General features: G+C 30.1%; 2 protein-coding genes and 5 long non-coding RNA genes across 15 annotated transcripts; 5 read left to right on the plus strand and 2 right to left on the minus strand.

Annotated features, from left to right (window-relative positions):
- Positions 1-19,523: 19,523 nt before the first annotated feature.
- LOC129914655 (uncharacterized) lies at positions 19,524-19,863 on the minus strand. Its single transcript, XR_008772222.1, has 2 exons — positions 19,702-19,863; positions 19,524-19,643 (listed from the first exon to the last, which is right to left on the minus strand). It is a non-coding gene; the product is annotated as an uncharacterized LOC129914655 (long non-coding RNA).
- Positions 19,864-59,458: 39,595 nt separating this feature from the next.
- Positions 59,459-118,129, plus strand: LOC129914649 (uncharacterized). 8 transcript variants are annotated; one of them, XR_008772214.1, is made up of 5 exons: positions 59,459-59,580; positions 59,645-59,889; positions 70,965-71,073; positions 71,134-71,239; positions 71,379-71,458. It is a non-coding gene; the product is annotated as an uncharacterized LOC129914649 (long non-coding RNA). The 8 variants fall into 8 exon arrangements; XR_008772211.1 differs by lacking the exons at positions 70,965-71,073; positions 71,134-71,239; positions 71,379-71,458 and adding exons at positions 93,546-93,653; positions 93,713-93,928 and having other exon boundaries at positions 59,645-59,895; XR_008772210.1 differs by lacking the exons at positions 70,965-71,073; positions 71,134-71,239; positions 71,379-71,458 and adding exons at positions 93,546-93,653; positions 93,713-93,928.
- Positions 118,130-142,258: 24,129 nt separating this feature from the next.
- On the plus strand, positions 142,259-143,389 carry LOC129914652 (uncharacterized). The gene is made up of 4 exons (XR_008772219.1): positions 142,259-142,410; positions 142,521-142,741; positions 142,805-142,891; positions 142,970-143,389. It is a non-coding gene; the product is annotated as an uncharacterized LOC129914652 (long non-coding RNA).
- A 21,566-nt stretch (positions 143,390-164,955) lies between these two features.
- Positions 164,956-212,560, plus strand: LOC129914653 (uncharacterized). The gene is made up of 3 exons (XR_008772220.1): positions 164,956-165,016; positions 211,732-211,973; positions 212,055-212,560. It is a non-coding gene; the product is annotated as an uncharacterized LOC129914653 (long non-coding RNA).
- Positions 212,561-233,299: 20,739 nt separating this feature from the next.
- On the minus strand, positions 233,300-428,761 carry LOC129914647 (hemicentin-1). 2 transcript variants are annotated; one of them, XM_055993988.1, is made up of 16 exons: positions 428,627-428,761; positions 369,354-369,477; positions 369,130-369,253; positions 366,227-366,311; positions 362,024-362,134; positions 334,610-334,810; positions 323,302-323,453; positions 323,057-323,201; positions 300,496-300,626; positions 294,259-294,418; positions 286,237-286,439; positions 271,612-271,774; positions 242,611-242,832; positions 238,571-238,855; positions 234,753-234,874; positions 233,300-234,649 (listed from the first exon to the last, which is right to left on the minus strand). In XM_055993988.1, the coding sequence occupies exons 1-16, from the start codon at positions 428,715-428,717 to the stop codon at positions 233,960-233,962; spliced, it is 3,009 nt and encodes a 1,002-aa protein (XP_055849963.1). In that variant the 5' UTR covers positions 428,718-428,761; the 3' UTR covers positions 233,300-233,959. The 2 variants fall into 2 exon arrangements, with proteins under 2 accessions (XP_055849963.1, XP_055849962.1); XM_055993987.1 differs by having other exon boundaries at positions 286,231-286,439; positions 428,627-428,760.
- Positions 327,523-329,640, plus strand: LOC129914648 (facilitated trehalose transporter Tret1-like). Its single transcript, XM_055993989.1, has 5 exons — positions 327,523-327,651; positions 327,705-327,863; positions 328,010-328,152; positions 328,209-328,317; positions 328,669-329,640. The coding sequence occupies exons 1-5, from the start codon at positions 327,594-327,596 to the stop codon at positions 329,583-329,585; spliced, it is 1,386 nt and encodes a 461-aa protein (XP_055849964.1). The 5' UTR covers positions 327,523-327,593; the 3' UTR covers positions 329,586-329,640.
- Positions 405,892-473,833, plus strand: LOC129914651 (uncharacterized). Its single transcript, XR_008772218.1, has 3 exons — positions 405,892-406,107; positions 439,889-439,975; positions 473,733-473,833. It is a non-coding gene; the product is annotated as an uncharacterized LOC129914651 (long non-coding RNA).
- Positions 473,834-575,891: the final 102,058 nt, after the last annotated feature.

Raw genomic sequence — 575,891 nt, forward strand, 5'->3', positions numbered from 1 at the left:
AAACTATGAGTCCTAGAGGCCCTAAACTTGCAAAATTCAAAAGCCTCTAAAATTAAAACCACTTGTCCAAAACTTATAAAAAATACATATTTGTGCTCTGTGAGTCGATATCCATCGAATAGGACCCAAATCTAGTTAAGAAATTCACGTTTTCAAAAAATCACCTTTTGGAAATTTCAAATGCGTTTTGCGGCTAAACTATGAGTCCTAGAGGCCCTAAACTTGCAAAATTCAAAAGCCTCTAAAATTAAAACCACTTGTCCAAAACTTATAAAAAATACATATTTGTGCTCTGTGAGTTGATATCCATCAAATAGGACCCAAATCTAGTTAAGAAATTCACGTTTTCAAAAAATCACCTTTTTTAAATTTCAAATGCGTTTTGCGGCTAAACTATGAGTCCTAGAGGCCCTAAACTTGCAAAATTCAAAAGCCTCTAAAATTAAAACCACTTGTCCAAAACTTATAAAAAATACATATTTGTGCTCTGTGAGTCGATATCCATCGAATAGGACCCAAATCTAGTTAAGAAATTCACGTTTTCAAAAAATCACCTTTTGGAAATTTCAAATGCGTTTTGCGGCTAAACTATGAGTCCTAGAGGCCCTAAACTTGCAAAATTCAAAAGCCTCTAAAATTAAAACCACTTGTCCAAAACTTATAAAAAATACATATTTGTGCTCTGTGAGTCGATATCCATCGAATAGGACCCAAATCTAGTTAAGAAATTCACGTTTTCAAAAAATCACCTTTTGGAAATTTCAAATGCGTTTTGCGGCTAAACTATGAGTCCTAGAGGCCCTAAACTTGCAAAATTCAAAAGCCTCTAAAATTAAAACCACTTGTCCAAAACTTATAAAAAATACATATTTGTGCTCTGTGAGTTGATATCCATCAAATAGGACCCAAATCTAGTTAAGAAATTCACGTTTTCAAAAAATCACCTTTTTTAAATTTCAAATGCGTTTTGCGGCTAAACTATGAGTCCTAGAGGCCCTAAACTTGCAAAATTCAAAAGCCTCTAAAATTAAAACCACTTGTCCAAAACTTATAAAAAATACATATTTGTGCTCTGTGAGTCGATATCCATCGAATAGGACCCAAATCTAGTTAAGAAATTCACGTTTTCAAAAATCACCTTTTGGAAATTTCAAATGCGTTTTGCGGCTAAACTATGAGTCCTAGAGGCCCTAAACTTGCAAAATTCAAAAGCCTCTAAAATTAAAACCACTTGTAAAAAACTTATAAAAAATACATATTTGTGCTCTGTGAGTCGATATCCATCGAATAGGACCCAAATCTAGTTAAGAAATTCACGTTTTCAAAAAATCACCTTTTGGAAATTTCAAATGCGTTTTGCGGCTAAACTATGAGTTCTAGAGGCCCTAAACTTGCAAAATTCAAAAGCCTCTAAAATTAAAACCACTTGTCCAAAACTTATAAAAAATACATATTTGTGCTCTGTGAGTCGATATCCATCGAATAGGACCCAAATCTAGTTAAGAAATTCACGTTTTCAAAAAAATCACCTTTTGGAAATTTCAAATGCGTTTTGCGGCTAAACTATGAGTCCTAGAGGCCCTAAACTTGCAAAATTCAAAAGCCTCTAAAATTAAAACCACTTGTCCAAAACTTATAAAAAATACATATTTGTGCTCTGTGAGTCGATATCCATCGAATAGGACCCAAATCTAGTTAAGAAATTCACGTTTTCAAAAAATCACCTTTTGGAAATTTCAAATGCGTTTTGCGGCTAAACTATGAGTTCTAGAGGCCCTAAACTTGCAAAATTCAAAAGCCTCTAAAATTAAAACCACTTGTCCAAAACTTATAAAAAATACATATTTGTGCTCTGTGAGTCGATATCCATCGAATAGGACCCAAATCTAGTTAAGAAATTCACGTTTTCAAAAAATCACCTTTTGGAAATTTCAAATGCGTTTTGCGGCTAAACTATGAGTCCTAGAGGCCCTAAACTTGCAAAATTCAAAAGCCTCTAAAATTAAAACCACTTGTCCAAAACTTATAAAAAATACATATTTGTGCTCTGTGAGTCGATATCCATCAAATAGAACCCAAATCTAGTTAAGTAATTCACGTTTTCAAAAAATCACCTTTTGGAAATTTCAAATGCGTTTTGCGGCTAAACTATGAGTCCTAGAGGCCCTAAACTTGCAAAATTCAAAAGCCTCTTAAATTAAAACCACTTGTCCAAAACTTATAAAAAATACATATTTGTGCTCTGTGAGTCGATATCCATCGAATAGGACCCAAATCTAGTTAAGAAATTCACGTTTTCAAAAAATCACCTTTTGGAAATTTCAAATGCGTTTTGCGGCTAAACTATGAGTCCTAGAGGCCCTAAACTTGCAAAATTCAAAAGCCTCTAAAATTAAAACCACTTGTCCAAAACTTATTAAAAATACATATTTGTGCTCTGTGAGTCGATATCCATCGAATAGGACCCAAATCTAGTTAAGAAATTCACGTTTTCAAAAAATCACCTTTTGGAAATTTCAAATGCGTTTTGCGGCTAAACTATGAGTCCTAGAGGCCCTAAAGTTGCAAAATTCAAAAGCCTCTAAAATTAAAACCACTTGTCCAAAACTTATAAAAAATACATATTTGTGCTCTGTGAGTCGATATCCATCAAATAGGACCCAAATCTAGTTAAGAAATTCACGTTTTCAAAAAATCACCTTTTGGAAATTTGAAATGCGTTTTGCGGCTAAACTATGAGTCCTAGAGGCCCTAAACTTGCAAAATTCAAAAGCCTCTAAAATTAAAACCACTTGTCCAAAACTTATAAAAAATACATATTTGTGCTCTGTGAGTCGATATCCATCGAATAGGACCCAAATCTAGTTAAGAAATTCACGTTTTCAAAAAATCACCTTTTGGAAATTTCAAATGTGTTTTGCGGCTAAACTATGAGTCCTAGAGGCCCTAAACTTGCAAAATTCAAAAGCCTCTAAAATTAAAACCACTTGTCCAAAACTTATAAAAAATACATATTTGTGCTCTGTGAGTCGATATCCATCGAATAGGACCCAAATCTAGTTAAGAAATTCACGTTTTCAAAAAATCACCTTTTGGAAATTTCAAATGCGTTTTGCGGCTAAACTATGAGTCCTAGAGGCCCTAAACTTGCAAAATTCAAAAGCCTCTAAAATTAAAACCACTTGTCCAAAACTTATAAAAAATACATATTTGTGCTCTGTGAGTCGATATCCATCGAATAGGACCCAAATCTAGTTAAGAAATTCACGTTTTCAAAAAATCACCTTTTGGAAATTTCAAATGCGTTTTGCGGCTAAACTATGAGTCCTAGAGGCCCTAAACTTGCAAAATTCAAAAGCCTCTAAAATTAAAACCACTTGTCCAAAACTTATAAAAAATACATATTTGTGCTCTGTGAGTCGATATCCATCGAATAGGACCCAAATCTAGTTAAGAAATTCACGTTTTCAAAAAATCACCTTTTGGAAATTTCAAATGCGTTTTGCGGCTAAACTATGAGTCCTAGAGGCCCTAAACTTGCAAAATTCAAAAGCCTCTAAAATTAAAACCACTTGTCCAAAACTTATAAAAAATACATATTTGTGCTCTGTGAGTCGATATCCATCGAATAGGACCCAAATCTAGTTAAGAAATTCACGTTTTCAAAAAATCACCTTTTGGAAATTTCAAATGCGTTTTGCGGCTAAACTATGAGTCCTAGAGGCCCTAAACTTGCAAAATTCAAAAGCCTCTAAAATTAAAACCACTTGTCCAAAACTTATAAAAAATACATATTTGTGTTCTGTGAGTTGATATATATCAAATAGGACCCAAATCTAGTTAAGAAATTCACGTTTTCAAAAAATCACCTTTTGGAAATTTCAAATTCGTTTTGCGGCTAAACTATGAGTCCTAGAGGCCCTAAACTTGCAAAATTCAAAAGCCTCTAAAATTAAAACCACTTGTCCAAAACTTATAAAAAATACATATTTGTGCTCTGTGAGTCGATATCCATCGAATAGGACCCAAATCTAGTTAAGAAATTCACGTTTTCAAAAAATCACCTTTTGGAAATTTCAAATGCGTTTTGCGGCTAAACTATGAGTCCTAGAGGCCCTAAACTTGCAAAATTCAAAAGCCTCTAAAATTAAAACCACTTGTCCAAAACTTATAAAAAATACATATTTGTGCTCTGTGAGTCGATATCCATCGAATAGGACCCAAATCTAGTTAAGAAATTCACGTTTTCAAAAAATCACCTTTTGGAAATTTCAAATGCGTTTTGCGGCTAAACTATGAGTCCTAGAGGCCCTAAACTTGCAAAATTCAAAAGCCTCTAAAATTAAAACCACTTGTCCAAAACTTATAAAAAATACATATTTGTGTTCTGTGAGTTGATATATATCAAATAGGACCCAAATCTAGTTAAGAAATTCACGTTTTCAAAAAATCACCTTTTGGAAATTTCAAATGCGTTTTGCGGCTAAACTATGAGTCCTAGAGGCCCTAAACTTGCAAAATTCAAAAGCCTCTAAAATTAAAACCACTTGTCCAAAACTTATAAAAAATACATATTTGTGTTCTGTGAGTTGATATATATCAAATAGGACCCAAATCTAGTTAAGAAATTCACGTTTTCAAAAAATCACCTTTTGGAAATTTCAAATGCGTTTTGCGGCTAAACTATGAGTCCTAGAGGCCCTAAACTTGCAAAATTCAAAAGCCTCTAAAATTAAAACCACTTGTCCAAAACTTATAAAAAATACATATTTGTGCTCTGTGAGTCGATATCCATCGAATAGGACCCAAATCTAGTTAAGAAATTCACGTTTTCAAAAAATCACCTTTTGGAAATTTCAAATGCGTTTTGCGGCTAAACTATGAGTCCTAGAGGCCCTAAACTTGCAAAATTCAAAAGCCTCTAAAATTAAAACCACTTGTCCAAAACTTATAAAAAATACATATTTGTGCTCTGTGAGTCGATATCCATCGAATAGGACCCAAATCTAGTTAAGAAATTCACGTTTTCAAAAAATCACCTTTTGGAAATTTCAAATGCGTTTTGCGGCTAAACTATGAGTCCTAGAGGCCCTAAACTTGCAAAATTCAAAAGCCTCTAAAATTAAAACCACTTGTCCAAAACTTATAAAAAATACATATTATTTGTGTTCTGTGAGTTGATATATATCAAACAGGACCCAAATCTAGTTTAGAAATTCACGTTTTCAAAAAATCACCTTTTGGAAATTTCAAATGCGTTTTGCGGCTAAACTATGAGTCCTAGAGGCCCTAAACTTGCAAAATTCAAAAGCCTCTAAAATTAAAACCACTTGTCCAAAACTTATAAAAAATACATATTTGTGCTCTGTGAGTCGATATCCATCGAATAGGACCCAAATCTAGTTAAGAAATTCACGTTTTCAAAAAATCACCTTTTGGAAATTTCAAATGCGTTTTGCGGCTAAACTATGAGTCCTAGAGGCCCTAAACTTGCAAAATTCAAAAGCCTCTAAAATTAAAACCACTTGTCCAAAACTTATAAAAAATACATATTTGTGCTCTGTGAGTCGATATCCATCGAATAGGACCCAAATCTAGTTAAGAAATTCACGTTTTCAAAAAATCACCTTTTGGAAATTTCAAATGCGTTTTGCGGCTAAACTATGAGTCCTAGAGGCCCTAAACTTGCAAAATTCAAAAGCCTCTAAAATTAAAACCACTTGTCCAAAACTTATAAAAAATACATATTTGTGCTCTGTGAGTCGATATCCATCAAATAGGACCCAAATCTAGTTAAGAAATTCACGTTTTCAAAAAATCACCTTTTGGAAATTTGAAATGCGTTTTGCGGCTAAACTATGAGTCCTAGAGGCCCTAAACTTGCAAAACTCAAAAGCCTCTAAAATTAAAACCACTTGTCCAAAACTTATAAAAAATACATATTTGTGCTCTGTGAGTCGATATCCATCGAATAGGACCCAAATCTAGTTAAGAAATTCACGTTTTCAAAAAATCACCTTTTGGAAATTTCAAATGCGTTTTGCGGCTAAACTATGAGTCCTAGAGGCCCTAAAGTTGCAAAATTCAAAAGCCTCTAAAATTAAAACCACTTGTCCAAAACTTATAAAAAATACATATTTGTGCTCTGTGAGTCGATATCCATCGAATAGGACCCAAATCTAGTTAATAAATTCACGTTTTCAAAAAATCACCTTTTGGAAATTTCAAATGCGTTTTGCGGCTAAACTATGAGTCCTAGAGGCCCTAAACTTGCAAAATTCAAAAGCCTCTAAAATTAAAACCACTTGTCCAAAACTTATAAAAAATACATATTTGTGCTCTGTGAGTCGATATCCATCGAATAGGACCCAAATCTAGTTAAGAAATTCACGTTTTCAAAAAATCACCTTTTGGAAATTTCAAATGCGTTTTGCGGCTAAACTATGAGTCCTAGAGGCCCTAAACTTGCAAAATTCAAAAGCCTCTAAAATTAAAACCACTTGTCCAAAACTTATAAAAAATACATATTTGTGCTCTGTGAGTCGATATCCATCGAATAGGACCCAAATCTAGTTAAGAAATTCACGTTTTCAAAAAATCACCTTTTGGAAATTTCAAATGCGTTTTGCGGCTAAACTATGAGTCCTAGAGGCCCTAAACTTGCAAAATTCAAAAGCCTCTAAAATTAAAACCACTTGTCCAAAACTTATAAAAAATACATATTTGTGCTCTGTGAGTCGATATCCATCGAATAGGACCCAAATATAGTTAAGAAATTCACGTTTTCAAAAAATCATCTTTTGGAAATTTCAAATGCGTTTTGCGGCTAAACTTTGAGTCCTAGAGGCCCTAAACTTGCAAAATTCAAAAGCCTCTAAAATTAAAACCACTTGTCCAAAACTTATAAAAAATACATATTTGTGCTCTGTGAGTCGATATCCATCGAATAGGACCCAAATCTAGTTAAGAAATTCACGTTTTCAAAAAATCACCTTTTGGAAATTTCAAATTCGTTTTGCGGCTAAACTATGAGTCCTAGAGGCCCTAAACTTGCAAAATTCAAAAGCCTCTAAAATTAAAACCACTTGTCCAAAACTTATAAAAAATACATATTTGTGCTCTGTGAGTCGATATCCATCGAATAGGACCCAAATCTAGTTAAGAAATTCACGTTTTCAAAAAATCACCTTTTGGAAATTTCAAATGCGTTTTGCGGCTAAACTATGAGTCCTAGAGGCCCTAAACTTGCAAAATTCAAAAGCCTCTAAAATTAAAACCACTTGTCCAAAACTTATAAAAAATACATATTTGTGCTCTGTGAGTCGATATCCATCGAATAGGACCCAAATCTAGTTAAGAAATTCACGTTTTCAAAAAATCACCTTTTGGAAATTTCAAATGCGTTTTGCGGCTAAACTATGAGTCCTAGAGGCCCTAAACTTGCAAAATTCAAAAGCCTCTAAAATTAAAACTACTTGTCCAAAACTTATAAAAAATACATATTTGTGTTCTGTGAGTCGATATCCATCGAATAGGACCCAAACCTAGTTAAGAAATTCACGTTTTCAAAAAATCACCTTTTGGAAATTTGAAATGCGTTTTGCGGCTAAACTATGAGTCCTAGAGGCCCTAAACTTGCAAAATTCAAAAGCCTCTAAAATTAAAACCACTTGTCCAAAACTTATAAAAAATACATATTTGTGCTCTGTGAGTCGATATCCATCGAATAGGACCCAAATCTAGTTAAGAAATTCACGTTTTCAAAAAATCACCTTTTGGAAATTTCAAATGCGTTTTGCGGCTAAACTATGAGTCCTAGAGGCCCTAAACTTGCAAAATTCAAAAGCCTCTAAAATTAAAACCACTTGTCCAAAACTTATAAAAAATACATATTTGTGCTCTGTGAGTCGATATCCATCGAATAGGACCCAAATCTAGTTAAGAAATTCACGTTTTCAAAAAATCACCTTTTGGAAATTTCAAATGCGTTTTGCGGCTAAACTATGAGTCCTAGAGGCCCTAAACTTGCAAAATTCAAAAGCCTCTAAAATTAAAACCACTTGTCCAAAACTTATAAAAAATACATATTTGTGCTCTGTGAGTCGATATCCATCGAATAGGACCCAAATATAGTTAAGAAATTCACGTTTTCAAAAAATCATCTTTTGGAAATTTCAAATGCGTTTTGCGGCTAAACTTTGAGTCCTAGAGGCCCTAAACTTGCAAAATTCAAAAGCCTCTAAAATTAAAACCACTTGTCCAAAACTTATAAAAAATACATATTTGTGCTCTGTGAGTCGATATCCATCGAATAGGACCCAAATCTAGTTAAGAAATTCACGTTTTCAAAAAATCACCTTTTGGAAATTTCAAATGCGTTTTGCGGCTAAACTATGAGTCCTAGAGGCCCTAAACTTGCAAAATTCAAAAGCCTCTAAAATTAAAACTACTTGTCCAAAACTTATAAAAAATACATATTTGTGTTCTGTGAGTCGATATCCATCGAATAGGACCCAAACCTAGTTAAGAAATTCACGTTTTCAAAAAATCACCTTTTGGAAATTTGAAATGCGTTTTGCGGCTAAACTATGAGTCCTAGAGGCCCTAAACTTGCAAAATTCAAAAGCCTCTAAAATTAAAACCACTTGTCCAAAACTTATAAAAAATACATATTTGTGCTCTGTGAGTCGATATCCATCGAATAGGACCCAAATCTAGTTAAGAAATTCACGTTTTCAAAAAATCACCTTTTGGAAATTTCAAATGCGTTTTGCGGCTAAACTATGAGTCCTAGAGGCCCTAAACTTGCAAAATTCAAAAGCCTCTAAAATTAAAACCACTTGTCCAAAACTTATAAAAAATACATATTTGTGCTCTGTGAGTCGATATCCATCGAATAGGACCCAAATCTAGTTAAGAAATTCACGTTTTCAAAAAATCACCTTTTGGAAATTTCAAATGCGTTTTGCGGCTAAACTATGAGTCCTAGAGGCCCTAAACTTGCAAAATTCAAAAGCCTCTAAAATTAAAACCACTTGTCCAAAACTTATAAAAAATACATATTTGTGCTCTGTGAGTCGATATCCATCGAATAGGACCCAAATCTAGTTAAGAAATTCACGTTTTCAAAAAATCACCTTTTGGAAATTTCAAATGCGTTTTGCGGCTAAACTATGAGTCCTAGAGGCCCTAAACTTGCAAAATTCAAAAGCCTCTAAAATTAAAACCACTTGTCCAAAACTTATAAAAAATACATATTTGTGCTCTGTGAGTCGATATCCATCGAATAGGACCCAAATCTAGTTAAGAAATTCACGTTTTCAAAAAATCACCTTTTGGAAATTTCAAATGCGTTTTGCGGCTAAACTATGAGGCCTAGAATCGGAAGTATTAAAATGTAATATTTTTTGTATTGAAAATTGCTAAACCTGCAAAATTGCTAAACCTGCAAAATTCAAAAACCTCTAAAATTAAAACCACTTGTCCAAAACTTATAAAAAATACATATTTGTGCTCTGTGAGTCGATATCCATCGAATAGGACCCAAATCTAGTTAAGAAATTCACGTTTTCAAAAAATCACCTTTTGGAAATTTCAAATGCGTTTTGCGGCTAAACTATGAGGCCTAGAATCGGAAGTATTAAAATGTAATATTTTTTGTATTGAAAATTGCTTTAATACAAGTGAAATTATGCAGCCCTTTGTAGACCCAACAGTGAACATTTTTAAATTTTCAGTCGTTTAATTTTCACAGTAAGTGAATGGTCAAAAACTTCACATGGTTTTATTATTCAGTTCGTGATTGAATTAGAGGACATTAAGAAAATCACTGTGGTGTATACGTAACTTTTTTGTATGTAATAATAAACTTTAAAAAAATTTAAATTTTTGCTTAAAGATTATTTTATTACAAACAAGCAAAACATCAAAACGAAAATTTTAAAGTTTTGGGTAGGCAAACTAGACTAGTTTTGTTAAAAAAATTTCAGTTTGCAGTGCACGGACCTAATAGCAAAAAGCTACTTTACTTTCAACATGTTCCGGACTGCGGAAAGAGTTGTACGATCACAAAGGTAAGCCTAATCTTCATCGTAGAATTCGTCATAAGCTCTTTATAAATAAAATTCAAATTAAATTAACAACAAAATAACTTATTCTTAGAAAGAAAGTACATGTGGCCGATGATGCATTTTATTGATTTATTTATATAAATTTTATTTAAAAAGCATAAAAACAACTGCACAAACTTAAATATTCAACTTTATCCCTTTAAATCACTGTTATACGTATCTACTTACTGTGTCGACAGCGTTTGTGGTATTTTTTGGGTGAGCCGTGAATTTTCACTTTCGGGTAAAATCTTTTTTTTTTTTTTTTTTTTCAATTACCTACCTACTCCTGTGTCCGTGTGTGTGCAAGAGTGCTGCATTGTGTTTTCCTGTCTTTTTCCTTTTATTATTTACACTGACGGTGAATTATTACGTGCGGATTTAAATCCGTATTTAAATTCATGGGAGGAAATAATTAATGGGCTGTGTACTGTCCTGGTGTACTGTTGGGTAGCACATTTTACGACTGTGTTTATATAGGTATATATATATGTTTGCGCTTCTCATACACGTTTGCATATATCACTTACTCTTTTTCCTTTGTCATCCTTTTTACGTGTTTTTTTTTTTTTTTTTCTTTGACGTGTGCTTCAATATTCCCTGTCCAACTATGCTATACATTCATGCATTCGAGGTTCATTGTTTAATTAAAGATACCACAGCGTTCTGTAACATCACCACAGAGCATACAAAAAAAATATATCTATATAATAATGAAACAGGACAGGTAGAAATTCCTGCAGGACATGATTTGTTCTCATAAACGTTCATATATTGTGATTGAACCGTCTGGAATTCAGTAACCGGAAAATTAGCAACATATTCACTTGGCTTCTTGGATTTATGAAGAAAATGAAATTTATTTGCAAGATAAAGAAATTTTTCTTTTAGCGACAAGAGCGAAAAATGTGACAAGAACGACAAAAGCTAAAACAGCGACAAAAAATACAGGAACGACAAAAACGACAATAGCGACATGAGCGATAATGCCGATTTCACGAGTCGAGTCGGGAACCGCACGATATGTTGGTCGACCAGGATTTATCTATGGGGATTGTCACTTTAGTCGCCTACGACTTACGTTCACACGAGTCAAAAAGGTACGGCATAAATCGACTCGTAAAAATTCCCCATAATAGCTACAAAGGCAATTAGACCGATAAAAGCGACTGAAACGACGCACGACAAGATCGAAAAATTGACAAGAATAAAAAAAAACGACAAGAGTGATAAGAGCGATGGAAGTGGCTAGAGCGAAAAAAGCTATATGACCGACAAAAGCAACAAGAGCGACAAATTTTACAAAAATGACAAAAGTGACATGTGTAATATAAAAATAACGAGCACGACAAAGCGACAAGAACAACAGCAGCGACATAAGCGATAACAACTACAAAATCGATATGAACGATAAATGTGACAAGTACGGCAAAAAAGATAGGAGCGTCAAGAAAAAGCGAAATGTGCGATAGTAGCTACGAAAGCGATAAGGATGACATAAGCGACAAAACGGCAAAATGACAATAAAGACGAATACGCTTTTTTCTCTTTTGTTACTTTTGTCGCCCTTGTCCAGTTGTGGGCTATTACAATGTGACGCTTCACCCTTTTCAAAATTCAATGATTGCAAAGTATAAAATACATAATTTGTTCATTTTTACTCATTGAATTTCGAAAAATACGAAGTCTTAACAGTTACGAGTTCAGTTGTGTCACTCTTGTCGCTCTTGTGTCTTGTCGTTTTTGTCGTTTTGTCGCTCCTGTAACTCTTGTTACTAGTGATGGGAACTATCGAATAAAAACTATCGATAGTTGTAAAATATTCATTCATTCGATAGTTTGAAATCATTCATTCATTTATTTAGTTATTATTTTCATTCGAATAATTTTTTCATTCGATAGTTTTTTCATTTCAATAGTTTTTTTATTCGATATAGTTTTCTTAAACGATAGTTTTTTCATTCAAATAGTTTTTTTACATACGATAGTTTTTTCATTCGAATAGTTTTTTTTTATTCGATAGTTTTTTAATTTGAATAATGTTTTTAAACTATAGCTTTATATTCGAATACTTTTTTTTTGATTCGATAGCTTATTCGATAGTTTTTATCCGATAGTTTATTCGATAGTTTTTTTCGATTGTTTTATTCGATAGTTTTTATTGGAATGAATACATGAATGAACTATTCGATTGTTCAAATCATTCGATAGTTCCCATCACTACTTGTCACTCTCTTCGATTTTGATGCTCTTTATTCTTTACTTAATAGAATTTTATTTTACTGCAAAATAACAGTGGCACCTGTCAGGTTTTGTTGGTAATAGATGGATAATAGATTCGAGGAAGGATTTTTTGGAATTAAGATGATGATTAATTTCACTTTATTTTCTTCCGCCACATTAATTTAAAATAGGTAAAGTTTAACACTTTCATTCAACGAAGACATTTATTTTATTTTACGAGTAATTGTTAAGTCCATTTCGATTGTTGTTTTTTTTTTACGAAAAATGCTACACTTGACCTAATAACCTTTTATTTACCTGGATTTGTGAATTCCTAGAAAAAAAAAATATTTAATTCTCTGATCCAGACTCAGCATCCTTTATCAGTTAAAATTCATTTTATTCCTTGTAATCCTCTGCAATAAAGGACCATTAAGAATGTATTTTTTATCTTTTTTTCGAAAGTGCAATGCTTTTAAATTGCCTTCATATTACGAGTAGGTATATGCCATGAATTCGCATATATTCGAAAACAAATAATATATACATTTACAAATTGAAACAACGCCACGCCAGCCGCACCGTGATGGTGCGTGGTAGTTATTTTGCCCTCTGCCTAGCGAAAAAGAAAAATGGAAGCCCGAACTCCTACATTGGCAATTAATATAAATTAAATAAAATACTTCGATTGATTAATGGCTGTGTGATGTTTTCTTTGCCAATACGAACGAGTGAGTATTGGTTAATTTTATATACGCTACGACGCACGACGCACGGACGGCAGTGCGGCCTCTGATGTCCTAGTTTCTCAACCATTTCATTAGGATATCGCATACATATACAGCTGAGCTGGGAAACTGAAGCTGACGGACAAAGTAGAACACATCAAATGAAATGCAAATTAATAATCCGAGTTAATCGTAGGCAATCATTTGTGCTGCTTTCTATGCTCTATGAAGCATAACTTTGTGCTTTGTTATTAATTTTATAATAGCTAATTGGGTTTTGTGTGTAGAAGAAGGTTTTAACTTGATTTTAAACTAAAGAATCAGGCAAAATTCAAATACCTTACAATTGAATTTGTTTGTTTGTTTAAACTAAGAGTCTGTTTATTTTTTAGGTTTTGTTATTTTTATCATCACTTTTTTAAAATACATTTTTTTTCAATTCATTTTTAATTTAATTGAGAAACTGCGTTTCTTGAATGGTTCTTCTACTTTGCTGTCACTCGGAAACTCTGGTATGAAGTCGAACAAATTTCTGGACCGGAGTAATTTTATAGAAGAAACACGAGAGCGGTTGTATAAAACCATTTTTGTGACATCAATTCAAACACATCGATGAAGTCCTTCAGACTCTGAGAGATCTGCGTGCATTTATCATTGAAGTTCTTCACATATGAGCGAGCTTGAAAATTATGCTTGACCTTCTCCTCCTCTACAGCTCGTCTCTGTTAATAATGTTATGCGCAGCGTTCAAATCGATGAATAAGTTGATGGCGGTGGGTATTAATTAAATGTTTCTGATTTTTTCCCGATCTGTGAAAATGTGAAATGATAAGTTTTATCACGTTTTCATAATAAATTCGATTCTTTATTTCTGAAATAAATAAAACAAATGTCTAAATCTTTTCACATGATAAATTTATTTATCACAACCCAATATTCTTGTGAAAAATAAAAAAAAACACAATTAAAAAAAAAAATAAACAATCTCAACTACACCCGGATTTGAACCTAGGCGGCCGGTAGAGTAAAAGGCAACCACCTTACTCACTAGGCTAATTCGAGTTTGTTTATTATGAAAACTTTTGTTCATATAAGCTATTTTTCTCAAAAATGAAAGTTTTTTCCATTTAGTACCTTTTAGTACACATCTTATCACATTGAGTTTGAGAATCGCATAAGGGTTGCCTGTGATGTGAGTAAAAGGCAACCGCCTTACTCACTAGGCTAATTCGAATTTGTTTATTATGAAAACTTTTCTTCATATAAGCTATTTTTCTCAAAAATGAAAGTTTTTTTCATTTAGTACTTTTTAGTACACATCTTATCACATTGAGTTTGAGAATCGCATAAGGGTTGCCTGTGATGTGATGAAATGAAAAAACGCTGTGAAAATTGAAATGATATTATTTTTATCACTTCACAGTTTCACAGATCGGGAATTTACCCCCAGATCTGCCGTAATTTGAGTACTTTGACGATGGTGATATAAGATCAAATTGTTGACGAATTGATTTAGGCAATAAAACTGTGAATTTATTCTTTCGGTAAACCAAAATATACTTTTCTTATACATTTTAATTTTCGAATTTCAAATCTGAAGTCGAAAAAAATCTATAATGTCACGTTTTTGAGATAAAAGATGTTCAGAATAAATTTTTACATACGAAACATGAAGTCATAGATTTTTTTCAACTTCAGATTTGAAATTAGAAAAACAAATTCTAGCAGTTTTATTGAACATTGAAATTTTTCATTATATCATGTTTTTTAATATTTAGGTACTTAAAAACATAGTTGGCAACCATTTAACCCCAAAATATTCAATTTTTTTTATGAAAGATAAATAGAAGAGATGTTAAAATGGTGCTAATTTACAAAAATATCAATGAAATAGCGTAATACGAGGTCTAAAATTGAGTTTTACAATTTTTTTTTGCACTTTTTGGACTTTGTTTTAAATTTTTTTGATTTTTTTTAGGGATATTAATCCATGAATTCTATATTTAAGATCTAAAACTTCTTGACCTGAACTAAGCCAAAATTCTAGCTTATAATACCATTTTGTAGAAATTCTTTTCCAAGTCTTATTCTGACCGCCATTTTGGAGCCGTCATATTGAATAAAAAAAGGTTTTTCGTATTCTCTTTCTTTCGTTTGATTTTTGACGCCTAAAAGCACCAAATGCACCACTGTGCACCGCATCAAAATACAAAATTACTTGTTCGACAAACCATCTTCGAACCACCACCAAACGCCCTTATGATCGAGTAACCACTGCTAAACCGTTCACCGAATCACAGTCAAACCACCGTTAAACCACAGCCGTACTCCGTCAAACGCTGTGCTCGGCAGTGGTTTGGAGCTAAAAAAAAAATGTATCCTTTAAAGCTTAATTTCCATTTTTAATCGAGGTTCTTTTTCGCTTGTAGAGTTCTTTAGCAACCCCTTGTAGATGGAGCTTTCAATTAAAGCTTTTTGTTAAGATCCATGTGCTTGCCTGAGAATTATAATCAAACAAGATATTTTTTTGTTGTAGCACTCAGCACGTCAGAGGGAGCATCTCTTGTTACTACACTTAGGAGCAAAAAAACGGAATCAAATAAATTATATTATATTAAAAACAAAAATTGCCATGGATAAAATATTTTTATTCAAAGACTCATGGTCTCATTTTAAAGCTTGTATTTTTTACTTTGAATTGTTGGTAAAAACATAAAAATGCATACGATAGTGTTACCGCTATCTGTCAATAAATTGCACTTCATTTTTGTTTTAATGTTAAACTTTCCAGATACTCTATGTTTCAATTTCAGTCTTTTTTTTTCCAAGGATAGTATTAGCGTTTTCTGTTAATGAATTGCACTTAATTTTTTTTTAATGTTAAATTTTCCAGATAATTTGTGTTTTAATTTCAGTTTTTTTTTTCCTTACATTCTTCAATTTTGTTGGATGGATGGAACCAACGAACGGATTTTTGAGTTTTTAGCATTGACTTAAAGCTTTTATTTCAAGCTTTTACAATGGTACCAGAGTAATTCCATGTGAAAAGAATATACGAAAAATACCTATGTCATAAAATCTATTTGTGTCATTTTTTACCGGTACCTTAGCTCAAAATATTAACTTCTGTATATAAATAATCCCCTAAAAAAATTAGCAAGTGACTAGAATGAATTAATTCCCTAAGTCATTAAAATTTTGAGAGTAAAAAAAAACATGATCTTAAATTACTTTTTTGCATATTTCTTGCGACTTTATACATTATTGAATGAATGTTTGTTTGCATTTGTAGGGTGATATTTAGACCTTTCCAAAACGGTTATTAAAAATGAAATTAGTCCATTTTAAGCTGATCTATTACAAAAAAGGTGAAAAACACATTTTATTTTTTTTCTACAAAACCCATTTTTTAATTTTTTTTTTCAAAACTGTTTTTGAAGTAAAAAATTATCTTTTCAATAAAAATAGTTTCGTGATGATTTTTTGACTTTTAAGCTGTTTTTTTGCAATTTTTTATTTTGATGATTCAAATTACATAAAACGATAATGAGGCTCGGCACGAGTACGATAACTTAGGTGACAAGAATTGATAACGGTATTTTGTAGAGGAGTTCAATACAATTATTTTTTACTATGGGAAGGGGGGGTCTATATCCCCTCGTTTAGGCGGGAGGGGCAATTTTCTAAAATATGAAGTAAAATACTAAAAAAAAATATTAAAAATCAACGGCAATACTTACAGCTATAATTGATATCTTTCTGAAAAGCCACTTGTACACTTAATTTTAGTTTTTAAATCAAACTATTTCAATTAATTTTTCTCGAAATAATCAACTTCAAAGTCAAAATTTGGGGAAAAAAGTTTTAAAAAAACACATTAAATACTATTTTTGCCAAGACTGTCATTTTAAATATGAAATTAATCAATGAAATAAACTGCCTCAATCAATTTCTTATCAAATACTGAAAACAGATGCCTCTATGCCTTCTAGTTTTTGAGAAAATTGAAAATAAGAAAGTTATCTTTTTATCAGATTTTCATTTTTTTTACTATTTTCGCCAATATTAACAGCTTTTTAAATTAAAAGTATCATGCCTGTCCCCCTTCGAGAGTTCTCAGGATTTTAACTTCCTTTTTGGGTCCTCTGTCCCGCTTCTCTTAGGCCATTTGAAATTGGTCCTTAGAATCTCGCGATTTTTTTTTATAAAAATGGTAAAGGTATGAAGTTCAAGGCGTATCAAAGTGAGATGGGTATGGGTATGCAACCCCCCTGGGGTCAAGGTTGGGTATGTACAAAGTTTCTTTTGGATTCGAAGAAACTTTTAAATTTTGAAAGAAAACCAATTCTTAAAAATTAATAAAGACACGGTATAAGTAGGTATGAAGTTCAAGGCTTTTCAAAGTGAGATGGGTAAGAGGGGGCATGCTGCCCCCCTGCAACCCCCCTGCTTGGGCACACTATAGGATTTGGGGTGGGGCCAAGGTTGGGTTTTGGGTAAGTACAAAGTTTCTTTTGGATTCGAAAAAACTTTTAAATTCTGAAGAAAATTTGCCTACATCGAAACTTGCACCCACCCCAAATCCTATAATAGTGAGCCCAAGCTGGGGGTTGCAAGAGGGCATACTGCTTCCATGCATTTTGTTTGTGTATACACGAAAACAGCTAAAAAATACAAACCTGATGAAGGCATAGAGGCATCTGGTTTTCAGTATTTGATAAGAAATTGATTGAGGCAGTTTATTTCATTGATTAATTTCATATTATTTAAAATGACAGTCTTGGCAAAACTAGTATTCAATGTGTTTTTTTAAAACTTTTTTCATCAAATTTTGACTTTGAAGTTGATTATTTCGAGAAAAATTAATTGAAATAGTTTGATTTAAAAACTAAAATTAAGTGTACAAGTGGCTTTTCAGAAAGATATCAATTATAGCTGTAAGTATTGCCGTTGATTTTTAATATTTTTTTTTAGTATTTTACTTCATATTTTAGAAAATTGCCCCTCCCGCCTAAACGAGGGGATATAGACCCCCCCTCCCATAGTAAAAAAATAATTGTATTGAACTCCTCTACAAAATACCGTTATCAATTCTTGTCACCTAAGTTATCGTACTCGTGCCGAGCCTCATTATCGTTTTATGTAATTTGAATCATCAAAATAAAAAATTGCAAAAAAACAGCTTAAAAGTCAAAAAATCATCACGAAACTATTTTTATTGAAAAGATAATTTTTTACTTCAAAAACAGTTTTGAAAAAAAAAATTAAAAAATGGGTTTTGTAGAAAAAAAATAAAATGTGTTTTTCACCTTTTTTGTAATAGATCAGCTTAAAATGGACTAATTTCATTTTTAATAACCGTTTTGGAAAGGTCTAAATATCACCCTACAAATGCAAACAAACATTCATTCAATAATGTATAAAGTCGCAAGAAATATGCAAAAAAGTAATTTAAGATCATGTTTTTTTTTACTCTCAAAATTTGAGTGACTTAGGGAATTAATTCATTCTAGTCACTTGCTAATTTTTTTGGGGGATTATTTATATACAGAAGTTAATATTTTGAGCTAAGGTACCGGTAAAAAATGACACAAATAGATATTTTTCGTATATTCTTTTCACATGGAATTACTCACCATTAACATTCATGTATGTCGATTACTTCACGACCAATTATCGTTTTTACAGAACGCAAAATTTGATTCCATTTTTTTGCTCCTAAGTGTAGTAGGAAATGTTGATACAATATTTTCTTTACTTGCTAATGATAGCGTAGAATTTGTTGACAAGTTATTTGAGCTACGATCAGAAAAGGGCCTGATATCCGCATCCGTATATTGGCATAAATGATGCCAGGTATTTTTCAAATAAACTAGATTAACAAATGTTCCCCCTTATTTTATCAAATTTCTTAATTCTGATAAAATGAGTATATATGAATAATGAATTAGAAATAGAATCGCACGAACATTATGAACTTTAAAGTCACTTATAATAGGGGTTTAATATGGATGAGCTTTCACGAATTTGTAAGGCATCCTATCCTAGCCAAAAAGTAGGGTTCTATTATTAATATTATTATCTCATAATGACTTTCAATAAATAGAATTTTGAATTATTTGCAAAAAAAAAAAATTATATATAAAAACAACAATAATAAAAAGTATTAAAATATTCTGATTTATGAAACCATTACGACCCCCTACATTCTCAAAATTGCCCACCTACAACTGGCGGCAGCTATATTTATTACATTACCACACAACATGTTCCACCACATGCGTTCCCTCGAGTAATTTTCGTATTTGCGAATAACAACAACATTTTCCATGTAGATTAAGCTGAAGATAAATTGCCAAAAAACCTCTTTGTAATAAGCAATTCTATAGATAATTCAATAAATAATAAATAAAAGTATTCTGCTATTTCTAACACGTTCAAATTTTATTACCCCCGACATGTCTTTTTGGGGGGAACGGAAGTTCAACATTTATTATAGGAAACCTCTGTTTTTCAAAATGTTCTTTGCTTCACATGTTCGTTGTTACACATGAAACATCATGGGTTGGTAGGTTCTTGAAGACTAAGAACGAAAGTAGATTTATATTTTCTTGGTTATTTTCTTGATACAAAAATTGAACCTTTATTTCGTTGCGTTATGTTGCGCTTATTTCAAAGGTGTTCGTGGTCGAAGAAAACTGAATTACTTGCAAATTGATGCTTACAATTTCGTCTAACTGGTATTTGTGGCACTTGTCAAGGCTTTCGATTAGGGCTAGACGAAGAGCCAAAATCCTGGAATTGGAGTTAAAAAAATTAATTTAATTTTTTACTTGCTAAATTTCAGTAGCTGGTTTTCGATTATGATACCGATTTTGTTGCAAGAGTAACCCGCTACTGAGTAGCTTCCTAGTATTGGAAAAAACAGAACCAAGCTTTTGCAAAATTAGCAAGGTCTAGAGTAAAAATGAAATTCCGCCGCACCACCGCCGCACCTCGTCCGCACTATGATGAACAATTTTTTCTAAATCGCAGCACCAAAAATTCGCTGCACCAACGCCGCAGCACCATGATCAATAGTTCTATTCTCGTACTTTTACAAATATTTAAGCCGTCTCTGAACAACAAAATCCAGTTCGCACAAACATGGTCGAGTGGTTAAGGCGTTCGCGTTGGGTTGCTAACTGAAAGTGATCTGCACACGCCGCCGCGGCGCGCCACTTCGAAACTTCTTCCCATCGGCAGTTTTTTTTTTTTTATTTTTCAATTCAAAATTATTTACCAAGGTTCAGCGAATTTTTCATACAAAATGAAATGTTGCGGACGTGGTGCGGCGGTGGTGCGGCCAAATTTTCCGCCAAACGGCGTGTGGTGCGGCTGTAGTGCGGGGGTGATGATTTTTTTTTCTTTAAAAATTCAATTTCTATTTTTACTCATGTACCTTTTTTAATATTTTCGAATCAATTGATGTAAAGTGTAAAAACGATAGCCGTTAAGTTCCACGACCAGGCTAATTCCTAATCACTTTCAGAATCAGTATTCACATTCATTTCACGCATGAATATACTACATACAGTACATTATAGTACCTACAAAGTTTCGATGAATTGAACTTCAACCAAACGGGAAAACATTTTGCATTCATAATTAAAATTTTATATCCAAATGGGTTCCATTTTCCATATTATGTATGTATTTTCGTACCTTTATTTGCTTTGAACTTAATTAGGAATATTTTCAGTCAGCAAACCGACCCCACTTCTTTCTCTTAATGCGTTGCCGAACTGAGCGGCCTATATACTAGCCTACATATAGATAGAAAAGGAATTAGGTTATGCGGCCTAAATGTTCCTTGTGGTTTGTGGATTCAATTTTGTGCTTCTAATGAGCTTGGTGTGATGAAGGTAAAATGAATATATGCGTGACTAGAATAATAAGCATCCGTAACAAAAAAAAAAAAAACAAAATTGAAGCTTAAACATTTCCGGATAGATGGGTCTGATATCTGATAAAACGTGATCTGTGATTTGTGATAGGCGTGGTGTCAGGCAGGAGTGCGTATTTCAGTTGGATTAGGGTTGAATTTGACGATGACATATTCAAAAGACGACAAACATAATTTGAACCTTTTCATTACGATTGGATAATTGAAAATTAGATTTGATAGAATAATAAAAAAGAATAAGTCAAGAGGTAAATACCTACCTATTTTGGGGACCGAACAATCAGACACTTTTTGAATAGACTGCAGGGATAACCAACCCTATTCTTTTATCTCATGATAAAATATAGATTCTATTTTTACCAACACTTATTATTTTTTTAATAAAAAGTATTTTAATCTACATATCAAAAATAAAAAAAAAAAATAAGGAAAAATATTCGGAAAAGAAAAAGAAAGATTCCTTGGCTACCGTTTAAACTAAAAATTATATTGTGCTTTAAACAAATCAAAATATAACTTTTTTTGGTAAGTCTAAAAATAAAACACAAAAATCTTCAACAATTTTGAGGTTAGATATGTAAAAAAAGTTATACCTAGGTAGTTTTTTTTTTTAACTATCTACAACAAGAACAAATAATTCTATAAGAAGGGTACTTTTGCCAGAAATTGTTAGGTATAAAAACCCTTTTTTTTCTCTTCACCTCCCCACTTCTGACCATCTGTTGTGATCCAATATATTTTCCCCTTTTCAATGCCATTGGGCATCTTAACAAACTTGCTTTTCGACTCGTGTGAACGTAAGCCACAGGTGACTAAAGTGACAATCCTCATAGAAAAATCCTAGCCGACTTATGTCTTGCAACATATCGTGCGGCTAAAATCGACTCGTGATAAGTCGGCATTAGAGTTCAAATTTCTTATACATATTTTTGAAACTTTTTAGGTATATATGTAGATTGGTACGTACATATAAGAAAAGATGTTAAATACGTCCTTCAAAAGCAAAAAATCTAACATCTAAAGTGAGTTTAAGCCTCAAGACAAGAATGCAATCTGGTTTTGCCCTAACTTGCTCTTAGAGTTAAATTTGCTTAAATTTTTAAGACTTTTTATATAGAAATTTGGAAAAAAAAATTAAATTCTTTTAAAAAACAAAAATAAAATAAAATCTGAAATTAAATTTCCCTCCAAAACAAGTATGCAGTTTTAGTTGATATATTAATTAACATGCATTTTCAGAAAAAAAAAATATCAAAATCGTTAGAGCCGTTTTTTAAAAAACTAATTTTTTATAAATAATTTTTTTGGAAAAAAAGTTTTAAAATAAAATTGTTATGCCATTTTGTAGAAATCACTAATCAACATCTAAAAACAAAATTTCAAAAAAATTCAATGTCCCATTTTCGAAAATTGGATTTTTCAAAAATCCAAAAATTATTTTTTTGGAAATTTTATTTTTGGTTTGTATTTAAATTATATAAATGCTTCTTCACAAAAAGTTTCGTTGGAATCGAATAAGCAATTTCGGAGATAAACGAATTTAAAAAAAAAACGGTTCTATGGCAGGTACTGTTAATAATGATTTTCCAAAAAAAAAATTTATTAAAAGATAGACCTTAGCTTGAAACTAGCATTTGAATTTTATAAACAAAATCGTAAGAGCCGTTTTCGAGATATTTCAATTTTACTAAAATCGGTATATGACAAGTACCGTTGTTTTTGGTCCAAAAAAAATTAATTCCAAAAACCCTTCTGGAGAGTCGCCAAAAAACGCTACATGCCAAATTTGACATTAATTGGTCCATCCGTTTAGGCTGTAGCTCCTTATACAGACAGACAGACAGACTTCCGGGACCCACTTTTTTGGCATTGTCTACCATAGTAAAAATGTTATCTCAACTTTTTTTTTGTACGAATGCATAACTTGATATATAGTACCTATATCGCAAGTAAAAAATTTAAAATCGTTAGCGCATTTTTTGAAAATAAAAATATGTACCTAATAATTTTTCAGGTAGGTATAAATTTTTGAAAAAATAAATTATTTATTTTTTTTTAAAATATCAATGTTCCGTTGTCCAAAATTTGCTATTTCAAAAAAAAAAAAAAAAAAAATCATTTTTTTTAAATTTTTCTTTTGATTTTTTTCTTTAAAAGATTGACCTTCTCTAATATGTTTTAGAGAAAATTTAACTTTTCAAAAACTGGGATGTGAGAGGTACCGCTATTTTTGATCCAAACAAATAAATTTCAAAAACAGGTCGCGAAAATTACGCCAGATTATTTCTTGGAATAAAAGTAGGAATTTAGTTTGTACTTTAAATTGAAAAAAACACCAAAAAATAATTTGGAAAATAAAGCAGAAATGATGGACACCTAAGGAAAAAGAATAGGAAAAAAAATGAAAATTTTTGGAAAAAGAGCTCAAAAACAGTTTTTAGATTTTGAGTATTAATGTAACATTTTTATACATTTTGTTGATTTTTTTCATGGTTGGATACAAAGAAAAAGACCAATTCAAACAAAGCATTTTTGTAAATTTAAATTTGAACATACGGAATTCGGAGTGACAAAAACAACTGCATTTAAGAAAAAACAAGAGAGCGGCAATTTTTTTGAGTTTGCATTTTACATATAAAATAAAAGCGGCAATAACACCGGCACACAAAATAAAAAAAGTGTCATGTACCAGGAACCAGACCTATCTTTCTATATGTTTTTGGGCACGCTGAATCCGAATTTCAAGTCCGTTTGGCCCGGTCACCCTCCAGTTTTGAGCTGTGACTGCATTTTGTTTGGATTTTTATGACTTTTTTGGTGTTTTTTGCATTTTTCTCAAAACTGAAGGGTGTTCGGGCAAAACGGACTTCAAATTCGGATTCAGCGGGTCCAAAAACATATAGAAAGATGGGTCTTGTTCCTGGTACATACAACTTTTTTTTTGGTGTGCCGGGGATGAAAGCGACATTTCGCGACAGTGTCAGCACACCAAAAAAAAATTTGTATGTACCAGGAACAAGACCCATCTTTCTATATGTTTTTGGACCCGCTGAATCCGAATTTCAAGTCCGTTTTGCCCGGTCACCCTCCAGTTTTGAGAAAAATATAAAAAAGACCCCAAAAAAGGCAAAAAACTTCATTTTTTTGAGTTTTTTTTGTATTTAACTCAAAACTGGAGGGTGACAGGATCAAACGGACTTGAAATTCGGATTCAGCGTGCCCGAAAATATATAGAAAGATAGGTCTGGTTCCTGGTACATGACCCTATTTTTATTTTGTGTGCCGGTGTAATCGCTGGTCTGCAAGGAAATCCTCCATTGAATAAAACTATTTCTTATATAGATATTCCCGTTAGAAAATCTCAAAAACCCATTTTTTGCTGTTTTCGAAGAAATATTTTGGCATAGTGCAATCTTTTTCAATTAAAATTATTACGGTTTATGAAAAAACTTATTTTTCTTTCAAATTCAGTTTCAATCTTCTCAATATCTGTTTTCTTCTCAGAGATATCTTAATTTAAGTAAGTTTAGTAGGTTTGGCATATCTTACCACAAAGAAACTGATCTCTAAAAATTAATATATCTTTCTCCCTACAGCAAAAGTATACTTTTCTAATGGACTTTAGTGTGGTGATTTTGAATCCGAACTCAAAAAATTTCGGTCAGCTCTGGTTTTGAGATATAGTAGGTAGTTTTTTAGAGATTTTCTAAAAAAAAAACTTGATTTTGTTATACTTTAATGCGAATATCTTAAAATCCTGACGTGATAGAATTTTTTTGACTTCGGATTCTAACTCAGCACATCAAAAACTATAAGAAAAGTATACTTTTGTTTCTAGGAGAAACAAATCTGAAGCTTTACAAGGCAGTTTATCGAATGGTTTATTACAAATAAGGTATTCCTAAATAGAAAAATAGTAGGTATATAAAATTACAAAACACGTACAAATTTTGTTTAATGTATTTTATTATGGTTTTCTTTACATATTTGACTTTTTAAATATAATGGGCATTGATATTTTACATTTTCCTTAACTAGGGTGCTTTTGTAAATCATAAAAGTAGGATTTACTAAAAAGTAAAGGATTTCGAAATGTCTGCTTTTTTTGTGAATCAGTATTTTAAAAAATGAGTAAAAACTAATGTAAAATAACATATTTGGTGTCAATCGATAGGTCATATTATAAAGAATAAGTCCTATAAATTTGAGATCAATGCGACAAATATTTTTAATTTTATACAAGTTCAAATGAACCTAAAAGGTTGATTTTTTAGAAACTACCCACATTTTTCAAAAATCATTTTTACAAAAATTTTAAGACTTCAAGGCATAAACACGGTTATTATGTGGAAATTACTATATGTGTATGTATTGACGGGGATAACTATCCTTCTTGTATATTTCACTTTATTTATGGTATACTTAACTTTATTTCTGGTGTATTTTTAACTTTAATCTGATTAAATCAACTAGATGTAAAGGTATCCCTGGCGTTAAATTTTATCCGTGTACTTGCATCGAGGAAACTGACCAACAATAATGCATATGCATTATTATTCACTTATAGCCCAGTAATTTTAGGCATTTTTTACCCCAATCTGCGGAAAAATTCCTACTGGGCTCGATTTTGGTATAGACCTTCGTTACGGCGTTGTTATGAAGATGTGAAAAATCGCCATTGATATCGCGTCCGCGTTAGAAGTTATAGAGGTCAAAAGGTCACGAAAATCAGTTTTTCGCATATATCTCGTGACCTGTTGCTCGGAGGTCAATAGGGGTCTATAGAAAATCTGTTCGTCATAAAATTATCTACAAATATTGCCTTATGCATTTTTCTGTAAATCCAACCGTTTTTGGAATAGAGCTGATTCAAGCGTAGGCATAATACATGATACGTAATAATAGGTTTGTTTTATTTAAGAGTGAATAATTCAGTATTTGAATACTGAAAAATACATGTGTAATCTCTTTTGCATTTTATTAATACGCGCGAAAAACTGATTTTCGTGACCTTTTGACCTCTATAACTTCTAACGCGGACGCGATATCAATGTCGATTTTTCACATCTTCATAACAACGCCGTAAGGAAGATCTATACCAAAATCGAGCCCAGTAGGAATTTTTCCGCAGATAAAACCTAAAATTACTGGACTATTATTGTGGTACGATCACATACTATAGATGTGGCGACCATGCCGGAAAGTGTTTGGAGTTTTTAAAATGATGCAAGAAGAAGAAATTCTTTTCTACATTTGGTCTGGCCACTTTTAATTCTTCCCATCGAAATGGTAACGGAGTTACGAATAACAGAGTTACGCGCGACAGAGTTACGGCTGTCAAAGTTACGCGAAACCGAAGTTACGAAAAACTAGAGTTACGAATTCTAAAATTATGTTAAGCTATGTATGACATGTGATTTTTGGGTTGGCAACAATTGCAACAACAGTTCACCACACCAAAATAACGTCTGTAAAAAAAGGGGTGGTTTGGTTATTATTTTAATATAAATAATAACAAAGTGGGTATTACAAAATACGCTATGAATAATTATATTAATTAATAGAAAAAAAAAATACGTATTTGCAATATTAGTTGGACAAATAAGAAGTTTTTTTTTTTTTTTTTTTTTTTTTTTTTTTTAGTTTTAGTTCTGACCAATGAGAAAAATGTTAATCCCTTGTTTGTATTTCCATAATTCCATGTCGTTCCTCGCAATTGTTGCCAACCCAAAAATCACATGTCATAGCTTAACATAACTTTAGAATTCGTAACTCTAGTTTTTCGTAACTTCGGTTTCGCGTAACTTTGACGCTCGTAACTCTGTCGCCCGTAATTCTGGTATTCGTAACTTCGTCGGTTTCCCCTTCCCATCCCATAAAAGCCTTTAAAGCCCATTTAACACTTATTCCAATGTTATCTACTAATTTTTCAACTGCATGTTATCTTTTCAAGTTCCGAAAATTCAACTTAAATATCTCAAGAAAGTTGTGCTTTGTTTATCGATATTTGGATCATCGAACTTTTTTAGTTCCTAAAATATGAATGTTTTGGTAAAAAAGTTCTATTCACCAAAAAAAAATTCTGTAATTTCAAACTTTTATATAACGCCAGAAATAGTTATAGATGTATCCTATCTTAAACTTATCAACAATCAATGTGCTGAAGTCATTCGAATTACACAATATTATTTACGGTCCTTGACTGAGACCTTTTTCATAAATTTATTTCAATATATACGAGGTAGGTAGACAATTTCTTAGTCAACCGAAAAGCAAACAAATTAAACCAATTATTTAAATTCTCTCCTGGCCACCTAAAGCCCTACTAAGACACCGAGCTTAAGTTATACGCACACGTGCTTAATTGCCTTCCAATATTAACCGTTTACTTACCATCAGCAGAATCACAACATAATATATACCAAAAAACCACCACCACCACCATCACTACTTCATTCAATTTCTTTGTTCGCTTTTCGAAATAAAAGGGGGTCAAACCGGGCAACTTTAATTTTCTCTCCATTCAGCGTCAGCACTTTCATTACACCTATATATTTGACTCACCCTTGGCCTATCTCTGTTAATGGCTATTCCGCTCCATTTCAAGGAGCAGCCTTCAGGATTTGCAAGGAAATATTTACTGATTCTCACGAACATAAGTATATTTTTGTTTATTATTCTGATAATAGGATTCAGCAGGGAATAAGCAGGCGTCCCTTCCTCCATCATCGAACCGAGCGACGAGTGTATGTATTGTATGCTCAAGGAGTAAACAGTCACAACCCAAACGATTTCGTCTCGACTTTGTAAAAGGAATATGAATGTCTTTTCCGGAAAACAACCATAACCTTGAAGCCGTATATAATAGTGTGTGTACATCGTACCCACTCGTAGGTATACATAACACGTACTGCCAGGGCCATTTCCTGTTGCCAATTTCGGATTCAGGCAACCGAAGATCCCCTTTGAGGCACCATCGGGCATGTCAATGTGGACTGAGTTAAACATTATCCTCACTCAGAAGCAAAAAAAAACAAAAAAAAAATAGGATGCTTGTGTGAACAAGCAAGCAAAAAAAAAATCATAATTTTATGAAGCGCACGAGAATCGAATTCATTATAAGGTCAAAGGATGATCGGTATGTTGGTTATATAGGATTGATTCTATTGCAAATAAACGATTCGGCAAAGGACAGTTAATTTTTCTTCCAAGTTCTTACATTCTACCAGGCTGTTGCAGAAAATCTCAAATTCAAGTTGAAAGATTTTGACAAGCAAATTGCTTTTTTTTTTTAGTTTTTAAAATGAAGTTCGATTAGACTGGAAAACTCAGCCAGTTGAATAATATGCAATAAACAAGGATGAACCCTTTGAGTCTAAATAATCTGAATAAAACGTACTTGATGGCAACAAAATCCCTATGTTGCAGTGGGTGTCATGACTTTCTTGGTTTGATCTCAACTTATCACGCTACAGCTTATCATAGGACAAGTAATAATGGACATGGTTAGCTCATCAAAGGACAATTCATACAATGCAAACCTATCAATTCCTCTGCTACAAGCACACGAAATGCACTGGTAAAAGTTGTTTGCTTATTCAAGTAAACGCATTCGCTGTTATTCAAAACTCCTTAAAATCTCAAATTTTTATTCAAGGAAACTTTTTCGAGTGAACTCTTTGATTTTCAACTCGAAGACTTATGACTTTTTTTAGGTTTTAAAAATGATAGTAATGTCAGCCAGTAGCTATGTCTATGTAAAGAGCTACACTCTAAACCGATGGACCGAATAACATCAAACTTTATTATGTTAAGCGTTTTCTGGCAAGCTCTCCAGAGGTTTTTTGGAATAAATATTTTTTTTACAAAAAAAAAATGCCAACTTTTGCAAAGGTTATTTTTCACAAAATGAAAAGTAAAGTTTTGAAAAAAAAAATAATTTTGAGATTTTTAACTATAAGATTTGAATACCTACAATGTAGGCCCTACATACACTCCTGCTCAAAATTAACGCACATCCTATTTATTTTAAAGTAAAGTCCAGCTATTACTTTATGCCACAGCATCATGGTTATTTTCTCAAATGAGACAATAGTGATCTTAAATTAAAGGTATGGAATAATATGTTTGTCGGGAAGATTTGGGGAGAGATTTGCTGAAGTCTGTCTGTTAACCCGCGAGCCTTTTAAAGAAGAGTCATAAAATTTCATGGAGTTAAATCTGCTTTACAACACCTACGGAGTTAGCGAGCCTTTCTAGACCTAAGTTAAGTACCCAAAAATACTTGACTGATGCCCTCGAACAGCATCTGGTTCCAATCACCCCTAGATTTGGTCCACAGTTTAGTCTGATGCACGATAATGCATGCTAGAGTAGTTTGAGAATATCTTCAAGATTTTAATATTCCACCTTCGGATTAACCACACAGAAATCTGGATTTGAATTCAATAGAACATGTGCAGGAAATATTGAAAAGATGCATTCGCGACCGAAATCCACCTCCAAGCAGTCTTGATCAACTGAAAACTTCAGTGAAAGAAGTGTTAAAACAAAACCTTCAAAAGTTAATTAGTGGAATGGACAAACGACTCCAGGTTGTCATATGCGCTAGAGGAGACTATACCAAGTATTGCATACAATTATGGGAAAGAACCGTCACCCGCTTCCATTTTTTTAAAATTTTTCTTCTTAAAAATAAAAATTATTTTATAATCAGTTTTCAGACCTTGAATTGTTAAATTTGGTTTATCTTTTTTTTTGGTTGATAATACTGTTGCAGTTTAGCATTTTTTCGACTTGCTAAACAATAACAAAACACAAAAAAATGCACCAAAGAATTTTAAAGCCTTTTAAAATAAGATGCAGGGGTATAACTTCAGACGAAAAATGTGTGCGTTAATTTTGAGCAGGAGTTTATATAAAATTTTCGAAAAAGGGCAGTGATTTTTTTAAAATTTTGTTTATAGGGTGTTGATTAATAATTGCTAAAAAAAATGATTGCTACAATTTATTTGTATAAAATAAGTTTAAACAAAAACGGCTGTAAGGATTATGAACTTTTTTTCTAAAAATGCATTTTAAAAAAGGAAATTAAATTACATACTTATTTTGGAGCTCAATTTCATTGAAGATGTTCTCTTTTGCCTTTTGAGAACAAATTTTATGTTTTTGAAGTTATATTTCCTTTGCGGCCGGCGTTAGAGTAAAAATTTGCTTTTTCACAAGAACTGTCAAAGGGATTCACCAGTAGCGCCATTTTAACCCAGTACCGGAAAGTAAGTATAACTTTAAAAAGATTCTCTGTGATCAGTATAAAATTCGTTTTGTGGAATATGAATTATCAAATAATAACAACTAGTAAATAATAAATGTGATCGATAAGTGTTGTGTGAGTAAAAAAAAATATTCTAAGTGTTAAAAGGTTTTTTTTTTGTGTGAACATTGTTGAATGTTGTCTTCCATTGGCTATTTTATGTTGTTTTTCATTATTTGTTTTCAGAAAAATTCAGATTTGCGATGGGTGCTGATTTAATTGTTTTTGTCTGAATATTAAAAAAAGAAATTACAAAGTCAGTCTTGAAATGGAACGTGCTTTGACTATGTCAATGTCAAATGAGAATTGACAACTCGTAGTTCAGATACGAAAAATTTTATTTCTCCCTTTCTTTTTCATTCTCAAATAATGAGGTGGTATTTTTTCTGAAGTTTTTTGTTTGATGCGGCTGCAATTTTTAAAAAGTTAAAATGCGCTACAGAAGTCAAAATTTGAACTACACATCAAGTTCTGTCACAACCAGATTTTTTCTACTAACCATTTTGTTATTTCATATTTTTGTTTCTTAAGAAATTAATAAGGCATCATTTTTACATTATCCTTATTTTATTTCCTACCATTAAGCATATTTGTAAGTGCAGGGATATGATTTTGTGGAATTTGCCTTTTTGAAGTTATATTTCTTTTGCGACGGTATGCAAAAATTTACTTTTTAACAAGAAATATCAAAGGGATTAACTGATACCGTCTCTATTGGCCATAATTATAAATCAGTTGTGGTGTGAACCTACTAAGTGAATTTCTGTGAGACAGAAGTATAACTTCAATTGCGTGTACATGTGTACACAAACACAGAGACACTTTACAATGTTTTTTGAGCAAAAAGTTAATTTCTGGATTTTTGATGAATTTAATTTGAAAAAATAGAATATTTTCCAATCAAAAAAGTTACCGAACAAATTTTTGATTTTTGAAAAGTTTGGAATGCATTTATTTAAATTAAAACCTATTTTTTAAGATTATGTGGAAAAACTATACTTTTGTTTTAGAAAATTTTACGAAAAGTTGAAAAAAATAAAAAAAAAAACGATTTTTAAGACCGATTTTTATTACTGTCATTTAATATTGGCGAGAAATAATTTTCCATAGAAACCAAATTATATTTTTCTAATGGCCTTTGACTTTTTTAATTTGAATCTAGCATTAAAATAGCTCTAACGTGCAAAGTTTTTGAGATATTGAATTTTGAACGTCCAAAACACTATTTTTGTGATGTTTTGGCATGGTAATATCTCAAAAACGTGATGCGATAGAATTTTTCTGACTTCGGATTCAAGCTCAGCGCACAAAAAACCATTAGAAAAATATACTTTGATTTCTATAAAAAACAACTTTTTGACTAGTGAAATCGAACAAGGCATTCGATTTTGTCTGCCCTGGTTGATTTCACTACTCAAAAAGATTTTTTTTTATAGAAATCAAAGTATTTTTCTAATGGTTTTTTGTGCGATGAGCTCGAATCCGAAGTCATAAAAATTCTATCACATCACGTTTTTGAGATATAAACATGTCAAAACATCACACAAATAGTTTTTTGGTTTGGACGTTCAAAATTCAATATCTCAATTTCAATTCAATTTCTCGCCAATAATACTGTCATTTAGGGAAACATCGATCTTCAAAATGGTTTTTTTGTTTTTTTTTTTTTCTTTAATAAAAGGTTTTAATCCAAATAATTGAATTCCAAACTTTTCAAAAATCAAAAATTTTTTCGGTAACTTTTTTGATTGGAAAATAGGCTATTTTTTCAAATTAAATTCGTCAAAAATTCAAAAATTAACTTTTTGCTCAAAAAACATTTTAAATAGATAGAAAACAAAACAAAGTAATTTTTAACCAGGTTTTGTTAAAATCCAACCATTTTTTTAAAAAATAAAAAAATCGTATTTTTGCATTTTTTTTCAATATTTTTGAGGTTATATAAAAAAATGGTCTAAGTAAAAGTTGTAGACATTTATACTATCTACAACTTTTGCATTTATAGGAAGTCTACTTTTGACAGAAATTGTAAAAATCCACGATTTTTGACACCCACCCCACTTTTTCGCCCACCCACCCCCTTTCCATCAATTTGTTTGTGGGCAATTTATTTTTCCCCTTTCATATACCATCCTAAATTTTCCCACCACCCTTTTGCTGCTAATAGTAATTTTTTCATTTTTTGCCCTCTGAAAACCGGATTGGCACTGGTGTATAATGACCAATAGGAACTTATTATTGATGATACTTTTCTCTGCTCTACCTATGATGGTTGAAAAATCAACTCTTTGTGATAAACATATGCAAAGCTTTATAAATACAACCCAGTTTAACGACCGGCATATAATCACATAGAGCTTAGTGTTTTTTTTGGACCAACTTAGTCATGGTAAAACAATAACACTTTACATTATTATAAGATCCCATATTTAATTTAACCTAATTTTCTTTAATATTGAATACACATTCTAGTGAACATTTGGGTTATTTTTTTTTTTTTGTTTTTTTTTGAAAAAAAAGCCATGCAATCAGTCAAGAATTTTTCTTCTTTGTTTAAAGGTTTCAAAGGAATCCAGAGTGAAAGGACATCGCTCATAAATGGTTGAAGAAACCCAAATAAATTCACTTACCGGAATAATTGATAATTTCCTTTTTTCAAAAACCCGTTTTTATTTTTCCTCCTTTAGCCGCAGACGGTTAAGTTCATGAAATAATTTTCGTTTTTTTTTTATTCTCAAACGTGACTAGGTTGCCAAAGCAAAATGTTTATCTATTTTTTTTGTATAGAAATAAAACTTACGGTTGAAAATATTGTACTGACCGAATAAATAAAATTAATATAATGAATGTTTTATGATTAAAGGAAAATTACTATCGCAAAGACGTGTTTTTGATAATGAAATTTTCTTTTTGAACAAAAAAAAAATTGTGTTGGGTTTAACATTAAATTAAATAAAGCAAATAATGAGGGTAACCTAACAAGTTGCGGATGTTAAATTAGATTTTAGTCGTTTGTTGAAATTGTAAAAAAAAATTGTTTGACTGATTTTGTTGACCTTTATGGAGGGATTCATAATTTCATTTCCCGTAAAATGAAAACAATACTTCATCAAATCTAATATACCTAAAGACTATAAGAATTTAAAGGGTTTGAATAAATAGTAATTTACATTTTTCTAGTCTAGGGATTTAAATTGGTGATACTTTCATTAAACATATCAAGGATATTATATTTTTAAAGTTCTCTTTTACTTTCACGTTCAATTCATTTAATTCAAAGGTACTTAAATACCAAAAAGAGCCAAAGGCCTAATTTATTATTGTTTATCGAATTTCGAAAATCGTATAACTCGAGGGAATTAGAAACATGAGCCTAAAAATAAGTACTTAATAAAATCAAAGTAGAGAATACCTTTAATGTAACTAATTGGAAGCGATATTGTTTTTATTACTTTCAATGCCCCAAAGAAATTACTGATTGGAGTTGAATTAGAATGAGTTTAGTGTGTAGATTGTTTATATAGCATAAACAACATGCTTTGAAAAATGGTAATGGATTATATTGCCTTCGGGCCAATATGGGAGGCAAATTAACGTGTTTGAATTTTAAGCCCATTTAAACAAATGAGTACAGAACGATTATCTTATATAAGAAAAAGGCCTTCCGATTCAAGAATCTCTCAAGCCGAGCAGCACTTTGAAAGTATACTTTTTTACTGAAGGTTTGTTCGTTTTTCAAGTGTTACTTTTTTAGGAACAAATTTTGCATAATAGCTTTTAATAAAATTTCTAAGAAAAGTCAAACTTAAAACATATCAAACAGTTTGAAAAGGTTTGTTTCTTCTAGATTATTTTTTTTTTCACCTTTGAACATTAACATAACATTAACATAACATTAACATAACATTAACATAACATTAACATAACATTAACATAACATTAACATAACATTAACATAACATTAACATAACATTAACATAACATTAACATAACATTAACATAACATTAACATAACATTAACATAACATTAACATAACATTAACATAACATTAACATAACATTAACATAACATTAACATAACATTAACATAACATTAACATAACATTAACATAACATTAACATAACATTAACATAACATTAACATAACATTAACATAACATTAACATAACATTAACATAACATTAACATAACATTAACATAACATTAACATAACATTAACATAACATTAACATAACATTAACATAACATTAACATAACATTAACATAACATTAACATAACATTAACATAACATTACGGACTGTACCATCTCTTGATTTTATCCCCTTGTCAACTTTTCCACAGCCTTTGACTCCCAGCATCTTGTTATCTGCCAACTTGATGCTATGAACTGGTGAATGTCCCATACATATTATAAAGCAAGTTTTGGTCATATGCATCGATGCTCCCGAATTGACATAGCAGGTATTGTCATCGAAACATGTTACTGCCGAGAAGGCTTATTATCTCAATCTTATGAAATTAAAATCAAGACTACCCTAACTTTGCAATTTAGAATCATCATAGCAAGATTCGAAGATGATTGTTCGGGTTCTTTTCCAATAGGTATATTTTTAGACACTTTAAACCAATTTGAGATAAGCAATTACGTGCGACTCGGTGAAGATTATATTGTCTGACATTTTTTTTCCGTATGCTTTTGGAAAAAAAGTTAAAAGTCCTGTACTGTATTATCCTGTCAGAAGTTTCATAAATACATTTGTTTACGTGGGTTCATAGCACAATTGAACCTTTCTACGCCTACGTTCATACGTAAAACAAGCATATTAATATCTTTTTTTAAAAAGATCAACAAAAAAATGTCTGAAAAAAATGAACACAGAAATCGCATTAGACGTTATGTCTTCATCCCCTTTCCCAAAGTTCTTTTTGAAATAAATTCATATTTAACAGCAAAATTATTAAATAAAGTTTATTGCCTTTTTGCTCTCAGTTTGTTTTACTGTACATTTTCTTTATTTTTAAATAAAAACTTCTTAAAAGATACGTTCATCGGTTTATCCTTCATTTTCTTTTTTAAATATAAACTGCATTAACTTTGAGTCCATTCAAGAACCTCTTAAAAAAGATAAACAAAAGCTTGGTGTTTTTTTTTTGAAGTTATACTTCTTATGGGAGGGTGAGTATGAAAATTTACTTTTTGACAAGAATGTCAAAGGGATTATGACGCGATCACCCTGGGTAGCAGGGCTGTCGTTTCACCTTTAGAGTAGGCAGTACTTTAGTATTTAAAAATGCAGTACGCCGCAGTACGGCAAACATAAAACACACAACACGTTGCAAGTTACATGTTTCATGTGGCAAGTTGCATGTGGCAAGTTGTATGTGGCAAGTTGCATGTGGCAAGTTGCATGTGGCAAGTTGTATGTGGCAAGCTGCATGTGGCAAGTTGCGTGAGGTAAGTTGCATGTGGCAAGTTGCGTGTGGCAAGTTGCATGTGGGAAGTTGCATGTGACAAGTTGCACGTGGTAATTTCCATGTGGCAAGTTGCCAGGGTTGCAAAAAGCTCACATTTCAGCTCAGCTCACAGCTCAGCTCAAATTTGAGCTAGCTCACTTTTGAGCTAGGTACCATAGCTCAGCTCATTTGAGCTGAGCTGAAAGTGAGCGCCCCCAACTTCCAACGCCTATATCTCGGAATTTTTAAGAAAATGAAAAAAAATTTTTGATGCCAAAAATAGTAGCGGGGACTCTAACCTACATTTGGGTACAACTCTCATCCCTGTAGGTCCACGCGTTCTCAAACCGGGAGAACTTAAAAGTAAAAAAAAAATAGGCACGATTCTGAAAAAATAGGCATGATGTGGCGGTTTAACATGGAAGGCGATTTTTTAAAAATCTGATAATGTGCAAAGCGTAGGCCCATGACACAAGCTATCATTTGGCACCATTTTCAAAAATTGCTCTCAAGCGGTTTAGCCTCTAGGAGCGTTCAAAGATTCGGGGATTTTTCGAAAAAAAATTTAACCCCAACTTTCAAACGCGATTTTCTCGGAATTTTGAAAAAAATCGAAAAACCGGATTATACCACTATCGGGTAGCTGAGAATATAAGCATTCATATGGCACCACTCGCCTGTCTCTAGATCAAAGCGTTCGAAACGCCTATATCGCGGAATTTTGAAGAAAATGAAAACAATTTTTTTGATGCCAAAAGGTAGCGGGGACTGTAACCTACATTTTGGTACAACTCCCATCCTTGTAGGTCCACGCGTTCTCAAACCGGGAGAACTTAAAAGTAAAAAAAAATTAGGCACGATTCTGATAAAATAGGCATGATGTGGCGGTTTAACATGGAAGGCGATTTTTTTAAAATCTGATAATGTGTAAAGCGTAGGCCCATGACACAAGCTATCATTTGGCATCACTCCCGAAAATTGCTCTCAAGCGGTTTAGCTTCTAGGAGCGTTCAAAGATTCGGGGATTTTTCGAAAAAAAATTGTACCCCAACTTTCAAAGGCGATTTTCTCGGAATTTTGAAAAATATCGAAAAACCGGATTATACCACTATCGGGTAGCTGAGAATATAAGCTTTCATATGGTACCACTCCCCTGTCGCTAGATGAAAGCTTTCAGCTTCCAGAAGTTTTTTCGCGCCCCCAACTTCCAACGCTTATGTTGCGGAATTTTGAAGAAAATTAAAATAAAATTTTTGATGACAAAAGGTAGCGGGGACTCTAACCTACATTTGGGTACAACTCCCATCTTTGTAGGTCCACGCGTTCTCAAACCGGGAGAACTTAAAAGTAAAAAAAAATTAGGCACGATTCTGATAAAATAGGCATGATGTGGCGGTTTAACATGGAAGGCGATTTTTTTAAAATCTGATAATGTGTAAAGCGTAGGCCCATGACACAAGCTATCATTTGGCATCACTCCCGAAAATTGCTCTCAAGCGGTTTAGCTTCTAGGAGCGTTCAAAGATTCGGGGATTTTTCGAAAAAAAATTGTACCCCAACTTTCAAAGGCGATTTTCTCGGAATTTTGAAAAATATCGAAAAACCGGATTATACCACTATCGGGTAGCTGAGAATATAAGCTTTCATATGGTACCACTCCCCTGTCGCTAGATGAAAGCTTTCAGCTTCCAGAAGTTTTTTCGCGCCCCCAACTTCCAACGCTTATGTTGCGGAATTTTGAAGAAAATTAAAATAAAATTTTTGATGACAAAAGGTAGCGGGGACTCTAACCTACATTTGGGTACAACTCCCATCTTTGTAGGTCCACGCGTTCTCAAACCGGGAGAACTTAAAAGTAAAAAAAAATAGGCACGATTCTGAAAAAAAAGGCATGATGTGGCGGTTTAACATGGAAGGCGATTTTTTAAAAATCTGATAATGTGCAAAGCGTAGGCCCATGACACAAGCGATCATTTGGCATCACTCCCAAAAATTGCTCTCAAGCGGTTTAGCTTCCAGGAGCGTTCAAAGATTCGGGGATTTTTCGAAAAAAAAAATTTACCCCAACTTTCAAACGCGATTTTCTCGAAATTTTGAAAAAAGTCGAAAAACCGGATTGTAAAGGAATTTTTGTTTATGATAAAAAAAGAAATATTTTACTAAAAAAATAGAAATATATTTAATATTAAAAAAACCAAGAAAAAAGATCACGAAAAATTATCTGTCTTATTTATAAAAATATCCATGTGTTAAAATAATTCCATTAATAACTAGAACCAAACATCTTAAGCTATAGTGTTTTATAAAAGTTTAAAATATCTTCATATTTCATTATACTTTCCAAATAAAAATCAATGTATCCCCTCACCCATCACAGCTCAGCTCAGATCACTTTACTTTAGCTCACCCAACAGCTCAGCTCAACCATCAGCTCAGCTCACTTTCAGCTAGCTCAAAATTTGAGCTGAGCTGTGAGCTGAGCTCAGCTAACTTTTGAGCTTTGTAGCAACCCTGCAAGTTCCATATTGCTACTACTAGTGCTGAAGCACACACAATTCTCATAAAATTACCATATCGCACATTTTATGCGCAATTCATTTACTTTCGTTAACCATATACCGTACGTTCTGAACCGCACAACATGAGTAAATTTCACAGAATAAATTGAAAACTACATGGACGCAAGGAGGATGAAAGAATTAATTTATTGTTCACTTGATAAAAATGTAAAAAAACTAAGTGTGGATTAATTACTTCATAATAGAAATTAAAAATATCAAATGAAATTCATTTACATATACTGAATGAGAAGTATAACTTCAGTCGCGTGTACATGTGTACACACACTCTTTTTTTTTTTATATTTGAGGCACACTAAAAAATTGTAATTAATTATCCCAAAAAAAAATTACTTTATTGGGCATTGAATTATTACTTTAGCATAAGCTTGCCTTTTATGATAAATATCAGTAGGTACATCAGAAGGTGTCTGAGATAATTATTACGAAGATAAGATTTAATTAGAATAGCTATTCTTGTGCTGCTGTCGCTGACAGAGCCGATGAAGTTATTTCAACTGAACTCTTAATTGCATTTTATTAGGTTTTTAAAATGTTAAGACTTTTGTTGAAGCATTTTAGTATAAGAACTCATAAACTCTTAGTAAACCTACATTCATTTACGGAATCAGGAAAACAGGTCTTGATGAGTGTAGAATTTTTTTTTTGAAGGTAGGCAAAGGTGGTCCATGCTTGTATGGGACAAATAAAATTTTCAAAAAGTCGTTGGGCCACCATCCTATTGATATCAGCCTCCTATCTTGTTTATAGAAGAGGGTGCTGATTGATATAGAAAAATTGTATGTTTTTGGATCAAAGTACCTAAACAAAATTAATTTTTTTTTTAAGGTTAAAGGAGAATGGCCATTTTGGACGTTAAGCGGCCATTAATAAAATTGGTATCAAATTAAAGGACTATAACTTAGAAAAAACTTTTACTATGGACGTTTCGCAGTATTGCGTTAAGAATGCAAGAAAATGCAGTATTAGTATCGTTAATGCATTATTCAATGTATGAACGACAAATTGGTTTATATTTTTATTTGGAACATAAAATATGATGCTCTGTCATTTTCCCTGAGTCTGAAGTCATTACTCTTGAAAATCCGACCAATAGAACTCATAATATAAGATTTTTAAGACAACCACTTCAAGATTTTGTTCGAAAGTTTTCAAACAATTCAAACTAACAAAAAATTGAATAACGAAACTCTCAAAATAATCTTGAAACTGTTGTTTTAAAATGCTTATAGTTTGGGTTCTAGTGGTTGGATATTCAAGATAAAGGTCTTCAGATTTAGGGTAAATGAGAGAGTATCGTATTTTGCACTTAAAATACACACATAAGATACAACTTTGAGGCAATCTGCATAAAGTGTTATATGCAAAAATGCATTTTATCTGTTTTTGGAGTACGTCACAAGGCACGGTGGGCAGGAAGCATCGACAGGTATGAGAAAAATGTCGACAAAAACTGCAAGTTGGGTTGTATTTGCTGATGATTATACGTGCAAAATCCGTTGGAATTGAAATCCTAGCTGCTCCTTTTCAAAAGTTATTCATATTTTTGTATTTCTAATCGGGACAATTGGGAATAAAAAACTTAGGGAGAGTACGATAACTTAGGCGACAAGAATTGATAACGGTATTTTGTAGAGGAGTTTAATACAATAATTTTTTACTACAGGAGGGGGGGTCCATCTCCCCCCGTTTAGGCGGGAGGGGCAATTTTCTAAAATATCATGTTAAATACAAAAAAAAATTATTAAAAAACAATGGCAACACTTACAGTTATGAATGATACCTTTTTCAAGATACAGAATTGTACACTTGATTCTAATTTTTAAATCAAATTATTGCAATTAATTGTTCTCGAAATAATCAACTTCAAAGTCAAAATTTGGGAAAAAAGTTGAAAAAAAAACACATTAAATACTATTTTTACCAAGAATGCGAATTTAAATACGAAATAAATCAATGAAATAAACTGCCTCAATTAATTTATAATCAAATTCTGAAAATTATATGCTTCTATGCCTTCTAGTTTTTGAGAAAATTGAAAATTAAAAAACTACCTTTTTATCAGATTTGTATTTTTTAGCTGTTAACGTGTTTACATAAACATAATGCTTGCAGTATGCCCCCTTGCAACCCCCCTGCTTGAGCTCACTTTCTGAAAACCCGCGAAGCAAGCCAGGCATGATACTTTTAAGTTAAAAAGCTGTTCATATTGGTGAAAATAGTTAAGAAAATGAAAATCTGATAAAAAGATAATTTTCTTATTTTCAATTTTCTCGGAAATTATAAGGCACAGAAATATATGGTTTTCAGTATTTGATAAGAAATTAATTGAGGCAGTTTATTTTGTTGATTTATTTCATATTTAAATTTACAGTCTTGGTAAAAATAGTATTTAATGTGTTTTTTTTTTCAACTTTTTTCCCAAATTTTGACTTTGAAGTTGATTATTTCGAGAACAATTAATTGCAATAATTTGATTTAAAAATTAGAATCAAGTGTACAATTCTGTATCTTGAAAAAGGTATCATTCATAACTGTAAGTGTTGCCATTGTTTTTTAATAATTTTTTTTCGTATTTAACATGATATTTTAGAAAATTGCCCCTCCCGCCTTAACGGGGGGAGATGGACCCCCCCTCCTATAGTAAAAAATTATTGTATTAAACTCCTCTACAAAATACCGTTATCAATTCTTGTCGCCTAAGTTATCGTACTCTCCCTAAGATTTTTATTCCCAATTGTCCCGATTAGAAATACAAAAATATGAATAACTTTTGAAAAGGAGCAGCTAGGATTTCAATTCCAACGGATTTTGCACGTATAATCATCAACAAATACAACCCAACTTGCAGTTTTTGTCGACATTTTTCTCATACCTGTCGATGCTTCCTGCCCACCGTGAAGGATAAAACTTCTCCACAATATATGTAAACCTTTATTACATCAAAAAATAACAAATTCATTCCTGGCCGCGCAACGTCCACATTCCATACAAACTTGCCCATTCTCCTTTGCTTGGAAGTTGTTGATTACTTATTCTAAAAAAATATCGAATTAATAATTTCTGGGGCCACTTCAAGTAAATTTCGTCAACAGGTAGTACCTACACAGACCACTTTTTGCTTAATAAAATTATTATTATTATAATTCTCGCATTTTTTTTTTGAAAAAAAAAAAAAAAAAAAATATATATATTATGTATTTTATGTAAGACAAGTAAATCTAATATATAAAAATCTCATGTCGCAGTGTTTGTTATCAAACTCCTTCGAAACGGCTAGACTGATTTTATGAAATTTTGTACACATATCGGGTAGGTCTGAGAATCGGCCATCATCTATTTTTCATACCTCTAAATTGTTAGGGTGGTCCAGCTAAGTTTTTTTTTATATCTTCTTGGAACGATTTTTTCGAAATTTTTTGTGAAGTCTGAGAATCGGCCATTCGACCAACATGAATTTTCATATCATTAAATCGTTAGGGTGGTCCAATCAAAAAAATTTATATATTTTATTGAAATGATTTTTATGAAATTTTGTAGGTATATCGGGTAGGTCTAAAATCGGCCAAAATCTATTTTCATACTACTAAATATTAAGGGTGGTCCAACCAAAAATTTTTTTTTTATATATTTTTTGGAACGATTTTTATGAATTTTTGTGGGTACATCGGGTAAGTCTAAGAATCGGTCAAAATCTATTTCCATACCATAAATGGTTAGCGGGTCCACTCCAAATTTTTTTTGAACGGTTATTTCAAGTTCTGGCTTTATGTTGTTTTTAAGGGGTTCAAAAAAATATGTTGTTTTGTTTTGCTATTGCATTTTATGAAAATTGAAAAAAAAAACAATACCTAGAGAATTTTTTAGATTTTTTCCGAAAAAAAAAAAAAATAATAATTTGCATTTCACCACAGCTGTAAACCACAGTAAAATACTTACAATTATTGTCATCTGTTTAACACAGGCATTTTTTTTCACCACTTTTTTTTTTTTAATTAAAGATACAAACATTTGCATTTTATAGAAAACAGTTCTACAATGTTTTACCCTTAAAAATTTTTTCTCAAACAAGAAGCAATCTTATTTAAAATCTTAAGATTTGAATTGGATCCCTATCTGTACAGTGTACTTTGTACCTTCTCCGTCCCTATCAAACAAAATAATTTATTTATCTGTTAAAAAGTTGTGCAAATATTTGTTCTAGTTTTTAACATTTTTCACCAAATTTATTTTTTAATTTTTAATTTTTTAATTTCGTCAAAATAATGTATATCCCCGATGAAAAAAAATCTTCGTATAGTGCCCATCCAAAAGAAATGAACATTTTTTAACATATTGAAGCCTTGAACCTCTTTTGCTAATGAAATGATCGGGTCTTCTTTGTTTGATTTTTTCGAGAAAATTTCATAATCCACCAAAATGTCAAATTCTATTCCACAAGTCTGAAGACTATTATCAGGAAAGACTCTTGACTTTCGAACCAAGTTTATGGAAAATATCGGAAGAAGGTACGATGTAAAAATTGTGGTTGCAGCTGCGCATGCGCATTTAGTGATGAAGGAACAAGACTTTTATCATCTCCTAGCGAAAATGGATGAGAGAAATATTTACGTTATTAAGTGGGGACATTTTTTTTTTGGTGATTTTTGGTAAAATTGTCTACATTGATAGCGAATATCGTAGGAAATCCAATAGGGATAAGATAATTATGCACTGTACGGGTATTAAAAGAACACTTAACCAAGCCAATCGGGTTAGAGTAAAGCGACTGTGAAGGCGAATTAAGAACTATATTATTGTGCCAATCCCGATTCGGAAAGTTTTCAAATCTACAGTAGGGGAAGACTTCAATTCAGCTGGTGTGCGCAGGCGAAATGGGATCTTAATAAACTTGGAGTAACTGGAGGCAGCTGAGTGAACAAATAGTAGTCACCTTCATCAACTGTTGGTTACCAAACCTGTAACCAATGACTGCGTCGTCAACTCCATATACCCGACCTTAAAAGTCCGATCAAATTTTATACCAATTGAGTAGACTCTAATCGGCACATTGCAGGCTGGGAACTATTCTGGATAACGACAGACCTTATGTGTCAGAAGGAATACATGACAGAAACCACAATTTGTCTTGAAAAATATGGGTTTAAAACGTCTAGATGACACAATGACCTCGTCTAGCCTGACATTTATATAAAAATGGAATTATTTTTAACAAAAAATAATTCCCACTTTTCCACGTGGAAAATAGGTACTTTGACATTTTTGATAGATTTTGCTTGTGTGCCCTAAGTTACAAAAACTGTCTTTTTATGTATTTCAAAGTGTTGTGAAGTTTTAAAAACCAAGTATAGACTGTAGAGGTAAACTTAAAAACTATTCATAAACTTTTTTACATGTGTGTACCCAAATCACCAAGAGCAAAAAAAAAAAAATCTCAAACAGAACACAGGAAAAAGTTTCTTAACACGTACCTTACCTGCCATATAGGAGCAAAGGAAAATATATTTTAATTAAAACTATGACACATTGCCACCATTAATAAAAGTCATTTTGTTCTAAAAATGAAAAAACATACTTCATTTTCTGTCAACCCAACATCTACTTTGATTCATTATACTTTTGAAAACACTCGATACCTACGTGTGTATAGATATATAGAAAAGTCTGCTAGCTCTATATGTATTCGGTTTTTCCTACAAGGACACAACTTGTCCTTTTACAACTCTTATTCTTTCTCTCTTTCTGTCTTTCTGAACATATACGAACCAACCAACAACTGACAGTGTATGATTTTATGTCCTCATCGGTGAAGATACAAATTCACCGAAGCGAAATAGTGGTCTCACGAAAGTAATCTGCAACGCAATTTCGTTACGAATAGTTTCGAAAGATACTATACCCAAACTAAAAGTACAAGTACAAGTCCTTTTCCTCAGCAAGCAGCAGTCAGCTCAGCTAGCACTAGCACACCACACAGATGTTCTCGAGAGCTTTGCGTTTTTATGTTCTCTCGTCTCGTCCTCGTCCTCGGAGGACTATACTGCTTCTGTAATAAATTTATACAAAACATACATATAGGTAGCAATTGCAGTACCATTGTACAATATTATATGTTGTACAGTCGATCTCGCAATGAATAGGGAATGTCGGTCGGTGATGCGGTACATAGTGCACTTCCGTTTTCCCTCTGGAGAACTGTGGTTACTTCTGTCCATTAAAACTCAAATTGTTGTAAGAGTATGGAATACCAAGGACAAAGTGTTGACAATAATTATCCGTACACCCACCATTGAAACGAAATGTCGTGTAATACATGCAGTCATGTCATCGGTTAAATAGTTAATGCACTTGCAAATTACCCCGAAGAGGATGTATTTTCGTACTTTATTTGAGTTTTGTATACGAGATGGAGTTCAGAAGAGAGGTGGAAGTATAGAGTATGAATACTGTCAACATAATACAAACAAAAAAAAAAAAGTGACGGATTTGAGAAGGGAATTGGGTTTTCTAGAGGTGCGCATTGGTACGTTAATGAGTTTTACTTGTAAGACATGTGTCCTGGGGATAGGGTATATTTATTATGATATTTCTTTAGCTACCATAGCTACTGTAACTCGACCTTAACATTTTTCAAATAACCGTTGTTTTGTTTTGTTGAGTTTTCAAAAGGCGAGCATGGGTTTCGAATCCCTATGGAGAAGCTGTCAAAAATGTTTGTTAAAATTGTGTGGAAAATTTGTGTTCCAACTTATTATCAACATTACTTACATTGAAAAAAGTGTTTCATTTTCCCTTGGCGGTAGTTTAGATTGCTGACTATAGGAGTTTATAATCTATGATATAAATTAAAATGGATTGTGTTGTTGGAAAGGACTATGACGAGTTTCTATCTTTATTGAGTTCACCCAAGAAAAACAGATTAAAGCCCAAAATAAATTTTAAAAAATTCTGTTGTCTTTGTTTTAATTAAATCACGATCATGGGCGTAGCTAGAGATTTTATCTAGGGTGGGCCAGATGTTATCATCGACCTGAAGCCATAACCATGAGTGTGCAATTTTTTTGAAAGTTGTTTTTTTTTTGTTCTTTTTCTACCTTAATTAGAAAGTTTACCCCCATACAAATTCTTCAAGTTATACCAAATAACTGGAAAACGGCTCTAACGATTTTGATTAAACTTTGCAGGCGTAAAACTGCATTTTTAGTTTTTCTCAAAAAAGTCTAATAACAAAAAAAATTATTTAACAAAATTTTGCCCTGAATGTCGGCTCTTCCCCAACATCGACAAAATTTCTTTAAAATTTATATAAAGGAAGCCCTTACAATCTGTAAACTAACATAAGTATTAGTTTACAGCAACTACGTGACACAGTCGTGCATTTTATTTACTTTGCTCTTTTAATTGGCAAATAATTCGCCACTCTCTGTTGTTTTAATAACTTAAAATTAGCAAAAAGTTTATTTTTAATAATATACTCGATCGGTGATGTAATCAGTAACTCATTTTTTTTTTTTGAAAAATGTGTGTTTTTTGTTCAATGGTATCGTATTTTGTTAATATCTTTCAATATTAAAAGGAATCAACTCCAAACACGCAATATATTTTTGATAGTTACTGGTTTTTCTTTTTATATTGTTTAGTGTAATATGGTACTCCGTTTTTTAAAAGTTTGTTATATCGAAATGCAATTGGATGAAGTTACATCACTTTTATTTTGAGCGACACAAAAGTTGAATTCAGTCGCAAATTATGACAGCGATTGGCTTTAAAAATTGACCTTACCAAGTTTTCAATTTTATTTGCATTATTTTTTTGTTTAAGGTGCTCTTGAAAATTAAGCCAGAAGTGTAGGTACATTTAAAAATAAAAATTTGTAATTAAAAGTTGTTGTATGCGGGTGACTACACTGAACCAAATCCTTACGTAAATACAACGAAAAAGTTCGTTGAGCCAACGAAAATTTAATTAATTTTCAGCCGATGAAAAATTTAATTGGCTCAACGAAATGGCTTTCATACGTTAATGAAAAACTTCATCAATTAACGAAAATTTTCGTATTTTAATGAAATTTTTCATACAAATTTTTGATCAAGAATTAATGAATTTTTACATCACTTTACGAAATTTTTTCATCGATTAATGTAAAATTTAATTAACCACGGTGATATTTTTCGTTAGTCAATGTATTTTTTGATTAATTTATGAAAGAACTTTCGTTAGCTAACGAATTTTTTCGTAAATTTTATGAATAGTTTAATTAAATTACGAAAAAATATTCGTTAGGTAACGAAACTTTTCGTTGTATTAATTTTTTTTAATAGATTATAATATATATATTTATTGGACTTGTTAAATTATTATTAATTTAATACAGTCCAAAACAAAAAAATTGGCGTTTCGACCCGGTGGAGCTCAGTTGGACTCATCATCTGACTTATCCGTGAGACACCTTGTCAATACGCAAATATTATTTATATTCAGCTCAACTTACATTGATTTTTAAACAAAAACCTAATGTGAACTATATCCAGCAAGATTCAATTTTTAATCCATAAAACAGAAATGCACCCAAGTCTAGGTTTTTTTTTTTTTTTTTTGTAAGGCAACGATTTTTTTTCGTTAACTGATGTATTTTTTCATAAGCCAATGTAATATTTCATTAGTATATCAAGAATTTTCATAAGCTTATGAAGATTTTCGTTGGTTAATGTTGAATTTCATAAGTTAATGAATTTTTTCGTTACTTAATTAAAACTTTGATAAAGTAAGGAAAAAATTCTTATTTTTGTTCTTTAAAATGGGTAAGAAATTTTTCGTTAATTGATGAATCTTTTCATTGAATTGGATTTTTTGGCACTAAAAAGGGAGAAAAAGTGTATGAAACGTTTTCATTAATTGATGAAGGTTTTCATATTACGAAAAATTACATATTTTCGTTGAGCCAACGAAAGTTTCGTTGGGCCAACGAAAATGTAGTGTATGAAACGATTTTCGTAATTTTACGAAATTTATTATTTTCAGTGTATATGACTCTAAAGCCATATTTTAAATATGTAGCAGAGGATACATTTTTGACATTTGAATGTCTGGTGAATAAAACATTATCTTTAGCTCAATTTTGCTGTGTGAATTTGGATACATTTTTAACGTAGATAAATATTTTTTTTCTGCAAATCGAAAGAAATAATGATTTAAAAAAAAGTATAAATATTAACAATTTACAAACTTCCAACACGCGTTGTCATGTGCATTTTATTTTTGTGTTGCCATTAATGGGTAACTAACAATTTTTTTCATCATCAATAAAATGAAATATATTGAAAAATATTAATTTTTCCTTATATACACTTATAATTTTGTACTACTTTTTCAATTTTCTTTCTTTATTTTCAGTTTTTGATTAGTTATTGAAAAAAATACTCAAAAAATTCTGCAAAAAATTTTTTCTCTGAAAATAAAAATTAAACCGGCTCTTAGAACAGGATAAATTTTTGACAACTGAAATTATCCTTTCACCTCAAAAGTGTCAAAAATATATTCTTGGCTTAGTATTTAACCCGATTCACACACGGTCTAAGGCCGTGTGTGAATTGCGTTAAATAGTTAACAACGTGTAAAATTTTTGACACTATTGAGTTTAATAAAAAAAAATTTCAGCTGAATGGATTATTATTGTTTAGAATTTTGTCTGCCTTTTTCTGCCATGATACTCCTTTTTAATAAGAAAAAAAAAAACAAAATAAAAGCATCTGCAAAAAAAAATTAACTCAAATTTAACCAGGTGCGGTGCGAGAGCCCAATAAATTTTTAACAGCTGAAAATTTTTTATTAACCTCAATAGTGTCAAAAATTTTACATGCTGTTAACTATTTAACACAATTCACACATTGGAAAAGCTAATTATTGAATCCGACCTTTTAGACTGCTCATATAAACGGGGTATTTATACATATCGCTGACTAAGAAAAATATACATAAACACAAGGCTGGTTCAAAAAAATCGATTTTTTTGTCTGTTAGTTTTTAGCGGGTCATATTTTTCTCTGTGTATAATTCTCAGCAAGCGATATTAAAAAAAAATGTTAGTGGGAGCTAAAACCAGACTAAAAGTTCCGTAGAACTGTCGGGTTTTCTAGGGTGGGCCATTGATTTTCTAGGGTGGGCCTGGCCCACCCAGGACCCCCCCTTCCTACGCGCATGATCACGATGCGTGCTTTAGTGCGTCAATTGAAGAAACCCATGTCTCGTCAATAGTTCATTAGAACTGGTATAATGTTATTAAAAAAACCTGTGACAAAAGAGCATTTTCTGTATTTGTATTTGTATATTAATTTGTGAGAGTAAAAAAAAATCATGTGTGCACTTCACACGTGGTTGAAGTGAAACCTTAAAAATCATATAAAAACAAATCGAAATAATATAACTTTTTTTTAGTCCATTTTTTTTGTATATGATAACCTACAATAAATTGTATACCATCTGAAAGCTTATTGTTTCAGCTCAAAATATTTATATCGACCATGTCTATACAACATCTACAAAAAAAGCTAGAATTTTTTAACCCAATTAGTTTTCATAAAAAAAGCAAAACAATCAATCTCTTTTCTCTTCCAACGCCATTAAATCCATTTTTTAAAAGACAACCTATATAGTAATATATCATTATTATTTCAACTTTTATATGACGCTTCAACCATATTTCTACCATGTCTACAAAAAAAGTAAGAATTTTTTAAAGCCGAAATTTCAAACTGAAATTACGAAACTTCCTCTACTGCTGGCTGGGTCATCGGCAACAAATCTTCACAAGTGTTTTGAGGTATTTTCAAGTTTTTCAATTAAAGATTATATAACTTGTAGAGCACGTACCGTTATGTGTGATATATTAAATGAAATGAAATGATATAACCTGTTTAGAAAAAGAACATCTTTTCACCGTTATCTCAGAATTTTGAATATGAAATTAATTGAAATTTTGCACAATCATAATTTATTTAATTACCTATCTACTGTATAAATTCCATTCATCTATCTATTAAAACAAAAAAGTTATGATCAAATGAAGTTTTCACTTAAAAAAATTAAATGAAAAAAAATTAAGATAAAACAGTAAAATTAATTCATTAAATAATAACTTTCTCAATACTTTAGATAAGATACAAACCTTAACCATTCTGAAATTCTCATTAAACTCGCATATTTTTAAAAAAGTTGGCCACCCACATTCCAATAGGTTTTTTTTTATACCACAAGTCTTTAATTTTTCATAAAATATTTTTTCTTACATTTTTGCATCGAAAAACTTATTTCAAAATTTTGTTGAAGAAAAGGTGCAACAGTTATGAAAACTTTTAACTTCTTATTTAGTGAGTAAATTATTGTAGAAAATTATAAAAAAAAAAGAAATTTATAAAATTCATTCATTCGTGGTTGTGGTGAACGAAAACGTAAGATAATGAAATTTAAAATACACTGAACGAAAAAAGCTAATATTTTCTAAACTGGTTGCGAAAGAAACTTTTTTATTTTGTTTTAGAACAGGCATAAGTGTAGGTATTAGCCATTTCAAGCTTATCTATTCTTTACCGGACACCTTGTACTCGTAAAATTCACCTTTTGGCCGCCATCTTGGATTTTAGTTTTTATTAAATATGTCGACTTCCATTCACCCAAGGTAAAATTAAGTAATCAAAAAAAAAACATAGACAATTGAATTTCACGTTTTTTATGTCAAGAACACTTTTTCGATATTCTGAATATTAAATAATCATTTTTAATAAAAAAAAAAAAACAAAACCGACTTCCATGTATCAAAACAGGGTTTTATGGTTTTTTGAAATAGTTTCTATGGCCAGAACTGAACGAAATTGAAATGGGACCACACTGCAGTCACCAACTTTCCAATACAAAAAGAATTATCACAACTGGTTCACTCAGTCCAAAGGTATGAGGTAAAAAAAAAAACATACTGACGAATTGAATAACTCCTCCTTTTTGGAAGTCGGTCAAAATAATACAAGCAAAAAAATTAAAAAAAACAAAACAATTTTTAAGTTTTGAGCACTTTTTATCAAAATTTTGATAAAAAACTCTGACAAAAAGATTGTTTACCTTAAAATTTTCTACATTTCTGCTTACAACTTTTTTCTGTATCGCTATAATAAAAACAAAAGTCATTAATACATACTTTTTTGTTAAAAATAACCCTTTTGTAGGTAGGTACTAAGACCTAATTTATTCACTGCCCATTAAATTTAAAGCCGTCATTAAAAAGGGGAAATTTTAAAATTTGTATGCTATTTGACAGTTTTTTAATTTTTAATGGGGACTTTAAATTTAATGGAGTGTGAATAAATTGGGTCTGAGTGTAAAAAATAATTAAATGCACGTTTTGAATTATCTCTTGTTACACAAGGCTGTAAGATACTCACTTCTTTTTCTTTTCTATTATCACGACATTTATGATCTCGGATGGGATCACAACTCTCTCACTTTACTGCTTCCACTATGGATCCATAAGTAGATTTTGCTAAGCATTTTAAAATCAAGATTTGGTTTAAAAAAATTTAAGAAAAAAGTAATAGAAAGATAAAAAAACACTGAAAGGGTATTTTTGACAAAAAAGTATTAATAAATTTTGTATTTATAGCGATAAGTACAGAAATAAAGTTGTATAGCAGAGTTGTGGAGATTTTTAAGATAAACAATATTTTATCGGAGATTTTTTTTAAATTTTTTTTCAGCTTGTAACTTCTTCATCTATATTTGAACATCATAAATGCATTGTACTAGATGCCCAAAAACTGAATTTTCTTTTTTTTGAGGTTTTTATTTTTTTTTTTGTGTACATATTGTCCGATGTCCTTTATTTTTACCAAATTTACCTGCTATTTTATACAAAAAAAGATAACTTTAATAGAGCACTTGAGCGTTCATATTTGGACTCGGCGGTAAATTCTAGGTCTCTTCCATTCTTGCAAGCACACAAGAATGGTTTGGAGTTGTTGTTAGTCACAATCCTATTTATTCACACTCCAATAAACTTAAAGTCGCCATTTATGTAAATCGGGAATTTCCAAAAATTGTGATTTCTCATTTTTGAATGGAATATTTGAATTTTAGATATAATGGACAGTGATTTATTGCTAAATAAACTTGATTTAAAAGTTCGAAAATATACTTTTATAATTGAAGGCAATTTATGGCCTATTTTTAAATTAAAAAAAAAAAATTTTTCACAAAAGTCTTGATTTAAATAAAAACAATACGACAACAGTGACAGTTTTTAAATTATAGAAGTTCAAGTATTTTTAATTACCTACATTAAAAAAAAAAACTCTGGAACTGCTCGGGCTGGTTCCGAAATACCTACTGCCATTTATGTTAGCTTTAGTTACTCCACTATCAGCTATTATAATAAGTTTCTGATCAATTAAAATTTCTGAAATTTTATATTTTTTAACATTCACTATGTAAACTAACCGTTGGCGGTTAAATTAAAATGGTTAAATAATAAAAAATAAAAAAAAAAAAACAAACATGAAATGCATTTTTGTTGAAAATAATTTTATCCAAAAATTTCATTTCAAGCGACATGTTTGCTTTTCCAAAACGAAAATATTGTAGGTAAACTACTATAGGTATAGTCATGAATGCAAATACATATTGTTGGTCAACAGTAAAATAAAAAACAACTGTAGGCACTTTCTCTTGGTAACTTAGAGTACCTACAGCTACACCACCATGATGGTGAGGTAGTGTATATATTTTTGTAAATCCCGATCCAAACCATTCCCAATTCGTAAATCCATTTTGGACTTTTTTCACAGTCTCACCTGTTTTTGTTCTTCCTTTGTTTAAAAACTCTCGCTGCCTTAGTTCAGTTTCGCTATATTTACATTTTTTGTTTTTTTATGTCATAGCCAACACAACTAGGTTCAGGATAATTGAATTTTTAATCCCGTTTATAGTCAAGTGATCTGCCTTCTGGTTATTTGGTTCAACTGCAGTAGATAGTTATTTTTCTCGAATCCTGAAATCATAACACAGGGAATTTTTTGTTGTTGCTTTAGGTATTTCAGTTATGTTTTTTTTTATTTGCACTGCTGTGTACGTGTGTGTGTGTGCCAGATAAAGTTAATCTTTCTTTTGTTGTTTATTATGATTGTTCATTTAAAAAGGAATTTTATAAATTGGACATTGAAAAATAGTAATGTCGGTTTTTATTTAAAAATTGCTACACGTGTAATTCATGGTAGGTACGATTTTTTTTTTATTGGTTTAACACAAAGAGAATTTAAGCTGCCAGTGTAGATGGTGGCGTCGAGCTGGAAAGAGCTGTTAAGATTTGTCCTGGTTTTCGTTAGGTATACTTACCTATTTGCTTTTTTTCTAAAATTAATAAACGTGTTGACGAAATTTGCAAAAAATTTGTTTCGATTTTTTTTTTGGAATAATAAAAAAAATCAGACTCAAAGTCGAAGTACAAGAATTTCACTTTGATACAGGACTAGTAAGAGTAAGTCCTCGGTATACTGACTAATAATCTTTAATAAAAGTGTTTGTTTTTTGCGATTTTCAATGCCTTGTTCGATTTCACTAGTCAAAAAGTTGTTTTTTTATAGAAATCATAGTATATTTTTCTAATGGTTTTTTGTGCGCTGAGCTCGAATCTGAAGTCAGAAAATTCAATCACATCACGTTTTTGACATATTACCATGCCAAAAATCAGAAAAATAGTATTTGCGACGTTCAAAATTCAATATCTCAAAAACTTTGCACGTTAGAGCTATTCTAGTGCTTGATTCAAATTAAAAAGGTCAATGACCATTAGAAAAGTATAATTTGGTTTCTATGGAAAATTATTTCTCGACAATATTACGGAAAAATCACCCTTACACTGAAAATAATAAATTTCGTAAAATTACGAAAATCGTTTCATACACTACATTTTCGTTGGCCCAACGAAACTTTCGTTGGCTCAACGAAAATATGTAATTTTTCGTAATATGAAAACCTTCATCAATTAATGAAAACGTTTCATACACTTTTTCTCCCTTTTTAGTGCCAAAAAATCCAATTCAATGAAAAGATTCATCAATTAACGAAAAATTTCATACTCATTCTAAAGAATAAAAATAAGAATTTTTTCTTTACCTTATTAAAGTTTTAATTAAGTAACGAAAAAATTCATTAACTTATGAAATTCAACATTAACTAACGAAAATCTTCATAAGCTTATGAAAATTCTTCATATACTAATGAAATATTACATTGGCTTATGAAAAAATACATCAGTTAACGAAAAAAATCGTTGCCTTACAAAAAAAAAACGTAGACTTGGGTGCATTTCTGTTTTAATGATTAAAAATTGAATCTTGCTTTATATAGTTCACATTAGGTTTTTGTTTAAAAATCTATGTAAGCTGAGCTGAATATAAAAAATATTTGCGTATTGACAAGGTGTCTCACGATAAGTCGGACTCATCAGTTGACTTAAGTGAGCTCCACCGGGTCGAAACGCCAATTTTTGGTTTGGACTATATTAAATTAATAATTTAACAAGTCCAATAAAAAAAATACAATTAATACAACGAAAAGTTTCGTTAGCTAACAAATATTTTTTCGTAATTTAATAAAAATGTTCATTAAATTTACGAAAAAATTCGTTAGCTAACGAAAGTTCTTTCATAAATTAATCAAAAAATACATTGACTAACGAAAAATATCACCGCGGTTAATTAAATTTTACGTTAATCGATGAAAAATTTCGTAAAGTGATGTAAAAATTCATTAACTCTCGGTCAAAAATTTTTATGAAAAATTTCATTAAAATACTACAGTTTTCGTTGATTGATGAAGTTCTTCATTAACGTATGAAAGCCATTTCGTTGAGCCAATTAAATTTTTCATCGGCTGAAAATTAATTAAATTTTCGTTGGCTCAACGAATTTTTTCGTTGTATTTACGTAAGGATTTGGTTCAGTGTAAAAATCGTTTTTTTTGTTTTTTTTTTCAATTGTTCTCAATATTTTCTAAAACAAAAGTATAGTTTTTCCACACAATCTTTAAAAAACGGTTTTAAGCTAAATAATTGCATTCCAAACTTTTCAAAAATCAAAAATGTTTTCGGTAACTTTTTTGATTAAAAAATAGGCTATTTTTTCAAATTAAATTCGTCAAAAATCCAAAAATTAACTTGCTCAAAAAACATTTTTTAATAGATAGAAAACATAACAAAGTAATTTTTATCCAAGTTTTGTTAAAATCCAACTATTTTTGTAAAAGATAAAAATAAAAAATTAAAAAATCGTATTTTTGCATTTTGTTCAATATTTTTGAGGTTATAGAAAAAAATTGTTTGAGTAAAAGTTGTAGACATTTATACTACCTACAACTTTTGCATTTGATTTTTTTCGATAGGACGTCTAATTTTGACAGAAATCGTAAAAAACCATGATTTTTGAGAACCACCCCACTTTTTCGCCCACCCACCCCCTTTCCCCCAATTTATTTTGTGGGCAATTGATTTTTCCCCTTTCATAAACCATTTATCATAAATTTTCCCACCACCTATATGCTGCTAATAATTTTTTTATTTTCAAAAATTATTGGCACTGGTCTAACTGTCCATCACTCTTATACCTTTTTTTTTCTTGTGATATTAAGGGGTGATTTTTGGTTATATTCTACAGCAATGATCTATCTGCAAAGATGAACAGGGCTATAAATTAATATCTGAGCAACCGAAAAAGATATTAAAAATTTTTAAAAACATTTACAAAGAATACAATTTCTTCTAAAAATATAAAAATATAACACATAATAATATGGCTGGATCTTAGACTTATAGTCCAGTGCATTTATAATTTAACGTAGCAGTTTTTACCACCCCCATTTTTATAGAGAATTAGGAGAATATCATAACCCTGATTTTTCGCACTCGTGACATTCACCTTTTGGCCGCCATCTGTGATTTTAGTTTTTATTAAATATCTCGACTTTTGTTCATTCTAGGTTAAAGTTTGTAGGACAAAAAACGTAGACAATTAAATTTCTCGTCTTTTATGTTCAGAACACTTTTTCGATATTCTGAATATTAAAAAAGTTACAAGCCGAAAAAGTAAAAAAACGAACAAAATTAATATTTTTAAGTTTAAAAATACCTAAATATTTTTAAGTTTAAAAATAAAGCAAAAAAATAAAGTCACAGAATTCTATAACTTCAAACACATTCAAATAATTTACAATAAGATATCGATCGACAAAAACTTTTTGGTTTTCAATTATTTAAGAATATTGCGGCATCTAATTTGATACAGTGACTTACAGCACCTCTGTTGAACCGAAACAAAAGTTCGTTTTTTATTAACAAATTATAATTTGCTGTAATTATCAAAATTGAAATGATGAAAACTTTGACACCTTTTTCCTCAATTATTTTTAAATCATTCTAATTTACTTTTGACCTATTTAAATATTCTGAATATATTCGACACTATTAAAAACAATTATTAAAAATAGCCTTCTATTTTATTTATTCATTTTTTAATAGATAGGTATCGATATCTGAACATTTTACACATTTTAATTCTCATTGTTATTCAAAACGTGTATATTGCGTTTATTATTAACCTTCAACAGCTGAATTGGTTTTATTGTTGTTTTGCTTTGAAATAAGTTCTGGAATATCAAATAAATACCTGTCTAGACTGTCGAATGCAAATTTCACGCTCCAAAGGACTCCCTGGTGGGGTATACAAAATGAAAATAGCTCTCCAATATTGCTGAAAGAATTACAAAATGACAATGACAAAGACAAAGACAATAGAAATTGCTTTCTTGATTTTCAATTAAAATCAAACTTTTTAAACAAAAATATCATAACTCAGACCTCTGCCCACATTAACAACTCTGCTCTAAGGCATTAGTAAATGGAACAAAGATAATAAGACAAAATATCCGATCCGACCGAGAAGAGGAGGAAACAAAGACCTCTTTTTCCATCACTGACATGGCATGCGAACGAGAATGTTGATTGATCTCATAATCTAAATGTAAGCACTTCCGGTTGTGCATCCTCATCAGCAGGCATCATTGTGTTATGGCGACGACCATGGCTATAAAGTCTTCACTTCACAAGCTGGTGAATCATTGTGCTCGTATAGTCTCACTCAAAAGGATATTTGGACTTCCTCAAATGGGTCAATAAAATAACGATACCAGTCGGTGATGTGAACGTGCACGTTGCTGGCAATATACATGGCACATAAATCACAACATTAAGTAAATTGATGTTGCGTTTCCCTAGAGTGTGACAGAGAGAAAATATTTCAATATAAGATTCTCGAAATGCATAACTTATTCAGTAATATAATACAATACATAGAGAGATACATCAGATGCCTACAAATGTTACAGTTGAATTTTATTTCGTGAAAGAAGCTTTGTGTTAGATTATTCTTATCTCTTATACACTCCTTATTACAATCATATTATTTAGAAACCTTTTATTGATTGAAGGTCACTTTTATATAGGTCTTAAATTTTTAAAAACTTATATAAATACATAAATTGTTCTTTTTTCATACTGCTGACACTTCTTTTTGGAATGTAGAAATAAACCTGTGCACAGTGGGTCACCTCCCATACAAAGTGCGGTCAAAAATATAATGACCATTTTTTTTAAATGAAACACCTGTATTATCATTTTATATGATTTATTATTGCAAAAAAAATGCATCAAGTCAGTTTTTTAAAATTTTGGTTATTTTCAAGAAAAATAACCTTACCCTCTAAGTTCATTCTTTTATAAAAATAATAGTGCCAAAAAGGAATTTTTTTAGTTTTACGTTGTACCTAATTTTTTTTATTCCGTGTATCGTCATTTAAACTCGTATTACTCGAAAAGGGGAAAAAAGGGGAAAAAACGGCGCTATTATTTCGAAAGGTAGGACGGTATTCTTCATTTGAGAACTTAAATTGTAGAGAGCACTCGAAGGCAAACCAACTAAATCTCTAATTTAATGAAAATTGAGCTAAATAAAAATGGTTAAAATTGCTTGGCTAACGAGCGCCATTACAATTAGCCTTAATGTTATTTAACAATATAATTTATGTTTTTAGAAAGTATTAACCTTCTCGTTTAATATCCATAACAATTTAATACTGTTAACAATTTTTAACACCCGCTATCACTGTCGCAAGTTCACACCTTATAACTGCAGCGATTAAAAAACTGTACCTTTTTTTATATACCGACTTTGAATGGCTATTAAGAAATGAAAAAAAAGGTTAACCGTCAAATTTTTTTTGGTTTTGGTTCGATGGGAGATTGTAGAACGTTGTTTAATCATTGGATTTTAAAAAATTGACATTTACTTTTTTTATTTTTGACCTATGGCGGGACCCACTGTGCTGTGGTTCTACAGTAACTCTCTATCTGCAAAGTTAATACCCTTTAGGCTAGGCGCACACATGCGATTTTGGTCGCGCGATTATTCAGTCGCAAAAATGGATCACAAGGATTTCAATGGCTGTGAACACACATGCTTTCCGCGATTAAAAATTTGAAAATTGTGTTTACAGTCATTGAAATTGTTGTCATCTAATTTGCGACTGAATAATCGCGCGATCAAAATCGCATGTGTGCGCCTAGCCTTAGCGATGATTTAAGAAAACGCTTACTTTGGTATGCCTTTACTCATGTCAATGTTAATAACTCCGTTAGTACTTATGATTAAACCTTCATTAATATCTTGATTTTTAGAAAAAATGCTATTCTTTGTAATTGCATTTAAAAAATGTTAATATCTTAATATCTTCTTTTATTGCTCAGATGTTAATTTTTAAAGAGAATTATTATTTTCTTACCCATGATAATTTTTGACTCTGGGCCAATTTTCTTTGATAAATGTATGATAAACATAGTGTTTTATAAATTTATTCTACTGAAGAAAACAATAATGAACAAAAAAGATGTTAACAAGTTTGCCAGACAACTCATAGTTTTTATGATATTTTTTTTTTTTTTTTTTGTTTTAGTTAATTTCTGCTTAAGACCTAGTTACAACAATTATTTAAAAAGTGCTCCTTGATTTTGAGTGCTTGATAAAGCCCATTTTTTTTTTTTTTTTATTTTAATTTATTCTATCTATTGTCCCTTTTTTAATGATGGTTCAGAAACAGTCTTCTTGTTCTACAAAAAAAAAAAATGCAAAAAAAATTTGTACGTTTTGAGAATGATTTATTATTTTAAAAAGCTGCCTCTATTTTTGTTTGTAGTTTTGTTCTGAAAACCCCTGTTTTGTTGAATTCAAATTGTAATATTTCGCGATATAACTGCAACTTTGGAAACTTTTATACTTGTTTTTAAAACTGCAATAAAAGGGCAACTTTTTAAAATAATCTAACATTCTCACACCGTACAAATTTTGTTTGCATTTTTTTTTGTAGAACAAGAAGATTGTATCTGAATATCATGGTTAAAAGGGTGTTTTTTTTTAGTGAAAACAAAAATGATGGGTCACTCTAATGAAATTTGGTGATAACGTTGAATTTGACATAGAAAGCAACAATAAAGAGTTTTTATAAAAAAAAATTTAGGTGAAAGGTGTTTTTTTTCGAAGATACAATAAAATCTGTAATTGGTCCCTAAAAGCCAATGATTCAATTTGTTTTTGGTTTTGATGACAAATTGAACGTTTATACTTAAGTTCTTAGACGATTTACACGAATTATTGCTTATTAAGGCTCCATTTTTTCGAACGCCCATCACTGTCCTTTAAGCAAATTAATAACTATTGAAGTTGTATGTACCTACTCAAAAAATACTTTGCTTTTCTTTCTTTTGCTTTCTAGAATACACAACAAACAAAAACTCAACTGACAGATTCCTTGTTTTCAGATTCAAATAAAAAATTTAAAAAAAAGCAGTTTTAAAAAATTTAAATCTTCAATAAAATTTAATCTTTTCGTTTTCGTTTTTTCGTTTCGTATCCGGACTTCAAAAGAAAAAGTGTAACACCATTATTTCCAAAATCTTTACCACGCAAAATAAAGCATTGGTACTAACAAAGTTTGCATCAGGTCAATTATTCCGTTTCATCCAGTATCGAGTATGCGTCGAAAAGCTTAGTGTTCCAACGTAACCACATTAAGCCAAACAAAAATAAAATCCATGCCATAGCTATTTTCCATCTTGAACAAATTTGTGTTCCAGGACTTAAGGTTTATACAACAACGCACGGCCTTTTCTCTTATGTATGTTTTTGTTTCTCAAAATTTATTTTAGACATTATAGGTAGAAGTTGCTGGTGCTGAAGCTGAAGCTGAAGCTGGTTCTCCTTTCAAAATACGAAAGCTATACAAACATATATCCGAATTTATACCCATGCACTAAAGATCAATTGAAATCCTTATTTATTGGGTTGAAACTATCAAAGTTGTTGCTGCGACTATACTGATGGTGGTCCTACTTTCTGCTGCTGATGCTGCTTCTACTGATGCCGATACTGATGCTAAGATGCAACTGCACAGGTAAAGGTAGGGTATACGGTATACCCTACAATAATTACATTGTTTTCAGTCAGCAGCGTCCCCCTTTTAAATGTATGGTTCGATGAGCTCACATGTTCCTTGTTATGTACCTATGGAAAATCCTCAAGGATTTAAAAGTATTACTAGATACATTGAACGTAAAGTAGTATTAGGCCAATATCTATACCGGAAAAGGAATTGAAATCCAGAAAACATAACACCGGATGCTATATGGTCGTCGGTCGTTGTGTTTTACTATATAGGTACACTATATTGTGTTGTGTGTGTCCTTTCATCGTTCGAAGGATTTCAATAGCAAAGTTTACAATTTATATTGCAAACAATTTCACAGGACGTTGCCAAAGCAACAACAACAAACGCAGTATAAAGAGTTTTCTAACGGATATGAAGGAGGTTTCGCAATTTGTTTCAGCCAGGGAACAAATAATAATAATCGGGTTGAAATACTTTCAGCTCATTGGACACACAATAAACTTGATGCAAAAGGGGTAGAATGTATCAGTTTTCTATATCGTTTTCTTTTTTTTTATAGAGATTGTCTTTATTTATAAGTTCATTCTATAGAGATGTTTTGCTGCAGTCGAATAAGTAAAAGTTTATTAGACCGAAACATATTTTGAAATTATTTACGATATTTCAGAACTTTGAATTTCGAACTGAGTTCATTTAAAACAATGTGTTTTTGGTATAAATTTTGAAGTTAAATTAAACAGGTTAAGTAAATGCCTTTAAAAATCTAGTTTCTAGACTGGACTTAAGAGACTCTGATTTTTTTTTATTTGTTTTGCGATTTCAGGGTATCATTGTGGGAAAGGTCTTCAGAAGTCGTTAAAGAACGGTGGCATATGCTTGCATAAGCTTGGCTAAGCTCGACTGGTTGGTGTGGTTCTTGTTCTTCACGAAGCTTGTAAAACTCTTTCTTGCCCTCTTTGCCTAAGAAAGAGACGAGCATGTATTCTTTGAATTTGATTGTGTTCTCCATGGTTTTCAACACTTTATAAAATTTTCGTGAATTTTACCTCTCTTGTAACCTAGCGAAATTATTTCTATATGAAATATTTCTCTGACATGACGCATGAATATCTAGAATCCACTCCGAACTATAAGGTGCTAGAAATGCCAGGCTTATTGGTCAGAAAAACGTTGCAGTACAATAATTGTGCTGCCGACTTCAGACTTATACAGAATAATCAGCCCTATCGAGGTATCCGTTCGGAGAAATTTTTTTTCCGATTTGTTCGAAATCGGAGAATTTTCTATGGAGGTATTTGTTCCGATTGAAATATCGGAGAATCTTCCGATGAAACATGACGCCCATCAATGCATTGCGATGAAGTGTGTTCAGCAAAGACTTTTTGACATTTGTGCTTTGAATTTCATCGAAAATTCTCCGACACAAAATAGTTGCTTAATATTTTCAGAAAAGTTGAATTTCACAGACAAAAAAATATAAAAAATAAACGTGTGTTGCCAAAAGTATTTTCAGAGATTGAGCCCACGATATGTCTGGTGTATTCGAAAAAAAAAAAAGTTTTTAACGTTGCTTTGATAGATTTTTGAGCGTTGTTTTTTAGTTGAAGCAGCGGTGATCTTTTGAAATATTGATTATCGACAGAACTTAGTTCTTCAGGGCTTGACTTCATAAAAATATTAGTCTAATTTTAGGGAATTTACTAATATATTTTCAAAATTCTACTAAAAAAATTTGAAAATACTAGTAAATTCGCCAATAACACTTTTTTATGTTTTATGAAATTTCTTAACTGATTTTTACTAATTTGGTATCGCTGATTTCAAATCTGCCCTCAGTTTTTTTCTAGCAGCTCTAGTTTGGGTGATACAGAGATACTTAAAATGTAGAAAAAATCGATTATTGAGATTTTTAAAATGTAATTATCTGGAAAACGTGAGCTGATAGAAAAATTTGATTAATTAATATTCGAGTTTATCCAACCCAAAAATTTTGATTAAGAAAAATATTATTTCGTTCCTGAAACAAAACCACCGTAAGCTATGGAAATGTTTAAAAAGTACACAGCAAAAAAATCGATTATCGAGATTTTATAACAAGAATATCTCAAAAACACAAGCTGATAGAAAAATTTTTATTTCGGATTCGAGTTCAGCAAACCCAAAACTCTTACATAGGTAGTAAACTATTGTTTTTATCCTGAAACAAAACAACTGTCAGCTACGAAAATGCATAAAAAAAGGGAGGAAGAAATCGGTTACTGAGATTTTAAAACGGGAATATCTCGAAAACGCGAGCTGAAAGAAAATTTTTAACTTTTAATTCGAGTTCAGCACCCTAAAAACCTTCAGAAAAGTTAATTAAATTTAGTAAAGCAAAACCCTTGTTGCCTAGTGTAATTATACAACTGGTTGGTTGGTGGAAGAACTAACTAAGATAATATTTTTTGTTTCCTTTTAAAATCTTTTTTTTTTTTTATTCGGAAAGTTCTTAACCTTCCGATGACAACAGGATGCTATACCACTTCATACTTGAAATGGTCGGAAAAACACAAAAAGTTTGGATATACCTTGTAGTTTCAAACATGTAATTCAAGTGCGTGAATTCCTTTCTTTAAAATTGACCTTGGAACTTTTGTGAGTCTGTCTCAGTACTTAGTATCGATTTTGGTTTGATTTTATAAAACACCTTTAATATTGGTAAAACAAATATGTTTTTGTAAATTAAACGCTAATCGAATAAGTTATACATATAGACATTGTTTGGATGTTCAATTTTAACCACAATGTTTTTACCACAAACCACAAATACTCAAACCCATATTCACTAATTGGTAATGAAACGATAACGATTTCCATTTGCAAACCAAACGATTTTATTAACATGAATACTGTGGTAAATGGTTTATATTATTTTTTTTATAAATACAGAAATAAAAGATGTCCTCATTAAAGACAAACAATAAGGATATTATATTATGTTCTTCTGCGTAATAAATTAATATTATTCTTTGATAATGTATCTCCCATTGCAACTTGATATCCACACTTTAAGTAATAATATTTAAACAACATAATGAATTAAAAAAATATGAAAATAAATCTAATAAAAGAATAAAAATAGCAAAGATAATAACTATGAAAAAGGATCACATTCCACGTGATGATGATGAGGAAGAGAATCCTTACTACGTGTTTTGAATGCATTATTATTACTCACCAACACTGACGCCAAACTCTGCCTGCAACAATTTTTTTTTTTTTTTTTTTTTATGTCCAAGGATTTTCCTTTTTGCCACAATAACAATACGTCCTACAGTTCATCCTTCTATGTCGTTGTCATCCAGAGGCATCTTACTCTTCTTTTTAATATTATGAAATTCAAGGATAATTATTTTTTTTTTCTCTTTCAATTTTTAATTAATGTCCTTTGCTTGGACAATAGCCAACATTTTAATTAGATTAGAAATCCTTTTGCAAAGCTCAATTTCATTGGTGTTTTTCTTTCGAGTGGTTAGGTAGTTGGTGCGAAATGCGAAACGCACAACAACAATTTATTTATAGCATTCTGGTTATAAATTTTTATACACGTATTTTATGTATAGACTTTTAACACAAAACAAAATTGTTTTCTTTATTGAAGTGGAAAAATGTATTAACAAAAAAAAAAAATCACTTTAAAAGGATGTTTCCAAGCAGGTCTGATATCACTTCAGGATCATTTAAAACGTCTGACTTTGATGACATTTCGTTTTATGTCAATGGCTAGGATAGGAAGAGAACATCAACCCCACATAATTTTACGACGACAAGATCGGTCTCACCAATACAACAAAGCAAATTATCATCTCAAAATCGAATGTGTTTTTCAAGTTCTTATCAAGTTCTTATCAAGTAGATTCACCTCACAGGATTGTGTAGTCGATAGGCAAAAAATCCCTAAAAAGGACTTTTTGGTTAAAAAGTAACCAAAACTCTTATGAAATATTTATTATATTTATATACATATTTTGAATTTGTTTTGTTTCGTATTAAATTTGCATTTGTTTAATTTTTATTTTTCTAATCTTGTAAAATAAACAAATTAATACAGGTAAAATAGTAGTACAAAAAATTAATTATTACCCTCATAAAACTTAACAAAACAAAATATTGAGTGAATGGGTGTTTTTTTTTTTTAAGAAATTATGAAATTCAGAATAAGTTCTACAAATACTAGGACAAAAATAATACCCCAATAAAAATTGGTAGAAATATTTCATTTATAACAGAAACCAGTTATCTAAGCATTCTTTAAAAAAATTTAAATTGAAAGGTGTTTTTTGGGAAATAAGGAAAATGCGCAATAATCCTGATATAGGCTACGAAATTTATTAAAGATTTAGAAAAGACAATATTTCCATTTGAAATTACGAAATAAATGAGTCTGTACATTTTTTTCACATGAAAGGGTGTTTTTTTAGGTGTAGAGAAAATTGGGTATATTGGAAAAAATAAGTAATAATAGTAGTACCCCATTGAAATTCAACAATTATGCTACTTTTGAGATTAGAAACAAGAAACTTAAGTGTCTATAAGAAAATCATGGCTAAAAGGGTGTTTTTTGAGTGAAACAAATTGATGGGTCACCCTAATGATATTTAGTAAAAACGTTGAATTTGGGAAAGGAACTAAAAATAAAGAGTTTTCATTAAAAAAATTTAGGTGAAAGGGTGTTTTTTTTAGAGGAGACAGTAAAATCTGCAGTTGGCCTCAAAAAGATAATGATTCATTTTATTTTTTTTTTTATGACAAATTGAATGATTATACTTAATACACGAATAATTGGATTTTTGGGACCAATGACAGATTTTAATGTCTCTCGAAAAAACACCCCTTCAGCCAAATTCTTTTTATGAAAATACTTTGATCTTGCTTGCTATCCCAAATGCAACCAAAACTGTAATAAAACATTCATTTTATTTATAGTGGAGTAACTAAAGCTCAAAAATTAGCAATATTAGGGAACCCGGCCGAACAGCTTAAATTTTGATGATCTTTTTTTTCAAACGTCGGTAATTAAAAATACTTTAAAGTCTATAGATTAAAAATTGCCGGTGATGCCGTTTTGATTTTTTAAATTTAATTGAAGATTTTTGTGAACAAAAAAAATTTTTTTCAAAAATTTTTCTTAAATTTCATAAATTAATTGATGCCAAAAGATTGTCTAGGAAATTCAAGGAAAAAAAATATATGGGAGTGAGGGACAATCTTCCATAGTTCAAGCGATGGATGCAATTTTCTTATTAATTGACTTCAAACACAAAAAAAAAATATTTGAACACAACGGCAACACCTACAATATTCAAATATACATTTTTTAAAAGCTAGAAGCTTAGTCTTATATGTAAAATTAAAGTTAAGTCAATTGAATGAACGGCTTTTGAAAGAATGGTAATTGAACTCAGATTTTTGAAAAAAAAAATTATTGAAAAAATTTTAACATGTCGTTTTTTAAACTTGGTCGTAATATAAAATGCATTTATTTTCAAATTTTTTTGGCCGCATTTATTATGATTTCAAATTATAAAAGGAAATGTCAATATGTATTACGGTTTATGAAAAAAATTAAAAAGTATTTCATTTTCGAAGAACTTTTTTTAATAAAAGTTTTGAAAAAAAATGTAACTTATTTTTTTTTTAAAGTTCAACATCTAAACATAAAATTATTTTTTATTCATTTAATAACCCTTACTGTTGAAAGTTAAATAGCAAAAATTTAAAGTTCTTATTTACCACAGTCTTTGAGAAAATTAATTAATTCAATGCAAACATTCAGTTTTAATAAAAAAAAAACCATTGAAATTGAAGCAATTTTTCATTTTTTTTTCAAAAGTGTGATATATTTTACCTTTTTTGCTTCGAAATTCAACTGATAATATTTATGGCCTAAAGTTTTTTTTAAATAAATTCATATTTTATTAGAAAAAGTTTGGAAAAAAGTCATTTTAAATTTTTCTAATAACATTTTTTTTTTAATTCTGAGTTTGAGGACCATTTTTTCAAAAAGTCTTGATTAAATTTAATGGATTTAAATTTAAGAGATAAGAATGAGCTTCTGGCTTTTTAAAAATGTATTTTAAAATATTGTAGGTGTTGCCGTTGTTTTCAAAATATTTTTTTTGTGTTTGAGGTCAGAATGTTAGAAAATTGCATTTATCGCTTAAACGATGGAAGATTGTCCCTTACTGCCTTTTATATATTTTCCTTAAATTACCTAGAGAATCTTTTGCTATCATTTGTTTATGAAATTTAAGCAAAAAAAATGGTTTTGTTAAAAAAAAAATTAATTTTAATTTAAAAAAACAATACGGCAACACCGGCAATTTTTAATCTATAGACTTTAAAGTATTTTTAATTACCTACGTTTGAAAAAAAAAATCGTCAAAATCAGAGCTGTTCGGCCGGGTTCCCTAATAATTTGCTTTAGTTACTCTACTATAAAGAGTCCTTCCTTTTGATGTCCCATTTGATGAAATTGCAAACTTTTTGAAGTTTTTTTCCTGCAGATCGAAAACGGTCTGTCAAATCGAAAAACCGTTAATGTAATAAATGAAGGTAATAAAAAGATCTACAACTTTTACTTCAAATTAATTTTTAAAAAAGCTCAAATAAAAGAGATATGACGAAAATAAGAAAATCACCCTTTGACTTGCTTCAAAAAAACCACGCTAACTCTTAAACCGAAGTTTTAATCGAAAAAACTTATTTAACATATTCTGTAGGAAATTCAATTATCTTTAAGATTGCTATACAATTTTTTCTGCTAGGTCCAATAATACGCGAGTTATGTGAAAAAGTAAAATAAATCAATTTTCAGAAAAACTGCATTTTCAAAACCGTCTGCCGAGGGTTTGGCCACACTCAAAATGTCTGCCATGGGTATTTTTGTTATCAGGGAGTCCACCGCTACAGGATGCGACTAATTTCAAGTGGTTACCCTAAATACATCAATTTTCAGAAAAACTGCATTTTCAAAACCGTCTGCCGGGGGTTTGGCCGCATTCAAAATGTCTGCCATGGGTGTTTTTGTTATCAGGGAGTCCACCGCTACAGGATGCGACTAATTTCAAGTGGTTACCCTAAATAAATCAATTTTCAGAAAAACTGCATTTTCAAAACCGTCTGCCGAGGGTTTGGCCACACTCAAAATGTCTGCCATGGGTATTTTTGTTATCAGGGAGTCCACCGCTACAGGATGCGATTAATTTTAGGTGGTTACCCCAAAGTCTAAAAACGCCAAAAAAAACGCATTTTCGGGACAGTCTGCCGGGGCTTTGGCCGCACTTAAAATGTCTGCCATTGGTATATTTGTTATCAGTGAGTATGTGGCGTTGGTTATCAATAAATTTTAAGTGGTTACCCTCACTAAATCGATTTTCAGAAAAATGGTACTTTTGATGCGCTTTTTCTCGACAACGGCCCAAATAAATGCAGGCAGACTAAGGTATTCGTCATCACCATGACCCACGCTACCTCTGACATTCATATGAATCGGTTACCTCTCACGCAAGAAATCTGCTCCTGGCTCTTAGACTATATTAGTTATATTTATTTTGTTTGATTTGTTTTGTATTTAATTCGTATTTGTTTAGTTTATTTTTCTACTCTTTTAAAACAAACAAAATTTAAGAAGCTGAAGAAATTTTAATTTTTGATTCTTATATGAAAGGATTTTGTTTTTATGCTTATTTAATAACACTGACGACAAAGAAGTTGAATCGTTGTACAATTATTGGGTGGGAAGTGTTATAATTAAATCGATTTGTGTTTTTTTGCACCTAGACCAAATTTGTAATTCACATTATTTGCATGTTGCCCACGTCCACTGTGGCGTATACGTGCTTTTTTTGTATTCATACATAATTTAAAAAAAAAAAAAATAAAAATTAAACTAAAACAAAAAAAAAACTTCGGGAATCTAGAACAGGTAAGAACTTCGCTAAACCAGCTGCTAACTGTGAAACGAAAAGTATAAATAATTTTTGTTGTTAACGATTTCACTTACTTACGCTATTGTAGCGCAATATGGATCAGAGTACCTAAGGCAGATTTTTTTGAATTTCTTGAAGGTTTTCAGCCCTTTTCTGAGTTTCATGTGGGAATTTTTCCACCCCAAATATTTTTGTTCCCTCGGAATTTAAATTTTTGTAAACTGTTTTTTTATTTTCTGTTTCACCAAAATTAAACTGAGAAATGAGCTGTTGAGTATCTCGCATAATACCTAACCTGAAAAAAAAAAATACAAGGAGTTTTCGGGATGTTTAAGAATTCTGTTGTTATTAGGTTCTCCTATATTTCGTTTTCCTACCAGCAATGTACCAACAATCATTTCCCGAAGTATTTACCTTACCTTTAAAACTTCGCGGAAAACCCAGCACTAAAATTGGCCAACAACAAAATTGTAACCTGATTGTGTAGGTACTTAAAACCAAGTAGGCCTAAAGCTCAATTTAGCGAACATTTATTGAATATTGTAGTTAGTTATGGATACCTACGTGTAAGGATACATTTTGGTGATAGAAGATTACATTATTTCTCCAGAAGTCATTACTTTTATTTGTATTTAAATTTTCAATGGGCTCAACGTGTGCACTGAAGAGTTAACAGCGCACTTTTTCTCCGAATACAGAAATAAATCTCACAAATGTTTGTATTTGTCCGGCTTCGTACCTATAACCTCCTCGTTTTCATGCTATCAGTAATAGTTCTTCCTTTATTATATGTGAAACTGGTACTAAATCGAACAATTAGAAACAATTAGAATGCAAAGTTTTGAAAACAATTTTTCCTCAGAACCCATCATTTTTGCGTTACACCTACGTATTTTGTAATGCTTTCGGACAAAATCTAGGGTTTGGGTAAATATTAAGCGGATCTATTCCTTTGAAACTCACTATGCCCAGAGCCACTTGAATGTAAAACTTAATTCAAATTGAAGGGTAGAAAAACTTGTAGTACAAAACTGTTTTTGGTTTAATTCCTAGACACACCCGCACTTTATTTCTAAAAAAAATCCAACCACAAAGCATTTTGCTTGATTTCGGTACAGTTTAGTTTCGGTTTAATACATATCGCACTTAGCAATCTTTTCTGAGAATGTATCGAAACTATAACACTCTCTTCATTAAAAATACCAAAAATAATTGCACAGATTTGGTAACCTAAGCGAAAGAGAGTTGATTTCTAAAATTAATTTTCTATCAAAGTTTAAATTGAGTTAAAAATAAAAAAAAAATTATACATCTGGTAGAGGAAAGCTTCACATTAATGATGATCCTGTGAATTTCCGGTTTCTCACTCTGTTTCAAAAAAAAAAAAAAAAAATAACATTAAACTATGCACATACTTTTGCGGTGTTAGCCAAAGTTATTTTGGATTTATAAAGTTTTCCTCATTCGTTCCGATGTTCTCTTTCACTTTTTTTTTATTTATTTTTTTTTTTGCAAAAAAAACTCAGTTGGCATTCTGAGAATTCCTAGTTCTATGAAATGTGCTTTTATGGACGAGTTGGTGTCCTTGGAATGAAGGTTAATCCAAACAAGAAAAATGGTTAGAAATATGCAAAAAAAAAAAAAAAGATTCTGCAAAGGTATAGGTATACCAAAACAAACGAACTCTGTGCTTTACCTCGGTATAGCCACTTGAAACTTATGGGTTCTCTTTATAGGTAGAGTTTTAAATCGGATTAAGAGTTGGTATGATGTTTTGCCAAACTTTTTTTTTCTCTGATTTTCATTTTGGGAATGAATAAAAAGAAAAACTTTCCAAACTTCTGTTTTCTGTATGCTAAAAAAAAATACTGGAAATGTTTTGGGGGTGTTGTTATGCTTTGATGGACATACATGTACGTATGATGATCAACTTACTGGTGAAGAGCTGAAACAGATAGAAAAGTCACTTTATGTTACCTATCTCAATTATAATATGAAAAATATTTATTCTTGTTATCGAAATGAAAAGTTTTTGGACAATTCAAATGTGTGACCTTCATATTTAGATCAAATTTCGTTGAAAACATTGACGAGTATGACATGTAGGGGAAGGGTGCAAACAGTGAGACGGTGCAAACAGTGAGACAATCCATTTTTCTCTTTTCTGAAAATAAGCACAGTAACGCTAGTTTGGGTCAAAACGTTTATTTCCCCGTCTGCGTCTTTTAATTTTGTCCCGACTAAATTAAAGCTGTCCATTTTCCCACGCCGTAAAATATCACACAAAATCAGGTGAAAGTAGTTTTTGGAGTGTTATAAAAAGAGTGTAGGTATAACACAAAAAAATCTGGTTAGTGGACAGAACTTTTTTTACATATGTATTATATTTATTTATATGTTCTTTCATAAAAAAATATCATTGAATTAGAATTCCTTCTCGTTTTTTTGTTATTTTATATTTTTCCGAAAAATTACAAAAAGTAAACAGTGAGACATTATTAAAAAGCAAACAGTGAGACATAGGTTTTTTAAAAAGCAAACAGTGAGACACATAGATTTTTAAAAAATCTATTATTTTAGCATGACTTCAAAATGATTTCGTATTGTTTTTTTCTTTCGTTTTTTTTGGCTTTTTATTATTTTTTTTTTGAATAAATGGGTTAAAGTAACATAAATTAATTAAGTATATACTTGTCAATTACCTAATTATTTGACGTTTTCGTTAATTTTTTTTTCACCTAAGAATGTCTCACTGATCGCACCCCTTTCAAACAGTGAGACGTTTTGACTTTTTCTACATTGTAGTCCAATGTGATGCCCTCATTCATTCTTTAACTATAAGTTTTTTTGCAACATTAAGATAAAATATGTCTTAAACTCACTTCAAAGTTTCGTTAAGCTATCTTGAAAACATTCTAAGATATACCAATTTAAAAAAAAAAGGGTGTCTCACTGTCCGCACCTCTCCCCTACTTGCATGGATGAGATTTTTTTGTTAATTCTTTAAAATTATTTATCTTTTCAAATAACTAACTTTATTCGTTTGGTGCCATAAGGTCTAATTTTAACTTTTTTGTATTATGATGAGCTGAAAACAGACAATTTTACTAGGATTATGCGGCTGAGCGACGCACAATGGGCCCAAAGGACCATTTGCGTCTCAAAAATGGTTTTTATGAAATTTTAATTTTTGGTAATTTCTTTACGGAAATGAATCAAGGTAAAGTCAATCTATATGTTTTCATTGAAAATTGATTTTTAAAATGAGTTTCTCTTTTAGAAAATTGTATCTGAAGTCTCCACTTGAAAATACTTTGTTTGAGTAACAAAATAAAGCAAATTTTCACGATACGTTTTCAAAACTACATTTGAATAAATTATATAAGGTCCAATTTATTCACGTTCCATTAAATTAAAAGTCTCCATTAAAAAAGGGAAATTTTAAAATTTGTATGCGATTTGACAGTTTTCAATTTTTTAATGGAGATTTTAAATATAATGGAGAGTGAATAAATTGGGCCTAAGTGTTGTATGTCGTTGGAAAGCTTATTTTAACTGCTATTTATATTGCTAAAAATATAAATTTTTAAAAATATATTTTTAATTAATATTATTTTTTTCACACAATAAGCTTTTATTTGCAGTTTTTTAATTTCGAATTGAGTTTTAAATGTTTCCGCTGGGTTCCGCTGTCTACTTTTTTTTCACAATTTTGATCTTTGGTTTATGTACTAAAAGATACAAAAAGAATTGGCTGCTTTTATCTGCTTTTCTTTGATAGAGAACGATATATCTGTCGAAACACATAGTAAAAAAAAAAACGTATTTTGGTGCATCTTGAGCTGTTTCAATACATATCTTGAGTTCTATTGATCTCACTGTCAACATTGATGTCTTCAGGCTTTGAGGAAATGACATAGCATCAGTCCTCATATTAAGAATGTGATTTTGTGTTAATTTAGCCTACTCATATTAATTGGATATTTGTACTATTACAAAAAGTCTAAGGTAGCAGAAAAATGTTAGAATTTAATATTGTAATTGTTGAAAAAAATTTCATCTATGGAAAAAGTTACATAGAGATTTTATTTACTGATTTTGATTTTACTCGAAGATTTTTAAAAGAGCCGAGCCGTTTAAAGTATTTAATTAAGAAGGATTTTCGTGAAAATTGACAACCAGTTTTTTTTTTTGTGATTTCTTTTTTTGCTCTTTTCTCAAAAGCGTAGTTTTTCGACTATTTCACTTTGCCTTACAAACGACTTTGTTTAAAATGAGTATAATCAATATTTTTCTTATAATTTTCCAATAAAAAAGCTTTAATTTCAAATAACGTAACACAAACAAACTACATTGAAATGTATTATTTCTTTATTTTATACTCATAAAAATAATTAAGTAATTTTAAGACACGAAAGGAAGGCCTTTATAAAATTAAGAAACCAGTTTTATCTTATTTTGCAAAATTTGAGAAAATAATCTTTTAAGATACAAAAGTTACAGATTTTTTAGACATTCTAGCCTAGTCAAAATCTTATTTTTTTTAGCTTTGAATAAACGTTTAATAAACAGTGTGTCAAATCTTTTTTATTAAACATTTCAGGTAATATATTCCTAATTTGAGTTAATTATTTTCAGACTCGAAGAAATGACAGATTTTTGGAACGCCATAGTCGAGCCAAAATTGTACTTTTTAAACTTTGCCAAGCTTTTCAAAGCTCAAAAATAATTTGCATTTAAAAAAAAACTACGCTCAATGATTTCTGATACATTAAAAATTAGATGTTCCAAATTTGGTTTAATTATTTCAGGAGACAAAAAAGTTACAGATATTTTTAAATACCCAAATCAAGCGAAAATCGTACTTTTTGAACTTTGACTAATTTTTAAAAGCTTAAAAACAATTTTAATGTAAAAAAAAAGTAAGTTGAATGATTCGTTATATAATTATATAATTATACAGTGCGGCGAGGCGGGATCAACGGACGAAACTCAGTGATAAGTATACTTTTTTTTAAAATGCTTAGTTTTAAAGAGTAACACGCGTACGTACACTTTTGAAATCTGACGTGCGTCAGTTTTAAAAAGTGACGCCTGCCAGTTTTCCAAAAGTGACGCACGTCAGTTTTCGACAAAAAGAAGCGGGTCAGTTTTCAACAGTGACGCGCGTCAGTTTTCAACAGTGATCCACGTCAGTTTTCAACAGCGACGCGCTTCAGTTTTTGAAAAGTGACGCGCGTCAGTTTGTAAAAAGTGACGCACGTCCGTTTGTAAAAAGTGACGCACGTCAGTTTTCAAAAAGTGACGCTCGCCAACGTGCTATCGCTACCTAAAACGTTTTTATACCACCTACCCATATTACAGAAATCATTGCTGATATAATTCTTCTTGGCACAGTGAAAATATAAATGTAGGTGAAGTTTCTGAAAAGACCCCCCACTACCCCACTAGAAGAATCTCGCTTTTATAAGGTTTTACTAATGCTTACAACTCGTCGCCGTAAAGCAGAATTGTTCTAAGTCACAAAAAGTAAATTTTACAGGGCACGATTTTTAAGTTTCAAATTGGTTTAAACTTTAAAGCGACAATTTTCTGCTCGTTTGTCATTCAAGTTATGTGTTTTATTATGTTTGTTCTTTTCTCATAAATAAAATATACAAGTTTACCTCATTAGTAGTTGCATTCTATTTTTAAATATTTTTTAAAACTAAAAACCCAAAAATTGGAGATAGAACAATTATTCCTATACAAGTACGTTTTTTCCTTAAATAAAAAGTGGACTTATAACAATCAAGAATACTCGGGCTCATTTTCAAAAGGCTACTTCCCTGTATTTATTGTTCTATGTCCTATTTAATTATATTATCTGTGGAATGAAATTTTTTTGACAAAAACGGTTTTCAAATTAGGAACGAGCACCCTCAAATTAGTAAAACTGCATCATAACCTCATTTTCGGTAAAAATTGGATTTAGAACAATTTTGTAGCTTTCTTAAGTCTTTATAAGATCAAAATTTTGTTCATATAGAACTTTGACTCTGCTAATGGTCGTTTTATTGAACTTTATTTCTTTCACGATCAAGTGATTTAACTTAAAATAACTTAAAATAAAATATCAAAAAAAAAAAATGTGTATGTCAGTGTAAAAGGTCTCTTTAACTCTGCGGTAAGCATTCTGTTCCTTAAACTTTAGAACTTTTTAAATTAATAAAATAAAAACACTTATATTTTCTTATTGAAATTAATTATAAATTTATTTGAAGATGTGTAGTTAAAGGTGGTTGGAAAGCGAGTGCCCATTATGCCGATCATTCAAAGGTAGCTTGCCAAAAATGACAAGTCAGCAAAATGAACACTCAGCGCGTGAGACTAAACATTGAACCTTTATTACAGTACAGGATCTTATTTCGTCTGGTCTCACGCAGATGTGGGAGTTGGGTGGAAATATGAGTGATATGGTAGGAAGGTAAAAATGGGTGATAGAATACAAAAAGGTAAGTATACATAAATTATTGTTGCTATTAAAAATAACACTCAGTGGGAACTGGTAAGAAATCATTTCCCATCGTGTCAGCAATAATGTAATTTGATAATACTATTGGTCAGGTTTTTGTTTACTTAAACTGTTTACTTAACACATTCATTTTATTAGGTATTATTCACTAATACAGTTATATAAACGTACTACAGGCATTAGGGAATCATCTGAGAATTTTTGGAAAGGATTTGAATTTGATATTTCATATAAAGAGGCGCATTAAGACGAACATAAAAATATATTTTGTTTGTCTCAAAAACGTGTGGTTTGGCCGCTATTCTGAAAAATGCGTTTTTGCGATTTTCTCGGCTTCTGTTTATCGTAGAATGGATTTTTTTGTCTTGTTTTGTAGAAGAACGTATTCTTAAATTTTTTTATTAAATAATTTTTTTTTGTAAAGTTTCTCTATAAAAAGTTATTGACGAAAACATGTAAAATTTTCGGTAATGATCGTGATTTTTACACTTTTCTTCAGTTTAGGTTCATCTAAGGGAAATAGTTCTCATAATAACATTGAAACAACTCTAAATTTCCTACATTTTGGTACATTAAGTTTTCTTGTATGTTCAAAACTATTTCAGTTATAACCTGACGAAATCAATATTTTGGTTGGCTACAATGAAATTCTGTTGAAAAAAATTAAACTTTTTTTTTGCAGAAGAACCAAAATATACTTTTCTGAATGTTTTTGGGGGTGCTGATTTTGAATCCGAAGTCAGAAAAAATTTATTGGCCTTAGTTTCTGAACTTAGTTTTTGAACTTATATTGAATATAATTCAATATAAGTTCAAGTGACCTCAACTCCAAAAAATTTTATAAAGCGTTTCGCCCAGGTACGACAGTGGGCTCATCAGTTAGATCTGTCGTACCTTTACTAAGACGCCTTATTTTGGTCGATGTTTACCGACACTATATAAAACTCACAGCATGAATATAAATTATAATATTCTAAGGGAATTTGTTTAAATTCAGACACTTAGAAAATGTATGCCCGTGGTCAGGCTTATATAATAACGAAGAAAAAAATAACAAAAATAATAAAAATTATTTTTATTTTAAGTGGAGTGATTGAATATAATTCAATATATGTAAGTTCAATATATTCAATCACTCCACTTAAAATAAAAATAATTTTAATAATTTTTATTATTTTTGTTATTTTTTTCTTCGTTATCCAAAAAAATATATTTTTATGTTCGTCTTAATGCGCCTCTTTATATGAAATATCAAATTCAAATCCTTTCCAAAAATTCTCAGATGACCTATTTTAAGCTCCCTATTTCCTGTAGTAACGAACAACATTATGTTATGATAAGAACATTTTTCAAAAAACTAAAGTGTACTTCTTTTAGGTACACTAGAAGTTTGACTCTTGGAGTTTGAAAAAAAAGTTCATCACTAACAGGAGACTCTTGAAATAGTATTAGCTTACTATCACAATCTTACCCATCTTCTTTAAGCAATAATTGAGCACAATCCTAATCAATCAATGTGAAAACATTTTTAAATCCTCTATTTTTATTACTCATTTAGACATAATAAAAAAATTTGCACTGCTCAATTCTATCCTGGTTTGTGCTAAAGCTATTGCAATTCCAGTTTGACAATATTGTTGACTGTTAAAAAATTGCGAAAAATTTAATACATGTACCATGTACCAAAACCTCATTTTAAATTGCCCTATAATAAACTGATGAACTAACTTCATCCATATTAAAATATTATTTCTTCAACCATTTATCTCAAAAACAATATCAAAATACTAAATATCCTTCCACAAAACAGCTTAACGAATATAATAATACAAAACAGTCTGATTACAATAGGTACCTACTCGTAATTATAATTTTATTATGAAAAATTTGTTCCTAAGTAGATTTCATCATTTAGCGAGAGTGAATGGGCGGTTTCAGAGTCCAATTGTGTATATCCCCATAGTCAACAAAAAAAGATAAAACGTTTTAAACGTTCGAATTAAAATGAAATAAAGCCCTGGTCCTGGTGTGTTTGTGCGGTCCTTGGTGCAGCACAAATCTGATGGGTGTTAGCTAATGGTATAGTGGGTAGTTTGTTGTTGTTGTTTTTTTTTGTTTTTTTTTTTTTTTCTTATACGAAGAGATGCTGTGCTGCCACAATAATTGGAAAAGTTTTCATCTCTGTGGAGATCCATAGACAGGCGTTTTTCAATAATTCAAGTGTTTGCAGATAAATGCGAAAAGTTTTGTTTGAACATAGATTATCCGCAGAGCGATGCCACGGGGCTCTCGCTGGTTACTTGAAATCGTATTGTTTTGCACGGTCGGTCGCTCTTTTGGTATAGATGAAATTACTATCTTTCTCTTATATTGGAAACCACGAGACATATGGAAGATTTCTTATCCTGAAGGAGGAGGGAAAAATATCTCCTGGTGGAATTATTTTGTTATACCGAATGTATTAAGTTAAGCTTAGAAGATGATGATGGTAGAATGTTTAATATGGATTCGAAGGTAATTTCAAAAGAAAGTTTTCAAAATAATCATGTTGAAGTTTGAAAGATGGTTTAGAATTACGTTCCTCAGTTTTAAAAAAAATTATTATACATTTTAAAAACATCTATTTTATTAGAGCCATCACATACTACTTTTACTACGTCTTCCCGGCCGATAGTTTAGTAAGATTCTTAATAATAAATTAGTCAGCATTGAAAAGGTTGTCCTCTTCGTCTTATTTTAATTTCTGATAGTTATCGAGGGTCAGGGGTCTTTGGGTAAACTTTATATTGTTAACAGTAAAACTTGCTGTCGCTGTGCCAAAAATAATTTTCTGATATGACTGCACTTATAATTAGATGAACCTACTTCTCCATTAAATTGTGAGTCCGCTAAGGCTTTAAACATTTATTGCATCGCTAAACATAACTTACCGGTATTGAATGTAATTATTTTTGACAATGAACAGTTTTTGATGATGCATCTTTTAATGTTTCTGATATTTCCTTTTCTGTCCTTTTTTTTTAAATTCTTTATCGTTACTTCCTTAGCATGTTTATGGTGAAAATCAGGGTTGAAAATAGATAGATGCTGACATTTGTTCCATGTACTATTCTGATGTTATTGGTCCTGGAAATGCACAATTTATTCTGAATCTCCAAAAACTGTGTCGATGTTGTTTCTCTTAGCTGACGCTCAGGGGAGTACTACATACCTTTGGGGTAGCTTAGGCAGTGCCTTCGGGCCCCCAACGGACGTCAGGGCCCCACGATAAATTGTGCCGTAAAGAAACCTGTTTATATAAATAAAATATAACTCAGCAACCAAATCTCAAAGAAACTCCTTTTTATTAATGAATAGACTTTTCTTTTTATATCTCACTCGGCGCATTTGGAATTAAAAAAAAATGCTTTATTTTCCAACAGGGATTTTTTTTTTTCGGAAATCCAAAAAAATAGAATTGTTATTATTATTTTTTTACCCGAATGCATAGGCCTGTCGATTATGAACCCATATCTTTAATTCAAAACCTATTTTTAAACTTTGGCCAAAAGATATATCAGCTACGGAATGTAATTCAGAAAAAAACAGTTTTTTTTTTAAATATCTCAGGAACTAGGCCTCTAGGAAACTTTTGTTTTTCAGTTATGAATATAGCTTAAATAGACCTTTCTTTTGAAGTCTCACTCAATGAATTTGGAGGACATTTTTTTTTGGCAAGGGGTAGGAACTTACAAAACCTAAATATTGAACTATTTATCAGCACCCTCTTGCACTTAAGATAGCGACTTTAAATTTCACAACGTGTTTTTTATATTTCTATTAACTTTTATATCCGCTGTGGATCGTTGGGTTTGAGTTCAATAAATCATAATTTTGGTAAATACAATCGAAAAATCTATTTAAGTCCTTGGAAAATATTTTTTTCAATTTCAACACAAAACGTTCTAGAAAACAAAAAAAAAATAGTTTATTTAAACTCATTAACTGATACACAAACAGCACTACCTTAACAAAACTGACACTATATTGACGACGACGCAACGGGAGCACATAACACTCCACTTAATGCATAATTTCAAATTCCATTTCGTCGATTGGTATAAGCTCTTTCTGTACCTCTTTCTTTCTTCCTTTTTGTCCCTCTTCTTTCTGTATTGCTGTTTCGTTCTGTGAATATGCAAGATGGAACACCACCTCCCCCACCCCCCCTTTTAAAGAGGATATGCTGCGGAGTTGTCGACGCGACGTAAACATTAAACGCGTGTCATCATCACACATGCAAATGGTTTCATGGAATTCATTTTGCATACAAGAGGGTTTATATGCGACCACCCTTGTTCAGTTATCTCCAACGGTTTCCTTATGCTGAAGTTATGTGTTGGTAAATATGTAGCAATTCTTTTGTAGGTGATTCCTATCTCTGTTTTTGCTATAAATGATCGTCCTTGTAGCAAAATATATGGGATGGTTAACATGGCTGGGTTTGTTTATTGGAAACAAAGGCTCTAAACCTTTCTCTATGCCAAAATCACTGATTCTTATGATTGAAGATTAAAAAAAAAGTTCAACTTCAATTATTATAATTGATACACCTTACTGCAGAGCACCAACTAGCTTTTTTGTCGTGCTGGCCACGAAAAATTGAAATTTCTTATTTCCGACGCAATATTTGACAATTTTTAAGGTTTTGGTGGTGTCTTCATCAATTATATTAGACAACACGTAATGCTTTTTTGCCTTGATAAATTATATTGTTCTATTAAGTTTTTTAAGCAAATAAATATGTCAAACGTCACTTTCCATTATATATAAAATCGCCTTTAAAATAATGATAAAACTGTAGAAAAACTTCCAACTTTAAATTTTTGAAATGTGAATAAATAAATTGGGCTTTAGACCTTTTTTCTCAATTGTTTTCATTTTCATTATCTATATGGGAACTCTCAGGAGAAATGTGATAAAAACAAAAAGTGTTCCCAATACTGAGAGGAAAGGAGATGGCACATTTTTGGGCCCAGTGTGTTCACTTACGAAATGGGTATCAAATGAAAGGTGACGGTAAGCACATTACGTGGGTAAAATATTTTCAAATTCGTTAGTGGGGTTTTGGAGATATTTGAGTTTGAAGTTTCGGATTTCAAAATCAAGATTTCAGCTATTTTTGCGATCAATTAATCGTAGAATGCGTAGAAAGGACTTTTTAGATTGGAAATTAGTTAATCTTTCTTTTTCTAGTACATCATTTTTCTCTAGGAGTTATACTTTCAGAGTAACAGAACCGCAAAGTATCTCATTCTCAGTAATTCCGCACTTAACTCTAAGGGTTGTTTAAAATATTTAAAATATCAAAAAACACACAATTTTCGGTAGTGTAACTCTGAAATTATAACTCCTAGAGAAAAATGATGTACTAGAAAAAGAAAGATTAACTAATTTCCAATCTAAAAAGTCCTCTCTAGTTTTCTGTCCGACCAGTCGTTCTCGAGATATTGAGACAAATGCGTTTTTCAAAATGGCGGTCGCCCCACAAGACCAAACAATACGCAATCTGAGATTTGTACTTGGGATAAACCCCTCTTCAATACTGCATTCAAACTTAGCTCACGTCATAGCTTTTTCCAGATTTTTCCCCATTGACTGAACTATAGTTTCTATTCTTATTATTTAATAGGCATATTTCAGCGCGGTTTTGTGTATTTTGCTTATTATAAGGTTTTTGTATGTTTTATAGAACTATTTTACATATATAGAATTAAAGGTAACACATTAAGCTATCGAAAAATTACAAAAAAAAGTGCATGTCACCACTGAATATTTTGGTATTTCGATGCGCCAAATTCCTCGCTTAAAAAAATCACCTTTTGAGAAGTAAATACCTAATATGTATTATTTTTTTTAACAAAGAAAAAAACTTTTGATACAGATTTATAGACAAGAGAAATACCTTTTATTTGATACCAATATTATTTCTGTACACCCATTATTACGCATTCTACGATTAATTGTTCGAAAAATTAGATGAAATCTTGATTGTGAAATCCGAAACTTCAAACTCAAATATCTCCAAAACCCCACTAACGAATTTGAAAATATTTTACCCACGTAATGTGCTTACCGTCACCTTTCATTTGATACCAATTTCGTTAGTGAACACACTGGGCCCAAGCTCCATTGAAAAATGTGCCATCTCCTTTGTATGGTTGTCTGTAAAGCCGGTTTACGGACGATGATTTTACGTGATAACGTCGTCTGAAAACAAGTTGTGTGCTTTTGTTTAAAATGAGTCAATTGAAGCGTTTACTTATTTCAAACAATCATAATTTACAAAAAAAAAAAAATAGCTTTTTTATTTTTTCATTTACTAATTTCTTTATGTTAAAAACTTACAAAAAAAAATTATGCAATTTAAAAGCCAAGTATTTCTTCTTAAGAATAAAACCATTTTGTAACAACACATTATTGTTGTTAGCATGCAGTACCGCCTTTGCCTATTATTTTTATATTTTATTTTATATAAGTTTGAAATCAATGTCGCCTTTGACTATATTATTATTATTTATATTTTCTCTAAATTTAAAAGCCTCCTATTTTTTAAATAATTTAACAATGTTTTCTTGCTATTAAAGGAGAGCCAAAATTAGAATTAAATCACTTTCGACTTGACCAGGAAAGAGTCAAGATATTACGGAGGTAACACTTACCGCTTCTTATCCTTGGCTTCTTTTCTGAAAGTATTATTACAGTGTTTCCTTACGCCTTCTGTAATAACTGCTACACCAACCGCATAATAGCAAAGGGTAGGAACACCATAATAATACTCTTTCAATAGAAGTAGTACGAAACTTTGTAAATCATTTAATCTTCGTTTGTTCCATAAAACTACTATTTTAAAATATCCTTTTGTGTCTGAGTTTTGCTTGGAAGATAGATACCACAACACGACAACCGACTGAACAAGCTGTTACAATTTTAAAATTTTTACATGCGCAAAAAGTATAAAAATAATTGAAAAACAATCATTTTCATCAAAAAAAGCAAAAAAAAAAACATAAATTTTTATCTTCTCAAGTCATTAATTCCATTTTTTTTCCCTAACAACCTATACAAAATTTTATACTATCTGAAAGCTTATTGTCTTAACTCAAAATATATATATTGATCAGGTCTATGAGACATCTACAAAAAGAGCTAGAATTTTTTTTAACTCGATCAAATTTCATTAAAAAAGCAAAAAAAAACATTTATTTTTATGTTCTCACGCTATGGAATCAATTTTTTTTTTTGACAACCTATACAAAATTTTATACCATCTGAAAGCTTATTATTTCACCTTTTATATGGCGTATCAATCTCATTTCAAAGATGAAAACAAGAGCAGTTAGAATTTTTTAAAGTCAACCATGTCGAATTTCCAGACTGAGATTACGGTACTTCCCACACTGGTGGTTGTTCGGGGGCAACAGATCTCCACTGATGTTTTGAGGTTTTTCGCAAGTTTTTTGATTTAACATTGTGTAGCTTGTAGTTAGTTTACCGTTATATACCAAATGAAAGGTAATTGTATCAGGATGCTCATAAAAGTTTAATAAAATTTCTATCTGCTCTTGGTCAAAAGTTATAACCTGTTGAATTCTAAAATTTTATTCTAACGTTATCTCAAAATAGTGTTTACGAAAATGATTGAAACTTCGAACACATTTAGTCGTGGTCATGGTCTATCATTACTCCATATCCTTATTCCTCTATCTATTAAAGAAAAAAGATAAAAATAAAAAACGATGAAAATCGGTTAAAAAGGTAAAAAACGTGTTTTTTAAAAACTTGTTTCTTCCGTTATTGTATTAAAACTCAATTTCAATTTGCACATGTATGCATAAGGCCAAAACCTACATCTGCTTTGAGTTTGAGATTTTTTGAACGCTCAAAAAAAAAGCTAAAAATCAAAAACAACCCAAAAATACCCCTAAAAAACAAGGTGTTTTTCAAAAATTCATATTTTGAAACGCAGAATGTTGGAAAAAAATCTGTATGAGACGTTTAATTTTTTTTCTCTCATCTTTTACCTGGCACCTTTAGAATTGTCAAAAAAAAAATGTTTGCTACCCAAAATCATCATTTTGTCATAGCCCCAACAAGTGTACAACATTCAAACAAAACGTTATAGCTTAGTTTCATAGTTTTTTAGAATTTTTTCTTAAATGCAATTATTCTAAAATTAGTCTCATCTATCTATAGCAAAGAAATCAACTCTCTGCAACTTCGCGTTTAGATTTAAGCCCAAATTTCATCTTTCCGTTTTACCCCTGTTTACCCTATTAAATGACGGAATTTTTAAAAATCCTTCATTTGGATTAGGCTTTAGGTTATTATCTTTCAAATAAGCTATAGAAGATTTTTGTATCTCTAATAGTTTATTTTTAATTTTTAATTGAAATTTTTGCCACGAAATTTTTGCCGCGAGAGTGTAACGTTAGAAAATGGTGTCACTTTTTTGTGGTGGCTGCCATGGTTCATCGATTTATAAGACGTTATCACGTCAAAAAAATCGTACTAGACACCTATTTTTGTTTTTTTCACTACCGTCCTATTGCACACAGGTAAAATTTCCCAAAAACATGGCCAAAATTATTTTTTGTGTTTTTTTTTTAAATTTATTATTGCATGAAAACATTAGAAACAGTTAGTTTTTAAGGAAATAATAAAATTAATGCAAAAATTATAAAAATGATTTGAAATTTGGTGTTTTCATGCAATGCACATTTTTTAATACAATTTTTAGTATTGTACATTGTTTTAAAATAACAATATTTTAAATGGAACGTTATTTAAAAATTTGAAAGCGATAAGTGAAGGACTTTTCGAGTATTGCTGTTAAACGCAAATTAGCATGAGATATAACAAATACGCCGACTTCAACTTAATATTTCCTTCCTTTCAGAACCAATATTAAAAAAAGTCGCAAAAATTGGCAAAAGATTTTTTACAGTTTCTGATTTTAGAAAAATTAACCTAAATTTTAAGAATATTTTCATTACTTTGTAACAGAACCATAACTTTTACATTAGGTACTTAGATTTGGCGTCCCCCCATGACTTGATGCTTAAAATTAAATTGCAATCTATACTACACTCCCTACGAGAAATGGAACGTAAAGTTGAGTCATGCTTTATCGTATACAGGGTGATTCAGGAGTAATGTACCAAAAAGCTGGAACGTGTAGGTTGGGTCGAGACAAGAAAAAAATTGTATAGGAAGGGGGGTCTATTCCGCCCCCCCCCCCCGTTTAGCATCCAAAAATGCCTTGTCGTTTTCGAGAAATTAATAAAAAACCAAAATTACAAAACACCTCAAAACCAGTGTTGCCAGAGAATTTTAGAGGCAAGGAGCCGAATTTTAGAAGTCTTGGAGCCAAAAATCGCCAATTTCAAAAATTTTTCATCAAAACTCAAAATAATGCATTTTGTACCATTTTTTTTTTTGTTTTTTTCATCATTTTTTTCCAACTTAAAATTAACTTAGATATATGATAATATAAACAAAAATTAAAAAAGAAATAATACTCTGTATTAAATTTATCAGACTTCAAGTTAGATTCTTTAATTTTTATTTAGTAATAAATAAGAAAATAAATAGATTGTGGAAAAGTGGAAACAAAATATGAGGCGTTCAGAATAATAATGGGTCAAGTCCATTATCGTGCATTATTCTGAACTTTGAGAAGCTTTTTCTCAGAAACTAAAGGAACTTTTGAAATAAATGTTTCACAGATCGATAACTCCATATAGTATGTATCTCCAAAATGTCTTTCTTTTATTTTATTTGACATAAAACGATACCCTTAATTTTTAAGACCTTAAAACATCCAACCTAAAGAGAAGTGGACTTGCTCCATTATAATTCTGAACGCCTCATATATGAATAAAAATGGAAGTAGGTACATTCACAATTGTGCTTTTCAGCAAGACGTCAGATTCTACATACTTCGAAGAAGTTTAGTTCTACTTCGAAGACTTTTAATTCGTGATCATAATAATCAAGTTCTTTTATTATAAAAGTTTTAAATATCGAAGGAGCCAAAAATCGCCAAATTGAAAACTTAAGGAGCCAAATTTTGATAAATCGGAAATCAGAATTTGAAGGAGCCGGAGAAAACTTGAAGGAGCCGGTTTGGCTATAAATAGCCGGTCCTGGCAACACTGCTCAAAACTGCCCTGTGAATTTTTCTTATTGTTTCTGGGGCGCCCTCCGTCCATGGTTTCTGTAAGGGCCTTAATGCAATAAAATCGCAATATTTTAGTCAATAAAAAAACAACAAACAGAAATGTGTATGTATCTCAAAAAGGTAAATCAATAACAAGAAAAAACAAAAAATAAGGAAGAGAATTGAAATAGTATCTACGAGTTGTACAAAATATTTCTCTTGAAACCTTAAAAAATCAGAAAATATGATTTAAAATATATAAAAGTATGCAGACGGGGGCTCATAGATTTATATAACGATATCACGAAACAGATTTAATTGTTCTTATCTGTCCGCAATATGAACTTAAGGTAAAAATTTTTTAGTGCATCATGTAGGCAAAACTTAAGCCTTATTAGTAATTACACTGATTCTTTTGTTTATAACAAAATTATTTATAAATCAAGAAATAAAACAGTACCTACTGAAAACCAAATTTCTACCAACAGCTACACGCCATAACTTAATTTTATTTTTCTAAATTAATTTTCCATTTAAATATAAAAATTTCTCCAACAAAACAAATTGCATCAACCAAAAAGGCGAATCCCAAACTCATCCAAATCCATTTCAAGTCTTCAACTTTCAATGGTTGTAACTGAAATTGTCCTTCAAAACCATAATTAAACTTTTTAATTCTTCCAACTTCAACTAACTCATAAAAAGCTCTTTTAATCCAATAATCCAACAATCCTGCCGATTGAGTTTCCAAAATAACAATATTCAGTATTTTCTTATAAATTGAATTTTCATTTAAAGCAATTGCCGATTGAAGACTACTCAACAAACACAATTCATCAGACCAACGAAACAATTGCTGACCAAAGAAATTCTGCTGATTTTTATAAATTTGCCATTTATCTTCACTAAGTGTGTAGGCATATTTGGTATTTAGGTTAGGTTAGGTTAGGTAGAAATGGCTGTCAGGAAAACAACTGACACACTTAGACCATTTATTGGTCCGTTGTGATACCATGATTTTGTGAGGAAATTCCTCACTAATTAAACCAGTTGGAGCTTTTAATAAAGCGGTGAAGGTTGAAGATGTCAGTATTGATTAGTTCACTGGTATCTTCTAAGAAATATTTTTCCAGGTATTTTTTACGTCTACTGGAAAGGGCAGGACATGAGCAGAGAAGATGTTGGATTGTTTCTTCTTCTTCCTCATCAAGGCAACTTCTACAGAAGTCGTTAGAGATTACGCCAAGTCTTATGGCGTGTCTTCCTATGAGACAGTGTCCTGTTAAGACACCTATTACAGAGCTGATATGCAATCTGCTTAGAGACAACAAATTTTTTGAACGTTTAGGATCTAGCCTAGGCCAGATCTGCTTGGTCGTTTGGCAAGTTATAATGTTTGACCATCGTATGTTTGTTGCCTCTATAGCTTCTTGCTTCAGCATGAGTTTGCACGTTGCGATTGGTATACCAATATTTGCCTTATTGGGTAAAATTGGTATTAGAGTTCCATTTCTGGCGAGTTCGTCTGCTTCACAGTTTCCCAGAATATCTCTGTGACCCGGCACCCAGAAAAGGTGAATGTTAAACTGTTCTGACATCTCCATGAGAGATGATCGACAGTCGCGGGCAGTAACGGAGTTTGTGGAAACCGAAGCTAACGATTTAAGGGCGGCCTGGCTATCAGAGAAGATGCGGATATCCGATGTAGATATCACGTTTTCTTTGAGCCAAGTCAGTACTTCTTTAATCGCCATTATTTCCGCTTGGAACACGCTGCAGTGATTAGGGAGACGGAAGGAGAGACTAACATTAAGTCTATCGGAGTAAACCCCGCCACCCACTCCGTCATTGGTTTTAGAACCATCTGTGTAGAAATGAATTGAATCATCTCTTAGAAACTCGGCATTGTCCCATTCTGATCTATATATTTGGTATTTGGTATTTAGACTATCTCGAAACTCTACAAAAGTCTTATGATTACTTTCCATTTGAAATATTTTCGAATATTTGTATGCAAAAATAGGCTTTTGTTTCATTAAAAATCCTTTAATCTCAATTTTTTGGCTGTAAATTTTTATTCCGGACGATTCAAGCATATCAAAGGATTTTATAATTTTTTCCCTCGGTGGTTGTGTCATGAAGGACTGAAGAAATGCATCGTATGAAGTTACAATTATTATTCCAAGGAAGAAGATTAACGAATAAATGATTTTTGTACCTTTTGATGAGCTTGGTATTACCGAAAGTGAATGTCCCAGAACTCCCCGAAAACCATCTAAATTAATGAAGAATAGATCGCGCTTGGAAAAATGTCGTTGTGATGTCGTTAACTCAGCAGATCGTAGGACCAAAGATAAAAGTATAAATGCCACTATTGTCATAAGAAGAGAATCCCAATAAAACACAAAAACAAAAACTTTATAAATGGGTATGTTTGATTCTACGGGCATCATTACTCCCCAGTCATATATACGATATGGATACGAAAACCATTCATTTGGATTTTCTAAAGCTGCTAGTCCAGCAGCGGATATATCAAGTGAACCATTTAGCACTAACTGGTATAAACTAAAAACTGATAGCGATAAATTAATATTTGAAGTATTCAATTTGGCATTGTGCTTCTTCGCAAGAGCATGGAAAATATGACCGATAAAACCACCAATAACTATTTCACCGGAATTTTTTGTCGATATGATTACTGCTGGATCAGGACCTCCGAAAACAACTGGTAACGTAACTCCACGAAGATTCCGCATTCGATTTGGAAAAATTCTTGAATTCTTTTCCCAGTTATGCTCTTCAATTCTAAAATCACCAAAATTGCTATAACTGTAGTATGTGGTTGAGAAATCTTGAAAAACAGCTATAACATTGACCATTCTATTTAGCCAACAGAAATTGAAAAGTTTCTGCAGTTCTGAGTTATTTTTGGAACAATTTGGCAGCAAAAATATTATTTTACAAAATCGAAAATGTTGAAGATAATCCAGCAATCTTTGAAGAAATAAGTCACTCGAATTAAGTTGAACGATGGTTAGAAGGTTTTCTTTGAAGTGTTTCTTCAAATAAAATGATGTAGCCTCAGTTGAAATTATAACTGGAATGTTTAATATCGTAGAAATATTTCGTATGAATATGTCATTAATATCATTGGAGAGCAGTTTTATCGATGTTTTCAAAATAAACACACTTTCAGATTGTTCGAATTTTTGTAGTTTTGTGATTAAACTTAGTAAATTTGAGTTTAATTCAGATTTTGCTGTTAGAAGTCCAGCGGTGGAGATAGCAACAAATACAAGAATATTTGAAGAATTCATCGCCGATAGAGTAAAAGTATTAATTTTACTAAATTATTACTTTTTGTTCTTTAAAGAATTGACCGTCAAAAAAGAAACAAGTCTATCGGAAGTTCAAAATATAACTGAAGGAAATGTTCCTTTTTACGAATGATAACCATGTAATTACTTGTTTGAATAAAAGAGTGTTTGTTATTCAAGAGGATACTATGTTTGCCTTCTTGTATTCTTATTATCAAAAGTCTGTAATTATAGTAGCTTTCATCAGACTTATTAAAAGAAAATCAGATTCGAAGGGTTAAAGGCATAGGTGTCTTGTTAATTTATGTGTTGCGTTGCTTTATGTTATCTCTTAATAAGTACGGATTCGAATTCAATTTTAACCGATAAAGAAAAAATATACAGAAAATTTGACTGTTTTTGTGCTATTTGTTAATTGTTTACCAAACGAATTTTGAGTCCAAAACAATTAGTAAGCACAATGCATTGTAAATACTTCCTTTTTTTTGTCTACTTCAGGATACTTGAGAAACTCTGCCTGGAGTCCATCAGTTCCGGCTGATTTTGTTTGGCTTGAGTTGTGATAGATGGTGTAGAGATTAACTTATAAACAAAGCGTCACACTTTCCTTTTTACCGCCCACCAACTTTACTAAAACTATTTGGCAACCGCCCATCACAGACTATAAACTGTCAATAACCGAACGTCCCAGACTATGCCATCATTTTGATATACCGCCGCTTACATTAAAAAAAAAAAATTCACATTAAATAACCGACAACTTTAATTCCCAGACTATATTGAAATTTGCAACATGGAAAGATAGACTATAAATGGCAACAACAGCAACACCACAATAAACAATCTTTATTTGTACGCAAAAATATTATTTCAATTAATTTTAATTCCATTTTACTAGAATTATGCACTTAATTTTAATTTTATTTCAAGTAACTGTTTTTGAAAAAAGTGATTTCGAAGGTCTAAATTTTGGAAACAAAAGTTTAAAAAACACATTGAATACTATTTTAGTAAAGATACTTTTCTGAAGGTTTTCGGTGTGCTGAACTCGAATTCAAAGTCAGAAACAACTAATCAGCTCCCGTTTTTGAGATATTACCGTTAGAAAATGCAAAAAAACGTTTTTTTTTAGTTCTTCGGACTTTATCTATTCTTTTATATAAGGAAAATTGTTTCAGCATATTTACCTGTTTAAATCTTTTCAATATCTTTTGTATTGCCCGAGATATCTTAAAATGAAGTAAGTGGGTTTGGCTTCATAGGTATATCATATAAAGGAGATAATGACCCTATAAAATTTATAATAATAAAAAAAACAACTGAGGATATCTCGGGCAGTAAAAAAGATATCGGAAAGATTTAAACTGATTTAAAAAGGTTGAAAATAGTTCTTATAACTAAATATTCTCAAACTATTTTCCTCATATAAAAGAATAAGGACCGAAGTCAGGGTTCGGACTTTACTTCGATCGAAGTAGATTTACTTCGATTTTGGGAAAAAAATAAAATCTACTTCCCTACTTCTCTTTTTCAGGATCTACTTCTATTTCTTGATTGAAAAAATATTTTTCAAATAATAAATTTAGAGAAAGGGATTTAACTTCAATTTTAAATCTGGTCGAGGCATTGAGAAATAAAGCTCAACTGAAATCTCAAAAGATTAATGGAGGTCAATTATTATTCTTCGAATTCAAGATATAAATAAAGTTTATCAAAGTAATTTTGACTGAATTTGAAGAATTCCTGATCAAAAATTTGTTAAGATTATGCTGAAAAGATCATAATAAAAAAAGTAAAGAAAAATAATTTTGTTGAAAAATAATTTTTTTTAGAATAAATTTTTGTAAATAAATGTTATGAAAGTTTAATTTTGAAATCTACTTCCGAAATTTTGGATCTTCTTCACTTATTTTTCCAATTTGCTTCGAAATTTTGAAACTGTAGTCCGAACCCTGACCGAAGTACTGCATTTTCTAACGGTAATATTTCAAAAACGGGAGCTGATTAATTTTTTTTTTACTTTGGATTCTAGTTCAGCGCACCGAAAAACCTTCAGAAAAAATATAATTTTGTTTCTGCAAAAAAAAAAAAAAAAAAAAACAGTTTAATTTTGTTAACCAGTGTAATTTAACGATTTTTTTGATAATTTGATTAGTTTATTTTATTAAGGTTTTTGCTTGAAAATTGTTGGCATCACAAAATGAAAAAAATAATTTTTCGTCAAACCATAAAAAAAAAAACAGTGTGTGTACAAATGTACACGCGTTTGAAGTTATTCTTCTCACTCAAAGAAATTCACTTTTATCAAAACTTTTTTCGAGATCGTGTGAACATGCCTTTTATAAATTAGTGAATCAAACCATAGTTATGTAATAGGATTAAATCTAAAAGGAATTTAAAAGTAAGTAAACTTGATTGTAAATCTCAGAAGATGATGTTTAAAATGGTGACAGAGTCAGTTTTCTTCAAAGCAAAACATTTTCTAGTGACCGCTTATGTGCTGGCGTCACGCGAATCGTTGAACGAAAAATATAATTCCGCCATCAGACCAAATGACAATCGGTCTGTCCGGTAAGTTGGTCAATCTGAACACCCCTTATAACAACCCTGTTATCCCCCTTAACGATCTTCGCGCCACCTGATGATAGTTTCTCTATGACATTTCATTTGACAGAAAACAATTTTATTCCTTCATATTTTTGTTACACCACCGATCGCCCTAATTTCTTTAATTTTAGTGTTTTTCCTTCTCCAAATATGATTTAATTTCTATCAATATTAATATTTTTCTATCATATTAATACAAATTACGATGAAGAAGCGAGCGTAGCAAACCTGGAGAAGATGAAACAAGCAGCTAACCTATACTAAAAAAAACACCTTCCACAGCGTTTATTATTCTCATTTTGAAACATTTTGTTTTATAAGGAAATGCTTGATAAAATTCGCCAAAAACAATTCCAAAATGTATGAGGAAACTCTTCATTCCATTACATAAAAAATCAAGAAATATTCACTTTATCCGATTGAAGAGATAATTTTGGGATCGGGTCAAAATTCTGGCTTCAAAATTCTGCTTTTCAAAATTCTGCTTTTTTAACGAAAATTCTGTTTTTCAAAATTCTGCTTTTTTTCTATTCTGCTTTTCAAAATTCTGCTTTTTAAAATTCTGCTTTTCAAAATTCTGCCAGCATTATACTTGAACAAAAAAAATTCTGCCAATTCTGCTTTTTTTTTATGGCATATGCGCTGACTAAAGAAAAATACACCTCATTAATGTAATTCAACATTGGTACTTTCCTAAATTTTTTTTTAGTAAGTGTCGCAAATATTTTTTAAAATGCAAAGACTGACTTTCTTGCAAATAAAATCTATAACTTATTGGAACAGATGTTGTTTGATACAAGATATTCCTTTTCTTATTCAAATTTTTGAATATTCATCTTAATTTGACAAATAAAAAATTTGAATTATTTTCGGAAATGTTTAGTATTAAAAACCTTATCTTAATATTTTCAAATTTATTCATTTATAAAACAAAAATTAATATGCACTCAAAGAATGCAAATTATGTAGGTAAGTTATCAAATAAATATCAAAATAAGCAGATCATTTTTCAAGAAGATGATTTTACAGAATTTAGCAAATAATTAAAAAAGGGTTTGGAAAATGTTAAAAAGCGCGCGCTTTTTAACATTTTCCAAACCCTTTTTTAATTTTTTGCAGAATTTTGAAAAACAGAATTATGAAAAGCAGAATTTTGAAAAACAGAATTTTAAAAAACAGAATTTTGAAAATCAGAATTTTGAAAGCAGAATTTTGTAAAGCAGAATTTTGAAAGCAGAATTTTGACAAAAGAATTTTGACCCCGGCAGAATTTTGACCCCAACCCGATAATTTTAATCGGCTTAGCGGCGTTGGCGGTGGCGCGGCAGTATCACACAAATGAACTTACACTTCACTGAATAAAGCACAAATAACAATTTCAAACATCTTTCTTTTATATTTAAAGTCTTAAACTTTATTTTTTTAACTTTAACTTAACTTTAAAAGTATAAAATCGATTTGTAATTTTATGTAAACAAATGCTATTGTCATTTGTCAATCACTTTTTCAAATGGTGGTAAAATAAATGTCATTTTTACATCAGGCGCGTCCCACAAAGAAAAAATCCCTGAAGGCTCAATGTCATTTTGAAAGAGCAAAATTATTTTGTGGGACAAATTTTTCACATGAATCCAATTTTGTTCAAACCCAACACTTCAACTGTAACTTCACACAACTGCAACTTTTCTTCAAATATTCAATTGTGAAAATAATAATTTCTAAATATTTTTTATTTCGTGAAACAAGCTCAAAATAACAACATATTCTTCAAACTTTCGTTAAGTTTTTCATGTTTATAGCACTTTTATATCTGCACACCACCAAAAAACAAATGTCAAAACAATTAGAAAAAAATTAAAGACAGAGAAAGAAAACTGAGAAATAAAAAAAAAATTCGCCTTTGTTTACATGCAGTCATTTGCGATCAGACTAATGTCAGAGAAACTATTTGCGCATGTATTTTACTTTGGATACATGAACACTTTTTCTGTTTTGCGTCATCTGTCAAAATTTTGAAGTGTGGATTTCGATTTTTCTTCTAAAATATAGCACGTTGAGAAAGATGGTGTCACAACTCAAAAAGTTCCGTTTTTTAATTAAGTAGAGAGTAGAATTATTTTATATATGTACGTACCTATGTACATATTTTCTTATTTTAATTCTCCTGAAAAATCGTGTTTTTTTAGTTGAGACACTATCTTTCTCAGCATGCGATATGGATTCCACAAGGTTTTTCGGAGACTTTTAGCAATTAGAAACCAACAAAACTTTAATTATCATAAGGTACGGTACACGCATGAATTTGTCGCTTTTTTAAGTATTGCGCAGCCATGCGTTTATGAAAGCACCCAAAGTCACAGTACACATAAAAAGGTAATATATTCCGAACTGACATTGGTCGCCAGATTGTCAAAACATGACACTTTGGCGACCAATGTCAGCTACCGAATTCTTAATTGTTTAAAATACCGACGAAAAACGCACAAAAACCGATAAACCACGCACACCACTAATTTTTAAACAATTTTTTACCAATTTCCGCTATGAAACACGAAGAAAATTTGTTATTTTTCAATTTATAATATTTTTAAATGACATTTTATAAATTAAAACAAAAACAAATTTCCTATTTACTGCGATTGAAATATAAAAATTAAAGGCCGACCTGACAGATTGGTGCCCATTTTTGACAAACAAATTTTAACAACGTTCGGAATATATTACCTTTTTATGTGTACTGTGCCCAAAGTGAGTCCTTAGCTGAGATTTTTTATCTCGCTTAAAAAATCTGTGAGCCCTCGGAATCTCTCTTTATATGGGACGCACCTAATATTTTTTGACATTAACAACCATAGTTGAAAATAGAACACACCTAAGCTGTTTTATAATTCTGAACACCAGGTGGTGCTACTTGCTAATCCTTTTGACACTTCTTGTCAAAAAGGAAATTTTCACTCCCAGTGCCGCAAAAGAATAACTTCAAAAAACGACTTCGCTGCATTGTAGTCACATTACTTAAGAATAACGTAATTTATTTTTGCTTTGTTCAGATGTTCAGTACCAAGTGGGACAAGAACCGAGCGTATAGTGTGGAGACAGTCCGCGGCTACCAACATCACGGCGCCATTTTTAAATATTTTCAAATAAAATTTGACAAGGTATATTATTCTTGAAACACTTTTTGATATTTAGCAAAAAAATATTCTCGCTCATATAGTTTCAGATTTATTAATTAAAAACAAAAAAGTGAATTTTTCGGTGAACAAGGGTAGCCAGACCCCTAAACTGAAGTCCCATACTTTGGCGGACACTTTGTGGCGGAATCAAAAAAAATTAATCTCATTTATTGTAGCTAATTAAATGCTAATTTGTTGCGCAAAAATTGTCCAAAAAAATGCGAAATTCAAAAAAAAAAATTTTGCAGAAATTTGAAGTAACCTAGTCTATAAGTTTTTTTGTTATTCAATATTGCGCTAAAATAAGACTCAATTTCATATGTAACGGTCAAAATTTTCAAAAAAGTTGAATTTTTAATTTTTAATTTTTTTCTTTTCTAGAAATTGTAGCTTTGCAAAACAAAATTTGTTGCACAAAAATTAATTTTGTTGTTCCTCTCAGTCATTTTCAATTTCAATTTGAAGTTTAAAAAGTGCACTTCCGGTTCGCTGTTCCATTGCACGAAACTTTAAAAAATTCTTTTTCAAGGAGCTACAAAATTAATTTTTGCGCATGTTTTGCAAAACTACTATTCCTAGAAAAGAAAAAAAAAAAAAGAAAAATTCAACTTTTTTGAAAATTTTGACGGTTACATATGAAATTGAGTCATATTTTAACGCAATATTGAATTACAAAAAAACTAATCGAGCTTCAAAATCGAGGTTTTTGGATTTCGTGGACAATTCAATAATTCAAAAACTATGAGAGCTACAAATTTTTGGTTTGCGCAACAAATTGGCATTAAATTAGCTACAATTAATGAGTTTAATTTTTTTTTTTTGATTCCGCCACAAAGTGTCCGCCAAAGTAAGGGACGTCCTAAACTGGCATATTCAACAACAAAACAAAAGAACATGACAAATCAACAGATGAGTCCGGTAACTTAACCTGCAAATCTGCTAAATCAACGGGCGGACACGGCAAATCAACGAATAAATCTAGCAATTTAACAAGCGAACCTGCAAATGAACAAGAAAATCCATTAAATCAACGGGAAAATTAGTCAAATCAACAAGTGAAGCTGGTAAATCAACATAATCTCTTACCAATGTTTATTAGAAGTCTTAATATAATTATTAAATTTAGGACTTTATATTTTGTTAATTAAATTTAAGGCTCTTATTTTAGAAAATACGCTTCTGAGTATTCAGGGTAGAATGTTGATGTTTTGCAAAAGTTATATAGCCTAATGTAGTAAAGGCTAAAGAACCCCCAGTTGGTACTTCGTTATATGCACTTGAGGCTATTTAAGTGCAGTGTGGAATGTTTCACATTTCCCACACTGCACTAAATAATATTATTGTAAATAAATGTTGCTGCGGAGCAGTTTACTAATTGCAATCAATTATTATGTTTGCAATACTCTCCTACCCTCAAGATACACGCATATATATGTATATTCAAAAGGAGCCCTTAGGGTTGCATATAGCCTTTGAAATTTTGATATATGTACGAATACCATAGCAGACATCATGATGTTGCGTTTGTTGGAGGATTTGCCAAAGTGGTTGTTGCTTTCAAGGTAACTTAATAAATTATAATTTTCAATGAAAGGTTGCGTGTAATTGCTCGCAGCGCGAATTTCCAATGCTTGATGTATATGTGTGATGTGTTAAGAAATTTCATAAATCATCACGAGTTCTGAGATTTTTTTAATTTTAATTAAATATTTTAAGAGTCTCAAGGGAGAATAATATAATAATAAATTGTTGGAGATTCATTATTTTCGTTTTTTTTTTTTTGTAATTTAATTTAACCTTCGCCAAGTTATCTTAAATGAAGGACTCTATTATTGGTTTAAGGATCAATATTAATGTTAATGAGCAAAGGTAAGTGAAATGCACTTAATGCCAAAACATTTTTGTGTAGCTATATAATAATTCAAGGATATTTCCATATGCAATTGTGAATTTCTCAGAAATTCATTTAGTAATTTTGTACCAAGAGTGTTATTTTCATGCAAATTAATATTGTTGCCATCACGACCTTTCTTATACTTGAGTTTAAAAGCCATTGTGGGTAGGTATAATGATACTTTAGCATGTCAAGAATTTACGTAGGACATGTTGAAGTTGGCGGCAGTTTTCTTTGAAGATATTTTAAATGAGCCTTCATAATAAAAAATATAAGACTTAGGTACGTGTGTGGTAAAGTAATTTTTCTTTTGTTTTGATAGACTTTTTTGGATTAAATTTATGAAGAAGGTGATTTCATAGAGTACTTACTTAATTGAAATAATATTTAGATTTTCTCGAGAAGAACAAATTTAAAGCATTTATCAGAGAAATTTATTTTCTTTATAAATCTCTTTACCAGTCACACTGAACCAACAAGGTACATAAAATTAATGAATTTGTACATTAAATTAATGTAAGAATTCATGGCAAATGAGCCAATGTAAAAATTCATTAAATTTAAGAATCTTTTTAAGAACAAATTCATAAGGGAATGAATCTTTCTTAAAAATTAAGAATAAGTTCTTAAATTTTAAGAATTCTGTTCATAAACGTATTCGAAAAGTTTTGAACATGTTTAAGAAAAGTTTCTTAGATTTTAAGAAAAATTCATACAATTTAAGAATTATTTCTTAAATCTTTTTTTTTTCTTCTTTAACTTAAAAACAAAGTTTAAGAAAAGTTTCTTACATTTTATGATTATTTCTTAAATTTTATGATTTTTTTCATAAATTTCGTAAAAAATTGAATGAAATGTTGGTTAAATTTTATGAACAAAATCATAAAAACTATGAATTTTTCTTAAAGTTTTATGATTTTTTTTCATAAAATGTAATACACTTTTCATTTATTATATGCATTTATTTATATAGATGCATATAATATACATTACCATTCCAAGCATTTAATTTGTTCCTGAAAAAAATTGTACTCCAATCAAACAAACAGCCAAAGAAAACAACCCAAAATCTAAAACAAACAAATGAAATAATTTTTAAAAATAAAAGAAATGATTGAGTTTAAACGTAATAAAAATGTTTTATTGGTCACTGTCACTATACATTTATTTTTTAATTTAATTTTTCTTTTTTTTGATGCACCATCTGGAAAGATAAAAAAAGTTTGTATTAGTAAAATGACTATGTACTATTTGGTTCAAAAGCTCGAAATAGGAGGTAGAATTATATTTTACCTTATTGTAATCGGCAGCATTAGGCTCTGCAGCTGAAAGAAAAAACAATACAAAATTAAATAAGTTGGGGAAAGATCACAATATAAAAAATTTAGGTAGATACATCATTATATAGAATAAAGTAAAATAAAAACAAAATTTAAATATTTAAAGGAATTAAATAACATGCAACTAAATTCTATGTTTTCCAAACATGATGTGTTTGCTTTATTCTGATATGACAACTTCGGGTGTACTGGATCTGTTGCAAACAGCCTTTAAGATGGTTTTTACGGAGCAGTATTTAGTGCCCTTTTGCCGGTTCTATTTTATTTCGCTTTTTGGCGAAAATAACATGGTCTCAAATTGAACATTACTCACGTGCCTACTCATTTCACAAAAGTATCTAAATTATGTACCTATAACAAAAAAATTTAAAATATATTTAATATAATAAAAGAAAGAAATGTTTAACATTATGTTTTTATAATTATCTGAGTATATGAGAAAGAAGCAACGTGAACCAACAATAATTTCCACTGTTGAAATGTCTTATACTCTTCAAAATTGTTTACGTGATTTAAAATACATAACACATAATAAATATTGTTTTTTATTCACAAATTTGTTTCGGTAACGACCGTCCACTTTGAATATCAGATGTTAAACTAAATCCGCAGAAAAATCCTTCTAAGGCATAGATTCAAAACAGCTATTATTTTCTAGATTGATGAAAAAATACATAGACTTCAAGAAAATATACTTAAAAACTCAAAAGGTATAAGAATTTTTTCATAAATTATGTGTATATTTTCATAAAATTTAATGAATTAATTCTTAAATTTTGGAAAAATATGAATTTCGAACTTAAAAAGTATGAACAGATTCTTAGATTTTAAGAATAAGTTCTTAATACCGATAACGGTAAAATTTTCGTTATTTTTCAATTAATGAAAAAATACATTAATTTTAAGAAAAAATACATTCATTTTAAGAAAAAATACTTAAAAACACAAAATTTATGAACTCCTTACAAATGTAATTTTAAAAATAGATTTTTCTCAATTTTAGAAGGGAAAAAAGTCAATTTTAAAAAATTGTTTTAACTCAAAATACAACTGAATGGAAATAATAGTGAATTTCATTCATAAAAGTATGTCCAGATTCTAAGATTCAGCAAAATATTCTTTCAAATTGGAGCTAGAAGTTTATGAATTTATTCATAAACCTTCGTATTTGTTCTTAAAAAAAATTCATAAAAATTTTTTCCATAGGAAAATGAAAACTGATTCTTAAATTTTATGAATTTTTCTTAAATCTAAACTTTTTTTTTAAGAATTTGTGCTTAAATTTAATGAATTTTTCTTAAAAATGTATGAATTTTGGTTTATGAACAAGATTCATAGTTTTTAAGAATAATAATTTTTTCAGTGCAAAATAGACGTCTTCCCGTTAATCCGACACCTTCATAAATATATCGTAGTATATTATGTGGTTTTTGGCCCAAACTTAAGTTTTGGTTTTCATGATATGAACTCAAAGCGAATTAACCTTTGCATTAAGGTAGGTAAGGAAATTAAAAATCATTTTTTCCATTTTTGAAAAAAAGGACAAGGTTAATTGCAATCAAAATAATGATATTTTGGAGAACTGTGATTCAGAATATGAATTAATTCGTTCTATCGTTAATACCAAGAAAATATTGCCTACCAACGAACACCACTTAATCAAATTTTGTTGTCTCCTAACAGAATGAATTTCCCGCAAATGAATTCCCAGAAATGAAAAAATTCAACGAAAATAAAAACCACCCCCAATAAAATTATTTTTAAATGCCAATGTATTTCGGTAAAAATATAACCCTTAAGTAGAACTCAGGTATAACTTTCTCAAATTAACAATGCCATACAAATTGCCAAGGATTAAGATTCTGATAAGGAAAATGGAAGAATAGTCCCTATAGGCAATACCCAGAAAATATATAATTTCTACGAAATGTTTTCTCCAAATTTTAATGCATTTCCCGCAACTGGAAAATATTACTGGGAATACAAACTTAATTGAGATAACAGCCAATTCCTTTCAGATACTTATTAATTTCGTGGAAAATCCTTGAGAAGCACTCATGTGTAACGTTCCCAAATTAAAAATGAGGAAAATAGGTATTTCCTAGAAAAATTTTACTTGTGATAAACCACAAGTAAGATTCAGTGTGGGACTGGGACACTTACACCACTTCGTTCGTAGACCTATTCAATTTAAATGAACATTAGAGATTAGAGAAATAATTGGAATTAATTAGCCCACGAGTGATTTTTCTAAAAAAAAGAAGTAGCAAATCCTTGATAAAATAGTGTTTAACAAAGCCATGGGATGCTTAACTAATAGAATCAATATACAAAAATTGTTCATTTACCTATTCAAAACGTTAAAAGGTTAAAAGGGTGTTTTTTTGACTGAAAACAAAAGTGATAGATCACCCTAATGAAATTTGCTAAAAACATTGAATTTGCGATAGAAATCAGGAATAAAAAGTTTTCATAAAAAAAAATTAAGTTGTAACGAAGCGTTACAAATGCTCCTCCTTCCACCTTTTCCATCAACCCAAACGTAAATTTAAAATCATCCAACCAACCGTTGACAAAATCAAATTTAAATATCAACTGACCGTTGAAATATTCAAATTTGAATCCGAATAACCGACTTCTACTAACCAACCGTTGAGAAATTCAAATTTGAATATTTAATAAATTAAATTTTATTTCTTTTGATTTTACTCGATTCACATCCAGTCATTACTAAATATATCATATAGGAAAGTAAAATTTCTATGAAAAATCAGTTCTTTGCTTCTCCGTTGCCGAAGCACCAATCTAGTGTACAGAAGTAAAAAACGCAATTGAGAAAGAAAATATTAAGAAGTATATTGTATATATATATTCTTGCGGGAAGTGAAGGCCTGAAAGGCTAGTAATTTCAGAACCGATTTTTTTTTGGCTAAACCCTTGTATTGCTCGTTTCTTTCCTTGATAGACTTCTTCTGAGTGTATCAAGGACATTATCCGCTCTCTCCTGAGACCCGCTGCCGTTAATTCTCTAGTCTTTGCTTTGCTAGGGACAATACCGATTTTATACCGCTTATTTCGTGGCTGCCTTTCAAAGAGTACCACGAAAAGGAGCCTGTCACCCGGAGACCGCTCGCCGATCATTCTCTAGACTGTTCTAGGGACAGAAATTAGACCATCTACTTGTTTCTTTCTTCGGTCCGCTTCTAAGTGTACCGTAGACATAGGCCGCTCTCTGCCGAGACCCGCCGCCGATCATTCTCAAGCATGTCGCTTGGGACATTATTAACTTGTAATAGTTGTAAGAGATTGTAATTGAAATATCGTATTATTATAAATAAAAAAAATCAGTTTAAAACCAATTAATAAAAAAAAGGTGTTAAGAAAAATTAATATTTTGCAGATTGGTTGTTTTTATTTTGGAGCTTTGGACTTTTAACCCAAGTTTTCTGTGCTTTCTTTGGGATCGATCCTGGACATCCACGAGTCTACCTCAGCCTAGACAAAAAAGCATCACAACTAACAAAATGAATTGAAGAACCTTTGAGATTTTTTAACTTTGGTAGACAAAAAATTAAGCTTCACGGACTAAGACTTGCCTATCAGAAACATTAAAAAATCTTATGTTTAATTCTTAAACGGAGAAACTACATTCCACCACCAAAAGTTCAGATTTTATTTATAGAATGTAAACTTTAATACAACTACTACTATCTAGTACCCACCTAGCCATATTTCTGTGGGTTTTTTTTAATCAAAAACAAGAATATTTAAAAGATCAAATCTACTGAAATCAGAAGAAAATACTCCTGAATAAAGAAAACTTTTTTAAACCGAAAAAGAAACTAAACTTTCAAATTGAGGTAGCAGTTTGTAAAGTAATCAACAACATTTCTAAACAATTTTTGAAAGACAAACTCTTGGATTCAGCTAGAGGTATGTAGCTAATACAGTTATAGGTTACTACCTCCAACTCCAATTCTATATCATACCTTGTCTACAATCTTCCAACTTTATGGGTTTCTTCCGAATCAAGGAGAAACAGTTTACAGGAATTCATGTCATTATATGATTTAACTAGTCCTACCCACTGAAATTCTTTTGACAGGATATACTTGGCAAAAAATTAAAAACTTTTAAATTGAAATTCCCTGTTTCTAAAACCCCTGAAATGTGAGAGGTGCTCTTTCTATGTTATGTTCAAAAACAGTCATAGAACTATATAAGAACGACGGAAAAGTTGATCCTTTCAATTTCTCTGTGGCTTTTTTTTTCGTTTTTGTTTTGTTTGAAATCTAAAGGTATTTCCGAAAGCCAATAGTTTATAGATTCTATAGAAGAAATTCTAGATTGAGAAAATTGAATGTGGGATTGGGATTGAGAACAAGACCGACCGACCCGACCGAGCGACGACCATCAGAAAGTATAGTAGTTGTACACCATTTAATATTGCAAAGGAACCGCATAGTCCCCGTTGTGGTGTGCATTGTATTTAGCCAAAAAACCAACTTTTTCTTTGGTCTGTTTTTGGGAGAGAGCGGTTTTTGTTGAATTGTTGTGAAGCGAATACAAAACTTAAAAGAAAAGCTTGTGGTTTGGGGTATTTAGATATAGAATGAGTTTTTCACTTAAGAAAATTAAGTTTTTTTATTATTTTGTTTATTTATTTACATTGAAGAAATTTTTGGAATTTAGTTAGGTTGATGATTGTTTTGAAACGTTGACAACTTTTGATTTCTGATGAAGAAATTAAAATAAATAATTAACTATGCTCGTAAACAGTGACATTTTTGTTAAGGGTAAGAGAAACTTTTAAAACACTCCCAGATTAGCTATTTATTTATATTACGATTGCTATAAGAATGGATACAAACCGACAGGAAATTCCTGAAAGAAGAGGTGTCCATAAAAATAAACAACAAAAATGTGTATGTTAAAAACCGTGGAAATCTCGGCTGGCCTCAAAGTTCATCTCGATTCCAATTCGAAATAATTAAATTTTCCTACTATTTTCAAAAAAACTCGAATTGTACAATATTCCTGAAATTGGTTGATTTTCTTCGATATGGATTTTATTTTCCAAGTGCCACTTAAAAATGTCCCATTATATCGATTCCCAAATAACAAAATTAGTTTCCAGATATTCAGTGAGCATTTCTTTTAAATTGAATATAGCTAACTTTAATTAGGCTGAAATAAAGTTGAGGTCTTAATTTGTATAGTTTTTCTTCAAAACAATAAAAAGACTTTTATAGAAGTAAAAGTTACGCATACGCTACAGTGACCATTAAATCCGAAATTCCACTTTACCAGTTAATCCAATAATAATTCGAAAATTATAATATAATGCACGACTGGGTCGCACGAACTTGCTCTTGGAATTTAAAATGCTAAAATTTTTAAGACTGATTTATACAAATTTGGTAAATTTATATGAAAATAAAAAATTAAATAAAACATTAAGTTCGTTCTTTACCTAATTGAAAAAAAAACAACTCATTAAATGAAATCAAGTTCAAAAACAGAATGCAGTTCAATTTTTTTATAAAGATGCAATTTTAGAAAAAAAAAATTTCAAACAAAATTTTTAAAAAAATAATTTTGTATAAATAATTTTTTATAAATAATTTTTTGAAAAAATAATTTTTTATAAATAATTCTTTGAAAAAATGTTTTAAAATAAAGTTGGTATGCCATTTGGAAGAAACTATTGATCAACACCTAAAACCCAAATTAAAAAAAATTAAATGTCTCATTTTCGAAAATTCGATTTAAAAAAAAAAAAAATTTTCAAAATTTGTTCAAAAATCCAAAAATTCGTTTTTTTCAAAATTTTTGATTTATATAAAAATTAAAAAAGTATTTTTGTTTAAAAAAATTCGTTGAAATTAATCAAATCATTTGGGAGAAAATCAGGTTTATGGGAGGTACCGTTTATAACGATTTTTAAAAAAAAGGTTTTTTCATGATACTTGAATTTTTTTTTTTTATCAAAATCGTAGGAGCCGTTTTTGAGAAAATTAAAATTTCCAAGATTTGTTATATGACAGGTACCGTTATTTTTATTAAAAACGAGGTTGTCTGTAAAGCCGGTTTACGAACGATGATTTTACGTGATAACGTCGTCAGAAAACAGGTTGTGTGCTTTTGTTTAAAATGAGTCAATTGAAGCGTTTACTTATTTCAAACAATCATAATTTACAAGAAAAAGCTACAAAAAATACCTTTTTTTATTTTCTCATCATATTAATTTTTTATTCTAAAAGCTTGTAGTTAGTCTACGTCTACCTTTATGTGCGATATACCAAATGAAAGTTAATTGTATCAGGATGCTCAATAAAGTTTAATTATATTTCTATCTGCTCTTGGTCAAAAGTTATAACCTGTTGAATTCTAAAATTTTATTTTACCGTTATCTCAAAATTGTGTTTACGAAAATGATTGAAACTTCACACACATTTAGTCGTGGTCATGGTCTATACTTTATTCCTGTATCTATTAAAGAAAAAAAGATAAAAATAAAATACTGTTACTCTGAAAGTATAACTCCTACAGAGAGAAATGATGTACCTACTATTATAACTATATTTTCAATCTATAGTTCTTGCAAATTTTCTGGCCGACCAGTCGTTCTCGAGATATTGAGACTAATTTGTTTTTCAAAATTACGGAAATCCTACAAGACTTAGGGTGGACCCTTCTTCAATGCTGCATCCAAACTTATCTGAATTCACAAATTTTTTCGGATCCCCTGCATTTGACTCCTCATTGACTGAACTAACATTAAAAACACTGTTTTAAAAAAGTGTAAATTATAAGAAGCATTTTTAAAGTTTTAAATCATTTGAATACATAATTAAACACTTCATTTAAATGTATACCTATCCATCTTTTATTTTTAATTAACTTCAGTAAATATTCAAACAGAATTTGTTTCTCCAAAGAAAGTGTTTCTTCATTTAAATTAAAAATAAAATAAAACAAAAATTAAAGTTTAATCTGCATGACCACATACGAACTCAATTAAAATATGTTTCTCTTAAATAAAGCGTTACTTTTCATTTACAACTATATACGAAAACTCCCTAACATGGAGACAGGACAACTCGCATAAAACAAGAATATATTTCCCAGAAAACCAAACACTTGTACCTAATACAAATCTAAAATAATTAAGAAACCATAAATATTTTCATGAAATTTGTTCCTTGTTCCAATGGTCTACCCTAAATATATATCTATATGAACATAACAAGAACAACCCTAAGAAAGCCAGCAGCCAGCGTCTTCATCATTATATTCTCTGTAAAATGTTCGTCCTTGGAGAAAATCTCATCAATTTACTGCATTCTAATCTCGATGTACCTAGAGTTGTAAGAATTTCAAGAAGTTTCTAATTTTCGCCACCCAACTCTTAGAGTTTTCTTTTGCAAAACCTAAACCAAGCCAAATCAAACCAAACCACTTCTGCCATACCATGACACACCAACACCATTATATATATATTTGGCATTGTAGAAACATCACAAACTATTCCAAATGTACACACATGAATAATGGAAATATTCACATTCGAATCAACATCACACAGGGAGGAAAGGAATGCAGAGGATGGAGACAAGGACAATAATTTCAACGACGGAGACGAAGAGACTAGAACTAGTATAAGGACGACAACGGAATAGATATAGTGACACAAGCAAGAAGGAACTGCGGGAACGAATTCAACGAAATAGAGAAAGAATTCTAGATATCTTTTGTGTCCCTCCATTAGGTTTCGAATACATTTCTGCTATAAGTTTCTTGGGAAAATATTCTCTCGTTGGGATCGCTTTGAGTAAGTGGCTTCACATATGAACGTATTGATATACACTACACACACATATGCAAAAAAAAAAAAACCAACATTTTAAAATGCTCCCATTCTTTTATGCTGATTTCATATCTCCCATGCACTTTACATCCGTCCGGGATTCTAGATCCTTGCTTCTAGAATTCTGGCTGGGTCTTGTTTGGGCCTTGTGCATGCATAAAATACTCGGATATGTCTAAATGCGTTGCATTTAGAAATGTGGGAGGAGAAGGCTCTTCCCTTCATATATTCGGATGATTACAAATCTACGTTCCTCCTGATGCTCTGGAGCATCATTCTTCCATGTTCCTCAAGATGCTATGTGTTATTCTTCTTGACAAAGGCCAATAACTGCATTATGATAGAAACATGCAACAAATAAAAATATGCTTATGCTTACTCATAGTCCATGTCTTTCTGTCTCTCTCTGTCAATCTTTTCTTATTTTCGGTTGATTCTTTAGTTAGATGTACCTTTTGCATATATTTCTTGGATTTTAACTTTTAAACATATTTTATTTATGAAATCATCCTATTTTTTTGCAACAATGATTTCAATTTTAAAATAATTTACGTCAATTAGAATTAAAACTATAGTAGTGGAGTAACTAAAGCTCAAAAATTGGCAATATTAGGGAACCCGGCCGAACAGCTTAGATTTTGATGATCTTTTTTTTCAAACGTCGGTAATTAAAAATACTTTATAGTCTATAGATTAAAAATTGCCGGTGTTGCCGTTTTGATTTTATAAATTTAATTGAAGATTTTTGTGAACAAAAAAAATTTTTTTTCAAAATTTTTGTTAAATTTCATAAATTAATTGATGCCAAAAGATTGTCTAGGAAATTCAAGGAAAAAAATATATGGGAGTGAGATACCATCTTCCATCGTTCAAGCGATAGATGCAATTTTCTTATTAATTGACTTCAAACACAAAAAAAAAAATAGTTGAACACAACGGCAACACATACAATATTTAAATATACATTTTTAAAAAGCTAGAAGCCTAGTCAATTTTTTTTAAATTAAAATTAAGGGGTAATAACACCTTGTAAACCATGAAATCGAGCGTCATATTCATCAGCGTATAAAACAAAGAAGAAATATTATTTTCTTTTGGTGTTTGTTTAGTTTAATTATAAGTATATTAATAGGTAACAGAATAGGCTAATGTTAATTTTTTTAATGATGTGAAATTTTTTAAATGGCGGTGTAGTTCAGAATGATAGTAAAATCCTGTGCTCCCATCGGGCGACCAACTAACTCCTACAGTTTTTAACCGATTGGGCTGAAATTTTGTGTGGAGCTTAAAAATACTATTCTCTAGAAGTACGTAAGATTTTTTTGAAATATTAAAATTTAACGATTTTATGGTCTTTTTTTCAACGAATTTTGTTTTTGGAATGAAATAATTTTTTTACACTAATGCCATTTCTTTAAAAAACTAATATTTCAAAAAAATGCGTACTTCACTAGAGAATAGTATTTTTAAGCTCCACACAAAATTTCAGCCCAATCGGTTAAAAACTGTAGGAGTTAGTTGGTCGCCCGATGGGAGCACAGGATTTTACTATCATCCTGAATTACACCGCCATTTAAAAAATTTCACATCATTAAAAAAATTAACATTAGCCTATTCTGTTACCTATTAATATACTTATAATTAAACTAAACAAACACCAAAAGAAAATAATATTTCTTCTTTGTTTTATACGGTGATGAAAATGACGCTCGATTAAGTGGTTTACAAGGTGTTATTACCCCTTAAGTTAATTGAATTAAGGGCTTTTGAAAGAATGGTAACTGAACTCAGATTTTTGAAAAAAAAAAATTATTGACAATATTTTAACATGTCGTTTTTTAAACTTTTTTCGTAATATAAAATGCATTTATTTTCAAATATTTTTGGCCATATTTATTATGATTTTAAATTATAAAAGGAAATGTCAATATGTATTACGGTTTATGAAAAAAATTAAAAAGTATTTCATTTTCGAAGAACTTTTTTTAATAAAAGTTTTGAAAAAAAATGTAACTTATTTTTTTTTTTAAAGTTCAACATCTAAACATAAAATTATTTTTTATTCATTTAATAATCCTTACTGTTGAAAGTTAAATAGCAAAAATTTAAAGTTCCTATTTACCACAGTCTTTGAGAAAATTAATTATTTCAATGCAAAAATTCAGTTTTAATAAAAAAAAAACCATTGAAATTGAAGTAATTTTTTCATTTTTTTTTTTTTCAAAAGTGTGATATATTTTACTTTTTTTGCTTCGAAATTCAACTGATAATATTAATGGGCAAAAATTTTTTGTAAATAAATTCATATTTTATTAGAAAAAGTTTGGAAAAAAGTCATTTTAAATTTTTCTAATAACATTTTTTTTTTTTTAATTCTGAGTTTGAGGACCATTTTTTCAAAAAGTCTTGATTAAATTAAGTGGATTTAAATTTAAGAGATAAGAAGGAGCTTCTGGCTTTTTAAAAATGTATTTTAAAATATTGTAGGTGTTGCCGTTGTTTTCAAAATATTTTTTTTTGTGTTTGAGGTCAGAATGTTAGAAAATTGCATTTATCGCTTAAACGATGGAAGATTGTCCCTTACTGCCTTTGATATATTTTCCTTAAATTACCTAGAGAATCTTTTGCTATCATTTGTTTTATGAAATTTAAGCAAAAAAAATGGTTTTGTTAAAAAAAAAATTAATTTTAATTTTTAAAAACAATACGGCAACACCGGCAATTTTTAATCTATAGACTTTAAAGTATTTTTAATTACCTACGTTTGAAAAAAAAAAATCGTCAAAATCAGAGCTGTTCGGCCGGGTTCCCTAATAATTTGCTTTAGTTACTCTACTATAATTCTTTTTCTAAACAAAAGAGATATACAAAGGCAATCGTTGGTAGCAGGTACTAATCAGGTGCATAGTGGCAAACGCAAACGCTCCCAAAACTCTTCCAAAACGCAACAAAAACGCTTCGAAAACGCGTATAAAACGCGTGCGAAACGCGTCGATATTTGATATTAAAAAAAACGATAATTTTTCTTAAAAAATCTTCGATTTTGATGACCAATTATCATAACTATCGCGTTAGCTGATATAAATCGCGATGAATATGTTAGCCGATTTTGCCGCAGGTTTCCTTTCTACACAATTTCTCGTCGCGGGTTCCCAGGGGCACTGCCTTGGCTGACCCATTGGTATGTACATGTACATCCCTGGTTTCCTCCAGCTTAAGCAAATCAGTGAGATTCCTTCATGATCAAATATATCAAGCAAGATTTCTACAAAATTTATCATAAGTGGTTTTCAAGGTCGTATAGTTTAAGGTTGGAATCCTTTAGCTCCTTTAGATGACTCAAGTAATGCCATTTGGAAGCGGTACGTCTAGACCAATTCATAGCGACCCATTCATAAACTTCTCCACCTAACAGCCAATGTCATTTTCAACAAGTCCAAACGAAGTCATCACAGGTTAGTCGGTGTGCACGTTGCAGGCTAGAAATATCGGCTTTTTCAAAAACTTACAGCAAATTATTAGCTTTATCTTCAGTATCTAGAGTATTCCTGTTTCGTTTCGTCCTCCATAAAATATTTTTCTTACCCTTGCCAAAGAAAATTTCAATTAACTTGACCGCTTTTTCCTTCTAGTTGCCTCGTGACTCGTGAGTCATCTAAGTATAAATTAATTTAAGAATAAAACTGTTTATAAGCATTGAATAAATTTTCTTACTAATGTATCCATTTGTCGAAAAAAAATTATGTATTTGATATTTTTATTTTCATTGTCATCATAAATTCATATAAAATTGAGTCAAAATTCAGAAATTGCTTTAAAATTTCATTCAAATACACTGGTTATTCCGCAGACGACCAATCTCGAGCTCAATATCATCCTCATGCCTCCTTCATTTCTTATTGTATAGAGCTTTTGCTACTAAGTGGTGTATTCTTCTTCTTTAGTGGATCTTCAAAAAAATAAAGATTGAAATTTCGATTGGAAACGATGGCAACAGAGCAGAGTCAAGTGCACACAAGGGGTTGTGTTTTTTTTTTTTTGTGTTTGTTTGTATATTCTCTTTCTTTTCAAATCTAACAAAAAAAAGTAGAAAATAAAATAAAATAAAATACAAAAAAAAAACTAATAATAAAAAAAAGAAAGAAAACTGAAATAAAATCCGATAAAATCATTCTCATTCTGGAACTGGAATACCTACTCCTTTTTTAAAGTACCTTTATGTAACTCATCCCTGCAGCGCTTTACTTCAGGATATCAGGATATGGATACAAAACAACGACTAATGCATCACTTATTTTATCCCTGTTGGGATTTTCTACTTCCTTATAGTCTAGGAAATAGGGTTACAATTACATATAGTGCAACAGCAGGTTCTTGAAATATACAGCAGTTCTAAAGTTGGAATACTTTTTTCCCTTGAAGTAGATGAGTCAATACAATAAAGGATCTGGGCCAATGAGACTAAATATTTTTAATTACGTGCCCGGTCGTGAATTTGTTTTTGTTTTTTTTTTTTTTTTAAACGTAGTAAAATAATAATACCAAGAAATATTCTGAAAATTAAATCACAACAAAAACATTGCTGTTAAAAAAAGAGCCAAATTCTCCTGTGTTGAAATTATGCTGGCACAAAAAGTACTGAGATGTAAAAATGTACCAAGTTTTAAAGTTTGGGTTTGGGTTAAAAGAAAAATTGTCAAGAGAACAATCAAAATTTTATTGATACGAATTTGAACCCAAGCTTTAGAACTTGGTACACTTTTACATCTCAGTATCTTTTGTGCCAGCATAATTTCAACACAGGAGAACTTTGCTCTTTTTTAACGGTAATATTTATGTTGTGATGTCACTACTTTTTGTAAGGTAGCTATGGCTGTAGAAAATCTCTATATTTGATGAAAATTCAGCATAAATGGGCGGTTGCCACGCCCCCTGGCTAAAATTCTCAAATTTAAAATTTTTTCCTTTGTATAAACTACCATCTCTACCATTCTACCAAATTTCAAGATTCTACGATAACACTGGACAACAAGGTTTTTGCCACAAGAACCAAAATATACTTTTCTAGTAGTTTTTAGGGTGCTGAATCCGAATCTGAAGTCAGAAAAATTTGATTGGTCTTCGTTTTTGAAATATAACCGTTAGAAAATGTCAAAAAACGTAATTTTGGCTGTTTTCGAGGTTATGTTTTTATGTGGAGTAATTAATTGTGAATAAATTTGTAAAGGTGCCTATAAGAGCTAGTTTTATTCTTTCAAAAAATGTTTAAATCTTTCCGATATCTGTTTTATTGCCCGAGATATTTAAAATTTAAGTAGCGGTCTTTGAATCAGAAACAACACTGGCCAACCAAATTACACTTTTTTTGCCACAAGAATCAAAATATACTTTTCTGAAGGTTTTTGGGTTGCTGAACTCGAATGCACAGTCAGACAAATTCTATTAGCCTTCGTTCTTAAAATATTACCGTTATAAAATGCAAAAAAGGGTTTTTTTTATAACGGTTGTATTTCAAGAACGGAGACTAATAGAATTTTTCCGATTACGGATTTGAGTTCAGCAACTCGAAAACCTTCAGAAAAGTATATTTTGGTTCTTGTGGCAAAAATTCTGTGACCAGTGACTTAAACTTTAGATGAAGTTTGGTTTCTCTTTGACTTATTAAATGAAACCTAAGATATCTCGAGCAATAAGAGAGATTTCGGGAAAATTTAAAAAGTTTTTGAATGAAGAATATCTTCTGTTCTTATAATAACCGTTACAAATTTGTTTATAATGAATTACCCCCCATAAAAATAGAACCTCGAAAACAGCCAAAATTACGTTTTTTGACTTTTTCTAATGGTAGTATTTCAAAAACGAAGGCCAATCAAATTTTTCTGACTTCAGATTCGGATTCAGCACCCCAAAAACTACTAGAAAAGTATATTTTGGTTCTTGTGGCAAAAAAAAAGTTAAATTTTGTTGACCAGTGTAATCAGAAGTGCTCTATAATATTTGATGAAAATTCAGCGGAAATGGTCGGTTGCCACGCCCCCTGAATTGAAAATCTCAAATTTATCCCTTTGTATACACCACAAGTCCTATCACCGTGTAAAATTTCAAGATTCTATGGTAGCGGGAATTTCTCCATAATTTTGATGATCTGTCAGTGAGTCAGTAACGGTTTTTGCGATTTTTGAAGCCCCATATCAGAAACTACTCATCGTAAGAAGCTGAAATTTTGGGAGGAGTTTGGTTTTGACCAGCTCAACAAATGTAGTGAGAAATTTCTAGCATCTTTAGTGTGGAAGTTAGAGGTGGATCGAAAATGAATTGAAATTCTTTTTTTTTGATTTGGTACTCCGAAAAATCGATTGCTAGACACCTCTAGAATATACACACCAAATATGAGCTCTTAATATTAATGGGAAGGTCCTCCGCTTCGCAATTTTCCATTTTTACATCAAGCTTCTACTAAAAAAAAGTCATTTTTTTTTAAATCGATTTTTTATCAAATTTCTTTACATATACTTGTAGGAAATTGAACGCTCTACAAAAAAGTTCCTGTACACTTTTTTTGTTAATCTAACCGTTTAATAGATATTTGAGGTCCAAAAATCGAGAAAATCTTTAAAAATTGGTTTTTTGTTCTTAATTTTGTAACAAATTGAAAAATTATAACAATCAAACGCGCAAGACATATTCCTGTAGGAAATAGATTGTTCCACAAAAAAATGTCTTGTTAACTTTTTTCATTAATCTAACCATTCTAAAGATATTCGAGCTCAAAGTTAAAGTATAAGAACTATGAAAAAAACCATATAACCCAGTTCTGATCCATGGAAGTCGGTTTTGTTTTTTTGATAAAAATGATTATCGATATTTCTTATAAGTGGAGTAACTAAAGCAAATTATTAGGGAACCCGGTCGAACAGCTCTGATTTTGACGATTTTTTTTTTCAAACGTAGGTAATTTAAAATACTTTAAAGTCTATAGATTAAAAAGTGCCGATGTTGCCGTATCTATTGTTTTTTAAGATTAAAATTAATTTTTTTTTGAAAAAAAACATTTTTTTTTTTCTTAAATTTCATAAAACAAATGATAGTAAAAGATTCCTTAGGTAATTAAAGGAAAAAAAAATATAAGGGAGTAAGGGACAATCTTCCATCATTTAAGCGATAAATGCAATTTTCTAACATTCTGACCTCGAACACAAAAAAAATTATTTTGAAAACAACGGCAACACCTACAATATTTTAAAATACATTTTTAAAAAGCCAGAAGCTCATTCTTATCTCTAAAATTTAAATCCACTAAATTTATTGAAATAATTAATTTTCTCAAAGACTTTGGTAAATAACAACTTTAAATTTTTGCTATTTAACTTTCAACAGTAAGGGTTATTAAATGAATAAAAAATAATTTTATATATTGTTTATATATTGTACTTAAAAAAAAAATAAGTAAAATTTTTGTTCAAAACTTTTATTAAAAAAAGTTCTTCGAAAATGAAATACTTTTTAATTTTTTTCATAAACCGTAATACATATTGACATTTCCTTTTATAATTTAAAAACATAATAAATACGGCCAAAAATATTTGAAAATAAATGCATTTTATATTACGAAAAAGTTTAAAAAACGACATGTTAAAATATTTTCAATAATTTTTTTTTTTCAAAAATCTGAGTTCAGTTACCATTCTTTCAAAAGCCCTTAATTCAATTAACTTAATTTTAATTTTAAAAATATGACTAAGCTTCTAGCTTTTTAAAAATGTATATTTAAATATTGTATGTGTTGCCGTTGTGTTTAAATATTTTTTTTTGTGTTTGAAGTCAATTAATAAGAAAATTGCATCTATCGCTTGAACGATGGAAGATTGTCCCTCACTCCCATATATTTGTTTCCTTGAATTTTCTAGACAATCTTTTGGCATCAATTAATTTATGAAATTTAAAAAAAAATTTTGAAAAAAAATTAAATTAAAAAAAAATTAAAAATTAAATTTAAAAAATCAAAACGGCAACACCGGCAGTTTTTAATCTATAGACTTTAAAGTATTTTTAATTACCGACGTTTGAAAAAAAAATCATCAAAATCTAAGCTGTTCGGCCGGGTTCCCTAATATTGCCAATTTTTGAGCTTTAGTTACTCTACTATATGCTACCAGCCCTAATATTCAACCAAACTTCAAGAATGTACAATATTCTGAAGTATTTTGTAATATTTGATAACAATAATTGAGCAAAGTGGGTGTAACCACGAAACCTTGGTAGTGAAATCTGAAGTTTGAACATTTTTCTCCTGTCCTAACTACCAATTCTACGAAGTTTACAGTTCACATGCATTTTTAAGGATACAATAATTAAAAATGAATAAAAATAATCTATAAATGTATAAATAAAAATCTCTTTTAAACTAAAATAGGTTAAAAGTGGCAGCTGATTTTTTTTAGTTAATGTTTTAAAAATAGTCACAGATAAAATTTCAGTTGACTCCTAGATCGACAATTCTTTTTGTGTAAAATGTTCCTTAGTCGGGTAATGATTCAGTTCAATAAAATTAGTCCTACCCTGTAAATAGGTATACTGAGTGAGTGTAAGCTATTGCATGCAGATACCTACCATTATTTAGTTACAGCCAAAATTCAAAATAACTACCATCCAACAGACGTCGTTTTAGTCCCAGATCTTAACCCAAAGTTAACACACCACTCACGTAGTTAGACCCTATCCGAAATTTAAAATTCTCTCAAAAAAGAACTTTTGTGCTTTAGTTCTCTTAATAAAGGACATTTTAATTTCAAATGTAATACTCCACAAGATTTCTAACCTTACACTATAATTTTGAAATATTTTCATAATATTCATTGCATGATTTACAGAAAATACTGAAATACTGAAAATAATAGTAATAACAACGACTTTTAACTTTTCCTTTAAGATTTAACTTTTGCTTTAAGATTTCAAACAATCGACTGCAAAACCTAGCGTTTTTATAAACGTTAGAAAATATTTTCAAACGAAAATCTGGTAAATCTAACTATATTATGATTAGATATACCAGAAATCAAGGTATTCCTAGCAGTATTTTTGCTTCGTGTATGGAAATCATAGGACAGAACAAATATTGCATAAATGGTTCTTATGATGAAAAAAGTAAGGTTTTTTTATATTTTATTTATTTTCTGTATTTCTCATTTACAGCGTCTCTCAAAATTTCATGAGTTAACACTGGATTAATGAAACAACTTTGTTTTATGTTTAATAATAAAAGTTTGCTACGGTTTTATGTCTTTACTCTGCATTGTCAGAGTTACTCTGAAAAACTAGAATTTAAACCATATTTACTTTGCTATAATCCTTGTCAATGTCACGTCTAGTCTAAATCTCAAGTAGAAATTTGTGTCCTTCAAAAATAAAACAAATCAGGATTACCCTCCAGACTATTGCCAAACTCTACTATTACAGTTTTCCTTTTTCAAAAATTGCTGCTATGTGCACCTAAAACTTTGTTATGTTTTATCCCTATGGTATACAGAAAGTTGTGTACATTGGGCCGAATGCCGAAAGAGTGAGAGTAGATTTTTCCTAACAAAAAAATAACAAAAAAATAACAAAAACGAAGCAAAAATAAAAGTAAGCCCCACGAGGTTTGCTTAGCAGTGGGTGCTGGGTGCATCAGCAGCAATTTTTATCGAACAAGAGGAAAATTCCATTTCATTTTACGTTGCTGATGGTTATATTCGTTTTACTTGAATTTTTTTTTTTTTTTTTTTTTTGATTTAATTTTTTTTTTGTATATAGTTATATTTGTGTATCTCCTGTGAGAGAGAGATGCTTCCTAGCACTCTACAGAATTGTTTCAATTTTTAAGAAAATATCCTTATAAAGTGGAATCGTTCGCGATTTTACCCTTTTCTGCCCGTCTTGTCTGCAATTGGTCTGCATTTCTTGCTAGCAAATTCACTAAAAAATTGCGCAAAGATATTAGTGGGAGTGGGGGAATATAAATGGCATGGTGATATGGGGCACTATGTAGAAATGAAAACTTACTCTAAAGACCTTGTATCTCAAAAAAAGACTTTGGAAGGTGTTTTAAAGGTTATGCATATGGCATATTGATGCTTGTACGACAACGACGTATAATATACGTAAGGTAAATTGATAGTTGAGGATACGGTAGTGAGAGAAATGTATTTAACATTTCCGCAGAATATTCTTTGCTTTTAATGGCAATTGAAGATTCAATGAAAATTCAATACATTTATGCACCGATATTGCTGTAAGAAAAGGAGGTTACCTTGACTTTGCGCGTTACTAATTTATAAATCATTCTTATGTTATGAGAGGATTTTTTAAGCATTATTAAGATAACTTTTGCAGTATCTAAAGCATATGGATTAAAAATTTGACTTGTAAAAAATGTTGGAATGAGACATTTAGTTATAAAAAAATACGAAAAGTTCTTAGAAGTCTACTCAAAAATCTATCCATTTTATCAAAAAGTTCGAACAAAATAGTCAAAAATGCCTAGAGTGCTCGCAAGTTATACAAACTAGAATTTTCAAGAGCACTTTCGTTTGCTTTTAAACAAAATTCTTGAAAATCGAAAAATTTTTCCCAATGACATAAATATTGAAGGAAATGTGATGGGTTACTGTGGCGAATGTGTAACTTTTTTTTGCAATTTTGTTGTTTTCACTTGTGATATTCTTCGTAACATTCTGCGAGCATGCTTATTCCATGCATCGATTTAATTCTTCTTCTTTCTCTACAGCGGTTATATAATGTGTTGGGTCACTGTGGTGTATGTGTAACATTTTTTTTTTTAATTTTGTCGTTTTCACTTGTTATATTCATCATGAAATTCTTAGAACATACTTATTCCATGGATCGATTTACTTCTTCTTTCTTATCTGCACCGGTTTAAGAATTCAATGGGTCACTATGGCGAATGTGTAATATTTTTTTCCAATTTTGTATTTTTATATGTATTTCACACTTCGGAATATCTTTCAAACCCTTAATCTTTCACAGAAACTTTAAAAAAACTCAAACCCATGTTTTTTAAATTATAGAATGTTTCTAACAGTACCATACCTCAATCGATTAAAATAATAAGCTATCTTAAATTTCTAATCCTTCAAATATAATTTACTCCTTTTAAAAATATTTTAAAAAACATTTTGACATCAAGAACTCTCTTCATCACTTCATTCAATCATCAGTAGATTGTTTTCGAGTTCCTTGCACCTCAAAATAACTAAGTATACCTTTACCAACCCACACCTAGAAAACATCGTAAGATTTTTTTTAAAGCTTCAGTCATTTCAAAATGAAGTAAAATGGAGCAACAGACAGACAAGTCTTACCTATATACAACAAGACTGACTGATGTGAGTCAGGTTAAGGGTAGGTTATACTTAAATCAGCCAAAACATCATCATCATCATGATGAAGCCAACGTCGACAACTTATATACACACAAAAAGTCGTCCTTTTTCATTTTCAATGTATTTTTCTTGTTGAATAAAAATAAGAAGGAAGAAAAAAAAAAAGAAAAAACCTGAATAAAAATTGTTTACTAGAGCATTAAATTGAATGAAAATTTATGGTCTTTCATATTTTAGAACGGTGAACAAGCCGGGCGTTACTATCCTTATATTTTTCGAAGCGACCCACAAGAGCCAACACAAAATTCCCATTTCTCGCATCCATATACAGCGACCGCCCGGCCCAAAACCATGCCCATGCACATTCACCCATGAAAGATTTTCTTCTTCCCGAAGAAAATAGGGAGAGAGACTGCTTGCTGCCTTTCCAGGGAATCACATTTGCTAAGGGAAAGAAATATTAAATGTTTGGAGATAATTTATAAAGATACGCGAAAATTCTTACTCAAATATATGTATGGGCGTAGAAAATGTACAGAAAAGAAGGAACAAAAAAAAAAAAAACACACCCAGCGTGATAGTAAAAGGAGATGCGCTTCACTTTAATAGCAGATTTATTTTTCCTTCCCGTTGTTGTTGCACCTACGACGACGACGACGTCCTTACTATATAGACTGATACTAAAAAGAAGGACTAAGGACTTTCATGTGCTCCGTATTGTTTCTGCTAACACAAGTTGGCAGCAATATGACCAATTTGAGTTTTTTTTTTTTTCTTCTACATCGTCCTTACATCTTTGAACATAATAATAACTCTACTTAGTAATAAGATAGCCATGTCTTAGGTTTACTTTCTGTAAAAAAAATCCTTCAGCCAAAACATACAAAAATATAATATATACGTATTTAACTAGAGGGGAAAAGAAAACTCGAAGATGGATTGTTGGAAATTATGCAGACATAAAAAAAATTCCAAATCAACCACGAAACAAAAGTCTAGTGATTTCAGGATCTTACACGATGACGATGTATACCCATGACACACGATGGGAATGGGGGGGAGTCCTGGTATCCGTAAAAAATTACTCTATTTTCGGGACGGATGTATAATTTCGGAAGGAAGTTCAAAAAAATATCACGGACACTAAGTCAACTTAACAAAATGATGATGTTTTCTTAGATGGGGAACAAAGAAAAAGAAAAAAATACAAACAAAATACAGACACAATGAAATTTCTGGGCGGGAGGAGCTATTAATAAAAATGTCTTTCGGAAATTACTATTAAATTAGCATCGTGATTGTAAAATTATTGTGGAAATGAATGTACGTTATATCCTGTTGAGACTTATAGAGATCATTTGTAATGATTAAATTTCTCTTTGTACATGGTCCTGGTGTTGTATATGTTTTGTTTATAAGCCGTAGCCGTATGAATTTTTTTTGTGAAAGATACATTATCTACTATTGCTAACTATGTATGGAAATTATGCTTTTTTGAAAATACAAGAATTTTATAAATTATGATATATGCAGAATATGTAAAATACCATAGGTGCAATTTTTAGATCCAAATGTCGATTATGTATTTACTTGATTCTTTTTTGGTTTTAGTTTAAGATTTAAAACTTTGATAGAGTAATCTTTCTTTTATAGAAATTTTGTTTTCGATTTTTCAAATACTGTTTTTGCATTTTTTTTTTTTCAGAAACAGTGACGATATGCCAGCAGATTTACCGCCTTGAAACATAATATTAATATGAGACGGTTATCTCTCGTACAAGGAATCTACTGTCGGCCCTTAGTCTATTACATAATCTCAAAAACATTGAAAAAAAAAAATGCCAAAAACATAAGTTTTGGGATTTAATTATTAAAAAAATGGACAATGATGACAAATTTTTACAAAACAAATATATTTTGTGCTTTAATGTTTTAATATTGAATTTTTTTGAATAAAATTATTTTGATTTTTATGATTTTTTCTTGGAAAATGGAATTATTTTCAATCAAAAACTGTTGGTGGACATTTAATATTTGACATCTTTGTTAGTTTAGAAAAATAATAACAAAGAGAATCAACAAAAAAACAGAAATGTATTTAATATTTCCGCAGGAAATGAAAATGAAATGAATGAAAATGAAATGAATGAAAATTCAATGCATTTCTTTCGATATTGCTGTAAGAAAAGGAGGTTACCCCTTGACTTTGCATGTTACTTGTTTATGAATCATTTTAATATTATTGAGAGTTTTTTTTTCTAAGCATTCTTGAGATCAACTTTGCAGCACCTATTGGACATGGATTTAAAGTTTGGAAATCTAGTCAAAAATTTATCCATTTTATCAAAAAGTGTGCACTAGGCTTGGTTATCCTATGAAAAGTCAAAAATGCTTTGAGTTCACACAAGTCATATAAACTAAACAAGTGGTTAGCATTTTTAAGGGCACTTTTGTTTGTTTTTTTATACAAAATTCTTGAAAATCAAAAAATGTTTTCCAATGACAAAAATATTTAAAGAAATGTGATGGGTCACTGTGGCGAATGTGTAATTTTTTTTATAAGAGAATTGGCCATTTTTGGCCCATCGTGTACAGAGACGAGTTTGATATGAAATGAAAGGTGGAATTGAGCTTGTCATGTATGTGAAATATTTTAAAAATCATTCATGGAAAAGTCGAGATATTTGACTTTGAAGTTTCTGACATCAAAACCAAGATTTTTCAAACAATTCAACTTAAAATGTGTAATAAAAAACATACAAAAATCATTCAAATGAAAGGTATTTTTATTGTCTATAAATCTATATCAGAAATATTTATAAACTAAGAGATATTGAGTGATTATTTCTTAAAAGGTGATCTTTTTAGAGAATTCTGTTGCACGTCGAAATATCGAAGAATTCAGTGAAGGTAGCTATATACTTTTTTTTTATAATTATTAGATAGCTTAGTATCTAACCATATATTGAATCCTAAGCGGGCTTGAATACTTAAAAACACTGTCAACGTTTCAAACGTGGTTACGTTTGAAATTTGGAAGATTTAAAACGTCTTTTTCAAGGCTTTAAATTTAGAATTTTGAAATATTTGAAATTTAAAAAAGAAACCAAGAAGAAAACTCTTAAAATTAAATAGATAGCATACTACTCCTGACGAAGAACGTAACCACGTTTGAAACGTTGACAGTGTTTTTAAGTATTCAATAACGACCTAAAGCCCGCTTAGGATTCAATATATTGATTAAAAGGTCACGAAGATAGAAATAATTAGTATCTAACCTTTAATTCCATAGGTATATGTATAAAAGTGTTATACAGATTAATTAATCAACTACATCCTATAATAACAAAAATTCATAAAAAAGGCGCTACAAAATGCTTTTAAACTAATAAAAATAGATTCTAGAGTAAACAAGTAATTCATATCCTGTAATAAGGTAAGGGGTGATTCTTGGGTATTTTATAAGAAAAAAAAAAATATTCTACAGAAACGCTCTATCTACAAAGTTAATACCACTTAGCGATGGTTTGAGAAAACCCTTTCTTTCGTATGCTCCATGAAAATGATAATAGCTCTGTTAAAACTAATGGTAGAAACTTGGGTTTTTATTTAAAGAAGAAATGATATTCCTTATAACTATTGTTAAAAATGTTGATATCTTTTTTGGTAACTCAGATATTATTTTTTAAAGGCTGTTAATTTTTTCTTGCCCATGATACTTTTTTAAAAACAAGGAAAAGATGATCAGGGGCCCAATCAAGGCATACGATTACTATCATTTATGTTCTTTAACGAATTGACACTTTTCTAGTCTCTTTGTTTTTCTACTGATTAAATAGAGAGAACAATTAGTCAAAATGTTAACTTATAGTAAAACTATGTCGCTATTTGACCCCAGGTTTTGTCAGAAGGACCTCCTTAAAGAACGACCTAGCTCTAAATATGTTGTTAGATTTGTCAAGTGATGAGAGTCCGAAATTACAAAAAACTGATAGCAACGAACTTATTTACGGATAAAAAACTCATCTTAAATTGTGGAGTGTTCAAAGATCATTATTTTAACGCTTAAGAGGTGTACATTTGAACATCGTAATCTTACCAAAAAAATTTTTTGCTGCCCTGCTTTGTGTTTCTTGTTAAAAATTGAAGAACTTGTCTTAAAAGTCAGAAACTGCAAAACTTCTATACCTAAAATTATAATCAAAGACTTTTACTAACTTGTCTGTCATTAAGATTCAAAACACATAAATCTAAAATTCCCTTTAATTGGCCAACTAACATGGATGCCAATGAAAAATTTCCATCTCACTAAGTAATTTTTTATTTTGAAGATGACACACCATCGAGTGTCAGAGTGTTGACTTATTCATAAAGAAATGTGCAGTTCAACTTGTTTAAGTTTGAGTATGTTAACTAGACTCTATTTAGGAAAAAAACTTCTTGAAAAGTTTGTTTTGCACCAGGCCATATCGCTTCCTTGCAAGGCGACATCAAGCATCTTCTACCGTAACCTTCGATATCTCTCCAAACAGAAATGTTGCCAAGGTAATTAACTAGAATTCTAATGAACACAAATTGAAAATAAAAAAAAAAAAAAAGAAAATCAAAAACTTTCAGGTAGTTTCTGGGGTATAGGTATGTGTGTTCTCCTTCAACATGGTCGTCTGTTTAGGTCCTTAACACTGAGAATATACAACTTCTAGGCTCTATACAGTTTAAACGAATTATTAGAGCAGTAAATTGCACCAACATTAAATAAACTTTTGCTATAGGTTTTTTTTTTTTTTATTTGTGTTGTTTTGTGTAAACTCAGTTTACCTACATTTTGGTTTTGTTGCGCGGAAATTATAGCATAAAGGAGTTTTCACAAAGAACTTAGGGATGTGTGTGAGGTGACCATAACCGATTATGGGCTAAAATTGTAAGGAACAGTTTTGTTTCGCACTCATAGCGAGTGTACATATACCTATACAATGGAGAGCAAATTGTTAATTACCTTCAACTTTTTTTTGAATAGTTCTTGCATGGCTGGTGTATAGTGCAAGTTCATAAATGCTTTGCATTGAGAAAGTTTTGCGCTTTTAAGTGGATTCTACACTTCGTTGGAGCAAAATTGAAAACATGTTTCTTTCAACTTTTATATTATGAAGCTCAGTGGCCCGCGCACTTCAAGTGTGTAAGTTGATTTTTGAAAGTAACTTTGTCTGTTCATACAATTATGGTAAAAAATAAAAACAAAAAGCATTTGAAACTTTTTTACAAATTAAAGAAAAATGTTTGATATCTTTTATTAACACAAATGAACAAATTCTGAGAAAAGGAGTGAGAGAATATGGATGAAATTAATAATACATTACTAAATATACGTTCTATAATCAAAGGTTCTATATGTTAAAAGTTGTAATTTATGTTTTGTCAGATAGCATAGTTTAACATCTGTGAAAAAATAAAATAAGAACTTACCCAAAATCGATAGGTGAAAGTTAATCTTCGTACACTGAAAATACACTGTTGCAAAAATTACGGTTATAACATCGTAATCGTGAATGTAAAAGATTTTTTATTGTGGCTTCTGTACGGTCCAAGGAAGTTGTAATGTTTAAATAATTCAGTTCATTAGTTGGGCTAGGTACTTCTGATGATCCATTAAAAGTATTTCTTTTAGTTATCTTCACTTGTCACTACCGGGAAACTCTACAAAAAAAACTGTTTTGTACAAAAAAGTACATAACATATCTAATCTTGGTGGTAGTTTCATAGCAAAGGCTTATGTTATTTCCATGGTTAAAAGTATGTTTTTTTTATAGAGAACAAAATTAATGGGCCATCCTAGTGAAATTTGGTAAAAGCATTGCATTTTGAATTGAAAGGAAGAATCGAAGAATAAAGAGTTTTCATTCAAAAAATGTGGTTGAAAGGGTGTTTTTTTTCGAAGAGACAGTAAAATCTGTGATTGATCCCAAAAAGCCAATGATTCGTGTATAAAGTCTAACAACTTAACCATAAAAGTTCAATTTTTCATTGAAACTAAAAATAAAATGAATCATTGGCTTTTGGATCTTAATGTTTCTTCGAAAAAACACCCTTTAAACCAATTTTGTTTTTATGAAAACTCCTAATTCTTGCTTTCTATCTTAAAAGCAACGTTTCTACTAAATTTCATTAGGGTGGCCCATCAATTTTGATGTTATAATAAAAAACACGATTTTAACCATGATAATTTTATAGACACTTAAGATTCTTGTTCCCAACAGCCAAAGTAATATAATTTCTGAATTTCAATAGGGTACCACTGTTATTTATTAGTATTTCCAATAAACCCACATTTTTTCTACACTTAAAAAAACACCCTTGAAAAAAAATTTTAAACTTATTTTAATCGTGATCAATAGCAAAATTGAATTCCGCCTCACCACGTCCGCAGCACTTTTTGATCGCCGCACATACGCTGCACCACATCCGCCCTATGATCAAAAATTTCTAAAACACCGCACCACGACTGCACCATGTCCGCACAGTTTCATTTTGAAAAAATGAAAAAAATTCGCTGTACCACCGCCGCACCACGACTGCACCACGTCCGCCCCATTTCATTTTTTATGAAAAAAAAAATCGGTGAACAACCGCCGCCGCACCACTACTGCACCACGGCCGCAATATTTTATTTTGAATGCGGGCGTGGTGCAGCGGTCAAAAAGTGCTACGGACGCGACGTGGTGCAGCGGTGGTGCGGCGAAATTCCATTTTTACTCGGGCTGTTATGATACCTTTCTCACAAATAACTCAACCCATAAAAAAAAGTCCTTTCACCATAAATATTTTTAGAACTTTATGGATTCCTTGTCATCATCAGTGTATCTTGTTTTTCATATGGGTTTCGGTTATATTTTACCTATTGACGTAAAAAAAACATGCACCCTTGCGTTTAATCGACAATAACTTATTTGGAGCAATCGTATTGGCTTTATTTTCATTTCATTAGATTCAGCATCAAAAAGTAACCCAAAAAACATGTGTCACATGATTATATTCCGCAACAATTTTTTTCACTGTTTTGTTGAGCTTTCACAAAACTTTTTTTAAAGACTCTTTTGATCTTTGGTTTTTATGCCAAAAGCAAACTTTTTGCCAAGTTTCATAAGAGTAGGTAACAACTTTTTTTCTATTTATTGTTTTGGTTCACAGATAATGTATGAGTTCACAGTGATAAATATATTTTTTTTTCAGATTTTGAAAAAAACCAACATTTAACGAGTCAGATATAAAAAAAAAGGTCCCTTTAAGTTTTATTCATAACTGAAAACCAAAAATTTCCCGGAGGTCAGGTTACTGAATTATTTTGCTTTTTCTTGTCCCATTTTTATTTTGTTCCACGAATCATATACATTTATTCAAACCTTATATATAACTCCAACCTTGATGGCCATAGAAGTTTTTAATTGAGAAAAATCACTTAAAAAATGCTTGTTATATTTTTTAAAACGTTAGTGATAAATCCTTTTCGCCAGTCAATTCATAGTTTCCAACTTATTTCATACTTTGTTCTTATCCAGCTTGTTCTTTTTTCGACAAACTATTGAATTTCAAGCACCTTCATAAAAAAAAAATTAAAAAGAACAAAAACATCTTTAACTGATTTTCTTTTTTCACCAAATTTCAGCTTTACTCCTTTTCCTTATAAATTTGAATGTAGGTATTGTTTAAATAAAATTTACTCATCCAAAGTCCCTGCATGCTGAATGCCAAACCAGATTTGGATAATGTGCCAGTCTGTGATTGCGACCTGTCAACATGAAACATCTCATGTTCCGATGGTCAATCGATGCTTCGGCTTCCTTTGTCATTTTGAAGTTTTACATCTCGACTTAAATCTGCAGTTGATTTAACGTGGTACAGTAATCAAGTTGAGTTAAATCAGAAAAAAAAGAAAAAACAGAAAAAAAACACCTCGATCATCTGAAAACCCGAGAAATAAAGCCTGAACAAAAAAAAAATCGAAAAAAAAATTGGATTGCCACATGTAGATATACCTATAAAATACGAACACTGTCAGTGACTATCCAAAGGGCAAACGAGGATTCGCTTGACAAGTAATTTCCAAATGGATTTTTCTTTTAACGAGAGAAAAAAAAGGGATACAACGAAAGTCCTTATATTTTCCACCGTTACTCCAACTTGGCTGCGTTGGCAAATGATGTTATCTGTTACAATAATTGTATTACCCTTCCATGTTGTGCATGTGAATATGTTGTTCGCTCTTCACTCTTCATTCATATAGAAAGCGACTTACATATTCTTGGATTATGAAGAGCATACAGAAGCATTGGGTTGGCAACATAAGGAACGCAAAAAAATGATGCTATACAGATATACAGATCCAGCTGAGATAACCTTTCCTTCATAAAAAAAAATGGTATAACATAAGAGCTTGGTATAGTAATATTCAGGAGATATACAACATCTCATTCCTTCGCCACCGCTCACCATTCCCCTTCATATCCTTTGGCTCCATCGCACTGAAAAAAGGACATTCATATGAAAATTCGATAAATTGCGATGTTCCATAGAGTGGAAAACTAGATTTTCAGAAAAATTTTCGAAAGCCAAACTGAATGTTACTGATGCGAAGAATTCAGATGAAGAGATGATTTTTGAGGTCGTCCTAGAAATGTTGTAACTCTCTTATAACAGCACTGTGCGAAAAAATAAATTGGTCAAACTATACCAGGGTTTAAAAAATATTGTACGTTTTATTTTTCAAATCCCAATCAAAACAGAAAACCAAAAGCAAAAATTTTTGGTCGTTGTCGAGATTAAAAAAAAAAATTACGAAAAATCTTTTTTTTTAAGAAAAACCCATAATTATTTGCACAGTTATGTGCAAAAGAGGGTTTTCTTAAAATAAGATTTTTCTTAAAAATTTGCTTTCGGTTTTCTGTTTCTGACTAAAAACTTATAAGAGGATTGAATATTGAAAACAGAATTACCTAATACTTAAATATACATTAATTTTTGAAAAAAATTTTGACATTTTTCTTACGTATTTATTTTTTTTTTTAAATTTTGAATTTGAAAATTAAATTTCCAAAAAGTATTCTTTGATCCAACTAAATACAAAATGAAAGAAGAAGTTTTTTTTCTGGCTAAAAACAAATGGAATACCTATGTATCAAATTAAGAAAATTTTTACATGTTTAATTAGCAAAAATACATTCGTCTTAAATTTGAACTGACAATCTTCTTAATTTCTTAAATATTTTAATTTAAAAGAATCTCATCTTCTTAATTTCTTAAATAATTTAATTTCAAATAATCCATTTAATTTAGTTAGAAATTAGAATATCCTTTTATTTTTATACATTAACTGGTTAATTGATGTGAAGACATTTTTTTAGTCGCACGAACTTGCTCTTAGAGTTCAAGTTGCTAAAATTTTGAAAAAGTTGTCAAAATTTGATTGCATATGAAAAAAAAAATGAAAACATTAATTTTTTTTAAGGGAAAAAACACACAAAATTTGGTTTTTCAAAAAAAAAAAAAAATCATTTTTAAAAAATCCAAAAACAATTTTTTTTTCTTAAAACTTTAATTCTAATTCAGATTAAAAATATACAAATGCTTTTACACAAAAAAAAAATCCAGAGAGAAAGTTAGTAGTTTCAGAGAAAAACACATAAAAAAAAAGTGTGTGTACAAATATACACGCGACTGAAGTTATACTTCTTACACACAGAAATTCACTTAGTAGGTTCATACTTCATACCAGAACAAACATACAAAACTGTTTTACAATCATGAAAATTAAATGGTGCTTAGCATTAAGGCCAAACTATAATAGGAATATGGGCGCATGGGCTTATGTCAAAATCGAACGAACTGCTTCGTCCTGTTTCTGAAAACATGAGGAGTAGCCATAATGAACATACGCCCGCATAGCCTTCTATCACAATTTACATTTTTGTTTTCCATAAAAAAACGCGTTGAATTTACACAAAAATATTTTTAAAACTGTTTTTATGCAATTCACAATTCGTTTACAACATTTTTATTAAGTGAAAATTAATTTAATTTTTCCATCCCCCCTGCATCCATGTTGTTTACATTTTATTCTGAGAAATTTACTCATGTCGTGCGGTTCAGAGCGCACGGCATATGCTTAACGAAAGTTAACGAAGCGCGCATATGCGCATTATAGGTATCCCATAAGAATTGTGTATGTTAGACAACTCACTCATGCCATTTTGACATAAGCCCATGCGCGCATATGCCTATTATAGTTGGGCCTTTAGATCACTAGAAAGTCCTCTTGATGTCATACATACACTGATCATACTTTAGACTTAAAGTGTTCTGAGCACTCAGATTTGCCTGCGAAACACATTTGAGAACCAATTTTCACAACTGTAAAAGTAATTTGTTACTTTTTATTTATTAAATTGAATGCTCTGAGCAGCGACTATTTTCATCCACTGCTTTTCATATTTTGTAAGATGTTGCATTCGCACATTACTTTATTCAAAATGCTCGATCATTTTATTCACAAAATGTTCAGAGTGAAAAAGTAAAACGAATTTTAGAACTGTCACCAAAAAATGAAGAATTTATGAATAAAAAAGACTATAATAGGTCTGTTTGGGTACTGCCTAAAACAGAAATATTATTAATTTTTTTTAACTTTTCTAACCCAATTCCTTTTTGGGTACTCTGAAATTGTGCATTTTTTCACAAAAAAGATGGCCGCGAGAGAGAAAATAATTTCCCCTTCTTGCGATTTTCTGCCCAAAAAATTTCTTCGGACAAAAATCTGAAATCTGTCAAAAGGTAGTGCTTTCTCTGTTTTACATAATTGGTCTTGTCGCACAACATAAACAAAACAAACTATAAACATATTTTAATTATTATTTATTGCGTTTTAGTGCTCAGAATATATTACATATAATATTCGAAGTAAAAATTATAAAAAAAAGTGTTTGACGTGTTTTGATATTTTTCGTTTTTTTTTTTTCAATTGGTGTTGTTTACATTTTTTGATGAAAAAAAGCAACTATGTACAGACATGGCGGTGTGGATTCTTTTTTTGTGTTTTTATATTAATTTATTAAGTTTTAGTGTTTAAATGCTTAAAATAGGTATAAAGCAAAAATAATAAAAAATGGTTTGAAAAAAAAATGTTTTGATATTTTTCGTTTGTTTATTTTTTTTTCTTCGTTTACTTTTTTGGAAGCAGAAAAGTTTGAACAAAAAGCGTTTGGGTACTTTTGAACAATTTTTCTTTCTCTGAGAGGATTTCATCCCGACTCCTTTAAATTTGACAGTTTTCATATTTTTGTCCAAAAAGAACCCAAACAGACCTATTTTTTCTGTGACAGCTCAGACTCTGCTCTGAACAAAACAGAAAAACCCCTTATAGATCATTAGCCCTGTTCCATTGGAGGTGGTAGTTTACTCATGAGTAGATCTAGTACTACAAATAGCACACGATCTTCTACTCGAGGAGATACGAAAGTGTAGTTGTTGTAGTAGATTGATACTCACGAGTAAACTACCACCTCCAATGGAACAGGGCTATTAAAATCCCCTCTTCATAACAGGCTGCCTCCACAGGAGATATTTTTCTCTAATTCAATGTCTAACATCTACAACATAACAATTTTCATTTTCTTGGCTGGGCAAATTATGTTCGGACATTTCATTTCTTATGCCCCGTTTGCCAGAGGATGATGTATGATCTATGATTTTTTGCGGACAAAATTGATTTAATATGCCGTCAATTTTGTATGAATACTTCTTTTTGCACCGATATGGCTTGGTTTGTTTTTTTTTTTCTTCTAAGAAATAAACAAGCTTTTTTTTACAAAATCAATTATAATAACTGTTAAATAAATTAACAATAGAATAAATTAATAAATTAAATTAAATCTAATTGAATTCAACATAAAACATGCAAAAATTCGCAAAACAAACTACTACGGAGACAATCTTGCTCATGAGAGGATAAAAAATAATGAAAAAACTACACTTCCAAATGAAAAAAAAAAAACACATCTGTCAAATTCGTTGTTAGACATCCGTGTTCAGACAAAATCGAAGACACGATTGTCTAACATTGAATCATAACAAGAAATGGCGAGTCTCCACAAGACATTTCTTGTTAAGACACGTCAACATGCAAAAAATTATCTCCTGTGGAGGGAGTAAAAGCCGCTGTTACCGAATGGGTAAGCAAACAGAACAGAAACTGAGTGATAAAAAAAACGAACAGATCTAACTTCATGTCACAGCAAAGTATGTAAACAAAAAAATGTCGCCATTTAAAACAAAAGTGATCTCCGTGTTTAAATAGATTGTATTCGGTTGAAAATTTATATCAAATTTTATATTTTTTGAGTTTTTTGTTGATTGAATAAAGTTTAAAATTTGAAATATTAAAAAAATGTTAAATTCTGTGTGGAGATGTTGTGTAGCTCCAAAAAACAAACATACGATGTATAAAAAAAAAATGATTTCACTATTTCCCAAAGTGTTAAATTACTATTTTCTATACATAAATATTATTAAAAAGAAATGATTCCTAAAGTGATATAAAATGATATAAAAATATCAATAAAATCTAATTTGTGAGCGACATGATTGTTAAAGTGAGTATACTTACATTGATTTGATTTGTGTTATTTTTTTTCATGGCAGTTCCAGTTCTGTTACACTTTTTTACCGGCGTTGGGTTGAAATGGCGCCACCAGTTAATCCCTTTGATATTCTTGTCAAAAAGGAATTTTTCGTACCCAACGCCGCAAAAGAAGTATAACTTCAAAAATGGTTCAGTGACAGTAACCTTAAAATCAATAAATCACCTTAAAAATGATTTTCGAAAAAAATTTTTTTTTCTTTAACCCTAGTTTACGCCACGCAAAATAATGCAATAACCAAACTTGGGGTTCGCGCGAACCCCAAAGCTTTAATGCACCTCTAATTGTTCATTACCAACAATTTGATGCATTGTCTCTTTCTGTTATTGATTAAGGTGGCAGTTGCGGTGTCTTTTTATGATAACACGTGTTTAGTTTTGCCAAAATATACCTAATAAAAATTGTTGAAAATAGTCCATTTAAAGTCTTGGGGTTCGCATGGTTATAATATAACCATTTAAACATGCGTTGGGGTTCGCACGAACCCCAAGTTTGGTTTGTGACTTTTTTTCAGAAAAAAATTCCAGAAAATTATATAAAACCGCTTTTATGGAAAAAAGACAAAAAACGTAAACAAAAATGAATTTCGTTCACTGAGTTTTCATCCCAGGTCGAAAAAACGATTTAAAAAAAAAGTTATAACCATTTAAAAATGCGTTGGGGTTCGCACGAACTCCAATTTGTAAACTAGGGTTAATAAGATAACTCATGTTTTTTGATCCTTGAATATGAAGTTATATGACAATTTTGCAGAAAATTAAATTTCCTACAAAATCTGCTAGGTTCTTTTTTTCGGTAATTCCTACTGTAAAAAAATTTAAAGGTAGGTTTTAATTTTGCCAGTTAAATTGAAAAATTTCTTTTAAAGAGTGGTAGGAATTTAAAGTACTTTAATTCCTTGCTTAAAAACATTTTCGTACATTCTCGTTGCCCTGTCTGTAGATTTCATTATTTGGTGCTTTGGTAATTTGACAAAATTTACAGTACACAAACCAAAAATCACATTTTGCGGAAGTGTACCTATTTTTATAGAGCCGCTATTTTGTTTTTAAACGTTATTTTTATTTTTGCACATCGCTCGTGTATTTTTGAATCTGAAAAATAAAGATACATGACAACCTGGTACCAAATTTAATTCCCACTAAAATAAGTTGAATACTTTTTTCACCAATTGCATTGTTATTAGAATTTATAGTCCATTTCGTAAGAAATAAGTAGGTGTAGATATAAAAAAAAATATAGGTATTTATTGATTATACCTTTCATTGATTAGTTGTCGGCTAAAACAAAGCATAACTTATTACACAACTAATTATAATTTTTTTTATAATGTGAGGCTAACAACGTTTTTGTGAAATTAATGGTTTCCAAAATATTTCTTTTTAAATAACATGAATTTTGTCGAAATTTTATTTTAAATACAAGTTAATAGCCCGGATTGAACAATATTCATATTCAAGATTTTTTTTATATTAAACAAATACTAATTTGTATTGATTTCATTATTCAATTTATCAATTCATTACTGATTTTAGAGCAATTGAGTTGATCCTTCTCTAAACCTACACCAACATTTATATTGCATTAGAGAGTACATGTTCCATGTCTATCAAAAATATAGGAATTAAATTGATGGCTGCAATAATAATTATACATAATATTTGCAATTAATTCCTTCGACAAAAAAAACTTATGTTAGATTAAAAAAAAAAATATTTAAAATTATGTATAAGTGACACACTGCTGGATTTTAAAACGTAATGATTTAAAGGTAAACGAAAACACACGTTTGTATGCGTGTTTGTGTGATTACAGTAAATATTATATTCAATAAATCAATATTTATATTAAATGAAAACATACACGAACTGCATGAATGCATTTTAATTGATATGAAGGAAAATTATTTGTCCAAAACTATATTATTGTGTATATACTTGTATATCTTCTTGTATACAGAATATTTATTTGACTCATGTATAATTTTTTTTTTTTTTTTTGTTGGTTGTTGTTGTTTTTGTATTACCAAACAAACCACAAATTCAATCAGGAAAAGCAAATAGATTTTAAATTATTCCGGGGTATTCTCTAATCCAAACAATTAAAATCCCATTTAACATGATATCCTGGGGCATCAGAGAATTTCATAATAATTATTATTGTTTAACTCGTGTGTGAGTTGATAGGAATAGGTTTAGTTTTTCTTTTTTTTTTTTAATTTTAGTTTTAATTTTAGACATTATTATGTACCTACAAAATTAATTTGATGTGTTAAAGTGATGTTTCACATTTGGGAATGGCAATTATAAATAGAATTTTTGTAAATTTATCTTTATTAAAAAAATTGATGATGACAAATAGAACTCAAAACACATAGTACGTCAGACGATAATTACATGGTTGCATGTGATAAAAACATGAATTACCTAAACATAAAAAGGTATATGTTTAACATATAAGAATATACATACATATTACATATGCTCATCTGTTTCATAGCTTCTGAACTACTTTTTATAATCTGATAAAAATTTATCGAACGTAACATCCAAATATTCACCTTAATTTATGCTCTAAAAAGTATGAAACAAGAAAACAATCTCATCTGGAATTGTTACCTACTCTTTCAAACTATTTAAGATTTATCGTCTATTTAATGAACAACTTAAAAGTAATGTATTTTAGGCCCATTTGCTCATACTAGTCATAAATTCTAATCTTAGCTAGGTCGAACATAGTTCTTTAGTTCTACTTAGTTTATTCTACGTTTCTAAAAAATATTTATGTTGATCCTAGCAATGATATACTTTCATGATATAAATAGCTGAGAACTTCAAATTTAATTGTCACATCGAAATAAATGTCAATTAATTAAATCAGTTTTTGAGCAATTTAGCAGTTAGAATACATTTTTTTTATATTTTAACATTTGTGGAATTTTATTGCATGAAAAAAGCCTAAAATAGAGAAAGTGACCAAAAATATGTGATAAATCTGATTCTAAAAAATGTGTTCATGTGAATGTATTTGATCTGTAAATGTGTTTGTGTGTCAAAATATGTTTTGAAAATATGAAAAAAAAAAAAAATGATGAATAGTGCTTAAAAATTTTGTGCGGGAAATTAAACCATTTTCTGATGATAAGGGGGTATGAAAATAAGTTAATTATTATAAGACTAATAAATTGCTCTTTATTTTGCAACCAAGATAATTTTTTAAGGAATATTACTTCTTTTTTTCTAAATTAATGATGCTTAAAAGTAAAATAAAATCCTTAAGTTCTACTATTTCTTCCCCCTAAGTTATGTTAAACTTAGAGGAATTTATGACACAATTTGAAGTTCTTGCAAACCGCTATGAAGAACTTAAGGGTTTATGTTTCACATAAATATTTAAGACTCGTTTCAGCAAATGGGCCTTAATGTGTTTAAAATAATTTAGGAGTGAAGCTAAAGAGTGATGACGAAATGTTACTCATACGCCCCAGTGAACCCTAATTCGTTTGTCTACTCATTTTCAAAATGCAATGTGGATTCGAAGACTTCGATATAAAGTGCATTTTACTTGACGTAGAAAAAAAACTCTTTTGTAGCCTTGGTCTTAAAAAAAAAACCATTTTGCTTCTCAATTTTATAAGTCAAGGATTTGTTTTAATCATTTGTACTAAATTTCAAGTATAAATATTCCAAACTTTTTGAGTTATGCTGCGTAATATTTTTTTGTAAAAATTATTGTAATTTTTTAAATACCTGTCTAATAGCATACTTAAGAAGTTTTGAAAAAAGTATTGAAAAAATTCCATGAAAAAACTTCTTTTTTTTTTCTACGACGAAAATAGTTCAGTTTCGATTTATGTGTTTTAAGATTTAGCTAAGAAAGTGTGATCTAATATTTGTTAGAAGCAAAATACTTAGTTTTGGATTTTTCAAGATTTGTTTTAAATGGCAAGTAATTTCAATAGAAAAAGTTTTGAAAAAAATAGGGAAAAAATGTTTTGAAAATTTCAATTCTGTTGATATCTTTTATTTTCACATCACAACAAAACTTTTTTTACCGGGTGTTGATAATTAAATCTTCAAAAAAAGTCTGTGAGGACCAGAAAATGCGTGATTATAGACATTTGTTACTCTAAACGCACTAAAACTACTCTTTTGGATTGCTATTAGGCTCTTTCTCGAAGCTAAGCAAATTCAAATATATAATAAAACTGTAAGAAATTCGATGCATGATTTTTTACTTGCGATATAGGTACTATATATCAAGTTATGCATTCGTACAAAAAAAAAAGTTGAGATAACATTTTTCCATGACATTACGATGATAGACAATGCCAAAAAAGTGGGTCCCGGAAGTCCGTCTGTCTGTCTGTCAGTCTGTCAGTCTGTCAGTCTGTCAGTCTGTCAGTCTGTCAGTCTGTCAGTCTGTCAGTCTGTCAGTCTGTCAGTCTGTCAGTCTGTCAGTCTGTCAGTCTGTCAGTCTGTCAGTCTGTCAGTCTGTCAGTCTGTCAGTCTGTCAGTCTGTCAGTCTGTCAGTCTGTCAGTCTGTCAGTCTGTCAGTCTGTCAGTCTGTCAGTCTGTCAGTCTGTCAGTCTGTCAGTCTGTCAGTCTGTCAGTCTGTCAGTCTGTCAGTCTGTCAGTCTGTCAGTCTGTCAGTCTGTCAGTCTGTCAGTCTGTCAGTCTGTCTGTCTGTCTGTATAAGGAGCTACAGCCTAAACGGATGGACCGATTAATGTCAAACTTGGTATGTAGCGTTATTTGGCGACTCTCCAGAGGGATTTTTGGAATTAATTTTTTTGGACCAAAAATAACGGTACTTGTCATATACCGATTTTAGTAAAATTGAAATATCTCGAAAACGACTAAAACAATTTTGTTTAAAAAATTCAAGTGATAGTTTTAAGCTAAGGTCTATCTTTAAATGAAAAATTTTTTTTTTGAGAATCATTATTAACGGTACCTGCCATAGAACCGTTTTTTTCAAATCCGATTATCTCCGAAACTGCTCATGCGATTTCAACGAAACTTTTTGTGAAGAAGCATTTATACAATTTAAATATAAACCAAAAAAAAAATCCCAAAAAAATAATTTTTGGGTTTTTAAAAAAATTTTGAAATTTTTTTTTTGAAAAATCGAATTTTCGAAAACGGGACATTGAATTTTTTTGAAATTTCGTTTTTAGATGTTGATTAGTGATTTCTAAAAAATGGCATACCAATTTTATTTTAAAACTTTTTTTCTAAAAAATTATTTATAAAAAATTAGCTTTTTAAAAAACGGCTCTAACGATTTTGAAATTTGTTTTTCTAAAAATGCATGTTAATATTTCAATCAAAACTGCTTACTTGTTTTGGAGGGCAATTTAATTTCATATTTTATTTTATTTTATTTTATTTTTTTTTTTTAAACGAATTTAATTTTTTTTTTGCCAAATTTCTATACAAAAAGTCTTAAAAATTTAAGCAACATTAACTCTAAGAGCAAGTTCGTGCGACCCAGTCGTGCATTTTATTTTTATTTGCAATAATGCATTTATGACCAAAACTAAAGCATTGTAACTTTGTTTGATGAAATAAACACTAAACTAAACTAAAACTAACGGTACCTGCCATACAATGGAAATGGAAAAGTTAATTTTTTTTACAAACGATTTTACTTAAAATTTTTGTGTGTAGCATTACACATAATAGCCAACTTTTGAAATAAAAAAAATATTTTTTGTACCGTTATTAACGGTACCTGTCATAGAACGGTTTTTTGGTTTCTGAATATTTCGTACAACATTTACCTGATTTCAACGAAAATTTTTATACAAAAGCGTTTAAGTAAAGCTAATATTATAATTTTGTAAAAATTAAAAAAAAACCATTTTTCGATTTAAAAAAAAATTCAAAATGGCATATACCAACTTTTTTTTTTTTTAATGTTAGACATTTTTTATAGATACAAAAATTATTTTTCTAAAAAACGGCTCTAACGATTTTCGAAAAATTTTTTTCTAAAAATACCTTTTTATACAAGTAATATAATGGCATACTTGATTTTTTGCAAAACATCATTTAAAACGGTGTTAAATAATTTATAAAAACAGATTTTATTTTTTACAAGTTATAAAATTCTTTGAAAATATCAAATTTTAAATTTTTCCCAATTTTCTTGAATAAAAAGCTTTAACATTGGAGTTACTTTTAGCATAAGAGCAAGTACGTGCGACCCCAGTCGTACATTTTATAAAAACAAACATAAAAACAGTTAGAAAATAAAGCAAAAAGCGGTTTACGGACGATAATTTTACGTGATAACGTCCTTTATATTATTAGCGTTTTAATATATGTAAAAAATTTTGTTCAATTTTGATATTTGGTAAATCCTTGTGGAGATAGTTTTGAAAAAATAAAAAAATAAATAAATACACTTTATGTAATTGCATTGATGTTAAAATATAACATTATTTTGTTATTTAAATAAGCACAACATAAATACTTTAAGCTTGAGCAAAAAAAAAAAAAAATCTTTTCATATTCACCGATTTAAGCCAGAACAACCAAACTAAATCAATCCTATCCTCAAAACCGGTAAACCAATTAATCAACCTTTCCTCTAACGCCCCAATAAATCGGCATTGAAGCCTCAATTCACAAATATACACATGTATGCATGCTCTGAATGCCATATCAATCATACTCGTACATATTTCAAATTTTTCTTTTTTTTTCATTTTTTATTTTTAAGAATTCTCTTTTATGCAACTCGGTTATATTGGTCTGGCGTGAACATATTCCAGAAATGAGATCAGCATTAATAGTTGTATTAGTTCCTTGCAGGGCTATATGCAATTTTAGTCAAGTGTATACACACTATACACAGTACACATCGCATCCATCACGTCATCAAGTACCCTCAAGGACTATCAACGGTGCAGCTGCACATACAGGAGTAGAGAAGAGTACTAAACGTGTAAATCGAGTTAGAAAAATGTAACTCAACTTCTCAGGCATGGATGGAGCCCTCAAGTGGAGCTGAAATCAACATCCACGAGTCCTTTTTACCCATCATTTTATAAGTCCTGCTCTAGGTCCGTCTTTCGGGCGAATGATTAAAAATGCAATTACAACCATGTTAGTATACTTTTTTTGTATGTTTGTATTTTTAGTATGCTAGCTCTTCAGTCGTTACGATCCCGATGTTTCTTGCTTTTACTTGGACAGCATCGCCCAAGCCGGCAAAAAGTTGCTACTGTCATTTCATTTGTTTGTACACATGGTGGAACAGGATTTTCTTTTTTTCTTGTATTTTTTATTTTTTTTTTGTTGTTGCCTGATGCCGTTCTCTTTTAACAAAGTGAGAGAAAAGAAAATATGGAACACAGTTACGATGCGATATGAACAAATGCAGAAAAAAAAAGATAGAGGTAAAGCTCGGAAAAACAATTTTTCTGTCTGTTGCAAGAAACATCCGCAGACCGGAGGAGATACCCACCACACTCAGGTTGGCATTCAATTACGAACTTCACAGGTAACATGACTTAAGGCCATGTGAAACAGAAAACCGTGTGCTAATGTAATGTTCATGGCCGCATTTGAAAACCGCAAATTAATATCAAAAGTCTATATGCAAAACGTTTGTGGATAAAGCGAAATGGATTATGTATCTTGTTGTTAGAGAGTGTAGCAGGTTAATTTTACATCGAAAGAATGTTTTTGCCAAAGAACTGTCAAAAGCTGTGACACTTATTACTTCCTTAGGTCAAGAAAGAGTGTTAAGCATCACCAGTAAAAACATCATCACAGAACTCGTTCCCATTGAAGACACAACTTCAAAGCTTTATTCCAGCAAAATCGTTAATTGGGAAGGTTAATTCAAATATCCACAGATCCAGTCTTTCATTCAAATAACCTTGTTTCCTAACATAGAGAAAAATTAAGCTTGCAACTGGCCAGTCGAGAGCTCGAGCCTCAACATCCCGACTTCAAGCCGAAGAAATTAACTGAATTAGATTGGAAAAAACATTTCATATCCATCCATATCTATTCCATCAGCTTTTGAAGTTTTTTAAAGATATCATTTCGGCTTTGAACAACAGCCAAGTTACCATCGCATGCTTTCTGAATGTCCTTGTTAAAAATCACTCTATAATTTTTACTTGCGATATAGGTACTATATCAAGTTAAGTTATGCATTCGTACAAAAAAAAAAAAAAGTTGAGATAACATTTTTCCATGACATTACGATGGAAGAGAATGCCAAAAAAGTGGGTCCCGAAAGTCCGTCTGTCTGTCTGTATAAGGACCTACAGCCTAAACGGATGGAACGATTAATGTCAAACTTTGTATGAAGCGTTATTTGGCGACTCTCCAGACGGTTTTTTGGAATTAATTTTTTTTTTTACTTAAAATAACGGTACTTGTCATATACCGATTTTAGTAAAATTGAAATATCTCGAAAACGGCTCCAACGATTTTGTTTACAAAATTCAAATGATAGTTTTAAGCTAAGGTCTATCTTCTAATGAAAATTTTTTTGTTTTGGAAAATCATTATTAACGGTACCTGTCATAGGACCGTTTTTTTTTCAAATCCGATTATCTCCGAAATTGCTTAGTCGATTTCAACGAAGCTTTTTGTGAGGAAGCATTTATACAATTTAAATATAAACCAAAAAACAAATTTCCAAAAAAATATTCGAAATTTTTTTTTTGAAAAATCAAATTTTCGAAAACGGGACATTGAATTTTTTTGAAATTTTGTTTTTAGATATTGATTAGTTATTTCTACAAAATGGCATACCAATTTTATTTTAAAACTTTTTTTCCAAAAAAATTATTTATAAAAAATTAGTTTTTAAAAAAACGGCTCTAACGATTTTGAAAATTTTTTTTCTAAAAATGCATCTTAACATATCAATCAAAACTGCATACTTGTTTTGGAAAGCAATTTGATTTCAGATTTTATTTTATTTTTTTTTTTTTTAAACGAATTTTAGGTATTTGTTTTTTCCTAATTTCTACATAAAAAGTCTAAAAAACTTAAGCAACCTGAACTCTAAGATCAAGTTCGTGCGACCCAGTCGTGCATTGTATTTTTTAATTGTGTCTATTTTTGAACTAACAATTTAAAGATAGGGTATACCAAAACAACTACCTAATGATTATAATGAAGAAAAAATTTAAAAGTGAACAAAAAATATGATTATTAATGGGCAGGTTCAGAAACGTTTGGGACTATATATATTTAGGTATAATTTCTCGGTCTCTGATTGGTCAACTGTCAAAAAAAATCCTTCCAATATCTTATAATCTTTAGGTAGTTGTTTTGGTATTCCCTATCTTTAAATTGTAAGTTCAAAAATAGATACAATTAAATTTATTAATTTTATTTTAAAGCTAACTGGAAAATTAGGCAAGAAAATTTTCCCTAAAAATTTAGGAAAGTTTTTTTTGTCAACTGACAGCTGATTGTTTTTAATTACAGAAATACATACGTTAAAAGAATTAAATCTATTTATGTGAAAAACGAGTAAAAAGTGAAGTTTCAAAATTGATGGGCAATAGTGAAACATATATGTAAAACATGAAGTTGTACTTTTCTGATCTTTTTGTTCTGACAGTTTTCACGTATTTATCCTGTTCTGTTCTAGATTTTTTTCTTCGATTTCGGATTTTGAACAATAATGTATTAGAGTGGACTGTAATATATCTGTAAAATAATTCAATAATAAATGAAAAACGAATGTATATATTTTTAATGGGACTGAACGTCCTCTTTATTGTGCGATCTTGATGTGACTGACAGTTTTGACTGAGGAGAATGAGAGGGAGGGAATAATAAGGAAATAAACACGATCGTTGGTTGGTGTTGTAGTGTTGTTGGTTGTTGAGGAAGAAGAAAAAATGGAAAAGGAGATACACACAGATTCTTCGCTGATCGCCTGTTCCTTTGAGATGTTGTGTGTGTTGAGAGGCTTCTCCTGCGAGTAGGCACGGATTATTTAACATCCTGCCCACTTTAAACCTTCGGTTTAATATTTGATGATTGTTGATCTTCTATGGATTGGGGGCTTCTTCCGAATAGCATTTGCTCAAGGACATTGGGAAAACCATTGGCGCCCCTGAGTGTTTATATATACCAATGGAAAAAACCAAGTCGATTCGGGTAATATGTACTGAGGGGATCTTTGCTCGTATAGACCTTGTGACTGTTTTGCTGGCTGAAGATCTGTTGAATCATTTGGAGATTTTGATGTGGTTCACCAATTGTGTTAGATAATGTAAAAGCTGTTTATGCAGTGGCATCGTATTGCGATTGTTGTTGAAATGGATAGCTGGAGAGATCTTGGAGTGTTCTCAAAGTGTGCTTAACTTTTTGATTTTTCTACTTTGTGTGGAAAATTTTGCAAATTTTTTGTTGATGATTGCTTTGAGACTTGAAGTTACTGCTGCATTCTTGTGGTTAAAATTGATTAGCTATTGGAACTTGTTGGTGTATTCTCTTGATGGTTTGATGAATCACAAGCCCATGTTGGTGCTGTGCTGTCATTCTTGTAGTTTTTGCTGCTGCTTTGGTTGTTGTCCTTGTTAAAATACTGATGTTTGACGAATAAATGCTGGTGTTCTTGCTGATTTGCTTGTTGCTTTTGTAGCTATGCTGATACCGTTACTGCTACCGTAGATTTATTGCTGCTTGCAACGGACCAGATGCCTGTTTTTCCTGATAAGCATTTTGACGGAATGATTTGCTGCCATTGGTAAGCTGCATCGTGTGCTTTTGTTTTGGGTTTGATCTGCCTATGGACAGATGTCCCTGCCCACTTTGATTCTACAGAATCAAGAGAATTGATAAAGCTGTGTCGTATCTCATATGGCATTCTTAGCCATTTCTCTGTGTTGGAAATGCTCGGAAAGAAAATAAAAGAAAGAGAAAATATTTAGCTATGCTTCCTTCCTCAAGGAATATTATAAATGCATGTATATGTTTTTGAAATGCTTGTGTTTTGAAATTTTATATGTATATGTAAGTTTTTTGTTGGTTAAAAAAAAAAATAGATATTAAATGATGTTTTTGGAATGAATTTTGTCTCTTGAACAAATGATTCATTCTGTCTTTATGAAAGAATGTACGCTGAGATGAATTTTGTCTCAAGAACAAACGATTCACCCTGCGAACGCACACTCAAAATCGAATTGTGAAAAGGATGCCCTTCGTAGGCAATCTGTTTTCCTGAAAGAATGTGCGTTTTGTAAGAACGCACACTCAAAATAAAAGGTTTAAAGGTTAGAAGGTTTATAAGCAATTGCTGGTTGTTCAATTTTTGCATACACTAATTTTGGAAAAAGGTATTTTTTTTTTTAATATAAAAAGCATAAGATATAATACCTTGCTATGCTTTAACGGATAGGTAGATGCCTGTTTCTTACTCCTTTTTTTTGTATTATGTGCTCAGGTACATAGGTTTATTGTATGTATAGTAGAATAAGAGTGACAATGATTGACATAATCTCTCCGACGAATACAATTTACATTGCTTTTCCATATTTACTTGTTTTTAATATGAGTGAAGTGGTGAGAAAGTTTTGTATCGTATTGATGTGCTGTGCATCATTGTTAGGTACTATTAGGTATTTTATTTCACAAAAATCAAATGCTTATATACACATACACATACCTACGCTTCATGGTAAACATTTTTCTATTTTGATAATATTTTGACAAATCATTATTGAAAATGAATCTACGGTTGTGTGCAATTAAGTTTATACATTAAGTAGGTACCTTTGTACCTACATACACATTGAGTAACAGGTAGGTAATTAAATGATTTTTGAAATCAACGGCATGGTAAGCAAAATAATTACATACATTTTAATTACTTACATACATTCTTCATGGAAATGCACTTGAAGAAGAATTTCAACTTCTAGAATTTTCCACAGCTGTCTAAATATGAAGTACCGTAGCTTCTATCTGCTACACACAGGACACAATCTTCTTGTGTTCGTAATTTTTGGTGGGCAATTTTGTCTGTTCTGCCATTGCTTTACATGTGTACATAGCAGAAATAACTCACTATTTATTTTATTGTTTTCTCGTCTATTTCATATTCGCACAAACATTCATTAAAAACAAAAATCTGTCGATGATTTTGTTTTGTGTATTTGCTTTTTTTTTGTAAGTACCCGAGAGGGATTTTTTTTGTATCTTTGAACTCTTTTGTGGTTTCGCACTCACTACCGCTTAAGTGATTAAATTAAATATCTATTTATTTTAGGCGCGAAGCACAGTATTAGGCGTCGAAGGACCGTGAACAATAATGTATTAGAGTGGACTGTAATATATCTGTAAAATAATTCAATAATAAATGAAAAACGAATGTATATATTTTTAATGGGACTGAACGTCCTCTTTATTGTGCGATCTTGATGTGACTGACAGTTTTGACTGAGGAGAATGAGAGGGAGGGAATAATAAGGAAATAAACACGATCGTTGGTTGGTGTTGTAGTGTTGTTGGTTGTTGAGGAAGAAGAAAAAATGGAAAAGGAGATACACACAGATTCTTCGCTGATCGCCTGTTCCTTTGAGATGTTGTGTGTGTTGAGAGGCTTCTCCTGCGAGTAGGCACGGATTATTTAACAGATTTCAATTTAGAATATTAAAATCTATTAGAAAAGTATACATATTTTGGTTTACCGCAAAAATCAATTCTCAGTTTATTGAAATTTTTCATTATAACATGTTTTCTTTTGTATATTTACTTTAATTCTAAGTTGGCAAGCATATTTATGTATAAGCGAATAACATTAAATTTTTTTTTTATAAAACATAAATAGAAGAGATGTCAAAATTGTGGTTAAAATTAAGAAAAATCCATGAAATCGCGTAAAAAGAGGCCTAAAAGGGTTTTTGATTAATTTGGCACTTTTTTGATTTTTTTTTTTCAAAATTTTTGATTTTTTTATGAAATATGAATCAATGAATTTAAATTTTAGATCAAACACTTTTTTGACATGAATTAAGACGAATTTCTAGCTTATAAACTCTTTTCAAAAACAATGATATTTAAATGTTTATTCTAACGGACATTTTGGAGCCGCCATTTATAATTTTAAACAAAGTTTGCAGTTGGCAAATTTCACGATATTTCGTCAATAAGAAATGGCTGTGCAAATTAATTTTGACGCCAAAAAGCATCAAAAGAACCACTGTCCGACGGCGAAAAAATTAAAAGAGCAACGAGGGAATTTACGAAGATGCTAATATCATGACTTTCAACAACAAGCAACTGCAATCATCAAAGAAACTTGTCAGAATTTTCGGTAACCACCTCAATCAGCTCGAAATGAAGAAGCTAAGTACCTTTGCGGCTTAGAATTCCGCAACCTGAATATTAGCTTAGACTGCTCTTTCAATCAATTGAACAATAACTACAATTCATTGCTATCAATAACATCTGTAGAAGTACTGCCATCGCCATTCAGTATCTGTCAGAAGTCAGAGAATTGACGAATAGCCCTGAAATGGTAAAGGATGAAATTCTTGTCACTCAACAATTTTACGAATCGAACTAAAATAAAATGTACGATTGGGTCTCACGAACTTGCTCATAGGGTTTAAGTTGCTAAAATTTTTAATATGCATACCTAGAAATTAAGAAAATTTTTTTGAAAAAAAATCGTTTTTTTTAAGGAAAAAAAAAACAACATCTGAAATCAAAATAATTTCCTTTTACTTCTGAAGACTGAAAAAAGGCCTCAAAACATTTATAGACGACTCTGGTAAAGATTTGAAATTCGATGTTCTAGTGGTGAAAAAAAAATCAAACAAACATAGCAGGGAAAGGTGCAACCGAGCTGGCTAGCTTGTACTTGTGGAATCATCTTCTACCATTGTGTGTGTATTTTTTTTTGGTACGAAGAATTCTGTGCTATTTTTGCAACTTTTTTTTTTTTTCATTTTTTATATTTTGATAGTATTATCATCATCATCATCAGAGTGAAGCATATATACCAGGAGCAATGCTAACTGACGGCAGAGAGCTGTATTTTTTCTCGTTCGCAGTGAGTGAAGGAATAGAAAAACAGGATATTTGTTGTTCCCTCAAATGTAACTTGTGATTTTTTTGTTTTTTGTTTCAGTGATTCGAATAAAACCTCGTATATATCAGTGAAGAACCACTATAAAGCGTGAGAACTGTATACGAGCGGTAAGTGGATTGTACTTTGTGAGTTATTTCAAGTGATTCTGGAGGACTGCTTATTTGGAAAAAATTGCGTTAACAGGAAACGTATGTGTATGTAGTAGGTACGTTATGTACTTATAGAAAGATCCTTGTGAATTGTATAATGGTACTTGGTAGAATTACTGTTATTTTGATGTTCTATTTTTTTCGTTGTTCAATTGTAAAGATATAGCTTTTTAGGCACTGACATTATAAAAGATTTCAAGTACTATTTAACCCAACACATATATAGATAAGGTATTGCAAATAGTTTTCATTGTTTTGTCCATTTAAGAATATGAGTGCCTTTTTTCTGGATCTCAATAAACACTTTACTCAGAACAAAACAGCTCAAATTTGATGATTACAGGGTAGGAGAAAATAAACTAATACCTACGCTTGACTTTTCAGTAATGTTAATTTCTTTAAAAGAAAAGTAAATAATAATAACGCAAATGGCAGTTATTATTTGCACTTATTAAGATCATGCATTTTGAACTCGAAAATCAAACCTTCTTCCCAGAACTCCAATTTCACAGTGATGCAATAAAATAGAATAAAAATAAACAAAAATGACCTAAAGTGTGTTCTTTTACTGCCCGATATTCTTCTTTTAATAACGAGAAACATTTTCGTAAGATTTTGTCAGTTTTAAAGAATACTTAAACTTTTTCCAAAATACCGAAGTGAGAAACTTAGTAAAATTTAACTTTGTACTTTCGTACACCATATTAAATGGCCTTCTTGCTAAAAGTCGTAGAATCGAACAGAATTAGAAGGTTCTGTGAATACAATTCTTTTTTTATCTGCACCGAAATATATAAATCCAAATTTCTTGATTTTTTTCAAATAAAAATAAATTGCACGACTGTGGTCGCACGTACTTGCTCTTAGAGTTCAAGTTGCTTAAATTTTAAAGACTTTTTATATAGAAATTTGGAAAATCTAAATATATGGGAAAAAAAAAAAGGAAATTCGTTTTTTAAAAAAAATAATATAAAATCTGAAATCAAATTGCCCCCCAAAACAAGTATGCAGTTTTGACTGATATACTAACATGCATTTTTAGAAAAAAAAATTTCAAAATCGTTAGAGCCGTTTTTTAAAAAACTAATTTTTTATAAATAGTTTTTTGAAAAAAAAGTTTGAAAATAAAATTGGTAGGCCATTTTGTAGAAATCACTAATCAACATCTAAAACCAAAATTTCAAAAAAATTCAATGATTCAATTTCGAAAATTTGATTTTTTTTGAAATTTTATTTTTGGCTTATATTAAAATTATATAAATGCTTCTTCACAAAAAGTTTTGTTGAAATCGAATGCGCAATTTCAGAGATAATCGGATTTAAAAAAAAAACGGTTCTATGGCAGGTACCGTTAATAATGATTTAAAAAAAAAAAATTTTTTCATTAGAAGATAGACCTTTTTTTAAAACTTACATTTGAATTTTTTAAACAAAACCGTTGGAGCCGTTTTTGAGCAATTTCAACTTTACAATAAATTAGTATATGACAAGTACCGTTATTTTTGGTCCAAAAAAAATTAATTCCAAAATCCCCTCTGGAGAGTCTCCAAAAAATGCTACTTACCAAGTTTGAAGTCTATCGGTCCATCCGTTTAGGCTGTAGCTCCTTATACAGACAGACAGACAGACGGACTTCCGGGACCCACTTTTTTGGCATTCTCTACCATCGTAATGTCATGGAAAAATGTTAAAATTATATTTTAAATGAAACGCATTTTAATCGTAAATGTTATTTTTATAACCTGTATTATAAGAAAGAGATATCGAAATAAAATTCACATTGAAATTAATATCTTAATAATCTCCAAGGTATACGATTTTGCATCTTATCTAATTTATTGTCCTAATTTGTCTCTGTTAATAAATTTTCGTTTTTCTTTGCTTCATTCTCAATCTCACCACCAATAGACGTGCAACGACTTTATTTGCCCCACCAACGCCATTATTATCTTCATCTTCAACCGTATGCTATATAGGCCCAAGCTCATTGGTTTGTTTGCCTATAGTTTGTCAGACCCTAGCTGGTCTTGTTTGCTGGATAGCAATTATTATGTGTACGTGACACTTTTGCTTCCTTGGTCGTTCCCAAAAAACCAAAAAACCCAACCCACATTCAACCTCTTTCAACGTTTAATGGAGTTTTCTAATTCGTTATCCAACCAAAAATTATGAACTCAAAATCAGAAACCGAGTCGCATGAGTTTGTGTAAATATGTTCATTTTTCCTTTCTTGTATAAAAACGTATGTATGTAGTAGCTAGATCCTGGGCGTTTGTATTTTATAGCATTCACAACATTCCGTTAACCAAAGTCTTGCACTCCAACACTCCGTACCGCACCACACACACACACACACACACCAAGTAGCAGCACTTTGCCTGGTTCTTGTATGTGACTAATGGAAAAATGTACGAATATCACTTTTGGGGATTTTGTAAAATTTACAACAAACAGTTTCAACGCCTCAAACCCTTCTGTAGACCGCGGTACATTCAGTTCCAGCTCAGCGGCAGCAATAGTAACTGTACACATAAAAATAACTCTCTCGCACTTTTGCCATTCGAGACAAGAACCATTCAAAGGAGCATATATATGAGATACAACAACAAGCTATGTAATGTTATGTGTATGTTGCGAGTGCTATTTTGTCGGTGTAGCTGTATATGAATTTGTTCAATGGATGGTACTACACATTCCCTTTCAAAAATACCTCATCGACATTATGCATACGCATATATATGGTGGGTTATAAGGTGTGGGTTGTATAATGTCTTCTTATCATATTTTCTATAGAAACCTCTTCACATCAGCCGTTAGCACTTCGGAGGACAAGATTTTAAAATTATATACACGCGTGCCCCTTCAACGCATCGTTTGGCATCATCCAACCAAACCCACAAAAATGGAGCATTCCTTCTGTTTTTTGGAGTTACAAGGTGAATTTCTTCAGTAATCTGTAAAAACGTTGTATAATGTTCTTTTCACTGAAAAATTAAGACCAGATTAAAATAAAGGAATCAAATATACCATTAAAAAAAGATTTTATCTAGGAAAGAATTTCTAACAGGTTGATTTTTAGTATTAAGGTGGGTAGGTATTGAAAGCTTAAAATCTGTGCGTAAAACCTACTGTTTTTATGTAGAAGTAGTTGTGATCTATGACCTAGCTGTTGGAGGATACTTCAAGAATTTTCACAAATTATAAGCCATCCTAATACAAATATATTGTTTTTGTATAGACTGTTAAATAAAATGAGTAAAAACTGGGTCACTGTGGCGTATGCGTAACATTTTTTTTTTGTCACATCATTATGAAATATGAAAATACCAATGGAAGTGATACGCGTAATTGAATGAAAATAATATGACTGAATGAATTTCCAGGAAATTTTTAAATTTTTCTTAGAATTAGGTCACTCTCAAAATTTTCTGTAGGCTCTCGGTATAAAATAATAGCTGGCGAACTAATAAGAAATAATTGTATGAAAAACGAATCAATAGGCACAAAAAATATATTTTTGGAAAGTTATCAACCTACTTCTCATAGAACCATCTTTTTAATTTCTGATTTTCTAGTAAATAACTAAATCGTAACTTATTTCTGATTGATTTACTGAAAAGGTTAAGAAGCTGTTATGTTAAAATTAAGAGAATTTAAAAAAAAATAATTTTTAGATTTTTCAACAAATTAATTTTTTTTTTTTTTTGAAAAAACAAGTTTTTGAAAACGGAATTTTATTTAAACTTTGTTCTCATGCCGCCCATTGAGAAATATAGTGTCACAACTCAAAAAGTGCAAATTTTGAAATATATCGATATTCGAGTTCACAAAATCACGATGTACACTAGGGTGGGTCAAAAAAATCGAAATTCTTTTTTTTGATTTGGTACTCCGAAAAATCGATTGCTAGACACCTCAAGAATATACACACCAAATATGAGCTCTTTATATTAATGAGAAGGTCCTCCGCTTTGCAATTTTCCATTTTTACATCAAGCTTCTACTAAAAAAAAATAATTTTTTTGTAATCTTTGAACAACAACAACATCTTGAAGGTGCTACCACCAAGTGTTTTATGGCTAGAGTTACAGTACTGTTTCACGGATGCCAATCCGATCATCAGACTCCTTTTATTCCATTTTGTGTGTGGTGCTTGGTCTAGTAATTTTTTTCATTTGATTTGAAAAACTTCTTCCGTCACACTTGAGTATGCTCACTGATTTCAATAGTTTTCTTATGACCCGTATGCATTGCGATTTGGATAGGAATATCTTCTAAACGGTTAAAGCAATCAATTTGATGCTAAGGAATTTTTTTTAGAACGTTTAAGCCCCTACAAGAATACGTCTTGCTGAATTGAAAATAATGAATTTTCAGTGAACTGGAACATTTTTAAAATTATAAAATATTTTCATAATTTTTTTAACTTTGACCTCGAATATCTTTAGAATGGTTAGATTAATGAAAAAAGTTAACAAGACCTTTTTTGTGCAGCAATCCATTTCCAACAAGAATATGTCTTGCGCGTTTGATTATTATAATTTTTCAATTTGTTACAAAATTAAGAACAAAAAACGAATTTTTAAAGATTTTCTCGATTTTTGGACCTCAAATATCTATTCAACGGTTAGATAAACGAAAAAAGTGTATAAGGCCTTTTTTGTAGACCGTTCAATTTCCTACAAGAATATGAAAAGAAATTTGCTAAAGTCAATTAATAAAAAAATTATTTTTTTTTTAGTAGAAGCTTGATGTAAAAATGGAAAATTGCAAAGCGGAGGACCTTCCCATTAATATAAAGAGCTCATATTTGGTGTGTATATTCTAGAGGTGTGTAGCAATCGATTTTTTGGAGTACCAAATCAAAAAAAAGAATTTAGATTTTTTTGACCCACCCTAATGTACACTTTTGTACGAAACGGCGTGACTCTATCTACAAAACGTGTCGCAAGAGATCAGAAGTCTCGTTCATCTGTGTACAAAAATTAAGTGTTATGGTTTTCTTATTTTACATAATTCTCCTGAAAAATCGTGTTTTTTAGTTGCGACACTATCTCTCTCAACGTGCGATTGATATTTCCTAATGGCATTCGAAATTGTTTTTTGACAAATTCTTTTTAAATTGTTATAAAAAAAAACTAAAATTTGTTTTTATACATTTTTTTTGCTCTTTTATAAAATTAAATGGAAAACCTCATTCCGAAAGTTAAAACTATTTAAGGGGTAATAACACCTTGTAAACCATGAAATCGAGCGTCATATTCATCAGCGTATAAAACAAAGAAGAAATTTTATTTTCTTTTGGTGTTTGTTTAGTTTAATTAAGTATATTAATAGGTAACAGAATAGGCTAATGTTAAATTTTTTAATGATGTGAAATTTTTTAAATGGCGGTGTAGTTCAGGATGATAGTAAAATCCTGTGCTCCCATCGGGCGACCAACTAACTCCTACAGTTTTTAACCGATTGGGCTGAAATTTTGTGTGGAGCTTAAAAATACTATTCTCTAGTGAAGTACGTAGGATTTTTTTGAAATATTAATTTTTAAAGAAATGGCATTAGTTTGAAAAAATTATTTCATTCCAAAAACAAAATTCGGTGAAAAAAAGACCATAAAATCGTTAAATTTTAATATTTCAAAAAAAATTCTGCGTACTTCACTAGAGAATAGTATTTTTAAGCTATACACAAAATTTCAGCCCAATCGGTTAAAAACTGTAGGAGTTAGTTGGTCGCCCGATGGGAGCACAGGATTTTACTATCATCCTGAACTACACCGCCATTTAAAAAATTTCACATCATTAAAAAATTTAACATTAGCCTATTCTGTTACCTATTAATATACTTAATTAAACTAAACAAATACCAAAAGAAAATAATATTTCTTCTTTGTTTAATACGGTGATGAAAATGACGCTCGATTTCGTGGTTTACAAGGTGTTATTACCCCTTAAAGAGATGTTTTTGTAACTTTAAACCAAAATTTATAATATTTTTAAAGTTTTTATTCTTTAATTTCTTAAAAACAAATTATTTTATAAATTTTTTAAAGTCTTGAATCCTATTCTAAGAAATTTTTAACAAAAGATCAGGACCGTGTCATCCATTCCTGAATTTTATTATTTTTAATGATTGAAAATTTTTATTAACATGCATCAAAGAGAATTTGAATCATTTTTGAGTGTTTTTTTTTTCTCACTTTTTCCACTTTGGTTTTTTTCTTTTGATAAAAAAGACCTGTATTATATTCTAAAATTTGCGTACCTAGTATTTTTGATAATTAAAAAAGAATATTTCAACTTTTAATTAGGAAACAACAAATTAAGGCCGAATTTATTCACACTCCATTAAATTTAAAGTCGCCATTTAAAAGGGGAAAATTTTAAAATTTATATGCCAATTGACAGATTTTTCATTTTAATTTGGACTTTAAATACATATAATGGAGAGTGAATGTATTGGGACTTAGTTAGACTCAAGCTTAATTTTTGAAAAATATTTCATTTTGCCTTTTTCTTAGTGCTTTGATTTTTTATGTTTTTGAGGTTCTTAAAAAAAAACAGTCGTAGCATTTTTTTCAAAAATTTAATCACAGACTTGCGACATGACATTGTCACAATAGCTTTTAACTTGCGAAATTCACATTTTACGAGTGACACTATAACACCATTTATGTACAACAGCTGTACCAAATAAAAACTGAGAATGTAGGACTTACTGCCTTTTGCTGTGTATAGATATATGGTTCACTCAAGGATACAACAGAAGACCTAATGTGAAAATGGATGTTTGGGAATGTTGGCTGCAGAGGTGAAGGCAGGGGGCAGGGGTGATGAATCCAACAACCAAAGTGTAATGACAAAAGGGTATGTTAATGTTGCTTTAATATTCAGTGGCAAGCAAATTCCATTTCGCTTGTAATTTCCCTTTATGAGCGAAATGGAATTTATACGGAGATGAGTAACGCGCTCACATCTACATACAACATCAATTTTATACGTGTTATGCGGTGAAGGATGTCGCAGAATGTATACTCTTTTTTTTCACGTGTACATATTTTTACTTACCTATTTCATTTTTTGTTTTATTTTTTTTTACACAGTAGAGAGGTAGTTTTAATTTTTGTTGGAATATGTCGATATAATGATACTCTGCTCATTTACCAGCATAAAAAAGGTGCAGTAAACATCATCAACTTTATAGACTTGAAAGCTTTAAGAATTTCAATGGTATGAGTGCAGACTTAACAAAAAACAAAAAAAGAATAATAAAAGAAAATAAAAGTTTCAAATATTTTATGAGAACAACAAGAGTAGGTATCTGCTATGTACTTGAGTATTCTGTGCTATACCTGCCGCATTTAAGTTCGCTGGTAATATTTCATTGAAATTCTGAAACTTGGGGCACACAATTTCTCCATATTTACAAGGATATCCGCCTCCCTCCGAACGACGACGAAGTAAAACGTGCTTTTTTGTTTTTCTTCTTTTTTTTTAATAATAAAAAAATCTTCGAAAAGAGAAATGGGTAGAGAAGCGAGTAGGTACTGAAATTGAATTTTTAGATATTTGTACGCAGTTTGGGGAATTGGTTGGAGTTAAGTGTTGTTATAAATAACATGATATTTTTTTTCTTACACTTTGAATAAAAGTGCTTTTAAAAATGATATCGTTGACATGAAATTGTTGAGAGGAAATATTTTTGTGATTCTCTGACTTGTACAAGATTATTAACTACAACATAAATTTCTAACAAAAATTTTCTAGGAACACATCAATTGCATTTGACTTACCTGACCTCGGTTATTTAACTAATATTTCTCTGTTTAAAATATTGAATTTTTGTTAATATTGTGTCACCGGCTCTAAAGGCTCTGTGAAAATAGTTTAACGCGTGCATTTCATTTTTGAAATTTTTGTAAAATTAAAATTAAGTAAATTGAAGAAAGAGTTTTTGAAAAAATGGTAATTAAACTCAGATTTTTGAAAAAAATTTAACATGTCCTCTTTAAAATTTTTTCGCAATATAAAATGCATTAATTTTTCAAATTTTTCTGGCCACATTTTTTATGATTTGAAATTATAAAAGGAAATTTCAATATGTGTTAGAGTTTATGAAAAGAATTAAAAAGTATTTCATTTTCGAAAAACTTTTTTTAATAGAAATTTTGAAAAAAATGTAACTTATTTTTTTTTTAAGTTTAACATTTAAATATAAAGTTATTTTTAATTCATTCAATAGCCCTTATTGTTGAAAGTAAAATAGCAAAAGTTTAAAGTTCTTGTTTGCCAAAGGCTTTGAGAAAATCAATTATTTCAATGAAAAAATTTAGTTTTTGTCAAAAAAATGCAATGAAATTGAAGTCATTTTTAATTTTTTTTTTGTCAAAATTGTAATATATATTTCCCTTTCCTCTTCGAAATTCAACTGATAACATCTATGGCCAAAATTTTTTTTCAAATAAATTCATATTTTACTTTGAAAAAAGTTTGAAAAAAAAACCATTTAAATTTTTTTATCTTTATTAAATTTAGTCGATTTAAATTTTATAGCTAGAAATAAGATTCTGGCTTTTCAAAAACGTGTATGCAAATATTGTAGGTGTTGCCGTTGTGTTCAAAACATTTTTTTTGTGTTTGAAGTAATTTTGTGAGAAAATTGCATTTATCGCTTAAACGATGGAAAATTGTCTTTTAGTCCCATATATGTATTTGTTTTCCTTAAATTACCTAGATAATTTTTTGTTATTATTTATTTTATAAAATTTAGGCAAAAAAAATGGTTTTGTTCAAAAATAATTAAATTTTAATTTTAAACAACAATACGGGAACTACGGCAATTCTTAAAAAATTATTTATGCAAACATTAAAACATAATTTCTTAAAAATTTAAAGATCCATTTTGAAAAAAAAAAAATGATTTAAGAAAAAAAAATGCATGCAAAATTGATATTTTTGAAATTTCACTCTTAATTTTTCAATTAAGGCTGCCAAAAAATTTTCGTTTAATTCAGTTAAATCTTAAACGAGAACAAATTAAAAAACGGTTCTATGAGAGTCGATGTTAATGGTTCCAAAAATATTTTTCTATTAATTTCAAAAGAATGACCTTGTTTTTTCAAAGCCTCCAGATTTTTTTAAATCATGTTTTTGAAAAAAATTGACTTTTTCATTTTAGTCATATAGCAGGTCTCTACCATTAATTTCGGTCGTAAAAATAAAATTTTAAGTTTCCCTCAATAGTTTACGCAAAATAGACTTACAAAAGTGCAAACCCAGAAATAATTTGGAGGAAATTGGAACTGGAGCATTGAAACACTCATTTCAGTTAAATGTCAAAAGCCCCAGAAAATCCAATTTATGCATAAAACGCCAAATTAATGTCGAAAATGTTGATTTTTCACTATAACTTTGAAACGGAGGAAGCTATTAAATTTTTGTTTTCTACGATGACAACTTACGAGCTCTACCATTCCACTAAGTGTCAAGATTATTAGACTATCGGAAGTTCTCCATGATATTTGACTGTTATTGACCAAAAATGGGTTGTTAACACGCTAAGAGCTGTTTGAGCTTTTCTTAATTAAAAAAAAAAGTTTCCATATGCTCTTTGGCAACAGGAAAATGAAAAATACCTAGTTTGACTTTATTTTTTAACCGATATCAACACAACCTTTAATCTAAACCACATTTTTAATAAAGCATATTTTTTAACGAAACTACTGGGACTTTGAAAAACTTTTCAAATAAACAAAATTAAACAGAAAATTCTTCACAACAAGCTTGCTTAAAAAATGTATATTCTGAGTTCGTTTTTAATTCTAGCCAATTTACTGATGTCACAAAATTAAACTCTTGCTTTTACTTAACAAAAAAATAAATAATTCACGGAGTTCATTAATTTCTAATTTGGTAAAAGTCAACGACTTAAATCTATTTTTGACACACCTACAAAACACCACTACTTGCCAAAATGTGCTACATCCTTTCAGGATTATAAATTACGTTGACGCAATCATCCCAATTTTCAAATTTAACTTCAGGATAACGATGACATCCTATAAATGGCTTGTTGCAAATTCATCCTTTGCTTAGGGCTCCTCTCTATCTCTATTCGCATAGGTATATCTACTCTATATAGTAGCTACGAATAATAGACACCCATCAGCTGGCCATCTAACTAACACTCACATAATATTACATTATTTTTGTGTTTTTCAGGGCTTCTGGCTCATGGCTGATGATGGTTCGCTTACTGCTGTGCTATTGCTTCTGGTACTGGTATACTGCTGCTGATCCACCGACATGTCATTTCCGCCTGAAATGTGGCTGGTCGTCGTGTTCATTAGAATTTTCGTGGTGCACACAATATTCCCACCAAACAATAATTGACACAATGACAGTCCAGCGGAAATTAATTATTCCAAGAGAAGAGAACAACACCGACGAGACGCGACGTAACGCGACGTAACGAACGAGGACGACCGACCTTAAAACACAATAAACAACAAAAAGGCAGATTTGAAATACCTCTCTGGTGCCCCCCCCCCCCCCCCCCCCCCCCCCTTTTTCGTTTTGTATAACCCATGAGATTTCGACAAACTGGCAAGTAGTAGAAGGACTGTTTATCCTGCAGTGTATATATACGTAAAATGTTTCTACTGCATATCCTGTGTTTTGAGCGCGCGGGGTTGTTGTACTAGAAATATAAAACGCGAGTCTACGAGGAGTTTTGTTGTTAGAAGAGTGTTGCTTGTTACTCCTCTGCAATTTCTGCATAGCATATGTGCATTTACGATGATGTTCTATGAATCGCTGCCTTGGAGTCCCTGCGGATGCATAAATATTGTGAACTTAACACAGGTGTAATTTATCCCACAGAATTTAAAGTATTCGAACGAATATCAAACAAGGTGCACTCCGATGATGTCGGATCAAAACACTTTTTCCATGGGGAAATTAATGTGCGACCTAAGGACTTTATGTAAGCTTGTTGTAAGAAAAAAATTGAAATATGAAATTGATTTCGATATGTGAGAATGAAATTTATAAAGCGAGGGAAGAACTTCAGTTGGGGAAAGGCCATGTGTGATTCGTAAAAAGACAGAAATCTCTAAAAATTGTTTTAGAGAAGGTGGAAAACTTTAACAATAACCTCACATTTACACGGGAAACCGACGAAGTTACGAATACCAGAGTTACGGGCGACAGAGTTACGAGCTTCAAAGTTACGCGAAACTGAAGTTACGAAAAACTAGAGTTACGAATTCTAAAGTTATGTTAAGTTATGACATGTGATTTTTGGGTTGGCAACAATTGCGAGGAACGATATGGAATTATGGAAACATAAATAAGAGAATATGGATACGTAGGTGCAAATATATTCTTATAAGAAGTTAATTTCAATTATGTCCCTCAAACTTACATACCTAAGTATACTTATGTTTTTTTTTTTCTATTTCAACGATTTTGCGATCTTCTCACAAAAACAAAACCATATATGTATATCTATACCTATAGAATCAAAATTTTACAAGATTAAATAACACCCATTTTCGCTTTACTCATTTAGTTCTGACCAATGAGAAAAATGTTAATCTCTTTTTTGTATTTCCATAATTCCATATCGTTAATCGCAATTGTTGCCAACCCAAAAATCACATGTCATAGCTTAACATAACTTTAGAATTCGTAACTCTAGTTTTTCGTAACTTCAGTTTCGCGTAAATTTGAAGCTCGTAACTCTGTCGCCCGTAACTCTGGTATTCGTAACTTCGTCGGTTTCCCGTTTCCATCACTATCTCTACCAATTGGCTAAATGACTGGGAATTTCGCATTTGTAATTTTCCAAGCTTTGACAACGTTCGTAACAGTCTTTTTGGTATTCCCAGTAGAGCATCCTTGAACAAGGCTGAATTTCAAAATATATACGGTTTCAAAAGTTTCTAAATAAAATTTAAAATTTTGTAAATGTCTTAAGCACTAAAAAGAGTCCACGAAAAACTTATTTCAATTTTTTTAGAAAAAAAATTTTTAGGCATAAAAAAAACCGCCAATATCATGAAAACACACGACATTGATAGTCCAAGTGCATTTATAATTTGACCCAGCAATTTGTACCACCCCCCAAATTTTTTTGCTCATTCGATAGAGCTTGGCTGAATATCATTACCCTGATTTTTCGCACTCTCGAAATTCACCTTTCGACCGCCATCTTGGATTTTAGTTTTTAATGAATATCTCGATTTCTATTTATCCTACATAAAAGTTTTGTGTACAAGAAACGTAGACATTTAAATTTGGCGTTTTTTATGTTAAGAACACTTTTTCGTTATTCTGAATATTAAAAAAGTTATACTAGCCAACAAAGTAAAAAACAACAGAAAAAAGTGACAATTCTAAAGTTTTGAGCACTTTTTATCGAAATTATGAAAACACCTTCCGAGGTAAAATTATTCACCTTAAAATTCTCTACAACTCTGCTATACAACTTTTTTTTCTATCGCTACAAATACAAAAGTTATTAATACTTTTTTTTGTTAAAAATGCTCTTTTTTGTTTGTGTTTTTTATCTTTACTTTTTCCTGATTTTTTTTTACCAAATCTTAAATTTTAAATGATTAGTGAGTATTTTATAGCTTTATGTTACAAGAGCAAATTCTGGACCTGCAATTTTTTTATATTTAAGTCTCTTCATTGCGTACAAAAGGGGTATTTTTTTAACAAAAAAGTATTAATAACTTTATTAATTATAGCCATAGAAAAAAAAGTTGTATAGCAGAGTTGTAGAGAATTTTAGGGTGAATAATCTTATCTCGGAAGGTGTTTTCATAATTTTGATAAAAAGTGCTCAAATCTTTAAAATTATTGTCATTTTTTTCTGTTTTTTGGCTTGTAACTTTTTTAATATTCAGAATATCGAAAAAATGTTCTAACATAAAAGACGCAAAATGTAATTGCCTACGTTTCTTGTCTACACAATTTTTATGTAGGATAAATAGAAATCGAGATATTCATTCAAAACTAAAATCCAAGATGGCGGCCGAAAGGTGAATTTCGAGAGTGCGAAAAATCAGGGTAATGATATTAAGATAATGCTCTATCGAATGAGCCAAACAAATTTGGGGATGGTACAAACTGCTGGGTCGCCCATATATGAATACCTATCATAAATGCACTAGACTATGACTGTTATTTTTAACTGGGTAAAACATTGTTTAAAAAAAAACTGAAACCAATTTGTTCGTGCACTTTTTTGCTTAAAATACAAATTTTGCAAATTTTGTATCAACGTTTACAGTTTTACCGAATTTTCGGGCATTTTTTACCCCGATACAATATTCGTTTTCTGAAACTATACGATTAGACGGTTCTTGGCGTAGGTAAATGTTCCCTGATGTTAAAATTGACTTTCAATTCTGTGCCACGTTCAAATCTACCCGAATAGCACAAAATACGATTTGCAACAAGATTTTTGTTGCATTTGTATCATACTGAGGTTATCTGAAACGAATGCCGTTGTAACTCAGTTTTATTTTTGTACCCAAAAAATTGTTTGAAACTTTTTTATTCGAAATGCTGTTTATAGGTTTTAATTAAGTTCAAACTTGTTTCTTTAAAAAATCAGATGTTGTTTAGATATTATAAACAAGTCTCCAAGTTAAAAGTTGGTAAAAAGTTATATTTACTCTTATTCAATTTCGATTTTGGTTTCTTTCAACTAAAATGTTGATAAAACCTTTATGCAGCATTCTCTTATAACAAGTGAGTAACTCAATTAAAATCTTTAGTTTTGAATAATTTTAAATACATAAAAAACGATTTAACAACATCACTCAAACTATGATACTAATTAGAATATTTAAGGATGGAACAAAATATTTAAATAACATTGGAATGGTTCAAGTAGTTGGTAAAAGACAAATTAAAATCATTTTTTGTACCAACAATACAATTTTTAAGAAAGCACTAACTTTTTTATTTCCCTTTACAATCTACATTTTATTCGATGTCTTTATTAAACAAATATACTTGAACTTCCTTATTGAGCGTTAGGGTGGGTCGATTTAACTTAAGTTTTTTTTTTTTTTTGACTTCGGTCATTTATAAAAAGTTGTCACTGAGTGTAAAATATGAAAGAAAAGTTATATTTGACTTTTAATTCTCACTCTAGGAAAAATCTGAACAAATGCGTTATGAATTAAAAAACATGAATTGTTTAGCTCTCCATTTCCATAATTAGTTAAGGTATTTGTTAAAAAAAAAGTATTTAAAAGTTGATTGTTTTTTTTTTTATTTTTCACTCAGTTAGACATACCTTTTTGATAACATTCTAGGTATCAATGGTTTATATCAAAATATTAAAAACAAAATCGATCCACCCTAGTATACAGGCATATCCCTTCTTAAGTGGTGTTTTTGTTTTATTTTAGTTATTGTTCCACAGTTTAATGAAACAAAACAACCAACATACAACAAATAAACGGTCATAGAATTAAGCACTTAATCGTTGTTATAACATAATATGTAGTGTATACAATTTCATGTTTAAATGTATTTATTTTGTTTTTGTTTACCAATAGTTTGATTAAACATATGCCAAATCAAGAACTGATTCAAATATAACATTCAAACATCAATGTAACTTAATAGTAAATATGATTTTGTATCTTTGTCATTCAGGGATGTTTCTGTTTTATGCTGATTTTTCAATAGTTTTGCTTAGCAAATGTCAAACTAAGAAAAGTTTTCAGATACAAGAATCAAACATCAATGTAACTCAGTCGATTCTATGTTCTGTTGTCTTCTTCTTTACCCAGTGTTTTTTGTTTTATTCTGGTTTATTAACAGTTTGGTGAAACCAAACTGTCAAGGAACCATTTTTTTTTTCATCTACAACATTAAGATATACAGTCAGCGTCTAATGAATGTTTCACATTAATTGGTTTTCAAAGAAAAAAAAACCTTCCTAGCTATTTCAACTATTATTGGTACGTATATGAATTTATTTTATCATATTTGTTCAAAACATAAAAAAAAAACATATTGCAGAGCAATTCCTCTCAAATCTAAGACTATTATAATAATAATTATTATCATGCGAAATCATTTAGCACGTTTTCATACAAATATTTAACCGGTTTAATGTTAAAAAAATCATTAAGTAGGAATACATGAATAAAACTTCCAAACTATTAAAATAAAATTAATGGACAAATCTAGACAAAAAAGAATTTTAAATGTAAACTGTTAACTTTTTACTGACACTGACTGTAGCTCAACTGTTTTGTTTTTCGTTCAAGAGTTTTTATTACACTTAAGTTTTTGAAAGTTTGGTTTAACAAATATAGAACTAGAATTACAACATTTTTTTATGTATTGAAGTTGAAACAACAACGAGTTCCAAATGATATTATAGTTATGTTTCTGGAGCTCCGAATTATAGTTTTTGTTAATTCCATTTTGACAGATGATGCTAGTTGTAGTACTTAGTTGTAAATCCATGGAAGCAAAACGAAATGTTATTATATGCCAGAGTTGCCTAAGACAATAAAACAAATTTACAGGCCAGAAAACAAAAATTGTAGATTTCTGGATGGAAAAACAAAAATATATTTTAATATTATTACAAATACCAACATAATACAAAATTAAATTTTCACATAGGTATAAAAGTCATATCTAATTTTGATATTTTTTTAACAATTCGTTCCATATTTCAATAGATGCCTAGAAAGTCAGATGTTTTTTTAATCGAAAGTGATTGCAGCCATTTTGTTTTTTATTAATTTCATATTTATTGTGTTTTTAAAAAAGATGGCAATTAGCATTTGAAGGTTTAATGTGACTTAAAATAAAAACACACTTAAAGTGGAAAAAAGGAAAAATGTAAACAAAAAATACCCATGGCAAGCCTGACAAAGTATAAACTATAAACTAGCATATTTCTCTGTTGCACCAAAATTGTTAAATGGTTGAAAGGGATTGTTTTACAACATTAAGTTTCTATTTTGTTCAAGTTATATGTTTAATAACATGAAAGTTTTAATTTGAAATTCTCTTGTTTTAGTTTGGTTTCTTGCAACAAGCGCCATTTTGACTTCCATCAAAATTCGAAATGATTTAACGTGATGAATTTTAAAATTATTTTTCATATTCTTGTTGCTGTTTCATATTAAATTTCAGTTAAAAGGGATGTATATTCCATTTTCTAACATTACCCAGTTTTTTTCCGTCTTTTGTACCTAAATACAAAAAATTATTGTTTTTTAATTTTCAATTTATTTCTCTAATTTCAATATTTTATGTGGCGCGTGAATTTTATAAAGGCAAAACATTAATCTTTATGATAAAAATAGTAATTGCATTACAATTTCCGTTCATAAACACCTAAAACCTGCATTTTCAATCATAATTATTATACGTATTATATTGATTTAGTACTTTGGACTTTTATCTTTTTTATAACATCGTAAGACATAAACATTTTATGAGAATTAGAATAATAACTTTTGGGAAACTTTTTAGATGTTTTCGAAAACAAACACTTCGTTTAATTATAACAAATCCTAACAAAAATAATAAAAGTCACTACTTTCTTTAACATTTCTACAACATAAGTAAAGCTGATGTTCGACTTCATTCTTAGTTGCACACTTATTAGGTTAACTTTCATGAAACAGTTTTTAGTTCAGAAAACACAAATAAGACCAAGAAATAACAAAATTTAACCTTTATAAAACAGAATTGCCACAAATTTGTGTCAAATCAAGAGGGGAAATGCGGCTGTTCGGGTTACAATATTGTATAAGAATATGTTTCTGAAATTAATGGAAAACAATTAGATTGTTTAACTGGAGTTACATCTGCTAAATTAAAACCCATCTGTGCTATTCGGGTATGTTTCATGTCGTGAGATCGTTAGCAAAAATACTGCTAACTCTTTTACTTCTTCAATGTCACTCTCGTTGACGCACATTTCTAGGTTTTGACGTTGTCTGTGCGTTGACGGATGACGTTTTGGGGATTTCCATGCAAAAGTAGATTAAGCAGATCTCATAAAATTTCAGGGAAGTCCAAAATTTTTCAAAAATTAACATTTTTAGGTCTTCCAGGTTACCGTAAACTCAATTATAATTAATTACCAATTTTTTTTTGTCATATTCTAATGTAAACATTTTATGCTGCACTTTGTAATCCAAAGTAGACACACATTATTTATAATATCAATTACAAACTCAAATTTCGCTCTTATTCCAATTAATTTAATATGCATTTCAAGAGTCCATTGATGAGTTCTAATTGAATTTCTAATTAGCATTTTAGCAATTAAAACCACTTACAAGCATCAGACATCAATTCAGTCATTAAACAATTAAAAAGTCAATATTAACCATCGCGCCTCCTCACAAAAAAAAAAATCCCAACCAAATTAAACGGACAAACCAAGTTACAAAAAAAAATGAAACCAGAACAAAAAAAAAAAAATAATAAGATGAAAGTCGAAAACTCCACTTGTAACCTAAAATTAACTTTTCTCTTGTCGTCCTCCAACGTCTGTCATCACCATATCGGTTTGGTTGACGGTCTCTTAAGTAACGTATATTTGCCGTTTCCAAATTAACTTTCCAAATAAAAAAAAATTAATCAAAATTAAACTGAGACTAAGTCAAGAGAAAAACTCATTTTAATTGGAACATCACAAAAAGCTGAACAAAAAAATAGCTACTCCACTTATTTTTTTTTTTTTCCTGTTTTGTGTGTTGAAAGGAAAAACAAGCAAAAAAAAAACCTTTCGAAAAAGTTTACAGGACGAAAATAAAAACATTTTGTCATCATTGGGCATCGGCATCACAAATGTAGATGAAAAGCTTGTCCACTCACCGTCACAGTCACAAAAATTAAAGAGAAGAGCATGCAAATAAACGACAACGCAAAAGTTTCTCCAACTCAAAATGGCTCCCGACCAGAAATTGACGTGTAGAAACAGTATAGCTATGGCCAGTTCCAGTTCCAAGCGGGCCACACGGGATCAGGAGTTAGGAACATACGAATTTTCAATATGTAAATTAAAGCCCTATATTGGCAGATGGCCAGTATAGTTGTTGTTGGGAAAGTTGCTTGGTTGCAATTGCAGGAGAAGTTCGTTCGTACTTTGCCGAGAAGGACGAACAAAAAACGGGACGTGTCGCATTTGAATTTAACCAAATGGATGCTTTGCACCTTCTCTACACATACGGGTGAGCAGGTGTCTCCCATCCCCATTCCCAACCCTTTGCAATTGCATCCCTGACCAGGAGAAGTTATTCACGTCCGCTGTGCGGCTGCAGATATAAGTGTGTATAGAGTATAGACCAGTAGATAGACTACTTTTAAGGATGTGTCCTGTGCTTTTTCTATGCTATCATTTATATCAGATTGCAGAAATCGCAAAGTGAATCAAGTGATATTTATGAGCGTCGTAGTCGCCGTAAGGATTGTTTGCCGAACTGTTGGTCCTTTTTGTCCGTTGGTCGTACGAATTTCTTCTCCTGGGGGAATATACACAGGACTTCTTTACCAATTGGCAGCATTTTGAGTACATTCACATATAACCGAGGTGCATATCTAGGCGTTTGCCCTTTATCCAGGCCATGATAGGTTTTTTTTTTTTGTAAATTTTCTTCTTTTTTGTCTGGGAAATGTGATAAAGCGCAAACAAACTTTTGGGACAGCGATACCGAGTATCTCTATCTTTTCGTGCTGGACAAAGGCATTTCGGTTGTAAACTATACGCAAAAGTTCGTGTATGCAAAAACCATAACATCACATTTATATGTAGTATAAGGACTTTGCCACTTTGCACAACGAAAGTTCCATACGAAATAATTGAATTAACTGCTGAGGTTGTAATTACTGGTGGTCTGGTAGTGGAATAGAAAATGGATACGGAAATGTTATAAAATATAAATGATACATAGCAGTATTTGGACTCATCTTGAGAAAGTATAGGCTGAAAGTAAGCGGTGTTCATGCACGTAGGAAGGGGGGGTCCTGGGTGGGCCAGGCCCACCCTAGAAAATCAATGGCCCACCCTAGAAAAACCGACAGTTCTACGGAACTTTTAGTCTGGTTTTAGCTCCCACTACCTCTTTTTTTTTTAATATCGCTTGCTGAGAATTATAGGGCTGTATGTAGTTTAATAATTAAATTAATTTTTTAACTAAAATTAATTTTTTAATTTAATTTAATTTTTTACAAAATTAAGATTTTTGGACGTCAAATATCTTTTAAACGGTTAGATAAACGAAAATGGTGTCAAAGGCCTTTTTTGTAGAGCGTTCAATTTCCTACAAGAATATGTAAAGAAACCTGCTAAAAAGCCGATTTATAAAAACATGATTTTTTTTAGTAGGAGGATAATATAAAAAATGGAAAATTGCGAAGCGAAGGACCTTTCCGTTAATACAAAGATTTCATATTTGGTGAGTACCTATATTCTAGAGATGTCTGGCAATCTATCGGAGTATAAAATCAAAAAAAAATTCGATTTTTTTCAACCAGCCTTGTGTTTATGTATATTTTTCTTAGTCAGCGATATGTATAAATACCCCGTTTATATGAGCAGTCTAAAAGGTCGGATTCAATAATTAGCTTTTTCAATGTGTGAATTGTGTTAAATAGTTAACAGCATGTAAAATTTTTGACACTATTGAGGTTAATAAAAAATTTTCAGCTGTTAAAAATTTATTGGGCCTTAGATTGTGTGTGAATCGGGTTAAATACTAAGCCGAGAATATATTTTTGACACTTTTGAGGTGAAAGGATAATTTCAGTTGTCAAAAATTTATCCTGCTCTAAGAGCCGGTTTAATTTTTATTTTCAGAGAATAAATTTTTTGAGTATTTTTTTCAATAACTAATCAAAAACTGAAAATAAAGAAAGAAAATTGGAAAATTAGTACAAAATTATGAGTGTATATTAGGAAAAATTTATATTTTTCAATAGGTATATTTCATTTTATTGATGATGAAAAAAATTGTTAGTTACCCATTAACGGCAACACAGAAATAAAATTCACATGACAACGCGTGTTGGAAGTTTGTAAATTGTTAATATTTATACTTTTTTTTTTTTTAAATCATTATTTCTTTCGATTTGCAGAAAAAAAATATTTATCTACGTTAAAAATGTATCCAAATTCACACAGCTAAATTGAGCTAAAGATAATGTTTTATTCACCAGACATTCAAATGTCAAAAATGTATCCTCTGCTAAATATTTAAAATATGGCTTTAGAGTCATATAGTCACCCGCATACAACAACTTTTAATTACAAATTTTTATTTTTATATGTACCTACACTTCTGGCTTAAGTTTCAAGAGCACCTTAAACAAAAAAATAAAGCAAATAAAATTGAAAACTTGGAAAGGTCAGTTTTTAAAGCCAATCGCTGTCATAAATTGCGACTGAATTCAACTTTTGTGTCGCTCAAAATAAAAGTGATGTAACTCCATCCAATTGCATTTTGATATAACAAACTTTAAAAAAACGGAATACCATATTACACTAAACAATATAAAAAGAAAAACCAGTAACTATCAAAAGTATATTGCGTATTTGGAGTTGATTCCTTTTTATATTGAAAGATATTAACAAAATACGATACCATTGAACAAAAAACACACATTTTTCAAAAAAAATGAGTTGCCGATTACATTTTGTCGATGTTGGGGAAGAGCCGACATTCAGGGCAAAGTTTTGTTAAATAATTTTTTTTGTTATTAGACTTTTTGAGAAAAACTAAAAATGCAGTTTTACTCCTGCAAAGTTTAATCAAAATCGTTAGAGCCGTTTTCCAGTTATTTGGTATAACTTGAAGAATTTGTATGGGGGTAAACTTTCTAATTAAGGTAGAAAAAGAACAAAAAAAAAACAACTTTCAAAATTCTATAAAAATCATCCGTATCAAATTTGAAGAAAATCAGTCCACTGGTTTATGCCTGTGTAAATGTGTACATGAAAGTACAGACGCACGGACAGAATTCCTAGATCCACTTTTTCTTAATTCTCCACCATCGTAATGTTGCTTTTGATTAACACCTCAAATTTTTTTTTCGACACGAAACCAATACTTGCTTTATATGACCTAGTAAAAAAAATTGCACACTCATGGTTATGGCTTCAGGTCGATGATAACATCTGGCCCACCCTAGATAAAATCTCTAGCTACGCCCATGGCGGTGTTGTAGGGGGGGGGGGGGATAATTTTGTACATTTTGTTCAGGAAAAGGTTGAGGCAAGTTTTGTTTTCATGTTGTGTATCCTCCAGAATTTTTCATTTGAAGAGAGATGATCATCAATTTTTCGTAGGCCCGGATTTTCGAGTACAATTGAGAGTCCCAAACTTTTTTTTTTAAAGATGACTTTAAAAATTATTATAAAATATTTTTCACGTATGTATGTACTCCCAGTAAAGTTGCTCACGTTGGTGTTAGACTATCTATCAGCGTTTGACAAAGTTTAACATGTTCAACTTCGTAAGTAGGAAGCAAGGATTTACAATTTAATGTTTAACAGCGACTTAATCAGCTGCTAGCGCCAACATCTTGATGTGAATCGTACTTAAGCAAATCAACTTTGCGATTTAAGATCAAATTATAAATCACTTCTTCTTATGTCATAAAATTAAATAATAAATTAATGAATTAAAAAATAATTCTAACAAAAAATACAGATACATAAATCTATTTTATTTAATTTGGAATCCAATTAAATTTTTGAGAATCGAAGACGATGGATACCTATGAGAAACATTTGAATCTTCAAAGCCAACAGTATAAGATTTTTTCAAAGCGGAATGACAACGAGAACAAAAAACAGTATTCGTCCACTTAAAACTAACATAAATCATAAAAATGGAATATCATAAGAATTCTTTACCTTGCGAAGAAAGACGGTAAGTGTAATTATTTGTAAGAAGAGCAGATAAAGGGCGTCAAATTCAAGAGTTTTAAATATAGTTTTTTTTTTTTTTTAAGTTTGAACATATAAGATTTAATGAAAACATAAATTTAAATTGAATTTATTTTATTAGGTACAAAAGAATTTAATAATTTGCAGTTCAATGCCCATTAACCATTTACCCCTTTTTACCCTTCTAATCTAAAGATTATTACAATATCTGTTGGTCGCAGGCCTAAAGAATAAATTATAAAACTTGAGTACCTACTTGTTCCTATCTTTAAAACATTGCAAGTTGTAACGAAAAAATAGCGGAAAAAGCTTCAAGTTTGGAATTGCACAAGGTCCTTGTATTATTATGTATATTCTCTAAGATCGCCGAGGAAAGGTGTGAAGAGTGCAGGCAACAATTTCATAAAGCTTGAACTTTAAAAATTTTAAAAATTTCTTGTTGTTCGTTTTTTTTGGGATTTTTTAGACGGGGAATAAAATGTATGTAAAAATTGCGCTTAGTGAGAACTCGAAATAAAATAGTATTTTTAATGTACTAAAACGAGTCGTCCCTAAATAGTTAAATGCATGACAAACTTGCTCTTACAGTTCAAGTTGTTATAATTACGTACTAAACCTTTTTATATACATAAAAGTCTGCAAATGTAAATTAAAAAAAAAAAAATAAAATTCATTCGTTGAGCTCGAAAACAAGTACACAGCTTGATTTCTTTATCAATATGTAGCTCTTTAAAAACAATCAAAATCATTAGAGATTTAAAAAAAAATTATAAACAAAATTTTTGAAAAAAAAAAAAAAATAAAACTAGTAGGTAACCCTTTTTGTGTAGTACCTAATTACACTAGTTTAAAAAAAAATCATTTTTTAGACACCCAATTAGGTTAAGTTTCTTGCATGAATTTTAATTCGAAATTCGTATCGAGAAATGTTCATGGAAAAATTTTTTGGGGATATGACTTTTAAAAAATGTTTACCATTTTCACTTGTGATATCGGTAGATAAAACATGTATGATGTATAATACAAATGAAAAAAAAAAATCTTTTTTAGCTCGTCTGTTTTGAGCGTAGGTTAAAAGTCTGTCATGGGTGTTTGGTAATACAGGATACAACGGAAATAAAAAAGTTCCTTTTTTTCAAACGGCTCTAACGATTTTGATTCAAATTTTTGTCGCCCAAGTATTACAAGACTGAAGTAACTCAAAAAAATTTTTCGCTAAATCAGCAAAAAACTGTTTATTTACAAACTGTTCCAAATTATAAAAAAAATAATTTTTTTATCGAGTACCTTTATAAAAATAATGCAATTAACTATTGACCAATTTTTAAAATATTCGATACATAGATATATCTAATGTTATTGTGTTTTACACATTCGATGTCACCTCAAGCAAAAAAAAATATTGAGTTATTATAGTCTCTTGTAATACTAGCGCGTTGTGTTGACATAAAAGAGCCTTTTGAAACAAAAACACATTTTTTGTATCGTTATTAATGGTACCTGCCACAGAACAGTTTTTTTGATTAAAGAATTTCTCGAAACGCACATAGCCGATTTTATATAAAAACTAGAAAGTAATTCTTGTATAAAAATTTAACAAAATTTTCGAAAACCACATTTTTGGATTTTTAAAAAATATTTGAAACTTTTTTTTTTTTTAAATCAATTTTTTGAAAATGAATTGATAAATTTATCGAAACTTCTGTTTTATGTTTGTGTTTAATATTTTCTTTAAAATGACTTACCAAATTTTTTTTTGAAAAATGTTAAAAAATGTTTATATAAACAATTATTTTTTTTTAAACGGCTCTACCGATTTATAATTTTTTTTTTTTTGTTTTCTAAAAATTCCTTTTGATACAGAAATCAAATGGCATACTTGGTTTTTTGTAAAATATAATTTAAAATGATGTTTAATTAATTAGAAAAAATAAAAATAAAGTGAAGACAAAACAATTATTAAAAATTAACGTTTTTGGAAAAGAAGATATGTAATATGTATATTCTGTTGTTTTATTTTAAAATTAAATTCGTCCCGTGAAAATGTGCTGGAAAATAAATTTAAATTTATTTTAATTTTTTTAATAATAAATTAAATTGAATTTTCAATAGCAATAATATAGTATGACCATATTTGCTGTAAAACACAAACAAACCTGAATCTCAAGATCGTTTTGAATTAAAATTAAATTTATTTTAACTTTTATATGGCAGTTGGCAAGTTTGTTTGGTTTTATTGAGTGTTTGATTTAAACAATCAAGTTTGCTTTATTCAAACAAGGCGCAATGGTGTGATATAGTGTCACGATAGAGGTTCTCTGATGGGATTGACCCAACCTCCAACAATTGACGAAGCCTCCAAGACTATCTTTGTCGTGAAAAATGCATCTCTGCTTGGCTTAGATGGGATTTGGCAAAAAATTGTGGGTCCCTTCCATTCTTGCAGTCTATTGGTCGAGAATTATAATTCACTAGCCCTTGACTTCATTAAATCGTCCTTCCACAGATTACTTTTTTTTTATTTTAAGAAAGAGCAACACAAATCTCTCACAGTTGTTTTTTTTTTCTTCCCGTATTAAATCTGGTAATTTTAAGTTTCGACGAAAAGTCAAAGGTAATTGCCGTCATTGTATGTATATGTGTGGCGTGTGCATGTGCCTACACATTTCAGCCTCTATATTTATTTCCTTTTTTTGTTATTTCTTAACTGTAATGAATACACCAAAAGATTGAAAATATATACATATACAATATAAAAAAAATAATAACAACAACCCCTACGGAACGCAATAAATCACAAAATTAATCCTTGATGGTTTATTAGCGTTTCAAGTACTTCTTATAATGGCAATGTCTTAAAGTGAAGTAATAAATTAGATTTTTTCCACAGTTTCCAAATCCGCTTCTCATCGTGTTTCAAAAACAAAAAGTGGCTTATTTTACCTCACCACCAGCCCTCCACCAACAACCGGTCCTCTTCATTCTCTCGATTATATTTCTTTCTTCGGGATAAAACGAAAGGAATTTTGAACACAAATAAACTCCATCAACTTTATCTTATCTCCATCGCTTGCTGAATTAAAAGCAAATAATGAACGTTCCATTTCCCCATACTTAGGGAATCTTAAATAAATTTGAAAATTAATCCCCCCGCACCGAACTACCCCCAGCCAAACCTATTGTCGTATCAATAAAGAAGACCGAAGGCTTTTTGTATATGGAAAATGGAACAAAAAAAAAAAAGAACATCTACCAGCAAAGGGGTCTTTGCTGGGGCTATACCACCTTTTCTAAGGTATAAGTCGTTAGCTTTTAACTTTTAGGCAAAAGAAGAAGCTTTAATTTTGGTGGTGGCGGGCGTGGCAAGGCTAAATTGCTATTCCCTGCGAAACGTCATCAATCTCTTTTAAAACTACCACCATCACCAAATCCGAACAAGCAATAGTTGGCAAATGGAAAGAGAAAAAGAGCGCCGAGGGCATAAGGAACCATTAGGCAAATCCATTGTAATGGAGTTAGTAGCCCCAACGACGCAAAAGGAGGTACACAAACCCACTACTTGTACAATGATAAAGTAAAAAAAAAAAAAAAAAATTGGCATATTTCACAGGCACTTCGCCCATCACTCGCATATTTAATAGATGCTTCAGATCTGCCAAAGAGAAATTTATTCACGAATCACGATTGATGAATAGCTGACACCTTAACGCTGTCGTCGATGTGCTTTTCAATAATAACAAAGCTAAGGCAGCCCAGCAAAATAGATAAACGGTAAGCTATCCATCATCCGCACTTCAGTATAAAAACTAGTCAAATGGACGTTGTGGAGCTTGAAAGAGGTCACGAACTGTTTTTATTCTGTGGAACTTAATAAAATCTGCTTCTTTACGAGTGGTGCCTTTCGAATACTTAAATAATATTACTATAGGCCTTACGGCACATTGTATACGTGTATTTATTGCAAAATATGTTATTATGCAAATGAGTAGGTAGAATCTAGAAACTCAAATAAAGCTGAAGGGTTTAAGTGGTCTCCACTCACGACCTTGCAAGAATTCCTCTTTCTGATGACGAAATCAACTCCGAAATAAGCATTTGTGGAATTTCCCGGGATGACACCAGAATTGCACCCGGAAAATAATGGCGGACCCCAACAATGCGCTGAAAGGCCCAATAGCGCTGGTTAGCATCGTTTTGATACCTACCCAAACTCTTGTGGCCATAATTTATTGATTGTGGAGTGGTAGAAAAAAAATTTTTGGATGCCCATAACTCAGCAACCAAACGATTCTTTTGATGTTCCACTCGATGAATTTTTTCAAATGCAGTTTTTTATGCAAGGGCTATGTGAAGTTGGTCCCCAAATGCTAATTTTTTTCAAAAGTTCCTGGTTCCAAACCTGCCCAGGATAGCTCAAGATTTTTTTTCGTTAGCCCACCCTTAGATCTAAAAAACAAAAACAAAAAAAATATTTTTTTTTTTTTTCAGTGTAAAAATTGTTGGTTTTGCACTGCGGTTCGTTTTCCCAACGTAAGCCCAGGATAGCCCAACTTTATTCCACTATTTTTTCAAAAGATATATAAAAAAACTTTTTTTCATATCAGAAATCGAAAAAATTGTGATTATATTTACTGTGACAAAATTGTGAATTTAAAACCGTGGTTTGTTTGCCCAAGGTTAGCACAGGCTAGCCCAACTTTTATTTGGATATCCTACGCTTAGTTTAAAAATTATAAAAGCATTAGTTTTTATTCACCTCAAAAAAAAAAAAAAAAAAAAAAAAGTACGCATACACCACAGTGACCACGTTTCTCAACCAATCTTGGAAATTTCAACGAATTTTTTTTTTCGTTGGTCTTTTTCATAGTTGGTCTGCCCTTAGTTAAAAAAATATAACAAAAAAAAAAACTTTTTATAAATTACAAACCTCTTAAAAATCAAAAAAAAAATGTTTCAGTGTAAAAATTGTCCTTTTTCTCAATTAACCATGGTAGTTAAAACAAATTTCATCACTTTTTTTCGTTAGCCCACTTTTAGTTGAAAAATTGTGAAAAAAAAACTTTTTCCAAATTACCAACCTCTTAAAAATCAAAATTTATTTTTTTTCAGTGTAAAAATTGTTTTTTTTTTTACTTTTTCTAAATTTTTTATTTTTTGAACTAACAAAAAAACAAGCCACGATTTTAAACTAACGATTTTTTCACAGGAAAAAAAAATCACAATTTTTTCGGTTTCTGATATGAAAACCGTTTTTTGTTGTACCTATATTTGAAAAAAAAAAAATAGTACAATAAAGAAAAAAAAAAGTTGAGCTAACCTTAGGCAATCACCCCCAAATTAGCATTTGGGGGTGCCAACTTCACATAGCCGGATATCTATGTATTTTTTTCGAAAATGAAAAGGCCTCTTCATCGCATTTGTGGTCACTACATTCATCTTGAATGGAATGGATTCAAATGTTTTTAACTACATATTGACTTAGCATGGACTTGAACCAATGCAATCCAATTGAAAAAGAATAAACTTCAAACTTTCTTAGCAACAGTTTAAATAGTGTCTATAAATACACCCTAATCAATATACTTTAAAAATAAATTCCTTCAAAATAGTTATAAATGAGATGATAAGTGAAAAAAGCCTAAAGCTCTGGCTTATTCTATAGATACAGCAAACAAAAAAAAAAGTGAAAGTGTTCAAAGACCATCAACATAAGGCAAAACCACTTAAGTTGCAAGTTCTCCTTGACACATCTTGCTTTTAAGTGTTCTTATTTTCAACTTTTTTTTTTTTTTTGTTTCCATACTTTCTTTTTTTCTTTCTGCCATTTTTAAGACACATTCAACAAAAATTTCAATATAAGAAAGATTTTGCTCAAAGGAACAATTTGATGAAGTGCAGCATTTCATTGAATTTTCGTGCCTTCAAGTTTTCTCTGTGTATCCTAGTTTTTTTTTTTATTTTCATTCTGGCAACATTGATACTACATTGTGAGAGGTGCCTGCCTGCACTCAAGCTCGAGCCAAAGCCTGCGGCACAAATATGCAAATCAGTATTGATTTGTGGCTAAGAGCCAATACATGACAGTGAAGTGGAGTTGTGCAGTGCATAGCGATGGATGGGATTGGGATTGGAATCCCTATCTTTCTTCTCCCTTGTCCTTTTAGAAAATGGAGCATGATGATGATGATGATGGTGTCGTTGGAATGGCGGGAAAACAAACATATAGATATGTGTGATAGTAGATAGGTTTAGGTTATAGTGTAGTGGGACAACGTGTGGTTATCGATCGGGAGGAATGCTTACCTATAGTAGAGACCCCGTGGGAACATTCCTAAAATCTTCACTTGAAACCAACAGATGTGTCTGTCCTGTCCTGTATATATGCCGTTGCCGTTACCGTTTCGTTTCGAGTGTTGTCAGATATTTTTCTTGAGTGAGTTAGATGGAGCAGTGGGTTACCTACTTACATTACGGTTAAGCAATGGAATGACAGAATGTGTGTGATCCTGCTCCAGCATTTCCATTTTGTGTGATGATTTCTTGTCACGGTGCAGGATAATACTTCATGTTACGTTTTACATGTGCACTGACATTCGCATAAATGTAGTAAAAGGAAGGTCTACCTATTTCTCGTTCTCGTCCTCAAGTTTCCTCATATGGCGGGATATAAATTTCACTTTTGCAATGCAGCTGTGTAGCAATAACATCTGCCACAGATTGTGGTAGGTGTTGTATAGAGATACCTATGTGCTCTATGTGCTCTACACACACACAAGGCATCATCACCATACGTTTACCTACTCTCATTCTATTCCTTTGTTATTCTATGCATGTGTGTTTCAGTATACTTAACTGTATGCTTTTGCATAGGTATGCTTTTTTTTCTACTTCGTCCTTGCAACAGTTTTTTTGCAATTTTGAGATTTACGAGTTAGTTTTGTAGAAAAATGCGGTCTTTGTGATTGCGGAAAAGTCCGTGTTCGGGTAGTATTTGCTTGCTTATGTGCTTTGAGCTATAATTCAATATACCTAATGACTAGGCATTGTCATGGCACGACTTTTTCTTTTCTGTGCAGGTGTTCTTGGAATAAGTGAGATAAATTGGGAACATAAAGTACCTACAATAACTACTATTTTGAAAAATCAATGAAACTCTATACGTAGGTACAAACATTACTTAAAGATACTATTGGAATCTTTTGTTATGAATTCACGCGACCCCAACAACAACAGTGAGTGGGTGACGTCAATTTTATAACAACAATTTTGCACCCTCTTAACGCTCTTGAGTTTAAATCCAAAAGTCTGTTGCTGATGAGTTTTGCTGATCCCAAAAAAAAGAAAAAATAAATGAGAAATTATTTTTGTAAAATTTATTTATTGATAACGATTAGTTTTAGACTCTTCTAATTTGACCCAAAAATGTGATCAACATTTTTTGTTTGTATGTATTTTGAAATGAAAAAGGTTCTTAAGAAGTGTAATTAACAAATACAAAAATTATTTTACCATATTTTACAATTTTTTGTATAATTTTTGTACCTATTAACCAATAAGATATTTCAATATAAAAAAGTTACACATACGCCACAGTGACCCACAGTTAAAAAGCAAACAAAATATTTAAAACAAATTTATAGCTGACTAAACAATTACACCAGTTGTTGACCATAAAATAACTTTTTATTTTCTTACCTGATATGGTTGTCACACGATGCAGTGATGACATAACGGTAAAACTTTCATGTTAAGCTAAATTTTTTATTTAAGACTTTTGATCAGCTTTTTGGTATAAATACCCCTACATATGAGCGGTGGGGAAATTAATGACATTGACTCCCAGAGAGGGTGACTTCTCTAGTAAGTACTTGAGCGCGTAAATGATTTCATGAGACGAATATTCTTTCACACTCGTACTGTGACAAGAGTTCAAAAAAAGATCTTGGCATACCCTAGTCCTCAGGCCCCCTAGTTTTGAGAAGGTGTTCTAACAAAACCTCTGATATTCCAACTACCAACCGATCGCACTAACGATTTAGCTGAAGAAATATCTTGATTAACGAAAGTTAAGTAATGACCTAAAATACAGTTCTTGTGGCAAGAGGTCTGTTGTTGATGTTTTATCTCATTGAACAAATCTAAAAAATCTTTTTATCGTTTTTATTGCTTGTTGCACTTGATATTTAAAAGAAATTTGATAAGAATTGGCATCAAGCTCTTCTCTCGAAAATGCGTTCTTTTTGCTTCAAAAACACAATGATGCCTACTATTATTGAAGTGGAATCTGCATTCCACTATCCATGTGTTGTACTTGCATCGATGAAACCGACCAACTTTTCTTTCTCGTTTGTGCATTACAAATATACAAACCATCTTCTGTGGAATTAACACATATCCGACACCAACAACACCAAAACCTCTGCAAACCTCGCTTTCCTCCGAAGATAAAAGAAATTTGCTTCACGGTCTGATCCAGCATTAATTTTTAAATCATTCATCCAATGCTCGCGTAATCATCATTAAACTTACAATGTTTCGTTATACTGTAAGAATGAATGTAGTATATTCAATTGCAGAGTTTTGTAAAATAAGTTCACGATCGTGTGGTTGCCATTTAAATTTTACAAAGGTTGTATAGATTCAACGGATATATAATGTTAATTGCATGCTAGTATTGATGGTTTAACAGATCATCGTTTAACTTTATCATGACATCAAGGATCAATTGGTAGATTTTTGTACCAACTTTATGTCTAATTTAACTCGGATACTATAAGCTCATGTAGATTCAACAGGGCCATCATGAATAATATTTAACATGATGTATCTATTTAAATTGATTGGATTCCATTGTCGCTTTAACATTGAACAGTGTTAATTTTAAACTTCATATGGGTTTGATTTAACAGAATTTTCGGTTACATGAATGAGGATTCTAATGTTAATAAAACAAGCTGAGCTACAATATATTCATATTCATGGTAACTTTACACAATATCTTATTTTAATGGAAAAAAATATTTAAACCCCTGTCAAAACCGGCCAAAATTTCTTGCTAAAAACGGAGTAGGAAAAATAACACAGGGTAAGAATTACAAGCAAGTCCGTAGTTCCTTAAATACAAGAAAATAAATTTTGAAAGACTAGGACAAACTAAAATATTTGACACGTAAGAAAACAACTAAAACTTACACTAATTACACTATTACCCCATTGCTAATAATGTTATTTGATAATAAAATAAATTATTAGCAGCATACCTATGGGTTTTTGGAAAATTTAGGATATAGATAAATGGTAAATAAAAGGGGAAAAATAAATTGCCCACAAACAAATTGGGGTAAAGGAGATGGGTAGGCGAAAAAGTGGGGTGGGTGTCAAAAATCGTGTCTTCTTACGATTTTTGTCAAAAGTAGACCTCCTATTGAAAAAAATTAAATACGAAAGTTGTGGATAGTTAAAGTGTCTACAACTTTTACTCAAACCATTTTTTTTTTATTTAACCTCAAAAATATTGAAAAAGAAAAATGCAAAAATACGATTTTATGATTTTTCATTTTTATCTTTTACAAAAACAGTTGGATTTTAACAAAACTTATTTAAAAATTACTTTGATATGTTTTCTATTTATTTTGAATGTTTTTTGAGCAAAAAGGTAATTTTTGGAGTTTTGACAAATTTAATTTGAAAAAATTGCCTATTTTTCAATAAAAAAAGTTACTGAAAAAATTTGTGATTTTTGAAAAGTTATGAATGCAGTTATTTAGATTAAAACCTTTTATTTAAGATGTGTGGAAAAACTAAACTTTTGTTTAAAAAAATTTTGAGAAAAATTTAAAAAAACGAAAAAACAATTGATTTTTTCTTAAATGACAGTAATATTGGCGAGAAATAATTTTCCATAGAAACCAAATTATACTTTTCGAATGGCCTTTGACCTTCTTAATTTGAATCTAGCATTAGAAAAGCTCTAACATGCAAAGTTTTTGAGGTGACTTTTTTGATTGAAAAATAGACTATTTTTTTTTTACTCCTTTCATATGCCATTTATCCAACTTTTGCCCTCTGAAAACCGGATTGGCACTGGTCTATATAAGCAGTAGATTTTAAAAACAAGGAAAACCTCACTGTTAAATTTTCAAAACTGTTTTCCTTCAGAAAATAGAATTTAAGTTTTCGACATGATGCCTTTTTAAAGTTATGTGACATTGATCATTCTCCCTTTTTTTATTTCCTTGAAACTTTCTTGACTATACGAGAATATACAAAAGTAAAAATTATTCAATGCAAACCCCCACATTATCCGATTTTGTATTCTACACATCTCATGTTCCTTCTGTGACTGTGTCGAATGCCGACTTTAACTGTTATACATGTACATATGTGAGCAAGCACTCATTTGCATCCTGCAGTTCCGTGCAGCGGGAGTAAGAGATAAAAATATATATTATTATTACAAAAGGCAAAAAGTTGAAATCCCACGAAATAGCACTATATCCAGGATCTAGCCATCATCATCATCATCATCATCATACTCCATTACACTCTTGGGAGCCGCAGGGAGGAAGTTTTTAAAGCCGGAAATATGACGGAATGGAACTCAAACATAGTCGAAGACTTTCAAGGACGCCACTTCTTCTTTCTGGTCTATGTTGCTCTTGCTCTGGCTCGGATATGTGCTGGTATAGCCGCCGTATAGTGAATGTGCAATGGCGCACAAATGGTACAAAAACTTGCTCTAGTTTTATATAAAATATATTATAGTCCGACTGGGGTGTTGTATTATACTTTCTTTTCCTTTATGTGTTAAAAATACAAAATGCGGCTCACACCATTAGGGACAACGACGAATGACTGTAAAGCGACGACGACTATGACTACGATGACGACGACGTTAGTCGGTCCTATACAACAGCTTCCAACACTCATACGATTTAATCGCAAATATTTACACTGTGGCGTGATAATTCCACAAGAATCCTTGAACTCCGATGCCCTTATGGTAGGTATAACAATTTTAATGAATCCATTTAAGGACGCGCAAATCTTGGCTATTTCTAGTTTTTTGGTTTTAATTAAAATTAAATGTGAGATACGTCGTCGTCGTCGGTCGTACAGCTTTTACGTAGGTATGAATTTATATATTTATATAGGTATACGAGTACTTTTGGTCCTTCCTTGTGTGTTCTCTTGGCCAGAAGATTGTAGAGGGCTGGTATTTTTTTTTTTTTTTTTTTTTTTTGTAGGTCGGGTTAACTTAAAATGCCCATGGGTAAGTGTGGAAAAATTGTGGTAAGAACTCACGTACAACAGAGAAAATTGCTGTAAGAAGAATCTGCTTTGCCGCTTCGTAGATGTTTGAACATAATCTTAATTGTACTGAATGAGGTCACGTAATTTTTTTCTCACACATACTTGTAGTTGTTCTTAAGTTTTTTTTTTTTTTTTGTATTCTTTGTATTGTTTTTAGTGTATGTATGTTATTGTTAGGATTCTTAAATGGCAACTATTATAAAGACGATTAAAAATGTAAAGACTTTTCTTAAATCGTATAAATGTTTAACTTTGTTTTGTTGTTACAATTGGCATTATTTCGAATGTATACATTTATTTTTTCTTTCTCGTTCAAATAGAGGCTGAGGATGAAGGTGATTACTTCATTTTGAAACTTTCAATCAGTCTAACGGTTATTCATGGTACAGAATTGAAAGGCTAACTCCTTGTAAGTCGTAAGATAATTAAACGCTATGCCTTTAAGATTAAACTTGCGAATCAACTGTAGGGATTCCAGTTCCAGTAAGACCGAACACCAAGCTTCTCAGACGTATTCAGAGTTCAAGCCGCTAACCTCTAGTCGCTCCCGACGCACAGTGTGGCCGATGATGGTAGGAAAGTTGGCAAAAATTATTTTTGTTCGTTTTTAAGTTTGTTATGGGTAAAAATACTATAATAAAGTACACAACTAAGACAACTCTTGTGATTCTATGAAAAATTATTAAAAACGCACATAACTAAGAAGGTATCTGTTAACTTTAGCTTTGAAGTTGTTGGGAAGGAAAATTGTTATTTAATTTTTCAATACTTTGAATTTACTGGTTTTATTATTAAAATAAGGTTTTTCTTAAAAAATATAGTTTTATCGCTCAAAAAATTTTGACCTGACTCATTAATTGGGTTAACAAAATCTTCTTGATCAAAAAATACACTGGTCAACAAAATTCAACTTTTTTTTGTCCAAAGAACCAAAATATACTTTTATGAAGGATTTAGGAATACTGAACTCGAATACACATTCAGAAATATTCTTTTAGCTTTGGTTTTTTTTAATATTAGCGTGATAAAATGCAAAAAAAAAAAAACTTATTTTGAATGTTTTTGAGGTTATGCTAATTGTGGTTTAGTATTTCAGCGCATAGTTTGACGCCGTGATCTGTTTTCCTTCTTAAAAAAACTGTTTAAATCTTTCCGATCTTATTTTATGAATGAGATATCTCAAGATGAGTTTCCATTTTGTTGATCAAGACTATTTTCTTTAATTTTTAGCCAGCATGCTAACCGTACACACTCTCAGTTGTGGCTAATAGAATAATTCTGACTATGGATACGAGTTCAGAATCTCTTCAGAAAAGTATAATTAGGTCCTTGTGTCAAAAATCGAGTTGACCGGTATTGTCGGCACTGCCGGAATCTGATAAATATATACAAAAAAATGGTTATTTTTAGATAACTTCACATAGTGTTTACTCAAATAGGGGCAAACAGAGGCAACATTTTTTTAATTGACACGAAAGATGACACTCTCATCAATAAAGGGACACCAAAAACAAAGCGCCACTTCACATCGTTATGAACTTTTTCTCAAGGTATTTGTATGATGCACACAAAACACAAATGATCTTAAAGACACCGAATTCGAAAAATTATTTCAAACAAACTACACGCTCATAATTCACAAGAGAAATGAGAATCTAAAGCTTTCCTTTTGCTTGTTATTCTATATTTATTTCAAATTTTTATCTTTTGTTTTAACGAAATAGCCTTAAAACTTGAAACACCCATGGGAGCTAAAAAAAAGTTAAATAACGAATAATTTCGTCAATGGTGACATTTTAAAGTGTAGTTACTCTACCCGTTAGGCTAAAATCGTGGAATAAGAACCGGTTTTGTGCAGCCTATTAAAGAAAATTTGTATTTGGCAATTTCGGTACAAATTAAAAATAGCTATTTTTGCCAGCTTTTGATACCATTGGCCACACTGTGCGACGTAACAGCAAGATCAACCGAAATCCGGAAACCCAAAATCCCGAAAATGTAAAATCTTTGTTTTCGGGATTCGTGGCATAACACAAAGGAGCAGAACCTAGTTAACCAGTATTGTTGCTGGAAAAAAAAATCAAAAAGGGCCAAAAAAAGGGTTCCGAGACAAAAAAGGGGCCAACCATAGAATTTCGTAAAGCAAACAAAAAAATTATATAAACATCACCGAAAACACATCATAAACTTTTAATAATAAAATTAACTAATAAAAATAAAAAACAGAACATTTTTTGGCAAATTATATGCATAATATACTTTCGATATTTAAGCACTAATTCGGACTTTGGCATACCCAGTTTTCGTGATCTTGTCTTGGTTTTATTAAACTAAGATCTGATGTCAAGGGATTGCAGTTTTTACATTAAATCTACTTGTAATCTTATTTTTTATCAGTGCCAGTCAGAGAAATACTCATTCAGTTGAGGTCTTTAAACATTATTTCATCCAAACCATTTTTAAATAACCCAAATTTCTTCTTCGTCCTAAATTTCAAAAAATGTTTCAAAAACCTTGTCCGCAGATCCAGCCTCAAGCATTTTTTTGTACTCCTCAAAAACTTTCTCTAAATTCGATTCGACTAAATTTTGGAAGTCAGAAACCAGATCTACTTACCTAATTGAAGTCAACTGTTCTATTTTTTATAGTTCTCCATAAATTTTCATCTTTTTAAATTATTGAGAACAAAATGTTTAGCTATAAAAAAGGGGCCATTTTGGTAATTAAAAAAAAAAATGGGGGCCAATAAGGGTCCCGAGCTTAAAAACACTACTTACAACTCTCAACCATTCTTTTTTTCATTTAATTCATTTGCAGGAATGGAGGACAACAGAATGAAACCATACAAACTTTTGCATTTCATTTATGTATTGAGTTTAAAGAGACCTTTCTTTTGATGTCTCACTCCATAGATTTTACATTTTTTCTTTAAGGGATTTTTCCGATTATTAAAACAATATTTTAATAATTTCTGTAACTCAATGCACTATTAACTCACCACGTTAAACAATTTACTGTTTTGTAACTTTGGTCGTGCCGAAATTGGTCACTAGGGTGTATACGTAATTTAACAAAATGTCGAATTCTTTTCAACTAATAAAATCGTAAAAAGAAATCAAAACCAAAGAGATTTTTTTTATAAGAACTAAGATAGATATAATTGTGCCCTTAATTATGAAATTCCAAGTCAAATCTTGGCAGTTTGGGGGGCACGCAGTCTATGTTTAGGTGATAATCTGTTAACGCGATTTTCATTTCTTTAATGCGCCCTCCCGCCACTTCTGCGAGGTTACCAAAGGAATACCTGTCGTTTTGTATAGGGGAAGTGGGGGCAAGTGTTTTAGTGTTTTATTGTGTTAAAAACCTATAAAAAACAAATTTTTAATTAAAATAAAGTCTTTATTCATTAAGGGCCAATAGTCATGCTTCGCATGACAGCAGGAGTAACAAAGCTTGATAGAATTAGAAGTACGAAGATCCGAGGAAGCCTTCATGTTAAAAATACCATCTCCCAAAAAATTGAACACGACCGACTCAGTTGGTATTGCCATGTTCAAAGGAGAGATCCTGAGAACCCCGTCAAAAAAGCAATATCATATAACGTTCCAACACGAAATAAAAAGAAAGGTAGGCCTAAAAACTCCTGGTACAAGCAAATGTAAAAACACCAGCATTCAGTTGGCCTCAGAAATGGAACAATACAAAACCGGGAGGCTTGCCGCCGATTTCTGAGGTCAACCAGGCGAACCCCACAGGCGGATCACTAGTGTGAAGCAGTAACATGGGAAGGTTATGATCCCCTCGACATCGATATCATATCAGCGCCGAGAAAAAGGAAGAAGAAGAAGTCAGATAAACCTCAGTCAGAAAAATATTTCAACTAACTGTTTATAATATCAATAAACAGTTTATAAAATCAAACAACAAATTCAACTAACGTTTATTGAAATCAACTAACAGTTTATTGAAATTTTATGGAAAAAATTATTCAATAAACAGGAGTTCATTGTCCCAACAAACTTGTTAGTTGGACGAGTTTCAATAAAAAAGTTTATTGGGACAATGAACTTTTTTATTGATATTATGTACCTTTTTGGTTCGGTGTATTATTAGGAATAAAAGTTTTTTTTTTATATTGACATTTATTCTTCTGATAGTCTAAATGACGATTGAAAAATCAGGGCTAAGTTAAATGTTTACTCTAGGAAAAAAATTATTATAAAAAAAAATAAAAAATATTGAACAAAATATAACAAGTTTTGAAAAAACATCTAACAACAAACGGTCTTGCCTCCACATGGGGGTAAGACACCCGTATAAACTTAGCATGACAACTTTTGAAAAGTTAATTTTTTTTTGGCTCAGTAATTGCCGCATAATTGCCGTGTTTATGCCGTAAAGTCAAACAAATTGCCGCGCGTTTAGTTTGGTCAGAATCGGTAAACCAAGTTTGTCATGCTAACTTTATATAAAGTTAGCATGACAAATTTTAATTTTTGATCAATTTCAATTTTTTTTTCGCTAATTATTTAAAGTTTAATTGCCGTAATTATGCCGTGAAATCGAAAATAATATATCTCTTTTGGTTTTCTCAAAAAAAAAATAAAATGTATTTTTTGTTAACCCTATTCCATATAAAGTTAGCATGACACACCATCTATTTCTTAAATCCTTGGTCAATTTTTACTTTTTTTTGGCCAATTAATTGCCGCATTGGGTTAATATAAAAACCGCAAACTCAAAAAAATTGCCGCGCTTTTGGTTTTTTCAAAAAAAATTAAAAACTGTTTTTGGCCTCATATCGTATAAAGTTAGCATGACCAAGGATTTAAGAAATAGATGGTTTGTCATGCTAACTTTATACGATATGAGGTCAAAAACAGTTTTTAATTTTTTTTGAAAAACCAAAAGCGCGGCAATTTTTTTGAGTTTGCGGTTTTTATAGTAATCCAATGCGGCAATTAATTGGCCAAAAAAAATTTCAAATTGACCAAGGATTTAAGAAATAGATGGTTTGTCATGCTAACTTTATACGATATGAGGCCAAAAACAGTTTTTAATTTTTTTTGAAAAAACCAAAAGCGCGGCAATTTTTTTGAGTTTGCAGTTTTTATATTAACCCAATGCGGCAATTAATTGGCCAAAAAAATTTTCAAATTGACCAAGGATTTAAGAAATAGATGGTTTGTCATGCTAACTTTATACGATATGAGGCCAAAAACAGTTTTTAATTTTTTTTGAAAAAACCAAAAGCGCGGCAATTTTTTTGAGTTTGCAGTTTTTATATTAACCCAATGCGGCAATTAATTGGCCAAAAAAAATTTCAAATTGACCAAGGATTTAAGAAATAGATGGTTTGTCATGCTAACTTTATACGATATGAGGTCAAAAACAGTTTTTAATTTTTTTTGAAAAAACCAAAAGCGCGGCAAATTTTTTGAGTTTGCGGTTTTTATAGTAACCCAATGCGGCAATTAATTGGCCAAAAAAATTTTCAAATTGACCAAGGATTTAAGAAATAGATGGTTTGTCATGCTAACTTTATACGATATGAGGCCAAAAACAGTTTTTAATTTTTTTTTGAAAAAACCAAAAGCGCGGCAATTTTTTTGAGTTTGCAGTTTTTATATTAACCCAATGCGGCAATTAATTGGCCAAAAAAATTTTCAAATTGACCAAGGATTTAAGAAATAGATGGTTTGTCATGCTAACTTTATACGATATGAGGCCAAAAACAGTTTTTAATTTTTTTTTGAAAAAACCAAAAGCGCGGCAATTTTTTTGAGTTTGCGGTTTTTATAGTAACCCAATGCGGCAATTAATTGGCCAAAAAAATTTTCAAATTGACCAAGGATTTAAGAAATAGATGGTTTGTCAAGCTAACTTTATACGATATGAGGTCAAAAACAGTTTTTAATTTTTTTTGAAAAAACCAAAAGCGCGGCAATTTTTTTGAGTTTGCGGTTTTTATAGTAACCCAATGCGGCAATTAATTGGCCAAAAAAATTTTCAAATTGACCAAGGATTTAAGAAATAAATGGTTTGTCAAGCTAACTTTATACGATATAAGGCCAAAAACAGTTTTTAATTTTTTTTGAAAAAACCAAAAGCGCGGCAATTTTTTTGAGTTTGCAGTTTTTATATTAACCCAATGCGGCAATTAATTGGCCAAAAAAATTTTCAAATTGACCAAGGATTTAAGAAATAGATGGTTTGTCATGCTAACTTTATACGATATGAGGTCAAAAACAGTTTTTAATTTTTTTTGAAAAAACCAAAAGCGCGCCAATTTTTTTGAGTTTGCGGTTTTTATAGTAACCCAATGCGGCAATTAATTGGCCAAAAAAATTTTCAAATTGACCAAGGATTTAAGAAATAGATGGTTTGTCATGCTAACTTTATACGATATGAGGCCAAAAACAGTTTTTAATTTTTTTTTGAAAAAAACCAAAAGCGCGGCAATTTTTTTGAGTTTGCAGTTCTTATATTAACCCAATGCGGCAATTAATTGGCCAAAAAAATTTTCAAATTGACCAAGGATTTAAGAAATAGATGGTTTGTCATGCTAACTTTATACGATATGAGGCCAAAAACAGTTTTTAATTTTTTTTGAAAAAACCAAAAGCGCGGCAATTTTTTTGAGTTTGCAGTTTTTATATTAACCCAATGCGGCAATTAATTGGCCAAAAAAAATTTCAAATTGACCAAGGATTTAAGAAATAGATGGTTTGTCATGCTAACTTTATACGATATGAGGTCAAAAACAGTTTTTAATTTTTTTTGAAAAACCAAAAGCGCGGCAAATTTTTTGAGTTTGCGGTTTTTATAGTAACCCAATGCGGCAATTAATTGGCCAAAAAAATTTTCAAATTGACCAAGGATTTAAGAAATAGATGGTTTGTCATGCTAACTTTATACGATATGAGGCCAAAAACAGTTTTTAATTTTTTTTTGAAAAAAACAAAAGCGCGGCAATTTTTTTGAGTTTGCAGTTTTTATATTAACCCAATGCGGCAATTAATTGGCCAAAAAAAATTTCAAATTGACCAAGGATTTAAGAAATAGATGGTTTGTCATGCTAACTTTATACGATATGAGGCCAAAAACAGTTTTTAATTTTTTTTGAAAAAACCAAAAGCGCGGCAATTTTTTTGAGTTTGCGGTTTTTATATTAACCCAATGCGGCAATTAATTGGCCAAAAAAAGTAAAAATTGACCAAGGATTTAAGAAATAGATGGTGTGTCGTGCTAACTTTATATGGAATAGGGTTAACAAAAAATACATTTTATTTTTTTTTGAGAAAACCAAAAGAGATATATTATTTTCGATTTCACGGCATAATTACGGCAATTAAACTTTAAATAATTAGCGAAAAAAAAATTGAAATTGATCAAAAATTAAAATTTGTCATGCTAACTTTATATAAAGTTTACCGATTCTGACCAAACTAAGCGCGCGGCAATTTGTTTGACTTCACGGCATAAACACGGCAATTATGCGGCAATTACTGAGCCAAAAAAAAATTAACTTTTCAAAAGTTGTCATGCTAAGTTTATACGGGTGGGTAAGACCGCCCTATCAAATTGTGTTGGTAGAAAGACCGTCTCTTTTGTTTTAAATTCAGTCTATAACACAATTATGCTATATTTTCATTAGTACTCACTCCAACAGAATCTGGGACACATTTTGCACTTAATCCAACAATATTTTGAATTTGGTCTAGAAAACAGTTGCATATAGAATGTACAAATACAGTCTGCAAAGTCCTCTTGCTTAGAATCATCACTTATATTTATTATTTGGCGCCTGGCGCTAATCTTTTTGGAAGATTTAACTGTAAACTTCTTTTTCCAATTTTGTTAAGCTACCTGGACTTCGAATTTTGCCCATGGGTGGCCTTGCCACAGTCATATCATATCTGATGTTCTGGATTATTATTTTTTTTTTTTCTTAATTTATCTTCTCCTCCTCCTTCTATACTTCCTCTATATAATTGAGTCGAAGAACATGGTATTTTTTTTTCGATGAGTTCAAGGCTACCTAAAAAATGTATCCGATAACACCATACGACGCCAATCCTGTCAGGATGTGGACGGACGGGAAGACATCTGATTTTCGATCAGTCATCTTTTACTACAAAAGTGATGATAACTATCACATGTATTGGCTGCATGTATTGCAGCTAATTTGAATGTCAAATTAATGTTTTTTTTTTACATGGGCTTATACCACTTTCAAATAAATAAGAAAAAATCACCAAAAAAAAGTAGAAGATTCAAATAATGTGACCTCAAATCGAACTTTGTGATTAGATTACTTTACTCATGTTATATCCATTATGAGTTGTCCTTTGATGATTTAACCTTGACACATAACAAACAAAATGAATTATTCGTAAAATGTATCCTGAATATTGTTTTATTACAAAAAGATTATGTTTACATCTTAAGTCTTCATCTTCAAACAAACTCTTCCGTCTTTTTGAAGGTCAGGTCACCCTCCCTTTGCGCAATTTTCACAATATTATCATACGATAGAATGAAATTCTTGGAAATCTATTTGCAATCAGTCCGGAAATAACCCCAAAAATTCTACAACACAAATGTAATGTACTTATGTACTGTAGATCACATGTTATACACATTAACTGAAAAATAAAAACAGAAGAAGACATTAAACATTAAAGACAGCGAAAGGCAATGGAAGTGAAAAATACCGAGCGACGACCGACACAAGGGACAGAGAAACAGAAGCAGGATAAATGAGAGTGTACAACATTCCCAGACCCTGGGTTCTGAAACATAATGTAAATTAATGAGTGAAACTTTGCTGTAATTCCCTTTAAAATTTAATTGACGTAATTTTATGTTTATTTTAATTACTAAAAATACTTTGCAAACTTGTAAAAGGACTTAAGAGGACTTACTGGCAAATTCGCCACACCACCCCAGCAAATATGTATACGGGGGGCTGACATAAAGACGAAAAATGGCAGTCCACAGGAGGGAGAAAAAGCATCAAGGAATTGTGTCCTAGAAAAAGATTGAGCAGTGTTTTTTTTTTTATTTAATTTTTTTTTTTTTATGTTTCAACGTCAACTAGGTATACTTGCTTGCACTAAAAGCTGGCAAAATACCGCCGCCGCTGCCGCAGGCAGACATACGTTCTCCATATCTCTTAGATGGTTTTGTGTGGAGAAAACCACACAGCACGAGGCAAGATGGAGAACATCAGCTTTGTCATGCTGCAGGCGCATGTATACATTTTGTGCTGTCATCTGGGATTTTCTTGGTTGTATAGTTTGTAGGGTACGAGGTACCAACGAGAGGGTGGAGATTTGGCTTGTAATACCCATTTCGTCGAATGTGTAGGTGCAGAGACGAAACATTTTGCCAAAAGCCAATTATCACTGTTTAGCCACGGAAATTGTGCAAATATTTTCATAATTTTGTTATTTTTTTTTTCGAGGGTTATTTTTGTTAATGGTTGTTTTTAACTGTATATTTTATAGACCGTGCTGTTTCTTTAGGGCAACTGGAAAATTTTTGAAAGTCTTATAAAAATAAATTGACTGTGTAACTAATAAAAGCAAAAAACTTTGTTTATTATATCTAAGAAAGGGAATTTCTTGTCCATTTTTACCCAAATTTATAAACCAACCCTTTAAAAAATCAATAACATTAATCTTATTCAAGTTAAATAATTTAAAAAAAGTTGTCTGTAAAGCCGATTTACGGACGATGATTTTACATGATAACGTCATAAGAAAACAGGTTGTGTGTTTTTGTTTAAAATTAGTCAATTGAAGCGTTTATTTATTTCAAACAATCATAATTTACAAGAAAAAGCTAAGAAATTACCTCTTTTTCTTTTCTCATTATATTTTTGAAAAGCTTACAAAACAAAAAATATACCAATAAAAAGCTAAATATTTCTTTTAAAGAATAAAACTATTTTTAACCATTTTTAAATTTTTACAATGCGAGAAAAGTATTAAAATAATTTAGGTATTAAAAACAATCATTTCTTATGAAAAAAGTGAAAAAATCACTTCCATCACCCAAAAATCCATTTTTTTTTTATATGACAACCTATTATAAATTTTATACCATCTGAAAGCCGATGATTTCAGCTCAAAATATTTATGCCGCCCATGTCTGTGCGACGTCTACAAAAAGAGCTAAAATTTTTTGAACCCAATCAGTTTTCATAAAAAAAAGCATAAAAAACATGTATTTTTATCTTCTCAAATAAATTTTTTTAAGACAATCTATAACAAATTTTATAACATGTGAAAGCTTATTATTTCACTTCTTATATGACGTTTCAATGATATTTCTACGATGCCTACAAAAAAAGTAAGAATTTTTTAAAGCCAATTATGTCGAAATTCCAAACTGAGAATACGGTACTTCCCACCACTGGTGGATCCAGGGGGGGGCACGGGGGCACGTGCCCCCCCCCCAGAACTGGTTCATACTCAAATCAAATCAAATTATACGAGTTGTTAAAATATATGAATAATAACAGGAAGAACTTGAGTGAAACTTTTGTCTATTTCTGGCTGAAAATGCGAATTTTATTGTTTGTTGCTCCACCTCACAAATAAATAAATCACTATTTGTTCTGTAAACACGATTTTTTTTTCGATTTAAAAAAAAAAAAAAAATTTTCTAAGTGTTTTTTGTTTTTAACTTCAAAGTGATTTTGGTGAAAAATTTTGATATGGACATCGACAATTAAGGTATGAATTGTATTCTAAAAAAAATTTAATTGTATATGCAACTCTATTTTTTCATACGGAGGGGTTGAAATTGTCTCATAAAATCAAGCACAGAAACGTCAAATATCAACATTTTCGAATAATTCTTGAAATAAAATGTACTTTATTTGTTAATTTTTCGGTATGGTTAAAAACAAATATTTTATTTAAGTTTTTGTATAAAAAAAAGTCCGATTCTCCTAAATCCGTCCTTTGTTTCCTATTTTCGGCCATCTAGTATCCCATTTCCGGCCACTGACTTTATTAGGTCAAGCTCAAATAAATTGAATGTTTTTCATTAAAATTTTTGTGTTTTAAGAATTTAGAAACAATTTTGATTGTTAATAAGTTATAACATCGAATGATTCAAAAATGTATATTAGGGTGGAGTGAAAAAAAAAGTTTTCTTATTTTTTGTTCTACATAGTCAGGATGGGTGCCATTTGGAACTTAAATAACGGCAAAAAAATTTCAGATCGATCAAAGAAGTTTTAGAGGGTTCACAAGTCACTTGAAAAAAATGAAAACACCATAGAGGTTAATTTATGGAGTTTTTTGAGTTTTTTTTGTTTTACTCAGTTTTTTTGATTCGAAAAACATGTACATTATTATTTATTGTTTAATTTTCATTAAAAAATTGCTATTTTATTGACTTAAGGCCCTTACTGCAAGAATCCATGGGCTGCGAGCACTCCCAACCCCCATGATCCAGCCACGTAAAAACAAAAAATAAAGAAATTTCTTAGACAAAAATAATTTTGGTTTTTTGTTAATTTCTCGAAAATGACAAGATGTTTTTGGACGCGGTTTTCTGTTTTTCTTTAAAAACAAATAACAGCATCGAATTTTAAAAACTTAAGTAGTACTTATTTACATAAAATTTTGAAAAAAATTAGTTTGAAATTTTTTTTTTCAAAATTTTGATTTCGAAAATTAATTTTTCAAAAACTGTGCCAGAAAAAGCCCATATTAAACATTTTTGTAAAAGATGAGGTTTTAGGCTTTACAAAATGGTATATCACGTTATTGTAAGTATAACCGTTGATTTTTAATATTTTTTTGTTTCAAATTAAATAATTTCTTTTTTAAATTGCCCCTCCCCGCTAAACGAAGGGGAATAGACCCTCCTCCCATACGATTTTTTTCTTGTCTCGACCGAACCTACACGCTCTAACTTTTTGGCACATTGCTCCATCTCTTTTGAAAATTGCTCTCAGTACATTACTTCCAACAAGCATGTAAATTTTCAAGGGCGTTGTGAACCCTCAAGATATTTTTTGATCGGGCTGAGATTTGGTATGCTCTCTTTTGATGACTAATGGCACCCGTCCCTGGTATGTAGAAGAAGAAAAAAAAGAAAAAAGAAAAAAAAAGTGCAGTTTCACTCCGCCCTAATGTATATATTTTTGCCCATTTTATAAACTTTTATCAATAAAATTGGGCCGAATACAGGAAACTCTTGAATTTCAAAGCTTTTTTTTGAGTTCTATCACCGGCCCCCTTATAATTACCAAAATTCACATTTTTTCCTATTTAAAACCTATTTTATTTAAAGAATAATATATATTTAATAAGAAAAACAATATTTCAAAGTATTAGCTCTGAAATTGTTTCCACAAAACACTAATTACGATAGTAGGTTTCGGCAGTAAAATTACAAAAAAACCATACCCGATTGGATCTCTTCACAAAAAGTTATTTTTTCTAAGAAAACTGAATAACAAGAATAATAAGAATAATGTAATTTTAGGAGAGACATTTCAAAGAACAGCATAAGAGCAAAAATTTGGAATAAATCCTACTAAATCACTAGTTAAAACAATTTTTCTAAAAGGTGGCCGGAATTAGGCAACTTTACCCTACACACTTAAAATTTTTTTTTTACATTAGTGTTTTTAAAATAGCGCAACCCGCCACAACATTGCATAACCTATATATTATTGAACTGCTGGATATGTAAAACAATCTTGCATTTCAAGAGTTTGCCCAAGTTTGCACCCCTGAAAATAAAGACCCCTTGAAAAAAAGCGACCCTTACTTATAGACTTTTATAAATATTATGTTATTGAGAAAATTTCTCCAGGGATACCTTTGTAATTATATGTAAAAAAATAGTGTTCCAAATTTCAAAAGAATCGGTGCAGTAGTTTTGAAGTTATGAGGGGCACCGGCTTGAAAACATTAGTTGGCTCATAACTTGGTCAATTTGGCTCTTGAGATATAAAAAAAATTTATTGCAAATAAAAACAACAAAACAGGAAAAAAGTACCTATGTTTCTTTTTTTTTTTTACTCTTAAGAACTTTAATATTTTTTTATTAGAATGAAGTCTTTAGTATTTGACTAAAACTACGAGGTCATTAAAAAATGGTATAAACATGTCCATAATAATGCAAAATTTTATACAAAATCAATTAAAAACCGAAAACATTTTTTTTTCTACATTTCATCTTTAAAACTTAATTTCTCAAAAACTATTTAATGAAACAACTTGACTCAAAAAATAAAATAAATAACTAACTATAAGAAAAGTTAAAGCACAACGTTGTACGTGCATTTTATGATTTTTAATATTTTTTTTCTTCCGGTTAATCGGGAGGTAAATGGGTAAGCACTTAAGTGGCTTTTACTGTACCAAGAAAATGAAAATTATTCCTTTCGAATAACTTTTTTGTCATTTGGTACCTATTTGATGTGGAAAATGTGCCCAAATATTTTTGGCCAGGTTTTAGACTAAAAACCGCACTGTGCGTCGTTAAAATTCGTTGCTTGTCAGTCAGTCGTATGATACTTCACTTTATTTCTAACTGTTATCGCTGATTTTTTTGCATATCCGTCCCTTGTGCCCCCCCCAGAAAAAAATCCTGGATCCGCCCTTGCTTCCCACACTGGTGGCTGTTCATGGGCAACAGATCTCCACAGGTGTTTTGAGGTATTTCTGAAGTATTTTTTAACTTAACATTGTGTAGCTTGTAGTAAATGTACCGTTATGTACAGCATGTTAAATAAAATTTTTATCTTCTTTATTTTATCGTTATCTCAAAATTGTGACTACAAATTGATTGCACAGATATAGTCCTGTCTAGTATCTATATACAGTCTAATAATATATATCATTTATTTATCTGTTGAAGAAAAAAAGATAAAAATAAAAAACTGTTAAAAATGGTCAAAAAACTTGGGACAAAAAAACTTGTTTTTCACGTTATTCGATCAAAAATCATATAAGTTTGAGATTTTTTGAACGCTACGAAAATTAAAAAAGAAAAATAAAAACTCACCCAAAACTACCCTAAAATAAGTAGGTGTTTTTCAAAAATACATATTTCGAAACGCTTTTTTTTATTATCTTTAGAATGTAGTTTTTCAAATTGTCAAAAAAAATTTCCCCTACCTAAAATCACTACTTTGTGAAAGGTCTACCTCATGTTTTAGTTTTAGAAAACTATTTATTAGGTACTTGGTTTTGAAATTTTTTGGATTTTTTTTAATACCATTGTCAGTCTTGCAATGAATTTATCTATCGATTAAAAAAATTCAACTCTTTACATTGTCGCGTTTAGAAAGTAGCCAATTTTTTACGATTTTGTTTATAACGTAAAAAAAAATTATAAAAATTATTCATTGTTTATGTTTTTCTTCTTTTTAGTTCCAATTTCTACTTAAAATGTTTGCTATTTTTTTAAGCCACGACCTATTATAATTGTCCCATCATATCACAAGCAAGTAACCAAATGCCCCCATGTACCTATGAAAATGTATATCGATAACTGTGATTACACTTTAACTATTAATTAATTTTGTATTAATATGGCGTTTTTTACCGGCTCAGATTAAAAAAAAAAACTATAAAACTCTGTCCAAAATACCTTCAACTCAAACCCAGTATAGGTAAAAACACATGCCATTAAGTTTGAAAATGTTAAAGTTGAAGGAGATATGCAATATCAACATGCCTTCCCTCGATATTTTGTATTTATTAAATCAAAATATTATTATTTCATAATAAACGACTCATTCACCAATTAACATTTTACAAATAGTTTTCCCGAAATACCACGTAAAAATGTGTATATTCACCCTACACTTCACATAGGTACATAAATGTGGAAAAGAAAATCTTATTTAATTTTATCAATGGAAAAAATAAATAATAATATTTTCCACTGGTTCTACTGTATTTCTTGTGAATTTATTAAAAAACAATCAACTTTAATTAAATTAAAAGTTGTTGCTTTACTTACTTCGAAAAATCGACTCAATATAAGTCCACGTTTCATATATACATATACAAACCAATTTTAATATTCGTGGATACGCGTGCTGTGTTTTCATTGTAAGCAGCCGACGAAACATTACCTATGAATAAATTATCATTAATTTGTGGAGGATTTTTGTTTCCTTTCAAAAATAAAAATATGCACTGAATTAAATTGAAGCAGAATCATTATTAAAGTTCTGATTTTGTTCAAGGTTGAATTATTATTATTGTTATTTATTTAAAGTATATGTATTGGTGATATATAAATCTATATAATTTATATTTATATATAAATTTATCATTTGTACATTCTTACAATGAAATTTATTCTGAAAACATTATAAAAGTGATCTAAGTCATATATTTTTAGTTTTGTGATATTTAAGGGATTAAGGTCCAATTTATTCACACTCCATTAAATTTAAAGTCGCCATTAAAAAAGGGAAATTTTAAAATTTGTATGCGATTTGATTTTTAATGGAGCGTTTAAAAATAATGGAGAGTGAATAAATTGGGCCTAAGTTTGAATAATCTAAAAAAACAATTTTTGTTCCAAGCGACACAAATTTTCAGTGCCCGAGTAAAACTGGAATTCCGCCGCAGCACCGCCGAACGGCTTGAGAGTAGCACCACAGCCGCACCATAATCAAAAAATTCTATTCCGCCGCACCACCACAGTACCAAAACCGCACCAAAGCCGCACAATAATCAAAATTTTCTATTCAGCCGCGCCGCACCACCTACAGCACCCTTTCATTTTATATGGAAAAATTCGGTGCACACGCGTGTTCTTCGAATCTTCTTCTCGTTGGATATTTTTTTTTTTATTTATTTTTTAATCAAAAATTATTTATCATGGTCCGGTGAAATTTTCCATATAAAATAGAAGTGTGCGGTCATGGTGCGGTGAAGTTTTTCATACAAAATGAAAGGGTACGGCCAGGACCGGATTTAAGGCTGTGGGTTCCCTCTCTCATCGAACTTATTTTTTACAAAATAAAATTAAGATTATTTTTGGACCAGTTTTAAATTCATTGGGAATAGATGAAAACTACCGTTAAATGGTATGATTTTGTGACTCAAAGGTGGCTTTGTGCCAGCGCTGTTTTTTTTACCTTCAATTCCATTTTACCAAGAATTTTACTTTAACATGAAAATTCTTTAAATGTGGAAATGAGCAATCATGCTATGTGATTGTTTTCCCTATATTCTTTGTATGGGTTTTTAAAATGATTTCTCATTAAAACTCATATTTTCAGGTCCAACATCGACCAAAATAAGGCGTCTTAATAAGGGTACGACAGATCTAACTGATGAGCCCACTGTCGTACCTGGGCGAAACGCTTTATAAATATATCCAATTAGTATTAGAATAAACTGTCATATAATGTTTTTTTTTTTTTTTTTTTTGGTGGTCAAATTCACTAAACATGTTGTTTTTTGCCTTTGAAGAACGAAATTTACATTTTTGCTCATACTCGGAGAAAAGAGACCACATAAAATTAAGCGGTTCCCACATTAAATTAAGCGGATTTCTGTGTAGTGTTTTGCTTAAGACAACTTTCTTGTATTCAGATACAAGGCCACTAATCAAAAGACTGATTGCTTTGCAAAAACCCACACATTTTTGGATAGTCAACAAAATTTGAATTCTTCTAATCCAAAAAGTAAAAGTTCCAATGACATGACCTAACCTTCTAACGGTCCAAGGTTAGGTATATGCAATAAATGTACCTTACATTACATTATTGCCAATTTCTTCTGATATCTATAAAAACATGCCTATTATGAATAAAATCCCGAGTCAAATAATGCCAACGAAGCGTAATCATATTTTAATGAGTTGAACAAACAAAAAATGAAACTAAAAGGCAAAGATAGGTGTATTTATAATGAAATAATTTATATCAGCACTAAAGAGTAACCCTGCCAATAGAAGAAGAACATGGGTTTACTTTTCACCAAAACACGTATAAGCATAGTAATAATAATTATGATAGCAATATCAGTCTTTGTACACATATAACCCCTACACATGCCGTTTAGTACAGAAAAAAAAAACACAACAACAGGAAAAATAAAGAATGCAAATAAACATAAAAAAGCCTGAAAGGCTATTATATGTATAAACATAAAAAAAAAATTAAAAAAAAAAAAATAAAGAACACACCAGGTGTCATCAAAAATGACAACGAGATGAAACCAACAATGAATGTCCTCAAGCAGGACCGCTGAGGATTACCCAGCAAAAATTACCTTCATTTACCAGTTGTAGTTCATACAGATCATTAATTTTTCCTATAGAATTTTTGAGCCTGAAATAACATCGTCGTTGAACCACCCCCAAAGGACTAATAGTCCGGAGTTGGCCTGAACTAATGTTTACATAATAACCCGGACCTAAGGGAAATTAATTTTCCAGTGTTAACCCACCCACCCAACTCCTCAACTCGCCACCCGTCGTCGTCGCCTCCACTACCACCTCATCGTCTCTTCGTTCTGTTCTGGCTTTGGTTTTGGTTTTGGCTCCAGATCCTAGCTCCTTCCCTTGTACAAGCTTAACGACCTAATTAATAATACGAACTTGCATACGAAGTCAGAAGGCGAACAGACTAGAATGGGGGGTACCACGACTCGACTATATACGACGAAGGAAAGTCCTGAACATTATGGGATGAATGAATGACATTAATGTGTTCGCCTATCGACATTGGCATTCCAAAAGCAAAAGGTGGCTTGATGATTTGATGGGGTATATTTCGTTTTCGTATATAATGTGGGCTTGGGCATGGTCAGTAGTTGGGTTGTAGTCGTATAGGGATTTTGAGCTTCTAAAATTTAGTGAAACTATTTCGAGAATTAATGGTTGTTTACTATTGCAGATTATATTCAATAAAAATGCCGAAAATACGAACAAAATTTAAGATAAGTGATATAATTTTAAATAAATTAGATGAAAGTAGTTTAAATATTGAATTTTTAATAGATCGTACAAAAATAAACATTAACACACAAACAGCCCAATTCTGAACGAAAAATCCCGGGGAAATGTGTTTGGGAAAAGCGCTCCCAATCGAAAAATTTCAAGAATAGCTATCTGCTTCCGAAATCCGAATGAAGGAAAAAAAAAAAATATTTCGATTGCAAATAATTCAGCAACCCGAACTCCTACAAACTTTTGATTTTGAGTTATGAATAGAGTCTAAGGATTCCTTCCTTGTGATGTCCCATTTGATGGATTTGGAGAAAATTTCCCTTGGAAAATTTTCGAAAATCTTAAAATATAAATTTTTTTTTTTTTTTTTTTCACTTCAGATTCTTTGATGTAGTAAGCTTAGAACAAGCTTTTAACTACAATCAGAGGCTCATCATAAGTGCATGTTAGTGGTTAGTAGACAAAAAATACAACCTCCCACATGCACAATATAAAACAAAATAATTACGAACAAATTTACAAGTTATAAAATTATAAGTACAAAAAATCCAACATGTATAATTTATTTAAAACATTGATTAACAGTCACGATTGTGGAGCACTGGTTCGAAACAATGTTTTTAAACCCATTTTCGTCAAATAAAAGTCTAAGGATGAATGGTTCAAGTTAAAAAGTTTACTCATGCGACTAAGAGGCTCATTAATACCATAGTTTGTTCTATGAAAGTCGATATGCAAAGGTTCAAATCTTCGTAGGAGGTGAGATCCACCCGGATAATTTATACCAATACAAGCTAATAGATCAGGGGCGTCAGTTTGGGAATTAATAAGCTGATGAAGAAAGATTAAGTCATTATTTACACGTCTTTGTGCTAAAGTTTGTATCTGAAGAAGTTGAATGCGATGTTCATAAGGTGGCAAGTTGAAAGGGTCGGTCCAAGGAAGACCTTTTAGAGCGAAGGGTACAAAATTGTGTTGAATAGATTCGATTCGGTTTTTATGAACTTCATAAAAAGGACTCCATACTTGAGAAGCGTACTCAAGATGGGGTCGAACGTAGCAGTTGTACAAAGATAGAGTAACAAACGTTTAATAAAAATAAGCATTGAGCTCGCACACATAAAATTGATGTGTTCAGTAAATCCTAAATTTGAACTAAATTGGACACCCAAGTCTTTGAAGCTAAATACTCGACATAGCTTATGTTGCAAGATGTAGTAATCAAAAATATTAATGACTCGTTTTCTCGAGAATGTAATTGTTTGGCATTTAGCTGGGTTAAGTGAAAGGCCATTTTTACCACACCAAACATTAAAACTGTTAATATCGCTTTGAAGAAGGATACGGTCATTGTCAGACTTAATTTCTTTAAAAATTTTCATATCATCAGCAAATATGAGAATATCACTTGAAGCTATGCACGAGATTACGTCGTTCATAGCTAAAATGAATAAAAATGGGCCTAGGTGACTTCCGTGAGGGACGCCAGAGTTGGCTATAAAAAGATCTGAAAGGCAGTTTCTAAATTTGACCTGATAGGATCTTTGGTTAAGATAAGATTCTACCCAGGCAATAAAAATACGTGGAAAACCAAAAGCTTTTAATTTGAAGATTATTATTTTATGACTAAGTTGATCAAATGCCTTTGAAAAGTCAGAGTAAACGCAGTCAACTTCATTACCTTTTTCTAATGCATTTGAACATTTATTTAAGAAGCTAAGAAGACTAGTTGTAGTAGATCTTTTTCTTACAAAGCCATGCTGCTTTTCACTTATCAGATTTTTACTATAAAATGCTAGACTATCACAAACAACTTGCTCAAAAACCTTTGGAATGCAGGATAGTTTCGAAATAGGCCTATAATTCTTTATATCTGTCTTATAACCCTTCTTGAAAACAGGAGTGAGGAATGACTTTTTCCAGATGGAGGGAAATTTTCCTGACTTGATGGAAAGTTTGAATAAAAATGTTAGAGGCTGAACTAGGGAGTTTCTACAGTTTTTTTAATACTATTGGTGGCACACCGTCTGGGACAGCAGAACAATCATCATTTAAGGATGAAAGAAGGTCTAACACAGTACTTTGCAGTACAGGGATGTTCGTACAACTCGTTTCGGAATATGAATGTAAATTTTTGAAATAGATTTCGTCAACATCAACAGTCTCATTAACAAATGAATTACGAAAGTTATTGGCGAAAGCATTGCAAATGTCAAATGTTTGATGTAATGTAATATCGTCATGAAAGAAGTTTGCCGGATATCCATCTGAGTTTTTCTTTGAGTTAACAAGGTTCCAAAATGACTTTGGATCTTTTCTTAGGGAATTTCCTTTCTCAATCATATAGTCGGTGTACAAATTTTTTGAATGAGTTTTGAATTCTTCAAATAGTTCAACGTAAGAAGCGTGATCAACTGGTGAAAGGGTTCTTAAAAAAAGTTTCCATGCTTTATTTCGTTTATTTCTTAGTATTTTTAGGTCTTTTGTGTAAACTAAAATTATTATTATTATTATTATTATTATTATTATTTGATTTTTTCATGGAAATGGAATTTACAAGGCAGCTGTTAAGGATGTTATAAAAATTTGTAACTGCTTCATCAATATTAGATAATGTAAGTATATTTTTTATCCCTGTTACTGTTTTCAGTAATATGATTGCTCCAGTCAAAGAAGATATCCAAAGGTGGATGGTAACCGTCTATATTAGTGATACGTGATACCAGTTCTAGACTCTAGAACAAGAGTACTAATAGCGTCAGAGGAAAATACTAAATCGAGAATTCGATTTTCATAGTTTTTAATACAGCTTATCTGCTGTAAGTCAGTATAATTTTTATTTTTTAGCTGAATGCATTGGCCTAGTCACTGTGATCTCATATCTGTAAACCAAAACTTGTTTCGGGACTTTCATCCGAAAATATCTGCTTCCGAATGAAGGAATAAAAAAATATTTCGATTGCAAATAATTCAGCCACCCGAACTCCTACAAACTTTTGGTTTTCAGTTATGAATAGAGTCTAAAGAGTCCTTCCTTTTGATGTCCCAATTGATGGATTTGGAGAAAATTTTTGAAAATTACTTTTTTTTAGACAAGGGATAACTTGTTGGGATATAACGTGGATAATTTTCGAAAATCTTAAAAAACTAAAATTTAAGTTGGTATGCCATATTGTAGGTTATATAGATCAATATATCATACATAATGACACATTTTTCTGTAAACGGTCCTTAAAAGTTATTGTAATCGAGAGCGGTGAAATTTTTTTTTTTAACTTTCTTATTTGACCTTTTAATAATGCAGTCCTATACTCGTTTTACAGATTCATCGACTTTCTCTGGATTCCGAGGTATTAATCTAATTTTACTCCACTATTAACATAATGTTTTAAAATTAAAGAATACTTTTCGGGTAAACCAAAATGTTTGTCAAAGGTTTTAGCTATTAATCGTTCATTTATTTAGCATTTCCATTTTGATACAAAAATGTAGTGTATGTAAATAATAATAATTTTGTTTTGTGTTTCGGTATTAAGATTTTTTCCTATTTTTTTTCGTTTCAACTTCTAGGCCCAGTAACAATAACCAAAAGTCCATCTTCTTGATTTTATTCAAGACAAAATCAAATAAACACAACACGAAGGATATTTATTTATGAATTATTAAAAAAAAAAAAAAAACCGTAGTAAAATTCTAGGATATTAAAAAACACATCGTTCCTTGGCCGAAATAAAATTTTTCAGAGGCAATAATACGAGCATAAAATTTACATAAAATGTCATTGCCTAAACAAACACAAATATAATATCTACAAAAAAAAAAAAATAAAGTAAAAGACATTATACTTCCTACTCATGGATGGTCTTAGAGCTGCGCTGGACCGTTCTTTTATTTATTATTCGAATTTTGTATATTTAAATCAAAGAAAAATCATATCCATGGGCTATTGTGGCTTATCAAACATCCATCTGCAGTTTCAAATCTAAAAAGAATTTGTTGTTGATAATATAAAAAGTCAAGAAGTTCCATATTCACTCTCCTCTGGTATACCCACATCAACCGGCCGAAACCTTAGAAGTCGACCATGGCGAAGTTTCGTAGGGAAGGAACGTAGAAATAAGTAGCTAGGTATGCCATAAGTTGTTTTGTGTGTATAAATATAAATCAAAAAAGCTGAGATTGTCTTTAGAATTCATCTATTTTTTTTTTTTTTTTTTTCATTTTATTTTTCAACGGAACCAGAGCATTATGGATTGAAAATTATCCACGCATTCAAAATTAACATAAAATAGTACTCAGTTAGGGTGAATCGTATTATCTTTTCATTTTTTGGGTTCTGATCTTTTGTACAGAAAAGCATTTGAGTTGGAGTTTGAGGGTAGTCAAAAGAAAGCAGCAAACAAATTCTTTTGTTTTAAAATGTCTTTAATAATATTGTTATAAGATACTTTTATAAATAAATTAATATAATGTAAACTTGAATCATATATGTACATTGTACAGTGGTTAAAATCATGGGGGTAGGAAATTTCGAGGTCCGTAATATCCAAAATTCAACTTTAGTTTTAATAATTGAAAATTGTAGGTATGTTTAAATATTCTACTTAGTCATTATTATATCATTAATTTCATAAACGTGCAAATCACAAAATAAACTAGTGGAATAAATTGAGGAATAAAAAAGATATTCAAATTTTTTGAGTTATTTCAAGTGTTTGTATTTCCCTTAAAAATTGTCATATTGCAATTAAAAAAAATTCAAGCTCAAACTTTGTAGTTTTGAGAACCTATGATACAAAAATTTCAAGGTTCTTAGAAAGAGATCTCACTAAAAAAAATTTCAAAATGTTTGAAAAACATTTTAAGATTTTTTTTTTTTAACATTTTATTTTAGTAAAATTGCATACTAAAACTGGAAAAAATCATTTTACGTTTTGTAAGGTAAAAAATAAATTTTTGATTTTTTCGCCTAAATGCGTAGACCTGTTGAATAACTAACTAACTCATATCTCTAATTCAAACCCACTTTCAAGAATTTGGTCAAAAGATATCGGCTTCAGATTATATGAATAAGAAAGAATTTGTTTGGTTTCAAATAACCCAGCAACCTGTCTCCTGACCTCTATAAGAAAATTTTAGTTAGAAGTTGTAGGTAAATAGAACTTAAAGAGACCTTTCTTTTGTTTTCTCAATCAATGAATTTAATGGAAGTTTTAACAAACTATTTCGGCAAGAAGTACTCCTTGATTTTTTTTTTCTAAATTCTAAAAAAATAGATTTGTTTAATTTTTACCTAAATGCATAGGGCTGTTCAAAAAAGGAGTTGGTTCAGTTTTAATTTTACCAAAGTTTCGTCGTTCATTAAATTAAAACACAATTTCACCGGTATAAAATTTGTAGACACAGACGGTATTATTATTATTAAAAATAACGAGCTTGTAATTATTTAGTCAAATTTATACATCTAGGAGTTATATTCGATCAAAGTTAATTTTTTAAAATCTAAAAGGCTTTTTTTGTGCTACTGGTTTTTGTTGAAATTGAATTGTTTGCGAAAATATCAGAAACAAAAAAGAACTATCATACAGACAGGTGGTACCGTTATTAATGGCTCAAAAAATTCTTTTTTATCTAACTAGATGGTAGAGAAACTATGAAATTTATGATCATTAAAAAAAAAAAAAAATAAAATGCACGACTGGGTCGCACGAACTTGCTCTTTGAGTTCAAGTTGCTTAAATTTTTTAGACTTTTTATATAGAAATTTAGAAAATGTAGGTACCTACTATATGGGTACAGAAAAATAAAATTCGTTTTTTAAAAAAATAATATAAAATCTGAAATCAAATTGCCCCCCAAAACAAGTAGGTATGCAGTTTTGATTGATATATTAAGATGCATTTTAAGAAAAAAAATTTTCAAAATCGTTGGAGCCGTTTTTTTAAAAAACTAATTTTTTATAAATAATTTTTTGGAAAAAAAATTTTTTAAATAAAATTGGTATGCCATTTTGCAGAAATCAGTAATCGACATCTAAAAACAAAATTTTAAAAAAATTCAATGTAACGTTTTCGAAAATTTAATTTTTCAAAAAAAAAATTCAAATTTTTTTTTAAAATCCAAAAATTATTTTTTTCAAAATTTAATTTTTGGCTTATATTTGCATTATATAAATGCTTCTTCACAAAAAGTTTCGTTGAAATCGAGAGGCTTCGGAGATAATCGGATTTAAAAAAAAAAACGGTTCTATGGCAGGTACCGTTAATAATGATTTTCCAAAAAAAAATTTCATTAGAAGATAGACCTTAGCTTAAAACTAATATAAGAATTTTTAAAACAAAATCGATGAAGCCGTTTTTGAGATATTTCAATTTTACTAAAATCGGTACATGACAAGTACCGTTATTTTTGGTCCAAAAAAATTAATTCCAAAGCCCCTCTGGAGAGTCGCCAAATAACTCTACATACCAAGTTTGACATTAATCGGTCCATCCGTTTAGGCTGTAGATCCTTATACAGACAGACAGACAGACAGACTGCCAGACAGACAGACAGACAGACGGACTTCCGGGACCCACTTTTTTGGCATTCTCTACCATCGTAATGTCATGGAAAAATGTTATCTCAATTTTTTTTTTTTACGAATGGTGCAACTTGCTAACTTCTTTTCAAAAAGTAAATTTTCACACCCCAACGCAGCAAAAGAAGTATAACTTCAAAAACACCTTCTTTGGCTATATAACGGTTTTCTGATTAATGCCATAATCAGAACTGGACCAAATTGGAACAAGCTTAAAAAAAAACAAAAATCGATAAATTTTGCTTGATTAATTTTTTTATTTTTTACTTTAACCTTCTTAAAAATGGCACTAAGGAAACCCAGGTTAGTTGACTTGATAGTTTTGTAAGATTAGATATGATACAAAGCAATGTTGTTTATGTTGCATATATGTAATTTGAAATAGTTTTTGATGGATTTTAACATTTAGAATACAACTGATGTTTGCCTATTCAAATTGGGCTCATGTGTACTCATTATTATTTCTTATGTTTCTGGTATTTTAGTATACATATGTAGTAGTACACAGAGAAAAATAGACCACATAAAATAGAACAAAAACAATAAGATTTCTCTATGGTTTTCATCCAAGAAGGAAACCTTATTAAAACAATCGGGTTATCCTTATTGTTTTAAAATCTGCAAAAAAATAAAAAAAACGATGACCAGGCTGGGAATCGAACTGGAGACTTCAAATCATTAGTCGCCCACCTTACCACCTGGACCAACCTGCCATGAAAATATTGATCGCGATTTTTGTTCTGGTGCTAAGTTGCAAAAAAAACACAACTTTTCAGTCAAATTTTAATAAGATTTTCTCTATAAAAATAATAAGAAATCTCCTTAAAAAAAAACTTATTAATCGTTGATTTTAATAAGATTTCCTTATGAAATGTATGGAAGGTAAAACAATATGGCAATCTGTTAGTTTTTAGCGGGTCATATTTTTCTCTGTGTACTTAAAGTAAGGCTACCTAAATGGATTTTCAATTTTTTTCCTTAGCGCAAAAACTGACATAATTCTTAAATATTTACTATTTTTGATTAAAAATACAATTTATTCATTTGCTATGCCTTAGGTACTACCCGCACCTTGCTTACAGAAGATTAAATGATTTTAAACAATTTCACAGAAAAATTCCACTAATGTTCATAGAAATGCTGAAAATATTGTAAATTTTGACAACCTGGGGATGGTTTATACAAAAATTTTTAGAGACAAATTTAATAGAACTTTTACGTACAGACTTATTTTGAGTCCACCCAATAATTGAAATTAATAAAACCCTCAAATTTTCCTTCAATTCCTCATTTCCCGTTTTAAAATGTATTCAAAAGCTTGATAGGTACTATCTTAAAAAAATATAAAAATTAATAATCTAAAATAACTTCTTTATAGACTCTTTAAAAAATGATTTTCATTTTCTCCTTCTTTTTCCGGTAGATACCTTGATAGCTAACTTATTTTTTTTTTTTAATTTTTTCAAATCCCTTTCGTAGGATTTCTGTCAAAATGAAAAAAAAAAAAAAAAAAATAAGTTCGAAATTAGATTACCGAAATGTCTCCCCCATATCTTTTAAAGCTCACTCATGTATGATTTGGGTGGAATGAAGGTGTATAATATCTATGTACCTATATAGAATTTCCTTCAAAGTATTCAAATGAAAGAATAAATCAAAAATATTTTTACAGTTTTTATGCAAATCAAAGAAAGAAATTATAAATCAGCCAACCAATCTCCTCCCCAGATAGCAGCTATCTCATACTCTTGACCATTTTGCATACTAACATATATCTCTCTAAAGGATATTATGTATATTTCCAGTTTACACTCGACCAAATTTGACTTGCACCAATTGAAGGTCGCCCCCTATGTTAAAATATTAGAATCTAGTTACGTATTCGAAAACTACTTGGACATATTTTTAACCACATTGTTAAAAGAACCTTAAAATGATTAAGGGAAATCTTGATCCTCAGCGAGGCATAATACATTTTTTTCACGTGTGCTGATAGGTTACAGACAAGTATCATTCAGTAATAATTTGGGCCCCTCGTATTACTCGTATTTTGAAAGGTGTCAAAAAGTTATGTCCTTTGTAACTATTAAAAGTATAAACATTTTGAAGAAAAATAAAGGGAAAATTGGATTATTTTTTTTTTTTCAAATCGCCCTTGGCTTCCACACGGTTAAGTCATCAAGAAGAGCCGCTACTGATTTTGTATACCAACGTATGAATGTATATATAAGTAACCCAAGCTCCGAGTACCTACAGACTGTTAGAATGATTTTTATTTTGGTTTTGGGTAAAAATGCAAATTTCTCCTTCACATGGCTAACACCCAGGACCATCATCATAGGAACCGACACAGGCGACCATTGATTGCTTGCTGCCCATCTATAGTATATAGAAACTTTTTATACAGACAAAAAAAACTAGATAGTAGGTAATAACATTAATTCGAAACAACGAAACACCAGCAAATCTAAATGAGTACTGTCAGAATCTCTTCTTTAGGTAATATTCCATTCCAAACTATATATAATGGATATGTCCCGATGTCTGTTTGTAATATAATTCCAATTTGGCACAAGTCCAGACTTTTAGAGAATTTTTGAAAATTTTTCCTAGAGATAAGGATCTCTGCTTGGCCAGCCCAACTCAAGCCAGGCCAAGCCATAGTGTGCCCACTTACATTGTCGTCTAGTGCAGTGAAATGGAAAGGACAACAGCGGGCAGCTAGTGTATGCTTGCTACCATCAGGACGTAGATAAATAGAGTCGTATAATAGCCAACGGAGGAGAGGAGAAAAAAAATAATAATTTTCATATTCAATAGCGTACATTTGAATATCGCTCACTTTGGGGAATGGTGTTTTTTTTTTTTATTTTTGGAATTCTTGAAATGCCACCTACGAGTAAATTGTTCTTTTTTAGAAAAGAAAAAAAAAAATCTATGAATTATGTTTTTGTTGTTTAATTTAATCGTAAACGATTTTTTATTTTTTTTTTCTTTTGTTGGAGAGTTATTGTATAATCATCTGATAGTATTTTTGTTCTTTGGGAACTATAGAAAAAATTCTTGTTAAAAAAATGTACTATACAGAAATAATCAAAGTAACAAGATAGATATCGGATCATTGAAGAAGATAATTGGTTTAACTAAAAATCTAGACAAATAAAATTTATAAACAAAATTGTATATCTAATGGACTTCTATTTTATAATAACGAAGAAAAAAAAATAACAAAAATAATAAAAAAATTATTAAAATTATGTTTATTGAACTTCTATTTTTATATTTATACTAGCTGACGCCATTTTTTGTATTTATTTTTAATTTTCGACTCTATAATAAGTTAACATTTTAAATGAAAAAGGGAATCAAAACTTGAAAAGTTCGTAAAATGAGTTTAAAAATATACACTTTTAAACTTTTAGCAAAAGTGGCCTATGTAAAATATGGCCTATGTTAAAAACGGCCAAAAAACTTGGGACAAAAAAACTTGTTTTTCCCGTTATTCGGTCAAAAATCATTTTAAAATTTAAAAATTTGTAAATGCTTGCGCATGACTAAATCCTATATTTCCTATAAGCTTGAGATTTTTTGGAGGCTTATAAAAATTACAAAAAAATTAAAAACTACTCAAAAATGTCCCTAAAAATTTGTTGTTTTTCAAAAATTCAAATTTCAAAATCCGTAAAAAATTTTCCCTACCTTTAATAAGCTTTTTGTCGAAGTTCTACCACATGTGTTCACTGCACAAAAAACTTCACAACTTAATTTTGAAATTTTTTAGAATTTTTGCAATACCTTTTTCAACCTTACAATAAATTTATCTATCATTTTAAAAAAAATTCAACTCTCTACAACTTACCGTTTAGAAAATAGCCTCTATTTTCAATGTCGTGTTACCCCTATTTAACCTATAAAATCATTAATTTTTTAGCCTAAAACCTTCTACTCTTATTTCCCTTTGATTTAAAAAAAAATAAGCAAAATAAGTTAGCCGGTGTGGCCGATAAACTCGCGTTTGGCTGGTCCGATTTTGGTAATTTTTGTTTTGTTTTAAAGGTTTTTATATGTAGATGGTTTGTATCAAAAAAAATAATACCTTTTCGCGCATCCTTACATAGCTGTCAATTTGAACGAGTAAAAAAACACTCTCGCTTTTTAAAAATTTTAACTAAGCTTAATTTGTAAGGCTTTCAAAATAAAATAATTTTGAGTGAAACAAATAATTATTCGTCTTGTGACATTAAATCCACATATGGACTGCACAAATAAAATGTATATTCAGTCTCTGATCTTCATTGAGGACACGTGTTTTATTATTGCGAGCAAAGCATTGGCACAGTTAGGATTGGTTGTTCCAAATCGTGCAGAACAAGATGTTCTTGATCAGAAATACTACGCGAAAGGCAATACAATTACGTTGAATAAATTAAAAATATTTGTGCAAACCATTGTGCCGAAGTTAAACGATCAACAAAAGTATGTAAGGTGTCATCAATCAGAGTTATGGTTTGTATCTATTGTATATATTTCTCCTGTGCGTTTGTTTGTGACCCTAATCCTAAACGACTAGACAGATTTTTCTGCAATTTTGTGTGAAATGTATGTGAAAAGGTCCATCCGAAACAAGTTTAGTTTTATAATTGGACCCGGTAGGTGGCGCTGCTGTCAATTTATAGGCAAATTCCAAATTTGGGGTCGAATAACAGATTTTTGTGAAATTTTGTGTATGTGATAAGGTCTATCCTTTACAGGTTTTGTTTTACAATTTGATCCGGTAGGTGGCGCTGTTTTCAAGTTATAGGCAAATTCCATAGTTGGGGTCGAATGACTGGACAGATTTTTGTGAAATTTTGTGTTATGACAAGGTTCATTCGAGACAAGTTTTGTTGCATGATTGGACCCAGTAGTTTGGAACTGTTGTCAAGTTTTAAGAAAATTGCATATTTTGAGTAGTTTGAGTTAGTGGCGCTGTTGTCATGTTCTAGGAATATTGCATATTTTGAACGAACGACTGGACAGATTTTTATGAAATTTTTTGTGTCTGATAAAATTCATTCAAAACATGTTTTTTTTCATAAATTGGACCCGGTAGGTGGCACTGTTGCCTAAGAATGTATAGACAAATTTCATATTTGGAGTCCGAAAGACTTGACAGATTTTTGTGAAAGTTCGTTTGTGTGATAAGGTCCATCCATGTTTTGTAAATTATAATTGTATGCGGTAGGTGACGCTGTTGTCAAATTATGGGCAAATATTCCATATTTGGAGTTCGAAAGACTTGACGCTGTTGTCAAGTTATAGTTAAATTCCATATTTCGAGTCCGAACGGCTGTATAGACTTTTATGTAATTTTTTGCGTTTGATAAGGTTCATTCGAGACAGGTTTTGTTTTATAGTTGGACCTGCGCTGCTGTAAAGTTATGAGCAAATTAAATATTTGGGGTTCAAAGAGCTCATATTCAAGGCTAATAAAAACAAACATGATTTAACTCTTTAAAATGTTATTTCCTTAATTAAAATTGTTTACCACTAAGCTATCTCACAGTTGAAAATTGGTATGATAGACTGAAACTTAAATTTGTTTAAATTGTTTCAACTACCAATTTATTAATACAATTTCCGCATTAATTTAAAATGATTTAATCTTTTTAAGAAAATATTTTAATATTTAGACGTATGCATAGAATCAAGACGGGACCTTTTCATTTTAAGTCGGGTTTTTTACAATTTACAAAATAAGATCGCTACTTTTTGAAATTCCTAAATAGCCAAAAACATATCAAATTTTAGTAGCGATTGCAAGTGATTAAATGGATTTCGAGACACATAAGATTTTGTTTTTAAAAACATTTTTTTACTATTTGACGCAAAAAACCCGTGCCAATAACAAAAAAAAAACAGTGGCATGCATACAACATACATATCGCCTGGAAAGCAAAATTATTGTAACTCCATAGGATCTGTTAAGAACATAGCACCATTTTGCTTTCTGCTGAAGATTTATGTTGTTATATCTTAATAATAATATTAATGAAACTTCGTACACATTCCAATTAAAAGTATAATAGCTGTCAAACAAATGGTTTGCTTTTTTTAATACTTTATACAATTTAATGTTTGTGCTCCATATATCAAATTGTGGCCAGATTTTTTTTTTATATTGGAAAAGTTTAACACATTACAAAGCCAAAAATTGGAAATAAATGCTAGAAAAATGCGGAACGAAGTCCGCCGGGTCAGCTAGTTTCCTATAAGTTTGAGATTTTTTTCAGACTTTAAAAAATTCCAAAAAAATAAAAGACTACTCAAAAATGTCCCTAAAAATTAGGTTGTTTTTCAAAAATTTTTATTTCAAAATACAGGGCCTATGAAAAAAATCCGTTTTAGACCCCTAATTTTTTTTTTTAAATATCTTTCTCATGGTGTAACTCAAATTTCTGTGCAAAATTTTGCGTACCTGTAATTAGTCTTTTGTCGAAGGTCTATGACTGCAAAAAAACCTTCACAACTTGGTTTTAAAATTTTTTTGAATTTTTTCAATACCTTTTTCAACCTTACAATAAATTTGTCTATCATTTAAAAAAAAGTCAACTCTTTACGACTTACCGTTTAGAAAATAGCCTCTTTTTTCAATGTCGTGTTACCCCTATTTACCCTATAAAATCTTAAATTTTTTTTGCCTTAAACCTTCTCCTCTTATGCCTCTTTGATTTAAAAAAAAATTAAGAAAATAAGTCAGTCGGTGTGGCCGGTTAGCGAACGTACACAAAACCAAACTTTAATATATATAATAGATAATTATGAAAAAATTTCTATAAGAGGACTTTGAGCAGATTTCGGTTAGCATTGCATTGTACCGCGCTAATACAACAAAGTGTTGTCAGTGTATTCCGTTTGCATGGACCCATTCACATGTATTTAGGATAGAAAATAATGAGGTAAGGAGCACCAGAAGGATTGATTTTGTGTCTCAACTGTCACTGACCCTAATTTTTAGAATTCTCTCTTAACGGCTTTGAACTTTTGCGATATGTACAGAAGCTGTCAACAGTGTTTTTCTTAAATAAAATAACATTTATCTCCCTGAAGCAACACGATTTTTAATCCTAATTCAAAGAAAGATAACCCTGCAAATATCGTCTGTAGGGCTGCAAAAGTAACGACAAAATGAGTACCCGCATGTATACGTTACTTTTGATACTAGTGACCGCATCAATAACATCGTTACTCGTTACTTTCGTATGCTTCGTATTTTTCGTATATTTCGTATGTTTCGTTACTTTCGTTACTTTCGCATGCTTCATTTATTATTTCATGTATTTGATACGTTTCGTATGTTTGGTATTTTAAGTATCTTTCGTACGTTGGTATAAGAGGGAAAAAAAATTTTGTTTGAAAAAAAAAAAACAATTTGTATAATCTAAGCTACATTTTAAAGCCATAAGCATTAATTTAAGTTGCGGCGTTCTCGTGTTATAAGAGTTTGAAGGTAGCTATACTGATTTTTTTTCGATTTTTTTTTTTTAATCAAACGTGGAAATTTTTTTTTTATTTTTTTTCGATTTTTTCGACAAAACTTTGGTAATTTTTTGTTTATATCCGTTCAGTAATCTTATCACAATTCTTTAGAGACCTTTATTTGAAAAGAACACCGCTCAGATCCCGGAATATTAACACTTCAATACAACCATGTCGAACAATTTTTAATTTTTTTTTCTATGACAGTGATTTTCAAACCTCGTTTTCTCGGCTTTTTTTTCAGTTGAAAATTTTGCACTGAAAATTAACAAATTTTTTCAAAAACCAAAACACTTTTGTACATTCTTAAGCTACATTTTAAGACCACTAACAAAAAGGTCATAAACACATTGGTTGCGGCATGGGTATATGTATGTATTTCGGCCACATAGAGAAAATACTAAAACGGGTCTTTTGATATTTCTGTATAAATTTATTATCGATAGCTCAACTATACCTTGGAACTACTGTTTTTATCGAGACAAAAGTAAACTCCAGATAATTATCTGGAGTTAGCATTCCGACTACGGTAACGATATCGATACGACATGCTAAATGCGACAAATTGAGTGTATCACTTCGTTTCGTATCTCATATATCGGATGATTTAGTATTGAAATTGGAATGGGGTCGTTACTCGTATGTTTCGTATCTCGTATGTTTCGTTACTTCAGTACCTAGTAAGGAAACATGCGAGTAACGATACTGTTTAGAAAGTAACGTTTCGTTACTCGTTACTGAAGCAAATACCCGCATTTTAGTAACGAATACATACGATTTGCTACAGCTCTAATCGTGGGCACAAAGCCAAAATCACGAATCTGCTAAATTGTAGTTTTGAGAAAAACGACTTCAAAGTTTTGGAAACACATGCAATCTTATGGACACTCGTGCAACAAAAATTAGTATTTTAGACTTCTAGCCTAGGCAACAGATGGAGGATTGGGATCGACGCAGTGAATAGACCGATAACCGATAACAACTAAAATGACACATTAAAGTGAAAATGTCCAAAAATGCAGATTCGCGGTTTTGGCGTTGTGCCGACGATATGATAAGGACCACGTTGATGACGTTTGGTTATGGTTATTTTAACTGGACAATGGTTGGTTTGGGGATCATGAAAAAACACCAAATTCCTTTGCCATTCAAAATTTTATGGTAACACTAAATTATTTCAATACCAGGGTTGTTAAAAAATCAATCAAGAAAATGCATTTGAAACTACAAAAAAGTATTTATTGCAAATAAAAAAAAAATTGTATAAAAAAAAACATTTATTGCAACTGAAAATAGAAAAAATTTTCTGAAACTAAAAATTAGTTTGCATTAAAAAAAAAAACAAATTTTAGCAAATACAAAATTTTCTGAATTGAAAAAAAAAAAAAAAATCAAGGCAAAATGTGTGCATTAATTTTTTACTTGCTCTATAGGGCAAGTATTGGTTTCGTGTAGAAAAAAAAATTGAGGTTTTAATCAAAACCAATATTACGATGATGGAGAATATCAAAAAAGTGGTTTTCGTCATGCCGTCCGTCGCGTCGGTCTGTGCGTCTGTTCGTCCATCTGTACATCGAGCTAGGGCCTAAACGGATGGATGGATTTGCTTGAAACTTGGTACAGATGCTTTTTACGCTATTCCCTAGACCCGTTTTTTTTTTTTTATTTTTTTAATATCGCCTTTTTAACGCATATCTCCCATATAACGTTTTTGAGGTATTGCAACTTTCTCGAAAACGGCTCTAACGATTTTGATCAAATTTGGTATACGTAATAGACTTATTGATTCTAACAAAACTGCGTTTTTAGTTTTTCTCAAAAAATGCGGAGAAAGGAAATATGGCGTTGCCGTTTTTCAAAAATTTACATATTTTTTAAGTTCATAAATTTCATCACAGCATAAGTCAATTTTATTAAAAATTTCCAGACATCATTTTGAAGTATAAAATATAAAAAAATATTTTTAAACACATTTTTGAAAAAAAAATTTGAATTTAATTTTTTTCTCGACACTAAACAAAATCTTAAATTTCCAATAGATATTTAAGATAAAGATACTGTGAACTACAAGAGCAAGTACGTGCGACCCAGTCGTACATTTTATTTTTTTAATATTCGCCGAATATCTAAAAATTTTTATTATTTGGCCTTACAACAGGATCAAATTTATAGGTACCTAATTGAAAAAGCTGATGTATCATTCAATAGTCAAAATTGTAAGAAATTTGACGAATATGAAAAAAATATTTTGCACCCATTTTGCATTTAATTTGAGAAAAATAAATTTGTAATTTCTTTTATATAAATGCATTTTTTGTTCACTGTGAACTCATATCTATAAAAACCAAAACATGTTTCAAAACTTTGGTCCACAGATATCTGCTTGGGAAAGAGGTTACGTCATAAATGATTGTTTGCCAAAAATGCAATTAAAGTTGAGTAATGTATGAGAAATGATGAGTTTTTAGTTGCCCTAAATGAAAGATAATAAAGAGCTTGCTATTATTATTTGATCAAAATCCGAAAAGTACAATTTTGTGACTTAACCCTGGGGGCAAAGAATTAATATGTACGACAAAATTCAAAATGATCAGCCAGTTTTTTCAGCAACGGGACCATGTATTGCCAAAATTTTAATTAAATAAATAGATAACATGTTGGCTTTAGTCGTTTCGAATCGGTAATTGATTTTCGATTTTGCCGTTGTTTCATTCTAAAAATACCTTTAAAGGTTTTAAAAAAAAGCGTAATACTGCAAAATCTATGCCCACATACTGAGTTACAGGGGAGGAGTGCTTTATTTAATAGTTTGGTACATCACTTTAAAGGCTACAAAAATAGGACTTTAGTGGCTACGTGTGGATTTATTAATTTTCGAAATATGACGAATTTTAAATTGTGTTATTTTCAAATATTTCAAATAGAGTAAACATGACTGACCTTTTAGCTGGCCACATATGTATTCCTATCCAATTACTCTCCCAATTCTCAGAACATAGCTATTATCAATTTATTTGACTTGTTAAATTATTAAAAAGTTTAGCCAACCGTTTCACTGAAAATTAGCTAATCGAAATTTCCAAATCAATATATACTAAAATAATTGTTTGCTTGACATTAATCAATATTTAATTAGTAATAATATTCCTTATAAGCATGACATATTTCATTACAAAATTATTATACTAACAAGGTGTGTCCGCTGATGCATGTGTGCTCGTAATAATTTACAACGCTACTTTGTTGCCAATAATCCTAATTATGCAAAAACACATAGCTCGCTATAATTTCACATCCTTGCTTCATGTTTTTTTTTTTTTTTTTTTTAGGTCGTATACGATATACTTAACAAGTAAATGGCTGTAGGTTCACATAAATGCCCAGGAGCAAGTAACCAAGCCAGCTAGCCTAGCGCATCGTTCGCTTCATGCCAGATGCCATTAGCCAAGACAAATTGAATTCCATCAACCGTCTTCGTGATTCGCACAGACAACGAATTTATAACGCTAGGTTGAGTGAGAGATATAGAGAAGAACCGAGTCCTATGGTGTAGTAAGGAGAATATGTATGGGTAAGTTGCTTCATCCTACCAACATTCATATGTATAGCAAACGCATAACTGTAATTTATTTTTGACAATTTGTCATTCCAGCAGATGTCCGCTTGATTCAACGTTAGATTCCAGCTAGGACACCAATTTATATTATTTTTGTTTCAGCTTGATGTTCTGTCGCTCGTCATCGTCATCATGTTTGCTCGTTTCACATTCGAAATGTTCATCTCTGTTCTTTTTCTTCTTTTATACTTCTTTTACTCTACAATTTGTGCTCTTCACAGAAAGTTTCTTGTTTTTTTTTTTCAACCATCCAAATGGAATGGGCTATAAGGACGTAGGACGACCTCAAGAGGAATACTAGAAGTCACTTGAGGGATAATCAGATTTTCCTTGTTCATATTCCATAAGAAGCGCACTGAGGCACACAAGGCACATTGATGCAAAGAAATCTCTTCAATAATGGATTGTAAGTGGGTGGTGAATGGTATATGGGTATCATCAACCCAACCCGCTGGACATTGTACGTCATTATAACTCAGGCGAACAAAATAATTCGTTTTGATTAGCATAATGGCAAAAAGGCTGCAAATATCTTTTTAGTCTTGGAGAATAGTTTATTATCAAGTTAAATTTATAAAAAGAACTCTTTTGAAGAAAAAAAAAAATGAAAGCCTTTTTAAGGAAAAACTGATACAGCACAGTCAATTGCGACTTCTATTTACATTTTGAAGCATTCAAAAAGGTTTTGCTTTTTTAATATTTTCTAAACTTAGGTTTGAATTTTGGTATGTATCAGTCTCAATATAGCAAAAAAAAATATTTTCATTGATTTTGAATTTCTTAGTGGAAAATTTGTTTTTTAAATACCTCCTAAACTGAGAGTAGACGAACAATGATTTTTAATATACATTAATACATATTTAGAACTCAACGATTGCAATTGGTTTTATTCTTCTGTTTTTTAATTTTTGAGACTTCGTATAAAAAAAAAAAAGAATTTGCTTTAAAATTTTGTTGAAGGGTGGACAAACGAAAATTTTCGGTGGACAACATGGACAAAAAATGGAAAAAAAATTACACTACTTTGTTTTTGAGTTCCCAGTTCGGACTTCAAGGAGCTAACATACGATTACTTTTAAATATTTAATGAAATTCTTGGTTGTTTAAGTTCAGAAATGTATTAAGTTAAGACAAAAAATAGATTTTTTAGATTTTTTGGAACCAACATTAAAAAATACCTTGAAATCATGTATCATATGTGTATATAATATCATAGCCTATTTTTGCTAATTTTGAAAATCTCCATTTCGCGATTTGCCCTTGAAATCGCGACAAGCGGACATGAGATTTTTCTAGACTTTTGAGATATTTTATAGAATGGCAAAAGGAAGATATTGAGCAAAAAAAATGTCTACTAACATTCATTCCGAGGTTAAACCTTTATTTGACTGGATTAACAATACTATAAAAATGAAGTGTAGAGCGTTATTAATGTATAATTGAATATTTTATAGTATTATTGAATATAATTGAATAGTATATAGTAGAGCGTTATTAATGTATAATTGAATGTTTAATTAAAAAAAAAATTAAATTAAAGAAAACACTATTTTGCAACTAATATCTTAAAAAGGTAAACATGGGTCACTTTGGTGTATACGTAACATTTTTTTCCATAGAAAAAGCTAAATTAATTATTAAGATCCCCAACCCCAAAAAATTGATTTTGGGTATGTTCAAAAGATAAAATATTTTAAGTATTTATATACTAAATTGACCACATACATAACTACATGTGAATAAAGTGACAATCCCCATGTAAGAATCCTAGTCGACTTTAGCCGTGCTACATAATTATGTGGTTAAAATCGATTCGTGGAAAGCTGGCATAACGTATCTTATTTCTTATTGGGTGTGATTTTATATGTGTCAAAAACGAAAAAATATTTTTGTTTTTTTAAGAAATCTGACCCTTGGTCAAAAAAATGGCGTTTCCCTATGATTTTTATTTTAGTTTATTGAAAGAAAAATTGTAGCAAAAAAAAGTTTCTTTGAATGTGTAGGTACTGAATTTAAAGCGAAAATTTTCAAAACTTTTTGAGTTCGATTGTGTGCAATTTTAAACAAGGTACTTATTTTTTGTATAGTAATATTGTTTTATTTCGGTTCGATTGGTGTATACTCAGTTTATTTTTTTGAAAATGTGGTTTAGATGAAATGCAACGTTGGAAAAAACGAATTGAACGCATTTCGGCTCGACTTGAAATGAATAACTTGCTTTTATCGTGTTAACTGATTAAAAAAAAACACATTTAGCGACTTATACGACAAAAGTTACTTATCACAACAGATTCTATTGTTCATTTTATTTTTCGTAATAAATCGATTTATTTTACATATCAAGTAAAAATCATGAAAAACAACCACACACAAAAAAAATCCTTTTTATTTTTTCTTCTATCAATAAAAGAAAACATCATGAAAAGAAAACACCAAATTAAAAAAAAAAAAAAAAAATAACACAAAACCGAAGACAGACACAATTTTCTATACATTCACAAAACAGTCAGGCCTTGAACATTTTTAACAAGGCCCATAAGAAAGCTCGACATATTAAACACCCTTAACATCCGAAACTGACATTTATGATAGGTCAAAATGGGTCGACCTTTTAGTTGTAGAGGTACCATCTGAAGTTATCCCATAAAATTCACTCTTTTCTAACTCTGGCCTGGAACTAATATTCTGCTGCTTTTTCTCTCAAAATAAACCTTCGTCCAAATATATACTTAAACAATGATGTTACTTAACAAAGCTCATTCACATATCCTTTTCGACAATTCTCTTTATATTATGTATGAATATACATATACATACATATCTACGCCAACGCCTCAAACCCCCATTCTTTGAAACTCTTATATGAAGATTAACAATATTTCATAGAGCAAATTTTGGAGACTATTCTATTTTTCTCTTTTGCTGTTCAAAATGAAAAAAAAAGATAGAAAAACAAAAAAGATATTCCACATGTTAGTACCATTCGTTGTTCAAAATCCTTTAATCACATTCTTGCCATAAATTTTCTTAAATATAATCTCCCTTAGGTCATGAGAAATAACTTTCTTGTCTTGTTCCCTTTACGAGTGGTGGGCGAAAAAAAAACGAAAGAAATAGGAATAAATTCGATCAAGAGGACTACGTCGACATCGACGATGACGACACGGCGACGAAGACGAAGGCGAGGACGAGAAACACAACTTACAGCAAGGACCAAAGGAAACCACAAGAATAACCGTAGAAGGATCTTTTCTATCAGCCAGGATATTCTCCAGTCAACCGCATTCTGTAAGGCTCACATCCTCTTCTTATACATAGATTTTGCACATTTTGTTTAAAAGTAAAAAAGCTACGTTCACATATATAAAATATAAGAACAACTTCTATGTTGTTTTCTTGTTTTGTTCGCTTTTTTTTTTTTGAAAATGCAAAAAGGAAATATCCTTCAAGTCTTGTGCGGTTTTAAAAGCCTTACTCCGAGTTTAACTCCTTTATACTTTCTTTTTTTTTTTTGTCGTCGTTCCCAGAGAGTCTCAGTCATATAGTAACCTGCACAAATAACTATCGAAACATTTTGATCCCTTCACATCATGATATGGTAGTAGTAGATATATACTCGTATGTATGAACACATGTATATCCTTGGATGACTTGAAGCGATGTAACTTTATGACAAAAGGATTTCCATCTTACACGGTCTTGCCGTATCCTATTCTCAATTACATAGTCAGGGGATAGTGTTCTTAAATATTGCACACACACTATATGCCCAACCACCCACAGGAGTTTTTTTCATTTTTTTTTTTTTTTTTTTGTATTTTTTGCTTAGTTTTCTCTGCTATGGGAAAAGCGGCATGCAGTTCTGATGCAGCAAACTTATGTACTTCTTGATGCAGGACTTATAGTGCTGTGCACAAAAATTGTATTGTATTATTTTAATGATTTCTCATACCTATACCATAAAAAATTTTATAGATTAGAAAAAAACTTATATAACCCTGAACTTTGCAGACAATTTTACTTCTAAACATTCAACAGCCAACAGAATACAGCCGCAACAATAAAGAATTAACAGATTTTCAAAAACAAAAAATAAAATCCCTATACGCCATTTAAGTAGCTAGCAGTGGCGAAGGGTTCATATAACTCGATTATTTCCGTCTTACCTTTTGAAATTCTCAAACTCAACAACATAAACTTCTGGCAACATGAATATAATTTCAATCAACACAGCACACGCTGTCAACATTATTTCAAATACTCTTCTTTCAGTTCTACTCTACACACCTATGTATCTGCTTTTCAACTCACTCCATAAACAAACACAAAACTAGAGCAAAAAAAAGGGTAACCCGCAAAATGTCGTCTTATAAACAATAGAACAAATTTGTTTTCTTTCCTCTTTTTTCATTTACTTATTACTGCCCTTGTGACCTCTCTGTTTAATACACGCTTTCTTATGGAAGAAAATAAGACGATATTCTTCGTCTTACTTTTTGGTGAATTTTTATGTATCTCACACAGGGTTCGGACTTTACTTCGATCGAAGTAGATTTACTTCGATTTTGGGAAAAAAATAAAATCTACTTCCCTACTTCTCTTTTTCAGGGTCTACTTCTATTTCTTGATTGAAAAATATTTTTCAAATAATAAATTTGTTGAAAAATAATTTTTTTAGAATAAATTTTTGTAAATAAATGTTCTGAAAGTTTAATTTTGAAATCTGCTTCCGAAATTTGGGATCTACTTCACTTTTTTTTCAAATTTGCTTCGAAATTTTGAAACTAAAGTCCGAACCCTGATCTCACATAATTTTCGCTCTGAGTTAATGAATGCGCAGTGCGCTGCGCATGTCAGTGTCTGCTTGAGGTAGGTTTCATTTTTCATAGGAAGAAAAAAAGGTAGAATAAGACGGTTTCCTCCGACTTATTTGGGGAATTTGTGTGTATCGCGCAATCGCTGTGCTGATGAGCCAAATTATGTTGCGCAGGTTGTGGCTTGTGGCTTGTGGGTGAGGTAAGTTTTATTTGAAGAAAATCAGTTAGAAAAATATAAAAGGTATAGAACAGGAAAATAACACGCTCTTTTCCGACTTATTATCTAAATTTGTATGTATCTCTCCACTGGGCTGCTGTGTCAAAGGTTTCCACTATGATAAGAAATATAAAAATAATATCATTGTCCGACAAACAAAAAAGTCGAGAGCAAGAACTTTGCTTTGTGATTTTTTTTTTAAATTTAGTGTTCTGAATTCAGAAGTCACAAATTGTCATTTTTTAACCTCTAAGATTTTGAAATATAAATTTCTTTTTGCAATAATCTTTGAAAACAAATAATTTTGAAAAGAAATAAATATATTTTATACCTACAATAAAATACGAGTATGACTTTTTGACATTCAAAAATTAGTTTTCTAAAAAAGTACACGTTGGAAGAATTCCACTTCAAAACTACCGAAAAATAACGTTTTCTACCAGTTAATATTCAAGTATTTCAAAAACGTGACGGTCCAATGCAATTTTAACTTCGGGAAAATCCTTTAGAAAAGTATCGTTTTGTTCAAGCTCTATTTTGTAACTTTATATGTAGGTATTATTTTCTCTTAGAGGATTCAAATAATTTTAATCAGTTTAGTTTTATGAAGAAAACAAAATTGTAGTTAAAGGACGCTCTTACTTAAAGTTTTGTATACATCTAGATAACTGTCGGAGTCGAGAGAGATCTTTGTAGTTCTAAGGCGATTTCATGCATAGAAGATAGACTTTCTGATCTAGCACTTATATCTATAGGTAGAAAAAAAAATCATGTGTGCAATTTACACGTGGTAGAAGTGAAACCTTAAAAAATCATTTTTCTTGCAAAAAAAAAAAAAAATAGAAAAAATCTACCTATTTTTATTCTATCACCTTCAAATCCATGTTTTTTATATGACAACCTATATAAATCTTATATCATCTGAAAGCTTATTGTCTAAGCTCAAAATATATATATCGATCAGTTCTATGAGACATCTACAAAAAGAGCTAGAATTTTTTGAACTCGATCAATTTCCATCAAAAAAAGCGAGAAAAACACGTATATTTTTGTCTTCTCACGCTAGTAAATGCATTTTTTCCCTAACAACCTATACAAATTTTTACATCATCTGAAAGCTTATTGTATTAGCTCAAAATATATATATCGACCAGGTGTATGAGACATCTACAAAAAGAGCTAGAATTTTTTAAACTCGATGAAATTTCATCTAAAAAGCAAAAAAAACATTTATTTTTATGTTCTCATGCTTCAAATCGATTTTTATGTTTGACAACCTATAAAAAATTTTATACCATGTGAAAGCTTATTGTTTCACCTTGTATAATGATGTATCAATCTCATTTCAAAGGTGTCTACAAGAGAAGTTAGAATTTTTTAAAGTCAACCATGTCGAATTTCCAGACTGAGATTACGGTACTTCCTACACTGATAGCTTGTCATCGCCAACAGATCTCCACAGGTGTTTTGAGGTATTTTTAATTTTTTTCAATTTAAGATTGTGTAACTTGTAGAGCACGTAACGTTATGTGTGATATATCAAATAAAAGGTTATGTTAGCAGCATGCGTATTAAAGTTAAATCAAATTTTTATGTGCACTAGATCAAAAGATATAACGTGTGTTGGAAAAGAACATCTTTTTACCGTTATCTCCGAAATTTGAATATGAAATTAATTGAAATTTTGTACAATAATATATTATTGAATTACCTATCTACAGTACAAATTTCATTCATCTATCTATTAAAACAAAAAAGTTATAACAAGTTGAAGTCGTGTCGCGTTTTCGTTTCATTTTGTTTCAAATCACTACGATACTAAAGAAGTTTTCACTTCAAAAACTTCTTCTAAATTCTAATTACTAAAAGTAGACTTGACTTTTAAGAAAAAGTTCTTGCACAGTTTTATGAAAGAAAAACGTAGAACTTTGCACACTTTTTAATGGAAACTTTATTAAAAAAATATATATGTATATATCTTATGTTTTTGGCAATTCGTTTAAATGCTTAATTTCATGGCTTGAAACGCAGAAATGCATTAAAAAATTGGAATTGAATTTCTTGGTGACTAATTTTTCTTCGACTTACCATTTGAAATCATTCACGCCTCGCCACTGGTAGCTAGGTATTGCTTTCAATTCATTTTTATTATTAGAAAATAAATAAAATGCACGCCTGGTATAAATACAAAATGTGATGTTGTTATTTTAAAGGCATTTTATAAGTAGTGTAAAAAAAACAGTGTTGTTCCATGTAGACTAAAAATGTAGACTACACGATTGTCTACATGTCAGTGTCGATAATGTATACAATGTAAACAATCAATTTTATTACAAATTTGTTTCTTTTTTTTTTTTCTTCTAAACATCCACAGGTTCAGATGCCGTAGGTAATTTGGATGGTTTGAAGACATTCCTATCCCATATTGAATGATAAAGCAGTATGCTATTAAAAATAATATGATTTTATAGTTTATTTAATACATTTTTATATTAACCTGTGGCTACCGCTTCAGCCGTCTACGCAGCCACAGATATTATGTAAATTGTTGTTACACACTGTGCAATATCCATCTTCCTACATACTTGTTTTTAGATTTCATTAAAAGTTCAGTTCACCAGTTCACCAAAGTCTTTATTTTTGAGTTCGAGTGGATATATTTCAACAAAGTACTTAATATCGATATTGAACTTAAACGAACACAAGCGTTTTAAAAATTGAAATAAACCACGCGAAATAATAATCAAGAATGACAGATTGAGTGAATTGTCTTCATTGTCTACATTGTCGACTTCATTGTTTACATTTTCGACATTGTCTGCATTGTTTACACAATTGTAGAGGACGCGTAGAGGAACAACACTGAAAAAAAAACCATTGATTTTAATGGAAATATCGTAAACTTTTCTAATTTTTCAAAAAAAAAAAAAAAAAAAAAATACCATTTCACCTAAGTATTTTTTAGACTGCTTAGATTCCTGCTTTTTATTGTAATTGAAACATTTTTTACTAACCTTCATTGCTGTACAATTTTTGTCCTAGTTTTTGTGAGTGTCTTTCAAATTTCGATGCGTTAAAAGCCAATCGAATCGGAAAATATCTGTTTTGGTTATTGTGTTTTGTGTATCTCTTTCGACAAAGTTATTTGCTGTTGTGAATTATGAACTTAATTTGAGTCGAAAGCAAAATTGTAAACGAAAAAGAACTAACGGAAAAACAAAAATATAGTTCACAAAGAGATTCACAATACGAAAATTCATTTTTGGTGATTGACTATCGACATAATTTGTCTATTCATTAACGAAATAGAAACGGAGTTATGAAATGAATACCAGAGTTATGCGCGACAGAGTTATGCGTGTCAAAGTTATGAAAAACTGAAGTTATGAAAAACTCAAGCTATGAAAAACCGAAGTTATGAAAAACCAGAGTTATGAACACCAAAGCTATACAACATGGTTGTGAGAGGCCACAAAGCTGGCCTTAACAAAAAAAATTCTAACACAGGTGTTTTTTTTTTACTTATTCTTCAGTGATTGTATTAACTGAATTTTGTACACATAACTGTGCACACCATAACCATATTTCTTTGACTCAGTTCCCTTAAGTTATGGTCTTGATCCCTTAAATTTCTTTAAGGTTGAGATGGTTTTTGTTTCAGCTCGTTGCACAAGATAGGACCAGAGTCCTATTCCTATATGACACATCTATACACTATAGACCATTATATGTTGCGGATTAGTTGTTAGGAAGATGCGGGAATGTCCCAAATATATAGAACTCTCTCTCTCTCTGTTCTTAAGTCACACATGGTGTATTTCATTCTGTTTTGCAAGTTTGTGTGCGGCGTCAATTTGCATACGAAACTATTTAACAACTGACGATGTAGCAGTCTTTTGGCCTTGTTTTAGGTAAATCGGTTGGACGGAACATGCAAAAAGACCTTTGGGCGTTTATATAGGATTCGGGACAAAACTTGTCAAACAACATTCAGGAAAATAGAACGTGGCCATGATTTATAGTACAAAGGGGTGGATTTTAAAAAATGTTTGTTCAAGATCATCATCTTTGACGAAGTTCTGAACAAGCATAGATAATGTGAGAAATATTTTTTTAAATTTTATTTTGAGTGTTATTGGTACTTATAGGTTATGTATGTATGTGAAAACGTAAAATTGAGTGTAGTTTGCATGTTGGTGTTATTGTGTTATTGGTGTATAATTTTGCTTATGAAACTGGTATGTACCAGAAGTACCTACTTTTAGTAAAAGAAAAGAAAAAATTATCTTTAATAAGTAGGTAATACACTCCACCCAAATAGAGATTTGACTTTTATTCGCTACAGCAACTGAGATGAAATTGAATTGGAAATAGATGAATGGGTGAGGGATATCGATTTAATGTTCCTGTTTTTTTTTTTTTCTATAGATTTAAATTTGCCGCTGTTGCCGTTTTGATTTTTTAAATTTAATTAAGTTTGCACAAAAAAATTTTGCTTAAATTTCACAAATTTACTAATGCCATAAGATTGTCTAGGTAATTAAAGGAAAACAACTATATGGAAGTGAAGGACAATCATCCATCGTTTAGGCGATAAATGCAATTTTCTCACAAATTGACTTCAAATACAAAAAAAAATTTGAACACAACGGCAACACCTACAATATTTAAATATACATTTTTTTCATATTTGTAGAATTAAAAATTAAATAAATTGGAGAAATGGGCTAAATTCACAAACTCATCACTGCTTTTGCATCACAACTTTTTGTATGAAAAGAAAACACTACCTTACCTACAAAGCATCACGTTTGCACCAGAAATATTTTTGATGCAAATGTTTGATGCGTTAATGAATTCAGCCATTGTTTTTTGAAAAAAATAATTTTGTTAAAAAAAATTAATTTTAATTTAAAAAAAAAACAATACGAAAACATCGGCAATTTATATAAGCTATAGACTTTAAAGTATTTTTAATTACCGACGTTTGAAAAAAAAGATCATCAAAATCAGAGCTGTTCGGCGGGGTTCCCTAATAATTTGCTTTAGTTACTCGACCAACATATGAATAACGATTTTGACACTTTGAACTTGTAGCTGTAAATATGCCTAATTAAATTTAACTACCCTTGCTTTGTTTATTTTAAATTTTTTGTATAAAATATTGAAAAATTCTGAATTGAAGCAAATATTTTCTTAGTCAACTGAGAGAGAAAACAAAAAATAAAAATGTTTGTTTGTGTGTAAAAACTTTATTTATTTAAGAGGCCCTTGCTTGGAAAAAGCTTTTAAAAGCTTGCAAGGGCAGCCTTACAATGATTTTGAAACTGAAATAATCAGCCCTTTCCTGAGTTTTACGTGGAAATTTTTCCGCCGGGAATATTTTTGTTCGCCTAAAATTTGGAAAGCTATAGTGAGTTTCACTCGAACTGAATTGACATTTTCCTCCAAACTAGTTTCAAAATACGGGTAATTTTCCTAACGTGAACAACTTTTCGCCCGGAACTCACAATATAGACCGAGAGCCGACAGCATATTTTGGCAGTTTTGATATAACCGAAATTCGAGTGTGCACCAGTGGCGTACGTTGAGTCACCGGGGCCCCGGGGCAAGACTAAATTTTGGGACCCCTTTGATACTTGGGTGCCCCTTAGATACAAAAAAAAGTACGTATAAACCATACATTTTTTTTTGTATAACTTATTTATTTTTAGGTTTATTTTAATGTTTTAATATGTTCGTAATGCACTTTGCTATACTTACTTAAAATTTCTATCATAAAAGTAGTAAATACTTGTACTAGGGACCCCCAAAATTAAATATTTAGAGACCACTAAAATAAAAATTTGTTTAGCTTAGAATTGATAGTTCTTGGGGCCTCTGTTCTGAAGTAATATGTACATGTACACAATTGATTTTCCAACATCAAACATAGTTTATTTCTTTTGGGGCCCCTGAAAAATTATTTTTGGGGCCTCAAAATTAAGTGCCTCTAAGGCCCCTAAAATAAAATTTAGTTTTTTTTGGAGCCAAGAGTTAATAGGTATGTTCTGAAGTAATATTCGGAATGCCACCAATAACGTAATGTTTTTATTTTGGGCCCTGATGTATTTATGTTGGGGCCCCTGAATTGATATTTAATTTTCCATTTGATTTTTTTGAACCACTGAAGTAATAGCTTTAGAGGATCCTCAAATAATATTTGTCATGCCATCAGAAAATTTGATGAATAATTTTGGGCTCCTTACTTATAGATTTTGGGGCCCACAAATTAATATTTGATTGCCTCTCAACTAACGGGGTTAATGAAAAATTATTATTTGGGACCCTTCAGATAATATTTTTGGAGCCCCGAATCCATATTTTTTGGGGCTCCTAAAGTAATATTTAGTAATCCATCAACAAATGTAATTTATTTTAAGAAAACAATTTTTTTTTTAATTTAATTTTGTTTGACGCCCTGAAGTAAAGGCTTTTGGGGCCCCTGGCCTGAAATAGTTTTTTGCTTTTTTGAGGAACCTAATGTATTATTTGTGGTTGCAAAGATTTTTCAAGTAATATTTTTTGGGGCCCTGAGATAAAATTATAATTTTTCTTTTAAAAAAGCAGCTTATTTTTTTGGGGCCCCTGGGGTAACCTTTTTATTAAATCAATATATATTGAGTGGCTACCAATGATACTGAATGACATAATTTGTCTCCCTTGTATCCGAAGTGATTCAAATACATTATAATTTACTTCGTAACTCAATTTCTGCTAACAGTTTCCTTCTCTGCATTTTCTCCAAAGGGGGCCCTGGGGTCGGTTGGGGGCCCCGGGGCGCCGCCCCACTTGCCCCAAGGGAGTGTACGCCCCTGGTGTGCACATATCTAGATATGCACCACAGTATGTCAACGGAACAAGTCTGGCAGTGATCTTTTTCAGCTTTCCCTTGCCAGACGCATCCAAAGTGCAGCAAAAAATCAATTTTTGGCGTTTTGGTATAACCGAATAAATGATACACCAAAAAATCATAAAAAATCCCTTGATTTCGAATCTGTGGGTACCGCAAGTTTCTTTTTCAGCTTCCCCCCCGCCAGACCGCTTTAAAGCATTTTTAAGTGCATTTTTTCTAATAAAAAACCTAATTACTTATTTTCTGTTAGGTATAACCGTATGATGGTAACAAATTAATATTCTATGTCTATTCCAAGTCTAGAAAATATAATTTTAAGCCAGCTATTTTTCAGCCTTCCCTCTGCCAGACGCCCTTAAAGGTTTCCCAAACAGGTTTTTCCATAGAAAAAACACCTAGTTTCTGGTTTTTTCTTATAAAATTGAAATAATATTTTTTTGTTTAGAGTAACCATATGATGGCCAAATATTAACTTTCTCTGCCTTTTCCTGTTTTAGAAAATGTAAGTTTAAGCCAGTTTTGTTTCAGCCTACCCTCTGCCAGACGCCCTAAAAGGTATCTCAATAGTACGGGAAAGTTAGATTTTGCTATATGGGGCATGGGGGTCTGGGAAAAAATCCGAAATGCATTTTGTCTTCAGGGATTAAAAGAGCATAAACCCAGGGATCGAAAGAGTCTAAAACCACATTTTGTACAACCGCACCAAGAATCATTTTGTTTGTCCCTTTACAAAAAATTGCAATTTTTTTAAGTTTTTTGCCTACAGATCGAAAACGGTCTGTCAAATCGAAAAACCAATAACGTAACAAATGAAGGTAATTAAAAGATCTACAACTTTTACAACGAACAAATTTTTTAAAAAACGCTCAAGTAAAAGAGATATGACAAAAATAAGAAAATCACTTTTTGACGTGTTTAAAAAAAAAAACACACAAAGGGATAATCGAAAAATGTTATTTAACATATATATTGTAGAAAATTAAATTATTTCAAGTTTGTCATACATTGTTTTTTTTTTTGTAGGTTCAAAAATACGAGAGTTATGTGAAAAACTAAAATTTAAATAAAAAAAAAAAAAAATGGCGGCCAAATGACTCTGAGTGCGATTGAACAAAATTTGGTTTACGACTCGTGTGTTTATGCCTTTCGAGCCCTGAAGTCAAAATGCATTTCGGATTTTTTCCCAGACCCCCATGCCCCATATAGCAAAATCTAACTTTCCCGTACTATTGAGATACCTTTTAGGGCGTCTGGCAGAGGGTAGGCTGAAACAAAACTGGCTTAAACTTACATTTTCTAAAACAGGAAAAGGCAGAGAAAGTTAATATTTGGCCATCATATGGTTACTCTAAACAAAAAAATATTATTTCAATTTTATAAGAAAAAACCAGAAACTAGGTGTTTTTTCTATGGAAAAACCTGTTTGGGAAACCTTTAAGGGCGTCTGGCAGAGGGAAGGCTGAAAAATAGCTGGCTTAAAATTATATTTTCTAGACCTGGAATAGACATAGAATATTAATTTGTTACCATCATACGGTTATACCTAACAGAAAATAAGTAATCAGGGTTTTTATTAGAAAAATGCACTTAAAAATGCTTTAAAGCGGTCTGGCGGGGGGAAAGCTGAAAAAGAAAATTGCGGTACCCACATTTTTGAAATCAGGGGATTTTTTATGATTTTTTGGTGTATCATTTATTCGGTTATACCAAAACGCCAAAAATTGATTTTTTGCTGCACTTTGGATGCGTCTGGCAAGGGAAAGCTGAAAAAGATCACTGCCAGACTTGTTCCGTTGACATACTGTGGTGCATATCTAGATATGTGCACACTCGAATTTCGGTTATAATCAAAACTGCCAAAATATGCTGCCGGCTCTTAGACTAATAGAGGAAAAGTGAAATTCAATTTTCCGGGTGGAATTTTGTTCACGTGAAACTCACGAAAAAGCTTAATGTAAATTTGTATTTGGTTGGTATTTATAAAATCCACTTATAATCCTCAAACTTTAAATTTTTCTATTAGCCCAATAACGGTATGGGGCCAACAGCAACTGCGTGGCTAATTAACATAATCATTTTTAGCAAAAAAACAAAACCGACTTCCATGGATCAAAACTGGGCTTTATGGTTTTTAAAATAGTTACTATGGCTAAAAGGGACCACACTGCAGCCACCAGCTTTCCAATACAAAAAGAATTATCAAAATTGGTTCACTCAGTCCAAAGTTATGCGGTAAGAAACATAAAAAAAAAAAAAAAAATACAGACGAATTGAATACCTCCTCCTTTTTGGAAGTCGGTAATAAAATAAGGCAGCTGGTTGAACATTAAATCTGTTTGCTTCGGTATTTTATTTACGAGTATTTCACTACATAATTTTTCGTGGACTCCTGGAATTTTTCAGAGGCCTCGGAGTATCGCCCCGACTGCCCCAATGATATAGGTAAATATGTAAGCACCTGTTTTTATGGTTAAGAGCCACACTAATGAGGACCTATTACATTGTTCACGAGGGGCTTCAAACGCTCACATAGTACGGCAGAGAGGATCTTATAGGCAATGTTAAGGAAATTGTTTCCTCTGTAGTTGTTATGATTGCTGACTCCAAAATTCCAACAAATTTCGAAATATTTTTAACTTTTTGTCATTAAAAAAAAAATCATGTGTGCAATTCACACGTGTTAGAAGTGAAACCTTAAAAAATCATTTTTCTTGCAAAGAAAATCGAAAAAACCTACCTTTTTTTATTCCAACAACCTATAACAAATTTTATATCACCTTTTATATGACGCTTCAATAATGTATGTACCATGCCCACCAAAAAAGTAAGAATTTTTTAAAGCCAACCATGTCGAAATTTCAAAATGAGACAACGGTACTTTATTCACTGGTGGCTGATCTGATCATCATCGGCAACAGATCTCCACAAGTGATTTGAGGTATTTTTCAATTTTTTTCAATTTAAGATTGTGTAACTTGTAGAGCACGTACCGTTATGTGTGATATATTAAATAAAAGATTATGTTATCAGCAGGGATAGGATGTTGTGGAATTTGCCTTTTTTTCTTGCTTAATCCTACAACATTATAAATTAAAAACAAACACGTTTCACGTCCCCCTCGTGCCAAATATATGTATTTTATTTTGCCTTTTTTTTTGCCTTTTCTTTCGTTATTGCCTTTTTTGCCTTTTCTCCTGTTATTGCCTTTTTTTTGCCTTTTATTATGTTTTATATCTTTTTAGCGTCTTTAAAGTAATGCCTTGAAAGATATGTAAGTTCCGATCGGAACGGGCCATCGTTTCTCCGAACGGATACCTCGATAGGCCTGAATATCCATATTTAGTATTCACTAATTATCCCACACAAACAAATTCGAGTGAAAAGATCTACCTATGCAACTTGTTTGTCTGCTATTGCTACCATTTATTGCCTTCTACGTTCGATTGCGCGGCCGGCAACCGACACGTTCAAAAGCTAACTACTCAAGCTAACTTACGCCTGTACGCAGCTGAAGCGAAACGAAAAATTTTGAAGTCTCCAAAGTCAATAGCGAACATATTAAAGAAAAAATATCACAAATAAAAAAATTCAAGAAAAAACGTCAGAAAATAAGTCTTAAAGCAAAAACAAAACAAATTTAATTTCGTTCAAAATTTCGTGAAAATTTCGTATGGAAAATTTCGTTTCGCTTCAGCATCAGCTGCGTACTAGGATTTACTCAATTTACAATATTCATGAATGCATATCGTCGCCCTAGTATTTAAGTGCCGTATACGGCATTTTTTGATTTTTAGTTAATATATACATAGTTAAAATTTATCTTTTCTACATACATGTAATTGGACATCTGAAATTCGTTTAGTATTCAAAATATTTAAATTTGTGTCCAAAATGAGTTTGCCGTATACGCCATGAAAATCAGAAGCTTCTTTTGTTCATACACGTTTGTACGTCAAAAAAAAACATCGTCGTTTGTACGTCAAAAAAAAAACATCGACGTATGTATGTCAAAACAATTCTCAAAATTTTCATAAATTGCAATACAAATTTTGACGTAAATGCTAAAATTTGGTGTTTACGTCAAACAATACGTGAATATCTCAGCAACGAAAAAAGATAGAAAAAAAGAATAACTGATTTGAAAACAGCACCCTCGAAAAAAAGTGCTTTAATTTGGCTCAACTCGTTTCTACAGATGTAGAGAATTCTTTTAGCCCCTTTAAAGTACTCTTAAGGGACAATCACAGGCGCTTGTTACCTGAATTTTAAAAAAAAATCATGATTGTTCAAATTACTACAATTACTTTTTATATTTCATTTTTTCTCTCAATAAATGCCTTTTTATGCCTTTTTGGGAGTTTTATTTTGCCTTTTTTTAAGTTTTTAGGTCCACAAGATCCTATCCCTGGTTATCAACATGCGTATTAACGTTAAATCAAATTTGTATGTGCATTAGATCAAAAGATATAACGTGTGTAGAAAAAGAACATTTTTTTACCGTTATCTCAGAATTTTGAATATGAAATTAATTGAAATTTTGTACAATTATAATTTATTTAATTACCTATCTACAGTACAAATTTCATTCATCTACTATTAAAACAAAAAAGTTATAACAAGTTGAAGTCGTGTCGCGTTTTCGTTTCATCTTGTTTCAAATCACTACGATACTAAAGAAGTTTTCACTTCAAAATAGTTAGGTAAATGAAACCGTTTTCGGAGATTTGAATTTTGAGATATTTGTTTGCCACCCATGCTAGCTTACCCACTGCCGGGCCTGATGATCATTACCTGAGCAATTGTATGAACTGACAGCATCTGACGTTGAGAAACTTTTGAAAAGTGCAACCAAAAATAAGAGCATGGTAGTGCGATATTTGCTCATATCGACGCAAACGACGCAAACGACGCATATCGACGCAAACATACCTAACAGCATCGTTAAAAGCAACAACAAGCTTGTGCTGGAAATGTGAATTTCATTTGTGTTTTCCTAAAATGCTTCAATTTATTTTCTAAAACTCAAGTCAGTAACATCGAGAGTCCCATAAAGCAAGGATCCCATCTTTTTGCTCTCGTCTGGAAATGTGACTTTTCTAAAAACTTAATGCACATCCTTGCCTTAATTTTAGTTAAAATAAAAAGAAAACACACAAAATATTTGTTTGAAATATTTTTATTATTTTTTTTGTTGGTTTTATATATTTTTGTTTCGAAATTGTTTTTTTTATTACTGTGTTATTTCAAATAACACCTTGTTACATTTTTTTATTACGATGAGATTTTTTTCTGTTTTCTATTCTTCCATATATAAATCACTGTCAAGAAAATTATGTTTTTTTTTTTTGTTTTTCTTTCTTTTTTCTTAAAATTTAATTTTAATAATTAATTTATTTTATAGATAAAACTTTTTATTTATTTAAAATTAGCCTAACAATTAATTTATTTAGTTACATAATTTTCAGTTTATTTTATTCAATAGTCAATTGGTAATTTATAATTATTATCTAAAATTGTATCTAAATTGTTTTTTTTTTTGTTTTCTCATTAATTTTATTTAACTTTTATTAAATTTTGGAATTTTTTTTTTTCTTACATGTTTTTATTTTTTTATATTATTTAAAATGTGTCTTGTTTTTGCATTGCATTCATAATTACATTGTTTTTTTTTTTTAATTTTAAGAAATTGATTTTTTTATTTTTAATTATTATATTACAAGTTTTTTTTAAAAAAATGTTAAATTTGGGTTTAATTTCTATTGAGTATTGTTATATGCTTTCTTGTTATTGAAATTTTGTTTGATATTAATTTTATGTACAGATTAATTTACTATTTTTTTTTTGTTTTCTTATATTAAATATGAACATCATAAGTTATGATAGAAAGTTGCAATATTATGCCTGAAGGCGATAATCTATATATTGTTTTCTGATTTTATTATAATTTTTGTTTTGTTCTGTAAACATTTTTGACATTATGTTTTATTGCAACATTATATTTTTTAATTTTTTTATTTTTTTGTAGAATGATTTTTAAGTATTTTTTTTTGTTAAGATTATTAAAAGAATATTTACAAGTTTTTTTGCATTTTTTTTTTTTAAGGTGAAGTTTTGTTTTTTATTTTTTTCTTGAGAAACTTTACAATTAAATTGTTAAAGTTTATTGTTAGCCTTATTATAAGGAAGGAACATTTAAATCGTCGTATCATCATTGAATTTGGTATTTTTATACGTTTGAATTTTATATCATATAAATATAATTTTTTTTTTTTTTTTTCAAAATTAAAACAAAATATAAGAATTATTTTCTTTTTTTTTCTGTTAAACTAGGGTTTGATATTGCTTACAAATGGTATTTTCTTCTTTTTTTTTTATTTGCTTTTTACAAAATTGACTTATAAATTCAATGAGAGAGTTATTGAAAATTTTGTTATAATATATTTTTGAAAATTAATTACAATAAATAGATAATATTCGTGATCGGTCACAACCTTTAATGCTTAGCCTTTCCCCAGTGTAAGGAAAACTTAAAGATAAAATAAAGTCTTAGTTCATCAATTTATAATTTTTTTTTAAATGTCTTCAAATCGACAGGATTACTAAGGTTTGTTAAAACTATTGTGTTCAGGGCGCCCAGAAAAAAATTTTCTTGTCTACCCTTTTTGTGTTTAACCTCTGATTTACTCTTTAATTTTTTGTCGAAATGCTTACTAATTTGTTCTACCGAAACAACTTCTAAGTGACCATGTTTTATTAATCCAATAGAAGATCCACTTTTTCAAGGAACGATGGAAAATGCAGCGTCAGGGTCGGAAAACAACTCACCGATACCTTTGATGTCGAAAAAGGTTTTTAGCAAGTCGATGAAGCATAATCGTGCGAATTCTTTAAAATCATCCTTTACAGAACTCAAACGTCAACACCAGAGGCACCATTTTTCTAAAGTCTATCTGCTTGCTATATTGACATATTCAGAAGAAAACAGCGTGATGTTAGTGGCACTTTTGTGAGCATCGAAGCGGAAGCGGCAAAAATGGATTTAACAATCAATGAGAGCAAAATCAAATATACGCTGTCCTCAAAAAAAGACACTCAACATCGACGTACGGGTTGTACATTGTACAAGGATACTAACCAAGCCAAACGAGTAAAAGTGTAGTGACGGAGATGGCCATCTATGTAGATGTGGAGCGCATGCAAAACAATGCTCGGCCCCGGAAAGTTTTTGACTCCAACCGATAGAAATAGCGCAGTAAATGAACCCCTTGTAAGGTGGTACGATCAAATGGAAGTAGACCTCAATCAACTTGGCATTCAATCATGCAAAATTTTAATACAGATTTTCGTCAGAGGAAGGCAGAAATAAAATATCTTAAGCATTAGCAATGTCAGCTTCGAATCAAGGCCAAATTCTACTGATAACGCATCTTATGAAAGAGAAACAGTTTTTTCTTTGAAATAATTATATTTCCTTAAAATTTCTAAAAACTTTGGACACAAATATTTCGGCAACCGAGTCTTGAAAAAACGTTTGTTTTTTGTCTTTAAAAGATCGTTAAGGACCTTAAATATTATGTTTAACTTAACCCTTTCAAACCCAAGCTATGAAAATCAATATTAAATAATGTTTTTTCGGTATTATCGGGTCAAAAACATCACAACTAAGAAATATGAATAGCAAAAAGTTATTTTCCGAAATAATAAATAGCAAGACTAATGTGTTTTTCTAATGATTTTTGCAAAAAAAAAAAAAAAAAAAATGTGAATTTCAGTTTCTTTATCGATAAAAAAAATAAAAGGTATGATATTTGACTAACTTTTTGTAATAATCCGGTAACTATTCATTATTATCTTTCAATTAAGCCATCGTAACCTAAAAAAATTGTTTACGAATTTTAAAAAAAATGTTACATGAGGGTAACGCTGGGTCCGAAAGGGTTAACTATATTTTGATTTCGAAATTTTCAATTTCTTCAAATTTGTTTCGTTAGCCAAAAACCAATAATAAAAAAATTTCCTTAGAATTACGACTTAACGATTTTGTTTTTTTTTTTAGTCAAAAAATTTCAAGGATCCCAGTGCTAGGAACTTTGGCTTTTTAAATCTATAAAATATCAAGAAAGTTCGAACTAACTTTCGACATAAATACATATTTCATGAAATGGTTTTCAGTTTTTTTTTTTCAAATTTGATGTTAGTACATATTAAAATAAGAAAAAAATTGTCCTGTCTTCGTGTTTTTAAATCACAAGAGATCATTAAAATTTGTTAGACAAAAAAAAATCGACCTTTTTCTTATAGATGCCATAGTCAGAACTGGTCAAAAAAAAAAAAACAACACTCGCAGTACCAGCTCTTGAATGCAAAAGGATCATCACAATCTTTTAAACCAGTCGAATGTAACTTACACTAAAAACATTACATTCGAATTAATAACCTCCTTCTTTTTTGAAGTCAGTTATCATGAAAAGCTATTAAGATCAAGTTCCTGAGATAATTATAATTTTGGGAGTTTTGTATTTTGAAATTAAAAAAGAAGATGTTAAATTTTTTCTTATCAGTTTGTACATTACAGCTGCATCAATGACTCTTATCATTATCTAAAAAGTTTTGCCTTTTTATACTTCTCGAAACACTTTTTAGAGCATTTTCTCTATTTAGACCATAAAAAGTATTTCGCGAGGTTGATCGGTACTCAAATACTGTTTTTTTGAGGTTTCTGATGTAATTGATGTAGGTACTGTAGTAAGCTATGAAAAAGGATTCTGATCCTCTGGGAAAATAAATTGTTCCATTATCAAAGTTGGAGGAAGTGCTGTCTAAACTCTAGAGCTTTTATTGTATCACAAACTAATAAAGGGCTTGTAATTGTTATTCGATATCAATGTTACAAATAGTAATTATAATAACCGCTAGCGAATAACTTTAAGGATACTTCATTATGTTAACAGTTATTTAAATATTAATGAAAAATTGAAAACCATAGAACAAAAAATCAAGTAATCCGAGTCTATCATCAAATCTCCAAAACAATAAGCATTTCGACTTAAACAAAAAATTAAAAACAAAAAAAATAAAAAACAATTTACACAAATTGAATAGGTACCTTCTACAAAAAATTTGTTTAATCATCTATTTTTATCATCAACATATCCCATATACAAATATGTGGAACGGAAGATTATAATTTTGACAAAAAAAAACCTCTCACACAAATCGCTTAAAATACCTGTGGCACAATAAATCAATTCAATTTGTTATTATTGTTCATATCCAGAAATAAAAAAAATAAAAACAAAACAAAAAAAAATATTTATAAACCAATTTGGAAAAGCATTTTAACAAATTTGCCTCACATTGTGCATATCATTTATGTCATAAAATTTTAATTTGTATTTTACATAAAAAATTAAATTAATATTTCATTTCTATACAGTAGCAAGCAACATTGGCCACCTTCAGTTGATTGTTCGCACAAATATACATATGAGCATTCACGGTCACCGGTCAACTTTCCCACGTTATAACACAACGCATGTTAAATCGATTTATTTCCGATATAATACATAATTTTTTTTTGCTATCAACTACAACACTACTATACAACACGATATCGATTGTGTGTGCTTTTTCTTTTTATGAAAGGCGCCAACTTGAAAGGGGATATTTATATCAGCATTTTTTTTTTCGTCCTGACCCATCATCACGATATTTGATCATAACACATTAAAATTTGTACAGAAAAAAAGAAAAATGTGAGCATGATAAATATTTTTTGTTTTTATGCGAGGAAGAGAAAAGTATATATTTTCTGAATTATCTTGTTCTCATTTTAATAACATGTATAAATTTTCATTACAACGCGTCTGGAAAAACAACATATCAACTGAAGGATAGGGATAGTATAAGGGATGGACGGGAGGGGAAAAGCAGAAGCAGAGAGGCAGAAAAATACAAGGAAAAAAACACGAAAATAATCGTTGAGGGGGGTCTAGTGGGTAATAAATTAAAATTAAACACAACTCTCCTGCTGCGAGTACATTAATGGCGTTCGTACAGTAACTATTTCCCGAGAGTACGATTTGCCCATGCCCGGCACCACAGCTGCTGTAGGGCTTCCAATAGCTGCCACTATGCCTGTGGCACTACCTAGAGACTGTTGTTGTTGTTGTTTAAGAGCCATGTGGGTTGGAGCCGGTGAAACACTGCCACCCACTGCCGCCGTCACCGGATGCCCTAGCGTCATCGCGGCATGCTGTTGTTGCTGGTGCTGCTGCTGTTGCTGCTGGTGGTGATGATGATGCGGCAGGGTGTGGTATCCACCAGGATGCTGTGGCATAGCATAAATGGCCACTGTTCCGGGTGACACCGTCGACGGTGTTCCCTGCGACACGGGCGATGATATACAGGGCGGGAAGGGTGATGTGGATGAATTTGACCCCGAGGTGCTGCCTTGCGTCTTATAGTGATCTATTTGAGCGTATATCGTTGGTTCGTCAAAATAATCATAAGCGGGTGGTGGTGCGGCCATTTTTGTTCTATTCAGTGTACTAGTGGTTAGATTTGTGGGTGGACAGTTGGGCAGCAGTTTTTTGGTGCTGCTGCCACTGCTGCTACTTAGCAGCATACTGCTACAGTCTACTGATACAGATTTTTTTGGCGGACCGGTTAGGGAGAGTTCAGCATAATGTAGTTCATCGTCCTGTTTAAGAATAGAATTCAAAAGAAAAAAAAAATGAAAAAAGGACATTCTTAGAATCTCTATCAAGGACATATTTTAAGGTTTAACTGTGCGGGACACATACCTTTGCTGATTGATATAAACCCCGGTCGTCTGATGGGTTGCACGTGATTTCCGCTTCACTGGTCGTAGACAAATGTCCTGATGGCGTTTGTGTTGCTGATTTCTGTTTGTATTCGCCATCGACTGTAAAAAGGGAAAATTAAATAAATGAATGGCGATGTATTTCTTGCTTCCTTAAAATGTTGTTGGCGATGTGGATTTGAACATCTTTATGTCTCCTTGATTTTTATAAAAACTTTATAGGTACATAGATACAGGGTGTTAGGACAAAAACCTTATGAAATGTAATTATAGTCAAAGTAATGAGTAGAAGTGTTTTTCAAAAGTTTAATAGGAATTACAAGATCAGTTCTCAACTGGTAAATTCAGAAAAGAAGGAGGCCTAAAACAAGACCTATCCCGACAAAAAATGATGATGGGTTTTTGCATCGAAACAGGTAAAAAGGTCTATCCATTTTTGTAAAAAAAAATAGAATTTTTTTTTTAGTTTTTCGAAAAAAATTGCATTTTCAAAAAATTGAGATTTATTTTTTTTTAAGTTTTTCGAGAAAAAAAATGCATTTTCAAAATTTTCCTCCAAATTCATCGAATAAGACATCAAAAGCAAGGTCTTTTTAGTTTCTATTCATAACTGAAAACCAAAAGTTTTTCGGTGGTCTGGTCGCTGAGTTATTTGCAATCGAAATATTTTTTTTTCTTTCATTCGGAAGCAGATACTTTCGGATCAAAGTTCCGAAACAAGTTTTGGTTTACAGATATGAGATCACATTCAATAGGCCAATGTATTCAGCTAAAAAATTTAATTTTTTAAGATTTTCGAAAATTATCCAAGGGGTAGGGGAGAGTGGGGCCAAATGTAACACTTTTTTCTAAAATCGATGGTTCTCCTACAAATTTGAAAGTGGGTCAACCACACCTTTTTTAAATTAAAGACCCATGTTTTAGCTCCAAGATCCATCATAAAAATTAAGCAAAACATAACGGTAATGTTGAAAAATAAAGCTTCCAAAAAAAAAATCGTGTTGTTTCAACTTACCCCACATACGGGGCAAAGTGTAACACATACCGGGGTAGGTTGTACCAAAAACTAAAAATAAGCGAAAAATACCTTTATTTGTTTATATTTATTTATTTTTAATTAATAACAATAAAAACAAACCTCAGTCATGAAATTTTGGTGCAAATTTGTAAAAAGTAGAGCAAATCCAAGATTTCCAGAGAAAATTTGACAGTAGTCTTAAATAAAAGTTATTCGAATTCATAAATTGTTTTATAAGCTTTATGAATTCAAGTGGTGGTTCAAAAATGTGTTTCCAATTTCAAAATAAATACAAATTCAATTACAAGCATTCATATTCAGGGTTGTTAATTATATTAGGTAAACAATTTTTCAGTATAGGTAGGTTTTTACATGGTACAACTTGCCCCGGAAAAATGTTACAACTAGCCCCAGCATGAAATTTGGCACATAAAATCAATTTAAAAAAAAAGCGAAACTGATATAGACAAAACATATACACGCAATTTGAGCCAAAACACAGTTGCATATGACAAAAAAACACTTAGCACTCTATCTTTTTCGGGTAAAGAGGTAGACCAAAAATAAAATTTAAAAAAAAAGTTACAAACATGGATTTTTTGGGCACCACTAGTGTAACTTCTCACCCTGTCGTCTAATCTTCATCTGTAGAAAATGTGCCGGTAGATATGCAAAAATTGAGAATTTTTCTCCTTTACGCGTTTCTTAATATTGAAAGGAACATCGCTTTTTTTAGCTGTTAATTCTTACCCCTGTTACATTTAGCCCCACTCTCCCCTACCCCTTGTCTAAAAAAAGGAATTTTCAAATTTTTTCTCCAAATCAATCAAATAAGACATCAAAAGAAGGGACTCTTTAGACTCTATTCATAACTGAAAACCAAAAGTTTGTAGGAGTTCGGGTTGCTGAATTATTTGCAATCGAAATATTTTTGTATTTCTTCATTCGGAAGCAGATATTTTCGGATGAAAGTCCCGATACAAGTTTTGGTTTACAGATATGAGATCACAGTGAATATTCCAATGCATTCAGCTAAAAAAATTACAAATTTATTTTTTAAGATTTTCGAAAATTATCCAAGGGGTACCCCTTCTCTAAAAAAAGGAATTTTCAAAATTTTTCTCCAAATCAATCAAATAAGACATCAAAAGAAGGGACTCTTTAGACTCTATTCATAACTGAAAACTAAAAGTTTGTTGGAGTTCGGGTTGCTGAATTATTTGCAATCGAAATATTTTTTTTTTTCCTTCATTCGAAAGCAGATATTTTCGGATAAAAGTATCGAAACAAGTTTTGGTTTACAGATATGAGATCACAGTGAATAAGCCAATGCATTCAGTTAAAAAAATTACAAATTTATTTTTTTAGATTTTCGAAAATTATCCAAGGGGTACCCCTTGTCTAAAAAAAAAGAAATTTTCAAAAATTTTCTCCAAATCCTTCGAATAAGACATCAAAATAAAGGAGTTTTTAGACTCTATTCATAACTGAAAACCAAAAGTTTGTAGGAGTTCGGGTTGCTGAGTTATTTGCATCCAAAAAACTGAAAAACTCCTTCCAAAAGTTATACTACTCGAAAGTAAGAAGCATTTCTGAAATATTAGTAAATTAAAGAGATTTTTTAAAATTATAATTTAGTAAAAACTAAAAAGCGATAGAAATTGTTTACGTTTATAATTGAGACATTTTCTTCTTATTTTTCTAAACAAAACAAGAATGGACGACCTATTCGAACCTGATCGAAATAGTCCTTTTTTTTGGGAGTATTGGAATAAATAAGGTTTTGATACATAGCTTTGAAATTGAAAACATGTCAATATTTTAATAAGCTTCAGTAAAAAGTGATTTTCTTAAGTTTTTGTTGAAGAAAATCTGATTTTTATTTGCTCTATAGGGCAAGTATTGGTTTCGTGTAGAAAAAAAAATCGAGGTTTTAATCAAAACCAACATTACGATGATGAAGAAGATCAAAAAAGTGGTTTTCGTCATGCCGTCCGTCGGTCTGTGTGTGCGTCTGTGCGTCTGTGCGTCAATCTGTACATCGAGCTAGGGCCTAAACGGGTGGATGAATTTGCTTGAAACTTGGTACAGATGATTTTTACGTAATTCCCTAGGTCAGTTTTTTTTATTTTTTTAATATCTCCAATTTAACGCATATCTCCCATATAACGTTTTCGAGGTATTTCAAATTTCTCGAAAACGGCTCTAACGATTTCGTTTAAATTTGGTGTGCGCAGTACTCTTATTGATTCCAACAAAACTGCGTTTTTAGTTTTTCTCAAAAAATGCCAAGAGCGGAAATATGGCGTTGCCGTTTTTCAAAAATTGACATGTTTTTTAAGTCCATATATTTCATCAAAGCATAAGTCAATTTTTTCAAAATTTACAGACATCATAGGTATTGAAGTGTTAAATGTAAAAAAAAATTAAAAAAAAAAGTTTTTCAAAAAATTTTTAAAAAATTGAATCTTTTTAACTTTCGATTTTTTTTTTGTTTTTATTTTTTTTTTTTCTTCACAAAATCTTAAATTTCCAATAGATATTTAAGATAAAGATGCTTTGAACTACAAGAGCAAGTACGTGCGACCCAGTCGTGCATTTTATTTGTGAATGATTTAGGGTGAATCTATTTAATTGACCAGTGTGTTCTTTTTGCACCCGATTATTTTTCTAATAAAATCACTTAATACATATCATTTCATAAAATAATAAATACATTTGATTCCATAACACCCTATCTTTGTTATGTTAAAGTCTGCTTTATAAAATAATATTCTTACCTTCGTTGTAGGGCACAACGTCTGGATTCTTTTCATCGTACATCTCTTCAGAATGACTCAACGGCAAGGAGATTTTATCCTTAATTTGTAAATTGCCTGGACGTGAGAATTTCTGATTTTGATGTTGGTATTTTTGTTGTTGTTTGTGCGAGCGTAATTTCAATGCAGCTATTGTGCCAATTCCAATGCAGACAAGTGCAACCAAGACTCCAACAAATATTCCAACCGATAGGATTGGTGTTAGCTCAAAGTTTGCCTGAGATCCTTTATATGAGGTGAGTGCAACTGAAAAGATAAATACATGTATCCAAAAAAGATGAAGACAATTTTGAGTGTTTTTTTTTTTTTGTTTTCTAGAAATGAAAATATTCTTAAATTGTATACATAGATACAGGTGTGCAAGTGTTTATATGAGTATCTACTACAAATAAACAAATATGAAAGGATTAAAATTTTACTTTAGATGTATGAGAATGTTGCCGAGTCATGCGATATTTATAGTTTTTTGTGCTTTAGCCTTATACCTACTTTTTAGATTAGACAAGTTTTTCTTAGGGAATTATAGTGATTGCAAATATTTTGAGACCTGAGCAGTCGTTCATGTTCGTAGTTGCAAATAGCATAACGATGAGTACGCTTTATGGGATAAATGGTATAAAAGGAATGTTTAATTGTGAAAGTACCTACATTCTTTTGAACAGTGATTTAAGAAATGTTCATTTATAATTTTCTGGATTGCTTTTGAAATCAGTAGGAAGTCACTTTTACTTCAACTTAGAGAAAAAATGATTTTAAAATTGTGAGAAAGGTATAATACTTAACCGGATTGTATGTATCTGATATTAGAACCAGAAAGCTAGCATTTGCAACGATATTAACCATATAAAATGATATGGTTAATAGTATAGAAATTTTTTGGTATTCCAATTTCAAGTAAAGGTATTGAATCCAAAATTATAAAATCCCAAATCTGAGAGAAAGCAAAATTTTGATGGCAAACGAGCTTCGACAGAGATAGCTTTGGGCGTGGATTTCCGGCTGCTGTCAATGCAGTTGTCTCCTGTAACACACCGGTTTGAAAATTCTTGTTTTAATCGGACGAAAAGGAAACAATTTTTGACATTTTGCCCACTTTGTAAAAAGATGTCACATTTCCAAATGATCTTGCAAAAAACTATAGAAACGTTTTGAAATTTCGCTATCTCCTGCAATTTTTTCAACACTGAAGGGCGGATTGAATCTTAGGTGCTTGTATGACAGCTTTTAAACTCTACAGACCCCAGCGGATAATAATTACAAAGTCACTATTTCTCTTCAATGGTTTTTTTGTTTTATTAAAAAATGTTGCTTAATCAAAATACCTACTTATTTACCTTGCCCTCATAGCTTCAAAGGTTTTAAGTAAAGCGTTGAAAACTCTATGATTTTCTTTGTACATAAGCTAGAAATCCCGAATCAAAATTATGGTTAGCTGCAGTTTTTCTGAAAATTGATTTATTTAGGGTAACCACTTGAAATTAGTCGCATCCTGTAGCGGTGGATTCCCTGATAACAAAAACACACATGGCAGGCATTTTAAGTGGGGCCAAAACCTCGGCAGACGGTCCCGAAAATGCAGTTTTTCTGAAAACTGATTTATTTAGGGTAACCACTTAAAACTAGTCAAAACTAGCGGTGGACTTCCTGATAACAAAAATACATATGGCAGACATTTTAAGTGTGGCCAAACCCCCGGCAGACGCTCTTGAAAATGCAGTTTTTCTGAAAATTTTCTTTTACTTTTTAACATAACTCGCGTATTATTGGACCTAGCAGAAAAAAATTTATAGCAATCATGAAGATAATAAAATTTCCTACAGAATATGTTAAATCAGTTTTTTCGATTAAACCTTCGGTTTAAGAGTTAGGGTGTTTTTTTTTAAACATGTCAAAGAGTGATTTTTTTATTTTCGTCATATCTCTTTTATTTGAGCTTTTTTGAAAATTTCTTTGAAGTAAAAGTTGTAGATCTTTTTATTACCTTCATTTATTACATTAACGGTTTTTCGATTTGACAGACCGTTTTCGATCTGTAGGAAAAAAACTTCAAAAAGATTACAATTTTTATATAGGAAAAAGGTTCTGCATAGTACAGAGTAATTTGCATTAGATGTAACAAAAACCTAGGCTTGTAGGTTGCACTCAACCAAGAAAAAAATCGTATAGGAGGGGGGTATCTGTCCCTCTTTTTAGGCAGGGAGGGGCAAAAAGATTGCAATTTTTTATATAGGAAAAAGCTATATAAAAAACTGCATTCTTTTTGCAATCCCTTTTTTTTCAAACCTGCATGGTTTGATTATGCCCAGAGTTAGCCAAGGATAGCCTAAGATTTTTTTTTCGCTAGCCCACCTTTAGTTCTAAAATTATAATGGAATTATTTTTTTTTTTCACCTCAAAAATCATAAAAAATATTTTTCTTATTAAGTTTAAAACTGGTTGGTTTTGCACTGTGGTTCGTTTGTCCAACTTTTTTTTTCTTTATTCCACTATTTTTTTTAAGAGATACAACAAAAAAAAACTTTTTTTCATTATCAGAAATCGAAAAAATTGTGAATATTTGTTCCTGTGAAAAAATTGTTAACTTTAAAACCGTGGTTTGTGGATAGCCTAATTTTTATTTTCGCTATCCCACGCTTAGTTTTAAAATTATAGAAACATTAGTTTTTATTCACTACAAAAAAAAGTACGCATACACCATAGTGACCGTTTTAATAATTTCGAAAAAGTAAATCCACTGGTGTGGGCACTGCACCTCAAATGTTGTTTATTTGACTTAGAATTCTTACTTGATTTAATGCAGTCCATATAACATTCCTGTTAAGGAGCTTAAGTTGATTTGTTTCATTTCACCTTAAAAACCACAAAGTACAAATATTTTTTCAAGTGTAAAAATCATTGATTTTTTTGATTTGCCATACTAAACCTAGAAAAGCTACATGCTTAGTAAAATCTATCCAAACATTTTTTAAAAGTAACAACAAATATAAAATGGTGTGTGAAATGATTTAGTTTTTAGTACACGAATAGAACTTTTTAGACCTTTCTCAACTAATCTTGGTAATTCCAACAAATTACATTTATTTTTTGTTAGCCCACCTTTAGTTAGAAATCATTTGCAACACTTGCTCTATACATTTCACGTATTTCTCTTATAATACACGAGTAATACTAATTTTATTGAAATCTATATTTCTTTTCTCTTTTGAAAGGTAAACTCACCCTACAAAGCAATTTAACAATAAAAAATGATATCTTCATCGTTCAACTTTGTTTAATGATACTATACCACCGAGGAAGATCAAACTACAAATTGTATATGACAAGTGAAAGGCACCAAGAGAGTAGTTTTACAACTCTACCTTTTTTTTTTTAATGCACATAAATATAAAACCAGAGAACACAAACAAAAATCAAGTCATTATTTATTCCTGCCAACCAACTTAAAATAAAAAAAAAAAAAAAATAAAACAAAAAGAACAAGAATATAATCATCATCCTTGTCTTTGTATATCCGTTCTGTGTTCATTTTTCCCATCCCCTTCCCCATGGACTTTGACAGAGCAAGACAGGAGAAACAAAAAAAAAATTTCTACAAAAAGATTTTGTATCCACGAATAAGTATATATATCGCAAATATGCAAAAATATGTTTTTGTTTCATTTCTTTTTCTCTAATTTTCTACTGTTTTACTTTCTCTTCTTTTGAGCAATGAAAAATTCATAACAATTTTATGTCATGAAATATTCATAAAATATATCTCTACCCCAAGAGCACTCGACTTATCCCATATAACCCCCCCATCACCCAACATGGCTTCCAAATTTTTAGTGTGCAAAACTGAACACTGAACTGTGAAGGATAAGGAAAAAAACCGGGGTGGCAGGGGTTAGTGGAGGTAGGTTAGGTATGGAAAATAAAAATTTTGACTGTGTTGGTTAAAAGCCAAAAATATTATATATCTTCAACTGCATCAGAGCTTTGCAGCTTCAAACTTTTCTTACCTGTTTGTTTTTCAGCTGCTTTCAGTGTGAAACCCTCCAAGATGACAGCCTCACTGCGACCACGTAAGTTAACCGAATACACAAAGATCTTAAAAAGCCGACCAGAGTCTAGATGTGTCACACTTAGAATGGGATATTTCGATGAAATATTCGCTTGCAAATTGCCACTATGCTGATCAAATATTTCCATAAGGAACCATTGTCTAAGGCCACCATCAAATCCTGCAATGTGAAATAAGTTAAAATAAAGAAAGAAAAACTAAAATTAAATATATATGGAACACAGGGGTAGAATATATACGAATTTTTGATGAGATGAGATGAAATAAGATATCATTGATGCAAACGAGGAGAAATAAAAAGTTAAGACACAAGATGTTTTTTTTTTTCGCTTTTTCTTTCGATTTTTTGGTCTTTGCTCATCCGATTTAAACTTTTCGAAGACTTTTCGAAAGACGTGTATTTTGATGTTTTGACTTGAGTTTTTCTTTTTCTGAGACATTTAGAATTTTTTTGTACCTTCGTTGGTTATAGTTACAGTCGTGAATGAGAAATTATACTTATTGGACTAAATTTGATAAAATTAAATACACAGAGAAAACAGATCACATAGAATTAAGCGGATCACACTTTAATTTAAGCGGATTTCTGCATTAATTTCTTGGATGCGCAAATAAAATAAAAAAAAAAAAAACTGGCAGCCACCAAGGATCGAACCTACAACTGTTGGGTTACTAGGGGAGTGCATTATCATCGTGGTATCTCACTGTTGGAAATGAGTATGTTAAACTGCAAGTAAAAGCTAAAGTGTGACTATAATTTTAAAATTTTTATTTTTTGTCGATATTTTTAAGATGAACATTCGCATTAAAATAAGATGAAGTTCACATTAAATTTAACTGAGTTTAAGTGGAATTAGAAGGTGGTGAGATTTAATGTGCGCATTATATTAATTTGAGATGACATTTTATTCTCCGTGTAGGCATATATTTTTTATTGTATAGAGATTGTGATGATTATGATTTATCGGACACCAGCTTACCCCGGCTATTCACATTAGACATCTATTGAAGAAGCTTTTTAATTGCCTTATACTTGATAAGAGACCTTATATTGGTTTGAATTAATGTTTCTTCTCTAACCTTTCTATCAAAAGCTCTTAAAAGCTTGTTGGCGAAATAATCTGAATGTTAATACATACAAAAAAATGTATGCAATCTATATTTGGTAACATTTTGAATGCTTGATTGCATGAGTGAAAAGAGTAAAGAAAAAGTTTTTACAAAAAAAATTTAAAATCCTTATAGACGTTTACCATTAACCCTTTCGAACCCAAATTATTAAAAAAAATATTTTAAGTATTATCGTGTCAAACACATTACAACTAAGAATTTTGAATAACAAAAAGTTATTTTCTAAAATAATAAATAGCAAAACTAATATGTTACTCTCATGTTACATGTAAGTTACATACACTGACTATGACCACCAAAAATGCCGGATAACTGAGAAAATAATTTTTTTTTTTTTATAATAATATTTTTTCTTCTAAGCTGTAAAACAAGACACTTTCTGCATTAACATTTTGTATATATTTTTTTTTTAAATTATGACCATATAAGAAAACTTTTAGGAAAAAAAAAGTAAATTTCAGTCCCTTTTTCGATAACAAAAAATAAAAGAATGATATTTGACTAAGTTTTGGTACTGATACAGAAACTAGACATTATTATATTTAAATTGAGCCATAGAAACCTAAAAAATTATTTATTATAATGTTTCTCGCGAATTCTTAAAAGTGACGCCGCGTCATTTTTACGAAAAGTGACGCTTGCGTCATTCTTACGAAAAGTGACGCGCGCGTCATTCTTACAAAAAGTGGCGCGCGCGTCATTCTTACAACAAGTGACGCGCGCGTCATTCTTACGAAAAGTGCCGCGCGCGTCATTCTTACTAAAAGTGACGCCCACGTCATTCTTACAAAAAGTGACGCCCGCGTCATTCTTACAAAAAGTGACGCGCGCGTCATTCTTCCAAAAAGTGACGCCCGCGTCGTTCTTACTAAAAGTGACTCGCGCGTCATTCTTACGAAAAGTGACGCCCGCGTCATTCTTACAAAAAGTGAAGCACGCGTCATTCTTGCGAAAAGTGACGCCCGCGTCATTCTTACTAAAAGTGACGCCCGCGTCATTCTTACTAAAAGTGACGCGCGCGTCATTCTTCCAAAAAGTGACGCCCGCGTCGTTCTTACTAAAAGTGACTCGCGCGTCATTCTTACGAAAAGTGACGCCCGCGTCATTCTTACAAAAAGTGAAGCACGCGTCATTCTTGCGAAAAGTGACGCCCGCGTCATTCTTACTAAAAGTGACGCGCGCGTCATTCTTACAAAAAGTGACGCCCGCGTCATTCTTACTAAAAGTGACGCGCGCGTCATTTTTACGAAAAGTGACGCCCGCGTCATTCTTACTAAAAGTGACGCGCGCGTCATTCTTACTAAAAGTGACGCCCGCGTCATTATTACGAAAAGTGACGCCCGCGTCATTCTTACAAAAAGTGACACACGCGTCATTTATACTGAAAGTACCGCCCGCGTCATTCTTACGAAAAGTGACGCCCGCGTCATTCTTACAAAAAGTGACGCACGCGTCATTTATACAGAAAGTGACGCCCGCGTCATTCTTACGAAAAGTGACGCCCGCGTCATTCTTACAAAAAGTGACGCACGCGTCATTTTTACGAAAAGTGACGCGCGCGTCATTCTTACAAAAAGTGACGCCCGCGTCATTCTTACTAAAAGTGACGCGCGCGTCATTTTTACGAAAAGTGACGCCCGCGTCATTCTTACAAAGAGTGACGCGCGCGTCATTCTTACTAAAAGTGACGCCCGCGTCATTATTACGAAAAGTGACGCCCGCGTCATTCTTACAAAAAGTGACACACGCGTCATTTATACTGAAAGTACCGCCCGCGTCATTCTTACGAAAAGTGACGCCCGCGTCATTCTTACAAAAAGTGACGCATGCGTCATTTATACTGAAAGTGACGCCCGCGTCATTCTTACGAAAAGTGACGCCCGCGTCATTCTTACAAAAAGTGACGCCCGCGTCATTCTTACGAAAAGTGACGCGCGCGTCATTCTTACTAAAAGTGACGCCCGCGTCATTATTACGAAAAGTGACGCCCGCGTCATTCTTACAAAAAGTGACACACGCGTCATTTATACTGAAAGTACCGCCCGCGTCATTCTTACGAAAAGTGACGCCCGCGTCATTCTTACAAAAAGTGACGCACGCGTCATTTTTACGAAAAGTGACGCGCGCGTCATTCTTACTAAAAGTGACGCCCGCGTCATTATTACGAAAAGTGACGCCCGCGTCATTCTTACAAAAAGTGACACACGCGTCATTTATACTGAAAGTACCGCCCGCGTCATTCTTACGAAAAGTGACGCACGCGTCATTTATACTGAAAGTGACGCCCGCGTCATTCTTACGAAAAGTGACGTCCGCGTCATTCTTACAAAAAGTGACGCCCGCGTCATTCTTACGAAAAGTGACGCCCACGTCATTCTTACTAAAAGTGACGCGCGCGTCATTCTTACGAAAAGTGACGTCCGCGTCATTCTTACAAAAAGTGACGCCCGCGTCATTCTTACGAAAAGTGACACACGCGTCATTCTTACAAAAAGTGACGTCCGCGTCATTCTTACAAAAAGTGACGCCCGCGTCATTCTTACAAAAAGTGACGCGCGCGTCATTCTTCCAAAAAGTGACGCCCGCGTCGTTCTTACTAAAAGTGACTCGTGCGTCATTCTTACGAAAAGTGACGCCCGCGTCATTCTTACAAAAAGTGAAGCACGCGTCATTCTTGCGAAAAGTGACGCCCGCGTCATTCTTACTAAAAGTGACGCGCGCGTCATTCTTACAAAAAGTGACGCGCGCGTCATTCTTCCAAAAAGTGACGCCCGCGTCGTTCTTACTAAAAGTGACTCGCGCGTCATTTTTACGAAAAGTGACGCCCGCGTCATTCTTACGAAAAGTGACGTCCGTTCTTACAAAAAGTGACGCCCGCGTCATTCTTACGAAAAGTGACGCCCACGTCATTCTTACTAAAAGTGACGCCCGCGTCATTATTACGAAAAGTGACGCCCGCGTCATTCTTACAAAAAGTGACACACGCGTCATTTATACTGAAAGTACCGCCCGCGTCATTCTTACGAAAAGTGACGCCCGCGTCATTCTTACAAAAAGTGACGCACGCGTCATTTATACTGAAAGTGACGCCCGCGTCATTCTTACGAAAAGTGACGCCCGCGTCATTCTTACAAAAAGTGACGCACGCGTCATTTTTACGAAAAGTGACGCGCGCGTCATTCTTACTAAAAGTGACGCCCGCGTCATCATTACGAAAAGTGACGCCCGCGTCATTCTTACAAAAAGTGACACACGCGTCATTTATACTGAAAGTACCGCCCGCGTCATTCTTACGAAAAGTGACGCCCGCGTCATTCTTACAAAAAGTGACGCATGCGTCATTTATACTGAAAGTGACGCCCGCGTCATTCTTACGAAAAGTGACGCCCGCGTCATTCTTACAAAAAGTGACGCCCGCGTCATTCTTACGAAAAGTGACGCCCGCGTCATTCTTACAAAAAGTGACGCATGCGTCATTTATACTGAAAGTGACGCCCGCGTCATTCTTACGAAAAGTGACGCCCGCGTCATTCTTACAAAAAGTGACGCCCGCGTCATTCTTACGAAAAGTGACGCCCGCGTCATTCTTACAAAAAGTGACGCCCGCGTCATTCTTACGAAAAGTGACGCCCGCGTCATTCTTACAAAAAGTGACGCACGCGTCATTTATACTGAAAGTGACGCCCGCGTCATTCTTACGAAAAGTGACGTCCGCGTCATTCTTACAAAAAGTGACGCCCGCGTCATTCTTACGAAAAGTGACGCCCACGTCATTCTTACTAAAAGTGACGCGCGCGTCATTCTTACTAAAAGTGACGCGCGCGTCATTCTTACTAAAAGTGACGCCCGCCTCATTATTACGAAAAGTGACGCCCGCGTCATTCTTACAAAAAGTGACGCACGCGTCATTTATACTGAAAGTGACGCCCGCATCATTCTTACGAAAAGTGACGTCCGCGTCATTCTTACGAAAAGTGACGCCCGCGTCATTCTTACAAAAAGTGACGCCCACGTCATTCTTACAAAAAGTGACGCCCGCGTCATTTTTACAAAAAGTGAAGCACGCGTCATTCTTACAAAAAGTGACGCGCGCGTCAATCTTACTAAAAGTGACGCGCAACTTTGGCACTACAATCTTATTTACAGGAAACAACTGAGGCCATTTTCGACCCCCCTCTAACTCATACACCAAAGACGCCAAACTCACTACATTTGTTGAGCTGGCCGAACCCAAATTCCTCACAAAATTTCAGCTTCCTACGATGAGTAGTTTCTGAGATATAGGACTTCAAAAATCGCGAAAACCGTAACTGACTCCACTGACTCACTGACAGATCATCAAAATTATAGAGAACTTCCCGCTATCGTAGAAACTTGAAATTTTACATGGTGATAGGACTTGTGGTGTATACAAAGGAAAAAATCGAACATTTGAGATTTTTAATTCAGGGGGCGTGGTAACCGCCCATTTTCGCCGAATTTTCATCAATTATTATAGAAGAGCACTTCTGACTATCGTAGAATCTTGAAATTTGGTAGAATGGTAGATATATAAAGGAAAAAATTTAAAATCTGAGAATTTCAGCCAGGGGGCGCACACAGGTAAATTTTCCCAAATTCATGGCCAAAACTACAAAAAAAAAATTTGCGATTTGTTGTTTTTTTTTAATGCCAAGTTGTTTACAAATAACATAAGCTTAGAACCTGATTGATCATGCGATGCAAATTGTAACTGTTTAATCAGTAGATGCTTTCAAAGTAGAACATTTTAATTAACGAGTGCAGTAGCAAGGTTGGTTTCTTATAAGAAGTAGTTTGCTTTATTTTTTATTTAATTTTTTTTGGCGATTTTTTAAATAATTAACATGGATTCTGTTGCTAGTGGTATGTTAAAAAAAGATAATGACAAAGATAATGCAAAATTTTAAGTCTAAAGTAAATTTTAAAGCTTTTTAAGATAATGTGTTTGAGCAGTAAAAACAAACAAATTTTTTTTCTTTGATAATGAAAAAGTTAAGTTGATTTGCGTTTTTCTGTACTGAAAATAGTGTTGAAAAATAGTTAAATGTTTCCTTTATGGGAAACAATCCTAAAACATTGCGGTTTTTTGCGACTTTTTATAATATTGGCTTCAAAAGGTGTTGGGGACGGTGATTTTTTTTTTTTTTTTTTTAATTAGATTTTTCTTTTTTGACACAGGATCGTAATTAACTTTCATTTTTCTTTCAAGAAATAAGCTTTCTGAATTTTTAAAAAGCTGTTCGTCACGTGACATTACAGAAAAAATTAATTTTTTTGGTACCAAAGGTTGAAATATTGAAATTTCGGAGCAAATAGAGAAAAATTTAACGGATTTTGATTTTGCATATAGGTATGAACATAGAAGAAGATGGCTGGAGTGCCTCCAGAAATAACAACACCTTCTTAAAACAAAATATAAATTGGTTGCAATATGAAATATCGTTTCCATGCTGAGCCCATGGCTTTGTTGGACGGACTCAAATGGATTTTTCAGACCTAAGCGAACGGTCAAAGAGACGTAAAACAGAAGATTTACGTTCTAACTATAATGCCGAAGAATTAAGCTATGCTGCGCCATGCAACTGCGAGAAAAAGGGAAACTTGTTCATCAAATGTAATGAAAAATATAATATTTTCAACTCCTTCACGTGCTGAAAAATATCAAAAGCTTTGAAAAAAATTGACCAGAAAATTATTCCATATACAGCAGAAGAAGCACTTTCAATAGTTGTTGAAGGAAAATTAACTTAGTTTCATAATAACCATATGTATCCAAACTTAAGCCTCAATAAAATTTATTCATTCATTGGACAGCTCGGCGAAGAAGCCCAAGAATCACGAAACAAAGATATAAAGCGTTTCGAGAAAGTTTCTCAAGAAAATTTTCGAGGCAGCAAAATATGGAAGATGTGTTTTATAATCTCTTGGTCTCTTCTGACCCATTAATAAGTGGTTTGAGAAAACTAAATCCTAAAACAAAAAATGTGTTTCCCTCTGAAATACTTCAGTTTCTAATAGAACCAGAGATCGAGCAAGCAGACTTATAGTTACAGTTTCACAACTCACAAGTCATTGAATGATATACACACATACAAACTCACACTCATGTTTATTTATGTATATAGTTGTTATCTATGCCTGCATTATTTATTTATTTATAATAACGACTGTTCAACTGTTTTTTTCAATCTATTGAATGTATAAATATTGTATTATTAAATGTCAAATGAAAGAAACCCTATAGCGTAAAGTAAAAAAAAACGACTTTTTTCATTTTTTGCTTCTTTTTTGTGAATTTTCGTGTAAATTTACTTAAAAATGGTGAATTTTATGGAAATTATCTTATTTTGATATAATCATGCAATAATAAATTGAATAAACACAAAAAATAATTTTGGCCATGTTTTTGGGAAAATTTACCTGTGTGGGGCGTGGCAACCGCCCATTTCCGCTGAAATTTCATATTATTAAATATTATAGAGCATTTCTGATTATCGTAGAATCTTGAAATTTGGTAGAATGGTTGAGCTGATGGTTTATATAAAGGAAACAATTTTATATTTGAGAACTTTAGTCAGGGGGCGTGGTAGCCACCCATTTTCACTAAATTTTATCAAATTTCGTACAGCACTTCTGATTATCTAGAATCTTGAAACTTGGTAGAATGGTAAAGCTAATAAGTTATACCAAATAAAAAATTTAAAATTTGAGAATTTTTCATAGGGGGCGTGGCAACCGCCCATTTCTGCTGAATTTTCATCAAATATTATAGAGCATTTCTAACTGTCGTAGAACCTTAAAATTTTTTAGAATGGTAGACCTGGTAGTTTAAACAAAAAAAAAATTTAAAATGTGAGAATTTTAGAATTTTAGACAAGGGGCGTGGTAACCGCCCATTTTCTCTGAGTGTTCATCAATTATAGAGATTTTAAGTTCTATAGCAATACCTTGCAAAAAGTAGTAAAATCACAACAAAAACATTACTGTTAAAAAAAGAGCCAAGTTCTCTTATGTTGAAGTTATGCTGGCACAAAAAGTACTGAAATGTAAGAGTGTAATTACCAAGTTCTAAAGCTTCGCTTTAAATTTGTATACATAAAATGTTGATTGTGCTCTTGACAATTTTTCTTAAAATTACCGATTTTTAAAGCTAATTGAAAAATTGCCAAGCAAACAATAAACATTTTATTTATACCTACAAATTTTAAGCCAAGCTTTAGAACTTGGTACACTTTTACATTTCAGTACCTGTTGTGCCAGCATAACTTCAACATAACTTGGCTCTTTTTTTAACAGTAATGTTTTTGTTGTGATATATGTTACATGAGAGTATCGCTGAGTTCGAAAGGGTTAAAAAGGATAGGTAGATTTTCCAACATTCAAAAATAAAGTTTCATTAAAATGCATTTGTTAGTTTCCAAAAAAAAAAAATGATTTTTCATAAAAAATTTAAGCATCTTTTTAAGTATGTATCGAAAAATGATTTTTGTTTAATCTTTTAAGTTTAATGTTATTAAGGGCCACTTGCTGAACATAAAGTTTTATGTAGAACTTAAATTCTTAAGTTTCGTTTGAGCAAACGGCTCTTAAACGTTTTTGTACAAAAACTTTCATTAATATCGGTCGTGTCGTTTACGAGAAAATCAGACATGAAGGTCTGTACTCTTTACAAGAATAAGTTTTTAAGTTATGACAAACGAGTTCGCGTGTGTAGAAGACAAGGGACAAGGCGAACGTTTTACCGACAAGTGCATTCATGGAAGTGACCGTTTTGGGTGTCAAAAAAGCCTTATTGGGTCCTATTTAGATTTGAGTAGTTTAGAAGCATCTAAATATCCGTTATATTAAAATGTCTAAAAATTTTCAAAATATTTAGTTTAAAAAAAAAATTCAATATTTTCTTTTAGAAAACGAGTTGATTTTTTTTTGAAATTTTGTTTTGTTTTTGTGCCAAATGAAATTTTTTTATTTCTTGAAATTTTTATTAAGAAAAAACTGGAATCCAAGGAAATCCTCCTTTTTATAAAAAAATATTGGCGTAGCACGTCACGTTTTCAGGATATTGACATTAAAATCTCAAAACAACATTATTTTTTGCTGTTTTTGAAGCAATATTTTGGCGTAATGTAAACCTTTTCAACTAAACCTGCCACGGTTTATAAAAGAACTTATTTTTTTTTAATTTCAGTTTCAATATCCTAAATATTTTTTTTTTTTTTATTCGAGATATCTTAACTTAAGTAAGTTAAGTAATTTTGGCACATCTTACCATAAGGAAACTGATCATACAAAATTCATATTTCTTTCTCCCAAGAACAAAAGTATACTTCTCTAAGAGTATGCTGATTTTGAATCCGAATTCAAAAATAGTAGGTATATAAAATAAAATAACACGTATAAATTTGTTTTAATGTATTTTATTATAGTTTACTTTACATATTTGGCTTTTTGTGTTGAGATTTTACATTTTCCTTAATTTAGGTGTTTTTGTTCATGTGGATTTCAATATTTTTGCTGTTTTTGTCAATTAGTATCTTAAAATGTAGGTAAATTTTAATTAATAAATACAAATTTGGTGTCATATGATAGATCATGTTATGAGAAATAAGTCTTCCTAATTTGTACTAAGTCAACCGAATCTAAAAGGGTTATTTTCCCTTTTATTACAAACTACTTATATTTTTCAAAAATCAATTTAAAAACAATGGTACGTGCTAGAATTTTTCTGAAACCAGATTTAAATTCAGGAAAGTCTTTCATAATTTAAAAAAAATTATTTGAAGGAGCAAAAAAAAAGATAAATTTTGCAGACCAGTGCACAGTGGGTCCCGCCATAGGTCAAAAATAAAAAAAGTAAATGTCAATTTTTTAAAATCCAATGATTAAACAACGTTCTACAATCTCCCATCGAACCAAAACCAAAAAAAAATTTGACGGTTACCCTTTTTTTCATTTCTTAATAGCCATTCAAAGTCGGTATATAAAAAAAGGTACAGTTTTTTAATCGCTGCGGTTATAAGGTGCGAACTTGCGATAGTAATAGCGGGTGTTAAAAATTGTGAACAGTATTAAATTGTTATGGATATTAAACGAGAAGGTTAATACTTTCTAAAAACATAAATTATATTGTTAAATAACATTAAGGCTAATTGTAATGGGGCTCGTTAGCGAAGCAATTTTAACCATTTTTATTTAGCTCAATTTTCATTAAATAAGAGATTTAGTTGGTTTGCCTTCGAGTGCCCTCTACAATTTAAGTTCTCAAATGAAGAATACCGTCCTACCTTTCGAAATAAAAGCGCCGTTTTTTTCCCTTTTTTCCCCTTTTCGAGTAATACGAGTTTAAATGACGATACACGGAGAAAAAAAAATTACAACGTAAAACTAAAAAAATTCCTTTTTGGCACTATTATTTTTATAAAAGACTTAACTAGAGAGTAAGGGTAAAGTGCTCGACTGACAGACAGGTCCATTTCCGGCATTAACCATTTTTTTTTTATATTTTAAATTTTTTTTACCTTTTTTTTATTTTTCTTGAAAATAACCAAAATTTTAAAAAACTGACTTGATGCATTTTTTTGCAATAATAAATCATATAAAATGATAATACAGGTGTTTCATTAAAAAAAAAATGGTCATTATATTTTTGACCGCACTTTGTATGGAAGGTGACCCACTGTGCAGTGTTATTAAGAAAAGGAACAAAATTCTAAAAATTCCTTGTTGTAAAAGAAACTAAATGACATACTCAGTTTGAAGATTAAAATCATTCAAAATGTTGTGTTCGTTGTTTTGAATCCTTCTTAAGAAATAAGAAACTTTTACATTAAGCAACTTTGACCATAAGAAAAGTAAGCACGCGCAATCAAGTCGTTCATTTTTTTTAAGAATCCTAATCTTGACCAATAGTAGGAAGCTCTTAAGCCTCCGTTTCTTTGACACTGTTTCTACTGATTCGCAGAGGATTTTAATAGCCAAAACTTATATCAGGTATCTATTGTGAACTCTACTGGACATATAGAACGATTGAAGTTAGAATAAATGGTTAGCATAGTTGCCTTCCAAATTAGAATAAAATGGTTGGATTCTTGTATTTGAGTTAAATATCATAAGGCTTGAATTTAAGTTTAGGTATATTAATATTTTAAAGAAGTACCTACCTATCTACATATTCTTTTCACTTCAAAATAAACCAATCAGTTGGTCAGAATCCCAACCCGACATACTGTTGTTGGTTTTAAATTCATAATTAATTAAAGCTGTATCGAAAAAGGTTAAATTTCTTATTTTCTATCCTCATGGACCCTTATACTTTTATTAATCAATCCCAAAACTGAAAGGGTTGACCAAACACAAAAACTGATTCTTAACCAGAATATTGGTTGTTTTTTTTAATTTTTTTTTATCTAATGGGCTTGACCAGAATTTTAAATATTTGAAATATTTAAAGTTGAAATAAATCAACGTAAACGAAAAAAAAAAATAAATTAATTGTAATATGGAAACAAATTAATTTTACCCAATAGTTATGCATACCACAATGAACATGTTTGGTTAATACTTAAGTGGAATTTCAATTCATAAAATATTTTATTTTTTTTTTCAACTTCTGTACGTTAAATCAAATTTGTGGAGAATTTTAACTGGAAATAAATAAAAAAAAAAATAAATAAATATATCTCGAACGTATTCACATTTTGTTTTTATTGTTGAGTTGAAATTTAATTTTAAATTCATTAAAAATAATATTTTTTCAGAGAAAATTATATTATACTCTCATATGAAATACAGTATACATACACAGCCTTATTTATTAGACTTCACTAAACAGATCTAAACGGCTGCATAATTATACAATACATAAAGTTTTATGTAGCCTTTATGCAACGTTACATAAATTTCTATTTATTAAACATTTTCCTAGCCATTATTGTTATGCTAGGTTTGTGTCCAAATAAGTACTAAAAATGGAAATTAGTACGACAAACAACTCCATCTGTCGACAAAATAACTCCATCTGATTCAAAAATAAACAAAAAAAAAATAAACAAAAACGTGGGCGAAAGTTCTCAATGTCATATGTAGAAGAAAATCTCTAAAAAAAAAACACATTTCATTTGTTTTTGCTTGACAACAAATTGTTCATCAGATTGGATTGGAAAATGTATTTTCCGTCGGCTTTTTTGGTTCACATGTATGAAAATGTAGACATAAATTCTATGGAATAAGAAAAAGATGAAGGGGTACACATATGAATTTATAAGTACTGCGGCCAAAATTTCTCGTAAATCATATCAGGAACAAATCTCCAAATTAATTATTTTTTGATTTAGTTGACTTCAAGTTCTTTATTTAATTGGAAATGTAATCCAAAAAATAAATTCTTCAATGAAAAAAATATATACAAATATTGATATTTTTTTCTTTTTCTGAAAATTATTTGATGTTCAAATGACATTTAAGCAAAATATATTCTTATTCAGGCTCTAAACAACCTAAAAACTCGTTTAGCTTATACAACTTCTATTAAACGTTGCTCAAAGTTTATAAATAACAATTTTCTGTTTAAAGACATTAGAAAGAGTACATAATGCTATGTACTGTCTATGATGAGTTTATAAATAGGGCTGACAATGTATAGTTATTAAAGTGTAATTACAAAAGAATTAACTTCTGTAGAATAAATACAAAAAAAAAATGAACATGGATTGCATTCTGAACACTAGAAAGTATAATGAATATGTTTTTCAGGAATGCCGCACGAAATAGTATAATTATAATTAAATGGAAAAAAGGTAGACACTCGATGAAACCGCATTCTAATTGGAGAATGCAATTGGCGATAATTGAGGTCCTCTTAAGTATCTACTACACATATTGGTGGAATTTTTTTGTTTTTCAAAATTCAAATTATTATTTTAATAATAAGTATTGCAAAAATGTTACATTATGTTTATTTTTAACAAATTAAATATTAACAGAATAACAATAATTATTTATATTTACATTTTTTTTTGTTGATTTAGTCTAAAAAAATTAAGCAAATTAAAAAAAATGCAACAAAAAATGTGGGTGGCTTATTAATGTTAATATTTGATTATTTATTTTTTGATGACAGTTAAATTTAATTGGTATGTTACAAAAAAAAACAAATTACAATCAATTTATCTAGTACGTGTGGCGATGATCGAAGGCATATTTTCAAAAAAAAAAAACAACTAAAATTTATTATAACACTGGTCAACAAAATTGAACTTTTTTTTTGCCACAAGAACCAAGATATACCTTTCTAGAGGTTTTTGATGTGCTGAACTCGAATCTGAAGTCAGAAAAATTTGATTGGCCTCCGTTTTTGAGATGTTACCGTTATAAAATGCTAAAAACTGCTAGATAAAATTTTCCAGTGAGTAAGAAGGAATTTCGAAAGAACACCTACCAAAGAAGAAATAAAGATTAAGTAACCCAGCAAAAAATAACATACCGATTTTATACAAAACATTGAATGAATTAAAAAGTGCCATACCGAAATTATACTATTTTTTGCTGCTGCTTTAGAAGCAGTAAAACTTCAAGATGAAACAACTACTATGGACTCTACTTTTGAGTTTTGCTTAGGCTGCAATACAGTGAGTAAAGTCAGCCATTTTTTTTTTTAATAAAAAAGTTATTCAAGGTTGTTTCAGATTTATTTCAGAATGATCCAATATAAAACGGGGCTCTTACAGCAAAAATAAAACTGTTTTTGACCTAGCTTCTCTGAAATTTGTATACATTTTATATTTTTGTTAGAATTTAAACTTTGTTAGAATTTAAACTTTTTTCAATTTTCAATAGCTAATTTGTTGTGAACTCGAATATTTAACTTAATATAAGTTCATATTCTGTGATTGCAATAAGAGTGTCAACTCAAAAACGCGCTTTCAAATTATACATCATGATGTTTTTACATTTTTAAATCAAAAGTTGAACACACAAATCTCTTGAGCAAAACAATAAATCGCTATAAATATAGGTAAGAAAAACAAAGAACTACACATTTTAACTTAAACAAGTTAAGCATGATTTTCATATAAAAGATGAAAACGCTTGATTGTGAATATTTTTGAATGTATTGCAGCATTAAGATTTAAGTGATTTTGTACTTGGAACAACTTTTAGATTGTGGATTTTTGAGGATTTGTTGAAATTTTTCGTACAAAAAATCATTTATACTGAGAAGCCAAAGTCTCGAACATTTTAGAAGCACCCTAGAACAGCCTGAAACATGTTTTGGACTTTTGAAAACTGTAAAGAGCAGAATTTTTGTTACCTATTGTTTTATCACCAAAGTTTTTTTTTTTTAATTTTTCAAAGTCTCGAATTTTAAGTAAATTAAAACATAAAAAACCAAAAAAAAGGTGGCTAAAATTTTTGTTTTCGGCTCCTAACTTTTGAAATAACATAACTTAGAGGTCTAAAAATTAAAAAAGAATTTAAAACCAGGAACAACTTTTAAAAATTAAATTTTGGAAAAAAGAAAACCAGGTCAAAAACGTTTTTTTTTTTGCTCAAAAACCCAATTTTTGAAAACTAAAAAAAAAAAAAACTAAAACATTCCGAAACAATTCAGGAACAACTTTCAAAAGACAAAAAAACGTTACTGGAAGTGAAATTAAGTAAAAAATTCATATAAGCAATAAATTTTTCTTTAGAGTACAAAACTAATTGAATAATACAGGTATTCAGCAACTAATGTTCGTCCGTATTGCTGTTTATTAGAGATGCATGAACTTTCTCAAAAGTGGTTGAGAATTCTTGGGATTGTTGTTAGAGAAAAATTTTTCAAATTTAAAAACAATTTAATTCAACATTCTTAAATGTTTAAATTCCAAAATGAATTACCCAAACATACCTGAAAATGAGGACATATATGTATGTACATTGTGTCCTTATTTTCAGGTCATTTACAGGCATACCTACCTATTTTATTAGGGTCATCAAAATCAATAACGTAAACACTGAAATAAAAATTTTCTATACAAAAAATATAGTTCACAGGAAAATTGAGTCAACAGTTTAGTTGGTTTTCTTGGAGTTGAAATAAATAATTCCCTGAACTTTTCAACATCTTAAACCAAGAAAAAAAAAATATCTTATTGGAATGGGCAAGAATAAATCTCATTGATTGTCACAAAATTAAAGAAAAAAAAAAAATATATTTTGATCCGTTGTTGTTGGGAGCCATTAAAGTTTTCTAGATAACAGTTTTTTTTTTTTTTTTGTATTTGAATTCTATATTTTGAAAAACGAGATTTCTGAACTGAAGATAAGAATGAGGGATACCAAAACTCATTAAAAGTGGGAAAAAAAGCAAAAAGAAAACAAAAACGAAAAGAAAAAAAAATAATAATAAAAGTGGAAACAGTTTCGAAGACGGAACAATTAAACTGAGAAACCAGGCTGGTCGTCTCGAAAGGAAAATGTGCTTTTTCAAGGAAAAAGTTTTCTTTTCAGTTTTATAAACAGCCAGAGGATACTACTATAACACTGATGGGCAAGGGTTCTCCATCACTTCCATTATTCTTTGCATTGTTATAGACTTTGTTTGCTTTCGATTAATTACCTTGGGTAACGAAGAAGAGTTGCTCTTTTCAAACTATTCAAATTGTTTTTTTTTCTGTTTAGTTTGTTTTTTTTTTTCTTTTTTCTTTCTTTCTTTCTTTTATACCAATTATGTACCATCGACTTTAATTTAAGATAACGATCGAATTTTTATTATATTTTTCTAACAAAGATGCTGGTTTTGTTATATATCTAAGGAGATGATGTTTTATATCTTTGTCCAGCCTGAATATGATAGCTTTTGATTTGCTAGATGTGGGTGTGAATATTTTTGATGAAGACAATGTTAATTTAATTAAAATTGACTTAAAATAGGGTTTTTTTTTTCTAAGAGCTTTTTAAGACTCGATTTATTATCTCTGGGTTAGTTGTATTGGTTTTTACCAATCGGAGTAACAAAATTATTGCAACAAAAAAAGTTTCTTCGAGCTCCTTGAAAAACACGGAGAGGCGGTTTCACGATCGAAGCAATACAAGAATTAGTGCACGCCTTCCAAATTGTTCAAAACAGAAACCACTAATCAAAGAAGGCCGTCTTGATGACATCGCTGTATGTACAAAATTCATTCAACTCGGCCAGGTGGAATGATAGACTAAATGCGCTCTAACGAAATTTTCAAATACCAAGGCCCGGGAAGGAAGGCAGTCACATCTGGCGCAGCACAGAACCAATCTTACTACCATACCTTTGGAACACCTCCTGAAACATTGCGACGGTCGTCCACGACAAAAAGGCGGAAATGGAAGTGGAAGTGGCGTCAAAAAAAAAGCGGAAAGGGGAGTAGAAGTGGAATCTGAAGAGGCTATGCAGCTGACGAAGCAGAAGTGGCAAGGGCGTTTAAGCTCGTAAAGCAGAGTACTATAGATAGCGAGGCTGATCAGGAATGTGGCTGAGTGAAAGGATCAAAAACACGGTGAGGTTAACTTTTATGTCACTCAGCTACTCATAGCAGGATCGGAAAATCGAAGAAAATGCCAGTACATGGCGTCTTCCGAAGACGACGCCCGAATAAGAAGAACTGGAGAGAAAGATCCACATTATCACTCCAGAGAACATTGTCGAAAAGATGCTAGCCAGTGAACAGAACTGGAACAAGATCTGCACTTACATTAACCACCTTCGCAAAAGTGCATCTCATTGGCTTTTTGGTACTAATTACAGATTTTACTGTCCCTTCGAAAAAAAAACACCCTTTCACCTAATTTTTTTTTATGAAAACTGTTTATTCTTGCTTTCTATCCTAAACTCAATGTTTTTATCAAATTTCATTAGGGCGACCCATCATTTTTGTTTTCACCCAAAAAAACACACCCTTTTAACCATGACATTTTTATAGACACTATAGATTCTTGTTTCTTATCTTAAAAGCAACATAATTTCTGAATTTCAATATTGTTCCACTAATATTACTCTAGTATTACACACTTTTTTATATATATACCCATATTTTCTCTAAACCTAAAAAAAAAACACCCTTTAAATTTCTTTTATTCGTAATTCCCATGGGAAAGAGAACACATCTTATGAATTTCGTAAGGGTACCTTTAATACCATTGATTTTATCGGACTTATCACGGATTTTCCCTATTTCCCAAAAAAAAAAAACACCCTTTCACCTAAAATACTGGTATAGACTTTTTGGGTTCTTGGTTTCTGTTATAAATGAAACATTTTTATTTTTATTTTTTCCCAGTTTTTGTGATACTAATTCCGGATTTCATCTATTCTTAAAAAAAAAACACCCTTTCGCTCAATATAATTTTGTACACTTTATTGATTCTTAATTCTTATACCAACCAAAACTTTTTCACCAAGTTTTAAAAATTATGATGCCTTTCTCACACATAACTCAACCCATCAAAAAAAAACACCCTTTTGACCAAAAATAGTTTTAAGAACTTTTTGAATCCTTTGTCCTTGCTTCATCCCGAATTTCATCAGCGTAGCATATTTTTTACATGGGTTTCGGTTATATTTTATCTGTTGAGGTCAAAGAACAAGCACCCTTGTTTTTAATCGCCAAAAACTTTTCTTAGGGCAATCGTATTGATCGTATTATTTTTATGTCATTAGATTCAGCATCAAAAAATACCTTAAAAACATGGGTTTTTGATATATAATGATATTTCACAAATTTTTACTATATTTATGAGCTTCACCCCCTCCCTCTTGTCCGCGAAAAAACACCATTCCACCCAACTTTTTTTATAGACTTTTTTTATCCTTGGTTCTTATTCTAAAAGCAAACTTTTTGCCAAGTTTCATGAGTGTAACAATTGTACTATATTAAAAATTAAACCAATTAACAATTGTTTTTTTTTTTAGTAAATATTTTTTTGTGGAGTAAGTAAAGGTAGGTCCTTAAAATTGTTACGAGTCTGCATAAACTCAAGTCAAACAAAAATGTCACACTTGAAATTCATTTAATTCTATATACACCTAGGTACATGTTACATTCCCATAAAAGTCTGTAATAGGCATCTAGATTTCAAAACTCTTATAAACATGCCACAAACAGGTAAAATATACACAAACAAACTAGATAGATACCATTCTTCAAAAAATAAAAAAAAATAAACTTGTGTACAATAGAAGAACATCACAAACAGACAGGTCAACAGTATCTCATCACAAAATGTGACATTTTTGTGTGAGAAACTGCCACTTCAATTTTTTTTTTGTACATATGTTTATGTGGTATATATAACTTCCTTTACCTCCTCCCTATTTATATTCTCTACTACATTAATAGATAGAAATAGTTTATCGACAAAAGCACAAAGTCATGTTTTCATGTTCAAAATGGCACCATTAGAAACCGGCAACAAAAGCCCACCTTCTGAATTACCATGATGGGTAAATCCAGCCACACTTGCAAAAAATCACCACAAAAACCTTTAACAGCAACAACAACAACAACAACATCAGCAGCAAAAAAGAAAACAAAATATAAAACATCAACACTATTCTTTGAAGAGCTACATAAATGTATCTACTAGATACGGATACTATAGAGAATGTATGGGGTCTTGTCGACCCGGGCCGACTTTACCTCCTAACTGGGGGGCAAACGGCAAAGATGTATCCTGATGACTCTGATGATTTTGTGATTGACGTGCACAAATATTGTTTGTGACATTGAATTGAACGAGATTTTTATTCCAACACGAAAACAAGAATCAAAATAAAATGAAAATGTATACAAAAAAAAAAAAGAAAAGAAAAGGAGAGAAGGAAACTTTTGTATATACGATTTGTGTGATATGGGCTTTTCTGTGGTACATAATATCGCACAACAACTCATTCCAGGTCAAGCCCGTCACCATTGGTGTTGCACTTCACTTGTGAAGTTTTTGAATGTCCGAGGACGACAAGCGACCTATACTTTATTATACACATCCACAAACACATACCCAATATATCTAGGGTGTTTTGATTGCCCTGAGTCCTTTGCTTGTCCTGCTAAGCTGTCGATCAAATATTGTTTGTTAGTTTCACTTTTTGTCTTGTTTTGATTTTATTTAGATAGATTGATTGAGAGATAAGGAGGATGTGAACATATCAATTCTTCAGGTGAGAGGTAGTTTGGTCATTCATTGATGTCCTGACGATTGCCTCAATATGGTTAGTTGTGGTGTCAATAATGTAGTATATCGGTGTGTGTGTGGTTTGAACATGTTAAATAACACTGAGGTCAATGTGTATAGAAATTCTCATCCCGCAAGTAGAAAGTTGAGCTTTTATTGTTTTATTGCTAACAAAATGTTGATAGCAATAAATTTTATAAGACTAGATAGAATTTGCGTGAGTCAAAAGCAACATTATTTACTTTGAAATGCCATTATTCAATATCGTGCATTATTTGCAGAAATTTGTGAACAACTTGATAATAGCTGGTGTATTGTATAACTTAAGTAGATTTATTTGTTTGTAGTTTGTTGTAAGGACATAGCTTTTTCATAACTTAAATAGCTCTGTTGGTTACATTAATGGAGGTAGTTACAATATTGCGTGTTTGATAAGTGGCATAGTAATAATTGTAAAATATTTAGTTTTCTTTGGCGTCACATTGTTCGTATATGTATTTAGACTTTGATTTTTATGTGTTTTCAATGAGTATTTTAATTATAACAAAGTGAAATGGTAAATAAAATTAATAATGATAAAATGACACGCTACAGACACTAGAATGGTATTCAATTATAGTGACAGCACTCGAGATTTTTGTTTAAATACATGAGAGTTATTGATGTATTATTTAATTTTAAAGTTTAAAGTGACCTCAACTCCAAATTTATAAAGATCTAACTGATAAGTCCACTGTCTTACCTGGGCGCTTCATAAATTTGAAGTTGAGGTCACTTGAACTTTAAAATGAAATTATATTCAATAGCTCCATTTAAAATTAAAATAATGTTAATAATATTTTATTATATTTTTGTTATTTTTTCTTCGTTATTGTTATTGATGTATAAAGTATAACTAAAAGTCTAAGAGCCCTAAGCAAATACTCCCAAAATTTGGTGTGGGATCTCGGTCGAAAAGTTTCAAGAATTATACTTTTTTTATTTAATTTTGTTTAGGGCCATTTGTTGGAACGAAACTTAAATATTTAAGTTAAACATAAAGGCCTAAGTTTCACATACCGGTTTGCACAAATTTAAAAGTCATTCCTAAATCACACTAAGTTTAACATAAGTTAGGGGGGAAAAATTAGTAGAACATAAAAATTTATGTTATACCTAAGGGTAATTCCATGAAAAAGTGGACACGAATTTTGAACAAATTATGCAGTCTTTTTTACTATTTTTATTAGCAAATTACTATTTACAAACGTCAACTCTTTTTGCAAGTTGCAAGAAAAGATTCTTTGTTGTATTCCCTTATGGATAGACATCAAATTCAGGGAGTTTAAATAATCTTAAAGCATTTTTATAGCATAAGCTTGCCAACAACAGAAGAATTTCAGATAAAAATGACGGAAAAACAAGGAAACTAAAAACATGATGAGTCTAACAGTGACGATGAAAACACCCCCTCGTTATTGGTAAAATAAATTAACATTTAAGCAATCTTCGTTACACAATATTCGATTTAAAAAAAACTTGAGTGAAAATGCATCTTTTCTTTACATTTACAACCACAAATCACAGGTAACATGAGTTACCAAAATAATGTAACGTGAGTTACCTAAATATTTTAAAATTTTTCCTCGAAATATTGAAAAAATGTTTCGTTTTGTCACTTATATTAAAAGCTTGTAATTTTTTATGTATGGAATCTTCATTAAAAACAAATAAAGATTCTTAATTTCACATAAAAACTTCATACTGTCGGTGTCTTAAAATTCGTGTCCGATTTTTGTAACGTGAGTTACCATCAAACTTTTATTTTTCCCAAGCAAATGTTAAAAATAAAGTAAATTTTTTTAGTTAATTATGAAAGTAATAGTTATGCTCCATTCATGGATAGTAATTTCGTATCAATTTACATTAAAATTGACAAAAAAAAAATTATTTATGTGTTGGAAATTTTTGTGAATGTAACGTGAGTTACCATGGAATTGCCCCTAAGCAATTCAAACTGAGGAAAAAAGAAATAAAACCCCTTAAAAAAATGATTTTTGCACTAAAATCGACATCAATTATAAGTTTAACGATGTTTAACTCACTTTCATACTGTAGCAGTATTCATCACTTTTTTTTTTTAAATTTCCAATATTAATCTTGACACACAAACACATTTAAATAAAAAATCCTTCACATGAATACATTTTTAATTATAAAATTTAACCCAACGAAGAAAACATTCTTCTACCTTCTTTATGATTTCAATGCCAAGACCATAATTCGCGGTCACTATGGCGTATGAGTAACATTTTCTTCCAATGATTTTTTTCTTATAAATATTAACGACAGACCTATCAATTAAAACCTTCACAAATGTATGAATGTCAACAATATCATTTTTGTGTAGCGACGCATAAGTAATCTGTTTCACTTTACTACGCCGCACAGTGGTGCCATTGGTAGTTTTTGGTGTCAAAATTCATTTGCACGGCCATTTCTGGTCGAAAAGTTATGAAATTTGGTACACTGAATGATAATAGTATGGAGAATCAGAAAAAGCTGCCAACTTTTTATATTCAAAACGGCGGCTCCAAAATGGGGGAAAGAATGGGCGTTAAAATAGAATTTTTATTTTCAAAACAGTATATAAGCTAGAAATTGGGCTAAATTCATAACAAAAAGGTGTCAGATCTTAGATTTAGAATTTATAGATTCATGTTCTTTAAGAAAAAATCAAAAATTTTAAAAACAAAGTCAAAAAAATGCCAAATTAGTAAAACACACTTTAAGACCCCTTATTACGCTATTTCATGGATTGTTTTTTTTTTTTAAATTAGCACAATTTTGAGATCTCTTCTATTTATGTTTCATAAGAAAATTGAAAATATTGCGGTTATATGGTTGCCAAAATGCCAACTATGTTTTTAAGTAAATATTAGAAAACATGATATAATGAAAAGTTTCAATGTTAAATAAAACTGAGAATTTATTTTTTCTTTGAACAAAAATATACTTTTCTAAAAGATTTTAATGTTGACTTTGTTTTTAAAATTTTTGATTTTTTCTTAAAGAACATGAATCTATGAATCCTAAATCTAAGATCTGACACCTTGTTGTTATGAATTTAGCCCAATTTCTGGCTTATATATACATACTGTTTTGAAAATAAAATTTCTATTTTAACGCCCATTCTTTCCGCCATTTTGAATAAAAAAAAAGTTGGCAGCTTTTTCTCATTCTCCATACTATTCAGTGTACCAAATTTCATAACTTTTCGTCCAGAAATGGCCGTGCAAATGAATTTTGACGCCAAAAACGACCAATGGCACCACTGTGCGCCGCCCGTTGCTAGATCAATTTGAAATAAAATGTGTCATTTCAAACGACTTCCATTCAAATTAAAGTACAACTCCTGACAAATTATTTAAATATAAAGCCGCAAAGGGAACATCAGCTGACTTAAATTTCAATGAAACTCTTTTAACAAAAGAAAACAAAAAGCACAAAATAACAAATCATATAACAACATTGGGAATTAACATGTATCCATGTAAGCTTACCTTCATATACCTATTCTTAACAGTTAAAATACCTGGTAGAAAGTAAGTATGATGAATCGTATTTCAAAAACTCAATACTTCAAGTTACTTTTCGTCTTTGATCCCGTTTGAGGTTATATATATAAAAAAAAAAAAAAAACACAATTTTTTGAACCCTATTCTCACGTTCCTCGTCAAGCCAACGCATTTGACACTTACATGTACTTTGGAGCACTCAAAAGTACCAACAACAAAAAAACACCCTCTTATAACCCATTTATGTGTACCCAAAAAGCTTTATATATTTTGTTGCTATACAATTGACCTTGCGAAAATAGACTAAGTATACCAATATACAAACACACACACACACACAGACATCTATACCAATATAATGAGATGAATTATAAAGTAGTATCTAAAAAGTTTTGTTCCTGAAGTAGGTATACCTACTCTTAAAAATAGCAGCTGAAATAGCGATTAAAAGTAACGAAAATATTTCGGTTCTATTACCCAGCACTCATGCTTTTAAACGTTAAAATACATAGTACAACTGAAGGTTCGTATATATGTAGAGCTATGCTAGATATACATAGATTCACAAAATACACAAAACTTAATCATTTTTGGAAGAGTGCGAGGTAAAAGTTTGAAATGTTTTCAGCTTGAAAACTTCAAATCTCCAAGGATATCCCATCCCATTTCATCTCTCAAACCAAGACTTTCAAGCTCATAGGTACTATAGTCATTGTATCTCCATCCGTTCTATATTCTCTATGCTATGTACACGTTCGTTAGGTTGTCTTTTTTTGTTCTTTTTTTATATATATATTTTTGCAAACGATTTCTGAGAAGAAAAAAAAAAAACTCCTTTTCACTCTTCTTTACTTTTGTCGTATCATCTCATTTAAAATACATGAAGATAGAAAAATTTACTTAAGGAAAATTGGAAAACTTTAACTTTTTTTTTTCACGTAGTCATCATCCAGTAGTAAAGGTATGGATATATAGGTATTGGTAAGTTATTGCATACACAGTTATACAACGTTTGTATCAGGTATAGGGCAATAGGTAAGATATTTAGGATGCAATTCTAGATTCAAGGTCATTTTTTAGGTTTTCAAGTTTTGAAGGACTAAAATTGTTGTCTCGTAGTTTTTGGGATAAATACTTAAAGCATAAAAAGACGTAGAAAGGTCTCTACTTTTATTGTCAAACTGTTGGCATGTCTGGAATAAACCATATTACAAAAATTACCGACTATATTATTTATAGCTTTGTTTAAAGCTCTACAAATAGAATTTGAAAGTGGTGCATTGTCATGAAAAAGATATGACCTTCACTATTTTTTCAGGAAAACATAAATGTTTTTAAAAATAAGCCTTCTGAAGGATTTAAAATTCCAAATTATATAGCCGTGTCAAGTTGAAGGCTAAGTATCATGCTCAAAGGAAAAAAATACTATTATTAGAGCAGTGTGTGATTTTCATCTATAGTCATTAAAATTCCGCTACCACAACCTTCCCTAAGCTGATAGTACAAAATCAATCAAACCCGAGGTTTGCTTAGAAATTGTTGTGAACAGCTGATTTGTAACATGATTCAGAGCTAGTAACAATAGGTTACAGTGAATTATGTATATTTCCAGAAAAAAAAAGAAAATTCTTCAACTTCTGATGATGTTCTAGAAGTTTCACGAAAAACTTACTAATTAAACGTAGCCAAATTATTCACAGATAAAGCGGTAACGGAGACGACGCGTACAAGTCTTCTCCGTTACCGTCTTTGTCTGATAATAGTTTAGCTATTTTGAATTAGTTTTTCTTGAAACTTCTATGACTGCAACTGCAACTTTATCATGAGCCCTTAAGTCTTAAGACCCACCAAGTTTCAAGAAAAAATATTGCTTCTTCAACCAGATAAACTGGATAATAAGCGTGAAAATGTTCTAAAAATGCACATTGGCCAAAGTATTCAAATAAGGTAGATATGGCGTTGCCGTTTTATGAGAAAATTGAGTAAAATTAATCTCGCAATGTCAAAATCAAAATCTGAGCCATTTTTTTTTTTAATTTACGGAATGAAATTTTTTTTATAATTTTTATTTAATTTTTAAATAAATACAAATTAAAAAAAAAAAAGGTTTTGCAAAAAAATAACAAAATAAATAATAAGGGTATTCACGTAACGAGATAATTTTCTACTTTGCAGAAAAATAGAAAATTCCGCAAAAGGTTTAAATGAACACCCCAGCAGAAAATAATTGCGTAAACAAGGGAAACAAACAGCATTGCTGTTTGTTAAACGTCAAATTGAACTTGTTTGATTAAAAAAAATATCGCTGCTGAGAATTATAAGAGTGTATTTCATACAAAATACAAAAAATGAGTTTTATACACCAAAATTTTCGTAATTTCAACGGATTTTAGATAAAAAAAATTAGAAAAAAATTAATGTCGACGGCACAGGTAAAAAAGACATACAACTTTCATGATTTCACATACATGTATTAATATAATAAGGTTCTATGTTATTCAAATTGCAACATAGAATCTTTTTTCTGACTTTTTCAAACAAAAAAATACATTGATATAAGTTACATAGAACTTTTTTACTCAAATTTTTCAAAATGAAATCTTAAAGAAATTATCTTTTTTCTAACTAAAGTAAAAATAAAAGATCTTTTGATGTTTTTGCTGGTATTGAACAACAGGGATGGAGTCGGCTAACTTGATAGTCAATAAATGACAGTCAAAAAAGACGATTTTGCTCCATAATTTGTCGTTTTTGACTATCAACTACCGACTATCAAGTTAGCGGACGGGCTTTTGCTTAACAGCAAAGAATTTTTGTATCTCGTTCTGTACTCTTTAAATCAAAATATGCACTATCCAACCTTAACTTTTGCAATAATTCATAACCTAGATATTCTTACATCATAATTAAATTAAAATAATGTTTTTTGTGTGCCAAGAATTGGAAGTGATTTTTTGAAAACTTTTTTTTTCATAATCGAGGTTGGGAATTTCATTGTTCGTATTAATAAACCAAAAGTTAAAGAAACACTTAGATTCCTTAACTTTAAATAAAAGAAGTCACCTTAGTACCCAAAAAAACAAAAAATTAACTAATTTTTAGTGGTATTTGGAAAATTGAGTATTTTTTTTTTCAAAGGTCAAGATTTTACTTTACTAACCGTAGTGAACTCTTCGTTATTCATCTTTACAATTATATTAGTTTATTTCTATTAATAGTTTCATCGAATAAAACTTTTTTTTAACTTGAAGCAAATTTACTTACGTTATACATGGAGAAAAATAAGCAACTTAGAATCAAGATGATACTCCTCTAAAATCCAATCCTCTTAAATTAATAAGATATCTAATAAATATAAGTAAAATTTGTTTAAACATTTTTAAAATCAAAGTGAACTTCATTTTAATAAGAATTTTCTTCTTAAGAAAATTTAAGTGTAGATACCTGCTGAGATTGAAATGATTTTTCTTTAATTTTATGTACTTATTAGAATAAAAAGATTAAACAAACTTTAAATTTTATTTGGCATAAATTTTGCAGCGTAGATGATTGTTTTAAGACGACTGTCTTTCTGGCAAAAAAGCATGCAAAAATCCAATTGATTTAATACAAATTCTAAATGTTTTTAGCATGTCTCTTTTCTGTGTACCTAATTCAACAAAAGTAGGAATTGTTGTTTTCTATAAATGCAACAACGTGATTTGTGGTATTTTTTCTGTTATTTAAAATAGATTTTGACTGTTTTGTGCAAAACTTGAATAAAATTAAATTAAATCAAAGCCTATTTCACGATGAAGTCACTTTTTTCATATAAAATGCATTTATTACATGTAAGCTCTTTATAACTATAAGGTTCTATGTTGAACATAGAACCTTTTTCAAATTTTTTTACAAATTTTTTCATAAAAAGGTTCTATGTCATTTTTTAAAAATGCTCATAGAATCCTTTTTTGTTTTGAAATTAATGTTTTTTTAATGGTTTTATGAATTTTTTAGGATCCTTTATAAGATTGCATCAAAACTTTACTGCTATGTAACTATTTTATCCAAAAACCAGCCTTAAAAACCTTTGAGATCGATTTTCTCAAAACTAAGGTGAGTTGACATACAACCCTATAATTCTCAGCCAGCGATATGTCAAGCTTATTTTGCAAATACTATGCAACAATAAAAAAAATGTAATTTTCTCAAATAAAATGATATTCTCTTTTCAATATTAACATATTTTATCTGTGGTTATCTGAATAATAAGAAATAAATCGCGTTCAAAAAGATATTCCAGATACGAGGATCCCAGATAGCCTATCCGACAGGTAATTGAACACACCCAAAGTTTATCTGATTTTTTACTTGCTCTATAGGGCAAGTATTGGTTTCGTGTCGAAAAAAAAAATTGAGGTTTTAATCAAAACCAACATTACGATGATGGAGAATTCCGAAAATGTGGGTCTCGCAATTCCGTCCGTCCGTCTGTGCGTCTGTGCGTCTGTGCGTCCATCTGTACACATTTCCACAGCCTAAACGGGTGGACCGATTGTCTTCAAATTTGGTACAGATGATTTTTATGGAATTCTAAAAGTTGTTTTTTTTTTTGTTTTTTTATATCTCGTTTAGAACGTATACCTCCCATACAAAAAAATACGATATTGCGAATTTCTCGAAAACAGCTCTAACGATTTTGATTAAACTTTGTATACGTTATATATAAAGCAGTGGCAATAAAACTGCATTTTCATTTTTTCTCAAAAAAGTCAAACAACAAAAAATTTTGTCCTAAATGTCGGCTCTTCCCCAATATAAATTTTTTTTTTTTAATTTAGAGCCAGCTTTTAAAATCTACAAGTAGACAAACATAAAAGTGTTTTGAACTGAAAGAGCAAGTACGTGCGACCCCAGTCGTGCATTTTATTTTTCTACGGGTTCCGTTTCAAATTTGTGAGATAAAATTCTATGATTTGCGGAATATTTTTCCCATAAAAATTTTGACAGCTCATTTCTACCGATAGAAAATTCTACAGTTTCTACGGTTTCTACGGGTTTTCCGCGTTTACGTGAATACCCCTAATGTGTTTTTTCCACTCAATTTTTGTTTTCGTTTTCTTCTAATAAATTAACCAAAAGCTTTAATTTTAATTTAGCTTAATACAAGCGAACTTAAACTTAAATTTTCAACGGTTATTAAAGAAAGAAAAAGTAGATAATATAAAAATGTTTGGATGCAAATAACTCAGTAAAAGGTAACCGGACCTCCAAAAAACTTGATCCTTAGTTATCTGCCTCCGAATGTAAGAAAAAAAAAAATGCTTGCATGCATGCAAATAATTAAGCAACATAGCCCCGTAGCAACTTTTTGTTTTCAGTTCTGATTAGAGATCAAAAGGATATTTCTTTTGAAACTTGATCAAGTCTCATAAATACATATTATAAACAAAGCTTCATAATAATATGCGAAGAAAAAAAATTATTTTTTCATATAAAATCGTTTTTTTCCTAACAACTTCAACCGATTTGAGCGAGCCAAAGACGAACGATATTATAATTTTTTTTACATATTATTAAACCTTAAACCCTAATAAAACTTTTGACCACTATTACATTGCAAAATTAGGGTACTTTTTTTCGGCCACACAAAAGTGACACACCCTAATGTGCATATGATATTTTGAATTCCCAAAACTATGTTAGTAAAACAGTAGTATCCCGAGGACTCTAAACCGAAGTCTAGATATTTTATATCGATCGGTAATTTATAAAATTACTGGCTTTTTGTTTACTTAACCCGATATGAATAGACACGTTTTTAAACCACTATATCGAAAGTTATTCCGTTGATACCAGAAGTTGATTTTAGAATTGATAAAATTCCATACCATCATATTATTACTAGGTTCTATTTCCACTAAAATAAAGCTCAACTTAAACGTGCATATATATGAAAAACATGTTTCTATTCAACAAAAAAAGAAAAAAAAAATGAAATCAATGAATAAAAACAGTATTTTTTTGGTATTAAAATATAGGAGTATAGGAGGTATACATACCTTCAATGCAATAAACTTCTAATGAATCCGATGTTTGGTTAACCACAGTACAATTTGTTGGTATTTCTGGCTTTCCGGCAGCAATTAAATGAAATACGCAAGGCTCCTTCTGTTGTCCGACATTATTATCCGCCCAACACATAATGGTGCCAAAGTCCATTTCCTGCTCCAATACCCAACAAACCAGCAGCAGCAGCAGCAACAGAAGCAACACACAGCAAACAAATAAAAATCCAACAACCATCATCACAAACATTTGCAGAGTAGCGAGGAAGTCAAAAGCACCAGTATAGCATAGCAGCAGCACCCACACATAGATTTATTTATTATATCGGCCATAGGAACGCAACCAAGCGTTATAGGCATTTTCGTCGTACATAAAAACACACGAGATCCGGAGCAAAAACGTGAATGAAAAAAAAAAGAAAGAAAATATAAACAAAAGTTAGTATTTTAGTATATTTTTTTTGTGTGTGTTCAAATGGCATACAAAAATAAAAGTGAAAAAAAAAAAATAAAAATAGAAATGAAAAGGTAAAGGAAATTCCTATGGAAATCGAGAGGAAAATTATTCATATGTATTTGTGTATACATTGTGAACAACTTTTATCTCTATACGCATTCACTCACATCATTAAGTCAAAAGCACATCCAATAAACGTAGGTGCATATGAATTTAGAAACGGGTCCTTACAAAGCTAATTACAACTTACATATATTGCGTAGGCATTAAGTTAACTTATTTCTAAATCGGGAAGTCGTTCGTCAATAGACCTTTTAATAAAGCAAAAAAGTCAACAGGAATATTGAATTTTAAAGGGAACAAAATTCTATTTATAAATCTTGAGTCTATTGACACCTAACCAAAAGGTCGTAGTAAAAAATAAGTACTGGACAAACATAAAAATTAAATTGGTAAAATGTTAAAGTTGAAATTTTTCCATGTCTATTCCGTGCATACCTTCATAACATCCAAATCCAAATCCCCTGAGAATCATCTCATAGACATTTTAAATAGGCACGTTTCAATAGACGAAGAGAAGAGGGAAAATATTTACCGTGGTTTTATTTTTTCAGGGAAAGTTGTGTGAAAAGTTGGTTCCATTGAGCCAATTTATGTTTAAATAATGTAAAGTGAATATTTTAAATGGACTTCTCTTTGTTTTGGAATAAGGATTAGGTAGCAGAAAGTTTACTAGCGAATCTTATACTGTTTCGTTATTATAACAGTGCCAAAGCTGTTTTCAGAGACCAAGAGTTGTAACAACATTTCGTAGAAATTGAGTTATTAAGGAAAAAATTTGTTGGGAAAAAAATCTTTCTGTCACAGCTGCAGATGGCCGCAAGCGGGTGGGTGGGGGTATGGAAAAAAATTAGGCTGTTAAAAATGTTTAACGATTTTTCTACCAATTTCTTATCGAAAAAATTATCTAAAAATTATATAGGTACCTACCTCGAAGGTTATTAAAAGATGTAAAATATTTATATTTGGATCAGTTTTTTTTAGATAACATGTTAGGAAAAATTTCAAAAACTAATTTATTTGTTTTTAATTTTTATCTTAACCCTTAACGACATGAAATAATATGAGCGGAAGAAAAAAATAAAAAATGCTTTACATTATTAAAAATTATTTTGTTTAAAAAATAAGTTTACAAGCCAAATTTGGCCTCGTATGCATTAAAAGTAGTGATGGAAACTATCGAATAAAAACTATCCAAGTATCGATAGTTGTAAAATATTCATTCATTCGATAGTTTTAAATCATTCATTCATTCATTTAGTTACTATTTTCATTCGAATAGTTTTTTCATTCGATAGTTTAGTTACTATTTTCATTCGCATAGTTTTTTCATTCGATAGTTTAGTTACTATTTTCATTCGAATAGTTTTTTGATACGATAGTCATTAAAATAGTTTTTTTTATTTGATAGTATTTTCTTTTGAACATTATTCTTATTCGATAGTTTTTTCATTCGAATAGTTTTTCTATAGTTTTATAGCTTTCTCATTCGAATAGATTTTTTTTGTTTTTCAGATCAAAAAACAACCAAAAATAAACACATTTTCTCGAGCTGTTATTTGTTTATTGTTCTTTGAACAAAAGCCTCTATTTTTGTTTGTATTTTTGCTTTGAAAAACCCTGTTTTGTTGAATTCAAATTGTAATATTTTGCGATCTAACTGCAACTTTGGAAACTTTTATACATTTTTGAAAACTACAATAACTGGGCAACTTTTTAAAATAATAAACCATTCTCACACCGTAGAAATTTTGTTTGCGGTGTTGCTCTCAAATAAAAGTTAAAAATTGATTTTTTATAAAACTTGAAACTGTTAGTTAATTTGCAGCGAAATGGTGTATGGAATAAAAATTATTTTGATTAATTAATTGTTCCTAATTATTTGTCAATGTTTTGGTAAAAGAATTGTTAAAAACAAAAATCAATAATGGCAGCAGGAAGCAAAATACTGTTGCAAAGTAGGGATTTTTCAAAATTTCACAAGAATTGCATTAAATCGAAAACCGTAAGGATTTGGGATGAACAAGTTACCAAATTCTGAGAGCCCTTAAGATCGCGTATCAGCATACTTCGTTTGATCCATTACTTTTGGGACACCCTGTATTAAAGAAACAATAATAAACACCTCCTTAAGGTCCCAAAAGTACATTTTTCTTGTCATTTCCGATTTCTTTTTTCTTTGTCTTTAAAATAAAGTTTAAAAAAAAAAATGCTGTAGGTATCAATTTTCCACCAATTTTTTTTTAACTATAAAAATTTTAAGGTAATTTTTTTGCAAAAAATCGAAAAAATTATAATTCACTTTTAAAAATTCAAGCTTATTTGAAGCATCAAAAACCTACAAAGTCTTATAAATACAATATTTTAGTTCAGCGAAAAATTTCATTATTTTGCGGTTTTCTACAAAATGAATTTTGAATTTTTTTAAAAATATTTTCAATATATCCGAAAATAATGATGTTTTTTGCAAATACGCTAACTTTGAGTACATAAATAAAGTTTTATTTTTATTCCACCAGTAGTTTAGAAAAATTTTTTTTTTGTAAAAATATGTAGGTATAACAAAAATGCAGTTTTTTGACCTTATGAGGTTTTTGTACAATATTTAGATTTTGCAAGAGCTATCTTTTCCAAGATGATATTTGCATTTCAAAGAAGGCTGGGTATGTTAAATATCAGTTATTTGGCAAATAAGGTACACTAGATTCACAAATAATAGTTTTTTTATTCACTTCCTTCGCGGACCTTAATTCTGTTTTTTGGGAAAATATTCCGAATTTACTGGAGAGAAATCAATGTTCTTTATTATAGTTTTATCAAAGCTTTGGCTACACAAACTACAAAATTTTACTAGACGCTGCGCTGCTGTGAAATTTAGAATTTTTTTTTTATTTAAACATGTATAGGCTTTTAAACCACATATTTATGTACATAAATATGTATCTATATACTTATTACAAAAATGGAATGTTTATTTTGTTACTTAACAAATTTCTACAAATTTGTATTTTTTTGCTTTCAATCAAAGTTCAACCTAGAAGAAAATAAGACACAATGTCCTTAACTTGATCTTGAGACTAAAATATAATTCCTTTATTATTTTCCTAACAATGAGATGATGATGATGATGCTGGCATTATTTATTTGTATAGACATTTATTTTTCTTAACAATTTTGAGCTTAAATCAGTGCGCCATTGTTTATTCAATTTTCTTTTATTATCTCATATTTACTTGTGCTTCTGAGAATTAACAAAAGAGCCACCAATGTCATTGTTCCATCATCAGAATTAACTCGTCATATCCAAAAAGTTTAAACTCTGAAACTTTTTGTTCAATATTTCAAAAACAAAAAAAAAAAAAAAACACAAAAAAAGTTTATTTAACCAACAAAGAATCTTTTAAATTCTCCTTTTCACATCATTAATCTCTTTGCTATTGTTTAACAAAAAAAAAAAAAAAAAAAAAACACTCAAACTTGTCTATAGCAGCGAGTGACTTAACGTTCTCATTTTATTGACATTATTATCATCCCTTTCAAAGTCGTCTTTGTCTCTTTTTATTCACCAAGTTTTATATAAATTATAAATGTATAGGTATATTATGAATATATAATACAACAACAATTTATAAATATAAACTTTGTCTTAAACAAAAGCAGAATTATGAAATTGTAATTAATTTCTGGTTACATTGACAGTTTTCAAAGAACACCTGCTGTTCCATGACAATGGGTACTTTGAACCCATTAATTTTAGTATAGTATACGGATATCAGCCCTTATAGTCCTTGAATTCAATGCAATCTATCAGTTAAACATGAGAGAGAGAGAGAGAGAGAGAGAGAGAAAGGGAGAAATGTGTATCTAGATAAAGAGAAGGAGTGAGGTATTCAGAGTGAAAAGGCCCAGAAGCTATAGAGTACACTCGCATGAGAATTACTTATCGAACGCCCCCTTGACGTCAAATTGTCAACAATTAATTACACTGTGGAAGTAATAAAGCAAAAAGCCTAAAACCTTTCCAACGACACAGGAGGAGAAGGTATAGGTATTCGATGTATCCGGCGTGTAACGTTATTGCCAGCAATTACGTTAACTAATTACATACACCTACATACATACCTACTATGTATTGTATGCAAACACATAATTTCTGGATGAAATTTTCCTTTTACTTTGGTACACGTTAACCGATGGAAGGAGGGGCGAGGGGGGTATTTAAATTTCATCCCACCAACAATTCAAGCGATGAAAGAAAAATTATATTGGTATTTCACATACACATACTAACAAATACATACACAAATATATACACACATATGGCTATAATTCTGATAGACGAAATGAAGGCAGGGACTCTAAGGACACCATCGAAGACATTATTACCAGTATCTAACATTATCGCAAATTGGCAATTTACCCCCCTAACCTCAAGAAGAAATTCACCTGCTCTAAAGCGATGATGACGGGTTCCTTCTATATTTACGTTCTACCCGTTCTGTTTCATAAAAATGTTATCCCTTCTGATTGATTGAAGCTGTCAATAACTCGAACGTTGCAATTTTTTTTTCTTTTAACAGTTCAGTACCTTTTTTTTGTAATAGAATGTAAACAAAAATGACTTGATGGTGTTTTGGGTGTGGGAAGAAATGATTATTGGCAATGCTCTTCGTACAATACTCTTAGGTGTATGTATAGTAATTTACCATACAAAATTTATCGGACTTGAGTAGAAAAGAAAAGCTAACATTTAAGGTTTGATTTCAGTGAATTATTAACAAATTAATGAGACAACAATTACCTTGTTATTTTTTGTATACAAAATAATTATCATTTATTGAGGATTATCATGAATAAAAAATTTTTGAAACCAAGGAATGTTTCACTTGTTTCAAAAGTGGGAATGAAAATAGTCATCAAAAGTTTTTTTTGGAACTAAGCTGTCATTTCATAAATTTTTTTGTTTCCTGGAAATAAACTTCGGGGAAGATTCATGATTCTCTGGGAAAATAAAATATTTCCCGGAAAATACTATTTCCAGGAAGATTTACAAAAGGGGCGCTTGATGTTGAATCGAAAGCTAGATCCTATAGTTTTAAGTGATTTTCATTAATGATAATGATAATAAAGGGCACTTAGTTAGATAATCAAGATTAAATTAAAGTAAAAGTTCTTGTAGTTGTAAATTCAGATAAAAAAAGTTAAAAATTAGTTACATATTTATTTATGTTATTTAATTGCTCTAACAATATGGTTCTTTTTAAGAGCTTACATGTATCTTGAAATTTATGTAGGTAGATATAGTCGAATCAATGAAGGCTCTTCCTTCAAAGATTTCAAATTTTTTTTTATGAAAATGTGCAATAGCTTTGCAGTTTTTAAAGCCTTTACGTACTCATACGATTATTGTAGAAAATGATAAAAAAAAGAAATAAATAAAATTCATTCATTCGTGGTTGTAGTGAACGAAAACATAAGATGATAAAATTTAAAATACACTGAACGGAAAAAAGTCTATATTTTATGAACTGGTTGCGATAGAACTTTTTTCTATCTGTTTTTAGAACAATCATAAGTGTAGCTATAAGCCGTTTTAGGGTTGTCCATTCTCTATTGCAGACCCTGTATATATTGAGACATATTCTAAACAAAAATTCCCAGGGAAATGGTTTCGGGAGAAGGGCCCCAATCGGAAAAATGTCGAAAATTTCCATTTTTGTTTTGGTTTAACCATATTCTTAACCGTTGAGAAACGAAATTCAAGCTAAAAATAATGAAATTTCAGGAACTTTTCAGTTAGGAGTTTTTTTTTCAGAATAGGCCTGATTATGACGATTACAACTAAACTTCAACTTTTTGAATCGTTATACCTAAGAAACGGTGGGTCTTAGGAAAAAAAGTGTCATGACACTTTTTATATAAAATAATCTGGTCTACAATTCTTGCATTGAAAGTTTTTTGATAAGACTTACCGTTTTGCTGAAAATCGTGAAAAACCAGTTTTTGTGACCTTTGACCCCCCGTAAATTTTTTTCCAGGCCTCGGACCGATGAGGACTTTTTAGATTTAATTTATGATGGTGTTTCCAACAATCCTACCAATTTTCAGCTTGCTGGGAATTTATGTGACCTGACCCCCTTATTTTAGGCTAATTTTACCGGAAAAAAAAAAAAACATCTCATTGAATGGTTTTGATTTTTCTTGTATAACAAATACCTAAATAAATTTTCAATTAAAATTTCTTATGCCATAGAAGAGAAAATACTTATCTGCAAAATTAAAACAAATTTTCAATAAAATTCATTGTTACGTTTTATAAAAAAATTGATTTAAAAAAAAAATGAAAATTTTTTTTAAATAGGTAGAAATTTCTACATATAAACAACTTTTTCTTAGAAATTTTTCATGATTTAAACGTTAAAATTACTATAACGTTTTTGAACAAAAATTTTCATTAAAATTGGCTACGTCGCTTACAAGAAAGTCAGGCTTAAGAAAATTAGGTTCTTTAGCTAGTAACGGTACTAGCTACAAAATCATATTCAAACAATTTTTTTTTTATCAGAGGTAAAATCTTATTTGCAACAGAACATGTAACTTAAAAAAACAAAATTTCAATACTATTTACGAAGTTGCAAGAAAATTGATACAGTTGTTTAGGTACAGATCGGGATAGAGACAGAAAGACAAATAGACATAGACAGAATAACTATTTGTTACCGAGTCCTAATTTTTCTGTTCTAAACCAAGTCAGAAAATAAGTGAGAATTCTGAAAATTTTCATAAAAAGTTTTTTTTTTTTTATTTTCCTTCATACAATTTTTTATGATGTTTATTAAAATTCAAAATTTTTTAAATTTTTTTAAAGACGTCAACGTAAGTTACAAACCAAAAAACAATATTTTTGACTCTAACTTTACTTTTTAGATCAATTTTGAGAAACTGTCAAAATAAGCCTTTTTTTATAGTTTTTTTTTATAGATATGGAAGATTAGATTGAAATTAAGAGTAATTTTTGAAAGTTTTCAGATGTTTTCTTCGAAGAGTTTTTCTGTTCTTAAGGGATCAAACTATTTTATCATACTATTTTATTTATAAAAATCGTTTAAATTTTGAATAAACTATAAAAAATTTAAAACTAAAGATCAATTTAAATTCTACTTCTCTCTGATAAATCGTATTTTGAATGAAAAAGTATCATATTGCCTTTGATCATGAATATACTAACAACTGTACAGGAAACTGATAGTATGGTGTATGGGTTTTGAGAACATGAATGAATCATAATCGAATGCTGTCGGAAAAGTTAAAGTTTTCATAAAAAACAATAGCTAAACAACATATCAAAAAACTGGAACTCCATTTTTGAAATCAAATTCGATTTTTTTTTCCTAATTAAATTCACTGGAAGTGCAACCAGAACAATATACGGTCTACATCCATACAAAAATTACTCCACTTATCAACGATATAGGTCACTTTATGTGAAACATAAAGAGAGATCATAATCTTGAACGTCCGAAGTTTAAAAAACCAATGAAATCCCTTAGAAATGATATTCCTAGTTAAAATTAATTTAATTATGTTTGCATTAAGAAAATAAAAGTTTTATAAATTTTTCACCACATTTCATGCTCAAAAAGCTTAGCAAAACATATTTTTAATGTTATAAGTTATACGTAACATACTATAATATAACCATGGAACAAATTAAACTTTAAAATTTTTTGTGTTGAGCGCTTGCTTGAACTCACATCAAGCAAAAAGTTCAAATTGCACAAATTGGAGGAAAACTTCGAAAAGGTTGAACTTCAATTTATCGATTTTGTTGAATTCCCAAGAATTGCATGATATTCAGTAGTAGGTACCCTCTTCAACTTTCCATTTACAAGCAAACGGCTACACTAGAATGTACTTTTACTGCCCTAAACTTTTATAATAGTGACAGTAGGGATTCTACGTTGTCACTAAATAAAAGTAAACAAAAAATGAAAAAATAAAAATAAGGAAAAACAATGCAATAGAATTTTATGCGTCCTGCTGCCAATGTGTATGGCAAGCTGGGGTAAATTAATTGTCAGGGGAATATAGATTTTTAAATAAAAAATAAACGATAAATTGAACAATTATTTCAAGACATTCTAACACTGGACAAAAAGTGTAAATGGTAATAGGAACTTATTAGTTTATGAATAATTTTTTAAATACCAAACTTTTCTTTATAGACCAGTGCCGATGCCTTCAACAACATTAAAAAGTACGAAAAAATCATAGTAGAATGAAACCCATTGGAAAAGGAGGTGAATATGATGAAAATTAAATTAAAAATAAATTACCGGCGAGCCGAGTTCGGGAAGTGGGTGGTTTGAGTTTTTAATGGTAAAAAATGGTATATCTTGATAAAAATGTAAACAATGATAAAAAATAAAAATAAAAAGCTTTTTTCATTTTTTGAATTTTACGAGAACATGTTTTACTGTATACTAATGTAATTTTTTTTTTAAACCATCAGAAAATAGACATTTTAACGAACGAAATGCCCACCGAGTTTTTGAAAAAAGCTGATATTTTGACACGTGAATTTTCGATTGAAAATTAGGGTGTTTTTTTTGGTATAAAGTCAAAATAAGGTAAACAAATTAATATTTTAAATCAAATAAATTACAGTGTATTTGGGACATAATAAGGTAAGTTTTCACCGAATTTCGTAGAAAAATTTTTGTTTTTGAAAAAGATATAAATAAAAAACCAAAAACTTGGTTTTTTGAATTTTTCACATAAATTTTGAGGTTATGTGAAAAAATTGTTAATACAATAGTTGTAGATCTTTTTATTACCTACAACTTTGCCGTACAACTTTTTTCTATAGGATTTGTAGTTTTGCCGGAAATCGAGGTATACCATTTTTTACCATTAAAAACTCAACCCACCCACTTCCCGAACTCGGCTCCCCCGTAATTTATTTTTCCTTTAATTTTCATCATATTCACCTCCTTTTCCAATGGGTTTCATTCTACTATGATTTTTTTTGGTTTCAACTCACCCATATAACTCTAATGCAATCAAGTTGGAACCCAGGGTACAAAATTATTTTTTTTTTAAATGAATTTGTTTTCCATTACAAATTTAAAAAAAAATATTTGTTACAAATAAAAAAAAAATTGCATTTAAAAAAAAATAATTGCAACTGAAAAAAATTTGCATTAAAAGAATTTTGTATTGCAATTGAAAAATATTTGCATTGAAAAAAAATTATTTGTTGCAACTTAAAAATATTGCATTAAAAAAAGTGTTATTGCAACTTAAAAATTAAAAAAAAAAGTTTTCTGCATTGAACATAAAAATTCGATTCAAAAAGTGTGCATCACACATTTTTTTTATATTCGTCGAGTTTCTTACAATTTTGACCATTTGGTCTTACATTAGTTTCAATATTATAGTTGTAATTGCTAATGGATGGTCAAATAGCCAAAATTGTAAGAAATTCGACGAATATTAAAAAAAAGTATTTAATGCACATATTTTGCATGGATTTTTTTTTGTCAATGCAGAACATTTTTTATTTGAAATAAAATTGCTTTTAAGCAAAATATTTTTATTTGTATACATACCTAACATTTTTTTTATGCAAAATTTTTTTATCTGCAATACCTAACATTTTTATTTAACTCAAATTTATTTCAGTTGCAATAAATATTTTTTTGAATGCAAATTTTTTTCAGTTGCAAAAAATATTTTTTTAAATTTGAAATGCATTTTTTTTTAATTAATATTTTTACAACTCTGTTTAAACCTAAGAAAACTACTAGCAGCTAATTTTAATTTTTTCGAGACAAATATCAAACAAAGTAAGCATTGGCCGAAATGAAAAACCCATGCCAACACTAACCATTCCCAGTAATATATTTTTGTGTTTAATTTTATGCGGTACATACTAGATTATATGCCAAAATTTGTACAGCACACTTTAAGAGCAACTAAATTTTGTTGATAGCCGAATTTGCCTCAGTTTGCCATACACTCTTAACTGCATATATATCTATATTTTTTTGTATTTTGTTTTTGTTATAACATTCGACCTAGTTTCAGCAAATGGTACAAATTTCATTTCTTTTTTGATAGTTTTCAGCTGGAGGTGCAGTTTATTGTCTACAAAAAAAAAACAAAAGGATCCACCACTGTGTGTGTGTGTGTGTGTATGTATATACCTTACGGGAAAATTGTTGCAGCCTTTATATAGACCAAACTCTCACTCTAACTGTCAATCTGAATCATGGTTTTATGTACCTAGGGATTGGAAGGGTTTGTTTTTTAGAGACGAAATATCGAATATTTTTTTTTTGACACCATTTTTCATACACAGTCCATGTCACGTCACATATCTAAGTTTGTTTTTTTTTTATGCCAAAAAAGTTTAGATAAATCATGTTTTAAATTGAATAAATTTACTTTGTGAAAATATTTTACTTTAATACTCTAAAATTAGGTAAGTACAACCATTCATTCAGTGATTCTCAAAAATGGCTAGAACGATATTAATGAAAATTTGATCTGTATTGCTGTTGATCGGGTATTGCTTTTGACTTAAATTGTTTTTTCAAATATTAACTATTAATTTTCCAATCAAATAAAAAAAAAGTTACGCATACACCCCAGTGACCCATTACGATTATATTTTGATTTAACAATAGCAATAAGCATCCAGTATTCCAACGTTGTCCAATTCTATGATCCTGGCAAACAATTTGTCTTCTGAGGTTTGGGTTTTTTTGTTCATTTTTTTGGAATTTTTTTAGGAAAATAATTTTTTTTGTATTAAAATTTTCAAAAAATATTTAAAAAAAAAATGACCTAGCATTTTCGTTAAAATCGGTTACATGGTTTACTAGAAAATCAGAAATCAAGGCAATGGTTCTAACCCTGACACCGCTAATAACGGTGAAAGAAAATTTTTTGATTTCAAAAGTAGGATATTATTTGCTATAGCCTTTTTTTAGTCAAAATCGTTTGTGACGTTTTTGAAAAAAATGATTTTTTTTTCTATTTGGGTTATATTATGGCAGGATTATTACTACGCCTTTTTCAAAGAAAACTAAGCTCAAAGTCAAAATTTAGCACGGGCAAGAAAAATGAAGCATCCTTAAAAAAATAATATCTAACCAATCAAAAAAATATCAGCATTATTTAAACGCAGTTACAAAAGATAATATTTCTTATAAAAATTTAAAATTTCTTGGGGTTTCGAACATCAATATTGACAAAGAAATTAAACTTAACGTGGGTTTAGGTATACCAAAGTAAGCGTTCTTTTAAAGCATCGAAAAATTATACGAACTTTGGATAGAACCCCAATCGCAATCAAATGACATTGAATGTACCTCTTTCCAATAAACACAAAAGTTAAAACAGAAAAAAAAGGGATAAATCTATTGCCTGCCGGCAGGTGTATGGCACTCAATCAGAATTGATAGATTGTAGATGCCAAAGTTTATTTTGTAAAGGTGCAATTCATGAATATGTATATTAAATTTTGTCACATATACCACACGCGTACGCTCTGCATATAAATATGCAGACAAATTCTGACAAATATTATAAATTCGACACGTTTTCTATAAAAAAAAACTATATAAATTATTGTTGTGAATAACAACCCATACCTAGAATGTTCTTTAAATTGTATTGGAAATTTACTATCAAATACAAAGTTTTGAATTATAATTTTATTCAACATTGTTGTTCAAAATATACACAAATTTAATGCAAAATAAAAAAAAAAATATATACATACATATCTAGTTACATTGTTCAATTTGTAAAATGGATTGACAAAAAAAAAAAAAAAAAAAACATTCCATTTAATTAAAGCAAACATTCATTCTGCCGAAACAACCATTCAATTTTGGTCGTTGATGTCGTTTTATATTGAAAATGGCTGCCGGATGTCAATTTGATTTTACTGTCGAATTTCAAAGTAAATTTTTAAGGAAAGTTGTTCCTTTTTATTATCGAGCGTTTTTTTTTTGTAATAAGACTTTTTTGTTCACTTAAATAAATGAGATACCATGTATGCATAGTATATAGCAAAAAAAACATGCTTATTGATTGTTAGCGGATGTGACATTATCTTCCGGAAACGATTTTTTTTTTGTTGCTGTTTTTTTTTTTTGTTTTTATTTTATTTTAGATCAATCGAATTGTTTCATGGGGAAGGAATTCTAAATAGAATATTATTTTGGTTGTTTTTCCTCTTTTAAAATTAACTTTTTTAAAGGGATGGAATTTTATATTGGATTCTTGTATAATTTTCGATAGAAATAGATATATAAAATTGAAAATAAATTATGATACGACTTTTTTTAAGAATATACAATAGTTAAATCGATCTCTGTACAGTCAAAAGCTACGTTTTGGATTGTCTATAAAACTCAATCCAAAAGTTTTTTTTTTTTTTAATAATTTCAAGCTATCGAAGAGAACCTTTTCTAAGATTACAAGAAATAATACAGTTTTTATTCAATGAAAAACCGCAATTGATAAAAGTTTGAATAAAGTGTTTCTAAAAGTTTTTAGAGTAAAACCCTTTGAAAATGTATTATAATTTAAACTATACAAATAGTTAATTAGGTTTTACACAAAATTCTCAGAAATTATTCTAAATGTCACTCCATCACAGAAGAAAAAGGCAACTTCATTTAAAAAAAAAATTAAATCCCGAATGAATTCCATTTGAAAATTATAGTCAACCATTTCCAAAACAAACAACAACCAAAAATGCCTCCACAAAGATTCTTTAGAAATTTATAACTTTTAATCCAAAACCGGAACCACATTTATAACATTGATATAATATAAAAATGTTCACAGACATCATGCATAGATCCTTTAAAAATGTCAAAGAGATAGAGGAAACTAAAATATTAAGAAGAATAAAAAGAAGAAAAATTGAGTCAAACTTATCGTCATCGTCTTCGTCTTCTTCATCATCATCATCAGCAGACTTTGAAAGTCCTTTCACGTGAAAATCGGATATGAATGCTTTTCAGTTGATTAAAAATTTCCTGCTTTTATGTCCTTTATAAATTATTGTAAATTTAAAATCATTTCCAGGACACACACTTTGAACCTAACAATTCCTTACTTACCACCTGAATTTGACAACTTTTCAAAAGATCCCCAAACTACCCATGATAGGACCAAAAGACTGACATATAAATTTATTTATATATAAAATCATTTATATTCTCATATATATAGAAAAGCTCTTATCCTTGTGTATCTTTCTCTCTCTCTCTCTCTGTATTTGAATGGGAGAAATCCAACTGAGCATTTAATGTAGGTCAAAATCCGGAACGGAAATGAAGTGCTGAGTACTTCCTTAGACCGCAAACACATATCCTTTGGCCTTACGAATAGAAGAAATTGTTTGAGTGTGGCGCCTCCTGGTGTAACGTGTGATTACTGTTCACAACAGTATTTACAACATTCAAACTTTTTGATGTTGCCAATGGACAGAAAGGGCAAAGACGGGGGATAGATGTGTCTTGACTTGACGTGCTCAAATCATGAAACCATTAAATATAATGCGACACAACACTAGAGAGAACATGTTTCAATTCAAATAAAGGATTCCTTTCGCATACACTCTCTCCCCCCTTCTATCCTGTCCTGTCCTGACATTTTGCCCAAGAACTTTGATACTTTTGAAAACAAGGGACGGAAAAGGAAATGCATGAAATTCAATTCCAACACTTTCCTAACCACAAACAATTCACTTTGACGAAAGGAATAAGAATCAAGTCCATTATACTATTATACCAGAAAGATGCATAGTCGGGTTTTTTGTGGGAGAAAAGAGATGAGGTGTGGTTTTGTGTGAGTTGCCAACACCCTACACTACTTGTATAAAAGCTCTTTTGCTTGATAGATTCACATTAAATAAACTATTTTAGTTAAGTCTTGCCAGGGAGTCAATATAAATAATACAGTCTTTGTATTTTGATATATTTAAAGACTTTTATACATTCACACACACACGCATACATTTATCAAAGAGAATAATTTTGGAAGTTTTTGTTTTGGTTAAATTAACCTACCTTTACCGGGGTATATGTGAGGGTTGATCCTTGTGCTGAATGTGCTCGGAAGCCACTCTGTGGCATATCGAATGTTTCAGCGGTATTATTGAATGACCATTTGAAGTTTTCCGGCGGTGGAAACGCATCAACTTCACAGGATATTTCAGCGGCTTCGTTTCGTGCAACACCATAGATTTTTTTCTGGTCCTGTCGACATATTGGTTTATCTAAAATTAAAAAAAAAAAAAATAATGAATGATGAAAAGTTATAAGTAGAAAAAATGTAAAACTCATAATAACAGGGGGTTAAGGCGGGTAGGGTAACGTAAGTAAGAAGGTACTTAGAGAGCGAGGGTACTTATATAGACCTTTGACAGATATTTGAGTTAGGCATCACATCACCAACCCCTTCACAACTACTCTTCTTTTGACTTTATGATGCTTAAATAACACTGAACCCAAGCTGACACCGCCAAAAAAATGTTTTTATTTTTGTTTTTACTTTTTGTAAGGTATTTGAATTTCAAAAAGCGTAATCTTGGGTCACTTGAGATGTTACAGACAGCCTTTATATTTTCATTTGCAAAGAGTCAAGGCTTTTCAATTTGTTTTACAGTCACTCGAAATTTGTCAATTATTGTCTAGAAAGCTGTCTGAGAGTCATAATGGGACTTCTTTGAATTATTTAATATTAAATTAGAGGGGCAACAAAAACTTTGAAATTCTCTTTTATAAAAATTTTGCAACTATTTCGACCGATCGATAGTTAGTTGGAGAACATACGTTTTAAAAGCTTGGCTCTTTGGTTTTAATTAAAAGACCGTACAAAACTGTATGTTTACTTAAGATTCAATGGTTTGAAGTTTAAAATTACATTTATTGTTTTTTATGAAAATCAACGTACACTGGGGGAAAAAAACAACTTAAAATCAACGAAAAAGACGTTGATTCAACTATTTTTCGGAATGATTTTGCGTTGAAGTCGAGAATTTTAAAATCAAATTAAAACATCGTTAGTTTAAAGTGGTTTCCAGTTATAATACATTTTTAAATCAATGTTGTTTCAACTTGGAAAAAAAGTATCAATTTAAATAAGAAAATATTAGCACCCACTGGGGATCACTAGTCGAATGCTTTACCAACGTGCTATCTCACTGTTGGACAAAAATTAAAAAAAATTTTAACGTTGTTTCAATTTGAATTTAAAGACGCTTCATGTTAATTTTTTCAACTTTAAATCAACGTTGCCCATGTTACATTTTACGGTGCGTTTTTTCCTTCAGTGTATTTTGGAAAATGTATCAATTTTTGGATTTTCGAGTAACTCTATAACACCCCCTACTCCATTCGTGCGGAGTAGGGAAGAACTTGTGAATGACGTCCACTAAAACTTTAACTTCAATTTTTGTTGTTATAATTTTATAAATATTTTTGACGTCACAAAAAAGTGACGCCATTTTCTCCCGTTCCACTCTTGCTGCAAAAATTTCGCGGCAAAAATTTCAATTAAAAATAAACTATTAGAGATACAAAAATCTATAGTTTATTTGAAAGATAATAACCTAAAGCTTAATCCAAATGAAGGATTTTTAAAAATTCCGTCATTTAATAGGGTAAACAAGGGTAAAACGGAAAGATGACATTTGAGCTAAAATCTAAACGCGAAGTTGTAGAGAGTTAATTTTTTTTGCTATAGATAGATGAGAAGTAATTTAAGAATAACTGCATTTAAGAAAAAATTCTAAAATATTTTGAAAGTAAGCTTTACTGTTTTTATGACAAAATGATGATTTTGGGTAGGGACATTTTTTTTGACAAAAGTTGCCAGGTGGAAGATGCACTGAAAATAATAAATTTCGTAAAATTACGAAAATTGTTTCATACACTACATTTTCGTTGGCCCAACGAAACTTTCGTTGGCTCAACGAAAATATGTAATTATTCGTAATATGAAAACCTTCATCAATTAATGAAAACGTTTCATACACTTTTTCTCCCTTTTTAGTGCCAAAAAATCCAATTCAATGAAAAGATTCATCAATTAACGAAAAATTTCATACTCATTTTGAAGAACAAAAATAAGAACTTTTTCGTTACTTTATCAAAGTTTTAATTAAGTAACGAAAAAATTCATTAACTTATGAAATTCAACATTAACTAACGAAAATCTTCATAAGCTTATGAACATTCTTCATATACTAATGAAATATTACATTGGCTTATGAAAAAATACATCAGTTAACGAAAAATTATCGTTGCCGGGTGCATTTCTGTTTTATGGACTAAAAATTTAATCTTGCTGGATATAGTTCACATTAGGTTTTTGTTTAAAAATCTATGTAAGTTGAGCTGAATATAAAAAATATTTGCGTTTTGACAAGGTGTCTCACGGATAAGTCAAGTGATGAGTCCAAGTGAGCTCTACCGGGTCGAAACGCCAATTTTTTGTTTGGACTGTTAATAATTTAACAAGTCCAATAAATATATACCTACTATAATCTTAAAAAAAAAATTATTAATACAACGAAAAGTTTCGTTAGCTAACGAATATTTTTTCGTATTTTAATTAAAATATTCATAAAATTTACGAAAAAATTCGTTAGCTAACGAAAGTTCTTTCATAAATTAATCAAAAAATACATAAAAATATCACCGTGTTTAATTAAATTTTACGTTAATTGATGAAAAACTTTCGTAAAGTGATGTAAAAATTCATTAATTCGCGATCGAAAATTTTAATGAAAAATTTCATTAAAATACGACAGTTTTCGTTAGTTGATGAAGTTCTTCATTAACGTATGAAAGCCATTTCGTTGAGCCAATTAAATTTTTCACCGGCTGAAAATTAATTAAATTTTCGTTGGCTCAACGAATTTTTTCGTTGTATTTACGTAAGGATTTGGTTCAGTGTGAGGGAAAAAAAATTAGGCGTCTAATACGGATTTTTTTCCAACACTCTGCGTTTCGAAACATGAATTTTTGAAAAACAAATTGTTTTTTAGGGGTATTTTTGGGTAGTTTTTGATTTTTAGATTTTTTTTTTTGAACGTTCAAAATATCTCAAACTTTGAAATCGTTTAGTGAGATTTGACTGAATAACGGAAGAAACAAGTTTTTAGAAAACACGTTTTTTGACCATTTTTTAGCTTTTAAAAGTTACATTACTTATCAAAAATAAATCCTGCGTTTACAATTTTCATTTTAATTAATATCTTTGGCTCGCTCAAAATATAGGAAGAAATCGAAGAAATTTGAATTTTTAGAGATTTTTGAAATATACATATGTTTTTTTTTTATTGCGCCGTTTGAATGCAAAAACAAATATATAAAATATATATTTGTTGGAATTAAACACTTAGTAAAGAAGCTATGAAATAATATGCGAAAAAAAAAACATTTTTTGATATAAAATCGTTTTTTTCCTAACAAGTTCAGCCGATTTGAGCGAGCCAAACACGAACGATATTATAATTTTTTTATTACATATTATTAAACCTTAGACCCTAATAAAACTTTTGACCACTATTACATTGCAAAATAAGAGTACTTTTTTTCGGCCATACAAAAGTGACAACCAACGCACATGCAAGACTTTTGTAATGATCCCTGATTTCTCAAGTTATGATGCGTTTTGTTTATATCTAAGTTATGGTAGTACATGAACTTATCACCTTCTTGTTGATGCCATACTTCAGTTAATAATAATAAGACCCTTAAAGGACTTCATGGTTTATGAATAATAATCTTTTATGAGAATGGGAGTAAAAGGCAACAGAAATTGTAAAAATAGTTTGGGGCGGACTTTTGATGCTGTTTATGATCTATAAAGACATAATCATCCCTCTACAATGAACAATTGAATAAAATAGTCTCTAAATGGTCTCTAACAGTTAACCATGTTCAAGCTTAAATATGTTGGAAATCCTTCACGTTAAGGAATCTGCCATTGAGAACTGCCACATACATTGACGAGCAAAAGTGGTCAAATGTTTTGCCTTTTTTGAAAAAGTTATTTAAAACTTAGTGTTGTTTACATAAATTAAATCGTTTTAATTTTATTATTTTTCTATATTATGCCACCATTAGTTTTCCTGATTAAAATTTAAAAAAATACTTCATTGTCCAAAAATGGAGAGTATCATATTAATATTTGGACTTGACCAATTCTGCTCATTTTGGAAATAGGATTTTGTTTCAATATATTGAGTGTACAAGAGTTAATTTTTATCACTTTTAATAATGCCTCGAGATAAGATCTATTATTCTGTGAAGAAATAAGTTGAAAATTCATTGGTATTTCAGCATAATGGAAAGCTCAAAGCTCATCACTATTAGGGTTGCGTTATTTCACTGCCCTTACAATTTCTTCAAAATTTTCAACAGATTTTTAGCCAAAATTGGTCAGGGCCTTAAGCTATGATTACACGGTCAACGAAATCGGTCAACGCGTTGACTCTCTGACGTAAAAATGACGTCACAATCTGTCCCAATAGTGTCACGTCGTGTGATCGTCAACGAAAACTGCTGTCATTGCGTTGACGGGTACGATGACTCTCGCGTTGACACACATTTTTGGGTCATCGCATTGACTATTTTCGATGACCGTGTAATCTCTCTGTCAGTGCCATTGGGACGCGTTGACAGGGTTTTAGGACTGGGTGTCATCACAATGACCCTGTCCCAGCGTTGACGGGGCAGAATTTAATACCGTGTCATCGTTTCAGAATGACATTGTTTTTTGTATAGAAATGTGATGAAAGTTGGATTGGGAACATTTTTTGTAGGACAATTTTTTGAATGATGTACCGTTTTAGAGGGCGGGGGTTCTCATTTTATCATTTCTTCATTTCACCTTTTTGTTTTTTTTTACAAAAAAAAACTTTTCGGTATGGCCGTGGCATCCATGTTGGATGCAAAAAATTTTTTTTTTACAAAAAACCAAAAACCATTTGTATATAATAAGCTACATTTTAAGACCATAACCATTAACATTGGGTGCCGCGTTCCTATGCTATAAGCGTTTGAAGGTGGCCATATTGATTTTTTTTTCGTTTTTTTAAAAATCAAACGTCGAAACTTTTTATTTTTTTTTCTAATTTTTCGACTAAACTTTAGTAATTTTACATTTATATCCGTTCAAAAATCCTATCAAAATTCATTTAAGACTTTTATCTTAAAAGTGCACTGCGTATATCTCGAAATATTAACATTTGAATGCAACCAAGTCAAACAAATTTTCGTTTAATTTTTCTATGATAGCTTTTTTCAAATCTCATTTTCTCCGCTTTTTTTGTTTAAAAATATTTTTGGAAAATTTAAATTTTTGCTTTGTGTCAAACCGTGTGATCAACAAAGTTTTGTGAGTCAACGCGTTGACACTGCTAAGTAAACGTCACGTTGACACACCTGCGGGTCAACGTAATTTAGGACAATATTGACGCAATAGTGTCAATCGTGTGATAGTCAATGTTTTAGGCATTGACACTGTGAACGTTGACGGTGAGATGACAGAGAGAATATGGAATTTTTCTTGACGTCAGAGAGTCAACGCGTTGACCGATTTCATTGACCGTGTAATCATAGCTTTATGCTGACTATGAAATTGTGTTAAATTTCTGATTTTCCAACTAATATTTGACAATTTTAAAGGTTTTGGTCGGGTCTTCATCAAGTTGAAAAATTATATCAGACAACACGGTAATCTTCTGTTTCTAAAAAACTTGGTAAATTGTATCGTTTTATATCAAGATAGATTCTCCTTCTTCATCATGTCTTCAAATTTTTTCAAAGGTCGGTAAGAACTCCAACCAAAAACTCAAACAGAACCTTAATTTAAGTCAACCTTTTTTTAAGTCAAAAATCATTAGACTTTTTTTTATAGATTATATTATTACATATCAAAACCAACTCGTACTCGTAGGTAGTTACTTTAAAATAGGTAGGTACTCATGTTTTTGTTGAGGAACTAAAAGTGAATATTCTAGCTTCTTTTTTTTTTTAGAAAATCTCAAGTTTTTGATATTTCCTATCATAAGTACCTACTTTAAAGTGATATGGATCATATCAAAGATAGGGATTACGCCACTGAAAATGGGCTTATACCACGCCACCTGAAGAGACGAATCTCAAGTTCCTGTTTCCTGATTCCGCAATAATCAGAAGTGCTTTGTAGTTTTTAATGAAAATTTAACGAAAATGGGCGAAATTGTATACCACGCCCACTGAATGACAATTTTGTTGTGCTTTTTGACCAAAATTTATTGTGTACCTATCTGGAAAGGTTTCGTCAACCCAATAAAAATTGTGGGTATTTTTTATGAAATATGAATTTCGACCAAAACGAAGAAGATAGTAATTTGTATGGGCTTAATTCTGTTAAAAGCTTCTATAACAACCGATAGACCTCAGTTCAATTCAATTCTATTTGCTTTTTTTTTCAAATTTGATTTCCTTTTTCTGAGAAAGTTCTATTATTCCACATAATGTAGGGTAAAAGCAAAATAGCCAATAATAAAGAAACATTACCCTTTGAGCGTCTTTTGATGTCCAGGATTATACTTTGCACTTTGCACTTAGCACTATAACTACGTTTAGAGATATATAATTTTAGCCTCCTTTTAGTCTTGTAAAAAGTAAAAGTATTGTTCTTTATTCTCCCATCTTTATCGGAAGCTTACCTAAGTCCAACTTTTTTCTTAACTTTATTAAAGAATTTTCACCTATAGGAGCTAAATGATTTTTTTTTTTTTTTTTTTTGTCTAGAGGATATTAAAGAAAACAAAGAGCTACCTTTGTGATAAGTTTAAATTTCTACACTTTGTCTAGATAAAAATAAAAAAAATGAAGTCCTACTCTTTGCCTTCAAGCCTAGTCCGAAAAATTGTGGTATGGCGTGGGTTAACTATGCTTGTGGCTCACTATAGCACCGCACAGTTCCATTTTCTACTTCACTCTATTAAAAATGGAGAAAGGCTTTTACCAAAGAAAATGGTGTGTGTGTTTGTTTTTTTTTTTTAAGTCTAGGTAAGTTTTGAGTCAAGGATGCGGAGGGAGTATTTTGCGCTCGTTTGCACCACATAGAAGTAGCAACTCAAAAGAAAGAAGAGTTTTTTATTTGTTGTTTTTTTTTTTTTCTGAACTTTACATGTATTTTTCTTTCTCATGCTGAAGGAAGTAAAGGACTGAAGGACCTTGTTCACATTTCTTTTTCTCTTAACGAGAAGTAGAAGGTTGGGGAGTATGGGCGGGTAGATCTAGTTTAATTTTTAAGCAGCCAAAGGGAGTCCTTGTATCTGCTGCTTCGATGGAATAAAAATAGTATTCGAAGCATATACTTGGTTAAAAAATAGGACCCGGTCTTGCCGGTTGGCTGGTTGGGCAACCGGTCGGTCGTAGTTCGTCGCCAAAGTCGTCGCCAAAGTCGTCACCATAGTTTGCTCAATGAGTTTGTTTATTTTTCAACGCTTAATATTTTTTTTTTTTTTTGTATTATCCTTAAAGCTCTTTTTTACAGTCTTTTGTTTCATTACGTGCTCTAGTTTCAACTTTTTTTCTGAACTTCTTTTTTTTTTGTTTGTTCTTTTTTAACTATTCTTTCTTTATTTTTAATTTTCTTTCTATTTTTTTTTTCTTCACTTCTTTGTTTTGAAGTTCTAGATATATATTCTTCTCAATAGAATTGTTGAAAAAAAAAAAAAATGAAAATAGGGTTAAGGCATTGTTTCTTTGTACAACACATTCCCCAAAAGGTTCAACCTAGATGAAAACATTGTTTTCGTTTGTGGAAGAGTTTTTTAGGAGTACAGGGAGTGAGAAGGATAGATTGGACATGGAGGCGTTAGGTAGGAAAAACAAAAACAAAAAAAAACAATATACAAACTAATTAAGCACAAGAAGTGAGAAGACAAAATGATTCTTTAGAATGTTAGGTAATAATTTTTTCTGTCACCCTGGAGGGTTTTAAAGTTACAATCTGAATTTTATAGAATAAAAAAATATAAGTTTAAAATAATTACATGATTTTTTTTTTTAACATTGGTAACTTACACATCACTTTTAATTCCACGACATTGCTGTCACCGTCGCCTTCAACATTTGACGCCGTACACGTGTAATTACCAGCTTGATGACGTGTGACACCCTGAAGTGCTAAATCACCACTGCTGACAATAACTCCAGCTCGTTGATTGTGTTGAATTATTTGGTTCTGAAAGAAAGTATATGTAACAAAAAGATGGAAATTATAATAATTGTCATTAATATTTATTGTCAGTTGATTTTTTTTTTGTGTTAAGTCAAGAATAGGAAATTTTTCCCTCGATTATTTAATATTTAAGAATGTCAAGAGTTAATAATTTATCAACAAAAAAAAAAAAGGAAAATGTCAATTATGTTAAAGTTTATGATTTGTAATGAGAGATTTATAGGGCAAATAATATTGTTTCGCTGAGAAAAAATTAGAGATTTAATCTTAATAAACGTTGTAGAGATCGCGAAGGCACTAATTATAATCACCTGGTGAACATATGGTGAAAGTTTAGGTAGGTATCCAACAACTGTTGGTATCTTACTACTTGCTCTTAATGGAACCCAAATTTATCTATCCAAATCGACAAATGTCAATATTTTTTAAAGGGCAAGTGTTAATCAGCAACTGAATATTTTATCATTCTTTTTCGGAAATGAAGTAACAATTGACACAATGTATTTCTTGAACAATACATAGACATTTATTATTAAGCGTAGCAAAGGACCATATCTACCCGAAATTTGTCCAAAAACCATAGGTATATCATCTATAGAACAACTGAATTTGGGTCATTGCGTCTTAAAGTGGCACTAAAATCGATTGTGGATTCACAGGTCAAATCTGTCACACTTACCCTTTTGGTGTAATATCCAACTTACATTCCAACTTCGGTAAAGGTATTCGGTACCTACCGAAGCTACAATTCAGCTTCTTTTAAACTTTAGTAAGGTGATTGGGCATGGAAAAAGGACCCTTCATAAAAATTGTCTATTAGAAGCTTAAACGAAGCTTTACCAAAAGTTTGAGATTTGACAGATAGTTTCGGAAAAGCTTTTATAGCGCTTTAATACAATTCTTATCGAAATTATAGAAAGACCAACAAAAAATTCTTTTTTGATTAGTTTTGATTTGATTTTAAAACACAAATTTCATCTTTTAATCTGAAATTATATATGAAAAACATTCCATTAGTTTTTAGTACAAAGTATTAATAAGTATGTCGTATCTACTTGCTTTAAGTCCACCACTCTATACCCACTAGATCATCTTAGAACTTTCATTTACTTAATCAAAAACTTTATCACTTCAAATAGCAGAAATGTCAGAGCTAGATTTTTCAATATGTCAAAACCAGAGAATGTCCGATTTAAATTATTTAATTCAAACCCAAAAAAAACAAAAAGAAAACTTGGTAATTTCTGTAAAGCTTCTATATGTTTCATTAGTTTTGAAAGAAGATGCACATTACTGGTTAAAGCAATCCACAACCGTGCAGTGTGGTCGTGGAAAGAATCTCTGTAGGTATAAAATCGTACGCTCAGAATGTGCCTCAAGGATGAACTGATTTAATCAATCGAAAATATAAGAGGCTGCTTAGCTGGAACAAAAATGTTCAGTTTCTACGAAGTAAGCGCCAATTATATTGAAGTTACTTTAACGCCAATTAACAGCATTGAGTTTTTGATGCGGTTAATTCTACATGGTTTCTGATTTTCCATCTTTCAACACAGAATAGTAGAATAAGACAGATCAAAAAGCTGACGAAATGTTAGGTAGAAAAACAATTTTTCAGAATTATTGGAGGGATTTCTCAAGTGGCGTTTCCAAAACCCAAGAATTTCTGCAAAACATTTGCTCCGTCAGTCTTGTTTTAAGATATAAGGTGTTGGAAGAAAATTAATTAAATATGTACCTTGCATTATTAATATTCTTCTTGGAAACGACTTAGTATAATCCATTTTAGAAAATTATCTTGTATGGAAACATTCCACCTAAAAACAATTGGTTAATATTTCCTGTTTTGAAAGAGAAACAAAAAAGAACAGCTAGTGTTGTAGGTACAGCGAAGTTATTGTCTTAGTCAGCCTATTATTTAACAAAGTTATATGAGTTTCCAAAGCTTCAAATCAATTTCAGTTCAGTAGACTTCAAAACAAGCATAAAAAACAAAATAAACAAACAAACTATAATTTATAACAACAAAATGGCCTCTTTCTACACCATCATCATAAAACTCTTTTGAAAAATAACAAAAGAGACACTCGCACAATTTTAATTGTGTGCGAATCACAAGTTTATGGTTCTCATAGGGTTCTCGAGACTGAATCCTCTAAAACGAACGAATTTATTTGTCACCAATTTATTTAATGGATTCTCGATTATTCAATGGCAAAGACCAAGTTTTCTTATAATATAGCCTCTTAAGTCCTGACAATATACATACATATTTTACTCCTCTCGTACTCTTTCCATAATCTTAATGGTTATTTTCTTGCCCATTTCACGAAGACTCTTGTTATTGTTGTTGATTCATATCGTGGAGGACCCTTTTGGGTATAAGGGTTGGCAACATTTAATTAAACTAATTGTTTACTCGTTTTGCGTTTAGTTAACTGTCAGAATAAATAATCATAATTTATAAATTGAAAACAAGAAACATTGAAAACCAAACAGAGATGAATTAAAACAAAAAAAATTATGTGCACGAGCGGTTTTGCACGTAGGTATATATTTTTTGCTTTTATTTATAAGAATGATCGAAAAGCTTAAGAGTGTAGCATTGTAACAGTTTTTTTTGATACAAATTATGCGTATGTAGACCAGTGCCGAAGCCTTCAAAATTGGGTGGGTTGAGTTTTTAATGGTAAAAAATGGTATATCTCGATTTCCGGCAAAACAACATTTCCTATGGAAAAAAATTGTATAGCAAAGTTGTAGGTAATAAAAAGATCTACAACTTTTTAATGATAAAAAAAAATTTCGAATTCAAGCTTTTTTCATTTTTTGCATTTTCCGAAAAAATGTACTATAGTGTACAGTGAAAGTAGATATTTCAACGAACAAAATACCTACTGACTTTTTGAAAAAAGCTGATATTTTGACACGTGAATTTTCTATTGAAAATTAGGGTGTTTTTTTTATATTAAGTCAAAATAAGGTGAAAAAATAAATATTTTAAATCAAATAAATTACAGTTTATTTGAGACATAATAAAGTAAGTTGCCACCAAATTTCGTAGAAAAAAAACTTTTTTTTTTGAAAAAGATAAAAATAAAAAACCAAAAAATCGTTTTTTTTTAATTTTTCACCTAAATTTTGAGGTAATGTTAACTAAGAAATTGTATTAAATAAATGCTTCCTAGACATCTTTTCAATAAAAAAATTCTTACCAAACGAAAATAGGATAAAAGTATGTACATTAGGGTGTTCGTTTTTTTAAAATCAAGTTCCTAAGTGGAAAAACTGTTTCCAAATAATAAAAAAAAAACATCTTATAATTTTTTCAGATTTTTATTTTGACACTAGATGGAGCCATTTTTTTTTTAAATATAGACTTAAATAAAGAGGTTCTTATCTACATTGAACACCGTTTTCAAAAAGGTATAAACCATTTTTCTATTACCAGGGGTTTAGTCAGGACATGCATGTTTTTTTTTGGGTTGTATTTTATTTTTCATGCTATTTCATTCGCTTGTTTTAATAAAACATGATTACTTTTATAAACCTGGTCCTTTTTGAAAACGTTGTTTAATGTAGACAAGAACCTCATCAAACTATTTTGATTTTAGTCTACACCTAAAAAAATGGCCTCATAAGTCAACACATCAATATTTCAAATGATAAAAAACTTTAACCCTCTTTGGGCGCCATCTAGTGTCAAAATAAAAATCTGAAAAAACTAGAGGATTTGTTTTTATTATTTAGAAACAGTTTTTCCACTTAGGAACTTGATTCTCGAAAAAAAAACCTAAATAACGAACGCCTTAATGTACCTACATATTTAGGTACAAACAAGTTATGAAATTTTGAAATTTGTATATGTTTCTATGTGACTTAACAAACTTGTACCTATAAAAAAAATAAGTTTTTGAAAATAAAAAAAAAAAATAAGTTGGAATACCTACTATTTTATTACCATTTATTATGAAACACCTAAAACAAAATATTTCAAAAGAATTCAATGTCTCATTTTCGAGAATTTGATTTTTCAAAACAAAACTTTTTTTTTTTAAATACAAAAATGCATTTTTGATATTATTTATTCAAGCTATTATTTATTCTTTTAAGAGCCGATTTTTCAATCTTCTAATAAACAGTCAGTTAACTGTTCGATGAATAAATTTATTAGGCTCATAAACAATCGGATAACAACATTAAATTTTTCAATCAAGAATAATTTATTCTACAGAATAACAAAAAAAAAATTGTCAAATTCAGAAATATTCAAAACTAAACGTCATTTTTATTTATAATTCTTTTTGTTTTCTTGTGTTCCTCTGTATTTTTGTCAAAATTATTTCAAAGCAGCTTTGACAATTGACACAGTATTTTTATTGAAATTATTCCTCAGAATAATTTTTATTCGGCTCTAAAAGAAGCAGATAGTTCTATTCATAGGAATAAGCTATATCTGCCTGTTGAAAAAATGATTTTTTTCTCTATCAGGGGAATAAGTACTAACTGACTGTTTAACTGACTATTGAAAAATTGGCCCTAAATAGCGTTGAATTTTAGTTAGTTTTTTGGGAGAAATAAAAAAAAAACCGTTTTATATGAATTTTTTTTCAACAAAAGATAGATAGGAACATAATAATTATTCTTACTTACGGACTTACGCGACCCACTTTGTTTACATTCTCTTGATTGTACAATTTTACATACAATTTCTATAACGGAATTAAAAACTATTTCTTAAATTCAAACATTTACAGACAAAAATTCCTGATAGATTTTAACAAGATTTCTGAAAAACCACGAAACTACATTGGCTCAAAAAGTAAAAAAAAAGACAAAAGTGAACATTTTTAAAACGTATTTTTGTATAGTTTTTCCGGGTGGAAAACTTAAAATAATTATGCAAAAAGCTTTATTTAATGCGCTTCTATTAGCTTCACTTATAACTAAGTAACTAACTAACTGACTAACAATAATGTAATCAAATCTTGGAACTTAATTTTGACCAACTTCCAATTATCGTATCGAATTGAAGTGGTGTTTATATTCTCAAAAAATTATGGAATTCATCAGTCACTAATATTGTTTCACAATTTTTAAAACCAGCAACGTTCATATTCAACGATTAACTGGGTAATCTGATAAAACGAGGAGTAATAACTAAAGAATCTAAAGAAAAATAGTGAAGTTCATCCTCCATAAGTGGGCATTTAAACTTCCATTACTCTCCTACCCCACATTTTAATTTTCTGTACAAAACCATTTTCATGTCACAATTGGCATTCCAATCTAGTGCTTCTGTTAAAATGTAACATTAACAAATTGCCATGCCACAAGCTTTTGTCCTGGAGTGAATAATTAAATTATTCCAATTGAAGAAAAAAAAAAGTACCGCTCAAAATGAAGAAAAAAATAGAAATAGATGATTAAAAGTTTGTCGTGTACTGTTTTGTTATGCACTTTGACAAGTGACAAAAAAAAAAATGATCGATGTTGTTGTTGAGTTGTGAGCTTAAAAAGCGACGAGCGTCTAATAGTGAAAACAAATGGTTAAAAATGCAAATTTCGTTATTGCATTGTCAGTTACATATACGTAAATATAATATTACCTAATTGATAGTTGTTTGCACTGAGGTTATTAGAACAATTTCAAGACTTTTTCATAGAAGTTGATAGTAATGACGATAATAATCGCAAGTTTAATTAAAAGATACAATCAAAAAAGTTGGTGAAATGATGATCACTTAATGCAATCATTTTGCTAATTCACATAAAAACTACCTTTTCAAAGAATTACTCACGAGTGCTATTATTGGTTCCATTGAGTGACTTCATCTTCCTAGAAACCACAAGAGATTATTGTAATACAATAACATTCTCAAAATCGTAGACCGAAAAATTGCGTTTCATCTCGATATGCCACCCCTAGCAAATTCAACAAAAGAAAACAAATATCCTTTTCTCGGATATTCTTAACTCAAGCACAACAATATAATATCCCTTTCAAAACTACTCAAGTCTAAAGAAAAAATAATATCCCAACGCGTATAGAGAACATTCCAAATGTGTGTAATACTTACATTGTGTTTCCAAATAACTTTGTATGCGGCCGGATTAGCGTGAACTTTACACTCAAAATATACATCGTCGCCTTCTTCTATGTCTTCCGGATTAAGATTTGATCCCAGATCCAATTGCAATGTTGGTATAACTGAAATGAGATTGTTAAGAAGACGATTACTTAAACGGATCTCTGTTTTTATTTTTGTATTTATTTTCTTGTTTTTTTTTTTTTTTTTTTTTAAGCTTAGGCAATTGCATAAGACGATTTGGTGGAGAATGAAATGAAAAGAAGAAACAACAACAACAAAATATATATAAAAGAAAAGAAAAAGAAAGACGAAAGACATGTGTGACGGGTTAATCGATGATAATCTGTCTTAACATCGCCACAAAAGATAATAATGGCTGACGAACAATTTATTTTAACGACAAGAGAGATGGTCTCGTTGCCAGCACTTGCCACCCAAAAAACGACACAAAAAGACTTTGATATAATTTCTGTATGTCTGTATAAATGGTATTTGTATGGAAGCAGATAGAAATCGATTTAAGTCGAAAACTCAAATTGAATATATGGTACGATTGTCAATTTGAATTGTAAGTATCTCTGTATAAGCTCCTAGTGTATGTGTGATGTAACAATCGAAATTAATTCAAATGCACGACTTTGTGGCACGTGCTTGTTTTAATAGTTGAAGTTGTTAGAGTCAAGACTTAAATAAAAAAATTGTATAAAAAGTTATAAATGTTTATGTACGAAAAAAAAAACGATCCCCCTACTCAGTTTCAAATTTTCGTAGCTTTTTTTGATTTGAAAAAGTTCAATTTAGAACTTTATCAAATCAAAAAAGGCTAGTTTATTTTAGTCTTGCTCACAAGACATCATCTCAGTCCTCGTCTTTATCACCAAAAACCATTAATTAATTTTAAGTGTTTTAAAATAAAAGTAAAACGACTTTAATTTTAAATGTTTTAAAGCAAAATCATAGTTAAATCAGAGTTTAATCATCGTTTATTCAAATAAAAAAAAAAAAAAACTAAAAAAACTAATTTTATAATCATCTTCAAATTCCGATGTTTGTAAAACAATTGCGGAAACTAAAATAATACTTTTTCAGATTCAGATTGCGTAGACAATTTTGTAATGAAATATTTTGCAATCATGTAATTTCACTTAAAAGGAACTAAAAACGTCGTTTTTGACTTATTGAGATATTTTCAAATACGTGACGTGTTTGAGTAATTTTGACATTGGATTTGGAAATCGGAATCAGCACACACAAAAATCCTTTGAAAAAGGATGGTTCCATATTCATAGGTGATTTTTTGTTGCAGACAATTTTGTGTTGTATCAAAAATTTATTTATAATAAATAAATCACTTTTTTCACTTTGCTAAAAACATATTACATAAACAAATTTAGTTGATATCGGAGATCTAAAAAAACAAAAAAAAAACACTCGAGGTCAAACTATTTCCCCAAAAAAGGTTCATGGCGAAAAATACGTTGTTTTTTTTTGTTAAAAAAATAGCCAAATTTCAAAATACTCATACTAAAGCAATATGAGTACGAAACTGAACTATAAAATTATCACTTACAGTTTTTTATTGTACAACTGACAGATTTAACTCATGACTCACTGGTACACACCAAACATCAAAAAATCATCTAAGCATACTAAAGGAATAAACACAACGTTAAATATGATCAACGTTGAAAAACAAAACCTATACAAAAATTATCTTTGAATTAAAGTTGAAAAAATTTTGAAAAATATAAAAAAAAATATCAGACTCAAGCTTAAGCAGCAATTTGTCAGAAGAATTATTTTCAACAGTGAATTGGCCTGATGGTGTGACTTGTAGTCTTAAAAAGCCAGGCTCGATCCCAAGTTGCTGACTTCTTTAATTTTTTTTTCAGTTGGACAAACGCTAATTATTTAACCAAGTGAGGCGGCTTAGCATTAAAAAACAGCTGAATCGTGCATTTTGTGATAGAAGCATGAAATTAACATCATTGGTAGTACTCGATAAAAAAAATTATTTTGAGATATTGAGCCACCTTGTATTCGATCTGGAAGGGTAGATACAAGAGTTTTTCGTCTCTACGTAAAAAGTTATTGGACTTTTAATGAATAGTCTTTTACTTAAAGAGCAAGAATCAGAATATTACCAATTGGTATTTGAAAAAAAGTGGTAGGCTGATAAAATTTTGTAAGGACGTTTCATTTACAATATAGAAAGAAATAATAAAATATGTCCACCAAAAATATTTCGGGTTAAAGGGTGTTTTTTTAGGTGCTTTCATTTTTCATTGAGTTTTCATACAAAATAAAATTTTGAAGGATTGAGGTGCATAAGTAAAAGTATGGAAAATAATTGTGAAGTGTGTGATAAAAGGATCGAATTAATAGGATTGTTAGTACAATATATAAATCTCATTTTAAGCTATTGGGCCACTTAATTGTTTACCTAGGAGGATGTTGTACATGAGCCATCTAAAAATCACAAATTTCACAAAAATTCATTTAATTTGCTTTCTGTGCATCATTATAAATACTATCGTTTTTGCTTTTGTATAGAATGTATTGTTTTAATTTATTTGATTGGATCAAACTAGGTTTTTTAAATAAATTTTTTTCATTGAAAAAAATAAAAATAGTAAGTATACGCCCGAGTGAATAATTTGAAATATTTACTCAAAACTTTTAGCTTCTTAATTTTTTTTAATATGTATGTATATTGTATAATTTTTAAAAATAATTTTTTTTTGTCGACATCGTATCCATTAAATAAAAAAAAATTACAAAAATTGATTTCTTATTATTCCTACGGGATAAAATGCCTTTCATTTTGCATTAATATTGTATAATTTGTTTTTTTTTTTTTTGTAAACCTTATATTATCAGAAAAAAAACAAAAAAGTAGTCGTTTTATGAATTAGTACCAAAATTCATTTCATTTCTTTCTAAGGACAGTTTCAGCTAAATCTTTTGCCATGAATAATTTTTTCAATTTAGTTCGACATAACATTTTTTTTCTACACCTTTTAGAACGGAAAATTCTACAGGAAACACACTACTTTTGTTAAACATTAATAAATAAAAAAAAATTACACGTATCCTTTTTCAAGGACCTATTCTTACAAATATGTACAAATATGCATAGTTTTATATATAGGAACATAATATTCCAATGATTTAACTAATATAACTAAGACTCTTGTGAATTATAATTTCATTTTTCCTCAAATCTCCTCCCTCTCTAGTTGATCCCCCATAGATGCTTGACAGTCGTGTGAGAGAGTGCACCATTAATTCTGATGATGAATTATTGATTAGTGCATTTTTGCAGTAGCAATCCGCAATGCCATCACTTTAATCTCACACAGACGATGCAAAGCGAATGGAAATCCCTCTTTTAGGATCATTATAATGTCGTCTTCCGTTTGTCATTAATCTTCTTATATCGATGAGTTTAAGAAGTGTTGGCATGCTTTTCAATTCATATTATAGCACTCTCTCTCTCTTGTGAAGCAAAAGCAAAAATATTTTTCAAGGAGAAGAATATCGCATCTATACGAGTGTATACATAAGTTTTGAGAAATCAAATCGAATCGAGTTGAGTTGAGTTGAGTCGACCCAGACCTCATCTCCGATAACGATGAGAATCACACAATTTACCAAATCCTCTACACTCGATTGAATTCCATTTGAGTCTCTATACTCTCTTTCTCTGATGATGCTGATGCTGTCACCCTTCGGAAGAGCGATGATGAAGAAAACTATACGGTTGAAGAAATCCTTAGCCACAGAATACGATCATGATGATACTACATACATATATAAATACTTTATAGATATATTATGTTTGTGTGTGTGTGTGTATAAAACTTAAAGAAGGGCCGTGAAGAGAGCTTGATGGGTAAAAACCCAAGCAAGGACTAATTGAATTGCGGCAACTCTCACATAATTCACCACTAATTGCGTTATAATTGATTAGATTTCATTTGAGTCCTATATAGAGGGTAGCTGGCTCTAAAGCCAGCCAAAGATTCATTCTATATAAATGTATGTATATTGCATGGAAGAAGAAACCTTCGGTCCTATTTGTGCCACTGCCACCCTCTTGAAATCCAATTTCGATTTAAATCTCTGCCATGACAGTTGCTTCTCTCTGTTTCTCTGTCTGTGTATGTCCTTGTCGTTCTTGTCATCGTCATTAAAGTAGCTCATTTGCTTTGAATTGAAACGTTGCGTTCTTTAGTTGTTTGGACACAAAAGACTTAGACTTTTATATATATAATTTGGTAAACATTGTGAATGTGGATGGAACTTAATGTTTCCACAATCACCATCATCGTTGTCGTCGGCATCATCGTTGTCGTTGTCGTCCTTTGGCTGGTGGTCTTTTGTGTGTGAAAAATGGTATTCTCTATAGGGGAAATAAAAGAGTCGATGGTATAAAAAAGGTTTAATGTGTCATTTTAATCCATTACTACATTAGTTTTGTAGTGTGATATATATGTAGTGTTTGTGCAGATGTAACACATATAGGATAAAAATAAATTCAAGTTTTAATAGCTTCGTGGGAATAAATTGCAAGGCCATGGCGTGTTACAAGCACCTTATTATAAGTCATTTATGAACGTCATCTCAAGGATATTTCATTATTACAATATGTGTGTGTGGTATAGCTCCAGTTCATGGGTACTAGCAATTTCTAAAAGATAGAGGATAATTGCTTGATCTAATTTGAAAATTTATAACACGAAATACTAGTCTTGGAACACCTTCTGCAGTCAATTTCCCAATGGTCAATAATAAATTTTTAGTTGGTATACTCACTTTCCCAGTGAGATTGACTTGTACTCAAATATTCTAAAAAATGCTTAAGAAAAAATCTACAACCTTAAAACTATGCCCAAAGAGAAAGGAATGGCTGGCATTGGCAACACATATTGGATCTGGGAGCTATGAACAATTTAAAATGCCTAGACTATTTTTACAAGAATCAGCAGTCAACAACACTCTTATCGTCTAAGAAGGAAAAAGAAGACGAATTCAATTCTACCTCTCGTGATTAGGAGCTGACTACGAGGTCAGACTTAACTTATCGCTTGATGACATAAAAAAAAAATACTCGGGCGTATACGTAATTTTTTTTAAAATTTTATTTATGTTTTTTTTTTTTATTGAAAACATTTTGGGATAGTTTTGACGTGGAATCACATCACCGCAAAGTATTTCATACCCATTCTGAAAAAAATATTATTTAAGTTTCAGAAACAAATTTGTTTCAAAAATATCGGGTATCTTTTGATATACATACATAATTGGTTGGGGGTTTGGCCAACTTAAAATATATGCCATTGGTATTTTTGTCATCAGGAAGTCCAGGGCTACAGGATGCGACTTATTTTAGGTGGTTACAAAAAAGTCTAAAAACACATAAAAAGCGCATTATCGGGACAGTCTGCCATGAGTTTGGCCCCACTTTAAATATCTGCTGTTGGTATATTTGTTATCAGTGAGTTTGTGACTGTGCTTACCCTCACTAAATCTATTTTCAGAAAAATGGTACCATGACCCAGACTTTCTGTGGCATTCATATGAATCGGTTACCTCTCACGCAAGAAATCTTCTCCTGGCTCTTAGACTATGATGTTTTATGACAAAATTTCTGTTCCGAAAACAATTAATTGATTTAAAGTCTCTGGTCTGTAACAATTCAGAAAAAGATTTTCCTCGCTTGATTTTGAGTAAGAAAAACTTAAACCCGATTTGTGATAACTATGTTTTTTGTTCTGAAGTTTCTCATGAGTCTATTCTGATCTACCCTCCTGATTTGCAATTTATATAAAATTTGCATCAATTTTTGATTTTTCAAAATTTTGATTTTGAAAATTAATTTTTTCAAAAACTGTCTCATAAAACAGATTTATTTAAAATTAAAAGACGATGTTTTTGGCTTTACAAAAAGCACATTATTGTAGATGTAACCGTTGATTTGTAATTTTAGAAGCCCCTCCCAGCTAAAAGGAGGGGGGGGGGAATAAAACTAAACCATAATGAACAGTTGTATGGTTTCCTCAGCCTTGCTTAGCTGGAGGTTTATGTTACAGATCACCAAGAAAAATAATCTTTAAATAGTTTTTAATATATTAACAATATTCCACTAGATAGGTAGGTACATATTTCTCAACAGATAGATTTGACATCAATCTCCTTATAATGCCTATATTTCATTAAAAAAAGATCATTGATGAAATCTCTATTTTTTAAAAAATTGTTCTATTAATGATTTATATTTCATAAAAAAATATCATTTATAACATTTTCGTTGATATTATGACTTTATGAGTGTTTAAACTGAGTGTTGATGTAATTGCTACAGTTTTTTATTTTTCATCAACGTTGAATCTATCTTTGTCAGGCTTATAAATTAATATTGATGATTATCATATCTTCCCTTCATTTAAAACAATTTGTTTATTATATTTTTTTTTTTCTTTTCAATTTTGCACTCAATTAATCTTCTCCCCAACTTGGAAGGTACCTATCAACCTATTATTCTTGGAAAAAAAAATCCACATCGTGTCAGCTTAACTTAACAAAAAAAAAATTTCAATTAAGATATAATTACTGAACTTTGATGTTAAATATATCCTGGGGTAATGTTTTGTCCCTAAACCCAAGGAATATAATGATAAAATTTCAAAAACTTTCAAATTTTTTTTTTTTCCTTTAATGAATTCTCCCACCAATATTAAACTTATGTATAGATGGTAGCTACTTCATTTTACCAACCACCCTATCCTATCATCCAGGCACCTCCTCCGCACCACATTTTGAAGTAAACAAAGTAAAAGGAGAAGAAGCAACAAAAAAAAAAAAGAAAAAAAAAGCAAATTGTCTTAAAGTATTTTCAATTAAGTGCTTGTGACTTTTCATTCACAGGACCAAACCGAAAGGATAAAATGCTTCTATTCAGTATTCACTCGTGTTTTGTTATTCCAAGGCAACTCTGTCCTTAAAAGTTTTTCGTCAAAAAATAAAAACAAAAAAACAAGAAGAAAACAACAACAAAAAAAAATCAGATAGAAGACAAAATAGTTTATCCACGCTTTTGTTTTCTAGAAACTGTTGTCGCTTGTCGCTCCTCATTGATATGCAAAGACTTTCAACGTTATGCAAACTTCAATTATTGTTTGTGCTATGGATGATGTACCTAGTAACAATTAAAGAGTATGACTAAGTCGCAAGGACTTGCACAGATTTATAATGTTTGAATTTATATTGGTAATGAGAATGAAAATGAAAGCTCAAGTTCTTGACAATAATTTAGAATTAGAACTATTTTATCTATTAAAAGTCTAATTTTAAACAAATTAATCTTAACTGAAGACCAAGTTTTCAGATAATCAATACTGGCAATAGAAATTCATACTGATGTACTACGAGTTTAAAGCTCGATTTTAAATCACGGTAAGTAATTCTATGTCGGTTGATCTGTGTTAAATCTTGAAGAATTTACGTTAATATTATATTGTTTGTGTTCTCAGTTTATTTCTGTTAAGAAGTAAAGATATTGTAATTGAAATTAAAAAAAAAGATGTACATAATGCAAATACAGAACTTTGTATTAAAAAAATAATTTCAATACAAAAGATGCTATTGCAAATACAAAAACTTTGCCTTGAAAATAAATATTTTTTGTGAATGCCAAAAATTGCATTAAAAAAAATGCTATTACAAATAAAATAAATTTGTTGACTAAAAATATTCAGTTCAAAATGTTATCATTTAGAGTTAAATAGTTAAAATTATAAGAAAGTCGACGAATATTATGGTTTTATCTCATGAACAATTTCGAGTGTTGATTTATTACTACTTTCTAACTAGGTTCTTTTGGATTCTTGCTAAGAAATATTAAAAAAATACAACCACGGTCAGTCAAAAAATGTTTATATAATCGTGAATAGTTTTGAATTATGACCTATTTGTAAAGTAACTTGGAAAACGGTTATCATTGACTTAAGAAGATAATATGATATAGGAATTCAATTTTTATCAAGTGTCGATTTACATTTAAGTAGAATAAAATAATTGAATAAAATTTTATTTAAATTGCTTAACTTTTTATTCTATTTTTGTTTTTTTTTTTTATTTTTCACCCTTTAAACAAAAGAGCTGAGGCGCGAACTTTATTTTTTTTTTTTAGATTTTAGTTTAAGTAGGTACTTTTTTTCCTTAGTTAAAAAAAAATCTTTTAATATGAACTATGCTAGTAGAAGTTATCTTGAAAGACAATTCAAATTAGCTTTAGTTTCTGACCCAGCTTGAAATTTGTTCAGTTTATTTTTTTTTTTTTTCAAAGTAAAAGTCGTAACAAACAGACTATGAAACCCCTCAAGACAATAATGGTTTTATTATAGGTTTTTATTCAATAAACATAAAAAAATGAAATCACGGCTATATTATGAGGTTCAACTTGCTCAAGACTTTTTCATTCATTCATTCATTCGTATTTATATTTCCTACTCAGAGAATTTTTTCCAAATCTTTAGAAATTTGATACTTCCTTTTTTAGTGTATAAAATTTTCTAAAAAATCTCTTGTATAAATAAAAAATAAAATTAATTTTTTTTAACTTGATTGCAACTGTTATTTTATTCTTTAGACATGTAATGCCTGATGGGGATAATAGGATTTTGAAAAGGCTCTGGTAGGATATATTACAAAAATGACTGAAAACAAGACTATTTGAATAAATGGGAGCTTCTTCACCGAAAAAAAAATTGATAATAACAGCCCTATCAAATTAACATTTTTGTGTGACAAAAGTCGTCCAGCAATTAAAATATCAATTTTGATATGATTATCATATCATTTTGACATTTTTTAATTTTACGTGGATAGTGAAAATTTCACTTTGACAATTAAAATATCAATGTTGATTAGAGTTTACGTTTCAGTTTATTATAAAGATATTTCTTTCTTTTTTATTATTTTTAATATTTTCTTTCTTTTTTCAAAACATTACTGAAAGTGAATATTCTTTATAAAATAGTCGTGATATTATATTTTCTATTATAGGTGATATAATTGTTTTCTTATTTTCTCCAAAACTATGTGAAGTAAAATCTTATTGCCGATCAAATTTTCTCAGTAAATCATACATTGTATTTGGAAAAAACATAAAGCGCCTTTAAATTAATACACATTAAGAGTTTTTTATTTATAATTTTTCAATAATTTGGAATGAGAAATTGATATGAAACATTTCAAAAATGTGATATTTAAATATTATCCTGATAATAAAAATAATATTGTTTTGATATTTTTTTAATTTTATCATAAAACACATTTTATAGAGCATTTTTTGCTGATATTTAAAAAATGTTAATTTGATATTTAAAAAATGTTTAATTGATATTGTTTTTTTTCGGTGTTCTCTAAAAGATCTTTTCCGTTAAAAAAAAAAATATTTAAAAAAATAATAATATTTAGTAGGTGATAGTTGATAGCAGGGTAAGTAACTAGCCCACTTCACAATTATAAATATTTTACTTTACTTGTACTTGATCATTTCCGTAATGAAAAAAATTAATTCTTTTAGATTCAAATTAATGGCCACAGTTGATAAAAGAAGCTAATCTTGTTTTTCTTTGAAAAATATTTAAAAAATTAGGTTTAAAGTCAGTTATGTATTTCTGTTCCTGTGGACTCAAAAATCTCTCAACAGAATTAAACAAAAAACGCATTTGTGTTTTAACTTCAATCTAAATACAATTTGAAATTATCATAAATACAACCAAGATGGTTGTTTATTTTTGAGTATCTACTTTAAAAATTGAATTATAAAACGTTAGACCAAGCTAGAAATTTTCCCTAACTTTGAAAAATCTTAAAGATGGCTAAAAGTAGCAAGTATTTTCAGTTCTATAGAAATATTTCTTCAAAAAAAAGTGTCTCTCCTTTAATGTTTTCCAGTATCATTCTACATTAAAAACATTTATTCAATGAAACTAGTACTTGCCCTTATTTAAGAAACCAAGTTAAAATAGAACTGAAACAAATGACAAACAAAAACGAAAATACAGAACAAAAAAAAAAAACTTTATCACGTTTTTTTTTTATTTGCTTTCGGGGATGGAATCACTTTATGTTGTGGCAGTGTAGAAAATCTTGCAAAAACTTCTGAAAACTTTCTGTTGTATATCTTCAGTGCGTGAAAACAACGACATCAACACTCCAACAAGATTTTAGGGGACATTTTGTTGATAGATTAGATACCTACTGGGTGTTCTATAACAAAAAAAAAAAAACAATATCTAACAAAAAGAAAATAGGCGTAAAACAAATACAAACGGGTGAATCTAGTTGAAAACAAATATAATGTTTACGAAAAAATGGGTGTTTAATAGAAAACCAACAACCAAGACAAAAAACAAATCAAATAAAATATAAGAAAAATATTTAAGTTTTATTTTTGTATTGTTTTTCATTTTGTGGTAAAAGAGGATTTTGTTTGCTGTTATTTAGAGAACAAAAGGAGGTGTTATTTTTTGACAATGTAGGAAGGTACATGATTCATAGACACACCATTGATTTGTATAAACTCAAACAATGAAAACAAATCAATTTTTCTGTACGAATTATTATCCTTCAACACTTTATTTAAAGATTTTTTGGAAAAACGAAAAATCTTACAATTTGTTGTTCTTCTAAAATGTACACATTTAATCATAATGTTTAGATTTTGTAGGACCTGTGCATTGATTAATAATAACACGGTGTAACACTCAAAATATACGCGGGCGGAGACCTATCACGTTTTGTAGAGCTAGTCGCACTGATTACGAAACGGTATTTACAAAGTCCCTAACACCCCCAAAATCTGGAGTTGTGGGCAAAAAACGGGGTTTTGGACCTTCACCCATTAAACAAATTCTAGCTTCGTCAAATTTTTACCCATTTTTGATTTTGATTGAAAAGTTATTTTATCAGATTTTTCTTTTTTCAAAATATTTTTTGTTTTTATTAGGTAGTTTTTATTTTTCAATTTTCTCAAAAAACTAGAAGACATAGAAACATATAATTTTCACTGTTCGATAAGGAATCAATTGAAGCAGTTTTCTGTGTGAGTAATTTTATTATTAAAATTCACAGTCTGGACAAAAATAGTATAAAATGAGTTTTAAAAAAAAATTTTCACCTTTTTTTAACTTTGAAATCGATTATTTCAAAAACAATTGGTTATAATATATTGATTTAAAAATAAAAAATTAAATGTACAATTTTGCCTTTCGGAAATGGTAAGTGTTGCCGTTGGTTTTTAATAATTTTTTTTTTATTTTGAAATTTTTTTTTTTTAAACTGCCCCTCCCACCTAAACGGGGGGAGATAGACCCCCTCCCAAAGGAAAAAATGTTTGTATTGAACTCCTCTTCGAAAATTTGTTATCAAATCCTGGCGCCCAAGTTATCCTACTACGTGCCAAAACAACATTTTTGTTTTATACCTAAAAGTTCGAATTTCTGTATCTGGGTTGAAATCGTAAATTTTTTTTCTAAGCCAATTTTAAACAGATTTTCATAAAAAATACCTCGTTTGATTTGGAAATAAATATTATTTTAGAATATATTTTTAAAACAGCAGTTGTTGTGAAAATATATACTTTAATTTGATGTCGAAGTTGGGTAAATGACAAAAAAAATGGAATTTTTGAACTTTGACAGCTTATATAAATTCTAGGTGGTTTAACCGAGTTACATGTTCTATACATTGTTGTAGAATTGGGTGAAGGTCCAAAAAACCGTTTTTTTGCCCCTAACTCCAGATTTTAGATTAGGGACTTTTTAAATACCGTTCCGTAATTAGTGCGACTAGCTCTACAAAACGTGATAGGTCTCCGCCCGCGTATATTTTAAAACTTCATTTTTGTAACACCGTGTAATTAATTAATCAATGAGTCAGTTGTTAACTTTTTCTTTTTCAAAAAAAAAAGGGGTCAACATTCTGTCTTCTAACATGCTAAAAGTAGTATATAACTTAAAAAATTTCTGAATGAAAATACAACAAACTAATTTTCACACATTACCACCACCTTTCTCAAATAGCACACATTTTATCATAAATTTAATAACAGCTTTAAAGAATCCTACATTAACGTATATATGTTTCTTCGTGCTTATGTGATTTTTTTTCCCTGGAATTTTGTTTTACGCGCACAAAATACAAAAAGTAGAAAAAAAAAATCCTTTTGTTCAACGTTTTTTTTTTTTATTATAAAAAAAAATTAAGTAGGAATTTGTTTGTATATGCATTTATTTTATGTCCTTAATAGGAAACTACTCCTGTGCACTGTAGTGCACGGCACATAAATAACTATGCCATGGCTCTCTTTCATCCTGGATGGTCCCCAAACAGGTTGAAGCTTTTCATTTTCCCAACACACACAGTGTCATTCGTGTATCTAACGTTGGGAAATGATGATACCTGTTTTTTTTTTTTTTTTGTTTCTATTTCAGTACCGGACTAGATATGAATTGATCACTTTAGGTGCTCGAATTTTTTAACGTAATAACGAATAAGTGTAGTTGCAGACATTTTGTTAAAAAAAAAAAAAATAATTACAAATTGGCACTCACTATAACTAAAGCAGTTTTGAATATTTTTATTTCAAATTTTGTATAGAAGTTGAATATAAAATTATCCCGCAGCACAGAAATACGAACGAGATTTTTTATTTGATAAAAAACCATATTTATTTATTGAAAAATTAATTGAATTTGAAAAGAAGTTTCATTCGACATTGATAATAGAATTAAAACTTTTTTTCAAAATTAGAAAAACATTCTTTTTTTTTTGGTTAAATTGAAACTTTAAGAAAAAATAATTATAATTATTGATTGATAAAAATTTATAAATCGTTGGAGTTTTTCTTAATAGTTTTCAATATTAAAAATGTTGAAACATTAAAAAAAAAATAACAGGCATTTTAAAAAAAACTTATTAATTGATACTTTATTTTCAACAAAATGTATTTAATCTTTAAAAAATGGCTTTTTTTAAATCCAATAGTGAATTTTTTTAAAACTTCGCCTTCTATACATTTTTTGTTGTTGAAAATGATTAAGTCGCTCAAAAGAAAGTTAGAAAAAAGAATAAAGCGATTCAATGGTAGGGATACCGTAAACAATTTTTTTTTGTTAAAAAAGCAGCTTTGTAAAAATATAAATTAAATTAAAATGCATTTAAAATTAAAAAATAAAAATATTTATTTCAAATAACAAAATTTCCATCAAAAAAACAAAATATTTTTTACAATTAAAAATAAAATTCATTGCAAATAAAAATGTTGTGCTTTTACAAAAACAAAATTAAATGCAATATGTTTGCATTTTATATTTTTTTTAAATGCAATCAACCCTTGTTGGCAGAATTGCAGACAAAAATTCTAATATCATTAAAGCTGTCTTTGATAAAAACTAATCTTTTACATATTGGTACCTGCAAATTTATTTTTAGTTTTGGACCTAAAAATATTTCTCTCTGAGGAATCACCAAAAACCCTTAACCCTAGTTTACATCCTGGGGTGTGATACACCCCAGACGACTTTTAAATGCTTGCAACTTTTTTGAAAATCAGTTTTTCGACTTGGGATAAAAAATCAGTGAACAAAATTCTTTTTTGTGAATAGTTTTCTTCTCCATTTTATCAAAGAGCTTCAACTTGATTTTTTGGAAATTTCGTGTGAAAAAAGGTCGTCCACACTTGCCTGGGGTGTGTTGCACCCCAATGATCGAAATGTGAATTAAATCAACTTTTTTTAGTGTTTATTTTATTTTTCATGAACTATAAGTAAATTATAATTAACATTTCGATGCGTAAACTTATTCTGGTATAGATCGAAGTTCTGGGAGAAATTTAGTACAAACTGTATTGATGTGGCGATGACAAGTGTTTTTTCACAAACATCGCATCTCGATTTCCTGTCATCTGCTCTGGGACAAAGGTGGCATTTTTACGAACGATGTTTTTATAACAAGCAATACCTGTTTTCGTGGAAGCTTCTTATCAACTAAACGAAAAACCTGCGACTATCTTTTCATAGTGCGGTGAGCATAAAGACTAGCTAAACTTTTTTTTTATAGAAGGGTGCAAACAATCATCCAACTCCATTTCCATTAGTTCTTCTGCAAGTTGGATAAACTTTTCTTTTCTAAATAACTTTATATAACTTGAATGAGGGTAAAAATGAAAGCCGAAACATCTAACAAATTGTAAAATACAACCATGGGCCACCGATTGGTTTGCTGAGAACATGAATTTATAAATATACCATTTGGTCAAACACGTCGACTCCTTTTGTTCTGTTATAGTCCAATATCATGGCAGGTTTATTTTGAGGTACGCAAACCGCTTTTTCAACAATGTGCTGTGTTGAAACCAGCACAACTTGTTTCCTGGGTTTTGGAACCCAAGTCTAGCATTGCTCTCAACGGTGTTGCAATTTCTTTTTCATCACCCTTATTATATTATTTCAATAATTTATCTAAATTAGACACTAAAACAAAAAATAGGTACATTTACAATGTTATTTAACTTTTAAAAAACAATATTTTCATACTTAATTTTGGTAAATTCCAAAGCTTTTTGCACTTCTCTACAACATCGATTAAATTTTTGCCGATAATATAGGTGTTCACAAACAAAAACAATTTTAATGTCAACTCGATTGATAAAAAAACGTAAATAAGGCACCAGAACATTAATTTAAACAAATATATGCGCTTAAAACTGTTGGGGTGTAACACACCCCAGGCAAGAAAAGTAGTAAGTTTTTTGGGGATGTAAACTAGGGTTAATTTTCAAGTAGCTCGAGAAGGACAGAAAGAATTTTGATACAAAATTTTCTCGCTAAATTGATCTTAAGTTTTAGAATGCTAAAATTTTTCAAAAAGAAAAGTGTTTAAGTAAAAAAATAGTAAGTAAAGTAGGCTTTTGTCAGTTTTTTCTTAGCTAATACAAAAAAGTCAATTCACTTAAAACTTAGATGTTATATAAATTTCTTGAGAAATTTAATTATGAAAAAAAAATAGGGTAACCTCTAATAAAATTTTATTGAAGAAGAACTTGGCTATTTTTTAGAAAAAGCTTTTTAGCAATTTTTTTCCAAAACAATCATTTACTGATTTTAAGGAAATTTGATTTTAATTAAATTTTGTTTTCGCAAAGCTTTTATTAGTCTTAAATGAAAATAAATATTATAAATATTTTCAAAATCAAATTTTAACAAATGTTAACTTATCTTTTTTTCTGAGAAAACAATTTTTCGAAAACGAGGTAGGTAACGAGAGCCTATTAACGTATCTTCGCCTGAGACATACATATATTTTTGTAAAATAAAAAAGTTTAAATTTCTGCTAAGCCCGATTAAGTATTTAACTAGAAATCCGGCACTGATTAGGTATTGCTTATACGAAAGGGGAAAAAAATATATCTTAAATACAAAAAAAAAAAAATCGGAATAGAACGCTTTTTCTCGTGCTACCTATATTTTTTTTTTTTAACTATTTGTGTTGTATGAAAATAGTTTATTTCCGCTTGAGATAGTAGATTTTAGGACCGTTTTTTTTTTCACTTTTTGTATTTTTTTTTTCTAGATTGCGCGCTCTTGCTTTCATAGTTTTTTTTGTTTATTTTTTTTGTTTCAAAGGTTTTACTGCGAAAGGACGAGCCCAGCAATTAAGGAGAACAGTTTTAGGTTTGTGTGTGAAATGTTTTATTTTTATTTTTTTTTTATTCACCTAGATAGTAAAGGTTGTTATAAATATATATATTCACTTCTGAGAACAGAACTCAGGAATAAAATAATATCTGCAAAATTAAACGGAGCGAAGCGAGTTAAGCAAATATATATATGCATTTAACTTAGGTACTTAAAATAAGGTGAAAAATAAATGATGAATGAATTGCGAGTTTTCAGAATTCATTCTTATTTTTGTTTGTAAAAAATAAGTTTATACATATGTAGGTAGTAAATCTGCTTTTTCTTTTCATTCATATGATTTTTAAAAATGACACGTGATGATAGCTATAGTATAGCCAGCTGGAGGTGAATCTATTAAAGCCAATCATAGGAATGTTTGAAATGAGAATTTTCGTGCATTTAAAATGAAAAGCGAATTTTTAATTGGATGCATAATAAGTGTTGCTGGGGTTTCAGTTAAATTTCATTGGTTTATGCTTTGACGCTAAAGTTTACTTAAAGTAATCCTTGAAAGTTTTGCAGAAAGTTAAATAAGATAACTTTTTTAGCACGGAATTAATATCTGCTGTAAAAAAGGGAATAAAGTGGGTGAAATACACTCGATTCCTGATACAGAGGATCTCGATTTTTTCAAGATCCTCAGGATCAAAAATTAAGAACAATAAAGACAATTCCCTGTTAGGAAGAAAATTGTATTCTACCAAAACATCATTCACATAAAGCCAAGTGCGGATCATTTCCCAATCGAAACATGCAAACGGTAATTTGGTCAGGAGACTACATCTATTTATTTGTATAAATTTGTGGAAAAAAAGAATATCAAATGAAATGGAACTCGACAGGGCCTTGAAAGTAAAAAAGAAACGCTCTGAAAGTTATGTAGCTTCTACAAAAGTTAAGTCTTCCCAACATCGCTTATGAATTAATTGTGATCCATTCATTTCTTTCTCACATAACTTATTAGCTTTTATTGTGTAGATAATATAAAACGCAGCTCACTTATTTTAATAGATAAAAGTAAATAAGAATTAGGCCTCGTGACCAAAAAAAAAAAAAATTAAACATACCCAGAGTTAATGAGCATGTGAAAAATTGAACATAAAAAGCCTGGACAGAAGAACTTTGCAAGGATAGTAAATCTTTTGGGGAGATCAAGGGGCACAGTAGTGCCCAGCTTAGTTCTCTAGCAACTTTGGCACTACACCCTTATTTACAGGAAACAACTCAGGCCATTTTCGACCCCCCTCTAACTTCCACACCAAAGATGCCAGAAATTTCAAACTCGCTACATTTGTTGCTCGCCGAACCCAAATTCCTCACAAAAATTCAGCTTCTTACGATGAGTAGTTTCTGAGATAAAGGACTTCAAAAATCGCGAAAACCGTAACTGACTCACTGACTCACTGATAGATCATCAAAATTATGGAGACCTTCCCGCTATCGTAGAAACTTTAAATTTTACATGGTGATAGGACTTGTGGTGTATACAAAGGAAAATTTGAGATTTTCAATTCAGGGGGCGTGGTAACCGCCCATTTTCGCCGAATTTTCATTAAATATTTTAGAGCCCTTCTGATTATCGGAGTATCTTGAAATTTGGTAGAATGGTAGAGATGGTAGTTTATACAAAGGAAAAAAATTAAAGTTTGAGAATTTCAGGCAGGGGGCGTGGCAACCGCCCATTTTCACTGAATTTTCATCAAATATAGAGATTTTCTATTCTACAGCCATACCTTGCAAAAAGTAGTGAAATCACAACAAAAACATTACTGTTAAAAAAAGAGCCAAGTTATCCTATGTTGAAATTATGCTGGCACAAAAAGTATTGAGATATAAAAGTGTACCAAGTTCTAAAGCTTGGGTTCAAATTCGTATCAATAAAATTTTGATTGTTTTCTTTGGCAAATTTTTGAAATAACTTTAAAAATCGGTATTTAAAACAAAAATTGTCAAGTAAGCAATCAAAATTTTATTGATACGAATTTGAACTAAAGCTTTAGAACTTGGTACACTTTTATATCTCAATACTTTTTGTGCCAGCATAATTTCAACATAGGATAACTTGGCTCTTTTTTTAACAGTAATGTTTTTGTTGTGATTTAATTTTCAAGAACTTATTCAATCAACTACATACAAAATTCAATTAAATATCAATTACTTCTGTTCTAATGATTTTTTGTATTATGCTGAAACCTCTAAGTCATAGTTAATCAAACCAAAATCCTTTAATTCTGAGGAAAATTATAAATCAACAAATCTTCTAACGAGCTTAACTAAATCCAAAACCTGTAAAAATCTGTTGTTTGTTTTACAAATAGAATCTAAAATTGATTTCTCTAATCGGAAGTCTATAAAATTATGTCCCTAAGCCCTTTTGTTTTTACATTAGATACAAACTCCAAATTGTAAAGATTTCGCGTTAACTTATGAGTTGATAAGATCCGTTCGATCAATCAAAAGCTGATTATTATTATACAAGTTGATTCCTCATTCCAATTCTATTCTAGTACACAAAATCAGCAATATTAGATTCAATTTCATGAAAACAGTGTATTATACACAGAGAGAATATACTCTTCTACAATTAATGAGTACCATTGAAATCAAGCAAAGTGAATCGCTCTCTCCAAAATCAAATCACTTTTATCTCCACTGGATGACAAATAACTATCCGTATCTCTTATATCTCTGTTTGTCCTCATCTGGGGGATTTCCGCTTCGGGTACTATACTGCAAAATTCTCAAAGAGAGTCCAAAGATATAATAAGTCCAATCTAGCTAAATTTAGTTATCGTCATCGTTGTTGCCATTATAATATAGCATTTGGCTTGTAGTATGATTGTGTGTTAGGATTTGGAAAGGAAGGTCCTTGGAATGGGTACAATCTTATCATCATGGTCGTCATTATCATTGTACCAAGTCATCATCATCGTTGTGTGTGCAGCGAAATACTGTGGATTAGTTCAAGGATTACGAGAAGAGAAATCTTCTGGCTTTGTCTTGATGATTTGAAAGAAAATTACAAAAAGATTGAGATATCAACTATATACATATACACACGTACATAAAATAGTAGAAGGAGTATAGAAGAGTGTGTCTTTGTATTAGGTATACCTGCTTCCACAGGACAATTGCAATAGTAGAAGCATAAATAGAAAAATCCTATGTTTCATGTTATTTTTCTTCTCCAGTCTTGTCATTAAGCTATTGTGTTGTACCGCCATTGACTGTATATGAACTTGCTGCTTGCCATGGCACACGGTATACTGGATGGCAAAATGTATAGTGGAACTCTGTTGTTCTATACTGTTTTGTGGATTTGAAGAAAACAACAATGATGTTGATCATGTTCATGTTGATGACTATACTTTGGTAGGAGAGATGGTTGGTGGAGTTCTTGTTGTACTTTATATAGTAGCACAAGATATTGGCCTCTATTCCATGGTATAGCCATGAAATGAAAAATATTCTGGTTTTTGGAATACAATAGATAAAATACCAGTACTACCTAGCTGGTATATCCTTTTGGGATTTTTGGTATATTGTTTTTTCTTCTTATGTGACATAAGCAAGAGTTGTGATATTTTTGTATATGTATCTTGTTTGCTCAAAGTAATGAGTTATGACTATATTAGATTTCTTCTTCAAAAACAAAAACAAAAATGACACAATAGACTTTGTGAAGATGGATTCTAGAGAAATTTATACATGAAAGACCAATTTTAAAAAGCGCCCTGAGCTTATTTCAATAAAAAAAGTTGTATTTTCTTGAAATAATTGACTTATGGTGCTTTTGGGACTTTTTTTTTATGGGATTTCTTGAATTGATAACAAATAATGTAGAAGCTAATGAACTGCAGTGTTTATTTCAAAGGTTCTTGTCAGCAACCAGACCTGTAAGAAACTTTTGGTTTTCAGTTAATAATAAGGAATAAAGAGACCTTTCTTTTGATATCTCACTCGAAGAATTTCGATGAAATTTTGAAAAATGCATTTTTGTCGACGAGGGGTACCTTGATTTTTTCTCGAAAATGTGAAAAAAATAAATTTTTAAATTTTTTACATAAATGCACTGTGAAATCATTTCTGTAAACCAAAATTTGTTTCGAGACTTTAATCCGCAGATATCAGCCTCCGAATAATAAAAAAATATTTGGGTGCAAATAACTCAGCAGCCAGACCTCTAAGAAACTTTTGGTTTTCAGTTCTTAGAAATGCTTTAAAAGACCTTTCTTTTGATATCTCACTCGATTAATTTGGATGAAATTTTGAAAATTGTTTTTTTTTTTTTTGGACAAGGATTGATTTTTTCTCGAAAATGTATAGGCCTGTTCACTGTAAAATCAATTCTGTAAACCAAAATTTGTTCCGAAACTTTAATCCGCAGATATCAGCCTCCGAATAATAAAAAAATATTTGGGTGCAAATAACTCAGCAGCCAGACCTCTAAGAAACTTTTGGTTTTCAGTTATGAATAAGGCTTAAAAAGACCTTTCTCTTGATTTCTCACTCGATAAATTTGGATGAAATTTTGAAAAAATGCATTTTTTCGACAAGGGGTAAACCTTGATTTTTTCTCGAAAATGTGAAAAAAATAAATTTTTAATTTTTTTACATAAATGCATTGGCCTGTTCACTGTGAAATCATTTCTGTAAACCAAAACTAGTTTCGAGACTTTGGTCCGCAGATATCAGCCTCCGAATTAAAAAAAAATATTTGGATGCAAATAACTCAGCAACCAGACCTCTTAGAAACTTTTGGTTTTCAGTTATGAATAAGGCTTAAAAAGACCTTTCTCTTGATATCTCACTCGATGAATTTGGATGAAATTTTGAAAAAATGCAAGTTTTTCGACTGGGGTTACCTTGATTTTTTCTCGAAAATGTGAAAAAATAAATTTTTAAATTTTTAACCTAAATGCATAGGCTTGTTCACTGTGAACTCATGTCTGTAAACAAAAACTTGTTTCTAGACTTTGGTCTGCAGATATCAGCCTCCGAATTAAAAAAAAAAAATATATGTATTTGGGTGCAAATTACTTAGCAACCAGACATTTTAGAAACTTTTGGTTTTCACTTAAGAATAAGGCTTAAAAAGACCTTTCTTTAGATATCTCACTCGATGAATTTGGATGAAATTTAAAAAAAAATGCAATTTTTTCGACTGCGGTTAACCTTGATTTTTTCTCGAAAATGTAAAAAAAAAATATTTTTTTTTAATTTTTTACCTAAATGCATAGACCTGTTCACTGTGAACTCATTTCTGTAAACCAGAATAATTTGTTTCAAGGCTTTGGTCCGCAGATATCAGCCTACGAATTAAAAAAAATATATTTGGATGCAAATAACTCAGCAACCAGACCTTTTAGAAACTTTTGGTTTTCAGTTAAGAATTGGGCTTAAAAAGACCTTTCTTTTGATATCTCACTCTATGAATTTGGATAAAATTTTGAAAAAAATGCAATTTTTTATCGAAAATGTGAAAAAATAAATTTTTTATTTGTTTACCTTAATGCATAGGCTTGTTCACTGTGAACTCATGTCTGTAAACCAAAACTTGTTTCTAGACTTTGGTCCGCAGATATCAGCCTACGAATTTTGGGTGCAAATAACTCAGCAACTAAACCTCTAAGAAACTTTTGGTTTTCAGTTATGACTTATGAATACGGCTGAAAGAGACCTTTTTTTGATATCATTTGGTGAATTTGGCATTTTTCAATTGAAAACACCCATTGTCATTAATATGAAAAAGTTATCGAATAAGTTTTGTATAGAGCTTCTTTTGAAAAAATATTAGAGCCAGACGAAAATACCTATTAGATTTTTAAACAAACGGATCGAATGACAGGCGACCAGGTAGACAGATGGATAAACTTGAGCATTCACATTGATAAGTTTAAAAATAAATAGCTTTACGTACGTACCTACCCTCAAGAACCTTTGAACTACCTACATCAGATAACCTTCTCTCTTCACAACCTCTTTAAAAATTTAGTACCTAAAATGTTTAAAATAGATTTTTTCCCAATAATATTTGTTTTTAATAAAAAAAAAACAACCCCTTGGTAAATATGATAACGATTTCTAAGAAATTTACCTGTTCAGATAAATTTATCTTTTTAGTTTAAACTTCGACCTTCGATTTGTTTTTGATAAAGCATTTGTTTTCCAACTAGAGATTTTACTTCCAAAGAAAAATTAAATTATTTCTATCGTTTCATATATCTAATTTAATTGAGCCAAAGCTACATACAGTTCTTAATGTCAACGTTACAATAAATAACGTTTTCATCAGTGAATTAATTAACTCACATTGAATGCCTGTAGCCGTAGCACCTAATAATCTAAATTAAACCACAAAATCATAATCATATACACAAACTGGGGATTATGAATTCAATTAGAAAGGCTTTTAAAGGTCAATATCTATAAATATCAATTAATTTTCAATATCGAGGTTTTTTTTTGTCGTTTGGCATTTGTGACATGCAAAACAATATTTAGACATGTTAAGAACATAAAGAGATTAGTAAGTAATTACATAGGTCAACAATGTTTTGGTAACAAACACTTTATTTTATACTTATGAGTCCAGTAGCATTGTCAAGATTTATTTATAGTAATGGCCTAATGAATACACAATTTTTTTTTTCAGTCAAAATTTAATTGATTTAATTTAATTCCTTAATTTTAAATATTTTATCACAAAATAAAAAAATTATTATCTTCTTATGCAATGCCGAATTGCGTTTGGAATAGTATTTTTTTAAAGAAAAAAAAAAAGAAATAAAACTTACAGAAAACATTTAACTTCATTGCAGTCTCTCTGATTCCATTTCGCACCAGTTCATTTGTCGCTCGGCACGCAAGACCTTTGCCATGGTCTTCTCTTGTTGGTGTCAGAGATAAAACGGATATGCTAACATTTCCATCTTCAGAGACCTGTAAAATCAATCAAAATGTTGATAATAAAATGTTTATGTGTTGAATTTCTAAAACCGTATTTGCTTTCCTAAATGCAAGACTTAAAAATTAAATTTACCTTTTGACTGTGTCCATGTAATTCCATATTACCCATCCACCACGTTATCTTTGCTGGCGGTCTTGATCCTATCGCTTGGCATTCGATTTCGTATTTTCGATCCGCCGACATTGGTTGATTGTTAAATGATATTTCCACCAAAAGAGGTCGCACTTTAATGCAAAGAAATAAAAAAATGTTCTTGAATGAAAGCGTTCACAAAATATTTTTCAATATTTGTTTTCGTTTTTGATTATGTTTGCTACAGAAAAATTAAGCTGAAAATCTAAGTTTATTTAAGGTACAGTTTTGAACAAGTATTTGAGATTGTCATAAAGCCTATATGAGGCTATGACAACAATAATAGTGGTGCAAAAATGAGTTTTTCATAAAAATGGATTTCTTAATATATCTATTTTAATAAAAAAAATAGTTTTATATGCAGCTAGCTACTCTCAAAACTATATGACACTCAAAAAAGTGTTGTTTTAAAAACCCTGTTTCTTAAATCTCTCGTAGCTTAAAACTAAATTGTATGGCTTACGCCACTATTATTCTCATAGTCTCATTTAATTGTACAAGTTTGCAACTTTGTTTTAAGACGAGCAATATTTTATTAAGAGTGCAATTGAGTCCAAAACAATTTTTTACCATGTTAAAATGTTAAGGAGGAGCTAAGAATAGCACTGAGATATTAAAAGCTAATTTTCTACAATATAATTCAGCTAAAATAGGGTGTTACCAGACCACACCCCCTAAATGGAAAATTTTGAATTTTCGATTTTGGCAGGACAAGAACCATCACTGGGCAAAATTTCCCCTTTTTACAATAATGGGAATTGCTCCATAATTTTAGAGATTTATCAGTGAGTGAGTCAAATAGCCAGTCCGTTGCAGTTTTTGTGATTTTTGAGACCTTATGCCTCAGAATTCAGTAGTTGAAATTTAATAAGATACTTACGCTTTTTACAACCTTATTAATAGCGAAATTCTTTGATATCAAAGTTAGATCGGCTGCCTTTGAACTTTATGGTAACACAAACGAGTTTTTGTTGTTTATTGAAAACTTCAATGTAAATTGGAAAAGCCATACAAAAACCCCGTTCTTCTGAAAAACTTCATTGTTTACAATTTTTAAAAATCTCCCACAAGACTTTTGCAACGCTCTCGTCGTCTCGCAATATTAGGTCTGTTTAATGAAGAAAAACTAGAACAGAGCAGATTAGAACAGCACAAATGCGTGATACTGTCAGAACAAAAAAGATCACAAAAGTACGGCTTCGTTTTTATTATGGTTGACAGTTTCCTATCAGTTTCGAAATTTAAAATTAAAAAAATATTGTTTGTTATGAGCCGAACAGCTCTGATTTTGACGATTTTTTTTTTTTCAAACGTAGGTAATTAATAAATAAAAGGCAGTAAGGGACAATCTTCCATCGTTTAAGTAATAAATGCAATTTTCTAACATTCTGACCTCAAACACAAAAAAAATATTTTGAAAACAACGGCAACACCTACAATATTTTAAAATACATTTTTAAAAAGCCAGAAGCTGATTCTTATCTCTTAAATTTAAATCCACTAAATTTAATCAAGACTTTTTGAAAAAATGGTCCTCAAACTCAGAATTAAAAAAAAAAAAATGTTATTAGAAAAATTTAAAATGACTTTTTTCCAAACTTTTTCTAATAAAATATGAATTTATTTGAAAAAAATTTTTGGCCATAAATATTATCAGTAGTTGAATTTCGAAGCCAAAAAGGTAAAATATATCACACTTTTGAAAAAAAAAAAATGAAAAATTACTTCAATTTCAATGGTTTTTTTTATTAAAACTGAATATTTGCATTGAAATAATTAATTTTCTCAAAGACTGTGGTAAATATTAACTTTAAATTTTTGCTATTTAACTTTCAACAGTAAGGGTTATTAAATTAATAAAAAATAATTGTATGTTTAGATGTTGAACTTTAAAAAAAAAAATAAGTTACATTTTTTTTTCAAAACTTTTATTAAAAAAAGTTCTTCGAAAATGAAATACTTTTTAATTTTTTTTAATAAACCGTAATACATATTGACATTTCCTTTTATAATTTGAAATCATAATAAATGCGGCCAAAAAAATTTGAAAATAAATGCATTTTATATTACGACCAAGTTTAAAAAACGACATGTTAAAATTTTTTCAATAATTTTTTTTTTTTTCAAAATCTGAGTTCAATTACCATTCTTTCAAAAGCCGTTCATGCAATTAACTTAATTTTAATTTTACATATATGACTAAGCTTCTAGCTTTTAAAAAATGTATATTTGAATATTGTAGGTGTTGCCGTTGTGTTCAAATATTTTTTTTTGTGTTTGAAGTCAATTAATAAGAAAATTGCATCTATCGCTTGAACTATGGAAGATTGTCCCTCACTCGCATATATTTTTTTTCTTTGAATTTCCTAGACAATCTTTTGGCATCAATTAATTCATGAAATTTAAGAAAAAATTTTGAAAAAAATTTGTTTTTGTTCACAAAAATCTTCAATTAAATTTAAAAAATCAAAACGGCAACACCGGCAATTTTTAATCTATAGACTTTAAAGTATTTTTAATTACCGACGTTTGAAAAAAAAGATCATCAAAATCTAAGCTGTTCGGCCGGGTTCCCTAATATTGCCAATTTTTGAGCTTTAGTTACTCCACTATCATATTTAGAATATTCTAAAGAAATTTCCATTATTTTGAATTCATTTATGGCGTTTTCGATTGGCAGTCCGGAAGCGTCCGGAATCATTCTGAAAAAATTTTATTCATACAAAACTGTCAGTTTTGTGTGAATAAAACGCTTTCAGAATGATTCCGGACGCTTCCAGACTTCCAATCGAAAACGCCATTTATTATATGTTTGTCAAAATAAAATAAATCAGCTGCAGCTTGACACTACTTACTCGTCTGCTCTACCTCAAAAGTGGGAGCAGAAAAACTTGAACTAAACCGTTCTGGACAACTTCATGAAACACAAAGTGACAGATTATAGAACATATTGGGGCAAGGGTTTTCTTCCTGGAACATACAAATCTGGGGTCGAATTACGGCACACGATTACGATCATACGTTAACGTTTTGACTATTGCTCTCTCTATTTAATCAGTAGAAAAAGATAGGGACACGTAGCAACCATACGTTAACGAACGTATGCCGCAGTTCGACCCCAGATTTGTATATATATACAGTGGGTTGCCAAATTAATAGGGACAAGCAAAGTTTTTAATTTTTTTTTTGGTTTACTTTTCTCAATTTTTTTCGTTTTTGCCAAAGTTCCTGAAATTTTTTTGTCTTATTTAGTTATACTAATCAAGTAGATATGAATTAACATAAAAAAAGTAAATAAATCATAATTTTGGTAAAAAAAATATGGGAAATAGGGCAGAAGCACAAAAAGACGTTTGCTATGGAGTTCATTCCCGGAAAATTGCCAGACCGGTTCAATACTTATTTTTTCTTATCGAGGAATAACATGATATTTTGTACTTTATGGCAAGTACCCCATTTTGCAAATAAAGAAGCTTCGAGCCTCGAGTCCATTCCGAATCCGTAGAACAAAAACATCCCTAAGCTCCTTTTGTGTTGGGCTTGTGTTATGGTGTTTTCAACAATTTGAAAAGAACGCAATCCTTTTCCTGAGATAGCAGATTAGCCCATAATGATGAGGGGATGTTTTATTGTTAAAAAAAAAAAAACGAATTCGGTTCGCCTAGTCTTCCAGGAAAAAAAATACTACTGCAACTCAAAGAACGTTCTGTTTTCTCGTTGATGCCCGGACGAGCAGAGCTTCTTTATTTATGCAAGATGGGTTCCTTTCCATAAATAAAGACTGTCACGTTATTCCTCGATAAAAAAAAATTAAGTATTGGACTGGTCTGGTAATTTTCCGGGCATGAATTCCATGGGAAACGTCTTTTTGTGCTTCTGCCCAATTTCCCCTATTTTTTCACCAAAATTATGATTTATTTACTTTTTTTATGTTTTATTCATATCTACTTGATTAGTATAACTAAATAAGACAAAAAAAATTTCAGGTACTTTGGCAAAAACGAAAAAAATTGAGCAAAGTAAACCAAAAAAAATTAAAAATTTCGCTTGTCCCTATTAATTTGGCAACCCACTGTATATACACTTTCTGTTCTTTTCTGTGCGGATCAGATTCATTAAACAGACTTATTATTGTAAATCAGCACTAAAGCACTTTGAAAAACTATCAAAAATATTTTAAAGTCAATTTGACAATTTAAAAAATAATAAAATCTTTTTTTTTTGTAAATAAAATGGAAAATCAATCGCAACGACCTTCCAAATTACGTCTTTTCTTGGTTGTTATATTTGGTAAAAATTTTTTACAAATGTAGTAACTCCTTTTTAAGTGTTATGTTATTTAGGAAATTTATCAAGTTTTACACTTGGAACTTGCATAGCATGGCCTTCACCAATGATGCCTAAACTCAGAAACCAATCCGATGATAGTCCAGTAAGTATTGCCATAGACAAAAACCAGGAAGGATGGATATTTTCGCTAATTTCAATTGGGGCTGGCTGTTGTGAGTAAAATATCAAATAAACAGCATCAGAGGTGATGCAATTAGTATTAAGTTGAATACATAGTTCTAAAAAGTGTTTTTAAATGTTTTAGTAAAAACTTGACTGGCTTGAATAAAAAATTTAAATCTATGTATTATATTCTCAGCTGCACTCATCGCTGGACCTCTTGCTGATCGAATTGGGCGTAAGCCGACCATGATGCTCGGTTCAATTATGTTCATCCTGGCTTACATAACAATGATACTGGCAAACAGAATTGAGGTCATCTATTTAGGACGAATTCTTGAGGTTTATTCTTTTCTTTTTATCAAACATTTTTCAATCAAAACAAAAAACCATTCTAGGGTATGGGAGCTGGCTGCACAATGACAGTTGTTCCTATGTATGTTGGTGAAATAGCGACAAAAGAAAGTCGTGGCTCGGCTTTGAGTCTAATGATGCTGTTTATGACTCGTGAGATTTTCAAATCTTGTTGTATCTTATTAACCTTCCCTCCTCCCTCTGGGGTATGAGATACCCCAGAAAAATTTGTAAAATCGAATTTTTTCTCTAAGTATATTTTTTAAATATTTTTTTTGTGTAGAAAGTATTTACTTTTTAATTGTTTGAGTGAAAAATATTATTTGAAATCGGTGTACTAAAAATATAAATGATGAATAAAAAATAAATTTTATGAAAACAATATAGTTTTTAAATATTTATGATTGGGGTATGTCATACCCCAGTTGGAGGAACGTGTAAGAAAAAATAAGATGGAGGAGGGAAGGTTAAGATAAAATTATTTAATTTTGTTTCTATATTCAGTTGGAATGCTGTACGTATATTGCATTGGTCCATATACAAGGTATCTAGTTATGCAAGTGTGCTGTCTCGCCATTCCATCAATGTCATTTTGGGGATATTTCCTCATACCAGAAAGTCCATATTATTTGGTCAAAAAAGATCGCATTGATTCAGCTTTGAGGTCCTTGCAAACAATTCGTGGTCAACCTCTTGACATCGTTAAGAATGAACTTCCAGCTATTCAAGAATCGATAGAACAGTCTAGGACAATGACAACGGGTCGATGCGCGGACATAACAAAAAACCCTGCCAACCGAAGAGCCCTGATCATTGTTCTAGGCTTGATGATGTTTCAACAATTTTCTGGAGCAGTCATAATTATTATTAATTCACAATCAATATTCATGCAAGCCAATGCCAGTCTAGGATCAGCTGTTTCTTCAATTATTGTTGGTATTGTTCAAGTTTGTTCGAGTGTCACTCTTCAAATAATTGTCGATTTATGGAAACGCCGCACATTATTGAGATTATCAGCCATTGGAATGGGAATAGCCCAATTTACACTGGGAACATTCTTCTTTATCGATACACGGGGTGGTGCATCGCACATACGATGGTTACCAATGTTGGCATTTATTTTATTTCAACTTTCATATCGCATCGGATTTGGTCCATTACCATTTACAGTATTGGGAGAATTATTTCCACCGAATATTAAATCAGTAGCAGCCACTTCAGTGACAATAACTTGTTGGGGTTTGGGGTTTTTGATAGCTCGTTTTTATCCATTGTATAATGCACTCGGATCGTATTATGTGTTTTGGACATTTTCAATATTTTGTGTGTTGGCATTTCTATTTGCACAATTTATTGTGATGGAAACTCATGGTTTAAGTTTGAATGAAATTCAAGACCGTTTACAAAAACTTACTCAGTAGAATATTCAAATTTTTTTAGTTAAATATAAAAATATATATTTTATTGATAAATATAGATACTTCCTTTTGTGATTTTTTTTTTTTTTCAACAGGAAATTGAGCTATGTTTGGATTAATTCTATCTCAAATGATCAAAAAAGAAATGAAGTTTGGCTGTAACTTTTAAAGTGATTTCCAACTGAAAAAAACTTCGTTTTAATATTTTTACTCGTACAAGAGTTGTTTTGTGTACCAAATTTCAGCCAAAATGAGAATGAAAATGGCGGAGGGAAACAAGAATAATTATATCTACTATTTTTTTTTTAGTCCAAAATTGCTACTTATTTAAAGTTAATTGGTTGCTCTAAAATTTTTTAGCTCCTATGAGTAATTTTGTATTTCAATTTCAAAAGTAGATACTTAATGCCAACGGAGAAATTTTGACAAAATTACCTTTTCAATCTTCTTGAAACGTATGCAGTTTAAGTGCAAACTCGTTAAGCTTAAAAAGTAGTTTCCAAAATAAAAAAGATGATTTTTTTCTGTTGGAGATCTAAGTGAAACGCTTTAATACCGATTTTGAAGATCAATAAGTTTTTTATTATTCAAAAAAGTTGAATTTACATTTTTTTTCTTCTTTTCTAGAAATTGTGGCTTTTCAAAATCAAGTTTGTTGCTCAAAAATTAATTCTTTAGCTGCCACCAGTAGGTAAATTTTAATTTCAATTTGAAGTTCAAAAAATGCACTTCCGGGTAAAAAGTGCTATTTAAAAATGTTTTTTTTTTTGCATTTTCTAATGGCAACATTAGAAACCTTTGGAAACGTAAAGTTTAATCTCGGCACCAAAATCCTTGTATGCAAGTGTAATTGCTTCAAAATGGCATACCAACTGTATGAAGAAAAAAAAAATATCCCAAAAATTAGTTTTGAATAAAATGAATCAAGTTTTTTTTTTTTTAAATACATCGTAATAAAAGAAATCAAACTGCATACTTTCATTTCATTTAAGTTGTTGTTTACGTTTAATGTTTTTTTTTTATTTTACAATACATTCATATATGAGGCTATGAGAGCAATAGTGGCGTAACCGGTTTTTTTTCAAAAATGAGTTTTTCATAAAAACTTGGTCTCTTAATATATCTACTTTATTACACAAATAGATTAGATTAGATTAGATTCTTCCTTTATTCATTAGATAAATTACAATTTTTTTCTATTGGAAATACGGACATGACAATGCTGCCGTCTGCCGGAAATGACATTTCAGTATAATAAATAAAATTATATAAAGAGAAGATGTATCAAAAAGATTTACAATAAATTTGAAATAATAAATTACATAAATAAATATTACACAAAATATTAGACAAAAGTTTATATTTACATAGATATGAGGAGTAAATTTGTATATAATTTTAAATTTTAAGTATTAAATATTAATTTTTTATTTTTAAAATTTTAAATTTTTTAAATTTTCAATTATTTTAAATTTTTAATATTTTTTTAAATTTTTTAAGTTTTTGTTTTTTTTTTTTTTTAAATAAATTTTTTTTTTTTTTTTTTAATTAAATTATGGGAGAGCGAGAAACGTTTGAGCAATTTTAATGATTTGCAACATAAAAACTAGTAATTTTAATGATTTAAAACATAAAAAGAATATCAATTTTAATGATTTGAAACATAAAGATTTGATTAAAAGCAATAATTTGCAGCCCTTAAATTGAATAGAGACTTGTTGTGAGAACTAATTTAACAAAAAACTATTACGATAAGTCATAGCATGATTGCAATATTTGTACAAGGTGAGCCAACCACGGGCGCCATTTAATATTTCGTAAAGACTATTTACGGACAGAAAACTTTCTTGGAAATGTAATCTTCGGATTTCTTGTAGAATTGGGCATACAGCAATGAAGTGGTAAATATTTTCAGACTCTCTCCTGTTACATAGATCACAAGTCTGCTGAAGATCGACTCTATGTGGCATGAAATTCAAATTTAATAATTCAACTCTAGCTCTGAAAATGGTGCTTATAACTTTTGACGAAAATTTTGTGTTGATGTAGCTAGATACACTCAGAACTAGATGGCACTCAAAAAAGTGTTGTTTTGAAAAACCCTGTATCTTAAATCACTCGTAGCTCAAAACTTCCTTTTTGTGGCTTACGCCACTATTGTTCTCATAGCCTCATATTTACCAAGTTTTTATATAAAAAAGTCTTAAAAAAAACGCAGCAATTTCAATTCTAAAAGCAAGTTCACGTACATTTTATATATAAAAAAAAAAAAGTTGGTTTGGTAATAATCCACACTTAAAAACGAAATTTCTAAAAAATTTCATCAGCCCGTTTTTCAAATTTGTTAGAGCTTTTTTCGAAAAAAATCCCTTTTCTATTTTAATTATATGGCAAATACTGCAAGTTTTGGTCTTAAGACTACCAAATTGGAAGAAAATCGCTCTAGTAGTTTAGACTGTAGTTTGAGGTTAAACAGACAGACAAACAGACAGAACTATAGGATACACTTTTTTGTCATTGTTATTTCGAACTCTAATATAGGTATGTTTATTTAACGTTTAAAAAAATATTAATTCCCATCTTTTAATTTCTGCACAAAGTCCTGATGCTTGGGTATTTAATTTTAATTTTATAGACCAAAAATTACTAAAAACCAATGGAGGTACATGTTTGTCAAGGAAAGGGGCACGGTAGTGCCCAGCCAAGTTCTCTAGCAACTTTGGCACTACACCCTTATTTACAGGAAACAACTCAGGCCATTTTCGACCCCCCTCTAACTTCCACACCAAAGATGCTAGAAATTTCAAACTCACTACATTTGTTGAGCTCGTCAAAACCAAACACCTCACAAAATTTCAGCCTCCTACGATGAGTAGTTTCTGAGATATAGGGCTTCAAAAATCGCAAAAACCGTAACTGACTCACTGACTCACTGACAGATCATCAAAATTATGGAGAGCTTCCCGATATCGTAGAAACTTGAAATTTTACACGGTGATAGGACTTGTGCTGTATACAAAGGAAAAAATCGAAAATTTTAGATTTTCAATTCAGGGGGCGTGGCATCCGCCCATTTCCGCTGAATTTTCATCATATATTATAGAGCACTTCTGATTATCGTAGAATCTTGAAATTTGGTAGAATAGTAGAGCTGGTAGTTTACACAAAGGAAAACATTTAAAATTTAAGAATTTCAGGCAGGGGGCGTGGCAACCGCCCATTCCCGCTGAATTTTCATCAAATATTATAGAGCACTTCTGTATGTCGTAGAATCTTGAAATTTGGTTGAATGGTGGAGCTGGTAGTTTACACAAAGGAAAAAATTTAAAATTTGAGAATTTCAGCCCGGGGGCGTGGCAACCGCCCATTCCCGCTGAATTTTCATCAAATATTATAGAGCACTTCTGTATGTCGTTGAATCTTGAAATTTGGTAGAATGGTGGTGCTGGTAGTTTACACAAAGGAAAAAATTTAAAATTTGAGAATCTCAGCCCGGGGGCGTGGCAACCGCCCATTCCCGCTGAACAAATATTATAGAGCACTTCTGTATGTCGTAGAATCTTGAAATTTGGTAGAATGGTGGAGCTGGTAGTTTACACAAAGTAAAAAATTTAAAATTTGAGAATTTCAGCCAGGGGGCGTGGCAACCACCCATTTTCACTGAATTTTCATCAAATAAAGAGATTTTATATTCTACAGCCATACCTTGCAAAAAGTAGTGAAATCACAACAAAAACATTACTGTTAAAAAAAGAGCCAAGTTATCCTATATTGAAATTATGCTGGCACAAAAAGTACTGAGATGTAAAAGTGTACCAAGTTCTAAAGTTTGGGTTCAAATTCGTATCAATAAAATTTTGATTGTTTACTTGGCAATTTTTGAAATAACTTTAAAAATCGATGGTTAAGAAAAATTGTCAAGAGAACTATCAAAATTTTATTGATACGAATTTGAACCCAAACTTTAGAATTTGGTACACTTTTACATCTCAGTACTTTTTGTGCCAGCATAATTTCAATATAGGATAACTTGGCTCTTTTTTTAACAGTAATGTTTTTGTTGTGATATTTATTTTCTAAAACAGATTTATTTTAATGAAATTTTTCACTCCTTTTAATTATATTCGTAGCTAAAATTAATACAGTTTAAATCCCTCTCCCCGGATTTTAAATATCTATTTCAATATAGGTACACATTATAAAATCAAATTAAACAAAATATTTGTTTTAAATCACATAAAATTTAACCAGAAAATGTTTTCCAATATGTGATGGGAATAATATTAAGTTCCAAACAATATTATAGAGCTAAACTACCTGACGTTCAGTTTTTGTAGGTGCATATATGACCTAAGGTGTTGATTATGGTAAGCATAACAAAATGCAGATGTTCAAATTCCCATTTTTCGTTAATTAAAAAATATCTAGGTACATTATACATACCCATTGGACAATAATTATTTTATTTTAATCAATGCAAAATCTATCTCGGATATCCAATTAATGACATTTCCAAATTACACATAAACATTATTTTGTTTTGTTTTGGTTTTACCACAAAAATCTAATCAATTGGTTTTTTGGTTGTTATTGGATATACCTATACGTAAACTAGATTTTACGTTTTCATGACATTTATTAAATTTATTTTGGTAATTAAAAAAAAAATGTAATTACGAGCCTCCAATTAAATTGTATAAAATAACCTTGTACTTTTTTTCGAGTATACTCTTATTTCGTCAGAAGTACCAGTTTTTTTTATGTTATCTTATAAGAAAATAAGGATTTTTAGTTTTTCCAAAAAGATTTATGCGGAAAACAAAGATTTAAATGTGTTTTCTTATTCGCCCTTTTATTTTTCAATTAGAATTAATTTAGTTTGATCCTCGTCAAACAGAACGCGTTTTCAAAGCCATTTTGAGATCATTTTATTCATCGGTAAGTATCGGTTTCAAAAACAGTTTGTGTGGTAAGGACCTAAGTCTTCAATAAAATGAAACATACATAATTTTTTTTTTTCAACTTACAATACAACTCGATGGTGATATTGGTGGAAACATATTTTTTATGGAAATTGCTAGCTTGGCACGTGTAAACAGCATGTTGATGTATTCGTGATAGATTTCGAACAACTAGCTTGCTATTAACGGTTCCATCGTAGGAAAAGTCAGTTATACCATTTTGTATTTGACCATTCATAAGCCATGTTACTGTTGGCGCTGGAACTCCTGAAAGAAACAAAAAAAGGAATCGGTTAAATTTGTGTTTTTAGTTGAATTATTAATTTTTTTTTTTTTTTAAGAATGCAAAATGTGATTTATACAATTTTTGAACCCCATTTCATAACTTAAACCAACCTTTCCAAATTAATACACTACATTATTATTAGACTTTTCTTAGACACATACAACTAGAGCTGTAGCAAATCGTATGTATTCGGTACTAAAATGCGGGTATTCACTTTAGTACCGAGTAACGAAACGTTACTTTCTTAAAAGTTTCGTTACTCGTATGTTTCGTTACTGGGTATTAAAGTAACGAAACATACGAGTAACGACGCGATTGCAGTTTCTATACCAAATCCGATGTATGAGATACGAATCGAAGTGATACACTCAATTTGTCGCATTTCGCATCTGGTATCGGTACCGTTACCGTAGTGAGAATGTTAACACCAGATAATTATCTGAAGTTTATTTTTGTCTCGATAAAAACAGCAGTTCCAAGGTTCAATAAGCGATGTGTTTTCGATAAAATTTATACAGAAATATCGGAAGAGATATTTTGGTATTTTCTCTATGTGGCCGAAATATACCCACGACGAACCGCGCCGCAACCAATGTGTTTATGGCCTTTGTGTTAATCCTCTTGAAATGTAGCTTAAGAATGTACAAAAGTTTTTTTGGTTTTTCAAAAAATTTGTTTATTTTCGGTGCAAAATTTTCAACACAAAAAAAAGCAGAGAACACGAGGTTTGAAAACCACTCAATAGAAAAAATAAATGAAAAATTATTCGACAAGGTTGTATTGAAGTGTTAAAATTCCGAGATCTGTGCGATGTACATTTCAAATAATGGTTATAAAAGAGTTGTGATAAAATTACTGAACGAATATAAACATAAAATAACCAAAGTTTTGTCGAAAAATTGGGAAAAAATTCAAAAAAGTTTCCACGTTGGATTAAAAAAAAAAATAAATTGCACGACTGGGGTCGCACGTACTTGCTCTTATGCTTAAAGTAACTATAATGTTAAAGCTTTTTATTCAAGAAATTTAAAATTCGATATTTTGAAGAAATTTCATAAGTATAGTATAAAAAAATTAAATCTGTTTTTATAATTAATAAAACTCCGTTTTAAAATATTTAAGAAAAAAAAAACAAATATGCCATTTTATTTCTCGTATAAAAAGGTATTTTTAGAAAAAAAATTTTGAAAATTGTAGGAGCCGTTTTTTAAAAAAATAATTTTTTATATATAAAATTTTTTTAACATTTTTCAAAAAAAAGTTGGTATGCCATTTTGAAGAAATAAGTAATTTACACATAAAAACTAAATTTCAAAATTTTTCATTGATCCGTTTTCAAAAAATTGATTTTTCAAAAAAAAATTTTGAAATATTTTTTAAAAAACCAAAAATGCGTTTTTTGAAAATTTTCTAAAATTTTAATATTATCTTTACTTACACACTTTTGTATAAAAATTTTCATTTAAATCGGGTTAATTTTGTACGAGATATTCAGAAACGAAAAAAACCGTTCTATGACAGGTACCGTTAATAACGGTACAAAAAATATTTTTTTTATTTAAAAAGTTGGCCCTTATGTGTAGTATTACACACAAACATTTTAATCAAAATCGTTAGAGCCGTTTTTGAAAAAAATTAACTTTTCTATTTCCGTTATATGGCAGGTACCGTTAGTTTTGGTCATAAAAAAAAAATTTCAATTTCTCCTCTAGGGAATCACCAAAAACTGCTAACTACCAAGTTTGAAGAAAATCACTTCACTCGTTTAGGCTGCAGCTCCAGATAGAGACAGACGGACAGACAGACAGACAGACAGACAGACAGACAGAATTGCCGGACCCACTTTTTTGGCATTCTCCATCATCGTAATGTCATGTAAAATTGTTATCTCGAGTTCGATTTTTTTTACGAATCCTAAACTTTCCCTATAGTACCTATATCGCAAGTAAAAAAATTGAAAAAATTCAATACATGTAGCTTCAAACCCTTATTACATGAGAACGCTGCAACTAATTTTAATGTTTATGGCCTTACAATTTAGCTTATATTATACAAATGGTTTTTCAAACACAAAAAAAAAAAAAGGGTTTACACCCAACGTCCGAAAAATACTTAAAACACCAAACATACGAAACGTATAAAATACATGAAATATACGAAATGTACGGAACATACGAAGCATGCGAAAGTAACGAAACATACGAAATATACGAAAAGCACAAACATACGAAAGTAATGAGTAACGATATTATATTGATGCGGGTACTAGTATCAAAAGTAACGTATACATGCGGATACTCATTTTGTCGTTACTTTTACAGCCCTTCATCCAACTTGCTCCAAATTCAGCAGAAATTTCAACTATTCAATCGTAACCCAGCGACCCGAATCATGAAACAATAAACTCAGTACTAAGCTTCATCAACTCATTAACCTGGGGTCGAATTACGGCACACGATTACGATCATACGTTAACGTTTTGACTATATGCTCTCTCTATTAAATCAGTAGAAACAAATAAGGACGCATAGCAACCATACGTTAACGAACTTATGCCGTAATTCGCCTTGTCGCCTTGTCCATATTTTGTCCATAACAATTTTTGAAGTGTAGATTTTGAAAAATAAATAGTAAATTACATGTAGCTAAAAAAAACCATCCAAATATTCAGTTCAGGATATATTATCACTCTATGTACGTACAAGAAATTCCACAATTTCCTTGTAAAACTGCATTAGTTTTGTCAAAATATATAGAATTCCTAGTATTTATTAATTGATATCCTCATAAAATGTAAAGTCTTTATACTCGTATGTATAGAATAGAACCCTCTATAGAAAAAACAAACTACATAATAAACTGTTGAAAGTCTCCTTTATTCTTCGTGAAAAGTAAGTCATTTAGCAACTGGCCAACTCGTCGGAAATGTGTGACATATTTATTACATAATTGGAGCACCTTTTTTGTCTGCTATTTCTGCATTTGTTTTAATATCATTGGTTTTATTGCAGTCGACACGGAAGCATTTAGAAGACTTAGTCTATACGTGTTGTTGTCGATTTTCCATTAGGGTACAAAAAAAAAAAAAACACATCACCATAAGGCTTTCAAAACAAGGCTTTAGTTCTAACACTGTTTTATATGTACCTCTATTTCTACCTACTCAAGGATTCAACACCACACACATACAACAACAAAGCAATATAGGAAATAGTATAAGGAACAAGTATAGTATCACACAACAAAAAGAACTCTATGAAACAAGAAAACAGTCATTAAGGAGTACTTTTGAGATTTAATTGGGTTTTCCACCATTATAGTTGCAATAGCATATGACAAAAAAGGACTCGATGCAGCTATGAAGTTGTTAGGGTTTAGTATACCATGTATACCTTCAGAGAAAAAGTTTTCTTGACTTTTGCTCTGGCGCTGCTTGCCACTCTTGTTAGTCACCTTTGTTGTCCAGAGAACATTGTGTGAACAATTGTTGGTTGGATGGTGTTGTTGTATACACTCTATAAGTTTGTGGGTGTCAGGTTTATATTCTTTGGGTATCTTTTGTTTAGATTTGATGCAAAAAAAAAAAAAGAAGTGAACTTATCGAATAGAGAGGTCTTTAACCCTAAAAGTGAGAATTGTTTATAATTTTTTTGTTTTGTTTTCTTCTTTGTTGTTGATGGTGTTTGTTACTTGAAGTGTTGGACAGGTAGAAAGACATGTACCAAAGAGCTGTAAGAAAAGGGGTATGTGACTATGTTGTTTTTGACGTGAAAACATAATAGAACTATGCTTAAAAGTAGAATATTTAATTAATTTGGTAGGTAGCTATTTCTTGAGGCACCACTTCAGGATGGCGCAGAAATTATAAATATAAAACTAGATCTAAATTTTTTTGACTGTAAAAATAATAAAATAAATTCAAAGTGTTTTTCATTAATTTTTGATTAATGGTCTGAAATCAGTTTTTAAAACAACTTTATTTTGAATTAAGAGGTGTACTTTTTCATTGAAGAACAAATTTGCATTAATTTTAATTTTTTTTAATACAAAGTTTAAGCAATCTTAGTATCTTATTTTATCAAATGAAAGTTTATAAAAATACAAAGCTATTATCCAAAATGGTTCACTGTGGCGTATGTGTAACATTTGTTTTATAGAAAACTATTCCAATTCATACTCCTCTGATTTTCATCGTGTCTAGTTCACGGTGTTAAGCATTTGACTTTTCATTACAACAATCTTGACTCATAGCTACGGTGACCAACCGTATTTAAGAAACCCGGGACGTATAAAGGCCCCAACCCATAGAATCCGTTGCGTCCGTTCCGTCAATCCATCCGTTGAAGTTGAAGTATGGGACAGAAAGGGGTGACCCATAGAATACGTCGTATGACGAATTGCTTTTTGACAGCTCACTTCAAATTCCAAGGTGTATTCGATATTTTATCGCTGAATGTGCACTAAGGAAGTTCTGATGCAAGAAATTTTTAACTATTATTGTTGTTCTTTTTTTTAATAAAATAAAATGCACGACTAGATTTCCTGTAGGTACTTGCTCTTCAGTTAAAAACAATTTTTTATAACAAATTATGAGTTGTAGGTATGACTTTGGCATAGTAAAATTGAACTCAACAACAGAATTTGAGTATTTAATTGATATAATTTATTAGATATACCATTAAATGTTACTTTTATTACATTTTCTACACAAATATACAATTAAAGTTCACAATTCATAAAATCGGAGAAGAAAAGAACAAAGTTCTTAGTTCTGAAAATCCCCGGTGGGCAGTGCACACTGTGCACTCAGAAACAGAAAATCGAACTGATCTATTGTTGACAACCAATATCAAAGGATACGACGGATGAAAAAGTAGAAAGTTGGGCTACTTCTTCCGTCGAATCCGTCCGATCCGTCGCTTATGGATCGCTTCCCATAAGAACGTGTGTATTTAATCGAGCTGTCAGTTGAAAACTTCGACGGAAAGGACGCAACGGATTCTATGGGTTGGGCCCTTAAGTGTCCCGTGTTTTAAAATTTGTCCCGTGATTGTCCCGTATTTGCACATTTTCTGATTTTTGTATTCAAAATCTTAAGAACTTTTAACGGAAATCAAGTAAAAAAGGGGTTGGTTAGTTTAAATTAAAAGTTTTTCTAATTTTTCCGATAAAAGCATTAAGCCTAGTACGCTGCTGAAGCAAAACGAAAAAAAAAGTCTCTAAAGTCAAAAACTCTTTTGGCACGAAAAATTACATGGACAGTTAAATGTCAGTGACAAACGATCGAAGGTGAAACGAAAATTTTCATATAAAACCAGCACAAGGAAATACGAAAATTTAGCTTGTCTTTTACGCATTTACGCAACTTAACCAACGAAATTCTTAACTGTGATAGAATATTTCAAATATTCTAACACATTCTAAAGTGCTGGTTTTATATGAAAATTTTCGTTTCACCTCAAGACTAGGCTTTAGTTTTTTTAAATTTTGTGTCAATTATTTAGTTCCAGCTTGTATTTGTGAAGTTGAAAAGCTATATCAGGAAAAGTTTTTTCGAATAATGAACAACATATAGTAAAGAACCCAGCTAAATTTCAAAACTTTTAAGCACTTCTTAAAAGTTTAATAAAGATGATTCAATTTCAAAATCATTTAAAAATTATAAAATGCTAAAAAACAGCTCTCCCGATTTTGATTAGAAAAATATTTTTTTTCCGAAGTTATTAACAGGTACCTACCTATTATAAATCCGCTTTCTTGATTTCGAAAACAGCTAAAATGATTTCAACAAAAATGCTCCCATCAAATCGTTTAAGAAATCATGATATCAAAATAAGCAAAAAATATGAGAACTCATTTTAAAAAATTCAATTTTTATTATATATTATTTTTTTTTAATCAATATTTTCAAAACGATCCAAGGAATTTTGTATCTGTCCCGGGTTTCGCTTCTAGAAATATGGTCACCGTACTCATAGTACTCGTAGGTATATTTCCATTTACAATCTTAATTCACGTTTAAGAATTCGCTTGTGAAAATTTCAATAGAGCTCGTATAATGTTACATATTATGTATTTTATTTCACTTAAATTTGTAAGGTAATTTTTTTGAAGACTTATATAAAGCAGGTAAATCAATTTAATGGGATTCAAGTAACCGCAGAAGAATGTTCATAAGTATTCATCATTTATATGGAAAATAATTGAGACCAATATTTCTATTTAATTAAGCGGAAAAATCAATTAAGCGGCTGGGCAATTAAGAAAGAAATGATTTTAATGAATTGTGAGCAAAACAAATTTCTGTTTTATTATGCCTTTTTATAACAATAATATTTTTATAATTAAGGTTAAAGTATTTTCATTCAAAGGAAGAAAAAAAAAAAACATTTTCGTTTTTCGAGATATTTTTATTCATCATTAGAGAAAAATATAAAGTTCTTTTTTTTTAAATTGTTCTCACCGAATTCTGGAAATTATTTGAGAATCAATTTTCTCTTCTAATTTTCATATTTCAATACATATGAATGAAAATACATAGGTACCTAACTCTATTTTACAGCTTGAACTGTATACTTAACATAACCTTTGTGTATTTATGCTACTAACTACCTTCCTCTTACAAATAACATCCATTTTAGTTGGAATTATAGTTCATGCAATATTTCATTCCGTCCTCGGTCATTCATGTAGAAACAACAACACCCATCAACACAATATTTATAAATATGAAGGATTTATACTATACAAACAACTTTATAGGCTACTGAATAAATTGACCAAGTAGAAGACTTACCGTTGTTTAATTGGATACGTTGAATTATTGATTCAAAATAGTGAGGACTTTGAAAGCTTTTTATGAATCAATAATTCAACGTATCCAATTAAATAGTGCTAAAGCCTTCTACTTGGTTGATTAAGAGCCAATTTTTCAATCTTCTAATAAACAGTCAGTTAACTGTTCGACGAATAAACTTATTAGGCTCATAAACAATCAGATAAAAACATTGAATTTTTCAATCAAGAATAATTTATTCTACAGAATAACAAAACAAAATTGTCAAACTCAAAAATATTTAAAATTAAACGTCATTTTTATTCATGATTGTTTTTGTTTTCTTGTGTTCCACTGTATTTTTTTCAAAATTCTTTCAAAACAGCTTTGACAACTGACACAATATTTTTATTGAGATTATTCCTTAGAATAATTTTTATTCGTCTCTGAAAGAAGCAGATAGTTTTATTCTTAGGAATAATCTGTTGAAAAATTGATTTTTTCTCTATCCTTAGGAATAAGTACTAACTGACTGTTTAACTGACTATTGAAAAATTGGCCCTTAGGGCCAATTTTTCAATAGTCAGTTAAACAGTCAGTTAGTACTTATTCCTAAGGATAGAGAAAAAATCAATTTTTCAACAGGCAAATATAGCTTATTCCTAAGAATAAATCTATCTGCTTCTTTCAGAGACGAATAAAATTATTCTAAGGAATAATCTCAATAAAAATATTGTGTCAGTTGTCAAAGCTGTTTTGAAAGAATTTTTGAAAAAAATACAGTGGAAAACAAAAAAACAAAAACAATCATGAATAAAAATGACGTTTAATTTTAAATATTTTTGAATTTGACAATTTTTTTTTGTTATTCTGTAAAATAAATTATTCTTGATTGAAAAATTCAATGTTTTTATCTGATTGTTTATGAGCCTAATAACTTTATTCGTCGAACAGTTAACTGACTGTTTATTAGAAGATTGAAAAATTGGCTCTAAATCAAATAAATATAAAATTGAGTATTTTGATAAGTGCCTAGTTCAGTTACCTAACTGATAATTTCAATAGAAGATTAACAAGATGTAATGTTTGGATTTAAAAGTTGAAAGTTGTTGAAAAGTTTTTATTTTTTTAATAATAACAAATAAGTTGCACAAACCAACGTAATATGAAACCAATTCGAGGAAAATGTTTAAATATTTAAAATTTTGCTCGCGGTGGACGTTTTGAGTTGTTATATCTTGGTGTTAAAAAAAAATTACCAAAAAGAACAATAGTTGCCATCTATTCGATATCCATTTCAATTTTTTGCATGAAATTGCGAACAAAATCATTAAATTCTGATTTTATTTTTTAAACAACTGTCAAATATTTAAATTTGTTTCGAGGGACTGCAAAATATAGATAGAATTAAATTAAAAAAATAAAGTATTTTTGGATACAATTTTTTTAATCAATTTTTTTTTTTGAAAACCGAAAACAGGACATTCAATTTTGATTAATAAAATTGCTACAAAATGGCATGCCAACTTTATTTAAATTTTTTTTATTTTGAGCTCAATTTCATTAAGTTTTTTTGAATTTTTTCCTTTGAAGAACGAATTTTATGTTTTAATTTTTTTTTTTTTTTCAGATACTTACATTTAAATTAAAAACAAAAAGTTCAAGATTGAGTCGCATGAATCTGCTCTTGGAGTTCAAGTTCCTTAGTTTAAAAAAAAAAATTGTATACAAATTTTGTAAAATAATGTAGGTACGTATATCATGAAAAAAAAGAAATAAAAGAACATAAAATTCGTGTTTCAGAGGAATAGAACAGCCATTTGATTTCTTTTTTTAAGTTGAATTTTTTAGAAAAAAAAAAATCAAAATCGTTGGAGCCGTTTTTAAGGTAAATAATTTTTTGAAAACAATTGTTTTTTTAATTGGTATGCTTGTAGTAATTGAGGAGGTGATTTCCAAAACCAAACTATCTGACTTGAAGGTAGTTTTGAGTAAAATGCCAAAAACCTTTACTTCGTAATACAGAAGATATAAAACAAAATAATCTTCTACCAATTTATTCTTTACGAAATTTTAATAAAATTAAAGTTTTCAAAATAAATATATCTTAAGTCTTTTGATTGAAAATTCCTTATTAAAAAGTGGGTATATCTGCTTTTGGAAGTATAATTAAATTATGTCTTCTTTTTGAAGTAAAACTATTAAAAAATCTTCTTTTTTTTGAATTTTTTGTAAATAAACCTTTAACAATATCAGTATTTTTTTTTTGTTTCTTGTTATATAGTTTATAACAAGAAACAAAAATACATTTATAGAAATGAAATTGAATTAAAATGCGTTTCTGGATCACACGTACTTGCTCTTGTAAATTGGAGTGTCTATTTTGGTTCTAGCTCTATATTTCATTTTTTTAAATGATAAGAAATAACAGTCTGCAATTTTGAAAAAAATTGATACGAAATAAGTTAAAAAATAAGTCAATTTTCGCAAAAAACCACAACGCCATTTCCATTATCCAAATTTTTGAGAAAAACTAAAAACACAGATTCTTAATATTATTTACTAAAACCCTTAAGTACACAAAATTTAATTAAAATCGTTAGACCGTTTAGGTCCTAGCACGGTGTACAGATGGACGGACGGAACTAAGTAATGACGAAAACTACTTTTGTAACTCCTCCATCATCTTAATGTGGCATTTTATCATACGCCAAATTGATATTTTTTATACTGAAGAGGCCTTATTGGAAAGAATATTTTGCATAGGCCATTTTGGAAAAAACATTTGGTGTTCAATAGGCTGTTTTGGAAATAAAGTCGTTTTTTGACATTGAATAACTATCTATCTCTGTGTGCTGTTTAGAAAATTATTTTTGATTGAATCAGACGCGCGTTGAAAAGACCTAAAAATGACATGTATATCTCATTTTCCGCTTTTTTTTTCCGATAGCTGGTTTTGGAAATCAGCTCCTCAATTATCAATTAACATCTAAAACCTAAAATTAAAAAAAAATCACTGTTCTATTTTCGAAATTTCTTTTTTAAATCAAAAATTTAATGTTTTCAATATTTTATTTAATTTACTCGTTTTTATTTTTTTTATTACATTAAAAACAATACTTAATACTTTTAAAATTTAAAAAATATAATCCTAATGTTTATTTCCAAATAAAACTAAATTAAATTTTAAATACCAGTGAGAGTGCAGGTTATTACTCCACAAACAAATACTAAAAATTTTAATTTTTTCGACCTAATATTTCGAGAGATTTATGCAGGAAAACGTGTTTTTTCTTTCTCTTTTGTAATTTTGTTGATGCAAATTCTCCCGAAAATGTATATTAAAAATTTAATTCGTATGTGTACACTTGTACATACTCGTCCATTGATTCAGCTCTGATATTTTGTTAGTATTTTTTTTTTTAACTGATTGGCAGATACAATATGGAAAAGCTTTTCTAAGTTGCACATCCATTAAATTTGTTTTTTTTTTTCATACCTATATCAAACAAAATACGAGGATGATCTATTTCAAAAATATAACCTCTGCTGACAACTCTAAAACACAATTGAATGGTACGTGAAACTAAATACGTCACCTAAGGGCTTTGTCAATTCTAAATCTATTGATTGAATATAATAGTTTTTTTTTTTTTGTTCTCTCATCACAATTCATTCTATTGTTTTGGCTTTGTTTTTTTTTCTATTCAAAGAATTTTCGAACCTTTGCAGCTCTATTTATAAACTCAATAAATTGCAAAATACTCATAAATTTCAAAGGTATAAAAATAGGTCAAACTTTTATCATTTATTCAATATTATAAATATAATAAAAAAACGAACTAAAGCAAGAACACATAAATAAAGATCTGATAAATTGGAATAGAATAAAAGTTCTTTCAAAGTATTCCATCATTTAGTATCTTTAAAAAAAGGTACACACACATTAACCTGATGTAGTTTTAAAATACGAAAAAAATGAAATTTATTACCATCACGTACAGGGTGTCAATGATATCATTCTTTTTTCTATTTTCCTACACTGAAAAAAAAAATTTGATAATAACAGCTATCAAATTAACATTTTTGAGTGAAAAAAGTCGTCCAACAATTAAAATATCAATTTTGATATTTTATCATAGCATTTTGACATTTTTTAATTTTAGGTAGATAGTGAAAATTTCACTTTCACAATTATATCAATGTTGACTAGATTTTACGTTTTAGTTTAATATAATGAAACCTATTTCTTTCTTTTTCTTTTTTATTATTTTAAGTATTTTCTTTCTTTTTTCAAAACATTACTGAAAGGGAATATCACAACAAAAACATTACTGTTAAAAAAAGAGCCAAGTTATCCTATGTTGAAATTATGCTGGCACAAAAAGTATTGAGATATAAAAGTTTACCCAGTTCTAAAGCTTGGGTTCAAATTCGTATCAATAAAATTTTGATTGCTTACTTGACAATTTTTGTTTTAAATACCGATTTTTAAAGTTATTTCAAAAATTTGCCAAGTAAACAATCAAAATTTTATTAATACGAATTTGAACCCAAGCTTTAGAACTTGGTACACTTTTATATCTCAATACTTTTTGTGCCAGCATAATTTCAATATAGGATAACTTGGCTCTTTTTTTAACAGTAATGTTTTTGTTGTGATTTCACTACTTTTTGCAAGGTATGGCTATAGAATTGAAAATCTCTATATTTGATGAAAATTCAGTGAAAATGGGCGGTTGCCACGCCCCCTGGCTAAAATTCTCAAACTTAAATTTTTTTCCTTTGTATAAATTACCAGTTCTACCATTCTACCAAATTTCAAGATTCTACGATAATCAGAAGTGCTCTATAATATTTGATGAAAATTCAGAGAAATGGGCGTTTGCCACGCCCCCTGATTGAAATTCTCAGATTTTAAATTTTTTCCTTTGTATGAACTACCATCTCTACCATTCTACCAAATTTCAAGATTCTACGATAATCAGAAGTGCTCTATAATAATTGATGAAAATTCGGCGAAAATGGGCGGTTACCACTCCCCCTGAATTGAAAATCTCAAATTTTCGATTTTTTCCTTTGTATACACCACAAGTCCTATCACCATGTAAAATTTCAAGTTTCTACGATAGCGGGAAGGTCTCCATAATTTTGATGATCTGTCAGTGAGTCAGTGAGTCAGTTACGGTTTTCGCGATTTTTGAAGTCCTTTATCTCATAAACTACTCATCGTAAGAAGCTGAAATTTTGTGAGGAATTTGGGTTCGGCGAGCTCAACAAATGTAGCGAGTTTGGCATCTTTGATGTGGAAGTTAGAGGGGGGTCGAAAATGACCTGAGTTGTTTCCTGTAAATAAGGGTGTAGTGCCAAAGTTGCTAGAGAACTTGGCTGGGCACTAACGTGTCCCTTGATTTGATAATCGTCAGAGAAATACTTTCTTTTTATACCTTCTTTCTTTTTCAAAAATACTAGCTGACCCGGTGACCTTCGTTACACCTATTTACTTCCAATTTTGGAGTGTCCCCTCTTTCCCAAAAAAAAAAAAAAAAAAAAAAAAAAAAAAAAAAAAATCGGGTCACAAAATCAAATATAAATAAAATAATGTGTTTTTTGAGTTCTATTGACCGCATTATCAAGATTAATGTCTTCAGGCTTAAAGGAAATGACAATGAAATGCACAAATTTTTAGAACCACTTTCGGCCAAAGAAATATTTGAGACAAAATTCTAGATGGATTTATTCACTTAAACCTTATTATATTTTTCGTTTATAACCTTTAAATAAAATTATTATTAAGATTTTTTTTAAAAATGTATGCTTAGATTTTATTAACAAAATTATTTTAATAATTTTTAATTTTTGATGTACAATCTGAAGATGGGAATTGTTATTCCCGAAAACGCTTATTGCTGAAAATAAAATGTTGTATGAGTATAAGAAGTGTATCTTTCTGTCTTTATTATTCATATGAGTTGGAAAACTAACTTTTTTGAACCCCTTGAAAAAAAAAACATAAAGCCGCTACTTAAAACTGCTTTTTAACAGATTTTGGCTTCGTTTGGTTTTTTATTTGCGCCAAGTAGCAAATATCGGAAATAACAAAAATCGGTTGTGCTACTCGTGTAGAAATTCAAATTAATAAGACGACAATTTGTAATTTAAATACTGCCGCACACCATTTAGTTTTATGAAAATAAATATTGGTAGATTATCAAAAATCGGTCAAAAAAAATTTAATAACAAATTTTTGAGTGGGCCAAATAACCATTTCGTGGTATATATTGGCCGATAGGCACACAAAATTTCATAAAAATAGTTCCAAAAAGATATAAAAAAAAATTTGGCTGGACCACCCTAACAATTTAGAGGTATGTATTTTTTTTTTTTTTTTTTTTTTTCATTTCAATAGGGTTGCCACATTTGTATAACTACATTCCTAAAGCTATTTTGTTCATTTTTTTCACTCTTCTATCTTTCATTTGGGATTTCAAAAATGTTCTTATTTGACCGAACTACAAGGATAAAGATAGTAAATTTTATTCTTTAAAATAGGTTTATTACATAATAATTTCCCATTTTAAAAGTGGCAGTCCTATTATTCATTTTCAGTATCAACTTATCGGTGATTTGAAACCAATTTTCTTCTAACCTTATAAGCTAAGTAGGCAGGGGCGGATCCAGGATTTTTTTCTGGGGGGGGCACAAGGGACGGATTGGCAAAAAAAAACAGCAATAACAGTTAGAAATAAAGTGAAGTACCATACGACTGACTAACAAGCAGAAAATTTTAACGACCCACAGTGGTCTAAAACCTGGCCAAAAATATTTAGGCACATTTCCCACATCAAATAGGTACCAAATGACCAAAAAGTTATTCGGAAGGAAAAATTCTCATTTTCTTGTTACAGTAAAAGCCACTTAAGTGCTAACCCTCTTACTCCTGGATTAGCCGGAAGAAAAAAAAATATGAAAAATCAGAAAATGCACGTACAATTCTGTGCTATATTAAAGTTAGTAATCTATTCTTTGTTTAATTTTTTGACTTAAGTTGTTTCACCAAATAGATTTTGAGAAATTAAGTTTTAAAGATGAAATTTTGAAAAAAAAAATGTTTACGTTTTTTAATTGATTTTGTATAAAAATTTTGCAATATTATGGACATAATTATACCATTAGTTAATGACCTAGTAGTTTTTAGTCAAATACTAAAGACTTCATTCTAATAAATATTAAAGTTCCTAAGAATAACAAAAAAAACTGAATCCTACTTTTTTGCCGGGAAACCCAGTTTTTTTTTTTTTTATTTGCATTAACCTTTTGTAACCCAAGGTCGTAAATTTAAAAATTAATAAGTCAATCGATTGGCCTTTATCTTTAATAAAGGAGTAAAAAAAAAGTTTAAATAATTTATTTTTATATAAAAATTCAAAAATTCAAGCAAAAAACTATCTAATATTAATTTTTAGGCACTTTCCTAAAATCCAAAAATAAAACCCAGTGGGGTTTACTAACAAAAACTATTTTTTTTCTGAGTTTCGTAGTTTTTATACAAATTTGCTTATTTTCAAAAAAAGCCCAACTTTCAACATTAACTGTCAATTAAAAACTATTGGTGCTATTTATTAGAAATTTGAAGTACTATTTCGATAAAGCAATACTTAAAGATTATAATATTAGAAGCTTCAAAAGAAAAAAAAAAAATAGTTTGTAGAGTTTTTATGCAATCTTTTTCGGTTTGTTACAGAAATGTCACATGGGGCTACAAGGGGTTAAATTGTTTTATACCTCAAGAATATTGTGTTCAAATCGTAGGTCTCTTGGAGCCAAATTGACCAAGTTATAAGTATTTTAATACTACCCTTAGGAACGTTTTAGTCTTTTAGTCCAGAGTTCAAAACTTTAAATCGTTATCCTCACATCTAATGTTTTCAACGCCGGTGCTCCTCATAACTTCAAAACTACTGCACCGATTCTTTTGAAATTTAGAACACTATTATTTTTACATATTTTTAGAGGTATCCTTGGAGAAATTTTCTCAATAAAATAATATTTATAAAAATCTATAAAAGGGTCGCTTTTGAGGAGTTTTTTTTCAAGGGGTCTTTATTTTCGGGGTGCAAACTTGGGCAAACTTCTGAAATGCAAGTTTGTTCTACATATATAGCAGTTCTATAATGTATAGTTTATGCAATTTTGTGACGTGTTCCGCTATTTTAAAAACACTAATGTTGAAAAAAAACAACGAAAAAAGTGCAAATTTTTTAACCCCTCTGTATGAAAAAATAGAGTTGCATATACAATTATTTTTTTTATATCATTCAATGTCATTCGATGTCCATATCAAAATTTTTCACCAAAATCACTTTGAAAATTCACTTTTTTTTTAATCGAAAAATCGTTTATTTATTTGTGAGGTGGAGCTTTTCATGGGAAAGGGATGAAACAATCAACAAAATTCGCATTTTCAGCCAGAAATAGACAAGAATTTCACTCAAGTTCTTTCTGTTATTATTCATATATTTTTAAAACTCTTATAGTTTGATTTCCTTTAAGTATGAACTTTAAGTTCTGGGGGGGGGGCACGTGCCCCCGTGCCCCCCCCCTGAATCCGCCTATGTAAGTAGGCAACTCGTATCCTCTACGTCTCGTCTATATGGAATATTTTAATTTGATTTTTTTTAAATTATAAATTTTACTTTTTCCGTGGGCTATAGGTCTTTCTTCGATATACTTTGTTAGTACTAGTCGACGTTTCGGGTATGCTTATACCCTTCTTCAGGACTCTAATAAAGAAACATGACTTAAACATATTAAAAAAGACGTATAATTAATTTACCTATACTTACAATATTAGTGAAATATATTAAATATATTTTAACCTTTTAGGTTTCTAACTTCTTGGAAAGTTGCTTGTTTTTGTTTTTTAAATTTTAATATTTCAAAATTTCAATAATTGAAGTCTTGAAAAAGACTTTCGTTTTATCAAAATTTCAAAATAATGAAGTTTAATAAATTTCTATTTGATAAGAAATTCAAATTTTTATAAAAACAAAAACAAATCTTACCTAAAAATTCTAGTCAAAAAAAGATAAGATTTAATCTAAAATACTTCTTTGGACAAACTGACTATAAATATTGCTAAGTCCCTCACAATCCGATCTCCTGTTAACAGTATTATCTGTATCTAAAATATGCAACATTTCTAGCAACATTCTCTTACTATAGTGTTTTTCTGTTTGTAAAATGTCTACATTATTATTACAAAGAAGTATTTTAGATTAAATCTTATCTTTTTTTGACTAGAATTTTTAGGTAAGATTTGTTTTTGTTTTTATAAAAATTTGAATTTCTTATCAAATAGAAATTTATTAAACTTCATTATTTTGAAATTTTGATAAAACGAAAGTCTTTTTCAAGACTTCAATTATTGAAATTTTGAAATATTAAAATTTAAAAAACAAAAACAAGCAACTTTCCAAGAAGTTAGAAACCTAAAAGGTTAAAATATATTTAATATATTTCACTAATATTGTAAGTATAGGTAAATTAATTATACGTCTTTTTTAATATGTTTAAGTCATGTTTCTTTATTAGAGTCCTGAAGAAGGGTATAAGCATACCCGAAACGTCGACTAGTACTAACAAAGTATATCGAAGAAAGACCTATAGCCCACGGAAAAAGTAAAATTTATTTTACTAAAAAAGGTCACAAAAGGAGGAATTAATTATTATTACGGAGGGCACGCCGTACTTTAACAAATTTAAAAGATGAGTTTTTACGAATATATTACAGAAAAATACGGATTTTATGTATGTAGCAAACTAAAAAATTATAGCAGAGTCGGGGTAAGTCATGTTAAAAATAAAAATAGTTTAGTTTTTCTACTGAAGTGCAGGGAGTTTGGATTAATTCCGGAATTTATCCAAAACTCAACAAAAAATGTCTCAACAATTTTTGATTTCGGGGTTGGAAAGTTTGAAGAAAATTTAAAAAGAAAACTTTCTTCAACTTCAGTAAAATACCATTCAAAATTACTAAATATATCTATTTCTTTAAAGCAATCAGAAATTAGAAAACAACAGAGATTATTAGTAGATTTAGAGAACGATATTAAAAATAGGCTATCAGTAAATGAACATAATAATTTTTTTAGAAGTCAGGAGCAAACGAGAAATAAAATTAACAATAGTGCAAAGCAAACATTAAAGAAAAAGCTTGAATTACTTAAGTCTAAGCTCAAAAAGGAAATGGGAATACATTTTCAAGAAAATTGGTTTGTGAATAAAACACAGACTAATTTTCCAGAAGATATAAAGTGGCTTCTGTCATTAGGCCCAAAATTTGCTTTACCAATTTCTAAAGATAACTTCCCCTTGTTTAAAATGATTGCTGATGGAGAGGAACTAGTCAAAAGTAAAGAACCCCTTGAGCATGAACCTGCACGGTCATGTTTTATACAATTATTACAGAACCATCTTCGTTCTGCATCAATCCCATCTTCTGATAAATATTTAAATAAAATATTTAACGACACAAAAAAGTTCTTAAAACGACATCCTGAGATTTACATCGTTCCGGCAGACAAAGGCAATGTCACAGTAGCAATATTAAAGTCAAATTATGTTGAAAAAATGAATGATATGATGGCTGATAGGAATACTTACACAATTTTAAGAAATGACCCAACAAACAAAGTACAAAATCGTAACAACAAACTTGTTAAAGATTTATTCCTAAATACATTTATTAATGAATCTGAGAAAAAATGTATGACGACTTATGTTGCAAATAGTCCAAAAATTTATGGATTGCCTAAAATACATAAGCCAAATGTACCTCTTAGGCCAATTTGTTCTTCGCTCAGTGTTCCTTGTTATGAGTTATCCAAGTATATAGTTAAAATTTTAAATAATATAACTCTTAACTCAAAATATAATGTTAAAAATGCTTCGTCATTTATTTCAACAGTTTCTCCAATTATATTAGAACAAGATGACATTCTTGTTTCATTTGATGTAGTTTCTTTATTTACTAACATTCCAATTCCGTTAGTACTAGAATTAGTTGAAAAAAGTTGGAATACCATAGAAAATCACACAAGAATTCCAAAAATTAAATTTTTGGAAGTGTTACGTTTTTGTGTGATTGACAACAATTATTTAGAATTCGATAAAAAATTTTATCAGCAGAAACAAGGAGTTCCGATGGGAAGTCCAGCTTCTCCAATATTAGCAGATATTGTTATGGAAGCTTTATTAGATGACGTTTTTGATAAAATTCTAGATAAGCCAAAAATAATTACAAAATATGTCGATGACATTTTTATAATCCTGAAATCTAGTCATGTTAATACTACTTTAACTGCTTTAAATTCGTTTCATCCAAACATTCAATTTACTGTTGAGTATGAAAATAATGGAGAACTTCCATATCTTGATGTGATGGTTATAAGAAAAAATAATAAATTGATATTCGATTGGTATAAAAAACCAACATCTTCGGGTCGTCTTATAAATTATAATTCCAAACAGCCTAAACAAGTAATTATTAATACAGCTAAAAATTTTATTAAAAGAGTTTTAGATATCAGTGACATTGTCTTTCGTCATAAGAACATTAAAATCATCATAGATACTTTACTTTCAAATTCATTTCCTTTGAATATAATAAGAACATTATTGAACCAACATTTTAATCCGTTGGTTCAAACAAATTTAGGAACAAATGTTACACAATTTTCGTACAAAAGTGTTTTATATATTCCAAATCTTTCCAATAGAATGTTGAATGCTCCTATAATGAATAAAGACAACGTTCGCTTAGCATTTAAATCGGCAAATACTTTAAGAACTTCATTGTTCTCGAATTTAAAAGGTGAATTTTCCAAAAATGAAAAATCGAATATTGTATATAAAATAAAATGCTTAGGTGATGGAACAAACTATTGTCCTTCAGTCTATGTAGGCACTTCTATGCGGAACTTAAGAATCGAATAGCTGGTCATAGATCAGATATAAATAGCGGACAGTCCCAAAAAACAGCGTTAGCTTTACATTGTTTAGATGAAGGACATAGACCTGATTTCAATAATGTAGACATTTTACAAACAGAAAAACACTATAGTAAGAGAATGTTGCTAGAAATGTTGCATATTTTAGATACAGATAATACTGTTAACAGGAGATCGGATTGTGAGGGACTTAGCAATATTTATAGTCAGTTTGTCCAAAGAAGTATTTTAGATTAAATCTTATCTTTTTTTGACTAGAATTTTTAGGTAAGATTTGTTTTTGTTTTTATAAAAATTTGAATTTCTTATCAAATAGAAATTTATTAAACTTCATTATTTTGAAATTTTGATAAAACGAAAGTCTTTTTCAAGACTTCAATTATTGAAATTTTGAAATATTAAAATTTAAAAAACAAAAACAAGCAACTTTCCAAGAAGTTAGAAACCTAAAAGGTTAAAATATATTTAATATATTTCACTAATATTGTAAGTATAGGTAAATTAATTATACGTCTTTTTTAATATGTTTAAGTCATGTTTCTTTATTAGAGTCCTGAAGAAGGGTATAAGCATACCCGAAACGTCGACTAGTACTAACAAAGTATATCGAAGAAAGACCTATAGCCCACGGAAAAAGTAAAATTTATTTTACTAAAAAAGGTCACAAAAGGAGGAATTAATTTTTTAAATTATTTTTATAAGAAAAGTAACAAAATATAAAATTTGTTCTTAGAGGTATATTTACAAACGCCGTTTGAAATGATTTTGACAAGAAAACGAAGAGTGCCTTTTTTAGTTATTTATAAAAAGTATTTTCAGAAGTAAAATTGAAAATCGTTATTTTAACAAAATATTTTTTTACAAATATAAATTTTCTGACATTTTCAAAAAAAAAAAAAGTTGGTACACCTAATTTGTGAAATTTGACCCACTTTTTATGATTTATTTGATTTATATTTCGAGTTAAATTTTGTATCGAATCCTAAACTTGCCCTATATTAATCGCGAATAAAAAAAAAACTTGATTTTTGAATCACCCTTTAAAATAGTTTATTTTTTTTATAATTTGTAATAGTATGTCGAAATTTAATTAAAAACCACCACACATATAAAACAAGAGATGGCGACTGTCGGCATTGTCAATACTTTAAATAACATATATTTGACACATCAATTTCGCACTCAAATCCCCCACTGCTAGATGTCATTTTAGCCATAATTATGATTTAGGACTCTCCAATCGATTGTAGTATAGTCGCTTTGGTGTTAACCGAATTGAAATCATCCATGAACCGCGCATCTGTAGGTAGAGGTAGGTATATAAAATAGCTAGTACAGATATCTGCAGATAGATATGGGATATATCGATTTAAGGACAATTGTTCGTATACAACAACGTGCGGTAGAATTGCCCCGAAGGACTTCAGTTGGCTGCACCACAATTAATTGACATCAACTATGTACAAATGTAGTCAGCGAGCGCAGTGGCTTGCAAAAAGCTATAACCAAATCAAGTTAAATTTTGACATTAAATTGTCTAATTTAATTCACTTAATTGAATGGCCAAAGTGGAATGATATAAAAGTGACATTGAAATGACATGCTCTATACACTACCTACTCTTCTTCCCAGCATGCACACATGTTAAAAGGCTGCAGCAAAAGTATATACAGATGCAATTGTTAAAAAGTAGAAAATGAGTTTGAGCTTGCACACGTTTTCGTCCGACAGGATATAAATTACAAAATTTCATTGCAACTGACTTCCTTATGGCCTATCAAAGTAATTGCAATAGCATTTGGGGCGCACTTTTGGTGCTTCTATCACAATGAAGAAGTTTTACAACCTGCCAACCGAACAGTTTAAAGTTCTAACACAGAGAAACTCTGTGTGGTTCGTTCTATATAGGTATGGTTTAGTCGACGAGGTAAAGTCTTGCTGTGGATGATGATGATGATGGGAAATGTTTCTTTGTGGAAATACCAAGTCGTAAAAAGAAAAAAGGAAAAAAAAAAACAAAATATAAAAAAGTTGAAAAATTCGTTTAGTGTTATTACATTCTGCACGCTATTTTGGGCAATGACTCTTTGGCCGTGAAGTTGCTTCCGACGACTGACGATGAAGAATGATGCGATTGTATGGTGGTGGGAGTAAGGCCTGGCTACATACTGTGGATCATTTTGGAATTTCTTTTGAGAAAATACACAATAATTATTGCTGAGAGAAAATAAATTGAAGTTTTCTGATGAAAAGTTAAAAATTCGGTCTGCATTTATAGCCTCTATTGAAGGATAAATTATATCTTTGAGTTAACATTAACGTCTTAAAGTTCTTTCCTAACTCAAGAGAAAAACCACAAAAAAATTTTCTAAGCTCAAAAACTTTGTTTATGAACACAAATTGAAATATCTACATGGCAAACGAAAAAACGATCCTTATTTTTCGAAAAAATGAACCACAGTTTATACTACACCAAGTTTGGGCCTGACAAAAGGTAAACAAGAGTGCTCTTTGATAAATAAAACTTAACATTGCATGCAAAAACATTTTGAGGAAAAATTATTCCATGTTTGGTGATGCTTTTCAAAGGTTTTTTTAAGTGGCTTAGGAATTTCAGAGTGCTTTTTAAATGCACCATGTTTTAGAGGAAAATAATCGTCTAGGAACACACAAAAGATCTGCAAAATAAAATGCACACAAAATTTAATGTTTAATAAAAATCGACTAAGTATAATATATACATAAGGATTTTAATTTTTAAAGAAATAAGGAAGTTAAAAGTGAATTATTGTGAGAGTATTTGGTAGAACTTTTAGTTTTCTTGAAGGATCTTAGATACATTTTACTAAATGAATATGTAAAACAAAAACTATTTTTAATAAAAGTTTGTGATAAAGCAACATTTAGTACATGTTTCAAAGCCTCTAATGAGACTTTAAAAGAACATAGATACTTGGTAAAGTTTTTGTGTCTGATAATGATTTGTATGTGTCTGTTTTTCTGTCAGTATCTATCTCGAAGAAGCGGGTCATAATTCTGACTTCAAAATTTTTCAAAATTCTTAACATAATAAGTAAGTAATCAAATACGCAGCAATTTTGTGAAAAAATGATTTTATAAAATTCAGAAAAAATTAAAAAAGTTTTTAGGTTTGGGAAAATTAATTTTTTTTAGCACCAAATCAAAGGTTATTGTAATTTCGATTTAAAAATGTTGTTTTGTGGCAAAAAATGTCCTACTTACTTTTTAAATAAAAAAAAAAAATATTTTTTGAACCGTTATTAACGGTATACCTGCAAAAGAATTTTCTTCTTTTTTGCTAATATTTTGTACAAAAACCTCTTAATAACCTTAAAGTGTACAAATCAGGATAAACATTCAAAGTAATAATTTTTTGATTTAATAAATAAACTTGAATTTTTTTTATTAATTTTTAAAACTTTGTTCTAAGTGTCAGTTATTATTTTTATCTTTTTTTTTAATATTCCCACGCCTCTTTCCCCCCCAGATACCGCACGCGCTGGGGTCCATTTTCACCGAGTACGAAGTCATTTGCGGATGATTATCGTATCGGCACTTTTTAGTGTTTTTTTAAGGTAAAAACAAATTAAAAAGAACTAAATAAGTAAAGAGAATGGTGATACGAATATCAAAGGAAGGTCAAAGATTGGGACTGCTTAGTACAAGCATTTATTATATCTATGCAAAATAAAAAAAAATTTTAAATGAACAAAAAAATAAATTTAATATTTCATGTTTAATTTTCAGAAAGTGTCAAAATTTTAAAACAAAAATGTTTTAATAGTCAAGAGTGTTGATAAAAAAATAATTCAATATACATATGTACATATGTACATACAATTAGGTATAAAGACATTAAATGAGAAAATAATCAGTAAAAATTGAACATAAATACAAAAAAAAAGTTTATGAGCGTGGTACACTGGTTTTTAGTATTTTTTTCAGACTAGTTTTATTAATATTAAAATCAAACAGATTAGTATCAAGGGGCACGGTAGTGCCCAGCCAAGTTCTCTAGCAACTTTGGCACTACACCCTTATTTACAGGAAACAACTCAGGCCATTTTCGACCCCCCTCTAACTTCCACACCAAAGATGCTAGAAATTTCAAACTCGCTACATTTATTGTCAAAACCAAACTCCTCACAAAATTTAAGCCTTTTACGGTGAGTAGTTTCTGAGATATAGGGCTTCAAAAATCGCAAAAACCGTAACTGACTGACTGACTGACTCACTCACTCACTCACTCACTCACTCACTCACTCACTCACTCACTCACTCACTCACTCACTCACTCACTCACTCACTCACTCACTCACTCACTCACTCACTCACTCACTCACTCACTCACTCACTCACTCACTCACTCACTCACTCACTCACTCACTCACTCACTCACTCACTCACTCACTGACAGATCATCAAAATTATGGAGAACTTCCCGTTAACGTAGAAACTTGAAATTTTACACTGTGATAGGGCTCGTGGTGTATACAAAGGGAAAAATCGAAAATTTGAGATTTTCAATTCAGGGGGCGTGGCATCCGCCCATTTCCGCTGAATTTTCATTAAATATAATAAAGCACTTCTGATTATCGTAGAATCTTGAAATTTGGTAGAATGGTAGAGATGGTAGTTTATACAAAGGAAAAAATTTAAAATTTGAGAATTTCAGCCAGGGGGCGTGGCAACCGCCCATTTCCACTGAATTTTCATTAAATATAATAGAGCATTTCTGATTATCGTAGAATCTTGAAATTTGGTAGAATGGTAGAGATGGTAGTTTATACAAAGGAAAAAATTTAAAGTTTGAGAATTTCAGCCAGGGGGCGTGGCAACCGCCCATTTTCACTGAATTTTCATCAAATATAGAGATTTTCAATTCTACAGCCATACTTTTGCAAAAAGTAGTGAAATCACAACAAAAACATTACTGTTAAAAAAGGAGCCAAGTTCTCCTATGTTGAAATTATGCTGGCACAAAAAGTACTGAGATGTAAAAGTGTACCAAGTTCTAAAGTTTGGGTTCAAATTCGTATCAATAAAATTTTGATTGTTTACTTGGCAATTTTTGAAATAACTTTAAAAATCGGTAATTAAAAGAAAAATTGTCAAGAGAACAATCAAAATTTTATTGATACGAATTTGAACCCAAACTTTAGAACTTGGTACACTTTTACATCTCAGTACTTTTTGTGCCAGCATAATTTCAACATAGGAGAACTTGGCTCCTTTTTTAACAGTAATGTTTTTGTTGTGATTCAAATTTACAAGCTTACACATGCGAGTTAATTGCACATGCATACCATAATTAGTACGGTGTTGGGGTAATTTTATTAAATCTAAGCTACGAAAGTTATAAGCACCTCTCCGGTAGTTAAAATTAATAGAATTAAGCAGATCCGGGCCATCAATTACACCCGTTATAAGTTGATGAATAAATACAAGGTCGTTATTTACTCTCCTTTGAGACAAGGTTTGGATCTGCAGTAGGTTGATTCGAAGCTCGTAGAAAGGAAGGTTAAAAGGGTCCGTCCATGGTAAGCATTTTAAGGCAAAACGAATAAAATTACGTTGGACTGATTCTATTCTTTCTATATGGATGCTGTAAAAAGGTGTCCAAACTTGAGATGCGTATTCTAAGTGGGGGCGAACTAAGCAGTTGTAAAGAGCTAATGTAACGTAAGGGTCCCTAAACTTTTTCGACCAACGCTTGACAAAACCTAACATAGAATTGGCCTTGTTTACAATCAGGTCTATGTGCTCTGTGAAATGGAGGTTGGAGTTAAAGTTAACACCAAGGTCTTTAAAGCTATGCACACGGAGTAAAGTGTGATGAGATATCATATAATCATACAGACTAGGAGTTTTTTTCTTTGAAAAGGTCATCGTCTGACACTTAGTCGGGTTGAGATTTAAACCGTTCTTTGTACACCAAATAGCAAATCTATCAAGATCATCTTGCAAGGATATGCGGTCATTCACAGAGCTTATGCTTTTGTAAAATTTCATATCATCTGCGAAAATAAGAATTTCACTCTTACGTAAACATAACGGTACGTCATTTATAGCTAAAATAAAAAGAAAAGGTCCCAGGTGACTACCTTGCGGGACGCCCGATTTGGCAATGAACGATTTTGAGAAGGTCCCTCTGAATTTCACCTGATATGACCTATTTTTAAGGTAAGAAGAAATCCAAGTGATAAAACTTATAGGGAAACCAAACATTTTTAATTTAAACTTTATGATGTCATGAGAAAGTTGATCAAAAGCCTTAGAATAGTCTGTATAAATGCAGTCGAGTTCCTGTCCACTTTCTAAAGCGAAGGAGCAATTTTGCAAAAATGAAAGTAGATTCGTAACCGTTGATCTTTTTTGCATGAAACCATGTTGTTGATTGCAAATAATATTTCTATAGTAGAACGTTAAACTATCACAAATAACTTGCTCAAAAAGCTTTGGAATACATGAAAGTTTAGATATTGGCCTATAGTTAGTTATGTGGGCTTTATCTCCCTTTTTAAAAACAGGAGTAATATATGCGCTTTTATATATGTTTGGAAATATACCCGATTTAAGAGATAATACGAAAATGTGTTGAAGAGGGAGAGCTAAAACGGATCTACAGTTTTTCAAAACTATCGGAGGGATTCCATCAGGTCCCAGAGAGCAATCATCATGAAGAAGTGAAAGACAGTGTGAGATCTTATCGAGCTCAACTGGAATACTGTTAAATGTAACTTGGGGGTAATCACGTAAATCTTAAGGCATTGCAATTATTGTTTTTTTGATAAATTTGAAAATTTTTATTTATGTATATAAATCTATTCTTTAAAAAAACATGCTCTTACGATGTAAAATTTTGATTTTTTATGAGCAATGGTTTTGGTTTTCAAAATAATAATTTTACATTTTAAGGCTCCGTGTAAAAAATAATAATAAAAAGCCAACATGTAACAAAAACAAAAAACTCGACTTTTGAAGGATTCGTTTTCCCACTGCCTGCCAGGACTATTTGTGTTAAAACGACATTGAAAAAATAGTTCGATTTACACAAAACTGATAAAATTTAAGAAGTTTGGGGTCAAAATTGCGAAACCCCAAAACATAAAAATTCAAAATTTTGAAAAACCAGACAACCAAAAATCTAGAATTTTGAAAACCCGAAATATCGAAATTCAAAATCTGTAAATCGAGATATCTAAAAATTATATAAAATTATAAATTTTTGCAAATGTTGGGCATAAAATGTAAAGAGAAATCGGATTTGACAGACAAAAAAGGCCTCGCCTTTTGAAAAACGAATTTTTCCCTCTGACAATGATACTTATATATAATATTGGAATAATTATTACCATAGGACAAGACCGAACAAATTTTTGCAGGTTGGGGTCAGAATCCCGAAACCACAAAATCCCGGAAATCCAAAGTCCCAAAATCCAATATTCCGAAAACCCATAATCTCGAAAACCCTGATCCCTGAAAACACCAAATCTTGAAGACTCAAAATTCCGGAATCGAGATCACAAAAAATTACATAAAATGAAAATTTTGCTCATATTTTAATATATGAAATGTGTAAAAGTATTCGGATTTGCCAGTTTTTTTTGTGATTTTTGCCCTTTAGGATCATAGTTGTTGACAAAAAAAGCCTGGATGATTTTTTCAAAAAATCCCGAAACCCCTGAATCAAAATATTCAAAATCCTGAAAACATTTGAGAAATTTTTTTCATTTCATAAATTTATTTTAAGGCAATGCTATTGTAACTATTATTTGGGATATCGATTTCGGAAAATTTAACCTATGTTTATAGTTATATTTTTGGAATTTCGACCTTTCTGTATTTTAGATTTTGGGTTTCTAGGATTCTAGGTTTTGGACCTTGAGTCCGAAAGCTAAGGACATTCGGGCCATAGCTATAATAAATAAATAACTCTGCTTAAAATCAAAACTACCAAATTTAACGCACAGTTTTCCTCTACAGATACCTACGACAAGATTAATTGAATATACATACATATAAAAGAGAAATTTTCTTTTAATTTAATGCTTGATATTGGAATATTTCAAATTTTTTCGTAATTTCGTAATATTCCTAACCGCTTTTTACAAGAAAAAAATTTAAAAAAAAATATATAATTCTGAAGGATAAATCTAACGAAAATCAATTCTCAATATATACATTTAGTTCGCAGAAAATAAACAAACAATCCAGTCCATATCTATTACCCATTGTAAAAATTCAATATTTTGCTTCCAGAAATTCAAATCGTTAGCCCTCAATTTACTCTTGATAATTCATTTCAAAAGCAATATTTAGTTTTGTTATTTTTCCATTTGTATACTTTTAGCTATGTTACAAAATATTTCCTATATCTAACTTACCTCCATATACAACGCAGGTTACTTCCAGGCTACCGCCCTCTTCGTATGGTCCCGCTCTCGAATCAATTCGTACTCGGCGTTCGTTGAAAATATTCGGTTGTTGTGGTGGAACTGTTTTCAAAGAAAAACAAACAAAAAAACAATTCTTTTTATTCACAATTTATATTCTAAAACATGAAAAAAGGTAAACACCAGCCAGCATACCAAAATAAAAACAAAAGAACACAAAAATTTAAATTAAAAACAATTTCATCATGTTACACACTCAGAGGAGTACTACCTATACATAGGAACAAGAAAAACAAATATTATTTTGAAAAAAGGAGAAAAAAAAAGTATAAATGTTTCTCTACCCTTCAGTCAAGTCAACAAAACTTTTTGGACAATATTTCCATTGTAAAACCCAATCTCTGGGGCAAACATGAAATTGAAATATATTCCAACATTCTAGGTGTTTTTTTTTTTTTTTGTTTTTATACAAAAATTCCATCAAACCTTCCTGTACAACTCCGCGGCTAGAAAAACATTTAAAAATAATCATGCAATCCATATTTGTTTGTATATAATATTCGTATCTGTATCTATCTATCTCTTTCCTTATTCGGGTAGTGTAGTAGAGGTACAATATACAAAGTTTGTTATTCAAAAATGTTTCTAAAAACTTTTAAATTGAAAAATTCCATCAAAATCCTCCAAACGAGTAAAAGTTTAAGAAAAAATGAAAGAGAACCAAACAAAAATGTATTATATTGCCAGCCAACACAAAATTTTTGCATCAGAACTAACTGTTGCAAAAAGTAGCAACCTATTGAATTCAAAGAAGAAGAAATAATATAGAACGATCTGGCCGGAAGATATCTTAGCAAGTTAGCAGAAGTGAAAATATAATTGCCCAGTGCAGAAATTTACAACTCATCTATAAGAACAGAAAATCTTGTTCGAAGGTTTTTTTAATTTTTATTTTTTTCATTTGAAAAACTATATGCTGTTGTACAAGCAAATCTAAGTTGACAGTGCTGTGCAGAAAAAACACTTTCTAGCTAAGGGAAATAATTGTGGATTCTGTGATAAAAGCATTAATTTTTTAATGTATGGTCAATTTTGAGATATTTTGCCTTTTTTATTCCATCCGGAAGATATTCAAAAGCTGTTATAAGTTTGATCATTTTTTTTTTGCATTTTAAAGTACAGCTACATGATTTTAAAGTGTTTTTAACACCTGTGAAATAAATAATTCGAAATCAATATGATTTGGCCATCTTGTAAAATGTTATTGGCATGTTTTTTGTATCTATTTACATTTAAATATTTGACATTTGAATTTATTGATTTTTACTTGCTCTATAGGGCAAGTATTGGTTTTGTGTAGAAAAAAAAAATTCGAGGTTTTAATCAAAACCAACATTACGATGATGGAGAAGATCAAAAAAGTGGTTTTCGTCATGCCGTCCGTGTCGGTCTGTGCGTCTGTGCGTCCATCTGTACATCGAGCTAGGGCCTAAACGGATGGATGGATTTACTTGAAACTTGGTACAGATGATTTTTGCGTAATACAATAGGTTCGTTTTTTTTAAGTTTTTCAATATCTCTTTTTTAACGCATACCTCCCATATACCGTTTTTGAGGTATTGCAATTTTTTCGAAAACGGCTCTAACGATTTTGATTAAATTTGGTGTACGTTATACTCTTATTGATTCTAACAAAAATGCGTTTTTAGTTTTTCTCAAAAAATTCGGAGAACGGAAATATGGCGTTGCCATTTTTCAAAAATTGACATTTTTTAAGTTCATATATTTGTTCAAAGCACAAGTCAATTTTATTCAAAATTTTAAGACATCACTTTGAAGTGTAAAATGTATAAACAAATTTAAAAAAAAAGTTTTTGAGTTTTTTTTGTTCTCGACACTAAACAAAATCTTTAATTTCCAATAGATATTTAAGATAAAGATACTTTGAACTACAAGAGCAAGTACGTGCGACCCAGTCGTGCATTTTATTTCTTTAATGTTTATTTATTTTATAAATACGTTACAATGTAACACCAGTTAAAAAAATATTTCACACCCGTTTACATTGTTGAGTAGTTATAAAAACATGTATTTTTTTTATAAATTTCTTTCAGTCTATTTCACACTGCTAGCAGGCTCAGGACGAACGTCATCACTTTTTCGTGCATTATGAGACGTTATCATGTCAGAAAAACAAAAAAAAGTAAGGAGTAAGTAAGGCAGTAAGGAGGTATTTCTGAGTAAAACGCTTGAAAATTGAAACTAGGATAAATTATGTTAAAATGCAAACTCAATGATGAATTACTTTAAATTCTATTGAAATCCTCCAAATTTCTCAAAAATTTTTATTAAATAAAACAATAACACTGGTCTGCAAGGAAATCCTTTTCTAAATAAAACTATACTTTTCTTACGGATTTTTGTATGCTGATTTCGAATCGAAAGTCAGAATTAGCCTAACACGTCACGTTTTATAGATATTTTCATTAGAATATCTCAAAAACCCATTTTATTGCTGTTTTAGAATATTTTGGCATAAGGGGGTTGGGGTCGAAATTCTGTATGTTGCAAAATTCTGTATTCAAAATACTGTATGCCAAAATACTGTATGTCAAAATTCTGTATGTCCAAAATGCTGTACGAGCAAAATTCTGAAAGTCAAAATTCTGTGTAGCAAAATTCTGGTTGGTCAAAATACTGTATATCAAAATTCTGTACATCAAAATTCTGTATATCAAAATTCTGTAAAAATGCTGTAAAAAAATATCGTTTTGATAATGTAAAAAAGTGCGCGCGCACTTTTGTACATTATCAAAACGATTTTTTTACAGCATTTTTACAGAATTTTGATATACAGTATTTTGCCGTACAGAATTTTACAAAACAGAATTTTGCAAGTCAGTATTTTGTTCATACAGTATTTTGACGTACAGAATTTTGTATTTACAGTATAATGACGTACAGAATTATGGTCTCACAGTATTTTGACCCTACAGAATTTTGTCGTACAGAATTTTGACAAGCAGAATTATGACCCGCTCCCGGCATAAGGTTATATTTTTCAACAAAATTTGTTACGGTTTATGAAAGAACTTGCTTTTTTTCAATCTTTCAATATCTCTTTTCTTATCCAAGGTATCTTAATTTAAGCAAGTTTAGTAGAATTGGCTTATTTTACCATAAAGAAACTGATCTTATAAAATTCATATTTTATATTTCTCAGCACAGCAAAACCCATAAAAAAAGTATAGTTGCTTTTGTTCCTAGGAGACACAAATCGGAAGCTTTACAAGGTAGTTTATAGAATGGTTTATCACAGATAAGAATTTCTAAATAGAAAAATCATTTAAATAAAAATTATATGTGCTAGAATTTTTCTAAAACCAAATTTAGATTCAGGAAAGTCAAATCTTTCTTAATTTAAAAAAATTATTTGAAGGAGAAAAAAAAGGATATATTTTGCAGACCAGTGTAACTAGTCAATAAAAATTTCTTGCACCTCACTGTTTATTTGTCCCCTTTAATAAATAAGTTCAAATAATTTTCCCACCCATATATTTTTTCAACATTCTATGAGCCTCAAATACTTGTAGAGTGTGGAAGCATTTTGCATCCGGTCTGGTGAAGTTTTGTTTTATTCGAAATTGAAATTTGCACTTGCAGCAATGTTTGCGTGAGAGAAGTTGATGGATTTATTTATATATCGTAATGTTTTTTGTTTTTTGTCTACTTTTATTATAGTTTTTTTTTGCCCTCAATTGGAATTGCCACAAATATTTTTCAAAAACAAAAAAAAAAAAAAATAGAAAATGGATAGGTACTATTTCATCCTGTGTTTTCTGCATTTGTTTAAATTTATATATTTTTTAATAGACTTATCGGGTTGAAATTTGAATTGAACATCTTTTTAGAGTGCAGAGGATAGAGTAGAGTTTGTTGTATTGCTGCAGGAATTTATATAGATATTTATTTGTATTTTAATCTGGATTTTATTAAATTGGTCGAACAATTAGTTTTATGGAATTTTTCAACAACATACATCAACAACATTTTTACTATGAGTATGAGAGTATATTGCACTCTGGAGAGGATAAAGTAGTTGATTAAAAACATTTTAATTGTATCTATATTTGTATATATGGTTTAGCCAGTGTGTATGATGCTGGATGGGTTTATGTTTGAATGTTTACTTACCAACAACTTCTAAATTGACATTGCTATTTCTAGTTTGTGATAACTTAAAGTCTACTCTACATCGGAAATTCCCTGCATCCTTTTCCTGAAAAAAAAAATAAAAATAATTTGTTTTGTATTAATTAAATTTATAAATTGTGAGACACATTGTGAAAACAGCCTGCTTTAATTAATGCTTTTATTCAATTTTTAAGAACTGGGAGGAAACATTCATGCAATTAGAAGTATGGTGAAATTTGAGCCCCTTTAGAAAGACAAAATATTGTTTGTTTTTCAAACCTTTGTAGTTAGAACAGCTTAATTCTGTGACACAAGCTACGAATCGACAGAAATTCCGAGTAAAAATAGAAATTGAATTTTTAAATAAAAAATAAAAAAAAAGCTTGACCGCCGCGCCGCAGCACAGCTGCACCACCGCCGTTTGGCGGTGCACCACGACTGCACCACGTTCGCACCATTTCATTATGTATGAAAATTTCGCCGTACTATGATACATAATTTTGGATTATTGAAAAATAACAAAAAAATACCGACGAGAAGCAGATTCCAACCCGAGTATCTAGAGCACTTTCAATTAGAAGTCCAACGCTTTAACAACTCGACCACCAGTTCATGTTTGTACGAACTGGCAATTTGTTACTTGAGTCAAAATAACTTTGAAGACGAATTAACCATTTGTATAAGTACGAGAATAGAGTTTTTTTCAATTAAAATTAAGTGGTGCGACGCGACGGTGTGGTACAGCAAATAGTTTCATTTTTTTTTTTTTTTTCATTTTTTCACAATGAAACGGTGCGGACGTGGTGCAGTCGTGGTGCGGCGGTTTAGACATTTTAAAAAAAGTGCGGACGTAGTGTGGCGGTAGTGCGGCGCAATAGAAATTTCTGATAGTCGCGTGGATGTGGTGCAGCGTAGGTGCGGCGGTCAAAAAGTGCTGCTGACGTGGTGCAGTGTTTTGAGGAGGATTTCCATTTTTACTAGGGATTGGTATACTAGTTTGTGAGACATGTCTGCGACACGAGCTTGGGCCTTGAATTTGCATTTCTATATACTACTAGATATAGATTATTTAAAGTTAGGACTAAATCTGCTAGCCCCGATTTATGATCTCTGGTGTTAGTTGATAAGCAGGAAAGTTAAGTTAATTCATAACACAATTTTTCCATCCTGTATTCGAGGGAGGCGGAGGAGGTGAACAGTGATGAACTGTTCCTAGATTTGAATGTTGTGCAAAAATATAGAACAAGCAGATACATTGAATCAGCCTGAAAAAAAACTTTGGCAAGCTTGCCGGTTTCTAAATGTTTCGTGGCTGTGGCAAACTAAATACAGGTATCGTTGAATTTATATAATCCAGAAGTTTTTGGACCATCTGTTGCTTTTTGAACTAGGTTTAAAACCTAGTTTCTTCTTTGTTAATGAAATTATCAGTTGACTCCGTCATGCTATGTATGTTATATTCAAGGCCGTTTTTTTTTTAAGTAAAAGCTACTTCGGATTATTTTCTTATTAATTCGATTAGCACGGATTATATTTTAGAATTCTAAAATTAAATTTACAGCTCTGAGTAAACTTTGTGTTATATTGAATTGAGTTGTTTAATTTTTTTTTTAAATAAGTAGATTTTCAAGTAGGTACACTGAACCAAATCCTTACGTAAATACAACGAAAAAATTTGTTGAGCCAACGAAAATGTAATTAATTTTCAGCCGATGAAAAATTTAATTGGCTCAACGAAATAGCTTTCATACGTTAATGAAGAACTTCATCAATCAACGAAAACTGTAGTATTTTAATGAAATTTTTCATAATTCATACAAATTTTTGATCAATTTGATTAATGAATTCTTACATCATTTTACGAAATTTTTTCATCGATTAACGTAAAATTTAACTAACCACGGTGATATTTTTCGTTAGTCAATGTATTTTTTGATTAATTTATGAAAGGAATTTTCGTTAGCTAACGAATTTTTTTGTAAATTTTATGAATATTTTAATTAAATTACGAAAAAATATTCGTTAGTAGAATTACGAATATTTTCGTTAACCTACGAAATTTTTCATTCATTTTCTTCCCTAAATTTTGGAAAAAAAAACCTGAAATTCAGAAAATCCGCTGAAAATGTTTAACTATAAAAAAAAAAACATATTTTGCATTCTTAAGAAGGTATTATAATACAAATTCTATATACTACTGAAATCAGTAGAAGTAGAAGAATAAGCGCACTATATTATATTGGCGTTTCGTCCCGGTGGAGCTCACTTGGACTCGTCAGTTGACTTATAGTGAGACACCTTGTCTTGTCAATACGCAAATATTGCTTATATTCAGCTCAACTTACATAGATTTGCAAACAAAAACCTAATGTGAACTGTATCCAGCAAGATTAAATTTCTAATCATGAAAACAGAAATGTTTTTTTTTTTTGTAAAGCAACGATTTTTTTTCGTTAACTGATGTATTTTTTCATAAGCCGATGTAATATTTCATAAGTATATGAAGAATTTTCATAAGCTAATGAAGATTTTCGTTAGTTAATGTTGAATTTCATAAGTTAATGAATTTTTTCGTTACTTAATTAAAACTTTGATAAAGTAAGGAAAAAAATTCTTATTTTAAATGAGCATGAAAATTTTTGTTAATTGATGAATCTTTTCATTAAATTGGATTTTTTGGCACTAAAAAGCTAGAAAAAGTGTATGAAACGTTTTCATTAATTGATGAAGGTTTTCATATTACGAAAAATTACATATTTTCGTTGAGCCAACGAAAGTTTCGTTGGGCCAACGAAAATGTAGTGTATGAAACGATTTTCGTAATTTTACGAAATTTATTATTTTCAGTGTATGTATGTATACTATATCAAAACTAAGAAAAACTTTTAATAAGATTTACTTACTTTCACAGGATTTATTATCAATTCAGCTGGCTCTTTGTGCGTTCTAAAGACCGCTCGGTCTTCCAGTACTTCTTCATCTCTCCAATGTGACGGGGTACCAGCATGAGCACCTCTTGTATCAAAACTAAAAAAATAAATTAAAATTAAATTAAATATAATTAGCAATAATTGTTATTCTATGACTTTAAATTACTAAATTAATGAATAAAAAAAATGTAACTTACCTATAAATTGGAAGATTGTTTTTATACCAGACAACAAGGAGTACCTTGTCATCTGGCAAACTTGATCCTACATCACATTTTATTTGAGCAGAACTATTAACTAGAACACGAAGTATTTCGCCATCTGAAAGAAAAAGAAGAAAATAATAAATTATTGTAATAAACTGCATAATATTTAAACAAATATAATTTTGATTTTTAATTACTAATTAATCATAATAAATTTTATCCTTTTTATTATCTGGGAAATTTGAAGAGAAAATTTGTAGAAACAAAAACTAAAAGGAATATCAAAATCTAGTTTTGGAGACAATTTCGGCTAATATGGCCCAACCTGCCCAATATTAATATTCCTTTGGACTTTTATTAAATTTAAAAAAACGTCTTAAATATGACCTCATGAGCATTTTTTTCAACAAATAGAGTGCCACATTACAAACACTATTTTTTCGCACAATTTAAATTTAGAGCACTTCATAAAATTTTTGATAATCTTGTGGATTTAGGTTTGGGAAATGCAATGTTGAGTCATATTATCTACGTGGGCCATATTTTCCACACTCTCTACGTGAGTTGAACTTTTTTTCATATTCGACTAGGCAATGTTTATATTTTTCTTCTTTAAAAAGCTTCGACGAAATTCATAGACCTAACCAAACACTCTTTCAAAAACAATTAAGAGTATCCTAGTTTTCGATATTCTTGTAGCATTGCATTTGCTACTTTTTATTAAAAAAAAAAAATTGGAGTAACTTTGAGAAATAAAATAGCACACCACCACCACCAACTCCCCAACTTCGGTAATACTTGCACTCAACACTTTCCTCAATCTTTTATTTATTTTTTTTTTCTGTTTCAAAATTGAAATAGAACCAAAACATAAGATCATTTTAAAGTACAAAATTTAAACATACTTAAGACCATTTATCATGCACTCAAAGAGTCCATTATAGAAACACCAAATAAACTAGTCGTTGTCGTCGCAGTCTTATAGTCGTTGTTCAAAAAAACTTCAGCCATTCCATTTTGAGTCAACTTTTTTTAAGGACACACAATAAAGTACGGTAAAAATGAGATGAGAGAGAGAGAATAAGGCTTGCTTGGGCTATTAAAGAAGAGTAAAGATGAAGAGGGAAAAATGTATTTTCCTCATAATTATTGTACAAGACACTCGACATCCACTTAACATACAAAATGTGACGTCCTTTTTTTTTTTTTGTTTTGTTTTTTATGTTTTGCTTTTTAAATTACCACCGCGTTTCTAGTACACTATACAACATAAAGCCCTAAATGACCTTGCTTATTTTCCCAGAAATGTGGAAATTAGCTGCCACCGGAGCGACACAACGAAGAAGATGTTGTCCTTCTTTCTCGGTGTGTGCGGCAGCAGCTAGAGCCAGCGGTGCGCTGGATGGCACGCGGTGAAATAAGCCACCATTACAGCCTCCTCGCTGGCAATATACCTTCTTTATACTAATTGCCACCACCTACCTACTATACATATACCCACCTAAGTGCTGAGTGCAGAAGGGTTCTTTGCAGCTCCATTGTCCTTGTTCACCTATCCAGCAAGATGTTTTCTTAAAACGTTGCATAAATCCTATTTTATTTTCTCTCCAAAACAGACCTTGTATACTTTTATAAACAAAATTTTCTATAGCATTATGCTTAAGCTTATATAGAAGAGAGCTATCTGGAAAAAATATTTTCCTTAGGCGGAAAATTATTTTATGGAGATTATTTCATAAAAATAGTAGGTAGGTACCTGCCTACCTTTCCTACTCAAATTATAAGAAGGTGAGTGAGAGATATAAAACAACTTGGAAGAAAGTTTGACACATCGTGTATTATATTTTATTTTTCGTTGAACAAGTTCAAATATACTGTGGGTTAAATTTTAATGTTTTATCCTTGAATTGTCATGTAAATAAATTCGAATTTATACATTTGACACTAATCCCTGGATACGAGGAATATACTTAAGGAAAATAACATAATATGACATTCATGGTTGAAAAGAAGGTAGATTACAGTGAGTGTCTTCAAAGAAAAAAAAAAAAAAAACAACCCAAGCTGAGGCTTTTTGGTCATAATCTTTTTTATTATTCATTCCATCATGAGGTGAATTAATTCCCTGAAGATAAAATTCACTTGCCCAAAAATAAATTTGCAAGACACCCGACAATAACAGTATTATAACAAATTTTGTATCTTCATCAAGATGATACAATTTTGGTTGGCAGTTGAAAATTGTATAAGTAGATACAGACATGCATATAAAAACCAAACATACATATTTATAAAATCCCTTGAGATTTTTTTTAAGGATAATCGGTACTTATAATATGTAGGTACATTGTGCTTTTGTTTTACATTTTTATTTAAAACATTTAAATTTAAAGTGATATTGGTTGTTTTTTTTTTTATTTCTGGACCATCTTTTCATGAAGATCCTTCTATCAAGTGTAAATAACAATGAAACGAAAAAAAAAAATATTCTCAATCCTGTATGTTTATCTGTCTGTCTGGATTTTAAGAAGCCATGTGTGATGGGTTGACATGTTTGCATTGAATTTTTTTTTTCAATGCAGAAAAGTTTTTATTTGCAATAATTTTTTTTCAGTGCAAAATATTTGTATTTTCAATACAAAATTTATTTTCAATGCAAATTTTTTTCAATGCAAAATATTTTTTTTTTTTTTATGTTTGTAACCTCATAACTTGGGACTGATTTAACCGATTTTGATAATTCCGGCTGGTGCCTGCAATGTGGTCCCATTTTAATTTCATTCATACAGAAAAAACAGTTTTGAACCATGGAGGTCTGTTTTGTTTTTTTTTTTCGTAAAAAATGATCATTTTCAATTCAATTTTTGAAGTTATACTTCTTATGGGAGGGTGAGTATGAAAATTCACTTTTTGACAAGAATGTCAAAGGGATTATGACGCGATCACCCTGGGTAGCAGGGATGTCGCTTCACCTTTAGAGTAGTCAGTATTTAGTATTTAAAAATGCAGTACGCCGCAGTACGGCAAACATAAAACACACAACACGTTGCAAGTTACATGTGGCAAGTTGCATGTGGCAAGTTGTATGTGGCAAGTTGCATGTGGCAAGTTGTATGTGGCAAGTTACATGTGGGAAGTTGCATGTGACAAGTTGCATGTGGTAATTTCCATGTGGCAAGTTGCCAGGGTTGCAAAAAGCTCACATTTCAGCTCAGCTCACAGCTCAGCTCAAATTTGAGCTAGCTCACTTTTGAGCTAGGTACCATAGCTCAGCTCATTTGAGCTGAGCTGAAAGTGAGCTGAGCTGAAAGTGAGCGCCCCCAACTTCCAACGCCTATATCTCGGAATTTTGAAGAAAATGAAAAAAAAATTTTTGATGCCAAAAGGTAGCGGGGACTCTAACCTACATTTGGGTACAACTCTTATCCCTGTAGGTCCACGCGTTCTCAAACCGGGAGAACTTAAAAGTAAAAAAAAATAGGCACGATTCTGAAAAAATAGGCATGATGTGGCGGTTTAACATGGAAGGCGATTTTTTAAAAATCTGACAATGTGCAAAGCGTAGGCGCATGACACAAGCTATCATTTGGCATCACTCCCAAAAATTGCTCTCAAGCAGTTTAGCTTCTAGGAGCGTTCAAAGATTCGGGGATTTTTCGAAAAAAAATTTTACCACAACTTTCAAAGTCGATTTTCTCGGGTTTTTGAAAAAAAAAAATCGAAAAACCGGATTATACCACTATCGGGTAGCTGAGAATATAAGCTTTCATATGGCACCACTCCCCTGTCTCTAGATCAAAGCGTTCAGCTCCCAGAAGTTTTTTCGCGCCATCAACTTCCAATGCCTATATCGCGGAATTTTGAAGAAAATGAAAATAAAATTTTTGATGCCAAAAGGTAGCGGGGACTCTAACCTACATTTGGGTTTAACTCCCATCCCCGTAGGTCCACGCGTTATCAAACCGGGAGGACTTAAAAGTAAAATAAAATTAGGCACGATTCTGATAAAACAGGCATGATGTGGCGGTTTAACATGGAAGGCGATTTTTTAAAAATCTGATAATGTGCAAAGCGTAGGCCCATGACACAAGCTATCATTTGGCATCATTCCCAAAAATTGCTCTCAATCGGTTTAGCTTCCAGGAGCGTTCAAAAATTCGGTAATTTTTCGAAAAAAAAATGTACCCCAACTTTCAAACGCGATTTTCTCGGAATTTTGAAAAAAGTCGAAAAACCGGATTGTACCGGAATTTTTTTTATGATAAAAAAAGAAATATTTTACTAAAAAAATAGAAATATATTTACTATTAAAAAAACAAGAAAAAAGATCACGAAAAATTATCTGTTTTATTTATAAAAATATCCATGTGTTAAAATAATTCCATTAATAACTAGAACCAAACATCTTAAGCTATGGTGTTTTATAAAAGTTTAAAATATCTTCATATTTCATTATACTTTCCAAATAAAAATCAATGTATCCCCTTACCCATCACAGCTCAGCTCAGCTCACTTTACCTTAGCTCACCCAACAGCTCAGCTCAATGACAGCTCAGCTTACCCAACAGCTCAGCTCAAGCATCAGCTCAGCTCACTTTCTATTTTACATAGCTCAAAAGTGAGCTAGCTCAAAATTTGAGCTGGGCTGTGAACTGAACTCAGATAACTTTTGAGCTTTGTAGCAACCCTGCAAGTTCCATATTGCTACTACTAGTGCTGAAGCACACATAAAATTACCATATCGCACATTTTATGCGCAATTCATTTACTTTCGTTAACCATATACCGTACGTTCTGAACCACACAACATGAGTAAATTTCACAGAATAAATTGAAAATTACATGGACTCAAGGAGGATGAAAGAATTAATTTATTGTTCACTTGATAAAAATGTAAAAAAAACTAAGTGTGGATTAATTACTTCATAATAGAAACTAAAAATATCAAATGAAATTCATTTACATACATATATTGAATGAGAAGTATAACTTCAGTCGCGTGTACATGTGTACACACACTCTTTTTTTTATTTACAATTGTATTTTTAAAAATTTGAAATTCATTTTTTTAAATTGATACTTTTACAACCCTAATTAGAACGCACAAATCTATAAAATTACATCAACTATGAATGAGAATTAGATGGCGCAACAGTCGCCTTACCGGATTGTGTATTCGATATCCACAAAATCCCTATAAAGGACTTTTTGGTTATAAAATAACCATAACAATACTGCCGTACTAAAGCAAAAAGGGCGCATGAGCCAAAAATGAAATAATGCCTCATTTATATGTCAACTTAAAACATCGAATTTCCAATTAAAAGTGGTTCAAAATATTTCCCACTACAATCTGCTTAAAATCACTCCGGTCAAAAGGATATATTTTTCTACTATTTTAATTCATAAACCTATGCTAAAACGTAGTCTAACTTTATATAATTATTTAAGCTTGTTTATTTTTAAAAAAATCAGCACTTTACTACTTTAAAAAAATCAAATTCAGTTCTGAAAGGATACAAAAATTAAATAATATGGAAAAATTACCTAATAAAAAAAGTCCGATTTCTTTTTATTTTTATTTACACTACGGTTCATTGAATTAGGGTCATGTAAAATATGTGTTTACTTAGTTGGGCAAAAAAGTGAAATTTGCTTTAAAACTGATGCAGCTGAGTGATAAAGTTTATGTCCTAGAAGTTTCAAGAAAGACTAATTCAAAATAGCTAAATTATTAATAGACAAAGACGGTAACGGATAAGACTTGTACGAGTCTTCTCCGTTACCGCTTTATCTGTGAATAATTTGGCTATACGTTAAATTAGTTTTTCGTGAAACTTCTAGAACATCAACTTTATCAGGAGCCCTTAATAATATGTCTTCTCCGTTACTTTGGAATGGCCGATATGTATAAAATGGCATATAAACCTTATTTTACAACTTTTGTTCTATATGTATAAGCTGTTTAGGATTTGATTTTGGGTTGATGGATTTGCTTTTGGATTGTTGGCTTTGCTTTTGGATTGTTGGATTTGCTTTTTTAATTCAACGCACGATACTAGCGACGACAATTTTACAGCGGAAGTTTCCCTGGGTGTCCACTTCTATTTGTAATTATTCAATGTAATTATTCAATGATTTAACGAGTTGTTTTTTCATTCGCAGAACGAATTTTAATTTCTTTAAATTTTATTTATTTTATTAATGTCTATTTCAATGGGTTTTGGCAGTAAAAAAAAGTATCGCTAATTGGTACATTTTCATTAATTTGTAAATATAATTAAATGAATAACGCATTAACAAAAATTTAAAAAATTATTTTTTTTAAATTAATGGCTATCTGGAAACGTCCAAATGTCCAAAGGTACATTAAGGAGGGCTACAAACTAAAAATTGATTTTAATGTACAAAAATCGTTGTATAGTCTTTCATTGTTTCATTTAAAAAAATCAAAAATATATTCTCAATTTTAAGAATTGGGTCAAAGACTCAAATAAATTATTATAAAAGTGAAATAGTGTTGTGTGGCACGCTCAAATACTTGACAGTGTAAATTAATTTGCGTAAGTTTATTTCATTTTTTTCCAGTGGGTAAGCCCCTTAAATGCTCAAAAATTACTGCAGAAATGTCTGCTCAAATGAAAATTTTTCATTTCTTTTGAAATAAAAAAAGGTGTGCTCGAAATAATTTGGCGCAAGAGCAAATCAATTCACTTCAAAATGTGTTTTTATAACTTTGAAACCCTTTAATTACATCAAAAAGTAACAAAAAGTGTAGTTACTTAAACACTGTTAACTATTTTCGTTAACATTTTATAAAATATCAATAAATCCTTTGAACAAACCAAAAAAAAAACCACTCTATATAACTCTGAGTAAGTACTTTCGTTCAAGTCATATAATTTATTTATTTAACACTTTAATCGCAAAACAAACCTTGCAGCTTATAAATAAAACATACACAAAAACAAACTCTGCAGTTTCCTTCACCATTGCATCGCATCATTTAAATATGCGCTTCAAAACTATGTAAAAACCAATTAAAAAATAGCGTTCGAATTCTTTTGTTCGTAGAGGAAAAAAAAAATCGATTTAATTACTATTTTATCCATGAAGTTAACATAATAGTAAGCATTTTGCAGGAAGAGAATTTTATCCCTGAATGCATGGATGCAGGCTTATATATATATTTTTTTTTTCAAAACGGAAGTATAATGAAAAATGTCATTGAAAAGTAACGTCATTGGTTGGAACTGGGATATAATAATAATTGTAACCCTGACCTTTATTTTTGCTAAAGCGAAAATAAATCTATTGTATTTGATAATAATGAATGCCTTTTTTACAAGTTTCAAATAAACAAACAGAACTAAACTGTACTGCACTGCCTGACTACACCCTATATAACTTTGTCTTTCATAAAATAAAATAAAAATCGAAAAAAAAAGGAAAATAAAAAAAAATCATAAAACAATAGAAAAAGTTAAATGAAATTCTCAAAGCAATACCATGAAGTGTAGTTAATCCTTGAAAGGTCAAGAACATACCCCTCCACCGCATATATAACTACTATACCCTACCACCTTCTTAAAGGCATTATATCGTTATCATCATTGTAATTGATTGCACTTACAAAACACTTTTCATCATCATTATCGGCGTAATCACCATCATTAGTTTTATATTATTATCTTCATCCATCACCCTTCGATGAATTGATGGAAAAATCGATTTATAAGCCGCATTTTATGGTAGAGATGTTTTCATAATTTCAAATAAAACAACAAACAACAACAAGAATGAAATAAGAAAAAGATGACCAAAGTGTTGACAAGCAGCTGTCGTCTATAATGAGCATCAAAACGTTTCTTGGAATTGGGTTTTATATATATTGAGGAATTTGTTTTTGTTGGTTATTCTGTATATTTTTTTTTTTTTTTTGTAATAATCCAATTAAAATTATGAACATCATGACAGTATCTAAGTCTTTGAGATGAAAAAATCAATAAATGTCATTCAAAATAGTCTCTATTATTGAGGAAGTAGTTTAAGATTCAGAAGAATTCAAATTCAAGGATTCAATATTTTTACTTGACATTTTTACATAAATCAATAAACATAGATTTTCACCATGACCCATTTTTTTGAATATTTTATATTTAGAGCCTAAGAGGGTTGGTATAAGTAAGAGAATGTTTTTAACTTTAACTAACGAAGATAAAATCGATACATTTGTCTGAATTCTAGATATGTTTTAATCACAAAATGGTTCTTATAACAAAGAGCATTTTAAAGAGACAACTATATTTATTGATTAAAGTTTGAGAGGACATACATTGCATGAGTATAGGTACAGAATTACTTCAGGAGTTACGAATTCTAAAACACTTCTGAAAATGTATATTCAAAATGAAGGTTTAAAAATTTTGACGAGAATAAACTTTTAAATAAACTTTAAATGTTTCTCGAGGCCCAAATCCATAATGAGACTTATGGATTTGGGCCTCGAGAAACAAGCTCCTCCAGCCAGCACTATACTTAAGGTTAGAGTCCAGAAAACTGAAATCCCGAAAACCTAAAATTTAGAAAATCTAAAATACAGAAAACCAGCAATTCCAGATAATCTAAAATTCCAATACCTATAATCCCGAAAATCAAAAATCCATCAAGAATCCCAAATCCCGTAAGCCCAGAATCCCGATAACCCAAAAGAAAAATTTTATAAATTTAAAAATGTGCTTTATTTTCAGGATTTTGAGGTTACAAGATTTTGAGTTTTCACGATTGTGGGTTTTCGGGATTTAAGATTTTCGGAGTTATGGGTTTTTTGGATTCAGATTTTCGGGATTGTGTCCGTCTAACTACACTAAGCCAGCTGCTTCCAGTTTCGCACGATAAGTTCTTTGAAGTCACCCTCCTCTTGCGTGTGCTACCGGAGCATTATTGCCCATGCGCTCTAAACCACCTAGCTATCTCATTCGAGATAGCTAGATTTACCCCTTTGGCTAGGTTAGTGTCCTTGTACACCACACACAGTTCATTGTCTAAAACTTTCATATAATTGGAAATCGGTTAAATAAAATCGTAATGTAGGTTTTACTGTTATTTTATTTAATACGTTAAAGACTAAAGCTATGATTACACGGTCAACGAAATCGGTCAACGCGTTGACTCTCTGACGTAAAAATGACGTCACAATCTGTCCCAAGAGTGTCACGTTGTGTGATCGTCAACGAAAACTGTTGTCATTGCGTTGACGTGTACGTTGACACACATATTTGGGTCAACGCATTGACTATTTTCGATGACCGTGTAATCTCTCTGTCAATGCCATTGGGACGCGTTTTAGGACTGGGTGTCATCGCAATGACCCTGTCCCAGCGTTGACGCGGCAGAATTTAATAGCGTGTCATCGTTTTAGAATGACATTGTTTTTTGTATAAAAATGTGATGAAAGTTGGATTGGGAAAATTTTTTGTAGGACGATTATTGGAATGGTGTACCGTTTTGGACTGAGGGGGGTTCTCATTTCAGCTTTTTAATTTTTTTTTACAAAAAAAAAACTTTTTGGTATGGCCATGGCATCTATGTTGGATGCAAAAAATTTTTTTTTACAAAAAACCAAAAACCATTTGTATATTCTAAGCTACATTTTAAGACCATAACCATTGGGTGCGGCGTTCCTATGCTATAAGCGTCTGAAGGTGGCCATGTTGATTTTTGTTCGATTTTTTTAAAATCAAATGTCGAAACATTTTTTTTTCTAATTTTTCGACACAAATTTAGTAATTTTAAATTTGTATTCGTTCAACAATCTTATTAGAATTCATTTAAGACTTTTATCTTAAAAGTGCATTGCGTATACCTCGAAATATTTACATTTGTTTGTTTGCTTGATTTCTCAAAGGCTTTTGACAGAGTAAACCATGAATTACTTTGCAAGAAACTTAGGTTTTATTTTGGCTTTCATGATAGAGCTGTGTGCCTTATTAGGTGTTATTTGTATAATCGCTGCCAAAAAGTAAGAATAGGCCAAGAAGAATCTGATTCTTTGAACCTACACATGGGTGTACCCCAAGGTTCTATTTTAGGACCCTTATTATTTTGTATTTTTATAAATGACCTCCCGAATGTATGTTCAAATGTACGTCTACATTTATATGCAGATGATTTACAGATATACCTATCTCGGCCGCTTGGTCTGCAGGAAGATTTGATCTGTAGAATGAATGAAGATCTAGAGGCAATATCCACTTGGACTCTTAACAATGGTCTCACTCTTAATCCGGATAAGTCCCAACTTATAGCAATATCTAAAAAGCATATGGATACTTCATTTTTGCCACCCGTTTACCTATCCTTAGTACAGCTTCGTTTTGTAGATACGGTTACTAGTCTTGGATTTAAAATCAATAGGACGCTTTCAGCTGAAAATCACATCAACTACATAGTTGGAAGAATCTATGCTGGACTACGTAAACTTTGGCAATTCTCTACCGTAACTCCTGTGAATACAAAGCTTAGACTTATAAAAACATTACTTGTGCCTCTTATTGACTACGCTAATGTAGTATATTGTAAGCCTGATTCGCATTCGCAACATAAGCTACTAGTTGCTTTTAACGATATGATAAGATATGTATATGGCCTGCGCAGACACGAACATATTTCTCATTATCATCAACTAGTCCTTGGTTGCACTCTGCAGCAATATCTTGATGCAAGATGTTGTAGATTATTACACAAAATAATTCAAAATAGAACACCTCTTTATTTATATAATAAACTTCAATTCGCGCAATCTGTAAGAACAACTAATCTTCTTGTACCAACTTGTAACTACTTGAATTCTTCACGGTTATTCATCGTCTATTCAACAAAACTATGGAACTCTCTACCGGTTAACATTAAGAGAATAATTGGAACAACTAACTTTAAGAATGCAATAACTGTTCATTTTCGTTAAGGTAGTTTTGATATTTGGATTATTTAAATAAAATTTAAACAGGTTAATAATATATTTTTATTTTCAAAAAAAAAAAAAAAAAAAAAAAAAAAAAAAAAAAAAAAAAAAAATTGTTTCTTGAAGTAACTATTATTTTAGTATTGTATTTTTTGAATTACTATTTTTATCAAAAAAAAAAAAAAAAAAAAAAAAAAAAAATTTTTGTATTTGCCACTGATTTGTATTGAAATTGTGTGTTATATTTACTATATATTATTATATTATTATCCACATTGTTAAGTACTATAAAAGACTAAGTCTTACTTGTACACTGGTTATAAATAAATTAAAAAAAAAAAAAAAAAAAAAAATTAAATTAATTAAAAAAAAATTTCAATGCAACAATGTCAAACATATTTCCGTTTAATTTTTCTATGAGAGCTTTTTTCAAATCTCATTTTCTCCGCTTTTTTTAACAAAATATTTTTGGAAAATTTAAATTTTTGCTTTGTGTCAAACAGTGTGATCAACAGTTTTGCGAGTCAACGCGTTGACACTGCTAAGTAAACGTCACGTTGACACACCTGCGCGTCAACGTAATTTAGGACAACATTGACGCAATAGTGTCAATCGTATGATAGTCAATGTTTTATGCATTGACACTGTGAACGTTGACGGTGAGATGACAGAGAGAATATGGATTTTTTCTTGACGTCAGAGAGTCAACGCGTTGACCGATTTCGTTGACCGTGTAATCATAGCTTAAGATATATTGACTGAGATATAACCGTTTTTTTATAATTATGCAAGGGTTCATAAAGTGTTGATCCGACAGTCAGAAATGACTTAGTTTCATCATTTGTTTAAAGGGAGCACATTTTTGCTTATCAAATAAATTTTTAAAAAATGATACGCATACGCCACAGTGACCCTTGAAGTTTTGATTTGTATGCTTTCTTTTAAGCTGCATTTGTTTGATGCTTGGTGCAAGTAATTTAATTAGATTACCAGCACTTAAAGCAGTATTAAAGAAACTATTCGAAAAAAAATGCAAATGAAAGAGGTTTAAAGAGTTTTGAACAAGAACTAAGTTACCAAATTTGGCATATTGAAACTGTTTTATTTTCATTAAACAGAGTCAATTTGTCGAATATTTTACTCCAAAACCATTATTTGGTCAAAAGTATACCTAAATATGCGTATAGACGAGCAAAAAATGCAAATGTTTTTTTTTTTTCCTTTTTATACTTGCTCAATAGGGCAAGTATTGGTTTCGTGTCAAAAAAAAAATTTCGAGGTTTTAATCAAAACTAACATTACGATGATGGAAAAGTCCAAAAAAGTGGGTTTCGTCATGACGTCCGTCGGTCTGTGCGTCGGTGCGTCCATCTGTACAAGTAGCTACAGCCTAAACGGGTGAACGAATTTTCTTGAAATTTGGTATAGATGTTTTTTTCGTAATTTCCAAGGTTGTTTTTTTTTTTTTGTTTTTTAATATCTCGCTTAGAACGTATAGCTCCCATACAAAATTTTTGAGTTATTGCACTTTTCTCGAAAACGGCTCTAACGATTTTGATTAAATTTAAAACATACATTGCTGTACAAAGTTCCAACAAAACTGCGTTTTTAGTTTTTCTCTAAAAATACGGATAATAGAAATATGGTATTTCCTTTTTTTTTTAATCACTAATGTCGGCTCTTCCCTTAGATCTTTAATTAGTTATTGCAATTTTCTCGAAAACGGCTCTAACGATTTTGATTAATTTATGCATTCGTAATGTTCAAAGCAATTGCAATAAAACTGCATTTTTTGTTATTCTCAAAAAAGTCAAATAACAAAAAAAAATTTGTATACAAATTTTAGTTTCCATGTCGGCTCTTCCTCTACATAAACCAAATTTTTTAAAAATATACATATATAGAGGCAGCTCTTATAATCTACAAGTAGACAAACATAAAAGTGCTTTGAACTGCAAGAGCAAGTACGTGCGACCCCAGTCGTGCATTTTATTTTGCTCGCTACTGTATATTAGCATTATAGTGTAGCACCGTTTGACACTATAATTGCCAAAAATAAGTCTTAGAGCCGTCTGCTCAAACGAAACCTTAGCATTTAAGTTCTACATAAGACCTTATGTGACAGTTTACGCAGAGTAAAAAGGAGGGAATAAGAGCTTATATTCTGTTATTTAATATTCATTTCAGCAACTGGCCCTTAAAGATTTAAAATCAATGTAAAAAAAAAATCAATGAAAAACTAGGGTATTTTGAGACATTTTTGACAATGTTAAAAAATAACTAAAATTGATATAAAATTTGACGGACTATATTCGTCTACAGAACTTTCAAGGTTACTGTGCTATTTAGAAAATTTAGAAATAAAACATTCGTATATTTTTCTCTTCCTACAAAAAAAAAAAAAAAAAAAAATTGGCATGGTTTTTATTTTATAAATAACTAAACAACATATTTTTGAACAAAATTTAATTAAATGAAGTAATCAATTTTTTAAATGATTTGTGTATTTAACATTTTTGATGTTGTACGTATACATTCTATTTACATAATCAGTGCATATACTGATTTACAATATGGAACGAGTTTATTAATTTACCCTGCTTTATTTTTTTCACAACATTCTACATACATGCGTACAATATTATTCAAAATATTTTACAGAGGCTTTAATAAAATCCAATTAAATATTAAACATAATAAATTAATTACATAGTTTTTCATCAATTAAATAATTATTCAAAAATTGCATTTTTTTCCTGGCCTAGATAAAAGCAAAATAAAATTAAAAACAAAAAAAAAAAATCCATAAACGAGCTACTGAAACCGCAGAATATATTTGAAAACATTATATCCGCCTATTATGGTTATGATGGTAAATAAAATTAGATCAACTAAATAATTCCATCAATGAAACAAATCTGAAAATATACATAAAATACCTAAAAAAAAAAAAATAAATAAATAAAATTTTAAAATGTATGCCAGCTAGCTATACATTTAAACGATTATTTCAGGTAAATAAAAAGAGAGGTTGTGTGATGGGGGATTGTAGGAGTGTCTGTTGGTCAAGCAATTATTATTTCAGTGGATAAATTTTTGATAAATATTGTGTTCATTGTTCAACCTTTCCACGTTTGAGTGCACTCTTTGGTGAAAAGATTTACAGAGAAGGCGCACCAGATTATGTCATTAGGACATTATTTGGTCTTGTTTTATTCATGCACTGACATTTATTACGTGCGTATGCAGCAATTTATCGCTGTCAATTATGCAACCGCGCTATATGAATACTAAATGAAGCGATTATTTCCTATGTCATATTACGATGGTTTTCAACTACTATATTCTACTAATGGATGGCCAACACGGCAGTCTGGCAATCAGAGAACTAGCAAAATATATAGTTGAGATACATATTTAGGCACATACATGTATTTAAATACACATACCTACATAAATCAATGGAAATATAAATTGATGATGATTATATGTTTTGGCAAGGTGGGCTTGAAGTGTCGGTATTTAGTTTTATGTATGTATATTTTTCAATGTTGGAGTGCTACTGTTTTTGTGGCAACAAAACTACGTTCATTAATCAGTTTTATTTAAACTTTATCTCAATGTTGATTTATTTGCAAACAAAAATAAAAATATTTTAAAATCAAGTAAACATGAACAAGGAGAAACTTTAGGGATGTTAATTGTACTATATTTGCATTTTTCGATCATTTCTTAGCTTCTAATTTATTCATGCCTTAGTATTTTACAATTATTTAATTTTTTTCTATAAATTGGGGCAACCTTGTGTCAAATCCTAGTGAAATAAGTTAAGATATAAATCCCAAAAATGTTGTGTTATACAAGAAATTAAATGAAATTTATAATTTATTTGGAGATAAAATCTTCTTAAAAATTTCTTATAAGAGTAAGGATAATAAGTTATGAATGCTATAAGAAACTTTAATATTGTAAGCAATTCCAACAATAAAAGCAAGTAGCTGCGACCTAGTCGTACATTTTATTTTTTAAACATTCCAGCAAGAGTTTTAATATAAAGGTAACTTAAACGCTTCAGAAAAAAAAATGTATAAAATGCTACGTGCATTTCATAAATTTTTTTTCTGCATGTTAAAAGCTTTTATCTCAAAGATTTTTATGAAAAAATTAGGGAAAATTATAATTTATTTTCTTAAAGGAATTTCAGCCGTAATGTAAGAAAATATATAAAATCCGTTTTTTTTTTTAATAATAAACCTTATTAAATGATTTTGATCACAAAGCGAAAAATACCATTTTATTTGGTTTGGTTGGTTTTGATTTTATTTCTTGTATGAAAAGAAATTAAACAAAAAAAAATTTTTGAAAATCTTTAGACCCGTTTTTGTTTTAAATATGTAATTTTTTATATATAAAAATTTTATATCATTAAAAAAAAATTGGTATGCAATTTTGAAGAAATAATTAAATTACATTTAAAAACGAAATTTCAATATTTTTCAATAGTCCGTTTAAATAAAATGCACGACTGGGTCGCACTTACTTGCTCTTGTAGTTCACAGTATCCTTATCTTAAATATCTATTGGAAATTTAAGATTTTGTAGAAAAAAATCAAAAAAAAAAAAAAATCAAAAGTTTGAAAATTAAATTAAAATTTTTTTTTTTTTTTTTACATTTTATACTTAATGATCTCTGTAAATTTTAAATAAAATAACTAATGCTTTGATGAAATATATGAATTTAAAAAATACATATGTCTATATTTGCAGGGAACTACGTAAAAATCATCTGTACCAAGTTTCAAGCAAATCCATCCATCTGTTTAGGCCCTAGCAGATGGACGCATAGACGCACACACGCACAGACGCACAGACCGACGGACGGCATGACGAAAACCACTTTTCTGATCTTCTCCATCATCGTAATGTTGGTTTTGATTAAAACCTCGATTTTTTTTTTCTACACGAAACCAATACTTGCCCTATAGAGCAAGTAAAAAATTGATTAAAAAAAAAAAAAAAAAATTGAAATATTTTTTAAAATTTTTTATAATTTTTTTTTTTAATTTTAAAAATATTTCGTTGAAATCAGGTAAGTCGTTTACGAGGTATTTAGAAACCATAAAATGGCGTTCTATTGCAGGTACCTAATAGTTAATAACGGTTCAAAAAATATATTTTTTATTTCAAAATTAGGGTCTTATGTGAAACATTACACACAAAAATCGTTAGAGCCGTTTTTGAAAAAAAAAAAAAAATTTCTATTTCCGTTAGTTAGTTTTGGTCGTAAAAGATTACATTCAATTTCCCCTTTAAGTTAAATTATGTCCTTTCAGAAATAGAAAAATTGATATTATCGAAACTGTCACATTTTCATGTCTTTTTTTCTATAAACACTAATTGCAGAGATAAAATTTCTTATTGAATAAAACAAAATATCATCTCACCTAAATCTTTACCATAAGGACCACTCAGCAAAAACTCTCAAGAGTCCTAAATTCATTTGTGGTCAACCCAACACGACAGCAACAAACGTTTATATACTCATAGCTGCTAAATCAATGAAAACAAAAAAAAAAAAACAAAAATAAAATATAAGAAGAATATATCTCTCCCTAGACACTTCACTTACTCTATTAACAACAAAAACAACAACAAAAACCACTACAACTCAATTCAATGTTCGTAGCCATAACGAATTAGCCGGAAGCGGATACCTCCTACCAACGTACTCTCGCTCGTACCAACATCTCATGTACCGACCGTTAATCAATCTTTGATATACTGCCTCTTACCTAAAAGAGGAAAAACAAAAATGCTTTCCCACGTAACCAAACCAACAAAGGCCATATAAGAGGTTAAAACCGAAGGAGAGAGGGAGCAACAAAAAAAAAAATGCTTCAAGTGTGTATTCACTTATCAAAACCGAAATGCCGAGGGATTTTGGTTGTCCTTCTCTTAACAACAGAAATAAAAAAAAAAAAGAGAAAAATTTACGAGGACATCAGAAGGACAAAAGAATAATGTCCACCTTTTCAGGTGATTCAAGAGGTAGGAGTATAGATGGAGATGCTGAGCAACAAAAAAAAAAAGAGGAAAAATAAACATCAGCAACAAACGAATAATAATCCCAGTCTAAAATCTTTTTGTCAAGCAACGCAGAGAAGGCGATTATTCTGAGCACACACAGATTCAGCTGGGGCTTATTCAATGTTCGCCGAGCATAACTTCACATTTAAGCCACCTATCTTAACGTGGCTCACATGAAAACGTCTCTATATAGGTATAGGGATGGTCAAATGGAGGATGCAGAGATGTTATGTTGACGTAAATTCAGTGTTGGTACTTTTTTTTTTTTTTGTTTTCTTTCTTTCTCCTTTAACGAATTGCGAAGGTGGAAGCTGAAAGTGTACGTGTGTGAGGTTTTAAAAACTTTAACTTTTTGCCAAGTTGTGTGTGGGCTTATATGTGGAAGATTTGACAAGCAGACTTGGAATAAATTGCAAATTGCAGGGAGAAAACGAAAGATATAGTGTTATATCATGTCACTTTCTTATAATGTTCGTGCTTTAGATGGAACCCAACAAAGCTTCAAGAACTGATGTCATAACTAACCGAGTTTTTTTTTTAGATTCAAGGCCAAATTTGCTGGATTATACAAAGTACACTAGTGAAAATTTAGATATCTATTATTTTCCACATGCATACCTATATTTAAATTTGTTTGTACTCACGCCAAAAGCTAGCACCAGATTTACCTTACAGCAAAGCTTAGACTTTGGTCACATGTAGGTTGAGTACATACCTACTTACACAAATACAAAATTCCGAACTAATTTCCAATAAAACTGTAGCTGAGCTAATTGTAAATAAAAAATGTCCTTAAAATTTTTTTTACGAAGTTAAAGAACTTAAAATTTAAATTTAAACAAAATTGCATACTTTTGGGGGTACAACTGAAAATTTGAAGGCTTGTAATTTCTAAACGGCGCGTGTTAGAAGAATGCTTTAAAGAAAAGTTTTGTTTAAATAAGCTCAGCTGCAAGTTTGAAGACATTATTTTTGGCTAAAGGCTATTGTTAAACTAATTATTAGTTTTTTTTTTTTACGTTTGACTTATCGTATAGACTTTTTTAAAGATTGTGAACTATCTCAAAAACCCTTGAAAAATCTTTTTCTACAGGATTTTATTACAGTATTATATTTTTTTCTTTGATCTTGAAAACAAAAAGCTCGTGCCTTGCTGGACAAAAAATGTCTCAGAAAAATTTAAATTTTTTTGCAATCAGTTTAGTATTTCAGAAAACAAAATCTGAGAGTTCAAAACAAAAATTAGTTTAAAAATGTCCAAAAAATTGTATTATTTTCAACCGACTTCCGTTTGTATTTTTTTTTTATTTTTATTTTTGTTACCTCATAATTTTGGACTGGGTGAACCAATTTTGATAATTTTTTTTGAATTCGAAAGCTGATGCCATTGGTCCATTGGCAGTTCTGACGATAGAAAAAAGAATTCATGAGAAAACCATATATATCCAAGTTTTGATCCATAGAGAAGTCGGTTTTGTTTTTTTTTTTTTATAAAAAGGATTAATGTCGATATGATCGCTATTGCACCTTGCACGCCATGTTTTTGAGGCATTTCAGTATAAACGTGTCAAATATACTGTTTTTGAGTAGGTACTTTTGAATCAATATCGTTAAAAATTGATTTTTTATCCAATGTTAAATGTTAATCTTAAATCTGTATAATCTGTACCGTTAGTATTTAACGAAATAAATAAATAAAGAATTAATACCTATACATTAGGTCTTAAAAATCAATTTTCGAAATTTTAATGGGACACCCTTTCATTTTGTTCTTCCTGCCTTAAATATAAATTTGGTAAAATTTGGTCCAGTTTAAACACGTTCTAGGGATCGCTACCACAATTCAAAGTTTTGAAAAATACACCAAATTTTGTTTTTTTTTTTTTCTCAGAAAATTTTAAAATTTGTAATCAGAATTAAGTACTTTATATTAAATCTTTAACTGTTTTGAAAGAAATTTTGATAAAAATACAGCGGAATAAAAATGACGTTTAATTTTGAATATTTTTGAATTTGACATTTTTTTTTTTTTGTGTTATTCTGTAGAATAGCTAACTGAGTTATCTTTTTTAATTGAAAAATTCAATGATTTTATCTGATTGTTTATGAGCCTAATATCTTTATTCGACAGACGGTTAACTGACTGTTTATTAGAAGATTGAAAAATCGGGTCTTAAGCGTACTTTGTATTGTAACAAAAAATTTTTTGTTGAAATTGATCTTTTTTTTTTAACTTATATCTTTAGTGAATTGTAGCGACCCCTAAATTTCAATATTAAAATCGGAAAAAAATAACTTATACTATGCTTATATGGTAAAACATAATGCAGGGGTGTCCCATTTTATAAGTAGGTATACAAAATTAATTAAAGAACGACAAAAAAAAATTGAATTGCTGACTAGTTTCATTTCTATCATTTTTTTTACCTAGATCCACTGTTTAAAAAAAAAACGAATTTTCAAAAAAAAAAAAAAAAAAATATGAAAATAAATTTATTGCAAGAGTCACACAGACAAAAGTCGAAAATTTCTAAAAAATAAATGTTTGTGAAATCCTTGTTTTGAAACCTGTTGATAAACTTTTTTCTTTATTGTCAAAAATAATTGAATATCCATAAACATTTTAGTAATAATCTTCGAAATCCAATTTTAATTATTTTCCAGAAAAATTTTGAGTTGAAGTAGCTTTATGTGGTTTTAAATTATAATTTTCATTAATTTTTTAACTATCATTTTCAGGTAGGTATCTGAACAATTCACAACAAAATTATTACGTATTCGCCACGTGTTACCCATCTTGAATTCGTTCGAACTTTATTAAAATTGTACGTAATTTTTTTTTTATTAATCCTTATTTTCATCGATTCAAAAACTCAAAAGGGGAAATTCTATCCATCTTTAAAATAATTTACTAGCTAAAGTTGTTATGCGAAAAGAATACGTGGGAAGATCGTCTGGTTTAAAGTCTGATATAACTTAAATTATGCCAGACTCAGAAACGAAAAATAATTGACAACAAAACATATAAAAATCCATTCCTGATTATTGGACTGGCTTGCAATATTATCCTCCCTTATCTCAAAAAAAAAAAAAAAAAAAAACTAATATCAAAACACAGCCATCTTTATTGTCTGATGGGAACCGATCAAGCGGACTTATCCTGCGGCAAAATAGTTCCCTGTTGTATTATTATTATTATTTATAAAAAAAACATGGGGACGTTTGCATGTTTTTTTTGCCTAGGGGAGCCTCCTCTGTACGAGACAGAGTTTTGTGTCATACTTTAAAATGCTAGAGGTGGATAACAAAGTTGGTTGGAGCAAACAAAATGTTTCTTTTTTTTTTTTTATAAATTCAGAGTCAACAAACGACCGGATGGCATTATAACAAAGACAAATATAAAAAAACCTGCCACTGCCACCAATAAAGTTACGAAATTGACAAAGAAAAATATTATACACAGGTAGACTTGGACATAGGTACAAACATATACACAAGAATAATAAAGTGCTCCCTTCATGCCACATTTATTTTAGCATCACCTTTCCTCCCCCTTGCAAATATAATCACTAGAGCGGATAACAAATAGCATATCACTTTGTGTTTGCTCTGCGAAATGGCGGTGAACTTATAAATAGAGTAGGTATGAGAAGGATGTGAGTAGAGTTCTATAATAGGGTACAGAGGGATTTTTTTTTTCTATTTTATATATAAAGGTTAGTTATAATACCTAACTATGAATTTTTCTTTGCGTCTATGCGAATGTTTTCTACTCCTTCTCCTTTTGTTCACCCACCCGTTGAATGTATTGTATGACTATACGTTCATAAAGGTATGTATCCTTATTACTATTTTTATTATTTGTTTGTTTTAATGATGAGATAACATGGATAACAAAGGAATATGTCTACGCGATGGACATAATAATTATTAAGAAACTATATCAACTATCAAAGTGAAAAATTGCTTTTAGCTATGTAGGTAGTTGTATATATATATTTTGCACTTGTTTGACCATAGGTCATTAGGCATAGGTACAGTGATTCTTTTTATGAATTTTGATGTCAAAATTCATTTACCCTGCCATCTTTTGAAAAAAATTGAAATGAAATTTAGAACACTTACCCACTTTAGCAACAGTTAAAAAAAAAAAAAACATTTTAAGTTTATTCTTTTCTCAAAAAGTTGACGTTCAGAATTATTGTTGTTTTTAGTTTCGAATTAATCTGAAGTATAATTTTATGTATTTAACCAAAATTTCAAAAATCAATTTTGTAGGTACCTAATTTTTATTTCATTTTATTTTTTGTGTTTGGTTCTAAACATCATAGTTGGCAACAATATAAAATGTTTCCCAATTTAAGGAAAAGATCCAAAAATTAGCAAAGTAAATCGCTCTAAAATTATCATTTTGAAACACCTTGTTTTCAAAATTTTTAAATATTTTATCCAAATGAAAATTATACCAACACTCTGACATCAGTTTATGTTGAAATTTTTTTACAAGTTCGATTAGACTGAATTGAAAAGGATCTTTTTGTCTTTAACCATCAATATCTCAGCAAACGCTGGCTGGCTGGTTGCACAGGAAAATTGAGGATGGTTTTGAAAAAAATTGAATAAACTTCACACAAAAATCATAAGGTACGGGTTTAAAAAAAAATAAAAAAAAAGAAATCATGTGTGCAATTCACAAGTGGTAGAAGTGAAACCTTAAAAAATCATTTTTCTTGAAAAAAAAAACTACACCATTAAAAAGCTTACAAATTTTTCTTAAAGATAAAGCCATACTTAAATTTGTGCAATGCGCAAAAAGTATAAACTTAATTTATTCAAAACAATAATTTTTCATAAAAAAAGGCAACAAAAATAAATTAATAAATAAATTCTAATTTATAATAAATTTCATATTATCTGAAAGCTTATTGTTTCAGCCCAAAATATTCATATCGACCATGTCTCTATACAACATCTACAAAACGAGCTAGAATTTTTTAAACCCAATCAGTTTTTTCTGTTCTAACACCATTAAATCTATTTTTTTAATTGAGTAAAAAGAAAGAATTTTTTAAAGCCACCCATGTTTAAATTTTAAACTGAAATTACGGTACCTCCCTCACTGGTGGCTGGTCATCGGCAACAGATCTATTACACAGGTGTTTTTCAAGTTTTTCAATTTAAGATTGTGTAACTTATAAAGAACGTACCGTCATGTGTAATATATCAAAAAAAAAAAAAGGTAATCAGCTTGTTGAATATAGTTAAATGAAATTTGTATGTGCTCTAGATCAAAAGATATTACGTGTTTACAAAAAGATCATCTTTTCACCGTTATCTCAGGATATTGAATATGAAATTAATTAATTTAGTACAATAATAGTTTATCCTATTACCCATCTACAGTATACATTTCATTCATCTATTTATTAAAACAAAAAATTTAGAATCAATTGATTTTTCATGTTGCTTTTTCGTTTCATCGTGTTTCAAATCGCTACGATACTAATTAAGTTTTTACTTCAATATTCTTTATATTAACCTGAAAAATCAAAAAAAAAAAAAAGGCGTTTGGTGGCTTTTGGGATAATCAGGCGCTTGGTTGGAAATGTCGAGAAAACCAGTTTGGTGAGTGTTGATATTTTACAGTTTAAAATGCCCACAAAAATCAATTTGCAAGAATGGAAGGGTCCTTCAACTTACCGCCGACTCTGAATGCCTATAAGCAAAGCACACTTTTTGGTAAAAAAAAAAAATGTTTTTAGATAGTAACCCAGAACTCGTTATAGTCCATCGGACTAACCTTAACGAAATCACTTATTTTATTAACTTAAAAGGACTTTAAAAGTTAAAAGTTGAAAAAAAAAAAAAATATTGAAAAGTTCTACAGGTCAGTGGAATTGAAAAAAAAATTTATAAGCTAAATATATTTGACAGCTGATGGTCGTTAGGAAAAGTTATTTAAACGTCATATAAAAACATAAATTTTGTATTATTCTTACAAAATCAACTGCATCCAAAAATTTCTATAGGTTCAAATTTATCTGTGTTTATGTTTATATTCTATCACTGCTCTTTAAAACCATGATCAATATTTATCTCATCTATACCTACTTTTATATTTTTATTGCAATACAAAATATCATGTATACCTACCTATCAAGTAGCAAAGTCATTTCTCTTCCTTTGCAGGGAAATTTGTTCACCATTAAAATTTATACAAAAAAAGAACTTTATCTATTCTTTTCAAGCTTATGTGTCAATTTTGAAATGTCGTCTCATTCAGGATACGGATATAGATATAACTATACCTATCTGTGTGTATAGATTCCTGCCTATTTTTATACCTTATGCCATTTACGTTAGGTATACTATAAAAAACGTTGACATTTTTTGCGCTCTATTCACAGCCTCTAATCTCTTTGTGGTCTTGCTTGTGATAAAAACCACCGCACACCATACCACCACCATCGATAATACTCCCCATGGACACCGTTTGTTATATCGTGTGGATAAATTGGGAGGAAATTATTCTATTTCATGCGAGATTTAACGTGTGTTTTCCCATAATTTATCGATTTATTATGTGGTAACACTTAAGGGTAAAACATTATACACATAGGTAGTATATAGAAGTATAGTTGTAGTAGCACACATTTTATACAATATTTTAGCTTAGGCCTTTTGTTGTACCTTATTCTATGGTTTATTTATCTTTCAACATTATACTCTCTCTTCCTAACTCATACCTATATCAACTCTTAGAGATGCAAGTTGAATCCAGCCAGCCAGCTAAAGCGACCGGAGCGACGTTTAACATCCAAATGCCACAAATATTTTCTGTTTTTGTTGTCATAGTGATTGATAGTGAGGAAGTATCCTGCAGAAATGTATTTATCTCGTTTTATTTCTTGACAGGTTTGAAGTGAAAGTTAAATCATTTCCATGACAATGCATTTACGGAAAAGAGATTTTTGTTTGTATATATAAAGTCAGAGTGGGGTTGTTTTTTTTTTTTTTTGCTGTTGTCCTGTTTTGTATTGAGTGTTCATCCTGTTTGCCCCCAAGCCCCAATATGCAAATAGCCAAATATGAAAAGGTTATGTTTGTATAAATACTTGGTAGCTATATGAAAATACATGTTTTTTTTTATAAGGATTGACTTGATGTTGATGTTTAAAACATTAAACGTTCATGAATTTTTTGTGATTTGTATGACCTTACACGCGGTAGGTATTTGTATGTGAAATAATTGATTTTTGTGAATTTAGTAAAGCAAATGGAAAGCACAATGTGGAGGTTGAAAAATTGGCTTACAAAATCTACGAATTATGTAACAAGTGATACTGTAAAGAAAAAATCTAATAGTCCCAACGGCAAGCTGCGAGTTAAAGTGTTAAGCTTAGGTTATAAGGCTTCTAGTTTACAAATGGTTTAACTGTTCTTAAAATTATGGAATCAACCGTAGGGAATTAATACTAAAAATAGTACAACGAAAACCACTTAGTCGGATTTTATAAGCAAACAATTAAAATGCATTTAAATAGTTCATTAAAGTTTTTCTTGCAAAAGGTTCATTATGTAGTAGTTCTTATGACATGACATATTTTTTTATAAACAATGGTGAAAAATTAACTAACATGCATGCTCTTTCTTAAAAAAAAAATTACAAGATTTAAGTATACCTATAATATTTTTTAGCAAAGACATTTGGCCAATTTGATGATTTTTTAAAACCTCCTCTTCAGTAGGTATAGGTATAGGTACACCTTTTTTCTAAATAAGGGCTTACTCTTCCAAGAATTCTTAGGGATTTTTTTGTTTACATAAAAATTTGTTGGTGATAAATTTGTACTTTGTTATGTGTTTTACCTATTATGAATATATTTTTAGCGAAACATTAATTTTTTGACGAATCTATCTAAATAGCCTATTTTTTACCGACTTCCAAAAAGGAGGAGGTATTCAATTCGTTTGTATTTTTGTTTTTTGTTTTTTTTTTTTGTTTGTTACCTCATAACTTTGGACTAATTGAACCAATTTTGGTAATTCTTTTTGTATTGGAAAGCTGGTGGTTGCAATGTGGTCCCATTTCGTTCAGTTTTGGCCATACACCGACAAAAAAAACCAATATCAATTTAACATTTTTTAAATATCAAATTAACATTTTTTAAATATCAGCCATTTTTGGCTCTATAAAATGTGTTTTATGATATTTAAAATGTTAAAACAACATTTTTATTATCAGGATGATATTTTAATGTCACATTTTGGAATTTTTTTTTGATATTTTATTATCATTTTTTCATATCAATTTCTCATTCCAAATTATTGAAAAATATTAAATAAAAAATTCTTAATGTGTACTAATTTAAAGGCGCTTTGTGTTTTTTCGAAGTAAAATGTATGATTTGCTGAGAAAATTTGATCTGCACTAAGATTTTACTTCACATAGTTTGGGAGAAAATAACAAAACAATTATATCACCATTATTTTGTAAAGAATATTCCCTTTCAGTAATGTTTTGAAAAAAAAAAAAGAAAATTCTTAAAATAATAAAAATAATTAAAATGAAAAGGAAAGAAATAGGTTTCATTATAATAAACTAAAACGTAAAATCTAGTCAACATTGATATTTTAATTGTCAAAGTGAAATTTTCACTATCCCACCTGAAATTAAAAAATGTCAAAATGATATGATAAAATATCAAAATTGATATTTTAATTGTTGGACGACTTTTGTCACTGAAAAATGTTAATTTGATAGCTGTTATTATCAAATTTTGTTTTCGGTGTAGGAACAATTAGAAAAACCATAAAACCCAGTTTTGATCCATATATATATAAGTCGGTTTTGTTTTTTTTTTTTTTTGATAAAAATGATTATAATTTCAACGGTGGGATTGATTTTCTAACGTAATGTCTTTTCAGAAAAATATTATTAATCAAAAAATTTTATTTTTAAAAAGTTTTGAATTCCGTATTTTAGATTAAAACCTTTTATTAAAGACTATGTAGAAAAACTATAATTTTATTTCAGAAAAGTTGAAAAAAAAAAAAATAACAAAAAAAAATGATTTTTAATATAATTACAGTAATATTTGCGATATATATTTTTCCGTAGAATGGCTCTAACGTGCAAAGTAATTTTTAACCAGGTTTTGTTAACATCCAACCATTTTTGTATTTTTCTCAATATTTTTTAGGTTATATAAAAAATTTGATTGAAAAACAGTTGTAGATTTTTTTATTATTTACAACTTTTGTATTTAACTTTTTTTCGATAGGATTTTTGTACTTTTCACAGAAATCGTAAGAAAACACTATTTTTGACACCCAACCCCATTTCCCCCAATTTGTTTGTGGGCAATTTATTTTTAACCTTTCATATACCATTTATCCTAAATTTTGCTGCTAATAATTTTTTTTTCTTTCAAAAATTATTTTCACTGGTCTATGTCTTGAGAGTGATGAACATGCCAAAAAGCAGCTTTAAAAATGAAACAAGTTGGTGCGCAGAATGGTCGGATCTGGCTCAGCAGTGTGGTATGCCCATTTATCTACATGACATGATGTTTAGGCTGATTCAGAATATATAGATGAACCCTATGCTTAAAAATACGGACAATGTAAAAGGTTTCTAACGGATAAATATTGCTAGTGTGTTGACTGTGACATTATTACTGGAAACTTCTAAATTTTTAAACTTAATACTTTTTTACCTTTTGAATTGTTCAATTTATTTATATAATTGTCAATCTGGCAGACGGCAAAAACCAAGTCTATAATGTTTTATAGTTAAAAATGAAGGGTGTTTCTAATTAGTTTTTCACCATTTTACACCAATCCAATATTAATTTAATAAAACAATAAATATTCACACTTTTGTTTTATGGGTCAATATGCAAAGTATATTTAACTTTCAAATTCACTTTCTCTCATAATTTTAATATTTTAAGCGTTCTTTAAGAGGATTATTTGTTACCAAAACTATTTGAAAATTAATCATGTTAAAGTTATTGAATCGCGAAACATTTTATTCCAGACTGAAATTAATGAATACTCACGAAATAAATATTTTTAATTTTAGTTATAGATATTATTCCGTAAAATGTGTATAATCTAATAAAATTTTTATTTCAAGACATGACAAAACTATAAAATTCTTAAATTTTTCGACCAACAAAAATAGTCAACCAAAACTCTAAAATCAACCAAATTTTGTGAGAACAAAAATTAAACCAATAAAACATCTTAAATTATGTATGATAATAATGTTCATTAGCATTAACCTTCACGTGTCTACCTGATTTTACATTTTTAATACTTCAAACAGAATTTTTCAAAAAAAAAAACGAAGAAAAAACAAAATTTTAAATCAAATTCAACTCCCTCTCATAATTCACATTCTTCTCATCCACATAAATTCTCTTTATGCTTATTAAATTGGCTTTATGAATGTGTGAACTGATTGCAGACACAAAATCAAATTTGCAAATATGTTGGAAGGTGTGTTGTGTGTTCAGGTAAAAGGAAGGAAAAATAAAAATCCATTGAATCCTAGAATGTGAAAAAAAAAAAAAAATAAAGAAAAGAATGAAAGAACAACCAACACGAAGCAAAAATATAAATGAAAAAAAAATAATAGTGAACAACCTTCATGAAATTTCACTATGCTGACATATTTTTTCCTCATTTGTTTCTTATTTCAACAAAGCTTCGAATAATTTTTTTTTTTCGTTTTTGAAATTCATGCAAATTATTATTCTACCGTAATCCGGGGTGTGCATAATGTCAGCTGGAAATTTTATGAAATATTCTTTATATTTTTGTAATGAATAGTTGTTGGTGTTTGTTGTATGGCTAATTGCTTTCTTCTGTTTTCCGATTTAAGCTTCTTTTTTTTTGTATGATCATGAGTTTGCAGATTTTTTGGGTTTGAAGGATAACTGGAGGCTTTGTGAAATATGTATTCATATACCTATTTTGGCCAGGGGCGTACGTTGAGTTGTCGGGGCCCCGGGGCAAGACTACATTTTTGGGGCCCCTTTGATATAGAAAATAAGAACAAATAAAAAAGGACATATACGCCCACTTATTTTTTTTGGGGCCCCTGATGTACCTATCATTTGTTGGGCGCTAAAATTATGTAAGTAATATTTCTTGGGGCCCCAAGATAATATGTAATTTTTCTTTCAAAAAAGCAATTTTTTTTTGGGACCCCTAAGGTAATACTTTTTTTTAGATGAAATATTATGTGACTGGCTACCAATGCACTGAAAAATATAATGTGTCTCTCTTGTGTCCGAAGTGATTCATGTCAAGTATCTTATCTTTTTGCTTCGATACTTTTATAACCAGTTGCCTTCTCTACATTGTCTCCTTACGGGGCCCTGGCGTGTTGGGGGCCCCGGGGCACCGCCCCACTTGCCCCAATGGTGTGTACGCCCCTGATTTTGGCATATGAAAAAGGATTCGATTGTTTAAGGATTATCGTCGAATGGGATTAATTTATAATAACATTGTTTTTAAGCAAAATACTTTTAATGGCATTTTTTTTATAAATAATATGAATAGGTTTATTAAACTAGCAATCGAATTTAATATCATGAATTTTGCAGTAAAATATTTGACCGAAACTAAAATTAAAATAACTGGTGAAGGTTTCATAGGATAAGTCTTGAATTTTTAAAACAAACCGCATACATATTACGGCTTAAAATGTATTACAGAGTTTTGTTTCGTAGTTTTAATGTTATTTTACAGAGATATGTGATACGTAGCCAAACAAATATCATTAAAATAAGTGGCCAAAATATTATTATTTTTCAATCCAAATTCCATCAATGTATATTAATCTAACATACTTTTTACATTCCCTACATCAGAAAGGGCTACCTTCGTAGATTTTCTAAAAGAGGCCAAAAAAGAGGATTTTGATAAAAAAAGAGGCCCCAATAAAAAAATGTGAAAATAGAATAGAATAGAAATTTGGGCCTTTCCCGAACCGCAACACAATCCTTTTAACACAACCTTTTAACACAATGTCTTAAAATTAAAATTGTATTAACATATAATAAGAATATGTAATACAAAAACATTACCTTTGCATAATTTCTTCAAGAAACAACACAAAATTTATCAAAAATAATTTTATATAAATCAAATCAGCGCTAAACAACCGTAACGTATATTTTTTTTACACTTGAGTCGTTATAATTGAAGGTGGTATAAGTCACATTTTCCTTGATTTTCCAAAAAATGACAATTTTTTTAATCAAACGTACATAATTTTAAAAAAGATTAAAAATATCAAAAAGAGGGATTTTTGACAATTTTTATAAAGTGGAGAGAAAGTGGATTAGGAGAAAAAAAGAGGAAAAACGCCTCTTTAGAGGCGCAAAGGTAGCCCTGAATAAGCATGGTGAAATATGAATACAGTTGAAATTTTTTTTCTCAAAAAAAATTGTATAGGCTATTGATTATGTCTTTCAGAAAGGAACTAAGACGTTCACGGGTTTTATTGCAGGAATCATTCAATAGGTTATAAAAGAAAATAAAACCATGGGGTGCTAATAAATGAGAGGGTGGAAATTGAAGATAGGGGTGCAAAAGCCCCCTTTTTGGTTTTTTTTTTTTCAAAATATCTCGTAAACAAAGCAATATTTTAAGATATTCCACTCAACATTTTTTGTAAAGAATTAAATTTTCTATAACAATAATGTTTTTTTAAAAATTAATAAAAAGAATATCCTTACCAAAACAGTCAAAACAAACATGAAAGAAAAAATTCGATTTTTTGGTTGTCTTGTATTTGGCCTGAGATAGGTATTAGCATTAATTAAATAAAAGAAAGAAGATTAAATTTCCTTCAGAAACTAGGCTTATTAAATTTTTTCATTGAAAATTAACCGAGGTATCGCCATTTGAACCTATCTTTTTTTTCGAATTTTCAGTTATACTCAAGTAAAAAAGAAACATTTGAGGGGGAGGTACGATGACTCATCAGCAACCAAAAATTGATAGCGATTTCTTGTAAAAGGGTTAAATACAATAATTTTTTACCATGGGAGATGGTGTCTATCTCCGCCCGTTTAGGTGGGTGGAGCAATTTTCTAAAAAAAAAAATAGGTACTCAAAATCAAAAAATTTTATTAAAAAACAACGGCAACACTTACAGTTGAAAGATCCTTTTTTCGAAATCTAAAATTATACACTAAATTTAAATTTCTAAATTAGGTTCTTTCAATCAATTGGTTTCAAAATAAATGAGTGAGCCTGGTAAAGAAAGTAGTTTTTCTATTTCTAAATTTTCTAAAAAAACTAGAAGGTATAGGAAAATAAAGATTTTCAGTATTTGATAAGAAATCAACTGAGACAGTTTATTTTATCGATAAACTACGTATTGAAATCCACAGTCTTTACTAAAATAGTATTCAACGTTTTTTTAAATTTATTTATTTTTTTTTCTAAAATTTTGACTTTGAAATCGTTTATTTCGAAATAGTCGTTTAAATAAATTGATTTTAAAGTTTAAAATTTGTTGTACCTAGGCAAAACACATTTGCACAAAAAAGTCACAAGTACCTACTTTAAAATTGAAAAGTTTTTGCGAAAAAAAAAACATTTTCATTATGGGCGTATGAAATAGGTACCGTTAATTTGGTCCCAAAAAAAAAAATTCAATTTTCTCTGTAGAGTACCAACAAAACGTCTTAACTACTAAGTTTAAAGAATGTCGCTGAAGTAGCTTAGGTTGCAACAGACGAACAAGGAAGACACGACAATATGACAGACAAAATTCAGACAAAATTCTTTCGCATTCTCTATCACCGTCTGATGGTTATCTCGAGTTCGATTTTTTTACGATTCCTAAACTTGCTCAATACCTCGAAACTATATCGCAAGTAAAAGTACCTATATAAAGCGAAGTGTGTTGTTCCTCACTTCCAAATTTATCAACCCATTTAAAAAAAAAAAAAAAAAACAGATTTAAAAAAATATTTTTTGATAACATTTTAAAAATTCAATATTATCTATCCACGGTTACATTTATACAATTTTGTATTAGAATTTTTGTTAAAAATTTTCTACATAAATTTTTCAAAAATTCGAAATTAATTAAAAAATTTATTTAAAAAAATATTAAGATCCATTTTTGAGAAAAGATAGCTTTTGAAATTATGTTCTACTATATATATTCCCAATTAGGGGAGGGTGGGGCTAAATGTAACAGGGGTAAGAATTAACAGCTAAAAAAAGCGATGTTCCTTTCAATATTAAGAAACACGTAAACGAGAAAAATGCTCAATTTTTGCATATCTACCGGCACATTTTCTTCAGATGAAGATTAGACGACAGGGTGAGAAGTTACACTAGTGGTGCCCAAAAAATGCATGTTTGTAACTTTTTTTTTTAATTTTATTTTTGGTCTACCTCTTTACCCGAAAAAGATAGAGTGCTAAGTGTTTTTTTGTTATATGCAACTGTGTTTTGGCTCAAATTGCGTGTATATGTTATGTCTACATCAGTTTCGCTTTTTTTTTAAATTGATTTTATGTGCCAAATTTCATGCTGGGGCTAGTTGTAACATTTTTCCGGGGCAAGTTGTACCATGTAAAAACCTACCTATACTGAAAAATTGTTTACCTAATATAATTAACAACCCTGAATATGAATGCTTGTAATTGAATTTGTATTTATTTTGAAATTGGAAACACATTTTTGAACCACCACTTGAATTCATAAAGCTTATAAAACAATTTATGAATTCGAATAACTTTTATTTAAGACTACTGTCAAATTTTCTCTGGAAATCTTGGATTTGCTCCACTTTTTACAAATTTGCACCAAAATTTAATGACTGAGGTTTGTTTTTATTGTTATTAATTAAAAATAAATAAATATAAACATATAAAGGTATTTTTCTCTTATTTTTAGTTCTTGGTACAACCTACCCCGGTATGTGTTACACTTTGCCCCGTATGTGGGGTAAGTTGAAACAACACGATTTTTTTTTTGGAAGCTTTATTTTTCAACATTACCGTTATGTTTTGTTAAATTTTTATGATGGATCTTGGACCTAAAACATGGGTCTTTAATTTAAAAAAGGTCTGGTTGACCCACTTTCAAATTTGTAGGAGAACCATCGATTTTAGAAAAAAGTGTTACATTTGGCCCCACTCTCCCCTACCTAGATTTCCAAAAATCATTAAATTCTTTAAATTTTTCAATTCCTCTTTAAGGAAAAAAATAAAAAATTTGTGTAAATATCAGATAAAAAATCTTTTCAATTTGTTTAACATTTAAACCAGAATGAATCAAATCAATTAATTCCATTAGCTTTGAAAAGACTTTTCTAAGCTTAGTATTCAGATATTACAAATAATGAAAGTACCTATACCTACCTTCCAACAATAATTTCAAATTTCAAATTCCAAACACAAACACAAATTTAAACAAAAGTTAGATATATATACTTTTTACAATGTTGTTATATAGCTCCAAAGGTTTCTGATAATAATTTCGAAAATGTTTACTTGAGCGAAAGGGCAATAAGACATTCATCCGCATCCAACCAATGAAAGCCTCTATTTTGGGTGGATAAATTTGTGTGTACATAATGGTTGAGCTTGTGGCTCCGTGTTCCTGCATCCAATAGATACTCGTCGTATACCCCCTTAAAATTACTTCGACTAATGGCTGATGGAACGACATGATGTTTTGTTGAACCTTGTAGCAGCAATCCGCTCGCTCATGATTGATTACTAAAACTGACCCACACAGCATTAGAGCATCCTCTCTCCTTACCATAGCGTTCCCATTCAAAATGTGTGTCTTTATTCCACTTCATGAATATTAACGATTAAATGATGGATTTATGCAGAACGGGGGCCAGTGTCAAATGAAAACATGTTTTGTGTTAAATTTATACGCTCGTCGATTTGAGAAGCTGGACTATGTTTTGTATAATATTTAATGTAGGTATGTAAATTTTGTTTCTATGTGTTGGTGTGATAATGCCTAATCCACATAATTTAAATGAGAATTAAGGCAAAGGAGATTGTAGGCTGGGGAAGTATTTTGTAGGAACATCATTTATATAGAGTGCAGAGGTTGTAATTTATTATTCAAACAAATATGAGGTAAGGATTTTGGGGGCGAGGTTGACAAAAGAATGTTCATATATTTTTTTTCCTTTGTGGATATAAATGTATTGTTTGTGCTCAGGAAGATATTTAATTTGTCATTCGTCACTGAGTTCGTTATTCGGAATTAGAAAGAAAAATAATGAATAATAAATTAGGTAATGTGACAACTGCTTTGTTCTGAGCACCCATAAGTCAAACTTACGATAAATATAAAATTCAAGAAAATTCAATGTTCATATGTATCCACCTTAAAGATTTATTAGAATATAACTATAAACGCCACAAGGAGTGATAGTTCATTTGAAATGGCCCGTGTTTGATTGAATTAAAAAAAGGATCAGATCCTGGGGCATGTTATTCCTTATCAAAAACTAGATCAACTACATCAAGAAGTGTTGAACAAAAAAAGGTTTTCTCTATTTTACCTTGAGAGTTAGGTACTTTTTGTGGTCGAAGCAAAGGATAATTATAATGGAATGCACCAAATAAATAATAAGCTCGTTGCAAGTTGGTCCTTATGAAGGAGATTAGGAACTGAAAAGTCTCCACCATTACGAAGTGTGCGTGCTAATTGAGGAGCTTTGTCTATTTCTTTATAAACGCTGATGGAGTCAATATAGAACGTTGCAAGGAAATTTGAGTTGGACAAGGTTTTATCACAAGAAATCGACAGAATTTGTTTTATCGAAAAATATAATAAAACTGATATCACACGATTTAGAATACCTATATAAAATATTTTCGTAAAAAAATGTGTAGGTACATACATTAGGGTGTCCCTTATATTGAAAACGGCTGAATTTAAATGCGCATACGGGCTCAAAAGTTTCACAATAAATAGAAAAAAATATCCCCAAGGTTCCAGGTCCCTATCTTTATGCTAACTGGACGCGACTTAATTTTTAATATTTCCATACAAAATATCTATGAATTACAGGTAGTTTTGAAGTAATTTACTTAAAAATTCGGTAAAATTGTAAAAGTTTTTAGAAAATTATGAAAATTTGCAAATATCTTCCGAACTATTGTAGCTATTTTAAAGCCGATATTTTTGGTCAAAGGTCTCAAAACAAGTTGAATCGGTGATTGTTAAAACAAAAACTAGTGACAAATTTTTTGAAACCACTTCTATAACTGTTTTGCATTGCTTATGGGTAGAACTAGCGTTGAGAGCAAAACCAACATGATTTGATATTTGGATCATATAAAATTATGAGGTTAAAATACTCATTGAGTGCTAAAACAACATATCTCTTCTGCCAATTTTTAAATTGAGTGTAAAAACACCTTAAGTACTTCATATTAATTTGTTTTTTTACATTCAACGCTGGAAAAACGAAGTAAGTAAACTGTTGTTTCTTACAGTTTTTCGATGATTTAGTGTCAGTCAGTTGTTCGCGGTCATTCGAATGGAATTGCATCTTTCAAAATGTTCTTGTTAATAAATTAAATTGGTACCAAATAAAAAAAAAAACTATATATTATTAAAAAGTTTTACCTACTATGAATTTTTCTCTGCATTTGGATTAAAAATGTAACATATTGCAATATTGCATCTTGCAATGTGTGAAGGACATATTGAATTTAATTTTTATTTTGAATATAAAATATGATGCTCTGTTATTTTCCCTGAGCCATTAACTTCGTCATTTTGTTCTAGAGTTTTCAAGATATTAATACCAGCAAAGAATTGAAAATGCAAACTAAAACTACTAAAACTAAAAAAAAAAAAAATCGTAAATCTTGTCTAAAAGGCTTCTAGTTTGGGTTCTATTGGTTTGATATTCAAGATCAAGGTCTTTAAACTCAGGGAAAATTACAAACCATCATATTTTTCACTTCCAATAAACATTAAAATTATATCAATGAGACAATCAATAAAAAGTGTTAAATGCAAAAATGAATTTTATACTATTTTGAAGTACTTACGTCACAAGGATAAAATTTTTGCACAATATTAGTAAGACTTAACTACGTCAAAAAATAACAAATTCATTGTTTGCCGTGGAACGTCCACTTTCAACCTATTTGTTTAATGTTCTTGTTTTTTAATGTATGTATTAATGAAATTGCTGAATTATAGTGGTCTTTTATTCCTTTCCATTAAATTTGCTAATACTTTAGATGTAAAATGAGTGTCAAAACAGCATTATCTCCAAGTAATTAAGTGGTTTTGACTCCCAACAAAACGATGGGTGTTGAAACAACATATAAACAATATTTATTTTTTGTTAAATCTTCTTTGATAAAGATATTTTTTTAAAACTTTTAGTTAGTTTCAACTCTCAACAAGGCCTCTAAACCGAATTTTAAGCTAAAATTGTCAATGCGGCCGCGTCGTCAAAAATACAGAGTTTTTTTTGTCTCTCCTGAAAAATAATGAAAATGTTACTTATGTTGTTTTAACAATCACCGATTCAGTTTTTGTTTACAGAAACCAGTTCACAATGAACAGCCCTATCTTTTTATGTAAAAAATTACAAATTTATTTTTTCGGATTTTGGTGAAAAAAATCAATGTTAACCCCTTACCTAAAAAAAATACTTTTTCAAAAATGTCCTCCAAATCCACCGAATTAGACATCAATAGAAAGGCCTCTTTAAGGTCTATTCATAACTGCAAACCAAAAGTTTCTTTGAGTTCTGGTTGCTGAAATATTTGCGACCTACATATGTACATACATATTTGAAAAAAATTAAAATTTATTTTTTTTCAATTTTTCATAATTTTTAAATGAAGGCTACCAGAAAGAATTTGTATACAAAATTTTATTATGATCGGTTTAATTGTCTGCGATAGAGGTAGAAATCAAGAAAACCAACTTTGAAGATAATAATATGACAAACGGACAGAACTGCGCGATCCACTTTTTTAGCATTCTCTATCATCGCAATGATTTTTTAAAGTCCTAAAAAAGAAAAAAAGAAAAAGTCACCAATTGAAAATAAAATGTTACACATACGCCATAGTGTATATATTTTCATAGTGTACCATTATGGACTTATGAGACTGCTTTTTCCACCAATGCGTCATCTTTGCATTGCCTTATACAACACAGAGCATTTCAGATACTAATCGTAACGTTGGAGCATATAAACATAACCTTAGCAATACAAAATACGACTTTCATGACGCATAACCTCAAAGAAATCTTTCTTAAAACAAAAATTTCCTCAGCAATACGTTGTCGAAGAGGCTTTCATAAGAGTTCTTCTGTGAACACTACATCTTTACTGAAATTTAACAAAAATATTCCAATTCAACCTTGAAAAAAATATCTACTTGTTTTATTTATTTTAAAATTCGCATTCATTCGTTGAAATTCATGTTTAATAAAATTTAATTCATTAAAGAAAAAGTTTTATTTTTGTTCGGTTTTCAGTGAAAAAAAAAAATACATATTAAAAAAAAAACATTTTCAAAAACTTGTGTGAACATTTTATCAACTTTAGAAGATTTTGGTTTAACAGTTTCATCCAATCCCTAAAATCAACAATAACCAATAAAGGCATCTTCAAGTCATGAACGTCTTCAATCAAGTTCAAAGGTATGTACCCATTAATGTAAATTGTCTCTCTCCTATTTTTTTAAAGAAAATTGAATCAATCTAAATTCCAAGAAGTTTAATCACTTAATAAAATAGGATTATCTCATAATCGTATAAATATCACTAACAAAGAAATGTGCAAAAAAAAAATTATTATAAAATCAGAAAGGATGCAGGTTTTTCTACTATTTTCTACATTTCCATTAGGATGGCTTTTTATGTTTATATGCACATATTTACATATTTATATTAATCCTTACCCTTTAACAATAATTTAAAAATTGTAAGCTTTTTTTTTTTAAATCGGTTCACTTATTATGGGTAAACAATGCAGCAAAAAGGATATCATCGTACCATATCAAAAGACGTTCATTATTTATATACAACATAAAAAAAAAACTAACCATTTACTTAGTCCTTGCCTTGTCCAACAACATAAACAACTATACCCTTCGTCGAGAACAAAAAATAAAATTAAAAAAAAAAAAAAAAAAAAAAACAAGGCAATTGCCACGCAACAATGCAATGGAGAAAACATAATGGAAAACTCAGTGTCCTTCGGTAATATTGAGGTCACCCATCATTGATACGAGTATCGCCGCATTCAACCCTGGAATATTATTTCTTTGATTCCAAATACAAAAGATTATTCGTTCCGTTGAATTGTATAAGGAGAGTGCAATGCAATAATATCTCGAATGGATTTCAATGAACAAAAAGAAGAAGAAGAAAAAAAATGCTTTTGAAGATTATTGGTGTACCAGAGGACATTGATTGATTCTAACCTCGAACTTTTGAAAGGATACGATTTTTTATTTTTTCCTCTTCAAACTGGAGGCATCGAATCTTTCTCACTTGAAATCTCTTCATGGAATAGGATTTGTGTAGTCTTTGTAAAACGATTTCACTGACGGCAATAAATCTTCAAGGAAAATGTCCTTAAAAGTGTCTCCATTCTTTATTTTTTTTTTTTTCTTACACACAATTCATTGTAGGATATTGTAAAATGAGGCTGACTTTGTGGGTGGGAAAAGTATCATACCTCCTTTGAGTCAGAATTTACTTGTGTAATGACGCGTACTACACATTATTTTCCATACCCAACATCATCGTCAGTAGCCATGACTTGTGAACAGTTTTTTTTTTTTTTCATTTTTTTTTTGTAACTCAGAACCAATGACAACAGAACATTTCAAGTGCAAAGCGTGAAATGTAAAGCAAGAGAATAAAGGACAACGAAAGGACAAAATGTTTTACAAAACTGAAATACTGACATAGCAAAGGAAGCTTGCACTTCAAAAGCTTGCCAATGGTTGTGGAAACCAGAGCATGAGTGCTTTTGATGTAAAATGTTGAATGCACAAACAAATAATGTAAAAATATTTAGCTGAGTGTTGTAATATTATATTCGGATGTTTGGATGTTGTGCTCCATGTCCTAGTTTAAGTTAATATCAAGCTAAACATTTTTACCCGAGTTAAGGGCGGTATTGATTTTTTTTTAAATACAGTTTTTTTTTTTTGTAAACAAATTTTGTAGTTTTTCAATGATTTTATGTGTCACACATTGGATGATAAAATTTAAATAAATGTAAGCAAAATAATCTACAATTTTTTTTTTGTTTGTTTAAAATGGTAAACTCCATGTCAGGGTTGCAAGTTATCAGAGTGTAAAATAAAAAGGGTTAGACTTTTTTTTTAAATTTTTGTAGGTATATACAAATTTGTTTAATTTGAACTGAAACACGGTTTTTAGTTTTTTTTTTTTCTAAAAACGGAAATATAACGTTGCAAATTAACATACTTTTTTTTAGTGATAAAATTGAAATATAATTTTGAACCGTTATTAGGTAGCTGTCATGACTTTTGTTTCTTGATTTCTGATTTTCTGCTAAATGTTTTTACGAATTATAACGAAAATTTTTTACAGATCTGTTTGAGTTATTAGGTCTAATATTACAATTTTGAAAATTTTTCAAAAAATATAATTTTTAATTTTGTTAAAATAAAATATTTTTTTGAAATTTTGTTTAAGTATGTCAAATAATAAGTTCTGAGTAATGACATTCCAATTTTTTGTTTTGAAAAAAAGTTTTTAAAATTTTACCAACAAGATACTCAAAAAAAATAACAACAACAGTAAAAAATATCTCAATTCTTTGGTACACAAAAAATCAAATGGCGTTCCTCATTTTGAGCTCAAGATCGTTTAAAATGATGTTTTAGTAGATATTTCAATGACAAAAATAACCAATTAACGAAGTAAGGTAACCAAAAAATGGTGGGGCCTTTAGTTCTTTTGATTCGCCAAAATTTTCAATTGATTTATTTTCATTAAGTTTGACACTTTCTGACTTTACTGAAAACTGAAAAGATTCAGTAACTCTAAATGTCAACTGAAAATATTGAAATCACCTTCAGAGGAGACCAAAAACAACAATCGTTTCACAAAATGGACAGATTCACATTAAATTTGACATTATACGATTTTTAGATACTCCCAGAGTTATGTTTGGTTTTTTTAAGTTAAAAGGAGCGTACCTTCCATTTATTAAAAAAAACACATGAAATAAGTTGAACATTTTTAAAATAAACTTTTTCAAGAATTTTTTTTTTAAATTTAGTTTTAAAATATTTTTTTTTTAATTTTTCGAGAATTTTTTTTTTTAATTTAGTTTTAATGCTGATAAATAAATTACCATTGAAATGAATAAAGCACCATTGAAATCTCTTTAACACAATATTAAACAATCCAGGGGCGGATCCAGGATTTTTTTCTGGGGGGGGGGGGGGCACAAGGGACGGATTGGCAAAAAACAGCAATAACAGTTAGAAATAAAGTGAAGTCAAAAATATTTAGGCACATTTCCCACATCAAATAGGTACCAAATGACCAAAAATTTATTCGGAAGGAAAAATTTTCATTTTCTTGTTACAGTAAAAGCCACTTAAGTGCTTACCCACTTACCCCTCGATTAGCCGGGAGAAAAAAAAATATAAAAAATCAGAAAATGCACGTACAATCCTGTGCTATTTTAAAGTTAGTAATCTATTCTTTATTTTATTTTTTGACTTAAGTTGTTTCATCAAATAGTTTTTACGAAATTAAGTTTTAAAGATGAAATTTTGAAAAAAAATGTTTACGTTTTTTAATTGATTTTGTATAAAGTTTTGCAATATTATGGACATATTTATACCATTAGTTAATGACCTAGTAGTTTTTAGTCAAATACTAAAGACTTAATTCTAATAAATATTAAAGTTCCTAAGAATAACAAAAAAAAAATGAATCATACTTTTTTGCCGGGAAACCCAGTTTTGTTTTTTTTTTATTTGCATTAACCCCTTGTAACCCAAGGTCGTAAATTTTAAAATTAATAAGTCAATCGATTGGCCTTTATCTTTTATAAAACACTTTTTTTTTCAAATCCAATAAAGCTATTATTTACTTAGTTATTTCGATATTTAGGGAGTAAAAAAAAAGTTTAAATAATTTATTTTTATATAAAAATGAAAAAATTCAAGCAAAACACTATCTAATATTAATTTTTAGGCACTTTCCTAAAATCCAAAAATAAAGCCCCGTGGGTTTACTAATAAAAACTATTTTTTTCTGAATTTTTGCTTATTTAAAAAAAAAGCCCAATTTTCAACATTAACTGTCAATTAAAAACTTTTGGTGCTATTTATTAGAAATTTGAAGTACTATTTCGATAAAGCAATACTTAAGGATAATATTAGAAGCTTCAAAAGAAAAAAAAATAGTTTGTAAAGCTTTTATGCGATCTTTTTCGGTTTGTTACAGAAATGTCACATGGGGTTACAAGGGGTTAAATTGTTTCATATCTCAAGAATATTGTGTTCAAATTGTAGGTCTCTTGGAGCCAAATTGACCAAGTTATGAGTATTTTAATACTTCGCTTACGAAAGTTTTAGTCTTTTATTCCAGAGTTCAAAAATTTAAATCGTTATCCCCACAACTAATTTTTTCAACGCCGCCACCGGTGCTCCTCATAACTTCAAAACTACTGCGCCGATTCTTTTGAAATTTGGAACAATATTTTTTTTTTTACATAATTTTAAAGGTATCCCTGGAGAAATTTTCTTAATAAAATAATATTTATAAAAATCTATAAGTAAGGGTCGGTTTTGAGCAGTTTTTTTTTCAAGGGGTCTTTATTTTCGGGGTGCAAACTTGGGCAAACTTCAGAAATGCAAGTTTGTTCTACATATGTTGTGGCTTGTTCCGCTATTTTAAAAACACTAATGTTAAAAAAAAAAAACAACGAAAAAAGTGCAAATTTTTTAAGTGTGTACTTCAACCCCTCCGTATGAAAAAATAGAGTTGCATATACAATTATTTTTTTTTTTAGAATACCATTCATAACTTGATTGTCGATGTCCATATCAAAATTTTTCACCAAAATCACTTTGAAAATTCACTTTTTTTTAAATCGAAAAAAAATTCGCATTTACCCAACTAGTCGTTTATTTATTTGTGAGGTGGGGCTTTTCATTTGAAAGGGATGCAACAAACAATAAAATTCGCATTTTCAGCCAGAAATAGACAAGAGTTTCACTCAAGTTCTTTCTGTTATTATTCATATATTTTAAAAACTCTTATAGTTTGATTTGCTTTAAGTATGAACTTTAAGTTCTGGGGGCACGTGCCCCCCCCCCCCCCTGTATCCGCCGTTGAAACAATCTATGTACATAATTTTTAAAATCGTAACTAACGATTTTACTCCTAAAAGAAGAAATTCAGCAGTCTAATTCTTTTAATTATTTTTTTTTCCAAAATCGATTTTTTATGATTAACCCTCTGTCGACACACGGGTACGAATTTGGCACGACAAAAATAAAAAAATAACAATTTTTTAAAAAAGTGTATGCAAAAAAGTCTCTTTATAATGGTGACGTCATATTTTTTTGGAATTGTGAATGCAATATTCGAATTCCTGGGAAAATTCTACACCTATTTCATATGCGTATTCTCTATAAAATATGAAACATAAAAAAGTTCTAGCGACATGAAAAAATTGAAGCCAAATTCGCACCCGTGTGCCTATCACGTCACAAAAAAGAGGTGTGCCTACAGAGAGTTAAATACAGTCAAATAAGGCGAAAAAAGGGGTAAGCCTCGGAATGAATACTAATAGAAATTTTTTTTGCTCAATATCTTCGTCTTGCCATTCTATAACATATGTACCTAGAAAAATCTCATGTTAGCAAGTCGCGATTTTCAAGATCGAAATGGAGATTTTCAGAATTAGCAATAATAGACAATGGTATAATATAAACATAATGATATATAACTTCGAGGTATTTTTTAATGCTGATTCTAAAAAATCTAAAATCAAGGCAATCTGATATCTCTAAAAAAAGTTATACCTCTTTTTCATCTGTCATTATATTTATATTTATTTATCTGTCATTATTATGGTTATGGTAGAGGAACCAAATTTTTCATGAATCAAAACAATGCAATGAAAGAAAAACATATACATCTATGAAAAAATGCTATTTTTTAGAAATTGGGGAATTTTAGGACATGCACTAAAAAACATCCTGTACTATCTTGGAATAAGTGCTAGTAGGCTAATTTTTTAAGGTTAGTTTCAAAAAAGTTCACAAAAATATTATGCACGAGAAAATTTAATTAGAAAATTTGAATATTCAGGATTTTTAGAAAATTATATATTTGAGTTTCTATATGAATATGTTTTTATCTTTATTATTGAACGTAATTTCAGATTTCATCAAAGTTAAGTCTTAGTATATTTAACACACAAAACTATAAATGTCAAAAATGTATTCTATGTAAAATATTTTTCGCAATTCGCACAAGACATTAGTTCATGACTTTTGCTTCTTAAAAGCTCTAGGTTTCTTTCACGTTATTTAACTTATGAGCAGAAAATGTGTTAGGTAATTGCTTCCAAAAATACCTTAATTGTCAAATTATGGTAAGTACTAAGTAGATTAGAAGTTATGAGGGAACAAATGAAACACCGATCACATAATATCTTATTTTATAGCAAGCTCAGCTATAAAAAATATAAGCTTCGTTGTGAAAATCGAAACGAAACAGATTTCAATATGAGAGTAGATAGACCAGTGCCAATCCGGTTTTCAGGAGGCAAAAGTTGAACAAGTTATTAGAAGCATAAGGGTGGTGGGAAAATTCAGGATAAATGGTATATGAAAGGGGAAAAATAAATTGCCCACAAAAAAATTGGGGGAAAGTGGTTGGGTGGGCGAAAAAGTGGGGTGGGGTGTCAAAAATCATGGTTTTTTACGATTTCTGTCAAAATTAGACGTCCTATCGAAAAAAGTCAAATGCAAAAGTTGTAGGTAGTGTAAATGTCTACAACTTTTACTCAAACAATTTTTTTCTATAACCTCAAAAATATTGAAAAAAAATATTGCAAAAATACGATTTTTTTATTTTTTATTTTTATCTTTTACAAAAATAGTTTGATTTTAACAAAACTTGGTTAAAAATTACTTTGTTATGTTTTCTATCTATTAAAAATGTTTTTTGAGCAAAAAGTTAATTTTTGGATTTTTGACGAATTTAATTTGAAAAAAATAGGTAGCCTATTTTTCAATCAAAAAAGTTACCGAAAAAATTTTTGATTTTTGAAAAGTTTGGAAATGCAATTATTTAGCTTAAAACCGTTTTTTAAAGATTGTGTGGAAAAACTATACTTTTGTTTTAGAAAATATTGAGAAAAATTGAATAAAAACAAAAAAACGATTTTTAGGATTGATTTTTCCGTAAATGACAGTAATATTGGCGAGAAATAATTTTCCATAGAAACCAAATTAATGGTCATTCTATAGGTCATTGACCTTTTTAATTTGAATCAAGCACTAGAATAGCTCTAAAAAACTTTTTGACTAGTGAAATCGAACAAGGCATTCGATTTTTTTTTTTCCCTGTTCGATTTCACTATTCAAAAAGTTTTTTTTTTTTTATAGAAATAAAAGTATATTTTTCTAATGGTTTTTTGTGCGCTGAGCTCGAATCTGAAGTCAGAAAAATTCTATTACATCACGTTTTTGACATATTACCATGCCAAAAATCAGAAAAATAGTGTTTGGGACGTTTAAAATTCAATTACTCAAAAACTTTGCATGTTAGAGCTATTCTAGTGCTTGATTCAAATTAAAAAGGTCAATGACCTATAGAAAAGTATAATTTGGTTTCTATGGAAAATTATTACTCACCTGTCATTTACGGAAAAATCAATCTTAAAAATCGTTTTTTTGATTTCTTCAATTTTTCTCAATATTTTCTAAAACAAAAGTATAGTTTTTCCACACAATCTTTAAAAAACGGTTTTAAGCTAAATAATTGCATTTCCAAACTTTTCAAAAATCAAAAAATTTTTCGGTAACTTTTTTGATTGAAAAATAGGCTATTTTTTTCAAATTAAATTCGTCAAAAATCCAAAAATTAACTTTTTGCTCAAAATACATTTTTAATAGATAGAAAACATAACAAAGTAATTTTTAACCAAGTTTTGTTAAAATCAAACTATTTTTGTAAAAGATATAAAAAATAAAAAAATCGTATTTTTGCATTTTTTTCAATCTTTTTAAGGTTATAGAAAAAAATTGTTTGAGTAAAAGTTGTAGACATTTACACTACCTACAACTTTTGCATTTGACTTTTTTCGATAGGACGTCTAATTTTGACAGAAATCGTAAAAAACCATGATTTTTGACACCCACCCCACTTTTTCGCCCACCCACTCCCTTTCCACCAATTTTTTTGTGGGCAATTTATTTTTCCCCTTTCATATACCATTTATCCTAAATTTTCCCACCACCCTTATGCTGCTAATAATTTTTTTAATTTCAAAAATTATTGGCACTGGTCTAAGAGGGAGTCGCAGTTCTTAGAAGTAGATTATTTAATATATTTGTTTCCGAATTATGGTTACTCAAGACTCCAGAGCCTATTTCTCGTATATGTATACATAAATAATAAATATTAATTTTCCAAGAACAATTTTATTTTTCGATTTGTTTTTCCACGAAACAATTATGTGTGTCGGGCTTCCCCCAGAAATAGGTACCAAAAATTAAACAATTTCTTTTTCTCGAAATAACGCTCTCCTAATTAAGAGTTATTAAATATTATAACATGAATTTTGTTAAAAAAATTGTGGTTTTCACAAAATTTTTAGAAAGGTAAATAAAATTCGTTCATTATTTATGTTTATTATAAACAAGAAAAGTACTTCACATGACTCCGAAAAATCGCTAGCGATTAAAATGTTACAAAATACTTTGGCAACATTCCTGTTAAATTTCATATCGTATTTTTTTTTTTCTTGTAAAATTAAAAATACAAAAAAAAATTTAGTCAAGAGATCACACAAAACTGAGGTAACATAGAGACAAAGAGAGAGAAAGAGTGAAAAACAAACGAAAAAGGAAGAAAATTAGGGCAAACAAGGTATAGGTAACAGGCAAACACTAAGTTATAAGAAGAAAACACCCCCCCCAAACACACACACACACACACTTTGGTGTGCTCCAGAAATATAGGTTTTAATTATTTAACGGGTCACTAATAACACAGGGATTTAACTTGTTAATTAGATTCAAAAATTACAACCTCCCGCCCCAACAGCTAAGACTTTATAGGAAGGTAGAGGTAGGTAAGTTGAGTAAGTAGGTAGGTAAATGTATATTCACAAGCCTGTGCCAACAAAAATTCCAAAACTAAAACGTTTTTTTTTTTTTTTTTGTTTTTGTTCATTTTCCTTTCTTGCGAAGCAAAAACGAAAAAGTAAAGGCAGCAGCGTCAGCAGTGTTATAGGAAGGTATCATCTACCTTCCCCCAACGATATATCAGAGCCACTCATGATGATCATAATATTTCTTTAGTACTCTTGGCTTGGCTATGCCATCAAAATGAGATTTTTCCCAGGATAATTAATGCAAAAAACAGGATAAAAGCAAGAAGAAGAACACCAGAACCAGAAGAGTTGGTAGGGTATCAGTAGAAGAATTTTCATTTGGTATAGCGACCGACTATACGATGCTGCTGTAGTGGATGGGTGTTCAAACATAACTACATTACAGCTTCTTTATTCCGAAAAGTCATTATCCTGGATTCCTTTGGTATAAGCTACCTATTCTTTGTATATACAGAAATTTAACTAAAATTACAGAAATTTAAAATACTATGAACGGCTAATTACATTTGTTTTTCATTTTGAACTTAGATAAATGGTATTTTAAATTCTTGTCAGAAACTTGATTAAGAGTTGCATTAAAGTTGAATTTCTTCTCCAGAATATTTTGATCCATTTTTCTAAATTTTTAATACCGAAGTTGTAAATAATGTAGGTATTTCTCAAAAATATTACTTAAACATAATTTTTGTTAAAAAATAACAAAGTTTTAAATTCGTATGAAATATCACAAAATAGAGATTTTACTGTATTTAGGAATATTGCTTTTGTAGGTTGTAGATGTAATAATAAACAGTACAGATACGACGGTACCTGAGTTTTGTGCTTGCTTCATATTGAAGTATAACAAGCTATGGTATCCTGTCAGAGAAGAGGGTGAACAACGCAAGAGAATATTATATCTACCTACAAGGTTGCTTAGGATACCGTCTTTTTTGAGTGTCGTGTGTATTTAATAAGGAACAACCGTGTTGTACCGGGTGTAGAACGAACGTTTTTGGAATCGAATTTAATTACTGCAGTTAAAAGGGAGATCTAATGATGCAGGGTGCATCCATCCACGTCGGTCGTGTATCCCCTCATCCTTATAGCATACTCTCCTAGATACTCTATGCCAGTTGACATGGATAATGCCTACACTTTAATTTTGGAGAGAGGGGTTTGTGTGTGATGCTCTTTTTTTTTTCTACTACTTTTTTTTACTATAAATTCTCTGTGCAAATTGAGGAAAAGATCTAAAAAAAAGTAGAAGAAGTTTTGTGGAGCATTTAAGGCAAAGTGAATGCTTAATAACATGGTGTTTTACTGGATGGCAGCAAACTATATGCGGTGACCTGGATTTTTAAGTGAAACTTAAAAAAAAAAAATTTAAAAAAATAAAACATTTTAACACTTGAGAGTGCGTGTTAGTCAAAGAGTGAAGCTATGAAAGGATTTTAAACGAAGTTAATGTTTGTAATTAATTCACAGAGACTTGTACATAATTTTGAGAAAAGTAGAAATCTCTTGATAAAGTACGCATGCATGCCTTGAAGAGGGTACCTGCAATTTTTTTTTGTACAACATTGATACACGTGTCATTTTCTTTTAAATGCAATGGAGTTTTGAAGTTTATGACACTTTGTTGCTGTTTGATGATTCATACCTTACTTTTTGGTGAGTTAATGAATTTGCTTCATTTTTGAAGAAAAAACTGAAATCATAACAGAACTGAATTTAGTGGGAAAAGCTTTTTGCGGTTTTTAAATTATTTTTTTTTTAATGCCTCTTGGAAAAATTATCGGTTTGAGAAAAGAGTGTGTAAATTGATTTTAGGCAAAAAAAAAAAACTAAGCTTTCTGCTTTAAACGAAATATTTTTTAATATTTTATATTAGTGACCTCGATTAATTAATTAACTTTAATTAACTTTAATTTTATATTTTATTTATATTAAAATTATGTAAATGCTTTTGTATAAAAAAATCTTTGAATTTAAATTCAGAAATTTATATAACTGTTCTATAAAAGGTAACCTTGATAATGACACTGGTCTTCAAGGAAATCCTCCTTTAAAAAAAAAACTATATTTTTCTAAAGCATTTTTTTGTGCTGAATTATAATCTGAAGTCAAAATTGTCCTAGCATTGCACGTTTCTTAGATTCCCGTTAGAATATCTCGAAAACCCATTTTTTGCTGTTTTCGAAGCAATATTTTGGCGTAATGTAATCTTTTTCAACTAAATTTGTTACGGTTTGTGAAAGAACTTGATTTTTTCATTCAAATTCAGATTCAATCTTCTTAATATCTCTTTTCTTCTTCAAGATATCTAAATGTTAGTATGTAAGTTAAGTAGGTTTGACATATTGACATATAAAGAAATTGATCATTAAAAATTCATATTTCTTTCTACCAAGATTTTGATTCCGAATTAAAAAAAATTCGGTCAGCTCTCGTTTTTGAGATACTATCCTATAGTAGTTTTTTTGAGATTTTCTAAAAAAAATAATTTTGTGATTCTCTAAAGCGTATATCTCAAAATCCCGACGTGCTAGAATTTTTTTGACTTTGGATTCCAGCTCAGCACATCAAAAACCGTTAGAAAAGTATACTTTTGTAAAGAGAAACAAAGATTTTTTTGTTTATATGAGATTTACTAAGAACTGCAGGATTTCAATATTTTTTTTGTTTTTGTCAATTAGCTAGTATCTTAAAATTTGTGTAAACTTTAATAAATAAATACAAATTTGGTGTCAAATGATAGAACATATTATGAGAAATAAGTCCTTAAAATTTGAGCTGAATACAAATAATAGTTTTATTTTTGTACTAGGTCAGCCGAATCTAAAAGGTTTATTTTCTATAAACTAATCATATTTTTCAAAAATTATTAAAAAAAAATGGTACTTGCTAGAATTTTCCTGGGCGACCAGTTTTAGATTCAGGGAAGTCAATTTATTCATTATTTCAACAAAAAAAATATTTGAAGGAGAAAAAAAAAAGGATACATTTTGCAGACCTGTGTGATAAAAAGAAAAAATTATCAATAGATAGACTTTATCATAAAAATAATAACTACTTGAATTTTGTTATCTAAATTATTTGAAACGTTTTCCAGAAAATGTCTATAGTTTTCTATTAAATAGTGGTATTCAAATTTAAATTTATACAATATTAAAATAAAAATTTGAGATAGGTCTCAAATTTCCTGCAGGGTTCAAGAAACTAAGACAGATATTATTCAAAAAAATTAAAACACGAGTACTCGTAGCAGATTGATGTAATTTGACCCAAGTATCAAAGAAAATTTTAACTTGGGTTTGACCTATTTCATAACTTTAATCTTCTACAATAAAAAAAAAAAAATAAAACTGCAGTTCCTTGGGAATATATTTTAGTTTATTTTGACTAAAAATATAGAAAACCAAAGAAAAATATCAAATATCCACAAGTTTTAAACCAAAACAACTATGAAAAAAGGGGTTCTGGTACAAGCTGCCATACGTTCAATATATGTAGCTATCAAAAGAAATTTTCAAAATTTCACTCCTTCTAGAAACACTCTTAACCTAGTCTATCACACGTGCCAGAAAGGAAAAATATACATTACAACAGAGCTTTGATATATTTCACATTTCACCTGAATAGTTTGAGTAAATTCATGTCAGTATTTCATTTTGTGTTTGACTGAAGCTTAAGGAAATTGTGAATGCCGACAAAGGTCCTGGGCTTCACTTCATATATGTTATGTTTATAGTAGTAGAATGTACATTCATAATATTTTACAAGTATGTAGCTTAACAAACGAGCACATGTCACCGCTTCGAGCATCTAACATTACATTATTCAATATGCGTGTGGTATGTAAACAACATGACAATCCCCAGCACGCGATGCTTTTGAATGAGGTTTGCATTTTATTTTTGTGCTGGATATATTCCCTTGGGAAATATTTGTTATTAGATGAGACTATAAATTTTCTATAACAATAACTCTCGTAATTTTAAAAGCTTGTGTAGTGTTGAAAAAAAAAACGTTCATAGAATTTGAGTCTTTTATGAAATTACTCTTTGAATTTGTTATTCAAAAAAAGTATAATTTAGGGAAATAAAAAAAAATACCCGACAGGCGTTGAACGAACTTGCTCATAAATATGTAGGTACCAAATACAATACTTGCTGAAGAATTTCTTACTTTTTCGATTTTGTTAAATTAGAACAATTTTTAGAAAAAATCTTTGGAATATTTACACCAAATTTAACATTTTTGGTTTTTTGAAAACCGGTTTATTTGACTTTCATTTTAATTTGACTTTGATTTTTATTTTGACTTTGACTTTGACTTTGACTGTGACTGTGACTGTGACTGTGACTGTGACTGTGACTGTGACTGTGACTGTGACTGTGACTGTGACTGTGACTTTGACTGTGAATGTGCCTGTGCCTGTGACTGTGACTATGACTTTGTCTTTGACTTTGACTTTGACTTTGACTTTGACTTTGACTTTGACTTTGACTTTGACTTTGACTTTGGCTGTGACTGTGATTGTGACTCCGACTGTGACTTTGACTTTGACTTTGTCTTTGACTTTTTCTGTGACTTTGACTTTGACTGTGACTGTGACTGTGACTCCGACTGTGACTTAGACTTAGACTTTGTCTTTGACTTTGACTTTAACTGTGACTGTGACTTTGACTGTGAATGTGCCTGTGCCTGTGACTATGACTGTGACTGTGACTGTGACTGTGACTGTGACTGTGACTTTGACTTTGTCTTTGTCTTTGACTTTGACTTTGACTTTGACTTTGGCTGTGACTGTGATTGTGACTGTGACCTTAAACTGTTTGATTTTGACTTTGACTTTTGACTTCTGTCGGCTCTCAAAAATTACGAGCTCTTAAAAATGCATTTTGTATTCATAACAAAAGTGATCTGGTGATGCAAATATGGTTTCAAGCTTTTTTAAAAAGCGTCTGTATATCAATGAAATAAAAACTTTGACACAAAGAACTCTTCGCTGCCATTTGTCCTAACCCTTTGACTAGAATATACACAAGACTTCCTTCTCATCTGTCAGTTTTTTTTTTAATGTTAGCTTTTTGAAGAAAAATTCCTAAAAGTACAAAAAACTCTACAAAAAAAATAACACTTTAACTTTCGCGGTGTCTAGTATAGAATGTGTGAAGTTGGGGTAGGTACTTTCCGTTGCTTTTTTTTCAAACATTCTTTTGTACTTCTTGTTTTGTATCCTGTTTTTTTTTTTTATACTGGAACGATGTTTATGTTCTTTCGTTTTTTTTTTTGTAGGAGTAAACTTTTTTACGGCTCAAAAAAAAAAAAAGAAAAAAATCCAATAGAAAAACTCAATTTCTGGTTAGAAGTTAGAATGTATTTTTGCACAGTATCTCATATCTGGAAACCAAACACTTCTACCGCAACCATTCTTTTCGCCTCTAACTGGCTTTTGCCATTCGCTACTGTTCTATGCTACATACATGTAGACATATAGTAGGAGGCAAAGGGGCTGTTTTTTTTTTTTTTGTATTCTTGTTTAGTTCTTTCTATGCTCTGTACTCTGGCACTGGTTGTCCTTTGATTTATTATTGGTTGTTTGTGTTTGTCTTTTGTCAAGCTGTAGATCTCATTTTCACTTTTTATTGTTATTTCTTCGGCTTTTCTATTTTTTTGTGTCTCTTTTTTTTTTTAGTGTCAAAGAACATTTTTTGTTACCATTTCGTCTTAGAAGAAGGAAGGGGTGTTCTTATAGCAATTTTTCTAGAAATGGTTTGGGTATATTGGTTGATTTAAGAGGACTTTTTCACATTGTAAACGGGGTTTTAGAGAGAGAGAGAGAGAGAAAAGGATCTTTTCTTCTTTCATTTGATTTGGAAATATGTGCGAGAGAATGTGACAAAATGAATGGTATTTTTAAGAGCAATCAAGATTCTTTGGCTTTTTTTATGGGTTTTATCATTTGAGGCTTTTTTTTTTTTTGAGAAAGAGAATTTAATGGTGTGGGTGTACTAAAGTGATATTTGATGTTTCCTGGCTTCTATTTTTTTTTTTTTGTATCAACATTTTTTAAAAAGAAAAAAAGAAAAGAAACAATAAATTAAATTATAAATCGATGAAACTCAAAGCAAAAAAATACAATTGATATAAATACAGTTATACAAGTTGTATGCCATGAAAGGGAATTAATCATTAATTTTGTTAGAATTTTCTTCAAATTTATGTTGACTATGCCAAAAATAGCACAGACAAGAGTAAGTGAAGACTTAAAAGGAAATTTATAAGTACTTTTGAAAATCTTTAATAATAAAAATGAAGGGTGGACAAAATTCAAATAGAATATAAATTAATCATTCATTCAAATGTGAAGCCAAGCGATTTTCAAATCGAAATATAAAGAAAAGTTTTTAATTATAAGAGGCTATATCGTAAATAGTATTGATGATTTTTGTCAATTTGAGTTAAAAAAAAAAAATATTATCAATACAGGCCAAATTTAGTTTTTTTTTTTTTTAAATATGTACAATAGGGCGTTCGTTGTTTAGGTTTTTTTCAAGAATCAAGTTCCTAAGTGGAAAAACTGTTTCTAAATAATAAAAAAAAAAATCCTCTAATTTTTTCATATTCTTATTTTGACAACAGATGGCGCCCCAAGAGAGTTAAACAACGTTTTCAAAAAGGTATAAACCATTTTTCTAGGACCAGGGGTTTAGTCAGGGCATGATTTATTTAATTAAAATGCATTTTTAAAAAAAAGTTCAAAATCGTAAGAGCCGTTTATTAAAAAATTATTTTTTATAAATAATTATTTAAAACATGTATTTTTTTAAATAAAGTTGGTATACCATATTGTAGTAATTGTTAATAAACAGCCAAAACCAAAATTTCAAATAAAACCCATGTCACGTTTTCGAAAATTTGATTTTTCAAGAAAAAAGATTATTTAAATTTTTTTCTAATCCAACAATATAGTTCTTAAAAATTTTGATTTTGATTTATATAATCAGAATAGTGACATACATGCTTTTGAATAAATAAATTCGTCAAAATTGAACCAGTTATTTGTGAAGATAACCGAAAAATAAAAAAAAAAAAAAGAGTGTGTGTACACATGTACACGCGACTGAAGTTATACTTCTCATTCAGTATATGTAAATGAATTTCATTTGATATTTTTAATTTCTATTATTAAATTAATTAATCCACACTTCGTTTTTTTAAAATTTTTATCAAGTGAACAATAAATTAATTCTTTCATCCTCCTTGCGTCCATGTAGTTTTCAATTTATTCTGTGAAATTTACTTATGTTGTAATATGGAACTTGCAGGGTTGCTACAAAGCTCAAAAGTGAGCTGAGCTCAGCTCACAGCTCAGCTTAAATTTTGAGCTAGCTCACTTTTGAGCTATGTACCATAGCCCAGCTTATTTGAGCTGAGCTGAAAGTGAGCTGAGCTGATGGTTGAGCTGAGCTGTTGGGTGAGCTGAGCTGTCGGTGAGCTGAGCTGAGCTGTTGGGTGAGCTAAGGTAAAGTGATCTTATAGCTGTGATGGGTGAGAGGATACATTGATTTTTATTTGGAAAGTATAATGAAATATGAAGATATTTTAAACTTTTATAAAACACCATAGCTTAAGATGTTTGGTTCTAGTTATTAATGGAATTATTTTAACACATGGATATTTTTATAAATAAAACAGATAATTTTTCGTGATCTTTTCTCTTGGTTTTTTTAATAGTAAATATATTTCTATTTTTTTAGTAAAATATTTCTTTTTTTATCATTAAAAAAATTTCGGTACAATCCGGTTTTTCGACTTTTTTCAAAATTCCGAGAAAATCGCGTTTGAAAGTTGGGGTAAAATTTTTTTTCGAAAAATCCCCGAATCTTTGAACACTCCTGGAAGCTAAACCGCTTGAGAGCAATTTTTGGGAGTGATGCCAAATGATAGCTTGTGCCATGGGCCTACGCTTTGCACATTGTCAGATTTAAAAAAAATCGCCTTCCATGTTAAACCGCCACATCATGCCTATTTTTTTAGAATCGTGCCTATTTTTTTTTAATTTTAAGTTCTCCCGGTTCGAGAACGCGTGGACCTACAGGGATGGGAGTTGTACCCAAATGTAGGTTAGAGTACCCGCTACCTTTTGGCATCAAAAATTTTATTTTCATTTTCTTCAAAATTCCGCGATATAGGCGTTGGAACGCTTTGACCTAGAGACAGGGGAGTGGTGCCATATGAAAGCTTATATTCTCAGCTACCCGATAGTGGTATAATCCGGTTTTTCGATTTTTTTCAAAATTCCGAGAAAATCGCGTTTGAAAGTTGGGGTAAATTTTTTTTTCGAAAAATCCCTGAATCTTTGAACGCTCCTGGAAGCTAAACCGCTTGAGAGCTATTTTTGGGAGTGATGTCAAATGATAGCTTGTATCATGGGCCTACGCTTTTCACATTGTCAGATTTTTAAAAAATCGCCTTCCATGTTAAACCGCCATATCATGCCTATTTTTTCAGAATCGTGCCTATTTTTTTTTACTTTTAAGTTCTCCCGGTTTGAGAACGCGTGGACCTACAGGGATGGGAGTTGTACCCAAATGTAGGTTAGAGTCCCCGATACCTTTTGGCATCAAAAATTTTTTTTTCATTTTCTTCAAAATTCCGAGATATAGGCGTTGGAAGTTGGGGCGCTCACTTTCGGCTCAGCTCAAATGAGCTAAGCTATGGTACCTAGCTCAAATTTGAGCTGAGCTGAAATGTGAGCTTTTTGCAACCCTGGCAACTTGCCACATAGAAAATTACCACATGCAACTTGCCACATGCAACTTGCCACATGCAACTTGCCACACGTATCTTGCCACATGCAACTTGCCACATGCAACTTGCCACATGCAGCTTGCCACATGCAACTTGCCACACGCAACTTGCCACATACAACTTGCCACATGCAACTTGCCACATACAACTTTCCACATGCAACTTACCACATGAAACATGTAACTTGCAACGTGTTGTGTGTTTTATGTTTGCCGTACTGTGGCGTACTGCATTTTTAAATACTAAAGTACTGCCTACTCTAAAGGTGAAACGACAGCCCTGCTACCCAGGGTGATCGCGTCATAATCCCTTTGACATTCTTGTCAAAAAGTAAATTTTCATACCCACCCTCCCATAAGAAGTATAACTTCAAAAAAACTATTCTATGGAAGGTGCCGTTAATAACGATTATAAAAAAAATCTTTTTTTCATTAAAAGATAGACCTTGGTTAAAAAGTAATACTTACATTTTTCATCTTGTTAGCTGTAGTAAGTGAAATTAATCATCAAAATATGATCAAATGTATAGAAATGTCATTTAATTGTTTTGAAAATTATAAAAAACAAAATAATTAAGAAACAATTAATGGGCGTATACCTACGTACTTTTTTTCTTCACTATTTCTAGTACAAAAATATACTACGAATCCATAGAACGCTCATTACCTTCTAACTAGTATTTTTTTTATTATATTCTAACACAAATAAAGAAACTAAAAGCAGACGAAAAAAATTAGTTCATAATCATAGAAGTTTTTCTTATTTTAGCTCTAAAAAGAGCCCCGAGCAGAGCTTGAGCTTATCGAGCTGGATCTAAGCAAAGTAAGCTTTCCGAGTTAATAAAGAAACAAACCTGAGCACGGAAATGTCACACATAACAAAAAAAATTGACAAGCTGAGAATAATTTTTCAGAAACCCCTTTAGTTGAGAGGCAATCAAATATTAATTTGGGGGCCCCAAAATCTATTACTAAGGAGCCCAAAAATATTCATCAAATTTTCTGATGACATGACAAAAATATTATTTGAGGATCTTCAAAAGCTATTACTTCAGTGGTGGAAAATTAAATATCAATTTAGGGGCCCCAAAATAAATACATCAGGGCCCAAAATACAAACATTACGTTATTGGTGGAATTCCGAATATTTCATCAGAACAAATGCCTATTAATTCTTGGCTCCAAAACAATTATATTATATTTTAGGGGCCTCTAAGCACTTAATTTTTAGGCCCCAAAAATAATTGTTCAGGGGCCCCAAAAGAAATAAACTATTTTTGATGATGGAAAATCAAATGTGTACACATTACTTCAGAACAGAGGCCCCAAGAACTATCAATTCTAAGATAAAAAAATTTATTTGAGGGGTCTCTAAATATTTAATTTTAATTTTTCAGGGGCCCCACAGTAAAAAAAAATTATGTTTGATGATGGAAAATCAAATACGTATTTATTACTTCAGAACAGAGGCCCCAAGAGCTATCAATTCTAAGCTTCAAAAATTTTGATTTTAAAGGCCGCTAAATATTTAATTTTGGGGGCCGCAAATTTAATTTTTCAGGGGCCCCACAGTAAAAAAAATTATGTTTGATGATGGAAAATCAAATATGTACATGGTCATATTACTTCAGAACAGAGGCCCCAAGAACTATCAATTCTAAGCTAAAAAAAAATATGGCGTATACGTACTTTTTTTTGTATCTAAGGGGCCCACAAATATCAAAGGGGCCCCAAAATATAGTCTTGCCCCGGGCCCCGACGACTCAACGTACGCCACTGCATCTACTCCATCAATTTTTTCTGAGCTCATAGATCGCCCTCTGACTACGGTCTGTCGAAAAAATAAACAAAAGTTGATCGCTCAGATATATCTGAGCTAAAAAAGAAATACGGGTTTTTTTTGAAAGCTCAACACCCTGCTCAGAAATAAAAAGGGAAAAACGCCTATTGTATTAAAAATTTTGTTTTCTTTAGTTTTTTAAGTTGTTAAAGTATGGAATTTAATTTCTCCAAATTTTGGTTCAATAAAATTATTTATTTTATAAAGTTGTTCTATTACAAACTTTAGACGAACGTTCTAACGTAGCCATCTATTTTTTTCTTCTTCGTATTCCTCCATCGAAGACTATATCGAACCCTATTCCATTGTTCTTCCTCCTAATCAAAATACTAATACAGATTAAAATCTCAAATTATTTCTCTTCTATAAAAAAAAGGCATCGCACTGATCCAACAACCACCAAAAAAGTAAAAAAAAAAAAACCATTAAGAAAACTTTCAAGTTTGATGATAAATCAAATAACCAACAAGTACAACGTTAGGCTTCGAGCTTTTATCATTTTGATGATTAATTTCAATGAACCATGCTGGATTAACTTACTCAAAAAATTGAAAGGTTCTTTTTTTTTTTAAAGAAGAAGAAACAAATCCCCAATAAGCCAACATAATGATGTACAGTGCAAAAATCATCATCATTGAAAAATTTAACAATAATTTAGTCGGTATATTATTATTTAAAATTTATACCTCTACCTCTATAACAAAACTGGTAGAGCTTCTAAAATTCATTTAAAATTCCTTTAACCGCAACCCTATTCCATCTCAATTTTCAGTTCCCATTATAATTTGGTTTTTTCCTCAATTTTTTTTTTTTTTTTTTGTTTTATTTATTTTGTTTGTTTTTTATTTTTATTTTTTTAAATATTTCTCTTCGGTTACCGCACGAGTTGCTTTACAAAAACGATTCAGGTGTCGCAAGGCAGAATAATTTTCTACAAGCATATAAAACAAAAGACATTAAATACGGTAAAAAAAAATAAAATAAAAAAAAAAAAAACAGGAAAACACATCCCAGCCGCCATTACAAATAAGAAAGCCGCAAAAGGTGAATGGATGGTAATGGGCTTGAGTAGGTATATAATAAAGGTAGATATGGTTTTGGGTGTTTTAAGCAGAAGGCTTTCTTTCTTGGAGAACGGCAAAAATATTCTAAAGGAATAAGTGTGTTGGAAAATTTATTTCATCAATTTGTGAGTAAATTGCTTGGAGGATTGAATCACCACTGGTTTTCATTCTTTCCTTTTTTTTTTAAATCGATTATATCTTTTATTTTTTTTTCTTGTTTTTTTTTTTTTTATTATTTTTATTTTATTTTATTTGCTTTGCGTCAAGGATACTTGGTCTTACTATATCTTTTTTCCCTTTCTGTGTGTCTCTCTATCTCGTTTGTTTCAGAAATTCAAAACCAAAAAAGATTTCTCAAGAAGCTCAATAGCTGTAAGGTATCTTCCCACCTTCTTCGGCTTATAAGTTTTTATTTTTATTTTTGCACATTTTGCGATTTTACTTTTCAGTTGGGAGTTAAATCTGCTTTTAAACATTGAACAGATTTATGTATATAGTAAGGTTCCCAGGTACAGAGAGGTAACGGTATACTTAAGTCTAAGGTATATAGAAAGATATATTTATATACAAAGTGTATATAAGGCAACGGATAATTTCTCGAAGTCGTACAGACTGACGTTATCGAAGAGGCCTGAGGGAGCAATAGTTATCTGGTTGAGTTACTGTTTAAGGGAGGATTTCATTCTTGTTTACTTGGAGTTTAGAGGAAAAAAAAAAAAAAACGAAAAGAAAAGAAATCCTTACAACGAAGGTTACTGTTCATTATTCTGCTCTAAATTTATTATCCATGGGATGGAAGAGTCTTAAGTAGATATCTCGAAGCTATATTTTTGTTTTATTTTGATGCAAAGTTTCTCAAATTTAAAAAATTTTTGATTTGATTTTTAAATCAGAAAAAATTGAAAAAATGGTAGGTAGGTAGGTACATATTTAAATTTTTGAGAGGAAATAATAAACATCAACTTGTAATAAGAAATAATAATTCATGGGCATACTGATTTTGAAAACAAGTCATTATTAGCGTTTTCTACTTATACGTAATTTTCCAATTCATAGAACTTAAAATATAAGTTATTTTCAACACTTTTTTTCAAAAGATTTTCCTATAATTAAAACTTAAAAAAAAGCTGAACCAAGAACCTCAAAAAAAATTCGAAGTTGTTGGTTTAAAAAGCTAATATCAGCTATATTCAGCTCTAGCGGGGCTGTTAAAGGCAGAAAACATAGCTGTAGAGCCCTCCTGGCTTTAGTAGAGTATAATAGGCTCCATTAGAGCTAAAGGTCTCCAACAGAGTTGATCGGTTACCCAAAAAACCTGGAAAAGTCCCTAATAAATCTGTAAACGTTTCGAGATAGCTTTAGGGGTCTTCGACAGAGTTAAATGAGTTTTAAGGGTCCCCAAATGAGTTATCAGTGTCCCTTTGAGATGAAGCTGTAGGGCTTCCAACAGAACGAAAGGGAAACCAACAATGCTGTAGCGGTACCTAACAGAGCTGGAGGGGTCTATAAAAAAGCTGTAAGTGTTTCAAGAGAGCTCAAAGGGTCTTCGACAGAGTTAAAATAGTGCCCCATTTATGCTGTAGGATCTCCAACACAGCAGGCGGGAAACCCAACAGAGCTTGAGAGGTCCCAAACAAAGCAACCGGCTTTTCAAGAGAGCTCTAAGGGTCTCAAGCAGAAAAGATAGGGGCTCAGACAGAGCTCAGGACTCCAAAAAGGTGAAGGGGCCTTCAAGAATACTTTTAGGCAACAAGAAAACCTGTTTTATAATTAACAATTTTAAGAAAACAGACATTTCGTTTGCTCTTCCAAAGACCCCGGTTGCCAAATTAACCACCCCAGACCCAAATTAAGTTAACAATTATAATGGTACATGACAGTTTCACCTTTAGGTCCAAAGGTGATTCTAATTGAACATCACTTTGCTGTTCAAACAATTCTGTACTAAAACACTGAAATTAGTTGTTTTTATTGCTATACAATGTATTATCCGTATAACGTTATTCATTGTCCTAAATATTTTCAATCATCAGTAACTTTCTAGCTGAAAAAAGGTTGGTACCTACTTAAATTAAATTCAAAAGTTTTTAAAACTCACCTGGCTTGTATCCATCGGCGTGTTCGTGTGAAGAAATGTGTCGCAAACAAATCATAATGATGCAAAATAAAATCGGCGAAGCAAATTCCATTTTTTCTTTTTTTTTTTCGTAGATTTATCTCGCAAAATGGTAGATATTACAACACGTCGAGTTGGAAAATTTGAAAAAAAAAAAACCGGAAACAAGTCTAACTTATTTAAGCAAACAAAAATTTCTAAACGAAAAACCAAAAGATAAAAGATCTCACGCACACAGGTAGGTCGGTCGGTATAAGAGATATAGGTTATTCCCGCACTTTATTCTCGCACAATAGATATCACAGAGACTCGTAGAAAAAAAAAAATACTCGATCAAAAGACACACACGACAAAAAAAAAAAAACAGAACGAATAAAAAGGATTTGTTGCGTTTGACAAAAAGATGTTTTTTGGAAGATTATACTCTAAGTAAGCCCTTATTTTTTATGTTAAAAATCCGCCACAAATAGGGATGTTGGTTAATTCAAAAAATCTACAGGAGCTATATTGAGATAGATATTATAATGTCTTATGTTATGTTAATGCTTTGTTGTGTTCTCTTTTAAGGTACAAATTTCAGAATAACAACTCCGAGCTATCATTATTATCGGTACATTTTCTACAACCATGTACCGTATTTTTTGGATGAATGGCTGCCACACACGTGCGTTATAATGTACATATAGTAACTTTTATGCGATTACACGTCATTTGCACGAGTCGTGGAGCGAAATATCTTCTTTTTTTTTTTTAAATTATGTATTTAATATACGATTCATCCTTTATATTTCCTGCATATGGTGAACAACACTGAACACTTTCGCATCGATCTGCAGGGTTCTATAGGGTTGGATGTTTGGAGGCACATATCCAGTAGCGCAGTGTGGGCCCTTTGATTCAGGACAAAGATCCCGTCAGTCGTAACCCCACTGGTATGCGGTTACTTTTTACGATAAATATATATATTTTTTTTTTATCCATCCAAAACGCTGACGACCCCAACAGGAAGGAAGCCGAGAGTCCTTTTTATGAATATACCCAGGACAATGATGACAGGATTGGGGCACAGCAGTACGTCGCAGTGCTGATGCTGCTACTCTCTGTTAGCTTCTGGTTCTGTGTATATACGATTGTGTATATTCTCCTGCGAAGGAAGTGAGGTTTTATTGTTATCGCTGAGGAAATTGCTTCATTTGAATAGCAGGTCCTGTTCCGGCTTGTGATGTTGCTCCTGCTGATGACAGTGGCAGCCCATATGATTATATTCGTCGAAGTAATGGAAGAGCAAAAAAGAAATAATCTGAGTTAAATTTTGTAGCTGTGATGGACACGATTATGCGATATGTTCATCATCGTCATCATCCCCTTTACCATCCCCTGGTCCATAACATCTGCATGGGATTGATGATGTTATTTGGTATTTATGATGCTCGGCCACTTTGTTGGCTTTTTGCAAAATATCGTATCATACTGAAGGGGGAGACTTAACAACAACGGAGATGGAGATGTTTTTTTTTTTTGGTTCTTCGTTTTTTTTTTTTGTTCCACAACAACGCTATCTCCTGTTTATTTTGGCACTCTTTTTGGAAATCTGCAATTATAAAAGAAAAAGACGATATCATTAATGTGCTGTGTTCTTTGTTAATGGTGTCATTAAATAAAAACTTTTAATGACTCATTAGTGAAGTATTGTCATATTGTTTTTTTTTTTTGTTGTTGGCTGTTTTTCTGAGGGAAAATGGCCACAACAAGGATATTGCTTTTTATACACTTTTGTGTTGCTAACACTAAGTGATGGGCTTTTAAAAATTGAACATCGTGTTCACTGTGTTGGAGAGGTAAGATTAATTTTTCTAGCGCGACATCAAATATTATGACTTTGAATGTTGTTTTCGGGAATCGTTGTCTTTGATGGGTAAATTATTTAGGGCAGATTCTTCAAGGTTTTTTTTTTTGTTTTTTTCTTTTTTTATGGTTTTACTGGTAGTAAAATAAAACCCTAAGGGGATATAAAACAGAAAAGTTAAGTGTTTTGCATAATTATCTTTAAAAAATTGTCATATAATCTCTCTCCAACATTTTAATACTTGTTTTAAAAAATCGATACAAATGTCTGATGTTTTGAACAAATTTTAAAGAGGAACAAAAAAAATAAATTAATAAAAAAACCAGAATGTAGAAAGGACCTAGAGGGAAAAAGTCATTTTGAGCTCAAGTTGATATCCTATAAAAAAGATGTTGTAGTTGTTTTAGTAAATATAAGTGTTTTTCTTAATTCTTAGCTTAGACCTCTAATAATGGTTAAAATACACCTCAACAAAAAAAAACAATATTGAGTGTGGTTTTTTTTTCCAAAATTCTTCCATAAAGTTTTCAAAACACCTTCACAACACATTTTGCGCAATTATAAATAAAAGTACGTATACGCCAGAGTGAGCATTCAAATGTATTCAATGAATTGCTAGCTTCGCTTCTAGCTTTGTGCTAGTATTTTGTGACCTTTGTTTCCTTAGAATTAAGTTTATCGGGACTGGTTCTAAAAATTTGTAAGTATTAAATTTTTATTTTGCGCTGCTAAAACAAGACAAAATAAAATGCACGACTGGGGTCGCACGTACTTGCTCTTATGGTAAAAGTAGATCTTATCTTAAAGCTTTTTATAAAAAAATGAGGAAAAATTATAATTAGATTTAATTAAACCATTTCCCATAATATAAAAAAGTACTTAAAATCTGTTTTTATAATTAATAAAACAACGTTCTTAAAGGTTTTGATCACAAAACGAAGTATGCCTTCTGATTTCTTGTATGAAAAGGAATTTTGAGAAAAAAAAATTTGAAAATTGTCTCTAGCCGTTTTTAAAAAAATTAATTTTTTATAATAAAAAATTTCTAACATTCAAAAATGGTATTCTATTTTGAAGAAATAATTAATTTACACTTAAAAACAGAATTTCAAAATATTTCAATAACCCGTTTTCAAAAAAATGATTTTTCAAAAAATTTTTTTAAATATTTTTTAAAAATCCAAAAATGTGGTTTTTGAAAATTTTCTAACATATTAATATTATGGTAAATTAAACGCTTTTGTATACAAATTTTCGGGTTAGTCTTGTAAGAAAAAACGGTTCTATGACAGGTACCGTTAGTAACCTTTCAAACCTTGTTTGTAAAACTATACATTTTTTATCAAAATTGTTAAAGCCGTTTTCGAGTTATTTGGTATAATTTGAAAAATTTGTATGGGAGGTACACTTTCTAAGTGAGATATAAAACAAAACAAAACAAAAAATCATGTGTGCAATTCACACGTGGTAGAAGTGAAACCTTAAAAAATCATTTTTCTTGCAAAAAAAAAAAATAGAAAAATCTAACTATTTTTATTCTATCACCTTCAAATCAAAATTATATAATCTGAAAGCTTATTGTTAGTCTATTTAATAGACCGGAGCTCCAGAGCAAAACTAGAACAAATTCGTTCAAGAGTTTTTATTGCTGATTTTAATTTCTTGGTATAAAAGAATACTCCAGCCAAAAGTGCTACTAAATCCATTGGTGCATTTCTGAGAAAACGGCAACACTGGTCGGTTTTCAGTTTTTTTGATTTAACTCGAAAACCAAGCCTAACTTTGAAATGGTTCAAAGACACTTTTCATAGCAAATTAAATTTTCTGTCATGTTAAGATGATTACAAAATTTTAAAAATTATTTTTCACTGAAATTCTAAGCTAAAATCAAAGAAAAAAAAGTTAAAAAATTGACGATTTTATTTTTTTTTACTAAATCGTGGGGCATTTTGTGTATGTAGCCGGTACGTCCAAACTTTGTACTAATGAAATAAAGTAGATGTAAAATCCTTTGATAATATGCAATTTTTTTTCAAGAAACAACTTAAATGTACCTATTCAAAAATTTGCACTTTTTCCAAATTTTTGACTTTTTTAGTTAAAAGCAAGTTTTTAAAACTCGATAAAATCGTATAAATTGGTAACTTTTAGACTTTTAAAGTAAACATACTTAGAGGGATTGATTTAATATAAACTAAATATGACACACAAACAAATTTATTTGCATCCTTATGGGCTTGTGTGCAATTTTGTGTATGTGCATTTTTATAAATACAGATCGAATGGATCGACGGATAGCTTATTATTTCACCTTGTATAATGATGAATAAATCTTATTTCAAAGATGTCTACAAGAGAAGTTAGAATTTTTTTAAGTCAACCACGTCGAATTTCCAGACTGAGATTACGGTACTTCCTACACTGGTAGCTGGTCATCGCCAACAGATCTCCCCAGGTGTTTTGAGGTATTTTTAAATTTTTTTCAATTTAAGATTGTGTAACTTGTAGAGCAGGTAACGTTATGTGTGATATATCAAATAAAAGGTTATGTTATTAACATGCGTATTAAAGTTAAGTTGTATGTGCACAAGATCAAAAGATATAAGGTGTGTTGGAAAAGAACATCTTTTTACCGTTATCTCCGAATTTTGAATATGAAATTAATTGAAGTTTTGTACAATTATAATTTATTTAATTACTTATCTACAGTACAAATTTCATTAATCTATCTATTAAAACAAAAAAGTTAGAACAAGTTGAAGTCGTGTCGCGTTTTCGTTTCATCTTGTTTCAAATCACTACGATACTAAAGAAGTTTTCACTTCAAAAAAAAAAAAAAACAACTTTCAGAATTTTATAAAAATCATTTGTACCAAATTTGAAGAAAATACGTCCACGCGTTTAGGCTGTGGAAATGTGTACAGATTGACGCACAGACGCACGGACGGAATAGCGAGACCCACTTCTTCGGAATTCTCCATCATCGTAATGTTGGTTGTGATTAAAATCTCAAATTTTTTTCGACACGAAACCAATACTTGCCTTATAGAGAAAGTAAAGATTTATAAATGTGATATTGTGACTGATATACGATAGATTGTGGAAAATTATCGTATTGAGATAAAACAAAAATCCTGGGGTCGAATTACGGCATACGTTCGTTATCGTATGGTTGCTATATGTCGCTTTCTTTTTCTACTAATTAAATAGAGACACAAATATTAAAAACGATAGCGAATGATCGTAATCGTATTCTGTAATGACCGGCTTTAGTGGTTAAAAAGAATGAAAATTGCCTATGACTTTTTCGGCGCCAGCCCGTAGGTACTGCTTTGTAATCTTCGTGTTCGTTCTTTAATTAGTTTAGGTCTATTAATTACTTGTGAACCATTAAATCTTAAAATCCCATAAACCTTCATTTTCTCCCAGTTAAATCAATAAATAATAACACCACTCAACTATTGTTCGATTATAATAGTGTGCTATTCGCGATTACTAAAACAAACACATGCAACAGTTCTTATCACCCAAATATACACATTCCTTAAAATAATAAATAAAAATAACAAAATTACGAACTTGGCTTTTAGATACCTACCAGCACAAATATTTAAGAGTATAGCTAATAATACTTGTTGTTGTTGTATCGGTGACCTTCCTTTTTATCGTTCAGAAGCTCATTCACCCCCCCCCCCCCCCCCCCATTTAATTTGACGACCCCAGTTTTCTATTTGTTAATAAAGGACATGTAATGGCTCAAGAGGGAAAGTTCTTTCTTTCGTTCTATCCGCTTCCTCTTTTTACCATGCTCTACCATCATTAACATGATAGTGTGACAATAACCAGAACTAAACATTACTACCTTAATGTCTAACATTCTGATTCAAGCCCACTGTTAGTATTTTTTTTTTCTGTTGTCCCAACTGCACGGTTAAAAGTCCATGTACCTATGTATACACAACATACCACCGTTATGGGATATGTTTGAATTGAATAGACGACCTCGGTCATCGGTAATTTCCCTAGCGCCTTCGCTGGAGCCAGTCGAAAGGACTATACTACTCCATCACGACAAGCACACGCAATGTGTATACCTTTGGGGGTGATCTGGAAGCCTTTTTTGGACGTACATGGTTGGGACACTGATGGGAGGCTTTGTTATTTTTTTTTGTGTGTGTGTTTTTTTTTATTGTTTAGTTTAGCCCAGGATCCTTTTCACACACACCAATCTCTATTCAAAAGCAAACGGGTGTAGAACCGAACCGATACGTGTACATACAAATGAACGACATGTGGTTGCGTGACAGTGTTTTTGTTAGCCCGTTGTTGCCACCACACGCCCGCCGCCAGCCATCATAGCCACAAGTACAAACTACCTGGATAATAATGATAGCCACAAGGGGACTTTGATTTAGTGGTGTTTTTTGTCAGCTGCTACGACGACGGCAACGATATTGTTGTTTGCTGCCTTTCGATGTGTTTTATGACAAAAGAAAATGGACACATGGTGAGTCCTTTCTCTAAAGAGGTGGGTGTTTCTTGACTAAAAGTATAGCTGGTACTGTAGCAGAGCAGCAGAGTTTAATTGAATTAAAAGCTGTTGAAAAATGTATGAGTTTTGTAGCGCGTGATAATTTTAATACTTAAAGAAGCTCTTTGGCGTATATTTTATTCAGTTTTTGTTTTTTTTTTTATAGATTTCTTTTAATAGAAAAAAAAAGAAATGTATTTGTTTTATGTTTGTCTTGTTATAACGAGAAATTTTATGTATAAAAGTTAAGTAAAATTTTGAGCAATCAAAAAACTTTTCCAGTGAAAGGTATTATAAAAGAAAAATCAATAATAAAAATACAGTTCAAAATTTGAAGATATTCCTCCCAAAGTGGTGCGGAGTTTTATAAAAAAAAGTTGATGGGGCTAAAAATCTCTGAAATCACTGCTAGGAAAATCTAAAGGAAACTACAAATTCGGCGAAGAAAATCTTGTTGGATTAATGAAGTAAATGAGTAGTCTCTGATATATCACATTATATCACATGATGAACATGGTAGTGAAAAAATCCAGAAAACGGAAAACGATTTTTACCAAAGAGTGTGTGAAGCTAGCCCCCCTCTCCGCCCCGCCCCTCATTTTTGGAGTTGTTATTATTGAAAGTTGTTCTAGGTTTTTCCCGATTTGTTCAGGAATGCTCCAAATGCTTTTCGAAAAATTTTCAAAGATGGGAGTGTTAGAACTAAAAAACAGTTTTTAAATTAGATTTAGCAGCAAAAATCGGATTTTTTACATTGAATTGTTGGGAAAACATAAAAATGCATACGATAGTACTAGCGCTATCTGTCAATAAATTGCACTTCATTTTTTTTTAATGTTAAACTTTCCAGATACTCTCTGTTTCAATTTCCGTCTTTTTTTCCTTACGAAGTATGTTTATGTTGATTGGATATTTTTATAAAGTGAATGGATTTTTGAGTTCTTAGCTTCTTCTTCTTTTTTTTCAATGGTACTATTAACATTCTTGTATGTCAATTACATCCGGGGCCCTATTTCACCAACTTACAAATTTGTAATTACAAGTAATTTTCACAATATTTGTGAAAAAATCGATTAATTTTGTTTCACCAGTTTCTTGTGATCACAAAATTGTACTTGTAACCTACAATTTTAAATTTGTGAAAAAATCCATTTTCTGTTTCACCGAAACTTGTATTTTACAAGTAACAAATTTGTGAACTTTCAAGTTTCTGTGGGTTTCTGTTTCACAAAAAAAAAAAAGTTACAAGTTTCTATTTATTTGTGAAAATTTTCTCCAAGAGTCAAGAGGTATGTCATTTTTGATACAAGTTTGTAAAAACCGTATTTAGAGTGATTAAAGTGTTTAAAATGGCCCTCGCCGAAGGCCATTATTATTATTTTTAGAAAAGCTATGTTATTATTATTCAGGGTTTTAAAAATGCATTTGAAATTAAAAAAAATCATTTATTGCAAGTTCAAAAATTTCATAATGAAAAAAATTTGCTTAAAAAAATTTTTATTGCAACTGAAAAATATTTGCATTAAAAAAATATTTATTGCAAATAAAAAAATTTGCTTTCAAAAAAAATGTTATTGCAACTGAAAAATATTTGCATTGAAAAAAATATTTTTATTGCAAATAAATGTATTTTGCATTACAAAAAAAAAAAATAAAAAAATTTTTACATTAAAAAAAAAATCAATGCAAAATGTGTGTATTAAATATTTTTTTTAATATTCGTCGAATCCCTTACAGTTTTGACTTTTTGGCCTTAGATAAGGTTCAATGGTATAGGCAGTTGAAATAACTAATGTAGGTATGGTCAGATACCCAAAATTGTAAGAAATTCGACGAATAGGTACTAAGAAAAAATATTTATTGCACACACATTTCACATTTTGCCTTGATTTTTTTTTCTATTGAGAAAATTTTTTATTTTCGATAAAATTTGTTTTTAGTATATTTTAATTTGCAATAAAATTTTTATTTTCAATGCAAATATTTTTCAGTTGCAATTACATTTTTTAATGCAAAATATTTTTTTTTGCAATAAATATTTTTCTAAGCCAAATATTTTTGAGTCGCAATATTTTTTTTAAATTCAAATTTTTTTCTTTAGTTGCAATCAATATTTTTTTAATTTAATTTTTTTTTTATTTGTAATAAATATTTTTTTTTTTTTAATTTGTAATGGAAAACAAATGTTTTAAAAATTGGTATAGCATTTGTGTTTCAAATCGAATGAAAACATTACAAAATATCTGTTTACAAAATTTTCCTGATCGCTATAACCTGCCTCTTAAGTATGTAAGAATTCGTTCTCTTTTTATCAAAGAGGCTTTTTTTATTTCTCATTATTGTAGTTCTTCATTCCTTAAATTATTTTATTAATTTTCCTCACTCTCTACAATTTTAATTACTAAATCCATGGATGTCATTATAAAATAATAAATATAAAAATAATCCAGCAATACAAAAATAATAATATATATTTAAAATTTTGTTTGGCATTTAAAAAATTTTCTTATTTGATCAAACTACTAAGAAAGACAGTATAAGTTATTTGACAATTTCCCGTTTGAAAAATGGTTGCCAAGTAAGAGCTCAAGTTTTAAAAATGGCAATCCTATTTTTTCATATTCAATATCAACTTAGTTTTCATTTGAAACCAATTTTAACCTCTGTCGTTATGAGTTAAGTAACTCAACAGTCACCGCTAAGACTATAACGAGCTTTACAAGTTGGTGAGATAAACTTGTTGCTTACAAGAAAGAATTATATTTGGTGAAACGGTAATTCTACAAACTTGTGGTTTTCAAAAATTAGTTGTAATTTCCTTCCTCTTCAGTGTTCTAAGACTAAGCTATTTTTCAAAATTTGAGGTCTTTAAAATTTATATTTTTAGAGATATTGCCTTGAAAAGTTTTTATCAAAAAACTCAAATTTTACTTTTTTGTTTTCCAATTTTTTTTTATTGAATTTGAATACATATTTATAGGTATAGGGGAAGTGGAGGCAAGACCTCAACTTTAGTGTTTAACCGTCTTAAAAACCAATAAAAAATAAAGTGTTTATTCATTAACTTTAATGTTTTTTGTAGGAAACTTCATCATTAAAAAAATTTTTAAAATACTGAATAAAAGATAATAAGTTTTGAAAAAACATCTAACAAAAAACGGTCTTGCCCCCGTATGGGGCATAATCGATCTTACCAGAAGCCATTTATTTCATATTAAAAGTCCTGCCAATAACATAGTACAAAAACGGTCTTGCCCATATAGGCGGTCTTGCCCCCACTTCCCCTACATATCTAGATATAAGCTGCGTTCCTTTGGAAATATTTATCTACTGCTTAGTACTTAAAACTACTTTGAACTACTTTTGCTATACTGAAAAAGTAGTTCAAAGAAGCTTTAAGTACTAAGCAGTAGATAAATATTTCCAAAGGAACGCAGCTATTATGAAAGAGTTTGCAGGTTTTAAAATAGTGAGAGTGTCAACTCGAAAATGCACTTACAAGGAACATTTTGATGTTTTAACATTTTCTAAAATACGCTTTTTTGGAAAAAAAATCCAAAGATATTGCAAGTTGAAAATTTAAATATCTTAAGTCAAACCAAAAATCGCTAAGAAAAACTAAGAACTAGACATTTGACCTTAAAAACAAAAACAAATTTTGAAGTAAAAAATAGACCATTTTGAGCGTGTGTTTCTATAAAACTTTTTAAAATCTCATCTGCTTGAAAAATGCTTCAAGAATTTATACGATATAAGGAAAAAGTTCTATTGATTTATTGGACTGCATTCAAATCATGCTATCTAACTAAAGTGATTAGTCTTCATTAGAAAAAGTAATTATCACCACTCACTTTGAAAGACTTGAATGTCAACTTTCAAAATTCATCTTATCATTATATCATTAGGTCAGAGTATATACATTTTAAATGAATTTCTTGAATCAATGATACCTTCCCGATGCCAAATATAAGTTTATATGTATTTACATCAAAACAAAATCTGACCTACATCTACATTCAATACATTTATATTAAAGTCAAATCCCTGCGAAATATTTTCGACCTAACCAATAAATTTGATTAGGTATATTACATTTAAGTGTTATTTGACCAAACTGCCCAAAGGCATAAAAACACTAGGTATGTTAAGTTTTATAAAGAAAGGGTCATTTCTACACATATCAATTTTCATAGCTATCCCTTTTTATATGCTTTTTGCTTTTGATGGACATAGGTTTGAGAATATACCTTTCCTTTCTGCATCAACACCTTCATTACTTATTAATGTTTTCTTTCGAATTTGTCGAATTTTGAAATTTATAACACCACTCACACACACACACACACATACACATGTGATAAGTGATTTCCTTGCATAAGAAATCCTACTAAAGTTTCAATCATCCAACACTTTACACAGATACATTATTATTACCCTTAAGGTTCATATATGAAGAATATTAACCTTAGCACCTTATTTAATGTTAAAATATTCTTCGTTTTGGTGTTTATTTTATTTTGCACCTTATAACACAGGGTGAAACATTTTTGTTTTCAAAAATTAAAGGAGAAAATTGTATTTGATTTAATTTTAAGAAATAATAAAAACATAATTTTATATTTGAATTTTAAAATTCAGATATGTAGAATATTTAAGTAAATTTAATAATAAACTGAAATTACTAATTCAAAAGTTGAGTATATTTTAAGAAAGTTCAAACGAAAGTGGATTAAAGAAATGATTTTTTAAGAAAAGATGATTAAGCTATGATAAAAATTATTAAGTATACATCCATTTAAATGTATGATTCCTACATTTACAATGGTGCAAGTTATGAATAATTATTTTATTAATTCTTTTCTTACAGATAAATACCGACTCCATGTGTTTAACAATTGTTTGATTTGATGGCATCAAGCTTTTTTCAATCACCATCATCCAAAAAGTCTACATGGTGAGTAGGATGTTTATGACTTCTTTTCATTTATTTCTTTTATTTATCATATAAATGTCCCTTCATCTAAAGCTATTTCTATACCTATAAGATTGCTTTCTTATTCTTCATTTAAGGCAGAAATGTTTTAATATCTATGAAATCGTCTAATCATTTAATCAGAACTTTTAAAAAGTGTTGTTGTGTTTGATATCGCACATGTACTACAAAAGTGTCACAACTCAAAAATCTTCATTTTTCAATAGAGACGATAAACCAATTTAAGGAGAATAGAACGAGTATATTTATTATTTACTTAATTTTTAGAATAGGAAACACACTTTTAACCAATTTTAGACAACCACCATCATTTTAACTATCTTAAACCTTGGAAATTCACGTTTTTAGAGTTGTGACAATTTTCGTGATCTTTGGACTAAAAATGTGTCATTTTTGTCAAAGTAGTTTTTATTTCAAATGAAACATCTAAAACGACATTTTACCTTCTGGAATAAAAACTATTCAAATTATATCAATGGCAACTAGATAGATTTGTCCGGGAAAATTTCAAATATTTTTTTTTGTCAATAACTAAAAAAATCTGTTTTTTGAGTTGTGACACTTTTGTAGTACATGTGCGATATATTTATTTATTGTTTGAGATTTTTTTTTTGGTTTTTGCGTTTTAAAATTATTGTTGATGTTTAAGCCACTAAATAGTTTATCTTATTGAAATAGTCAAGATAGATAAATTGACTTAAAATCTAAATTGGAAATATTAACTAACAAACAAATGAGTTCAAAAAGAAAAAAAAAGTGACTCATACGCCTAAGTGACCCGATCAAGAATAAATTATATTATGCGGTATATTTTCCTGAATACTGTCTTAGTATTTAAGATAAGGATATTATATGAAGTATTCCTCACCAGTGGGAAACTTTCAAAAGGAGATTTAAGAATAAAAAAAAAAAAACATTTTAAGGTAGGCTATGTTCTTACTAGTGATGGGCACTATCGAATGATTTGAACTATCGATAGATAGTTAGTAACAGAATGATTTGAAATATCGAATAGTTCATTCATTTATTCACTCATTTATTCTTTCGAAAAAAACTATCGGGTAAAAACTATCGAATAAAAACTATCGAATAAAATATCGAATAAAAAAAACTATTCGAATGAAAAACTATCGTTTAAGGAAACTATTCAAATGAAAAAACTATCGTTTAAGGAAACTATTTGAATGAAAAAACTATCGTTTAAGAAAACTATTTGAATGAGAAAACTATTGTATAAAAAAAACTATTCGAATGAAAAAACTATCGAATAAAAAACTATCGAATGAAAAAACTATTCGAATGAAAATAGTTACTAAATGAATGAATGATTTAAAACTATCGAGTGAATGAAGTGAACAACTATCGATAGTTCCGATCACTAGTTCCTACGGCATCACTGTGAATTTATTTCAATTTCTATATAATTTCTTCAGTTTATTACACAAAATATAAGTAGCTTACACAATAAAGAGCTATTTTTTAACAAAAAAATTATTGACATTATAGGATAAAAAAATAATTTTTAATTTAAGGGTCTTGACACTTTTTTGTCATGGGTTGGAATTGTGCGAATTACACTACAAGGAAAGGTTTTTACATAACATTTTATTTAAATTTTAATTGTTGCGATAGATGAAAGGCAATAGCCCCATAATTTTAATTTAGCTGTCTTTAAAAACCTCTATGTGTTGAAAATATAAAAAATCTCACTTAACCCCTTTCTCATTCATAACGCTTCATTTATGAACTTAACTTTATTACCTTATTAATGTACATGATTACTTCTCATTTTGGTACCTAAAATTTTGACAATTTTCCGAATAATCTGCACCTTTTAAATGGAATGTAAGAAAAAAATTCTAAATAAAAAATATTTCACTGATTTGCGAATGATTTAATACAATTTCGGGCTATCGTAGAAAAATATTAAAAAAAGCATGAACTACCAGAAACACTTTACGCAGACTACTCTTAATTATGATCTATTTAATATTCTAAAATTTTAGCGAATTTCTGAAAATAACTTAATTAAGTTCAAAACTTTCAAAAATTGATGCGTGTTAAATATTGGAAAATTAAAAAAACAGTTTTTTTTTAACTGACGTCATTTTTTGAAAATTACTTTATTAAGTTTTCAAAACTTTCGAAAATTGATTATGCGTGCTTTGATGTGAAAACTTCTTTAGTGTCGTAGTGATTTGAGAAAAGATGAAACGAAAAAGTGACAGGAAAAATCAATTGATTATAATTTTTTTGTTTTAATAGATAGATGAATGAAATTTATACAGAAGATAGGTAATTAAATAAACTATAATTGTGCAAAATTTCAATTAATTTCATATTCAAAACCTTGAGATAACCGTAAAAAGATGTTCTTTTTCTAAACACGTTATATCTTTTGATCCAGAGCACATACAAATTTTATTTAACTTTAATACGCATGCTCATAATATTACCTTTCATTTGATATATTACACAAGTTGCACTATCTTAAATTGAAAAACTTGAAAAATACTTCAAAACACCTGTGGAGATCTGTTGCCGATGACCAGCCACCAGTGTAATTAGTACCGTAATCTCAGTTTGAAATGTCTACATTGATGGCTTTAAATAATTCTTACTTTTTTTGTAGGCATGATAAAAATATGATTCAAGCATCATATTAAAGGTGAAACAATAAGCCTTCAGATGATGTAAAATTTCTTATAGGTTGTCATATAAGAAATATGGGAAAAAGGTAGATATTTTTTATTTTTTGTTTGGAAAGAAAAATGATTTTTTAAAGTTTCACTTCTACGACGTGCGAACACATGATTTTTTTTAATTCACTTTGAAAATTATTTTATTAAGTTTTCAAAACTTTCGAAAATTGACTCGAGTTTAGTTTTTAATTTTCTAAAATTGGAGCGAATTTTTGAACATTACTTTATTGTGTTTTCAAAACTTTCGAATATTGATGCGTTCATTTTGGACTTTTGGATCGACTGTGGACTTTTAATTCTGAACCTTTTAGCTTATCAAAAACTATTACAAGGCTCAGCACTAAACTTTTCTTGTCTTACACATTTTATAATAATTACTTCTCAGTAAAAAATTCGAAATAAAAATTTCGAAAATAAGAATCGTTTTCATCATTCATTTATTTATTTATTTATTTATAGATGAATGAAAAATACTGCTCAGTTAGTAACAAAATTAAGAAAACACAAAATTTGAATTTATTTACTATTCAAATTTTAGACCTCGAATATCTTATAAATGGTGAGAATAATGAAAAAGTATACGTTTACCTAATTATCTAATAGAATATGATTACAAAATTTGCTAAACAGTCTATTAAAAAGCTTCAAAGCTTCCCTATCAGAAAAACTATTTTTCTGTGTCATCCTGTATTCAAAAATGTATTCCTCTTATTCAATTGGCTATTCAAGTTGGGTACAGAAAAAAAGTGTATTTCAGTAAATTGAAGACAAAAAGAAAATTACAAACCGTCTCGTATCGTGTGAAAACGAAAGTTATCCATAAGAGAAGCGAAAAGAAATTATTGAAACAACCGCGGATCCACTAAATCCCAGCCGACATAATTTGTCGGCAATTTGCCCAAGCCCGAACGGATAGTCTCAAAAAAAAAAAAAAAAAAAAAACAACCCACCTCTTCATACCATTAAGGCTCCTCTAGTTCCTACAAGTTTACAACAACGCCGAACCACGTACCTACAGAGAAGTAACAATTTCTATATAAGTCTGTTAAAATACTATAGCCATTTACAGAAAAATATACATACACATAGTCCACAATATAGGTTGAATGCGGTAGAAAAGCTAGCCTTGTCCGCCCCCTATGAATACTCTGGAGGAGCCATCACCCCGGCCCGGATCACTCCAACACCGAAGAGAAGCAATTGAAATAAAACGAGGGAGTTTGAATAAAAATTATTTAATTTGCTTTTTATGCATGATATGGTATCCTGCAAAAATATAAAGGTGTGTTAGTTGAAATATGTAAGCATGCACCTGTATGGTATGTTAATATCCTTTGGAATTTTCGGTTTTATGAAGTCGCAACGACCAAAACGGCAGTGTTGTTGGGTTGGCTTATAAGCCTTTGGAGTGAAGGTATATTGATTTTTTTTTTTGTATTCATTTTATTAACGTATTATTTCGCTTGCGCGTTTGCGAAGGAAGACCATTAACTACTAGCAACAGCATATTTACTTCAGTATACCGAGTATGTGCGGTTTTTTTTGTTTTTGTTTTTCTTTTTATTTAAAATGGTTGCTATAATGTATTCATTTAAAAGGACGCGGTGGATGGTGGATCAAAAAAGGGTCAGTTCCTTGGAGAATTTATGTTTCCACCGACTGGACTTCTTTTACATAATAACAATTTAAATTGATGAGAATTTACCCATCATGGGGCGGGAAGACAAATTTGAAATTATAATTTGAATTTTATTTCAAATTTTGTTTTAATTTGATTAGCAAAGTTATTTTAGGGCTTCATAAATAGTTTGGAATAAAGATAAGGAATATAATTAAGACAATAAGGAGAATTAAAAAGCTAGTCTTTAAAATTCCTAATAAGCATGACTAAATTCATATATTTTTGATGCCAAGTTAGAAATTAAAGTGTTGTAAAATAAGATATAGCTCGAGTAATGTATGAAAGTCAATAAAGGATTTATTGTCACAAAGTCTATACAAAATGTCTTTATGTGACAAGTTTGGGGATGTTCCTACTTTAAAAAAGGAATAGAATTTCCAGATCAAGCCACAGCATATGATTATCAAAGCACAACTTATCCTGCACAACCCACCATGAGAAATGTCATCACAAAGTTCAATTGGAAAATATTTATTTTTTTAAAAATGTTTCTAGTGGTGAAATATTTTTTTGTGATGAATTGTCCATTGATGGGCTATGATGACTTGTTATTATGATAAGCTGTAAACTGTAGTGTAAAGTGATTATAGTTTTTTTGAAGTGATTATATTTTTGTGAAATAAAATTCTTTATGTTAAAAGATTTTGAGCTTTTGACGATAGCTGGTTTCATGTTTAAAGTGGCAACACCAAATCAAATGACTTATTGTACTCCATCAAGGCCCTAAAAACACAAATTTGTGTCTATTATCTTAGATATAAACATTTTGTTCCAAAAGAAATATTTCAGCAACCAGACTTTCAAGAAACTTTTGGGTTTCAATTTTGAATAAAGCTTAAAGAGACCTTTCTTATGACTTATTCGATGGATTTGGAGGAAATTAAAAAAAAAATTATTTTTTTGGCAAGGGGTTCCCCTTGGATTTATTACAGAAAATGAAAAAAAGAGGTTGTCTGTAAAGTCGGTTTACGGACGATGATTTTACGTGATAATGTCGTCAGAAAACAGGTTGTGTGCTTTTGTTTAAAATGAGTTAATTGAAGCGTTTACTTTTTTCAAACAATCATAATTTACAAGAAAAAGCTAAAAAAAAAATACCTTTTTTATTTTCTCATTATATTATTTTTTTTATTTGAAAAGCTTACAAAAAAAATTATACCATTAAAAAGCCAAATATCTCTTCTAAATAATAAAACCATTTTTAAATTTTTACAATGCGTAAAAAGTATTAAAATAATTTATTAAAAACAATCATTTCTTATGAAAAAAGTGAAAAAATCATTTCCATCACCCAAAAATTCATTTTTTTGATATAACAACCTATAATAAATTGTATGAATCAATTTTTTTGTTTGACAACCTATAAAAGCTTATAATTTCACCTTTCATATGACGTTTCAATCTTATTCCTGCGATGACTAGAAAAAAAGTTAGAATTTTTTAAAGCCAACCATGTCGAAATTCCAAACTGAGATTACGGTACTTCCCACACTGGTGACTGTTCATGATCAACAGATCTCCACAGGTGTTTTGTGGTATTTCGCAAGTTTTTTAATTTAACATTGTGTAGCTTGTAGTAAGTGTACAGTTATGTGTGATATACCAAATGAAAGGTAACATCATCAGAATGCTCAATAAAGTTAAATCAAATTTGTATTTGCTTTAGATCAAAAGATATAACCTGTTGAATAATAAAACTTTATTTTACCGTTATCTTAAAATTGTGACTACAAAATTGATTAAAATTTTGAACAGATATAGTCCTGTCTATTATCTATCTACAATATAAATTTCATTTATTTATCTTTTGAACAAAAAAAGATAAAAGTAAAAACCGGTTAAAAAAGGTCAAAAAACTTAGGACAAAAAAAACTTGTTTTTACCGTTATTCGGTCAAAAGCCATTTTGAAATACCAATTTTTTGCACATGTATGCTCACAGTTATAGACTACATGTTCTATAAGCTTGAGATTTTTTGAATGCTACAAAAAATTAAAAAAAAAATAAAAACTCACCCGAAAATACCCCAAAATAAGTAGGTGTTTTTCAAGTAGGTGTTTTTCAAAAATTCATATTTCGAAACGCAGAGACTTAAAAAAAAAATCCGTATCAGACCCCTAACTTTTTTTTTATTATCTTTCGAATGACGTTTTTCAAAGTGTCAAATAAAAATTTCCCGACCTATAATCACTACTTTGGCAAAGGTCTACTTCATGTTTTAGTTTTAGAATAACATTAATAGCTTAGTTTTGGAATTTTTTAGAATTTTTTCTGCAGAGCAAAAATCAATTCACATCATTTTTGCACCAATGATATGTAGATTCAATTATATTGAACTTTATGACATTGAGTACAGTTTTATTCTTCCAAGAAATATGTACGCTTGTATTATATTATGGGCTTTACATAGAATCACCATGGAAATGTCTTTTCCCTGGAAATGTATCATTGTCCCAATATTACTCACAGTTCGGCTATAAATCTTGAACTTCCTATATGGAATTACTCTGAAAAATTTATATTTGATTTTAACAAATTTCTTAGAAATCTTTTATTACATAATCAGTAAGATATGTATGTGATGCAAATTTTGACAAATTATTTCACGAGAAATTGTATTTCGAAATAATTCAAATTATTCGTTTATTTATCCACACCTTTAACATTGATGAAAAGTGAAAGTGAATCTTGAAATTAATTGATTTTCGAACAGAAAGAAATTTCTTGAGAAATTCAAAAATAAACAATAATAGTGTCTTGCATTCAAAATAAACAAGATTTTAAGAACTTCTATGAAAGTTTTTTCTAGAGTCATTCACGTGAAATGTAAATTTCAATCAAATAGAACAAAAAATAAGGTAGTGAGGCGGCTTAGCATTAAAAAAGAGTTCAATCGTGCACTTTGTGATAAAAGCATGAAATTAACATCGTTGGTAGTACTCAATATAAGAGTTATTTTGAGATATTGGGCCACATTTTATTCCATCCGGAAGGGTAGATACAAGACTTTTTCTGTGTTGCACTCAATTTGTTGCATATCATAGTATAGGCAATGAAACATTTTTATTAATATTACACATGATTTCGAGATATTTTCTAACGCCCGATCGAATAAAATCATTACCAAAATGTCTCGACCATCATGTAAAAAGTTATTGGACTCTTTATGAATTGTCTTTTACTCAAAGAGCAAGAGTTAAAATATTTTCAAGTACTCCTTGAAAAAAAGTGGTAGGTTGATAAAATTTCGTGTGGACGTTTCATATACCATAGAAAAAAATAATAAAATATGTTCATCAAAAAATTTCAGGTCAAAGGGTGTTTTTTTAGCGAGAAAGAACACTTTTTAAATGGTACCATTGCAGCACATGGAAAATTTTTGAATTTTTTTTAACCGCATATATATTTTATACATCGTATGAGAATCAAAAATAATCAAAAAATGAATTATATTTACCATGGAATGTTGAATTTTTATGCAAAACTTAAATAGCTTGCTTTTATTTTTTATTAAATTTTCATACAAATTAATATTTTGAAGGAGTGAGGTGCTAAAGTAAAAGTATGAAAAATAATTGTGCAGTTTGTGATAGAAGGATCCAATTAATAGGATTGTTAGTACAATATGTAACCCTCATTTTAAGATATTGGGCCTTTTAATATTTCACCTATGAGGATGTACATGAGCCATCTAATAATCACAAATTTCACAAAACTTCATTTAAATTGCTTACTGTGCATCGTTATAAACATCTTTAAAGGTAAAATATTAAGTGGCCCAATATCTTTAAATGAGGGTTATATATTGTACTAAGAATCCTATTAATTTGATCCCTTTGTCACAAACTGAACAATTATTTTTGATGGACATATTTTATTATTTTTTTCTATGGTATTAGAAAAGTCCACACTAAATTTTATCAACCTACCACTTTTTTTCAAGGAGTACTTGGTAATATTCTGAATCTTGCTGTTTCAGTAAAAGACAATTTATAAAAAGTGCAATAACTTTTTACATGACGGTCCAGGCATATTGCTATTGGTTTTATTCGATCGGGCGTTAAAAATTACCTCGAAATCATGTATTATATTAATAAAAAGGTTTCATCAGCTATACTATGATATGCAACAATGCGGGTGCAACACAGAAAATCTCTTGTATCTACGTTCCTGGATGGAATACAAAGTGGCCCAATATCTCAAAATAACTCTAATATTGAGTAATACCCATGATATAAATTTCATGCTTTTATCACAAACTGCACGATTTAGATGCTAAGCCGCCTCACTAAGGACTGTTTTCTGAATTTTTAAAAATTATGGATTCTTCATAAATTTAAAAATATTTACGTAAAAAAAAGCAACCAGATTAAATTATTTAACTTTTAAAACAGAAGAAGAAGCTTTGGAGAGAAAATGCATTCATTAGCCTTCAAAGAACAATAAAATCAAAAGAAAGTCTTGTTAATAATTTTGTTTTTACTCTCAAATTTACGTCTTATTTGACAGTTCTTATTAAGGATAACATAAAAAGAAATCGCCATCAGATCCCACTTTTGTAAGGGAGCTATAGTAGATGAACCACGTAGGATGGGTCTGTTTTTCTCATGTTCCTATAACAAACTCTTGAACGCATACAATATGATGATAAGGTTTATTAGATTTTTTAAAAGAAAATAACAATAATAACTCTAAAACTCCTTAAGAAATTAAGTTGAATACTTCTGTGAGAATTATCATATCAGCCTTCCCACAATGATACTTTATGGAAAATCATGCTTCTGAAAAGCACCTGCCATAAGTCACTAAGAAGATACTTTATTTGACTAATACATCTTTTAATCTTACTAGAATTAAGTTATACCAAGCAAATAAAACACACTTTAAGCAAACACACATTTCTATTTAGAAAATAAAAATAAAAAAATAAATAAAAAAAGGAAGGAAGTAAGAAAAGCCAATATATTTATCCCTTAATCGTGTCACATGAAACTTAATCACTATATAATCAGACTTTAATGCGTGTTTTCACTAGTAAATATATCCTGGGTAGTCTTTCTTATCTTAACGCTAACATGAACTAGCACAGTTTGAGACTCACAGCATGTATAACACTCTCTCAATGATATAGGAACGAAAAAAAAAAACAGTGATTTTAAGTTTAGCAGGCAGAGAGAGAGAGGAGGTATAGCGGTATAGTAGGTATAAGGTATACCTATACGGACTATAATAATTCTGGTGGCTTCATTGAATTGCTCGTTTGTTAAGGTACAAATCCTTCCAAATCCTTTTATTACAAAAACGAGTGTATATAGCGTGTTGTTATCCTGCGAATGGTTATAAAATCACTTTCCCCTTCCTCCTCAACCAATACTCTAACCAGTTTTTAACCACCCTCGCTCTCTGTGGGAACAAGGTCTGACAACTTGCGTTTAGTTTATGAGAGCACGTGTGCTCCTCCATCGCGCCCGAGTAAGAGTATTTTTTTTTTTGTTTGTATTCTTGTGTTTGTGTGTTTTACATATATGTGTGTATGCGGATTAAGCCTGAAATGCCACCAAAGGGATCACAAGGATAATTGGTTTTGCCCTTTTTTTTACCCCAGTGGGTTTTTCTAATACAAAATTGTAAATCATTTGGGGTATGAGGCAGACAACAGGCTGTGCACAAGCAAATCGAGTGAAAAATTGAAGAAGCCAACTGGGGGGACTTGGTTTAGCACTCTACCTCAGACTCTTATAAAAAAAAAAAAACGCTACTGCTGTTTATTATTCTTGAGTGGGTATCGGGGGCGTATATTTTTCTATACCACTCTCTCTCTCTCGATGTTATTTTGTTCCCACAAAAAATAATTTCACTTTCCTGCGGGTATAAAAGGCTTAGCAAGATTAAATTCTATGATTTGCTTGTGGTTTGCGCTACTATTTGCCAGCCCGAGCCCTACTACCACCACCGCAAGTAAAATGCGTGGTAATCGTAGTTCGAAGATGTGTGTAGATATAGCGATATACTTTTAGTGATTTGGTGATATTTGTCGCGATAAAGGTAGGAAACGATGTGACAATTTATTTGACACATAAATGAACAGTTGAGTGTATACGGAAACCTACAACACAATAGTGTGGGTGATATGATTGTGTATTTGTAATAATTTTATAGGTACAGAGAGTTTCCTTTGAAAATTGATAAATCCTTGACTTCCCAGTGAATAGATATGGATATAGGTAGAAACCTATTTATCTTTAATTTTGTGTCACTTTGTCATGAATCATACCTTCGGGAATTCAATCTAACCTGCTATTGATTAAACCATCCAGCAGAAATAGTTGATATTACTTTATTCGGTGTGGTGGGAAAAAAGGTTGATTTCCATGATTCTTACGAATAGGAAATATTTTAAGAAAACTAGGTCAAAAATTAAGGAGTAATATATGATATTGATAGATACTTGTTATTAACACGAAGTGGAATAAAAAGTGTTCGGTTTTATCAGTTGCACAAAATTCTACACATTTTTAAAAGCCGTGTTGTAAAACTTACCTTGTTTTTTGTAATAACACCGAAACAACAGCATGTGAAATTTATGATTTATTATTTTATATTTATAGAGTAACTGAAGTGAAAATAAATAACATATTCATCAAAATCTGTTTAAATGTATCATGAAATTTTGTTTTTACAGTAAGAGATCCTACAAAACATCGACGTTCCTCTAATGAGCTAAGGGTTTTAGTTTTTCAACTTAATTTTTTGTTAAAATTAATTTGTCTCTGTCCATTAAAAAATTAAAAAAAAAGGTTGTCTGTAAAGTCGGTTTACGGACGATGATTTTACGTGATAACGTCGTCAGAAAACAAGTTGTGTGCTTTTGTTTAAAATGAGTCAATTGAAGCGTTTACTTTTTTCAAACAATCATAATTTACAAGAAAAAGCTAAAAAAAAAAATACCTTTTTTATTGTCTTATTAGGTATATTAATTTTTTTATTTTAAAAGCTTACAAAAAAAAATTATGCAATTTAAAAGCCAAGTATTTCTTCTTAAGAATAAAACCATTTTTAAATTTTTACAATGCGCAAAAAGTATAAAAATAATTTATTGAAAACAATCATTTTCATCAAAAAAGCAAAGAAAACATGAATTTTTATCTTCTCACGTCATTAATTCCATTTTTTCCCTAACAACCTATACAAAATTTTATACCACCTGAAAGCTTATTGTCTTAGCTCAAAATATATATATCGATCAGGTCTATGAGACATCTAAAAAAAGAGCTAGAATTTTTTGAACTCGATCAAATTTCATTAAAAAAAGCAAAAAAAAAACATTTATTTTTATGTTCTCAGGCTATGGAATCAATTTTTTTGTTTTGGCAACCTATAAAAAATATATACCATGTGAAAGCTCATTCTTTCATCTTTCCTATGACGTATCAATCTCATTTCAGATTCCTACAAGAGAAGTTAGAATTTTTTAAAGTCAACCATGTCGAATTTCCAGACTGAGATTACGGTACTTCCCACACGCAAGTTTCTTGATTTAACATTGTGTAGCTTGTAGTTAGTCTACCGTTATGTGTGATATACCAAATGAAAGGAAATTGTATCAGGATGCTCATAAAAGTTTAATAAAATTTCTATCTGCTCTTGGTCAAAAGTACCGTTATCTCTAAATTGTGTTTACGAAAATGATTGAAACTTCGCACACATATAGTCGTAGTCATTATCTATCATTACTCTCTATACTTTATTCCTGTATCTATTAAAGAAAAAAAGATAAAAATAAAAAACGATGAAAATCGGTTAAAAACTTTAAAAAAACGTGTTTTTTAAAAATTTGTTTCTTCCGTTATTCAGTCAAAACTCACTAAACGATTTCATGTATGCATAAAGCCAAAACCTACATTTCTTATAAGTTTGAGATTTTTGTAACGCTCCAAAAAAAAGCTAAAAATCAAAAACTACCCAAAAATACCCCTAAAAAACAAGGTGTTTTTCAAAAATTCATATTTCGAAACGCAGGGTGTTGGAAAAAAACTCGTTACAGGCTCCTAATTTTTTTTCTCTCATCTTTCACCTGGCATCTTTAGAATTGTAAAACAAATTTCCTTTACCCAAAATCATCATTTTGTCATAGCCCCAACACGTATACAACGTTCAAACAAAACGTTATAGCTTAGTTTCAAAATGTTTTAGAATTTTTTCTTAAATGCAGTTATTCTTAAATTAGTCTCATCTATCTATAGCAAAAAAATCAATTCTTTACGACTTTGCGTTTAGATTTGAGCCCAAATTTCATCTTTCCGTTTTACCCCTGTTTACCCTATTAAATGACGGAATTTTTAAAAATCCTTCATTTGGATTAAGCTTTAGTTTGTTATTATAATAAGCTATAGAAGATTTTTGTATCTGTAAGAGTTTATTTTTAATTTTGAATTGAAATTTTTTGCCGCACTGCGAAAGTGCGAGAGTGTAACGTTAGAAAATGGCGTCACTTTTTTGTGGTGGCTGCCATGGTTCATCGATTTATAAGACGTTATCACGTCAAAAAAAATGATACGTAGGTATCTCATAACTTTTGCCTCTAAATGGCGTTATAATCAATTTCATGGAATGTCTTATAACCTTTAACTACTGGGCAAGCAAGACGCTTTCAACGATACCTCATTAAACAAAGAACGATAAGTAATATATAATCTATAAAGCCACATGTGAACACTGAACTTACATGAAGTCATATGTACATACCGATCATACACATAACCCACTTTTTGCTTTGCCGCAGTAAGGTTAAAAATGACTTATACACTACGAACCATACATATGTAACTATTTTTTTTTTTTAATTTGTATTGTCAGCGTATTCCTATATTTTAAGACCGTTTTCCCATAAAACGTCAAAAAGCATCGATCTAAGCACAAAATTCCTTGACGTTAAATTCAAGTTTTAAACTCCGATATCACATTTCAACTTTAGGTAGCAATTCACAATTGTTTTTTGCGAAATTTTGTTCATTGTACTGAAAGTAAGAAATAATGTTGGTGGCTGAAATTATTTTTTTTTTTTTTAATCCTTAGTGATGTCTCTAATATACAAAATGCTTATAAAATAGGGTAAAACTATACAATACGCCCCACTTTTTTTGAATCTTTAATAAAACAAAAAAAAAAATAAAGGAAATTAATAGTTTTTTTTTTTTGGTAAATATAAAAAGTTTAGTCTTTTTTCTTACTTTTGGCATATTCATATCGCACCCTCAGTGCAAAAGAGCGAGAACTCAAAAAAATTCATTTCGAGAAAACGCTTCTGCAAATTACATACTGACTCTAAACTTTCCCCTATAACTTTCCATGGGACAGCAAAATTGTTTAAATTAGGAAAGAGTTTGACTTTTAATATAGTAGGAATTGGATAAAAACAGTCATAATCTTTCGAATTTTTCGTTTACGTTAATAACAAGCCCTTCAAAAAAAAAGATAATAATTTAAAAAGCAACATTTCCTCATCATTATCTCAAAAATGTCATTTTTTGACTTATCGCTCTTTTGCACTGAGGGTGCGATATGTACCTACTAAAATATGTTAGCATATATTATATATAAATCGTTTAAAAAAAGTTCAAGTGGGGCGTTTTGTAACTCATTTGCTGGGTAAAACGCCCCACACCAGTGACAAAACGCCCCTAAGGAAAAAGTAGGTACAAATGTATTAAATTAGAAAAATTAAATTATTTGATTTTGGAATAAAGAATTTTGCGATGCTTTGCGGCCACAAATGTTGCAATCTGGTATGTATACATGAAAAAAAAAAACTCGTGAAACGCCATATGGCAAGATATGCGCTGAAAACTAAACTTCTTTAAAAACGGTACTGTAATAATTTTCGTTTTTGACCATAATCGCCGCAGTGCCGTCCTTTTGTAATTTAATGCAATTCTTAAGCATATAGCAAATAAAAAAAAATGTTGATGAGTACTTTACTTCATAATTTACTGGGGCGTATTACACTTACTGTACTGGGGCGTTTTGTAAATTTCGAAGTGCAATACGCGCATGCAAAAATATATCAATCCAAACTGATTTCAAGGAATTGTCAAAAAAGGACTAAGAAGCCCAATTTTTTAACTTTCTAAATATATATATCAATTTGATATGGTCTTTATACTTTTTGAAAAAATGAAATTTTGTCTGCGCTCTCCGCAATATGTTTTGGTACCAAATTTTTTGTTTTGCAGTTTTTTTTCTTTTCAGGGCACACAGAATACTATAACTCAATAACACAATTGACGAGCAACTTAAATTAGTTTGAACAGTTTTCGTTTTGTTTGCTTAACAACACCTGTGTGTGTACGAGACTGGTGGGGCGTTTTGTAAACTTTGGCGTATTGTATAGTTTTACCCTAACAAAATAGTTCTCAAACGAATTATTATAATTTAATAAAAAAAAGAAACAATTTTCATTAATTTAGTTCATAAAAAAGTTACGCATACACCACAGTGACCCTGTATGAGTTCCTTATAATTTATATTGACTTAATAGTTCAACAAGTTAACTTTAATTCGCGGACTGTGACAGTAGTATAGTTGTTGAGTAAAAGGTATACATGTGAGATTGTAAGATTTAATTTAGTTAATTTTTTATCCACTAACCCAAATATTTTGGAAATTAGCTGAGGTTTCATTTACCTACTTCCTTAATAGATACAATGTATAATAATTTTGTAAACTCGATGAGTGAAAGTTGATCTACTATACTACTAGCGTGATCTTATACTATCTAATAGCCACAATAAAGACAAACTTAGAACGCTTTACCCAATTTATTTGCTTTGAAGGTTGAATTTCTTTCAACACGAGTAGTAAATTGATATGAGTTTAAAATGGCCTTATGCATTAGGTATTTTAATTGAAAATTTAAAATGGATGTCTAAAACATCTCGTTCAGATGTGACGTGTAAATGAGTTGCATGTTCATTTCAAATAAAACTTATGTATATTCAAAGAAATCCACCTGAGACCTATAACAGTTTTACACAACACTAGGCACTAAATAAATCAAACTTTAGTCATAAGAGCCAAAAGCATACTCCACTTTTCCTTTCGTCCCTTTTGCTTTTTTTCGCAAATGTTGGTAGGTATAACACAAAGACATAATAACCTACCTACCTATACGGAAAAAAAGAAGATTTTATTTCAAATGTTTAATTAGAGGCAATTCAAGATGTTGCAACCGGGTTTTTATCTTAGTTTTTTTTTTTTGTATACACATTTGAAACAAGTGATTTGATTTGGTAAAGCGAGCCTAATAACACGTGTGCTAGCTGTTTGAAGAAGATCAAAAGATGTCTTAAGTGTGTCAAATAGTCTGTGTCCCGGTTTTTCAGGATGTTATGGAATATCTTTTTGCTTGTCAGAGGGACATATACATTTTTTGAGGAAAAAGATACAAACACAGGAAAAAATTAAAAAATAAAACAGAAAAATAAACAGCAACATCATCAAAAGCAAAGCAGTCATATCGCCAGCAGCACCTTTAAAATAGAACGAATTGTATGAGTGTTTGCTTAAGAGTATTTTTTAAGTATAAATATCTGTGCGGTATATATCTCTATTTATTTAATTGTGTTTCTTTTTTTTATTTGTGTTTTGTTAAAACAAAGATAAGTTCATGCTTTTAAAAATATGAAAGTCTATCATATACATTTAAATTAAATTGAGATAAACTTTTTTGAGTAAAATTTCAGATGATAATAATAATTAGGTAATAATTAAAAAAAAAATTAAGAAAGAATAGTAAAAAGAACAACAATATGAAAGAATGGAAAGAAAAATAGCAAGACAAACAAAATAAGCATTGTTTATGCACTTGTTCCTGTAATAGACTACAGTAATTTGTCATAGCTGTAAATTGTATGATCAGAGTTATGTCATAGCAGCACTCTGAACAAACTTCCTGTTTTTTTCTTTATACGTCAGCATCGTGTTCGTCATCATTGTGCTTTTTATTTTACAGCTCCTATTGATTTCAAGGAAATTCGGGCTACATACCCACACAGACATCCTTATTCAAGTATCTGTTTGATTCCAGATACATTGTTGTATTTCTCGGATTTTCAAGAATTTACTTTCCGGTTATGTTTTCTTTCATAGCTTCCCAGCATCGTTTTCTTACTTGGTTTCTGTTGCGAGTTTTTCATGCAAACGTTTATACTCGTACGAGTATATTCACATTGATGAGTAGAGAACTTGGATTAAACATAATCTCCATATTTCTAGAATTAATGAGAGCTTCGGGGTTTATTTATTGCAAAAAATAGCAAAATTTTGTTCAAATACTGCATAAAAGTTGATAGTATTATAAATAAGAGGTCCATTTCGTGATAGTAGTTCAAAATGACAAGAAGTAACTAAGCTGAGAAATAAATAAAGTAAATTATTAAAGAACCCGGCCGAACAGCTCTGATTTTGATGATCATTTTTTTTTTTTTCAAACCTCGGTAATTAAAAATACTTTAAAGTCTATAGGTTGAAACTTGCCAATATGTTGCCGTATTGTTTTTTTGAATTAAAATTAAATTTTTTTTTAACATAACCATTTTATTTGTTTAAATTTCATAAAATAAATGATACCAAAAGATTTTCTAGGTAATTTAAGGAAAAAAAATATATGGAAGTAAAAGACAATCTTCCCTCGTTTAAGCGATAAGTGCAATTTTTTCACAAACTGACTTCAAACAAAAAAAAAAAATATTTTAAACAACGGCAACACCTACAATATTTACATACGCGTTTTTAAAAAGCAGGAATCTGATTTCTATCTGTAAAATTTAAATCCACTAAATTTAATCAAGAGTTTTTGAAAGAATGGTCCTCAACTCAGAATTTTGGAAAAAAAAATGTTATTAAAAAATTTTAAATGAATTTTTTCAAACTTTTTCGTTGTAAAATATGAATTTATTTAAAAAAAAAATTTGTGTGTTTTGTATTATTTAAAGTTTTTGATTATTCCGAAAATTGAAACAAAAACTCATTTTTAGAAATTTCAGCTTATTCTTACCTTCTCATTTTTATGTTGACAAAATAAGGATAAGATTCCAATGTATTATTAATTTATTACCTGGAAATTTATGACAAATAATATTTCCTAACTTCATGACATTTTCATCTGTTTTAATCTCCAACTCTAAATTATAGTATTATATTAAAAAAAATTAAAAAAAAAACATAACTTTCGAAGAAAAATAGAAAAAATATTGTTTTTTTTTTGTTACTTGAGTGATTGTCAAGATGTCAAAAACTCTATTTTGTACATCTACCAAAACCAATTTAAATTTGTAGAAAAAAAAAAAAAAACGAACGAACAATGAATTTAACAAGACTTTTCATTTTTGCCAGAACAACTTATTCTTCTCGGAATCACTTTCAAATTATGAAATGTCATCTGAAAATCAAGCAAGCAAGCAAGCCTGTGTGCGGGTTATAAGAATTAACCTTTTTTGAAATATTCTAGCTTTTTGCAAAATTGGTTAAAACAAATTTGCTTTTATCTTTGCACGTTTCTAATGGAGTTTGCCCACACTGCTGTTACCATTGCCATTGAGAATGTTGTGGTTTTGCCACACACTCTCTCTCGCTCTTTCTCTATTTTATTCACATAGAATTTAAAGCTTCTAGGTTGACATTTTATTTTATCCCCCGCCAGCCTCTCTTTTCTCTCAACCATCTTTTCAAAACAGCTCTCGAGCAGCAGAAAACCAAACCCAAAATGTTTAGCGTCGTAGTTGTAATTAACTTTTGTGTCGAAACAAACACGAAGTCTTTGACAACGTAATTAAAATTTTCATCATCACAACGATTGGAATTTATAAGTTGAAAACGAACTTTTTTTTTTTCTACTCTTCTCAGTTCTCACCCGTTTCAGCAGATTGGGGGAATCTTTAACCCATGGAACATGTTTTTTTTTTTGGGTTTTGTTTCGGAAAAAGCGAAGTATAGTCAGGATAGTTGTGGTGATTTGGGGGTGCTTTTGGGGGTTGCTTTTAATATCCTTAGGGAATTGAGTTTTATTCTCCGAATAGAGGTCGATTTTTATTTTTGTTTTTCTTTTTTTTTTTTTTTTAAACAATTTTATTAGATGTTATGGAGAGCAGAGGAGCAATGCAAAGAGAATCAACATATATAGAGTATAGGGAGAATATGTGATTGCTTTTTAGATATTTCAAGCACGTACCTGGATTTATAAAAGAGGAACAAAAAAAATTTAAAAAGAAGAACGCACTGAAAGATCTAGAGATAGAGATTCCTACCAACTGCACTAAGCATCTTTTATTCGTATTTAAGTGTGTGTGTGTGTGTGTGTAAAAGTGTAAATATCAAGGGAAACGAATAAAACGTAGGTAAATGCTGCAATTTGTGTTATTTTTTTTTTCTTTCGTTTAACGATTATGTGTCGTAAAATTGTTTAATTCACTTTATTCTCGCTTAATATAAGGTCGTTCAGACAGGTTGATGACCAGTCGTTTATAGAATTTAAGTTTTAAGGTAAGAGTAATTTGGTGTAGTTTAATGGAGTACCTACATTATTGATTGTCAATAGTAAACATGTATATTGAATTTAAATTTTCTTGAGAAAAATAAAATTTAAATAGATTTTAAATTATTTACAAGTTTTTTTGTATTATGTTTGTTGATGTTGTTTACTTTTTAAAACTTTAAAATATAAATGTTTTTTAAATTTCGTAATATTTTTCAAGGTCAAGCATTATCCTTTATACTATACACTGAAAAAAATTAATGTAAATTTTTATATTTATTGTGTTTCTATCAGTTTAAAATTCACACTGTGATTCTTTAGTGGAGTAACTAAAGCAAAACAGCTCAGATTTTGATGATTTTTTTTTTCAAACGTCTGTAATTAAAAATACTTTAAAGTCTATAGGTTAAAAATTGCCAATGTTTCCTTATTGTTTTTTAAAATTAAGTTTATTTTTGAACAAAATCATTTGTTTGCTTAAATTTCATAAAATAAATGATACCAAAAGATTCTCTAAATTATTTAAGGAAAAAATATACATGAGTAAAAGACAATCTTCCATGGTTTAAGCGATAAATGCAATTTTCTCACAAACTGACTTTAAAAACAAAAAAATATTTTGAATACAACGCCAACACCTACAATATTTGAATACACGTTTTTAAAAAGCCTGAATCTCATTTCTATCTGTAAAATTTAAATCCACTAAATTTAATCAAGAGTTTTTGAAATAATGGTCCTCAACTTAAAATTTTGGAAATAAAAACGTTATTAACGCTTTCGAACCCAAGCTATGAAAATCAATATTAAAAAATGTTTTTTCGGTATTATCGGGTCAAAAACATCACAACTAAGAATTATGAATAGCAAAAAGTTATTTTCTAAAATAATAAATAGCAAAACTAGTGTGTTATTCTCATGTTACATGTTAGTAACATGCACAGCTTATGACCACCAAAAAAAGTCGGAGAACTGAGAAAATAACTTTTTATGAAACTATAGTGTATGCTACTTCTTCTAAGCAAAAAAACAAAACACTTTCTGCATTAACATTTTTTATATCTTTTTTTCAAAATTATGACCATATATAAAAAAAAATTTTTTGCAAAAAAAAAAATGTGAATTTCAGTCTCTTTTTTCGATAAAAAAAAAATTAAAGATATGATATTTGACTAACTTTTTGTAATAATCCAGTTAGGCATTATTATCTTTCAATTAAGCCATCGAAACCTTAAAAATTGTTTAATTTAATATTTTTTACGAATTTTAAAAAAATGTTACATGAGAGTAACGCTGGGTCCGAAAGGGTTAAAAAATTGTAAATGTCATTTTTTCAAACTTTTTCATAGTAAAATATGAATTTATTTTTAACAAAATTTTTTGCCATAGATATTATCAGTTAAATTACGAAAAGGAAAAAGGTAAAATTTATTACAGTTTTGAAAAAAAAAAAAAATTAAAAATTACTTCAATTTCAGTGGATTTTTTTGATAAAAACTGAATTTTTGCATTGAAATAATTGATTTTCTCAAAGAATTTGGCAGATAAGGACTTTAAAAATTTTGTTGTCAAAACTTCTATTAACAAAAATTCTTCGAAAATGAAATACTTTTTAATTTTTTTTCGTAAACTGTAATACATATTGACATTTCCTTTTATAATTTCAAATCATAATAAATGTGGCCAAAAAAATTTGAAAAATAAATTAATTTTATATTAGGTACGAAAAAGTTTAAAAAAGGACTTGTCCCTAATATTGCAATTTTTTTGAGCTTTAATTACCTACTCCACTGCTTCAACTTAAAGTATACCTAATTTGTTTTGTTTTTTGTTTAATAAGTCAATCAGTCAGTATAAGTCGTAAAATATCAAAATCATAAAAATTAAATTCTTCTGATCGATTTCGATGAAATCGGTTAAGTCGTTCACGAGAATTCTTTAAACAGAAGTTATTTTAATGTTAGATATAAATTTGTTCTTAAAAAGAAATTCATTTACTTTTGTTACGTTTGTATTGATACTTACTAGAAACAAATTTTAATTAATTTAAGTGTTGAAGCAAGTGAGTGCGAACCAGTTGTGCACTTAATAAATTAATTGAAATGTAAAAAGCTCAAGTGTAGATTTATATCAAAGGAAATAAAAGTAATGAGTTACACAGAACTTCTTCAAAACATGAAAGGCTGCCGATTCATATAGTTTTCCATTTTTAATAATTTTAAATTAAAAAATATGAGCACGCATTAAGGAAATTGAAAAAAAAAACCTATTCGATTTTTAACAGTATTTTGTCATGCACATCCTGCTAAAAAAAACATAAAACCCTAAAAACATTCCAGGATTTGTTTGTTGTTGTTTGTGTGTGTGCCTGCTTCATTTTTCTCTACTTATTGCTAAAGCCAGAGGAATATCAAAAGATGCCTTCCACCATGTTATTCGCATCGGTTTTTGTATGCTCAGTTTTCCATTTATAAATAAATTAAGCATTTCGCAAAAGGAATATAATTTTCAAACGATTCCGGTCGTAGTCTTTTATAGGAAAGCAAAGCATAAAACAGGCTTTATATTTTCATTTTCTGCACCTGCTGGCTTAACTGTGTATAAGGGTTTTTTTTATTTATTTTTAAATTGACAGATTAGAAAACATTTCCACAATTTGTTCGGTTCAGTGATTTGTTTTTCATTATTATTATTATTTTTTTTTACGGTTGACATAATGGAATTCCTATTCATTAATGATTTTCCAGTCCTAAGGACATTTTAGCCACCATAGCAAGGGAGTTGTTATGTTTTGCTTGCTTTCAGAGTTTTTTTTTTTGCTTTTGTCTAATGGTTAAGGAGGGATAAAAGCTAGCTTTGTTTGTCTTAAAAGCTTAACTTTCTATACACATGGACACAACTTGGAAAATCTTAATTGATGGCGATTTTCCAACAAATAGAGATAAAGAAAAATAATTACACAACAACAAACAAAAGAATTTGTTTAGGTCTAGACGGATGGGATTAAACGGCTGATTAACAAGTGTTATTAGGTATTATTAAAAACATAAAAACAAAGTCGTTTAAATTATTTTCATAATAAATAAAATTCACCGAAATGTACTTTAAAATTAATTTTTCTTTGAATGTTTCTACAATTATTTTGTTGAGAAAAAACAAAATCAACGGAAACTTGAGATTTTTTTACTACACAGAGAAAAATATGACCCGCTAAAAACTAACAGATTGCCATATTGTTTTACCGTCCATACATTTCATAAGGAAATCTTATTAAAATCAACGATTAATAAGGTTTTTTTAAGGAGATTTCTTATTATTTTTATAGAGAAAATCTTATTAAAATTTGACTGAAAAGTTGTTTTTTTTTGCAACTTAGCACTAGAACAAAAATCGCGATCAATATTTTCATGGCAGGTTGGTCCAGGTGGTAAGGTGGGCGACTAATGATTTGAAGTCTCCAGTTCGATTCCCAGCCTGGTCATCGTTTTTTTTATTTTTTTGCAGATTTTAAAACAATAAGGAAAACCCGATTGTTTTAATAAGGTTTCCTTCTTGGATGAAAACCATAGAGAAATCTTATTGTTTTTGTTCTATTTTATGTGGTCTATTTTTCTCTGTGTAAGAATTGCAAAGCCATTCCGAGGTTAAGTTGAAATGGTTGAATAATCTCTTGAGAAATTACATAGAGATAAGTAGGTTGTTAGAATTTAAGCTTTGAAAATAGTCTGGGATGAATTTGTTGACCATGATTTTCTTAATAAGGTCAAGTTGATGTTTACAGTTATCAAATAGATAACAACCCACTTGAAAGAAGGATATTTTTTTGCGCAATTAATTTGATAGAAAAGTAAATTTTCATTCATCAGCCAGACAATAAAATTGGTGAAAAAAAAGAAATTTTTGCGATTCTTAGACGAAAAATTCCAACTACGAATTCTTAAACTTTTTGCAACTTTATTCTTCCTACATTACATAATGGTTTTTTGTATACAAGGTGTCCCAAAAATTTGAAATTCTCCTTTAAGAAGAATTTAAGTTTATATTTAGTAGAACAAAGATGCAAGTAGACGGTCCGATGGAAAGAACTATGAATCTAAACTTATTCTTGGAATTTTTTTTAATCAGAATTCCATTCTTTTTAAAATTTTCTCTATTTCTTCTAAAATATATGTATATGCATTATAATTTTCTTTGATCTTAAAGAGACTTCTTAAATATTTCTTTACTCCTTCTTAAATAGGTATGGATATGGCTTATCTTAAGAAAAAAACAACTTCTTTTATTTTTATTAAATTGTTTTGCACAGAAACCAGGGTGGTAAAAATATCAATTGAAATAAAATGCATTTGAAATAAAAAAAATATTTATTGCAAATAAAAAATATTTGCATTGAAAAAAACATTAATTGCAACTGAAAAAAAAATGCATTAAAACAAATATTGCAACTAAAAAATATTTGCATTGAACATACAATTTTTATTGCAAATAAAAATATTATGCATTAAAAAAAATATGTTATTGCAAATAAAAAAATTTCTGCATTGAAAAAAAAAAATCAATGCAAAATGTGTGTATGAAATATTTTTTTTAAATATTCGTCGAATTTCTTACAATTTTGGAGATTTGAATTAGCTATAATGGAAAACAAATGCATAAAAAAAATTTTTTTACAACCCTGCCAGAAACTTCTAGATGAAGTGTAAGAGTTACTTTAAATGCCAAACTTTATTAAAGCATTCATAAAACAAGAGTTTTAATTTAATTTTTTCATTAATTTCATAAAGGAAAGGATATAAAATAGTAAACACCAAACAAAACTGAGTAAGCCATTCAATTTCTTATATAACAATTCATTTTTGGAATTTGTTTTTCGAAAATTGTACACTGAGGGAAAAGCCACCATAAAACCACGTAAAATCAATGAAAACCACATTGATTTAACTATTATTCGGAATGATTTTGCGTTGAAGATGAACATTTTAAAATCAATGTGGAAAAAACTTTAATTTTTGATGGTTTCGTATCTTAAAGTCACATAAATCAAAGTAGTTCATCTTTGAAACAACGATGTTTCAACTTCAATTTATTTTTTCCCTCAGGCATCGTTTTTTTTTTATTTGCTTTAAATTTTAACCCAAAACCTAAAAAAAAATTTAAAAAGAATTGGTATCCTTTTCTGAAAAAAATACTATTCGACATGTAAAAACACAATTTCAACCCGTTTAAAAAAAAAATGAAATGATTTTTCAAAAAAAAATTGAATATAAAAAAAATATCCAGAATTGTGATAGGTACCTACTCACAAAATTTGCTATCAGTACCTAATTCTAATAAAACAGCGTTTTTATTATGTTTTTTTTTTTAAGATTCATATAGGTAGAACGAAGTTATGTTGTTGTCATTTTTTTTTTTGTCAAAAATTGGCATTTTTGAGTTAATACTATTTATCTTATCAAATCGAATAAGCAAATTTTAATCAACATTTTCTGACAGATACATAGGTACTTCTCATCATTTTAAAGTGTAAAATATGACCAAATTTTCACAAAAAAATAGTTTTTGAAAAATAATTTTAAAAAATTTAATCTTCGACCTTAGATTTATAGTTAGCTATTTAAGATAAAGATTCGTTGAACTAAAAGAGCAAGTACGTGCGACCCAGCCGTGAGTTTTAATTCATTTGAAGAAAGAATTCTCTGTTACGTTTTTAATTTATATTTTACATTTCAAAATTGTAAAATAACAAAAATTCAATGAATATTCAATAAAAAATTATTTTAAATTTTTAGCCAAAACCAATATTTGCCCTTTAAGACTATACAAATAAAAAAAAGTTAGGGTAGCGTTTTTGCGTGAGCGTTTCCTTTTTTTAGCCATGAATTAATTAAAAATACATAAAATACCAAAGAGAAAGAAAATTGCCTGCAAAGGATGGATAAGCTAGAAATTAAAATGCTTCCCCTCTCTCACTCTAATTTACTTGCCCTTGCCCCCGCATTTTGAATATCAAACTTCTGGGCTGTGTGCTCTTAATAATACCACGACTTAGTGGGTATAAGGATTTCAATATACTTATACATAAATCCTGCTAAAATATGTACTAATTCGAATCACAGCTAGCACCCGATTATAGGGTAGGGTATACAGAAGAACCACTTTCTTATAAGTAGTGTTGGTATTATATTATTGAGGTTTGGGTTAGGGTAAGCCAAGCAGGCAAAGCACTGATTTAGGTTGACACACATAACACATTATGCGAGAAAGGCGAATGAATGAAGATGATAGAGAAAATTAAGATGTAGAGGTGTTGTGAAAAATTTACCGAAATTATATTATATTTTTGTTGTCTAGGGAAATTAAATTAGAAGTATGTGCTGTATCTGTATTTATTTTTTTTTTTTTTTGTGTTGTTGTTGCTTTTGCTTCTAATCAACTTGAATTAATATTAATTACGGTAAGGCATTTGCAGTGTCTGTAGGGACATTACTATTTTACAGGACTTGTTTTGTAGATGTGAGTAGGTTACTTTCTCGTATATGCAGCAAATTAAAATAAAGAATTCATACGCACACACACGTTCAGTCAAAAACTTTATAAAATAGTTAGCTGGGAAATAAAATGGGAGCTGGAGCGTGACAATAGTAAATACACATACATACCTATATAAGTCTGCATATTTCTATGTGTGTATGAGTAAACTCACAAGTACATGAAATACACACACCCACACATACACATACATCACAGCACATAATTCTTAATTAGTCTGAGAAAACAAAAGCCATTATATGAATAAGGACGACGGATATTACTCTGAGGGTGGTTTTTGGATAAAGTAGAACGACATTCGGGCTTGTTATTTGGGTATATTATATGATGGCTATAACACGCTATATGAGAATGTAATACAAGAACATAAAATCCGGCATATTATTAAGTCAACTTGAAAAGGATTGTGTTATGCCGAAATATCCTTATCGGTTTTTGTATTAATAAGATTGTGTTTATTTTCAATTATAACCAAAATATAGATATCTTTACCTACGGAAGTTTATAAATATTTTATAGCTGCTATTCAAAAAACTCTGAAGGATTATGAAAATATGGGTAGGTACGAAAAATTAAAGAGGATATTGGATCTTGATTATTTTCAAAATACCTACATCATACCAGTTTAAATAAATACTTGGCTTTATGTTGTTAATTCGTCAATTTTCCACTTGGATCCATTTCTTTTGGTAAATCATTTTGGGAAAATTGATTGAATATAATGTGGGTTAAAAAAGGGATCATATAGTTTTGAAATAATTAATATATCTGATAAGGTATAATAGTGTTTAAGATTTACGAGCAATACGTCAGTACCCATCATCATGAAAAAGGAAACAGTATGAAATTGGATATTTTTTCTTGATGGTTGTTTATAGCGATCAGGAAAATTTACGTCAGTTGACACACACAAAATCTACCTATAATCTCTTCTATTTATTATTGAAATACACAGGAAAAAAATTTTCGTAAGCAGTGGAAGAGGAAAAATTTGAAATACTTCAGGGAAACGATTTGTTCCATTTTGTTTGAAACGTCAACCAGCTGGTACTAAAAATTAAATTGCATCAGAAAAACAATTAAATACAATTTTAACAGAAAATAAGTGGTCCATTGTAAATTTTCTTTTCAATAAAAACTCTCCGAGTCATTTAAAATCGATTGTGTTTGTGTTATTTTAAGGTGCCTTTTTTTCTCCGTGAACGACTTTAACGATTTTGATCAAAATTTTTGTTCATTATTACATACATATAAGAGCCAACTTATGAAATAAAAATAAATATTTTTTAACCGTTATTAACGGTACCTGATTAGAAAGGCTTTTTTCATTTCTGAATCTCTCGTAAGCGACTCAGTCAATTTCAACTTTTTTTTATGTAGAAGTGGCAAAATAATTGCGATTCTACAAAAATTTCAAAACTTACAAAAATTATGAATTTTTTAAAAACCAACCAACTTTTTTTTTTTGAAAAATGTTAGAAAATTTGTATATATGTACCTACCTATTTTCAAAAGTTTTTTTTTTTAACTCCTTTTAATATAAAAAATCTAATTGCATACATGGTTTTGTGGAAAAAGCATTTAAAACAGTGTTTAAAAAAAAATTATTTCTGTACCTATGCCTAACAAAAATTTAAAAATAAAACCTATTCCCCTTTTTTTCTTTTTCATTAAAACTTTAACATTCGAGCTACTTCTACCATTAAAACAAGGACGTGTGACCCATTAGTGCTCTTTATTTAGATTGGACATTGGACAAGCTGTTGTAGTTGGTATAGGTTTAGTTTAAGGCTTACTTACGCAAGTCAACCATTTTGGGAAAAAAAGAAGGTCTCCTTAAGACTTCCTAGAAATGTTTAGAGGAAGCATTGTAAATTTCAGTAAAAGAATTCTTCTTTAAGACACCGTTCTAAGGTAGCCTTATATTTTCAAGTAACAGAAGGCCTCGTTAAGGCCTTTTCACAAGAGGTTTCTTGTTAGTATTCAATGTTTTTTCTAATGCATTATAAACATTGTATGTATACCTACTAAGCTTTAGATTTCACATGTTGTGAGATATTTTTAGTAAAAGCATTTCTATTTTATGTTTAAGAACAAAACTGATAAATATTTTGTTTTCTTTAGAAAATTACCACCTCTTGAAATTTGAATGCTATGATTCGTAACAGTTGTCTTAGAATTTAAAAAACTCACATTTTTAATATCTAACCATGCAGAGGACTTTACAATATTTTCTTAAGCGAATAGCTAAGGGAAGATTCACTTTTTCATGACAATGGTGATCTTGGAGGCTTTGCCAATTCCTCATAAGATGGAATGATATCTTGATTTGAACCTAAGAACAATGTCGTGACAATGCAATGCAGTAACCATTAAGCCACGAGGTACTTTATTATTATTATCATTAATAAATAAATATGTTCTACTTTCTGTTTCAAATTGTCAGATAAAATTTCAGCAGCATTCTTGCTTCTGCTGATTTTTTTTTAAATTTTTTATTTTGACTTATCTACTGAAGAGGCTTTAGAAAATCTTTGACATGTTTTTTTTTTGTATATTTTCAAAATTTTGAGGAGGAAAAATAAAAAAAAAGCAGAAGAAGAAGGAAAACCTCTTAGAACCCACCTACTACAAAATTTGTTCTTTGTATTAGTTTTCTGCTTGAAGAAGTTCTTCAAACTTTGTAAAACGATGATAAATATTTATATTACTCTTAGGCAACGTCTTTCATGTCAACCAACTGAAAGAATGCCAATATTTATCTACCACAAATTGGTTGACATCAAACACTCGTCCCAAAAATGCCATCCAAAACAACAACAACAACAAGAACCAAATAAAAAACAACAAAAACAACAACAACACAACACAAAAAACCACATTGGTTTTTTTATTTGTTGAAAATTGCCTCAAAAAGTTACTCCGCACTGATCTCCTTATATTCTGAATAACCTATATTATGTATACATCTATACCACACGACCGACTACGACGACGACGGGTGATGAATAGAGGTCTTGTTTTCTGTATATAACAATCAAAATCCTCCCCTAAAAATAAACACAAAACTTAACCAGAGAAAACTTTTTTAATTTATTCTTTGGTTCGACCGTTTCCTCGTAATTTATCCAATCAATCAAAATTCATTCGCACTTTGTCATTCGTGTATTTTTTTTTTTTTTTTGCTTTGCTTTATACTTTTTTTTTGTTTTTGTTTGTTTCAAATTATGTAATTCAATTTGTGACCTCCAATTTTAGAGGTAGGTTAGGTATGTTTTGTATTAGGGTTTGTTTAGATGTTTTAGTGTTTTTGGAAAATGATACACCCACCAAGATGAAGGCTTGAAATTAAGTCACCGAATTGTTTAGTTAATCACGCAAGGTCTGATTTGACCACGTATAGGAATTTAAGGATTCTTATCAATTTAAGCGGCCATGCTTTGCGTTTGTTGTAGGAAAAGAGAAACAAATAATGAAATTGGTCGTTAAACATTTTAGATTTTAGAAGTTAAAGCGAAGTGAAAGAATTTTAACTCATGTTAAATCTAGATTTTGATTTCGATGGACTTAACATAACAGTTCAAAAATTGATTGTGAAATCTTGGCAGTAGCTAGAGTGAGGCCTAATAACTCAGGTTGGATACCTCATTAAACCAAAAATGTTGGTTGGGATATTATGTATCTTCATACAATTTTGATATGTACATTATGTCCCAATATGGTGGGACATAAGTCCAAAATCGAATTATATAAGTTTTATGTCCCAACCAGGTGAAATATAATTTTGTAATTTGCGAATTATTTGGTAGTCGGATATAACACCCACTTTTTACTTGCGATATATGTAGGTACTATATATCAAGTTATGCATTCGTACAAAAAAAAAAGTTGAGATAGCATTTTTCCATGACATTACGATGGTAGAGAATGCCAAAAAAGTGGGTCCCGGAAGTCCGTCTGTCTGGTCCGTCTGTCAGTCTGTAAACGAAGCTACAGTCTAAACGGATGAACCGATTGATGTCAAACTTGGTGTGTGGCATTATTTGGCGACTCTACAGAGGGGTTTTTGGAATTAATTTTTTTGGACCAAAAATAACGGTACTTGTCATACCGATTTTAGTAAAATTGAGATTGCTCAAAAACGGCTCCAACGATTTTGTTTAAAAAATTCAAATGTTAATTTAAAGACAAAGACAAGGTCTATCTTCTAATAAAAAATTTTTTTTTTTGAAAATCATTATTAACGGTACCTGCCATAGAACCGTTTTTTTCAAATCCGATTATCTCCGAAAGTGCTTATTCGATTTCAGTGAAACTTTTTTTAAAGAAGCATTTATATGATTTTAATATAAGCCAAAAATAAAATTTCCAAAAAAATTATTTTTGAAAAATCAAATTTTTGAAAACGTTACATTGAATTTTTTTGAAATTTTGTTTTTAGATGTTGATTAGTGATTTGTACAAAATGGCGTACCAATTTTATTTTAAAACTTTTTTTCCAAAAAATTATTTATAAAAAACTAGTTTTTTTAAAAACGGCTCTAACGATTTTTAATTTTTTTTTCTTCTAAAAATGCATGTTAATATATCAATCAAAACTGCATACTTGTTTTGGAGGGCAATTTGATTTCAGATTTTATTTTAAAAAACGAATATTATTTTATTTTTTTTTTTTTTGTTTTACCCATATAGTAGGTACCTAAATTTTAAAAATTTCTATATAAAAAGTCTTAAAAAATTAAGCAACTTGAACTCTAAGAGCAAGTTCGTGCGACCCAGTCGTACATTTTATTTATTGTGGGGCTAATGTCCCACTTACGTTGGACAAAAGCCCCACATTGAATTTTACAGAGCGCTATCCCAGTATTATTATTAACGTTTTTGTATTTTGATGTTATTCACTTGACCATTAAACAGTGACTTGGCCAAAACGTGATTCGATAATTCTTTTTCAAAGAAGTAGATAACAGAATATTTATCGCTTATTTATCTTCAGTCTGAGGTTATCCCCTTTTTTCGCCTTATTCGTTGGTTCAACTAGAACGTTAATTTAAATGAATAAATTACTTATTCATGTACCTATGTAGGGTAAGGTGGTATAAGAGTGCGCATTTTAGACAAAATACCAAATAAAACAATAACAAAAACAATTTAACTACTTTTTTTATATATAGTTTTTAGTTTATAATCAAAGCAACGAAAAAAACTTAAAACTGGTAACAAAAATGTATTAATTCAAAAGTTATAAACAAAATACCACATTAGGAAATTTGCGCACTCTTATACATCCTGTTGTGTAAGAGTGCGCGGCTTAGTTTGTAAGAGTGCGCAGCTGCGCACAGGTGTAAGTTCGCACAAAAGTCGCAAATAAGATTTCCTATCTTTAAATAAACAGAGTATTTTTCAACCCATCACTCCTTGCATGAGGAACAATCAATTTAGTCTTCGATTAATGGTTCCGAGAAAATTTCAATATTTCCTAGTTACTCTCATTCGCTTGTTTTTTGTAAAACTTTTATTTGGTTTCTTTTTGGTTGGAATTGCTTTTTCTAGCTGCTGTTTGCTGGTATATGGACAAATGCCAGTTATTTTGAAGCATTGGATAGCATTTACTGCTCTTATAACCCGCGCACTCTTATACATCATCATGGTGCGCACTCTTACACGCTCAGACATGTAATCGAAGAATATATTATATATTTCACAATGCACTTTATGACCAGTCTTACGTGTTCCTCAAATTTTTCTTTTTGTCGACTTTTTAATGTCCCATACTTTGTTTATTGTTGTTTTTTGTTGTTAAGCGGAAAATTTAATTTGTTTGGCAAGAAATATTGGGAAAAAAAGTGCTAAAAAACTTAAACTTAACTAGCACCTCTGTTTACAAACACATTTGCATGAAATTTTGACAGTAGATCAAACTCATTTAGATCTTTCCAAAATAAGTGCATTCAGTCTTATATTCCCTTTCAAACCGTAGAAAATGGCCTTGCGCACTCTTATCAACCGCGCACTCTTATACCATCCTACCCTATGTATGTATCTCGAGAGCACTTAATTCATATCAACACTCTCATTGACAGTACAAAAAAAAAAAAAAACAAAAAAAAAAAAACAATACATCATAACAAGTCAAGGACTAATTTATCGTTTGAGTTGTTCTCTTTTATTATATTTTAATAAGCACTTAATTTTGCCTACTTTATCTAACATATACCTAGAGACAATCTTTATACATAAGCTCCATCCAGAGTATTAATTACGCTATTCATATACATAATCTCTGAAAATGTACATATAAGCATTACTATATTCCCAGAATGATTAACCCAGTGAAGCAATTTCGGGTTTGAATAATCTCTCGTGCCTAATTTTTTTTTTTCTCAGAAAGAAAAAAAAAAACGGAATATTGCGTGTGTGTATTTTAGGATCATTAATAATTCTTATGATAATTATCTCGAAAAATGTAACACATCATAAGATATAAGAGATTATTTTTTACGTGTACTGTACATAGTATTGGGTATTCTGGGTTAGAATTTGGAAATTTGTATATGATTTGTTATATTTTTGTTTTCTTTACATGATTTTTTAAATTTTTGGTAACCAATTTTTACAGTGTCCTTGATTTAAAACTTAATACTTATTTATAATTTAGTTAGTGGAACCTAAAATAATAATCTCAAAATAAGAATTTATCAATTTATGTATGCCTGTCAGTCAATTTAAAGATCATTAAAAAAAAATAAAGATCAATTTATAGTATGTATTTTAAAGCCTAAGCGTTTTTTTATTTCTGATACCAAAAAAAAAATTCCAAAAAATATGACCACGAGATCATAATAATAAAGGTTAAAAGGACTTCCTTATTCAAGTTCAATTTTGTAAATACTACCTTTAATTTAATATTTAATTTTGTAAATACTATCATTTAAACATCAGTTAAACTATTGTAAAACCATATTAGTGAGAAAAAAATATTACTCATACACCATAGTGTCCCGAAATTTCGATTTGTCACTGAAATGAGATGCCTGTTAAATAATTAATCAAATATGAATTAGGAGCCATAGAATAAAAAACCCTTTTTTCGCATGCCAAAATGGACACTCAATCCCACTATTTTTTTTTTTTTTTTTTCTTACGTACTTTAACCTCGGGAACTCGGAAATCACTTTGAAAACAAATTACGATGAATACGTTGTCCAGATAGCTATATTTTTTAAAAGTTTTTTGTCATTGTTTTTCCAAGCTTACTACTGAGAAAAAGTGCAATAATAGTGCAATTTTTTCAAATGATTACGATACCAAAAAAAATTAATGTTTCTTTAATAGCTCAAATATCTCAAATATCAAAGTTTAATGCATTTAAATTCTCGTGAATTTTGACATTTCATTTGCATTATTTGGACAGAAGGTAATGAGTAAACTCACTTAAACCAATTTTTTTGGTTTCAGAGAATGAATGAACTGTTGTAATGCCAAATTTTTTTTTGGTTCCATAGTCATTTAAAAAAAACTGCAGTGTTATTGCAATTTTTCTTAGAATCGGCGCCGATACAAGTTGGCAGACTTTTTTTTATCGCTATAAATGGACCTCCTTACTCTATTAAAATACCTAAATCGGTTATCTCTCGTGCAAGAAATCTGCTGCCGGCTCTAAGACTAACTGAAAAAATCGAAATCTTTCAAATCCTATATGTAGGTAGTTTTAAATTTTGCATTTGTATAAGACTCTCTGGCTAAGATAACAAGATAATTTTCTGCAAAATCTATGGATTAGTTATAAAGATATGACCATTCTTGTAACGATCAATATTTTCGACTTTTTGTTTTTTTTTTTTAATTTTTGAGTTTTGGTCTATAACTTGAAAAGAGAGCCTAATTTGATGTCCAAAAAATTTTATTTTTTTGTAAACTACTGTTATTATTGAAAATGTTTCATTTCTTGAACTTCACCTATCTTATTTTAAATGTTTTGACATTGACAATAAAATCATTAGTTCAGGGCTGTGTTCGTAGTTTACTTTCAAAGTTTTGGAAAATATGTAATTGGAAATGATTTAAATTATTTTTTTTTTTTGTATATAAAATAAATGAATAATTTTTAAAGTTTTTGCAAAATTTTAAAAGCATAGATAAAAAGATAATTTATTTGATTTTTTTTTTAGTGTGTACCTACTCTTAAACTAACTCACGCCTTGCCTTTGAACACTTCTCCTTAACCTCATTTGTGTTTTTTGTTTGCTTCTGTAGAAAATGTTTGTGGCAGCATTTCATATTCAAGACGTGAAATCCTGCGAGATCCAAAATAAAGAACAAAACGAATATGTCGAATGATACATACATACATACATATATGTATGCATAGGTGGGGCAGGACGTGACTTAAATATATTGTGAGTATGTATGTGGCAAGAGACTATTTTCTTTGATGAGTTGTGTCCTTTTGTAACAGCAGCAACAGTGATAGAATTCTTATTTTTTTTTTTTTTCATTTTTGTTATATGGTTCTCAAAGCGAACAATATTTTTTTTCGCACATGCTTAGTATTTCGAACACATTTTTATTTTTCATGTTTATTGTGTGCAATGGCGTTGGAGTTATTTTCTTCTTTTTTTTTTTTGAGACAAGACGAGACAAACATAACAATTTCTAAAGAAAATTATGATGTGAAAGGCATGAACCGTGTGAAGGCAAGAATAAAATCTTCTGAAAAATTTGATGAATGACAACGAAATTTTTTTGTAGATATAAGCTTTATTTGGCTTTAAAATCAAAAAAAAAAAATCATAAAAATGAAAACTGCTAAGTAATTACCTTTTTTTTAATGTGTCGACAGTTCTTATAGTAATTGCTTTTATGAAGTTTTGAAATGTATAATTGAACCTTGATCACAAAAGATCCCAGTTAGGAATTATTAAGATTGATATTTCTATAAGATATTGAAACGCAAGGATTTTGATTTTTTCTTTAAATTTTAACCAAGTTTTTGTCTAAAAGCAATTCTTTAAAATTCTCTGCACTCGATTTTTCGTAATGATATAGTGATTATTTGAAGATTTTGAAGAATTCTTTGTTTATTGGAAGGTGGTAAGTTTCTCGAGAGAGCCAGATAAAATAAAAGTGCAGGTAAACAATAGTACACAAAATCAATAAATTAGAAAAAAAGGAATAAAGTCTTCAAAAATATTTTTGGTCAAACTGTGTTTTTTTGCGGGGTTGAGTTATGCTGATATAAATTTTGTTTATTTTTTTAATTCGGTCAAAGCGATTGTTATTAGAATTAAAAATTTGAATATTCCTCAAAACGATGTTGTTTTTTTAAGCAAAAAATTCAAATTTCAGAATTAGTAATAATACATACTCCAGAAAAATTGGTAAAAATGTTCCACCTACCACAGACACCAAGAATCTAAGGAGACTATAATATTTTTTTTTGGTCGAAGGGTGATTTTTTTTTGCCATTGACATTGGAATAACAAATAAAAAAGTCTCTACATTTTTACTTGCGATATAGGTACTATAGGGCAAGTTTATTCGTAAAAAAATTCAACTCGAGATAACAATTTTACATGACATTACGATGATGGAGAATGCCAAAAAAGTGGGTCCTACAATTCTGTCTGTCTGTCCGTTTTTTTTTTATGACTAAAACTAAAGGTACCTGCCATGTAACGGAAATAGATAAGTAAATTTTTTTCGAAAACTGCTCTAACGATTTTGATTAAATTTTTTGTGTATAGTATAACACATAATATACAACTTTTAAAATAAAAAAAAATATTTTTTGTACCGTTATTAACGGTACCTGTCATAGAACGTTTTTTTTTATTTATGAATATCTCGTACAAGACTAAACCGATTTCAACGAAAATTTTTATACAACAGCGTTCAAGTAAAAATAATATTAAAATTTTAGAAAATTTTCAAAAAACACATTTTTGGATTTTTAAAAATATTTGAAATTTTTTTTTGAAAAATCAATTTTTTGAAAACGGGTTAGTGAAAAATTTTGAAATTTCGTTTTTATGTGTAAATTATTTTTTTCTTTAAAATAGCATACCAACTTTTTTTTTGAAAAATGATAGAAAATTTTTATATATAAAAAATTATTTTTTAAAAAAACGGCTCTAACGATTTTGGAAATTTTTTTTTCTAAAAATTCCTTTTTATACATGAAATAAACCGATAAACTTGTTTTTTTGTAAAGGATCATTTAAAACTGTGTTTAATTAATTATAAAAACAGATTTTTTTTTATTTTTTTTTAAATTTTCCCTAATTTTCTTGAATAAAAAGCTGTTATATTAAAGACACTTTAAGCATAAGAGCAAGTGCGACCCCAGTCGTACAATTTATTTTTTCATGTCGAAAAGTGTTTTTTTTTTGTGGGTTTATTGCAAAATCTAAGTAATTATAATAATTGTACCTATGTAATTAAAATTCAGCAATTATGATATTCTTGAGATTGGATGCAAGAATCTAAATCGTCTTTAAAAATATATGTAGGTAATGACTTTATTTTTTTTTTTTTTTATGGAAAAAAAAAATTTAAAGGCCCACCCTAGTAAAATTTTACTATAACTTTGCATTTGCAATAGGTGCCAAGAATAAAGAGGTTTCATCAAATAATTTTGTAAAGATGTTTGAGAAAATTCCAAACTTTTTCTCACCGGCTGTTTTACAAAAAATTTAAACTTCTTTAATTGGTCAAATAATTCATTAGATAATTTTTTGTGAAAGGGTGTTTTTTTCGAGGAGGAAGTAAATTCGGTTATAAACCCAAAAACAGGCAATATTCGTTTAGAGCTTTTGTACATAGACTTTGTGTTTGTAATGAGAACCAATAATTAAATGAGTCTTTTGTCGAGAGGGTGTTTTTTTTTAAGTGAAAGAAATAAAAATACCTTCGAATAAAGTTTTCGTTTAAAATCTTTACTTTTCCTTGCTCTAAAAAAAACTCCTTTTTTTTGTATGACCTCCAAAGATAATTGACTCCTTTGTAACATTATTACTGGATTTCAATGGGGTACCACTTTTTTTGACAGTTTTTTGACAATGAATACTCAATACTCATGCTGCCTCCACCCAAAAAAAAAACACCCTTTGATACAAAAACTCTTTTTTTTATATGGTTCCGATGGCAATTTGAAAGTTAATATTAAAGTTCTTAGAAGTTATGCACATAATCATTGGCTTTTTAGGACTTATCATATTAGGTAAAATTATGTCTCCTTATTCAAATTTCATTAGGGTGGCCCATTAATTCTTTGAGAATTGGTTTCTTTCTTTTCCAAATTCAGGAATAAAAACTTCCTTAACCTTTATCCTGCTACATCTTGTAATTTTTATGCATACCATGATTGTCTGTGTATTGTCCTAAGGTTTGAAGACTTAAGGGGAAAATATATAATAGCCCATGGCAACACTCATCTACGAGACATTATTTTATAATTTTTTTAAACAAAACCATGAAATTTCAGCATAATCCATCATTATTGAAAATAATAGTCAAACAGTTCGCATCGTATGTGTTAATATCCTTAAAGAATCTAGAGCTTAACAATTCAAATATGAACAGCAGTGACATTCATAGAAACGAATACGACACAATTATACCGAACTACGTATGCTCCTTAATGAAAATGTTTTTCGCATAGTTGAACATGGTTTAAATTTCTCTTCAGTCTTTGGTTTCAGTTTCTGTTGTCCTTGTCATATTCATAATCATCATCATCGTCATTATCATCATCATAATAATCATCATCCTTAATCGTGCGTCTGTTGCAACATCTATGATAACACAGAGAGCTTTTTTAATTTAATTTGGAATGATATTACGTGGCTGGTTTTAGTAGGTTAGATGATACCTGATGAACTTGGCTACACATACGCTATACGTATAAAGTAAGTAATGTAGCCTTTGACTCAATTCGAGTGTGATTTTCCGGTTGAAAAACTTTTGTTTTATTTTTATTACTCTATCCAAGTTTTATAGAATCTTTATCTATATACGCATCTGTGGTTTCAATTTCAGTTGTAACCTAAAACCATGAAAATACAAATTAGGACCACAATTATTATGTATTATTATTATTGAGAAGAAGGACGAGATGGTGTTTCTTTTATTTTCATTTATTTGAATTACTGTCTGGGTCTTTTATTACACCAAAAGCTTTTCTTTAGATTGCTTTTGCATCTAGAAAATTTCCCATTACAATTTGGAACCTTCTTGGAAGCAGTATAGGAGGTATATTGTATGAAGAGGGGGACGAGGTGTTGATATAAAGGTCTGCAATGAATTAGAAAAGCTATATAAAAGACGTGTTTTCTAGGTAGAGCTCAACATTTCATTTTAAATTCTAGAACACAAGAGTAACTACCTTATATGTATTCATACCTTTTTACCTTAAGAAAAACAACATGATGAACATTCTACACATATATCTACACATTACACTCATATATAGAGGTTAAGGTATCTCTATACGGCAATTAGATCATTTTACAACCATCAAACGGGTCTTTCATGAATTTAAGTGCACCTTTACTTCTGCATACATATACTATATGTAGTATAGTATATATAATTTTTCTTTAGAATTTGAAAAGCCTGACCAGCATAGGAAACCAACTGTTAACGACTAACTGCTATACCATCAATGGCTTAGATCTAATTCAGGTTTATTTTTTTTTTTTCACAATTTAGGTTAAAGAAAAACCAAATAAAAATTCTATGGGAAAGCTTTAAACTAAATAGATGTATGTTGTATGTATGCAATGTATACTACATACATACACATACATACAATACTCTTAAGTCAATTAAGATTTTAGATTGCTGATGATTAATATTAAAAACAGTTTTAAGATAGGACTTTTTTTTCATTATATTAAGTTTAAAGTATGATCAAAAAAAATTTTGTTGTTTTTTACTTTTTTTATAAGAAATACATCACTTTTTGGCTATTGACCACCACCCCCTTCTGTAAAAGATGGGAGGCTAAAAATTCAACAGTAGTAGGTATATGAACAAAACCAGAGATTGACCGGACAATTTTTTGAAAATTTTGTTTTTGCCATAAAAAATAATAAAAAATAATATAATTGATTTTAAAATTATAAAAACATCTTTTTCAAAGATTTTAACTTCCAAATATACATAAATGTATGTAACAGATTTTTTAAAAAGAAAAATTCAAAAATTGTTGGAGTTGAAATAAAAATGTGTTATACCATTAAAAACGAAATGTTGATTGACACTTCAACACAAAGTATCAACAAATCTTGTTGGCCCATTTTCAAAAAATGTATTTAAAAATATAGCTATCTATATAAACTATTTAACTCTCGATGTAAAATTCACTAGTTTTTATTACAACAGTTACTTAGAATTTAAATACTGGTCTTGTAAACAGTTTTAAATAATAACACTGGTCAACAAAATTTAACTTTTTTTTTGCCACAAAAACCAAAATATACTTTTCTAGTAGTTTTTGGGGTGCTGAATCTGAAGTCAATAAATTTTATTGGCCTCCGTTTCAGAATTTTCAATCAAATTCAAAATTTCAACAAATTGTCGATTTTGTTTTAGTTTAAAAGTGTTTTTGCAGTATTCAGTGGCATGTCGGTAAACAATATTGTTTAAAAATTATTAGGGAACCCGGCCGAATTATTAGAGAAGCCGGCCGAACAGCTCTGATTTTGATGATCTTTTTTTTCTAACGTCAGTAATTAAAAATACTTTAAAGTCTATAGGTTAAAAATTGCCGATGTTGCCGTATTGTTTTTTAAAATTAAAATTAATTTTTTTAACAAAACCAATTTTTTTGCTTAAATTTCATAAAATAAATGATACCAAAACATTCTCTAGGTTATTTAAGGAAAAAATATATACGGAAGTAACAAACAATCTTCCATCGTTTAAGCGATAAATGGAATTTTCTAACAAACTGACCTTAAACACAAAAAAAATATTTTGAACACAACGGCAACACCTACAATATTTACATACACGTTTTTAAAAAGCCAGAATCTCAATTCTATCTGTAAAATTTAAATCCACTCAATTTAATCAAGAGTTTGGAAAAAAAAAATGTTAGGTATTACAAATTTTTAAATGATTTTTTTTCAAAATTTTTCGTAGTAAAATATGAATTTGTTTTTAAATATTTTTATGGCCATAAATATTATCAGTTGAATTGCGAAGAGGAAAAGGTAATATATGTTACAGTTAAAAAAAAATTAAGAATTTCTTTAATTTCATGGGATTTTTTTTTGATAAAAACTGAATTTTTGCATTGAAATAATTGATTTTTTTAAAGACTTTGGCAAATAAGAACTTTAAACTTTTGCTATTTAACTTTCAACAATAAGGGCTATTGAATGAATAAAAAATAACTTTATATTTAAATGTTGAACTTCAAAAAAAAAAAATTAGTTAAAATTTTTTTTTAAAAACTTCTATTAAAAAAAGTTCTTCGAAAATGAATATGAATATTGAGATTTCCTTTTATAATTTCAAAACATAATAAATGTGGTCAGAAAAATTTGAAAAATAAATGTATTTTATATTACGAAAAAGTTTTAAAAAGGACATGTTAAAATTTTTTCAATCATTTTTTACTTGCTCTTTAGGGCAAGTATTGGTTTCGTGTATTTGCATTAAAAAAAAATTTATTGCAAATAAAAATATTTTCAAAAAAAATTTTCCTGCATTGAAAAAAAATTGGCTATTTGAGCATACATTAGGTTTAATATTATAGTTGAAATAGCTTATACATATTAAACATATATGGTCAAATGTACAAAATTCTAAGAAATTCGACGAATATTACAAAAAAATTAATGCATACATTTTGCATTGAATTTTTTTTTTTCAGTGCAGAAAATTTTTTTTTGTGCAAAATATTTTAATGTTTTAATAAAATAAAATATTTTAATTCAGTTGCAATAACAAAAATTTTTTTACTTGCAATAAATATTTTTTTTTTTAATTCAAATTATATATTTTTCAGTTGCAATAAAAAAATTTTTTTAATCCAAATTTTTTCAGTAACAATAAATATTTTTCTTAATGCAAATTTTTTACTTGCTCTATAGGGCAAGTATTGGTTTCGTGTAGAAAAAAAAATCGAGGTTTTAATCAAAACCAACATTACGATTATGGAGAAGATAAAAAAACGGCGAACCCCACAGGCGGATCACTAGTGTGAAGCAGTTACGTGGGATAGTTATGATCCCCTCGACATCGAGATCATAACAGCGCCGAGAAAAAGGAAGAAGAAGAAGAAGATCAAAAAAGTGGTTTTCGTTATGCCGTCCGTCGGTCGGTCTGTGCGTCTGTGCATCTGTACATCGAGCTAGGGCCTAAACGGATGGATGGATTTGCTTGAAACTTGGTACAGATGATTTTTACATAATTCCCTAGACCCGTTTTTTTTTAATTTTTTTAATATCTTCATTTTAACGCATATCTCCCATATAACGTTTTCGAGGTATTGCAAATTTCTCAAAAACGGCTCTAACGATTTTGATCAAATTTGGTATACGTAATAGACTAACAAAACTGCGTTTTTAGTTTTTCTCAAAAAATGCGGAGAACGGAAATATGGCGTTGCCGTTTTTCAAAAATTGACATATTTTTTAAGTTCATAAATTTCATCACAGCATAAGTCAATTTTATTAAAAATTTACAGACATCATTTTGAAGTATAAAATATAAAAAAAAAATATTTTTAAAAATATTTTTGAAAAAAAAAAAATTTGAATTTAATTTTTAAATTTTTTTTTTTATTTCTTTTTTCTCGACACTAAACAAAATCTTAAATTTCCAATAGATATTTAAGATAAAGATAATGTGAACTACAAGAGCAAGTACGTGAGACCCAATCGTGCGTTTTATTTTTTTTTCAAAATCTGAGTTTAATTGCCATTTTTTCAAAAGCCCTTTCCTCAATTCACTTAATTCTAATTTTACAAATATGAATAAGCTTCTAGCTTATTGTTTTAGCTTAAGGTATATTAAAATATTGTAGGTGTTGCCGTTGTGTTCAAATATTTTTTTTTTTTTGTGTTTAAAGTCAAATTGTGAGAAAATTGCATTGATCGCCTAAACGATGGAAGATTGTCCTTCACTCCAATAAAGTTATTTTCCTTTAATTGACAATCTTTTGGTATTAGTAAATTTATAAAATTCAGAAAAATTTTTGAAAAAAAAAAATTTTTTGTTCACAAAAATCTTAAATTTACATAGTCGCACTCCCAGATTAAAAATTTTTCGAGACTGTGCCTTTTTTGAGGTTATCTTGAAAACCTGACGCGATGGGGCAGAATTGACCTCGGATTCGGTTTCACCGACGCACGGTTGTCCAAAATGACTTATCTCGTTGCAAAAATCATAACTTTTGAACGGATTGAGTTAGCGGTACAATTTTTTTTTTTATTTGAAGGACATTTCTAGGGCTGTTATACCAATGAATTTCAATAAAATTATTTCACAGGGTGTTTCGGAATCATCGGCCAAAAACAGATTTTCTTTAAAAAAAAAGTTTAAATTAAAATTGGTATGCCATTTTGTAGAAATCACTAATCCACATTTAAAAACAAAATTTCAAAAAAATACAATGTCCCGTTTTCGAAAATTTAATTTTTCAAAAAAAAATTTCAAAATTTTTTTAAAAATCCAAAAATTATTTTTTTTGAAATTTTATTTTTGGCTTATATTTGAGTTATATAAGTGCTTCTTCACAAAAAGTTTCGTTGAAATCGAATAAGCCGTTTTGGAGAATATCGGATTTGAAAAAAAACGGTTTTATGGCAGGTACCGTAAAAAATCCATTCGGTTCCATTCATTAAGCCGAATAGGGTATGTGTACCAATCAATTGTTGATTCAAAATAAAAATATTTAGCTGCGCATGCTTGCGCACTGCCGAGATTTTGTACTTTGAAAAAAAATGAAGGCAGAAGGAACAGATTTTCTTTAAAAAAAATGTTTAAATTAAAATTGGTATGCCATTTTGTAGAAATCACTAATCCACATCTAAAAACAAAATTTCAAAAAAATACAATGTCCCGTTTTCGAAAATTTTATTTTTCAAAAAAAAATTTCAAAATTTTTTTAAAAATCCAAAAATTATTTTTTTTGAAATTTTATTTTTGGCTTATATTTGAGTTATATAAGTGCTTCTTCAAAAAAAGTTTCGTTGAAATCGAATAAGCCGTTTCGGAGAATATCGGATTTAAAAAAAACCGTTCTATGGCAGGTACCGTTAATAATGATTTTCCAAAAAAATTTTTTTCATTAGAAGATAGACCTTGTTTTCAAACTTACATTTGAATTTTTTAAACAAAATCGTTGGAGCCGTTTTTGAGCAATTACAGCTTTACTGAAATTGGTGTATGACAAGTACCGTTATTTTTGGCCCAAAAAAATTAATTCCAAAAACACCTCTGGAGGGTCTCCAAAAAATGCTACATACCAAATTTGAAGTCAATCGGTCCATCCGTTTAGGATGTAGATCCTTATACAGACAGACAGACAGACGGACTTCCGGGACCAACTTTTTTGGCATTCTCTATAATCGTAATATCATGGAAAAGTGTAATCTGAACTTTTTTTAGATGTGAATTAGTGATTTCTACAAAATGGCATACCAATTTTAATTTAAATATTTTTTTTTTTAAGAAAATCGGTTTTCGGCCGATGATTCCTAAACACCCTGTAAAACAATTTTTTTGAAATTCATTGGTGTAACAGCCCTGGAAATTTCCTTCAAATTAAAAAAAAAACTGTACCGCTACCTCAATCCGTTCAAAAGTTATGATTTTTGCAACGAGATAAGTCATTTTGGACAACAGTGCGACGCTAAAAACCTATGAATTAAACTAAAAAATAGCCCAAAACACAATAGAGAGTTACTATTACTTCTAAAAGATTTGAGATATTCATCGGAAAAAACCCGTTATCTTAAAAACTGTCCATTTTTCTACTTTCTGCCTATGTAGGCTTTTTATCAGGAGCTTCAAGAGAACAACATACTAAAATTTCAGACAAATTTGTAATTTAATTCAGTTAATCTTTTTAAGTGTGAAAAAGTATTACTTACAAAACTGTTGTAGAAATAAGTCAAAATAAAATATAAAAATATATAAATATAATGCCACTTAATGTACAACAAAAAATAACTTCCATTTGTCCTTGCATCTAATATAATAAGTTTTTTTTTTAATTGTATACCAAAATTTGTAAATAAAACTTTTTGTGGGTTAAAACTTCCCATGAAAAGTATTTCTTCCAGTTTATAAAATGTTTGCATTTTTGTCCCTTTTTTATAACTCAAGTTTTTTTCTCCATTATTTTAATTAAACTTTAAAACGTATTCACAATAAATTAAGGTCATTTTAAGTTAAACTTGAACTAACTATTAAAGTTTAATGCTAGAACAATTTTTAGTAGAATTCAAATTTAAAATCAAGACCATGAACTTATTCTTTTTTTTTTTATATAAATGTATGCATGTATGTGTAAGTATATGTAGCAACGTGAAATGCTCAAGTGCTCAATGTTAATTTTGTACGTCCTACAAGAGTATAATGATATCTCTAACCCTAAGACGTCACATAAAAGGCATAACATCATGATGTTTTTTTTTATTTTTTTTTCTTTCCTTCATACACCAAAAGTCCTTTAATACAACAGTAGATATGTTTAGATATTATACAGAAGAAAAAGATACTTACAAAGTGACACCAGAGCATAACATAGCAGCAGAACACAAGCCTTTTCACATTTTGCACTTATTCCGCGTGGATGAAGTTATCATATTCATTTGCGGATGTCTAAATATGAGAATCCGTAGAAATGGCCCCTCATTCTCTCCTTTTATATTTTCCTAACGCATTAGTAACGTATACATAGGTACTTAGAAAAGGTTTTTACTTGATGCCAAGTTTTTTTCATACATACATTTATGGTATTAATGTAGGCAGAAGTCAGCCATTACCATACCACCTGTCAGACGACATGTGACTTTATGGTTTCAGAAAAAAAAAAAAAAAAAAAAAAAATGGGAAAAACTTTTAATTGTTTATCCGTTTCTCCATCTTGTACAGGTAACTTTTTTTTTCTACATGTGTTTCACTATTAGGTTTGGATAATTTTTTTGAAATGAAAAAGTACGTTCATATATGTAAATGGGTATACATTTGTATGTTTAATTCGAAAGAAAAACTTTTACGTTTGTTGGACAAATTTGGGTCGCATTGAAATTATATGTTCTACATAATTATAAATGAAATATTTTATGTTTCCCTCACCTTGAGTTTGAATTGAAATATAGAAAGTTTTCCAAAATAAAGTTAAAATTTAAATATTTCTCGATTTTAATTTGAGTAAAGGTATAGCGGTACAAGTAAAAGTAATTACAATAATGATATTGAAAATGAAATACGTTGTCTCAAATATCTGAAAAAAAAACATCAGGATAACTGAATCCTGAGTCAGGAGATTGGAAAACATTTTCATAAATTTCACTTTTTTCGTGAATAACTGTCAAAAAGTTGTTTTTTAACAAAATAATTAAATGAATTATTAAGATACCTCAGGTTTGTAGAATGGAAGTTTTGGATGGTATATGATTCTTAACTGGGATGGCATATTTGGCATGTAAAATTAATTTACTTTAGACCTTGGTTTTGTTTTACCCTAATCAGTCGCAATGTAAATATATATAAACTATTCTTTTTTATCTAACTGGTGAGTGTTTGAACTCTGTTTGTCTATATATCTGTCTCCATTACCCAATTAAGATAGTATTCTCAAACTATGAACTTATGTAGGTTAACGCATTCCCACTATTTTAACTTGCGGTATACATTATGTAGGTACTGTAGGACAACAGTGAGGGAAAAAATAAATTGAAGTTGAAACGACTTTGCTTCAAAGATGAAATATTTTGATTAATGTGACTTTAAGATACGAAACCATCAAAAATTAACCTATTTTCCACGTTGATTTTAAAATGTTCATCTTCAACGCAAAATCATTCCGAAATATAGTTAAATCAATGTGGTTTTCATTGATTTTACGTTGTTTTCCCTCAGTGAAGTTAAGGTTTTAGAAAAAAATTCGCTAGTCCAATTTGAAATTTTTTGTAGCCCAAAATCGGAGCCGAAAAAGTAGCCCAATTAGTCACAATACCAACCAAAAAAAATTTTAATACGAAAAATCAAATAATAATACAGTCAAATAAGGTGAAAAATGGGGTAAACCTCGGAATGAATGCTAATAGAAATTTTTTTTACTCAATACCTTCGTTTTGGCATTCTATAACATACCTCAAAAGTCTAGAAAAATCTCATGTCCGCAAGTAGCGATTTTGAAGGTCAAAGCGCGAAATGGAGATTTCAATATTAGCAAAAATAGACGATGATATTATATACAGATACACATATGATACATGATACCAAGGTATTTTTTAACAGATGAAAAATAGGTTTATCTTTTTTTCAGAGACGTCAGATTGCCTTGATTTTAGATTTTTTGGAATCAGCATTAAAAAATACTTCGAAATCATGTATCATATGTGCATATAATACCATTGTCTTTTATTGCTTATTTCGAAAATCTAAATTTCGCGGTTTGAGCCTTTAATCGCGACTTGCGGAAATGAGATTTTTCTAGACTTTTGAGGTATGTTATAGAATGCCAAAACGAAGGTATTGAGCAAAAAAAATTTCTATTAGCATTCATTCCGAGGTTTACCCCTTTTTTCGCCTTATTTGACTGTATTATAAGGGCCAAGTTTTCAATAGTCAGATAAACCTCAGATAAGCTTATTCCTAGAAATAAAAGTGTTTCTTTATATTGACATTTATTCTTCAGATAGTTTAACTGACGATTGAAAAATCAGGACTAAATATAATAGCTAGTGGTATTTTTTATGATTTTCTTTTATAAATTTTTATAGAATAAGTTTTAATATTCTTAGCCACTTTTACCATAAAAGCAATTTGATCTGAAACAGTCGTTCAATTTATTTTGCACTGCGGTCCCTACGCATTCCTATGCCTTTTTGGTAAGATTCAGTGTTTGACTGAAGTTTAACAATTTTTACAATTTGCTTTAACCTTTAACCTCTTCTAATCTGTTCTGGCCCAAAAGCAAGTACAGTCAATTCTTTTTCCGTTCCAGACAAAGTCATTATCTCATTATCAAAATGTTGTAATTTTCTGTTCAGAAAGCTTATACAATAAACCAATTTAATTGAGTAAAAAAGAGTGTGTGTACACATGTACACGCGACTGAAGTTATACTTCTCATTCAGTATATTTAAATGAATTTCATTTGATATTTTTAATTTCTATTATTAAATTAATTAATCCACACTTCGTTTTTTTACATTTTTATCAAGTGAACAATAAATTAATTTTTTCATCCTCCTTGTGTCCATGTAGTTTTCAATTTATTCTGTGAAATTTACTCATGTTGTGCGGTTCAGAAGGTACGGTATATACTTAACGAAAGTAAATGAATTGCGCATAAAATGTGCGATATGGTAATTTTATGAGAATTGTGTGTGCTTCAGCACTAGTAGTTGCAATATGCAACTTGCGGTTGCTACAAAGCTCAAAAGTGAGCTAAGCTCAGCTCACAGCTCAGCTCAAATTTTGAGCTAGCTCACTTTTGAGCTTTGTACCACAGCTCAGCTCATTTGAGCTGAGCTGAAAGTGAGCTGAGCTGAAAGTGAGCTGAGCTGAGCTGTTGGGTGAGCTAAGGTAAAGTGAGCTGAGCTGAGCTGTGCTGTGATGGGTGAGAGGATACATTGATTTTTATTTGGAAAGTATAATGAAATATGAAGATATATTAAACTTTTATAAAACAGCATAGCTTAAGATGTTCGGTTCTAGTTATTAATTTAATTATTTTAACACATGGATACTTTTATAAATAAAACAGATAATTTTTCGTGATCTTTCCTCTTGGTTTTTTTAATAGTAAATATATTTCTATTTTTTTTAGTAAAATATTTCTTTTTTTATCATAAAAAAAAAATTCCGATAAAATCCGGTTTTTCGACTTTTTTCAAAATTCCGAGAAAATCGAGTTTGAAAGTTGGGGTAAAATTTTTTTTCGAAAAATAACCGAATCTTTGAACGCTCCTGGAAGCTAAACCGCTTGAGAGCAATTTTTGGGAGTGATGCCAAATGATAGCTTGTGTCATGGGCCTACGCTTTGAACATTGTCAGATTTTTAAAAAATCGCCTTCCATGTTAAACCGCCACATCATGCCTATTTTTTCAGAATCGTGCCTATTTTTTTTTTTAGTTTTAAGTTCTCCCGGTTTGAGAACGCGTGGACCTACAGGGATGAGAGTTGTACCCAAATGTAGGTTAGAGTCCCCGCTACCTTTTGGCATCAAAAATTTTATTTTCAATTTTCTTCAAAATTCCGCGATATAGGCGTTTTAACGCTTTGATCTAGAGACAGGGGAGTGGTGCCATATGAAAGCTTATATTATCAGCTACCTGATAGTGGTCTAATCCGGTTTTTCGGTTTTTTTCAAAATTCCGAGAAAATCGTGTTTGAAAGTTGAGGTAAAATTTTTTTTCGAAAAATCCCCGAATTTTTGAACGCTCCTGGAAGCTAAACCGCTTGATAGCAATTTTTGGGAGTGATGCCAAATGATAGCTTGTGTCATGGGCCTACGCTTTGCACATTGTCAGATTTTTAAAAAATCGCCTTCCATGTTAAACCGCCACATCATGCCTATTTTTTCAGAATCGTGCCTATTTTTTTTTTTACTTTTAAGTTCTCCCGGTTTGAGAACGCGTGGACCTACAGGGATGAGAGTTGTACCCAAATGTAGGTTAGAGTCCCCGCTACCTTTTGGCATACAAAATTTTTTTTTCATTTTCTTCAAAATTCCGAGATATAAGCTTTGGTAGTTGGGGGCGCTCACTTTCAGCTCAGCTCAGTTTCAGCTCAGCTCAAATGAGCTGAGCTATGGTACCTAGCTCAAAAGTGAGCTAGCTCAAATTTTGAGCTGAGCTGAGCTGTGAGCTTTTTGCAACCCTGACAACTTGCCACATGGAAATTACCACATGCAACTTGCCACATGCAACTTGCCACACGCAACTTGCCACACACAACTTGCCACATGCAGCTTGCCACATGCAACTTGCCACACGCAACTTGCCACATGTAACTTGCCACATGCAACTTGCCACACGCAACTTCCCACACGCAACTTGCCACATGTAACTTGCCACATGTAACTTGCCACATGCAACTTGCCATACGCAACTTGCCACATGCAACTTGCCACATGCAACTTGCCACATGCAGCTTGCCACATGCAACTTGCCACACGCGACTTACCACATACAACTTGCCACATGCAACTTGCCACATAAAACATGTTACTTGCAACGTGTTGTGTGTTTTATGTTTGCCGTACTGCGGTGTACTGCATTTTTAAATACTAAAGTACTGCCTACTCTAAAGGTGAAACGACAGCCCTGCTACCCAGGGTGATCGCGTCATAATCCCTTTGACATTCTTGTCAAAAAGTAAATTTTCATACCCACCCTCCCATAAGAAGTATAACTTCAAAAATAGGCATTTAAACAAAATACGTTAGACCAACATCTTCAACCAGAAGTTCATACCTACCCTAGAACAATTGCAATAAAAGGTTCTCCGTCAAATAGCGGACACTGGGAGTGAGGTCGATAGGGTAGATATTTTACCCAAAAAAGTGATCAAAATAATTGTTTTTGTAAATAATTTTTAGTGAAAAAGAATTTCTGAAAGTATAATAAATGCGTAAAAAAAGTCAAAATACTTTTCTTGGGATCTAGACATTACTTTGAATATAGGTAGTAAGCATTCTGTTTTTTTTTTTTTGAAGTGAAAACTTCTTTAGTATCGTAGTGATTTGAAACAAGATGAAACGAAAACGCGACACGACTTCAACTTGTTATAACTTTTTTGTTTTAATAGATAGATGAATGAAATTTGTACTGTTGATAGGTAATTAAATAAATTATAATTGTACAAAATTTCAATTAATTTCATATTCAAAATTCGGAGATAACGGTAAAAAAATGTTCTTTTCCAACACACGTTATATCTTTTGATCTAGTGCACATACAAATTTGATTTAACTTTAATAGGCATGCTGATAACATAACCTTTTATTTGATATATCACACATAACGATACGTGCTCTACAAGTTACACAATCTTAAATTGAAACAAATTTAAAAATACCTCAAAACACCTGTGGAGATCTGTTGGCGATGACCAGCTACCAGTGTAGGAAGTACCGTAATCTCAGTCTGGAAATTCGACATGGTTGACTTTAAAAAACTCTAACTTCTCTTGTAGACATCTTTGAAATAAGATTTATACATCATTATACAAGGTGAAACAATAAGCTTTCACATGGTATAAAATTTTTTATAGGTTTTCAAACAAAAAAATTGATTTAATAACATGAGAACATAAAAATAAATATTTTTTTGCTTTTTTTTATGAAATTTCAACGAGTTTAAAAAATTCTAGCTCTTTTTGTAGATGTCTCATAGGTCTGATCGATATATATATTTTGAGCTAAGACAAAAAGCTTTCAGATGATATATAATTTATATAGGTTGTCATATGAAAAACATGGATTTGAAGGTGATAGAATAAAAATAGGTAGATTTTTTCTATTTTTTTTTTTTTTCAAGAAAAATGATTTTTTAAGGTTTCACTTCTATCTACCACGTGTTAATCGCACACATGATATTTTTTTTTTCAAAATACCCCGAATATTCGGATTAAGAAACGCTTTTTATTACTGCATCCAATTCAAAATTTGTAACTTAATCAGTTTCTAACCCATGTTTAAGTTACACCTGTTATCGAAAGAAGGCATTTATAGAATCTAGATTTCAAAAATTTCGTTCTACCATAAAATAGTTTTTTTTCCACATTTTTTTTTTCTCTTTGACATGATTTAAAGTAAATGTGGAAATCGTCTAAATGTTTGGTAGTTGAAACAACTTAAACAAATTTTTAAATTTTTGTCAGAATTCAGCTTAGTTGTAGCTTGTTGTACTGATTTTTAATGTCTTCCCATAAATATAAGAAGATTTTCACCTTAGTCTTTTTATTGCTTTATAAGAAGATTTTTCTTCGTGCATGTAAGAGTACTTGAAGTAGAGTTTCAATTTATATTTTAAAATTTCATATATTTGTTAATTCAACAAGATATATTAAATAAAATTCGGTTAGAGTTGGTTGAATAAACCGTTGAAATAATCCAATAAAATAAATGTTACACATACGCCACAGTGACCTCTTTCAAAATTTCGTGAACTAAACTTTACTTCTAAAAGCAAGTTCATACGACTCAGCAGAGTCAATAAAATAAAAAAATCCTGCAAAAATAGTTTCTTATTTGTTTTCAAAACATTTTGTATCCATATTATGTTACGGTTTATAAAATTTATCCTTCTCTGACTTTTTCATGTTTTTGGACAAATCTATAAAACTCATGTATAAGTAGTATTATGTTGTGTGTTTCTTTTTTTTAGTTTGCAGAATCGTACATAATCACCCTGCATACTTTATCCAAGAGAGAGAGCCGTTGTATTTTGAAGGTCGTTTATATCGATTGACCCAATCACAACCAAAAAAAAAAAAAAAATGAATTTATGTGTGGGTTTTAAGGGTTGAATATAGGTAAGTTTATTGGATTGTGACGAGATGGATTTGTATGTAGGATTAGTTGTGGAGTACGTACTTGTATGTATGAATGTAATTATACTCAAATGGACATTCCACTAAGTCAAATGAAAATATTTCACAAATTTCAACAAGAAACTTTTGAAAGGTTAATGTCAGCACTCGACAAATTTTATTGATTGTTTAAGTTTTGTGTTACAAAATAAGGTCAAGCGGAAGAGTGATGGGTTAGATGATGATGACATTTACATCATCTTTAAATATAATAGCACCTTTATTTTAAGATTTTTGTTTGAGTTTGTTAGATTTACAAGGGCAAGGGTAAATTATGTAAATACATTTTGAAATTTATTCAGAAGGTTAATTTGTTTTTTATTTAACATTTTATCAAATTTTAGCAAATTCAAGAGTAAGTGTGACCCAGTCGTGGATTTAAATACCATACCACAAAAAAAAACTTCCGAATTAATTATAAATTCAATGCAAGGTTTAATACGAGATGAACAAATTGAATTTTCAATACAGCGATGCTACGTGTTTCTGAGTGTAGAGAATTTCATCATAAATATCTGACAGATAGATCTCACGATAAAAGCCCTCAAAATATTCAAATCACTCTTAAAACTTTTTAAATGATTTAAATAAACAAACAATTGAACACAAAATTTTGGTTCAAAAGCTCAGAGAAAATGTTGAAATAAAAATAAAATTAGTAAACAAATAAGCGTCCGTAACTTTTTTGTATTATTTTATAAAGAACAATGTATCTTCAAACCAAATTATAGATAAAAAAATTTTCTTGCTTACACATTCTTCCTTGTACAAAAATTACTTGTTCAAGTTTTTGGATTGTTTAAGTTATCGAGAGTCTACTAGTTCCGAAATTTTCTAACCAACTTTATTTGTCTGTATTTCTTATTTTTGACGTGATAACGTCTTATAAATTGATGAACCATGGCAGCCACCACAAAAAAGTGACGCCATTTTCTAGCGTTACACTCTCGACTTTCGCAGTGCGGCAAAAAATTTAAAATCAAAATTAAAAATAAACTATTAGAGGTACAAAAATCTCCTAAAGCTTATTTGAAAGATAATAATCTAAAGCCTAATCCAAATGAAGGACTTTTTTTAAAATTCCGTCATTTAATAGGGTAAACAGGGGTAAAACGGAAAGATGAAATTTGGGCTAAAATCTAAACGTGTGGTCCTAAAGAGTTGATTCTTTTTGTTATAGATAGAAGAGACTGATTTAAGGATAACTGCATTTAAGAAAAATTTTAAAAAATTCTGGAACTCCGCTATAACGTTTTGTTTGAACGTTGATCAGGTGTTGTGGGTATGAGAAAATGTTGATTATGGGTAGGGGAAATTTTTTTTGACAATTCTAAAGGTGCCAGGTGAAAGATGAGGGAAAAAAACATTAGGCGTCTCATACGGATTTTTTTCCAACACTCTGCATTTTGAAAAATACCTACTTTTTTAGGGGTATTTTTGGGTAGTTTTTGATTATTAGCTTTTTTTTGGAGCATTCAAAAAATCTCAAGTTATATGGGTCATGTAGGGCTGATAAATGCGCATAATTGACTGAATATATTTAAAAAAAAAACAGGTTTTTCGCCGTTTTTTACCGATTTTCATCGTTTTTTATTTTTCCCTTTTTTTCTTTAATAGATAGAGGAATATTATATATGGAGTAATGATAGACCATGACTACGACTATATGTGTGCGAAATTTCAATCATTTTCGTAAACACAATTTTGAGATAACGGTAAAATAAAATTTTAGAATTCAACAGGTTATAACTTTTGACCAAGAGACTTTTATGAGCATCCTGATACAATTACCTTTCAATTGGTATATCACACATAACGCCACATAATGTTAAATCAAGAAACTTGCGAAAAACATCATACCACCAGTGGAGATCTGTTGCGCCATGAACAGCCACCAGTGTGGGAAATACCGTAATCTCAGTCTGGAAATTCCACATGGTTGACTTTAAAAAATTCTAACTTCTCTTGTAGGCATCTTTGAAATGAGATTGATACGTCATTTGAAAGGTGAAACAATAAGCTTTCACATGGTATAATAGGTTTTTATAGGTTGTTTGGGAAAAAATTCATTTAATAGCATGAGAACATAAAAATAAATGTTTTTTTGCTTTTTTTGATGAAATTTCATAGAGTTTAAAAAATTCTAGCTCTTTTTGTAGATGTCTCATAGACCTGACCTATATATATATTTTTAGCTAAGATGGTGTAAAAAAAAATGGAATTAATAGCGTGAGAAGATAAATTTTACATGTTTTCTTTGCTTTTTTTGATGAAAATGATTGTTTTAAATAAATTATTTTAATACTTTTTGCTCATTGTAAAAATTTAAAAATGGTTTTATTATTTAGAAGAAATTAATGGTATAATTTTTTTGTGAGCTTTTAAAATAAAAAAAATTAATATAATGAGAAAAGAAAAAAGGTATTTTTTTTTTAGCTTTTTCTTGTAAATTATGATTGTTTGAAATAAATAAACCCTTCAAATGGCTCATTTTAAAAGCACACAACCTGTTTTCTTACGACGTTATCACGTAAAATCATTGTCCGTAAACCGGCTTTACAGACAACCTCTTTGTTTTTGTAATGTTTGATGTTTCCTAAAAAATTTCGACTGGATGAACCGATTTTGATGATTTTTGTATTTGATAGCTGGTGCTTCCAGTGTTCGTTTTTTTTTTTGCGTTGAAGAGGAAAATTTTAAAATCAAAGTAGAACATTTTTAGTTTAAAGTGGTTTACCGTTATAAAACATTTTTAAATCAAAGTTGTTACAACTTAAAAAAAAAGCATCAATTTATTAAAAAAAAATGGACAGCCGCTTGGGATCGAACCTAAAACTCAGGCGAATGCTTTACCAACGTGCTATCTCACTGTTGAAAATTAGAGTGATAAAATTCAAGAAAAGCTGAAGTCCGACAAGAATAAAAAAATTTCTTACGTTGTTTCAATTTTATTTTGAAGAAGTTTCATGTTAATTTTTTTCATCATTAAATCAACGTTGAACATTTTACATTTTACGGTGCGTTTTTTCCTCAGTGTACTCTATCCATAAAAACTTGGTAGTTTTAAATTGTTGTTCAAAGATTATAATTTTTATAATAATTTTGTTCTAAAAATGCATATGAATCAAATTGCGTCTATTTTTCTCATTTCTCAAAAAATTGTTGTTTTTTGACGTGACAACGTGAACACCGGCTGCTTGCCGGTTATGACTTATGCCGATGTTTCACCTGAGCCTGTTAGGAGTGTGGTATGGACGACAATTAACTGATCGTCCGTAAACCGACTCTTTACAGACAATCAATATTTTTTTTTATGAAGGACGAATTGCATGTATTTTTCTTTTATTTTATAAAAACTTGGTCAATAAGTTTTTGTACAAAAAGATTTTTAAGGAACTGTTAAATGAATAGATATTTAAAAAAAAATAAAGTTTTAAACAACGACTTTAATATGAGACGTTCAGAATAATAAAAAGTGTCAAATTCCACTTCTCTATAATTTGGATATTTTAATGTCTTTTATGTTAAAAATAATAAAAGAATGATAACCTTGAGATATACAACTATTGATCTGTGAAAAATGTATTTCAAAATTTAATTTAGTTTCTGAGAAATAGCTTCTCAAAGTTCAGTTTAGTGCACATATTTCAAATAGACTTGACCAATTTATTATTCTGAACGCCTCATAATAATAAAGTGTGAGTTTTTTGGAGCTCAGATCTTGACGTGTTTCAAAGTTTCTCCGCTATGCCTAGATTAAGGTTTATATCTATCAAAAACAAAAAAGATTTGCAACTGTAAACAGTTTTCATAAAGCTTGCTCTCTAATCTACCAACAGATGAAAAATAAACAAAACGCGGATTTTGCCTATATCAGGACTAAATAACTAAAGTTTATTTGCAATCCCTTTAAACAAAATTTCTGTTGATATTTTAAAATTAGAATTAAAAAGGAGTCCACTTTTTTAAATATATAAAGTTCGCTACTCAGCTCTTTTGTTTAACTAAGACCAATTTCTTAACCCCAGGTACTATGAAGAGAAATCAGAAATAATAACAAGTCTATTTTTATTGGAAAGAGTTGCACTAAATTTAACTTATTTTGATATATACAGGGTGTCCCACAGTCACCGCCCCAAATGAAAACCATGGATTCCTGAGGTCATTTTAAGTCGAAAAACTTAAGAGGTAATTTTCTCGTTTTCGTCCCGTTTTCGAGTTACCACGGTTTTTATGATTTTTTCTCTTTTGTCCTTTAACTGGCCTTATCTTTGCCAAACTACCTTTGATTTGAAAGATTTTTTTTGCAACCAATCAAGAATTTATTGCAGTTTAAGTTTGTCTCAAAACTTTTTTTTCTGCGGACAACCGTTTCTCCACAATTTTGCATCAAACACAACTTTCTTCGTTTTTTAAGTTGTTTTTTACACTTTCATATTATTTAAGTCAAAAAAACACGTTAATGAGTATAAATTTTTTGTGCATTTTATTAAAGCCCAGTTTATTTTCATAAAAAAAATAAGTTTTATTTCATAAAAAAGGCTACTGAAAGTAATTAAAAAAAATAAACAAACTGAGTGAATTAAAAAAAAAAAATAATTTTTCAATACAAAATTAATTTAAATGAATTAAAACTTTTTCTGAGCTTTATCTATTTGTTCTTTTCTTAACCACAATTGCTCAGAAAAAGTTTTTAATTCATTTAAATTAATTTTTTATTTAAAAATTATTTTTTTTTTCATTCACTCAGTTTGTTTATTTTTTTTAATTACTTTCAGTAGCCTTTTTTATGAAATAAAACTTATTTTTTTTATGAAAATAAACTGGGCTTTAATAAAATGCACAAAAAATTTATACTCATTAACGTGTTTTTTTGACTTAAATAATATGAAAGTGTAAAAAACAACTTAAAAAACGAAGAAAGTTGTGTTTGATGCAAAATTGTGGAGAAACGGTTGTCCGCAGAAAAAAAAGTTTTGAGACAAACTTAAACTGCAATAAATTCTTGATTGGTTGCAAAAAAAATCTTTCAAATCAAAGGTAGTTTGGCAAAGATAAGGCCAGTTAAAGGACAAAAGAGAAAAAATCATAAAAACCGTGGTAATTTGAAAACGGGACGAAAACGAGAAAATTACCTCTTAAGTTTTTCGACTTAAAATGAATTCAGGAATCCATGGTTTTCATTTGGGGCGGTGACTGTGGGACACCCTGTATAATGAATAAGAATAATGATCTTATCTACTACTTCTCGATCAAAACCACAAAAATGGAATATTGTTACTTAATTCCAAAACATTATGTGTAGCAAGCACTTATGTATTTTCTAATCTGTGTTCAAGTTAAAATCAAATAATTAACATAAAAAACATGTTTAATTCAAACAAATAGTAGTTTAATTCATATAAACACGAGACAGAAATGATGTTTTTCAATAACTGACCTTAACCATTAACGTGATTCTTTGTGTAGAGTAGGATTTTTCTTGCCTGTTTATTTGTTTATTCTTCAAAAGTATTAAAAGTACTTAGTTATAACTTTCTAATAATCTTCCGGATTATAAATTGTTCCCTTTTGTCACGTTTTCTAAGCATATCTACGAATATCTCTTTATAAAGAAAATGCAATTACATAAAGTGTATTTGCCTTTTCAAAGTTATAAATTATAATAATTATAATAAGTTACTCCTTTTCTCTTCTTATTATTATACCTAATTTTGTCCACCTTATTTTCATTTCAATTATCTTTAGATGCATGAAGGAAAATAGCATGCAATGCCAATCATTCTAATTGCATAATTAACAAGAACAATATAATTTGTCTATAGACTTTCTACACAATGAAATCGATTAACGTCTGCCCACACACTTTCCACGCCTATACAATTGAAGGCGTTTCCTATAATAATGCTTTTAAGCCTTTGATTTATTTGACTTGATTTGATTTGGATAAAAGGAATCATTTTGTTATTTAGATTTTTTTTTTTGTTATTGTTGTGTTGAAGTTCTGTTAACAAATCTTTAAATATTGGAATTTTATTTATTTTGTTCTTCTGTTATGTCGTGAATGTGACTCTATTGAAGGATAATAAAAATAATTATTTATGTTATTATAATACTTTTTTGTAATTGTATTATATAAACAGAGATAAAAAAAAATTCAAGGAACCCGTGTTAATGCAGGATAGAAAAATGCGATGGTTCTCTGAAAAATTCAATATTTTGTATTTCTGCTTTTTTTTGTTTATTTTTTAATATAGTCGTAATTAATTGAGTTTTGTGTGAAAAAGAAGAACACATCAGAAAAATAATAATTAAAGTATTTGAGGAGAAATTTATTTTTAAAAAATTATGGAAAATAAAGTAATAAATGACGCTTTAATTTAGAAAATATGTTTTTTTAAATTGATTTTCCCTCTATAGCTTAATTAAGCCATAATCCTTAGATCGTTGTAATTGATAATGCTGTAGCTCAAGAAATATTTTATAATAATGTTTTATTTTCCTCGTGATACAGATCAGGTCATTGTTTTTATTAGCTTTACAACAAAATCAGGACTTTGTTTTGTTATTGTTTCGCAAATAAATACAGTGATCTGATCTGGATCACGAGGAAGATTAAAATACAGCTATATATATTTTATTTTATCGCTTCTGTTTACGAATCCTAAACTTGCCCTTAAGAACCTAAAGCACAAGCAGAAATGACTGGTTACAATTAGAAAAGAATTAAAAAACATTCGTAAAAGGATGGTATGATCTTATTTTTTCAATGTTTATAATTTAATTAGAACCAGAATTTTACTTCAGAAAACAGAAATTTCAGACGATGTTAGGGTCATCAAAAAGTTTTGACTACAATCTGAGAGAGAATCTGTTCTAAAATTTTTATTCAATTTTTAAGGCAGTATATGAATTTTGGGATTGTTCTAAGCTTCAACACAAATTGATAGTTAGTATGTCGAGGCAATGTTTAAAGTCAAAAAAAATTAATACTAGTAAACTAAAAAAAAACTTTTTTCAAAACGACCAGAATTGGTCAAGTCCAAACATCAATTTTTCAATCTCCAATTTCATACAATTAAGCATTTATTTTAAAATTTAAATTATGAACACAAATGTTGGTATAATAAAGAAAATTAAAAAAAAAAAAAACTAAAGTGATTTCAATTTTGTAAACTCCACTAAGTTTAAACAACTTTTTCAAAAAAAAAGGCAGAACATTTGACCAACTTTGCACGTCACTGTATACAATGTTCATAATGACAAGTTTATGATTCTTTAAAAAAAAATCAATTACGATGATAAAGAATACGAAAAAAGTGAGTTAGTTTTAGCGTCAAAATTAGCAGTACTTGATGTATGACCAAAATGAAAAAGTCATTTTAATCAATAATCATTTTTATTTAAATTTTTTATTTTATTTTATTGTTTTCTAATAGTTCCCATGGCCAAAACTGTATGAAATTAAAATGGGACCACATTGTAGACACCAGCTTTCCATTTCAAAAAGAATTATCAAAATTGGTTCACTCAGTCCAAAGTTATGAGAGGTAAAAAACACAAAAAAAAAATGAAGCAATTGAATACCTCCTCAAAAAAATACAGCAATTGAATACCTCCTCCTTTTTGGAAGTCGGTAAAAATGACACTAACGATTTCGGTCCTACTTTCTAAATAGAAGCAAAAAAATATTTTTGTTGCACCTACACAGAGAAAAATATGACCCGCTAAAAACTAACAGATTGCCATATTGTTTTACCGTCCATACATTTCATAAGGAAATCTTATTAAAATCAACGATTAATAAGGTTTTTTTAAGGAGATTTCTTATTATTTTTATAGAGAAAATCTTATTAAAATTTGACTGAAAAGTTGTTTTTTTTTGCAACTTAGCACTAGAACAAAAATCGCGATCAATATTTTCATGGCAGGTTGGTCCAGGTGGTAAGGTGGGCGACTAATGATTTGAAGTCTCCAGTTCGATTCCCAGCCTGGTCATCGTTTTTTTTATTTTTTTTGCAGATTTTAAAACAATAAGGAAAACCCGATTGTTTTAATAAGGTTTCCTTCTTGGATGAAAACCATAGAGAAATCTTATTGTTTTTGTTCTATTTTATGTGGTCTATTTTTCTCTGTGTATGTATAATATAATTGAAAACTTCCCTAGAACCAATTTTTTGACCAATTTCTGACTTTTCATTAAGTATTGTACGATCTCATTGATTTTTTTTTTTACATTTTAGCAGTTTTAATGTGAAAATTAAGAAAAATTTTCAAAAAATTATTTTGGATACAAAAAAAAAATGTTCAAATTATTATTTAGCAAAATTATTTTTTTAATTTAGATTTTTAATAGAAAAATTTATTTAAACGTATAAAGATGATGGAGATGTAAAAATATCAAACATCAAAGCAGTATTTAGCAAATATAATAAATTATTTTTATCGTTTTTATTATTTTTATTTTTTCTATTATCTTTGGTTTTTACTAAGCGATATATTAGTTTATGATTCCTAAAAAAATCGATCTCGAGAAAACAATCAAACATGACATTACTATGATGCTAAAAAAGTGGGTCCGGCAGTTATGTCTGTCTGTATGTACCTCGAGCTATGTATACAGCCTAAAGTACTGGAGCGATTTTGTTCAAACTTTGTAGTAAACAGTTGTAAAGGGTTACCTAGAGGAGAAATTGAAATTTTTAAATTTTTTTTAGGACCTAAATTAACGGTACCTGCCACATATAAATGGAAATAGAAAAGAAAATATTTTGATTCAAAATTTTGTGTGTAAAACTACAATTAATGCTACAATTACTTTTGAAATACAATTTTTTTCCGAACCGTTGTTAACGATAGCTGCTGTGGAACCATTTTTTTTTGGTTTAAAAATCGATAATTTTTAAATTTTTGAAAAATTTTCAAATATAAAAAAAATATTTCAATTTTTATTTTTTATTTGAAAAATCGTCCAGTTTGGAGCATAGTAGTTGGTTTTGTTTTTGATAAAAATGACTATTTCTTATAAAGCTTTAAGGTAAGAGCTACTCTTGCCATAAGAGCAATTACTCAGTCGTGTATTTTATTTTAAATGAAACGTAACCAGTTTTTTTTTATCTCAAGCTCCTATTTTTTGTTTTGGGAAGTTGGTGCTCGGTTTTTTTTTTGGTTTTAAAATGCTTTTTTTTATATAATCTATATAAAAAACTCTGATTATATGAAATGCAAGAATCATTATTTTGCTTCTAATAGAATCGAATCGAAAATCGGTTTAAAAAAATTAATACAAAATTATTTTTTTCTTAAAAAAAAAAAAAAAAAAAAAAAAAAAAATGAAAAATTTTTTTTTTAAATTAATGTTTTCAAATTCAGCCAATTTCTAAACTATAAAACTAATTGATAAATTAACACAAAAAAAAATGCAGGATTTCGCTTCACATTTGTAATTTTTCTTATTATCATTTTTTACTATCTTATACCTATTATTATTTGAATCCAAAATAATTTTAACGTCGCGACGTTCAAAGTATTAAAAGATCAAAATAATGGTATGCGAATTAATAGTAAAGCCAGCCATTAATGTTTCAGCAAAATGACAGCATAAGAAATATAAACTTTTGAACTAAAAATTTGCAACACAAATTCATGTTTAGCAATCTAATTGCAAAATGAATATTTCAAAATAATTTTTTCAAAACAAAAAAGTACTAATAACATCCCGCCGAATGATTTAATGCTGTATCAATTTTTATTGTAAAAATATTATCTAAAACAATATTTGTAAACCTATAAATATTTATATAAAAAAATAAGCTATCACGAACAAACTGCAATTTTTTATATTAAATCGATAAAATATGCTACACTTTATTAATTTTATTAAAAGTTTTTTTTTATTATTTTGTAATCAAACCAACAAAAATATTCCTACTTTTATTAAAATAAGAATTATTAATTTTTTTTTGTTCTTAAAATTTGCATGTTTGCAAAATGCAACATGCGTGACATCCGCAACTATTTTATGTAAAATATTTTATATCGACCTCATAAAATAAAAATTTTTTTTTGGACTCTGAAATTCAAAAAGTTTTAACTGAAAATGAAAAAAAAAAAAAATCAAAAAAAGACTGTTTGTCTCTCGTAGCACCCGAAACAAGTTCATTTTTTATCAATATTTTGGTCTATAACGAAACTAGAAGTAGCGAATTGAAAATCATATTTATAAATCTTAACGGTCTTATAATAAGTTCTCAGAACATATCAATGAAATGCCTACAATTAGCACCGAAACTTATTCGTGACATTATAAGGCTGTCACATTCTCATCAGACACCAAAGTGTCCATTTTAATACAAATAAAATAATTAGTAGGAAGAAAGGAAGATAATTAACTTGTTTTTTAGATTCTAAACATTTGTTAAAACAAATAAAAAAATGTTCAAAATTAATTTTTCCTGTTAACGAGTAGGTAGGTACCTAACCTATATATTCTTTTGAGATAAAAACAAATTATAAATAGAAAAGATAGATAGGTACAAACCTATTATATTATTCAAATTGATGGATATATTGAGGTAGGTGAACTCCATTGACAAAAATAAGATAAAAATAAAACAAAAACAAAAAAAACACCCATCCAAATTCACTCCATTTTCCACCCAATGAACTGTAAATAAGTCTTCATCATTTATTCACCCCCCAACAAAAAAAAAAAACAGAGAAAATGAGGAACAACCCGAACATTTATAACATCTCCATCTCATATGAAAAAAAAAATCGAAGAATACAAAAAAAAAATATACATAAATATTTAAGTTTATTTTCGCCTACGACAACAAGTTCTCCATCACAGAAGAACATGTGCTCAATTCAAAAATAAGCCAACCACACCATAACCACGTTGTATTTTTTTATTTTTTTTTTTTTATTTTTTCATCCTATCAACCACAGAATACGAGAAGCACTCTTAATAAACAAACCCATAGAAATCCTTTGTTGTTGCTTTAGCTTCAAAAAAAAATAAAAAAAAACTTTGGCTTTCCATGTGAATAAAAAATACATATATATGTATAATGTACCTATATATATTTTATATCTTATTCACCACCCAACAAAAGAACCGAAGATATTCAAAACTCATATAAATAAACCCATCGAGATATACCAGGATAAACATATGAATATACGAGTGCGTGCTGCCTTTTATACACTAAACTCATGTCCCATACTATACACAGCCCCTTAAACACAATTTGGGTAACTGCGGATTTCTTAAAAAAAAAAATATTATTCTTCAAATAAGGATATAAAATTTCGCGTACCATATTTCTATTCCTTGTATTCTAAACATATTGCGTGTATCCTTTTTTTTTTGTTGGTTGTTGAGTTGTTTTTTTTTTTTGTATTTTTTTGCTGGATATTCGTTCTTTTTGCTCCTGTTTCTGCCACTGCTATTGCTTCAGCTAAATTTGGGTCGTTTTTTGGTTATTTTTATTGGAGAGTATGTGTATGTTTAGGGGTACCACTAAATTACTGTTTTATTTTTTTGCATTTATTCTTTACGTCAAATTGTAAGGATGTATCAAATTTAATCCAAGGAGTTATATATTCTCTTCCTTAATGTAATATCCTTGAAGAATTTATATATATTTTTTTATTTTGTTTAATACTCGCTATACACACAGACACATTTTTTTATTATTTATTTTATATTTTATACAAATTGACTCTTTTTGCAAAAAAGGACCAAAACTTTTTGCACCAAAGTAATCTTAAATTGAACACACTACGGATCCGAAATTCCTTGTACCGCACACTCACGTTTAAGCCATCTCTCAAAGGAATAAGTAGCATCAACAATTAAATATTTAATTTTTTTTTTGTTGTTGTATATCCTTTCCCAGTAAAACCGACACGACTAGGATTTAACTACCGCAACCGTCATTAAGTTTTTTTTTGTTAACGAAACCAACAACAACAACAAATTTGACCTATAACCATACACATTTATTTTTTTTTTCTTTTATGTTGATTATAAAAATATACTCAAGGATATTGCTCATTTGACATAATTATTTTGACTCATCTTTAATTTAAAAACAAGATATATATTTATATGTACACATACAGGTCAGATGATAATGATTATTACGCGTACGAAAAGAAGAAGAAAAAAATATATTCACCATCAAACACTGAAATATAATTATTATTGTAGTGTGTTATCTATGATGAAAAAAACGCACTCGACACTCATACGACGACGAGGAAAATCCGTACGACGACTCTACAAAACCGCGATCTTTTCAGTACTAAAGGATTTGAGACTCTCTGTTTGGAAACGGTTTGTATGTGCGGAGAGAAATTCAATGAAAATGCCCTTCTCTGAATAGGATAAGCGCAAAAGTCCAAAAAAGTACATGAGAATACAAGCCAGCAAAAGGATACAACCAACCAACAGAAAAAAAAAAAAAAGTTAACGGAAAAAAAATCCATCCACATCTAACGACCATATTCTAGGACTCTCTCTTGCATCATCGCAAAAAGTCTCTCAATGAGAAGACCAAAACGACTCGTATACGTATAAAGTTGGTGTTGTATCCATAAAGGATATAGGTACACATTCCGATAGTTTCGCTTTCAGTTCTTTTTAGAGATACCAGCAGCAAGGCTTTGGTGGCGCAGAGGCGTTTAACGTTGAAACTCTCACTCTCAAAAACGTTGAAACTCTCAGCAAAGTCAGTCAGCAGCAGTATCAGTTCAGTAGATACCAGCTGGAAAGTCAAATCTCAAAAATAGCATATTCTCAAGTTTTGCTCTTTTGAAAACTTTAGGAAATAAGATTTTGTTGTGAAATTTTGAGAATCCTTTGCGCTTGCGTCAAAATTTAGCTGAATGAAATTGAATTCTCTTATACAACACAGCAGACCGATAACACAATTGCTCTTCTCAGAAAACAAAAAAATGGAATTGGAATTGTGTCCTTAAAGTTGTGTGGCCTAAAAAACATTGTTGTGCTATGTTTACTTAAATGATTGTCATAATGGGATCCTTATAGAATTTGAAAGCAAAATATACCAAAAAAGCAAAAGGATACATTTTATAGTTCAAAACCATTTTGGTCCTTTCGAACTGGAATTGTGAGAGAGACACACAATCTCTAAATCTTTGTACAACTCGTATTGTGTGTTTTTTTTTTTCTAGCATTTAAATTTTGAATGAACGCAAGGATAGCTGATGAATGTATAGAAACACCGCATGGAGATGGAGAGTAGAGAGATGTGTAGGTATAAAAAGAAAATATGTCAGTTACTTTGTCACAGTTTCTTTTTTGTTTGGATATCTCTCCAAGGCTTGCAGAAACTGCGCGAAAAGAAGATAATATTTTAAATGGCAAATGGTTTACGTAACGACAAAGTATAGTCTCTCAGTAGTAAGGAGAGAGAAAGTTGGGAAAAAATAAAACAACAGAAGGGCGTAAAAAATCGTAGGAATATCGTGTGAAAACTTAACGAACAACCACAAAAAAAAAGGTATACGTTTGGAGTATCTTAATGAATCAATTTAGTTTAAGATGTATCTTCTTTTGAAATATACTCATTCATTCTGTAAGATGTCTTTTGTCAGTTTATAAGATGTTTTTTTTTATTATTTATTACAAAAAATTTTTACTTTATAGATACATAATTTTTTTTATTTTCATGGATAAATTGAATTACAATTTTAACCGGAAACCTGGATTGTTCACACATAGCATCTTGATTGTGCTTAAGAGAAAATATATTGTAAAGCAACATTTTGGTCACAAGTTGCACAGAACAACTTAAATAAAATGAACGACTATGACGAACGTTATGCTCTCATGTTAAAAGTTGCTTAGAATATTGAACTCTTAAAAAATTCAAAAAAAAATATTTTTAAGAATTAAAAAAAATAAAATATATAATATATGTGACAAAAATTTGGTTTGAATTTACAAAAGTATGGTTTTGATTTCAAAACGAAGTAACTATGCCATTTAATGTCTTAGGTATATAACAAAAAATTTTAAATTTAGTTTTTTTTGAAAATCATTAGAGATGTTTTTTTTTTTTAATGATTTTCTTATACATGTATGTATAAATATTGTATGAAAATTTTAAAAAAGATTTCAAAAAAAAAAAATATTAATTGACATATAAAAACAAAGTTTCCATGAAATTCACACATCTTAATTTTCCTGTGAGCTTATTCAAAGGGCGGGACTCGAACTCGAGTTCCTTTGCGTCCAATCCCCTACTATCTAGAATATTTTGAAATAATGTAAATGTCTTTTTGAAAGAATTACTTATGTGCAATGATTAACCCTTTTTTTAGTTTACCCAAATTGTAAAATTTTAGATTTTTTTTTGATAATCGTTAGAGATGTTTTTTTTTTAAATGGTTTTCTTATATCTACATATAAATATTGTATACAAATTTTAAAAAATGTTTCAAAAAAAATTCGTATGCCAAAAATATTAATTGACATATAAAAACAAAGTTTCCATGAAATTTACTCATCTGTTTTCCAAAAATTGATTTTGAAAAAAAAATTTGTTTAATCTTTTTTAAAGATCCAAAAATATTTTGTTTGTAAAATTTTTCTTAATTTTCCTGTGAGCTTCAACGGACGGGACTCGAACTCGAGTTCCTTTGCGTGCTGGTCCAATCCCCTACTATCTAGAACAGGGATGGCACGCGTGCCATTGGTGGCACGCCATAAAATATTTCCGGCACGCCACCAATTAAGTAATCCAATTGCCATTTGAGCGACATTCAACTATTTTTCCAGTAAAATTTTTCTTGAGATTTTGTAAAACTGTAAAAATCTCTTCTTCTCAGAAGAAGATACTCACGTTCTGAAGAACGGATTGAATTTACATGAAAAACCAGACGAAGTAAAATTAACTGAACAGTTTTTTATCGGTAGGTAATTAGGTTTCCACAAGTTAAAGAATTATCGGAAATGCTAGGTCTACTATGGACCCTGATACGACATCCTTTGATAAACTTAACATGTCTAAATTTTACTGGTAGGAAATTGAAGAAATTGAAATGTAGCTGAACGAATTTGTCCGATATCGACTCAAAAATTAGTCGAAACGAGGAAAGATTTGCAAACGAACATTTCCAAATTAAAGGAAACATGAAATTGGAAAAGTTGGAGCCTTTGAGTCATAATTTGTCCAAATGAATAACATTAAAGATTCGCTTAGAAGCATATTGTCAGATGATTCCAACTTTATCTTTCAGTTCAGCCTGCATTGATATAAACTACTTGGCATCGAGTTCACAACAAGAGAAGTCATACTGCAATATTTCTTTCACCTTTTTTTTTTTGTTGAGGTACATCTAAAAATTGAAAAGTGAAAAATTTGAAATTCATTTTTTTTAAAACTCAGTTTTTCCGAACGTAAAATTTGAAACAATGATGCAGAAAGCTTATTTTTTGGTTCCAAAAACAATTTTTGTAATAATAATAATTTTGTAAATCTCCCACTTTTTTCAAAAAGTGGGGATTTAGTTATATACCTTTAATCTGAAATTTTGTTTTTGAAGTTATACTTCTTATGGGACGGTGGGTATGAAAATTTACTTTTTGACAAGAATGTCAAAGGGATTATGACGAGATCACCCTGGGTAGCAGGGCTGTAGTTTCACCTTTAGAGTAGGCAGTACTTTAGTATTTAAAAATGCAGTACGCCGCAGTACGGCAAACATAAAACACACAACACGTTGCAAGTTACATGTTTCATGTGGCAAGTTGTATGTGGCAAGTTGCATGTGGCAAGTTGTATGTGGCAAGTTGCGTGTGGCAAGTTGCATGTGGCAAGCTGTATGTGGCAAGTTGCGTGTGGCAAGTTGCATGTGGGAAGTTACATGTGGCAAGTTCCATGTGACAAGTTGCATGTGGTAATTTCCATCTGGCAAGTTGCCAGGGTTGCAAAAAGCTCACATTTCAGCTCAGCTCACAGCTCAGCTCAAATTTGAGCTACCTCACTTTTGAGCTAGGTACCATAGCTCAGCTCATTTAAGCTGAGCTGAAAATGAGCGCCCCCAACTTCCAAAGCCTATATCTCGGAATTTTGAAGAAAATGAAAAAAAAAATTTTTTTCGATGCCAAAAGGTAGCGGGTACAACTCTCATCCCTGTAGGTTCACGCGTTCTCAAACCGGGAGAACTTAAAAGTAAAAAAAAAAAAATAGGCACGATTCTGAAAAAATAGGCATGATGTGGCGGTTTAACATGGAAGGCGATTTTTTTAAAAATCTGACAATGTGCAAAGCGTAGGCCCATGACACAAGCTATCATTTGGCATCACTCCCAAAAATTGCTCTCAAGCGGTTTAGCTTTCAAGAGCGTTCAAAGATTGGGGGATTTTTCGAAAAAAAAGTTTACCCCAACTTTCAAACGCGATTTTCTCGGAATTTTGAAATAAAAATCGAAAAACCGGATTATACCACTATCGGATAGCTGAGAATATAAGCTTTCATATGGCACCACTCCCCTGTCTCTAGATCAAAGCGTTCCAACGCCTATATCGCGGAATTTTGAAGAAAATGAAAATAAAATTTTTGATGCCAAAAGGTAGCGGGGACTCTAACCTACATTTGGGTACAACTCCCATCCCTGTAGGTCCAGGCGTTCTTAAACCATGAGAACTTAAAAGTAAAAAAAAATAGGCACGATTCTGAAAAAAAAGGCATGATGTCGCGGTTTAACATGGAAGCCGATTTTTTAAAAATCTGATAATGTGCAAAGCGTAGGCCCATGACACAATCTATCATTTGGCATCACTCCCAAAAATTGCTCTCAAGCGGTTTAGCTTCCAGGAGCGTTCAAAGATTCGGGGATTTTTCGAAAAAAATAAATTTACCCCAACTTTCAAACGCGATTTTCTCGGAATTTTGAAAAAAATCGAAAAACCGGATTGTACCGGAATTTTTTTTATGATAAAATAAGAAATATTTTATTTTTCAGCTCAAATGAGCTGAGCTATGGTACATAACTCAAAAGTGAGCTAGCTCAAAATTTGAGCTGAGCTCAGCTAACTTTTACTACTAGTGCTGAAGAACACACAATTCTCATAAAATTACCATATCGCACATTTCATGCGCAATTCATTTACTTTCGTTACTTACCGTACGCTCTGAACCGTACAACATGAGTAAATTTCACAGAATAAATTGGAAACTACATGGACGCAAGGAGGATGAAAGAATTAATTTATTGTTCACTTGATAAAAAAGTAAAAAAACTAAGTGTGGATTAATTAGGTACTTAATAATAGAAATTAAAAATATAAAATGAAATTTACTGAATGAGAAGTATAACTTCAGTCGCGTGTACATGTGTACACACACTCTTTTTTTTTTATTAAAACGAACTACAATAATAATCTCTTATTTTCAAGTTTAAATTAATAAGTGTGTTTACAAATAAAACGCTGAGTAGTTAAAAATTAATTATTTTTGCTTCTATTGGTCGCAAAACAAAAAAACTAGATCAAAACTGTATGGCACGCCGAAGGCACCTCAAATAAATATTTTTTTTTTTAAGGCACGAAGCTCTAAAAAGGTTCGCCATCCCTGATCTAGAATATTTTTAAATAATGTAAATGTCTTTTTGAAAGAATTACTTACGTTCAATGATTAACAATTTTTTTTTTTAATTTACCCAAATAGTAAAATTGGATAGATTAATTTTTTGATAAAAAAAAATTTAAAGGTTAATTTTTTCATTTTGTTTTTAGTTTTATACATAAATCAAACGTTATTTAGATTTGAATTTAATCTATCGTTTTGAATATCTTAATAATGTATAGTACATTTAGAAGGGTCCATCATCTTGGATCAAACTCGTTCAGTGACGAGTTAAATTATTTAGTCAGATCCAAACTTTAAAAAATTACAATTTCACTTTCTTGGGGATATTATTATAAAATCAAATCACTACAATTTAATCTCAAATATATTTCGTTTGACATTGTTAGGAATAAAAAATAATTATAGTCTCAACGTCGTTTTTGAGAATGAGGTTTCCGGGAAAGAACGCTGAATCGATAATTTAATTTTACCGAGATAAATCTGCTTGTTTATGCTATGGCTAGAATATGTCTAGGTGTTTTTTGAACATTCCTTGAACGAAGAAATAAAGTCATATGGTTCTTCATCGCCACGAGTTGAAGTGAGTTGAATTGTCAGCTATTTTTGGCAAAATTTGGCTTAATAAAATGCATGACTAGATTCCACCTACTTCCTCCTATGTTTGGAAGCACCTAGCAATAATAATAGAAACTTCTCTCCAAATGTTATGTAGTTATTCGTACGGGAATGTGATACATAAAAACTATAAGCTCTCTTCATTCAGAGTGAATCAACTTAGGCTAAAATATAATTACGCACCAACATTTTGACCTAGTTGAATTAACTTGTGTTATAACGTGGGCTTATATTCCTATCCTATGTGTATATCATACACAATACAAAAAAAAAATAAAAAAGATACTTATTCTCTTTCTAGGAACCTTTTCATTCCTCAATTGATATTTAATTTATAGCCTTAATTTATCCCTCAAACCAAAATAGTGGTATTCAAAACCGTTTGACGGTTTCAATTTTAAATAAATATATTTCCAATCAATGCTTATCCCCTACCCCAGAAAAAGCATATCAAATGAACAGAAAAATGAATTACACGTAGCAAAATATTTGAAGTAATTCCACTCAAAATGTGGTATTCAGTATATTTATTGAAATCCATTTCCAACAAACAGAAATACGCTTAAGGCCAGATTTTGGTTTTTGAATCCCGCCCATATTCTGTTTCCCTACAACGAATTTTCACATTAATTTCTTTTTTGTTCGCCATAAAACTGATCAATGTTCAAATAAACTACGAAGATATAACCCAGCGGTATGCGGTAAATTATTCGAATCGGAAAAGTTGAACACAGAAAAAAAAATATTGCATTATAAAATATCCATGCACAAGTTTGGCGTGCGCTTTAATGAATCCAGCTTAGAGGAGGATTTTAAACTCTTTCATAGTCATATAGCCATCACAATGGTCCAATTAGTATTGCAAAATTAAATCGATTGAATTTTGGCGATGAGTGCACTTATGGCGTTCGAATTTCAAATGATTTGATTCTGCACACGATTCATTGTGGTGATAAATTTTGATTCTTCCTTTTAACGGCGCGGCACGGGTAATAGTATTTTTCTATGCCTGCTAGCAAATGATGCTGATATACCAATGCTGCTTATGCTGATGCTGAGCTTTGTTCCCAAGTGGATTATATGAAGTTCTTTGGCAGATTTGAATGGGTAATGAGCTATGCTTTGGGATAAGTCATTCAATATATATATATTTGACATAATGGGAAAAAAAAGATACACTCCATCTATTTGGACATTATACCAGGTGAACAAAATGTGAGATTTAAATTTGATATTATTGTAGATATTTAATCTTCTTGGAGATGGTTAACATTAAATATTCTTATTTCATTTAGTTATCGCAAATATTTTTGTTTAATTTAATTATTATTTATATAAAAATATTTTCGTTAAGATTTTAACATACAAAAAAGTTACGCATACACCAGAGTGACCTTCTTAGTTTTCTCTAATTTATTCACTGACTGAATTGTTAACCTATTTAATTTTTGACGTGATAACGTCTTATAAATCGATGAACCATGGCAGCCACCACAAAAAAGTGACGCCATTTTCTAACGTTACACTCTCGCACTTTCGTAGTGCGGTAAAAATTTCAATTAAAAATTAAAAATAAACTATTAGAGATACAAAAATCTTCTATAGCTTATTTGAAATATAATAACTTAAGGCTTAATCCAAATGAAGGATTTTTAAAAATTCCGTCATTTAATAGGGTAAACAGGGGTAAAACGGAAAGATAAAATTTGGGCTAAAATCTAAACGCAAAGAAGAATTGATTTTTTTTGCTATAGATAGATGAGACTAATTTAAGAATAACTGCATTTAAGAAAAAATTTGAAAAAATTTTGAAACTAAGCTATAACTTTTTATTTGAATGTTGTACACGTGTTGGGGCTATGACAAAATGATGATTTTGGTTAAAGGAAATTTTTTTTTTGACAATTCTAAAGATGCCACATGAAAGATGAGGGAAAAAAAATTCGGGGTCTGATACGGATTTTTTTCCAACACTCTGCGTTTCAAAATATGAATTTTTGAAAACACATTGTTTTTAGGGGTATTTTTGGGTTTTTGTTTATTTTTAGCTTTTTTTTGGAGCGTTCAAAAAATCTTAAACTTATAGGACATGTAGGTTTTGGGCCTAATGCATTCATGTGCACGTTTTTTTACCGTTTTTAACCGATTTTCATCGTTTTTCTTTAATAGATACAGGAATAAAGTATATGGAGTAATGATAGACCATGACTACGACTATATGTGTGCGAAGTTTCAATCATTTTCGTAAACACAATTTTGAGATAACTATAAAATAAAATTTTAGAATTCAACAGGTTATAACTTTTGACAAAGAGCAGATAGAAATTTTATTAAACTTTTATGAGCATCCTGATACAATTACCTTTCATTTGGTATATTACACATAACGGTAGACTAACTACAAGCTACACAATGTTAAATCAAGAAACTTGCGAAAAAACCTCAAAACACCAGTGGAGATTTGTTGACCCCCCGAACAGCAACCAGTGTGGGAAGTACCGTAATCTCAGTCTGGAAATTCCACATGGTTGACTTTAAAAAATTCTAACTTCTCTTGTAGGCATCTTTGAAATGAGATTGATACGTCATTTGAAAGGTAATAAGTAATAATAAGCTTTCACATGGTAAATTTGTTTATAGATTGTCGAACAAAAAAATTGATTCCATAGCCTGAGAACATAAAAATAAATGTTTTTTTTGCTTTTTTTAATGAAATTTGATCGAATTCAAAAAATTCTAGCTCTTTTTGTAGATGTCTCATAGACCTGATCGATATATATATATTTTGAGCTAAGACATTAAGCTTTCAAATGGTATAAAATTTTTTATAGGTTGTTAGGGAAAAAAATAGAATTAAGATAAAAGATAAAAATTCATGTTGTTTTTGCTTTTTTTTATGAAAATGATTGTTTTCAATAAATTATTTTTATTCTTAAGAAGAAATACTTGGCATAATTTTTTTTGTAAGCTTTTAAAATAAAAAAAAATAAATGTAATGAGAAAATAAAAAAGGTATTTTTTTAGCTTTTTCTTGTAAATTATGATTGTTTGAAATGAGTAAACCCTTTAATTGACACATTTTAAACAAAAGCACACAACCTGTTTTCTGACGACGTTATCACGTAAAATCATCTTCCGTAAACCGGCTTTACAGACAACCTCTGTTTTTTTACAATTAAATAATAGAAAATAATGCGGCTGTAGGGTCAAAATTTTGACTGTGGGGCTTACATATAAAGTTGCGTAGTTTGTTTTCTTTTTCATACGTAAAAAAAAACACCTCATCATAAAAATTAAAAAAAAAACATAAAAAATTGGCTTTCCATTTTGTGTCCATGCAATTTAGAGTTCTTATTTTTTAAACAAATACGGACTCGATGGTTTTACACATAACATTTAATTGCTAAAATGTTTATATTTTTTTTAATTTTGAGAACTTTTGTTTTTTTTTAAGTGCAAATTTTGAATTAAAGTAGGGTGGACAAATGACGATTTTTGGTATTTATAAAGAACTCAAGGTAGAAAAACAACAAGAGTTTGAACTTTTGTAAGAAAAAGTAATTTTTGGGGATTTTAGGAGTCTTTAAATTTTTCAATACAAAATTTGATTTTGGAATAATATCTCCTAAACTTAGGATGTACAAACGATGATTTTTGGTGTGTTTTTGAGGTTTTTGAAAAAAAAAAAAAAAAATAATTTTTGAGGATTTAAGAAAAAAAAATATACATAAATAGCTATGAAAGTTTCTAAAAAAAATTGTTTTTTGAATATTTATCAAATGAAGGGCGTAGTGTGATACTGAGGTTTAAAGTGATAATAGATTTTTTTTTGTATTTTATATTTTTTTATAATTTTCTCAGGAAATATCGTTTTTTTTATAATTTTCGGAGTCAGATATCTTTGGGCCCAAGTCTCTAAATGGGTTTCAATTTAAAGTTATGAGTTCATAGTGAGCAGGCTTATTCATTTTAATAAAAAAATGAAAACTTATTTTTTTTTGAGATTTAGAAAAAAAAAAAAATTAAAGGGGTAAAAAATATCCTTAAAATTCATCAAGACATAAAATGAAAGGTGTCTTTAAGCTTTATTAATAACTTAAAACCAAGTAACCAACTGTTAAAAAAGTTTTTTGGAGGTCTTCTCTTGTTCTTTCTCATCTTTGTCTTTTTGTATTGTATTTATGTCCTGTGGTGTAGCCGAAGCCGTTGGATTAAGTTTCTCAAGCTCCAGTGTTTCTAATCCGTAGATTTATCTTATTTATCTTATTAAAATAAAATAAAATTTTTTTTCTTGCTTTCGGAGGCAGATAAGTTAGTATGCATCTGCGGACTTGAGTCTCGAAACAAGTTTTGGTTTGCAGATATGAAATCAAAATGAACAGAACTATGCATTTATGTAATACAAATTATGTAGGTATGTGTTTTATTGGACTTTCGAGAAAAAAATCAAGGTTAACCCCTTGCCGAAAAAAATTTCTTCCAAATCCGACGACTAAGATATCTTGAAATATTTTTTTTTTTTTTTTCTAAATAGCTGTGTTTTTTTTATTTTTTGAGGCCAAATTCTAGTCTCATAATGAGTTTTAATACCAATTTAATTGATGGAAGAATTTTAAATATTCATAATACCTATAGGTAGCAAAATAGTGATCTATTTGAGATTTAAAGCCATAAAATCCTGTCATAGTGTTTTTCAATTTGAAAACAACAGAAACTTCTCTCATTTCCTAGTGGAGTAACTAAAGCTCAAAAATTGGCAATATTAGGGAACCCGGCCGAACAGCTTAGATTTTGATGATCTTATTTTTCAAACGTCGGTAATTAAAAATACTTTAAAGTCTATAGATTAAAAATTGCCGGTGTTGCCGTTTTGATTTTTTAAATTTAATTGAAGATTTTTGTGAACAAAAACAAATTTTTTTCAAAAATTTTTCTTAAATTTCATAAATTAATTGATGCCAAAAGATTGTCTAGGAAATTCAAGGAAAAAAAATATATGGGAGTGAGGGACAATCTTCCATAGTTCAAGCGATAGATGCAATTTTCTTATTTATTGACTTCAAACACAAAAAAAAATATTTGAACACAACGGCAACACCTACAATATTCAAATATACATTTTTTAAAAGCTAGAAGCTTAGTCATATATGTAAAATTAAAATTAAGTTAATTGAATGAACGGCTTTTGAAAAAATGGTAATTTAACTCAGATTTTTGAAAAAAAAAAATTATTGAAAAAATTTTAACATGTCGGTTTTTAAACTTGATCGTAATATAAAATGCATTTATTTTCAAATTTTTTTGGCCGCATTTATTATGATTTCAAATTATAAAAGGAAATGTCAATATGTATAACGGTTTATGAAAAAAATTAAAAAGTATTTCATTTTCGAAGAACTTTTTTTAATAAAAAATTTGAAAAAAAATGTAACTTATTTTTTTTTTTAAGTTCAACATCTAAACATAAAATTATTTTTTATTCATTTAATAACCCTTACTGTTGAAAGTTAAATAGCAAAAATTTAAAGTTCCTATTTACCACAGTCTTTGAGAAAATTAATTATTTCAATGCAAAAATTCAGTTTTAATAAAAAAAAACCCATTGAAATTGAAGTAATTTTTCATTTTTTTTTTCAAAAGTGTGATATATTTTACCTTTTTTGCTTCGAAATTCAACTGATAATATTTATGGCCAAAAATTTTTTTAAAATAAATTCATATTTTATTAGAAAAAGTTTGGAAAAAAATCATTTTAAATTTTTCTAATAACATTTTTTTTTTTATTCTCAGTTTGAGGACCTTTTGTTCAAAAAGTCTTGATTAAATTTAGTGGATTTAAATTTAAGAGATAAGAATGAGCTTCTGGCTTTTTAAAAATGTATTTTAAAATATTGTAGGTGTTGCCGTTGTTTTCAAAATATTTTTTTTGTGTTTGAAGTCAGAATTTTTGAAAATTGCATTTATCGCTTAAACGATGGAAGATTGTCCCTTACTGCTTTTTATATATTTTCCTTAAATTACCTAGAGAATCTTTTGCTATCATTTGTTTTATGAAATTTAAGCAAAAAAAATGGTTTTGTTAAAAAAAAATTAATTTTAATTTAAAAAAACAATACGGCAACACCGGCAATTTTTAATCTATAGACTTTAAAGTATTTTTAATTACCTACCTTTGAAAAAAAAAATCGTCAAAATCAGAGCTGTTCGGAAGGGTTCCCTAATAATTTGCTTTAGTTACCCTACTATCCATTAACTCAAAGAAGCAACAAAAAAAAAAAAAGAAATAAACCACTAAAAACTTGATTTATACAATTTTGTTCCCTTTTTTACTTGCGATATAGGTACTATAGGGCAAGTTTAGGATTCGTAAAAAAAATCGAACTCGAGATAACAATTTTACATGACATTACGATGATGGAGAATGCCAAAAAAGTGGGTCCGGCAATTCTGTCTGTCTGTCTGTCTGTCTGTCTGTCTGTCTGTCCGTCTGTCTCTATCTGGAGCTGCAGCCTAAACGAGTGAAGTGATTTTCTTCAAACTTGGTAGTTAGCAGTTTTTGGTGATTCCCTAGAGGGGAAATTGAAATTTTTTTTTTATGACCAAAACTAACGGTACCTGCCATATAACGGAAATAGAAAAGTTAATTTTTTTCAAAAACGGCTCTAACGATTTTGATTAAAATTTTTGTGTGTAATACTACACATAAGGGCCAACTTTTTAAATAAAAAAAATATTTTTTGTACCGTTATTAACGGTACCTGTCATAGAACGGTTTTTTTCGTTTCTGAATATCTCGTACAAAATTAACCCGATTTAAATGAAAATTTTTATACAAAAGTGTGTTAGTTAAGATAATATTAAAATTTTAGAAAATTTTCAAAAAACGCATTTTTGGTTTTTTAAAAAATATTTCAAAATTTTTTTTTGAAAAATCAATTTTTTGAAAACGGATCAATGAAAAATTTTGAAATTTAGTTTTTATGTGTAAATTAATTATTTCTTCAAAATGGCATACCAACTTTTTTTTTGAAAAATGTTAAAAAAATTTTATATATAAAAAATTATTTTTTTAAAAAACGGCTCCTACAATTTTCAAAATTTTTTTTCTAAAAATACCTTTTTATACGAGAAATAAAATGGCATATTTGTTTTTTTTTTTAAGATATTTTAAAACGGAGTTTTATTAATTATAAAAACAGATTTAATTTTTTTATACTACTTATGAAATTTCTTCAAAATATCGAATTTTAAATTTCTTGAATAAAAAGCTTTAACATTATAGTTACTTTAAGCATAAGAGCAAGTACGTGCGACCCCAGTCGTGCAATTTATTTCTTACGCACTTTGAGAAGGTTTATTCATCATTATTTCAAAGGCGACACACTTAGGTAAAAGTTCGTACGTTATACAAAGGTAGGTATATTCATGTTCATTCTTAAAATCAAATGAATAAACAGCTAAAACAACAGTAACACATTGCACACATGCGAGTGTATATGTCTCAACCATTCAGAAACAAAAGTTACGATTTCATAAACTTCAAACAAAGCAAAATATCCTAACACACACAAACATAAAAAAAAAGAGTGTGTGTACACATGTACACGCGACTGAAGTTATACTTCTCATTCAGTATATGTAAATGAATTTCATTTGATATTTTTAACTTCTATTATTAAATTAATAAATAAACAATTCGTTTTTTTACATTTTTATCAAGTAAACAATAAATTAATTCTTTCATCCTCCTTGCGTCCATGTAGTTTTCAATTTATTCTGTGAATTTTATGAGAATTGTGTGTGCTTCAGCACTAGTAGTAGCAATATGGAACTTGCAGGGTTGCTACAAAGCTCAAAAGTTAGCTGAGCTCAGCTCACAGCTCAGCTCAAATTTTGAGCTAGCTCACTTTTGAGCTATGTACCATAGCTCAGCTCATTTGATCTGAGGTGATGGTTGAGCTGAGCTGTTGGGTGAGCTGAGCTGTCGGTGAGCTGAGCTGTTGGGTGAGCTAAGGTAAAGTAAGCTGAGCTGAGCTGAGCTGTGATGGGTGAGGGGATACATTGATTTTTATTTGGAAAGTATAATGAAATATGAAGATATTTTAAACTTTTATAAAACACTATAGCTTAAGATGTTTTGTTCTAGTTATTAATGGAATTATTTTAACACATGGATATTTTTATAAATAAGACAGATAATTTTTCGTGATCTTTTTTCTTGGTTTTTTTAATAGTAAATATATTTCTATTTTTTTAGTAAAATATTTCATTTTTTATCATAAAAAAAATTCCGGTACAATCCGGTTTTTCGATTTTTTTCAAAATTCCGAGAAAATCGCGTTTGAAAGTTGGGGTAAAATTTTTTTTCGAAAAATCCCCGTATCTTTGAACGCTCCTGGAAGCTAAACCGCTTCAGAGCAATTTTTAGGAGTGATGCTAAATGATAGCTTGTGTCATGGGCCTACGCTTTGCACATTGTCAGATTTTTAAAAAATCGCCTTAAATGTTAAACCGCCACATCATGCCTATTTTTTCAGAATCGTGCCTATTTTTTTTTTACTTTTAAGTTCTCCCGGTTTGAGAACGCGTGGACCTACAGGGATGGGAGTTGTACCCAAATGAAGGTTAGAAAATTTTATTTTCATTTTCTTCAAAATTCCGCGATATAGGCGTTGGAAGTTGGGGGCGCGAAAAAACTTCTGGGAGCTGAACGCTTTGATCTAGAGACAGGGGAGTGGTGCCATATGAAAGCTTATATTCTCAGCTAGCCGATAGTGGTATAATCCGGTTTTTCGATTTTTTTCAAAATTCCGAGAAAATCGCCTTTGAAAGTTGGGGTAAATTTTTTTTTCGAAAAATCCCCGAATCTTTGAACGCTCCTGGAAGCTAAACCGCTTGAGAGGAATTTTTGGGAGTGATGCCAAATGATAGCTTGTGTCATGGGATTACGCTTTGCACATTGTCTTTTAAAAAAATCGCCTTCCATGTTAAACCTATTTCATATGCCTATTTTTTCAGAATCGTGCCATTTTTTTTTTACTTTTAAGTTCTCCCGGTTTGAGAACGCGTGGACCTACAGGGATGAGAGTTGTACCCAAATGTAGGTTAGAGTCCCCGCTACCTTTTGGCATCAAAAAATTTTTTTTCATTTTCTTCAAAATTCCGAGATATAGGCGTTGGAAGTTGGGGGCGCGAAAAAACTTCTGGGAGCTGAACGCTTTGATCTAGAGACAGGGGAGTGGTGCCATATGAAAGCTTATATTCTCAGCTAGCCGATAGTGGTATAATTCGGTTTTTCGATTTTTTTCAAAATTCCGAGAAAACCGCGTTTGAAAGTTGGGGTAAAATTTTTTTTCGAAAAATCCCCGAATCTTTGAACGCTCCTGGAAGCTAAACCGCTTGAGAGCAATTTTTGGGAGTGATGCCAAATGATAGCTTTTGTCATGGGCCTACGCTTTGCACATTTTCAGATTTTTAAAAAATCGCCTTCCATGTTAAACCGCCACATCATGCCTATTTTTTCAGAATCGTGCCTATTTTTTTTTTACTTTTAAGTTCTCTCGGTTTGAGAACGCGTGGACCTACAGGGATGAGAGTTGTACCCAAATGTAGGTTAGAGTCCCCGCTACCTTTTGGCATCAAAAAATTTTTTTTCATTTTCTTCAAAATTCCGAGATATAGGCGTTGGAAGTTGGGGCGCTCACTTTCAGCTCAGCTCAAATGAGCTAAGCTATGGTACCTAGCTCAAATTTGAGCTGAGCTGTGAGCTGAGCTGAAAAGTGAGCTTTTTGCAACCCTGGCAACTTGCCACATGGAAATTACCACATGCAACTTGCCACATGCAACTTGCCACATGTAACTTGCCACATGCAACTTGCCACAGGCAACTTGCCACATACAACTTGCCACACGCAACTTGCCACATGCAACTTGCCACATACAACTTGCCACATGCAACTTGCCACATGAAACATGTTACTTGCAACGTGTTGTGTGTTTTATGTTTGCCGTACTGCGGCGTACTGCATTTTTAAATACTAAAGTACTGCCTACTCTAAAGGTGAAACGACAGCCCTGCTACCCAGGGTGATCGCGTCATAATCCCTTTGACATTCTTGTCAAAAAGTAAATTTTCATACCCACCCTCCCATAAGAAGTATAACTTCAAAAAATACATATATGCAAATCTAGGTTCATATACATTTTACAGAAATGCCTTTCACAAAGCTAAAAGCTATTTTTATCCACACCATTGTAAAAGTCTATGTGTATATTGTCACCTCTATCCCATTTATTCTCCCCCCATCGCACCCCTTCAACACCACACAAGCTAAACAATAACAACAATTTACTCAGCAGAAAACTCTGGCAAATATAAAACTCTACTTGAGAACTTCACATTCATTAAATTTGTATAAACAAATTTAACACGAATAAATTCATTCACCCCCATATGGACTATGTGCAGTGCAACCGATGCATCCAATGACTGCAAAACTTATTCCAGGAAACTAAATATGCCGAGGGCTAGTAGTGGCAGTGCCAGTACCTATAGTCAGAGAGGGTTGTTATATTTTATTCACAAACCACCACAACACAACAATACAAAAAAAAAATGTGTTAGTGGCAACGTTGGCATAGCCGTACAGAGAAAGGGTTAAGGAACTTCAAACTTTTAGAGAAGTCTATTTTTTAAATATGTACCTACAGTACATGTATGTAGGTATGATATTTCTATGTGTGTGTTCACTGTTTTTTATTTATTCATTTATTTTTTTTTTTTCTGTTAAAAAATTATTGTGTCCTAGTAAACATGGCTTGGAATTGGGGCCTATTGCAGAGTTTACTACATTGTTTACTTTACATCAGCTACATCAATGACTAAAAACGCTGGCCTTTTGGACTTCCCGAAGCACTGTTTTGAAAATTCGCACTATTTTTAAGTTTGGTGATGTAGTAAATGTAGCTGATGTAGTTTATGTAGTAAGCTCTGAAACAAACAATACTGAAATAAAAAAAGTTCTGAAAATCCAATATCCCAAAAATTGAAACCCGGAATAACTTCTTCAAAACATGATAGGGTTGCCGGACAATATCAATTAATTTTTTTTTATTGAATAACTAAGGCCCATTTGCTCATACTAGTCATAAATTCTAATCTTAGCTAGGTCGAACATAGTTCTTATGTTCTACAAAGTTTATTCTACGTTTCTAAAAAATATTTATGTTGAACCTAGCAATGATATACTTTCATGATAGAAATAGCTGAGAACTTTTATTGCAAGAAAAAAGTTTAAAATAGAGAAAGTGACCAAAAATATGTGATAAATCTGATTCTAAAAATTTTTTCATGTGAATGTATTTGATCTGTAAATGTGTTTGTGTGTCAAAATATGTTTTGAAAATATGAAAAAAAAAAAATGATGAACAGTGCTTAAAAATTTTGTGCAGGAAATTAAACCATCTTTTGATGATAAGGGGGTATGAAAATAAGTTAGTCATTATTAGATTAATAAATAATTGCTCTTAATTTTGCAACCAAGATCATTTTTAAGGGATATTACTTCTTTTTTTTCTCAATTAATAGTGCTTAAGTGCAACATAAAATCCTTAAGTTCTACTATTTCTTCCCCCTAAGTTATGTTAAACTTAGAGGAATTTATGACACAATTTGAAGTTCTTGCAAACCACTATGTAGAACTTAAAGGTTTATTTTTCAGATAAATATTTAAGACTCGTTTCAGCAAATGGGCCTAAAATGTAATTTTTTTCAAAAATTTGTGTTTAAAAATTTATCTTTCAAAAATTATTAATTAAAAGTTCTTTAAAGCTAAATAGTATACAGTCATTTCATAAAAAAAATATGGTTGCCAACTGTGATGACTATGAAATAAGACGACTGTGTTGTAGGAAAGAGAATATAAGACTGACTTTATTGTTATACAAGTTACATAGTGATAGTAATAGTATATGTTTAGTTTAGATGTTATATGTTTATATATGTATACAGAATACATGACACCAACTATATGTTTTTTTTTAAGTAAATCTTAAAAAACATGATATAATGAAAATTTTCAATGTTCAATAAAACTGAGAATTTATTTTTTTGATAAACCAAAATATATTTATCTAATAGATTTTGATCTTCTTAAGGGGGGAAATCCCTCCAGACGACACCTTTTTCAATATTTTTTTATGAAAAACTGAAAGCACTTATTGAAATTTGGAAAAAGACAAGATATTACTGACATTATCAAGAATTGAAAAAAAAATTGTTTGAAATGAAAAAAATAACAAAATGGCGGCTCTGGAGCCTTTCAAAGTTGACGCTTCTAGTTTGCGCCGTGCAATGTAACTCAAAAACTAATGAAGCAATCGACTTGAAATTTGAAGCAAATTACTCCTTAAATCATTGGCCACAACATGAACCTAAAAGTTGAATAAAATTTGTACAGTAAATATTTTTTTTAACTACTTCTTTGTAAAAAAAACATGTTTTTTTTCGTTTTTTTGATTTCTAATTTTTATTTTTCATTAAAAAAAAAATAAATTTAGGTTCATGCAATGCGTACTAATATCATCTAACGGAAAAAAATTTCCTTTTTGATTTAAGATGATTTCCTGGACCTGTACATTGCACGGCGCAAACTAGAGGCGTCAACTTTGAAAGGCTCTAGAGCCGCCATTTTGTTATTTTTTTATTTCAAAATTTTTTTTTCAATTCTTGATAATGTCAGTAATATCTTGTCTTTTTCCTAATTTCAATAAGTGCTTTCAGTTTTTCATAAAAAAATAGTGAAAAAGGTGTCGTCTGGAGGGATTTCCCCCCTTAATTCAAATCGAAAGTCGAAAAAATCTATCTAGATTTTTAAAATTTGTATATCTCAAAAACGTGACGTCAAGTGCGTACTTTGATCAGGGAGGGGCAAAGTCATTCGAGATCAAATTTCGCTGAATTTTTGAAGTTATACTTCGGCGGGTATGAAAATTAACTTTTTGAAAAGAAATGTCATAGGGATTTCCAAGTAGGTAGTTCTCATAATTTTAAAACAATTTTGATGGTATGAACCTAACAAGTGAATTTTAGTGTACAAACCACAAACACTCTTTTTTTTACATACCTACATTGTGATTCAGGAGCAATGTACCAAAAAGCCAGAGCGTGTAGATTGGGTCGAGACAAGAAAAAAATCATATATGAGGGGGGGGGGCTCTATTCCTCCACGTTTAGCGGGGAGGGGCAATTTCAGAAAAAATTATATACTTAATTCGAAAAAAAAAAAAATTAAAAATCAACAGTTACACATACAAAACCTTGTCTTTTAAATAAAATTTTTTAAATCAAAAATTAAAAAAAAAAATATTTTTAAAAATTCAAACAAATTTTTTCAAAATTTTATGAATTTACAGTGAATCAATTTAATATTCGTACCCCTTCAATAAAAAAAATTGAATGCGCTCCTAATCCAAAATGACTTCAGACACAAAAATAATAACCATGTGCATTTTAAGTACGTACATGGTTGATATATTTTGTGGAATTTTTATAGTTGATAACATTCATTTTCCATAAGAAATGCAAATAAAAAAAAATAAAATATTGAATTATTCCTTGAGTGTTTTTCGATAGGTAATCAGTATTACGACAAATCATTTATCTGGCCAAAATGAACGTTCAACTTTGGCTCGTTTATGAAAATAACCCCCTTCCAGAAGTCAAAAACGGCATTTATGGCTCCGATGGCAGACAATTGGTTTGGCGTTAGCCGAATACAGATAACCTTTTGAAAAACACTTCAGAAACAATCCAACATGGTGATGGGTTGATGATGGTGTGGGATTGTTTTTCAGCAGCTGGAGTGAAAATCCTTTTTTTTATTATGAACTGCTTGGGCAAATATTATTTTACGGTTTCTTATTAAAATTAAACAATTTAATTGCCTTAAGACCATTACATTTTTCTATGATTTTGGGATTAATAAATTCTATTTTTGTGGGCTACAGGTCTTTTCTTATTTTCCTACTTGTATCAGTCGACGTTTCAGGTATGAATTTACCTAACCCATTTTTAACAAAAACTACAAAACTGTGTAGCAACTCTATAGCCGCGTTTTTTTTTAGTCGTAAGTACATTTTTGAGATAAATTGTGAGTAACACATTTTAAATGACGGATTGAACTCTAGTACCACCTAACAAACACTTTGGCATATAGTTGGAATTTCACCGCTGCACAGTGTGGTAATTCGCCAATCTGACTGGACAAAATAGAAAAAAAAAAGTTTAGCCACATGATTTTAAATCATGAGTTGAGCTTCTCAATAAAATGGGTAACTGTAATTCATGTTTGGTTTTTTTGTTTTCATCTCGGATTAGCGTAAGCTAAGCTTGAAAGTTGGTTCTTGTTAACAGTTGGATGGAGATAATACAAAGTATTCTATTTTTCGCTTGAGTTTGGTTGACGATTAAAAACGCTGTGGTGGTTTTTTGGTTCTAATTGTTTTTTTTTAATTGTTAATCTACATTTGGAGGTAAAGTGTTTTAATTTTTATTTATTAATTAATATTGCAACTATTTAAAAAAAAATAAATTCTATAAGAAGGCTAGGAAGTGCAAAAAAAAAATATCTTTGTTTTTCAATTAGAGGTAAAGTTAATTTTTCCGCATTTTTCCGGTCTGAAATTAATTAATTAATGTATTGTGGAGTGTTGTCATTAAGATTAGCTATTTACATGTCTCGCGTTTTCTCGACCGCCATACAACTTTTTTCACTTTTCAAAATGAAGTCAAGATTTTCAAAAAAAACAAATTTTCGAAAAATGTGTCAAAACTGCCAAATAAGATCGAAAAGACAGTTTTTTTGATCTTTTAATGAGCAGGTATCATCTTTGGAACATTTTTGACAATAAAGAAAAATTAAAAACATATACAGGGTGTCCCAAAAGTAATGGATCAAACGAAATATGCTGATAGGCCAACTTTAGGGCTCTCAGAATTTGGTAACTTGTTCATCCCAAATCCTTACGGTTTTCAATTTAATGCAGTTTTTGTGAATTATCGAAAAATCTCGACTTTGCAACAGTATTTTGCTTCCTCCGGTCATAATTGATTTTTGTTTTTTACAATTCTTTCACTAAAACATTGCCTAATAATAAGAAATAATTATTTAATCAAAATATTTTTTATTTCATACGCCATTTTGCTGCAAATTAATTAACAGTTCCATGTTTTATAAAAACTCAATTACTTAATTTTTTTTCAGAGCAACACACTGCAAAAAATTTGTATGGTGTGACACAGGTTAATTATTTTAAAAACTTGCCGTGTTATTGCACTTTTCAAAAATGTATAAAAGTTTCCAAACTTGATGTTAGAACAAAAGATATTACAATTTTAATGCAACAAAACAGGCCTTTTCAGAGAAAAATAACAAAGAAAAATAAACACATTTCCTCGACTGTTGTTTGTTTATTTCTTTTTGAATAAAAGCCTCGATTTTTGTTTGTTATTTTGCTCTGAAAACCCCTGTTTTTTTGCATTAAAATTGTAATATCTTTCGTTCTAATTTGAACTTTGGAAATTTTTATACATTTTTGAAAAGTGCAATAACACGGCAAGTTTTTAAAATAATAAACCAGTATCACACCATACAATTTTTTTTCGGGATGTTCCTCTCAAATAAAAGTAAGAAATTGAGTTTTTATAAAACATGGAACTGTTACATAATTTGCAGCAAAATGGCGTATGAAATAAAAAATATTTTGATTAAATAATTATTTCTTATTATTAGGCAATGTTTAAGTGAAAGAGTTGTAAAAAACAAAAATCAATTATGACCGTAGGAAGCAAAATACTGTTGCAAAGTCGAGATTTTTCGATAATTCACAAAAACTGCATTAAATTGAAAACCGTAAGGATTTGGGATGAACAAGTTACCAAATTCTGAGAGCCCTAAAGTTGGCCTATCTGCATATTTCGTTTGATCCATTACTTTTGGGACACCCTGTATAAAAGTTTTGTGCTTCAAGTTAAGCGAAAAAAAAAGACAAAAAAGGTGGAAGAAACATTGGACCGCTCTTTAAACATGAATATCATTTTGCTTGACCAATATTATGTGATAACTAAATAAACAAAAACAGTAGATAGTGAAACAAAAGTAGAAAAGAATTTTTAAAAACTAAAAAAACGGGAAAAATATAACAAACGGAAGGTTAAAAGTCTCCTAAGTGCACCTATCCATTAGAAAATAGTTAAAATCAGCAGAATCGCTCTCCGCAAAATTGAAAAAGCATTTTCCAATAATACCGGAAAGGATTTATTGAAATGAGTGAAGGATCAAAATGTATAAAAAATTAAATTCTGATCCTCTGGAACTACTAAACTACTGGAATTTTCAACTAATGAGGCATTATCATTGATGAATGATGCTTTTCTGTCGGAACATCTTAAACAAGTTCAATGCAAAAAGCAAGCAAGTGTAAAAGGCCAGAAATAGGGTCACGAAGAAATTTAGAGAATTATTAGCTTGAAAAACATCGAAGGTAATATAAACACAGCTGTTTTTAATAGGCCCTTCTGTTTCAAGTTTGCATCGCACAAAAAGGAGTTACTTTTTTAAATTATCTGCAGATATTTTTAAAGGTGATGCCATTTTTTATGATTGTGAAGCATATTTAATTAAAATCATTGCTAAAATTTTAATTTAAAGCATGATAATGAGAAAATAAATCATATATGTCACCTGTCAAAAACGTGTGTAAAAGTTCTATTTCTTAATAAAAACTAATTATTCCGCCTCTCTTTTTTCGTGAATAGCAATAGAGCTTTTATTTATTGAGATTTTTCAAGCGTTTTTTAAAATAATTAAGTATATCCAATCATAGAATACGTTTACGGAAACATAAATTCAAATACTATAAAAATGCATTTTCTTCATCACTATTTTGACCCACTTTTTGCAGAAATTATAGATTTCTTTTTAAAAAATATTTCTTTTTTATAGAATTTTATCTATTCACATTCATTTGTTTAAAACTGTTTAGAAAAAAAGTCGATTTAACGCGAGTTATTAATTTTGTCCAGCTAGATTCGTGATTGGCCACACTGTGCGCTGGTTAAAGGCTATTTGACTTCTCTAGAGGGAAAAATCATCAACTTGTTTTTTTTTTTTTTCTATAAGCAGTAGGTACAGAAAATACTTAACCCTTTCGAACCCAAGCTATGAAAATCAATATTAAAAAATGTTTTTTCGGTATTATCGGGTCAAAAACATCACAACTAAGAATTATGAATAGCAAAAAGTTATTTTCCAAAATAATAAATAGCAAAATTAGTGTGTTATTCTCATGTTACATGTAAGTAACATGCACAGCTTATGACCACCAAAAAAAGTCGGAGAACTGAGAAAATAACTTTTTATGAAACTATAATGTATGCTTCTTCTTCTAAGCAAAAAAACAAAACACTTTCTGCATTAACATTTTTTATATCTTTTTTTCAAAATTATGACCATATATAAAAAAAAAATTAGAATTTCAGTCTCTTTTTCGATAAAAAAAAAAAATTAAAGGTATGATATTTGACTAACTTTTTGTAATAGTCCAGTAACTAGGCATTATTATCTTTCAATTAAGCCATCGAAACCTTAAAAATTGTTTAATTTAGTATTTTTTTACGAATTTTTAAAAAAATGTTACATGAGAGTAACGCTGGGTCCGAAAGGGTTAACTATGAGAAACCTTTGGAACCAGACTTCTGTTATTAATACAAAATTATCAAAATTATTATTAAAATTTAAATCGCAAAATGTACTGCTCACAGCCCTAACGAACTTTTTGTGCATCAAAGTTCCTGCTCTAAAATGGGGATAGAGATAGAGACTAACAAAATAAAACTAAAAAACTAGTACATAGTTCATTTTTAGCAATCAGCATTGTTTACTTTTGCTACACAATCTACACACTTGACAGGGGATATAAATACTCTTGTTTTTTTTTTTTAAGGTTTCATAAGCACCCAAGATAGAAAGGTTTATAAATTAACTTTACAAACGGACCTGAATAACGAAGAAAGTAAAAAAATCGACCAAAATCCATTGTGTCATTATTCTCATTCACTGCGTGGTTTGTCTCTCTGTGTCTATTTAACTGTATAGTATATCTATTTTTTTTTCTTTTCTCTTTTTTTATTTCATGTTGCACAAAACTTTTGTAGTTGCATTATTTTTACAGCAGCAAACTGTCAACACTCGACCATCCGTATATAAAAAAGACAAAAAAAATATCCACCTTTATATAGCTGCGAGTTTCTGACACCCGAAGGACACCAATTCGGTTTTATGGAATAGCACAGGCACTGGCTCGTATTCGTATCTATCTCTACTATGCTGTAGAGAGACATAGACGTAGAGAGACTCTGGTATAAAGACGAAACTATGCATTAAACGTTGAACATAGCACGAAGGCCAAAGACCGAAGAATCCTCAACTTGAGTTGGGACTATTATGAAAAATTTAGTGTCCTCATGAGATGTAACACATTTACTGGGCGGGTCATACACCCTGGCTTGCTTGCTTGATGCACGGAATAGCATAAAGAATACCTTTCACTGCATACATATGTATGTAGGGTGTAGGTACCTTACTGCTGTAATTGAACGTGGGACATGAAGAAAGCCAAACCAAGTTACAGGTTTACAGGAAAGAGAAATTATATTTGTATGTAGAATGTAAGGAGTGCTTGTAACTACATACATAGGTACCTACATGATATATCCTTTGGCATGAAACCTCCGTATCTCAAAGTTCGTTAATTCATTCCAGTTTGGAGTTTCCTTTTAACTTTGACAACCTCAGCCGCATGCACGCATTTAAATTTTAAATTAACTTTTTAGGTTAGTTTTTTTTTTTTGTTGTTTTTGTTTTTAAGAACTACATGGAAGTGTTGAACACTTTGCAGTTTGAGGATACCAAACGCAGAAATTAAAACACAGAGTAACTTTTACTCTGATGGATAGAGGAAAGGAATGTCGGATAACTGGAATGATGCTAAAAGTGTTTCATGATATTAGTTGCAGTATGCTTTGACTTTGCCGTTAAAGGTTACTTATAGGGCTAGTGTAGTGTTGATTGTTCATCGTTGTAATATCAAGCGGATAAAACGCATTTTTTATTAATGTCAATATTGGTGATACTTATGAGTCATGAACATTTGTCGGTCTTTTAAAAAAATATTTGGGTTGGGGTCAAAATTCTGCCGGGGTCAAAATTCTTTTGTCAAAATTCTGCTTTCAAAATTCTGCTTTACAAAATTCTGCTTTTAAAATTCTGATTTTCAAAATTCTGTTTTTCAAAATTCTGTTTTTCAAAATTCTGCTTTTCATAATTCTGTTTTTCAAAATTCTGCAAAAAATTAAAAAAGGGTTTGGAAAATGTTCAAAAGCGCGCGCTTTTTAACATTTTCCAAACCCTTTTTTAATTTTTTGCAAAACTCTGTAAAATCATCTTCTTGAAAAATTATCTGTTTATTTGATTACTTAGGTACCTACATAATTTGCATTCTTTGAATGTATATTAATTTTTGTTTTATAAATGAATAGATTTGAAAATATTAAGAAAAGGTTTTGAATACTAAATATTTCCGAAAATATTTCAAAATTTTTTAATTTGTCAAATAAAGATGAATATTCAAAAATTTGAATAAGAAAAGGAATATCTTGTATCAAACAACATCGGTTCCAATAAGTTATAGATTTTATTTGAAAGAAAGTCAGTCTATGCATTTAAAAAAATATTTGCGACACTTAAACAACAAAATTTATAGCATATGCTATAAAAAAAAAAAAACAGAATTGGCAGAATTTTTTTGTTCAAGTATAATGCTGGCAGAATTTTGAAAAGCAGAATTTTAAAAAGCAGAATTTTGAAAAGCAGAATAGAAAAAAAGCAGAATTTTGAAAAACAGAATTTTCTTTAAAAAAGCAGAATTTTGAAAAGCAGAATTTTGAAGCCAGAATTTTGACCCGATCCCAAAATATTTATAGCAAATAAAAAAATTCCATTAAAATAATTTTTTATTATAACTGAAAATTATTTGCATTGAAAATATAATTTTTATTGCAAACAGTGGCGTATCCAGAAAAAAATTTGAAGGGGGCTTGAAAATTTTTTATATAGTGAATATACGAATTTTTTTTCTTTTTTTACCGACTTGCAAAAAGGAGGAGGTATTCAATTCGTCTTTTTTTTTTTTTTTTATGTTTGCTACCTCATAACTTTGGACTGAGTAAACTAATTTTGATAATTCTTTTTGTATTGGAAAGCTGGTGGCTACAATGTGGTCCCAATGCAATTTCGCTCTGGCCATAGAAACTATTAGAAAAACTATAAGATCCAGTTTTGATCCATGAAAGTCGGTTTTGTTTTTTGATAAAAATGATTGTTTTTATTCATCTTTGATCGAGAGAAAAGCGATGTGCTGCGGTACTGAAAGTGGTATAGTAGCATTTTACTGCTCTCGACTTCGTACTACTGTGTTCTCCTCAGTGGCGTACGTTGAGTCGCCGGGGCCCCGGGGTTAGACTAAATTTTGGGGCCCCTTTGATATTTGGGGGCCCCTTAGTTACAAAAAAAAATTACGTATACGCCATACGTTTTTTTTTTTGTATGGCTTACTTATTGTTAGGTTTATTTTAATGTTTTAATATGTTCGTAATGCACTTTGCTATACTTACTTAAAATTTCTCTCATAAAAGTAGTAAACACTTGTACTAGGGGCCCCCAAAATTAAATATTTAGAGACCCCTAAAATAAAAATTTTTTAGCTAAGAATTGATAGTTCTTGGGGCCTCTGTTCTGAAGTAATAAATACATATTTTATTTTCCATTATGAGACATAATTTTTTTTATTTTGGGGCCTCTGAAAAATTATTTTTAGAGCCTCAAAATTAAGTGCTTAGAGGCCCCTTAAATATAATATAATTTTTTTGGAGCCAATAATTAATAGGTATTGGGGCCTCTGTTCTGAAGTAATATTCGGAATGCCACCAATAACGTAATGTTTTTATTTTGGGCCCTGATGTATTTATGTTGGGGCCCCTGAATTTATATTTAATTTTCCATTTGATTGTTTTGAACTACTTTTGAGGATCCTCAAATAATATTTTTTTGCTTTTTTGGGGCCCCTAATATATTATTTGTGGTGGCAAAGATTTTTCAAGTAATATTTTTTGGGGCCCTAAGATAAAATTATAATTTTTCTTTTAAAAAAGCAGTTTATATTTTTTGGGGCCCCTGGGGTAACCTTTTTTTTAAATCAATATACATATATTGTGTGGCTACCAATGCATTATACATAACACTGAATGACATAATTTGTCTCCCTGGTTACTTCGTAACTCAATTTATGCTAACAGTTTCCTTCTCTGCATTGTTTTCAGTGGGGGCCCTGGGGTCGGTCGGGGGCCCCGGGGCACCGCCCCGCTTGCCCCAAGGGAGTGTACGCCCCTGGTTCTCCTTCACATTCAAAATAGTGTTTTTATCAAAGTTCTTGTATTCCAAACATTTTACACAAACAGCGAGGTGTTGAGTAATCTTAAACAAACAAAACACTTTATTTCGTTCGAAATTTGCTTACAGATTTATTCCTATCACGTCTTTTGAGCTGTACTCATCACTTTATTCGATATAAACGAGCATGTTCCGAAATTCGACCGAAAGTGAATTGAAATCACTTTTCAATTTCACATGAAATTGATCTTCGATCGATTTCGAAACTTTCGAAAATGCTTCGAACTGTCAAGACTGAAGGATTATCCATTTTTATTTTGTTTCTGAAGTGAAATTACTGCTGCTTTGAACATGAATGCAATTTTATTGGTAACTTTAATGGAAAAAAGCAGAATTTAAAAGAAAAAAAAAGAGGTCACTTTTTGCAAGACATATCAAATATGTAAGTGAAATGCAGAACATGGGCGATATTATCGCAAATTTTCAAAGAAAAATTAATTAGGTAAAGTGTATAGCGAATGAGGTTGCAACACAGAGGCAGTGATGAATTATATTTCATGCCTCATGTGTCTTATGTATTTTGTTTTAAATTAACAACAAATAAACATTACAAAACAATAAAAATATAAGTTTTGATAATTAAATATTTTGTCAAAAAATTGCAGATTTATTGAAAAAGTCGCCAAATTCACGAAAAGAAAAAAAGTGAATTGAATTCGATAAAAAAATTTAAATGAGTGAGAAAATACAGAACACCTAATTTCACTATCGCCAAGTGAATGCTCAAAAAGTGAAATGCAAAACGTGAAAGTCTCAAAAACTAATATTCAATAAAATACTTTTTGATGTTTAATCCGAATTATATATTTTTTCATAATTATGTTCCTTTTTTAATCCAAATCAAAAGGAGATAAAAAAATTTTTATTTCCGATATCTTTGAGAAAAATATTATTTTTGAAAAAAAAATAAATATACTCAAGACAATAAAATACGCCGTGATTGCATGAGAAGCTTTGCAAAGTTCGACGTCAAAATAACAAAAAAAAAATATTGGAAGAATTCTGAATTGGACTAAAATCCTCATCAAAATTATCCCAACCCTCAACGTCAACTAAGACACTTACTCAAAGAAACACAAACAACCATTTCAGAATTTGGAGGGGGCTTGATCATTTCAGCTGCCTCTAAATCTCTAAGATTTACGAACAAGTTTCAGTTAATCATCTAGATTATGATGAAATCAGATAAATAATAACATGATTTTGGAGGCTTGGGGGGGATTGAGCCCCCCCCCCCTCAATACGCCACTGATTGCAAATACAAATATTTTGCATTAAGAAAAGTTTTTTATTACAAATACATGCATTGAAAAAATGTGTGCATTAAATATTTTGTTTTTATTATTCTTCGAATTTATTACAATTTTGGCTATTTGACCTTACATAAGCTATTTCAGCTATATTATTGTAAGAAATTCGACAAATATTTAAAAGATAATACCTATTTAATGCACACATTTTGCAATTTAATTTTTTTTTTCAATGTAGAAAATTTTTTATTTGCAATAAAGTTTTTTTGTAATGCAAAATATTTTGACTTGATATAAAAATTTTAACTTCAATGCACCAACATCTTATTTTATTTGCAATAGATACCTATTTTTTTTAATGTAAATATTTTTCAGTTGCAATAAAATTTTTTTTTTATTGCAAATGTATTTTTTTTTTTAATTGGTATTTTTATAACTCTGGTCCTAATCCTCCCTTTACAGCGAGGTTCTCCCAGGTCTCAAGGCCACATCTGTGTTTGAAAATATGTTTAAATAACTATAATTCACTTTTGTACTTACCATGGTCTGTTCTTTTTTTTTTGTCATTAATTGATGGAATATTCATCCTCAATAAATGTTTTTATTCAACAATTAACAAAAGTCTGGTATTAAAAATACAAATAAATAAAAACTATAGCAGACAAACACAAAAAAAAATAAATTTAAATTGGAACTGCAACTACAAAAAAAAAAAAAAAAAAAAAATGTTCAATAAACGCACTTTGAATTAAACTGGGTTCCGGTATCGGAGAATTTATATTATGTATGTGTACCAACATAAATATTAAGCCACACACATACCTACAAACATGTCCGATTACCAAAAAGAACCAATTATGTATTGTAGAATCGTCAGGTAATTGCTCGTTTATTTACAAATTGTTAAATCGATTCGAAACTCTGCGATAACAATTATTATCTCTTCGTTGAATTATTTATTATTCGCGCACAATTAAATCCAATTTGTTAATTTATCAAAAAATGTTTATACGCTGGCTGGTGGACCTATCTATACATAATAATAGTCATATTATGACATGTTACTATATTGTAGACAATAAATGCCATGCCCATTTTATTGTTTTAAACGTCACACAGGCTTGTAAAGCAATTCAATAAATTATTTATCTGACCATCTAAAGTAGACTTAATCTCAATGAATTATAAAAATATTAATTCAATATAAAAGGGAAAGATTCTTCAATTTTAAAAACAAAAGTGGTTTCCTTGTATATGGAAATTATTGCTTCACAATTAAAAGTCAAAGTATTAAATAGTTAAGTAAGAAATAAAGGCCATAAACACCTGGACGGCATGCATTTTGTAAGATGAAGAAGAAAACGTAAACAAGAATTTGTTTTTGTTTTATGGACTTTATGAAATAAATTCAATTTGATGTTTTGTTTTTGACCTGTAGTCTAAAATTTGTAAGAATAGTCAAAAAAAAAATGAGCAAAAAACAAAAATATTTTTTAACTATGATATTTTTTTGTTTTCAATTTGCAAAATTTACTTTTAGATATCTATTATATACATATGTTAAAGTTTGGTTTTGTGTACGTTCGCTAACCGGCCTTATTTTCTTAATTTTTTTTTTTAATCAAAGAGACATAAGGGGAGAAGGTTTAAGGCAAAAAAATTTTAGATTTTATAGGGTAAAAAGGGGTAACAAGACATTGAAAAAAGAGGCTATTTTCTAAACGGTAAGTCGTAAAGAAATGACTTTTTTTTTAAATGATAGAAAAATTTATTCAATAGTTAAAAAAGGTATTGAAAAAATACAAAAAAATTTCAAAACCAAGTTGTGAGGGTTTTTTTTGCAGTCATAGACCTTCGACAAAAGACTAATTAGAGGTATGCAAAATTTTGCACAGAAATTTGAGTTACACCATGAGAAAGATATAAAAAATAAAAATTAGGGGTCTAAAACGGATTTTTTTCATAGGCCCTGTATTTTGAAATAAAAATTTTTGAAAAACAACCTAATTTTTAGGGACATTTTTGAGTAGTCTTTTATTTCTTTGGAATTTTCAAAAGTCTGCTAAAAATCTCAAATTTATAGGAAATATAGGTTTTAATCATGCGCATGCATGTACAAACTTTTGAATTTTTAAATCGATTTTTGACCGAATAACGGGAAAAACAATTTTTTTTGTCACAAGTTTTTTGGCCGTTTTTAACAGTTTTTTATTTTTATCTTTTTTTCTTCAATAGATAAATAAATTAAATTTACAGTGTAGATAGATAATAGGCAAGACTATATTTGTACAAAGTTTCAATTAATTTTGTAATGACAAATTTGAAATATCGGTAAAATAAAACTCTATTTTTCAACACGTTACATCTTTTGATCTGGAGCTTACAAAAATTTGATTTATCTTTATTGAGCATCCTAATAATGTTACCTTTCATTTGATATATCACACATAACGCTACATTAACTACAAGTTTCACAATGGTAAATTAAAAAACTTAAAAAACGTTTTTAACATAGGCCACTTTTTTTTAAATTTTAAAAGTGAATATTTTTAAATTAATTGGACGAACTTTTCAAGTTTTGATTTCCTTTTTGTATTGGGAATTATGACAAATTACAAAGTCGAAAATAGAAATAAATACAAGAAATGGCGGAACGAAGTCCGCCGGGTCAGCTAGTTTTATTATAATACACTAGCCTAAAGAATTCAAAGAATAAACAAAAACTATGTAAAAATGGTATTTCGCCGAAGAACCACAGCACAGTAGTGCATTTGATGCTTATTGCTGTTAAAAATCATTTCCACGGCCATTTAATTGCTTAAATACAGTCGGCTTCGTCTAAGTCGAATTTTTAATGAACACGTTTGAAGCAAAATATTAATACATATTAATTCCTCTAAGTCTAAAAATTAATTCCAGTAAGAGGAAAACTCGAACCAATTTTCATGTCCCATGAAAATTCAACTCAGAGGGAGTCGACTGTATATAAAATTTAGTACAGGTACTGAAGGATAATTGTATGAAGAATAAAAGCTTCAAAAAGTATTTAATTTTCAAAACGTCTTCAAATTTTGCTTGGTAAAATGGAATAATATCCAAACATACGTGACACGTGACTCTAAAAGCAAAATATACACTGGAAAAAACAAATTTTCCAAAATGTTTTATGTTTTTCAAGTGACTGTATTTCCATTACTGCGGATTTCAAAGCTCGAACTTCTTTGATTTAAGATCTTATGAAAAAATTCGGAAACACATTTTTTTCGGTATTCAATTGGATTGAGAGGAACACATTCTCAATCCTATTGAACACTGAACAAATTGTGTTTTCGTAATTTTTTTGGTTTTTTGTTTGACTAAATCACTATTATGATCGGATAACTTGTGCCCTTAATTATGAAAGTGGACTAAGTCACTCCTAAAAATGGCATCAAATCTAGCCTAAAAATAATTATTATTTAAGGGGTAAAGTTTATTTGAACGCGAAATTGCAGTAAATAAATTTCTTTATTGCTCCTTCAGTGATTTCATAAAAGAAATACAATAATTAAATCGTTATAAGAAAATTATTATGTAAGTTTTTCTTTAACCAATGCAAAAAGTGACTTAGTCCACTTTCATAATCAAGGGCACACTTGTTTATTCAGCTTAAATTTATTTTTTATTTTAATTTGATAAGAAAACTTTGACGTTGACATATCAAGCTTTGAACGGAAGAGGATCTTTTTTGTCTTTAACCATCAATATCTTTTAAATCACTGATTGCACAAGAAAATTAAGGGGTGTTTTGATATTTTGAATAAATTTCCCACAAAAATCAGGTTAATTGGTTTATGGAAAAAATATTTTTTACATTTGCATTAAAACTGGATTTTTGGTGACTTAGTAATCAAGCGCTAAGTTGGAAATATCGAAAATAACAGGAATCTTGATCGTGCTTTTTACAGTTTAATATGCCTACAAAAACAATTCAAAGTTTCGATTCAATCTATCGATCCGTTTTTTTTTTTTTCAATTATCATAATCTTTAGGAAAAAAAACATTTTTCACTCTTTTTATGCATTTCTATTGATACAAATATCATAAATTTATGATCTTTTTGAAAAATTTTGTCATAATAAAATCTCCAAACTATAGTAAGTTTGAGCTTTAAAATCTTCTTTTTTTAAATTTCACGACCACTTTTAGTCACTTGAAAAACATAAGTCACTTGAAAAACATCAGTCACTTGAAAAACATCAAACATTTTAGAAATTTTGTTGATTTTTATTTTAGTCCGCTAGTTTATCCTATTAGCTCTTTTTCTACTTGCTTGGAAATAGTGGTCTTGTTGTTCTTTTTGTCTAGTCTCCTTAATGAAGTTTTGGGAACTCTGAATGTTTCGGATGCTTCTATCAAGTCCATATCATTTTTTGGGCTAATGATAATGCGTTCTCGGTCAAGGACTGCCTCTGTAGATCGATTAAATTTACCAATGATTTTTTTTGAAAATGGAAAAGTACATAAGTATTAAATGGCCCACTACACTGAAAATAATAAATTTCGTAAAATTACGAAAATCGTTTCATACACTACATTTTCGTTGGCCCAACGAAACTTTCGTTGGCTCAACGAAAATATGTAATTTTTCGTAATATGAAAACCTTCATCAATTAATGAAAACGTTTCATACACTTTTTCTCCCTTTTTAGTGCCAAAAAATCCAATTCAATGAAAAGATTCATCAATTAACGAAAAATTTCATACCCATTTTAAAGAACAAAAATAAGAATTTTTTCCTTACTTTATCAAAGTTTTAATTAAGTAACGAAAAAATTCATTAACTTATGAAATTCAAAATTAACTAACGAAAATCTTCATAAGCTTATGAAAATTCTTCATATACTAATGAAATGTTACATTGGCTTATGAAAAAATACATCAGTTAACGAAAAAAAATTGTTGCCTTACAAAAAAAAAAAAAACGTAGACTTATGTGCATTTCTGTTTTATGGATTAAAAATTGAATCTTGCTGGATATAGTTCACATTAGGTTTTTGTTTAAAAATCTATGTAAGTTGAGCTGAATATAAAAAATATTTGCGTATTGACAAGGTGTCTCACGGATAAGTCAACTGATGAGTCCACGTGAGCTCCACCACCCGAAACGCCAATTTTTTTGTTTTGGACTGTATTAAATTAATAATAATTTAACAAGTCCAATAAATATATATTATAATCTATTAAAAAAAAATTAATACAACGAAAAGTTTCGTTACCTAACGAATATTTTTTCGTAATTTAATTAAACTATTCATAAAATTTACGAAAAAATTCGTTAGCTAACGAAAGTTCTTTCATAAATTAATCAAAAAATACATTTTTTTTTTTTTTTTTTTTTTTTTTGACGGGAGGAAATCTTCAAAAGACACTTGGCAGTATTCGACACCAAGTAGTGTGGGACTCTTAACCACTAAAACCACCTCTTTATCAGGACCAATCTTGAGAGATCGACATCAGATTTTTCTTTCTTAACTTTGTAAAATCACTTTGGGGGAAGTTTAAACTTTTAATACTTTCCCATGTTTTTTTAGACCATAAGCTCATGAGGCTTGGTTCTTCTTAATCTCCGAACATGGTTTCTTGTATTCAAGACGGACACCATTTCAGAATTGGTATGACATTGCAGTCTCTGATTATGGGATACAGCGTATTTTTTAACAACTTCTGTAACCGTTTCTATCGCTATTTCTTATGTACCAGGGTGCATTAACTATTCCACGAAGGACTTTGTTTTGGAATTTTTGGATGATTTCGGTATTTGTTTTCTTTGTACAGCCCCATAATTGGATACCATAGGTCCAAACAGGCTTTAGTACTTGATTATACAGCATTATTTTGTTTTGGGTTGATAAATCAGAGTTGTTACCAAGTAACCAGTACATTTTTCTATATTTCAAGTTTAGTTCTTCTCTTTTCTTTTTGATGTGATCTTTCCACTTTAGCTTTGCATCCAAAGTCATTCCAAGGTATTTGGCCGTATTGGCGTAAGGTACAGCTTGATTATTAATGAATATTGGAATATTGTTTATCTTTTTATTTGTAAAGTTTATATGTGAAGATTTTGTTTCATTGAGTTTGATACGCCATTTTTCGGTCCAATCTCTGACTGTGTCGACGGCATATTGCAGCTTTACTGCTCCCCTAGAGACACATTTGTCGGGTACCAAAATTGCGGTATCATCTGCAAAAGTAGCCATTATGGTGTGATTCCCAACTGGGATATCCCTTGTGTATAGTAAATACAGGGTAGGACCTAGGACACTTCCTTGTGGTACACCGGCTTCTATTTTCTTCAATTCCGAATATTCTTGATCGTACCTTACTCTAAACAATCGGTCTGAGATGTACGATTTTAATATTTCATAGTACTGTCTGGGAAGATCCCTTTGCAGTTTGTACTTAAGTCCCTCATGCCAAACCTTGTCAAAGGCTTGAGCAACATCTAAGAAAATAGCTGAACAGACTTGTTTTTCTTCTAATGCTTTTTCTATTACATCCGTTATTCTATGAACTTGGTCTATCGTGGAATGTTTATTTCTAAAGCCAAACTGATGATTTGGGATTAACCTTCTTTCTTCTATAATTTTGCTAAGTCTCTTCAGAAGCAGTTTTTCAAAAACTTTTGCCATAATTGGTATAAGCGATATTGGTCTGTAAGACGTCACTTCTGTAGGTGGCTTACCTTGCTTGGGTATGACAATAACTTCAGCAATTTTCCAATGGTGTGGGACATACCGTTGCTTAAGGCATGCATTTATTATATATTGGAGTTTTATGAAGGCTTTCAAAGGCATTTCTTTCATAACCTGAGCAGTAATAAGATCGTAACCTGGTGATTTTTTATTTGATAGTTGATGTAAACACATACTTTTTACTTCTTTTAATCTTACAATTGGTATTTCACTTTCATCTATCTTATCAACAAGCTGTAAGCTATTTTCAGCCGCGTTTGTTGGGTATGGCTTAAAAACATTCGCAAGATGCTCCGCGAAAAGGTTAGCTTTTTCTTTTGGGTTACCGATCCATTTCCCATCTTGAGATTTCAAGGGAGAGTTTAGTAACTGCGGTCTTTTCAGGCGCTTGGCTGCTTTCCATAGCGAAAAATCGGTTGAAGCATCAGTCGTTAAATTCTTTAGGAATGTACTGAGTGAATCATTTTTGAATTTATAAATTTGTTTTTTAAGATTGTTGCTTATACGGTTAAACGTTGTTTTATCATCTGGAAATCTAGTATTTTGCCATTTTCTTCGAGCTCTTCTTTTCTCTATTATCAACTCTCTTATCTCTAAAGGATATTTTATTTCACTTTGTCTTCCATTAGAAAATGTTGGAGTACTTTCTTCAGCGGCCTGTTGCACATCAGCAATAAATTGTTCCACTTCATTGACTAACGAAAAATATCACCGTGGTTAATTAAATTTTACATTACGTCGCCCGAGAGTTGTTTTGTCGTAAACGCCAAAATGCACTTTTTTAAACTGGATATGTAGTAATAGGTTTTAGAACGTTCTCTTTTCATTTCTGTTATCAGATTTGTCCTATCGTTTACCGTTACTGAGATAATTAGTGTTCATTTTGTCGTATATCCACAAAATAAGCATCGGATTAGCGTTGGTTTGTCGTAAGCGCCAACTTTTGGCGTTTACGACAAAAATTCTATGTATTTTTCAGCTTTTTTTTCTTCAGTATTGGTTTGTCGTACGTCGTACAAAACAGATACGGTAGAAAATTTCGAACTTGTTTTGTCTTACATGTATGTAGGTATATGACCCAAATAGAATATAAACAAATATAATAAATATAATATTTATTGAAAATAAGGACTTCATGTGCTTAAGGACAACGAATTTAAAAACTAAGGGCTGCATTAAGCTTTGCGCTACTTAAGGTTTTGCACTATTCCTAGTGGTGCAAGGAAGAAATAAGTGCATCTGAGAGACATCTCAAATGTTGTATATTTTGTCATGGTTCTTGTCGTTTGTTCCTGCCGCTAGATACTTGACCTCATCCTCGGTCGCAAGTACCGCTTATAAATATGTACACTTGTTGATCTTCTATCGAACACAAGATCAAGAAGTCGACCGTCGGTCGCGGGCGCCGCTTCGTTCAAGCTCGTTGTCTTGAGCGAAGTGAAAAAAGGTCGCAGTTTTATTGTTTTATTGTTGTACACTTATTGATCTTGTCACTTCGTTCGCGCGCGCTGTCTTCAACGAAGTAAAGTGAAAAAAAGGTTGCTGTTTTATTGCTGTATACTTATTGATCTTGTATCGAACACACAAGATCAACAAGTCGACTGTAGTCGTGGGCGCTGAGCCCGTGGCGCCTCTTCGTTCACGCGCGTTATCGTGAACGAAGCGAAAAAGGGTTGCTGTGAGTTTTTTTATTGCACCCGCTCGCAAAAAACACCTGCTGGTCGAAAATTATTTTTTTAAGGCGCCATTGTTCTTCGCTAAATTTGCGTTATTGTTTTGCAAATTGATGATACTGATGATACTTTTACACTATTTTATAAAGCGAGCGGTAGAAAAGTGGAATATAAAAGCTCATCAATATTTAAAACATATAAAAAGTCTACCATAGCAACTCCTGTAAATTTGTTCAGCCAATGTCTTCAAATTACTAAAAAATCTAACTCGATAACTAAGGATAAGATTATTGATATTAAAAGCCTTTTCATATTAATGCCTAAATCAGACCAAGAATATTATGAAGCGTTATTCAAATCAAAAAATTAGAATAAATTCTTTAGTTTGATATTTATTTAGTTTACTTTTATTTATGACCATATATTAATTTATTAATTAAACCAAACTTGGTTTATTTTTATTTTATTTCTTTCATATTTCATAGCCATAGGATGACTTTTATTTTTTGTTGACATTTTTTCAATTTTTTTTTTATGTTTATGGTCATATTTTTTGGTTTTTCTTTATTTATCTATTTATTTTAATAATTGAGCCTCTAAGTCAAACCAATACTACTTCTATGTAATAAGAAACTATTTTTTTAAATGTTTAATTAATAAATAAAAACGAACTGTGAAAATGTTTTTATTTATTTTTTAATATTGGAATGTCGTACGTGCGTCTACTTTGTCGTACGTGTATGGGATGGAAAAAAAGTTGATTTTGGTGGCGTTTACGACAAACTGATTTTGGATAAAAACCTTGATAATTTGAAAACTAAAATAGATGTGACAATTTTGACAACATAAATATGAAGAAAATATCGCACAAAATATTCTATTAAAAATTGAAAAAAATCTATCGGCCAGTTTTTTTTTTATAAAAGCTCAAACCTTAAAATGCGATTTCCCAAAATTCCAAAATTGGCGTATACGACAAAACAATTCTCAGGCGACGATTAATCGATGAAAAAATTTCGTAAAGTGATGTAAAAATTCATTAATTCTTGATCAAAAATTTTTATGAAAAATTTTATAAAATACGAAAGTTTTCGTTAATTGATGAAGTTTTTCAATAATGTATGAAAGCCATTTCGTTGAGCCAATTCAATTTTTCATCGGCTGAAAATTAATTAAATTTTCGTTGGCTCAACGAATTTTTTCGTTGTATTTACGTAAGGATCTGGTTCAGTGTATGCATTTTTCCCCGTTTAGATAATTTTTTTTCTAATTTTTAATAACGATAACAACTGAAATCATTCATAATACTTTTGTGGAGACAGTTTGACCTACTAAATTTCAAATACCTAATCGTTTGATGTTGCTTAAATTTCGTATATGTCGGGGCTGCCAGATAAACTAAAGAATTTTTTTTTTTCATAAAACCTTCTGATTCTATTCGATTCTACGATTTATAACAAAGGAGCTATTTTACCTTAGTGGGCCATTTAATGCCACTTTCCCTCATTTGGGCTCTAATGAAAACGGGCTATGAATTTATTTGATTAAAATTGACAAAATTGAACACAAAATGGTTGTTGCTGCTGCATTCGTATTGCATCATAGCGTATAGCGATATCCTGCCAGGGTTGCCACGCTTGAAAATTCATTTTTTGAGTTCGCGCTCTTAAAAGTCTTTGACGTTTAAAAAAAATTATGTTGTCAGACTTATTTTATATATTTGCAGGACTTTTACAAATATATAGAATTTGATTAGGATACAAAAAGTTGAAGTTAGAACAAGGTCAAAAAGCTATTTTTAAAATTATCAAAAACCATTTTGGAATCGCTGATAATTCCGGGGGTATCTAATCGATATAAAAACTTGATGGCATAACTAACATTGTATTCCAGCAAAATGTATGCAATTTTGATCTTCCTGTAGTCTGCTCCTGGATGAATACATGGCTTCTAGATTTTCCGTAATTAGATACCTGAACTGTCAATTTAATTAATTAAAAATCAAAACAATGTAAAAAAAATAAACAATTCGATTCGCACAAAAATGTTATTGTATCTATTATTTTGCGTGCCTGAACTTAGGATTAATATTAATAGCACATTGCGTAGGCAGTTGCATTTTTTTTTATGTAAGGCCTGGGAACTAGGATTTCAGTTATTAACAAATGCAAAGGTTACTATTAATCAGAATTTATGGATTCAAATGTATAGCCAATATTGATATTGACGATATGTTATGGCTCTATCAAAAAGTTATTGATATATAAAATATATATATTATAGTAGGAGATCCGGCCATAGGACGACCTACCCTCATCGTTATACCAGTTGAGAGTTATATTTTCTGAAAGCTAGTGTCTAAGGAAATAAATTGCACATGGGTTGCCTAGCGATATCCTGTCAAGGCATAGGGTTGCCAGGCCTTAAAGTTCATTTTTGCAAATTTTTGAAAATGCGACCCTGCTTATATGGCAAGCCTAAGAGTTATATAAAAAATATAATGTCATAGGAAATTTAATTTAAAAATTTTAATTTTCAGGATTTTTTAAAATTTGAAGTTTGAGTAGGGTAAACAAAGGCGAATTTAGAAAAAGGGCAAAAATCTATTATCTAAACAAAACGTGATAGAAATAAAATTGAAATTGGAATCGATAGATATTATAAATATATGAAAGCCACACATACAAATAAAAAATGTAAAAAATCTACAACTCGAGATATAGTCTTTTTAGAGTCATGATACTCCAATTCGATATTTGAGAAATAATTCACCAAAAATCAGAATGAAAGATTTTTTAAATAATTTTTATGTGATAAGTTAGGAAAAATAAAATAACTTGACACGTGTCTGTCAAATTTTTAATTTAACTTACCGTTTTTGCGAGGGGATTTTTTGAAAAGGTGCTTATTTTCGTATTTCAACATATTAAAGGAAAAAATCCCGTCATGGGACGACCTGTCCACCTCATTATACCAGTTGAAAGCTATATTTTCCGAAGGCTAGTGTCTAAAGAAACAGTTTGCACATGGGTTGCCTAGCGATATCCTGTCAAGGCATAGGGTTGCCAGGCCTTAAAGTTTATTTTTCATTATTTTTGAATACGCCACCCTTCTTATACCCAAAGCCAAAGAGTTGTAAAAAAAATATTATGTCGCAGGAAATTTGATTTGAAAATTTTAATTTTCAGGATTTTTTAAAATTTGAAGTTTGAGTAGGGTAAACAAAGGCGAATTTAGAAAAAGGGCAAAAATCTATTTTCTAAACAAAACGTGATAGAAATAAAATTGAAATTGCATTCGATAGATATTATAAAAATATAAAAGCCACACATAGAACAAAAAAATGTAAAAAATCTACAACTCGAGATATAGTCTTTTTAAAGTCATGATACTCCAATTCGATATTTGAGAAATAATTCACCAAAAATCAGAATGAAAGATTTTTTAAATAATTTTTATGTGATAAGTTAGGAAAAATAAAATAACTTGACACGTGTCTGTCAAATTTTTAATTTAACTTACCGTTTTTGCGAGGGGATTTTTTGAAAAGGTGCTTATTTTCATATTTCAACATATTAAAGGGAAAAATCCCGTCATGGGACGACCTGTCCACCTCATTATACCAGTTGAAAGCTATATTTTCCGAAGGGTAGTGTCTAAAGAAACAATTTGCACATGGGTTGCCTAGCGATATCCTGTCAAGGCATAGGGTTGCCAGGCCTTAAAGTTTATTTTTGCAAATTTTTCAAAATGCGACCCTGCTTATATGGCAAGCCTAAGAGTTATAAAAAAAATATAATGTCATAGGAAATTTATTTTAAAAATTTTAATTTTCAGGATTTTTAGAAATTTGACATTTTAGAAGGGGAAACTGAGGTAAATTTAAAAAAAGGTCAAAAAGCTATATCCTTAACAAAGAGTGGTAGGAAAAAGATTGATACTGGAATCGATAGATATTGTTAAATTATATCAGTCACACATACAAACCAAAAATGTAAAAAATCTGCTACTCGAGATATGGACGTTTAAAAGTCAAAACCGTGAAATTCGATGTTTGAGAAATAATTCACCAAAAATCAGCACGAAAGGTATTTGAAATAATGTTTATGTTCTTAGAGAGCATAAATAAAATAACTTGACACGTATCTGCCAAATTTTTGATTTGACTTAGTTTTTGGTTCCTGTGTATTTTTGAAGAATAACACTGAAACAGTGAATTGAATTGTAAAAATCTGTAATTCTTCAAAAATACACAGGAACCAAAAACTAAGTCAAATCGAAAATTTGGCAGATACGTGCCAAGTTATTTTATTTATGCTCTCTAAGAACATAAACATTATTTCAAATACCTTTCGTGCTGATTTTTGGTGAATTATTTCTCAAACATCGAATTTCACGGTTTTGACTTTTAAACGTCCATATCTCGAGTAGCAGATTTTTTACATTTTTGGTTTGTATGTGTGACTTATATAATTTAACAATATCTATCGATTCCAGTATCAATCTTTTTCCTACCACTCTTTGTTAAGGATATAGCTTTTTGACCTTTTTTTAAATTTACCTCAGTTTCCCCTTCTAAAATGTCAAATTTCTAAAAATCCTGAAAATTAAAATTTTTAAAATAAATTTCCTATGACATTATATTTTTTTTATAACTCTTAGGCTTGCCATATAAGCAGGGTCGCATTTTGAAAAATTTGCAAAAATAAACTTTAAGGCCTGGCAACCCTATGCCTTGACAGGATATCGCTAGGCAACCCATGTGCAAATTGTTTCTTTAGACACTACCCTTCGGAAAATATAGCTTTCAACTGGTATAATGAGGTGGATAGGTCGTCCCATGACGGGATTTTTCCCTTTAATATGTTGAAATATGAAAATAAGCACTTTTTCAAAAAATCCCCTCGCAAAAACGGTAAGTTAAATTAAAAATTTGACAGACACGTGTCAAGTTATTTTATTTTTCCTAACTTATCACATAAAAATTATTTAAAAAATCTTTCATTCTGATTTTTGGTGAATTATTTCTCAAATATCGAATTGGAGTATTATGACTTTAAAAAGACTATATCTCGAGTTGTAGATTTTTTACATTTTTTTGTTCTATGTGTGGCTTTTATATTTTTATAATATCTATCGAATCCAATTTCAATTTTATTTCTATCACGTTTTATTTAGAAAATAGATTTTTGCCCTTTTTCTAAATTCGCCTTTGTTTACCCTACTCAAACTTCAAATTTTAAAAAATCCTGAAAATTAAAATTTTCAAATTAAATTTCCTGTGACATAATATTTTTTTTACAACTCTTTGGCTTTGGGTATAAGCAGGGTGGCGTATTCAAAAATAATGAAAAATAAACTTTAAGGCCTGGCAACCCTATGCCTTGACAGGATATCGCTAGGCAACCCATGTGCAAACTGTTTCTTTAGACACTACCCTTCGGAAAATATAGCTTTCAACTGGTATAATGAGGTGGATAGGTCGTCCCATGACGGGATTTTTCCCTTTAATATGTTGAAATATGAAAATAAGCACCTTTTCAAAAATCCCCTCGCAAAAACGGTAAGTTAAATTAAAAATTTGACAGACACGTGTCAAGTTATTTTATTTTTCCTAACTTATCACATAAAAATTATTTAAAAAATCTTTCATTCTGATTTTGGGTGAATTATTTCTCAAATATCGAATTGGAGTATCATGACTTTAAAAAGACTATATCTCGAGTTGTAGATTTTTTACATTTTTTATTTGTATGTGTGGCTTTCATATATTTATAGTATCTATCGATTCCAATTTCAATTTTATTTCTATCACGTTTTGTTTAGATAATAGATTTTTGCCCTTTTTCTAAATTCGCCTTTGTTTACATTACTCAAACTTCAAATTTTAAAAAATCCTGAAAATTAAAATTTTTAAATTAAATTTCCTATGACATTATATTTTTTATATAACTCTTAGGCTTGCCATATAAGCAGGGTCGCATTTTCAAAAATTTGCAAAAATGAACTTTAAGGCCTGGCAACCCTATGCCTTGACAGGATATCGCTTGGCAACCCATGTGCGATTTATTTCCTAAGACACTAGCTTTCAGAAAATATAACTCTCAACTGGTATAACGATGAGGGTAGGTCGTCCTATGGCCGGATCTTAGACTATTATTTGTTTAAAATATAAAAGAAAACACACGTTATGGAATTTTAATTTCATAATATTGTATTTTCCACATATACAAATTGCAAAATAAAAACTCAGACAACTGAAGAAGAATTGAATGCCAATTGATTCAATACAAATGAATCGAAGCCACATGTGTTTTAATTCTGCAAAATTATTAATAAATGACAATAAATTGGAAATAATGAATGTTAATTGGATAAAAGCAGCAGGAGCAATGCGGTAATATTAAAAAGCCTCAAGCATCCTGATGTTATAATACCTATAGAATACTTATATGGAGGTATAACGGAATGCATTGATTAACATTATTTCGGCACAGAAGGTTCAGTTTTTAATGTTTTTAATGCCTTCCACGTACACCTGTCTGTGTGATAATAATGTTCATAATAAAATCGGTGAAAAATTTCAATCAATTTTAATAAAATTAAATTGTATTATAGACTTTTTTTTAACTTGCTCTAGGGGCTATTATAAGGAAACACACTTGAAACTCCGATTTGTGGTTTGTACGCAAAATTTGGAGTGATCTCAACTTAAAGGAATTTCAATATTCAGAGGCTAAGTGGACTGATTCCTTCTCGTAAATGCGCAGTCGATAAAACAGGGGAATGACAGAAGAATAGCGCATGTCTTTTTCTTCTAAGGATTCCAAAACTTGTTTCGGAACTTTGATCCAAAAATATTTGCTTGCGAATAAAGGAGAAAACAAAATTCGATTGCAAATAATTCAGCAACTCGAATTACTAAACACTTTTGTTTTTCAATTGTGAATAGAGTCTAAAGAGTCCTTTCTTTTAATGTCTCCTTCCATCGATTTGGAGAAAATTTTTGAAAATTCCTTTTTTTCCTTTTTTCGGCATAAATTTCGAAAATCTTAAAAAAATAAATTTGTAATTTTTTAAGCTGAATGCATTGGCCTATTCACTGTGATTTCATATCTGTAAACCAAAACTTGTTTCGGAACTTTGATCCGAAAATATCTGCTTCCGAATGAAGGAAAAAAAATATTTCGGTTGCAAATAATTCAGCAACCTGAACTCCAACAAACTTTTGGTTTTCAGTTATAAAAAGATTCTAAAGAGTCCTTTCATTTGATATCTTATTCGATAAATTTGGAGAAAATTTTTGAAAATTAATTTTTTATAGACAAGGGGTACCCCTGGCATAATTTTCGAAAATCTTTAAAAAATCAATTTGCAATTTTTTAAGCTGAATGCATTGTTCTATTCACTGTGATCTTAAATCTGTAAACCAAAACTTGTTTCAGAGCTTTGATCCGAAAATATCTTCTGCCGAATGAAGGAAGAACAATATTTTTGTTTTTTTTTTTAATAATTTTTTTAATGTGGGCTGATGATTTTTTAAAGGAAATTGCGTCTTTTAGTGTTGATAAACAACTGGAATTCCAGTTTCAACTACTTCGATTTTTTTCATTATAGCGTTCCATTTTTGACTTTAATATTTGTGGAAATATTTTGATGAGTCATTAATTCCTTGAAATTGTATATTTTGCTACAATTAACTAATACAAAAAAATCCTAAACTACCTACTCAATCAAAATAGCAATTTGATTTGTAAAACCCATTGTGATAAACATTTTTCCTTAGGTCAATTTAATACTGTTCAAAATTGTTTTATTATAAACTTAAAGCAAAAACAATTTAAATAGATAGAAATATACATAACTTCGTACGTGAGAGAACAAAACGTGCGTTTAATTTTAAAATTACTAATAAGTTACACTGTATTATATGACACACAGTATAGTTGCTTGATTTACAACTAAAAATACATTTAATTTATTTCGCTTATTTCATTTATTCCAATAATTCATAATGAAAGATAGTGCTTATGCATATATAATTTCATAATACTGCATTGAAATCAACTGCTAGTAATATCAAATTAAATGCAATTAATTCAATCGTTACACTTATGTTTATTCAGTTTTCCATTTTTCAAATGATATATAAATCACATGTAGCCAGCCACTAATAGCAAAGATAACGCTTGGATACCAGTGTCAAATAACTTGTTTATTGATCGTGGTAATATTATATTTCGTGATAATGTTACCCAAAATCACCAGTTTTATTTAAACACAAGCTATTTAATAATTACAAAAAAAAAATATATACAAAAACAAACAAAAAAAATAAATTAAAATGAATTTCGCTTTTGTTTTGTCCTGTTTGGTTATCCAATCGGGAGATATTGTTTGCGCGAGAACCAAGTTGTCAACGATTAAAATTCCACACACAGCCTGAGAATGTTTCCACGCTATTATGTATATGCACGGTGGTTGAACGATATTAAATAATTTATCAAATTTGTTGGTTATAGATATTGGAAACTTCGAGAGTGTGATTTACCATTTTTCGTCTCTTCCACCACTAGAACAAAAACTATTCAAGAAACATAACTTTTTGACAAGTTTTTATCAGAAACAATATAAATATAAATCACTTTGGTGAGCGTGTTTAGTATTACGCTTTGTTCGTGTGCCTTACAAATTTGTTTCAGTTTTTTAACAATTAAAAAAAGTACGTATACGCCACAGTGACCCCAAAAAATATACGCATGCACGTATGTACCTATAAGAATGTATGCATGCATACATACAATATTAGCACCAGGATTGTAGAAAATATTTTTTTTTTTTGATTTGTTGTCCATTGCAAATGAAAAACAAAATTTGCTTTAAAAAAATACATTTATTGCAACTGAAAAAAAAATGCATAAAAATTTTTTTTTACTTGAACTACAAAATGTTTGCATTAAAAAAAAAAAATATTTATTGCAAATAAAAAACTTTGACAACTGAAAAATATTTGCATTTAAACATAAAATTTTTATTGAAAATGAAAATATCTTGCATTAAAAAAAATTTAGGTATTGCAAATAAAAAATTTTCTGTATTATCAAAAAAATTCAAAGTAAAATGTGTGCATTCAATTTTTTTTAAATATTTGTAGAATGTCTCAAAATTTTTTCTATTTGACCATACACTAAGCTATTTCAACTTTTATATTGAACCTAATAGATATGTAAAAGGCCAAATAGCTAGTCAAAATTGTAAGAAATTCGAAGAATATTTAAAAAAAAAAGAATATTTAATGCACACATTTTGCATTGATTTTTTTCCATGCAGAAAAAAAAATAGTTTTCAGTTGAAATAAAAAAAAATGCACGGTCAAAGATCGATATCTTAAATATCTATCGGAAATTTATGATTTTGTAAAGTTTCGACAAAAAAATTAAAAAAAAATATATAAAGTTGAAAATAAATTTTATATTTTTTTTCAAAAACTTAATTTTTTGGTTACATTTAACACTTCAAATTATAAGAAATACCTGTCTGTAAGTTTTGAATAACATTGGCTTATGCTTTGACGATATCTACGAACCTTAAAAATATGTCAATTTTTGAAAAAACGGCAACTCCATATTTTCGTTCTCCGCATTTTTCTAGAAAAACTAAAAACGCAGTTTTGTTACAATCAATAAGACTATTTTGTACACCAAATTTAATCAAAATCGTTAGAGCCGTTTTCGAGAAAATTGAAATATCTCGAAAACGTTATACGGGAGGTATGCGTTAAAAAGGAGATATTTAAAAAATAAAAAAACTGGTCTAGGGAATTACTCAAAAATCATCTGTGCCAAATTTCAAGCAAATCAATCCATCCGTTTAGGCCCTAGCTCGATGTACAGATGGACGAACAGACGCACAGATCGACGGACGGCATGACGAAAACCACTTTTTTGATCTTCTCCATCATCGTAATGTTTTGATTAAAACCTCAAATTTTTTTTTCTACACGAAACCAATACTTGCCCTATAGAGCAAGTAAAAATTTGTTAATGCTAATTTTTTTCAGTAGCAATAAATATTTTTTTTTAATGCAAATTTTTTGTATTTTTTTTTTTTTTTTTTCAATTGATATTTTAACAACCTTGATTAGCACACAAAATCGCTCACTATCTAGTATAGGGCGAGAAGAATCAATATTTTATACGAGTAACTAAAAACACAGTTGTTGAAAAACGACCACTTTTAACTTAGGATTTACAAAGAACGGTAAGCGGAGATAAATGATGTAAATAAGTAAAATAACTCAAATATTACTGTCAGAACTACAGTTTTCAATCTTATTTAGAACTCTTTTTCAGAAAAGTTGTCAAAAATAAGTTCACCTATTAAATTTTGTTCCAAAACTAAATCCAGGCAACAATTTTCAACTTCTGAAACCAAACATTCTTATTAAAATCTGCAATTCCGATACAACTGTAAATTCATTACGAAAGTAACGACATTCTAAGAGACATTTTCTAAGCCAATATTTCTAGTTCCCAAGCCGTCATAATCAGAATCAAACACGAAACCACTAGCCTCATAAAGGTTTTCATATTTTCACAATAAGTACTGCAGCCCAGCAATAAGCAAAATAAAATAAAAATAGAAAAAGAAAAGAAAATCGAAATCGGTTCTTTATGGCTTTCACGCTACTTTTATTCTTTGATTCCTTTCAAGTTAAATATTGCTTGCATTGCTTGTGTACCAAGAGACCTGTGGAGAAGCCACCATCATATGTAGGTACCTACTCTTTTATGGAACATCCACACAGAGTGCATCGTTATGTTTTTCTCTTCGTAATTTTTATTCGTTGTCCTTCGATGCAGTTTTTCCTATATTCTCACATATACATACATAAATATAAGTAAAAGGATTTTCCGCCGCTATTGCTTCCAGTTCTCCTAGAGATGGTTACCAACCACACGTACTGACCATTCCATTAAGCTATTCATATTATCCTGCCATAAGTCTTGCTGCATAAACTACACAAGAGGAAATGGATTTTTAAAACCCCAGGAACTTATGTGGACATTTTACACGTACAACTAAGTTTTTAACAATTTACAGTAGAAGCGGAAAAAATCTTGTTTTATTTTTTTTTTCTTTGATTTAATATTTTTGTAGGCACATGGTTTTAAAAGAGTAAGTCGAAATTTTCGGCAGCCAAGTTTAAAATTTATTTATTGGGCTGTGATTTATGGTGCATATCTGAATAAATAAAACACTTCTGGAGTAACAGTTGGCAGAACTGGAGGTGGCCTGTAATTTTCCGCTAATTCAGATTATCTTTAATAAAATGCATTTCCTCAGGAGAAAATCTTTTTTTTTTGAAAACTCAAGTTATTTTCACAATGAGCGCAAAATAATTCAAAAAGAGCTTAAAATTATTAAACCCTTCTGACATTCTTCTTAAAGAAGGATTTAGGACCTTAAGACTTAATAATGAATAAATTAAAAACTGTAAGAAATTTTCCTTTTTTTTAATATCCTATTTCTTAGGACTCTTCTGTAAGTCAAAAGGATAACAACATATGTTCTGCACTTAAGCTTGAACTTTTTCAAACACTCACACATACATACATATACAATATACATACACACACAATAATATGTGGTTAGGTGTTTTGTTCTCTTCCTTTTTATATTATGGTCATCTAAAAAAAAAAAAAGAAACCGCTCAGTTTTGTGTTAAAAATTTCATATAAATTGTTGTGAACATATTTCATTGTCCTCTATGTTATTTTTTTTTTTCTTCTTCTTCTAGTTTCGAGTGCTATAGATAAAAATAGATATAAAATGAAAAATATTTTATTTTTCTCAATAACGCATTTCTAAAGTATCCCGCTGTTTTGTTCGAAATGTTAACTTCGTATATGAATGTAGGTAGGTATACTACCTACCTTAAAAAAAAAGTTGATTGCAATTTAGTTATAAATCATTTTTATTAAGAATTTATATTGGATATTCGTGGAAAAGTCTCAGGAAAAATTAAAAAAAAACTTTTATTTAAGCACCAAGAGCAAACTATATTGGAATACTTTACCAAATTAATAAGCTATAACTTAAACTGTAAGCACATATTAAAAATAACAAATAGATACAAAAGCCATCTTATTTGCAATGTGCAAAAATCGAGGTTGCATAAACTTACTTGTACACTGTGAGCACAGTATTTAAATCATTTTAATCTCAATGCGTATGAATAGGATTAAATCAATGATGTAAATACATCACGACGACTCATCATGAGAAAAGGTATCATAAGGGTCAAATTGTATAAATTCATTTTGGGAAGGTAAAGTTTTTGGTGGTTGCTGTTGAAATTTTTGTTTAAATTGTTTTTCTTGATAAAATATTCCGTTTGATAGGCACAGTGATTTGCTAATTTCAAAGCCATCTGAAGTCCTATTGGAACGAATGGAAATATATATATAAACATAGAGCCTAATTTTCAATTTTGGATGCGCAGGCTTTTAGAAGTGTATGGGACTCTTACTGCACTTAAACAACCTACTTCTCTCAATTGCCACTAAGATCAAATGGAACTTATCTAGCAATTAATTTTTCTCGAAGTTATTACCGCGATGTTTCAACAGATTACTTAATTAAAAGGTTTAGTTCTTCGGAAACGGTATAGTCGCATATTGTCATTAATTTACTGGATTTGAATTCGGTAGCATAATGCTAGAATATATTTCTTTGCCCGCTCCCGTGGGCCCAAGAATTTTCAAAAAACATCGTCTTCCAATCAGGGTTGTAAGAAATAATTTTTTTACCGCATTTGTTTTCCATTACAAAGTTAAAAAAAAAAAAATAATTATTTCAAATACAAAATTTTTGTATTAAAAAAATATTTAGGTATTGCAATTAAAAAAAATTACATTAAAAAAATATTTGCTTTAAAAAAGTATTTACCTATTGCAAATAAGAAAATGTTATTGCAACTGAAAAATATTTGAATTGAAAATAAATTTTTTATTGCAATTACAAATAATTTGCATACCTACCTAAACAACAAATTTTTATTGCAAATACAAAATTTTCTGCATTGAAAAAAAAATTAAATATTTTTACTTGCTCTATAGGGCAAGTATTGGTTTCGTGTCAAAAAAAAAATTCGAGGTTTTAATTGAAACTAACATTACGATGATGGAGAGGTCCGAAAAAGTATTTTTCGTCATGACGTCCGTCGGTCTGTGCGTCGGTGCGTCTGTGCGTCTGTGCGTCGTCAAAAAAAAGGTGTACATGAAGCTGCAGCCTAAACCGGTGAACGGTTTTTCTTGAAATTTGGTACAGATGATTTTTTCGTAATTTCCAAGGTTGGTTTTTTTTTGTTTTGTAATATCTTGCTTAGAACATATACCTCCCATACAAAATGTTCGAGGTATTGCAGTTTTCTCGAAAACGGCTCTAACGATTTTGATTAAATTTGACCCACATAATACTGTACGTAAATCTAACAAAACTGCGTTTTTAGTTTTTCTCAAAAAATACGTATAGTGAAAATATGATATTAAAATTTTTTTTTAAATCACCGATGTCGGCTCTTCCCGTGCATCGTTAATGAGTTATTCCAATTTTCTCGAAAACGACTCTAACGATTTTGATTAAATTTAACACTCGTAATGTTGTACGTAAATCTAACATAATTGCATTTTTAGTGTTTCTCAAAAAATACGGATAACGGAAATATGGCTTAAGAAATTATAAAAAAAATTACATATTTTTGCATTTCTTATGAAATTCCTTAAAAAATCAAATTATAACCAATTCAAAATATTTTTACAAAAAAGCTTTGACATAAAAGGTATGATAACATAAGAGCAAGTACGTGCGGCCCCAGTCGTGCATTTTGCTTTTTTAATATTCGTCGAATTTCAATATTAATCAATATGGTTAAATATATACTAAAAGTAAATAAAATGCACGACTGGGGTCGCACGTACTTGCTCTTGCAGTTCAAAGGGCTTTTATGCTAGTTAACTTTTATTAAAAAAAAATTGATATTGGAGAAGAGCTGACATTTAGGGCAAAATTTTGTAAAATGAAAAAAAAAAATTGTTTTAAATATTACGTCTGTAAAGTTTAATCAAAATCTTTCGAGCCATTTTCGAGATATTTGGTTTAAATTGAAAAATTTGTACTTTCAGAATTCCATACAAATCATCTGTACCAAATTTGAAGAAAATTCGTCCACTCGCTTAGGGTATGGAAATGTTTACAGATGGACGCACAGACGGACGGACGGAATTGCAAGACCCACTTTTTAGAAGTTCTCTATAATCGTAATGTTGGTTTTGATAAAAACCTCAATTTTTTTTCGACACGAAACCAATACTTGCCCTATATAGAGCAAGTAAAAAAGTAAAAAATTCGACTAATATTAATTTTGCAATAAAAATTTTTTTTTTAATGCAGATTTTTTTTAGTAGGTTAGGTAGCAATAAATAGTTTTTTTAATGCAAACATTTTTTTCTTTGCAATAAATACTTTTTTTTAATTTAAAATTTTTACAACCCTGCTTCAAATTTAACAAGGTGGACGATATTGGTAACTTGTGTTTCATAATTTAAAGTAAGTCAATGTAGTACGAGCCCTGTCGGTCTTTATTTAGCTGCTCTTTGAGATTTTGGAGTGTTACAGGCTTAATTGTGAAAGAGCTTTAATGTTTAACTGGAATATTCTAACATAGCAGCTGGCGCTACTGGCGTAACAACTGCATAGTTTCTTCCATCACCAAAATACAAGACGCAATAGTACATGTAAAATAGGCATTTAAAAAAAAAACATTGTTACACTCATGAAACTTGGCAAAAAGTTTGCTTTTGGGATAAGGACCAAGTACAAAAATAAAGTCTATAAAAAAAAGTTGGGTGAAAGGGTGTTTTTTTTTCGAAAAGACAGTAAAATCTACAATTGGTCCCAAAAAGCCAATAATTCGCTTAAGACCTTATCTATAAATGTTTAATTTGTCATCAAAACCATAAATAAAATGAATCATTGGCTTTCTGGGACCAATTGCAGATTTTACTGTCACTTTAAAAAAAAAACACTTTTTCACCAAAATTTTTTTTATAAAAACTCTTTATTCTTGCTTTCTATCCCAAAATCAATGTTTTTACCAAATTTCATTAGGGTGACCCATCATTTTTGTTTTCACTAAAAAAAACACCCTTTCAACCATGATACTTTTATAGACACTGAAGATTCTTGTTTCTTATCTTAACAGTAACATATAATTGCTAAATTTCAATAGGGTACCACTAATATTACTCTAGTATTACACACTTTTTCAAATATACCCATATTTTCTTTTCTTCTAAAAAAACACACTTTCACATAAAAAAAAATGTATAGACTTACCATTATTCGTAGTTTCCATTGGAAAGAGAACATATTTAATGAATTTCGTAAGGGTACCATTCATACCATTGATTTTATCGGACTTATTGCGGATTTTTATCTATTTCCCAAAAAAACAACCTTTAACCTAAAATATTTGTATAGACTGTTCGGGTTCTTGGTTTCTGTTATAAATGAAACATTTTTACCAATTTTCATATGTGTAGAAATTTTGTCCTAGTTTTTGTGGTACTAATTCCGAATTTCATCATTTCTTAAAAAAAAAACACCCTTTCACTCAAGATAATTTTGTACACTTTATAGATTCTTAATTCTTATACCAACCAAAACATTTACACCAAGTTTTACAAATTAATAAAATTTAAGTCAGCTATTATGATACCTTCCTCACACACAACTTAGCCCATCAAAAAAACACCCTTTTACCAAAAATAATTTTAAGAACTTTATGAATCTTTATCAGTGTAGCATGTTTTTCACATACTTGTCTCATATGATGATATTCGACAAACAGTATATTTTTTTGACCTTCACCCCCTCTCCCTCTTGTCTGCGAAAAAACACCCTTCCACCCAACCTTTTTTATAGACTTTTTTTTGTACTTGGTCTTTTGTACTTGGCAAACTTTTTGCCAAGTTTCATGAGTGTAACAATTTTTTTTTATTTCTTGATTTCATGTACTATTTTACCTGTACTACAAGCATTTCAACCAGCTCAACTTTCCACTCCGGGTCGGTCCTATAGGTACCTATATATTGAATTGTTAAATGGTTGAAGTGCGATACCTCTTTACAAAAAGCATAACAGCTGCAGAAGAAACTAAGCAATAGTCCAAAGAATGAATGAGCTACAAGACACGGAGAATTTTAAAATTCGACCAATCCATCTTCAAGAGTTAAGAAAAAAAATATATCTTCAATTTTGGTGCTCGAAATCTTGAAAGTTGATGTCTTGTTCCATAAAAACAAAGGAAGGTATTAGACCAGTGCCAATAATATTTGAAAATAAAAAAAATTATTAGCAGCATATGGGTGGTGGGAAAATTTAGGATAAATGATATATGAAAGGGGAAAGTGGGTGTCAAAAATCATGGTTTTTTACGATTCCTGTCAAAATTAGACGTCATATAGAAAAAAATCAAATGCAAAAGTTGTAGGTAGTATAAATGTCTACAACATTTACTCAAACAATTTTTTCTATAACCTCAAAAACATTGATAAAAATGCAAAAATACGATTTTTTGATTTTTTATTTTTATCTTTTACAAAAATAGTTGGATTTTAACAAAAATTGTTTAAAAATCACTTTGTTATGTTTTCTATCTATAAAAATGTTTTTTGAGCAAAAAGTTAATTTTTGGATTTTTGACGAATTTAATTTGAAAAAATAGCCTATTTTTCAATCAAAAAAGTTACCGAAAAAAATTTTGATTTTTGAAAAGTTTGGAATGCAATTATTTAGCTTAAAACCGGTTTTTTAAGATTGTGTGGAAAAAGTATACTTTTATTATAGAAAATACTGAGAAAAATTGAAAAAAACAAAAAAACCATTTTTAAGATTGATTTTCCCTTAAATGACAGTAATATTGGCGAGAAATAATTTTCCATAGAAACCAAATTATACTTTTCTAATGGCCTTTGACCTTCTTAATTTGAATTCAGAATTAGAATAGTTCTAACGTGCAAAGTTTTTGAGATATTGAATTTTGAACGTCCAAAACACTATTTTTGTGATGTTTTGGCATGGTAATATCTCAAAAAAGTGATGTGATAGAATTTTTCTGACTTCGGATTCGAGCTCAGCGCACAAAAAACCATTAGAAAAATATACTTTGATTTCTATAAAAAAAAACTTTTTGACTAGTAAAATCGAACAGGGCAGAAAAAACTAATGCCTTGTTCGATTTCACTAGCCAAAAAGTTTTTTATAGAAATCAAAGTATATTTTTCTAATGGTTTTTTGTGCGCTGAGCTTGAATCTGAAGTCAAAAAATTCTATCACATCACGTTTTTGACATATTACCATGCCAAAAATCAGAAAAAAGTGTTTGGGACGTTCAAAATTCAATATCTCAAAAACTTTGCACGTTAGAGCTATTCTAGTGCTTGATTCAAATTAAGAAGGTCAAAGGCCATTAGAAAAGTAGAATTTGGTTTCTATGGAAAATTATTTCTCCCCAATATTACTGTCATTTACGGAAAAATCAATCTTAAAAATCGTTCTTTTGTTTTTTTTTTCAATTTTTCTCAATATTTTCTGAGACAAAAGTATAGTTTTTCCATACAATCTTAAAAAAAACGTTTTAAGCTAAATAATTGCATTCCAAACTTTTCAAAAATCAAAAATTTTTTCCGTAACTTTTTTTATTGAAAAATAGGCTATTTTTTCAAATTAAATTCGTCAAAAATCCAAAAAATTAACTTTTTGCTCAAAAAACATTTTTTATAGATAGAAAACATAACAAAGTGATTTGAACTATTTTTGTAAAAGATAAAAATAAAAAATCAAATATTCGTATTTTTGCATTTTTATCAATGTTTTTGAGGTTATAGAAAAAAATTGTTTGAGTAAATGTTGTAGACATTTATACTACCTACAACTTTTGCATTTGATTTTTTTCGATAGGACGTCTAATTTTGACAGGAATCGTAAAAAACCATGATTTTTGACACCCACCCCACTTTTTCGCCCACCCACCCCCTTTCCCCCAATTTTTTTGTGAGCAATTTATTTTTCCCCTTTCATATATTATTTATCCTAAATTTTCACACCACCCTTATGCTGCTAATAATTTGTTCAACTTTTGCCTTCTGAAAACCGGATTGGCACTGGTCTATATGGGCAACAATGAATTCAATAATAACTTATTTTAAAATCTTTATGAACTTATATCAAAACGGTACATTTCTATGTTTTTTTGTTCGTTAGTTAGTTATTTGTAAGTTTCATTTATTTAACCATTCTTGAAGCTTACACAAAAAGATCTTCAATTATTCTCTTGTATTTACAAAGATGCAGCACTTTTTTTAAACCAAAAATAAAAAAAGAAAAAAAAAGAAACTGATTTACATATGAAAACTTGTGCTCCAAGTCATGCTTGCTTTTTGTGTGTATTTTTTTTTTCTCTCTTACCCGCATATTTAATTTCGGTATATTTCGCTGCTTCCGTCTAAATCATAGACATTATTTCGGTCTTCAGTTAGCTCAAAACTTACCTCCGCCTCTCGCCATCTTTTATATATAGTCATTTATTCCATGAGCATGAATGAATATTTAAAAGTGAATTTTTAACACAGTTTACATGTAGGAAGGAGCTCAGCAGCAGCGAAGAAATAATGTATGCAACAAGGAACTTTCTTATAACCATATTAAATAATTGCCATATTATACAAAAGTTACAAACACATTCATTAACATACGTGTATGGGTTGGGGTAGAGGTAGAAGTGTAGAGGTGTTTTCTTAGATAGGAGAAAAAAAAAACCCTTCTCACTGCAAGAATAACCCCATTTAAGTTCTGTTCGTTTTTTACTACAAGTACGAATATTTTCAGAACATAGCTTGTTCAATGGGGTGCTATCTCTGTGTGCTATGTGTGATGCCAGAGCAACATGGCTTCTGCTCTGCCGACACGCGAATTTATTACCTCGATATACCTGGGTGACGTTTTAAAACTTTTAACTGTACACCAAAAAATTTAAGGAATAATAAAGAAAACTCAATGATTTTGTTGTTTTTTTTTTCGACTTCAACTTTTTTTTCTTTTTCGCTACTTGATTAAGTTCTTGAAACTTTCTTTGCAATGGAGTTACACCATCGACTCCTTGGATACAAAAATGGACCAACCACAAAAATAACTTTTTTCCTCTTTCCAATGAGAGACCAGAGAGACGACTTAAAAAATAAAAATAAAAAAAGAAAAACTAGGTACATTCTACTACATTCTCCTATAAAAGACCAATGCTGTCTGAATTACGATTGCGAATAAGTTTGGCAGACGAAGGACGTGCTTCAATAACTTTTTCTATCGTTTTTTGAACAAACCGAAAAACCAGTTGGGTGTATCTTCTAGGTACATCTTATAGATTCTTGGAAAACCTTCTTAGATATATTATTTTCATGAATTCTCTTTAATTAGAGATTCATGAAATTTGATTTGAGGGGGCGACGACTAAGTATGTGGATGAGATTTTATTTACATGATTTTCAATATTGCAGTTAGGTAGTGGTATTGGTTTTTTTTTTTTCAATTAGGTACCTCCATATACTTGAGATAGATAGTTAAAAAGTTTTGTGTGGTAAAAATGAAATTCTTCAGAAGTAAAGACTTAAAAAGTTGGTTTAACAATTTTGTCTGGCTCCTTGGCAAACAGTTTATTTATAAAATTGAATCTGTTTGCAAGGAATTCACTAAAAATTCGGGTTGTTTTGAAAAAATATCCGAAGGACTTAATGCCACCTTTATAGAATGAGATAAACAAGTTCTGGAATATTAAAACGTGTATTTTTAACTTATTGGAAGAAAGAGAAAAAAAAATAAAAAAGAGAAACTATTTCTAAATCAGAATTCCAAAAATCAAGGACTATAAGAATGCATCAAAAAAATGTCATATGTTTAAAATAACAGCAAACAAAGCTATACCTACAATATATTTACAGTGTTAGTTTTGTATCTTCAGAAGATCACATTAAATTTCTGTAAAGAGTACCAGCTCTTTAAAGTGCCTTACAAAAAAGACACAGGTGAATATTTTTGATGCCAACACCTTTAATTTATAAGTTCAAGTGACCTCAACTCCAACAATTTTATAAAGCGTTTCGCCCAGGTACGACAGTGGGCTCATCAGTTAGATCTGTCGTACTCAACACCTTTATTTTCCATCTAACAGAAATCGACATCAAAAAGGATAAAAAGTGGTAAAAAGGCTACCTAATGGGAATGGGCCTTCAAATTATTCCTTATTTTGATCTTTCGGGAAACGTTCAAGAATCATTCGAGACCCGTTTATAACTCGTTCAAAACAAATTCTGGACACGTTCTCGAAAAATGGGACACGTTTAGGTGTATTTGGAATAGGTGGATAACTATAAGGGTACAAAAAAAAATTTCACGACTGCGTCGCGCTTATTTGCTCTTATGTTGCTTAGACTGTAAAAGTATTTTTTTTGTATAGCATTTATAAAACAAAAATTTTAATTAATTTTTTTTTTCATTAATTTTAAAAGTAATGTAAGAAAAGATTAAAACTGTTTTCAATATAACAACCTCTTTAATTTATTTCAATCTGTAAACTAATTGCATTTCTTGTATGACACGGCTGTTTTAATATTCGCTTGAATTTGAAACGTAAACGAAAATTGAATCCGTTCGGATTAAAAACGTTTGTTCTGATTTAAATTAATTTTTTTTTGTCGAAGAATATTGTTTTCCAGTAACAAATTGCTACCCGGATTGAAAACGACAAAAATTTGTCGGATTATAGGTCCGTTCGTTTTTCGAAACACCATGAATTTGCAAAATGTGTTCGAATACGGAATTCAGAGCAGCTATAATTTGAAAACGTGAGCTAATAGAATTCGAACGGAAATCATAAAGAATTTTTAGATATCGAAAATTTTAGGAACCTTGTTTTTTAAATATGTAGGTAGTTTCTTCTTTGAAAAAAATTTAAATTTTGTATCCAAAAAACATTGGTATCTTAAGAAATTATTTTTCGATTCGTTTTCAAAAAAAATTGATCTTTCAAAAAAAAAAAAAACAACAAAATGGAATTGGCCACACAGAGAAAAATAGACCACATAAAATGGAGCAAAAACAATAAGATTTCTCTATGGTTTTCATCCAAGAAGGAAAGCTTATTAAAACAATCGGGTCTTCCTTATTGTTTTAAAATCTTTTGAAAAGAAAAAAAAAAACGACGATCAGGCCGGGAATCGAACTGGAGACTTCAAATCATTAGTCGTACACCTTTTTTTCAATTTTATTTTCATTTTTATTATTCTTCAACTTAAAACTATCTTAAAGCTCTACAAAAATTCATAAAAACTAGCCTACTTATAAATTACTTACAAAACTTACTGGCCCTATACGGGCACTCTAAGTTATTCTTCCTTTTTTCTTAATACTAATGCCTTTCGGCCTTAAAACTAATTTAATTCAAATAGTATTTCAAGGTTTTATTTTTTCCAAGAAATAATTTCTAAAAAAAACTTGGATTCTGATCATTTTTTTGTTTATTTTAAAACTTAAAAACTAATTATAGCCCAGGGAAATTAATAATTTAAATCGCATTTTTCGCGGGACAAAATTTTTTTCATGGAATGTGTTCGGGTGGTTGTCCTTATCATAAAAGTCAATTTGTTGGCATAATTGGAGGTTGGGAACAGCCGCCATCTTGGAAAAGAGATTGGTATCGTTTTTATTGAATAGCTCCATTGTTATTCATTTTAACAAAAAATGACAAAGGTAAGACTTATTAACAATAAAATTATCTAAGAAATGATATACAAAACAATTCCGTGAGTTGATTAAATAAAATTTTATAGTTGGTCAAAGTGCGGGTTTGTATCGCAAGGTTGGGACAAAATGACATTTTTTCATATATCTGACGAACTTTTGATTTGTTTGGATAATTCTTCAAGAATGAATTGTAGTACTTATAATTACCTATAAAATGAGCCCACAATCGTTATTGTCACCATCGTATTGTAGAAGTAATCTAACTCCGAATCTCAACATGTACTAGTCAAAAGTAAGAAAACAGCTGTTTTTTGCTAGTAGGTCGAGAAAATTTTGGGAGTAGAGGTATAACCAAAATATAAGTACGCAGTTTTGCAGCCATACGCGTGTTAATGTCGATTTCGAAGGTCTGACAACTCTAATTTTGTGCTTTATACGGTTTTTGGCGGGTTAAATAACGTAAGTTTTCCAGTTAATGTGAATGGGCTAAATTTATACTATTTGAAATTATGAATATAAAAGCTGATGCTCTATTATTTTTCCTAAATCTGGATACCTCAATCTCGGCTATGGGGTTAATAGAACTCACGATATAAGCTTTTTTAACTAACCATATCAGGCTTTTCAATTTAAATAAACAAACAAAAATCTAAACAAAAAAAGCTTCTAAAACATAATCGTATAAACGGCTTACCTATATATAGTTCTATTGGTCACATCCTCAAGATTGAGGTATCCAGATTTAGGAAAAATAATAGAGCATCAGCTTGTATATTCATAATTTCAAATAGTATAAATTTAGCCCATTCACATTAACTGGAAAACTTACGTTATTTAACCCGCCAAAAACCTTATAAAGCACAAAATTAGAGTTGTCAGACCTTCGAAATCGACATTAACACGCGTATGGCTGCAAAACTGCGTACTTATATTTTGGTTATACCAACGGCGTATACAAGGGGGGGGTCACGGGGTCATGACCCCCCCAAGAACTCAGAACTTAAAAAAGAATTTGTTATGTGATACTGAAATCTCTTGAGTAATATTATTTTTAAAATGTTGAAGTTTTAGAACATGAACGAAAATTAAAGGTAAAAAAAATTTTTGGTATTCAAACAAACTATTTTACCATATTTTGGGGATGTGGTCATATTTTTAGCGAACGCTATGCTGGATTAGGATTATTTTGATTCGTTCGATAATATTAGTTGAGCTGTGCTGTAGAGTTTTGTATGGAAACAAAATCCGGATAAGTATTATATTCAAAGCTTTTTAAAAGAAATTGAATCTAGTAGGTACACAAAAATAATATCTTAAGGGCAAGACACTGCTTACCAGCAAATAAAAGAAGCAGCCATATCTTCTATTTTTTTATATGATGAAGTGAATAAAATATGTTTTAAATAGGGAAGCTTTCTGTGGCCTTGCTGTGTGGAGGTCAATTCTGTTGATAAAATTCGTCATCGGCAAAATGTTAAAGAAGGATATCATTTCTCAAATCTTTTTAGTTTTTTGCAATGTTCCAGTTCAATACATTCGTCTGATAAAATTTGGTGAATTTTGTTTGCTTACAGAATATAACAGTATTTTGTACATACTTAATTTGCTAGATCTGTTGCATTTTTTGAAACAACTATCGATTTGTTAATCATCAATGGCCAGCCAATTATAGAAGCAATGCAAGCAATCTTATCTAAGGAAATTTAAATATATATACAGTGGACTCTCGCTAACTTGAACATACGATAACTTAAACAATCCAATAACTTGAACATCCTATTTTCTTGAACTTTTTTATTGCTGACTCTATAAGTTGAATAATTTAAATATTTGAAGCTCTTTAACTTGAACAAATAAATTGTATTTCAACAGAAGTTTGAATTTCCTCAATGTAGGAAACTACTTTTGCAATCGTGTTTTATGTCATTTACATTAATTTATAATACAAAATTGAATTCGGGCAAAAAGGAAAACTTTTTATATGTTCCAGTATCTTGAACAATCCAATAACTTGAACAGGCCTGGTTTCGTATGTGTTCAAGTTAGCGAGATTCCACTGTATATAATATATCACTTAGGGCTAATTTTTTGAATAGTTAGATAAACCTAAGTTAGAGCTTATTCCTACGAATAAAAGTTTTTTTTTATAGTGACCTTTATTCTTCTGATAGTCTATCTGACGATTGAAAAAGCAGGGCTTAATCTAATAAATACATCTGAATGTTTTTTATATTGTAAACCGCTGATTAATACCTGAAAACGGTTGAATTTCAAAATATCGCCAAAATTATTTTTTTTGTCTTTACTATTTTAATAGAGGTATTTTAAATTCCCATACAATTTTAAAACAAAATTTAAAAAAAAATTATATTTTCAATGCAACCTTTTTTTTAGAAAACTTTGCGATTCGTTTGCCTGAGGTTAGGAAGACTTAATTCAAAAGTTAAAACTGTTATTAAGTAAAAACGATTTTTATTTTAACTTTCTGGGCTAGCGGAAAACAATGAACAGTTGTTTTAAGGCAAATTATTCAATCGAAGTACTCGTACAGTACATTTTATTTTTAGGAGAGGATAGCCTCAATTGGTCAAAATTAAAGCCTAGTGCGCTGCTGATAAGAAACGAAAAATCCCATACAAAAATGAAACAAGGAAATGGTAAACCAAAAATTTCGTTCAACTTTTCGTTCTGTAGTACGCTGTTCGGCACAACGAAATTGAAAGTCTAAACTTCTTTTTCGCACACAAACAATTGCCGGGGACATTCATTGTGTGTGGAAAAATGACATTTTGAGTTTTTACTTGCTCTATAGGGCAAGTATTGGTTTCGTGTCGAAAAAAAATTGAGGTTTTAATCAAAACCAACATTACGATGATGGAGAATTCCAAAAAAGTGGGTCTCACAATTCCGTCCGTGCTTCTGTACGTCTGTGCGTCCGTGCGGTTGTGCGTCCATCTGTACACATTTCCACAGCCTAAACGGGTGGACGGTTTTTTTTTTTCAAATTTGGTACAGATGATTTTTATGGAATTCTGAAAGTGGTTTTTTTTTGTTTTTTTTTTGTATCTCCCTTAGAAAGTGTTCAAACCAAATAACTCGAAAACGTCTCTAACGATTTTGATTAAACTTTGCAGACGTAATATTCGAAGCAATTGCAACAAAACTGCATTTTTAGTTTTTCTCAAAAAAGTCAAAAAATTGTACCTCCCATACAAATTTTTCAATTCAAACCAAATAACTCGAAAACGGCTCTAACGATTTTGATTTGCAGACGTAATATTCAAAGCAATTGCAATAAAACTGCATTTTTAGTTTTTCTCAAAAAAGTCAAAAAAGTGTACCTCCCATACAAATTTTTCAAATTGTACCAAATAACTCGAAAACGGCTCTAACGATTTTGATTAAACTTTGCAAACGTAATATTCAACTGCATCTCTATTTTTTTTTTTTTTTCAAAAAAGTCAAATAAAAAAAAACATTTTTTTTTCATTTAACAAAATTTTGCCCTAAATGTCGGCTCTTCCCCAACATAGAGGCAGCTTTTAAAATCTACAAGTAAACCAACATAAAAGTGTTTTAAACTGCAAGAGCAAGTACGTGCGACCCCAGTCGTGCATTTTATTTTGTTTGTTTTTGTTGTTCATTTTGTCATTGCATGTCTTTCTGCGATGCGTGTTTTCTTTTTTTTTCATTTATGTTTTGCAATTTTTGAGTATTTTTCGGTCCAGATTTCGCAAGCATTTCGTTGTCCTCGTGGAGACCGACGAAAAATTTCGTTTCACATCAGCAGCGTTCTAGGCTTTAAGGTTTAACGCTAAACTTAAACGAATCTCATACCGTTTTTGTTTGGTTATTTTTAGAACTATACATTCGGAAGTTTTCGATTCGAAATGCAAGACGCACAAATTTTAATGTTTAATAATTCAAAAAGCCCATTTTCAGGTTTATGCCTGCTATCAAATCTTTTGAAAAAAAAAAAATTGGCATGACTCCCCCCAAGAAGCAAACCTGTATACGCCCCTGGGTTATACCTCTACTCCCAAAATTTTCTCGACCTACTAGCAAAAAAACAGCTGTTTTCTTACTTTTGACTAGTACATTATGAGATTCGGAGTTAGATTACTTCTACAATACGATGGTGACAATAACGATTGTGGGCTCATTTTATAGGTAATTATAAGTACTACAATTCATTCTTGAAGAATTATCCAAACAAATCAAAAGTTCGTCAGATATATGAAAAAATGTCATTTTGTCCCAACCTTGCGATACAAACCCGCACTTTGACCAACTATAAAATTTTATTTAATCAACTCACGGAATTGTTTTGTATATCACTTCTTAGATAATTTTATTGTTAATAAGTCTTACCTTTGTCATTTTTTGTTAAAATGAATAACAATGGAGCTATTCAATAAAAACGATACCAATCTCTTTTCCAAGATGGCGGCTGTTCCCAACCTCCAATTATGCCAACAAATTGACTTTTATGATAAGGACAACCACCCGAACACATTTCATGAAAAAAATTTTGTCCCGCGAAAAATGCGATTTCATGCCCATATTTTGACTAATTTCCCTGAGCTATTAAAACTACTTAAAAACTAGAACAGCCACAGCAAGCAATTTTGTATTTTTTGTATTTTTTTTTTTTATTTTTTTGTATTTTTTTGTATTTTTTGTATTTTTTTGTATTTTTTGTATTTTTTTTTCTGTTTCTGTTTTGTGTTTAGTCGTACACCTTTACACCTGAACCAACCTGCTATGAAAATATTGATCTCGATTTTTGTATAAAATCGAAATTCTTTTTTTTTTGATTTTGTACTCCGAAAAATCGATAGCTAGACACCTCTAGAATATACACCCCAAATATGAGCTCTTAATATTAATGGGAAGGTCCTCCGCTTCGCAATTTTCCATTTTTACATCAAGCTTTTCGGCTCCGCGAAATTAGGACCTAGGAAATAAGGCCCCAAAAGAAAAAATGAAATAAGGCCCCATATTGGGGTATTTTTTCATAATGAAAATATGCCCCAATGAAACAAGGCCCCATCGAAATGAAAAAATGCCCCAAAAATAAATGAAATAAAGCCCCAACTTATTTTGAACTTTTAAAGAAAAATGAAATACGACCCCAATTTTTCTTTTTCATAAATAATTTATTTTTGGTAATGAAATATCACCCCAAACCAACAGAAAAATCTTTATGGACGGAACTTTTAAAATTGTTCCTCAAGGATGTTTCAAACTGTTGTTCTGTTTTTTTTTGGTTATTCTGTTACTTATTAAGGCTTTTTTCAATGATCCCTGATGGTTTTTTTTACATTGAAAGGCATTAGTTTGCAGTGCAGCACGATGTTTACATTGAAAAGCATTAGAAAGTAACAGAATAGCTGAAAAAATCGCGCGATTTTTCAGCTATTCTGTTACTTTCTAATGCTTTTCAATTTAAACATCGTACTGCAAACCATCAGGGAGTAACAGAATAGCTGCAAGAAATCGCGCGATTTCTTGTAGCTATTCTGTTACTCCCTGATGGTTTACTACACGGTCTTAACATGGAAAGGCATTAGTTTGCAGCACGATCTTAACATTGAAAAGCATTATTAAATAACAGAATAGCTGAAAAAATCGCGCGATTTTTTCAGCTATTCTGTTATTTAATAATGCTTTTCAATGTTAAGATCGTGCTGCAAACTAATGCCTTTCAATTTTTGCAGCTTTTCTGTTACTTCCTGTTGGTTTGCAGCAATACTTTACATTGAAAAGCATCAGTAAGTAACAGAATAGTTCAAAAATCGCGCGATTTGTTCAGCTATTTTGTTATACTAATGCTTTTCAATGTAAAGATATTGCTGCAAACCAGCAGGGAGTCCATAATATGCGGTACTTTGCCAATTCTGGGTCCTTGATAAGCGGAATTTTACAACAGTTTTTTTGAACGATAATTTAGTATAGCATTTTTATGTAAATTATGAAATATGAAATAAAGCCCCAAATTGTTTTTAAAATAAAATGAAAGTAAGCCCCAAAATAAGTGTTGGGGTCTAATTTCATGGGGGCCTTATTTCGTAATGAAATTATGCCCCAAAAACAAAATGAAACAATGCCCCAAAAAATGAAATAACACCCCAAAATTTGAGAAATTTCGTTGTTGTTGTTTTGTGTGTATTTTTTTGGGGCCTTATTTCATTTTTTTATTGGGGCCTTATTTCCTGGGGCCTAATTTCGCGGAGCCAAGCTTTTCTACTAAAAAAAATCATTTTTTTATTAATTGACTTTTTAGAAAATTTCTTTACATATTCTTGTATGAAATTGATAGCTCTACAAAAAGCCTCATACACTTTTTTCGTTTATCTAACCGTTTAATAGATATGTATTTGAGTCCCAAAAATCGAGAAAATCTTTAAAAATTCGTTTTTTGTTCTTAATTTTGTATCAAACTGAAAAATTATAATAATCAAACGCTCAAGACATATTCTTGAAGGAAACAGATTGCTCCACAAAAAAGGTCTTATTAACTTTTTTTCATTTATCTACCATTCTTAAGATATTCTATGTCAAAATTTTAAAAACATTTTTTACTTTTAAAAATTTTCCAATTCAATGAAAATTCATTATTTTCAAAATAGCAAGATGTATTCTTGTAGGGGCTTAAACGTTCTACAGAAAATTAGCTGGCATCAAATTGATTGCTTTAACCGTTTAGAAGATATTCGTATCCACCCTAATATTCATAGTAACTACTACTATGAAAGACTGGAGTTACGAGTATGAACTTTGGGAAGTACATCGCAAATCGAATTGGGAGTAGATAGTTTATTATTTTGTTGCTAATTAGTTACGGCAGTTTTGATTTTGTTGCTCCGGTAGTCTTTGTTTTATAAGGTGCATTTGAAGGTTCGTAATGACCTTTGAACTGGATGAATCAATTTCGATGATTGTTTTTGTGTTTGAATGCTCGCATTTCAGTTTGATCCTATTTTAATTTGCTCCAGTTCTGTTTATAGCAACCATGAGAAAATCGTTAATTATGTTTCGATCCATAGTCGGTTTTTTTTTTTTTTTTTGATAAAAAAATTGGAAAGTATTGTTCTAAAGCTGCTCTTTCGAAAGACTTGGTACCTACATGCTTGCTGTGTTAACTTAAAGACCGCTTACGCTTGTTTTAATCAAGCGGAATAGATTTGTCAAATATATAACATTAATGACATGAATTTTTTTGGCTCTTTGAATCTCCGTACTGGTATAAATTCTTCAATGGTGGTAAGAAACACTTTGAGCAAATCTTTTGCCCTAAAAAGCTTATTTATAAGAATACGGTACAATTCTTTAGCCCTCCAGCCGAAATATCGATAGATGAGGGGTTTTTCTTTTTTCGTTTAGAACAGAGTCGGAAGAGTAAAACAAAAATATCGTGTTTCTTTTTTGCTCAGAGCGTCCAGAGCCTCAGAATTACATATTTGGTGACAGCTTTATTCTCAAATCTGTTTCAATAATAATTCAGAGCCCTTAGAAAACGTTCAGTTCAGAGAATGTACAGAGCTTGCTTAGAATTATCAGACTCTGTAGAGAGTTTTTTTCTGAACGAAAAAGGAAAAATTCTTCTGGAATACATTTTTGATTGCATAAATGGTATTCATTCCGTTTTTGAAAAGAGGCCCCATTTTCGAAATTTGAGCTGTTTTTTCGCTAAATTATGAAAGAAACTGGTGTCGATAGCTGTACAGGCTAATATATTGGTTTCTGAGTAAGTCATTCTGGTTCTTCTAATCAAATAGTAGATGTGAAAGTGCTTTTTGAATGCAAGTGTCTTAATAGAAACTACCACTACACAGAGAAAAATAGACCACATAAAATAGAATAAAAACAATAAGATTTCTCTATGGTTTTCATCCAAGAAGGAAACCTTATTAAAACAATCGGGTTTTCCTTATTGTTTTAAAATCTGCAAACAAATAAAAAAAAAGATGACCAGGCTGGGAATCGAACTGGAGACTTCAAATCTTTAGTCGCCCACCTTACCACCTGAACCAACCTGCCATGAAAATATTGATCGCGATTTTTGTTCTAGTGCTAAGTTGCAAAAAAAATCAACTTTTCAGTCAAATTTTAATAAGATTTTCTCTATAAAAATAATAAGAAATCTCCTTAAAAAAACCGTATTAATCGTTGATTTTAATAAGATTTCCTTATGAAATGTATGGACGGTAAAACAATATGGCAATCTGTTAGTTTTTAGCGGGTCATATTTTTCTCTGTGTACAGTTGACAGCAGGTCCAATTTATGTACTTTAAGAATTTTAATCAAAAATTGCACAAAGACAAGTTAAAATACAAAAACAACTCATATCTATCTATAGAAGCCTTTAGGTTCTATATGTTTGTAAACTCAGCTAAATCCCCCATTACACATTTCCATCTCTTGTTACCTACTACCTACACCTAAAATCTACTACCTATCTATCCTTTATAATGCGATATGATGGAAAATTTGCAATTGTTATGATTACTGCCGGGCATTTATTCTGAAATTGGCAACATCAATTATTGAGCTCGAGAGCAGAAGCCGTTAAGAGGCAGATACACAATGTATGGTCCTATCGGTCACATAGATACGCACGCACGCACGTGACAGGAACTCGGATGTGGAATAAAATGTGTGTGTGTGCATGTTTTGGAAATATACCTATTGCAGCGCAATTGTTTGCACAATGAAAGGAGAGATGCTTTGTAATTGATTTTAATTGTGTTAAACAGATTGGGGGGAGGTCGAAAGGGGTATTTGTATTAATTTTACATATACTGGTATAGAATGTCCGGCCCAACGCTTCTGGCTATATGCGGGCATGTGTTGAGGGTGACCCGTCAAAATAAAGTGGCTTGACTGTTTGGTTCCGACTACACTGCATTTGCATGTCTGTTGGGTTGGGTCAATGTATAAAATAATTTTAAACTAATGTTTGTGTTTAATTTTGTTTCTTTTTGTGCCATGAGCTATTGAAATGAACGATAAGGATATGAAAATTTAAATGAAATGGGTATGTAGAGTTTTTTGTTTATAAAATTGGAGTTGAGTTTTATCATGAAAATTACCAACGATTAAAATTTGGTATTTTGAACACATCGTATAGGAGCGAGTATCTAATTTGATATCAGAAAAATAAAAAGATAGAGGTGGGCAAGATCCTGGACACTGGAATTTCCCATTGGTGAATTAAGTAAACGATTATATATTTTTTTATTAGGTAATTGCCAATTGAAGATTTTTGATACTTCCTCGTTTTTGTATTTATTTTCAGCAAATTTTTGTAGCACGTGAAAAAAAAACGAAAAAACGGATCTTCATAGATGTGTAAAAGTTTAAATCACGTGATAAATAGGTTTCTTGTTTTTTTTTTCAACCCTTTCTCAAAAACTATTTACTCGATCAACTTCAAATAAACATTAAATTCTAGGAAATTTTTCAAATTTGGAATCCTGAGATCATTTCGAACAAATCTGCATCATTACTATTGGGGTCCATTTTTGTAAATCCTGCCGCGTTTTCAAGACCACCGTGAATAATTATATAATGAATCTCATGAAAATTAAAAAAAAAAAAATATAAAATTTGTTATTATAATTTCTTAATCAACATATTAAAAGATTTTAAGCCCAAGGTGAAGCATGAAATTTGATTTCTTCAAAACCATTAGCCGATTTTTCTTTAAATAATTTTTTTATTTTTATAAAACTTGTTGGTATAATATTTTTAAGCAATTATTTTTAAACGCTTTAAATCGAATAAGAAAATAGGTTGTGTGTTTAAGATAAAAAAAAAATTATTAAAAATTTGTGAGCAAAAAAATTAAAGTAAAAAAGTGTTGTTCTGTCTTAGGATTCGAACCCCAGACCTCTGGTGCAAAAGACATATCGTTCAACTGTTAAACACCTTTATCTGTGGACTCTATATACTACCGTTAGTTTTGGTAATTTCAGTTTCCTTTCTATTGAAAAAAAAACTTTTAATTGTTAACTGCCAAGTTTAAAAGAAAAAAAAAACACACCAAAGGTCTAAGTTGTAGCATGTAGCTAGAGAAACATACAGACAGACAGAATGACAGAATTTTGAGACCCACTTGCATTCTCTATCATCCTAATGTGATGTCTGACTGTTATCTCGAGTTAAATTTTTTATTTATAAGTAAAAATTAAAGAGAAAAATTTATTTTAGCCAGCAAAAAATTGGTTAAAAAAAATGTTACGCATACACCACAGTGACCCGTGAAGTTAACATTTTAAAATTTATTCAAAACGTGTTACCGCTAAATTAAGAAATGCTACTACGTAAGGCTTATGAGTTTCTATATTTTTATTTAGGAAATTCATTGTAAAACATAAAATAAATAAATTGGTATTTTAAATTTATAATAATTCAATAAGGGTAAATTTTTCAATAGTCAATTAAACAGTCAGTAAGTACTTATTCCCCAGATAGAGAGAAAATCAATTTTTCAACAGTAAGATTTAGCTTATTCCTAGAATAATACATTTAATAGAGGAATAAAACTATCTGCTTCTTTCAGAGACAAACAAAATTTATTCTAAGCAATAATCTCAACAAAAATATTGTGCCAATTATTGTCAAAGCTGTTTTGAAAGAAATTTTGAAAAAAAAAAAATACAGCGGATTACAAGAAAACAAAAACAATTATGAATAAAAATGACGATCAATAAATTAATATCTTTACTGAAGACCAGACGCCAAGCTTGAAGCAATATGGTGTGAGTATTCATAATTTTTGACACAAGCGCTATGTTCAAGTATAAGGTTTTACATAATTATGTTTTTTTTTTTTTCTGAGAATTAAAATTTCAAATTCCATATACAACACGTACGGTCTGAATACAACTTAAAATTAAAGAAAATATCTTATAATCTTTAAGTTTCAAGGACTCGGGGGATTTACGTCGTTTGAGTCACCTTTACCTGTATAAACTTATGTGTTGTTTTCTCATCGTGTTTTTACTTAGGTACAAGTAAATATATTTGCTAATAAAAATGTCTGCATCATTTTCACTCACTCACGATCAGATCACCTTTTCCCACTGTTTACTTCTTCCATCATCCTGTTCTTCATTCAATGGTATGCGTTAGCTCTTTCTTGAAACGCAAAGTAAGCCATTTACAATTTGTAAACACCCTCACATACAACTAATTTACTATTCCGCTCAGCCATATTCGTTTAGCTTAAAAAAAAAGCTGCATCTTCTTTTAGGTCTCCATCCAATTTTGTTTAAGGGGTATGGGGTAGGTGGCTAAGGGATGGGTTCGGGAATAGAAATACCAAACTTTTCCTAAGGTTAAAATATTGTCGAGGGAACTTTGTTCGTGAAACAACAAGAGTATAGAGAGGACTAAGCCTCGCTGCTCATCTGTTTATTATTCCAAAGGTGAGCGTTTTTCCCAGCTCACTCTCCAATTTCCATGCAATGCTTTGTATATGTCAGTGACAAATGACTTGAACCTCGTTGTCGTCCTCGAAGTCATTTTTGCTATAGGTATACAGATACACGTTGTTGATATTGCTGTTGTTTTTGTTGAATTTCTTAAGGATACAAAGGTGGCGGGTGGACTCGAAGGTAAGATAAGGTGACACGAACAAAACAAATGACAACATGTAAGTAAGTCAAACTTTATGCACGTGGATTGAAACAATGGCGTCTTTTTTGCAATATAGCTGTAACTTTTGCATCCATCTACCTTCTACCTATCTATATTGTGGAATGAAGGTAAATAGATGGGATTCCACTAAGAATATCTGCTCGTCTTCAAAATTGTGTCTCAGTTGGTTGAGGAACTGTGGGAATTTCCCTTGGTAGGTAAAATGATAATAATGCCGAACCCACAATTCCTAGAAGACAATAAAGGATTATTGAAGTTCTGGACACATATTTTAGTTAGTTTCTATTAAAAGAAGAAAAATGTGTATGTAAATATTTTAGTTTGAATATAGGTATTTTCAAATAGTACATTAATTTGTAGAAGTTTAGGTAGTTTTTTTTTTTTTTAATCTTGCATCATTATTTTTTTAAATGGAAGGAAATATAAAATTTTTATCAAGAACAGTTAAAAATGCTATCATTTACAATTTTGACTGCCAAACTTTTACTAGTAAAATTTGCTGAAATATTTAACAGTATCATTATTTTGCAAGTCACGGGATTTTTTCAATACCACAGAAATACATGAAATTTCAAGTTGCCATTTATTATCTACTTCTTACCTGATTTCAATTGAAAAATCTTGCTCTCAGCTGTCAGATGTACCTTCTGTAATCAGGGTTGTAAAAAATATCAATTTATAAAAATGTATTGGAAAAAAAAGTTATTGAAATAAAATATTTTGCATTAAAAAAAAAAAAATTATTGCATTAAAACAAAAAAAAAAAGGCAAAATGGGAGCGTTAAATACTTTTTTTTGTATTAATTGGTCGAATTTCTTACAATTTTGACAATAAGAATTTACATTTCATAATATCGAGCCTTATGCATGGTCAAATAGTCAAAATTGTAAGAAATTCCAAAAATATTTAAAAAATACTTAATGCACACATTTAGCATTGAAATTTTTTTTTCAATGCACAAAATTTAAAAAAAGTTTTATTTTCAATGCAAATATTTTTCATTTGCAATACAAATTTTTTTAGTGTAAAATATTTTTGTTATTTGCAGAGTTTTTTTTTAATGCAAATGTTTTTTAGTTGAAATAAAAATTTTTTTTATTGCAAATTTATTTCAATTGCAAAATATAATATTTATTGAAAATAAAAATATTTTGCAATAAAAAAACATGTACCTATTGCATTGAAAAAAAAAAATTCAATGCAAAATATGAGCGTTTTAATATTCGTCGAATTTCTTACTATTTTGACAGTTAGAATTTTCATTTCAACCAAAACATTGTAAGAAATTCCAAGAATATTAAAAAACAATATTCAATGCACACATTTACCATTGCATTTTTTTTTCAATGCAAAACATTTTTTATTTGAAATAAAATTTATTTTTAATGCAAAATATTTTTTTGTGCAGTAAAAATTTTATTTTTAATGCAAATATTTTTCAGTTGCAATAAAATTTTTTTTAGTGTATAGTATTTTTATTGGCAACAAATATTTTTTGAATGCAAGTATTTCTTAGTTGCAATACATTTTTTTTTTTAATGCAAATTTATTTCAGTTGCAGAAAATATTTTTTTTTATGCATTTTTTTATTGCAATAAATATTTTTTTTTTCAATTTTTAATGGATGTATA

The sequence above is a fragment of the Episyrphus balteatus genome, chromosome 3, assembly GCF_945859705.1.
Source record: "Episyrphus balteatus chromosome 3, idEpiBalt1.1, whole genome shotgun sequence".
Lineage (NCBI taxonomy): Eukaryota > Metazoa > Arthropoda > Insecta > Diptera > Syrphidae > Episyrphus > Episyrphus balteatus.

What these genes read in the sequence shown, in the direction of transcription:
- LOC129914648 (XM_055993989.1), top strand. Translation starts at nt 327,594, where the DNA reads ATGGAAAATCAATCGCAACGACCTTCCAAATTACGTCTTTTCTTGGTT. An exon ending in TTTCTTGGTTGTTATATTTG is followed by an intron (nt 327,652 to 327,704) that starts GTAAAAATTTTT and finishes TATGTTATTTAG; the next exon opens with GAAATTTATCAAGTTTTACA. An exon ending in TTCAATTGGGGCTGGCTGTT is followed by an intron (nt 327,864 to 328,009) that starts GTGAGTAAAATA and finishes TTATATTCTCAG; the next exon opens with CTGCACTCATCGCTGGACCT.
- LOC129914647 (XM_055993987.1), bottom strand. Translation starts at nt 428,717, where the DNA reads ATGGAATTTGCTTCGCCGATTTTATTTTGCATCATTATGATTTGTTTG. An exon ending in TGTCAATTTAGAAGTTGTTG is followed by an intron (nt 362,135 to 366,226) that starts GTAAGTAAACAT and finishes CTTTGAAAACAG; the next exon opens with TTCCACCACAACAACCGAAT. An exon ending in AACCTGCGTTGTATATGGAG is followed by an intron (nt 334,811 to 362,023) that starts GTAAGTTAGATA and finishes TGTTTCTTTCAG; the next exon opens with GAGTTCCAGCGCCAACAGTA.